Raw genomic sequence first — 519,088 nt, forward strand, 5'->3', positions numbered from 1 at the left:
TAGAGGCTATAGATATTAAATCCCCCCTGTCGTGGTAATACGTTGTGTAAACCAGTAAATATTATTAGACATTAATTAAAATCACAGCTTCCGGTTTTTATGGGGACAAAAAACAAACAAAAACGCATACAATTAGTTAATTTAAGGCTGTAGCACTGAAGGAGTGAGAATAGAAAATAAATATTCTGTGGATAAGAAAGCTTGTTTCTCCCAAAAATGATTTCTGGCAGAAAGAAAGAAGGAAAAAGATTGTCTACTTGTTACTTGTTGTCCTATAATCTGTGAAACTTAACTCATGAAAGATATAAAGTTATTTTGACAAAAAGAATGTTTTCTGCAATCACTTTTTAGCAAAGTGGTTTTTATATGTCCGTGTTTGATCCGGCTAAACAGTCTCATTGACATTAGAAATGTTTTTTAAAGAGTGATGTAGCCAAGGGTGCATCAGAAATTACAACGCGTATAACATATTGGTTTTATAAAGATATTTTAAGTGGCCAAAAAGGACTGAAACGATCATAATGTAGGTAGAGTTACCCAGAGTCATAAAGACACTCGCAAAGCAGGTGATTCATAAACTCTGCTCACTAAAATCCCTCTTTGTCACAGGGTGGATGGGTGAGTAGTGAGGGTGATAGGAGGGGAAGGAAGGAAGGAGGTAGCACCGCCCCCCCCATACAAATAAAGCTCAACCTCGCTGTGGACGTTCTTAATTTCAGCGTCGTCGTCGTGCGCGAGAGGGAGTTGCAGACATGAAACAAACGTGGATCTCACAGAGTCTCCGGAGCATGAACAAACTCACCTTGCCGCTTTTCCTGTTGGCCCTGTGCTTTCTCGCCGGTGAAACTGGTAAGCTGCGGAAACTGGAGATTATTTCTTACAGTTTTTCCATTTTATTTTATTGCTACAGCCCAAATCACAGCAACAGTTTAGAAGTCGTGATTTCTTTCTATTATTATTATGATGATGATGCCTAATAAGATGTCTTCTTGAGAACTGATTATTTTTTATTAAACAGACAGTAAGTGTCCAACCGTATCTGTTACAGTTAACCCATGTTGCTCAGAGCCATGCCAGAACAGGGGCGTCTGCACACCACTGGCCTCAGAAAAATACGAGTGTGACTGCACACGCACGGGGTACTATGGGCAAAACTGCACAACAGGTAAGTGTGAACATCGCGCTTGGAGTGAAACAAGGTGCATCTCTGGTGGTGACTTGATGGCTTGATTCACGTGCTCTCTTGGTCTCTTACAGCTGAGTTCTTCACCTGGATCAAAGTGTCTCTGAAGCCAACACCCAACACAGTCCACTACATCCTGACCCACTTCAAGGGTTTCTGGAACATCGTCAACAGCATCTCATTCCTCAGGGATGCCATCATGAGATATGTGCTGACATGTAAGTCTCTCTCTGCTCGAAGGCAAAAATGAAAAAGTGGATTGGAAAGTTTTTCACAGTACATTAAACAGTTTGCGCAGGAACTTGTTGTAGTGTTTATACTAAATGAAGGACTAATATGGGTTTTCCTTTCTCTAGCCCGATCCCACATGATTGACAGTCCTCCAACTTATAATGCTGATTACGGCTATAAGAGCTGGGAAGCCTACTCCAACCTTTCCTACTATACGCGCTCCCTCCCCCCTGTGCCGCAGGATTGCCCAACCCCTATGGGAGTAGTAGGTGAGTACACTCTCTACCTTTGGAGAACCAGTTTTCTTAGATTCTTAAGATACAAAACCGTCTTTGTCGAATTACATCATAGGAAGCGCGCACATTGGAATTAGCTTTCCTCTTAGATCAATTATAAAGTGTCTGAGGCAACATGGAAAAACCTCCCCCTACAAGCCCAAACCAAAGAGATCAAGTTATTTTTTGCGTCAGAAGTATGAAACCGACCCAAAGAGCTGTGATTTTCCTATCATACTGTTATGTGCTCATTGAAGTCTTCTTATTCTTCCAGGCAAAAAGGAGCTACCTGATGTTAAAGTTCTGGCTGAGAAGCTCTTAATGAGGAGACAGTTTATACCAGACCCGCAGGGCACCAGTTTGATGTTTGCCTTCTTCGCACAGCACTTCACCCACCAGTTCTTCAAATCTGACATGAAGAGAGGGCCTGCTTTCACTGTTGCTAAGGGTCATGGGGTAAGTGGAGCTGAAGATCCCGGTTTTTGAAAAGCAAACTCATTTTAATGTGACCCAGTTTTAATTGGCGTGTCTTGTGCTGTCAGGTGGACCTCAACCACATCTACGGTGACAACCTGGAAAAGCAGCACAAGCTGAGACTCTTCAAGGATGGCAAGCTGAAATATCAGGTATGGGGGGGAAAGGTAGCTGTACTCGAGGCAGTCAAAGAGACCAGCTCATGTCATGTGCGTTTCTCACAGCAGTTTCCTCTTTTGCGTAACTCCGCAGATGCTCGATGGAGAGATGTACCCCCCTACAGTTAAGGAAGTGGGTGTCACGATGCATTACCCCCCTCACGTCCCAGATTCTCACCGCTTCGCTGTCGGCCACGAGGCATTTGGCCTGGTCCCTGGTCTGATGATGTACGCCACCATCTGGCTCCGCGAACACAACCGTGTGTGCGATGTGCTGAAAGAGGTCCACCCATACTGGGATGACGAAAGACTCTTCCAGACCGCACGGCTCATCCTAATCGGTAAGACAAAAGAAGTCCAGATATCAGCTGTGACGTAGTTGGGATTTTTTATTAAAAAGCTAATAATCATATTGGTAGCAGGACTTCTTATTCACCTCCCAATGATGTTGCGCACAGTGGAGCATTTCATTTCAGGAACCTGATTTACTGAAAGACTTGAGAATTTCTTGTAAACATCAGAAAGAGGAAATGTGTTTTACTCTCAGGACTCCACTTTGTGCTTACCCACACTACAGACATGCAAATGAAGCATCAATAAGCACGATTTATTCTAAAGCAGAGAGTGGCTTTTAGCATCTAGAGTGTCTTCATTATATAAACCGTCACATTTCTCATCTGGCAGGTGAGACCATCAAAATCGTGATTGAGGACTACGTGCAGCATCTGAGCGGCTATCACTTCAAACTCAAGTTTGACCCCGAGCTGCTCTTTAACCAGCGCTTCCAGTACCAGAACCGCATTGCATCTGAGTTCAACACCCTTTACCACTGGCACCCTCTGATGCCCGATAGTTTCCACATTGAGGAGACAGATTATAGCTACAAGCAGTTTGTCTTCAACACCTCTGTCGTGACCGAGCACGGCATCAGCAACCTGGTGGAGTCGTTCACCAATCAGATTGCCGGACGGGTACGAACTCTTTAAGCTCCGCAGCAGCAGTTAGACTGAAACATACAAGACCAGTGTTGCTCTAAGGATGCAGAATTGAAATTTCTTTTTTTTGTAATTTAGGTTGCTGGTGGTCGAAATGTCCCCGGACCCATCTTGTATGTGGCCATTAAATCCATAGAGAACAGCAGACAAATGCGTTACCAGTCCCTCAACGCCTACAGGAAACGATTCTCCATGAAGCCCTACACGTCTTTCGAAGACCTGACAGGTGAGACAGATTCAGCACTTCTTGAAAATACCTGTATGCTGAAAATGTGACAAAAACAGGTTCTTGTAATTGCTGTCTCAGGCCCAGCTATTGATAGATTAATATCTTTGCAATGCGCTGATTCTTATTTTCACAAAGTGTGACTGAAAAACCTGCAGGCTGCACAATACGGTTTATGCAATAGTTTACCTGATATTGAGGAAATGCCTCAGAGTCCCTAAGCAGCTGCTGGCAGTTTTGAAGGTTAGGTATTTATTTCCATGACTCTGAGAACCAGATGGCCATTTCATCTTAAGGTAGAGTAAGCAGACTGTCATGACTGCAGGCGAGATATAAACAGACACGGGGAGTCCCTCTACTTTAAAGAGGAAGATTTAAACTTTTCAAGAGGTTTAATGTCGATTAAAAACTAACTTTGACTTGCTGTATAAGTGAAGGAAAAAATGGCGTGCATGCTAGTGGAAAGATAAAAATCAGGAAGTAAAGACATATGAAATCTGTCAAATCGCAGTGACCGAGCCAGTGGGAAGGACGCCAGATTGTGTTACTGACCAAAACCATTTCCTTGTTTGTGTTATTCAGGGGAGAAAGAAATGGCTGCGGTGCTGGAGGAGCTGTACGGGCACGTCGATGCTGTGGAGCTCTACCCGGGCCTGCTGGTGGAGAAGCCCAGACATAACGGCATCTTTGGGGAAACAATGGTGGAGATGGGGGCTCCTTTCTCCCTCAAGGGCCTAATGGGAAATCCCATCTGCTCCCCGGAGTACTGGAAGCCCAGCACCTTCGGAGGCACAGTCGGCTTCGACGTGGTCAACACCGCCTCGCTCCAGAAGCTGGTGTGCAATAACGTGCGGGGTCCCTGCCCCGTGGCGTCCTTTCATGTGCCCGATGTTAAAGAGACCGGGTCCATGATCATCAACTCAAGCACGTCGCAGTCGCAGGGCAGCGACATCAACCCCACCATTATTTTGAAAGAAAGGACTACTGAGCTCTAATTTTATTTAAGCGTGTTGTTGTTGTTGTTGTTGTTGTTTTTAAAAAAAACACAGTTTTATTTATTTATTTATTGGTATATTTATTTTATATATTTATACTGTAAAATAAAACCAGAACAAGTGGAACAAATTTTTATATTTGTGATTGAAATTAGAGTAAGTAATTTGTATTTATTTTGTACACTGTCTTCTTATACTGATAACCTCAGGCACTGCAACTTAATACTTGAAGGTCAGTTTACAGTTTCATTAAAACAGTAAGTTACTGTTAAATGTTTCCCTGGATTACCTGTTGCCTCTCCATTTATGTTCCCATAGTTGTATCCCAGTAATAAACAGTGATGAGAGTTTTAAAGGGCAGTGCTCCGGTGCAGACTGATTGTGACTATCTGCAGTTCACGTTGTTTTAGTGATTTCATTTTGACCAGTTTTCGTATTAGTCAGAATAATATGAAATGACAAGTGTATGTTGAATCCGCACTGTTTTTTTGTTTTTGTTTTTGTTTTGTTTTTGTTTTTTTATTTTTTTTATTTGTATTTTCAAGGAACAAACAAATATTCTGATTGTACAGGCTTAAAATAGTGTGTGCCTACGGTCTTCAGAGTATTAAACTGAATAAATGATGGAAGTCATACTTCAGAAATCAACTGTCCGTGTTGCTGTTTTCATGACGTCACTTTGTGTTCTTGTATAAACTCTGAACTGGCTGTGACAGCAGGATAAGACACTGTTATCTGAACATAGAGCGCACACATATCAGTTCACATGCTCCGACTGAAATGCAAATGGCTGTAACTCTGAGAAGTTGTTTCTTTCGACACACTCAGCGGCCGCTTTTTCTAAGTAGGCTTTGCTAGGGCTGGGTTGGAACTTCCTTCCTACAAGATACAAAACTAACAAATGTGTTCAAATGGCTGGAGACCTATTGACATTTAAATGATGTTCTGTTGGTGTTAACGGGGCCAAAGTGTGTCAAGAAAACATCCCCCACATCATTGTGCTGCCACCATTAGTCCGAACTGTTGATAGAGGACAGGTTCTCTGCTGGACTGAGACCGGATGACTGATAAATCACACAAATATATAAACAAATAACAAAACTCTGAGATAATGAACTCACAAAAACAACCAAGAAGCAGAGACCACAGCGTAATGTAATTACTGAAACTGTCCGTTATAATAATAGTTACAATGTAAGAAACTGATTTACAGGATACATTCCTGTAAATCAGCTGGACTCAGAGGTAAAAAGATCCCCGTCTGTGAATAAACTAGAAAGGATAAAGTTTAGGTATATAACGTCTCAGTCTAATTAGCAAACCAAATCTCACATCAAGCCTTTTCTATACAATTTAATTTAATTTATACAGCACGAAATCACATAATAGTCGCCTCAAGGTGCTTTATATTGTAAGGTAGACCCTACAATAATACATATAGAGAAAACCCAACAATCATATGACCCTGTGTGAGCAGCACTTTGGCGACAGTGGGAAGGAAAAACTCCCTTTTAACAGGAAGAAACCTCCGGCAGAACCAGGCTCAGGGAGGGGCGGGGCCATCTGCTACCAGTTGGGGTGTTCTTTGAACAAAGAGAGCGAGAGCGTGACCTTGAGTTAAGTATCAACTTCACATTCAAACTTGACAGCAGCAGTCCCATTCTCTCGCTGTGTGTGTAAACACTCTTATCTGCAGGTCTGAAAGCGCAACGTAGCAACATTACATTTCACATACTACTGATGTCATAAAGTCTGAGCTTCAATCAAGATTCCCTGCGCGACTGCTATTCTCTCGAGTGCACTTTGTAGCTGAAGAGTTTTCACTTTTGTAGAATAAAACAAGTCTATACTTGTTAAGCTTAAAGAAGTTTGCGTGCCGTGAGGGAGCCTGGCAAGATCTCGTGCTTCGTGTGAGATCGCTTTAGAACGTAAACGATCCGTTTTGCATTAAAAGAATACAGTTTCACCAGTGCATGTAAGGGTGTCTTTGGGTAACACAAATCTTTTCCAGGTGACAGTTTCTATGTGCTGTCTCAGTTTTTGTATTATTTTAAGCTAGAACTCCACAGACTGCATGACTAGTAGTAAAAAGAAAGTGAGGAGATGACTGTATGCTGAGGCATTATGCATATCCCTAAAACTTTCCAATGGTTGTTACACACATGCCAGGAGAAAAAAAGTAGTTTTACTGTATGTGGTGCGTGGACTAGCACTCAGTTCAAAAGCATACAGTAAACCTAGCCACAGTCGTACAGACTGGCAGTATTACAGTGGAACAAAAGGGTTTTTTTTAGGTTATTCAGTCCAAAACAAACATAGTGGAAGGAATGTTGACGTGACTGGCAGCATGGAGCGGTGAGTCAGACCGCCAGGCAGCATCCTTTCTAAACACAGACAATGACAAGCTAAACTTTCTCATCCATTCACGTATTTCGCACAAATGACAACGAAATCACATTTGCTCTCTCCCCTCACACCGGGTGATTAAAGTTTTAAAAAACAAAAACTTCTTGTGCATCAGCTGTCACCTTAACTGAATGTCATGAGCAGTTAGTCCTCCATCGCACAGTCTTTGTCCCGCACTTCAAAGCGAGAGGCGTAGGAGTCCCCTGTCAGAGGGACTTGGAGCATCACTGCATGAAAATGACATGATTGTGTGTGCATATTAGTTGTTTCCCCCATATTGTCAGGGGGAGTTTTATCACTCTATTGTGCAACAATGTGTGGCATGGTCAGGTCTCGATCTGCGTCATCGAGCAGGGGAACGCATTTGTGTGAGTTTAATGAGAACGAGCGGGCCGTGGGCCCTGATTCGGGAGAAGATTAGGAGAGTGCTTTCTCTCTGACCGATTCTGGACCTCTCTGGAGTCGGACCCTGTGTGGAGACTGTGACCAGGACCCGAGCTACGTGATGCTCTGCAGGTGGCAGTGACTGGGGTCAAATGGGAGCTGGCGCAGGCCGCCTCGGCCCGTGAGGCACTGGCACTGAAACCAAATGACTTGACTGAAATGATTAATCCCTGATCAGATTATCTAATGGTTTATATTCTTTATCAGTCAATCCATTTTATAGTTTTCACTGCCAACTGTTTCAACTGAGCGATAATGTGTTGTAAGAAAAAAGTGTGTTACTACAACAAAGTCTAAAACAATGTGGCAATTGTTCTTAATGACCTGAGAACGGTGTGTGAGGAAAACAAGTGAAGCAAAACTATTAATCACAGTCTACGTGACTGCAGCTGAAGCTTTGCCTAACCCGGCTCACGTGGATGCTGGTACGAGGAAGTTATTTCCTTGCATCTAATGCTGAGTCTCCACGATGACAAACACAAATCTTTTCTTGTTGTTAAGGCAACTTTGCTGTCACAAGGAAGATTTGTCACTATCATTCTTTTTAAATGGTTATCTTTTCATCTGACAATGTGCACCACCTCACACTTTAATGAACAAACTGCAGTTGCGACCAGTGTTGGTCAAGTTACTTGAAAAAAGTAATCAGTAACTAATTACTGATTACTGCCCCAAAAAAGTAATCCTGTTACTTTACTGATTACTTATTTTCAAAAGTAATTAATTACTTAGTTACTTTTTAAAAACACGATTTACAACCTGAATAGGTGATAAAGCGATAGATCTTTCAGCCCAATTCTACTTTTTCTGCATAATCCATCATACAAAATGTAATCAAATGGAAAAATCTCTTTTTAAAACTTGTTTTATTAGTTTTAATCGTTTAACTTTATGCATCAAGCAAAAAATTTAATTATATGCAACATTCTCTGACTTGAATAAATTAGTTTAACATTTAAACCTATTTTCTGCACATTCCAGCACATAAAATAAAATATTTTTTGTGTTTACACTCAGTCTTTCAAATAGATGCAAGTAAAACACAGCAGAAAATAAATAAAGTCAAAGACTCAGCGGTCCTGTTGCTCTATTTTCACCTGTAAAGCAGGAGTGGGGTAGGCGGAGGTTTACCCTGGTGCAGGTGTGCCGCGGTCAGTGGAAGAATCCGCGAGTTTCTCTGTGAGTTTCCCATTACGTCGTAGCTACTCGGTGCTTGCTCGGAAGTTTAGGGGTTTTTTCTTCCCACGCATGATGGATGCTAATGTTTTTGTCACTTTGTATGGAATCAAACTCAAAGTAAGGTCAGTACTTCCACGCTTTAAACGCTGCACGCTCATACTCTCTCTGCACTCGATATATGATCCATTGTTGATCTGCACACAGCTGTTGTCACAAATGGTGCACTCGCTTACGTCACTGTCGTGAGACATTCTCGCAAAAAAATCACGGTTTTAGTAACGCAGTAACGCAGCGTTCCTACGGGAAAGTTACAGTAATCTAATTACCGTTTTTGCGATAGTAATCCCTTACTTTACTCGTTACTTGAAAAAAGTAATCAGATTACAGTAACGCGTTACTGCCCATCTCTGGTTGCGACACACTTTCGTATGAACCGACCTGTGATAGGCTGCTAACGCACGATACCTGATCACATTCACATTGAGAATGCTTTGTTTGGTTTATTAGGATTGACCAATTACTGCTACAATTTTGAAAAAAAAACAATAATAATAATTTAACTAGCAAAACAGATGATTGAGGAACTTAATGCGTCCAGTATGGAAAGAAGTTGATCTTTCATACTTTTTAGTTTTCCTTATTCTGGTAACACGAGCCAATACTTGGACCCTTGGAGGTTGCATGGGCAGTCCAATTCCTCAGGATGGCACATCAATAGGTGCCATTGCAGGAAGACTGTGTCTCCCAGCACAGTCTCAAGGGCATGGAGGAGATTCCAGGATATAGACAGTTACTCTAGGAGAGCGTGATGAGGCGTAGACGTTCTTTAATCCATCAGCAGGACTGGTATCTGCTCTTGCGTGCAAAAAAAGAAACAGGATGAGCACTACTGGAGTTGGTGAGTGTGGACGCTTCATCTCTTTGCTCTTGAATGCTTTGCTTCTTATATTGATTTTTATTGATTTTTATGCTGATTTTTTCCCTTTTTTCCGTGTGAGCTTACCTGCGATAACTTCTGGACACTTGTAGATCATTAGGACTAGAGTGTTCTTAACAGAAACAGCAACATTTTATGGTTACCTTATCCTCAGCGCTCCGTGTGTCTGTGGCCTAGACACAGCTGAAGCCTGATTACAGCGTCTGGGCACCGAGCAGCCTCAATAGCCTGGAAAGGTGCTAACCGCTAGGCTAACTAGCAACAAGATGCCTTCCCTCTCCACAGATGACTACCACAGCCTCCTGCAGAAGATTGCAGTACTGGAGACAAAAATTCATCGCTTAGAAGTAAACGTGGAGGTAAATGGACTGTGTGGAAATGAAACAACCTTGCCTTTGATTCAAAACAATGGCGATGAGCAAGCTAGTACACAGCTAAGGAGCACAGATAACATGACCAAGAAAGTAGACTCTGTGCATTATTATAAATCCTCAAGTGATAATCCCCCCTTAGACTGTCTTGGTGCAAAACCAAGACAGTTGTTTCTAATGTCTCTGTAAAGCACTTTGAATCACCTTGTTGTTGAATTGTGCTATACAAATAAACTTGCCTTGCCTTGCCTTGCAAAATAACCTCCAGTAGGCCAATGGTGTGAATGTCTCTGACCAAACAATCAGAAACAGACTGGATGAGGGTGGCCTGCGGGCCCAGTGTCCTCTAGTGGGTCCTGTGCTCACTACCTAGCGCTGTGTAACGTGATTGCCATTTGCCAAAGAATACCTGAATTGGCAGGTCCACCACTATTACACTGTGCTTTTCACAGATGAGAGCAGGTTCACCCTGAGCACATTAAGAGATTTGAAAGGGTCTGGAGAAGCCGTGGAGAACATTCTGCTTCCTGTAACATCGTTTAGCATGAGTGGATTGGTGGTCGGTCAGCGATGGGCTGATTTGATATGCAGAACTCTAGAGACTAGGCAACGGCACCCTATCTGCCATTAGGTATTGGGATGAAATCCTTGGACAGATTGTGAGACCCTGTGGTAGTGCAGGGTCAACCTATAACTGTACAGGATTAAAAGGAAGGAAGGACAATATGAGGTTTCACCCAAATCTGCATATAATGAAAGATGATGCAGGTAAGAGGCAGACAGGAAGGACAGCCCTGATGACTCATCTTCATCAGTTGACTGTATGTGTGTGTATACCAATTTGCATCTGGATTACTCACTGTGACGTTCCTGAGAGATAAGATAAAGGTTATTTCAACTGTGGTAAATCATGAAAATACACCTTAATAATTAAGCTTAAAGCTGTCACTGTTTACACAGAGGCCATCCATGCCGCTCCGCTGCTGCTACTCTTAATGAGAAAGAGGCCACTGGATTACTTTAATATTTGTGTTTGCTGTTGTTTCCCTGCTGGCAAATGCTCTGTTTGTCGCAGTGACTCTCAGCGTGGAGGAATGCACGGTATCTGACTGTTTCCATTTCCGATCAAACTTAGAGTATCAGTGGATGTGTACGTTACAGGAGTGTCTCTTACACAGAAACTCCCCACTGCGTATAACAGCCTTTTAAGGCTTCTCATCGACAACACGACAGTATGCTACAGGAGGAGAAAACACCAAAATAAAACACAAAACAGCTGTTAGTACACTTTATATCACACAGATGTGCAGTCATATCATGTCATCAGTGCATATTCACTGGTTTCACCTTCCTTACTCATCTATGAGACATTCATTGCTTGTATGTAAAATCATCTGAGGAAATGCAGTGCATGACATCACCCCCAGGAGACGATCGCTGTTTATAAAGTTCCACTAACAGATTTTGCACTGATAAGAATCACTCTGTGAAACCCGAAACACAAGAATTTCAGGTATGTTTATGCAAGCCTGGGCATGGTTTTCTGAGAGGATACGCACTCAGACACAGACACTAACGTAATCTTATTGATGTGCATTAAAACACTGCAGGTTGGCCTTGTATGTAAAAAGGATATGGGTCAATCAGCGGCCATTATTTGTTCCACAACACAACAGAATCATTTTACGTCTTTTAGACATCGGTGTCAAAATTGGCTTCCTCAGTACAAAACTGGCAAAATACATAAAAATAACACTTATATTATGTATAACATGGCACTGAAGTATAACTAAATAGCGATGTATACTGTGGCAAACAGCAGGGCTAGTGCTCCACAGCCTGTATATAAAAGATAACCACAGTGACATCACCCATTGGTTTATTTGTCATTCTTTTGTTTCAGTTTGTCTGTTTATTCACAAAAATGAGGCCATTGGTGTGAGAGTCACTTTTGCAACTGCTACATGTTCTAGACCCAGAAGCCTCATTCATCTTTTATATAAAGGGCATGTTAGAGACACCTACACAGACATGAAGGTAAGGTTCTTATGTTTGGTGAGCTTTAAATAGTAGCACTACATTCTCTGTTGATCAGCCAGTCACCCCCCCGACCCTGATCGTGCTACAAAGAAGCTTCCTACTTTTACTTCCTTGTTGCTTTTAATAAATATTCTGGTGAAATGGCTTCATTTAAAATGAGCAAATGTAGTTACTTTTTAACCAGCAAATAGCTTATTTGCTTCGTTTTTCTTCTATCTATCATCTTCTCATAACTTCGAGCAAGGAAGTATAATGCTATATTTCTCAAAATGTTTAGCTAATGTTTGACCCTGTGAACAATGAGGAAGTGATGGCTGGTAGGGAGTCTATTTGTTACCATTTTGACTGTAGATTGTGGCCTGTATTTGAAGCGGTAACACTTTGTTTTTGCACTTCACTAAAATGTAACTATTTAGCAAATACGCTTAACTAAGTTAACATGAAGTTAGCTCAGGAAGGAGGCAGGTATGGACTAACACAACATTTAAACATAACAGCTAACAGGGAATTGTGACATAATGTATGACTTGTACACTTTTGTATGTAGTACATGAGTAATTGTGGCTCAGAAGAATGTCGTTGGGAGGCAGGAAACCTCAAGATATAGAATAAAGGCTAGAAAACGAGGAACCACCTCAGACTCTTAAAAGGAAATCATGTTACACATGTTGGTTGTGTAACATGTAGGTTTGTTGGCAATGCTTTTTTATGGTGGTGAACATTTTGAGCTAGGAAAGCTGTTCAATAAAAAAAGAATAAGAATAACTTTATTTATCCCGAGGGAAATTCTTTTGTCATGTACATGCTCAAAGCAGCAGGAGAGACAGAGGAACAGATGAATAAGATATACGATATACAATATATACAATAAGAATAGTAGTGTACAGTAATATACAGTAGGATAGTGCAAGACATAGTATCGGATAACTCTAACGAAGTAATATATATAACTATATCCTGGTGAATAAATAACTTAACTATCAGTGCAGGCGATTCTATAGAATCGCCTGCACTGATAGTTAAGTGACTATCAGTTAAGTGACTATCAGTTAAGTGACTGATAGTTAAGTGACTGATAGTTAAGTGACACAATACTGACACAATACTGTGTCACTTTCTATAGAAAGTGACACAGTATTGTGCAATAGAATTCCTGACCGCTCCGACTATCCACTTTTCTCCTTTTTTACTTATTTTTTGCTCTGGTTTACGTTCCAAAATCCTCTAGTTTTATAGTATAAAAAAAATAATAATTTGGTTACATTTCACTGTGTGTTATACTTGTATAACTATGCATGTGACAAATAAAGAACCTTGAACCCTTAAAGGTGTTTCTGTATGAAATATGAAGATGATGCCATCATTATGCTTTTCCCATGTTCAACTACAAAAGGAATTACTGCTGCCGCACTGTGTCATTCGCTGTTTTGTCACCGTCACCTGTTCTCAGTCTCTTTCTCAGACATCATCTGTAATGACTAAGGGTCTAAAGTTGTAGAATGTCAGTTATGTGACATGCTGTGTTTTCCATGTTAGTAATTGACGTCTGGAAGTCGGTGACACGCCTTGAATCTGTCACATCTACGTGTTCTGCCCTTTCATGGACTCTTCCATCTATACAGGATATAGTAATTTGCTTATGTAAACATTACTCTAATTTCAAGCAAAGAAAAAAAGCTGTTACACTAAATAAACTTTAAGTGAGATGGCAGCTGACAAAAATGACGACAATGAACCAAATGAGGAAGCATTAAGTTATAGAAATAAGAAAACCGCAAGATTTTCTCTGGTTAGAAGGCCAATCAGTATATTTTCACATTAACAAATGCAAAGTATCTCATTTAATCTCGCTCTGGTCGTCTAAATGAAATTATCTTTTTGTCTTTGTTGGAAAGCTCAATGAAAAGACGTCACAGGGATTCAAGATTTGGCAGGACATTTGCAGAACACCCAGAGTTTATTTGGAAGCATATTCAGCAACTCAATCCCTAATTAGTGTCCAGATTCCAACTCAGATGAATGTGTGTGTGTGTGTGTGTGTGTGTGTGTGTGTGTGTGTGTGTGTGTGTGTGTGTGTGTGTGTGTGTGTGTGTGTTAATTAAGATGCCACCTCTACATCAAACTAAAAGTGAGTTCAGGAAAATTCCAGAAGCTTTTAATAATCTAATTATTGTAAATAATTGCTCTGCTTGTTGTATTTCTGCTGTATTTCCTTCAACTACCTGCTTTCTGGTGTTTCTGCTCTGATAAAAAGGCAACAAAAAAATGAATGAGAATTTAAATTAAATCTTGAGTTAGTTGTACAGGACATTACAGACAGATTTCAAGTGTGTGTCTGCTGAGAAATTCAGAATTTACATGGTGCCCTTCTAAGATATTGCTCAAAAGCAGTCTAGTCATAACCAGAGATTCGCAGTAACACGTTAAAAGTTACTGTAATACGATTACTTTTTTCAAGTAACAAGTAAAGTGAGGGATAATTGTTGCAAAAAAGTAATTAGATTACTGTTACTTTCCTGTAAGCACGCTGCATTACTGTGTTACTAAACCATGATTCTTTTTGAGAGCGTCTTGTGACAGTGACGTAACCACGTGCGACGTCCGTGGCAGCAACAGACGTGCTCGGATCAACAATGGATAATATGGCGTGATGCAGCGTTTAAAGCTTGGCAGTACTCACATTACTCTGAGTCTGATTCTGTAAAAAGTGACAAAAACATTAGCGTCCACTGTTCACTCTGCGTGGGAAGAAAACTTCTTTCTACAGCGAAAAATTAAACTTAAGCTCTGAGCGAACAGCGAGCACGCTGCCACGGGAATGTGACATTCACAGAGAAACCCTGGATCCTCCCACTGACATGACCGCTGTGGACAAACCTCCACCTGCCCCACTCCTGCTACACAGGTGACAATAGACTTAAGAGCGACAGGACTCAGTGCTGCTGAATCTGTGATTTTATTCATTTTTACTGTGTTTTACACATATATATATGCTGGAATATGGAGAAAATAGGTTTAAATGTTAAACACATTTCTTCCAGTCAGAGACTGTTGCATATAATTACATTTTTGCTTGACGCATAAAGTTAAAAAAAAAATTAAAACTAATAAAAAGTTTTAAAAAGAGACATTTTTTTCATTTGATTCAATTCTACATTATAAAATATGCAGAAAAATAGAATTGGGCTGAACGTTCTATTGTTTTATTACCTATTCAGGTTGTGTATCACGTTTTTTTAAAGTAACTAAGTAATAAAGTAACTAATTACTTTCAAAAATATGTCATCAGTAAAGTAACTGGATTACTTTCTTGGACAAGTAATCAGTAATTAGGAACTAATTACTATTTTCCAGTGACTTGACCAACACTAGTCATGGATGAAGGTGTTGCGTCCTCAGATACTTTCAGTGGAAATGTTCACACAACTAGTTTGAAATATTCTCGAAGGACTTCTGGTCAGGAGAGGGTTTTTTAAACACCGTATCACAGCAGGTAAAAGCAACTTACTGCAAAAAAAATGGATTGTGGCAGTCACAGCAACCCTGCCGCCGATTTCGGAAACAATAGGTGCATACAAACAAAAGGTCTTCTAGAAGTTTCCATGACATGTAATCTGTACTGTTGTCACAACACGTTAGTTGACAGGTAACAAAGTAGAGAACGCTCTGCTCAAAGCAGGTCATTACTTCAAAAAGAGAACAGTGGTTTTGGTTTGCAGTACAAAGAAGATGTAATATCATACAATTTTTTTGACATTTTGAATGTAGCACACAGTGGAAGGAAGCAAACAAAAAACAGTCATTATTTTCTCAGAGTCACAAGTGTTAAATGGAGGGAATGCGTCAAACTTTGCTGAGGCCACTTTCAAAGGAAACGGTGCCTTTCAACATCAAACATAGGTTTTCTTTTTGGCCCACGGTTGACCTCTCAGCCAGCTTTCGCTAAAGATCAAGATTGGTGTCACGGTCCCGGGTCATTTTGACCCAGCATTTTCAGTTCTTACATTCCTTTTGTTTATTAGTGTTATTCTATGTTCTTTGTGGGGGGTTAGTTCTTGGGTTGTGTCTCGTGTTTAGTATAGGTTCAGTTCAGTGTCAAGTCTGTGTCTGTTTCTTGTTTCCTGTTTTATTGTGAAAGGTTGTGCCTCATGTCAGTGTGTCTAGCTTTGCGCCGCGTGTCTCGTTAGCCCAAACCCTCTCAGCTGTGTCTCCCTCCTGTTTCTCAGTCCTCCCTCAGTGTATTTAAGCCCAGTGTGTCTTTGTGTCAGTGTAGCGTCGCTAACGTCTGTTCACCCATACCTCCCTGTGTGTTCTGTTTGCCAGTTTAGTTATTTTCCAGTATAGTTAGTTTTCTGTTCAGTCACCCCTGCAATAAAGCTGTTTATTCTGAACTCACTTTCGCTTCCGCGAGTCCTGCATTTTGGGTCCTTCCTCTCTGCCTGCCTGCACACAGCCATGACAATTGGGCAGAGTGTAGTGACACCGGAGGAATAATAACCACATTTCCCATCATGCACTCAGCATTTCATCTCTGCTCATTCCCTGTTTGTTTTACTCCACTTAATCATTAGTTATTATTCATCTCTGTCTCTCTTCCACAGCGTGCCTTTGTCCTGTCTTCATTCCCTCACACCCAACCAATCACAGCAGATGGCCCCGCCCCTCCCTGAGCCTGGTTCTGCTGGAGGTTTTTTCCTGTTAAAAGGGAGTTTTTCCTTCCCACTGTCACCAAAGTACTTGCTCATAGGGGGTCATATGATTGTTGGGGTTTTGATCTATTATTGTAGCACTACATCAATAAAACTTGAATTGAGTTGAATTGAATCATTTCAATTTCAACTCTGAGCCCACCTGAGCCTGAACCACATCAGGTTATCATCCTAAAGCTTCTGTTTCTTTCATCATCACATATTAGGTCTTTAATGAAGTCTGACTTTTCAGTCACACTGCCAATAAGGGTTGCGTTGACTCCAGTACGCCAGCATTCCAGGTTCATTTAACATTCACGTGAAGGATTTCCTAATGAAATATTTGTGGACTGTGCAGTGATTTTTCTTAACTAGGCTAAATGATTATTTGTTCATTATTGGTTTGTTTCCTTCATGTAATTTGTTGACAGTAGGTAAAATAAGATTATTTATTTATTTTTCCACTGTGAATTTGATCACCCTTCATACAAAAACTAATTATAACATAATGAGCTTATTAAACTGTGAAAGTTCTGTTTCCACTCATTCATCTCAGGATTGTGCTGTGGCCTATCCCAGATGGTGTCATAGGCTTTGTCAATTCATTAACTCCATCCATTCATCTATCCATCAATTTTCTTCCACTTATCCAATTCAGGGTTGTGGTGGGGCTGGAGCCTATCCCAGATGGTGTCATAGGGTGGGTGCAGCTCTTAAATAGTGTTATTAAAGTCCAAAATAATATTACTATTAATATGTTTTTTTTTAATCGAGGCAACTGACTCAGTAGCTTTTTGAGTTTTCTCAGCTTTTGTCTGCAGTTTTCACAATTCAAATGTTCATGTTTATCTAATTAAAATACACATGTGAGGTTAATGATGCCATTCTAGCTTCAGTTACATGTACCTCTACCTTCAAAAAACACACAAACTCCTGTTGAGTAAACAAAAAAAAACAACATTGTAGCGCCAGTAATTTAAAACTTCACCTTTACAACTTTCAGCTGATCCCTGCAACCCTAATTATGTGGGCTTGGGTATACAGTTACAGGACCACGGCAGTTTTGGTGTATGTGCTTACGAAAGCAACCTAGAGCAGGTAATTTGTGTATTTATAGTGGATGAATCACTGTCGGTCAGAGATTACACGTAAATACTACCGAAGAAGCATGAGACAACAGGAAGGGTGGAGATATCAATGTGTGCGCGTGCACGAAATCTACCTGGGAGATGTACCTGGAAAATAACAAAAGCCTTTATTCCAGGAAACTACTGACTTATTACCTACAAACTGCAATATTACTATATAAATATTCACTATATTAGCTTTTTTCATTCTTTGGCTCAAATGACATTTGAAGGTTTATAAATCATCACTTTTAAGTAGAAATCTTTCAGTTGAAGTTTTAAGTTTCATGATTTCACCGTGCAAGTCGTCACATGCTGAATCATTTCCAGATACAAATTTTCCAAAGCACTTGAGCAAATGCATGATTATGAATGGATTAATTAATGAATTAATTTGAATAGTATTCATCATTTTCTGATTTAATACCTGTCTTTTCCTGCATGTTTTACTGACAGTAAATGCCTCTTGTGCCAGACTTTAATTGTCTCCTGGGGATAACGACTCTCTTGTAACACAGAGATCTGCAGTTACAAAAAGAAAAGTGCAATACTATACTACAGTTATAAATAGTGCTGGGATATCCTGTCGCTCCTGTTCTTTTATTGGCACAGATTCTAAATCAGACTCACGGTTAACCTTCTTTCTCGTAAACAGTGAAAGAGGAGGCTTGTACTCCTCAGCAAACGTCCACAGTCTGTTGTTGTTTCCTTGCTGCATATATAAACAAACGTTGCTCAAATCGAAAACGACCGTTCCTGGTCATTTGCCTCCGTTTGCTTTACGTATCTTTATTATATGTCTTCCTGTATCATGACAACTTTCAGCAATTCCATTTAAGAATCAAATCAAAACTAGGAAAAGCTGAGAAAGAACAGAGAAGACGAGTGAGGGTTATGAAGAATTCAGCTAAATTTAAAGCTTTTATTAAGCTTTAAAACCGAGCGTCTAAGCAAACTTCTCTCTTGTATGTGGCTAATAATGGTATAGAGATTGTATGCAGATAATCTACTCTGGGAATTTTTTGCAGTGGTTTCTGAGATTCTTATTATTGGAGTTGTGCGTCACACAAAAGGGTTGTGGCTGAGGAGCGGCCTTTGTTGTCTGTGATTGGCACGTTTCAAAACCATGAATGCACTTAGAGCTAATACTCTAACATGTATTTGTTTATCCATTGTAACACATTGCCTTCATCATAGCACATGCCATTGTTTCAAGTACTGACATTTGCTTTTTTATGTTTTTTGTTCTTGTTTTTATCTAATTATGGAAATCAAATTACTTTTGCTTTCATGCTAATGCTATGCAGGTTAAATATCGTTCAGCTTTTCCTTTCAGGACTGAATTTCATCCAACTTTTCGCTTCCAAAGTCAGACAAGAATATGCTTATACTTATCCCATCTTCACCAAGTAGCCTCTATAAAAATTTAAACACTTCTGTGGATGTGCCGTATACTTGCTGGACACTTGCTAGTACTGGGCTGGATCTCCATTCCTCAGAGGTTCTGGTCCATAGTCATATGATAACATCGCATAATTGCTGCAGCTGTACATCCATGACAAGAATATTCCTGTGTCACTGTATCTCAAAGGTGTAAACTTATTGTCATCTTCAAAAAAAACTTTGAACTTTAGCAGATTGCCTTGGCGGTGTTTACCTGCTGAAATGAAATGAACTGAGCTGATGTCTTGTGATTGGCTGATTACAGCCAGTAAGTCTGTAATTCAATGACAAATTTTTTTAAATTGGTTCTGACCCTGTATGGTTATTTCGTTTTATCCAACATATATATATATACACACATACATATATATATATATTATGGGTGCAACGATACTCGTATCGATATTGAACCGTTCATACAGTGCTTTCGGTTCGGTACGCATATGTATCGAACAATACAACATTTTTTATTTATTTTATCACCTTTTCTTCTGACTGTGTTGAGCGCTCAGTGGATCTGCGTTCGACTACTCCACCTAGGCTGCACTGTCGAGCGCAGATCCACTGAGCGCAGCGCAAGCTAGCAAGACAGAAGTTAAGCTCTTTGTAACATGGCAAATTGAACCTCCCCCACCCTCATTCAGATCTGGCCTTTGGAACTATTTTGGTTTTCATGTGACGTATGACCCTGAAGGTAAGCGCTTCATGGACAAAAGTAAAACAGTATGTTGAATGTGCCACGCAATGCTCAATTTGTGGGAACTAGTGCGTTAGCGCAGTTAGCTTGTTAACGTGTTGACGCCGTCCAGCCCCACGCACGGGATGATCCCGCGGTAACTTGTTAACGGAGATTTGCCACGTTATGGCGTTAATGTCATTTTAACGAGATTAACACTGACAGCACTAGTGGGAACACAACGAATATGACTGCACATTTCAGAGCGTTCTCACTCCCGAGGCGTAACATGTCGACGTTTTGTCACGTCCCGCGGCGTTCCTGAGGAACGCGAAAGGAGACCTTCGGCGTTCTTATGGTACGCGGCGGGTTATTGCTGGAATCCAGTGCAATGACGCTCCCGCGGTAGTAGACGTTCCAGCCCTGTATTCCAGCCCTAAACCTAACCTTATCCCTAGCCCTGACCATAACCTTATTCCTGACCTTAACCAGGACTTTAATGATGTTAAATAGCGTGTTTCTAAGCGATTTGAAGAAAAAGAGCGAACATGTGTAGGTTCAGTCCAGACGGTTCTCATATTTCCTCTTTTTCCGAGGTCGTCATTTAGGAACGTGGTGGGTAGCCGAAAACGTAATATGGTGACGATTTGTCACCTAGCGTAAAATGTTACGCTTTGGGAGTGAGAACGGGTTGCACATTTACTCCGACATCATCCTAGTGCAAAGACAAGTGGAAGCAGACAAAAACAACAAGCACGCATGCTACAAACTTTACCCGAGTCATTTAGACAGCCGTTAGCACAGGATTCTCCTTATGGGGACCTGATATGTTTAATATGCTGCTGAGAATATAGCCCAGAAGAAGTGTATAGTAGAGCTTTTATTTTGGAAAGAGACATTTCTCTGTAATAAACTCTCTTTTCCAAAGATGAGGGATTCCTCAATCAGATTTATTTTTTTCTTGCATTTTGTTGTTTCAGCAACATTAAATTTAAAAACTGTACTTTTGAGTTAAAATATATATTTATAATTTTAATAAATGACAAATTAAAAAGGCATGAAAATTTTTTTTGTATCGAAAAAATATCGAACCGTGACACCAAAGTATCGAACCGAACCGCGAATTTTGTGTATCATTGCACCCCTAATATATTTATATACAAAAAAAAAAACACCCAGCACGCCCCTGTGGGCAGTTTATCCTTCAAGCTCGGGTCCTCTACCAGAGGCCTGGGAGCTTGAGGGTCCTGCGCAGTATCTTAGCTGTTCCCAGGACTGCGCTCTTCTGGACAGAGATCTCCGATGTTATTCCCGGGATCTGCTGGAGCCACTCGCCTAGCTTGGGAGTCACCGCACCTAGTGCTCCGATTACCACGGGGACCACCGTTACCTTCACCCTCCACATCCTCTCGAGCTCTTCTCTGAGCCCTTGGTATTTCTCCAGCTTCTCGTGTTCCTTCTTCCTGATATTGCTGTCATTCGGAACCGCTACATCGATCACTACGGCCGTCTTCTTCTGTTTGTCTACCACCACTATGTCCGGTTGGTTAGCCACCACCATTTTGTCCGTCTGTATCTGGAAGTCCCACAGGATCTTAGCTCGGTCATTCTCCACCACCCTTGGGGGCATCTCCCATTTTGACCTCGGGACTTCCAGGTTATACTCGGCACAGATGTTCCTGTACACTATGCCGGCCACTTGGTTATGGCGTTCCATGTATGCCTTGCCTGCTAGCATCTTGCACCCTGCTGTTATGTGCTGGATTGTCTCTGGGGCATCTTTACACAGCCTGCACCTGGGGTCTTGCCTGGTGTGATAGACCCCAGCCTCTATGGATCTTGTGCTCAGAGCTTGTTCTTGTGCTGCCATGATTAGTGCCTCTGTGCTGTCTTTCAGTCCAGCTTTGTCCAGCCACTGGTAGGATTTCTGGATATCAGCCACCTCCTCTATCTGCCGGTGGTACATACCGTGCAGGGGCCTGTCCTTCCATGATGGTTCCTCGTCTCCCTCCTCTTTCTTGGGTTTCTGCTGCCTGAGGTATTCACTGAGCACTCGGTCAGTTGGGGCCATCTTCCCAATGTATTCTTGGATGTTCCTTGTCTCATCCTGGACTGTGGTGCTGACACTCACCAGTCCCCGGCCCCCTTCCTTCCGCTTAGCGTACAGCCTCAGGGTGCTGGATTTGGGGTGAAACCCTCCATGCATGGTAAGGAGCTTTCTTGTCTTTATGTCAGTGGCTTCTATCTCCTCCTTTGGCCAGCCTATTACCCCAGCAGGGTACCTGATCACGGGCAGGGCGTACGTGTTGATGGCCCGGATCTTGTTCTTACCATTCAGCTGACTCCTCAGGACTTGCCTGACCCTCTGCAGGTACTTGGTGGTTGCAGCCTTTCTAGCGGCCTCTTCATGGTTCCCATTTGCCTGCGGGATCCCCAGGTACTTGTAACTGTCCTCTATGTCTGCAATGTTGCCTTCTGGTAGTTCAATCCCCTCAGTTCTGACTACCTTCCCTCTCTTTGTTACCATCCGACTACACTTCTCCAGTCCGAACGACATTCCAATGTCATTGCTGTATAGCCTGGTAGTGTGGATCAGTGAATCGATGTCTCGTTCACTCCTGGCATACAGCTTGATGTCATCCATGTACAGGAGGTGGCTGACAACTGCTCCGTTCCGTAGTCGGTATCCGTAGCCAGTCTTGGCTGGATAGCGTAGTGGTTAGACTACACGCCTTTGGAACAGAGGATCGCAAGTTCGATTCCTGCCTGGGGCGTCTGTATCCAGTAAGGGTCCTAAGGCTAGACCCCCTATGCTAAGCAAGCCTACCGCAGACATGAGCGAGACAGATAAATATGAAGGCATGCCGGCTCGGACGTCGCCCGGATCAACAAGGTCCGCGTCAGGTGTTGAGGAACCAGGGCACCCTGACGAAAAGTGGGCTACTGGAACAAGAAGGCATCGGTGGGCAAGGGACGAAAACAGGGCGTTGTTGGAATGCTACTACGCAAGTAACCCCGGCGGAAGGGGCTACATGAATAGGATGAGGGACCTATGGATTCTTCGATACCCAACATCCACAATGACGGCGAAACAACTAGTAGCTCAGTGTTCCAACATTCGAAAGAAGGGACTGCTCTCACAGCTAGAGATTGACGAGGTACAACACAAATGCTACGGCAAGGAGGAGTCAGGATGCCAGGTCAGGGGGGAGATATCATCACCCCCACCCGAGATTGGGTACATAGCCCCAAGTGTGATAGGAGAAGGATCGTTGAGTGCGAGAGGAACTGACCTGAAAAATAGGATCATGGCCAAGCTTGAAACCTGGATCCCCCGTAGCCGGTTACCAAGATTACGTGAAGTACCCTCAGAAGGTCTGCTAGATGATGTTAATGCAGCACTACGGGCAATACCTACAACCACGATTACCGACACTAACAAGCTGATCTACAATACGGCAGCAGTGATCAGTGAGATGCTTGGCTACAAGTTGAACAGCCACAAGGGGCAGTACCCTCCATGGAGAAGGAGGCTAGAGGGCAAGATCAAAGTAGCACGGAGAGAGGTTAGCCAACTAACGGAGTTGCAGAAAGGTGCAACGAATAAGGTGCCTAAGAAATACAGCAAGCTGTCCATACCTGAGGCCTTGGAAACTGCCAAGCAAAGACTCACAGCCTTGGCCAGCCGCTTGAGGAGGTACACCAGAGAGATAGAAGGCAGGAGAATAAACCAGCTGTTCTCCACAGAACCAGCAAAGGTGTACTCTCAGTGGCAAGGGAACAATAAGAGAACAGCACCACCAAGGCTGGAGACGGAGCAATACTGGAAGAGCATATGGGAGAAGGATGCAACCCATAACGGCAATGCTCAGTGGCTAGAGGATCTGAGGGCAGACCACAGCGACCTCCCTGAACAGGGTCCAGTAACCATCACAGTGGCAGATATCCAAGAAAGGGTCTCCAGTATGAAGAGTTGGACAGCACCAGGGCCCGACATGGTTCACGCCTACTGGCTGAAGAAGCTAACTGCACTCCACGAGCGTCTGGCAGCACAAATGAACCAGCTGCTAGTTAACGAGATACACCCGGAATGGCTAACTGAAGGCCGGACGGTCCTGATCCCCAAGGACCCCAAGAAGGGACCGGTCCCCTCCAACTACCGACCAATAACCTGCCTCAGTACTACATGGAAGCTCCTGTCAGGCATCATATCGGCTAAGATGAACAGGCACATGGGTCAATACATGAGCGGGACACAGAAAGGAATTGGCAAGAATACCAGAGGCGCAAAACACCAGCTACTGGTAGACAGAACAATCAGCCGAGACTGCAAGACCAGACTGACCAACCTGTGCACTGCCTGGATTGATTACAAGAAGGCCTATGACTCAATGCCCCACAGCTGGATACTGGAATGCCTAGAATTGTACAAGATCAATGGGACCCTAAGAGCCTTCATCAGGAACTCAATGGGGATGTGGCGTACAACACTAGAGGCCAACTCCAAGCCCATAGCACAAGTCACCATCAAGTGCGGGATCTACCAAGGAGATGCTCTGTCCCCACTGCTGTTCTGCATAGGCCTGAACCCCCTCAGTGAGATCATTAACAAGACTGGCTACGGATACCGACTACGGAACGGAGCAGTTGTCAGCCACCTCCTGTACATGGATGACATCAAGCTGTATGCCAAGAGTGAACGAGACATCGATTCACTGATCCACACTACCAGGCTATACAGCAATGACATTGGAATGTCGTTCGGACTGGAGAAGTGTAGTCGGATGGTAACAAAGAGAGGGAAGGTAGTCAGAACTGAGGGGATTGAACTACCAGAAGGCAACATTGCAGACATAGAGGACAGTTACAAGTACTTGGGGATCCCGCAGGCGAATGGGAACCATGAAGAGGCCGCTAGAAAAGCTGCAACCACCAAGTACCTGCAGAGGGTCAGGCAAGTCCTGAGGAGTCAGCTGAATGGTAAGAACAAGATCCGGGCCATCAACACGTACGCCCTGCCCGTGATCAGGTACCCTGCTGGGGTAATAGGCTGGCCAAAGGAGGAGATAGAAGCCACTGACATAAAGACAAGAAAGCTCCTTACCATGCATGGAGGGTTTCACCCCAAGTCCAGCACCCTGAGGCTGTACGCTAAGCGGAAGGAAGGGGGCCGGGGACTGGTGAGTGTCAGCACCACAGTCCAGGATGAGACAACGAACATCTCAGAATACATTGGGAAGATGGCCCCAACTGACCGAGTGCTCAGTGAATACCTCAGGCAGCAGAAACCCAAGAAAGAGGAGGGAGACGAGGAACCATCATGGAAGGACAGGCCCCTGCACGGTATGTACCACCGGCAGATAGAGGGGGTGGCTGATATCCAGAAATCCTACCAGTGGCTGGACAAAGCTGGACTGAAAGACAGCACAGAGGCACTAATCATGGCAGCACAAGAACAAGCTCTGAGTACAAGATCCATAGAGGCTGGGGTCTATCACACCAGGCAAGACCCCAGGTGCAGGCTGTGTAAAGATGCCCCAGAGACAATCCAGCACATAACAGCAGGGTGCAAGATGCTAGCAGGCAAGGCATACATGGAACGCCATAACCAAGTGGCCGGCATAGTGTACAGGAACATCTGTGCCGAGTATAACCTGGAAGTCCCGAGGTCAAAATGGGAGATGCCCCCAAGGGTGGTGGAGAATGACCGAGCTAAGATCCTGTGGGACTTCCAGATACAGACGGACAAAATGGTGGTGGCTAACCAACCGGACATAGTGGTGGTAGACAAACAGAAGAAGACGGCCGTAGTGATCGATGTAGCGGTTCCGAATGACAGCAATATCAGGAAAAAGGAACACGAGAAGCTGGAGAAATACCAAGGGCTCAGAGAAGAGCTCGAGAGGATGTGGAGGGTGAAGGTAACGGTGGTCCCCGTGGTAATCGGAGCACTAGGTGCGGTGACTCCCAAGATAGGCGAGTGGCTCCAGCAGATCCCGGGAATAACATCGGAGATCTCTGTCCAGAAGAGCGCAGTCCTGGGAACAGCTAAGATACTGCGCAGGACCCTCAAGCTCCCAGGCCTCTGGTAGAGGACCCGAGCTTGAAGGATAAACCGCCCGCAGGGGCGTGCTGGGTGTTTTATATATATGATGCCTGCATCATTATGGTAAATTTTGGCCATTTCAAAGATAAATTAAAAAAAACTGGCCAACACTGGCATTTCAAGTCTTTCTTTTCCGTGTGCTCTGTGAGCTCCTCCCGGCAGCAGGTTAAAACACACTTAACGCTGCTCAGTGGTTTTAAAATGTGTGTCACTTTTTCCCACTGAAGTCGAACAAGCGAAGCGCAGCTAATCGGATGAAAACAGCATAGCTTTGTGATGAGTAGGTGTGTAGTAGTTATGAATGTAGTAGTAGCAACAGCGATAGACACAAGAGTCACTCCCTTTCTTCCTCTCTTACGCAAACGATTTCACAATACTTCAACACACACTCTGCATGCACGTGAATCAGGGGGCTTCAGTCAATCCAGCAGATTAAAAACAAAGCTTCGTGTGCTATAATACTTTGCCCTTTTTTCAGGTATAACACTGACAATGAAAGTGAATATAAAAACTAAAATGTGGGAAAATACTGTCCACTTCCACAGTCTGAGCTTAGATTAACACAAAGGCAAACATTGGCTCCTGCAAAGCCAATTTCCACTCTCAGGATCGGGTGTGAAGGTTTCTTACCCTGGATTTCATGTTACAGAGAAAGGTTTCACCCGAGTACTCACTCACCCTTGAAAAGCTGAGTTGGCTAGAAAGTGTCAAAGCTACGCAGAGATCATATCTGACATCATATGGATTTGTTTAAGGGCGTTGAATGGTCTGAAACAAACAAGGCTTTTGATTCTCCAGCGACACTGTATTCACCTGGTGGTTATGACAGCACATTATTATCTTTATTATTCATTAGAATAGAATAGAATAGAATAGAATAGAATAGACTAGAATAGAATAGAATAGAATAGACTAGAAAACTCCCGCTTGGTGCATCATTGTCAACATTATTAATTTATTTGTCTATGAAAAAATTACACACAAGAGTCTGGAAAGCTTTGTGAACTAATTTTTAGTTACAAACTCGGGATCCTGCGCTGGAGGCAGCCACACCTGCCGCTCTGGTCGGCGCTGGATCCTTGAGTCTCACTCGTTAGTACAGCTGTGGACTTTGTATGAAGAAACCCTCGCTATTGTGGATGATCCTGCTGTGTGTGTGTTGCCAGGAATCTGTGAGCAGAGCGTGTTTCTGGAGTTGTGACTTTTTCACATTCACGGACACTTGCACTGTACTTCTTTGTTCACTGTAAATAAATCCACTGTCCTTCATCATTAGAGTTCTTCACTTTTTGTCCTCCTTTTTCTGCAACTCTACGATCTGCCATCGAATACCGCGACCTCCTCCTGGTGGGACATGCCCAGAACACCTCACCCAGGAGGCATCCTTGTCAGATGCTCAAACCGCTTCAACTCAGCTGGCTCCTTTCGATCCAGAGGAATAGCTGCTCTACTCCGAGCCCCTCCCAGATGGCCGAACTCCTCACCCTATCTCTAAGGGAGAGCCCAGCCAACCTTCGGAGGAAACCCATTTCTGCCGCTTGTATCCGCGATCTCGTTCTTTCGGTCACTACTCACAGCTCATGACCACAGGTGAGATCAAATCATTTTATATAAATACTGTTTATATTTGACACAAACAAACAATTTGAATGAACATTTTTGGTTAAATTAATTGTTGATGTAAAAGACCCAGTGCATTTTTAAAAGAAAAAAGGAAATATGTCCTCTTTGGTTTCAAGCCAAGGAAAAGTTTATTTCTACAGCACGATTTGAATAACCTTAGTGACCAAAGCTCTGCACAGGCTATACAAAATATACGCTAACTAACAAACTAACAGTAAAAATACAGTAAAAATCCTCAAATAAAACAAAGTGACTGAGACTGTGCTCGCACACTGAAAGCCAGCGTGCCCAGGACACCGAGCAGCAGTTTCATTTTTTTGAATAGACATTTGTGTTGTGGTTGTTTTGTCATGTGTGCCATGATCATTCTTAAATTTCACACACAGAAAAACATTTTGCTCACAATGAATCACTGACTCAACTAAGCTTATTTTCAAACTTTCTCCGTAAGATCAACCGACTGACTCCCACATTCCCAGTGAGATTCCCTGCGCTCACATGCAGACTGTGGGGGACTCATTCAGGCATAACCTTCTAACCAAAGTCTTTCTGGACTTGATCAGACTTTCCGTCCCTCTTTAACGTAGACTCGGTGTATTAAGTAATAATTTGGTGTAACTTACTGTAAGTGAGAGCAGTGGAAACAAGTGTGGTAAGAAGACGTCGGGTTCATCCAGTTCATTCGAGCTTTAAGGGGTTCGTTCAAAGCAGATTTTCTATTTTCCCCCGTAGGGAGGAGACATAATAACTCTAATTTTCAGAGCTATTTCCCAGCATCTCTGTGCAACTGAGCTGATAGCAATACCATGTGTGCTCAGTCAAATTATATATATTTTTTTTTTAAGTGTAAGGAGTCAGTATACCAGAGGCAGCGCAGTGGTGTGGTGGTTAGCACTGTTGCCTCACAGCAAGGTCCTGATTTGACTCTGTGAGCCATCAGAGGCCTTTGTGTGTGGAGTTTGCTCTCCCTGTGTTTGTGTGGCTTCTACTCCAGCTTCCTCCCACAGTTAATTGCAGATTCTAAACTGCCCATCAGTGTGAATGTGAGTGCGAATGGTTGGCTGTCTCTATGTGTTTACCATTCGACAGACTAACAACCTGTCTAGGCTGTATCCTGTCTTTTGCCCTATGGAGCTGGGATAGGCTCCATCTTCCCGTGACCCTGGCGAGGATAAGGAGAAGAGGATGAATGGATTTGTATTGTAGTTACCTTGGATAATCTTCACTGACGAACTGATATAATGTTTGTCAGATATTTTATTTTATTATAACAGCCTCCCTCAGTTTATAATTTATTGATCAGTTACTCTTGTCAAGGTTTTGCAATTCAGCAGGTCTTTGAATCAAAACTACGCCCAAATTCATTTGGATGTAAGATTCCTTATGTTTGTTACAGTAAATGATTTGGAGTTTTTTATATTACTTTGGTTTATGGGGTAGGAGAGAGTCTTATTTAACTATATAATGGCACGAGTTCCTGACCCAAGTGGAGGAGTTATCTCGGGGTCTTGTTCAGTAGTGACAGTAGAAGGCAGATCGACAGACGGATTGGTGCTGCGGCTGCAGGGATGTGGACGCTGTACCGGGCCGTCGTGGTGAAGCTGAGTGTGAGAGCTCTAAATTTACCGGTCCCTACCTCACCTCGCCTGTGAGTAGTGACCGAAAAAACGAGATCGCGGATACAAGCGGCAGGAAAGGGGTTTCCTCTGAAGGGTGGCTGGCCTCTCCCTTAGAGATAGGGTGAGGAGTTCACCCATCTGGGAGGGGCTCAGAGTAGAGCTGCTATTCCTCTGCACCGAAAGGAGCCAATTGAAGTGGTTTGGGCATCTGACAAGGATGCCTCCTGGGAGACGTGTTCTGGGCATGTGCCTGTTACGACCCCCTCTGCTAGGCGACAGGGGAGGAGTAACATACACAAGCCCCCACACAAAAACTGAGTAAAATAAAAGGTTTTATTTCAAACTTTAAACAGAAAACCGGCAGGGCTGTTCAGCAGGCCACCGGGAAACCAACTAACACACGTAAAGCAAAACACAAGTAAACGTAAAAGCTAAGGGATAACTAAAGCAAGCTAGCAGCTCAAAACTCAGGCTAAGTTCAAGCATGCACCAAGGTTTGACAAAGTTCAGCATTACAAACAAGTTCAACAAAGCTCGAAGAGGGAGGCACGAAGGGCAACCTTCACGTTCAGTCCTAAGCAGCAGCCACTGAGTGAAGGACCTCCAGCCTTTTGTAGCCACAGGTGGGCACGATCAGCCACTGATTGCCTCTTGGAGCATCACGGGATCCCCGGGCAGCCAATCGTCCGTGTGGTCTGGCACACTTCATTCTGCATAAAAGTGGGCTGGCACGGGTCTCCCAGTAACCAATCACCCACAAGTCATGGCACACATGGATTTGCATGAACACAAAAGGGCAGTCTCACTCCCTCCAAGGCCCAGGGCCATAACAGTCCCACTGGAAGGAGGCCCGGGGCGGACCCAGGACATTACATCTCTCAGCTGGCCTGGGAACACCTTGGTGTTCCCCCAGACAAGCTGGAGGAGGGGCCTGGGGAGAGGGAGGTCTGGGCTTCTTCTCTGCCTAGGCTGCTGCCCCCGCAACCCGGCCCCAGATAAGCTGAATAAGATGGATGGATGTATAGCTATACATAGTTACAACTATATGTCCTGTAAGGTTCAACTAATTAGACAGGCAGAAAGCAGCATTAGTTCTTTACAAATAAAAAAAATATTTAATACAAATATTTATTGGATTTAATCAAAGAAGCTATTTATTTGTCAAAGCCTGCAGTGAAGAAGAGAATGAAGCGAAGAAAAATATTTAACAGAGAAATGAGCAGACCAACGTGGAAATAAGGGAAAAAGTGTGGATCTCTGTTTATTTTCACACCTGCATACCAAGAGGCTGCACAAGGCTGGACTCCACTTTGGGAAATTAGGTCGGAGCAGTTTGTGAAAAGCAGATCATCATTCACAGCAAAGCTAAGCGTCTGACCTCGGTTTGGAAAATGGGGGAAAAACCTCTAGACTATGAGCAAACAACACCTAGTTTAGAATCGCCTGACGCATGTTCAGTGTCTCATCTTTTTTGTTTTTTTTACTCACCATCATGGAGCCGGATGAGACAGCCGGTAACAGCCAGTTTGTGATAACTCTTCAACTGGAAATGAAAGTTCCTGAGTCAGCGGTTTGGATTTTTTTTGTGCCTCGAGTAAAGCAAGGCTGGACTTTCAGACTTTCTCCTAAGCACGTAATAGCCCACAGTTGTCATAATATTGGAACACTGCTAGGAATGACCGCTTCACACCAAGAACACAAACTAGGTCTAATCGCGGTCAGGGGAAACTTACAGAACCACAAATGTTTTCCTGTTTTTACAGACCAAAAGACCGAGCAATAAAACACCCAAAGGTTTGCTATAGTGGAGCTCAGTAAAATATATACTTTTTAATAGATTACTTTTAATTCATGGTAAATGGCCTGCATTTGTATAGCGCTTTACTCAGTCATTCACACACTGGCAATGGCAGCTACATTGTAGCCACAGCTGCCCTGGGGCGCACTGACAGAGGCGAGGCTGCTGGACACTGGCGCCACCGGGCACCACCAGGCCCTCTGACCACCACCAGTAGGCAAACATGGGGTTAGTATCTTGCCCAAGGATATTTGGCATGTAGCCTGGGATCAAACTACCGACCTTCTGATTAGTGGCTGACCTGCTCTGCTCACAGCCACCCAACATAATATAAACATTTGTCATGAGCTAAAATGTTTTAGGTTATGAAAGTTGTTAGAAATGGCAGCAGGCACTTGGCACTTGACTTACACTTATGTCAAGAGCTAAAAACAGCAGAGTAAAGCAAACTTCTCTTTCAAGAACAAATCTGTCATTGTCGCCTCTCCAGCTGATGAAAACATCATTTTTGCTTTTAACATATAAATGGCCGGTAGCCTCGGGAAAAGCCGTTGCTTCCTTCCTATCGCAGGAATGCAAACATGACTGAGTAACCTGAGTAATATGCAGGTAGAGGGACTCCTTTATCCCACAGCACCGGACACAAGAGAGATCTCTTTCATCTATTACATAAAACCAGCAACACTCCACACCTTCATGTTGCTCTTCATGCCTCAGTGATACGTAAAGACCACGTTACTGGGAAACCGCAGCACAGAGGTATGTAAAGCATTAGCTGAAACCATACTGCGGTGGGAGAGGCAAGATGACGCATACGATCGTTTTGTTTACTCCTGGTCTCTATTTTATTATTTCCCCACCTGCCACTGAAACCTAAAAACATCAATTTGATGTACCTTTTAAATGACCCGGCGCCTGGCATGCTGGTAGATGTAAATGCGTATTTATAAACCAAACAAAAGCATGGCGGCTTTGGCGCGTCATCAAGAAATAAGGAGCCAGGATGTTTCTGGAGTTGAACTGTGAAGAGGTTGGTGTCACAGTCTGGCTGGGGCAGACTGTATGTGTTCATGTGTCATAAGACCCAGGACCGTGACAGTTGGGTTTTTTGTTAAATTTTTCAACATTTTCATTGTTATTTTACCAAACCGCAATATCACAAAATACAAAATGCGAGAGGACTGGGCAAAAATAAGTCGATAAAATGTTATTCTGCATTAAATGCAAAAGAAATGTAAGGGTACTAGGCAAAGAAAATCTTTGTTAAGTAAGTGGGTGCATATGCAACTTTATGTGCAGCTGTATATGCAACCTATGGAATCTAAAACCTTATTTTTAGTTCTCGGAAAAGTGGGTTACGTTATTTACTCTTCTAAGACTACATGGTGAAGGGGAACCAGCTGTGCTTAATGATTTGCCTGTGTGTTAAATACACATTTCAAATATCGACAGAAACAGAAATACTCTTTCTGTTGGTCGTAAGTAAGAAATGCTGTGAGGAATTCAGCTGGAGAAAAAGCTAATGAGAGAAACTGTCTCCATCCTTACAGGCTTTGAAAGTCAAATGAATTAGGATGAAGGCTGACCTCTAGTGTTCAAGGGCTGTCTCGACTTGTCTTGACCTTTTACAGCCAAGGGAAGCGATCGAATTACCGATGATATAACAGAGCCACGTGCACAGTTACATCCCTGGTAGTGTTCAATCGCCTGCTCTTTTAACCTCCCATTTGATAAGTGAATTTTTTTTATTAGTATTTCAGTATTTCATATTTTAATTTCATATTTAGACCATGACATCAGATCCCAATTAAGGGATCTGATGACAGTGGAGGAGATTTCAGTGGTACAAGCACGATGAAAGAATACATCATAGCTTCCTGCTCAGTGATCGTATCTACTTCCTTTTCTATCCCTTTGAAGAAGTGAGGCTCCATAAATATTAAAGAGGTAAGTATTACTTCTCAGCTGCAGTGAATAGATAGAAGAAAATAAACTTTAGAAAACTAAACAGAAGAAAGAAGAAGAGAAATAACAATTTTAACACAAACCAGTGACACACTGTGGGGCCTGACCAACCCTGGCAGGGCCTCCTTGGATGAGGGTGTCAGGTGATAATGGCCGAAACATCCGATGAATCCAAGGTCCACTACTGACGATGTGTCCCAAATTTTAATATGATAAGCTTGATCACATCTCTAATCCCTAAACCTGACCGAGGAAGGCAACCTGCTCTCTCCTGTCGCTTTCAGTTTGCACCTTCTGCCTAAGTTGTAGTCCCCCCGGTGTGCACCTCCCGACACTCCTCTGTCACCCGATCTCAGCTATTGCTTTGGTTTTCACAAAATCCACGACCACCATTTCTCTCCCCAGCACCATACATACCCAACAGCCCCTAATCACCCCTGTTCCCTTCACCTACACATTCATCTTCTGATCCAATCTACCAGTCAACCATGATCCAGCCCAACACTCTTCAGTTACACGACTTTATTCATGTACCGTTCCTTTAACGTTACCCCTACTCCAATTCTTCATCTATGCCATGATGAACAAGTTGACTCCACCTCCAGAGCTTGCACCCTTGCTCCTCTTCCACCTGGTCTCCTGCACACACACCTTATCTACCTTCCATTTCTCCATCATATCAGCCAACGCTCTCCTTTACCACTCATAGTCCCTACATTTAAAGCCTCTAGTCTAACCTCCACACTCCCGCTTTTCTTTCCCTCTCTGTCTCTGAATCTTCTTCCATTACTCTTATTTTGTCTTCGGCCAACAGTAACACAGTTTACACCTTCTAATGTGGGCCAACAACATCAGATGCAGTCATTGTTAACTCTTCCCCAGCCGATCCAGTATGGAAATCCTAATCTTCCATGTCGTAGTTGGCAAAGATTTTCCACCAGATGACAAAACCCTCCACAATTATCCAGGCTTGGACGCAGAGCTAGCAGTACACTGGCAGTATGCTATTATGTTAGCCATTACACAATGAGAAGATCCATTTGGGTCACTTGTATTTTTCATTATTAAAATGAGAAAAAACACTAATACATATAAGGTTTGCAGTGGGCTGTTTGACCTTGTGCTCATTACAAGAATTCAACTGAAAGCACATTTTCTCACAAAAGTTACTAAAACAACACATTAAAAACAGTTGTTGACGTTAATAATAGTCGCTGCTCTTTTTTTAGAACCTTCAGACAGATAGATAGCTGCTGCTGACAGACAGTTTTAGCACAAAAGGTGCAAAATATTCAGCCGAATTCCACTGTAAGCAACCCGGGCTTTACGAGTGACTGAGAATAATGGAACCCCACCTGACATGCATGCTCTGTGTGCCTAAATAAAAAAGTCCAGTAATCCCTTAAGCCAATAAAGACAGGACACAGACGCAGAGATGAAGGGCAAAAGCCAAACACGGTAGCAGAAAATATCGTGTGGGTGTGGCGAGCATTTGCCCTTCCTAAATGCGCTGCAGTGATTCAGCACTCAGGGAACGGAAAGCTTGCAGTGATGCATGAAGGCAACGAGTGCAAAGAGGGGATTCCTTCTCGCACGTAAACTTGCGAAATTGTAAAACTTGAAAGGTGCAGTTCCTGCATTTATGTTGCTCTGAAGGGAAACAAATACCTGCTGTGAAGATAATGATATTCAGATGCTTTGGGCAGATGAACAAAGTTCAACTGCAATGGAAAGTAAATGTGTTTACTAAAATAAAGTGTTTACCATTTTTACGTCACTGTGTGCCACCAGTTTACTGCGTAATGTTGTTGTTTAAGGATCAGTAACAAGCACTCGTATTTGGGAAAATATAAAAACAGGAAGGGATAAAATTTGCTTTGTTATCCATATAAACGTCCTCCTGATTAGTAATATTAGTTAGTTATATTTTAATATTGAGGAACAGATGCATACATTCTTAAACCAAAGGAAATCACGTCTTCCTCTTTTGTCGCTTAAAAGCGGAAATTCTTGAGCTGTGGAGACATGCAAGGAGACAACACGCATTACATGACAAAACTATAACAAGAATTTAGGTTTTATAAGCTCGTGCTGAACTCTGTCTTAACTTGAAGAACTTAATTACCTAACCACACACAACTTTCACAGTTGTCTCTGCTTTGTTCTTACTACTTGTGTTTCTTAATATTCTCAGTATTTCTTACTTGGTTATAACCAGTGAATAAAACAGGATCACATGTTGACATTGTTTTGTTTTTGTTTGTTTTTTTTACCTCAAAATAAAATTTTACATAATTCTGAAACGTAACGACCAATCTACCTGTGAGGGAAATCTAGGTTTTAGAAATGAATGAGTGGGATTTTTGTGTGGAAAACAGTCGGGAAGCACATGACAAAGCATATCACTAGATATTCCCCACCCTTAGCTAGCGGTGTTTTGTGTTTTGAAAGATTCCCGTCATGTGTTTCGTGTGAAGCTCTATGCCTGGAAGAACTTTGAATTCCAGACAGGATCACTTTATTTGAAAGTTCATCTTGGGGATATGGTGCTTTTCCTCGAGTTAACTCTTAATGCGCTGCTCATAAAAAATGCAACACAGTGGCTCTTGTGTACTGCTCTTGAATAGGGATGGCTTTTATCAGCTGCCTGATCAAGTGATGCATTAAATGTGCGATATGGGAGAAAAAAGAAAAGAAGCTTTTTAAAAAAGAAACGTTTTTCTTTCAGTTTTTTGTCATTCTCTCTCTTTCTTCGTCGAGTGTAGTCAGGCCTTTATCAAGTCGAGTCTTCTAATTGCTGAAGTGAAATCCTCTTAGGATCTGCGCTCTATTTCTGTTCGGCGTACCGGGTTGCTTTTGAAATCTCCATTAGACCAATTTCATTGGCTGGAATAGACACACACAAGCACGCAAAAACACACACCGTCCAGCAACAGATAGCTCAGTGAAGTGACTGAGTGGAGATCAGTGCAAGGTTATCTGCTGCTACAAAGGGAGGACCTCACTGTGACCGTGGGAGGTAAGACAACCTTTGTTAATAATGCAGTAAAAAGTCACACAGGCGGGTTTAGAAATGTGAAGTTGAGTTTTGAACGAAATCATTTAAAGTATACGAGTTATTTGGTCAGTGTGTTTTGCTTACATACACAGACTTTGGGGCCTTTTTTATGTTTCATGTGTATAATTTACATTATGTTGCCACGTTATGTATCCAAGGGGCTGTTTTTGTTTATTCTCATTTCGTTTCTTTGATGACTTAAAGTAAAAGCTTCTGCGCAGAACACAAACAAAGAGTTCATTCTGACAGTGCTGAGTTTAGTCACGGGTCTGTGACTAATTGGAAGTCAGATGGTTACGAGACGTCAATTTCTCACCAACACACAGAGAAACAGACCTACAATAATAATAATAATAACAATAATAATAGTAATAATAATAACAAGTATAGGCTGTTTACCTAGCTCCATTTGCTAATGCTAGAGCTAATCACAGAAAATTACATCTTGCAAACTGTGACCTTAGAGGAACTTAGACCTGCCGGCATAAAGATCATTACCCCAGATGAGCATTGTGACTGCATACAGGAAGCAGGACTGCAGTACCTGGAACCCTGGGGACAGATCATTTAATGCAATCAGATATTGGCTACAGCATAGAGGTGGATGTAGGCCAACCTACCTGTGCAAACAGCAGCATCACAGAGACATTAGGAAGCAGTGCGAAGGTCAAAAGTTTAGCAAGATGGTAATTTTACCAGTATTTGCACTAAGAATATATTTGCAATAAGAATATGCTAATGCATCTAAATGTGTAGTTTCTGTTGCATTCACACATCTGTTTTAATCACTAAATTTGCAGCATCACTGTGATTTTGTAATCTTGTGTTTATGATTGCGTTTCATGATTTTAGTGACCACATTCATCAGCTCATTCTTCAAGCAGTAGCTTTAAGGACTTACAGCAAGCACGCAAGTCTGCCGCAGGTCAGTAATCCTCTTAGACTGCATTAATTTAATTAAAAATCGTGGAAGTCACCGGATATCCAGTAGCAGTGACTCTAAATCTGTTGCAGTGACAACCCAAACATTATCTAAATCATTAATGGCGCCATGTCGGCATTTTCTCGATTTTCGTCCTCCAGCTAACCAACCAGGAAAATGTCTGAGCGACTGATTGACTTGGAAGAGACCGCGACCCAAACAGGTGAGGCGACATGGCGTTTAAAACCTCACACAGGAACTGACACTTTGTGTTTATGGTGTTTTCACAAACACTATGAGATTGTTCATCAAGAAAATCGTTTTTAGAGTAAAAAAGAAGAGCGAAGTGTAAATCTGCAGAGTCTGGGCACTTCAACCTCACGTCCACCACTTCATCAGCAACCTGACAAAGATTAGGGCCAGGCTGTGGCTCAAACACAACCTAACGCAACCTGACATGGGTTAGGATGTGTCTGAGTCACATGGTAAACAAGCATATCTTAAGAAATTAGGACAAGCTACTGTTCAAATTAAATCTCAAGCATGAATTTTGGCATCACAGTTCTCCGGTCATAAACATTTCCAATCTACCACACGGACGATTCTATAAAACTGGGCCGTGTGTGTTAAACTGAAGTGTAGAAATAGAAGAAGAGTTTGCTGACACTCTTGCACATCTTTTTAAATAAAATTCTCTGTGGATGTTTTTTATTGTTTGAAAATCAAAGCTTTAAACAAGCCATCAGTACGGTGGCCCTGAGAGGCCAAACGGACTGGAACTTAAGAACACACCAGCAATAAGAAAAACGCTGCAAAAGCACACAAAACACAACGGATTTAGGAAAAAAGAAAACAAAAATAGGAAAAAACTGCAACTGGTCCGTCGAGTTATTGTCTCCCCACAAACACTTCCCTTGTGCTTTTGGAAATCTGTTTTTTCCTATTTCCGTTTTTGTTTTTTCTATTTCTGTTTTCTTTTTTCCTGTTTCCGTTGTGTTTTGTGTGCTTTTGCAGCATTTTTTTTTTATTGCTGGTGTTTTCTTAAGTTGCAGACCGTTTGGCCTCTCAGAGCCACCATACATCAGTGACCTGGAGGATTGTAAGACGTTAACAGATGCTAATCTTCTTTTTATTATGCAACACGGAGGTAACTGGTACACTTCCTTATCCATAAGCGTGACCAGTGGTTTCAAACATAAATATATACGACATCACTGTTAAAACCAAGACTTGTATGACTGCTGCTTTATAAAAGCACAGCTCCCACACGCAGGACTGACAGACATGAATTAAATCCTGTCTCTTGAAGCATCTGCCTTCCCACTCCTGTTTCGTTCTCGCCACTCTGCGTTCATAAATAGTTTAGCACAGACATTAGTAATTTCCCTGAACACAAACAACTATCTGCTTTCTCCGTAGGCCCCAAAGGGGTGATCAATGACTGGAGGAGGTTTAAGTTGGAAAGCATGGACCAAGAAAACTTGAATCCTGCAAAAAGGGAACTGCTGAGACAAATGTCATCCCCCAGCAAAGCAAAAGATACCTCCAGAGGAAACCTTAACCGCAAGGTATGACACAACCCAGTTCCCACAGCGCTAAACCAGTTCTTAACTCCGATGTGCAGGAAATTGTAGAAATTCTCAGTTAATTTAGAAAACTTTGGCCTCGAGCAGCAAATGTTTGCCATTCCAAATGCTGCACATAAATATCAACCCAAAAATGTAACTACTGTTTTAATACACTTCCTTCAGATGAGTGTCCAAGAGTATGAACTGCTTAAGGAGGAGGATGAAGGATGTCTAAAGAGCTACAGAAAGCGGTGCATGCAAGAGATGCATGACAAGCTCAGCTTTGGGCCAAGGTTTGAAGGCGTGTATGACCTGGACAGTGGAGAGGCTTTCCTAGAAGTTATTGAAAAGGAGCATCACAGCACGGTTGTGGTTGTGCACATCTACAAGAATGGGATTAAAGGCTGCGAGGCACTCAACAGCTGCCTTGACTGCCTGGCCACTGAGTATCCCACCGTAAAGTTCTGCAAGATTGACGCCGTCGCCTCCGGTGCCGCCGAGCGCTTCTCGGATGAATATTTACCCACGCTGCTCGTGTACAAAGCTGGAGAGCTACTGGGAAACTTCCTGTCCTGCACACAGCATCTAAATGAGGAATTCTTTGCTACTGACGTGGAGGGTTTCCTCAACAGCTACGGCCTGTTGCCAGAGAAAGAGCAGCCTCAGATGGAAGACGATGAAGAGAACAACATAGAGTAAATGAAGAGTTTGGCTGCTGATGAAGAACCAAAGGAAGAAAGATCTAAGAAAGACAGTTACATTAAAATATGAAAATATTGAGCTGGGTTTCAATAAATAGGCAAGCGTAACATCTCCACCAGCGCTCTAGTGTTTTGGGATTGTTGTCTAAAGGAAAAGATTGACATCCAGTTGATGACGAAACATCAGTGACCCAGATATGGGTGCTTCAGAATATGGGCGAGACAGTTACAGTAATGTGAGGAGAGCAGCTTCTATTAATACAATATATATAAATATATATATTTAGAGAGAGAGAGCAAGAGAGAGAGAGCACAACTCCCCTCACCACTACCCCGATACAAGCCAAAACTGTAACACTGACTCCAACGCTGTATCTACTTGTAAAAATAATGATTAACAGGGTTTTTTTGTAGTTTTTATATTCGATTCAATTGAGATTTACACAGGCTGCTTGTAAAAAATCAGGGTTTGTACAAACAGACATCCCCAAATGTGTTACACGTGTATGTTTGATGTATCCCGGGTGCTCTGACAGCATTTAAAAACAGAGGAAGTAAGAAAAAGATCAACGTTTCGCAGCTTCATTTTCATCACTGTGATCATAGACGGGTTCATTCATGTCTGCACAGGTCATACTGGGAATTGGAAACAAATGGAGGAAGTCACAAAAAAGGAATTGGTTAATGTTGGGGTTCCTGTGTGTAATCTTACCCCACAAGTCATGACTCAGCACAGTGTCAACATCATCGCATTTAAAGTTGCTCACGCCAGGTTTCCCTTTAACCTTTGTATTAGTATTTAAGTAAACATACTCCTGTCAGTCATAATAACAATAATAATAAAAAATCGAATGTTTGCCATTGCATTTCATTCATACACGATATAGATTTGGGGGTTTTAAAGGCAGGGTGAGAATGCTCACCACTGTGGCCAGGAAGTCGCTGATGGAGTCCACAACATCTTGCATTAGTAGTTCCTGTTCAGGTGGTTATAAAGTAGTGAGTTTGGGCTTTTTCGAATTGTAGAAATTGCACGTTTCATTTGCGGCTCAAAGAGGAAGTAAAATTAGGATTTCAAATGTGTTTAAGCCTTCGGACAGAGCGAGGCTTTTCTCCATTTTCCATTCATACTTAGTAAAACTAAAATACAGTGAAATTTCACACAATTTCACACATATTTTAAGTCTATATTGAACCTAAGCAGCAGAGGATCGCTTCAGAATTTGCCAGGAGATGAAGCCAAGAATTTTACTCTGTCATCTGACAACTTTTTCCTTCACTCCCACCACCTCTGTCTACACTCCACACACTTAAACCCTTTAGTTTAAGTGTGTGTACTTTGCGTAGATTAAAAGGCCTGGTGTAAATACTCTCGAGTTTAGTAACTCATCTTGAAATGAAGTAAAATTTTCAAAAAGGGATCAGAAAAAGAAAGTTTTCAAAAGTTTGCATAAGGTTACGGAAGAAAAATAGTGTGCAGACGGATGCTGTCGCGTGTATGATAACTTCATCTGTATCGAAGCACAGACTTGACTCACCCGTGACCCCCTGAACTCCTCCTGGCATGCTGAAACCACAACTTAATTTTTTGTTTTCCTTTTCAGTGATGACTTGCAATAACCCACAATTTAATTTGCAGTGAGCTAAATCAAACAGCCTGTAGGAAACAAGGTTTGTCATGAAGTAGATAATAGGATCATATAAATTCTTATGGAAGGTAAGTGTTTTTGTGTTATTATGTGTGTATTTTCGAGACGCAGTTCGCCTCTTAAAGCTCAGACAGCCTCCAGACAGGTTTCCTCCATCTCGTCGTAAATTTATCAGAACTATATTATCATACTTACTTTGTTTAACTTATAATCAAATCATTAAAACCACATTTTGGGAACAACACTTGAGAAAATAGAGAAGCTTTATAGAAATAAGACACATTTACCGTTCATGCTTCCTTCTTCTCAAAAGGCCGTCCTTAGTTTACTGCTTTTCTTACTACATTTATCGTTTTCATTTATCAGACTTGTTTTTTAATCTTCTGTCCACCAATGATTCGACAATCTTCAGCTTGACTGAAAAGCAGGAGTGTCGGACATTATTGCTCAGTGACGGGCGCGCGTGTATCTGAAAAGGCTGCAGTTTTATGTGTTTCCGGGAAAGTTCATCCGTGTGTTCTCATTTAATGCGATGCTTCGACTCCATAACAGTTTGAGAAAAAGTTGAAGAGGTCCCCTGGAGGACTTACCCAGGTCGTCAGAGTTGTGCACTGACTCAGAGGCACAGTTTACCTTTGGACTATGAAGCTCTAATATGCTCACCAAGTGCCACCACCGGTCCCAGTTACTGGAGTATCGCACCAAATTGTCGTGAATGAACTCAAACACTAAAATGGTTTAACAGCAAACACCTTCTATTCTGTGTGAATAGATGTGTGACATCTAACAAACAAAATAGACACAGCATATCTGCAAAAACACTTCCTGCTGACTGTGAAGCATGGCGGCGCAGGGGTGATGAGTTGGGTTTGATTTACAGCCACAGGACTTGGGCACCTTGGAGTCACTGAATCATGTATGAAATCCTCTGTCCAATTTCAGATACAAAATTTAGCTGAAACTGGATCACGTGACAGGACAAATGACCACGAGCACAGCAGTGATGACCATTTCAGACTCCAGACTTCTTGCTGGTAAAGATGGTCCCACAACCTAACGTATCATGGACGTATCAGGTTAATTGAACTGGCAGGTTTCATGCTGTAAGGCAGGGCTGGGCACCTCCAGGCCTCGTGGGCCGGTGTCCTGCAAGTTTTAGATTTCATCCTGGGTCGACACACCTGAATGACATGATTGCAACTTCAAGACGTGTTGATGAGGTAATTTAGCCGTTTAAATCAGCTGTGTTGGTTCAAGGACATCTAAAAGCTGCAGGACACCGGCCCTCGAGGCCTGGAGTTGCCCAGCCCTGCTGTAAGGCAAAGAAAAGGGTTAAATTTGACTAATAGGGGGTCACTTTATTTGTTGTAGGTTTTGTAGCTTTAGTGATTTAGAAATTTGGAAAAGAACGTCCAAGCTTATTTCAAACTTTCTCAGGTGAGGGGGGGTTGTGGCTTCCTTGGGGGGGAAATTACATTAGTCTCTTATATACAGTAATTGCCTGTAAGAAGGATTTCTAATGAATATTGAAGCCAGAGCTGCCAAACTGTTACACTCTTATAAATATTCCTCTAAGGATCTACGTGTGTTTGCCATTCCACAGTAGCGCATCTCGCATGACTTGCATAGCCTCTAGCTTTTATTGCATCATTTTTACACCATAGCGTCTCTATCAAAATCTTTTGGATACTTTCCACAGAAGCCATCGGAGCAGAAAGTGGTTCAGGGTGCCCAAACACGTCAAGTCTCGACTTTGCACTGTTTGCAAACAGGACAGCCATCGACTTCCTAATAATATGGTGCAATGTTTAAGTCACACTTTAGTCAATCTACAACCATCTATTCCTGGCTTTTGGCCACAAGTGAGTGAGGCAGAAGACACAGTGAGTCATCTTGGAAGAGCTGAGGAAAGATCTTTTTAACGCCATTAAGAAATGAGGGTTAGTTTTGACACGCTGAAACAGAGACACAATCTAGAAAAACAGGATTTTTTTCGATACTTGCAAATAAGACACTATATAAAGACAACAATCGGTCAGATGTCAAATACTAACGTGGAATTGGTAACTTTATTTAGACAGGCGTACAGTGGGGATGTTGACACAAGACTCATTTTTTTTTGGTACAATTTTTTTATGAATAAGCTTCCACACTCAACTGATTATGTGAAGATGTTATGGGAAAAGGAGGGAGGGATGTGTATTTCTAGGGAAGAATGGACTCAGATGTGGGAATGGCAATGGAGGAGTACTTCCTCCAAAAGCTGGAGGGAGTTCGGATGGAAAACTCTGATAAGGTTCTTTATCACTCCATGTCAAAAGGCTCACTATGATGGGAATCCTCCCGTGTGCTGGCGAAACTGTGGATACCAAGGAGCCCATCACACCCATATTATGTGGGACTGTCCTGTGCTACGGACTTACTGGAAAGACATTCATGTTATATTACAAGGCATTTTTAACTGTACATTCCCTCAGGATATGAAGACAATTTTTTTTGGCTGTATACCGCAGAACTGGTCCAAAAATGACATATGTCTGTTAAGAGCTTTATTGGTTGCAAGTAAGAAATGTATAACAAAGAAATGGTCCTCGCAAGACATACCGACTTTGTCATTATGGTGGGAAATTACGTTAGAGAAATATAGGATGGAGGAAGTAACAGCTCATGTTAATGACAGGATGGCCTGGTTCCATCTGTGCTGGGATAAGTGGGTCCAATACGTTAATACCTATAAACCGAATTTTCTCTTTAAAGCTTGAAACCACCAATTTAGTTAATTGTTTACTCCCGACAGAGCTTTCTCCTTTTATTTTATATATATATAATTTTTTTTCCTTTTTTTTTTTCTTTCTCTTTCTTTCTATCTGTCTGTCTTTCTTCTCGTTTTGTTTCGTTTTTCTCTTGTAAACTGTGTTAATTAATGCCTGTAATCATCTTTATGAGGTAATATTGTAGAAATAAAGAATATTAAAAAAAAAAAAGAAAAAAAAGAAAAAGAAATGAGGGTATATTTTACCTCGATGCTTATCTGAAGGGTCGGCCTCACATGAGCCGAGTTTCCTGAATAACTGCAGAGTGAAGTCCAGAAAAACATTTACACAGATACAGTAAGTCTTTCCTCTTGGAAAAGACCCCATACATGACCTGACTCACTGCTCCACTCAAACAAATGTTTATCTCACTGTTTACCCATGCTCCGACCACCTGATTCCACCCCCATCCTGACATTTTGGTCCCCCCTTTGTTTATACTCCTTCGCTAATTGGAACACTTTTTTGTGCTTTTTTTATGTTTGGAGTCTTGGAAAGCCCATCTGTCACGCTCTAGTTCACCCACATAAAAAACAGTTTAACTGAGGTGATGTCATGACACAGCAGGACACCCGGTTGGAAGCACGCTAGACCAAATATGGACACCGGATGTTTGGGAGATGACTTAACTGCCTGTAAGAAAACCTATTTTAAGTAAAGTTGTTTATATATGTTGTTAAGATCCTCGTGACTCATGAAGGTCAGCGATGAAGTGATGATGTGAGTGTTGGGCCTGGTGAGCTTTCAGTACAAACAAGGGGCAACTTTTTGAACGCGTGGAATAAAGTCCAACGCAATGCAACCGCCACAGCAACACGGCCTCACAGAACGTGATTGTTGTTACCAAAACAAAGGTGGGGGGAGCAAACTTTTCAAAGAAATGGGGAAGATAGAGGATGGAGGACTCAGTGGAGGATGAGAATGAGTAACACAGCTGGAACGGCTGCAGAAAAATAAATTATGGTGCACAGCAGGCTCCCACCTCCTACTTTTGGGTTGGTCCTATTGATGTTTCACACGCTAGGCTCACTTTACTGAATGAAAGGACCGAAACTTGAAAAAATGTCAAGGATGGTGTAAGAGATGAGTGGCTAGATTTCCAAAGGATTAACTTCCTGCAAAGTTCTTTTGAAGTACTCTCATCTTTGCTGGATTTAAGTAAATGTCCCCATAACCATGAATCACATCTGTTTAAATTCAAACACCACAGGCTGGAGTGTCCATGCTCCTGCCTTTAATGCTGATGACAAGTCCTGACAACTGTCGGTATGGTTGACTCAGATTAAGAGGTTTTCACTGTAATGTTGCTGCAGCTTACTGTACACGTTGGTATCCAGGCGTGACGGCAGACTGTCAGAAAATAGCTCCGCTGCCTGCAGCAAATGTTTGCCTTAAAACTTCTCGTGTTCACGCTTTTGTCTCATGGAAGTCTCATTTTCATTATGAACCAACAAGCCACTGAGGTATTTGTCCAACTAGTCTCAACAGTTTCTGAATACCAACAAGGTTTATGTCACAAAGGGACACAGTAAAATGTCTGAAACTGAGACTTCCGAAGAAATTCCACCCAAGAGCACCAAGTGAAAGTGCAAGTGGCTGTGTAACAAAAGAAAGGAAAAAACACACACAGCTGCACACATAAAAAGAAAACATTCACACTTCAACCTTCTACAAGTAATTAAATGTGCTGTGTAATACGGAGCATGAAGTTATGAAGGGTGTAGCTCAAAGATAAGATTAGCTCTGTTGCTCCTGTACGGAGCAGAGGAATCACATTTATAAAGATATTCAAGTTATTACTGTAAATCCATAAGGACACAAAGCAAAACTTGCATGTGCATCATAATAGGCAGCTAGCTAGATCGACAGATACACACATTACATGTACAATTTCAATGTAATTTTGTTATATGAGTGAAATGACTTTAAATTTAATCTATTCAAATATAATCTGTACACATTCAGTTTCCACCTAACACAACGTCCTTAATGATTAATTATTTGAATAAATAAACCTATGATTTCATATGTTTCAGCTGCATTTTATTATCATTATTATTATTTATTTTAAAATTGTTGGTCCATGTTTCTAAGGGCCAACGATTGTTTTTTAAGTGTATAAGTTTAACACTTATCAAGACCCACACCTTTTTATAAATCCATACATCCATCCGCTTCCGCTTATCCTTTTCAGGGTCGTGGGGGCGCTGGAGCCTATCCCAGCTGTCATAGGGCGAGAGGCGGGGTACACCCTGGACAGGTCGCCAGTCTCTCGCAGGGCTAACACACAGGGACAGACAACCAATCGCACTCACATTCACACCTATGGGCAATTTGGATTTTTCAATTAACCACAAAGTGCATGTCTTTGGACTGTGGGAGGAAGCCGGAGTACCCGGGGAGAACCCACGCAAACACGGGAACATGCAAAGTCCGCACAGAAAGACCCCGGCTCAGGACCTTCTTGCTGTGAGGCAACACTGCTAACCATCGTGCTGCCTTTTCATAAATGCAAACAAAAATGCAAACTGAACTTTATACAGAACTTTTATACATACTAATAATAATGGAAAATAGTGATATCCAGTCAAGCAGTCAATGAATTACATAAATAAGCTAGTTTAGGCTTTTATTCTTTCTGCACAGCACTACCCTCAGTATCCTTTAATTATACTACAGAGACTTTTAAAGACAACTTTAGTCCTGTATTGGTTAGTCCAATATACTCCAGTTGTCTTTAAGCCTTTTGCAAATATTTTTTTAATGCCTCATGAGATTTGATTTGATGATATCATAATGTTATTATTATATATTATGCCTCATATATGTAAATATATATATATATATACAGTGATGGGAATAACGAGTAATCTAACTAATTACTCCAGGTTATACTCGGCACAGATGTTCCTGTACACTATGCCGGCCACTTTGTTATGGCTTTCCATGTATGCCTTGCCTGCTAGCATCTTCCACCCTGCTGTTATGAGCTGGATTGTCTCAGGGGCATCTTTACACAGCCTGCACCTGGGGTCTTGCCTGGTGTGATAGACCCCAGCCTCTATGGATCTCGTGCTCAGAGCTTATTCCTGTGCTGCCATGATTAGTGCCTCTGTGCTGTCTTTCAGTCCAGCTTTGTCCATCCACTGGTAGGATTTCTGGATATCAGCCACCTCCCCTATCTGCCGGTGGTACATACCGTGTAGGGGCCTGTCCTTCCATGATGGTTCCTCGTCTCCCTCCTCCTTCTTGGGTTTCTGCTACTTGAGTTATTCACTGAGCATACATACATATATATATATATATATATATATATATATATATATATATATATATATATATATATATATATATGATGCATAAAAATAACAGATATTTGCTACCTGTATTTCTATGCTTGCACAAGCGTATTTACCAATGACTGTAAAAACAATCTTTTCTACAGTCATTGGTACATTGGTACTTACATTGACGTCGATTTAGTATGTTTTGGCGTCATCTGCCGGCGGTCACTGTCTGGAGTATCTGTATACACCAGAGGTCACGAGGACGATTTTTTAAAAACTTAGACCTAGTTGCTAATACACGGTATACACATAATTATTTTGTTTGTCTGTTGTTTTGTTTTTACAGCTTAATACTTATGTTTTCAAGCGAGATTTGTTTAGGTTGACTAAACTGCTACCTCGCTTAAAAGAAATACATATCCCATAATGCTTCAAATTATCAACTGCGCGTGCTCGTCTTGTAGTCGGGAAAAATGGCGGCACTCCTGCAACAGGAGTTGGAGGCTTCCGAACTAGCCAAGCTACCAAAAACAATTCAAAGTAAACTCGAGAAAATTGTTTCTGATCTGCGGTATGAAATCGATTCATTAAAAGCCCAACACGAGCAATTCCGGGTTGACAGCGGTAAGTTATTCCCTGTTATCCTGATAGCTAGCTGTGCTAAAGTGTTTGGCTTTGCTTACAGTGCATGCATGCCCGTTTTAAACCGTGCAGTGTTAAACCTCAGAAGTTTGAACGTACTGAACATACTAACCGTCCTTTGTTTGTTACTTCATTTGTCCGTCAGGGGCTTTAAAATGTTGATTAAAGCTAACAAGCGATGAACCTGCGCTTTTCCAATAACAAGAACGAGATGCTAGCTAATGCTAGCACTAGTTAACCCTCTGAGCTAACCACTGCTTTTCATAGCAAACAAGATGTAAATAAAGCAAGAAGGCGATGATTCTGTCTTCTTGTCTTAGCTGTTTTTGTTTACCTTCCTGTTACAGAGCAACAGTTCTTCGAAAAAGTTAAACAGCTTTCCCAATGTCAAGAAGACTTCCTGTCTCACACTCAAGAACATCTTAAACTCAAAGATGAGTTTAACAGACTTGGTGAGAATAATATATTTAGGTTTTCTGATCGGACTCGGACTGATTCCACTTATGACTCCACAATGTTGACCTTTATTCTTTCTGCTAACTTTCATTTTTTTTTCCTGAAGGAGAGGAACTCCAAAGTGTTCGCGAGAAGAACCGAGAATATGAATCTGCACAACAGAGGTTGTCATCAGAGCAGGTAGGGAATCCGAAAATCACCGATAACCGCTTTGTGTTAAAGAATGTTTCTAATTTATTTTAGTCTATCGGGAACTGCAGTGGTCATGTCCTCTGGAGCCTGAGCATTTATTATTGCTGTTGGTGTGAGGTTCAGAGTAATTACGAACAGTTTTAGAACAATCAAGCGTTTTTTAGCAAGAATGTTTGTAAAAACTGTACGTAGGCAGGTGATCAAATCAAACATAACAATAGAAAAAGGTTTAACACAGTTTGACACCCAAGATTTAAATCCTACTTGCGCTTATGCCATAACTTCCACGTTTAATATAAAAGGAGCCCATTCCTTCATTTTCATTAATAACACTGGATTGACCAATCAGATCTCTTAACGTGACCAGCCCCTCCCCTTTTGCACTCATGCACCTTGTAGAAGTTTCTTGATAATGAAAATATATGTGTAAAGAGGGAATGTCTGCGTTACTAAACTGCTTTGGATGCTTTAAGGATTTAAGATGTGCTTAATTTGTAAGTATTATAACACTAAGCACTCTGTTTAAATTCATGCATTTGTTTAGACTGTGCTGTCCAAAGCCAAAGATGAATTGGAGGCAGAAAAGCGAGAACTTGTGCGAACACTGGAAAGGAGATCCTTAGAAGTGGAGAACTTAAATGGTATGAAAAGAACATTTTTATATAACTTCATATGTATTGCATCTATATTGTAAATGTAAAATCTCACCTCTACATAACAGAGTCATTTCTTTTGCTCTTCCAGATGACCTGAGGCAACTCAATGATAAGTTGGTGGAAGTGAACTCGTCAAAGATGACCCTGCAGATGAAGTTGGATGATCTCGAAGCAGCTGAAGTCAACATCAAAGTGAGTTGATATTTTCATGTAGATTTAATATCTTAACACCACCTGCGAGAGAAAGTTGTTTTCTGTTTTCTGCGGTTATCAGCAGATCACTGATTGAAGTTGTCATCTATTCTAGTATAAGGAGAAGCGAATGGAACAAGAGAAAGAGCTGCTGAACAGCCAGACAGCTTGGCTTAACGAGGAGCTGAAGGCCAAGAGTGAGGACCTGCTGTCCCTGTCCCGGCAGAAGGGTAACGAGATCCTGGAGCTGAAGTGTTCCCTGGAGAATAAAGAAGATGAGGCAAGTCCCTTTTTTTGTTGATTTTGTTTTTTTGTTTTTTCTTTGGGATGTTTATGTCTGAAGAAGTTTGTCGCGATAGTCTTGGTTTGTTACTTTGATCTCAGTGCTCATTGTGCCTTGAGTGTAGGCAGTTATTTATTTTGAGACTGTGTAGAACCTTATTTGACTTGTCATCTGATGCCATTTGTGATTTCTAGATGAAAAAACTCCAAGATCAAGTGACCAGTCTGAAGACATCAAACGAGAACCTTCAGAAACAAAATGAGGAGATGATCAGCAAACTCAAAGAAGTATGTCTGTTTGCAGACAGTAATTCCTTTTTAATCAAACCCTTTGGTATTATGTAAACTTACATTATAATGAAGGCACTCGGAGTGAAAATGAATGGTTGGATTTGAACTTGTTTTAGGCCAAGGAGCAACACACCAGCATGGAGGAGAAGTTACGAAATGAGCTCAATACCAACATTAAGCTTTGCAATTTACACAAGGTATGTACACGTGCAAAATGAAACCATGTGGTGTGGTACCATTATTTCCAAGTTTGCATTGGTAAATTATTACGTTACGTTATGATTGTAGCGCCCGTGATCAACAACTTCTAAATTTGTTACCAGGATTCAAATTCAAAGATTCAAAGTGTTTATTGTCATGTGTCACAAGAGAAAAGTCATTTCTTTGTGCAATGAAATTCTTTCTTTGCTGACCCACAGATGCCGGTTAATTATTGTTTGTGTGTTCTTGGCTCAATAAAATTGTTATAGGGAACTTGTGATTTAAAAACATAATCTTTGAGTGTTTACATATTTAATTAAAATGACAGTGCTTAAGCTTTACGTTTGTAAATGCAATGAATGCCTGCATGTATTTGCTCGGCTTCTTTGCCGGTGTTTGTTATACTTCACCGTTTATTCTGGCAGGGAGCAGCTGCAGATTCTGAGGCCAAAAGCAAAGAGCTGAGTCAGGCGGTGGAGGAGCTGCACAAGCTGCTGAAAGATGCCGGTGAAGGTAAAAGGCTCCTCTGTAATCATGTTTTCTATCCTAGAAGGACAGAAGATGTTCAGTTTGTTTGCTCGTGTAGTTGCAGGTTGTTGGGATTTTAGAGTCTTTGTTTTTCTTCCCTCCTTGACAGCCAACAAGGCTCTCGAGGATAAGTTGCAGGAAATGAATGGCGTCACAGACAAAACTGTCGGTGAGCTAAAGGACAGGATTCAGGGCCTTGAGAAGGAGCTGGACAATGCCAATGAACTGCTGTCAAGTTCCAAACTTAGAGGTCAGTGGAGTTGATTTTTATTCCTGTCTTCATTTCATTGACATGCTGATTATTTGTAGGCAATGCAAAATTAATTTTCTGGAACTTCAGCCAAGCCTTGCGTGGATTTATTTTATTTATTTATTTATATTTAATGTGATCATTTGAACTTTCTCTTTGTCTGTCCAGGCCCTGTTGCCTCAACATCCATTCTGACAGAACAGCAAATGACAACAATGTCTCCAACAGCCGCTGCTATATCCAAGATAAAACCTGGTATGAAGCTGACTGAGGTGCGTACAGCTCAGGGTTAAGTTTCATTACAAATTTCATTACTCTAGAGTTGTGTGTCTTGCTTGTTCGGATTTCTTACCGACGTGTGTTGAACTAACAACAAGATGTTTGATTATCACGTCTTCAGTTGTATACAGCATACGTGGAGAGCCAGGAGCAGCTGCAGTTGGAGCGGTTGGAGAACAAGCGAGTCAACAAGTATCTGGACGACATTGTGCAGGAAGTGGAAGCGAAAGCCCCCATCCTGAAAAGGCAGAGGGATGAGCATGAGCGCATGCAGAAATCAGTGGCCAGCCTTTCTGCCAAGCTGGAGCAGGCTGTTAAGGTTTGTAATGGAGCCGCGTTGTTTGCGTGATCAAATAGATTTTTGCTGCTTTTTAATTGACAAGAAAACCGTAAACAGTGACTGCTAATAACAAGCAACGCTCGAGCTTTCCGTTCACGTTTGTTACAGGAGGTTCACCGCCTGCAGAGCGAGGCCGACGAGGCCAACAAGCGCTCCTCGGTCCTGGAGAGAGACAATCAGAGATTTGAGCTTCAGCTCGCTGACATGGCTCAGCAGGTGGGTTCGTCCTTTTCTTTGTGTGGATAAACTTTGTCAGTCTTCAAAATAATGACCGAAATAATCAAATCACTCAAATAAAATTTCTCTACTACCCCTTATCGTTTCTTCTAGGTTCGCGTGCTGCTGATTGAGCTCGAAGAAGCTCGTGGGAACCACGTGATTCACGAGGAGGAGGTGAGCTCAGCTGATGTCAGCAGCACGTCAGAGGTGATCAGCCAACACTTGGTGACTTTCCGTAGTGTGGAGGAGCTTCAGAAGCAGAACCAGCGTCTTCTTGCGGCCCTCAGAGATCTCAGTGAAGCCCAGGAGAAGGAGGAGTTTGAGGCTACCGGCAATAAGTATGTTACAATGTTTACTACTTTTTTATTTATTTATTTAGCCAGAGTTTTGCATCTGACCTAAAATATTATCTCACCTTTTTCCCCCACAATGAACTGTCTCAGGCACGGGGAGCTGGAGCAGAGTTTGGGGAAGGCCCAGGCTGAGCTGGAGTCTTTGAGAGAGCAACGCAGCCAGCAGATAAAGATGACCGAGTCCATTGTGAGGCAGAGGGACATGTACCGAGTCTTACTGGCTCAGGCGACCGGAGTCAACTTCCCACAACAAGGTAAGAACGTGAACACTTGCATCTTGAAAATCATAAACGAATACTGTTTATAGACTTCGATACACTAATTTCACAGCAGTTTTACACGTTACACAGAATTTGAATATTTGAATATTTGAGTTTGCATGTTGTTCGCTCTGGCTTCCTCCCACAGTGCAAAGACATGCAGTTAGTGTTAACTGGAAACTCTAAATTGCCGATAGGTGAGAGCGAATCGAATGTCTGCCTCTGTGTTCGCCCTGTGACAGACTGGCGACCTGTCCAGGGTCTGCGCTGCCTCTCCGCCCTCCCGCGACCCTGAAAAGGATAAGCAGAAGAGCACGGATGAATATTTGATTGTTTATCCACCAGGTACACCAACTGAAGAATTCTCCCTGACGTCTACCCCACGTCGTTCCCCCGCGGCCACTCCCACCGCAGGAACACCCACCGCTCTTGTTTCCATGGCCACAGAGTCTGCTGAGGCGTTGGAGGCCAAGGCGGCTCTGCGACAGGTGAGCTAAATTTGCCTCACAAGACGGAAACTGAAAATATTTATTTCTTTTATTTTATTCTTTTATTTCTTTTCTTCATTAAAAGCTTGGGACTTTGCATCGTGTTGCTCGTGCTGGCCACCAGATGGCACAGTGCCCACATAAAGACGTTTGTAGGTCTCTGAATCACAGACAGCAGTGTGTTTATTGGCAGACTTTATTGGCTTTTAAATGACTGCTTAGATTCTATCAAACGTTGGATGGCTGTAAATTTCCACCAACTCAACGAGGGAAAACTGAAGTCCTCATATGTGCTCCGGACAGATTTGTATCCCAGATAGTGAAAGCCCTTGGTCCTCTTTCTGTGTATGTTAAATCCTCTATCAGGAATTTAGGTGTCACTTTTGACTCGCTTTTTATTATTTAAGAAATGTGGCTAAGTTAAGCCCTATTTTATCTCGCCCTGAACTGGAGATAGCTATACATGCACTTATTTCCTCACACTTGGACTGTTGTAACTCTTTGTTCATGTGTCTAAGCAAAGGTTCTCTGGATCGTCTGCAGGTTGTGCAAAACGCTGCAGCTAGACTTTTGACAAAATCCTCCAAGTATTCTCATGTGACACCGTTGCTGTTTCAGCTACACTGGCTTCCTGTTGAATTTAGAGTTCATTTTAAGATCCTGGTCTTGACATTTAGAGCCTTGCATAGACTGGCACCAGCCTACATCTCCGATCTGCTACAGCCTTACGTCCCCAGCAGGTCCCTGAGGTCATCTGATCAGGGCTTACTTGGTATAAAACAGACTAAGATGAGAATTAAGGGTGACGGAGCTTTTGCCACAGTGGCCCCGAGACTGTGGACTCTCTCCCTCAGACATTAAGATCTGTGGACTCGGTCGTTGTTTTTAAAAAAAACAACTCAAAACTCACCTTTTTAAAACTGTTTTTGGTTAAATTTCTGCCTGTTTTATATTGTCTGTTTTACCCTTTTATTATTTGTTATCTTATGTGCAGCACTTTGTGATTCTGTCTAGAAAGGTGCTATAGAAATAAAATTGTATTTATTTATTTACTAACACCTCTATCAAAGTAAATAAAATGTCTGGTTTCTTTGCAGTTGCAGGACGTCTTCTCCACCTATAAGAAGGAGCGCGCGGAGAGCGAGAAGGCGATGACCGAACAGAACGAGAAACTCCAGGAACAGCTCTCGGAGCTCCGCTCCCAGAATGCCAAGATATCCACACAGCTAGAGTTTGCTTCCAAAAGGTAATTTAAAAAAAGTGTGTGTGGGGGGGGTGTAGCAGGAACAGAACTTGGGAGCATGTGAACTTTTCAGGGGAAATGTCCACTGTTAAAATCAAACATTTAATCACAAGGACATCAGTCAGCAGAAGTGACGTCAGCTTTTTACGCTCTCAGGTACGAGATGCTGCAGGACAATGTCGAGGGCTACAGGAAGGAGATTGCTTCACTGAGAGAGAAAGGACAGAAGATGGAGGCTGCCACACAAAAGCTTGAACAGACCGTCCACACGTTGAATGAGGATCTTAAAGAGTCCAAGGAGAAACTCGCCATGGCTGAGGTTTGCCCCGTATCCAGTGTCATATTTGTGCTTCGGATCACTTTGGAGTTGGACGTGTCCCTGCTCCAGGATATACTGAGACACGTACTGTGAACTGAATCTCATCCACCTTTTCAGGGCCGTGCTGAGAACTTGCGTAAGGAGAGAGACATGCTGAAGCTGGTCGAGTCCCGGCTGAGTCAGGAGAAAGAGACGATTCTGAGCCAGCAGCAGAGCCAAAACCTGCTACTGACCAACCTCCAGGCTATTCAGGTAATCTGAGGTTGTTTTTTTTTCTGTCAGTGTCTGACTGTCACATCTTCACGTAAACAAAATTAACGTTACCTTTTCTGTTCTTTTAGGCCACTCTGGAGCGCTCTGAGGTCGACACACGTCAGCGTCTGAACAGCCAGCTAGAGAAACAGGAGCGAGAGATCTCCCAGCTACAGAAGAGGCTTGAACAAGAAGTGGAGCAGCGCCACCTGCTCAGCAGAAACCAGGAAGTAGGCATCCAATAAAACAGTTTCTATCATCTTTTGTAGGCCAGAGAAGGATGCAGATATAGTGCTAATGATTTTCTTTTTTTCATATGCACAGATTCAGTTAATGGATGCAAAGAGGCAGTTGGAGACACAAGTCGCCTTACACCAAAAAACAAAGGAACAACTTCATGCCGCCGAGTCTGAGCTCAACACCCTCAGGATGCAGCAAGGCAGCATCGAAGGGCGTCACATCCTGAGCTCCCCCTCTACACCGATCGGCAGAGGTCGGCATTAAATGTTTACAGACAGAAGAAGTTAAACTAACATTCACAATAAAATCCAGACACGTACAAACCTAAATTCTTTGTATGTTGTCGGGATGTCATGAAGTACCACGAGGCATGTTTAGCGTCGTCATTCTTTTGGATCCTACGTTCTAGTTTGAATGTTTGAGACACAAGTAAATTGCTCAGATGTTCCAGTTTTATCTGAACTTTTAAAAGCCTGAGTGTTGCACTCAATGTCTAAAACCGCGCTCCTTTTGAAAATCTGTGGGAACTTAAGCACAGGTTCTTCAAACTTAATTGGTATATTTGATTAGTGCACATTTGCGTCCCCCTTTCTTACACAACGACTTCAAAATGCTTTACTCGCTTGCAGGCCTGCCTGGTTCAGATCAAGACAGAGAGGACCTACGAGGCCGCCTGCAGCTTGCTGAAACGCGGGTTGAAGAGCTTGCAGAGAGCCTCCGGGCCACCACATCCAGCATGGAGCAGTACCAAGCGATGGCTCAGAGCCTCGAGGAATCGCTGGAGAACGAGAAACAGGTTGGGGGCTCGATCGTGAAACAACGTCAGCTCATAAAACATCCAAATAGGACAAAAAATATGAAAGTGGAAAACATTCAAAGGGTTGTTGCTGTTAATCAAATAAAAAGTTGTTTTAGTTTATGTTGACATTGTAACTTTATATGAAAGTACAGACGATACAGATGTGATTCAAGAAGCTTCACAGTCTGTTACTGTATGAAAGTTAAAAAGTAGCCACGAGGCAGCTCAATATTATTTATTATTGGTGTACACAATGATCAGGGTTGAGATTGTCTCAACAATTACAAATTTGGCACGTTAAGTTTTAAAAATCACGTAAATGTTTTGTTTTTCTAAATGTAATGTGACGTGTGTGACAACCAGGTGACAGAGCAGGCGCGCTCATCCATTGAAGGCCGTATGAAGGAGGCCGAGGAGCAGCGCTGCAGACTCGAAGAGAAGCTTCTGCAAGCAGAGAAAGAGAAGCAAGACCTGAAGGAGCAGAAGAAGAGTGTCCTGGCTGCTCTGGAGGAACAAGTACGAAAGCCTTGTTATAACCAGGCACAAGTGAAAAATGCGTTTACTTGTTTCTGTTACTGGAAACATTTTTGTTTGTTTGTGTTAGATAAATGACCTGAAGAGAAGTCTTAGCAGTGCCCAGGCAGACCACCAGGCAGCGCTACAGCAGGTTGCAGTCATTGAAGCCCAGAAACAGCAGGCTATTAAGGACTGCCAAGATCAGGTAAGCAGTCATAATAAAATATTACATGGAGGAAAATAATCCAAGTGTGGAATATTCTGGTTTGAGGTCACTTAATGCAGGTAAAAATCAAAAATATGAAGTAATTTGTGGGGAGAGGGGAAGAAATGTTGAGAAACTCTGATATGCAGAGATTGACTCCAAACCTTCTTTTGCTCTTCAAGGTTAAACTGGCAGCTGAAGCTCAAGATAAATATGAGCGGGAGATGATGCTGCACGCAGCGGACGTGGAAGCCCTGCAGGCAGCTAAAGCCCAGGTCCTGCAGGCTGCAGAGCTCAAACACCAGCTGGGGGAGAGAGAGCAGAGGATCAGTGCTGAGCTACTGGAGGCCAGAGTGTCATGGGAGGAGCAAGAGAAGATCCTCAAGGTTTGTTTTACATTACATAAATAGATTAGATATGTTATGTTAGATATATTATGATATGTTTTAATTCGTCTTAACTCGTCTGACAGGAGGAGATGTCCAAGATGGAGAGCCGCTATGAGGAGCTGCAAAGGCAGAACACCCTCCTTCATGAGCAGATCCAGGCCATGAGCAGCAAGATGGCAGATAATTTGCAGCGTGCTGCCAGTGAAAGTTCCCTCAACATATCTTTGACTGAAGAGGGAAAATCCCAGGACCAGCTTCTTGAGATTCTCAGGTAACGGGCTTATCTAGCTTACACTGCAGGATGTTCTTGCACAATCATGATTTCACTATTTCTAAGAACGGTTGATCCGCATTGTTCATCACAGGTTTGTACGTCGGGAGAAGGAGATCTCAGAGTCTCGTTTTGAGGTCGCCCAAGGGGAGACTTTGCGTTACCGTTTGAGGGTGGAGCATTTGGAACGAGAGCTGAAGGAGGTGCAGGACAGTTTGAGCGCTGCTCGAGAGAGGATGCAGGTTTGTTTGTTTACTCGTTGACTCAGTAACTTCTGGTTTGCGGCTGTACCGAGCGCGCAGATCACCTACGGATTTTCTTTATCTTACACTTTACTCTGTTTCAGGTGACAGCGAAGACCCTGGCTCAGCACGATGAGCTGATGAAGAAGACGGAAACGATGAGCATCCTATTGGAGACAAACAAGAGTCTGAGAGAAGAGAGGGATAAGATGGAGCAGGAACTGCAGCAAACTCAAGCCAAGGTCAGTCTCACTGATGACTTGAATCTCACATGTTCTCCAGCAGTGCACTGGAGATTAGTTTCTCATTTGTACACTATAACCACTCGATTATCCAAATATTGCAAGTGTTTAAATTTGATGTTGACAACACCCACGAGAAGAGCGTTATTTTATTTTCCCTTTGACGATCAGTGCATGCTACGTGGAGTCTGGAAAGTCTTCTGTACATTTCAAATTTTGTGTTAACATCTACGTATTTTAAGAGTTTTGGTGGTCAAAGGTTATTGTGACCATAAAAATGTCCAAAAACACCAACATGTTGAATCTGAATGGTCAGCTTAATTTATGATCACTATTCACACCTGTAACTCACAGACAGGGTGAGTTATAGTGAATGAGTGCCCACGTATCAGATTTCTGTATAGTCTTACATACACTCACTGTGTTGTCATCTAACTGACATAATGCTTTCCGTAGCTGCTCACCCTAACCATCAAAAATGGATGCCTAACCGTGACCTAATTGTAACCCTGAGACTAAAACCACATTTTGAGTCTGAAAAATGCTTTCAAACTCGCGGGGACCTGGATTTTGTCCCCATAACGGCTGTTGGTCCCCACAAAGATATGTAAACACAGAAGATGTGTAAAAAAAAATAAATAAATAAATTCAACCGACACTCGTCAGTCCGGTCGATATATTCGCACATGCGCAGACTTTTTGATGGGCGGAGCAATGTAATCATGCACGGATTTGCGCGTTAACAAGAGGAAGTCCAAACATGGACGAACTAATTTCCAAAAAAATTAAGGCTGTCAGGGTTAACGCGGTTAACGATTAAAAATTATTAACGCGCTCAACACATCTGGAGCGCAGAGTGAACAAATGCGTTGACGGAGACATTTCAGGGATTTTGACTCAGTCTGCGCACAGATGGGTTAATTGTTAATCGCATTTGTCTTGATGACGGCGCATTAACGCTGACAGCAATAAAAAAATCTAAAGTCACCAATTTGGGATTTCTTTGGCTTTAAACCAGATGAAAGAGGTAAACCTGAGGATGTAACCAAAGCGGTGTGCCGCTTGTGCAGACGTGTAGTGCGAGCAAAGGACTCAAACACGACTAACTTGCATTAACATGTACGTGCTGAGTATGCTAGGCTATCACCAGCTTCTGCAGGAACAAGCATTTGCTCGCAGATGAAACAGGGTGCTATTATTATGTTTTTTCTGTTGACTGCTTCTATTAGCTCCATCACTATTAGCAAACGTACTCATGGGCAAATAAATAAGTCACTCTTGTAAAAACGATCGCCAGTGGGCTCAGCCTATCGGTGATAGTCGACGTATTCGTTCAATCGCCGAACCCTAACAGACACACACAGAGTCTAGACAGACATAAACTGCAGACTTGACAACTCGGTGGAGGAAATCAGCAGCAAAGCGGCAGCTATGTTTGAAATCTTCTCAGTGCGCGAGTATCTCTTGTGTGTTCAGGTGCAAAAGCTGGAGTCGGACATCTTGCCACTGCAGCAGGCCAACTCTGAGCTGAGTGAGAAAAGCGGCATGCTGCAGGCAGAGAAGAAGCTGCTGGATGAGGAAATCAAACGCTGGAAGGCTCGTACTCAGGTCGGTGCAAAGACCCAAATATAAACAAAAAGATTTTATTTTTCATATGAAGGGGAAAAATTACGTTTGTCATGAGACAGACTTCTAAGTTGTGAGATGAATGACTAGTTGTCCTTATGTCGCTCTAGCATTTAGTGAGTCAGCAGAAAGATTCGGATCCAGAAGAGTACAAGCGTCTGCATTCTGAGAAGGAGGCGCATCTCAAACGTATCCAGCAGCTGAATGAGGAAAACAACAGACTTAAATCTGAGGTGGTCAGGTGAGGAACTACATACAGGTGCTGAACTGGGCTCTCCTGGTCTGTTCTTTCTTCCCCTGTCTTCATTCATTTTAGTTTTCTCTTCTTTTCTCTCCATAGGACAAATAATCTTACAGCTTCCCTACAGAACCAAATACAAAGCTTGCGTGACAGTATGAGTAAGATAACCGAAGACAAGAACGGGCTGCAGAAGGAGATTGAGACCAAAAACCATGAACTCCAGGAGAAGATGCGAACCATCGCACAGATCAAGAAGATCGGACGGCGTTACAGGACGCAGTACGATGAGCTTAAGGTGGCGCACGACAAGGTACTTGTTACCATTACAGCTTAAACTTCAATCCAAAGCCTGAAGTAAAAGTGGGTGGTTGTAAAATGTGTTTTAATTTATCACGATCTGGTGATAAATTAGTTCATCAGTAGTACAGTTGTGCTTCCTTGAGGTTAAACTTTAACTCCATATGTACTCCAGCTTGTAGCTGAGGCCGCGGCAGGCCCATCCCAAGAGGAGGAGGCTCGTCAGGCCTCTGTTCAGGAGCTGCAGAGCCTCAGAGATTCTCTGAGTCAAGCTGAAGCTCGGAGTGCAGACCTAGAAGGACAGCTGGAGAACATGAACAAGGTAGGAAAACTTCCCCCCGTTTTATATGTGCTGATAAACCTCTATACTAAAAGTTCTTGGGAGGGTGGGAAAAAAGCAAGTGTTTAGACAATTCTGCACGCTTACCTTAGGTGGTCACGGAGCGTGAGACCGATGCACGTAACGCCCAGGAACAATCATCTCGGCTGCAGACGGAGCTGACCAGGCTGCGGCAGGAGCTGCAGGATAAAGCTTCTCAGGAGGACGCGCTCCGACAGCAGATGGCTGAGAAGGAGGAGAAGACCAGGAAAGCCATCGTTTGTGCCAAGCAGAAGATCAACCAGCTCATGGGTGAGGGGACTACCATAAACTCCTGATTTTTACCAGTTACTTGCTCTTCCTCACATCGCTTGGCTCTGCGTAACGAGCATCGCTTCTCACTTCGAATCTGTGACGTTTGCTATTTATGATCAGGCGCTAAAGACCAGTTGCAGAAGGAAAACGAGGAGCTAAAACAGCAGCGTGAGGAGCTGGAGGTGCGAGTGAGCGCTCTGAAGTCTCAATACGAGGGCCGTCTGAGTCGGCAGGAGCGAGAACTCCGAGACCTGCGAGGTCAACAGGAGAGACAAGAGCAGCGAGATGAGCCAGCTGAGGCAGGTCCCAGCAAGGTGAGGATGTTGTTTACTTTAGTCTACTTACACTGGTTCGCTGTGATATAAATATTTTAATGTTTTAGGTATGTGTCACACAACTAAAACACGATTATCTGCAAGCGTTGCTAAAATTGTGTCTTTATTTTATCAGTGTTCTCTATTTTGATGGCTTAACTATGTTGGATTGGAGAAGTACGGCGAGTTTAGTGACCGTTCGGCGTCCTGATTCTGAGCATTTTCTTTCTTTCGGTGCTTTTAGACCCAAGAGCCGCAGAGGAGCACAGAGCAGAGGCAGATCAGCCTGAAGACCACTCCAGCTGCAGACAGGGGCAGGTAGGGGCACTATTTAAGCATGGAGGAGTATTTAAAAAGTCTTACTCAGTATGCATCAATGCATTTCATGAGTTTTGTATTTGTCTTAATGCTGACTTTATTCATTTGACTGGTGGCTGGTCCACACTTGCACTTTTCTGAGTTTTTGCTGTTTGACACTCGTTTGGTCGTGCCGCTGACTTCTGCAATCTCAAAATGAAATGGCAGTGTAGGTGCCACGTCTGGACTTTGGAGGAGAGAGTATCATTTTCTTAGTGGATCTTTGAGGTCCAGAGAACAATGACTCATCCTAATGCTTGTCTCCGTCAGTGCCAGCACCTCCGAGCCTCCAACCGCCAACATTAAGCCTACACCTGTAGTTGCTACAGCCAGTAAACAGCCCGTCAACCCAGGGAACAAACCCACTCCGAGAGCAAGCATCAGGCCCATGATCACCCCAGCTCCTGTGCCCACTCCTACGCCCACTGCTACGGTCATGCCCACCACCCAGGTGGAGACGCAGGAAGGTAGGTTTAACGGCAAAGCTTTAGCTGAGCTGTTAGCGAGTCCGTGAGTAGGAAACTAACCGCAGGTTTTGGTTTTTTTTAGTCATGGTAAAACCTGCAGTGTTTGTAATTTTTATTCTTGGACAGTGATGCAGCCAGCTGAAGGGCCACCAGTGGAGCACGTGACCGTGTACGGCAGTGCGAGCGGCTCGGTGCGTTCCGCCAGCCCCAACGTCCAGACGACCTTAGCTAGCCCCATGCTCACTGTGCAGCAGACCCAGACACAGGCCACCGCATTCGTTCAACCAACGCAGCAGCAGAGCATGACCCATACAGAGCCAGCCAATCAGGAGCCACCGCCTGTGGCGATCGAGGCCACGCCTAGCTCGCAGGTGGAGCGGCCGTCAACGTCGTCCTCTGTGTTTGGAACCGGTGAGAGATGATGTTTTTGAAAGCCGAGGCGATATTTTGTTTTAGACGACGAGGTTTTTTCTTAATTCTTTAACCAACGATAGCCACACTTTCTCTCCAGTGTCAGCAACACCGGGGACATCAGCAATGTCCAAGCGTCCTCGGGAAGAGGAGGAGACCGCCAGTGTGGTCACTGACACTGAAGCCACTCAGGAGGACACCTCGCGGGCTCCCATATCAAAGAAGCTGCGCATTATCCAGAGAGTGGGTCCAGAGGTGAGGCTGGACTGATGCACATAAAACTCCATGGTTTTGATTGTTTGTTTGTTTTAAATTTGAGCGAATGTTGATGCGCCGGTTCTGATTGTAGGAAGAGGTGCTGGCCGAGGATAGCGCTGAGGCCGAGGGAGTGGTGCCGACAGACAGTCTAGACGGTGGAGAAGGAAGCCAGGTTGGCCCAAACATTTTTAGTTTTGTACATCAGCTGATAATTACCATCATTTAAATCTTTGCAGTGATTAAAAGTAAATAAATAGACTCAATCTCAAAGCTGCCAATGAGGATTTCATAATGTTGTACCATAAAACAGTTTTCACCATTGTAGCAGTACCATAAAGTAGTCTTGTGATAATGTTGTCACATTCATGCAGGAATTGTGCTGGTATCTAGTTTGCATGATGTTTTGCGTTGTCACTTTTTCGCCCCGCAGACGGAGGCGTTTTCCACGCTGGAGGATGGAGATGAAGGCACAGCCTCCCAGTCCCTTACAATGGAGCAAGAGGTTACCCTGAGCCAAAGCGAGACCACGCAACAACTGCAGCAGGAAGTGATCGTTATCGTAACGGACACAGAGAGTGACGAAGAACAAGAGGAGGAGGAAGACGAAGACGAAGAGCAGGTACGGCAGTTTTGTTCAATTTTTTTTTTTTTTTAAAGACGACATTTAAAACGGTGAAAATTTGTCTTACAAATTTGCCGGTTTCCAGGACTACGATGACGAGGATGAAGAAGATGAAGACGAGGAGGAGGAAGATGACGAGGAGGATGATGATGACGGAGAGATGGGAGAGGAAGGAGAGGACAGCAACGAGGGCAGCGGCGATTGCAACGAGCCCTACGAAGGAGACGACACAGAGGTAAGAGTACCTGCAGCTCCAGCTGTGACCTCTGCCACCCACACGCCGTGTTAACCCTTCCCACTCGCTGCCTTTCTCGCTCACACACTCAGTTTTTCCACACGCTCTCGTTTCACCGTCACTTACATGCTGCCCCCGTGTCGTAACGTCCTGTCTGCGCGCCTGTGTTGACTTTAGCTGTTTACATTTTTACTCGAGTCTTCGTTGCACATATTCAGTAGGATGAGTCAGTGTCTGCAAGGGAACAGCTAACGAGCTTTTTACTTGTAATCTTTGTGTGAGGTTTGGCTTAAGTGTGGATTTCCAGTTTTGTGTGTGAGGTTTTGGAATAATGATACACGTGTTATATTTTATATGCATACAAATGCATACATTTTAAATTAAAATGTATGCATGCTGTAGGCATTTTGTTCATTCCTAAGTTGAGTTGTGAGTCTATACCAGCCAAAATACTGTTTTTGGTTATTAGCATTTAAAATATAAAGGCTCTCTAAAAGTAACACAGAATTAGCTGCCTTTCCAAAAAACCCCAAAAACCTTTCAGAAGTAGTTACGGTTTGCATAAAACCCTGTTTACTGTTTCCCTGCCAGGCTTCTACACTTCTAATGGGCCAACATTTCTACACAGCTAGGATTTGGCACGTTCTTGACAGCGTTTAAGTGCATTTTTAGCGTTTACATGTGGACGGAGATATTTTTCAAAAGTAGCCTACGTCCACACATACACGGGTAAGTTTAGTGACGGCAGCGGGGAAAAAGCTGTTTCTGTAACTGCATCTTGGCGCTAGACACCTCCAGAGAAGCAGCTGAAATTAACTTAAAGTCATTAAATTTTTGGTTTTATTTTGTTGTATTTATCTGCGACACCTTAAAGGCCGGTTCGTGAAAATATTGTCGGGCACAAACCGGTCTGTGGCGCAAAAAAGGTTGGAGACCGCTGCCGTAGAGGACGGGACCGTTCTTAAGAATCGATAAAGCCATCCGTAGTACCTGTTTAGAGTACAGGGAGGCTAAGCCGGACTCGCCTGTTAGACCACTGGACCGTCTCACTATCTGATTCAGAGTTTTTCTCTGTGACGGAGGTCAAACTTCTTTTTTTTTTTTTTTAACCTCTCGGCTTCTCTCACGGTTGTTTTAGTGAATCATAATCTGCATGTGATGCTCTGTCAGTATACCCTGGCACTGCTCCGTTTTATGACCTTTCTCTTTCGGCGGTTCCTCTCACTCATCAAAGTTATGTTACTCGTTGGTCTTACCTTCGTTTGCCAAATTTAGCCTTTTTTAAACTCTGAGTGGTTTTGAATTTCTTCTTTGACTCGTTTCCTTTTATTTCCCCTCGTTTCTCAGGGAGCTGACGTAACGGAGCCGGGCACTGAGACGGAGGAGAGTCTGGGGGCGTCCGACTCCACCCAAAGGCCGGCGGATTCCCAGACACCCAGCTGTAAGCTCCAGGAAACCCTGTCGAATACGTAGCTGTGCCTCAGACTCTGCATGCGCTCACAAACCGTCCCGCCATCCAATTAGTATCCACAGTCTGCGATGACTGAGAAAGATGTCGTGTTGTGTTTTCTGTCTGAAAGCGGGCGTAACAAAGGTCACTGCTAAGAAGAGATTTGCTTTACGGGAAAAATAAGCAAATTAACCCGACTCACTTATGTTTTAGGTAAAAGGAGGTTTAAATGTCACAAGTAACTGAGATACTGATTATAAAGGGAGTTACTTTGTTTACATTTTTGGTGTTTTAAAGTATATTTATCTAAAATCTTATTTTCTCTTGTTCATTTGAACCTTTGAATTCTGCTTTAGTTGAGAGTGGCACAATGGAGGCTTTCTCTGCAGAGCAACCCACAAGTTCTGGTACACGCATGCCCCAGTCGCCACGGAGACCAGTGCATCAGCTGCCTTCACAGCGTATCCCAGTGCGCCGCCAGTCAGTGGGCAGACTTGCTCCCGGTGTGCCGGGCAGCGCTGTGAGTCACATCGAAAGGCTGAGAATTTACATCATGATACTCCTACGAACCTCTGTGTGAAACCTTGACCCCCTTTTCTTCCCTCTTTCAATCTGCAGCAGCACTTTTTCGATGAGGATGACAGGATGGTTCCCAGCACTCCCACTCTGGTGGTGCCTCACCGCTCTGATGGTTTCGATCAGGCCATCCAGTAAGTGTCGCACACATCGGGCCGCAAGTTGGAACACAGAAAACCTTTTAAAGGTTTTAAGGAACTACACGTTTATACAAACAGTGAATCATGTCGAAACTTCTCCTGGTTTCATTGTGACCTGTAGTTTGTGTAATTCCACTGAAAAATAAATCTTGTCAGTGGAAAAATAAATATTTTGCAAATGTAAATTAGGCTGGTTGTATAAGTGCACAGCATTACACTAGTACTCTGTTGATGCACCTTTTGATTTGTTCAGTTTTCTTGGGTAGGAGCTGGCGTGATACACCGTAGTGTAGTTTCCCCACTCTTTGTTGCAAAGCACTCAGATTATGAGGAGATCTCTGCACCTCCGTCTTCAGCTCAGTGACGTGACGTGGCTCCGGCTGGCTCATTCAAAACTTCAGTTTTCTGTTTGTTGTTTTTAAATGTATCCTCGGTCGTGTTGAAAGGGGAAATTCTTCTCCATGTGAACAAACAACACTTTGTTTTTGTGCTAAACGAACTGTTGGACTTGCAGACTAAAAATTAACCTTGGTCTTAAGGTTGGACGAATTTATCACCCATCGACGATAGGGCTGTTGGATATAACGATATATATCAGATGACGATGTGAAAACGTCTATCGTTTCATTTTACGCTGTCGTTTGTTTCGTGGTGTCGCAAAATAAACTGTTTACGTCAATAATTTTTCATCGTTTTGATGTCACTGTAGAATTTCTGAAAGTTCTCTGATATGTAACATAACCACACTACGGACGGACAAGCGACTGTTTTATGCGTTGTCGTTGGCAACAACGACGGTAACACCATCGCGTGCCTCCGCCGTCCATTTGATTATTTTTAACATAAACCTTTCACAATAAAGCTGAAGATCCTGCGGAGATCTTTCAAAATAAACTGAATTACGTGAAATATGATGCAGAGTGTTTACGGATGAGAAGCTAAAAAGAGCCGTCGGGTGCTAAAAAATAAACCTTAGAACAGGCTTTTGCCCGCAGCCGTGTAATAAATGCTCACAAAGAAAACTGCAGCTGTTTAAACTTATGTAACACTCGACTCCAGCTACACGACGCGCAGCTGAAAACACTTCACGCAAGTTGAGCTGCCTGAGATTCACAAAATTTACAGAAAATGTAAAATGTTTGATTATATGTCGTTGTGACGATAAATGTCTGATATCGGGATATGAGATTTTGGTCATATCGCACAGCCCTAATCAACGATAAGCTGAGCCGTTCACCGGTCGTTTTTACAAGAGCGATTTATTTATTTATTTATTTATTTATTTATTTATTTGTCCTTGAGTAAGTTTGCTAATAAGGTTGGTTGAAGCTAAGGGGAGCAGTCAACAAAAAACGGTAATAGTGTGCAGCGATTCACTTACTCAAACTCATAACAGAAGGAAAGAAGGGCAGTGGTCTATGTTCAGAAAAAACAAAACATGTAATTTAAATTAAAGAAAACACAGAAGAAAAACTGGCTTTTTTCCATTATAACTGCGTTAATCTGTCTTACGCACTCAACCAAACAACAAATACCAAATTAAACAAGTTAAAAATCAAAAAGTTTCTTCAGGCGAACAGAAATTAAAAAAAAAATAAAAAATAATCCCCAACTTTAAGTCTTTTGTGCAGTTTGGTGCATTTCAAAAAAGTAGCTGTATTATATTATTATTATATTATATTAATACTGAAACAAACAAAGTTTTCTAAGCACACAAATCAGTCTGTGCATGACTACGTTGCTCCTCCCCTCATAAAAGTCACCTGCGTGAATATATCACCTATCGTGATTTAATGGACTGATGAATGTTGGTTGGAAAAATTGTACATATAACTTGACCAGATCTCATCAGACAGAAACACATTGTTTTATACACTATCAGTCAAAAGTTTGGACACACCTTCTCATTTAATGTTTTTTCTCTATTTTCATGACTATTTACATCATAGATTCTCTCTGAAGGCATCAAAACTATGAAGGAACACACGTGGAATCATGTAGCCAACAAAAAATTGTGAAATAACTCAAAACATGTTTTAAAATTTAGATTCTTTGAAATAGCCGCCCTTTGCTGTGATTACTGCTTTGCACACTTGGTGTTCTCTCGATGAGCTTCATGAGGTCGTGGTTTTCCAGCTCCTGGAGCATTTATCTGGGCTCTAATCTGAGGTGTTGTTAACTTGTGATCCGATGCTCGGATAAATTCGTCTTGTTCTTCCTTTTCTGGGCCGGTCCTCATGTGAGCCAGTTTCCTCGTAGCGCTTGATGGTTTCTGCGACTGCACTTGGGGAGTTTTCGCAATTTCAAACTGACTGACCTTCAGTAATGATGGACTGTGGCCTCTCTTTACTCAGCTCATTGAGAGAAGGGTTTGCAGCGCTGTCAACAAAGCAAAGAACGGCTACTTGGCAACAAATTTAGATTCCATAGATCTTACTTAATATATGTGATTCTTGAGTTTGTATCTACAGTGTGGAAAGAAGTAAAAATACAGAAAAATGATTAAATGGGAAGGTGTGTCCAGACTTTTGACTGGGTGTGTGTGTGTGTGTGTGTGTGTGTGTGTGTTAGTTAATGTTTTAATGGGAGGAAAATCTGCAAAGAACTACTGTGTTGTGTGCTACATTATCCTGTAGCATACATTACTGTAGTACAGCACGTGTATAGGCCACAAACATGCAGTCATGTAGAGCTGTCTGACTGCATCTCCTCAAACTGAGACTTGAGTTCATATAAACCAGCCTTTATTCATTCAAACTTGATCATTTGCTTCTAAAATAAAATCTTAACTGGTCCGTTTTGGTCGCTCCACAGTCGCCTAATTCACGTTCGTGCTTCTTTTGTTTCTCAGCTCGCCACAGGTAGCTGGCGTGCCGCGCTTCAGGTTTGGCCCTTCAGAGGACATGCCGCAGACCAGCTCTTCCTCACACTCTGATCTGGGTCAGCTCGCGTCACAAGGAGGTAATCTACCAAATGTTAACCCCAAAGAACCATCAGTACGCACCACAGTCTCTTTAACTGCAAACTAATTCTTCTCTTCAGGTCTTGGGATGTATGACAGTCCCCTGTTTTTAGCCACTCACGAGGAGGAGTCTGGTGGACGCAGCGTTCCCACCACTCCGCTACAAGTTGGGGCTCCAGGTATTTGTCTGTCTCTGTCAGTCTGATGTGAAGGGATGTGTCCGTTAAAGCATGTCGCACTGCCTTTTCCCGAGCTTCCTCAAAACTATCTTTTCTAGGATAAGTGTGATGAAATTTGGGTTTGGGAGCACTACAAGTTACTGGAAAGTTGAAATTTGTTTTCATCTTTCTATCTTCCAGTAACTGTTTTCTCAGAAGTGGCTCAGTCCGACACAACAGAGCACGCCTCTCAGTCTGTTCCCATGGTGAGCACATCAACACCAGGAGCTGCCGGTGCAGGGGAGGAGAGAGACGACGTCTTCCTGGAGCCAGACACTGATCGGTGAGCCTCGCCCTCTCAGCAGCTTGTCACTCCTCGAACTTCTGCCTCTTTGAAACCTTTCGTTCCACTCGGTTTCAATAACTTCACCAAAATGAGAGAAGTTACGAAGGTCACAGTTTACATAATCCGAGGTGCATTTTGCTTGATTCAGGCCCGGTGCTGAAGTGTCGATGGACCCCGTGGTGTCTCAGGGCGATATGGAGGAGTCGAGCCAAGCGTCCGACAAGAGCAGCCTCCCCTCCACCAGCCAGGAGCCTTCCTCCAGCTCTGCAGGTGCACTGCAGCCTCGTGACTGTGCCGTTCCCCATCTGTTTTGTCTTTGTTGCATATTCAGTAGGTTATGTTTGTTTTTGTTTTTTTAGATACAAGCAGCGCTCCACCAAAACAGTCCCGGCCCGGGCCCAGCAGACAGCTCCAACGATGGCCGGACAGCCGCGGCGGCCGCATGAAGAGAGGAGGTAACGCGTTTGAAAGCTCGTGGTAACAGTGATGTAACACGAACGTTATAATGGGCACAAGACTGAGCAATGATTTTATTACTGCTTTAAATGGCCACTCATAAAGGACTTCAGACATTTCATTCAGGCTTTTATTAATGAAAAGCACGACAGGAAACACGGTACATTCATTGTGGTTATTCAGAACACATTTTACTGTCACCATATTTTTATTTTTTATTAATTTTTTACATCAGTGCAGCAAACCCGTCTAAAAACATGCTTCCATCTCCACAGGTCAAGCTTTTCCGTCATGGAAACAGGGGAGAAGATTCGCCCGATGAAGGAAAAATCAAAGTGAAGAGCCCGTAGTTCCCTTCAGGAAAGCTCAGACTGATCTGTTGTTATGAAGCGTGTTTGGCTTTGATTTAGTTTCATTTTGTTAATGCGATTAGATACTTTCTTGTTATTGGGTCCATCCTGATGTGTTTTATGATGATTATAATAAACTTGCAAAGCGAAAACATTTTTGTTGTTTTACTGTGAACATCTGATGAAGTTGTTGGACTGCGGTGATGAGCCGGCCGCAGGAGGAGCGATGACGGGACGTTCACCATCCAACCTCACGTTGTAGGATTTTGCTGCAGAAGCAGAATAAACAGAAAGTTCATTAGACGATTACATTAATAGCTGATACTTACAAAACAATATTTTCCTTCGTGCCGCTCTATATTCAGGTAGACTGGCATGAACGCGGCACAGAGCTGTTTATCAACACGGTCGCTGTTACAGTTTGTAGTGGGCAGCTCGTCCACGGACACCCGCCTGTTTTCTTACGCATCACCATTGAAATGGAAATCTTGACTGTGGGAACTGCAATAAATCTGAGCTGCAGGTGAACACCCTAACACACACACACACGTGGTCCTTGTTAACGACATGCCGACGGACACGTGAAGGACATTCTGTGCTTCTGAAGTTGAGCAACAAAGGCGTGCGTAAACACCACTGCTGCTTTAAACACTGCCAAACCGCATGCTTTTATTCCAGCTCTGTAAACAGTGCGGTGTGTGTGACTTACGTCCTGAGAAGACAAAGTATCTGTAGCCCTCTGGTTCGGCGGTTGTGGGAACAGACACGGCGGCTGTGACGGCGGGCGGGAAGCCTCTCCAGGAAGTCCGAATGTTGATGACCGGTCCTAAAACGGGGGCTGGAAATGAAACGATCCGGTTTAAAGTTGTGCCATGAAGCCAAACCGTACTGGCGTTGTCCAGTGCAGTGTTTTTGTTTTGTGAACAAACCCTTGTTCATCCCATAAACCGTACGATGGGTGTTTGTTTCCATTTTGCAGTTATTTGCTCCTCTCCACCAGCTATGACTCGCTTTTTCGGTGCAGTGTGTGCGCTGCAGCTCGTGTACACGTTTAAGCCAAAGTCTAAGCATGGAGCCAGTCATACGTCTGTAAACACGCTTAACAATAGTGAGGATTGTCCGGGGTTCGCTTCACGAAGTTCACGCACAACTATTGTAAAAGTTAGTGTGCACAAACATAAAGAGAGGTATTAAGTTGTTCTTTATGAGTTATAGAGAAAGGGAAAATGTTCAAATTCAGTGAATGGAAATTGGATTCATACTTGTTGGATTCTACATTAACTTTTTAAAAGTGGAGGCAAAGTTGTTGAACCACAAAAACACAATGATATAATGTGGTGTAAATATTATATCAGAAATGTCGTTATTATTACTGCAGATTATCAGTAAGGAAGCTGATTGAATGCTGACCGATAACTCGTGGCGAAGGGGCGGGATTACTTCCTGCTCTTCTATATGTAACTGAATCAGAACAGGTAACGGTGAAATGTTTTGGCTTTATGTTGTGTAGCTGTGTCTCTTCTTTTCTTTGCTAAATGAACTTTGTGTATTGTTTACATGATCGAAATAAACTGATTGGTTACCTGCTTGTCGAACTACTCGGTTGCGGACTGTGTAAACGTCATACTGGACTTTCTTGCCACATGTTGGCCTGACACCAGCCTGGTATGAATACTTCTGAACCATTCCACCTAGAGGAAAAGAAAGTAAACATCTTAAAACCTTTTTATGTGTTCAAAACAAACATTGTACACATTGTTTATTACAATTCTCTTTCTGAAGCAATGAACAGCAAAATCTATCTTTTCTGGTAGTTTAATAAGCTCCGCCCCCCTAATTTTTACCTCTCTTGAAGAAGTAGACTGACTCTGCCCTCCTCTTGTACTGGGGCACCGACAGGGCGGCCGTGATGTGGCCCCGCAGCCCGTCGAACCCCGTTGTAATGACTTTGGGGTAGCCGGGGTCCAAAGCGTCGTTTTCAAATCTCCAGTACTGACTTCCCTGTGAACACCATGCAGTGTTAAACTCTGGGCAGATAAAGGGTAACGCTGTTCGCTCAGTGGTTCTGCTGAGATTGGTCCGTTTACCTTGAAAATGTACGTCTTGCCCTGGCAGTTACAGCGGGTGAACACGGTGTCAATGGGTGACGGGACGCCCCACTCCTGGGTGATGCCTCTGGGTGGACCTGGCACCCTGTTACTATCCAGCAACCAGAAGTAGTGACCTGTAAAAGTGATAATATCACTATATGGGGTTTTAGATAAGCTATTGTAACATTGTAATTTCATTCTCTCAGTTTAATGCTTCATAATAATTTCCCCTCAGTTCTCCCCGTCTTCAATGCATTCCGTTAGTTTCTCTCTTATATGCAAATCCACTGTTGTTGGACTGGGATGACACGACTGATCCTTTTAGAGTTAAACCTGCACAGGAGCTGCACTAACCTCTGAACACCACCATTGTGCCGTTCCTCAGTGTGGTGACTCCACTGACGGGCCGCCCGCTGCATAGGTTTGTATCGTTGCTGTCATCTGGGGAAAGTAAAGACACCCGTGGGAATAAACACCACCCACCACGTAATCCCAGACTGTGTTTCTGGGCGTTGACTGTCATTTTCTGCTGTTTTTGTGAGCTTGTTTTCACCTCTTAAATGTGGCTGAACTTTACTTCCAATTTCGGAGGAATGTCAGATTTATTTACAGCGTGAGGGAAAATGAAAAAACAACTGAGCTCATAAAACTGGTAGCTGCCTGTGATTACACATAATCACAGGGTGCGATCGTGCCAGACTCGTAAAACAAATTAGATTTTCGGAAATTTTGGTACTTGTGCCCATCACAGAGTGAGTCCCTCAGGTGTTTTCTGCATGTGACATAAAGAATCTGGTCAAATTATTTTTTTTAAACAGTCTTACCTGCTTGGTAATCTCCTGTATCGTCTATATTCCGGGTTTCCAGGGGCTTCGTGTCAGGTTTAGAAGTGGGCTTAGCTGGGTCTGGCTCGTATGGCTCTGGTTTTTCCACAGGTGGAGTCGGCTCTGGTTCTTGAGCCCCGGTGGGTTTGGAGGTCTGCAGATCGTCTGTGGCAATACTCCACGCTGCAGTTGTGGGTGAGGGAGCGTGGGTGGTCACAGCTTCAACCATTGATATCTCCTCAGATCCCACTGAGGAAGCACTGGTGGAAGGAAGAACTGAAGGGTTGCTTGCAGTGACATCCTCAGGGTGGCTTGCAGTGGGTTCCTCTGGGATGGTTGAGGAGGCAGAGGTGATGGTGAGCAGTGAGTTATCTGGTTCATCAGAGGGAAAGACAGCATCCATAATAGCCACTGCTGGTGTCTGCGCGTCCAGCTGTGGGGAGCTGGTTGAAGAACTAGGCTCGACTGAGGGTACTGAAGTTGATGTTGGCTCGCTGGAAATGTGGTCAGCTGCTGCTGTGAGCAGAGAGAAAGTCATATCACTGTAAATCAAGTCTTTTAATCGATTTAATAAAATAATTAAATATCAATTTGCATATTTTAGTTGCAATTTGTATCTTAGTTGCTACATTTGAGGTTTTTTTCTGCACTCTATTGCTAAAGTAACTCACAAAAACTGTATGAATCAAATACCATAAACAGATATCTCACATACTCGTGCTGTCACTCGGGGCCTCTGCAGTGGTGCTGACGAGGTCGTCGTTGTCTGAAGGAGTCCTCGCTGCAGTCGGGGTGGCCTCGGTGGAAATCTCACCCAGCGGGTCGACTGTGGAGAGCTCATAGTCACTGCTGATCTCCGGGACTGGACTGGCCTCCAGATCTTCAGGTTCAGTTTTAGAAAAGTCTTCAGTGGGAAAGATCGGGCCAGACACATCTGTGAGAATGTGACGAGAGCGAGATGAGGTGCGCACTTGGACGTAAGACTTGTGTAACTTTATTGGGAAAGAGCTTTGCTCACCATCAGTGGGATCATCTGGTGGATGTGATGTTGGACCGACCGGAGGAACTGAAGAGTCATCTGTTGGCAGCAGCAGGGTTCACACAAACAGTTTAATCATTTAATCGGCCATCTTTATTTTTCCTACATGTCCTCCTCCGGACTCTGGATGCAAAAGTGTTCAGAGCTTTGATTGAAGAAAACTCCCAGAAAATGTCCTGTCCTCATTTCTGGCATCATTTAGCGCTTTCCTCTCTTGTGACTCAGCCCAACCCTCCCACACACAGTCCACTCACAACAACCTTGTGTTTCATTTGGCCTGTGAGGCTAATGCCCCTGGATTTAGCCCCGAAAATAAACCACTGTGACAAATTCACAGCCATAAACATCCTCCTGACGTATGCGTTTTAAAATCCACCGAATCAAGTTCACGACAGTCATCAAAGTGACTGAGTGAGCATTTGTTCCTGTCATTAGAGCCAAATGTTGGATAGCTTTCTCTAGCAAAGTTCAAAAAGAGCAAACTCACCTTCATCGTTTCCCTCACTGAACGTAGAAAGCTGGTCTGTTGCCTCTTTCAAAGTTTGATCTGTGGGAACGTTCACGAACGAGAACAAAAATCACCATTATTGGTGTAGCCCCCATAAAATCTGCCTTTAACCCCAAATGACTGAAAATCTAGGAGGAATCGAACCTTTTACCAAGAAAAATATACCTTTGGATTTGTTATCATTTACATTATTGCATGAACTAGTCTTCTTTGCTGCTGCAGCACTGGCCTCTCCACTGTTCTGTTCTGCAGCAATTACCAAGACAGAAATTATTGTCAAACGTTGCATCGTTGCAGATTACTGCATGCGCTGCATGCTGCGGTTATACTGCCGTACTGTGCATGCTGGTGATGGACATGCAGGCAGAGTTAGAGTGGGGATGTCACATTCATCCTGGTCTAAGGAGCTTGGAAAGAAAAACGTCTGGATGTTTAACCTCTCAGCCGAGAAGCTTCTTCAGTTCTAGGGTCAAATGGTGGAGAGTCCCAGAGCCCCCTTGGTGTGGTAAGCCCCGCCCTCTGTTCAAAGATGGTCGTTCACAGTGGACATAGATGTTTCTGTCAAACTATCTGTCTTCTCTTTCCAAAATGTGAACATTAGCATCCTCGAGAGAGTGACCTTTGATCTTTACCTTTGTCCCCACCATTTGACCCTAGAACTGAAGAAGCTGCTCAGATGAGAGGTGAAACGTCTTCAAGCAACTTAAAGAAGTCCAGACGCTTTTCTTTCCAAGCTCCTTAGACTACGATGACCTGGATGACTGAGAACCTTCACAGACACATTCATCCTAGTATCTTCCTCGCGTTTGTGCACAATATGCGTCACAAATTGCCATAATTATATAATAACAACGTGCATGAGCTGATGGTATATTATATTGATGACTAAATGTAATCTGTTACATAAGGGCTGTATGACTCCACAGATGAACTAAGGATGATGATGAAATCTATCTGTTTAGCATGCATTAAGAATCCCTCACATACACACAGGAGTTGAATGAGCTAGAAAGGACCAACCTTGTGCATCGCAGTGGTTCTTGTAGTCCGGACAGCACTGGTTGTACGTTATGCAGTCAGAGTCACAGCTACACAGCCGGCCTCGTTTGAAGTTTTCTCCACAGCGCCCCTTACATGAGTTTTCTGTTGCGCACAAACATCATAATAGACGCACAAACACAGTGAGACTGCACGGCTGGTTGTTAGACGTTATTATATGTAAGGGTTCAGCAATGGTGACCAAAAATCTCAATTCTGCTGGATGCTACAGATCCAAAGAATGAAAAGGCCTCACTTGTGGTGCACTGAGATTCATAGTCGTTGCAGCACTCGCCATAAGACAGACAGTTATAGTCGCACTGGCATCTGTAACCCCTGTAGTACTCGCCACCGCACCGTCCTCTGCAGCTCGCTGTCAGTAACAGTAAAAGAAGGATAAATGTCAGAGGCAGAGGGTGCAGCGATGAGACGACACGTGCGCTCCTGATGTGTCCCGCTTGAGGGCACAGTCTGTGCAACCCTGCCAGAAATTGATTTCTGCTGTAGTGACAAATACATAAGGTACACATAGGTTCCCCCTCAGGTAAATAATTATTTAACAGAGTAAATATGAACGAGTACAAGCAGAAAAAACCTGAAGCATTCCAGGAAAGGCTTTCATTAAAAACAAATGAAACCAAAGAATATTAAAGAATGGAAACCAGTTTAATGTTTCCATGTTACAGGATGCCAGGTTATACTCACTCTGAGCGCCACTAAACGTCAAAGCACAAGCCAGAAAAATAAGCGCACAAAGTAGTGTGGAAGACATCCTCCTGTAGAATCTGAAAGTAGACACAAAAGCACGCACACAAACTCCATCATATTTCCAGTGATGTTTCTGACTGATGTGCCAAAGAGGGACAACACGGGAACAAAAACGTGGCTTACCTCGCCGGAGCCTCGGAGCACTGCTGAAGGTTCGGCTCCGCCTGCTTTTAAAAGGCTGAGAGCTGCAGTGTGACCTCCCATTAATTGGCGGATCCTGTCTAATTAAATGTGCAGTGATCTCACAGGCTGTAGGGAGGGTCCTCCAGTCCAGACTGCAGGTCCAGACAGCATGATTCGCCACAAACAGCTGGAAGGACATCAAAACACGTGTGTCGGACTTTACACACTTCCGAGCAAAAGAAGAAGAAAAAAAAGAAAAGTGTCTGAACCCGACTGTTCACAAGTAGGAAATTCTTTTAGCTTCATCCCAGACTTTAAAGCTTCCAAATAAAAGTCACATGGACACTCAAATAGCAGCTGGCTGTTTTCTGTATATGTTCTATATATCTGTTTATTGTGAATCTGATTTCCCCTTACAGCTGCCATCTATTTTAGAATAAAGCACATACGCACTAAAACTATTCTTAGACAATTTACATTTACTACATCTTTGTTTTAGCAATTATTAAATTATAGATCAAGAGTAAAATCATATTAAATCCTCTCTCCCCCTGTTGGCAGCTGAGTTTCTTGTCACTGCCAAAATAAATAAACTCCTATATTCACCATTTGTACTGTTAAATATGAGGTTTACAGGTGTTGAAGGCCAAAAAGCTGCAATGACAGTGCAAGAGAAGGAAAACAGGGTTGATTTAACGCCTCCTGACCTTCAAGTTGGGGACATTACTGTAGCATTTGCAGCGTCTCAGTAAAAACATGTTTATCTTTAGTATTTAAAGAGGCTGTGACTGCGTTTGGCTGTAACTCCCTCCACCCATAATCAACTTATTCTCTACACTCTTCTTGCTCTGCTGCTGTAACTGGAATTTACAGTAATTTATTAAAGTTACTGTAAATTAATTCACAGCAAATTCAATGTATTTGAATTCGTCACATGTTACTTTATTTCTCTGTATTTTCATTAATAGAATGTTTATTGTGTTTTCATGTAAACTGTTGCAGGATTAACATCGTTTAAAATGTACACCTTTACCTGTAAAACACAGATAGAAAGAAACCTACAACAATGTAGCTTTATTTCTTTTTATTTGTTTGTTTGTTTGTTACTTTCTTTGTAAGTGGAACAAACAGCATCCTTCTTAACAGACAAGACATTTTAATAATTTGAGCCTCGTGTGGCTGTTGTGACGGACCGTATCATGCATGTGGTATTTTTCCATCATGTCATGGTTCAGTTAGAGGAAAAGGGCTCATTAGTACGCTCCTGTCAACCCAATAATAACAACAGGATCTGGTTGAAGTGGCCGAGCCGACCAAACAGTCGGGTCTAGCAGACATCACAGGAAACATCAGCAGAAATATTTCTCACTCATATACTGTGAAATGAGATTGATTAAACCCGCTGATCTTAATTTAAGAACAAAAAAACAACAACCCAGTGACAGGAAAAGAAAAGAAGTGCAAGCTGAACATTTTAGAAAGTAGAGTAAGCACGCCCCCGTGTGTCTGTAACCTTCAGTGCAGCTTTGTATAAATGTATAAATGTTGAACTCATGTAGAAACCAACTTAATAATAGTTGGATGCAATGCTCCCTCTAAGCTGCGCGCGTGCGCACTGCGGGCACGGTCTCTGCGCACAGAAAATCTGCGTTGCGCACAAAAAAAAATCTACCTGAATTGAAATTAAAATTAAAACTTTAACAATTCTGTTTTGCAGTGTTAGTCAGTGAGTGACTGGCTGCTCCCGTATGGGATTAGAGCGATGCCACCTTATCCCACAGTCCAAGCCACAGACGGAACACCTGACGGACAAAGTGTGGACTTTATACCAGTTTTTAAACTGTGTTGATCGGCCACGTAAAACCAGAGTTATGATAAAAATATCTGCAATGTTTGTTTTTCTTCCTGAATACTGTCGTTGTTTATATTTACTGCGGGAAGAAACGGTAAAAACTGCGTTTGATAAGGAAAACGCTCAAAAGCCTGTGAGCAAAAACAAAAACACCCTCCAGCCTTTCCTATTGGTGGAAAAATGTACCATGTGGACCAATCAAAAATGATATGGCAACATGACATTTAGTTGTTTAGGAAGGGGGAAGTTTTAGGAGTGAAGGCGTGTTTGAGATGTGAGAGATTTGCGAAGTTAGCGCAAATCTTGTGTAGTCAGTGTGTAGTGCATTTTCATTGTAAGTGGGCCAAAGCAGTTAATTAAAAGTAGTCTAACATAAATGCTGTAATTTGATTATTTTAATAAACATGTAACTTGCATGGATTGGATGCTGGCGTGACCACAGTGCACACGTCTGCTGCTGCTCACAGTGGTCCAAGTGTCCGCTCAGGGAGTTTGTGCGTTCGCTCAGACACATGAAACATTAGAGGGAACATTGGTTGGATGGTTAAAAGGTTTCCAGCGTTAGAGATATCTTCTCTTAAACCTTATTTCAGAGTGCGGTTTGTTTTTAGTTTAGAAATGTAGCCCTCCTGCAGGGCATTGAAACCAATAATGTGATACCTTTAAGAACTGAGTAAAAAAAAATATAATTTATCTGGATGGGCAGCAAATTAATTAGTTACACCGATGGCAGAGGCAAAGATGCTAAAAGTGAGCGAGATGGATAAGATTAGAAATGAGTATGACGGAGGGACAGCCTGGGTTGAGTGGGGAAAGTGGATATATTAGACAAAGGATGCTAAAGGCTGCTCGGCAGAAGGAAAGAGGAAGACTAAGACTGTAGTGAAGGAGGACGTGTCCTGCTGTGACAGAAGAGGATGGTAGGGATAGGGTGAGATGGAGGGAGAGGATCTGCTTCCTTGTCTCATCCAAAAAATAAGCACAGAAACAATAATACATAAAGTAGGTAAAGTATCCATGAATAGGTGGATGTTCTTGAAAGCAACGAAAGAAAAATGATCATTTAATCTAAGAGGCGTTTTGAGTTTCCTTTACCAACAGATGTCGCTTCCTCTTCACAGACATGAGCAGCCATCTCTCTGCAACACCTCTCCACAGGCCAACAGGGCCCACAGAGAGACACAATCCCAGCCCTGAGGGACAGCCAGACAAAGGCAATGATATCACTGAGACGTGGCACAAGGCACTTATTACCACAGATGGATAGATAGCGCTCTGGGTCTCCTGGGGAGTTCGGAGGACCACTTAGGGGGAAAGAAGGTTTGTTTTGTCTGCGTGTGCTTTTTGAGCAGTGGTCTCCGTCCTCTGTCTCGCCAGCTTTAATTGCCTGCCTGTTCAAGCAGGAGTTAAGCTGATTTGAAAGTGCCTGCTGAGAGCAGGAGCAGGGAGAAGCACTGGAGGAGAGGTGATGCAGAGCCTGTGGCCATACCGTGGACCTCATTCGCTAGATACTAGAAGCAGAGCAGCATCCTATTTGAATGCAAAATAAACAAACAAGAAATAATGCAACAACCGGTGTGTCCGGCCATCACTTTGAGTCTGTTTCAGTTCAATTCCTGTTAAACTCCATTTCAAACAGACCAAATTAGGTAGACAGCAGAAAGAAAAATGGCCATGAAGTGACGAAACTCCCTTATGTGCCATCTGAAATCGTTCCAGCGCCTTTAAATATATCCTTTAAAGAGTACTAATGTTACGAGTGAGGACATGTTCACAAAGAGCCTTTAGAGGGAGACAAATGAGAGCACATCGGCCGGTGTCAGAAGCGACAGTCGAGCGGGATAAGAATAGACACAGCAACAGGTGGCAGGGATTGATGATACGTAATTAAATTCAACAGCTCGTTTCATTTTATTTGTGAGATTTTGCCGGGGATTAAAGGCTCTGATAATTATCCCCCGTTTCATTTGTGTTTGCAGATGGAAGAGGAGGAAATGGCAGTCACACTGCTTGCAAAAAGAGCGATCGCACAGCTTCTGTGCCAGCATCCTGCAGATCCTCTTTCTCTCAACACATGCGTGAAAAATGCCCGACGTGATGTACATTTTGTTTATTATGTCTCACGTTAAGACATCTTAAAATATCTTCCGTGACTTTGTGGTTCGCTGTCGACTCGTGCAAACTGTGAAGGTGGAAGTGATCTAATCTAACCATCTCACAGGAAATAGCACTGACTCTAACATTAAAGCTGAGCTGCACTTCAGTGCTTTTGACATGATGTTCTCCTGCACCCGGTGTGGATTGCAATATTGCACCGCTAATCGTTGAATCGAGCATCAACGCCTCCAGCAGAGAAACCCTCACTGCTCCTGTCTGATGTATAACAGCACCAGAAAGGGCAAGTGAAGGTGCACAGCAGTGAGTGGCAGCAGCTTTGCATGTGGTGAGGGCATCAACCAAAGCAACGCCACACTTTTATGCATTTCATGCCTCTCGCAGAAATAAGGGCTGCTGTTCCCTGATGCATCTCTCAGCAGGTCTGGACACACCTGTGTATTAAAATAACTCCTGCTCTCCCTGCTTGGCTCATTCTTGCTTGCAGTCGGCTTAATTTGACAAACGTTTCTCTTGCTGCACAAACATTACAGACCCCATGTGAGCAGTGCCATGCTGAGTCTGGACCTGCATTTTTGCAGTTCACATTTATGGGTAGATTTTTTTTTTTAATTGCAGAAGTGGGCCGTGTTGAAATGAGACACAACTACACCCTCATACCATTTTTAACCCTGAGAACTGTATTGAATGTTTATATAATAAAGTTGTGTCCTTATCTTTTGAAAAAAATCAGCAGTCTACTGCTATTTTAACCCTCTCCATCAGCTTCATGTGTATCTTACAGGCCTCACTGAGGAACTGATGGAGAACACTCGTTTTACCTTCTCGCAGTCAGTCAGCCTGAAACCATCACCTGCTGAAAGCCTTCTGTCAGTGTCTCCACCATCTGATTTTCATTAGGAGGCTGGCATGAGGGTTAATATATTTCTGCCACCTGCCCCGCTGAAAAAATATTTTGGTTGCTGCACTCATTCATGCATTCAGGCTGGAAATGTCTTAAAATTAATCTTTCAAGGTTAATTCTTTATTTCATGATCTACTGGCTAGTAAACCTGTAAATCACTGCTTTTTTAAACACTTGTTAAAGTTAGAGCAGAGAATTCTTATTACAAAAAAAATATATTCTCTTTTAAATCACAGACATCATTAACTGTGCTACAGCTAAGATTTACTCTGATGGTGACATGAGATGATAAATGATTGAAGCCCTGAGCCAGTCCTGATTTCTTTACATTTCCATGAAAATCAAAATAGATGCATTGATTTGAAATATAGTGGAAATATATGCATACGTCCATGGAAGTAGAGTAAGGCTGTATGAGTCAGTGTTTGGTATACGTAGTGTTCAGGAACAGTTTTCCAGGCTTCTTGAAGGACATTCAAAGCTCTTCTTTGGATGTTGTCTGACTTTTGTTCTGTTCTCTGATCAAGATGATCCACATTGATTCAATAATGTTGAGCTCTGGGATCTGGGGAGGCCAATCTATGACTGCATAACTGCATTGGCAGTGTATTTGGGTCATTGTCATGCTGAAAAATTAAGCTGTTGGCAATCAGATGTTTTCCAGATGGTGCAACAGAATCTTAGAATACTCTTCAGCATTCATAATTACATCAGTTTTAATGCTTTAATGCAAGCGCTCCAGTACCACTGGCTGAAATGCAGCCCCAAACCACGGCAGAGCCGCCACCATGTTATACAGACAGCTGCAGACACTCACTCTTGTATCCTGGGCCAGATTATCCAGTGGGTATTCTGGGCACATGCCCGGATGTACCTGATGTCTCTGGTTGATTAAAGTAGTCTCTATTTTTCCACCTGATTCTTTCCCACTGCACTGCTGAGGGTAGTCTCTCCCAAAGTCAGGTAGCTAGTGAATATGGTACTTCAAAAACAACAGAAATAGACGTGGTTAAGGCCTACCTCTTAGGAAAATTCTCATTTGTTTAACCAGTTTGGGAAAATAACATTGCAGTTAACTTGAAAGTTCTTTAGATGTTCAATGAGAATACGTGGAAGTTAATTTGGAGGTTACCTCCCAGTGGATTTATGAATTAAAATGTTGGTTTGATCTCAATAAAGGAGCCATGGTGAAAGAATTAAACCCAGAGGATATTTCTGTTTTACAATTATTATTATTATTAATTTCTAAGTGGACACATCCCAAACATGCTTTTCCCGAGAAAAGTTCCACTTCACTATATTGGCATTTGGCTTTATTCATTGGGCATGAGGTACTGGTGTGTGTAAAATGTTTGCAGTTTTGTCCTGTTATACAATATTTGAAATGTAAAAAAACAACCAAAACACCACATTTTCAGAAATATTTGTGGGTTTTTTCTTGTTTGTTTGTTTCTTTGCACTACTTGAACACCAAAGTGGCCCTCCAATGAGAAGACAGTGCCGGCAGGGGCCCACAGCTCATTTAAGTTTAAATTAACAGCTGCAACATCTGTTGTGGAAACAGAAAAGTGTCTGAGTGGTAATATTTACCGTTTCCCATTCAAAAGTTTCAAAGGCGACGCTGATGGAGAATGAAGAACAAAGACAGAAATGATCAGCGTTTAAATGCTTCAGTTGTTCGTTGGCTGAACTTTGACGAGCTGTTGTTGAATTTGTTGTACAAACGCATAAAGGGTTCAGGTTCCTATTAAATTGTATATTCTCGATTTTGTGGAGAAGTGATCCAATGGGCTGCCGGTATACACTATTAAACCCGCCTTCTTGTGGTTGCTATGCCTACTCCGCGTTCCTCTCTGATTGAAGGGAGGAGTAGCCAATCAGCGCTGAGCTGGGAGGGAGTTTGCGCTCACACTGGAAACTGCCTGGTGAATTTCTACTACTAACGTCAAACCGCTCAGGGTCCGCTGAAAGCCCGGGGATGGAAAATGTACGATAAGCTGTGTCTGAAAACTCCGTGCAGGTGATACGTTCTTCCTTTTCCTCCTGCCTTCCTTTGTGACATTCTCTGCAGGCAGAAATAGCCTAGAAAGACTGCGCTAGTGCACCGCTATTGAAAATATCGGGCAGTAGTAGACACGCTTGTTTGACATATGAAGCGAGGGAAATCCAGCTAACGCTGAAGGAGAAACTTGGGTGAGACAAGTACGTGGGTATAAAATGTAAGCTATGGCCAGAAGCTGAGCTTTATCTTAATGTTTCCGCAGAAACACTTTGTTTTTGGTCCTGCTAACATAAATATGTTTAATATCCTGTCTCGCACTGAGAGGCTGTTTCTGCTCTGTGATGCTACTTTGCAGTCATTTGAGTGAATTTATTGCCACAGGGTTGTTATTGGGAGTTGAACTGCTCGATGGGGTTTCCTGCATGCTGAAGCAGGTTGTCTGTCGTTGTGATGATTGTTACTAGACAAGTTTATGCAATCATGGAAACCTTTGACTTATAGGCCGGTATTGGTACTGGCGTTTAAGAGTTTAAAATACTGTATGCTCGTACAGGTCTGTCTGTGATAACCTGAAAGCAGCTGCTAATATCAGCTGCATGTGCGTGACCAGCGAGGTGGATCAGAACCAGTCCTGGGTTTAACTGCTGGACATCACAGATCACACACCCGCTGTGGGGCTTCACTGACTTGACTGCAGATGTTTTGTCCTAGATATCCTCTGTCAGTTCTTAGAAGTGTGTCAGGCTTCACCGAGTGACACCTAACTTAAAGACATATGAGGGAATTCGTCTAATACTTCTAAGCAATATGGACATATTCTCTGGGCTGTGAGGTACATTTCAGTTTGCATGTCTGTTTTGTAGCTTCAAAGACACTAAACTGAGAGATGCAGCAAGATATCAACAGAACATGGAAATCAGCTGATACTCATATTGGTTATCTGCAAATATGATAGCAAGAGCACTTGGCAGTTCTCCTGGACAGATGGGGAGATAAATAACAAAAATATTGGACCGACAAAAATCAGCATCAGCCGGTGGCCAAATGACTACTTTATCATGTTAAATGTTTGTGTTGGCCCAGAGTTTCACAATGAGTGTAATGTTTGGAGCTTGTCGTGAGTCTCAGTCTCAACTCAAGAAAAATACATATTGGCAGTTTCATAATGTCCTGATTGTCGGTAAACAAGCAAACCCACATGTAAATCAGGTCCACCCCCTCGCTCCACGTCCTCTCTGTCACTCTGTTGACTGCTGTCAAATAAAGGGAGCTCGAGTGGTGTTAGCCTAACCTTGAATCCACTTTGCTTGATTCTGGAAATGCATCATGTGAAACACCTTCAGGTGCAAGTAAAGGCTCATTTAATTCTGTTGCATCACTTTTGAGGTGCAAATCAACCACTGTCTGGTTGCACCAAAGAAACCATTGTGTGGAAATCCCCGTTTGACTGATAGACATTCTCGCCATGACTTTATGTTAGTTTGCAAGCATGTATAGCGTGAGCCGCAGTGTTTGCAACCTCAGACTGTAGCACAGCTGTCTTTCTCTGTGTGTCTTTGAAACCAAGTGGCAGGAGTTGAGAGTTGAAGGCTGCTGGGATCTTTTGATATGAGAGGTAAACAACACTCTCCCTTGTGCCTTGACTACAAGGAGAAGGTTCTGTTTCCTCCTGACTCTGAGTCAGGGTGAGTGGGATGCAGAGAAAATACTGAAAGGAGGTGTTTTACTATCATTAAATAAAGTATAATGCAGCAGCGTCAGGAGGAATGGATTTCTTTTCTCGATTCTTTTGTTTACAGACGTCATTAGAACGGATTGCGTTTGATTGCTCGCTGTTCATTCGCTCACTAAGCTGCGTGTTTTCACACCCCCGCACCGATCTCTGCCTAAAAATCTGATTGCACATGGACCAAAAGTTCGATCTCGATGTAGAAGGACGCGTATACTGGTTTCAACATAAATGACGATGCGGTCTAAGTTTGTCATTTTTATTAGGCCGTTTGATGTTGTGGGTTTATTTTGGTTATTGACGGTGTGTTTCTTTCTGGGAGTCTTAAGGTCGGTATGATATCTAGATTCATGCGCACTGTGTTCGGTCAAACTGCTGGCATCATCATAGATTGAGTCTTAAATCAGCTACGTTGGCATTCGTTGAGTAGTTGCTTGTGAAGATGCTGATGTTTAGCTGATTATGTGACGAAGGCTTATATCACGGCGGTTGCAAAGAATCTCTGCTCTTCCCACGGAGTCTTCACTCTGTGTTGAAGGTCAAGGTCATACTTGTCGTTTTAGGTGTCATTTTTCCAATTTTAACCAGAATTGTTACTCATCCTTGAGTATTGTGTGATTTTTACTGAGCCCTGCACACAGTCATCACCTAATGGATCAAGGTGAAGGTCACGCTTGAAAATTCATAGTTTCACATAGACTTGGATTCTGTTAATCAGAGACAGATGGACAAAAGTGTTTCAATGAGTCGAAGTTACTCAGCGTAAAAGCCTGTGTGTGTGTGTGTGTGTGTGTGTGTGTGTGTGTGTGTGTGTGCGTGCGTGCGTGTGCGTGCATGTGTGTGCGTGTGTGTGCGTGCATGCACACGTGCGTGAGGAAACACTGCATCTTTCAAGACGCACACAAACCTACAGATGTTATTACGTGCCTGGTAAGGCTTTGCAGTATCTCTGGAGCAGCTGAAGACAGAAAGTCTGTCTGAGTGCTGGACAGGTGCTGTGCAAGATGGATAAATATTGTACGGTGACACAGTTCTGCCACTGTTGTGTTTTCCACGTATAAAATATTTGACTTTTCGTGATTTTAAGTCTGGGATTCACACGAACCGTCTCTGCTGGTCTGCCTGGCTCCGTCTCCTTCACTGATGTCACTGAACAGTGAATAAGTTGGCAACGCGAGTTCTTCTCGTCATTGCCAACTTACCAGCTGTGTTGCTACATTTAGTCCTTTCACAGTTATTTTATTTGTTTATTTATTTTTGTTGTTGTTTGTTTTGTCTAAATATTACGTACTGCTGCTAAGCGAAGCACTTAATACTGACCGCTGGATATAAAAATGCCCTGATGTATTCACATAGTGGTGCTCCAGGACTGATCATTACAGGACCGTTTGGAGAGCTGTTGGCTAACAGGTGATTTCTGTATTTACAAGAGGTGGAATAACCAGACACCACACAATATGATATTATTGGGATTTTTAACATTTTCCAATATGATGATTAACCTTCCTGTTCTATGGGAATATAAGCAGAGTAACATCAGCTAGCTTGAGGTGATTCCTATAGACCGGGGGTAGGCAACTCCAGGCCTCGAGTGCCGGTGTCCTGCAGGTTTTAGATCGCACCCTGGGTTAACACACCTGAATCAAATGATTAGTTCATTACCAGGCCTCTGGAGAACTTGAAGAAATGCTGAGGAGTCATTTAGCCCTTTAAATCAGCTGTGATGGATCATGGACTCATCTAAAACCTCCAGGACACCGGCACTCGAGGCCTGGAGTTGCCTACCCCTGCTATAGACTGATGGCAACATGTTGACAATCTATGCATCTTACAATTTAGACAGTAAGTGTTGAAAATCTTCAGCTCTGTCTCTGAGACTGATTGCATTCGGTCCAAGTCAGACACCATTATTCGTGCAATCCCCTCGTAATTGCCTTTTTATTTATTTATTTCTGTCCCGTCTCTCACCAGCCTGGTTCTGCCAGAGGTTTCTTCCTGTTGAAAGGCAGTTTTTCCTTCCCAGTTTTGCCAGATTTTTTCCCCAAGGGGGGTTGATCTTCACCTTACACTATAAAGTGCCTTGAGGCAACTGTTGTTCTGATTTGCCACCATGTAAATAAGATGGAATCGAACTGACTTAATCAAAAGGGGCCATAAGTGTGCAGCACCCTCAAGCTTGGGACAAACACGAGGTCACCACAGGTTGCAGTTGGTTGGAGAATGTGAAGAAATCAGGCAGATATCATTTCTATTTTATTTATGTATCTATTTATTTTGTGTAGGTGGAGGGAGGCTGCTCTCCCACTTGCACTCGCGTGACTGAGCCGTTAGTTTACTCTGAATTAGAAGGTCGCTTTTTCCAGATAAGTGTGTTGTACGTTTTTTTGTTTGAGCCGATTTAGTGAATGTTTGCTCCGCTAATGTTATCTGAGGAAGGTGGTGCATGAGATGAGCCTCGTTTGTAGGATTCCCAGTGTCTCTGTGTATTTTGCAGTGTAACAGCACAGCAAACGCAGTAAAATTGTTGTGGGAGACCAAAAGCATGGGCACCTAGGGATCATTCCAGGTGAGATATGTAGTAGTTACTGGTCATTATCTATGCAGCCACAGCGAGTGAGTAAGCCGGCCACCTGAGAAGATAATACAGGCAGTGAAAAAGTACCCGAACCTCTCATGACTCCCTCAAACATTGCTGACTCGCACTTTCTCTCACCTGCTGCACACAGCCAATTACTGAAGCACATACACTCTGTTACAACCTGGTATTTCCTCCTGCAGGCAGAAGAGGACAAATAAAAAGAGCTCCCTGTTCTGCATTTTAATTTGGAAGCACCAGATGCCTGCACTGAACTGATGCTTTAACCTGTTTGAACAGTCCTTCGGCTCGACCTTTCAAAAATGCTCATGTGCACACAGAGCCACACGATCAATTATACATGTGTGTTTTCATATGTAGGCTGGAGCACCGCAAGGCCTTCCCTTGTCTTTGCCAAGCAGGGCAAGACCTAGAGACAGGAAACAGTCGAGTGAAGCTCTTTTGTAATAAAGAGAACACTTTCAGTTCTGAGCTGCTCTTTATTTTACAGTAAAATATTTTATGTAAAATATTGTATACTTTTAAAGCAGTTGGAGTTACATGTAAGAAATTTGAATGAAAGCAAGATTAAAATAAAATAAAAAATGTATCTAAAACCACGACCTGTGCCTGAGGTCACGAGCGAGTCCAGCCAAGCTCCTCTTGTAGCAGATGGGAGGGTCCCGAGGCAGGATGGAGGACTGAGCTCGCGCCTTCGGCTCTCGCCCGGGTCTGTTTCTGAGCGCTCAGCAGAGCGAGAAGAAGCGTTGAATTAAAATAAATGACAGGAACACGGAGAGTGACTTCAATTTAAGATTATTTTAATTACTTCAGATTAAAACTAAAATCAGCCACCAGAAGGGAAACTCTGAGTCAGTGACAGGTTGTCTTTTCATGTAGTTTAGAGTAATACAAGTGTATTTATTGGGCTGTTTTATGTGTGGTGGTGGTTTAAAATGTTTCATTTTTCCGTTAATGAAGAAACGTGTCGAGCAGTACAACTAAAAGTTGTTGGTTGCAGGAGGAGGAATTTACTCTTTCCTGTACCTGATACTGTAAATATGTTTTTAGCTGCTGATCAAACAAAACAAACAATTTAAGGAGTGGTAATCCAAGACAAAATAACTGGTTTTCACCGGGACTGTTTGACTATTCTTTAAAGATCACCCGACACCCCGGACTGGTCTCAGATGACTGAGCGTAGTACCACACCTGTAATATGTGCGCTTTAACTGGTACAGTTTGCAATATAAAGGAATATTACACCATGTCACCTAATCTTACCAAGTCTCACGTGCTTTGCGAGTGTGATACCGGGTACATAGTAGACCAGCGGTCCCCAGCCTTTTTTGCGCCGGTTTAATGTCAGATAATATTTCCACGGACCGGCCTTTAAGGTGTCGCGGATAAATACAACAACATAAAATGACCACGACAAAAACCGTGGTATTTTGTAAATATAACAATAAAGGCGAATTCACTTTGCAATTGTGTAACTTTATTAGCAGCGTCCACCTGAAATGTGCCAACAACACTGACAGTAACGTCCTCCTCTCTGCCCCTTAATGCTCTCTGGTCGCTATGGTAACGGGTAAATATTTCTTTCAAAATAAGACGCGCAACTACAATGCGGCAAAAGACCCAGGGAAACGGAGTTAACGTTAAAAAACCCTGAAAACCATAAATTTCACACCCGAGCCTCAACTCTCGCGGCCCAACACCGGTCCACGGCCCGGGGGTTGGGGACCGCTGTAGTAGAGGACTCGCATTTCTTTTGATAAATGTCCCCAAAGTGTTTCTAGATGCTTTCCCAGCAGCAGTAGTACTGGTTTTATATACATTTTTATTTTTTTGATAGACAAAGCTTTTTTAAGTTAAGATATACTCTTACATGTAAAGATTTGCTGCTTTTCTTTGTTTTTCGTTGCAACCTTAGGCCATAAAGAAGCAAAAATGACTCAATTCTGACTAATTTACCCTTCAAAGAGTCGTCTTGTCACCTCCACTGCTGTCCTTTTAAAGAGCACTTCCTGAACGCCGTATGTGAATTAGAGGTGGGAATCACCATACATCCCACGATACGATATTATCACAATACTTAACGCACGATACGATATTATTGCAATTTTTAAAAATATTTTGCGATATTCAGATTCTGTACATAAAGGTAAACTTTATCAATATTCATTTTATCTAATATCAAAGTCTCGCACTCAGTCTTTCTCTCAGTTCAGTCAGTTTTATTGTTGACAAACTGAACGGTTTGTATTACAGTCTAGTCCAACTTAACTGAATGCAACCATCTGGTACAATTACAGCTATTCTGAACTATGCAATATGAAAACTATGCAGCCCCTTCAGCAACTGAAGAATTTGAAAGTAAATTAAAACAAAATATAATTTTACATTAAATAAAAAAGTTTTAAACGTAATTAAAATAAAACACGTCTTAAATTAAAATAAGTAAACTGTCGTGTTTATTGCTGCCAAAAAAAGGTTAAACACATTTGGACAGTGTCAGGATTCTTGCTCAGAAAAAGGATCAACGTGCTCTGAAGTCAGAGCACAAAAACCTTTTTGTAACAAAATATCTATTTCTGCCGTCCCTGTATCGATACATTATTAGCAAACAAAATATCACGATGCTACACAGTATCGATTTTCCCCCCACCCCTAATGTGAATATAACAAAAATAAAAACGCCATCTTCTCTAGCCGTGCATAGCGCTCGATGAGCGGCTCTGGCCTTACGCAGCTGGTCGTGCCAAGCTTAGAAGTGATGCTCGCCTGGCACGTTGTCATAGACTGGACTCGACTGGAGCTGTGTGCTGCAGTAACAAAAGCGCATTCAGGCCGGGACAATGGGGAGCTGACAGCCCGGGTTGTGTTTATCACTCTGCTTTTTCTTTCGCTGCTTTCCTCCTGTTTATTGTGTTTGCCGTCTCTCCGCTTCTCTCTTCTGCTCTCGGTCGTTGCCTGTGCTTACGTTCAGCAGGCAGCGCGTTTGTCACTGTAAGAGAATAGCTGTGCACAGTGTGGCTTCGTCATTAAACACAGGGTGTAATTCTGTCACGGTAGTGACAGCGATCTGATTGTTGGGTTCAGGCTCTGCTTTAGCACACTTTTGTTGACTCATTTGTTTGGTGGGCAGCAATTTGTGGGTGCTGAGGTAGTTGTCTATAATTGTAGCAATCATGTTTTCTTATAATAGACCAGCAATGAATCACCAAGAGGATTTTGTACGTCTGTAAGATCACGGTCTCATGTGGACAATTGATCCAATCTTTCAGCCTCAAGAAGCAGCCCGGCTGTCTGTTTTTGTTTTGTTTTTGTGATCAGTCACTTTAATGAGTTTGTTTAAAGGATATCAGCAAGACATGAAAACGCTCATTGCAAATTGCCAGAGATTAAGCCGGCATGCTGAAATACTAATGCCCATACATTTTCCATTTGCAACAAATCCTAATAGTCCTGAAGGCGGCCCAGCATCCGAGCACGTCATTTGCTTGAATGTTTATTATTAGACTCATAAAGTTAAAGCAGTCGGTCCAACGATGAACTTACGAAAAGTTCGTTTTGTTTTTTCAAGTAGACGTGAAATATTTTTTTGGTTTAAGTTTCTCAGAAGTACGAGGAGAGTCCCAAAGTCAGGTCTCCAAAGACGTAGAGAAACTGTTCGTACGGCTGTTGGCCCCACTGTTGTGATTGGTCCTTCCTCCCAAACAAGCATGCGCGGCTTCGCTGGGATGCTCAATCTTGAAAATGGAACATCGCGCAGTTATTTTGATTTTTGAACCAAAAAGGTGATGAAGCGGTTGAAATTCATTGACAGTTAATGGAAGTATACGGACAGCTATGCATGGATGTAAAAAACTTTGCAAGTGTTGTAGAGAGTTTACAGCCTGGTGTCATAGCGGCATCCTAAAACTGTCACAGCGTTTACAAAAATGATCGACCGAAAATAAATAATTCTTCAACCTTTAAAATGATGCAAATATGATAGAAAATAAACAGTTGTTTTATTTCAGGAAAAAATAGGAGACCTTACTTTTGGGTTCGCCCTCGTAAATATATTGTTGTCATAGACTGTATCGTGCAAAGGTTTGTGGTCATTTAGTCATCTCATTATTCTTGTTATCCTTACTGTAAAACAGGAAATCTCTCTCTGTTTGTTTCTTTGTCCACAATCTCCTCCGACACAATCAGGATTTGAGCTACAAACTTGGCACTGGTACATTTTCTGGGCCCATCATCCATGCAAACAGTGACGTTGCGACAGCTCCCTACCATTTTGGGTGTGAGCACTCAGTCTGCGTGATAATTCACCAAGGAAAACCTCCACATCAGAGCTGCTGTAGGACAGAAGAAGAGAAGTGAGAAGCAAAGTTGTTCTGTCAGAAAGCTTTTAGCGACATGTTGTTTTTTTTGCATTATGCCATTTTAATTTCACAACATCGTCTCGTTTATATCGACAAAAGCTGAATGAGGCATCTTATAACATCATCGTGTTATAATGTGATATGTGTTGCGTACTTGCGTTCATACAACGCCTTATAAAAGCATTGAATGTCATGGTTTGCAGCATCAACAGGCCCAGCAGTACTGCAGCATGCTACAGTAAAACTAACCAGAAATGTTATGAATGAAACTCTTGTTTACAGAGACTCTTTAACATAATCCAAGTTTATCGTGTTTATATCATAACTGATCATTGGAAACAGCCTTTTTTATCAGGTCAGCACAGCTGAAAACTGTTAAACTGCTAATCAAAGAGTGAATGCATCTGTATAGCTGAGTATCGGAGCAGCTTTCTGGGTCTCTTCTGTCTCATTGCAGTTTTAAAACAGGAACCGCTCCTCTCACAGAGCCCCCCCCCCCCACTGTCCATCAATCAAGAGAAGTGTATCAGTGTCTCTGCTGTGATAAATGTTCTTGTCTGTAAAAGTAGTAGTACTATTGTTGAAAACTTCCCAAATTAATTATTATTTCTCAGAGCAATTTGTTTTAAGCTGAAACTCAACCTACAAAAGCAAATGCACCAGACAATTTCGACCGTTTTTAGTGTTGAAAAGTCAAAGTGCTCATGTTAAATTAAAAATGTCCCTCTGTAGCTGTGCGTCCATTAGAAATGTGAAAAGTTCCTTTGATCAGTAATTGTTCTGCCTCTGTCCTGGTTGACACTCCTCTGTAACATTGTAACAACAAAAGGAGGATCTGAGCGTGTGCTCACATTCCTCAGCCTCCCTTTAAGGTCTTTGCCAGGGTGCTGGAGAAGAGATTCCTTCAATCCGGGGGGGATAATGCACTTTTCACGTGGTTGTGCGAGACCGGGCCAACTCTTTGTCCACTCGAAGATTTGGTGGACAGAATTTCGAGGCACAGCCAGTAAGCAGAGGGTTTCTGCTTCGGTGGCCTTGGGATGACCTCTCTACATTTTGCTGATGATTTATCAGACAGAGACCTCCAGCTAGCACTGGGGCAGTTTGCAGCCAAGTGTGAGGTGTTGGTGATGAAATTTAGAAGCTCCAACTCTGAAACCGTGGTTCTCAGCGGCAGAAAGGCGGCAAAAGTTTCGGTATCTCGGGTTCTTGTTTGTGGGTGATGGATCATAGATGGTTTGGTGTGATTCAGCAGTGACGGACTGTGCTGAAGAGGTAGCTGAGTATAAAAGCAAAGTGGTCAATTTATATGTCAGCCTCACAGAGTAGAGCTGCTAAAGTCTGCGTTTCTCTGCTTAGGCTACAGCTCACATGGCCCTAAAGGTGGTAGACTACGCGAGGAAATAATTTTTGGTATTAGCTGATTAGTTAATGAGTTGTTTCTTCGGTGCTTATATAACATGTAGTCCCATTCCACGTGTCATTCTGTTAGCAATGATGAAGAAAGTAAGTGGGGAAAAAATACAATCCAAAGTCTGAATATTTTGTAATGAAACTCGATTTTACAGGTCAGTGCCCACAGGTTTGATATGATGGAAGGAAACATCCACACTGATGTCTCGCTCTAAATTACTGTCCTCAGTAGTGAGTCATCCCATTGGCAGATGTGGCAGAGCAGTGCTGGAGTCTGTTGGTGGCGGTGACACAAAATGAGCTCTCCTCCACACTTCACCAAATCAGGTTTAAAACTGATAGCGAAGGACAGCGGAGCTGCTCCGCAGTGCAGCCGACGCCGGTCGCTCCATCAGTTCGGTCCGCCTGCCCATGTCCTCTCTCACACTGCGTCTCACATCTGCACTTGGGTAACAGCAGTAAGTCTGACTGCTGTTTCTGGCAAATGAATTCACGCATTTGTTCATTAGAAATAATTCTGGTGATTATTTTCGAGACAACATTTTCCTGTCATTCCCATTTCGTCCAGTTTAAAAGCCGGTGTTATTAAGTCTCGTCAGTATTCAGAGATTATAATGGTTTCTGATTGTACAACTCGTTTGGTATTAATAGATGATGAAAAGCATCATTTTGACACCTTTACTGATTGCTTCCTTCCCGTCCTTCAGCTGTTCGAAGGTTTGTTCACCGATCCGACTCTGTGCTGTGGCTCGTTTGTTTTATCTTTTAGTCACACTACGTGTCCTTTTTCGTCCTTTCCTCTGTTCCTTTGCCTCGTTTTTTAACACCTGCTTTGCTCCCAGAGCTTGTGACAAATGCGCCTCCTCCGAGGTTAGCAGGGCATCTTTATTTTATGCTCAACTGTGTCATTACATTTAACCCAGTTCCATTTTTATTTTGCTTTTTGAGCCAGATGAGGATGCCGGTGTCTGAAAGCGCGAGGAGACACGTGGGGACTCGTTCCTCTGTCCTCTCAAGCAAAGGAAGGAGAAAGGCAGGTGGAGGTGGTGAGGAGGCGGGAGTTTGGGTTGACCTTCCCTTACCCTCCTTCCCTCCTCCCTCCTGTCAGAGAGACGTCTGCTAGTAGAGCCATCGCTGGCAAAGGCGAAGGGAAAGGAAATGAAAACTGAAATGCTTAGTATGGGCGGAGAGGATGCATCATTTATATCCTGCTGTGGGTAGTTCTTGTTCCTGTATGAGACCTTATTTCATTCCTTCCCATCTGCTTTTTAAAGGCCTAATTTTTCATGGCAGCCGTCTGCGTGTTGTCAGGCAGTGTGAGGGTGGCAGAAGACGAGGTTAGAGTGTTTTTAATTGATAAGGCTGCATTTCCTCCCTGTGTGGCTGTTAAAGATATATTTTCCTCCTCGTGTTTAGTTTTAGTTGCATTGCCTGTGTTGCCGTTCTGCATCTGCTCGTCTTCGGCCTGCAGTGCCAACGCCAAAAATAAGGGTTGATCGGGTGTGTAGAAAACAGAATTACCTGATGCCGATGAAAGGCCGTTTGAAGTTCTGCCAAAAAAACATTTCTAAAAATAATTTCATCGCATGTTTCTCAGAAAAAGGCATGTAAACGGTTTCAGTGCGTTTTTAATTGGTGGATAATCAGTCCAATTTTCAGAGTAAATATTTGTTAATTTATATATTATTACATCACATTTTGGGTCATTTAGACCAAAATACTCAATTTTGCTCTACATGGGCCTGATATCCAGTTACGAGGACGTTATGCTGCTACTGTTCTATCAAGCTTGTAAACGAGTATCCTCATATGTGGCTCTCATTTTTCTTAGAAACAAAAATTAGGTAAAAAAAATAAATCTGGTAATTCTTTGTTTTTACATTCATCAGGTCCCAATCAGCCCAAATATCAAAGAGAAATTAAAACTGCTGCTGTGGAAGAGTTCGTGTCTCAGGAGGTTAAGCCACCTTTATTGTCCCAAAGAGCAGGACGAGATTGAAGGAATCTGAGAACATGAGCACCGTTGCCTATTTTTGAATTTTGCCACATATTTTGGTGCAATCCTCCAAGATAATAAAACACTAACACAAATAAATTAAAAATATTGGATGCAGCAGATCGTGATATTGCTGTTAGTTTGGTTTGACTATTGCAGATCCAGCGGCCTAATATTTAACCTAATATCACCTCGGCATCAGTGACCAAACATTCATATTCTACAAAGTTTGGTTCGTTGAGGGGAAAAAACTTGGAAACTGTGGCCCAACTTTAGTGTTTCACACTATGAGAAAATTTGTATCACAGTATTTTTTAAGACTGTTGCTTCATAAAGTCGAAGGTTAGAATTAACATGATTTCTGCATAATTGAGCTTTTATAAATGTATAAGGACTGTGTGGAATAATAACGCTCTTTAATGGCAACATTAAAAATAAAATAAAACCACATGATTGTTCGACATATGACTACAACGTTGGTCCTTGACAGGTGGCTTCTTTTGTTGCTAAACAGAAAACATTTGGCCCGTTGGTGTCAGTGTTTCCACAGCAGAACTTCACACGGACACGTCGCTCTGTCAGGAAAAACATCCGTTAGATTTGCCTCGCCTCGTTCCCCTTGGCGTTTGTGGACGAGATGCCAGAGTCTGATTTTATAAAGCCGGGGAACTTGCAGACAGCAGACGCAGCTCCTGTCTTTGTCACAAGTTTCTTTGATCCATCTCTGGTCTCCTGTTGATCTGCCGCTACAGTTTGCTCAGCTGTTCACAGACTGTCGTGCTACCTGACTGCCTAGCATTACCCAGCATGCTTTTCATTAGTGAAATGTTATAAACGTGCGATGATCTTATATATTTATATGATTTTTAGGTTTAGAACCATTATTGAGGAGGGTGCACAGTTGTACCTCCTCTCACTGTACTCTACAGTCCTACTAGTATCCAGTAATATAAGTCACTCGAGAGGACACAGAGGACTTTTGCCTTCTTACTGACATGGTCAGGTAAAGCTAAGGTTTAGGCCCCGCCCACAGTGGACACAAGACTGGTCAGTGAATTTTTTGCAAGCTGTGAATAGTTGACGAGTGGTTGCTGGAGGTTGCTCGCAGTGACTAGTGTGAAATGATTTGTGTACGGTGCTGCACTGAAAACCTTGCGATCGCTGTGGTTGCCAGCAGACTCCTGGAGTTGCCTGTATTTTGCACGGAAGATGCTGACGTGTCTGCAGACACTCGTAAACTACTCGCTATTCTGCATTGAAACTGCGAAAAGTGCGACGCCAACCAGAAACGGTGTCTGCTCACCTTCACAATAAAAGTTTGAAATGTGTGCACAGCTTTTACTGTGAAGGCAAACGGTCTCTGTTTCTGGTTGTTTCTTACTTTCTCCAAGCTTCACTACAGTCTGGAGAGAAACTGAGAAGTGTTTGTACAAGTCGGCAGCTTTCAATCCCGGGTGGGTCCGGTGGTGCTGCACCCTGCTCAACACGACGCATTCAGTAGATGCGATCAGTGAAACTTTATCGATATGTCATAAGAAAGTGTCAGGCGTGAGTCTCACACCCACACTGTGACATTACAGCAACTCACGTTTCCAAATGTCAAGCGTTTAATCGGTGCATAACGCGTTTCAGCATGTTCGCTGCTTGTGCGAGCAGTCAGTAGATGTTGCACATGGCAGGACCAAAAACTGCGCCCACATTTATTTCCTGAATAAAAAATGATCTGGAGTTTGAGGAATCAGGGTCACAGAGTGTCCCACTTCTTCCCAGGGCTCTGTTTGCCCCAGAGCTGATTTCAGCTCAACGTTTAGTTGGAACCAGGCGGAGAATGCTGGATGTCAGCTACTTCTATACATGCCAGCACCGTGGGTATGGTGTCTTTGTGCTGCGTCAGGACTGTGAGGATTAGAGCTAAAAGTATATGTAATTAACTCAGATCTACGAGCAGGTTTCGGTGTCTTTGTGACGCGTCTGTTTTTATCTGGTGTGCTCCCTTTGCCCCCCTTTCTGCTTGCCTAAAAACCATCTGGTGCTCTGGTCAGATCTGCCGTCCCGCTGCACGGCTGCCGTGGAAATCTGCTCAGGCAGGATTTATTAGTAGTGGGTTAAAACCTGTAAAATATTCTGACAACGAGGACCAGCATTTCTCTGAAAGGTTAGGATAGCGTTTTATAAATATCGAGGTTGGCCAGTGATAATCATTTGAGGTACTGACGAGAAGTTGTTGGGTTTTTATTAAATAAATTGATTGATGTGCTGGTGTATGACCTCCACCGCTGACTCCGCCCATATTAAAGGCCAAAGATGATGAATCTTACGGTGGCAGCGCTGCAGTAGTCGGTCATTAATCATCTTCAGGAGTTTGTTTGGTTTCCACACTGTACAGCAGATATGAAAATATTGGCAAAGTGTAGTTTCGCTGGAAATCGATACACTAAGCATTGATATCAGTCGTGCAGCTGCTGCTCCGCAGTATTTCCGTCCCTCCTGTGGGCTCTCCTCCTCTGCCCAACACAAAGCTGTCTGCAGGCCTCCAGTCCTGCTGCTGAGCTAATTACTGAGGTGTGAGGAGTTTCAGGTGTGTGTGTGTGTGTGTGTGTGTGTGCATGCACACTCTAGGGCTTGCTGTGTTGGTTTCTGCATGTGTGGCTGTTGTCTTATGCCAGGTCACCAGGACTGAGCTGAATCTGTGCCAATAGAAGGAGAGGGCTGTTGTCAACACACACACACACACACACACACACACACACACACACACACACACACACAGTCAGCAGAATAACAGATAACAGGAACCCTGCGTGAGCCCTGGGGAAACTCTTGCCCCATTATGGATTCTCTTGCAAAGGGCAGGATGCTTTGTGTACACGTTGCATTAAAGTGTTTGTGTTTCTTTGATATAATTGTGTATGCAGGGGCTTAAAAGGTGCATGTTGCTCTGCTGCTGCAGTGCACTTCCTCCTGTCACCAGCAAATTAAAAATAAACCTCTCGTGAAAACGGTGGACGCACGACAAGTCGTATTTAAGCTCTGAGGCGATGGGGGTCACATGTTGTTCTGATGTCGTGCGATCTTTGATTTTCCTGTTCGACCGCTCGCACAGACGTGCGTTGGCATGTGTGACAGTGCTTGTGTGTCGGTAATAAATTGTAATAAACTGTTGCAATCCAGAAATGTTGAGCAGATAAGCAGAGTGTTTGCTGCATGCATGTTCAAACCTAAATGCACCAGTAGCTGTGCTGCGATGAAGTGCAGCACATGCACGTCTTTTCTTTTCTTCTTTCCGTGGAGGTTACCTTGGTCTCTTCTGCCTCGTTCACTCCATCGATCGCTCTCTCTCTCCTCCCCTGTTCTTTCCTCCCCCATCTCTCCCGTGTCACCCCTCCTCCCTTCATTCTCTGAATTTATCCTTTGAAGTCATCTGTGAAGCTCCTCTCTGCTCTCCCTCAGGAGTTCCCTTCCTACGCTCAAAGTGTCTCAAGAGTTTCTACAAAGCTGGACTTTGCTGAAATCGTTTACATGCGTTTTGCTGACACTTTGATAGTTTGTCACAGGGCAGAGGAGAATCTTTGACATTTCCACATTTTATAGAGTTACAAAACATCCTCTGGGTCATTTTCCTCTCCAGCATGTGGAGAGAAGGGGGGGAGAGAATCTAGACGTCACACTTTTCTCTAATGCGGCTCTCCCTCTTTCTTACAGATTGCTGTGACGTTCTGAGTGAAGATGGCATTATTTCAGAACAACTTCTGGGTAAGTGTCTTGAAAACCTCTTTAAATGGAGTAACGCTGCAGGGCACGTGCAAAGATCTCTAACTGAACTTGGTCACCTGTGGTAGCTGGATCACAGCTATGACTGACCCAGCTTCTCATTCATATTCTCCACAGACAGTCGTGCCTCTCTGTTGTGCATCAGGTACAAACAGGAAGTGCTTGTTACCAATAGATACCAGTCTTTTATTTAGATCTCAGCTTTCAAGCAGTCTCATTTAAATTCTGCTTCTAGGCTGAGATGATGGTGATGAATGGCTTTTAACTCGCAGTTACTAGTTATTATGTTAAGACTTTATTTATTTAAAATAACTGTTATGTGGCAGATGCTGTTGATGGGCATCAGTGATTTTTGGCAACTTGGTTTGAGGAAACTTATTTTATTTAAAAAACACATTTTTCTGGTGAATGTCAGAGATTGCAAGTTGAATGACTCTCCCTGTCACTTCTTTTCATCTGTTCTGCATTTCCTTTTACTTTTGGCTGGTTTATAAAGAAAAATAAAAGCTTTTCAAACCCACTTTAAAAAAAAAAAAAAAAGTAGCTATAAATATGTTTGTCCCAGTCCTGGCGATTTATCTGTTGGTGGAAAATCAAAATCCAAAATCTTTGGTGGGAACCTGAATATTTTTATATGCAAAAAAATGCTGCAAAAGGAAAAGTCCAGTTATGTTATTTCCCTTCAGTCTTCACATTTCACCCGTATCTGTCTTTGCACACAGAAATTAACGTGCAGGCGTCTGTGGACACGTCTCTCTTCAGATAACAAGCGGCAAAAGTCGCCCACAGACGTGCTCCCGTGCAGTCCTCCAAAATCTAGGTCTTGTGTCTGTTTGCGAACCACAACTGTGCGAACACAAAAACTCAAACGCTTCGTTTAACAGATTCCCCGAGCCGGTGCCAGGTGTTTACAGCGTCTCGCCTTGTGTGTTCACCGCCACTAACTATACATCATGTCATGAATCATCCTCTAACATGACATGTAAGAGGAAAAAACAGGGTAATTAAAAGCCTGACAGCGAAAGGATTCATAAGCTCGGGTTAGATTACACTCGGTTTTGCAAGTATTAAAAAAACTAGTATGACTAATTATGGCATTAATTGGCTTAATTTCTCCGTGAATAACGGCCTCATTAGTAGTCTTACACCAATGTACGAAGCACAGGAGTGAAAGTCTCCCACATGCCTCTGTGACTTTGTCAGCTGACAGCTTTTTCCTTCTCTCTTTGTCCTCCTCTTTGCTTCTGTCCCAGCCTACCTAGTACATCTATTTCAGGTGTGCCCTAGTTTTTGGCCTAACAGACAGAAAAGTTTTGCACATTGAACTAATATTTCCAGACTTTCAATTAAGGTGCAGAAGACACAGTTTATAACAGAGACTCTCGAAGTTTAGTTCATTGAGCCGACGTGCGGTTTAGGGCCAGAAAAGAAAAATGACCCATCTAAAGCCACTAATTTATAACTCCAGAGAACCTGCACGGACGGGGGAGTCCAGTAGTACAGTTAACTGTAGCCACACCCCTTATTTCCTATCATGCCTCATTTCCCATCACTGACTTAGTAGTCAGTTGTCTGTTTTATGTTTCAGTGCAAGTGATTCTTCAGAGGAAGCTGGTTTTTGCTGATGGTTGGAATCTCTGTGCGGTCACACCACCCATATTTGGAAACTGTATATTGGTATTAAACAGTATTTTATTTTTGCATGCAGCCTTATTACTGAGGCAGTTTGAGAACCTCGTCATTGAACTTCACCCCATGATGATTAGGGATGGGTATTGAAACCCGGTTCTTGTTGAGAACCGGTTCCCACTGTCTCAATTCCTTGGAATCGTTTGCCATTTTTGCAAACGATTCCCTTATCGATTCCAGTCGCCCCGAATGACGTCACCACGTTGCGGAGCGTCATTTACCTGGCAGGAAACACGGCGGCTCAAACGCTCAAAAGTTTGGTTTTACTTTACGAGAACGGATGACAACAGGGCAACTTGCAGTACTTGCAAAGTAGATATTTCATTTAAGGGAGGAAACACTACGAACATGCAAAAGCATTTGCTCACAAAACAGCGATGACCTTAAATGAATGTCGTGTTTTTAATTCCGCTCCGGACTCGTGAATCTCAACCCAGCAGCAGCGGTAACGTTTGCATGTCCTCTCCCGTTAATGCGGCAGGTCAATAATCAACAACAGTGCATATTATGTTAGTGCGATCTGCCTTATTACAAACCTGCCATTACTGTGCATTTAGTGACCATGATGAGAGAGACAGAGTCTGGCTCAGATGCTGGCAGTTCTCGCTGCAGTCTGCCGGTAGCGTCTCCTTTCAGGCCAGGACAGACGAATGTCACCGAGCAGTGACTCAGTTTGTGGTCAAAGGTTTGCACCCGTTTGCCACAGCAGATGATTTTCAGTAAGTGAATGTGTTTAATTGTAGGCAGGGACATTACTGGATATTCTTGTGTAATTGCTACAGAATAATTTATGTTATACTTTGTTATTGCTACAGAAGAATATTTATTTTATTATTTTACATTTACATTTTGTTTTCCTGGGGACCCTGTGACACCCCATTGAAGAGCCGTAGGCTGGATCTCTTAAGATCTCACTGTTGGGTTTGTAAGGCCATGTTACTCCTAGATTTCTATCTTGTTCAAAGAGAAGATAAAAAACAAAGTTCTGAGCTGATCGACCTTAGTGTTCTCCTTTTTAAAAAAGAATCGATAAAGAATCGAATCGTTAAACAGAATCGAAAATGGAATCGTGAAAATCTTATCAGTACCATCCCTAATGATGATTTATTGAACTTGAGCCCACTGTAAGCAGCTGTTATTACCTCTCCTGCTCATCTGTCCGTCTCTTACAGCTGTAGTGTTGCTTTGCTTTTGTGTTTTCTTTACTGGTGAATATGAGCTGTCGATTGTCTTTGTGTGTTTGTGCTGAACATAGAACTGCAGATTTACAGCCAGGCAAGTAGAAAAGCAAAATCTAAAGAACAAATGAGGTGACGTACTTGTGTGTCTTTACATATTTCCCATTCAGCCTGCTTTCAGAGCCAAATGGCTTTGAAATACAAACCACTCTCTAGTTAATTAGGCAGCACAGCCACTCGGGGACGAGCTACACACAGAGCCTCGGCTTGTTTGGCTCAAGAACATTCACAGCCACTCACAAAGCCTCCTCATAGCACTCTGTCCTTTCCCATTAACTGAATGAAAGCTGTGCTTATGGTCCACAGGAGGAAGCGTACCGGCTGTAATTAAGTGCATCCTTAGCAAATTAAGGCGCTGCTAAGTCTTTGGAACAGAATGTGTTTCTCTGTAAGGATTCGTCACGCTCGATCGTTCCAGGAAAAGTAATCGCACTTAGCAATAATCATCGAGGTATATAGAATATAAAATATCTCTTCAGTATGCTTTGATTTCGTTTGCTGGCTCTCAGATGTCATCACTTTGCGAGTGTGCCAAAGGATTGAGACAGTTTTTATTCTCTTGGTTCTCCCTTTGCCTCGAAGGTAGAGAAGCTAAAATAGTTTATTTCAGTGGATGAACCGAGCGGCTCCACAAAGGCCCAGAATAAGGAAGATAAATAAGGATTACTTGGACCTGCGAATCATGCAGAGCTACTTCACTGGAGTCCAAAAATAAAGCAAAATATGGAGCTTAAATTTTGGCAGAATACGTCGCCATTAACTCTTCCCAATTAAGAATTTCATATGGTTTGTTGTTGTTCTTTCCTTTTGATGTAATTCAAATAATTTATTATTTAACAAAGTATATTTTCTAATATGGATTAACTGAGTAAGCTTTACAGTTTGTTTGTTTTTTTTAAATGATGATGTAAAATATGGGCTATTGTCGTCACCCCGACAGGCAAGTTTGTGAGTTTGATATCTTAAAGATAAAAAGGTTTCAAATTGATCTCAAACAAGTTCAAATCGCAGTGATCTTGAAGGTTGCATATATTTTGTGCCTCTGCGCCTCACAGTCCTGACGCAGCACAAACTCAATCTAGTCTGTTCCCAGCTTATAAACGAAATATTACATTTGATTTGATGCCATCACCTACAAAGTTGCACCATTTAGCATCGTTTTACAGCCCCGATAAAAAGTTTAAGACCACTTGAAAAATGGCAAAAAAGTCTTATTTTGCACGGTTGGATGTTAACAAGGTTCAACAAGAAGAAACGGGAGAGATACGAAACATTTCTTTGAGCATGCGATTCGTTGACGACAACGCTTAAACTGATACAGGCCGTTTTACAGCTGATCAACAGTTCAGGACCACACCTAAAAAACAAAAACGTTATTGTTGATCACTTCAAAAATTTGTTGCGGCATCCTTGATGCAAGTGTTTCCATGAGGTGAGAGGGAGCATTTCTCCAAGACGGCCGCATGAAGCGTCCATTTTTGTAACTTCCCCAAAGGTTCTCTGTTGGATTTAGATCAGAGATGCAGGATGGTCCAAAAGAGCGATGTTATTCTCCTGGAGGAAGTCCCTTGTGTACTGTAGCGTTGTCCTGTTAAAAACCCAGTGGTTACCACACAGACGAGGGCCCTCAGTCACGAGGGACGCTCTCTGCAACGTCTGGACACAGCCAGCGCCCGTTTGACGCTCCTGCACCTCCTGAGACTCCGTTGTTCACCTCACGGTGCACCTCAGCAGCGATGGCACGCTGCGAGAGACCCTGCTTATGCAGTTCAACAACACGACCATGTTCAAAAAGGTTTTTTGCCTTTGCCATCAGAGCGTCATGACAGTGTGACGACCTGACAGAAAAGGACAATGGATCCACATTGTTGCACAGATTTGGCCTTTTAAAGGTCAACTGGTCCTAAACTGTTGATCAGCTGTAGATCAGCATGTTTCAGTTTAACAGTTGTTTTCAATAAATTTCTTCTTGCTGCATGTTGAAGCTCGACTTTGAACCTTGTTAAGATCCAACCATGCAAAGTAACATTTTTTGCCATTTTTGAACTGGTCTTAAACTTTTTATCAGGACTGTATTTTAGAAAATAGCCACATAATCTGAATTCATTACTAAGCTGACCTGTATTAGCTTCTTTAATAATATTCGCTGCAGTGCTGTATAGATCTCAGAAGGCCAGTGTGCGTGCTTACCAGGGGAATTTAGAAGAACTGCATCAGAGAAACCTTTAAAGCTCGGCGAGCGGTGCAGCTCTGTACAGTATAAAGGACAGCATTGTCTGCTGTCGTCTCTTAAAAATGCCTCCTTTGCCTGCAGATATGTCTGTTTGCACAGAAACGCTGCACCCACTGGACTTCTATTATTGCCTGCAGCTCAGTTTAATGATGCCAGTGTTGCTGCCCTGCCATCACTTTGAGTCATGTGGGTTTCTTGTGGGGTGAAGATCTGTGAACACACTGAGAAAATCTTCCTGCTTTCAGGGTTTTCCCTCCTCCTCTCATTTCATCCCTGCTCCTCTTCTCCCTGCCACCTCCTTTCGTCCTTGCTCAGTTGTTCATTTTAAAAAATGCTCTGTGCCAGGTTAGAATAGGAGCCAAGACCGATCAATATGAGACTCGTTAAATCTGTTTTATGTATGGCAGTAATCTCCAAATATTCGTGTTCCTCGTGAACTGACTGCATAGTTTGGGTTGGTTAACAATTAAATAAATAGTACATATATCTATGTGTACATGACATAAGAAAATCAGCAGGCAAAATAAAAAGACGCGCTTAAAGAGGTGAATTTGCTCAAACCGTCCTACTCGTCTGCGATGATGAGCCTCTGCTGCAGCTACCTGCTGCTGACGTTATTGACACCTCTCTGCTGTGGGAGCGTTCACGCCGCTCAACCTGCTCGGTCAGCAGAAAGTTTCTGTGAGTCAGCGAAAGTCGCAGCAGCTCTGACAGACCGGCCAATCAACTGGCTCCGTGATAGTCTGACGCAAGGTTGTAAAAGTTTACAGCTACTGTCAACAGCAGCCCGTCAGTGCAGGACAGTTCAGTGCATCACTGTGTGGTGCTGACCTGTCACGTTTAAATGATGTTTTGCTCGTGACTTGTGAAAACTGCTACAGCATAATAAAATTGATCTGTGATGACTGGAAATAGCTGGCTTTGCCTTATTGCAGACAAATAAATGCACTGGTTCTCTAAAACCAGCAGAAGAAATTTATTCTGTACATAATTCAGCAAAGTACAAATGTAGTTTAAACCAGCACGTGTTGAAAAAGGGTCTTCCTGTGGGTGCTGGGCGAGGCTGGATATGAAGAACTTAAGACGTGCAGTATCACTGCGGCCTTCATACGCCATGCTGTAGACCAGGGGTGTGAAACATAAGGCCCGGGGACAGAATTGGCCTGCCAAAGACTCCAATCTGGCCTCTGAATAGCAGTTATAAAGTTTAGACATTTAACTTTATTTTCCTGCTGATAAACCACGACAGCCATTCATACAACACCTAAGTAAACGAGTCAAATCGAAATAGTTAAATACCAGAAAGTTGCTTTTTTTCACAATTTACAATAGAAAATATTTTTTTAACATTTATTTTAATTAATTACTATTTTATGACTTTATCATGTAGAAAAACTGAGATATATTGAAATTGCATTTCTATTTCTGGAGTTAAACTTCTTTGCAGTAACAGAAAGGAGCGTTTGTGTGTCTGTGAAATAAGTTTGACTTCCCTGCGTTAGACTGTTTGGGATTTCTAGAGGAGGTGTGTTCCTGGTGCTACTATGTGTCATTTGTTTCTGCTTGTTTCTTACTATTGATGAAACAATACAACACAATGTGTTAAAGAGCAGGAATATGCTCAGACACTGGATCCATCCATCTGTCAGACTGCACAGTCATATTAGGCAGAGCTAAAGGCACAGCTCTCGATATTGTCAGAAAAGGGAACATTATATCAGAAAGCCTGAGCCAAGCGCTTCACCTCAGTATGCTTAAATTCTTGGGGGAAAAAGAGAAATCTACAAATGCAGTTCCTGGGAGTCCTTTTGTGTCTCTCTCTGGTCCTTTTGTGTGCTGCGAGTTAGAGAGCACAAATAGTCCTAACGCAGGTAAAACCCGCTGCCGATTCTAAAAAGCAGAATATTTCTGAATTAATGTGACGTTTCTAAAACCACCAGCCAAGAACCGCAGGCATCCAATCAGGTGAAAGCAGAGGATTTCTTGCTAATGCCTCAAGCTGTCTTTGGCTCATCTGTGTAGGGCACCATATAATCTTTTACCCTTTCTGTCATTTGCCAATCAGCAGCACAGGTTAAACAGTTGAGATGCACAGGAATACGTTTGTATTTGTTATAGAAGCAGCTGTGAAGACGACCGTGCAGCGCAAAGTGCAGCTCAGCCCAGGTTCACCGTCTGTAATTAGTTTCATAAATGCCTGGAAGAAGTCTGAAGATGTGTCTAATTAGAATCAAGAGAGAGCAGTTTAAACACACACACACACACACACACACACACACACACACACACGTCGGGTATTCATATCTTATGGGGACATCTAATTGCAATCATATTGCTTTCCCTAACCCTTAATAACCCAGCTGTAACCCTGACACTAAAACCACATTTTGAGTCACTATTGCCTTCCAACTCGTGGGGACCTGGATTTTGGTCCCTATAAGGGCTGTTGGTCCCCACAAGTATAGTAGCATTCCAATTTTGGGTCCCCACAAAGATATGAATACGTGCTCTCTCTCGCACACAGAAGCCGACATTACACTGAAATGATGACTAAGATAAAGAGCTAATATACTGTCTGAAACAGCAGGCTTATAAGTTCAGTTATTTCAGTGTCGTCTGCTTCAGACGCAGTAGCGGGTAAACTCTGGGGACTTGCTAGACTAAATCCTCGCCCTGTTTCACACTAAAGGTTTTGTCTGTTTTAACAGGGAACAGCATTTTTAGGTCATGTGAGCCACGTTATTCTTACATCCTGTTTATATCCTTATGAACATGTCGTGTTCACAGGAAACCGTTTGAGAAATACAATGTAACACTAAACTCTGAACTCACTCTAAACATTGTTGCCATTTCGATGAAAGTGACCTCACAGGAAACCTTCATGCAGCCTCTGAGTGAGCCATGAGAAGACTGAACTTCTCTTCTTCTCACTTGCATGCAGTTCACAGCAAACCCTGTGTAAGAGCCAAAGTCAATGTTTATGTTTTTCCTTTTTGTTTTGGTGGCACAGGTGTATAGCTTTACCTGCGTCTCAGGTGATGGTATGTGGGTGTGGTCACAGTCTATTTACCTGATGTCGGTGTTCGCAGCAGGTGTTGGGTGAGTGGTTTGTGGGCAAACTTTTCTGTTGACCGTCATTTTTTGGCACACCAGTTAATCCATGCGCTAGTTGTAAATTGATTGAAAGCGCAAACGTTTGTTTTTGTTTTGTTCTTAAAATAAATGCGCAAAGTACAAGTTCAACTCATTATGGATTATTGGAGGCGCGTCACAGGGACACAACCAACTCAGCCGGCCGCGGCTTTATTTACGGATGAAAGTCGCAACACCCTGTGAGCCTCTCTCGTATGTTGGCTTCCAAAACTGCCAAATCAGTGATGGTCAGTTCACTCATCAACACGCTTGATTTTAAACCACTTTTAGAGGAGTCTTCCCTGCACCACCTTCCCTGTTAACAAATCTGAGCATTTCTCCTACTGACCTTAGTGTCCCGACAAGTCTGTGTCTTCATGAGAAACTTGGACACATACAGATTTGAAACCCTCCCTCGTCTCCTTTTTTCCGCTCCTCATTGTCATGGTAATGGCTCCATCATGCATGACCAAAGCGGTCAGCTTAATTGATGAAAAAGAGATCAGCGAGAGGTGGGAAGAGAGGGGGGTTCGCATATATCAGGCATGAAGGCTTTTCTCGCACTGAAGGCTTTAAGGAATACTTATTGCTAACCTGCATATTTATTGTTTTTATTCTATACAGTAGTTTAGTTATAGCCAATGAATCAAAGCAGGAAAGCACCAAAAACCATGATGTTCTTTTCAACCTGATCTGCACTCGCCCCGTTCATTCTGAACTCATCCTGAAGTGAAGATGAATAAATTAATCCCTAAACTTGTGCAGCGGGATCTATTTTCAGCTGCCGATAACATTTGGATCTCTAGTGGGTTTTTACTCGTTGCTGAAAATTGTTTGTGGGATTGACTGAAAAAGAACCACAGAGCCCATAACAACCAACATGTTATGATGTGTTTTAAATAGAATTGGTGGTGGTACAACTTTGCTTTCAGCACAAAGGAATAAGTTTCATCAGGCTTTGAATTCATGCGAATGTGTCTAATATTAGCATTATTTTCTTTGGGGGTTTTTTCCATGGGAGATCTAAAACATAGTTTATATTTAAAGATTTTCTTATGGCATACAGTTTCCCAATCATCAGCATTTCATATAATCAGTAACGACCCAGTTCATCCACGTGATCTGCTGCAGCTGAGGACACATGATCTGAATATTCTAGTTTTCAGGCAGTCGTCCCCTGAAGAGACGATGGACAAAGCTGAAACTGTCTGACAGCCCTGCTGGCGGGAGAGCCTTTTATTTCCTTACATCAACAATGAGCTCTTCCATCTAATGTGAAAACTGCAAGACGACAAAAAAAGACCAGCTGTCGCAGAGAATGAAGCAGATTTGGAAAATGCGCTGCTTTCTCTGCTAAAAGTGGTTTGTAAAGCAAACCTGAGGTGAAACGTTGCCGCGGTGCAGAGAGCAGCACAGAGTCACACAGCTGCTCCTGAAAGTCATCGTGTTGAACTAACTGTACATGCAAAAAGTGAAAGAAATGGTTTAATTAAATAAAAAAACAACCTTCTGGTCCGTTCGGTGCACGCTTGTCACGGTGAAACTTGTCACTGAGAAACGACCTCGTCTTTGTCAACTTAATCTGCGATCGCCGAGTTGTCGGCTAAACGGGAACATGAGTAAATATTTGAGCCTTAGAGAAGGTAAATGCAGACAATTCAATGTGCTGAGCAATAAGCTGTTGTAATAAAGTTCGTATCTCTCCTAGCACAGTTTGCTCAGACTCGCTTCTCACATATTCAAATGTTCTTAAGGACTGTGATCATAATCAGACACGGTGCTCACCTTATAAGGCACCGTGACAGACTGTGGGGAAGCTCTATTTGCATGGAACTGAGAGGTGTGTGTGTGTGTGTGTGTGTGTGTGTGTGTGTGTGTGTTGGCAGCTCACCTTTCTGTGGCACGTGTAAAGTTTCTGCGAGGAAGGAACGAGTCCTGCATGACATTAGTCCAACTCGCTGTTTATGGACAGTGAAAGTCAAAACATTCAGCCGTTTGGTGAAAACACGGATCTGAAGTTACGAAGGACAGAAAACAGGATGTAGGCGTTTCATCGTGTGCTCAGTACAACGAAACCACTTTGTGTGAAGTTAAAGGACTGAGTCTTTATGTCAGGATAGTGTAACCAGTCAAGTCTTTGTTTTTTTTAAATTTATTTTAAAATTGTATCTTGCACTAGTTTTATTTCTAAAAGCAAAACGGGTTCATCCAAACCATAAACTGAAACTGGTTTTAAAGAGTTGAATATTGGCCTAAAATTAAAATTGTCTTGTGTGTTTGCACTTAGATTAACCCTAATGTTAGCTTCTAAGGAGCTGGAGAGAAAAGCGACCGAGAGGCTTCTCGGCTCAGAGGTGAAACGTCTTAAAGAAACTTTATGAAGTCTAGTCGCTTGACCTGGATGTCTGAGAACCTACACAGATACATTAAGAGTAAGATAAAACATCATGTTAGTGAATGTACTCACAGATGTACCCATATGAACCTATGGGTGAACCTAATCTTTGCTTATGTCAGACACAGGATCAAAAGTTAAACTGATTGCGGCTCCGCTGATGATTATTCTGATGATTAAGCTGCAAATGAGTTTCTCTAATCTTCATGTTTGAGACTTCACAAAGCTTGTTTTATCTGTGAAACAGCATAACTCGGACTTTACTGAGGCACAAAGAAAATACAAGGTTAATTTTTTCTTCTTTATCAGCTGATTGACTTTTTCACCCAGATCTGATCTTGTTTTGATCCTTTTGCAAAAGCAGTGACTCATAAATGTTGTCAAAATTCAGCAACATCTGTATAGCTGCTTTAAGTGTGTGTGTGTGTGTGTGTGTATTCATATCTCTGTGGGAATCAAAAATTAGAAGTTTACTTTACTCATAGGGACCAAAATCCAGGTCCCCACAAGTTTGAAGGTATTTTTGAAACTCAAAATGTGGTTTTAGTGTCAGGGTTACAGTTGGGTTATGGGTAGGTTCAGGGTCAGCAGCTGGGGAAAGCTTTGTGTCAATGAGATGTCCCCACAAGATATGAAAATGAGTGTGCATGTGTCTCTTTTATGGCTATCATAAAAATAAAGCTCAGGGGACGTGACCGTGTGAGAAGCTGACTTTGTTGTGTGTTTTCTGACAGATGCCAGCACCTCGTCTGAGATCATTCTCAGCTGTTTTTTCCTTGTCCTGCTCCTTTACGTCTGGTTTGTGCGTGCGTGTGATTTACTGATGACCCTTCCTTGGCATTCCAGCCATTCCCCTGGTACCTGGGAAGTGGTCTGTTCCCCAGCGCGATATTTTTAGGTCCTGCGAAGCAGCTGTCAGCGTTTCTGCTTGCACACACAACCCTGCTGTCTGCTGACTGAAAAATGTGGTGAGGCTGAAGATGCAATCTGCCTCTGCCTCAGTCGGGCTCTCATCCAGATTACATAGATGTAATCGGAGGGAGGTTTGTGTAATTACAGCGGCGATGGGGACGGTGCTAAATCTGCTGAGCCATAAGGTGTGCGACTGATCTCACCAACAATCCAGTTCTGTGTTTGTTTGTGCTTCTTTCACACAACACTGAGTCATGTTGGTCCTGAGCTTTCTGCTCCACAGAGGAGCAGAAAGCTCAGCTCAGATTGCAGCAGCCGCTCGCAGCCCGAGACGTGGCGTAGTTGATCCTGGAATATCAGCACGAAGCGATCTGTTCAGTTATCACAGCTCATGTTGGAACTAAGAGCAACAAATGCCAAATAATAGAGAGAGAGGTGAACAGTGTGGGTCCTTTGTGTGATAGTCTAACATTTAGAGTGTGTCTCAGCTGGTCAGGCTGCTTTTGGAGTAACTATCTATGAGCACAAATTGTTGTACCTGAAGAGGACTGGTACTGATGCTTATACAGCAACGTCTGAAGGTGTGCTACACGAACATGTTGTTTCTTCATGCACATGCTTTCCAACTCGTAGGGCTTAATAACAAAAGAAAGAAAAGCAGTCTTTGAAAGAAAATTAAATTATTTTGATGAATTCATTTGCAAAAATGTTTTCAGAAGGCTGCGTGTAATGATATTCACTAAATGAGTGGCACAGTGTATTCAGTATAAATGATTTGATGCTGTGCGATGCTGCAGGGTATAAATAAAAATAAAACTGTCAGCGATCAGAACAAAGTGACAACGAAAGAAAACAGCAGTGAGAAGAGTCAGTAGCTGCAGGGACCCGTGAGGGACGGCTGGATTTAAACCGCTGAAACTTACAGACGGTCACAGTGTGAGTGTCCTGTGCTACATGTGCTTATGGAAATCCATCCGAACACTACCGATAAAGCACATTAGTTATTCATTCATAATTAATGTCAATAAATTGTTCTTTTATTAACTCGACTGTCTGTCGACCTGCAACTCACAAGAATCACTGATCCTCCTACGGGATTCACACGATAACGAACTGAGAGGTTTTCACCCCGATTGATCACTTTTGTTGTTTTACGGGCAACAACCTGAGAGTTATGAGTAGGGATTTTAGGTTTTATCCGATACCAGTACCAAACCGGTACTTTTGAAACTGTGCCGGTGCTTAAACGGTGCTCGAACCGGTGCTTAAAGAATCAAGAACACAAAATTGGTCCAAAAACCTCTCATGTTTAGCTGTTTTCCATTTTTTCTTTGGTCATTTTAGCCTTTTTGGCCAGGGTGAAGGGAGCATCTGCCATCAAACAAGAAGACAGCCGCATGTAGCTATGGTGATGTTTGCTAGTTCACCTTACATGCATTAATGTAATAACGTGGTTAGCCTACTCAACGTAAATTACACACGAACAACATTAAGCTACTCACGCAGAGAAGAACGGCTGCTGCTGCATCATCATCCTCATCATTTCTGCTACACTGGCAGGGCTAGGGGCCAGGACTCTCCTCTTCGGGGTTTTTGGGGATGTTGCTAACTCCGGGTCTGATAACAGACACCGCACCCGCAGTAGATGTGCTCGGTGTGAGGTCTCGCAGCAAGCTATCAAATACGGCGCATTTCTCGGCTTTTAAAAAAAACGCTATGCGTCGCCAGGTGTTTGATCAGATTTGAGGTGTTACCTCCTTTGACAGTATCACAGTATCAGCTTAAAGCACTTGTTGCTGCTGAGTTTGCATCTTTTACTGTGAAGTACAGCCAGACTTTGACCGCTTCGCCTTGGGCATCTTTAATCTGTAGCTCTGCTCTAAAAGAACGTACGTACCTGGACCCGCCTACTACGCTTGCAAAGGTAAAATGATTGGCTAGAATCCAAAGTGTATGACATCTCAGGAAAAAAAAGCACCGAAATATGTGCGCTGCTTTTCGGTCTGGTTACTACCGTTTATGTCAGAACCGGATACCGGTACCCATCCCTAGTTATGATGGACTGTGAGTCAGACGAGCTTCTGCACACAGATGCTGTGGTTACGTTTAACTTGAAGTTGTGCTGTTCAAACGCTAAAATGCTGTGATATGACAATATGAAGACCGTCGAGCGGTAAAGCAGTTTAAAAAGTGCATCAGAGAGACACTCGTGTTATCAAAAGGAAACTTTAAACACGCAAAAGGTCTTTTTGTGAAGCGTTGAGTTCCCTCGTGCACTGATGACCAATCGCTGTGATGTTTTGAGGGAGAACAAAAGAAATGAGTAATATTTGTGGCCATATGTTAAATGACTTTTGCCGCCTTTGGAAGCGCGAATGCTCGAATAGCTTTTCTATAACTGAAGGTCACGTGTGTGTGTAACGTGCAGGACTGGCTTATAGAAGGTGAGCGATTTACCCGTCATGCCCACACGATTCATTAACTTCTTTTAATAATTTCTTTTTATCCAGATGGTAGAAGCTGGTTTCATTTTTACTTTCACCCTGAACCTTTGAGTGTCTCTGGTGTTTACAGCAGACGATCAGGAGAAAAATGTCTCAAACTCGAGCGAACTTGATTCTGAGGCCCCGACTGGCATCGCTTTTGTTACTTTTGCCATGTTGGTTTGCTGTTTCTCGACTTACTGCTAACAGACGTGTGTGTCTGTGTGTTATTTTCGGCAGGGGGAGAAGAATGCCGGCTTTGATGTGCTCTACCACAACATGAAACATGGCCAGCTGGCAACCAAGGAACTCGCCGAGTTTGTCCGAGAGAGGTGAGGTTTGTGTGTATTTGTGAATATCTGTGTGGGAGGTGGTGCGAGTGATGAGATTTGGGTGGAAAATCCACCGTTCTTTACTACGTACATGGATATAAAGATTGTGCCAAGTTGGAAGAAATACTGGAAAATACCAAAAAGCATTCTGATCTCATCTCTCAGTATAACAAGGTGTTCAGATTCATCCTGTCTGCAGATCGTGTACTGTGGAGCACACAAGTCTGTCTGTGCTTTGACCTCTGACCTCACTATTCTGCTTCTTTTGAAGTGCCTGTTTCTCAAGCACTCAGGTCTGAGCACTGTATGTGGATGACCTCTCATCATAGCTCGCCACAGCAGGCGACACACTGCACGCTGCAGTTCTGAACTTTTTTTCTATCATAATCCGACGAGCAGAGCAAAACTGCATGACGCCGTTGGATCGGACATGGCGCCATCTATACAGTCAGGTCACATAAATATTTGGACAGAGATGACTTTCTTCTAATTTTGGTTCTGCACGTTACCACAATACGTTTTAAACGAAACAACTCAGTGCAGACTTTACGCTTTAATTCAATGAGTTGTGACAAAATAAAGCATTTTAACAGTCTTTTCATTTCAGGGCCCAAAAGTAAACGAAGAAACTAAATAACTGAAAATAAAATGCTCATTTCTAATACTTGGTTGAAAACCCTTTGCTGGCGTTGACGGCCTGGTCTTGAACTCATGGACATCACCAGATGATGGGTTTCCTCCTGCTGGGCCTTTACTGCAGCAGCTTTCAGTTGCTGTTTGTTTGTGGGCCTTTGTGTCTGAAGTTTAGTCTTCAACAAGTAAAATCCACGCTGAACTGGGCTAAGATCAGGTGACTGACTTGGCCATTCAAGAATATTCCTCTTCTTTGCTTTAATAAACTCCTCAGGATCTGTGTTATGAAACGCTGCCCAACCAGTTTGACTGTATTTGAGCAGTCTGTCTCTGGACACTTGCACCTTGCAGTGAACCCTCTTATTTACTGTCATGCAGTCTTCTCTTTGCGGTAGGCTTGGATATCGATACGCCGACCTCGAGGAGAGTGTTACTACTTGGTTGGCTGTTGTTAATGGAAATAATTCTGCGATCATCCACCACCGTTATCTTCCGTGGACATCCAAGTCTGCGTTACGAAGTTCAGCAGCGCTAAATCTTTCAAATGCAAGCACCACACCTCAGATTAACTCCAGGTGATCGATTTCCTTAATCAACAATGACATAATAAAGGAATTCCCCACACCTGCCCATGAAATGGCCTTTGAGTCAATTGTCCAATTACTTCTGGTCCCTTTGAAAAGAGGGTGGCACATGTTGAGTGTGGGTGCCCTCAAATGAAAGCTGAGAGTGTAGACATCTTGTACACGTCTATTGTATAACAATAATTGGAAAGTGTTTAAGGAAACGGGTAAAAATGTATCCAGATGTATATATTTACACCTAACTGTGACAGTTTTTACCTCCCTGTGGTGTGCATGTTCAAATTCATCAGGTTATTGTCCATTAAATACATAGAAAGCCACTTAATATAATGTGGCCTTCTCCTTGTACACTCAGTCGAGGCAGCACCCTCACATAAACCAGAGTGCTTCTACTCGTGAGACACACCTGAGGTCACCTGCTGTGTACACCTCTCTGACTGTTGGGTTTCTCTGTGTGTTTTATTGTAGGGTCTACCTTACAATATAAAGCACCTTGAAGCAACCGTTGTTGTGATTTGGCGCTGTATTAATAAAATTAAATTGAGCTCTGCGGTACAAAATATTTTCCTTGTGTACATGTTTACCACTTTAGTAATCAGTTACTATGCATGTAGACACAGTGCACGTCTTTGGGACCTTTTTAAATGGTTTGCAAACTAAAATAAATCAGTCAGATGAAATCTAGTTGTCATTTTTCTTAGCAAAATCAGCATGAGCCATCTACGAGTCAGTAATAACTGGTGGTGCCATCGTGTCTGGGATGTAAAAACGGGACAGTTGCACACTGACACAAAACTAAGTTGAGAGTGTGTAACGTCAAATACTCTGTCAACTCATTTGTGATTTGCAGTTAGCACACTGAGGGGAGTAATGAGGAGTTTGTGCTCTCACAGCTGGATGCTAACGCGTACAGAGCACACTGTCAGACCAGCGATATAATCCTGACATCGATTCAGAGTGCTGTGCACATTCCTCACAGGGGAAATTCACTTATCTGCTTGGAAAGCAGCAGACAACAAATCAGCAGTCAGGAAATGAAATAGCACTGTGGGTGAAACCGTGTGCGATCCTGCAGGATGGAGGCGAGGCAATTGTCCTGATAAATTTCCTCAATCTTTCTCTCTCACCACTTTCCCGAAAGGTCATTTTGATATAAGAGAGTCTATGAAACACTCGGTTAAAGTACCAGAGCAACCCTTCAGCCACACTATCAGGGTTTCTGCATTCTCTGCATAGTACTGTATTTACTTTAAGGAAGACAATCTGATTGGCTAGAGCTTGGAGTCTGAGGATAGACGACGGTTGTCTAAATAAAATGTAGCAGAGATCAGCCTTTAAATATATCATTCAATGAGCTAATTAGTTACTAAACATCACAGTGGTCATTTATTATAGAATTATGTACTGAGAGACTTTAAGTTAGATACAGTTGTTCACAGTTTCCAACAGTGTGAGGATCTCATCCTGGAAATAAAAAGTATTTGGATTATAGTTGGTGGATGTCCTACAGACACTGCATTAAATAGACATTCATTACACAGAAGAAGAAGAAGCAGCAGCACATGAAAGTGTTGGGCCGGACGTGTTATTGGTGAATCCAGGTGTATAAAATGAAGCACTCAGCCGGTCTGTCTTTACAAACACTTGTGAAATAATGGCTCATTCTAAAAAGCTCACTTACTGTGGGATTGTAATAGGATGGCAGCCCGTTTGTGAAGTTTCTTCCCTCTTTGATATTCCACAATAAGCTGTAAGTTGTGTTATTACAACGAGGAAGCAAATAGAAAAAGAAGCAACTCAGCCATAAAGTGGCAGACCACATGAAGTCACAGAGCGCCGAGGCGCACAGTGTGTCACAGTACCAACGCTCCAAACTTCCTCTGGCAGTAACGTCAGCACACAGTCTGTGCACCGGGAGCTTCCATGACTGAGCAGCTCCTGCAGGTGTCATTTGTAGGTGTAGCGTGATAACTTCACTCTGGGATAAAATAACTGGTCATCTTTATGGGAACCACGAGCCATGGAAGGCTGGGCAAAGCACAACAACAAAAAACAGATTTTAAGCCTTTCTAATAAAAAGTAACAATAATAAACAAAACTTTAAAGCACGACCGTCAACAGTAACATTAATTCTCTATACGTGCTGTGTCGACACAGATCAAATAGAGCCCCCATGAATTTTTAATAGGTACAGTTTAGTATCCAAAGATATACAGATGTTCACAAGGAGCACTAATGTGAGATTCCATTAAAATAAACCACTTCTGAAACTCCTAAAACATCAAACATTTAACCTGTTACCACAAATCAAGCCTTGTCTTTGGCCTCCTACAGAATAGAACTGGATCCTTTCGGATAATCAAACGCCTAAAAAGGTCAGTTTAATTTAAGATATAAGTAATAACTTGTGAGACTGATTCAAACTCTCTGCACGAGACGAAGAGCAACGATAAGTCTGTTTGTTTACGACTCTCGGTTCTCCTCTGCAGCAGGTTCCTCTGTTCTCGGGATATTTGGATCGATGTTCCTCTGCTGTCCCTTCAGGGTCCACAGATGGTTATTAAAGTTTTATGGCCAACCTTGTAAACATCTATTTATCATTTAAATGTGGCTCCTTGTAACAGTTACCCAACACAGATGAAAATTAATCTTTATCTCACAGACTCTGACTCAGGAGGCAGATGCCTGGTGTCTGGGCCAAAGTAAGCTCTAGATGGAGAGCATAACATATGAGGCCATTAGCTGATGCAATGGCGTTGTGAGGAAGTGCTACTGGAGTGCATTTGGTTTATCGGTCTAAAGGGTATTTAGATTAATTTACATTTCAGGGGGTTTGTGCATCATTAGTCTTGTCATGCTATTAGGATAACAGGAAGGCTAAGAAAAGGTGTGCAGCTCCACCTTGCAGGCATACATGCATATGTGGATGAGATATAAAATTAGTCTAGCCATGTGTCCTGTTCATGCTTACGTATATATGTTTTTCTCACTTTCTTTCCCTAAAGGGCTGCTATCGAGGAGACTTACTCTAAGTCAATGAGTAAACTAGCTAAAATGGCCAGCAATGGAAGTCCACAAGGGTGAGTACCTCATGTACGATATATAACAGCAGGACAGCGTCCTGTGAAGGGGTTCAGAAAATTACTGTATAGATTTTATTTCCCAGAAGGTGCTGGTTTGGTAATTATAGATGTGATGGTCATATGGCTGCATATGAGATATGGATGAGCACCATCTGTGGCACCAAATGCCCACATTTGTGATGCCATTCAGCCTATATCGTTCCAGTCATGTCGTCTACTCTTTGATGGATGATATTTGTATGTTTAATTACCTTCTAGGACTGCATCACTGGACACGATTACACAAGTCTGCAATGGTTCAAAAGTTTTTCTGTATTTGTTTGTTTTAAAGCTGATTTGGCTCATGTGGAAATACTTTGCTGTGCTAATCATATTTCAGTAACATGATTAGAGTGTGTGGATTGTTTGGCTGTTGTCAGTCAAATCTTATCAAAACACAACCAAATAAGCTGAGTTTTGTTTTTTACTTCACATTATAAGACAACAAACAGTTTTCTTGGCATTATTTAGAGTTTAGGTTTAGTTTTTAAGCTGCGTCGTCTGGTAGCTGCGTGTATACTCCGTGCTACATTGTTGCAGTCCAACATCACTGCTGTGATTATACAGTGGGGCAAAAAAGTATTTAGTCAGCCACCGATTGTGCAAGTTCCCCCACTTAAAATGATGACAGAGGTCAGTAATTTGCACCAGAGGTACACTTCAACTGTGAGAGACAGAATGTGAAAAAAAAATCCATGAATCCACATGGTAGGATTTGTAAAGAATTTATTGGTAAATCAGGGTGGAAAATAAGTATTTGGTCACCTCAAACAAGGAAAATCTCTGGCTCTCACAGACCTGTAACGTCTTCTGTAAGAAGCTTTTCTGTCCCCCACTCGTTACCTGTATGAATGGCACCTGTTTGAACTCATCATCTGTATAAAAGACACCTGTCCACAGCCTCAAACAGTCAGACTCCAAACTCCGCCATGGCCAAGACCAAAGAGCTTTCGAAGGACACCAGGAAAAGTATTGTAGACCTGCACCAGACTGGGAAGAGTGAATGTACAATAGGCAAGCAGCTTGGTGTGAAAAAATCAACTGTGGGAGCAATCATCAGAAAATGGAAGACATACAAGACCACTGATAATCTCCCTCGATCTGGGGCTCCACGCAAGATCTCATCCCGTGGGGTCAAAATGATCATGAGAACGGTGAGCAAAGATCCCAGAACCACACGGGGGGACCTGGTGAATGACCTGCAGAGAGCTGGGACCAAAGTAACAAAGGTCACCATCAGTAACACACTACAACGGCAGGGAATCAAATCCCGCAGTGCCAGACGTGTTCCGCTGCTGAAGCCAGTGCATGTCCAGGCCCGTCTGAAGTTTGCCAGAGAGCACATGGATGATACAGCAGAGGATTGGGAGAATGTCATGTGGTCAGATGAAACCAAAGTAGAACTTTTTGGTATAAACTCAACTCGTCGTGTTTGGAGGAAGAAGAATACTGAGTTGCATCCCAAGAACACCATACCTACTGTGAAGCATGGGGGTGGAAACATCATGCTATGGGGCTGTTTTTCTGCCAAGGGGACAGGACGACTGATCCGTGTTAAGGACAGAATGAATGGGGCCATGTATCGTGAGATTTTGAGCCAAAACCTCCTTCCATCAGTGAGAACTTTGAAGATGAAACGAGGCTGGGTCTTCCAACATGACAATGATCCAAAACACACCGCCCGGGCAACAAAGGAGTGGCTCCGTAAGAAGCATTTGAAAGTCCTGGAGTGGCCTAGCCAGTCTCCAGACCTCAACCCCATAGAAAATCTGTGGCGGGAGTTGAAAGTCCGTGTTGCTCGGCGACAGCCCCAAAACATCACTGCTCTCGAGAAGATCTGCATGGAGGAATGGGCCAAAATACCAGCTACTGTGTGTGCAAACCTGGTAAAGACCTATAGTAAACGTTTGACCTCTGTTATTGCCAACAAAGGTTATGTTACAAAGTATTGAGTTGTATTTTTGTTATTGACCAAATACTTATTTTCCACCCTGATTTACCAATAAATTCTTTACAAATCCTACCATGTGGATTCATGGATTTTTTTTTTCACATTCTGTCTCTCACAGTTGAAGTGTACCTCTGGTGCAAATTACTGACCTCTGTCATCATTTTAGGTGGGGGAACTTGCACAATCGGTGGCTGACTAAATACTTTTTTGCCCCACTGTATATGCAACAAAGCACACTTCTGCACACTCTGGTCAGTGATTCGTTTTAGTCAGACAGGGCTGTGAGAGCCCTGCATCATTGATTTCCACATACATCGATCAGCCATACCATCGATGTTCTTGGTCTGCAGCGGTCAGTGTCTCTCAAAATTGGTTCGAGGAAGGAACAGACGTACCAGCGACGTGGTTGTAGGCAGCCAAGCCTCACTGATGTGTGTCGGGAGTGAAGGCCGGCCTGTGTGGTCCCATCAACAGACGAAAAAGTTCATGCTGGTTCTGATAAAAGGTGTCAGAGGTGCTCAGTCAGGGTGTTGACTCCTGTCCACAACTGAAAGCGCCAACAATGTTCTTCAGAACTGGACCACAGAGTAATGGAAGAAGACTTTCTTTTATATCACATGGATCGTCAGATGCATGTGCCTCATCTGCTATCTAGCAGATATCTGCATCAGGCCAGCGGAGGCAGTGTGATGCTTTGGGCAGTGTTCTGCTAGGAAACCTTGGGACCCGCCATCTATGTGGATTTACTTCGACCCGTACCACCTACCTAAGCATTTTTGCAGACCATGTGCACTTTTTCATGGGAAACGTATTCCCTGATGGCTATGACCTCTTTCAGCAGGATAAAGCACGAATGCTTCAGGATCGGTTTGAGGTTCATAACAACAAGTTTGAGGTGCTTCCGAATTCTCCAGAGCTCAGTCGAGTCAATTGTTGGTGGGATGTGCTGGACAAACGAGTCCCAATCCGTGGAGGCCTCACCTCCCAACTTACTGTTGCTAACATCTTCAGACAGCACACCGTCAGAGGTCTAGTGGAGTCTGCGCCTCGATGGGTCTGGTTGTTTCGGCACCAAATGGGACCAACAGAATATTAGACAGACTGTTATGCTTGATGTTTGAAGGAAAATCAATTTCAGTGATCTCTGAGTAACAAAATGAGAATAAATTTGTGTAAAACAATAACTGCAAATGTAATTTTACATTTTTGGAAACATTTAGTCCTGTTAGTGATGATAAAAACTATTAATATGGTGCCCGACATGAACAAATATACCTATGAAATACTCAGTGGTCCACGATTTCTTAAGCGTAGTGGAAAATGTAGGAGTCTTTAGGACAACAGTGGAATTACATGTTGATTATCTCTTATTACTATCTGCATATTTTCCAGGACTTTTGCTCCCATGTGGGATGTTTTCAGGGTGTCTTCAGACAAACTTGCCCTCTGCCACCTCGAGCTGATGAAGAAGTTCAACGATCTCATCCGCGATATCAACAAGTACGCAGACGAGCAGGTCAAAATTCACCGCAAGGTACGTATCTGAAGTGAGGGGGAAAAAACACTTCACCCCAGTCCTGCCAGCCCTGATCAGCTCTTTTCTTCATGTAATTGGTGCATTTGCCCTGAAAAGTACTCGGTACAATGATCCCCTGCACAGTATGTCCATATGTAGGCTTTATTCTTTATGCATGTTTATGTGTATCAACCAGACTAAGGAGGAGATGGTGGGGACGGTGGAGGCGGTGCAGGTGCTTCAGGTTCAGAGCGGACAGCTTCAGAAGTCCAAGGAGGGTTACCACGCCAAATGTTTAGAGCTGGATCGACTCAGGAAGGAGGGAGGTCCTCAGAAAGAGCTGGAGAAGGTTCGCCTAACCTTTCTCACTGCAGAAACCAACTGCAAAGTGTCCCATGAAATGAAATGTTTCTGTTGTTGCAGAGGTTTGTTGTTGTTGCAGCATCATCTCGCTCAGAAAGTTTGAATTAGATTCAATAATTTAAAAACATGAATGCCTGGGTGATGTTAAGTCTCAAGCATGAGAAATCTCTTGTTTTAAGTAAATATCAACTAGATAGAGAAGGTCTGCAGCAGCGTGAGGGAGCCAGGCTACATATTTCATGCTGGCCTTGGAAAATCTCATAAACTGAAAGCGTGGCTCGAAAAGGAATGAGCAACCTCGAGTTTCAATCAACTGAAGAATATTTACCAAAATCCACTGCTCAAAAAAAATAAAAGAACAGTTTGAAAACACATCAGATCTCTCGGTTGGATTTAGGTCGGGCGGGGTGGGGACCAATCAGTGGTATCGGTTCCTTCATCCTCCAGGAACTGCCTGCATGCCCTCACCACGTGAGGCCGGACGTTGGCGTGCACGTGAAGGAACCCTGGGCTCCTTGCACCAGCGTAGAGACACGTAGTGGGTCAGAGCATTTCATCCTGGTACTTGATGGCAGTCGGTGCTGTTACCTAGCCTCGTTAGAAAGAGCCGTGACAAGACCAAAAACATTTCTCAGGTGCAGAAATGTCCACAAAAAGTACTCATTAAGTCAGAGTAACACAAATGTACTAATAGAGCTGTAACTAATGTAAGAGTATACAATAACAGGAACATTACAGAATATCTTTACAATAAAATAAAAACAGCCAGCATTAAAAAAAATACTGGAACATAAGTGTGGTCAGTTAACTGTCATTAATTAGTCATAATTATCAGTTCTCTTCATGATGGAGACTGGATCTCTCAGGATCTAGTGATAAATAACAGCTACAGCGTCTTTGTCAGCATCACAGATAAAGTTTGGTCTGATTAAATTTGGGAAACACTTGATAATCAGTAGATTGTACGTGTGTGGGTGTTTGCTGCAGAACATCTGATATGACGTGCTATTCTGACTTTGTCTGGTTATAAGCTGCCCACAGCTGTACACACTGGTCTCTCCTTCCTCTGCAGCTGACACTGTAGGCTTGTATCTCTCATCTCCTGCAAGCTGGTTTATTTTTTTACACCAACTAAAATGTTATTTCTCAGGAAGTGGCTGCAGGAACCTTGAAGAACTGCAGATCTTGGTATCGTTTAAAATACCCAACTTTACACATTAAATGCATCCAATGCATACAGCCTGGTAGAAAAGTAGATTTCCTCATCATTGCAGCTGTGTTATAGATGATTTTATTTATTATTCTTCTATACTGGAATTTCTTTATTTATATTTTAAGAAATGATCTAAAGATGTCAGTGCCTCTGTGCTTTACTCCCGTACACTGTATGGATTCAGTTTGGTAAACCTGGCTGTTGTTTGCTGAATGTTTTTAATCATTTGGTCACTTCGGTCTCCTAAAAACTAACATGGCAGCAGTCAAAGCGCAGCTATGGCCGTCTTTCGTATACAGCCTTTGCTAATCTGTGGCCACAGGTCGTGGTAGTTCTGTAAAAATTAACATTTAAAATATATTTGCTTGCAAGTTCATTAAAACTCATATATTAATAATCTTGTCAGACCTGTCAAAGAACTGCGTTTTGATGAGGTTTAGATGGGAGCAGAGAATCATGGAGCGAGGAGCAGCCGGCCGAACAAACTAAATGCACAGCTGTCTTTCAGAAGAAACGCTTCCTGGAGTCTGAGGTGCTCTTTGGGAGGGATACGTACTGGTTTATACACCCAGAAACTCCAAGGCCCCTCTTCTGTGGAACCAGCTTCCAGACACTATCTCTACTTTCAAGATTAGGCTTCAAACTTTCCTTTTTGCTAAAGCATATAGTTAGGGCTGGACCAGGTGACCCTGAATCCTCCCTTAGTTATGCTGCAATAGACGTAGGCTGCCGGGGATTCCCATGATGCACTGGGTGTTTCTTCTTCTCTCACTATGTGTTAACAGACCTCTCTGCACTGAATCATATTTAATATTAATCTCAAGCCCCTCCCTGAGCCTGGTTCTGTCGGAGGTTTCTTCCTGTTAAAAGGGAGTTTTTCCTTCCCACTGTCGCCAAAGTGCTGCTCATAGGGGGTCACATGATTGTTGGTTTTTCTCTGTGTGTATTATTGTAGGATCTACCTTACAATATAAAGCACCTTAAGGCGACTGTTGTTGTGATTTGTTGCTGTATAAATAAAACGGAACTGGATTGAATTAAGGCGGCGCTCCCTTTTCAAAAGACTTTGTTCATGTGAAGGTATCATGTAAAAACAGTCTGTGAACACACCAACAGGAGATGTCTTTAAAACCTTGGCAGGTGAAAGAGGACGAAGATTCACCAAAATTGAATTCAAATCTGACAAAGAGAACAAAAAGGGGAAACGTGGTGACATAACTGCGTCTCTAATAAAGTTCATGAGAAAGCTGTAAAATCCCCGTTTAACTCAGGATACTTACTGGCCCGTAAGCCTTCAATCCAAAAAACGTTCCTTTGGTTAAGACTCCTGTGTCTGTCTGCTTGTGTTGAAAGAGCGACGTGATCAAAGGCTTGTGGTGTAGACGGGTTACTATTCTGAAGCAAGCTAGAAAGAAAGAACCTGAACACACAAACTAATCTGTAGTTATCGTAGTAGGACTCAAACTGCCATCAGAGTTCATCACTGAGAGCTCACAGGTGAGCCCTTTAACAACTGTCAACACTCAAAAGTGTCATAAATATGTTTTGAAAGTAGCACGTGGTCACATTTGAGAAGTTGTAACAAAGTCGTTCTTATTTCAGGACAGCCAGCTGATGACTGGTTACATAATCTGAGTATATGTGATGTGTTCCAGCGTTGCTGCAGACATTTTTTAACAAATCTGTCTCGTTCTCTTGTGGAGTCATTTACTTTTGTCCGTCTTGTGATCGAGGGTCAGTATTTAAGGGCCGTTGTCTTTTTTCCTTTTTCCCCTCACTAGGCGGAGCTGAAGTCAAAGAAAGCAGCCGAGTCGTTCGCGCTGTGCATCGAGAAGTACAACCGCGTGGGAGGAGAGTTTGAGCAGAAGATGAGCGAGTCCGCCCAGGTCAGCTCCGACTCCAGCTGGGCCTAAAGCCACTTTTATCTCTCTCTCCCACCCTCTGATTTACTGATTTATGCATTTCTGCTTCTCTCGGGCTGGATTTGTCTCTCCGTATCCTCCCACCACACGAGAACTCGCTCTTATCGGTTCGTTTGTCATCCTACATCCTGCTTTGCCCAAAAAAGGAAACCTCTGCCCCCGACTCCTAAACACCCACCGACCTGTGCACACATCCCGCAACCCTGCTCGTTACCTTTAATCACCGGCTCTGCACTTCCATGGTTACTGCTGCTGTTACCATGGAAATCTTCAACAAACCCCGTTGAGCGGCTTTGTGTTTTAGATTTGAGATGGCGACAAGAATCTCAGCGACCAATTATCTGTTGTAATAGCTCTGAAGGAAAAGGTCTGGTAGTAATTATGAGGAAGTACTTGGAAGAACAACGTGTCAGGAGACGGTCGTCCGGGTGGAGGAAGGCTGCTTTTATAAGATCAAAATCCTTTAATTCGACCAAGAGAAGAAGAAAACGCACGCGGTGTGTGTTCACGCACATTCCTCCTGCAGGAACTGTAAATATGAAACCCCAGAGAAGCCGAGGGCAGCGTGCCGTACACCAAAAACAACACCGGCTTTAGGGAGAAGCGTAAAGGTGCATTTTGCTTGTTGATGCAGTTGACAGACGGGCACCTTCACACGATACAAAGTCAGCGGTGAGGCATGAGTTATTGATTGGACCGCTTTGGCAACAGCCATCCTAAACGATTATTCGACTAACTGTTGAAGCTAGTTATCCACAAACTCACTGCCAAACTAAACCAAATGCACCAGAGATGGTTCAGACCCAGAGCAGTTTGTTGTGATGTTTCAGGGAGAAACCAGTTGCATACACAGAAGCGTTGCAGTGAAACCTTGAGCCGTGTCACAGTGCAGATGGAAATGAGGACTCTGCCTGAGGCTGACAGCAGCAGTATTTTATATTTGCTCTCCAAGCCCAGATCTTGCATGTATAATTGGAGTAAAGGAGCTGGCACAAGCTTGCTCATAAGCTTGCTTCTCCACCGAAAGCCAATTTCCCCTATATCAAGACAATTCCCCTGAAGCAGACAGCGACAAATGAGCTGGCTGAATAAAGAGCCAGATCAAACTCAAATGCTAAATCTTCTCGAATTATCGCAGGTTTAACGACCTGGCGAGCCGGTGCCTCCGTAGCTGGCTGACCGCCCAGCTGCAGCGCGGCTCTTTTTCAAAGGCTATTTCCATTTTATTGAATAAAGGTCGAGTTTGAAGAGTGTGGTGGCTGCTCGAAATGCAGAAAAAAACCAAGCCCCACAGTAAGTAGCTCTTAAATCTCAAACCCCACACGAGGGTTTTGGCGCCGTAAAGCAAAGGCTTTTCTTGTCTCACCATCTTTGTCTGTGTGTGTTCGAGCAGAAGTTTCAGGAAATCGAGGAGGCTCATCTGCGGCAGATGAAACAGCTCATCAAAGGTTACTCCCACTCCATAGAAGACACCCACGTCCAGGTGGGACAGGTACGCTGGAGTTCATGTGAAATCCTGCTCTCATATATTTCGCCTCGTTCTTTTCATGCCGTCTTTTTCTTTCATCGTTTCCTCCTGGAGTTACGTTTGTTTAAAGCTCGGTGGGAGAGCCGAGCAGAGCCACAAATCTGGTTCAGGATTTGTGGTGACAGCCGATGGTAGTGGACCGCACACGCTAGGTGTCCTTGCAGATGTGTCAGAGGTGGAATGGTGATTCCAGTGTTTCCCAGTATGACCATAAACAGCGTGTGCTCTGTTTCCTGCTGGGGGGGGGGGGTTATGTGCAGCTTATATTAAACAAACAGTGTTTGTGGGTAAATTAGAGCCAGGAACTGACACATCAGCACACAGACGCTGTAGCGGTGCGTCGTGGTGAAGAGAGAGCGCTTGATTTACCGGCCAATCTACGTCCCTACCCTCACCTGTGGTCACGAGCTGTGGGTAGTGACCGAAAGAACGAGATCACGAATAAAAGTGACAGAAATGAGCTTCCTCTGACGGGTGGCTGGCCTCTGAGGAGTTCAGCCATCAGTGAGGGGCTCAGAGTAGAGCCGCTGCTCCTCCACATCGAAGGGAGCCAGCTGGGGTGGTTCGGGCATCTGACACGGACGCCTCCTGGGTGAGGTGTTCTGGGAGAGATTACATCTCTCCGGCGTGTCCTGGGTCTGGGTCAGTAACCAAATAAATCCTTCTGCTGTTCTCAACTGCAGGTTCACGAAGAATTCAAGCAGAACGTGGAGAACATCGGCATCGATAACCTCATTCAGAAATTTGCTGAACAGAAGGGCACGGGCAAAGATCGTCCAGGTACTGTGAGCTGGCTCGTCCAGTTAGGAGGAAACATTCAGCTGCAGAAGTTGCATAACAAAATATGAAGACGCCCACATTCATAACAGCAGCGTGGAAGCTGATTCACAGAAGCAAACTGTGACTGGCTTAAATGGATGGATGTGTGTGTGATTTTCATGCAGCTGCGGTTGGATTTGAGGAATACATGACAGCTTTGGCGCCCGAAGGAGGGAAAAAGAGTCGGGCGAAGGCCTTCAGGATACCCGGTCTGGGCAAGAGGGACAAAGAGGCAGACTCTGCGTGAGTGTGCGCATCAATGCTCCTAATAATACACATCGAGTGTCTGAGGGATTTTCTGATTCACCTGCGTGTTCGTCTTATTTGCAGCGATTCGGCTGTGACCGAGGCTCTGGTGAGTATTTCACAAAAGGTTTAAAGGCCTGTGTGTGTGCACGTGCGTGTGTGTGCGTGCGTGTTTACAATGTGCCTGACGGTGTGGGGTTTCCTCGGTCTATTTCGGTACTTCTGGGAACAAACTTGTGCCAGAGGGGAAGTGCAGCGCTCCACGTGAGGGCACGTGTTTGCGTACACAACTCGGTGGATACGCAAAGTGCTGTAAACAGAGGTGTGTAGCTTCGGCCTGTGGTCGCTGCCACAGTGTCATCCAGCAGACTGAGACGGAGAGTAATCTAATTACACAGGTTTGGTTTCTCGATCAATGGACTTTAATTAAATCAGTGGCTGCTTAAAGTTTAGATATGAAATTGTGTTTTATTTAAAGGTTAGATTAGGTTATGATTAGATTAATAAGTAAACAAACAGTAAACTGTTTATTTTTTATTTAATTTTTTTTGTATATTTTCATTTTGTTTTGTTATCTTTAACCTCCTAAGACCTGAACTCTTCCACAGCATCTTAAATTTCTCTTTGATATTTGGGCTGATTGGGGCCCAAGAATGAAAAAACAAAGAATTACCAGATTTATTTTTTATTTTTTTACCTTATTTTTGTTTTTAAGAAAAATGAGAGCCACGTATGAGGATATTTGTTTAAAATTTTGATAGAACAGCAGCAGCATAACGTCCTCGTAAGTGGATATCAGGCCCATGTAAAGCAAAATTGAGTATTTTGGTCTAAATAACCCAGAATGAGATGTCCACACATGTGGACGCAGGTCCTAGGAGGTTAAATGAACTTTAAGAAGTTTGCAGTGGTTATCTGTAGGTAACTGGCCGTGAATAACTAAGTCTAACTAGCTGATCAGTTTATTCTCTTTCTCTTGACCAGATTTTCGTTAGAGATGAAGAAATAAGATCTTAAATGTACAAGTGAGGTCAGAGGTCAAATGTTATATTTAGAATCCCCGTATACCTGGATTATTACCTGAATGCTTCCAATACAAACAAAGGCAGCAGAATGTTTTAAGGATAAGAGACAATTTATGAACCTTTGACCTTATTTGACCTTTAAGAAAAGGTCAAAGGTTCAAAGTAACATGATCTGAGGAATCCCCGTGCATCATTCCCTGTATGTTGTGTTTTATATAACAGTATTAACACTTTGACCTTCAGATCAACACATTTCCCTTAAAGGAAAGGTCAGAGGTCAAAAATGTTACACAGTACTTTGTTGTAATAATCAGTTTCTAAGGCTTTTTTTTAAACACATAAATCTTTCATTTAACCTTGAACACCTCGGTGCAGGCCAGATGATAAGATGACCCCACTCTGCAGCTCTACAACGTTTTATCGGTTCTGCCTGTAAACACGAGACCTTTGAATGACTCATTCAAAGCTTTCCGAGCTTTCACAGACTGGACGACACATCCCAGCGCCGCCGCAAACACGACCTCATTGACGCAGAGCTCAAAGAAACGAGAAAAACGGCTCATTTTTCATGTATAACTTTCTAGAGTTTATCACTGATTTTATGTTTGATGCTGAGCGGGTGACGCGGAGCCCAACAGCAGACTGCGACGTGTAATCACTGAGTGCTAATGTAAAATCATTGATCTTTACATCTACAGCACGTGGCTTACTGCAGTTAAGCTGCAGCTGCATTTGTCTTATTAATGTGACTTTTATAACCTCGTCATATTAACTAGATCACTCGCCTGCTCCTTAATTATCGTCTTTCCCTGCGATCCTGTTCAAAAACACGTCGGCGGTCTCGGTTACACTCGTCATCTCAGACCCACAGAGGTCTGTTTGTTGAAACCGCGTGTAATGAAATATCATCTTAATAAGCCCGCGCTCTAAAAATAACTGCTCCCATGTCGGCGAGGTATTAGTTTGGATTTCCTCTCGTCTTTATCGTGCTTTCACTCCCAGACGTCCTGCCTTGCTTAAACGATTTCCGTCAAACTTGGAAGTGCTCTTGCTGCTTCAGCGAGCTGCTGGCAAGAATGTGTTTAATGCACAGCAGCTGCAGCAGTTAGTCACCGACTACCAAACAGTGTGTCATATTTTTCAGCTGTATTATTCCCACTAATGGAAAGCTCTCAGTGCGCGCAGGTCGGAGTGCTCAGTTACACCGTGTGACAAAACCCTTCTTTGTGTCAGATATCAGCCGCTTGTCTCTGATCCAGCTGCTGTCTGCCTCCCTCTCTCCCTCCTCTGTGCGCGTATGTTCCCATTCATTCCCGCAGAATTCCCCCCTGGAAGTAGACGACGAAGGATTCGTCATCCGAGCTGACAGCACTCAGAATGATATCCTTTTGCTCCTCCTGCATTCAGGGCCAGGAAAGACCATTAAGGAATATTTCTGTTTTGAACCTGTAATAAAGAATAACTGAGGATCCAGATGCGTGGCAAACAAAGAAGACGCCACAGAAAAGCCTCAGTGTTCACGAAACTGCTTTGAAATGAGCTGAAAACGTGGAGGCGACTCTTCTGTAACACGTGACCTTACTGGGAGTCGATGGCACCAGCTCAGAGTAACTTTTAATAACTTGTGTCCTAAAGAATCGTCTGTAATCTTTTTTCCGTCACCTGTCTGCGGTGTCTCGCCCTCTCAGGAGTTTTTATTTAGTTTTTGGTTTATTCAGATCATTTTGTAGCAATCTGTTCTCTCTGGAACATCAACGTTTTTGATTTAATGTAACAGTTTCAGCACACGAACACTCCCAACCCAAGAGGCTGAGTGCTTCTTACAGCCGCTCTATTGTCTTTTTTATGTCTGCACTATTTCAATTTCATGCCCGTATTTAATCGATGAATGTCCACCATATGTCATAAAAGTCTTTATTTAGCAGCCCGGTAATAACCATGACCCAGAGTGTCCACAGTTCAAGTCTAGCGGGGGTCTTATTCCCGCCCTCCCCGTTAGTATTTCCAACTTAGTCTGAGCACCGCTCAGAAACTCTCCAAAAGAGTAAACGACGGCGATTTTGATCAACTAAATCTCGATAAACTTCCTGTTGAGTCTTGGGTCTAAATGTGAACGAGCACAAATATAACGAGGACCATCTGTTGGATGAAAACTGGAAGAACAATCGCTGCTCCAAATGATTCACGTCTCTTTCGTTGCTGTGACCGAAGGAAAGCTTGACTCAAGTTGCGTGACGACAAATTATAACCCCTGAGATCACTGCATGAAGTCTGGGAGACCCCTTAGCTGAGAAGGATTACGGTGATCTTTAAATGGTTTGTAGTCAGAAGGTGAGAGATGGAGTTTAACCAACGCGTCTGCGACGTTTTCAAATTAACCGTAGACGCAGACACGCCCCTCGGCTCGGCTGCGTTCATGTTTGGTGGCAGTGTGAGTGGATGTGAGGAGGCTGCTCTCCCTGCCTGTGCCATCTCTCCACTAAGCTCCCCGCAGACACTAATCAGAGTCTGAAGGTGCACGTAACATTTTCATATGCAGATTGAAGTCCGGGGAGAGGAGGAAGGGGGTGTGGCTTTTCTTGTGGGTAATGATGTGGCAGGAAGTGGCAGTTTGACAGTTCTGCACCACTTACCTGCAGGAAGCGGCGGTCCTGCTTATGTTCATCATGTCCGTCTGTCGGCCCCTCGTTGCTGCTGGTTGTGTTTTTGTTCAGATTTTAATGAAATGAAATGTTTCCCGGTTTAATTATATTTTCCTGTTTGTGTTTCTGAAATCTCAAGTCTCAGGTGGATCATTTTAACTGAAATTAAAAACAGCAGAGTCTTTGTGTCATTTAACCATCACGTAGTTTCTTCCTTGACCCTCCTCCACGCTGCTCCAAGGAGAAGGAGACCAACTTTTACTCCAGCGATTCAGACTTTGATGACGAAGAGCCCAAGAAGTTCCACATTCAGATCCGACCGGTGGCCAGCAGCAACCGCAGCAGCTCCGTTGCCACAGAGAAGGAGCTCAAAGCTACCGTGGGGGCGCTTACGCTGCCACCCAACAGAGGGCCGAAGCAGCAGGTTGGCTTTGATTTCCTTTAAATGAGGATATATTTGAGATGTGCACGTTAACCCTCCTCAAAACAGTCTGAAGACGTACTCTTAGTAAATTCCACAAAGAGACAATATGATGACAAACACATTTAACTTTGAACAAAAAACCTCAGCATGTTTTGGAAACGACTACTTTGTTTATCAGCACAAAGTTATTAAGAAGCTAAAGCTTTGTTCCTTTGGGTATATTCATGGGATTTATTGACAATAATAAAAACACCCAGCAGAATGTCAGCTCCTACCCTTTTCATAGCTCAATATATTGAATATTTCTCACTCTCTGTCTCGACTTTCAGGTCAAGCGACATCTCTCCCGTAAGTTTGAATGTTGGCATTTAAACTGCTTTAAAAAATAAATAATAAAACATTTCCAGTCCTTGCTGGTGTGCAGTAATACCTCTGCTTGTAACATAAGGCAGTGGGAAATGTTTAAAGTGCCATTTCTTAACTTTGTTTCCAGGAAACTCGAGTACCGCAGGAGGCCGATCAGAAGACGGGGACGCTGCCTCCCGCAGGGGTGAGTCTTTCAGTATCCAGACATCCAGTCCAGTCCTTTATTTACACAGAATAAACAATAAAGATCTAAAGATAAATTTCTTATTGGGGAAAAATAATGGACAGATTAATGAGTAGTGAAGGCACTTGATAGTTTTCAGTTCTGTCTCTGTTTACATCTGTAAGAGTGTTTTCAGGTTGGTGTCCTTCGTTTTTGCGAGTCAGAATCATCTGTGTATCCGCAGCATCTCTCTGTGTTTCTGTCTAAGGTCAGGGGTCGGCAACCCTGGACGCGCACCGGCTACCGGGCAAATGCCGGATGGTGATCTTTCTTTTTTGTGGGCCGATTTTTATTATTATTATTTTGTAGTGGTATAAACAATGAAAGGTGGTGGATCGGCCAGATGCTGGTCGATTAACAGGGAGAGGGGGGCACAAAGAAATACTTTTCTTTCTTATTCTCATTTAAAATGTCTCGCTTTTAATAAATAATTATCTGAATCTCACAACCAAAGTTTTTACCTGATGTACAATGTATAGAAATCATACATATACCAACAAGACTGTACATCACTGTCACAGCAGCGTCTGTTTTCATTCAAAGGCTTTATGGCTTTAATACCTGGGGGGCCGGTCTCTAGTCAAAATGCCCGGGCAGATGTTTTGTCCCAGTCCAGCCCTGGGCACGACACACAGTGAGTTAATCTGAGAAGGTGCATTAAAAAATAAATGGCCGGGCCAGCGGTGCACATCGCAGATTAGCTCACATACACACATTAGTTGTGCCGCTTCTTAATGACGGCATCTTAGCTAACAACCCCAACTACCAGACTCAACTTGTAATTGGCTAAAAATCACTTCGCCTACCGGTGAGAGGGACGTTGCTAGCTGGCAGTTTTTTCAAGCGATGTTGAAATTTCCACATTCCAACACTTCAAATGCTTCAGCAGCTGTCGGCTCAGCGCAGCATCAGCACCACGTAAATACACGGATACATCCGTAGACTCGAGACAGAATTCACAATGTGTTTTCAGGACTTTCAGGCGTTTGGACCAATGTTTTCTTTTCTGATCAAACCAGAAAGCTTTAATAAGCAGCTGGTTGTCTCACATTAACTGGCTGAGTTAATGCCAGTTAATGCAACATCGAAACGCAGCTGATTGAACTGAACAGCTCGACTCTGTGGGGTCAAAGTTTGCAGAACTACGAGCGCAGCTGGACTCCACAGCTGTGCGTGTTCATGGAGCTGCATGTTCACCTGCTGGACGTCACTACCTGACAAGTTTACCTGTCTTCAGAACATTGCAGAGGCCTTATTGACAGTATTTGGCTCTACATATCTGTGTGAGCAGGTTTTCTCTCACATGAGTCCTGAGGCAGCCTCTGAATGCTGGACACTCGGAGACCTGTGTCTCTGAGTGGGAGACCAGAGGTCACATTAACATGTGTGTCTCTGTATTAACAAACATGCCATGTTGGCCCAGTTTATTTTTCTTATCATTGTTGTGAGGAGGCCATAAATAGCATTGGCATTTTCTGTTGTTCAGTTCATTTGCTGTTATGGATAAAAAGTCTTTTTTTGTTTCAAAATAGCTGATAACTATTTGCTGACAGCTGCCAACATCTGCAAACAAATATGATTCTATGTAGTGTGTAACTGTTGATATACAGCCTTATTACATTTATTGCTAATGCAATCATATGGCACACTGACCTCTGAGGAAACTTTAGATGCACTCATCATCAGAAATCTGATCTAGGCAGAAAATCTCTTCTTTAGTTGACCTTGCACATACCAGTCGTTAGTCTGCTCGTGCTCCGAAGCATGTTTTATTGCAGACTGGTTCATTATTTTGTCAGAGGTTAGGCTCAAGTGGGAGTCTACAACCTGCTGCACTCCACCAGTGGGGAATCTCCCTCTTAAATCCACAGGCAGCAGGATTAATGATCAGCATCTGATTAAAGCCGTTACTCTGCAGTGACAGCAGCACTGGCTGGAGCTCAGTGAGACCCGGCTAATTGCTGGTATTTATTACAGAGAAGATATTGGCGGGGGAGGGGGGGGGGGGGGGGGGGGGTCTCATGTAGTCTCATGTCAGCTCGTCCCAGCCTCTGAGAAGCTCTGACGAAGGACAGCGTGCTGCTGATTAGTCCCGATGTCTCATAATGACGTGTGTGTCTGTACAGATGGAGAGCAGGAGGGCCTTCGCAGGTCCACCTCCAGCCCCGATCACAGTAGGTAAGCTACCTTTGCCCTTCACATCATCTTCTACCTGCTTTAAATCTGGCTGTGAGCAGGGTGGGGACACTGTTTTGGAGGTTAAATGGCATCATCGGCATCATCAACGGCCTGTGCAGCGCTTTGAAGCTTTCACCCTCTTCCATCTCATTTTACCTTTGCAAGCTCGTTTAAGTGTGAGGCTCATTCGTCTAATTACCTCGTCCTTTCGCCTCCGTCGCTCAGATGAAACGACTGTTTTTCTCGGTGGTAGTGTGGCCCGTATTGTTTCTACCTTGTTACCATGGCAAAATGTAGTAGCGTTAGGCCGGTGTTTATATGATTGTGGACAGATGTGACAGCACAATAGCGCCACTGTGATGCAGGTTTTAGTTCAAACAGGGGCGCGAATGATACGCGTGACCGGGTGGCACTGGGCCCACACCTTTACGCTGTGGAAATCTCGATATGCTGCTTAACTGCTTACCCAGTCAGGGTAGCTGTCACAGGGCAAGAGGCGGGGCTACACACTGGACAGGCCACCAGTCTCATCACAGACAGCCACTCGTGCTCGCATGCACACGCTCGCCAGATTAGACCAGTTCCCCGACACGCTACTCTTTAGCCTCTGGCAGGAAGTTGAAGTACGCGGACAGAGAACCTCCCTCTGCCACTCGCTCTGATTTTCTTTATCGTTTCTTCGCTACATCAGGTTGAGCTCGACAGCGTCGGGCTCGGACAGTCTGTTTGGACCGCCGCTGGAATCGGCCTTCAAGTCCAAAAGCTTCGACAGCCGGGACCAACTCAGAGAGCGGAGCGCGTTTGGAGCGTCTGAATGTAAGGTTACTTTCATTTAACTGTTGCTTGTGTTTTGTTTCTTACAGAGAGACGGGACTGTTGGACGACCTGAACATAAAAGCTCTAAATTCTGTCTCGGCGCCGTTCCCACGACTAATGTGTTGATTGTGTGTGGCAGATGCTGCTTTCTCCTCCGACTCCTCGTCTCCGGAGAATGTTGAGGACTCTGGCCTCGACTCACCCTCCCATCAGCCCCTCGGACCCTCCCCCGAACCAGCAGGCTGGGCGGCCTGGCCTCCTGCATCGCAGAGTAAAGAGCAAACACGGGGTCGACCGTCGGACCCTTTCCTTTCCGCTTTCCGTGACCACTCCCCCGGACGCAGTCCTCACCCGCAGGATGACCCTACCGCCGTCTGGTCTGTCGCTCCGTCGCGCCCCTCGCGAGTTCCCCCTGATAAGGACCCCTCGTCGGTGCGGTTCCCCACCTTCTCTCAGTCCCTCGCCCCACCAGAGATGGAGTCATCAGTGTGGAACTGCAAACACATCCCACCCGAGGATCCCTTCCTCGCCGCCTTTGAGAGGACCGTCACCCAGGAGACGTTAAACCTGTCGGACGCCTGGGCGCGCCCTCCGCCTCGCACTGCTCAGGAGGGCAGAGGAATGGATCTGCGAGGGGACCCCTTCTCCGTTACCTTAAACGACACCAAGACACTTCCAAGCACTTCCTCTTCCTCTTCATCCTCCTCGTGCAATCGGAAAGAGAGGGAGAGGAAGCGGGATCGCAGCCTCCCGCCTCCCATTTCTTCCGATGACCCATTTGCAATCACAATGATCGGCAGCCCGACGCATCAGTCGTCGCTGGCGGCAGCTGTTGGGGGGATCCCTCCACGCGGTGGTGGCAGCGGCGGCGGCAGCGGCGGTGGCAGCGGCGGCGGCAGCGGCAGCGGCAGCGGCGGCGGCAGCGGCGGCGGCAGCGGCGGCGGCAGCGGCGCCACCAGACTTGGATTCGATGCCAATTCGAACACTTTACCGTCAGCTCAGCCAAAGAAGGAGCTAACGCACTGGAACTCGCTCCACAACCCCTTTAGTGAAGGCAACGGCTCCAAATCACAAGAAGCAAGCGGAAAAGGGGAAGGTGGCGGCGGAGAGAGGAGAAAACACCGATCATCGGAAGGTGAGCCGCGCAGGAACGCCCCTCCCCTCACGAGGCATTCGGGGCCCCAGGAGGATCTCTGCTTTTCAACAGACAAAGATCAAGACTGTCTGGATCTCAGCACACAGATGTCCTGCAGTGTCAGCTCTCGTAAGGGTACTGCTTTATTCTTTTAAGTTTCTACTGACTGTATTAAAAACATTTCCAGTTCTAATTATAAAAGTAAACGCCGAGAGTCGTGCTGTCCTCCAGCCTCAGTCTGTGGCGCTCCTTAATTAGTCACAAAGGTAGCAATCAGTTTCTTCTCAGAGTAGTCAGAGAAATGAAGCATGAATATGCACATATGCTGGATTTAGTAACACCTTCGTGTCACCTGTGCTGTTTTCTGGCTCACAGATTAAAGAGTCAGCTGTTTTCCACTTGGAAAGAAAAGTGCTTCACAGACTCTCGCTGTGATTGGCCCTTCTAGGTGGGCTAGCCCTTTTATTTCACGTTGAAGGTTATGCAGTCTGATTATTTAATAGCACGTTATGCCTTCCTGATTGGTCATTAGAGGCTGCAGGGTGGCTGCGTCTGATTAAAACAGGGAAAAATAAACGCTAAGCGGAAGGACTGAGATAAAACACATTTAACCAAGTAGACAATACTACAAAGTTAACCAGCAGGTACTTTTGATCTTGGGCCTTTTTTGAAATACCATACCTATAAGGCGCACTTAAACTCCTTTAATTTTTTCAAAAATCAACAGCGCGCCTTATGTGTGAATTCTGGTTGTGCTTACTGACCTCCACCGATTTTACGTGCTACACGGCGCTCAGACATCCGTCACAAATGTTTTAGTCCGACTTTGGTCGGATGGATCGTCGGAGTCAGGAGCCTGGCCGTCTCTTTCAGGTAGTGATGTGCGATACCACTGATTTCCAAGTAAGATTCAGGGTGGAGTCGACGATACTGATCCGAGACCGATACTTTGCACAAAAACATTTTATTTCTTATAAATTATAGCTTCATAATGATTACTGGACATCAGATTACTTGTTCTTATCGCTTAACAATGTAGAATTCATCATATAGAAATAAAAAAACTGAAGTTGTGGCTATTTGAACACCTTGCCTGCCTGCAGCACTAAAGGACTCCGTGAGAGACGTCTGTCTCGCCCTAGCAGCACCTGTCCCTGTCCTCCTCTTCAGTTCATCTTAACATACGCTCGTCATGTTCTGTGATATGATTTACTCTGAGGTGTTTGACGAGGTTTGCGATACATTTCTTGCCACATGTATCGCAAACCACGCCTCGGCTGTTTGTGGAGGTAAAATACGTCCACACATGACTCCATTTAAGCTCAGCCATTGTTGTGAGTGCGCACGCCAGAGGCTGCCACATTTATACAGCTGTTCAAATGTACAGCTCTGCTATCACTTCCAACATAAATGAAGACAGAAAACTAAACAGCAGTGACGTTTGTAGGGTTACTGAAGTTGGGCTAGCTGGTATATAATGATGTGCTACGTGATTGCTAGCGACACAGCTATGTTAGCATAAACAGTGAAGCTGGAGGATGAACGCTAACTTTTTTCCACTTGATAAAAGTTAACATGAGGGTTCCTGATGGTTAGGGACAAATGCAATCGCATGGCAGGATGCTGTAAACGGACCAAACATCAGTCAGGAGAACAACTGAGATAATCCATCCACAATACGAGGTTAGTCATTAATATACTGCAACAACATGGGAATAGAGCAGCTGCCAGAAAATTCAACATTAATGAATCAATGTTACTGAAGTGGAGGAAGCAAGAAGAATGAGCTGAGTAAAGTTTGACTTATCTGACTGTTTTGTTTTGATTAATGCGCCTTATGTATGAAACATAGGGTTCCAGCCAGTTTTGTTGTTGCTTTGTGTGAACGTTTACCAAAGATATGCAAAGCTAGAACTTTTCAGCCTGACTTATATTTTTTGTCGGGATTGTAGTCGATTGCAATTTATTCAAATGTGAAAATAATTTTTCTCACATGAGCTACAAAACAAACAAAGCTCTCGGCATCCCAGAGAAAAACAAACACTTTTCCAGCTCGTCAATCACTCGTGCTCGTCTTAACACAAACTCGTGTTCAGCAAGTCTTTGTTGAAGCAGTGCAAATAAGATTTTGGCAGCGTGGTGTTTTGAGCGTGTCTCATCCTTTAGATCCGCTTTCATCCACTTTGTGTGTGTTTCTTTTTTAAGGCTCCAAACATAACTTCAGACAGGACACAGCCGAAGGCGTCACGGCCGCTCCTGCGAGAGCGACCCGAGCCAAGAGGTCTTCGGGTCGACTCGGTGGCTGTGAGAGAGTGAGTATCGGTCACGGCTTAACCGTTCAATGTCAGAAGCAAGACTGTCATTAGCAGCACTAACTCAGACCCGGCTGTGCGTTTCAGTCGCGGTCCCTGTGTTCCTCTCCACTGCCAGAGCCCAGCCCTTCCCTCACCTCCTCCTCCTCTTCCAGTCCCAGTGAGTGGGGGGGTCAGAACCGAGCTCAGAGCCCTGCCGGGGTGGGACAGGCCTCGCCGCTGCCCTTCCAGCACCAGGACCACCAACAGAGACAGTGTAAGCCACACGGGCACGTCTAAAAATGTCAGTTAAAACCTCGCAGTGAGAGCGAGAGATGTGAGCAATGTTTCTCTACAGTGCATCTGTCCAGAGGCCCCAGTCCCATATCGCTCAGCACACAGGAGGCGTGGCCAGTAGCAGCAGCCATTACTGAATACATCAACGCCTACTTCAAAGGTGGACAGCACAATCGGTCAGCGTGGCGCTCTTTATTTCTTCATTTTGTTATCTAACTGCAGACGGTGCGCTTACTTATTAACTTGCCTCGTCTTCCGTCCTCAGCTGTCTGGTGAAGATCACAGGTGACCTCACGATGTCCTTCCCAGCAGGCATCACTCGTATTTTCACTGCCAATCCCAACGTTCCCGTGCTCAGCTTCAGACTGGTCAACATCTCAAAGATCGATCACTTTCTGCCCAATCAAAAGCTTCTCTACAGGTCAGCCATCTTTTTGTTGCTTTTTAAGTCTCGGCTCTCGTGTCTTTATCGTCGCTGTCTTCGATGCTCCTCAGCGACCCGTCTCAGAGCGACCCCGACGCCAGAGACTTCTGGTTCAATATGCAGGCTCTGCAGCTGCACCTGCAGCGAGAGGCCGAAGTCAACCCGCAGGCTTCGTACTACAACGTCGGGCTGTTCAAGTATCAGGTCAGGATAGAAACCGAGGATGCCGCTTCTCCGTGACACCCAGAAAATAACTTTGCCTCGTTTTCTCAGGTGTCTTCTCAGGACCCGGGTCGGGCGCCTCTTTTGCTCTCAGCCGAGTGTCAGCGGAGCGGCACGGTGACCAGGGTCTCCCTGGATTACCACTGCTGCCCCGCCACCGCGCCCTCCACCCAACTCACTGCCGTCCAGGTGCTGCTGCCGTTGGACCACACTGCCACAGACCTGCAGTGCCAGCCGCCCGCCTCCTGGTGAGCAGACGTGACTTCTTTGGCGTATTTTAATTTATCCTAATTTTGTTCTACTTTAACATCCAGAACGCCTCATGAAGGCCACAGAACGACAGTGTCGGTGTGATTATAGGGAGCGGTGTGACCCCTCCGTCCAAAGCAAATTTCTCCCAAGGGAGACAAAGAAAGAGCGAAACGTTGACATCCAAATAATGACATAAATAGAGCAGCTTGTGAGATGCAGCAGGTATGACAGAGGTGCACGTGGTTGCAGTAAAGCAGCAGTAACTTGTGTGAGAGCGTGCTACAGTCAGAGGGGGGGAGGTCAGAGCTCAGTCTTCTGACAGTCTGGTGGATGAAGCTGTTCAGCAGTCTTGCCCGAATGCTTCGGTACCTCCTCCCCAAAGGCTCCGGAGGCTGAAAATGGAGCATGAAGGGTGGCGGGGGCGAGGCGAATGTTGAAAATGTTGTCCACGAGGGAGGGCGGCGAGGTTCTACGTTTACGGGTCTTTGAGAAGGAGGTTGTGAAGCCTCCGTAGCACGCGGTGATGCAGCCAGGAAGGACGCGCTCTGTGATGCCCTGGCTGAAGGAGAACGTGATTAGAGGCGGGACTCGTGCTTCTCATCGATTTGCAGAGGAAGCAGAGGCGAGTCGGAGCCCAGGAGACGTCCTCAGAGTTCCTGTGGGAACTTGCTGCTGCTGCTCGCGGTCTCCTGCAGCACCGCTGATGCTCAGTGGTTGGTGCTGCAGGCTGGAGCAGTACCAACCACCAACAATACGATGATGCTGGTGATGCTCAGTCACACTGTAGCCCTGTGACTGTTTGAAGACAGGACAGTGAAAAGATGCTGCATATACACTTCCTGAGAGCTGCTATAAGTAATAAATGTATGGGAACTATGCATCATGGGTAAAGATATGTGCATGGTTAGCAGACTTCACTACTACTGCTGGATCTCCCTACAAGAAGGAAAACAGAAATGTCTGGAGGACTCTGGATGCATAAAATGTCCTGAGTTACACATTTACTCATGAAAAGCCCTGAAATCCTCTTAAATGGATTTTGTTTTTAATCTCATCGCTGTGCTGCTGTTTTAGGCCCTCAACACGATCATGTCCTGTAACGCGACTCCGTCTTTAAGGTTTCATAGTTCTGCATTCAGGTTTTGTAACAGTAGGCTGGTTGGTATCTAACTAAGAATGATTGTGGTTGATGCCGAATCTTAAACGTTCCCACTGCTTCAGCGTGGCAGGAGGTCAGTTTAACGTCGTCCGGCTTACGCTCCAATGAAATAATGGCGGAGCTTCATTAGGAGTTGTACCCAGTCTCTCCATATTTCCTGTTAATGTCGAGTCACTTTTTGTATCGAATGTGACACATCATGGTTTATTCTGTGTTTTTAGTCATTTTATTATCAGGACGCCGCCGTGGTGCAGCGATAGTCTTTGTCTCCTCACAGGAAGTGCTCCTCTGTGTGGAGTTTGCATGATGCACTCTGATGTTCTACTTTTCATCTCTCAAGCATTTTTCTGACAACTCCGCACAAACCATACAATCTATAGATGACTTAAAGTGGTTTCAATGGATTCTGAAATTTTCTGGGATTTTGAAATACCGTGCAGTGACACAGGTGCAGGATTATCCTAATATTGTCAGGCACAGCCCCATAATGTCAGCATGTTCCTTTCTTGTGCTTCTACTGCAGCTTCTCAATTAAAGCATATTTTCCTCATTAACTCATTAAGACCTGAACATGATGAACGTAAAAACAAAGAATTATTTTTTTGCTTGAGCGCCACTTATGAGGATATTTGTTTAAACTGTCGATAGAACAGTGGCACTATGTCCTCGTAAGTAGATGTCAGGCTGTTGTAGAGCAGAATTTGGTCTAAACAACCCAAAATGTGATGTCCACATATGTGGACGGCAGGTCCGAGGGCAGGGGTCGGCAACCTGCGGCTCTTTAGACCTTTTAGTGCGGCGCCGCGTGGTTTGGGAAAATAAATTAGTTTTTTTTTAAGTAATTATCTTTAGTGTATTTTATTTATGTTAGTTCTTTTTTAACTTGTAGTTCTAAATTGGAAGATTATTGTGATTTTTGAAATATAAAAATAAAATTATATTCTATTATTTTTTGATCGCTCAAAATAAGCGTCACACTGGCGAAAGCCGGTGTACCCCCCGAAACGCCGTGCATTTATCGAGACTTTCGACCCCAGGTAGGCCAATTATGGATCTTCTGATCCACATTATGTCAGCAGCTCCACCGTGAACTATGTTAAAAACAAACGCCGCTCACGCCTCACAGACGACAGCTTACAGTCCTGCGTAAAGATGAAAGCCCCGACCTGCAGACGCTGTGTGCAGAGGTTCAGGAGCAGAAGTCCCGTTGTAAACATACCACGGCAGACCCGACGATGTTTGCATGAACACGCTTCATGCCTCTTTATTGACCACTTTTCACACACGGCTGCTGTTCGCACACAGCCGGCTGTAGCTTTGCAGCTCACAGCCCGACACACCAACACAACAGCATAGAGAGCACAGACGTAAAGGCGGCGAGGCGTGATTGCAGACCACGCCCCGCCACACACAGTAACCAGGTAAAATACATATTTAGGCAGAATTTTGCAAATATCTATTTTTCCTCTTTCAGCAGCTTCGAGCTTTTTTCCCCAGTTATTTTTTTAAAAGTCAGGTCAAGGCTCCAAAAGCCCAAAGGAGACATAAGGGTGGCGACTCACAGCAGTTTTTGTTTGCTGGATCATTTTAGTTCAGCTGGGCGTCTTTCCTTTGGTTATATTTCTTTAAGAGTTCAAAATGTGTTCATTACATAAATAACATGTAATCCTCTCAGTAAAATTACCAAGAGTCTCACTGTTCAGGCTGTTTGCAGACAGCAGCAGAAAATCTGATAAAGTGGCTCAAAAGCGTCAGAGTGCAGTCATCTGCCAACTTCTGGTTTAACTTCTGTGACCTTTGATATTAAACCACATTTGCTTTTACAGGCTGCAGCCACAGGTGGCGCCAAATCCATCGTCCAGATTAACGGTTATCGTCGTTGTCTTCTGTATTAAAGATGTTTAATAGGCTGGCTGAGGTCGATAACCCGAGACATTTGGAGGATGTTTAAAGGTTGGAGGTTCAGAGTGTTTTTGGCCTCACTGACTTTTTTCTGCCTCCGCAGGAACGCCGATGAACGCCGGCTGCTCTGGAAACTGCCCAACCTTTCCCCGACCAACCACAGCAAAGGTCAGGGCTCTGACCTTTCCTTCGTCTCTGTTTTTAACCCCCATCAAACCAAGAAACCTCGATTAGTTGATGCTCGACACCATTAACCGATTCGTTTTCTCCTCTCTGCATCACTGACAGTCGTTGCTCTCGGTGACTTCACAAACATCCGTGTCCTCCTCCCGGAGGTGTGCGTGGCAGCTTCTCCGTCTGGTGGAGATGAACAAAATGAGAGCGAAGCTGCTTCTGAATACTGAGCCGACTGATTGCATGACATTAATGGTACACAATGAGAGGCGGCTCTAATTTCAGCTGGGAAAGTCGAACATTTAAGTCATTTAAGCTGAAGGTTTTCTTCACCCGTGTGCGTCTTTGTACCCGACACCCACAGCTCTCCTCTGTGTCGCGTACCTAATTCTTCTAATCATATATTATTACCTCTATGTGAAGCAAAGGGCTTCACAGACACCGATAAGGAAACTTCACAGGACAAAGCATTGATAGTTAAAGTTGTGCGAGGTGGTGACAAAGCACTGAAAGGCTGCTTTAACTCCTTCCTGCTCCTTCGAATCCTTTTTGTTTCTTTACGAGTTCAATTGTAAAAGTGCAGCTTTGCATAAATGCTGCCTGACAGTCTGTCATCAGTTAGCTTCACCGACTGTCTTATAAACAGGTGTTGCTCAACTAGCATTTCTTCTTGTACGTCTTCGAACGCTTCGTCATACGTGAACGCGCACACCTCTGCGACTCTCGCTTATTCGTTTGTTTGCGAGTCAAACAGGTGAGCCGCTTAACTGCTCCTTAGCTCTGGTAACAGTCCCCCCGTTTCCAGAGGCTCGGCACAAACGAAGCAGACATCTGAGCGGCTGAATGTGGATCTCGTGTGGATATGAGGAGATGTCAGCGAAACTCTGGAGCTCCATGGCTACTTTCAACTTCCAGGCTTCTTTGGTGTTTTCCCTCTTCTTTGTAAAACCACGTTTTTCATTTATAAATGAGGCTTCTTTTGTTACATGGAAAACAAATGTAAACATTTAGGTGTCGTGTTTTAAGAAACTCCGCCCCTTCTTTGTACTTTATATCTGACAGATGCCCCAAAATGATTCTGCTCTTCACCTGAACTCAAAGCGTGTGTGTGTGTGTGCGTCCTGTTCAGACATCTTTGTGAGGACCAATAATTGGAGGTTTACTACTACAGTTAGGTTAGGATTCGACTTCATTTTTCCTTGTCAGGGAAAACATGTCAATTAGATGTCCTCACTAAGATAGCAAAACGAGAATGTGTGTGTGTGTCTCAGTGAGGTAAACGGACCTTGAGAGTCACCGACTTCAAAGGGTCAGGTCTTTCCTGCTCTTTATCACTGCCGTGTGTTGATGTGATTCCAGGCTCGGGGACTCTGTGTGCCAGCTGGCAGTGCCTGGAGGTCCCTCGCGGCCCTCCACCCAGCCTGGCTGTTCAGTTTGTGGGCTCTGGGGCCTCGCTGTCGGGCATGGACGTGGAGTTGGTGGGCAGTCGCTACCGCATGTCGCTGGTCAAGAAGAGATTCGCCACAGGTGACTCTGAACACACTCACGAGGTTTCTTTTTACTAATAAAACCGGAGGTGGTGGCATTTCATCTTATTTTACACACTTTACAGTGCTGTGTTAGTCGTTAAACACTCTTCTTTATATTTTGCTTCAAGGAGACAGACTTTGTTGTAATTTTTTTAAACCTCCATGGACGTTGGCTGTTTAGCCCCTTCACTTTCAGTCCAGTCCAGCTGTTTTCAGAGGAATGTCTTTGTGTTTAAAGCCCCCAGCACTGACCTGAGAACCATTCAACTTATTTTTAAGATTTTCTTTTTATCTGTAATGGAAATAATGCGAGTATTAGTATTCCTGTCATTTTGATATTATTTTGTGGCCGATGATATACAGGTGCAGGACAGTTAAGCATTTCCTTTCTAACGCCGTTCTCATACTTTAAATCGAAAGCAGCTCAGTTTAGCACGATGGCTGCCAACAGCAGCTGTACGCTTTTACACTTAGTCTTTATACTGATAACAACATCATTTTTAGCAATCTCTAGAGTTAGGCTAACACTTGGTGCTAAGCCGGGTGATTTCTGGCTCCAGCTCCATGCTTGATTAAGAGACTGATATCATAGAGAAGCTCCAGTTCGAGTCCACTTTGTGTTTATGGATAGCATAACAAAATAGGATCTATTCTTTTTTTTCTTTTCCCCTCAATAGTTTGATTTCTTAATCTAAACATTTTGCATGTGTGGCTTCCTTTCTGCCTTCTGATTATTCATTTATGTTCATGTCTCTGACAGGGAAGTACATGGCGGGCTGCTCCTTGTGAATCAAACTAAAGGACCGTCAGGTTTCTGAACGGGGATCGCTGAAGGTTCAGAGAACTTTGCACTTTCAGCGCCTGAGTCGAGGAACTCGCTTCCTCCCGTCAGTGTCCTGCTGCTCTCGGACCAATTCTTTTCTCTAATTTATCCCGTGTGCCGTCGTACGTTCAGCTGTCCTCCTCGTCCAGGAAGAAAACTTTTTCCTATTAAATCTGTGTCCGTGTTGTTCTGTACGCCTTTGTGTCAAAAGACTGCAGACTGAGATATGCTGTTGATGACTTTTCTTGAATTAGAGAAAAGTGTGAATAAAATAAAACTTTACTGTCCATGAAATCTCTACAGCATCGAGTCAGTTATGAGCAAACATCTTGTACAAAACCTTATAAAAAAAACTTGTTTGTAAATCTGATGTTTGTGATGAGATTTGATAAAAATAAAAGAAGTGCTGGAACGTTTGGTTTTTTGGTTTACATCGATTTATTACACTGTGACCAGGTACAAAATACAGCTGAACTATGCAGTTTATTACAGACCGTCATCTGTCCTTAAGCTAGTTAAAGTGTAGTCAAGAACAGGTTTAAAAATACACAAAAATAAGGGTTCAGTATACTTGTAAGAACCTAGTTCAATAAAAAATAATCCTCCGTCAAAAAATCTAAAACAGCCTTACAAAACATTACAAAGTACACATAGAAATTATTCTTCCCAAAGCACTTTAAGGCAAATTACTGTGACAGGCACAAGTTACAAAAAGCCTTAAACTCAAATTCAAAGATTCCCATTGCTACAACAAAATCCTCTGAGGGAAACGAGGAGGGAAAAAAAAGAACCAATTTCAACACAAAACTCCATTAAATCAGATTAGTCCATATAAATAGATTTTATAGTTTTTTTCCTTACGTCAGTTTAATAGCTTACGGAGAGCTTCAGCGCTGCAGTAATAATTAAATTTCATTACATTGAACAGTTGAGATTGGATACAGATTCATCACACACGCCAGTCTAATCCGTTACACATCAAAGCATTTCTTTCTGATACAATGTGACCAACCAGGTAACAGCATGAACAAAGATTAGGCAAAGACCAAAGGCCACGAAGCACACACTGTCTACATCATAGAAAGATAGATATATATATAATTTATGGATTAATTCCCCAAATAACGCACTGGATTTTTCTATTTCAAACAAAACGTAAGACTTGAACTCGGTAACAGCGTGAGGTCAAAGGATTCGGGGAGTGCGCGTCGGCTGGGACGCCCACGAGATCGTTTTTGGTTTCGAGGCGTTTGATTCGTCTTGAAATGAGCGAGTCCAGATTCCAGTTCAGGGGTTAACGTCCCGTCTCCGTAAAGCTGATTACTGTGGATTTGTTCTGACTGCGTGGCAGCTGAGTAAACTGCCACAGAGCCGTCGCGACACTCAAACCGTGAGGAGGAACGAGGAGAACTATTTACATTTTATAAAAGAACCGGGTGAGGGACACGAAACAGTGGCTACTTTTCATTTTTTACTTTCATTTTTTGTTTTTTAAATAGTTGCCTCATCGCGTGAGCCAAATGAGGCACAGCATAGAAATCTACTGAGGTAAACGGGTCAACGTGTTACACAGCCAAGCTAACAGCAGGAGCTTCCTGCCTTACCGACTACTGCGACATTACGAGGTCCTGCCTGACACACGGAGCCGGAGCGGAGGCTCGGCCGGTGGGAGCAACTGAGGAGAAAGGTCCTTTGGGTCTACAGGTTGCATGTTCTTGTTATTACCCCCCCCCGCCTGCCCAGCGTTCGCTACGAGCTGCGGCAAAGGCAACGAGGAGAGCACACCTACACATAATCACTGTTAAAGGTGCTTCGAATGTTTGAGGTTTGGAGACGATACATTCATACTGCGGTAGAGGCACAGCTGAGGGACAGACATCTCAAAGTTAGCAATCTAAGGCACTCAAATGACACTATGGCACAGCTAGTTAGTCTTAAAAACAAAAAGAGGGAGGATGAATCACCAACACCACACATCCAGTAAAAAAGGAAAAGTACTGCACACACTCATTGACAGTTGCTGCAAAAACAAAGATGCTCAGACCTGTTGCAGAGTGGCGTAAAAAGAAACAACCCATGAGCTTCTCGTATTTATAAATGCTAGTGAGGGGAGAGCTGACATTGCTACACTCTTGTCTATGTACATTGCACACACTGACTGCAGGAGGATGCTCGGCCCAGGGGCCAAGAGCGGCGACCCGAAAGGCCTAAAAAAAACAAAAACAAACGAGTGAGATGCTGGTCGGTGTGGCTCTCAGTCTGACCCCGTTCACACCAGACTCACATCTCCTGCAGAGGGTGGCTCATTTCGATCCTCTCTCTCTTCACGGCCGGTTCAGTCGGTCCTCTGGATGCATCGGCGTCGCTGCCCAAATCACTCATCTCATCTGAGAAAGACGCATCTGCAGAGACGCACACGGCGACTGTCAGTGTGAAAGCAGTGACCAGTAAAACTACAATACAGTGAAATGCATTCCTAACAGCACCCAGAAGGTTGATGCTGTTCATCTGGACTTAAACTGAATTGTATCAAATGAAAAATGAAGATGAACCTTTTTCCATGAGTGAAGGCATCATAGAGGTCAGGTCACTGAACTGTAATTTAGATGAGAAACTGTCAGTCGCTGCATAACTTAAACTATTCCTTCCTCGCTCTTTAAACACTCTCACCTCTCCCATGACAGCAATAGGAGTTTCTCCAGTGGCCTGAGCCACGCGGTGCTCCACCAGGTAAAACATGTACTCGTCGTAAAGAAGGCGAATAAGGTGGAAGGAGCCGAAGCTGGCTGCACTGCGCAGAGTCAGATCTCTGATCACCATGGAGCTACAAGAGAAGGAAAGATGTCACGTCAAGGAGCTACAGGGAGCTTTACAAGCTAAAGAACGTTTCTAAAAACACCACGCAGTCGGCGGCTTATACTGGAAGTGTGAACGGAGACGAGTCAACCACACCGACCTGTAGAAAGACCATTTGAGCAGGAACTGGCGTGCAGCTTTGGGGAAACTGGGGCTGCCCTGGTGAGGCTTCAGAACCTGAGAGACCACGTTATCCAGCCAGGTGGCCCACTGGTCCAGAGAGCTCTGCTGCTGCAGGGTGACCTTAAAGTCCTGCTCCAGACGCTGAACCACACTTTCGTCGCACTGACACACCCACGACGCCTGCTCCTGTTAGACACAACAAACACGCCACATTCAGCAACAAAACCCCAAACACGGTGTCGACACATTCCCTTCCCGTGTGCAACGCAAATATTTGTCTTTTCGATGTGAGGTTTTCCGCTCACCTGGACGTTGGCAAAGTCCACCCTGTTGAGGTCAGAGAGCATCTGGTTGATCTGGGAGGTGTTCTGGAGGACGGCACGCGCCGCCTGGGCCAAGTGGTTCAAACTGGTGTATCGTCTCAAAGTCTGAGCAAACGCGCTGACCACGGCCACCTGCGCACAGAAAATACACCGTGAGCCCGTCTGACTGGAATGAGACCGAACAGATGAACCGTTTGTTTTCAGGCTGAAAATCTGCACCAAAAATAAAAAGCACGGCTATTTTAAATGTCACAGCGATGCTTCAACATTTATTTATTTATTTCACACATGGTACAGCAATAATTCATTTCCCATACACAACCTTCCTTTCAGTTAAAGTCACACTGTTTCCATGCATGAAAAGGAAGAAGAAGAAATTCTTACTGACACCTGCCTGTGATGTCTGTGACAATACAAGTAGGCAACCAAAATTACACTCTGACAATATTCTGCACATAACAAAACAAACAGAACAATATACTCAACAATGAGCAACACCACTAAATCTCAAACTAAAAGGATCATTTTTTCAACAATTAAATTCTGTTATTTTCAACTTCTTCATATTGCTTTATCATTTTATCCTTATAGCAGATTTTAAATGGAGAAACATTTGTTCTTATGCCTGTGACTGTTGGACACATTTGCCTTTGTGTGGTTCGACAAACTGATGCTTAAAATAAAACTTCCTTCTGCCGCACAATACAAATAAACTTTGTAACTTAAGGTTTTATTTTTTGCCTTAAACATAATAATTAATGTCTGTAATTTTAATCATTTTGATTTTATAAACAAACTATTAGTGTGTTCTTCATATTTAACATTATGCATAACTCGAAGCTTCTGTAATAAATATAATGGTTTCATATTAGTCACGTATGTATTCCCCCATACTTCAACACAACAGCTCAGATAAGGTAGAAACAATGAAAAATATATTATTCTCATTGTCTTGTAATCTAATATATCTAACATTACCCAGGATATAAATACTTTTAGCCAACTTTTTAACATGTTCAATATGAGGTTTCCATGGTAACTCGTCCACCATTACACCCAGAAAACAGATTTCTGTCACTCTTTCAATTATCACTCCCTCTATAGATAATACCATCGCTTCCTCCTTTACACGGTTTCCGAATACCATTACATCAAATCATTGTTTTATTTTTTTATTTCAATAACCATAATTTTAACCAATTCTTTCAAGTTTTCTCCAGAACAATAGAAATTTGTATCGTCTGCGAACAAAACAAAGTGTAACATTTCTGACACATCACAAATTTTGTTTATATAGAAATTAAAAGGTTTTGGTCCTAAAACAGAACCTTGAGGGACCCCACAGTCTCTTTTCATTCCATCAGATGAGTCGGCTAAACACTGCACATACTGAAACCTATTATCTAAATAGCTGCTTAACCAGATCAACACTATTCCTCTCACATCATAAGTTCTTAACTTAGAAATCAAGATGTAGTGTTGCAGAGTCAAAAGCTTTTTTTAAATCAATGAAGACCCCTACAGTATATTTATTATGATGTGTTGCTGATGAAACGTCTTCAATAGTTTCCATTAATACTTCTGCTGTTGATCTGTTCCGTCGAAAGCCCTACTGACTTTCACTTAACAGCTGATGTTTTTCAATGAAACTATCAAATCTTTGTGCAAAGAGTTTTTCAAGCACTTTAGAAAACTGTGATAGCAACGATACTGGTCTGTAATTATTAAAACTGTCTGTCTCCTGATTTATAAAGAGGGATAACTTTTGCCACTTTCATTCGGTCAGGAAATACACCCGCATAAAATGAGATTAAAAATATAACAGAGAGGTTTGATTATACAATCCAAGGTCTTTTTTACGATGACCACGTCTCGCCCATCACAGTCAGTGGATGTCGTTTTTAGATTCTGCTACAATAGCTATGATTTCCTTTTCAGTGATTTCCTCTAAAAACACAGACTGTACCACTCTGCTCTCCATTCTGAATCATCCTGTTTTCTAATTAAGTTTGCCAGGTTAGGCCCAATATTTACAAAAAATAAATAAATTCATTCAACACTTCATTCATATCACGTGCGACCTTATTTTTCTTATTAAAGTAAGTAGGTAAATTTAAAGATGTATATTTATTACCCAATAAGTTTTTTTAAGATATTCCACGTACCCTTAATATTATTTTTGGTTTTGTAAAATAATTTATTATAATACTCTTCCTTAGCCTCTCTCATAATTAATACCAACTTATTTTTATCAACTTTATATTTCAGCAGGCTTTGTTCTAAGTTTTATATCATCTCTATACAGGTTATTTTTCTTTGTACATGCATTTTCTAGTCCTTTTGTTATCCATGGTTTACCAGTAGTTTTCTTTTGCTTATATAATACCAGTGGACAGTGATTTTCATACAAAACCAAATAAGTATTTAAGAATGACTCGTATGCAGCATTGGCGTCATTTACATAAACCTCATTCCAATCTTCTTTCATAAGGTCTTGCCTGAACTCATTTATTGCATCATCATTTCTAATTCTTATATATCTGTCCACACACACACGTCCTCCTTTCATGTCATTTTATAATCTAAAGTAACAAAAAAAAAAAAAAAAAAAAAAAAACCAGGTAAATGATCACTTATGTTACTTTCCAAGCAATTCATGAAAATGTGATCAATTGAAGTAGCTGACTTTTCAGTTATTCTACTAGGTTTAGTAATCAGAGGGTAGAACCCTCTTCCAAATAATAACTCAAAAAAATCTGATGATGCCTTATGATTGGACGTTTTAAAAAAAAAATCAATATTATTATCACCGCAAATACAGAATGTCTTATTTCCCTTTACCTTGCTCAATAAATCTTCTACTACATCTGTGAATGTTTCCATCAGTGTCCCAGGCCTCCCATACATACAAGTAACAATTAGATTCCTCTTTCTTTCCATTTCTATTTCTACTGTCACACACTCCATTAAATCAGCAATAGCCACAGACATATACTCAACCCGTTTACATTTCAAATCACTATCAACAAAAAGTGCCGGACCTCCTGCCTTCTTATTAGATCTATTTAATATAATTCATACCCATCAATGTGAAAGTCCCAACGCCTTTCCTCATCCATCCATGTTTCTGACAGTGCTGTCTCTTTAAACTTGCCTTTCAGATTATTCAAAAAAATCATTGATCAGAACAAAACTTTTATAGAGGCTTCAACAGGTGAAATGAATTAATGAAAATGTATTGAATCTTCAGTCATTGTGATTGAGTATTCTTTAAATGTCTGTTATCCTTATGAAATACTCATTAACATCCGTACAAGTATTTCACCACATATTTTGAGAAACCACTCATACCTATACAGTTCTTTCTGATCCATAAATAACTGTGGCTCAGATCGATATCTCGTCTCTGCCCAGTTCCCATCCCAGTTCCATATCCACCTGCAGCTTCACACTAATACTCTTCCAGTCTACCGTCTCATACTTTGCCATTTTCCCCCTCCGACAGTCGGAAATAGCGTCTTTCATTGAATAAGTTCGGCTAGTTGTTAGCAAACACATCACAGACCTTCTGCCGTCCGACCGCAGCAGTGCAATCATCCCCCGTAGTTGTCCTGATCATGAAGATCCCTGATCATTACAACCTTGGCTTCTTCTGGTGTTCCGTTGAGCTTTATCATCACTTTGCAATTTCTCGTCCATGTTGCTTGGATTTTCTTTTCTTTACGCATGATACGGGCTTGTCTGGCAATATCGGTGTTCTTTTTTGTGAGATGTTCATTCACATATACTCCACTCCCTTTCAGTTGTCCGGACTGCCTCAGTAGTTCAATTTTGTGTTTTCGATTCACAAATTTTACTACGATTGCTCGAGGTGTCCTGGCATTCTTTCTGGGGAGGGTGTAACACACCGCGATGTTGTTGCTATGCAGGGGAAGTTTTTTTACTCGCAAAAACTCCACTACCTGACGCTCTAATGTTTGAGTCTCAGTAACTCTTGCATAGCTCCTGTGTTTGGTTTCCAAACCGGTAATAATCACGTCCTCCAGTCGTGCATGCTGTTCCTCCACTCTCCTTCCTAAGAGCTGGATTGTTTTATCCTTTTCCTTAATCAAGCTTTTTAATGCTTTGATTTGGTGCATTAAAGTCGTTAACATTCCTCGTTGCTTAACTATTCTTTCGACGTCTGTTAAGCGACAGCTTAATTTCCTCCAAATCTTCTTCAATTTTTCTCATCTTTGCCATTTTTTCCTTTTTGTTTGTTTGTGTTTTGTTTCAGGCAAAATATATTCGACTTAGAATTAATCACACAGCCTATTCTGAGACGCCAATCTGGCTGTAGCTGCGTTCGCCATCTTGGTCACCTACATCACACGGAGACAGCTGAGGTGGTTTGGGCATCTGACGAGGATGCTTAATGGGCAGCTCGGGCAGCTGTTTCCGCCACGTGATACCTCGGGCCTCGGGGTAGACCCAGAAAACACGGGAGAGATTATATGGAAAGCCTCTGTGTTACCCCCAGATAAGGTGGAGGAGAGGGAGGGCTGCTGCCCCCACAACCCAGTGTCCAATAAGTGGATGGATGGATAAACAAGATTCCACAGTTTTCTGATAATTCACTGAAGAAATCTTCAGAAAAGAATTTTTGGGTAAACTTTTAAGGTCATATCACCATGCAGTGATACACAGATGGACATTTAGCAGCAGCGTATAAAGAACAGTGATGTACATGACTTTCACAGCCAGTAATAACACATAAAGCACAATAGTAGACTGTATCCAACCTCTGTAGGTAGTGGGCAGGTGCATTCATAAAAAACAGATCACTGTAGTGTTGAATGAAACACTGATCACACGAGAGTTTGAAAAGTTCACAGCTGAACATTTGTGGAAATATGATTTTAAAAGCCTACTTGGAGAGTTGCTGGGTTTTATAGCTCACATAAATCATGTGCATGCATGCAGACAATCTGAAAAAGACTTCTGCTGATACCTTAGTGCGGATGATCTCTTGTGGAAAGCTGGTCATGGCATTAGTCAGCCAGCCCTCCAGACTCTTGGCAAAGTTACGGATGGCCTGAGTGAGAGTGCCTGAAGAAAGAGAGCAGCCTGGATTATCATTACTGTCCCCACTCTGCAGAAAGCCTTTCAGCGAGAGTGTAAACGCCGTACGCTGAAAACAAAGAAATGCCTCTAATGTGTCAGCATGTACGTCAACACAGCGAGCCCCTGGTCCTAAATTCATCCTGTTGTCACTCATCAGTCTTAACTCTCAATATATTGCTTTACTTGTTTAATTTTTTTTTTTAAATCATTTGAATGAAATCCTCAGCAGTACTGACTGGGAACAGGTCGCAGCACGTCGGGGATCAGGATCTCCACCAGGGCCTGGTAGAGGATGTGATCGCAGCTCCTCATCCACAGCCTGACAGGCTCATATTTACACAGAGCCACCAGCTTCTCTGTGGGAATCACACCTTCCGGTTCATCATCACTACACGCACGCACACACACACACACACACACACGCACACACACACACACACACACACACACACACACACGCACACACGCACACACGCACACACGCACACACGCACACACGCACACACGCACACGCACACACGCACACACGCACACGCACACGCACACGCACACGCACACACACACACTTTTAAAAATAACGTCCGCCTCACAAATAAAACTGTTGCTCGTAATTCGAGTGAAAAAGCAGTAATCACAGACATGACATCACAGGGTCATTTAATGCCCTGGCGTCAAACACTGAAGCCTTTTTCCCCCTTTTTCTTTCTGACCTGCTGGGAAGGGTTGTGCTTCCATCACTAGGTGGCGGTGTTGAATACCAAAACGTCTGCCAGAGTTTCTCAATGTAGTGGAACTGGAGGTTCATCACCACATCCAAAGTAGCCTGCAGGAGGGGAAGCGGGGGAGGGAACAGAGGAGGGAAAAAGAGAGGGAGGAAGAAGGGGACAAAACACACAGAGCTGAACCATGGCAACCAGACACACAACAAAGTTTCTACAGCCAGGCGGGCTGCCTCTCTCTCACTGCAGGTCCTCCTGGTTAGACAATGAGCCAGCTCAAACACAGCTCCCTGCACATTAATCACCAGCAGAATCTTAAAGGCCACGCTCGGGCTTCATCTAGACGGGTCGTTTTATGCTTTTTGCATTTTATTTCACATAGATTTATGCTTCCATCTGCCTACTTTTAGTGACCTGCGCTAACCCATGTGACTTCCTTTTTCCTGTTCAGAAACCCCTTTGAAAGGAGAGCATGCTGCATACAAGTGAACACTCGAGCACAAAGGAAGCAGTGGCAGGGTTCAAACCTAAAATGATTTGCCGCTTCTATAACTAGAGTCAGCACATAACCCCCCGCCCCCTCGAATCCAGCGCTGCGCAGATTTTTTGGGGCCGTTCATCAGGTCAGAGGAGGTGAGAGTCTGGACTCCACCTGAAGCAAAAGGTCAACCTGACAATCTGAAACTGTCCACGCCGAGCCTCTGCTGAACTGAAAAGTTTGATTTGCACCGTGAAATTCTCTGCTTTCTCTATCTGGCAGGACACGCACTTGCTGCTGGATCTTGTTACACAGCAGCGTAGGCTCAAATCACATGATATGTTTTTGCTTCCTCTCCAGCCATCGCCATGGCAACCGTGTTTACAGTTGCCCCCAGCAACAGGTCAAACACAGAACTCCAAAACAAAAAGGAGAATTTCCCATCCCCTCTTAAACAGGAGCTTTTCGCGTCCAGTTTTATGTGCCGCCCCCCCCACACACACACATACACACACACAAATATAAAAAAAACATTTAAAAAGTGTAGGAGAAAAAAACAAAACAAAAAAACCCCAACGTGTTCATGTGCAGAGCTCAGACAGACAAGCAGGCCTCCGGTGGAGCTTCCTGAATCTTAACTGCTTGTTTCTGTGCACTCGCACAAAAAGATCCTGTGATTTATTACCCTGCAAGGTTTACTGAAAACTAATCATTTATTCTCAAACGTTCATCCAAAGGCTTGGCTGACGCCTGGATATTTGGCTGTTACCATGACATTAATAAATACATGCCCCACACTGGATACTTTACAGCCCACTTGAAAAGAGACTCTTTACACTTTAGAGTAAAATATTATTTTTAGCTAAAATAATCATTATTTGTGTTGTAACATTAAATGATATCAGTAAAACCCTTGGCTAATGTGTTAATAGGTCAGTGTTCTCACACACACACACACACACACACACACACTTTTTTTTTTTTTTTTTTTTTTTTTTAAATAACAAAACAGGATAAAATGTCGAGTGCTTGAACATTAAAGACGCAGAGGCAGCGAGACTGACAGAAATGTGCCGGCTGCCAAAGCCAGGAGCCCGTGTGCCTGTCCGCCGACAAGGCTGCACAAAGGCCCAAGGGGAGGCCACCACAAAGACACCAAGATGTCCACCCAGTGCACTGAAAGGTTAATTGGCATGTCTTGAAAGCTGCACGGAGATGAAAAGACGGCTGGAACAAAGGGAGCGTGGTGAGGCTGGACAAGGGGAGGGCAGGGATAATACGATAAAGCCAAAGCTTTGCTGCTTTTAATCACAGCCGCTCGCCTGTCTGTAAAGACCCACGCTTTAATGTCCAGAATTATTTCTGCTCTTCTGCAATGTGGTTCGATACAGGTTGCTGAGGGCGACGCTAAATTTCACCCCGTAAGGTTCCCGTCGCACCTCTCTGTCTTCCTCCTCTTTCTCTGCACATCAGTTAAATGATATTTAAATGTCAGTGGTGTCGAATTGATTCTTATTCTCGAAAGCAACACCAGGTCACCGCAGCCGGGCGACGCCTGACCTCGGAGCAGAGGGCTGACATGGGTGTCAGTCTGACGAGGTGATCGCTATTTATGAAGGCAGGAGGTTTGTGGGATCGACTCAAAACGAACAGCAGGAAACTCACTGCTCGCTGATATGATATCTCACACTCAACTGCTGACTGATGCGTAAGAGTTTGTGACATAAGAATGAGTCATTACAGCTTATAATGCCACTAATTAAACTGCAGGCTTCCATTGTTTCAGCTTCATCCTGTTTAGCAGGTAATAAATATCAAAGCTGGAATTTATAACAGTGCAGTAATAGGCTCCACTCAAATGTGTTGTTCATGTGTTTGATGTGCAAAAGACCAAAATAACACGATTAAAACCAAAACTACACAGGACGCATTAATTGTTTCTGCAGATGAAAGACCCCCCCCCCCCACACACACACACACACACACACACACACACACACACACACACACACACACACACACACACACACACACACACACACACACACACACCTTTTTTCACTGTCAAAATGCATCTGCTTATTAAAAATTCATCATCGCTGTCTGTTATGTATATTCACAGATCTCTGAAGGTGTCACAAACATGGCACTTAATCCACTGAAAGTAAAGTGCAGAACACTCTGGTGGAGAGGTGTCAAACATAAAGCCCGGGGGCCAAAATTGGCCCGCTGGACAGCTATGATAAAAGTGAAGGAGGACAAATTTTGCACTTTTAACTATATTTCCACGAGTTTTACAGTTTTTCCTACTGATAAAGAAGTAATAGATGAAAAGTCATGTTTTTTTTCCATTTCAGTTACAGTACAGTATTTATATATAACAAGGTTTTCATTGTTTGTTTAACATTTAACTATGTGAGAAATTGAAGCGGCGAGGCGAGGGCAGAGTGTACTGTAACTGGGAATGGGATGCTACAAAACTGAAGAACAAAGGTTCACGTGTAAGACAAATCCAGAAAAGAATACGGCTTCACTGTGACCCACCTCGCAGTGGTCTCTGTAGAGCGTCTGCAACTTCTTAATATCATTCATGTTGATGCGCTCAGGCAGAGGCTGGGTGCCCAAGTCAGGAGTTGGAAACGGAGGCAGGCTGTGAGACATATCTGCATAAATGTAGACAGGCGTCACTCATTTCACTCACACAGCAACAAGGAGTAATGACACATATGACATCAACTGCTTTATGGATACGTGCAGCTCATATGGTCTGCGTCACAGTGTCTGACATTTATCACCCAAGTTTAAAATCTATGTTCTAATAAAGCCAAGACGAAGCTATGACGTATTGTTATTGGAGATTATGTATCGGAATTTCAGGAGCGGGACCACGCCTCCAAACACGCTCTTTCCGGTTGTCATCTATATAGGTTCCCTCAGTTCTGCAAGCTGTTCATTCTCGTTTACGTGACCCTCCCTCCCTCCTTGTTCTCAATTCTTTAACTTAATTTCTATTTAGTGCATGGGGATCTGCTAGACTGTCACCAGTCCCCAAACCGCAGCTCAATTCATGTCCAAGCATCACCTTTAGCTACTAAAACGCTGTCAAACCTAAAATGAGGACGTGGACCCAGCTAGTGAAATAAAAATAGCTAGTGCTAGCATTAAAGACTGTATCTGGAAAGAGAAGATAAGAGTTAAACCACCTTAAGCAGTTTCAGTGGGAGCGCCTGTGCTTACCTATGTACTGCTGGTGGTGTTGGCTCTGAGCAGCCACAGACTGCTCTGGAGTGCTGCTGCAGTGCTGCGAGCTCCCACACAGACTGTCAGACATGCTGTCCACCTTCTGCAGAGGCTTGAACCTGTGTAGACACAAGAGGGTGGAACGTGTACATTAGTGATTTTTGAAGGTCTGGGGAAGCACAATGAAAGAATCGGACACTGAGGAGCACACGCACACATCGCATTCGGTACAAAACCGAGACTGATTTATGCGGGTTTATTTCTGATTTAAGCGGCAACTATCCATCCATTCTCTTCCATTTATCCAGCGCCAGGTTGTGGGGGCAGCAGCCTATGCAGAGAAGCCCCGACCTTCCTCTACTTGGCCATCTCCACCAGCTTGTCAAGGGGAACACCAAGGCGTTCCCAGGCCAGATGAGAGATATAATCTCTCCAGGGTCTGCCCTGGGGCCTCCTCCCGGAACACTTCGCACAGGAGGCACCCATGAGCCATCCCTGGAGCCAACCTGGCTCCTTTCAATGTGGAGGAGTAGCAGCACTAGTGTGAGCTCCTCCCAGGTGGCCAAACTTGTCACCCTATCTGTAAGTGAGAGGCCAGTCACCCTTCACAGAAAGCCCATTTCTGCCGCTTGTATCCACAATCTCGTTCTTTTGGTCACTACCCACAGCTCGTGACCACAGGTGAGGGTAGGGACGTAAATCGAGAGCTTCACTTTTACACTCAGCTCTCTCTTCACCACGACGGACCGGTACAGCCTTCACAACCCTGCAGCCTGTGACAAAGGGCAGGGTAGGCAGAGTCCAACACCCACCGGAAACGAGTCCGACGTATTCCCGGCTATACGGACCAAGCTCTGGCAACAGTTTTATAAGGATCGAATGGCTCATAGCAACAGGCCTGGCAACCCATGCTCCCGAAGCACCTCCCACAGGACACTCCGAGGGACACGGTCGAATGCATTCTCCAAGTCCACAAAGCACATGTAGACTAAACTCCCACGCACCCTCAAGTGTAAAAATAGTTAGTCCAGCGTTCTGCGACCAGGACAAAAACTACATTGTTCCTTCTGTAGTCGGTGTTCAGCTACTGGACGGACTCTTCTTTCCAGCATCCTGGCATAGACTTTCCCAGGAAGGCTGAGGAGTGTGATCCCCCTAATGCTGAAGACCACCCTCCTATCCCCTTGTTAAAGATGGGAACCACCACCCCGGTCTGCCAATCCTGATCTTCACACAACATTATAGAGGCGTGTCAACCAAGACACCCCGACAACATCCAAAGCCTTCAGGAACTCAGGGCGACCCTCATCCACCCCAGTGGCCCTGTAGTTGTTTAGCTGCCTCAGTGCGTCGTCCCCAGTCTCTGCTTCCTCTACACAAGACACAACAGCAGCATTTAGGAGGTCCTCGAAGTGTTCCTTCCACCACTTGATAACAGCGGCAACGACATTTTTGTTTTTGAAATATGTTTTCTAAGTTCAGTGGGTGTGTCAGATAACCAAGACGTGCAGTGATCTATTATGTGCGGCATTAAAGAGTTTATTCCTGAGTGAGTTTCACTAAAAGAGGCTCATGGGTTTCCAGGACACACGGTGCATTATGCACACACTAGCAGCAGCGCTGTTCTTGTTTTTGGTTAAGCAAAAGGGAAATGAACATAGCCAACTGTCACAGGACTGATGTCAGTGAAGGTTTATTCAGAAACTAGTAAAAGTCATCACAGAGCCACAGAGATGTAAAGAAAGGACGCTACAGCAGGCAGACAGGGAGAAAAACCTGACCTCTGTTTCTGGTGGACTGGCTGCTGCCTCATGGCCATGTACTGGGTGTCCTCCTGCAGTCGGTTGAGCGGCGAGTCTGGCTTCACCCGGATGCCGTAGTAATGATACTTAGAGTTGCCTCTGGTGGATAGAGTGAGAAAAGCCAGAAACCAGTCATGAGAAGCCTTGCCATCAGTGTAATCACTATCATTAGCCCGGTCCATCAGCAGGTTACCAGTGCCTATAAGCATTAAGCATCATCAAATCTATAATGGTCATGTGATTACCGTCATCAGCATCTGCAACAACCTCTTCCTACCTGGTGCCGAGGCGGCGGGTCCTCAGGCCCATAAAGACTGAACGGATGAGTTTGCCGAAGGAGGCTGCGTTAACTGGGTCCAGTTTCTGCTCCTGACAGTGCCGCAAGTAGTGGTTATAGAGGGAGGACCGGGGCAGGCTCACTCCCTCCGCTGTCTCGTAGTTGTCCAGAAGCCATTGCAGCTAAAAATACACAGAAGACAAGTCACAAAAAATAAAAATAAAAATTAGCGCTATAGTCACCTGGTGAAGACACGTCACAAAACAGACAACACGCACACGGTAGCCTGTTTTAGTTTAGTGATATAAATACCAGAGACACCACTGCAGCCCCCCCCCGTCTAACTGTATTCTTCAGAGAACATAAGCGACTACAGCATGACGAACAGTAACTAAGGAGAATGGCTGAAACTGAAGAAATAATCAGCAAAATTATGATTTGCAATATGCAATCCAATAAAATACATCAAAGTAAATTTATGCAAACAATATAGCAAAAAAAAAAAAAATTATGTTAAGAGTGAAGGAATCTACACCACAAATGTCCTCATGGAGATAAAAACCTACCCAGAGATATTATGTGAATCTCATTCTTAAGCCTTATTACACCTGACGGGCAGGACGAAAGCTGCACTGTAATAAAATCTGAGTGTGTGTCTCGCTGTACTTAGAAGTGAAAATAACAGAAATATTTGGAAACATCAGTCGACTTAAGTACATGCAGACGCAGAGCATTAATGCACATGTACAAGATACATAACTGAGGAAAGAGTGATAGCAAATGCAAGTTCAGATAAAGAACATTAAGTGTGCGTGTCATTGAGACAGTGCAGAAGCAGATTAAGTAGCAGTGCGTTCATCTCAGCACACAAAGAGCACACAGCCCACAGATTCAGCCACGGCTTTCTTTCCTTTTTTTCCCCCTCACGTCCTTTTCAAAGAAAGTTCCTGGTTGACTTACATGGCTGTTGAGCAGGCTGCTTTTGTGACTTGCAATTCCTTCAGACTTTTGGAGGTTTTCAATCGCCATTTCAAGCTAAAGAAAGAAGAAGCATGCAAAAAAGAGAAAAAAAGAAAGAAGTGGACACAGAAGGGGGAGGAGGCAAGAAGAGATTGAGAGACAGAAAAAGGGAACAGAAATAAGCAGGGGTATATGAAGAAAAAAAACAAACACACACACAAAAAGATAAAGGTAATAAGACTGTTAGCGAGCAGCCAGATCTCTGCATTTCTATTAAAATCAGTCAGTGTTGTAGCCAAATCTATTACTGGCTGACAAAAGCATGCAAATCAAGGGACTCATAGGGTTAAGCTGCTCAGTGAAGGTTTGCAGTCAGACACTCTAATGTATGCAAATAGGAACCACAAACAGGGGTCGCAGGTCAGCTTAAGGTTTTCAGCAACAGGTCAACAATGCCTACCACCCCGCAGTTTATCAAACGATGTAGCTGAAAAATATTTGAAGAGCTAAATGGCAGACAGAGTAAGCTGTGACTACGACTTAAGCAAAACCGTCAGTGTAGAAAAATACGCTGACATATTAGTCTCTCACTAGACAACGAAAAATAATGGAGTCCAACTGGCGGGCAAAGTGAACGACAAAACCAGGGACATTCTGTTGAGCTGTAGAAGAAAAATCAAGTCAAAAAAGACTTGGTAGTGCAGCCAAACTGGAGACAGAATAAAAGGAAAAAGAAACGGGCAGCGGTCCAAGGCTCCCGAGGGCTCTTGGCCAAATGGTAATGAGCCCCAAGGGTTGCTTTGTTTCGTAGGGCGCTCAAGTGCCTGTGAAAACCTCTGAAACAAGGCAGTGCTGAATTATTTAAGCCAATGTCCCGGTTCTGCGGGCTCACTGGCCTGCACCACTCTGTGCGTTACTACAGAGCTAGGAGGCCCCGACTCAGGCTGCAGGTTCCTGGGAAACTGGGTGGTGAGTTAGGACACAGTCTATCTCAGGTAGTGATGAAACCTACCAAAACTATTATTTAGACCCCCCCCAGACTCTTTCAGTCATTAAGTATTCATTTTTGCTTTGTTATTAATCCTGTTCGAGTTGGTAAACGTGCACCAGAATAACAGCACAGCGGGATGGCTGTTGCTCACCATAGCCGAGGAGGAACGCGACGAGTGCGATATGTGGTTGCGGCTTCCCTCCATATTTCCGCCGTGGATCAGGTAGGTGCTGCCGCTGGAGATGATGTGGCTGCTGCCCACGTCCATGGTGATGCCTACCATGCCATGAGTGGGCACGCCGCCACTGGCAGAGGAGACCACCGTGGTAACATGACCTCCACCGGCCTGAGAGTCAAAGTAGGGCCCGCCACTGCTTTGCCCGTACAACTGTGCCTCGGGGTTGTAGGAGTAGGCTGTTCGGCTGCAGAGAGGCCACAGAAATTAAAGAACATTTGATTTTCAGCTCTGCCTGCAAAGAGGAATCTTTATGCAAACGCACGGGGAAACAACAACAACAACAACAGTATTGTTAATATACTACATAATTGTGTTGACATCGGCAAAAATTACCGAGGTCGTGCAAATATTTCGCTTTGCTAGAGTCATTAAATATCAAAGTGTGGGATAAAAGTCGTTTAGGCATCAGTTACCTTTAATGGCACTTTGATCTGAGAGATATTTGTTATAAAGTAGTCTGGACAATTATTTGTATTTTTCAGGCCCCTCTTCTGTGGAACCAGCTTCCAGTTTGGATTCAGGAGACAGACACTATCTCTACTTTCAAGATTAGGCTTCAAACTTTCCTTTTTGCTAAAGCATATAGTTAGGGCTGGACCAGGTGACCCTGAATCCTCCCTTAGTTATGTTGCAATAGACGTAGGCTGCCGGGGGATTCCCATGATGCATTGAGTTTTTCCTTTCCAGTCACCTTTCTCACTCACTATGTATTAATAGACCTCTCTGCATTGAATCATATCTGTTATTAACCTCTGTCTCTCTTCCACAGCATGTCTTTATCCTGTCTTCCTTCTCTCACCCCAACCGGTCGCAGCAGATGACCCCGCCCCTCCCTGAGCCTGGTTCTGTCAGAGGTTTCTTCCTGTTAAAAGGGAGTTTTTCCTTCCCACTGTTGCCAAAGTGCTGCTCATAGGGGGTCATATGATTGTTGGGTTTTTTTCTCTGTATCTATGAAGCGCCTTGAGATGACTTATGTTGTGATTTGGCGCTATATAAATAAAATTGAATTGAATTATTTGTCTTATTCCTTTTATCCAGCACCGATTTAGACATAATCCAAGATGACTCCACGTTTGAGATGGAGCCAAATACGTGCAGCGCTGTGTGTGTGATTTAGAAAGCAGTCCTCCGGGTTCTTTCACTGACAGAGTCATTGTAGTAAATGTGTTTCAGTTTCACAATAAATCTTTGTCTGCATTTTTTTTTTTTTTAAATTTTTATTCCCCATTTGGAAAAAAATGCAGCACGACTCACATTGTTCCATTGGTATAAACCGCATCTCCACTGTCTCCAACATACTGGACCTGTGACGGGTAGACATGCTGCACCTGCTGCACCTACATGGAGATCACAGTACAATGAAAGCAGCGATCAGTGGAAACAGGCCTGAGAAGATTTCTTATTTATTTATCAGAACCAGCTGCAATCAAGTGGGCAACAGGAAAAAATAAGATAACGGCATAATTCTCTCATTGATGCAGTCTCCCACAAACCCATGGGAGAATGCATCAACACAACTTACATCCATGTCTGTCCACACACATAGTAAACTGCATGAACTGAAGAGCATTAAATGACCTTTGACTACCAATTTTTAATCAGTTCCATCCTTGAGTTTAAGTGAACGTCTGTGCCAGAAACTAAAGGTGATCCTATCGCTTTTGCAAGAATGGAAGAAAATTAAATCACAGTGACATTGATACCTGACTGCTAAAATCAAATCAGTTCTTCGTGGAGTAAAGACTTGTGCCAAATTTGTGGAAATTCCCTCAAGGCATTCAAGACATATTCACAAAAAGCACCGTGCCGCTGACAGCTGTTGCAGGCATACAGACAGAGTAGATTAAAACATACACTTTGCATTCGGTGAAACAGTACGAGCGGATTTCAGCTCGAACCAATGAAGACATATCGCACATGTGGTTTCGCACAGAGTGAGCCACGATGTTGCAAAATGGAATGATAGCGTTCCTCCTTCAAGTCTTTGTTTATCTTGTGCAAATCTCCCACTTTACCTCTACCAAAGCACTCCACCACTCTTGACAGATGGTAAGCCGCGCTCCATCATCTTTTCGTTTATTCTACATCTCACAGATGTAGAAAATCTTTGGGCCAAGCACATCAAGCATTTTTCCAATTTTCTGTCCGGCATGTTCTTATGCCCATCTTAATCTTGTCCTTTCATATATTGCTTTTCCTCTCTGACTCTGCTATAAATGTCGCCTTCCCTCTGTTGACAGTGAGAAGGCTGTTTTGTGGGTTTCGTTTAATGAAGCTGTCAGTCGAGGACCTGCAGTTTGCCCATTTCTTTAACTAGAGACTCTGATACTTGTCTTCTTGGCCAGATGTCCACTACAGCCTCCTACTTCACTTTCTCGAAAGCCAGCACAAAGATTTTCATCTCAACTCAAACAAATTTGAAATTCTAATCTAAAGATTAATAAGGTTTTTGCATTAGAGCTCACTCTGTACAGTGGAACACAGGAGACACAGCTGCAGAAAATTAGACAGACATAGTTTAAAACAAAAAACTAATTACTGATTACATCCCATTTACAATGCTTCTAATTTTAAAGTCACGTAAATTAAGAAACTTTTCTTCCAAGAATGAGAACATTTCTAAGTGACCCTGAGGTTTTGAGTGCTAATGAATGATGCACTGAATGATAAAGATGAAGAGTCCTATTTGCGATCAGATGACCAATGGACAAATCACATTATAGTCTAGGATCCAGAGCTACATGTAAGCACAATGTAAGCATACATAGGCAACAGAAAAGCCAAGAAAAACACTGTCATCACCACACACACACATTCAAAACTTGCTCTTTTATCCAGCGGGACAAATAACAGTTTAAAATAACATTTTCATTTTAAAAGCCGCCAAGAGACATTTTATAGGTATACACATGTTATTCATGTATACAGCCAGTGGACCAGGCTCAGCCAGAGAAAGAAACTTTCACACACCCATGAGGAGCACAGCAAGAGGAGAAATGTGCTTAAAAACAAAAAACGGGCTGCCATGCTAGAGAGCGTTTAAATACACAAAGGTGGATCTGTTACCAATTTGGTTGTGTACTTCCTAGTTTGTTAACTGAAGACCAAAGCTGAAGCTCTTCAGACTAAATTTCATTATTATAAACATAAACTGTCACCTGAACAGGACCTGACGAATAACTAGTATTTGTAAACGACAAAACTAAGCCGTGGTCAAACAGGGGACACGGTCGCGTTACCAGTCTGGTATTCTGGATGTGCGAGTCATTTAAAATGTAATCTTCTTCCTACTTTATTGTAAGACTCCACAGGTCTTCAGCCGTCAAGTCAAGCGGTGTACATAATGTCAGAGCACAGTACAAGTAAGTACAGTACTGTGTACCTGCTGAGGGACCTGTTGAGCCCTGGGTACTGAAAGCTGCTGTACTTGTCCTCCCTTCTGAGCTGAGCCTGTGGCTTGAACCAGCACTCTCTGTGTGAATACGAGACATAACTGAATTACATAGATGGGCATTTAAAATTCATACAAACGCATTATTCTAAACATGCAACAGTCAACACAATAACAAACATCTTCATCTATAAATGTCAGGTTTACATCTCTTTTTAATACAGGTTTTGAATATAAAGTAGCAACGATAGCAATAGACAGACATAAAAACAACACGACAGAAATTTCGACTGTCATTTGCGCTTGCGCTGATAATTCTCATTTATCTGCAGCCTCGAAACATTAGCAAATTTGATGTACTGGTCTGGCAAGACAGAGAGAACTCATGGCAGAAGTTAATAATGTAAATTGATACGAGAGGCATCTGTTGGCAGAGTGGACGGTAGCGGCTTTATTTGCTGACAAGTTACAAATTGGAACCACAATTTAAAAATACATTCTTATTTATTGCCGGTGCTGCTGGACAGGGCAGGGTTTAACCTGCTGTGTTAGGGTGGGCTTTTAGAAATAATACGTGGGCAAAGCAGGACGTCGCTGTAGTCTCAGTCAAGAGACAAACCGTGCCAGTCCTCATCAGATTTTTGTCATACAATTCCTGATGAAATGAGCTTAAAGCACTTAAGTTAAAATAGCATTTAGAGCACTAAACTCCTCCTTTCTGTGCACCAGTTAGAGCAAGTTATTTGTCCGAGTGTGTGATTTTTCATGGGCAGTGTAACCGTGTGCGCGAGCAGACAGGTCTGCCTGCTGCAGCTCTCTGCGCTGCACACCCAATCAGAAGTTATAAAAGGGATCTTCTATGCTATATTTCCATTGGCATTCCATGTAACGTTAGCTCCTGGCTTGGCCTGGTTTCCAAAATAACTTCTCCCTTATACTTAACATTTGGAAAGAGATGGCACGGAACAGTCAAGTCATGACAGACTTTGTCCTATCATCACAGTAGCAGCAGGGTAGATATATTATCCTACCTGCTGAGAGGCTGGGACAGGCTGTACCACCGGAGCCTGGGCTGATGATGACGTCCGCAGCGCTGCCACGCTGGTCGTGGTTTCTGACCCTCCCTCGGAGTTCTGCATGCTGGGAAGCATTAAGGAGAATCAGAAAAGACATCACCAGAAGTCATTTTCTACCAGACTGAAGAAATACCCTTCCAGGTAAAATTTAAAAAAAGAACTTTGAAAGAATATAATATGAGCACCTTAGTAAATAAACACTCTTACATCCCATCCCTACTCTTGTGGAGCCACCCGGGGGGGGGGGGGGGGGGGGGGGGGGGGGGTTTCTAGCTTTACCAAATCAAGCTGAGTCACTACAGCACTCAGAACCCTAGAGGCTGCCCACCTTTAGTTTTAATCAAAGACAAGATCAATAGGCCAACAGTATTACTGACACACATCGTCCTGCTGACAGAGGAGACCCAGGAGGAAAAATTACAGTAGAGGAGTTGAAGTTACCAACAGGACTGAAGTGCTTCGTGGGGACCAAACCCATTGCCACTACTCTGCTTTCGACTGGGTGACAATGTGCACAGCATAGCAAAGGGGAGCTAAAAATGGAGTGACACAAAGGCTCTCTTTAAAAAAAAAAAAAAAGGACAGAGCAAGAGCGGGAGCAACAAGGCAGGGACAAGAGAAGAATGGGAGGGGGGGGTAAAAAAAAGCCCCAAAAGAGAAAAATGATGGGGGGAAAAGATGAAAATAGCAGTGGGGTTCGAGCCCCTGCCAGGGTCCTGATGATATCCAGTGTTTGTTTCAAGCAAGAGCTGATCTCTGAGGGCTCCAATAATCCAGCTGATATGAGGAAATTCCTCAATGCTTTGTAAACGTTTGTCGGTTGCTATGGTGAGGAATCTGTGCCCCCCCTCAGCTCCCTCCCCACAAACTCACCCTGACTCCCACCCCCACGCCTTCATGTTCACTCCTCTATTTTAGCCCCCTTATAAAGCTTCTGCACAGGAACTTTCGAGTACAAACACAAAGAGAGTAGGGGGAGGATGATTTGAATAAAGGAGAGGGAGATACGGGGGGGCTGAACTGAAGAGCAGGCTTTAATTTAAAGGCAGAAAATGTGGGGTAGCAGGAAAAGTCAGTAGGGGAACAAGTAGGTAGTGTTCAGATAGAGTGTTATAGCCAAGGGCCGCAAGACACAACCTGCTCTAGACATGCTGCGATTAGTCATAACACACAGCGTGCGCAACAACGTTATTTTAATTCACTTGAAGAGACCTGACAAAAACCACTCTGTCTGCAGTAATCTGCACACTGAGTCATTAGTGCAGCCACACACGTGTCTTGGCTTTCTCAACGCTTAACTTTCAGGTAAGTCAAAAGACTTCGACTAGTAACTAAGGGGTTGTAAGTGTGCCTTAGAGATTAAACACAAACTTCAAAACCAAACTTGAACTTTTCTGTGGACGTGCCAAAGAAAAAAAACATTTGGAAAAACTAGCAACGCGAGAGCAAAAACCTGGATCAGTGACACTGTTGATGGCAACGAGGAACAAATACATTTAACTAAAAAAACCATGAATATCACAGATACACAATCTCCACCACGCAAAGCCGTGACATTAAAAACACAGACCATAAGGATAAATGCTTCACTACAAAATGATAACTAGAAACAGTAAATCTCCAGCAGACCAGCTAAGGACTGTATCGCACAACGCCTGGCACTGTCCCTCATAAGTACTTGATCAAATGTTAATTACAGCATTTAGAGCTTACGGTTCTTTCACTCTGTAAGCTATTTTAATGCACTTTTAAAAACCATGAAGGAAACATAACTTTGTTTAAGATGCAACACTTATTAATAACACACAAAAACCCCAGAAAACAAACACAAAAATCCATCATAAACAAAAATAGACTTTTTAACTGTTACTTCTCAGGTTTTGGACACCGAATGTAACTTGGCAACATGTAGAGTTTGGGGGATAGAATACCTTTATGATAACAGATATGGGTGTGCCACTAGTGACAACTTCCATGTGTGCCAGAGGCAAAGACAGTGTTCTGCTTACATGACTAACAGACTAAGCGTAGGAGGCCTATGTTGAAATTCCTGATGTGTGTCAATCACAACTGAAACACCAACCTAATCCTAAGTGTTGTATGAGTCTTTCTTTTGGGGGCATGCTTCTGACTCAGACAGAGACATTGTCCTTTAAAATATTTGAAACATGTAAAAGGACCAAATGTGAACAAATGACAAGAATCTATTATTAAAGAGCACCAACGGGAAGCAAGACAAACCTCAGGAGCTTCTTTATGCCATTAATGAGTGGACGGCACAGCAAGGTGGTGAGCAAAACAAGAAAAGGATCATTGACCTGCGTGTTTTTGTCTATGAAGGTGCTGACTTAAATTAGATAAGGTAAACTGCGCTCAAATATTTTTTTTTAAAAATTAAAAAGAAAAAAAAAAATCACTGAGTTGGTGGGAAAGGAGAAAGTCTGTGGCTCAGAGGAGTCTGTTTAGCGTTCGAAGAAGGTTAAAAGCCACACAAAATCCCCACCAGCAGCTCTGAAAGGCACAAAGGTAGAGCCCAGCAGGAGGGCCAGCTCGCTGCTGCAAACCCACTACTTATGATGGGCTACGGTCAGATCTTTATGCCTCCTACTCAGAGACAACTTCACACAAAAAGTCTGTTTTCATGTCAGGTCTGCAAGCCTGGTTTATTTCAAGCAAAGCCCAGATAAGCACTTTACAACATTACACAAAGAATCCCTGCTTTCAGGAGATACCAGAGTTTTAAAAGCTATACAGAAATAACAAAAGTCACATGTTAGGAACCCTGGAGGCCTCCCAAACTGTCATTAATAATCAGGCCTATATTGCCAACAAAATTTAAACATCTGTCAGTGACAGATCTAACTTACACAGGGCTCAATCAGAGAAAAACACATACAGATGTTCAATTAAAAGCAGGAGCCCGCAGTCTTGGCTCATGTTTGCACTGGCCCACATTGTTTGCAGAGCAACAACGGTTGCTAGTGGCAACACCGTCCACTCCCGTTTCCAGGAGCCTGTTGCTACGCAACCAACAGAATACTTCCCAAACCAAACAATGCCATCCCCCACCTGATCCTTCTATCTCACGCTAAGTAGAAACTTACAACAATAAATAGTGTGTATGCTATTAATTTCAGACGGCAGGGGACATGGAGGCAGAGTTATTTCTGTGCTGCAGTCATAGAAAAATGTACAGACTTTATGCTGGTTAGGATTAGGTTGACTGCGACATGACAAAGTGCTGTTTTCTGAAAACACTCGGTGGTCAAAAGGAGGAGGGCATGTTTAGGCCGTCGAGGAGACAGGAGTCCATTCGTCACAGTTAGCTTTACACTCATGCCACCCAAAAACAACACATCCAAACCACGCTCAGTCTTTGTCCAGGCAGATGACAGTAAACAGCTTGAACCGAGCAAAACTTTTTCCAACTCGGTGGAAGAGAAAATACAGCATAAGTAACACTTGTTGTGTTTGAAACGGAGGATATTTGTACAACCCTGCATTACCTCTCTACATCTCTCCAGAATGAGCAACAGGTCTCTCTCAGGGCTTTTAACATACACTCCCCCAATTTGGGGACTCATTTAGTCAGCGACATCATTTCAAGCAAATTCATTACAATCTGTGGCTTTGAAAAAGAAAGCATTGAGCTTTTCTTTGATTTCATTAAAAGAACTTATAAGATCACACAGGCACACGCGCTCGCACAAAGAGCGAATTAAGATATGATAAGAGATTTCCACAACAGAGGCTGTTCTTCAAGCCTGTCTCATTAATTCATGGCTAATCCAATCAAAGCAGCTCTTGGGGTCTGCAGATGGCAGAGTTTAGGGAGAGCTGGGAGGGGGCGGGTGGGCGAAAGAGAACGAGAGACCGAGTGAGAGAGGGAAGGAAAAGAAAAAAGGAGGCACCGGCCACTATCTCTGATGCAAGCACACTCCTCCCCTCCCTAGCTCGCACCTCCCCGCCTCTGGTCATCAGTGCAACCTGTCCACTCCGTCACCATGTGTGCTGCAGGCATGACAGCCACAGAGAGAAAGATCAAACTGTTGCCATGGAGACTGTGTGTGTTCGCCTATGCATTACACTCACAACTTCCTCCCCGACGCCATACCTCTTCTAACCCTTTCCAGATTTCCATGCCCCCGCCCGAGCCTTTTATCCTTGCCATTTAACATCTGAAGATTAAGGCTGAGGATCTGAAAATGGCACATTTTCAACAAAAGTTCAACTGAAAGAAAGCAACACAAGACAGGGAAGCGGAGCGAGACAGTCACAACTGGGAAATGTAATCAGAGTACCCTCTCGTGTGTGGGCGCCTCTTTCCTTCGAGAGAATTTAGCTAATGTGTTTCAAGGCTGCCACACCGATAACACAAAGAAGGGAAGTTTACTCGAGTCACCTGGCTGCTTAAGAGCAAAGGAGGCTAATGACTACAGAGTAGAATCTTCAATAATACCAGTTTCACTCATGTAACAGCAAGACTTAGATCACATCCTCCTGTCAGGCCTGCAAAATGCTTTCATTTTGTCAAATTATAGAAAACATGAGAAGCTACAGCTGTATTTTAGAAGCTTTTTTTATTATAATGCCATTTTGTCATTGAGATGCAATATTAAAAATCTATAGATACACTACAAAAATCGATTCATGTTTTCAGTTCTGGTTTTTTAAGGAGGAACTGGAAAAAGGTGACATATCCTAATGCTTAAGTTGGTCGTGGATTTTCACCTTCTCTGTAGCTACACTAAAATACACAAATCTGGTTTTAGGTATTCTGTTATAACAGGTGTGTTTCAAACCCGTGCACTTCCTTTTTTTCCTTCAGGGAAGCACATTCTCTGAAGATTACCTCAGGTGCTGGCAGCAAGCTTTCTCAATCTTGACCGATGAACCTGAGATAAGCCTCATGTTTCACTTGAGCAGTCTACCTTCTTGGCAAGCGTTTGCGCCATAGAGATCTGACACCAAGAATCATCGTACTGTATGTACGCGGGGCACTACTTGATACGAAATAATGAGTCATCAGTTAATGCTTTAAATCTGAGACAGATCCAAGTGTCTGTTGTTTATGTAGTGAATACTACACCAGGCTGAGTGCTTGCCATCAAAACACAGATTTAAGTGTTTAATGCATCCTTTGCCTTCTACACATCTACACATGACTAACACATGGCAAACAAACAAGAACAATTTCAGTGCACTTTGGCCCTCGATTCTTCAGGTCGTGACCTGTCTCGCCAGTCTTCCAAACGGCTCCAGAATGCCCCAGGTTTAATCTGGGCAGAGATCGGCAGATTGAGGTGGTCATTTCATTCACTATATTTTCTATACTCACCATTCAGTGACTCTTAGTGTCCTACGAATAGGGTCATTGTTATCCTGGTGGAGAACACTCCCCCACAGGACAAAAATGTTTCATCACAGGATAAAGGTGATCACTCAGAACAGCTTTGTATTGACTCACAGTGACTCAGAGGTGGAGTGAAACCAACCTGTGCCGGGTTACTTCCACACACAACAACAAAATAAAGCCACCGAAGCCCCTCACGCTAAGGGTTTTTCCTTTCATTTGTCAGCTCTTTGGTATAAGTACTATACATACAGCATATGTAGACAGGTGTACTTTGCATGCAACAGTTTGTGCCAGACTACTGGTTACAGATAATAATCAGTTTTGTAACAGTACAGTTGCCACATACCAATATAATTAAATGATTTCAATGTAAATTAATTTAAACTGCTTGTCCATCAACACTGGACAACTTACTTAAATTGTATGGTAAACACAGAACAAACAGTCAAACTAACACACTGCTAGGCCTGCTGCCCTACCTTACAATGTGCAGCGCTCTTCTGTCAGAAAACACGATACCACCAGCACTGAAAAATCCAAGACTAACATTTGCTCTCCATTTAAGATAAAGAGTAGAAAAGGGTCTTCTAAGATAAATAATGAGATCTCACTGTAAAAAAAACATCTACCACTTAACAGAATCAAGAATGCTTCCACCAATGAATGCTCTGCAATCGTTGCCCATTAAATCTTATCATGTAAATGCTTCTAAAAAGCATTTCTGCCTAAAAATACTGTTTGAAGGCCTCTCAATCAAAAAGACTACCGTTAGTCTTGGTTCTGGTTGTTACTTTGTAGCAGGTTTGCACTAACAGAACATGTTCTCTTTTATTCAAATAAATATCCCTTAACAAATTAGCACTAAAAAAACCAAAAAAAAACCCCCAAAAAAAACCAGGAAAAGTGGGGAGTGAATTGGGGGGGGTGTCTGCTACTATTCTGACTCAAAGGAAGGGGGGGGGGGGCAGTCTTTGTAATGCAAATGTGACTGCCTTGTCTGCTGTTTGCGGCAGGAAATTTAATTACCAGTGTTGTAGCTACGATACAAACAGGTGGAATGCTAAGAATGCCGCTGATGACACACACACACACACACACACACACACACACACACACAGAAAAACATTTCATTTCACAACGAGTTTCAACTTGTTGTCACCACACGAGGGCCAATCAGTGGCAGCATTTTTCAGTGTGGGATTTGTTTCTTCGTATCCTAGCAGCACAAGTCTCCACTGATTTCCAACATCTTTACAGCTGGAAGACTTGATGCAAGTCAAGAGGATACTTAAAACAATTTTCCCTATCAACAAATCTTATAAAACAGTAATGGCAGCACATCAGTTAAAATGAAAAGCCCTTAACAAATAAATGAATTATGGCGCTTATGAAATTAAAACATTTCATGTGTACAAATGGCACTATTAATTTCCACTTAACAAGCCCCGCGAGGCATTTGTTTCTTAGTTCTTCTGCTTCGCTCTGTGATATCCTGACATGCTTTTGACTGCAGTTATGGGACAAGCCATTAAAAGTGGTGTTAAAAACAGGGGGGAAAAAAATCAGACAGTGATAGGTTTCGAAAGCCAAACAGTTCACTTATCACACTGGGAGGTAAATGTAAGTCTGCAGGAATACGATCAACTGTAAACAGCACCAGCAAAACTCACAGTAGTGGTCGGGTCAGTGTCTGTATCTGAAGCTAGCTATTGGATTGAGAACTCCTCCCTGGGGCAGCATTGGGGCCTCATTAAGATGGGCTAAATACAGCATGAGCAAGCACACGCACACACCACATACACAGGGAGAGAAAGAACATGTGACTTAAAGCTGTGTCAGGTCACCCCCCTGCTCAAGAGACCACTGCAGCTGTCCTATTGATAGCTGAACTGTACTACAAACACTCAAAATGGCACACAGGCAACAGTGGACACTGCAAAAAAATAAATAAATCATACACGCAAGTCCGGACATGGCTTAAATTAAGGCTATGAGAGACGAAGGAAAGCCTAAAAAAGAAACATTAATATCTCTAAATCACACCCCAATGTAACACTTACGGTTAGCGATCTCAGGGTGAAGGCAATGTCAATAAAGCCAAGTGTGGTCACTGAAATTCAGGATAAAGACAGATGGCAAAGTAAACTACATCAGAAATTAAAGCAACATGCTAATTAATAATTTCCACACTTTACAAGCTGTGCAGTAAACAATTCCCAAATAGCTCTCTAACCCCCAGCTGCTCTCCACTTTAATTCTCTTTGCTGACCTGCCTCTGTAGGCTGAAGCTATGCACTCCTACCACAAAGAGGGGGATGAAAATAACCCGATTAAAAACACTGACTTTTAAAAGAATAACACTTCACCCCCCTCCCCCGGCATGCTCCAACCCCTTTCTTTCCACGACTTGGGTGTATTTGTATATCAAGTTGCCATGTAAACATAACAGTGTCATGCTCAATTGGGGGGGACACGCACGGTTTCAGCGCAGTCATTTATTTATTTTCATTGTAGTTGTGGGAAGTTGTCTGACCAATCAAACATAAGCTTCCCTCTCTGACACACAGTCCGAAACAAGTTCATGCACACGTGGTTCATGAACATTATATTTTAACATACCTCTTTTTGACCTAAAGAAACAAGATATTGGTTAGTCACTCAATCATTCAGCTCAACTTTCCAAAATGAATTCTTCATCCAAGGATTTTGTGTGTGTGTTGCCAAGTTTATGGATCATTGCAAAGAGGGCATCAATTAGTGAAATTTTCATGGTGCAAAGATGCTTCCTGGTGCTTCAATAGCAAACACTACAAATGACCGAGCACCTGACAACTGTCTCGGAAAAGACAGTTCGTTAGAATTAATGTACCTCGTGGGACAGGAAGAAACACAATCCCAAAAGCGGGGGGACGTCTTTGGTGTGCAAAGACCTGGAAAACCAGTTACAGACACAGTCTAAAACTACTGAAAATCTCTTGCTTCCTTTGTTTCCTTTAAATGCTACAGCACAGATTGATATGCACCTTCGGCTCTGCAGAGGGATCAAACAGCAACCCTAGTGAGACCTTCTGCTTGAACAAAGAGGCAGTGGCACTAGGAACACCTTGGCCATTAGCACACAATTTGCTTCTGAATCTGATCAGTAAATAAGGCATTGTCAAAACGGGGGGGGTGTACTCCAAATTTAAGAGTGGGGAATAGGTCGACTACATAAATCTAGTCATTATAAAATGCATAGCGGTATATCGCATGCACTGCTTTAAAAGCACGCAGAAAACAGCAAATTCAACGCTTAGTTTCTCATCCAAGACAGCTACATAAAAGAACCATCATAGCACCACCTAGCTGTAATATACCCCCTTATTCAAGCCATTTCTCAAACATCACAACTTTTTCTACTGAAGTTATATTTTGGTATCAGAGGTCACAGAGTTTGATTCATGACGTGATTTAGTAGTGGGAAAAACCAGGGGAAGCGTCAGAATTTGGTGTAGTAACCCCGCCGGCAGAAGTTGATCAGTGGTTAAATGTTCGATATTTTTCATTGCTTTAAGAGAAAACTTGCGAGTGAAAAGTGCTACGAAAGAGCTGCCAAGCTCCCGGAAGAAATAAAAGTTGTCACGGTGAGAAGATGCACGCAGCGGACGTTGGTTACGGTTAGAGCAACATAACATAACTGCCGCTCGTGCTAAAGGCTAGCTAGCTAGCCTTTCCACCTGCTTGAATCCGATTCTGGGAACGACGAAGTTTGCCCGTGCTGTGGCGAACAACACACAGCCGCCGTCAACAACGCCACACGAACTAACGAGAGAACTTGCACTCATGGCTGCTGGTCGTCCAAATTAGCATTAGCTGTAGCTTTGAGCGGTAGCTTCACCATCCATCCCGCTGATACTGAGCTGGAAGTGCGTTCAAACCTCGCAGCACACGGTACAACGTAGCAACAAGTGTAAAGTGATGCTGAATCGATTTGGAGTTGAAGTAACGATGACACGGAGTATAATGTTAAAGGCAGAGTGTAAAACAAATTAAGTAGGATAAAAGGAACGGATCCCGGGCTAAAGGCTGTCGCCTGCAACTGGTAAATGTCAGTCAAATGAAGAGTGGAAAACCGTTCTCAACTTGGGGCGGATACCACAAAAGAAGGGAAAGTTGTGTTGTAAATAATCCAGACCCCTGCTAACACGTTCGACCTCGAACTTAGGATTCATTTAGTTTCTAAATTCTACAAACGTATAGTCACCTTTGCCTTGAGAAAAGTTGTGCCCTCTCTCTTTCCACTCTCTCCCTCTCGCTCGGTGACTTCCAGATGCTGCAGCCGCTGTTGCTGAGTGTTGCGCCCGTTGGTAAGTAACTGTCTCCACGGCTACAGTCACTATAGCGCGACGGGGTCTCGAGGCAACTGTTGCTACCCTCAAAAGCCTACGTCAGGGCCCTCACTATCCAAGGGAGGGGCCAAAGAGACGTGTTCCGCCCAGTTAAATAAAGCTGTAAATTCATATTGAACCACTGGGAGGTGGTCTTGGCTCAGGAGGTGGACAAGTATGGAAGACCGAAGATGCCGTGGTATAAAATAAGGGTGAAAAAGGAGTCAATAAATTAATTACAAAAATGAAATAAAAATACATTAAATGCTTCAAAATGTAATTAATTTAATTTTCTGCTTATATTCCCAAACTATTTTTTTGCTATACTTTTTAACCTTTTATAAGATTTGTAATTTTAAAAAAGAGTTTCTGAAAATAACAGGATCAAACAGAAGTGTTACGAAGTGGGAACCTTTCCACACTGTTACACTGACTGTGTTTCAGCTCATTCAGGGCTGTTGTAATGGTGACGCTGGAGTAGAGTGAAGGTGGATGAAATGAAATACCTGGGGTCAACCATCCAAAAACAACGGACAGAGAATACAGGCTGGGTGGAGTGGGTGGAGATGAGTGTCAGGGGTGATTCGTAACAGAAGAATAGAAGAAAGAGTGAAATGGCAGGTTTACAACAGGGGTCGGCAACCCTGGGGACGGGTTAACTGATGGCACGACCATAGCTGGATTGGCCATCGGGCATACCGGATGGTGATTTTTCGTTTTTATGGGCCGATGATTTATTTATTTATTTATTTATTTGTAACGGTATAAACACTGAAAGGTGGTGGATTGGCCAGATGCTGGTCGATGTGTAAAAATAAGTCAGTTGTTTGGTGGTGGCTAGGGCTGGGCTATATCATACCATTCACGGTAATACCGGTGTAATGTTGGGCAATGATAAGAAAATGAAATATCGCGATAGAATATGGGTAAAACGCGCATGCGCGGTGTCTTTGTTTACATAAACATGGCTGAGACGGAGAATGAGAAAGGCGAAAGCGGATCGTTGAATGAAACCATGAACCAGAACTGGTTTGTAAAAATGCTGCAGCTTCACTGGTGTGGAACTGGTTTAGCTTTCATCCGTCAGATACACAACAAAGCACTATTTTTGGTAGCGCATGCTAGCGGGCCGTCGTTATACGGAAAATACGGCGCACTTAAAATCAATCCTTTGATTTTTCTGAAAATCGACAGAGCCCCTTATAATCCCGTGTGCCTTATGTATGAACTCTGGTTGTGTTTACTGACCTCGAAACGATTTTATGTACACGGCGCTCAAAAATCTGTTAAATGTTTCAGTACGACTTTGCTTAGCTACGAAGCCGCACCGCTTGATGGATTGTCGGAGCATTACGGCTATCGTAGGCGGAGCCTCGCGGAGTGATACTGTGCTTCAACATAATGTTACCATACTGTGTGTGTATAACCTCTTTAAGTTTTGTGGATATTATACATGGTTATGCTGAGGATATGTCGGCCAGTTTCCACTGGAAATGCCTTTTGGTTAAACTGTCAGCGAGGAATTTGCATTTGCACTGTTAAATTTTTTTATATAACTTAAAAAGCTGCTTGTGTAAGTGAAAATACATTGATGGGGTTTTTTTTGCACTAATAAAGTTGAGGAGTTGTAAAGTATTTTGTCTAGTGTCAATTATATCGTCAGTTATATCTTATCGCAAATTTTCAAATGTATATCGTGATAAATATTTTTGGTCATATTGCCCTGCTCTAGTGGTGGCTATGGCGGAGCTTCCACAGAGGCAACAGGTGGATGAGGGGAAAGTGGAGGCAGGAGAGACCCGAGGCGGGCGCCGGTCCAAGTATCAGGTGAACTGAACTTCAGGTAAGAAGTTATGACCTGCAGTCTATCAGGGTCAGATATAAACCAAGTTTAGATGGAGTTTATTTTTGTTAGGCTGACTTTTTCGTACTGCGTATTAGCTAGCATGACGGGTTTCCATACAGCTGGGTGGGTGCTATGATGTTACTGATGGTGAACTTTATTTTATTCATAAGGTTAGTTAGTAAAGTTTCCAACCGTCCCCTAAAAAACGGAATCGTTCCGCATTCAGAGAAAATATTGCACGTTTCGTGTTGAGCTGAGAAGGAACACAGTTTGTCCCGGACTTCAGCTAGAATGAAAAAGACACAAAGCTGGATTTATTCTGTCTTTGCTGCACAGCTGCCTCTTCTCTCATTCTCTCACCCTCCCTCTCCTGTTGCTACTTCAATCATGAAACTGATCAATGATCAGCTGATCGTCTCTCTTGTTTGTTTATCGCCCACTTTGCCAGCGGTTGTCTCGCTAAACAACAGCAGCACGTTTAAGCTTGATCAGCTGTTGTTAGAATTGATTTAATATTAATTTCTAGTATCAGCTGATGTTTGCTGGAGCCACAGCTGTAAAGCTGCTGGTCATGATATCGGTTTGGTGAGAGGGAAACATGAAGATGAAACCAGGAGATGTCCTTACTGGATCATCAGAGCTGAACAGGTGATGGAGAAACAGGTTTACCTTTTAGGTGACATGAATGAGTTGAAGTTATGAACTGTTTCTGAGAGACAAATAACCCCAGGATCCTTTTCTAAGTAGCTGACAGCTGGTAACTGTGCAGGGGCGGGTCTAGCAAAGTTTTGCCAGGGGGCAGGTAGGGCATTAACAGGGAGAGGGGGGCACAAAGAAATACTTTTCTTTCTTATTCTCATTTAAAATGTCTCGTTTTTATTAAATAATTATCTGAATTTTACAACCAAAGTTTTTACCTGATGTACAATGTATAGAAATCATACATATACCAACAAGACTGTACATCACTGTCACAGCAGCGTCTGTTTTCATTCAAAGGCTTTATGGCTTTAATACCTGGGGGGCCGGTCTCTAGTCAAAATGCCCGGGCAGATGTTTTGTCCCAGTCCAGCCCTGGGCACGACACACAGTGAGTTAATCTGAGAAGGTGCATTAAAAAATAAATGGCCGGGCCAGCGGTGCACATCGCAGATTAGCTCACATACACACATTAGTTGTGCCGCTTCTTAATGACGGCATCTTAGCTAACAACCCCAACTACCAGACTCAACTTGTAATTGGCTAAAAATCACTTCGCCTACCGGTGAGAGGGACGTTGCAAGCTGGCAGTTTTTTCAAGCGATGTTGAAATTTCCACATTCCAACACTTCAAATGCTTCAGCAGCTGTCGGCTCAGCGCAGCATCAGCACCACGTAAATACACGGATACATCCGTAGACTCGAGGCAGAATTCACAATGTGTTTTCAGGACTTTCAGGCGTTTGGACCAATGTTTTCTTTTCTGATCAAACCAGAAGCTTTAATAAGCAGCTGGTTGTCTCACATTAACTGGCTGAGTTAATGCCAGTTAATGCGACATCGAAACGCAGCTGATTGAACTGAACAGCTCGACTCTGTGGGGTCAAAGTTTGCAGAACTACGAGCGCAGCTGGACTCCACAGCTGTGCGTGTTCATGGAGCTGCATGTTCACCTGCTGCACGTCACTACCTGACAAGTTTACCTGTCTTCAGAACATTGCAGAGGCCTTATTGACAGTATTTGGCTCTACATGTCTGTGTGAGCAGGTTTTCTCTCACATGAGTCCTGAGGCAGCCTCTGAATGCTGGACACTCGGAGACCAGAGATCACAGTAACATGTGTGTCTCTGTATTAACAAACATGCCATGTTGGCCCAGTTTATTTTTCTTATCATTGTTGTGAGGAGGCCATAAATAGCATTGGCATTTTCTGTTGTTCAGTTCATTTGCTGTTATGGATAAAAAGTCTTTTTTTGTTTCAAAATAGCTGATAACTATTTGCTGACAGCTGCCAACATCTGCAAACAAATATGATTCTATAAAGTGGTTCTATGTAGTGTGTAACTGTTGATATACAGCCTTATTACATTTATTGCTAATGCAATCATATGGCACACTGACCTCTGAGGAAACTTTAGATGCACTCATCATCAGAAAGGTTGCCGACCCCTGAAATAGACTGTGTTTGTGATTTGAAGGAGCTATACACTGTGTACGACAAATACCATAATCATGGCCTTATAAACCCGTTTAAATAGGCTGTTCCCTATAAGCACAAATCAAAATCAGAACTGAACTTTCTGATATTGCACCTTACCGTTTCAAACAACTCTATATTTTAGCACTAAGTTGCAAATTGTTACATTTAAAAAATTTGTTAGTCACCCTTTTTCTACTTTTATTTATTTCTGCTGCACATAAACTGTCAGGGTCCTGGGACTGGGCGACCCAGGATCCCTGAGCAGTCATGTATTATATTATTATTATTATTATTGTTGTGTATTTTGGTGTTGCTCCCCCTTCCCTGTGCTTGTGTATATGTGTGTGTGGGTGGCTGAGCACTTGTTTATAGGTGGCGTCAGGCCTGGAGGGTGTGGCCCTGCAAGGGGACTGGCCACACCCAAAGCCACACACCTGCTGCTGATCAGGCCTCGTCGGGGGAGCTACTTAAGAGAGTCTTGGAGCTCCCACCGACGCGGGATCATTGCATGAGACTCCACGTTAGGCACCCTGTCTAAGTTTAGTCAGAAAGTGTATGCCTGCCATTTCTGAGTGTCCTGACAGCTGCGCTATTGTTTCCCGCAGGAGGAGCGTGGAAGGCACGGAGAGCAGCGAGCACCGGGGGGTGCTGACACGGGAGCAGAGAGCACACGGACTATTCACGGGAGACACGACACGGGAGTCTGGGAGAACACGGGGATTTATTGTTACGTTGTTTTCACTCTGTAAATAAACACTGTTTGTACATAGAGCACCGCGCCTGGGTCCTCCTTCCCCACTCCTTCCACGGTGTGCCATGCCATACCGTGACATAAACAGATCTTTGCATTTGTTTCTGCACTTGTACACATTTGATTCTGTTATACACATGAATTTACAGACCCTTTATTAGGTACACCTGTAATCAGACAATGATATGTTAGCAACTCAATTAATTTAGGTATGTACAAACAATCAGTACAAACCTGCTGAAGTTCAACAACAACTTCTGGATGGTAGTGTCAGAATAAACAACATGAAACCATGGATCCATACTGGCTTATATCAGTGGTAATAGAGTGGGGGATATGTTCTTGGCACACCTTGGACCCCAGCTGAGCATGATTTAAATGTCACAACCTTTCTGACCACAGTGTACACATCTTCCGATGGCGGCTTCCAGCAGGGTAACATTTAATGTAATCTGAAACTGGTGTCTTGAAGAGGAAACTGAGTTCACTGTGTTCAGATGATCTCCACAGTCACCAGATCTCAATCCAATAGAGGGTCTTTGAAATGTGTTAGAGCGGGAGATTCACATCATGGATGTGCAGCCAACATGTCTGCAGCAGCTGTGTGATGCTATCATGTCAAACATGAGATTTGGGGCCAAAAACTATGAGAAATGTTTCCAGGACCTTGTTGAATGTATCCCATGGAGAATTAAGGAAAAAAAGGCATCCACTCAGTGCTAGTAAGGTGTCCCTAATAAAGTGTCCAGTGATGTATAAAATATCTGTATACTGAAAATAAAAATGCCATTTTTTTCTCCTTGCAGCAGTGCAGTCACAGTCACTTCCATGCACTTTGCCATTTGCGGCACATGATGGCAGCATATGTCTATATTGTGATACGGCGCGGGCAGACATTTTAGCACATATTGAAGAACAGAGCACAAATGTGTTACTGAGAAACTGTGTAGAGTTTAAATGTTAGTATTTGAATTAATCTTCACTCAGCATCAGTCATGTACAAAACACTCTGATGTCACCATGAGGCCTTTGGTGGAGTTGGACCTGATTCAGTGGGACAGAAGTGGACTGGATGTCTGAGTATTAAAGTATAGTTTTATTTATTATTATTATTTTATGAGCTAAAATTATGCTATGACTTGAAAATGGAAGGAACGATTGATATTTAAATGAATTTATTTTAATTAAACTTTTTAAATTAAACACTGGAACAAAAAACTTTTAAGTGTTCTTGTTTTTCTAGACATTTTTTCTTTCCTTTTTTTCTTTTGTTATTTGCAGTTGCTCCACTTCCAGCTGCACAGGAAAAGTTTGGTCCTCTTCCTACAGATTCCTAATGAAAACAAGGCTTATATTTAACCAGTCCAGTTAACCCTCCTGGCTCCAGCTTTTTTCTAGTCAACTGAAAGGTTATATTTAAACACCATCTTCAGGTCTTACTATTTTAATATCGCCCACTGCATGTTCCACAAGCCTTTTCTGTGCACGTAGTAAAAAAGACTCCTGTAAAAATGAACTAAGTGATTATATGACAAAAACAGACACCAGGAGCTCCTTTAGGCCCTCGGTCTGGGGTCTGCAGATCTAAGTAGTTTTTCTAGATGAGGGGGGAGGCAACTCCAGGCCTCGAGTGCCGGTGTCCTGAAGGTTTTAGATCGCACCCTGGGTTAACACACCTGAATCAAATGATTAGTTCATTACCAGGCCTCTGGAGAACTTCAAGAAATGCTGAGGAGTCCATTTAGCCCTTTAAATCAGCTGTGATGGATCATGGACACATCTAAAACCTCCAGGACACCAGCACTCGAGGCCTAGAGTTGCCTACCCCTGTTCTAGCGGATCCCACTGCTTGAATAGGATTCCCGTCTCTTTCCGTGTAAATAACACATCCAGCTGTCTGCATGATGTCAAAGAAAATATGAGTCATTCAGCCAGAGGCATATTGAACCCCAATGAAAAGGACAAAAACATGTATCTAAATGGAAGCAGCGGTGTGGTGAACAACCACAATCTTTGCTATGGAATTGTAAAGACAGATGGATCCACTGTGTGTAAGGATACACCTCTGACATGCTCACCAGCTGGTGTCAAAATACCTGAAACTTCAACCTTCTTTCATTGCCCTAGGATCCACCTAAGTGGGTCAGCCCTCTGCAGACCCATCCAGGTGTGGACGGGGCCCAGAATGGGCATGGCGTCTGGTCATAGCCTCATACACAACAACTGTATACTCTTATACCCTTCTATCATGGCCACCATTGAGCTTTTTAGTCACTCTGTAGCTCTTCTGCAGGATCAGCACTCCCCACCTTAATCACTGTCTCCAATGAGTTTGCTGGGGGTTGTCCTTCACTGGTTTTTGATGGGCTCTCACCTCTGCAAACCACAAGACCTGTTCTTTTTGAGATGCTCTGATTGAGCTGTCTATCCATCACCAGTTACCTTGTTGTTTCCTTGTATGTTTTTCCTGTTACCAGCACATCAGTTTGACTGATGTACAGTGGCACATACAAGAAATCCCAGTTCTGCTTTCTTACGCACATTGTGGAGATTTTTTGGATTTTTGGCAATGCCTCCACAGACCGCAATGATCTCACGCTAAACAACGATAAACATTCAGCTACAGGCATAAGCTGGGTAAATACATACAGGGAGGAACGCTATAAGTTAATCTATAATGGTATAATCCAAATGTAATAATGTAAATGTGTACATACGTAAGATACCTAAATATGTTAAAAATATGCATGAATGTACAACCGCACTGCCAAAGAAATCGCAGCACTGTGTAAAATGTGACGTGCTGTTGTAATAGATGCAGAATGTGGTTTAGCATTGTCTTGCTGAAATATGCAACGCCTTCCCTGAGAAAGACATTGTCAGGATGTATGGTAACATATAAAACCTGTAGTACTGAAGCTGAACTTCCTGATATGCGAGCTGCAGATTCCAGAGTCACTAACGGCTGATCGAGACTTTTGTTGTGAATCTGTAAAGCTTGTGGAGACACTTACTTATGTGGCTGACACTGACACCAGCATTAATGGTTGTGTGTGTTATATGGTAATTACCTCATGGTCGTGTCCTGGTGTTCCACAGTACTGATTGGCAGATGAAGGGCTGATCTAAGGGCAAAAAATAAAGATGTTGTTTACACCTCAAATATTTCTGGAGCTGCAACCGTTTTATATGTAGTGGCAGCCATGACCGAAACAAATCAAATTCTGCAATTTTCTTTTCTTCTAAATCTTTGCTGTTGATCATTTATTGATCAAGGGACACAAATTGATTCTTCAAGCTACATTCATATAGTTTTATCAGTGTTCCTCCAAGAATTCAGGGACATTTGTGAATCCTTATATTGATGCTATGCTCATTATTCAATAATTGTTATTGTCTGACTGATAAACTCACAACTGGGGCAAAAAGCAGCTGGAAGTGGAGACGAGAAATCAACAGTATACTGAACAGGCCAATCAGAGTAGCAGTGGGCTGTCACATGATGTGTGACAGCCCACTGCTACTTTGCTATCTTTGCGCACATCAGGTTACAATATAAATTATGTTGTAGGGTTTCAGAGAGGTTTGCATTACGATGCACCTGTAAATTCTTCTACTATACACCCCCAGCAGAGACACTGGCTTTTGAACTGAGCGCTGACAACAAGAGGAGTTCCTCTCCTCTTTAGTCAGAAGGATGAAGTCTCACCACAGAGCAGTTTTTCTGTTCATTTTAAATGAGCTTTGGTCCAGATAAGTTGGCAGCAGATAGGATTTCTGGATCATGTTCACATGTGGCTTCTTCTTTAAATGACAGTCTTAAGCTGCATTAATGAGCTTAAGATGGCAGATGTTTCTTCTTAGTAACACTTGCTTTTCCAGGCTTTTGTTGCCCCAGTCCCAACTTTTTTTTTTTTTAAATTGTTGCAGCCTTCAAACTCAAACTGAGCTATTTTTTCTCCATGAAATAGGAAAATAGTTTCTGTTCTATTGTGAATAAAATATGGATCTATGAAATTTGGAAATTTGTGTTATTTCATTCTGTTTTTATTCACATTTCCCAGCATCCCAACTTTTCTGGAATTAAATCTTTATATCACAAAGTTGTATTATAAGCATAAAAACAGACAATACTCACCACAAATGGGTGTTGCACAAGAAAATGATTTTCTCGAGGGCACTGCCTTCTTACTTAAATGTAAAATTATTTTCAAAATACACTTATATTCAAGTATAATATTGAGGTAGACATCCATTCAATCAGTATATTAGTATTAAAAATGGGCAATTTATCCTTCATATTACACTAGTCCAAAAAACATATTCTGCTTTTTACTACCGTACCCTTAAACATTAACAGTTTACAAAGAAAACTAGTGGAAATATGTAGCCTATTAAAGGTGGCACATTTAAATATATTGAACCAAATAGTACTGTGTAAAGTAAGAATTCAACTAATTTCATATTAAAATGCTTTGACATTTACAGCACGTTACAGACATCAAAGGGAAATCTATTGCACGTAACAAAAACTTCTGACAGAAACTGAGAGTCGGTGCGCTGTGCTGCTGTCTGAGAGTAGGATGAGAGAGAAAGGAAGAGATGATGCCTCTGACCGGCCGTACCCTCGGCGTGGGTTGCGTAAGCACTAATGCATTCTGCAGCTCTAGAGCATGTGCGCATGGTTGTACTGGATGAGCCGGTCCCTGCGTGTCATCTGATGCTGTGGTGTGGTGCTCGTCTCTCCCGGCGATTGGCTGATACTGATCTTTCCATAGACCAATAATGAGGGCGCATCTTCAGAGTCATTTTTAAGATTCATCTTAAAAAAAGAGAGAAGTAAGGCTCATGAAGATAATCATGTGTTAACATACGCCATGCATATCCAGGCGCATTTTATAATTTGCAAAAAAATTTAAATTTTTGAATAAAAAATATCATTAAATATTGAAAATAGGTGGCATTAATTTCTTGTGAGGTTAAATGCCCAAGTGAAGGTTTAATCCTGTGTGTGTGTGTGTTTTCGTGTAATTAGTCCGTGGAGGACATTTCTGTACTTTCCTCTTCCTCTCCTTGAACTGCCTCACCTCTCGAATGATGCAGGCGGGACTTCAGTGGAAATTTGCCTTAAGGAAATTCTTTCATTCATCGGTGACACCAATGGACATGAGTGAATAGTCATGAAACAACACGTCCGGCATATTTTTGTGTGTGAACCGGATTGATAGCAGCTCACTGACATTCACACTGAGCTACGGATGGATGTGTACTGTAAATTCAGCTGTGACTCCACACCCTCATTAACCTCGGGGGAAACATGCAGTTCACGAGAGGTCGTGGACTCGTTCCCCATTACAGCTTTGTTTACATATTTTACACAAGTTCAGTGTGTGTCAACAGCGTTTATCTGCATCCCTCCCATCCCTTTGTTTTTAATGCAATTAGGTTGTGACTCATAAAACCATTAATACAGGACTGGTCTGTCAAGCTTAAGGTCGGAGCTCTGTAGTTTACCAGGTCACCTTTTTACTGCAAAGTCCTCATTTCTAAACTAAGTAGAGCAGTGAACTGGAGCCGAGTGAGGATTTTTAAAAAATCCAGTTGAATTGCAGTGGAATACAAATAGAAAAGTATGAAAGTAAAATGTAGCAGTTGTCAATTTGTCAAACAAAAAGAAAAAAACCTGATTTTCAGCTTCTTCTTTTGTAGGTGGACATTTGTTATGTTATATTTACATGTCATAAATTGGCGTCGTTGGTAAACTTTAATGAAGACGAAAAGGAGCATGTGCAGTAGTTATAATAATGTAGGTTGCAGGATGTGGTGCATTTGAAGTGCGCGTTTCTGTCAGTGGAAAGTTATGAAGCTAAAGCCAAGCACAGGCTCAGCCGCGCTAGCTGTCAGGGCTCTGCAGTTTGTCCGATAGTAACCCCCCGCCCCCCTCGAGCCGGCATATCTGCGACGTGTACGCTCGAGGGTGGAGGAGGGAGGGGCAGATGAGCTCGTGCGCTCACTGCAACTTCCGCCCCCTCTGTGTCCATGTGCCCTGCGTAGCCTTGTATGGAAACCAGGTCCTGTGGTGTGAGCAGTTTGAACCAATCAGAATGGCGGTGCTGTGAGGGGGGCGGTGCGACCGGAGGAAACCGACAGGCCCCACCCTGGGTGGATTTCTTTTTTTTCAGGGTGGGTGGGACCCACGGAGCCGGTTGTGTGTTTGAAAATGAATGATCTGCTGCTTGAGTAGACAGTGGCCGGTTGGTGCGTGTTTAACGGCAAACTGAAGCCACGGCGTTAACGGAAAACACGAAGAAAAAGCGGAAGATTAAAGAAAAATCTAGTCACGAAGAAACAGACAACCAAACCGGAATAAGAATCAGCTTCCAGCAATGCAGTGTGAGTATTTGAGCCCTGTGTGGAGCTTTTCTGGTTTTGTTTTAAGCTGGGTTTCACGGCGACACATCAGGTTTGGCCAGAGACCGGTTGGTCACGATTTTTCCGTTAATAAAACCACCTGCGTGTGTGCGTGTTGCATTTACAGGCCTTAGATTGGACTCTGAATTATGATGTTTCGCCTTCAGATCTACAATTTCCTGGTTTATAATTTGAGTTTTTTATGTCTGGGTTCAGTGAAGCTTGCTTTAGACGTTAATAGGATAATACATGATAATAAATGTGTTACAGAAAAAAAGGTCTTAAATTTACGGCTTGGGTGTGTCTAGACAACCTGCTCAGACCTGGTCTCTTCCTAAAAGGGTGTAACCCACCCAGCAGATCCATCTGTATTTCTCCCTGTAATTTGGTTCACGTTTAAAATAGCCATTAACAAAAGTCTGCTTAGCATGCAAATAGATTAAGTTGGAAAAAATGTGCCCAGTGTACCGTGGGGTTTCTGAGGATGACGCCCAGTGCGCGCTGCGTGGAAGCAGCTGGATGGAAGCAGGAGGAGAACATTCACTGATTTTTGGGAATTCACTGTATCTGACTTTCGTTCAGAGCAGCAGCACTGTGGCTTTAGGTGAAGTGAGGTGGCTGTTACTCTGGACAAACAGAAATGGAGCTCGAGTGAAGAAAAATTAAAATTTAGAGGGGGGGGGGGACTTTTGGACTGTACAGTTTAAAAGGGGATTAACCCAAGTGAAGTTTGCAAGCATGGTGGTATTGTTTCGGGGAGAGTCCCTCATTTGGTTTTGGGGCAGACACTTTTTTGTTCAAGGAATAGGGGGGGGGGGGGGTTGCTGCTGTTCCCTTTCTGAATGAAACAGCTGTTGCTATGCAGTACAATTCCCCCCCCCCCCCCCCCCCCCTGAGTGGATGCAGCATTTTGCACAACTGTGCTGAATCCGTCAGATGATTCATCCTTGGCACTGGCTGTGCTGTCTTATGACAAGGAAACTTCATGAAAACAAAAGCATGCAGAATGGCTGTGCTTCATCAAGAGGAGCATCAGAGAGTCAGCAGAAAATGATGGTGCAGCTACTCTGATCATTGATTGGTTGGGTCTTTGGTTGTGACTTCTCAAACAGGTGCATTTGAATACGTCACCTCGGGCTATGGAAAGCTAAACTGTGGCACAGTCGTTTTATTAGCTGAGTGATTAAAAAATGTGCTCGGCAGCTCTGTAGAGCTGAAAGAACAAGTCCAGACCTTTTCTACTCAGTTAACGCCCTTTTTACTGCAAACAAATAAAAAAATAATGCAAGCATTTTCTTTGATATCTTACCCAAAATACTTCAACATGTAGACAGGAGTAGCTGGGGAATCCATCCACTGTTGTTCTGATTGGTAGACCGCCTGCTCTACTTCCTGGGCCACAGCTGCTCTGATAGTGTTGGGTACTGAATCTGTTTTAGATGGGAGTTTTTCACATCCTGAAAACAAGGTGAAAGCCATCCATGTTGCTGCTGTGGTGACAGAGGCCAAACCTGCTAAACATGTACAGGTCTCCATCACACACACTGAGTATTAGAAACATTGTTGTAAAGGAAGTAAAGCCATGGCTCAATCAGTCATTGATTGACGGGTTAATCTATATCAGGTAAGAGAATCAGAGGTTTCCGGCTTGTTTCTAAAGGATATGGGTTTGTGATTTTGGTGATTGAGAGATAATTAAATGGGAAATCCACATATTTCTCATGGGTGATTATCAGAAAACCACAGAAGAAAAATTATTGATTGGAAAAACTGAAAGTTTATCACAGCAGCCGGGGAAATGTATTCTTAGCCTGCTCATGGATCAATAACCTTGACCACCGATGGATGTTTTCAAGGTGTTTTTGCTGCCAGATGAACAGCAGGGGGGGATTCATACCAGGCCTGTGTGACAGGCACGCGTCTCAGGGGTTTTTAATGTGATGAAAGCTCACTGGGTTTCTAAAGGCTATATTCAGCCTTCACATGTCCGTTTGCAGACTGGTAGGGTTGATGAGCGATTGAACCTCGAGATCAGCGTCACGCTCAGAATCCTCCCCATCACGTCACAAGAACGCAGCAGTGACTGAAATAAGAGGAGGGGAGGTGATTTTAAATATCTGCCCCCTGTCAGTCCCAGGCCTGCCTGCTTGCCTCCACCTTCAGCCACCCACAACTGCAACAGAGGAATCTGCAGCTGCACCGGAGGCGATGCGTCCACAGAGAGACCTTTAAACATCCTGATCAAATCCAAATCAAGCCCATGTTGCACCTCAGGGACATGTTTTTGGCCAAATGTGATGAATTCTTCCAGTTTAGATGCAATTCATACATGAAATAATCCAGCTGACCTGTGTTTTATTCCACTATGGAAAGTTTAGGTTGGGAATATGTTTCAAATGTGTCACAAAAATTATTTTTGGCTCTCTGGAGCTTGTTTGTTTCTGTTTCCCCCCCCCCCCCCATGGGCCCCAAAAGGTGAGAAATGATGTGCTGCTGCTAGAGCAGATAGATGAAGCTGCTGGTATGTGTTTTCAGCCCTCTTACATAAACAGATCAGTCCTGTGATTTACCAAAGAGGAAAGGGAGAGGAGGGGGTGTCCAGCTCGGCAACAGCAGTGGTTTGAATGATAGAGAGGTCTGACGTGGTTCCTGTGATGAACGAAATGGTGGGAAAGGCAGGAAAAGGGGAAGGGGGTGGTACGGTCGGCTTGGCATGTAAATCACAAGATCATTGAGAGAAGAGGGAACATGTCCCCAGGTGGGACACGCTCTAATGTCCCAGTTGGGACACGCTCTAATGTCTCAGTTGGGGTTTCCACTTTCTTTCTGTTGTATCTTTCAAAATTATTTCACAATCATCACCAGTTTCCTTTGTTTTTCCCGTTTCTCTTCCACTCGACACCAGGAGGGTGGAGCAGTGTAAATATTCTTTATTGAGGTGTTTTGTTGACCAAGCGCAGCAGTCACAGTCAATTATTAGTAGAAAGACGGCGTTATCTGTAACGTGTGTTTGCTAGCCAGGCTCCATATGTTGCGTTATCATCCAGGCTTTTAACAGCTCATGAAGTCGGATCCAATCGAGCCGTTTCTTCTCGCTGTGCGATTGAGTGCGTCACAGGTCGCTCTCTGCACGTCCTGAGCAGAGATCGGCTTTTTTATGGTCGCAATGATCTCGGTGAGATTTCTAAGCAGCTGCATTTTATCTGATCACGAGACAGAAGTCGGGCAGGTTCGTGACACTTTGCAAGAACACTACAACTGCAAGGGTTAGAGTTAGGGTTACATGACCTAGTGCCCTACAGGACGCACGACTTCTGTGAGTACCGCCCACTGCTGGCTGTCACACGTTGGTGTCAGCTGAGCTGTGCGCTAATTAGACAAGGAAAGCCAGATGTTTCAGTATTTGCTCCTTTGGATCTTATTTCTTTGTCAGTTATGATTCTTTATAGTCTAAGATCTAAATAGCAAACTACTTAAATTATTTAGTTATTACAGCACAAATCCCCCAAATGCTCCACTCCTGGGATCCAGCTGGGGGGAGGGGTCTTTCTCTTGGAGCCTCTCAGTCATGTGTGTAACTGTTTCCTTGTTGTGACACCCTGACCATCCTCTGTTTCAGTAACTTTGTGCGAGTCCACCAGCATGTCAGGGGTGACGGAGCCTCCCAGAGAAGTCGGTTTCCTGGAGTCGCCCTGTGTTACAGTGGACAGCGCGGCCTCCCTCGATGACGGCATCGTGGACACAGCAAAGTACGTCAACACAAGTTACACGCCCCTAAAATAAGCCCCTCTTTGTTTGAACTGCCTACAGAGAGGTAGTGACGGTGTTTACACCAACAACAGTTGGGATGAGGGCATGATCTTTGCTCTCAGGATTCCCACCCTCTTCCACCTGCTGACCCACACGTAACTGTGTTTTTTTTCTCCTTCCTTTTTCTTTAGTGAGTCTTCAGAGGAAGAGTCCGCAGGGGAAAGGGAAGAGGAGACCGGCGCCCATGACGCAGCCACCAGCAGCACCAAGACTACAGAGGTCCCCGCGGAGCAGAGCTCAAACACACCAGCAGGTGAGTGCAGAGGGAGCGTGTTTACACTTTCTCGGGCGCTCCCGAGCATCCGGCGTTCACCAGGGCGGCGCTGGAAGAATTGCGATAAGCAGCATGCAGACGTACAATTAGACGACATCAGTTTCATTTTTAGGCTCAAGCATCCGTACAGATAGGTCGTGACCTCGGGTTTTATCCCATCTCTGTGCTCGCTGTAAATGCTGATGTTATCTTTTTTTTCTCCTTCCTGAGGAAGCAGAGCAAACAGACGTGAATGAACTCTGCGTTCTTCGGCAGAGCGAGCTCCACTTCCCTTTTCCTGCCTTTAAACGGTGACATTCTTTCCCGCCTCAGTGAGTGAGGAAAAACCCCGGCACACGCGTTGCTCCGCGATCTGTTTATAACCACGAAAGGGGAACTTTGCACTGTGACCCAAAGTTAATTGACATTCGTTATCATTCGTTTATAATGATTCTTAAAGAGGAACTCTTAACATGTAATAATAACTGCTGGTGGCTTTTTCATAATAGAGTATTTACAGCCCTGCTCTAAATGAATCGTAAATAGTCATAAACCCTCCGTGTGACGCTGTTCTGCTGCATATTCAAACATCCTGCTGGCAGTTTGTCTCTGAGTGTGAGAGCAGAACATGGAGGCGGGGCTTCCCTGCAGAAACGATTACAAATCGATTGGTTTTGTTGTCAGAGTTTTGGTGCAAGTCCTCGGCCCCCTACGATAAGTGATAATCGGAGATTGTTGGCAAACAGACGGTTTTATTTAAAGATTATCTGATCATAATTTTAACCAGGAAGTCCATCGGTACACTCGCATGGCGTGCTGGAAGTTGTATTTATATTTTATTATTTATAAAGCTTTTAAAATGATACCACTTTTTGTTTTTAAAGACTGTCATTTCTAGCCAACCTGAAGCGATTGCTAACTCTTGGCTGTCACTGTGACTCATGCCAGCTCTGTTACCATTGGCTGACACTAGTTTTGAACCCGTGTGACTTTGCAGATTTATCGTAGGCCTGCAGCTGGATGGTATCGCCATTAACACCTTAAATAAAGGGTGTTTGTCGCAGTTTTCAAGGACGGCAGATGCGTACAGATCTATTGCCGAGGCCCGCCTTCGATCGATTCTCTGACTGTTATTTGCACATCTTCCAGTGAGCGCCCAGCGCCCAGACTCCCTGTCGGTGCCGGCAGCAGAACCCCGTCTGTGGACGACGCAGCGCGATGGAGAGGTGAAGCTGAGGATGGAGGAGTCCGGTCTGGCCGCTGAACCCGCTTTGACGGTCAACCAGATGTTCGTCTCGACCGTGGAGCGCTACGGCGAATATACGGCTCTGTGCTGGAAGGAGGGCGACCAGCAGAAAAGCCTGAAATACAAAGATTACTACCAGACCTGCCGCACCGCTGCCAAGAGCTTCCTGAAGGTAGTTTTTCTTTTATTCTTTGGGTAACGCTGCAAAAGTTTCCATCTACGGTTGATTCGTTACTTTAAGGACATAAAATTAAGCTGAGTTCAGTTTTTGAGCAAGAATACCAAATGCTCAGAAACGGTGGCTCGTCTGTCAGACAGTGAAAGAGAATTTTGGCTGCTGTTGTCACCACAGCAGACGGCTCCGCAGATTTGATTTGGCTGACTTTTAAACGCCAAATGCACTTCCTGTTCAGCCAGAAGAAGAAAGATAAAGATGGCTATGGCCTTCCTGACCCGTGTGCTGCCTCACACAGGCAGCAACATAATATAACCAGCAGTAGCGAAGAGCTGGCGGGCACAGCTGTGCGCTACACGTGAGAGAATAACTGCAGACACTCTCTGGATCTGATTATCCCAACATTTCCTGGACGAAATCTTAGTGATGATAAAAAACGGATAAAAAGCAGATAAATCAATAAGAAGAAGAAGAATTACTGCTTTCAGCTCTGACACACAGTGTGGTGCCAAAACCTTTCTTTGCCCCCTCACCCCGAGCAGCTGGGCTTCCTCAGCATCAACACATTTCTGTTTCCAACAACAGTCCTCGAGTTCTTCGAGCCGTTTTAACGTCCGTTCGTCTTCGTGCCGAGTCTGTCTAGACAGCACGTGTCGCCGCACCAAAGGGTTGAAATGTCAGGCCAGACGGCGAGGTCTCAGCAGGACAGAGCGTGTCATTGTTTCACGTGAAACTCTGCAAAGTTAGACAGCAGGCTGACTCATTTCTACTGACACACACACAAACTCGGACGTTTCTCTCTGCGTCTCACACACACAAACCAACCTCGAATCCAACTCTTAGACCTGAACTTCGCCCTCGCTCACGATAAATAAAGCTCAGATAGTTTTTGTTTTGTGCTTCCCTAACACAGTCAGCTACACCTGATTATTATCTTTCAACAATGAATGAACGACTTGATGAATGCTGGCTGCAGCTGAATGTAATGCACAGCTAACCTCAGGTCCCACCTGCATCAGCTGGAAGACCTGACGGCTCAAACTGTCTCTGTGTTTCGTGAAAAGAACATCAGGCTAAATCTGGTGCATGTATTTGTCTGCACTCTAGTTTGTAACAAGCAGACCCTTCTGAGCTTTATCCTGTCAAATACAAAATACCCCGAAGTAATAACAAAAGGTAAATATTAAACAAGGGATTTGTAACAACAATCGCAACGATGGAAGTGAGACTTGTGCCAGATCTGCTGTGACTCTAAGTGCGCTCTGGCTTTTACAGCTCGGACTGGAGCGTTACCACGGCGTTGGGATCTTGGGCTTCAACTCCGTTGAGTGGTTCGTCGCAGACATCGGAGCCATTTTGGCGGGGTGAGTTTCATCGTCAGCCCTGAATATTTCCTTTACATGACCCTAATCCTCCTGCTCTCTGTATCTGTGGATATCTTATTACATGCTGATGTTTACGTGTGTCCTATGTGCCAGAGCAATACCGTCTTTTTGATGGATGGTTGAAACTATGCGTGTTCACTGGGGTGCTGCACTCAACTTCGATTCACTTTACAAGAGCTTGTGCTCATACATGCGATGATTCGATTCCTCTTCTGAACTGATCCGCTGTGGATCCAATTAGGGCTGGGCCATATCATCCCGTTCACGGTAATACCGGTGTAATGTGGGGCAACGACAAGAAAATGAAATATCACGATAAAATATGGGTAAAACGCGCATGCGCAGTGCCTTTGTTTTCATACGCACATGGTGAAAAAGGCGATGCAGAATGAGAAGAGCGAAAGTGGATCGTTGAATGAAACAGATGAGCCAGAACTGGTTTGTAAAAATGCTGCAGCTTCACTGGTGTGGAACTGGTTTAGCTTTCGTCCGTCAGATACACAACAAAGCACTATTTTTGGTAGCGCATGCTAGCGGGCCGTCGTTATTACCGTGTTGTTTGGAACTTAAAATCAATCCTTTGATTTGTCTGAAAGTCGACAGAGCCCCTTATAATCCCGTGTGCCTTATGTATGAACTCTGGTTGTGTTTACTGACCTCGAAACGATTTTATGTGCACGGCGCTCAAAAATCTGTTAAATGTTTCAGTACGACTTTGCTGAGCTACGAAGCCGCACCGCTTGATGGATTGCCGGAGCGTTACAGCTGTCGTCCGCAGGGATGAGCTGATATCCTCGTGTCGGCGTTGCTCCCACATCGTCATAATAAATGTTGTTCCAGGGTCAACATTGCAAGTGACCAATGTCTTTGTGTCTTTGAAAAATACCGCCTTCAAAAAATCTACTTCACTTGCGAGAAGAGAAACCGCTTCTGTCCGCCCATCCGGGAACTTGAATTCTTTGCATTTCAGGATACTTTTCTTTAATAAACGGTAAGCATTATACATATCGCCCTTACAGAGGCGGTTTCTCTTCTCGCAAGTGAAGTAGATTTTTTGAAGGCGTTTGCTTTTTTCGAGGTCGCGGATGACGTCAGGAGAAGGTGATTGGTCACTTGCAATGTTGAACCTGGAACAGCATTATTTATGATGACGAGGGAGGAGCCTGGCGGAGTGATACGTACTGTGCTTCAACATAATGTTACCGTATTGTGTGTGTATAACCTCTTTTTAAGTGTTGTGGATGTTATACATGGTTATGCTGAGGATGTGTCGGCCAGTTTCCACTGGAAATGCCTTTTGGTTAAACTGTCAGCGAGGAATTTGCACTGTTACATTTTTATATTTATTTTAATGCACATAAAAAACAGCTGCTTGTTTAAGTGAAAATACATAGATGTTTTTTTTCACTAATAAAGTTGTGGAGTTGTAAAGTATGTTGTCTAGTGTCAATTATATCGTCAGTTATATCGTTATCGCAAATTTTGAAATCTATATCGCGATAACTATTTTTGGTCATATCGCCCTGCTCTAGATCCAATCAGTGCATTTTCCTGATAATGCTAATGTGCTTTTTAAGGCTTATTTATCCATCTGTGTTGTGTTTGTACTCTGTGTCTGTGCACTGATCACATAACAGCAATCACAAGCTTCTCAGCTTTGCTGCATAAGTATTCACTATGAATGAACCCATGCTTGTTATCCAACACGCTAAAAAGAGTGCAAGAAATTCCAAGAAACTGAGACCCTTGAGCCAAAGTAAGAGTCTAAAGGCACTGATTGGCTGAGGCCAGATGTACCCCGGCTCAGCTGCTGACATCACCAAACATCTGTTATGCTGAACCGGGTCTTTTCACGCCGATTCTGGTGACATTTTCATGTTTGCTTTGATTCTTAAAAGTCTTAAATCTGTTTATAGAGAAGCTCATTCTTTCCACGCACTCTGATACCGATACTGTGCATGCTTAAACGCCGCTCCCTGCGTAATGATCACAACAAAAAGGTCAGCTGGAATGTCAACAAACCGGTCGTGATGAATGCAATCAGGTCATGTTTGGAAACTTCAGTTTAAGGCTCAGATTTCCACACCGAAGCAAAACATTTGAATCGCATCCTGCATCATATCTCACTGTCTTTTAGAGCGGGAGCTAGGTATTCTAGTAAAACAGTGCTGTCATAGGTCAGGTGGGTTCTGTTGACCCATTTTCATCAGATTGTTAAGAAAAAGACAGACGGGGAGGACTGGTTCTCCTGTGGTAACATCAGGATGTCGTCAGGTGATCTGAATTTTCGGGCATCTGCAGCTCAGTCAGAGCAAACATTTAACATGTTGCTGCTTTGTTGAAATGCAGGGTTAAAGTGATTTGCTTTTCATTTGCATGTTGCATGTTCTCCACCCACTGTTGGGAGCAGCCCTGCGCTTCATTTTGATGAACATAGTTTTGTTTTTTACGTATGAAAAGTGCCACGAAAATAACTTCAGTCTGCCGCTGATTCAGGTCAGGTCAGTTTTATTTACAGCGACAGGCGTCCTGTAGATGTCAGTCAAGTCACACTTTCAGCAAATAACTGCGAGACTACTGAATGAATGTTTAATTGCATTCTGTGTGATAACAAATTGTCTTAAAAGTCTTAAATGTACCTTGGTGAAAGCTCTCACTTGATTGGCTGACTTATACCTTTGGTCAGCAGCTGCACAGATGCAACACAAACCTGATTCATGTGCTGATGCATTTCTGATACATTTCCACCAAGAGCGCTCAATTCATCCGTCGTATGACTTGAATGCAACTCGGCGCTTCTGATTCACCTGCAAGCTTTTGTTTCCATGGCGACTGGAAGTAAATGAACAATATCTATATTGACTTATCAAATGCATATCTGCAAATGGAAGGCCTCTTAATCAACATGACTGGATATTGATTCGATTGGAACAATATAGAGAAGTAAATGGCTCTATAGCTGACTGTGTGACGTGTCTCTGTCTCACAGTGGGTTTGCTGTGGGCATCTACACCACCAACTCTCCTGAGGCGTGCCAGTATGTAGCAGAAAACTCCAAGGCCAATATCATCGTGGTGGAGAACCACAAACAGCTGCAGAAGATCCTTCAGGTAAGATGAGAGTGAGTTACACGTGGATGTGGAGCAACACGCTGAACAGATTTCAGGCACAGCTGAACAAAAAAACATAATAATAATATGTGCGTTTATTAAACCAAGCTGTAAAAGTAGTAACTTATACTGAAGGAATCCCACGAGTGGATTTACTGATCGTCTTCACATCCGTCCACAGATCGAAGACCAGCTGCCACACTTGAAAGCCATCGTCCAGTACAAAGACGAACTAAAAGAGAAGAGACCAAACCTGTACACGGTAAGCGCACACTCCCGTGCATAAAAAGAAGCTGCTGAGCACAAGAGGCACGATCGAAGTGTTTTTATTTTTCTTTGCGTGCCACAGTGGGCCGAGTTCTTGGAGCTTGGACGCGACGAGCCCGACGCTCCCCTCGATGCCATCATCGCCAGCCAGAAGCCCAACCAGTGCTGCTCGCTCATTTACACCTCAGGGACCACGGGCCAGCCCAAAGGAGTCATGCTCAGCCACGACAACGTAAGCTCCACCCATCCTCACATCCTCAGGAGCTTTGTGAGGCAATGTGCCTCTAATCAGTTGATTAGTATTGATCTACTGTTACAGTAAAGATGTGAAACACTTGTGCGCCCACAACAATCACAGCACCTCATCTTTACTCTCTCAGCTAACCTGGACCGCTTACTCCACCGCCAAGCATGTGAGTCTCACCGCGGCCTCCCAGGCTCAGGAGGTGGTGGTCAGCTACCTGCCTCTGAGCCACATCGCGGCCCAGATGGTCGACATCTGGATCGCCATGAAGATCGGAGGGGTGACTTACTTCGCTCAGCCCGACGCCCTGAAGGTGAGACACACACCACAAACGGACAACACAAACACGCCGGCGCCCGAAATAAACGCTCATCAGCCCGTTTAATAGGTTCACCTGCACAGTACGGTCAATATAACAGGCCTGCTGTACGGTCATGGTTCTTTGTGGCTGCTATAGAACAAGAACCAAGTGTCTGATTACAAATACCCATCAGTAATTTAAATGATGTAAAATTAAGTAACCCCCCCCTCCCCCGTTGATCACCCTCACATTTGCACTACAGCAATTTTAGCCTGTAACAGAAAAGTAGCATAGCGCCCCCCTCTGGTTCCTCACGTGGCTCTGTAGTCCGTCTGTTACACAAACGGCTTCTGTTTCTTTCACACTTCCTCTTTTTGTGTAAGTTGTGAAAATGTGTGATTTTTATTTGTATTTTCCTGTTTTTTACAGGGTTCGCTGGTAGACACTTTGAAGGAGGCGCGTCCGACGGCCTTCATGGGCGTCCCACGTGTCTGGGAGAAGATGCAGGAGAAGATGAAAGCTGTTGGAGCAAAGTCTTCCACCGTGCGAAGGAAAGTGGCTGCCTGGGCCAAAGACGTGGGTCTGCGGACCAATCTGAGCAAGCTCAACCAGTAAGTATATGTTTTTGTTTTTTTTAAGAAGGGGCTGAGTCGTTTCCTCAGAGGTGGGAGGTTCCTGTTTCAGTTTGCTGAAATGTTCTTGTGGAACATCACCGCAGATGCAGGATTGTTGTTGAAACAACTATTTATTTATTTCCATCAGCTGGGATAGCCTTCCACCTCACGCTGCGTTCTCTTTCACTCTTTCTCCCCAGGAATTCGGCACCAGGCAGCGCTCCGGTCAGCTATCACGTAGCCAAAAAGCTTGTGTTCAAAAAGGTGCGTAAGGCCCTGGGCCTGGACCGCTGCACCAAGTGCTACACAGGCGCCGCCCCCATCACCAAAGACACCCTGGAGTTCTTCCTCAGCCTCAACATTCCTCTTTGCGAACTGTACGGCATGAGCGAGAGCAGCGGCCCTCACACCATCTCCCGCCACGATGCCTTCAAGCTCACCAGGTACATTTTTCTCTTTGCATTGGTTTGACGGCTTGCAGGGAACGACTGATACTCGCTGGTGAGTTACACGACTGCTCTCTTGCAGCTGCGGTATCGAGCTCCCAGGGTGCAAAACAAAGCTGCACAACAAAGACGAGGAGGGAAACGGCGAGATCTGCTTCTGGGGACGCCACGTCTTTATGGGTTACCTCAATATGCCCGACAAGACAGAGGAGGCGCTGGACGCGGAGGGCTGGCTGCACTCGGGTGACCTGGGCAAGCAAGACGAGAACGGGTTCCTCTTCATCACCGGGCGGATTAAAGGTACTGCCTGAGCTAAATCGCACTCTGCTGGAACTGTACCAGATTTCTATTTATCTATTTAAATGAAGAGCATCAGTTCTGCTTTCAGTCTTATATCCTGTTACAGGCCGATTGCTTCAGGTTTGTTCTTCTCTTCGCTCACAGAGCTGATCATCACAGCCGGCGGCGAGAACATCCCTCCCGTCCCCATAGAGGATGCGGTGAAGGAGGCCGTGCCGCTGATTAGCAACGCCATGCTGGTCGGAGACAAGAGGAAGTTTCTGTCCATGCTGCTCACCATCAAGGTAAAGATTCAGACAGTGAGAACAGGGGAGGAGTGAGGGGGGTGTCAGAAGCTCACTGCATCAGTGCATCTGCTTTAACAGATAGTGAGGAAAGGAGCACTGACACCTGGTGGTCGCTTTGAGAAACTACACAGTTGGGATTTTCAGAATCGTGCTGTTTTGGTTACTGATTTTTTTCCTCACCCTCCAGTGCCAAGTGAACCCAGACACGGGCGATCCACAGGACGAGCTGACGCCAGAAGCTGTGGAGTTGTGCAGGCAGCTGGGCAGCAAGGCCACGCGCGTCTCCGAGATCTCAGGCGGACGAGACCCTGCGGTCAACGCTGCCATCCAGGAGGGCATCAAAAGAGTCAACGAGAAGTCCACCTCCAACGCTCAGCGCATTCAGAAGTGGGTCGTCCTGGATCGAGACTTCTCTGTCGGCGGAGGAGAGCTGGGTGAGCGAATGCGCGGTTTATTTTATTAGACAACGGCTTTGAAACGACATTTAATAAGATGCACGATGATGATGTTTTCACATCCATTTGTAGTCACAGTTACTCACATTTGGGTATTTCCTGCCTTTTTGGAGCTAAAACACATGTGATATTGAGTACGGTAGCTCAAATAAGTGCGTTACAGAGAAACATAAGTTGCAGCAGGCCGGGAGGATGTATGTGGTGATGCGCTGGTACGGCTCAGGCTGCAGTCACTCTACACCTCGCAGGAGTTAAACAGCACGAATCCTCTTTGCTCTTCCCGCAGGCCCCACCATGAAGCTGAAGCGGCCGGTGGTGATGAAGATGTACAAGGAGCAGATCGATAACTGTTACAAGGACGTGGCGTCTCCAGCAACCCCCGACAACCCGCTGCCACCCAAATAGACCTGCTGGGACCATTTGCATCATTCAGTCCACTGCTGGGTTCCTCCTGTATTTACATTTTTTTTTAATTTTTTGTTTTACTGCCTTAAGTCACGCTCAGTCTGTCTCAGTTTACATTTATGATTGTTGTACAGAACAGAAGCCAAATGAGGTTAAATTGAGCTTATTTATTTGTATTTCTGGAAGGACCAGTGACGTGTGATCGATGAAGTAGCAGCAGCTTTACGTAAGGAGCTGCGACGCGAACCGGAATACTTGATAACAACAGGATGTTTTGGGGGTTTTTATGAATAATTTGTGTGTATTTATTTTCACTTTACCAAAGTTTCTGTTTACCAAATGAGCATCGGATGGAGTGAAATCCCACAATCACACGTTCACATGTGCTTGGTGTTTCTCTCGTCTTTGATTTCGCTCCTTTTTGTTGTTTTTTGTTTTCTAAATGTCAAAAATGTTCTGCTGTTGAATTTAAGCTATCGTTCTCAGTATGTCATGAAGCCATATCTGTTGCATTTTGGTGTCTGTCAGGTATTTTGATTTGTGACCTTTTTTTTTTGTAATACTGTAAATATGTTTTACCTCCTCGTTTCTTTTTCCCAGCCATTCGGTCGCGTCAGGAATACGTTTATTTTGCACTCACATGGAGATGAAGTAAATTGTACATAAGTTATAGGACTGTATTGTCAGTTTATAGCAAATCTTATCAGCTGCTAGCGGCCTGTCGCCACAGCGACATTTTGAGATCGCCTACCATCGGCCTCGTCTGCGATGTGACACAAATTTGAAAGCAGCACTTGCACTCCAAAACAGGTCATCTTGTATATCTTGTAAGATTAGTATATAGCAGGCGTGTGTGGCGCACTCCCAGCAGAGCCAAACTGAGCCTTGTGGTTCATTTATGTTAAATTTTGGGGTTTGTGTGTTTTGTTTTAAGGATGAAAAACAAAGGGAGGAAATGACGGTGATTCAGGGGGGTCGGGGTGAGTGAGGATGGGCTGATGGAACACCAAATGGCCTTTTTAGTTTAATCCGTTGCCTAAAAAGGTTAAAAGAATGCACTTGCATTGTGAGACTGAGCAAACGGTTCAGTGAGGGCTCACAACACCCCTGACAGAAACCTGGATCTGCCTGAACCTAACAGCTGTTTAGTCTTAAAGAAGTCTGGGTTGAAAGAACAGCAGCAGGAGAGTGAAGCAGGCCTGCTTGTAACGACGAAAATGTGAATGTGTGTCTGATCAGTTGTGGAATAAATTGGAACTCATTACGCTACTTTGTGAAACTTGTCCTTTGTTTTGTTTTTGTAAATGTAACGCGGAGGGATTTAAATGCACAGAGTAACAAATAACAGTCGGTGCAGACAGCGCACTGTGCAGACAGCAGGCGGGGCTCTGATGATGATGATGCAACCTCACAATCAGAACAGACTCAGGTGTAAAAAAGAAAGGAGAGCCGACGGCCTCGTTAAATACGTGGCACATGTGAACCGTTTCTATGCTATTCGGTGTGCCGACAACCATAAATAGGCTGCTCGATAATATTTCCTCCACTTCTGTGAGATAGTCTCTCACATCTCGTATTTGTGGCCACAAAACCCACGAGCTTCTAATGCTAAGCGGAAACGCGGGGAGAGAAAAACCGACGTGCTGCAAGTTTCATTCTTGCAGTGGTAGCAGTTTGTCATAGATGCTATTACTAAAAATCAACCTGCAGCACAGGATGGTTCGCTTTTGCAGAGGCCGATCTCTTAGGTTTGGATTCTGTAGTTCGCAGACGTTCTGTTTCTTATTTCCTCTGATGCTTTTCGCATCATGAAGCTTCTGTCAGCAGGTGCACGCAGCCGAAGAGCCTTACCGCACTCGGCTCAGGAGGCTGCGTTGCCATGGTAAACAAAACTGAACGGCAGAGAATCTCCAAGGCGACAGCTGCGATATTCGTGCAACCACGGAGTTTATTCAGTTACTTCATAAGCAAGTGAGGGACTTTGTATAAGAACGGCTGTAATTCCTAAACATTTAATACAAAATTTATGAAAAAATAAAGCTGAAAGTCTGCGCTTCACGTTGACTTGTAAAAAGGAAAGAGTAAAAAAAAAAATTGACCCAACTCTGTTTCTTCCGTTTCACTGAAAATCCTGAACATTTATATTGTAAGTGAACTAGAACTGTGCCACCACGTGATCCAGCTCCATTATTTGTCTTATCTGACAATGTAAATGTACTGAACAGTAGTAATGAACACATGCACACATTCATATTTAGTTTCGCAGCTGTGACACTTTGCAGGATTGGCCACAGTAGTGCTGAATTATCACAAATAACAGGATTTTTACGCAAACTGTGCTCATGCGTCTCATCAGCTGGATAAAAGGGCGGAGGTTATCTGCACGCAGTGTCTTTACCACGTGGTCACTGTTAGCTATCGTGGGTCCAAATTGAATTGTGATACTAAAACTTTTACAATATCACAAATATTCGATTCTTTTTTCTTCTAAAGGATAAAATCACTTTTCCATTAACTTAACAAAACATTACATTTTTAAATCAGCACATAAAGCAGGGGCTGCACCAGAGACCTCACGGTTCTGCTCACAGCACAGACTGTTGTGTTGCCCGAACCATTAACATCGTCTCCGTTCACTGAACCGGCACGAACGACGTCAAGAGCGTGAAAGCGAAGCTGCTAAACGGCGTTCAGCCATCTTTATTTCATCTGCACCTGCGCTGTTCCTGCTGCGACAGGCCAAAAGGTCCACGCAGCCTCCCGGGTTATTGATCGGCCTCCGCCAATAACTGTCCCTCCCTACAGCCGCATTTCCTCAATAGATGGTCAATGCATCACGAGCATTATGAGCCGGCCTGCTGCTTGTCCTTTTAACCCTGCGGCCTGCGATGACCGTCACGTGAACTTTACTCGAACCCTTGCAGCGGGTCACGCAGCGGTCAAGGATCGGACACACGGGGAGGGGGGGACAACAGTACTTAATGACTTTATTAATAATATGATTTGAACATAAAAATAACATTAAAATAACATGTTTCGTCCTCGTTGACAACTTGCATCATACGGCCACATGGTGGCGTTGTAATGCCAAGCTTGTTATTTTCCTTTTTTGTTTTTTCAAAAATACCAAAATTGTTCTTCAGCCATCCAGTTCATTTGTTCTTCCCGCCATTCGTCGCTTCGACCTCGTACATGGATTCAGACGCCGCCCTCCCCCCTCCCTCGCCCCGCCCCTTTAAAAGAAAAATAATCAAACCCTTTATAAATACAGGCAACCCTGCCCCCTTGTCACAGACACATTATGACAACCACTGACACAGGAAACACCCCGTCTGCACATGCCCCTCCCTCCCGCCCCGCCCACCTCCACACATTATCAATGAACCATTTTCTCTGTTTTTTTTTGTTTGTTTTGCTGCTTTTTCCTCATCCTCTAAAGATCCACACAGTAGATAATCTACCTTTGCTGTATTAAACACATATTATATATAATATAGACTCAGCTGAAATGCTCCACTCTCACAGCCCTGTGCACAGAGTTGCAAAGGGAAGGGACAGCTGGGGGGTTTCTCCCATCTATCTCCCATTCCCTTCTATAATGTTCCTCAACATTAACGATAATCACTCAGGCTTGTCATCTTTACTGCTTGCTGCAAGTTGCAGTTCATTAAAGCACATCTTCTGAGACAGATATTAATATTTAAGACAGTTTTCAGTGTTTTATGCAGATCCAAGCCAGAGAGGGGTTCAAACATTTAAACAAATAACAAACCAGGAAAAATGAATAGCACTTTAACTTCCAGAGCATCTCCTCCCACTTTGCAACTCTTGTTTCTCTATGTTGTGTTTCCTCAGGCTCAAGTTGTCCTAACGTAATAAAATGAAGATGACAGTCTACGTTTGGGCGCGCACATTTACGAACGTGCAGAAAACCCAAACTGGACACGACAGAAAAACAAACCGTTTTTCTTCTGCTGAACCAAAGTGTGGACTCCTCACGTCCCGCCTTGTGGTCCAGTTATTTGTACTCGGGGCAGAGGGTGAAAGTTTAGCTCATCCAGCAGTTTTGTTTTGTTTGTTTTTCACCCGCCCGCCCAAACACGTGCTTCTCGGTGTTCAGCTGTCATCAGAATCATGATACAAAACAAAAAAACTAATTTTTACAGGGAACATCCCCAACATCTTATGCCTAAAACAGATCGACAGGCATGTTTGTGAATAATAGCGGGAACACATGCCAAAATAAAAGACAATTAAATAAGAAACAAATGGTTGGCAAACAAAACAAACTCAATTCATATTGTATTGCATGTAAATATTGTATAAAATCCTTAAAAATACAGTTTAGGTAACTACTTAAGTACTGAAGTCATCACAGCCAAAAGTGCAGAGGTCCATAAATAAAACGTTGACTGTGGGTACATAGTGGGGCTTCTCCCACTTAACTCACTGTCTCCGCCACGACCACAAGGGACCGAATGAGCGCCCGGTCAAAGGTCAGAGTTCATGAACTAGGACTTCCAAGTTCCCACATCGGTGCACAGAGGACAGAGAGGAAAGTTGTTCGTTGGAAATTCTCTCCCATCGCTGACAAACACGCAGGCAAGATGCACTATCGTCACTCACACGGCTGCAAAATTCACTCTCGGGCCTGAAGTTCTGCTGACAGAGGCACACCTCGGGAAAAATGAAGGTGGCGCAGAGGGAGGAAGAAGGGAGGGGCGGGAGGGGGGGCTACTGCAGGGCACATGAGGTGGCGTTGATGCCGGTTTTGATTTTGAGACATCGTCCGTGTTCGTGAGGCGTCTACGGTAAGGGCAGAGGGAGTGCGGCGCCGAGCCAGGCAGGCAACAGAAGGAGAGAGCGAAGTATTAAAGCTATCGGAACGTCAGGGCAGAAGCACAGGAAAAGGAAAAAGCGAGGAAGGAGATCAGTGGGCTGGTGTCTGAGAGAGCGTGAAGCCTAAAGGGGGCCACAAAAACCAACATCGAGGCCCCAAATAAGTCCAGAACTCGTGCTCAGTCCTGACTCGTTTGGGCCTCACAAAACTGGCTCCTGAATGTGTCGAGCAGACGTTTGTTCAGATTACGCAACAGGAAGCTACTCACGATCGAGAGTAGTGTCATTAATGTTCGATAAAACTGAAGATCCCGTTAGGGGGAACTTCTGCAGCAGCGTTATAGATATATAGAGCATAGACAGAGTCTGAGAAAACAAGTAAACGATATACAGTAAATACAAAGACTGTAAAGAGAAAACAATCAAACACTAGGAGCTAAAAATAAGAGTAGATATTACAGTGGACTCTATTACACAGAGTGAAGAAAGCGACATTTGTGCTTCTCTGGTGTGTTATGATCTTTTTACAGTACGGTTTGATGCAAAGAAAACTATTGCATACAAATGATTGGCCTTTAGTCCACCGCAGGAGGAGAAGGCGGAGCTTCTCCGACCTGGTGGGATGGTGTCTGTTAAATGCGGTCACACTAAACACGCCAGGATAGTTTTTGCCAATTCAATTAGAGTTAAATTGTTCAAATCACTGTGCAAAGTACTCTCAACCACACAAAAGCTCATCGTCGTTTACAGCAGTCGACCTCCATCATTCAACACCATTTCAGTGCGTCGACGTGCTTTCCGATGAACTTTTAAAGCGGGCGTTACTGATGATTGTCACTTCTGACTTTGTTCAAGTACTCTGTTGACTAGGTCCTGATCATTAATGCATAAATCACCACGGCTAGCACGCTTACCGGAGCTGAAGTAGGCTCACAAACACCAAAGATCTGGCTCGAAGCACCGCAGAGCAACGGGGAAGAAAATGAAAACCGCTCAACATAAACTTACATTATAATTAGATCAGATTATTGAAAGCCTTTAATATCAATATTGGCTTTAAAATAAACAAACTAAATACAGTCTAGTCTCTAATATCACTACCTCTGGGATAAACTATTTTTTAACATGTCTTAAATGTTTGAGATGTTGAGCGCATAAAGCCAATATGTTGATCACCATCATTTTTAAAGAGAATGAGCCACGCAGCGTACAGTCACTGATCCGATTAGTTAGAAGAAGCCAGCTTTGTGAGACCATCAGTCCGATTCCTGATGTAAAGACCAGCGTCTTTATTTTCTTGCATTCACATCTATTAGCGATGCCGTTCAAGTGCCTGGCGACTTGATATCGGACGCTTGGCTGTTAGCTGGTACGCTTAACGCTGCTTGAAGGAGGAGCCTATTGAACAGCACGCACTGGAAGGAACTACCACGCGTTAAAACACCTAATTCCAAAACTGGCCAACAAAATCTTGGCCGCCTTCTGAAAATTCCCAGAGGGCTCGATGAGTGGAAATCGATAAAAAGGGGCGACAGCCTACAGAGACACTGGAGAGAAGCAGGGATGGAAGCTATTAGGAAAATACTGGATAGTCAGGCATTCCAATTAATACTAGTTTCCCCAAGGGGAGGAGGGGGCTGGGGTGGGGTTCAATCTGTGTGGGCATGCCTAACAGAGTGCACCCCCTCCCCACTCACACACACATATACACACTGCAAGTCGCAGGAAAAAGGCACTAGAGTGGGGCTGTTTCTAGCCGTAGAAAAGTAAAAGCGATATACATTCATAGCTCACAGGTTTCTGGGAATAAATACACAAAATGCACTTGTAGAAAAATAAAATGTAAAAAAGCGTGGCCCCTATTTATTTTATTTTTTAATTTTTGGAATCAGGGAGACAAGTATGGCTACTTTTTCACGGCTTTTTAAACCCCCCCTCCCCCCATTTCTCCCCACCTTACTGTGCCCGACCCAACGCTTAAAAGGCAATTCAGGAGTGACCCTCCGCTGCTCCGGCTGCGAGCAGTCGAGCCCTTTCATGCACGCCGATATGGGAAGAAGGGAGGAGGTGGACGAGGGGGGGGGGGGTGAAGTGGAGGGATGGAGCGAAGGGAGGGGTCGCTGTTGGTAGGAGGTCAAGGCTCAGCTTTCAGTGCGAGGAAGGAGAGGGGGAACTGAGGAGAACGCTTTCAGATGTTCAGACGACAGAAAGCTCAGTCACGCACACATACAGCACACGTCTCAGTGTCTTCATGTACAGTGTTCAAAGCTGGAAGGACCCGGGAGGCAAACATGTGCGTGAATCTCGGTACCGCTTTGCTTTAAAGCCTCACGCTGAGCATTCGCGAGCACTGCAAATACTCAACAACTGGTTTATAACACACTATAATTACATATGAGGTTTCACACCCGCTGTTCAGATAGACGATGAGTATAATTCATTAAGAAAATGCCATGAACGGGACTATGTTACTCTGAAACGCATTTCTATTTTAAAAAAAGTGAAATATAACAGTGGTTGTCTAGTGTATGATCCTTTTCTCCTACAGGACGCCGCCTTTGTTAGTAGCTTAGAGTCGGGACTAAAAGGCTTTCTGGCTTTTATTTACAGGAGTTTCTAAGACGCGTGCGCCATCTTTTACTGCCACAGAGGGGAATGAATGAACTCAAGTGAAAGACCAGTCCCCAAATCTTTACTGCAGAGACCCAAACCGGGCTTAGAAAAACAAGTGGCAAAGAGCTGTCACACGTAATGAGCACAATTATCAGACCGGACCTCTCCGGTGCGCAGCGTTCTTCTAAAACGTTCTCGTCGTGTCAGATCGCGTGCAAACAGAGCAGCTAACGCTCTGGTGCGTCCGCCGCGACTGAGCCGGCATCACACCTGCAACCCTTGCCCAAACCACATTAGTAGTATTTTCAGTAAGTGAATCTTTTACTGCTCTGAGTAACGTGTGAGAGGAAAACAAGAGAAGAAGAAAATGAAAGCTCGTCATTTTGCTCCTAAAACTGCTTCATGCATGAAAACCTCTTAAAACAAGAAGAACTAAAAGTCTTTATGGGCTTTAACTCCTAAACTCTGATCAATATGATAACACGAGGAAACACGCATCTGCTTACAACTACATTATAGTGTGTCACAATCCATTTGTTTGAGGTTTATGTGCCTATTAATGTTAAACAGGTGGCTAATAAAGTAAAGTGCTACCTTAATTCTTTATATGTTGGTGTATGCTCGGGGGAAGAATCAAACTGGCTGTTTGTGTTCAAGCAAACAGAGAGAAGTCAGTGACCACAAAGACAACATCTCCCCTTAAACCTCAGCAGTGCTCGGACACACACACACACACACACACACACACACACACCTCAAGAGTATGTCGAGAGAGAAATGAGCTCCAGCTGACAACGGGGGTGGGGGGGAAGAATCGGAGTGTTCTGCCGAGTAAGGAGTGTGCATGTAGAGGAGGAAGAGGAGGAGGGGGAAGTATTAGGTTTGCAGAGGTGGGAGCAATGAGGGTGCAGGAGGGTGGAGGAGGGGTTGTGGGGTGAATTCCACACCACTGCACGGACTCGAGACGAGAGATGGGTAGTGAAAATCCTGACTGCAGACGGAGTTCTGCCGCTCCGGCGTCTCCTTCCACGCCTCCCGCTGCTGCTCCTCCAGTTCTCTCCCCGGCGTCGAGCGTAGGTGGTGGAGTTGTGTCTTCGTGTGTGCTTGTTCGAAGGTTCAGTCAGTCCCACGAAAGAGCTGCGACAGATCCAGCTACCCGTCTCCTCTCGAAAGAGCAGACGCAGCGACGAGGCCGCCTCCGCCATCCGCGGGCCGGCTTCCACTTCCTGTCACGTGGTCGCCTCCAGGTAGCTCTGTAGTTTGCGGACGGTGGACTCGTCCAGTGAAAAGAGGTCAAAGTCAAAGGTGGTGTTGGTCACATTGAAATGGCCCGTCTCCTCGATCAGGTTGACGATCTGAGAGAGAGGAAGATCAGTTAACGTCACGGCAACCGTTAGCACCGTACGCTCACAGAATCAGAGCATCACAGGGTGATTTAGCTTTGGCACGAACACACACCTGCTGCAGGACGTTACGCTCCCTTAATGCCATCAGTCTGCGGTGGAGGTCCACCAGTTCTTCTGTGTAGGCCTGCTCCATGGGACAGGAGGGAAAAGAGGAGAGAATAAAGTCCAAGGAGTTTAAAAATAATAATAATGATAATAAAGTGTTTAAGAGTCTTCCTACTCTGTCAGCACAAAATTGTGACTCTAGAGAGATTTTTCTTCTACATCGGGGAGATAAAGGACACATGCATGACATACACGAGACGAACATCTGGGAAAACTGGGAACTCCAAACTGATTCAGAGACTAGACGCATCAGTTCTGTCGTTATCAACCGATCAGTATGTTCCATCTTAGCTTTGTGGTAATCGATCCCAGCAGGAGGTAACAGCAGGAACAAAGAATCTCTTCTGCTTTTAGACGTTTAGTCTAAATGAGGTGCTGATGGGGGTTCAGTCACCACCTCAGCCAATAAATCTTCACGGGGGAATCTATAAAGGGTCGCATGTGTTCTCCAGATTTTGGGGGCTTTTAAATGCAGCATTTGCAGGTTTTAGACTCTCATACTTCACGGAGCAACATCTGGAAGATCTGGTCCCAAATCTTCAGCGGTGTAAGAAGCACAAAGATACAGCAGCCGGGGCAATAAATAAATAACTACCATCATGAGAAAAACACGAGTCTGATCAACATCGTGAAGTTAGTAACTCAAAGAGACAAAAACAATAATCTGTTGGTGCTGGACATGGATTTCTCTTTGACTGACACCATAACATGTTTAGAGGGACTGAAGTTTTGGACTCTTCCAACAAAATAAAGATCAGTTTACCAAACGCTACTTAAACATGACTTTAATCAACGAAGAAAGAAGAAAGATGTGTTTATGGGTTCAAAGGCCAGAGTCAGTCTGCATAGCTGGATGAATTTACTGGTCATTACTGCATCTTGAATCCATTAATGTGGCCCCCGAACGCTGTCTGAAAGCCTCGTGTGTGTGTGAGGTTTAGGCATAAAAAGTTTGATTTACCCTTCCTACCTTGTCGTATCCCTTCTTCATCACCTTCTCCGAGCGAAACGAGGAATCTGGGCTTTTTCGGACAGACACCTGCAGTTCAGAGACAACAGAAAAATGTAAAAGATGGTAAGAGAGGGGGGGGGGCATACTGATAGAGAGGCAGTGATGAGACCACCTGCAAAAAAGGAGCAGGAATGCAAGTGCGAGCCAGGTGAATGGCTACAGACCGCTTTAAGCATCACCCTTAAACACACGGCCTGAATTATGGTCTACATCTATACTAAACTCACACATACAGAATGAAATCCCCAGAAAAGCAATAAACTCACAGCTTGTACTGCAAACCGCTCGTCCCACAGTGAGTGCGAACCAAACACACGACACAAGTAATGAGATTATTCTAATGAGACGACTCGTTAATAAAGTGTGCAGCAGAGTGAGGTCTGTGACTCACTTTGTTATTGGAGGAGCTGTGTTTCTGTGGGGGCGGGGCGGGGTCTCGACTGGGGCGGTGGGAGCCGTCGCTGCTGTCGCTCTCGCTGTCCAGGCTGAGTCTGACAGGGGTACAGGGCGAGGTCAGAGGTCAATGACATGCACACAGGCCTCGCACTGTCCATTGTAAGCAGAGTTAACCCTCGAGTAGAATTTGCCTTCTAACAACAAGAGAAAGTTAGGTGGGCAGACAGGTCTAGATATGACAGCCTGTTATTAGACTACGGTAACGCTTTTTGCACATGTAGCTACTCAGCACAACTATAAAAAGGGAAAAATGATCAGTTAATACGCTCCAACTTTGACTTGTTTGATGCATATTGTGCAGCTTATATTCTCCCGTAGACACAGTGCATATTCACCGCTTTATTTCTCCTTTTTTACAGGATAAAAATACTTTAAAAAGCATTAAAAAGCCCAAAACATTAGTATTTGTTTAATGGAATTGAAACATCAAGCATTAACATACATACCATGACTTTCCCACTAGCGTGTCATACATGTAAGCTGACTGATAATGACTTCTTCACTGATGTGCATGTTTCTGTCACTAATTTCTGTGTAGGAAAGCGTGACAGTGCAAAGAGTGGATGTGTTTTGGGGGACTGACCGAGAGTCGCGGTTAGGCGGGTTGGTTTTGATGGGCGTTTCTTCCTCTGAGGTGGAGTCATCATCATCGGACTCTTCAGACTGGATCTCCTCCACCATGGATCGCAGGGGGCCTGAGCGACGAGTCACACAAACCATCATCTTCCATCATTCTCAGCACCCAAAATTTGTATAAGGTCTAAATTTGCTCATTAAATGAAATAATCGTATCTAATGAAATTCTATTTTTATGTGAAATGGGTCGTAGTTGACAGAACCGTACCTTGTCCTTGTTTCTGTCCCGGCTCAAAGTCAGAGTCTGAACTGGAATCTGAACTGGAGCTTTGAGTGGAAGGACTGGAGGGAACCGACGGCTGTAAAGAGAAGGAGGAGAGATCAACGAGTCCATGAAGAGACAACAACGACACTCATGGGACCGAGTATCAGATGGGCTCACGATGTAATGATGCATTGTTTTTTCTTTTAAATGGACGGGTAAGACCTCAGTCTGTTCAAGAGAAACTAACGAATTTTTCACATCAAACATTTTCCCGTTTCAAAGCTTGACTGAAGCGACCGTCTCGTCCTCCTACCTCTGATTTTGACGATGCTTCATCCTCTGAATTCGACTCTTCTGAGTCTTGTAGTTTCTTGGCCTCTTTCAGTTCCTGCGTGTCGTTTTTGCTTGGGAACCAGCGACCCTTCTCCTTCGGAGGCTTCTTCTCAGCATACGACTGGTTTGCTGCGGACGAGGACGATACACGGGGGGAGGTTCCTGTGAAGGCCCCGCTGCCGGTGGGCCCCTTCGGCCCCTCGGAGCTGGCCTTCTTCTGCTTCTTAGCGCTCGGTTTGGGAGACTCCACCGTGGACGGTCGTTTCCCCGGTGCTTTGGGCTCCGGCGGCCCTCCGCCACCTCCTCCCCCGCCTCCTCCGCCGCTACCGGCCCCCCCTCCTTTCGGAGACATTCCCTCCATCTTTGAGTCCTTCAGTGTGATTTTAGGCTCCTTGAAGGCCGCCTTGGGGAGGACCTTTACTTCATCTTTCACTTTGATGTCTGACGGCTTTTTTGAAGACGAGGAAGAGGAAGGATCGCGGCCAGGCTTGCTGCTTCCGTCTCTATCGTTGTCTCCTTTTGAAGCAGCTTTGCTCTCAGAGTCCTTGCGTGGCCGCTCTCGGTGCTCCTTGGTTAACTTGTGTGGTTTGGGTCCTTTGCTGCTGCCTCCACTTCCTTCTTTGCTGGGTTCCTAGAGAGAGAAACAACATCATCATCATCGACTCTTCTCCTCGACCATTTGGCTCAAACCGCCACAAACAGAATATCAGCTCAGCTGCCTCGAGTACAAACGCACCGTGTCCTCCCAAGATTCCCAAATCAAGCCTTTCCAGTCTGGCATGTAATCACATTACATGTGACTGTCTCAGTAATTAGTAAACAGAATAACATCTGCCTAACAGCTGTATGAAGTTCACCATCGCTCAGAGCTGAATGAGGACATCCTCAGTTCCAGTCCCAGCATCTTGGTCTTTAATAGGCTCGAGATCTTAGCTGATTCTATTAGCTAGTTATAACTGTTAATAAGCAAGGCTATGTGGAGCTGCTGCTGATGGGAATGTCGTTAGCGTCGCTGGAATCCGATTAGCGTGAAACGCACTGAAACGTATTGATGGTGCTGGACAAATGTGATACGTGATTTGTCGCAGCAGACGAAGCGTACGGAAAATCAACGATGGCTCCGTTTCTAGTGAGCTTCGGAAACAACATTAGCCGCCGCCCCCCACAACCTCCAACATTTCCAAGTTTGACTCGTGCAGCTCTGGACCACCTTTAGCAGGGTTTCTACTTGTTTAGGTTGCTCCCTGCAAGACCAATTGCAGATGGCGTTACCGTTGACGTCACACTTTTACACCGTACAGCAGTCTTCAGTAGAAGACTGTCGTGCACTGCAAAATCCTAACAATTCTCAGACCAAGTTTATTAATAATTTTATAGAGTAGGAAGCAAAGTATGAAGAGAGAGGAGGTGAGAGACACAGGTCTCAACAACCTCAACAGTGCTGCGTATCGTCAGGTGCTGCTGAAATACTTAGTGGGCACTGGGCGCGCCAAGCAGAGCGAGTTCATGGGATCATTGGTCAAGCCATCGGTTTTAAGGTGATAATTTTCAGGTTTCTTTCAAACTTCTGACCCCACATAAGTTCATCACTACTGAGTGGTGAAGGAAAAACCAGTCCGAGTGCAACAAGCTGACATTTCTGTCTGATCTCAACAAATAACCGAAAAGGTGTATAAGTGACTCTGACCAGCAGATACTAACCAATTCCTGAGTTTGTGCCAAACGTGAATAATTTTCCTCAAAGAGCTGCTGAGACATCGGTCGTGAGAATGGGGCAGAAAAACACATCGTCAACCCCGAAGCATATTTCCTCAGCCACAGCTGTCACTGGCACGGAGGCATAAAAATGCAAATGTGCAAACAAACGCGCCACAGAGTCACCAGAGCGGCTTTTAATAGAGCTCTGGCAGGCAGCGCCCACTTATCAGCAAACAGTTTTACAGCTTTTTCAAAGTGACACTATTAAAGTTGATGCACACATTAGAGCTTTTATCATACTGTTAAAAAACTGGAGAAAAAGTGCGTCTTCGGAGACTTCCTGCGCCGAGTTTTTCCGTGTCAGCAGATGGACACAGCTGGATGAAACCATTCCAGCTCGAGCTGGTGCTCAGCAAACATCCACTCATGCCACGATAATCATGGGACTGATGAAACGTGCATTTCTATGTCGAAATAAAGACGGACATTCGTTTGCACGCGTGCCACAATGGTGAGGCTTTAACAAATGACTGCGTACGAGAAGAACACAGGGGCCTGTTATCGCTTTATCAGCTCCTTATTTTATCAAGAGAGAAGGAATAGACTTAGAAAGACAATCTCCTGCCCCACTTTTAAGAAAGACCGGACCAGGTCAGTTCTGTGCTGGCCTGTGAGCTGGCAGAGTAAACGTAAAGGGATCAGTTTCCCGTTTTCTTCTGATATCCCTCCTTTCCTGGCAGGCTGAGTAATTCTGCATACAGATGCTCAAAAACAGCTGGTAGTGATTAGAAGTCTGAGTCAGGCTGTTTTGAAGGCTGATTTAATGATTTTGTTAATGTCTTTTACCCAGACAGTGTGTGTGTTTTTAGAAAATGCAATCGTTGGAGTTGACCAATAAAGCCGATTATAAATTTAAGATGAATGAGAGAGGTGCAAAGAGAAAATAAAACGGTCTAGCGGGATCATTTCTTCACCAACCTTTGACACGTGAGAGGTCTTGGTCTTCTTGGGGTCTGAGAAGGCAGAGAGGGGGATGGTGGGGAGCATGGGGTAGTCTGGGCTTGGCCTTGACATGGCCTCCGCCCCCTCGGGGACCACCAACACCTGAAATTCAAAAAAGAGGCTTTAATAGGTGCAAGCTCTGAGAACTGAAGCAAAACACATGTTCATTTTCCCCGATAGATTTATAAGTGGGCTTTATACGTGAGTTTGGAAAGAAAATCAAACCGAATCAGTATAAAAGATAAGAAATGTATCATAGATGAATTTTATTTTATGTGCAAATAAAAATGTATTAAAGCATATACTGAGGAAGACGCGCTGCAGCAGCCGAGATACAGAAACAGCGAAAAGCAAAGCTGATAAAGACTGTCCTCACTTCCTGCAGCTCAAGTTTGATCAATTTCCAATGAACTGAGTGTTCATAGTGTGCAGCACCTTAAATGTACAGCTACTCTGGGCTCGGAGGTTAATGGCTACTACAGCATTTACACATCTACACCATGGAGTTACATTAACCTCCTAGGACAGGGGTGTCCAACTCCAGGCCTCGAGGGCCAGGGTCCTGCAGGTTTTAGATCTCACCCTGGGTCGACACACCTGAATCACATGATTAGTTCATTATCAGGCCTCTGGAGAACTTCAAGACATGTGGAGGAGGTCATTTAGACATTTAAATCAGCTGTGTTGGATCAAGGACACATCTAAAACCTGCAGGACTCCGGCCCTTGAGGCCTGGAGTTTGACACCACTGTCCTAGGACACAATTTTAAATATGCAGAAACAAAAATCAGGTAAATAAATAAAAAATAATCATGTAATTCTTTGTTTTTACATCCATCAGGTCTCAATCAGCCCAAACAGCAAAAAGAAATTAAAAATGCTATGAAAGAGTTCGGTTCTTAGGAGGTTAAAATGAATCTCTGACGTGAGGTCACCTAAACAGGATAACATTATTCAGCCAAATTAAAGATATTTTTAAACTGTATAAAAATCCCTTCATTAGCCAAAGGGGGAAACAGCAGGGACATAAGAGTCAAAAGCTATTTGATCAGTAACACTGCAGCATTTTCAAATTATAGAATTGATTTAAATAATGTAACAACGTAACAATTTACAGCATATGTGGATTATTTAAGTTTACACAAGGTTTTGATAAAAGTCACACTTTCTTATTTATCAGCCGCAGTGCTGACTAAACCGATTCAGCGTCCTCGTGTTCACATAATCCCCTATTTAGCGTTCGGGCAAAGGAGTGTGTAACATCCCAGCAGCTCCCGATCTCTCTCACACACACACACAAAAAGAGCACAAAGAAGAAGAAACATACTTTTCAAAGTGAAATCTCAGGGTTTAATTCCTTCTAAGACCCCTTTTTAAAGTAAATCAATGCTTTTTAAGACTTTAAGTGATCTCCTCAATGCGGGTTATCTGCGGCTCTTAAAGGATTAAAATGGGAGTCGAGAACAGGAAAAAAAACACTTCGAGCCAACTCCTCCCACGTTAACGCTAAAATACAGTGTGCCGCACTCGCTACTATTAGCGTCTGATATTCACTTTGATCAGCCATTTAGCTCTCAGTCAGTCAGCCTGGCTACGAGCCAAAGTGTCAGGCAGCCTCACCCCTCCAGCTTTGATCAGCTTTCTCCTGAATTCTTTGGTGGGGTTGTTGAAGGTGAGCTTCTCACAGCGCAGGTGGTTGACTGGTGGGTTGCCCTCCAAGTTAAGGAAAAGGTCGTAGTTGAAACACACTTTTTTGGGCTCCTCCTGAACAGGGAGAAGAATGAAGGTTTTAAAAGTCCTTACACAGCACGTGTGGCACTCAGTCATAGACATTTCACAACGCACAATAAAAGCTGAATGACTGCACCGTCAACCCGGAAAGTCAACAGAACAGAGACAATGCTGGAGCTGGAGCACTGATAAGAAACATTCCTGAGGGAAGCTGTACAGCGGCGGAGCGGAGCGACACAGGCACATGCATTAGGTCACTCTTCAAAGACTTTATAAATAAAGTTTTTTAAGTAACCGCGATGATGGCTTAATGGTAGCTAATATTTACTTTCCTCTTCACTTTCCTTCAAGTCTTTTCTGGATCATCCTGACAGATTCGTCTCATTGTTTACAGAAGCTACTCGCACTTAAAAGGAGGATGTTGCAATTTTGGAAGCAGTTGAAAAGTTTAACATTACAAAGGACTACAGAAGATGATGGCACACTAATGTGCACAGGCCCTGTATCGTAATGCAAGCAGAGCGGTTCCTCCATCGTTCTTCTCAATGGCTGACATAAAGATGCCGGTGCTGTGACTAATAGAAACAACTGTTTCCACACCAGACGAGCCTTTCACTAACACAGGACTGCATACGAGCATTTCTCCTAAAGTGAAACGGATCCTATAACACGGCTTACCACAGGAGCGCACTCTGCTGCAACATCACTTTAAGGTGCTACAGATTTGAATCATTTAACATTCAGGTAATCGCATTACTTTAAAGTACAAGAGTAAGATATCTGCCCTTATGTCAAATTAAAAACCGACAGTTTCGAGTTACTATATCACAAATGGAGCCACAACAAACGCGATTCAATGCACCAGATGTCAGCACACCTTTCATTACTCTAGTTACTTTTTGCCTGCCTTTAAAGACATCGTTGCTTTTCCCTGTAAAATATTTTAAAAGTGTCAGCTAGCACACTCGGGTACTCTGAGAGCAGGCTCTGCATCGCCATCGGGGATATTCCTTCTTACGAGCTCCTGGAGGCCGAGAGTCATCCAGCCAGTGTTTTGGTACGTCTGCAGCAAATAATAATACCATCCATAAACGTCACCTTCCTAACGCCTTTGCACTTGTGCAGTCACCTGTAATCACACGCCCAGCCCACGCTTCAGTCAGAGTGCACACACTGTGGTTCTAGATATGACCGAACAAATTTATCTAGTGCTCCAAATATTCCCCGCATCTCTCTTCATGCAAAGGCTATTTTGGCAGTTTTTATGACATGTTGTTTATATGCAGGTCTTTTGCAAGTCGGATCTGTGCAAACTCTCAGAGCACCCATGATGCCATTTTAAGAGGACAGCCACCCCAAATCTGATCTGATTAGCTGTCCTGAGGCTCTTTAATAGAACTATTGATTAAAAGCTTTCATCTCATGATGACTTCAAATCCTCCAGCAACACTTTGTCATGTGGAGCCATGATCTAGACGTGCAGAAAGACACGGCTAACAAGTCCAGAATGGCTCATCTTATAATCACGCGTGTGCAGCCGATCTAAGTGGAAATCACAGGCGTACTTAACTTAGTTTAATAAACTACAGGTTTGATAATTGCTTGCCAGTAATCACTGGTTACTCAGCTTTGGGGGGCTCTGCTTCCAGTCTAATCTTTCTAACGTCTACCTTAGATTTTCCATAAGAGGATAGAAAGTAGCCCAGCCTTTAATTAGTCAATTATGTGATCATTGAGAGCTGATACTTCTGATTTATAGTGTACATATTTTTCCACCAGAGGTTCTGAACCATCACTGCCTTTATACGGCCACAAGTAATTGCATTACTCCTGGTTTAGACGGTAACTTGATTACGTTCACATCAAGTAAAAGGGAAACCCAGTTTTCTCTATCAAGTTAAGGAGTTAACCAGATTAACATAAGTATTGCTGGAAAAGCCTGATTTCTCCTTATATGCTGCATTCCTGTGAGAGTGTAAAGGCAGCCTTAAGTCCCATTCAGACTGAGATGCATCTCTAAGGGAGGTGATTGTGTCGTTATTTGCAGCGGTCAGTGATTTTTTTACCTCCCCCCCAGTTTTCCTGCAGATCTCTGCAGAGCATCACAGATTTTTCTCTCTGCTTTTTCCTGTTTTAACCATTTTAGCTCAGCCACGTGTAAAAATGAACTTTTAGAAAAACTAACATTTTCTAATGCATTCAGGTATTCTCACCTTGTTCTTGAAGTAAACCTCAATAGGCATGAGGAAACCTGCGTAGCCCGACTCCTCCACTTTGTACGGAGGCTCCTTGCATACTGCAGAGAGACAAATATGTTTTTTAACCCCCAATAAAGAAAATAAATAATCCACCGACTGTAACAAACTCTGTCGAGGTCACAATATGCCCGGATATTTTCACATTACTTAATTTAAAGGGATGCAAAAACAAAACGGCGGCACAAACTAGTGAGAAGCATGCTTTTATTCTGATAGGATTGCGTGTTTTTAGCATTAAATGATAGTGGACTCATAATTGGCGTAAAGAGAAAATTACAACAATATTCCTACTGGGCTGTCACAGCGGTACAGTTTATCTTTGTGCTGCCTGCCCTCACTCTGACCTCCAACAAACAACCTCATTTCAACATTTAGAAATCTGATCAATTTCTCACGTGTCATATGTAACAGGAAGAAATGTGTCATCTGTATAAAATCACAAAAAGGAGTGAAAAACAAAACTGTTTCCCTCTCAAAGATTCGGTGCCTTTTCTTTTAAATCACCGGCTGTTTTCACTGTGTGGGATTTTAAAATAAACTGGCAGAGAATGAAAATGTGTGGTTGTGTGAATGTTTACATGTCGTTATTGCTCTGTCCTACCTCTCTTGGGTTTGGGGAAGCTCTCGTGCAGGCGGAAGACAACCTTCTCTACAAAGTGCTGGATGTCACCAGTCTCTGGGCCTCGGACAAACACCATCCAGTCGTGGGTGAAGCCTTCTGATGTCACCTTCTTCCTTAGCTGAGCTCGGTGGCCCAACTCTAGTTTTACCTGCACAGTGCACTGAAAAGAGACAGAGTACTTTAAATACCAAGAATGAAGGCGTTCAATTCAGTTTTATTTACACAGCGCCAAATCACAACAACAGTCGCCTCAAGGCGCTTTATATTGTACAGTAGATCCTACAATAATAGATACAAAGAAAAACCCAACAATCATGTGACCACCTATGAGCAAGCACTTTGGCGACAGTGGGAAGGAAAAACTCCCTTTTAACAGGAAGAAACCTCCGGCAGAACCAGGTTCAGGGAGGGGCGGAGCCATCTGCTGTGATTGGTTTGGGTGAGAGAAGGAAGACGGGATAAAGGACAGGCTGTGGCATGGGAGCAAAACCATAATTTCAGGTATTGTAAAAAAAAAAAAAAAAACAAAAACACAGATTTAAGAGATTGAGAAACTCATACTGACATTTTGTCACGTAGAAGTGAGAAAAGCACAGAAAATTAATCCCTTGAGATTTTTATGGGACGAAAGCAACCTGAACTTTACTGGCTTCTGCCTACATTTCCAGGCAATACTGTCACTCAGGTCAGTTTTTATTCATCAGCCAAAGTCAAGGGGCTTTAAATCTATACAACACAGGACACAGACAGGATAAACCTCCTAGTTTGCAACCAACTAATAATCAGCACTTTATTTTCTATGCAACTTTCTTGTTTTCGGTTTTCGGAGTCAGCGAAAAGGTGAAAAAATAAATACATAAACGCTGAGCAGACATTTTCCATTGTCTTGTTAGAGGACTAACCATCTTTTGATTTGGACCTAACTCATTTAAGAAGCTTGTTAAATGTCATCTGTGCTGGAAAAGTGAGGCCAACTCAAATAATATCTGTCCGTCCATCCATATTTCTTAACCGCTGTCCAGTACGCCCTCGACAGTCTATTGCAGAGATAACAGACTCATAATCACACTTACATCTATTTCAGAATCACTGATTAACCAATCATGCATGTCTTTGGACTACGCAGGCACACGGGTACATGCTCCACACAGAAAGACCCCCAGCCGGCCGGGGGTTCAAACTCAGGAGGTGACAGCATTAAATGCACCACTATGTGACCCACAAATTAAAATTAATTTTAAAACAAATCTGCGGTAGTTTATCTGTTCTTATGAAGAAAGATCTGAGGATGAAAGGAACGCCCTTCTTTGCATTAGATCTGAGGCAGGGGGTTTCTAAGGATTGATATCACAGATTTATGATAAAGGAGAAGGTGCTTTTGGCAGCACCTTTATTTCTGAACGTATCACCACAGAGAGACATCTGCATGTGTGATTGGGCCTGATTTACACCGAATGACCTTCCTGATCCAGTCCTCCCATTTATCCAGGCTTGGGACAGGCACTAAGGTCGTGACCCCTGAGGCTGGGTTTGTGTAGCCTCCCAGACTCAAACCACACTTTTTTTTTTTTTTCACATGCAAGGTGAATGTGCTAACTGCTAAACTGCTCGATTAATGATTAAGAAGAAGAAAACAAAAACAGCTCACACAGTTTTAAGTTGGTTTGACATACTCAGATTTTTTTGCCTTTAACATCATTCAGTACTAGCTTACACTCAAGTACCCTACTAGCAAATAAAGAGGAAATAAATACTAATGGAATAGTTCATTCATTTTTATATTTTACTAACAAATAGTTTAATAGCTTAATAAAACTCAGCATCACTGAACACAGCAAAGATTTTCAGTCAGTTTAACAACTACAGCCAGACTTTGTCGGCCATCTCTCCTCTGTGCTGTTCCCATGTTTCTGTAACATCATAATGAATCTCTGGGTTTCCGACACTTGGCTAAACAACAGCTTTTGCTTTGGGCCTGAAAACATTGCATCCAACTGCAAAACCATTAAATACGATTAAAACTGGAAATCTTTCATTTTTGGGGCGATGACGTCACCGTGACGTTTAAACAAACCCGCTTACCTTTACTTCAGTTGTTTTATAGAGTCGGCTATTAATCATAACAACTGTCTACAGATTTTAAGTCAATTATCAACTGCATTACAATCGATAATGACTGTAAGTCAAAGCCCCGTGCTATTGGCTGCATCCCGGTCCCTGGCAGTGACAAATTACAGCAGCAAAGACACCTTCCAAGCTGAGGTAGCTTATGAAATAAACATAAGCAAAGCCAGTTGTAAGATTAATCCACGGAGCAATTATTCATTGGGTCGCGATTCCACCTTGAACAAAACCTCTGAATCTCTCGAGTGTTAGGACTCGACACTCGAGTGGAAAGGGGCCGGACAGAAACAAAGCCGGACTCATGCAGGGACGCTCCCAGTGGAATGGGAGTGATTAGGTGCCCGAGCAGAACAATCTCAAAAGGTTTGTCCAGAAGAGGGTCGCGTTGTTGGGCCACAACTGTCTGCCAAGAACAATGACAGCAGCGGGCCACGCAAGTGACACAGCGCTGGTGGAGATAGAGCGCAGGAGGGGAAGCGAGGGGTGGAGGCGGGCGGGGGACAGAAAGGCACTTTATGTCCAGGGGAGGACTGAAGAATGTGGGGATTTGGCCCCTGCACCGAGGAGCTCGTGAGCTGGGACCGAGCGGGGGGATTAGAGGGGACAGGATTGAGATGAGCTGGTCTGGCACTCCCCAGCACGAACGCACACAAACACGCACACACAAACAGGCATGCACATACACCTCCCCGCCTGGCGCTCTGCCCGGCCATTCTGTGGCAGTAATGCCCTTAAACTCCAGACTCCACCACACCCACAGCGAGCTGCCATGGACTCCCTCCAATCATCAGTGCCCCCCCTCCCCCCGAGGAGCTGGTTTAAAAAAAAAAAATTTAAAAAAAAAATCAGGGTTGTGATAAGCAAACATAAAAATCAGGATGACAACGAGCCAAAGAGGAAGATGCTGATTGTGCTTCAGAAACACACAAAAAAGAATGAGTGCTAAGTGATTTCAGTAACAGGTAAAGTTTAAAAACATTTAAATATAAATAAAAACTAAAACAAGGGAATTTGAGGATTTCTTCATTCTCTGATATTATGATTGATCCTTTAGCAAAATGAAGAATCAGAGGAAAAAATCTCTTCTCACAATTTTTAAGCAGAAAAAAATTGACAGAAAAAAAGCAATTGGCTCCAGGAGTGCGTGCAATATAATAATAATGAAACGAATTAAGAGAACGAGACAGAGAACCCCGTCCCGAGGTAAGCAGTTAATTAGCTGATAGTCAGAAAATGAGTGCAAGTTTTTGATGAGTAAAAAGATCAATCAAAACATTTTCGAGTCCATATCAATATTCTCCCGTTTCACCTTCTGAATTGAGAAATATTTTCTCATTTGTTTTGACAATAAACTGAATATTTTTGTGGGGTGATGGCTGACATTGCAAGTCATCTGACACCACTACCTTGATTATTAGACTGGATCATTTTCAGACTCATCATTTAAGAAAACAATCGGCCGATTTATTGATAACGCCGTAACACGATGAAACAAGAAGTGTACTCTTCCATTAAACACATTTTGTTGGTGCAGTTGCAGGAAAGTTTACAGTTAACATCTATTTTTATTATCAGTTAGTTTATAGATTTATTTTCTTCAGTTGTTAATTGATAAATTAAGCTAATCTCTGTCGTCTACACATTTCCAAATCTAAGGTGACATATTCAGATGTTCCTCTCTATGAGCAGTCCCAAACCAAATCAGAAGCAACGAAAATTTCACCACAACATTCAAGATGATTTTGAATATACAAAAAAAGAAGGAAAAAATTCCTCTAATATTTAAACAGTTTAAACTTTATGACAACAAGAAGCCAGAATTATGAAGACACGAAATGAACTCAACACTGGTGCAGATACACAGGAACCAGAGTGTCAAACAGTTTAGTTCTACTAAAATAAGCTGGGCAAACAGGCGTGTGGAGACACAGTTATTCAGCTAACTTCCATCAAAGCCAAAGCATGGGATAAAATAAATAAATAACACAAAGCCACCGATATTGAAATGATGCGTGCATGCCCCCTCTCTCTTTCACTCACACAGTGCTTCAATTGAGGGGAAATACAAATTTTGGCAGACACACTGGCTCCCATGAAAACAATGAACTCCCAGCTGCCATATAAATAACACCCCTCATGACCGTGTTAATCTCTTCCAGCAAATGAACGATTAAAATAAAAGTCAGAAAGTTTGCCTGAAAGGGGACGAACAAGCGCGCGACACCAGTTGTCTTGTGGGGATGCTGAACTCTTTCCCCGTACTACACAATCTACGAGATAACGTGGATAGAGGTGAAACAGTTACTTGTACTGGAAAATGGTCAATCCCTGGGAGCCACAGGGGAGTCACAAATAGCCTATCTGCAGCACCCAAAGAAAACAAGTGAGCATTGGAAATAGGGTGTGCGAACGAGCGTGTGAGGATTATGAAAAGCTGCACGACCACTCATCCTGTCATCTCAACTGCAGCGTTCATGCCACAAAGATCAGAGCACGAGAGAAGAGAAAAAAAGAGGCTCCTTTGCTGTCCACACAGAAAGCTGTATGACTAATCAAGCTGCTATCCCGCTGCTAATGTCATGATGTTGGACTATGCAATAAATTGAATTCCCCATTTTTAGTCTAAACTTGATCCTTCTCTGAGTCTGAAAGAGCAATTTAAACCTAATGAGATCTAGTCCAACAACCTTGCAAATATATCTCAGTGTTCTGAAGTGCATTTGGATCAGTGAGGCCAGACATACTCACTACAAACACTTTTAGGAACAAAGCAACTCCGTTCAATGGGAACACACTACAAAATGACATCGGTGTGCCCTTGATCAAGGTAGAATTTGAATGTGTACACATGAAATGCCAGTGCGTGTGATATTTGTGTAAAGTGTTTGGAAAAGCTATTTGCAAATCTTGCCTATGTAACAAAGGTAACATGCGTAGCACAAGTACAGCTAGAGAAAGCATTTAACTTGTAGCAGGAGACTTCCTCTGGATGCACTAAAACTTCAAAGGGGCCAAAGCTGAGCGGAGACCCGTTCCAAGAAAGTGGCTGAGCCACTTTCCATGGGTGTGTGTGGCCTAGCCATCTGAAATAAGTCCTGAATAGCCTCGGGCATTTTGAGAGTAACCCATTCAGCAGCATCTACTTTACAGTTAGCAGATATGTAATTTGGTTTAGCCCCTTTTCTGTTTCTGTGAAATAAATTAGGTACCTTTTTATGGTGTCATAAATTTTAACTGCGCAAATTTATATGTGGATTGCACAAAATGTCGAGGCACGACACTGCAAGATCACAAAGTTCACAGACCAGCCTTTAAAATTATGTTTTATACTGAGGATTCTCTGCTTTATAATAAGCAGCAAATCTTTACTGGACTCAACATTTGCCACACACGGAGCCTGTCAGTTTTTCACCATGCCACACGAAGGTGATGACCATTAAACATTAACCAAGTGCTGGCAAATAATGCAGACACTGCATGATGTACGCAGATTGCTGGTTTTATTTGCTTTGTATGTTAAGGTTTCAGGCCGCTGGCACTGGAGACAACACCCGCCTCTCCAGGTTTCTCTCTCCCGGCGCCTTGTAGCGACTCCTTAGCTTTTAGCCAACGGCCGACACTGTCCTCATAGGTAGATTAGCTTAGCTCGGCGGTACAAAACCTCGACTTGAGACTGGTCTTCGTGCTGTTTAATGTTGTGCATGTGCTGTTTAAAGCCAGCAAAGCAGTAGCTGTAGCTCTCTTTGTGTGCCTGGCTGTGGCTAGAGCTATGCAGCGGTACTGACTGAATGGTGTAGTAGACTGAGCTCAGCTAGCGGTAAATACCGATGTATGAGTGCCCAGCTAGCATAGCTCCAGAGCCAAACAACTACGAGTTCATTAGCAGCAGGAGCATTTTTTTCTTCTGGCTAGCAGAACAGAGGATTCATTCCTGACCAGCCAGCGCTTAGCCTGCTGCCATTTACAGCCTGAAAAGTTCATATAGCATCGGGAGACACAAAAGCCACTCTACCTGGTTCTCCATGTTTCTCTGGCCTCAGTGAATGATGGATATATTTACAGCGGCGTTAGTGGAGCTTCTACCCAGCCTCGTCTACTCATTGTGTGTCTATCCTTCTGCCCAAAGCGGAAGGCAGACGGCTCCCTCCCCTCGCAGACGGCATCTGGCAGGCTACCAAAACAGAAAGCTCTCTCAGCCAATAGGAGAACGGCAAATGGAAGCGCTCTTGAAAGGAGCCAACCAGCGATCGCCAAAGGCGGGCCAGTCCCCGAGCTGCAAATACAATTAAAGCATTTTCTGGTGGTTCTCTGGAGTGACAGCGAGCTTGTCCCAATGGCTACAGCTCTGTTTCAATTGTAAAATGCACAGCATGCTAATTGATTAATCGGGGTTCGATCGTATTGGGTTTCAGATTTTACCCATTTCTCTTCCTGTCCTAAACGCAAAATCGATGGCACTAACAATCAGCCTAATCTTACTCTTACAATCCTCTTATATTTACAAATTTAAAAAATGTCTTTCTTTGCCTGCCCTGTAAAAACTGCCCTATTAAAAACTACAGCTTCATATCTAACCCACTGGAAAGTCAGTAAACACAGACACACAGAGTGTTTTTACACCACATTTATTTAGGAAATGTAATAAGAGTCTAAAATATGGCAGATAGTTCAATAACAATTTGAAAATAATCATAAATATGAATCCAATAAATACAGAATATGTATAGGAGCTGCTATTCACGCAGAGTATTATGACTTTGCAGAATACTTTCAATGCACTGCCTCACTTGCAATGCGTTACAGTGCTTTAAATGACCCGAACGCTTCCTGCACTGGCAAAAAGCAAGCATTTAAAGGTCACTGATGTCAGCTAAAGCCTGCAAAACCTGTTTTTTGTGGGGTTTTTTCTTTATGGCCAGTTCTGATGCAATCTTATCCTGCTGTGTCTGAAGCATGGGCAGACTCAAAAAGGAAGTTTATGGTTGCACAAACTTTTATGTGTCATCAAGACAAAAGTTTATCCACATACACCAGGGTATATCTGAATAAACTTAATTTTGCCCAAAGCTCCAACTCCCCAGGTGGCTGTAATGAGCTTAGACGACTATGTCTCGACTGGCTCGGTGCACTAGCTCCATTTCAAAAGTTTCATCTGAAAAGAAAGCGCTATGTCTTCTAATTGAAGACGTTTCTTTTATACAGACTCAGGGAGTTAGGGCCCATTGCAGTCAAGTCTGAGCTGAGACTTTGATGTGAGATTATCGGGCCTCAGCTCTGTGACAGAAGGTCACCACTCTCTCACTGGCTTGATGCCTCCCCTTCTCCTTCTCCTGCCGCTCAAAGTGATCCAGCCTGCCTCTCAGTCAAATTTGAGGAAAAGAAGTACGACCAGGCTGTCAGACATGTCCAGCTTATATTGAGATGTCAACCTTTAAAATCCCCTTTTCAACATGCAGTGAAAGACAAAATCCCACCAGATTTACAGATAACAGAGTTTTACTATAGTTAAATCAGCAGGACAAGTACAGCCAATAACCTGGAATGGAAAGGATAGATACGTGTGTGTTTGAGAGAAATGAAAGATGCAGTGAACAAAAATGTTAGAGCAACAGATTAGAGATGGGAGACAAGAAAACAGAGAACAGAGGAGTAACAAATGAATAACAAACAGTGTTGGTACACAGAACAGAAATACAACAAATCTGGTGATTCACAGTTGAAAATATAATATTTTCCCAGGAAACTGGGTATTGGAAATGAAAAAAACTAAACAAAATAATAAATTAGTCTTTAAGTAAGTTGTGAAAGTGTGTGGTTGTCTATCTGTCTGCCCTGTGGTGAACAGAGGAAGAGGAGAGGGAGTGTTTAAATAACAATCACGAACATTTAGCAAGAGACACAAAGACAAAGTTGCACACATTTCACACACAGCATGGGCCTTTTTAAATAAACAGGTTGCTCAGCTTTGTTTGTGGATTCCTCAATAAAGAGAACATCCGGATCCACAAAAGGCTTAAAAGAGACATAAGGAGCAGACATGGCAGCCTGAATTTACAGGAGGATTTCACAACAGCAAAGATAGAAGTAAAACTTTCAGGGGAAAGAAAAGTCACCATGCATTTAAGGAGCTTTTATTTATTTATTTTTCTATCTGATATTACCAACACGGCTGCAGCGAGGAGAGGTTTCTTCTAAATGGCACTGCCATAACAGATCCAGTCACTCACCACTCCCATTTAGTGTGTGCCTTATTAAATCGCTTCCGGCTTTTGGTGAGCTGAACTTGAGCCAATCTGAGAAACCAAACACAATTTTTCTTTAGGCAGGAAACTTATTTCTGTACAAAAATTCGCACACAACCAAAAACAATATCTTATACTGTTTATTTTAAAAAAAAAAGGTGGGGGGGGGGGGGGGGGGGGGTGGATAATAAATATAGCCCGGGAACCAAATGAATAAGAGAGCTCATGTTTCTTTAGCTCGTGCAGAAGGCATCCGTCTGCACATTTCCACACAGCCCTGTTTGTGTCAGGCCAATCACAAACATTCATCTAATACAGGGCAGGTTTGATGGAAATACACTGAGGATGCTGTGGATCTTTTGTAAATAACCAAGATGGCTGCTGCTCACCTTATCTGCTACTGAGATAACGTGTGGTTCGTACATTAATTTATACAAGAGTTTCTGAAGCTATATTGACATCACTTTTGTCTCTTAAGCGGCTAGTTAATCAAATGAATAACACCAATACTGTGCTTGACATTCTTCCATCTCGCATAGCTAAGGACTGTTGTGATGTAATCGGACCTAGTATCCTATTTCTTATGAACCTTTCCTTGCTCTCAGGCTGTGTTCCTTTGGCCTTTAAACATGCTGTAGTCCACCCGATTCTTAGAAAAAGAAACTCTGACTGTTATGACCTTTTAAACTACAGACCGATCTCTAAGCTTTCGTTCTTGCCAAAAATCCTGGAGAGACTAGTTCTCTCCCAGCTCCAGGCGTACTTGGACACGAACAATATTGCTGAGAAATTTAAATCTGCTTTTAAGCCATTGCATAGCACTGAAACAGCGTTGGTTAGAGTTCTTAATGATATTCTTGTAATTACTGATACTGGACGCTCTATGATCCTAGTTTTATTGGACCTCTCTTTGGCTTTTGATGAGCTGGACCATAACATCTTATTATTAAGACTTGAGCACACTGTGGGTATTAGAGGCACTGCCCTCGACTGGTTTAAATCATACCTTGCTGATAGATCCTTATCAGTTAACTTAGGCACCTTCTCCACTTCCTCTGCACCAGTCTGCTGCGGTGTACCTCAAGGATCAGTTTTAGGCCCTATTCTCTTCTCATTGTATTTGCTCCCTCTAGGTGCAATCTTTGAAAAATACAATATCGCCTTCCACTGTTACGCCGACGACATACAGATCTATTTTGAACTTACTGACGACCTTGCTGTGTCCCTGCACTACTTTCAAGAATGCATGCGGGAGGTCAAAGAATGGTTCCTGAGTAATTCCCTCGTTTCAAACGATAAGAAGACTGAGATTGTGGTGTTCAACAGTAAAATCCCTCGTGCCCAACTCTGTGCTGCCCTGGGTTCCTTTGCTAGCTCTTCCTGTGACTATGTCAGTAACTTGGGTGTACTGGTGGATAGCTCGCTCAAACTCGATAAGCAAGTGTCTGCTGTAGTGAGATCTAGCTTCCACCAACTGCGCCTTATCTCTAAGGCTAGGCATTATGTTCTGCATGAGGACCTGGAGAAGCTTATTCACACTTTTGTGACCTCCAGGTTGGATTATTGTAACTCCTTGCACTACGGTCGTCCCTCTTCTCTTTTTCTTAGACTGCAAACAGTCCAAAATGCAGCAGCCCACCTTTTGACTGGTACCAGGAAATTTTGCTGTATTCTAGCTGGCTTGCACTGGCTACCCATAAAGTACCGTACTCAATTTAAAATATTACTCCTTACATTCAAAACTATTAATAGATTAGCGCTGAGTTATCTTAGTGAACTTCTCAGGCTACATACTCCTGCTAGAACACTTAGATCTGCCACTCAACTACTTCTGACCCAACCCAGATCTCGGCTGAAGTCCCGGGGTGACCGTGCGTTTGCTCTGGCTGCCCCGGTACTGTGGAACACCCGTCCTCTTGATATCCGCGCCTCTGATTCTATTGCACTGTTTAAATCACGACTAAAAACCCACTTATTCAATCTTGCCTTTCCCTCTAGTTAACATTTCTGTTATGATTTTATATGATGCACTTTTATGCTCATTTAATTCCTTGTTTGTTCTGTATCTGCTGCTTTCCTATGTATCAGTGACAGCTATTTGCTTGCAAACCTAGTACTTGCTTTGGTCCCGAGGCTGCTTTTATTGTTGCTGGCGACTTCAACCACACCAACTTAAAGACAGTCCTCCCCAGATTCCACCAACATGTCTCCTGCCACACCAGAGGAGACAAGACTTTAGACCATGTGTATTCCAACCTGGCTGGAGCCTACAAAGCCACACCCCTCCCCCACATTGGACAATCGGACCATCTCTCCCTGTTCCTCACACCTCGGTATTCACCACTCATCCAACGTGTGAAACCTGCTGTGAGGACAATTAAAGTGTGGCCAGAGGGGACAGACGCAGTGCTCCAGGACAGATTTAAAAACACAGACTGGAATATGTTCACCCACACAGACCTGGACCAGTACGCCTCATCTGTACTGGATTACATCTCCAAAACCACAGACAGTGTCACCACCCAGAAACGGATCACCATGTACCCCAACCAGAAGCCTTGGATGAACCGGGATGTTCGTCTCCTCCTGAAGGCCCGCAACACTGCCTTTAGGTCAGGAGATGCACACGCCTACAGTACAGCCAGGGCTAATCTAAAGAAGGGCATCAAAAAAGCCAAACACCATTACAAAAAGAAGGTAGAAGAACACTTCTCCAACTCCAACCCCCGACGCATGTGGCAAGGACTCCAGACCATCACAGACTACAGGACCACCAAACCCTCCCCCGCATCCTCTGATGTCTCCTTCCTCAACGAGCTCAACAACTTTTATGCTCGTTTTGAGCGAGGGAACCCCACAACCACAACCAAAGCAGACATGACGCCAGACCACCAACCTATGACTCTCTCCCCCACCGATGTAGGAGCGGTGCTGAGCAGGATCAATGTCCACAAGGCTGCAGGCCCTGATGGCATCCCCGGGCGTGTTCTCAGAGCGTGTTCTGGGGAGCTTGCAGGAGTGCTCACAGACATATTCAATCTGTCCTTGGCCCACGCTGTGGTACCGGCCTGCTTCAAATCCACCTCCATCGTCCCGATACCCAAAAACTCCAACCCATCTTGCCTCAATGATTACCGCCCAGTAGCACTCACCCCCATCATCACTAAGTGCTTAGAGCGACTGGTCCTAGCACACTTCAAATCCTGTCTCCCCCCCACCCTGGACCCCCACCAATTCGCATACCGCCAGAACAGGAGCACAGAGGATGCAGTCTCCATCGCACTGCACTCTGTCCTCTCACACCTGGACAACAACAACACCTACGCCAGAATGCTGTTTATAGACTTCAGTTCAGCATTCAATACAATCCACCCCTCACAACTCATCAGGAAACTGACAGACCTGGGTATCAGTTCCCTCATCTGCAAATGGTTACTGGACTTCCTGACCAACCGCCCCCAACATGTCCGGCTGGATAACCGCTGCTCATCTACCATCACAATGAACACCGGTGTACCACAAGGCTGTGTGATGAGCCCTTTCCTCTACTCCCTCTTCACCCACGACTGCAGACCTGCTGATGGTTCCAACACCATCATTAAGTTTGCAGATGACACCACGGTGATTGGCCTCATCAGTGACAACGATGAGGCCACCTACAGGGAGGAGGTGGATCGTCTGGCTGAGTGGTGCGACAGAAACAACCTGCTGCTTAACACCGAGAAGACCAAGGAGCTCATCGTGGACTACAGGAGGAATGCTGACCCACATCCACCCATCCACATTAAGGGGACGGCTGTGGAGCGTGTGAGCAGCTTCAAGTTCCTGGGAGTCCACATCTCCGAGGATCTCACCTGGACGACCAACTGCTCCAAGCTGGTCAAGAAGGCTCACCAGCGCCTCTTCTTCTTGAGGACTCTGAGGAAGAACCACCTGTCCTCAGACATCCTGGTGAACTTCTATCGTTGCACCATCGAGAGCATCCTGACCAACTGTATAACAGTCTGGTATGGGAACTGCTCTGCCTCGGACCGGAAGGCGTTGCAGAGGGTCGTGAAAACTGCCCAGCGCATCGCCGGAGCACCACTTCCTGCCATAAAAGACATCTACAGGAAGCGGTGTCTGAAAAGGGCTGGGAAAATCATCAAAGACCCCAGTCACCCATCACATGGACTCTTCACCCTCCTGCCCTCTGGGAGGCGCCACAGGAGCCTCCGGACTAAGACCACCAGGTACCGGAACAGCTTCTTCCCCACAGCTGTCAGACTCCTGAACTCTGCCTCCTGACATCTGACCCACGTTAAACTCATGGACTGAACATACACACACCCACAATGGACAACTGTACCCTCAAACACACAATAATAACATGGACTGAACCACCACTCACAACCACTAGCACTTTATATAGCCTCTGTAGAAACTATCTACACCCTCACTTATCTTAACTGCACTACTGTATAGCTCTGTGTAAATAATCATTCTGTACATTCGATAATCTTTAATCCTACAACTGTTTACAACTTGCATAGTTCCCATTTCTGTATAGCTGTATATCCCAGATTCTGTAAAGTTATTTATTTCATATTCTGTATAGTTTTTCATATTTATATCCTGTTCATATCCTGTACATAGCTTGTACTCACTACAGCCTGTACATACTTATAGTTATAGAATATTCACAACATACTTCATACCGTGTACATTATAACATACCATAATAGACCCATTTCTGTAATATACTCACATATCTATATTATTGCTAATATATATTGTAATATATCTATATCACTAAAGCACTTCTGGATGGATGCAAACTGCATTTCGTTGCCCTGTACCTGTGCATGTGCAATGACAATAAAGTTGAATTCTATTCTATTCTATTCTATTTCTATTATCTTCCTTTTATTCTCTATGTTACTTGTTAAGCACCTTGGCATACCCTTGGTTTTAAGTGTGCTTTATAAATAAAGTTCATTATCATTATTATTATTATAAACCTCTGTCGGGGCCATCAAGCAGTCTGGACTGGGCTTTAATGCAACTTTATCCCCATAAATATCTCAAAGTGAGAGAGCGCATTTCTGTTACAAACAACCTGAAGACAGAAAATATTTGTTTCTGACCGACTACAGTCACTCATATATATCTCATTTCCAACAACACGGTGCCAGTGTGTCTTCAGAACTAGCCCACATTTTGACAGGTCTGAGAGCCAATTGTTACATAGTAACTGCATCTGCCAATCAGTGGTGAATTTCCTGTGGTAGCCCCGCCCAGTGACTCCAATTTGGTCCTTGGATATTTTGTGCTTTTTGGCACTTTTGTGCCACATTTGTTTTTTGAAAATACATGGGACCTGCTCTAGGAACTGGATTAGTGTAAATTCAGTTTTCTGTCCTGTTGATTAGCCCGTGTCGTTTAGCCTCACCAGCTTTGATCAGACTTCTCTCGAATCCTCCTGTTGGGGTTGTGAAAGATTAGCATCTCAGAGTGCATGTAGTCACTCTCTATTATTGTAGGGTTTTTACCGTACACATATTGTTCCAATAGGCGTGACACTAAGTGATATGTGACTTCTGCATTACTCCCTTTGATGAAGTTGCAACACTCGAGCATTTCACAACTAATGACGAGAGCAGAACGCAGGAGCTCGCACAGAGAGAGAAATTCAGTTTTAGAAAATGAAAAGCTGAAGAAACTGTAGACAAAATTCACAAATGACAAACTGATTTGCACTCACTCCTCAGGCGAACCTTCACTGTTCTGTGCAAACACACAAACAGCTTGATGCTGCTACACTGATATTAAAGATGATGTTTTTCTTTGGCTAATATCCAGTGCTAACTTATGTTCCCCGTCTTTCTTTCCTGTTATGCAGCAGAAGTAGTAAGATAAACTCTTCTTATCAATTGAAAACACAAACTTCTCAGATCGATTTGCACATTATCTAGTACGATCCAGAATATGAAAGCTAAGCTCGTTAATATGCACAGCAATAAAAGTAACAGCAAAATGTCTGTGTTTGGTAAAATGATCATTATCTGCTGGTACATAACTGTGGTTTTAGCACTTTGACTATATTTTGATAGAGAGTAGTAGGTGTGTGAAATGTGCTATAACACAACAAAGTGGAAAGCTTCTGCTGTGAGGAAATATCAATACTAAATAACAGCAAGTAGCAAAATGACATCGTTATTTACAGCTCTGCTGCTAAATGGCTATAAAACTACTCAGAGGTCGTGTATGTGCAGTACATGCATTAATAAAACTGACCATCTAAAGAAATCTGTAACTGCTGGCAGCAGCTCGTGAAAGAAGGGGAAAATAAATTTTCATAAAAACTGTACATTAAACCAACAACTATTAATTTACCTCATTTGAAACTGAATTTTGTCCTGATGTTGTAATGTTATGTATCCCTCCCCGAGCTTCTGCTGGAGGATTCTTCCTGTAAAAAGGGAATTCTTCTTTCCCACTGTTTCCCATCTCTAATTTTGTAAGGGGTTACCTTACATTATTAAATGCCTTGAAGTAACTGTTGTTGTCCACTGTTGATCTGAAAAACAGACGTGATCATGATCAGGACTGTATTTCATGAGGTACTACAGTCCTGATCAAAAGTTTAAGACCACTTAAACGTTCTTCCACCTTTCAGTGTCCCATGCTTGGTGCTCTCGTTGGCGTTCTCTGGTGGCGTTCAAGGAGACGAGGCCTTTAAAGACGTTTTTTTGTTTTTGAAGCCCTTCAGTCTCAGGTGCCGTCTGATTGTTATGGGGCTGCAGTCGGCGCCAGTAACGGCCTTAATTTGGGTCGAGGATCGTCCAGTGTCTTGACGGACAGCCAGTTGGATCCTCCAGCTCAGTGCTGGTGACTTTTTTTGGGTCTTCCACTTGAGTTTTTGTTTCATAACCCTCAGGATCATTTAAGAAATGAAAGTCTTACTGCATCCCACCTCAGCAGCGATGGCGTGCTGTGAGAGACCCTGCTTATGCAGTTCAACAACCCGACCACGTTTAAAAAGGGAACGTTTTTTTTTCCTTAGCCATCAGAGCGTCATGACAGTGTGACTGCCTGACAGAAAAGGACAATGAATCCCCATTTTTGCACAGATTTTGCCTTTTAAAGGCAAGTGGTCCTAAACGTTTGATCAGCTGTAAAACAGCCTGTTTCAGTTTAACAGTTGTTTTCAATAAATTGCTCAAAAAAATGTTTTGCCTCACTCCCATTTCTTCTTGTTGCATGTTGAAGCTCTACTTGGAACGTTGCAACCATGCAAAATAGGTTTTTTTGGTCATTTTTCAAGTGGCCTTAAAGTAACAGATCTATTTCCTTGTGTATAAAATGTGTATTATAAAATGTTTACTTTGGCCTAGAAATGTGTGGATGTAAAAGTATGATAACTAGGCTGTCTATTACCTTCCCTTGAACTGCGGTAGCAGTCTTTGGCCCCCGTAGATGAAGTCCTCTGATACACACACACACACACACACACACACACACACACACACATATATATATATATGCAAAAAATACACTGCAAACTTAAACCAACACCATCCTCCCTATTCTAAATTTTAAAGAGAGCTTAGCAGAAATATTAAACAACCTAACTAATAGGGTTGCCAACTTCCAGCAAAAAAAATAGGGACACCCCCCCCTGCCTCGTGATGCTTAATCGATGTAGTCAACTTTAATTTAATGCACATGCAAAAAATGAATAAATAAATAAAAAATGCACAGAAATCATTTATTTTTCCACAATAATTAAATAGATTCAACATCTTTCTTCAACAGAACTGCAGACTGCACAGATGGTTGCCAAAGGAAAAAGTACTATAGCTTACTAGGGTATATATTAAGCCTAATAGTTACTATATACAGTAATGGACTTCTATACATTTTACATCAGATTCAAACTTTGGGTGTAAGATTCAGAGAAATATTTATTAAAAGTTAGACATTTTAAATGAGAATAAGAAACGAAAGTTTGTCTTTGTACCAACCTTTTTCCTGTTAGTGCCCTACCTGCCCCCCAGCTCAAGTTAGCGCCTTACATATATATACATATACATATTAAAAACCTTTCCTTCCCTTTCTAACCGGAACTTCTTCCACCGAGAAACACTAAAATATACACAGTCAGTGTCACAGCTCCCTGTCGAACATTGAGCAGCAGCCACTGAGGTTTACCTGTTACCTGTTTCTTCGTGTTTCTTCGTGGAGCATCTGCCCAGCCTCCGTTTTTCGCTCCCCTTCGTGTACATGACACGACAAAATTATAATAAAAACCACTGATATCTGTTATTTATGAATAGATGAAATAGAAATAAAAAACAAAACAAAAACGATGTTGAAATCAAGAGAGAGCGCTCCATTATTTTCTTCTTCGTCGTCGTCATCAGTGTGGTTATGGTATATTAGCGCCACCAACCGGAGCTCAAGTTAGCGCCTTCTTCTTCTTCTTCTTCTTCTTCTTCTTCTTGGTGTTTATTGGCGGTTGACAAACAACGACTTCGTGCATTACCGCCACCAACTGGTATGGAGAGCAGACCAGACTGTCACTTAAGGATTAGATCCTATCATGCTAGTTAAATATTGCTCGATAGCTTTTAGTACTTCAGTTTTTTCTAAGCAAATCCAATTAAATCTAGTTTGAGTTTGATTGTATTTAGGTTTTGAATCAGTTGTCTTCTCTTTCTTCCTCACACTCCTGTCAGTGTAATATAACATGAGCTACTGTCTCAGCACAGCGCTCGCATATTCCGGTGCAATGTTTCCCTAAAATGAAAAGTGTTCCGTTTATCCCAGCGTGCCCAAATCTGAGACGTGAAATGATTGTTTCTCATTTCTCCAGTTTTCCTTTGGATTTTATAAAACCACCGTCCTTTCCTTTCTTTCTCCCATTATTTTTGCAATCTCTCCTTTATTTTCTGTTCTAATTGATTTTTTTATTTCTGTTTTACTACAGCTGATAATTAATTGCACTAATCTTTTTCCAGTGGCTCTTTTTTGCAGCCTTATCTGCCATTTCATTTCCCTTAACACTATAATATGCTGGTGGCCATACAAAAGTTAATCATTAGTCCCGTTATGTTTACTCTGCATGGTGTTTGTTGAGTTTCTATTAAGATTTCTGGTCGACTTTCTGCATGGTTGCATTGTAAACTTACTAACGATGAACTGGAATCTGAACAAATTACTGATCTTAATGGTCTCGTGTCTTCAACCCACTGGACAGTTAATAATATTGCAACCATTTTCCTGTGTATACTGAAAGTCCATCATTGATCCTTTTGCCTTCTTTATATTAAAGTCTGGTATAATAAAAGCCTCTACAACATCTGTATACGTTTGTACAGGATTCTAATGGTGACTAATATATTTCTGTGCCATATGTTAGTTTAAAATAAACTCCTTATCCTCATTTCTATCTACTGTAGCCAAGTTATTTTTTTCCAGGTTTGACTGATTAATAAACATCACACGTCCCTGGATTATATTTTTCCCAAATTTAATCAGTGATTACTTCATATTATTATTATTGTTGTTTCTCAGGATACCAACTTCTGTGCTGCTGTATTAAGGTTTTGTTTGGGTTTTTATTTTCATATTTCATTTCCTTTGATCCGTGCATGTTCTCTGTCCTATTGTCTGTGTGGTTGTGCTTCAGACTGGTTAATTATCCACTGCTGACAATATGATAACACCTAAAAACACTTTGTTAGGTACATGTATTCAGTGCATGTACATTTCATGACATGGATAGTAGTGTTGAGTATTCTGAAATAGTCTGAATATTCATAATATACTGAAGTACTGGAATTTTCCTGCACAACCATTTCTGAGCTTTACAGAGAACGGGCAAAAAACAGAAAATCTTTGGCGAATGGCAGATCTTTGGCATCAAACTAACAGGGCGGAAGGAAACAGTAAGTCAGCTAAGCACAGGAAACTGAGAATAAAAAAAAACATCGCCTGGTTTGATTAGTCTTGACGTCTGCTGTGACAGTCAGACAGCAGGGTCAGAATTTGGTGTAAATTCACAAAAGAATGAATCCATCCTGTCTTGTATCATCAGGTAAGGTTGCTGTTGGTGGTGTAATGGTGCAGGAGTACTGCTGCTGAGCACGTCCGTCCCTTTACGACCACAGTGTACACATCCTCTGACGGCTACTTCCAGCAGGATAATCTCACGATGTCGCAAAGCTCAAATCAAATCAGGACAAAACTGATCTTAATCCAGTCAAGCACCTTTGGGATGTGGTGGGGTGGAAGTGTTGCATTATGGATGTGGAGTAGGGCTGCCACAAACGATTATTTTGATAGTCAACTAGTCACAGATTATTTTTGCGATTAGTCGACTAATCAGATCATCATCCATTGGACGTAAAAGTACAGCTTATTGCACCAGCAGCATCTGCTCTTATATAACTATCATTAGCTTACAGCTTTAAGTGTTTAAGGTCTGTGCTAACTAAAAATAAAGACAAGATGATAGTTTAACCCTTCTGAGGCCCTGGGACCATTTTTGTACATTTTAGTTTTTCAGTTACAAGCCATTTGCACTGTGTTGAATGGAATATAGCCAAATTCTCTAAAAAAAAAGTTTGGTATAATTTCATTTCAAAATTCAAGTCTGACTTCCTTAAATTTTAATGAAATTTGCAGATTGTTTCGGTGAAGTTTAATAAACTCCTTGCTATCTAAAATATAACAGGACACCGGAGTAAATTCTTGAGCATCTCACACTTCTGATAATCAGCTGTCTGCTTGACGTTTATTCAGCTGTGTAAGAACTATAACTTTAATCTCAGCCAAACCGATTTACTCAGGAACAAATAAAATACTAAAAAAAAGCCAAACAATAACATTTTAAGTTATCTAAGTGACTCATATATCATGTTTAACCTGAGTAGCGAAAGACGGCGGTGGGTTTGAAAACGATTTGCCGGGAGTCCGGTGTTCTCACGGCGCTAGTGACCTAGCCCCCGGCTAACTATCGAGCTAGTGGGTAACAGACGTCTCCGAAAACGTCGGAGCGCTTTTGAAAATATGCGGTGTCTTGATAAACTGAGCAGATATTTGAGGTTTACACAGCTACATTCTCGCCTGAAAATATGTTAAACGTTTATTTTGTGACCCAGAAAGAATAATAAGAGTAACATTAAAACTAACTAGCTGCCGCCATTGTTGGAAACTGAGCTGGGCTCAGTGTTGCCAACTCCTCAGTAAGGAAAATCGCTATTGGCTGTCCTAGAAGTCGCTAAATGACGTCATCGCCTAATTTGCATAATTGGTCATCCTAATCTAACCTATGTTGTTGGAGAGAGAAATAACATCGTGGAAGAGACATAAAGTGAGTAAAAAACGTCCTAAATGCATTTAGAGTTTATTTAGAACTACAAATTAAATTTCTTTTAGCAATTATTGTTTTTTTTTTTAATGTCACAATTCCAACCCTGCTCCTTTACCCGGGCTTGGACCAGCAAAAGTGACCCGAAATAGGCGCTCTGGTGGATTTACTTTGTGTGTGTGTTTATAAGTAGTTTTAAACCTTGTGATCCACAAAACAGCATAAGAGTAAAAGAGTAAAAGAAGAACTGACTGCGTTACAGCACCCGCTGCTTGTTGAGAGTAGCGCTTTCACGTCTTTTTTTAAGGGGTCTGAAAACTCGCTAAATATAGCGACAAAGTCGCTAAGTTGGCAACACTGGCTGGGCTGCGCTATGAATTCTGGGACACAGCTACTTCTTCTTCGGGGTTTAACGGCAGCTGGCATCCTTGTACATGCAGTGCTGCCATCTTCTGTTTCAGTCCGTTATTACACTCTTAAATCCTGCTACTTATTCCTGCGTCTTTTGGGATCTTACAAAGCTTCAAACGACGCGTCGACTATTAAATTAGTCATCGACGATTTTGATAGTCGACGTAACAATGTGATGCCATCATGTCAACATGGACCAAAATGAATAATGTTTCCAGCATGGTGTTAAATCTGTACTATGAAGAATTCAGGAGCCTGCCTGGTACCAGTGAGGTGTACCCAGAAAGAGGCCAGTGAGTGTATTCCCAAAGTGAAATGCTGAAAATTATCCAACATATTGCAGATTTTGTTTCCGCCTTCCGCCCAGTTCTTCTGTGCTCTTCTTTCTACTCCCATTCACTTCCAATCTGACATCACAAACACTCAACACTATATGAAACTTATAAAATTATATTGGAAAACCATGATACTTCAATACATCCCTCTATTTTTTTTTTAAATCGCCTGGGAACCCTCTTCCAGTTTCTAGTGCAAGAGGTGTGGTGCACCAGTCCAACACAAGGTAACACAGAGAGACAGACAGACAAGCAGCGGTTTGGGCTGATGGAGGAAGGCATGAGCTACTTTTGATTCTCAGTTCTTTTGTATAAAGTGATCGCTTTTTGTAAGGAACATTATCTTTGTTGTAAATGACGACTCCTGGAGGTTATTTGCAAAAACACGAAACAGAAAAGCTCAATAACACACTTCTTCAGCGTTTATGTCACTGAGACCCACAAACTCACAATCTCTTCAACATCAAATACCATCAAATAAATGTAGTGTTTTTAAAATACACTCATGGCTCCCAAGGACCCAGTGAGGAAACAGACTTCTGGCTTCCTGTTCAGAAGGTCACACTCGCTCTCCTGATTTCTTTTTTTCCGTCTCATCTTTGGCTCGTATCTCACTTCCTGCATACATTCTTTCTCTCGTTTAATCAGCCACTCTGGCACGTGACCCCTTAGTGTAGAAGTACTAATATCATGTGATGTGGTAATAATAAACATGGGAACATTGGAGCCCTGCATTTATAACACTTTTAACATACTAATCAAAAATCCTGACAGTTTGCATTTCAGTCGACAAATGCATGTTACCCCTGGCTCAACAGGTCACATTACTTTGCCTCAGATGTCCATGTCATGTTTCATCTGACAAAGAAAACTGTTTTTTCTTCTTCTTTCATACAGATGGGAATGAAGGCTCACCACAGTCAAGTCTCTGCGGTGCTCGGACTTTGAAGTGAGATTACCGGGGCCTCGGCCAGACAGAAGGTCACCACTCTCTCACCAAGCTGGTGCCTCCTCTTCGTCTCCCTCCACTCAAACTGATCCAGCCTGCCTCTCAATTAAATCTGAGGAAGAAAATCCCATCTGGCTGTCAGACACAGACTCTCAGATACCAACCAGAAATGTCGCAGGAGACTCAAAGACAACCAGAAACAATGAGCCACAGATTTCACTCAGGTAACATAGATCTTTATTTAAATTACAGATGAATTTATATCAAATCTGCACAAATATATTTCCAGAAAACATAAAGTATCTCTCTGAATAAATGATCTAACCCAGCTGATCTTAACCTTTCTTTGGATTTTGTTTGGACATTAGCCGTGGGACGTTTCAGTAAAGGTAAATTATTGCTCCCGTTTTTTCAATCTGAGAAATTTTCATTAACAAAGCTGAACCAAAAGAAAAAAAGAAAAGATTCAAATATTACAAAACAAACAAAAAGAAAAAGAAAAAGAAAATCCCATATCATGGTGAAGTCGAAAAGTCCATACTGATTAGTGATTAGCCTCATCTCTTAAATCCTGGTGACCCTCGACTTGTGCACAAACATTTCTGTAAGTGAACGGAGAGTTTTCAGTCAGGAAAAAAAAAAGCTACACGAGAATTTATTTTGTGAAGGAAATTAATGCTTCTCTGATACTTGGCTGCAAGCCGTCACCTGCTGTCATCTCTTCATCCACACGAGGTCAGTGTTGCACACTAAAATGAAAACGATGCCTGTATTTGTTTACATAAATGATCTATGCTTGCTATTCTCAACCTAAGGAAAAAAACAAAAGAGCAAAGAGGCGTGTAACAGGCTGCTCTGAGCCTGGCTTGTGTTATGAACTGTAGAGTCATATTTCAGCAGCATTTCCCCAGTGAAACGGCTCAGAGAGATAACTTAAGTTTATGAACTGAAACATTTTAGTGACTGAAAATGGGACAAAACTGAGCGCAGGTTACGAGCCACGAGGACGGGGCGCACCGGTGTCACACACTGAGGTATTTTTAATGTAAACACGTTTCTCTGTAGCACTTAAAGCCAAGATTTGTTTTTTTGCCCTCTTGGTAAAGCAATAATTTTATCATAACAAAACATACAGTCACAGTGCATCTGTATCCTGATAAACAAAGTAAGAGCATTTACATGAGTCCAACATTAAAGATCACTGCACACGGATTTATAAAGCTCATTGTCTTAAAAGGTGAAACATGTTTCAGTAAAACCGCACTTTTATCACGTGCACATCCACAAAAGTTCAGCCATCTTTGACCCTCTGCAGTCACAGGGCTCTGTTTCCAGCACTAATTTACAACTATAGTTTTTACTGTTCAAGCAAGTGTTTAAATAAAACAATCATGCGTTGAAAAGATAAATAAAGGTCAAAGTTTCCAGTTAAAGTAGTGCCCTTTCTGTGTTAGAAATATGAATTTAAAGGCTAAAAAGTAATCTGTGACCATGTAATTGATACACTAATTACTGTATTTCAGGCGATTGCATAGCTAACAATGAAAATAACTATAAACTCATACTTTACATAAGTGTAAGTAACATATTTAACCTTGATTAAATATATAAATTGACACTGCTTTACACTTTATTGGTTTTAAATCGTTGCACTGACGCATTTACACTGTGCTTTATACAGCGCCCTCCAGAGGTGTTGTATATTACAACAAGTCTTGTTTCATTTTCATGTTTTAAATAAATTAAACTAATTTAAAAAGCTTAAAGTAGCAAAAGCAAAACACACGTGCCATCTTTTCTTGTTATACTGTCTTGCAGTGCAGGAAGCTTTGGAAACCCCCCTCCTCTTACCCCGTCTGACTCTGGATTTGAGGGATTTCTAACCTCGATGATTTCGTTTGCACGCTGTACACATTCAGTTATCCTGCCATGGTTTAAAATAATACACTTTCAGGATCGGACGGGGTTTATTTGTCGTCCAGCGTTAACCCGAGTGTTAAAATATGTGTCAGTCAGGTTTGGGGGGTTGACAACGTTGGTGGTGATGTGCTTTTGGTAAGAAGGCGAAAAGCAGGTATTGATCTTTTTCACGATTGCAGAAGTTGAGTAAACTAACAGAAATGTTCTTTCAGAGTTAAATTAGATTTTCACGTCGTCAGCACCGTTTCTCAGTCTTGGAGTTGCCTTTCAGGACGATGTGAGGTAATCCAACAGCCCATCTATCACAGGGCCAGTACTGCAGTCCAGGCAGCGAGTACGGTATCTCGTAGTTGGCATCCAGGTAGGCTATCAGCGTGCTGCCGTAGGCTACAGCTATCACAATCAGAATGTGCCTGAAGGACGGATAAATCGAAGGTCAACACAAAGACACGAACCATTTTTGTCCTAAAAATGGGGCCTGTTCATGATGCGTTCACGGTGGATAAACGATCCCAAGACTGGAGGTCGGGGTTCACGGTACCAAAGTTTGCAAATGCTGATCTAATGTTACAGTAAACTCATCTTTTCATTTTCATTCAGGAATTCATCTGAATGTTGATTCTGTTCATCAGGACGTTTTCAGTGGGAGAAACGTTTCGTCATACAGGGGACGTCTTCAGTCTCAGCTGACTGCAGGTTTCAACCTTATAAACAGGACATTTGCACAATGACTGAAACCAGCCCACTGAAGGAACGATGGGCTGTGAGGTCAGTTCCTTGATCACTCTTTCAAGGAGGAGGATGTAACATCCTGGACAGGGAGGAACGCTGGTTTGAGCGCGGAGTCAAGGAGGCCATTAATGTGAAAAGGGAAAGACCATCTCTGAATGGAGGAGGGGCCTAAGGGTGCATCTCTTGATTGATGATCGAGGAACTGAGCTCACAGCCCATTGTTCCTTCAGTGGCTGGTTTCAGTCATTATGCAAATGTCCTGTTTAAAAGGTTGGAAACCTGCAGTCAGCTGAGACTGAAGACGTCCCCTGTATGACGAAACGTTTCTCCCACTGACAACAGAATCAACTTTTTGGGATTTACTGACCTGGATGATTGAGCATGCATCAAGACAGTAATTCATCTTGTTGATATGAAACAAACATGCAGACAAGTGAAGATAAAGAAATAAAAGAAATGAACGGGAAGCCAGGACTTACCAAAAACCATGCAGGTAGCAGAAGTTGATCCTCTGCCAGAAGCTGCAGCCAAAGCGGTCACCGAGCCAGCAGGAGATGGCGAGCACCCACAGAGCGATCGACAGCTTGGCGAGTCGCAGAGCCTTCTGGTCAGTGCAGCTGAGAATGACGGAAAATGGATGATCGCAGGAAATCAAACGGCAAAGTGCACAATCAGGTTTTCACGTGTCTTTTTCTTACCATTTCATCTCCGTAATCAGAGTGTAAAGCAGATGGAGGCCGAAGCAGTTTAACGCGTAGGCGTTGGCCGTAGGTTTGACGAATGACGACACCGAGCTGATGACCGTGATCACCAGGACGAGCTTTGAAAACGTGGATCTGCGTTGGAGCGCACAGAGACGGAAATAAACACGCACCTGAAGCAGACTTGAAACAGACGTTTAGTTTTATTTTGGCATCGTACTCCAGCCCGTACGGACTCACGGGTTTGATTTCACCACATGCTTTGTGTAAAGCATTCTGTGAGGCTGGTTTGGATGGGTGCAAAGTGAATAAACATGATTGTTACAGCAGTCTAGCAAACCATGAAAGAAAACCTGAAAAACAGGTTGTCCTCCCTATACTCACACTTCTAATAAATAAACTCGTCATTGAGCATTCTTCGTGTGGAATAACTGGGAGTTAACTGGTTTAGTTGGACAGTTTGAACCAAAGTCCTGCCATTTTTATACGCGGCCGCTGTCGTCAGAGGCTCGTGAGTAACTGGACAAGTAGCTGACAAGCAGGTGAACCAGGTGAGGCTGGTTTCTCGGCTACGTCGTGACAAATTCAGCAGATATAAGAACTGGAGTCGAGTCTCAGTGTTGAATTATCATTTGGGAGCTTTTAACAGGAATTCTTTCTTAATGTGACGGTCAAAGATATGTTGATGCAAGTGAAGAAACTTTACGAGTGGCCAAATCAACAATCCGGCCAGTTCAGCAATGCCTGAAAAGGCCTGAAAGACCACTGAAGGTAAAGGTCTAATATCAAGACATGCCTTCATGAATGGAAATACAGTAAGTTTGCAACAAGGCGTCCAGCACGGCTACATTCAAGAACAAAAAGGCTACATTACAGGAAAACATCTAAGCGCTTGCACAGCTGTCACTGGCGTTTATTGATCACGTGATTGCCGATAGAAGTAGCAGAACGAACTGTGAAGCGTGCAGGGCTGTACTCTCTGCTCACACAGTGTTTGTAGTGCAAATGGATCATGACTATTCTTCAACAGCCAAGCCAGTCACCATGTCAACACAACAGAGCAGCGACTGAAGGTGGCTGCAGTGAAAGCCTGGAAGAGCATCTCAAGGGAGAAAGCACAATATTTGGTGACATCTATGAGTTCTAGACTTCATTTCCATCCATCCATCCATTCGCTTCCGCTTGTCCTTTTCAGGGTCGCGGGGGGCGCTGGAGCCTATCCCAGCTGTCATAGGGCGAGAGGCGGGGTACACCCTGGGCAGGTCGCCAGTCTGTCACAGGGTCAACACACAGGGACAGACAACCATTCGCACTCACATTCACTCGCACATTCACACCTAGTGACAATTTGGATTATCCAATTAACCTATCCCCACAAGCTGCATGTCTTTGGACGGTGGGAGGAAGCCGGAGTACCCGGAGAGAACCCACGCACACACGGGGAGAACATGCAAACTCCACACAGAAAGCCCCCGGCCTGATGGTGGAATTGAACTCAGGACCTTCTTGCTGTGCGGCAACAGTGCTAACCACCGTGCCACCGTGCTGCCCATTCATTTCCATCCAAATATTAAAAACAATCCTTATATTATAAATGACATTAGTTGGTCCAGTGACTCTTGAGCCTTTGAAAATGGGGTTATGTGGATAATTACACAGTCATACTGTTTGATTCAAAAACACAGAAGCAAAATGATAAAAACGTCACGATTAGACTTCCCTGCAATCACAGCGGCCTCGGCTGTTCGGGAGGAGCAACCCACTGGATCAAACACTGGAAAATCACTGTGAGGTTATTGATGGCAGGGGGATTGTTTCACACATCAAATGTTCATTCGCCTGTCGCACCTTGCAGTTTAAATATTTACACAGGTTGGGTGGAGCTCTGTTTTTACAGCCCCGTGTCCATCAAGGTGAAGACTGAACCACCACATTTGGGACAATGACGAACCTTTGAGCTGTTAAACTGGCTCCTCGTCCGGCCGGGATAAGGTTTCACAGTGGCATGTGTTGGAAACGCTCTGTTATTGTTTTGCATCATCCTGAAAGACCACTGATCTCCTTAGAAACACGCAGAGGCACGAATAAACGCCGGACACAAAGACCTTGGACTAAGTTGTCGAAACACAGATCAGTCATCTGTCGCTGGGTTAATGGTTACAAGGTCGACATACCTGTCTTTTATAAAAGAAGGGAAGAGTCTGCGAGGGAACCAGACGGCATAACCGACCGCCAACACCCACAAGATCGAGAGCTCGTCCAACATCTGACCGACGAAACTAAGAGTCATGTGAAAGTACGCCGAGAACAGCCCTGCAAAGAAGAGAGAACGAGAGAATGATGTCGAATTATTCATGCTTTTAGGATTTTATAGGCGAAGACAAGTATAAAACGGGTAAAGTGAGACGTGTTACTGCACGTTCACAGATGGTTAAGAGCAGTGCAGGGGAGACATGCAGAGCTCCAGTTTGCAGCTGACTTCTCTTCTCGTGCTTTAGTTATTACATTTAAACTTGCATACTGGTTAAACTGGTTCGGCTACTGTTGCAACTAATAAGTATTTCTTTTAGTGTCATAAGCTTTAAGAAAACCTAGTCAGTTCAGAGAAGCTTCAAACATCTGCTATAGATCTTCCTACTTGATAACACATTTCTTGTGATATCTATTTCATCTATACTGAGTCAGCCTGTTTCACAAACACAAAACATTTCGTGGATTTATTTTGCAGACATACGGCTGAAGTTGGTTTAAATAAAGAAAGAAAGAAAGGACTGACCTACAAAAATCATCATGACCCAAACCAGGTGGATCGCCAAGCTCCTCTCTTTGGCATACGGGTGCAGAAGGTAGAGCATGATGGGAGAGATAATGAAGAAAATGAAGCTGCTCATCTGCAGGGAAAACATTAAATCGATCACCAGTCCAAAGTGTGGCTTTGAGTTGCAGTTGTTGGGCTGGTAGCGCCACTGCAAGTGTCTCCTGAATAAAAAGCTTTCAGTTTACCGTGTTGAAGGACTCGACCACATGCTCAGAGTGTCTGTAGTTGTCTTCGCACCAGTCGATTTCTGAACTCTCATAGGAGAAAACTCCCGCCATCCCCTCGCCGGAGTGAACACCTGAGAGACGCAGGGACAACAGTGGCCGCTGACTCTGGTGTAACAAGCACACCTGCATTTTTCAGTAGTCAAATTAAGGTGTTTGTATATGTGGTTTATGGAAATCATTATCCCCTCCACCCAGCAGTCAAATGCCAATCGCACCCTTTTACAATTTCACTTAAATGTCAGTCCCTGCTGGCGCCTACATCTCCCACGATGCAACCGGACAGCATGTTCAGCAACGTCCTACAAACAGCCCAGAAAATGTGACCGATTCAGACGACAGCGTACGTTGCTCCACTTTTATTATATTTTTATGACATGATAAAAATGGCGCCGTATACACAAACAGACTTTTTGCTCCATGGTTAATGTTTTGTAAGCATTAGTGCACCACACCAACACGATCCAGTTAAATCAGAGGTCATTAAAACTCGGACTTTTGTCATTTTGAATATCAAATTCCTCTTTGGTACTACAGTAAGTTCATTTCCATAGTTGTATCCCTTTTAATTGCTGGTTCACTTTAGCGTAGGATGAGGACACTTCACACTTCCACGGCTGTTTTAACCTGCGCTGCACGACATCTGTGCTATTAAAACACAACCTGCCATCTTTCCTAGAAGGCTGTCAGATGTGGCGCAGTGTGTGAATGGTGCCTGGTTCACAGTATTTGTTGGACTTGATTTATTGCATCATTATTATATGGCTTTTATTTACACTTACAGTGTAAATAGGGAGGGGGGTTCACATTCACAAAAGTACACACTGGACTTGAGCTGGAATTGCTTTTAAACCTCAGTATGGCCTCGAAACTGGGACTAAAATTTTCCCAATGACTTTTATATCCACAGAGGCCAAGGCCGCTCATTTCAGTCTCTACTGAATCTGGATATTTGCTACAGCAAATTATTACCTGGAGCTTTCAAAAGTACTCAGTTTATTATGCAGCCTAAACAGGAAGTCGTCATCAGAACGCCACCCTTCATGTTGATATCTGAATTACAGATTTTTAACAGTGTCAATAAACTTATTTCAGAGTTTGCACTGAAATACAGAGTTTATAGGTGTACCTAATAAAGTGGTTACCGATGGGAAAAGAAGTACTCCGCCTTTAAGTACAAGTTGTAATACTATTGAAATATTACAAGTCTCATCATATATGTACTTGTTTTCCAGAACAATCGATGTCAGAATACTAACATATTACTGCATAACACTCTGTTATGTACTACAGTGTAATTCAGGCGACTGAACACTGAAAGAAAAATATTATCTATAGAAACAACTCCCAGTTTATCTGTTGATTAGAACTCGTATGAATAACCTAGACTAGGAAAATAGGCAGTTGAGTTCAAAGGTCATTAAGTAAAGGTGATGAAGTAAAAGCATAAAGTACAAGTACTTCGAGAAAGTAGTTGAGCACAATATATTAAGTAACAGTAAATCACTATTTATTACCATCCTGAGGAATAAACATCGGAGTTTTCCTGACAGGGAAAAACCCTTTTGTCCGAAATATGAATATTTGGACAAAAAAAAGTGTCCCAATAATTAAAAAGTTTATTTTTTTTCTCATCACAGGGTGTTCAATGGGAAACCGGCTCTTACCTGCCATGCTGTCGTCCTGCAGCCCGGCACTGCTGCTCTGCTCCAGGTGCTGCAACAGGTGGATTTAACGAGGCGGGGTTTTGAAACGCTCGCGATCCCGAAGCACGAGCCCAGTAACGTCACTGACGGTCACGCGAAAAGGTTTCAAATCTCTGGGACAATATGTCATCACAGAGAAAATGTCTGGAATGAGCTCGTTTGTTTTTCTTTCTTCATTGACAGTTTACCAGGCCCCGGGGAAAGAGCAGGAACCGGTTACTCAGCAGTAACGGGTAACGTAGAAACGACCATGTGGGGCAAAAAAACCTTTAACGGGCTGTAAACACACGACAGGCGACTGGAGGGTTCAGAGGAAACCTGAAAAGAAACACGCAAAACCGTAACAGGTGTTCCAGGTAGCTGCTGCACCTGTCTGAGGAATCTCAGGTTTTTCCTAAAGGAGGTTCAACCAAATCTGCCGCATTTCAAAATAAAAGCATAATCCTGCAGCGGAGGAGCAGGTGTGGTGGGAACACGCCGAGTCTTGAAGGTGAAACTCCAAATAGTTGCATTCATATGGTTTAACTCAAAACAAAGAAAGCATTAACTGCGCACACTGGCTTAATAACGTTTCTGCGATAGAAATTGTTTGGAAAAAAGTACTCGTGTATTTAATTACAAATAGTTACCGGAGAGTCACCTAATATTACCAAAAGTACTCGTCGGTCTCCCATTTCAGGCTACACGTTGTCTTCTTATGTTACGGTTTTTCAGTGCATGCATTTTTACTCTTTTGGGCAGTACTGTGACACTGTGCTGCTGCAGTTTGAGTCTCAAACAAATCCGCGATGAAATCAATGGGCTCCAGTGTGATCTCGTTTTTTATCACCTGTAGAAGTGTTTATGATCTGTAAAGTTAAAAAAACAAACCGCTACGACGAAATCTGAGACAGATGAGCTGGTAATCTCTCTCACAATTTAGAGAAAAATAGGCGCAGCACCAATCAGGAGGCTTTGGCCAATCCAATTACTGCAGGCTGCGCAGCTTTAAACGAAGCTGCTGAGACGCAGGTTAAAGATCTGTGCTGTGGCCTGTTTGCAGCAGCTGACTGGCTGATTATTATTTTGGTTAGATCTTTGCACAATCTGTGCATCTATCAGTGCCTCCATGTTTTTAAGAATTAAAGCTGGCAAAAAAAGGTCCAACTAATACCAGCAACGTGTACCTCAGTGAGCAGATATCACAATACTACTTGTAGGAACAGGAAATCTCTTTTGGGAGCTTTTTCTTTAGAGCTACGTTTCAGAACAGGCATAATATTATTTTTGTGAGCAAACATGTCAAACTTTATAACAACTGAAAGAAAAATCTTTCTGAGGGAGTCTTTATTTTAATCTTCTCATTCACATAAAAAATCCTGAACAAAATGACTGAAAGTAATCACATATTTTACAAAAATCCACCACAAGTTGAAATAAAAATACAAAGCTGGCCAAAATAATCACATTCAAGTTCATCCATCTCTTTCTTTGTGTTCTGCTCTTCACAAATGTTTTTCTAACTTACTGGCAACACAAAACAAACACGTGCAAAAGTCCCCGAGGTAAAAACATGGAAATAAAAGTTTTTTCCTTTTTTTATTAAAACGAAAATACAAGAAAATACCACGAGAAATATCAGTAAAAAAATTCAGAGTATAAAAAAGATAACTGACATTAAAATGTTGCTCCTCTTAATGGCTTTGATTTGATCTGAAGTTTCAGAGCAAAAGCATCATCATCATCAGTATTTTCAAAAGTCTGTTATCACTCGATTAGACGCTTGTTGACTTAATCAAAAGAAGTGGTCGTCATTGATCGTGAAGAAAGCTTCAGGCAGATAAAACAGTGTAAACATCAGGAAGCGATGCAGTATTTTCATGCTGCTCTTCTGTCACGCCTTCACTCGGCGTAACTTTGAGTCGTGGAGGAACCAGTCAGAGGTGACGTCGAAGACCTCGCTGGTTTCTTTCTCAACGGGATTGTTTGACACCAAGACAAAGATGGAACCTGAGCAGCTATTTGCAGTTGTGCTTTAGCGATAATAAACCCAAGAGTAATCCTTCATGTGTTCTGCTTCTACAGCACGCTGCCGGGTAAATTAGCTGGGGCTCAAACATCAGAGAGCTCGACCCTTTGAAAGCCCCGATGCATCCGTGAACAACTCGCAGGCAGTTTCTGAATGTGCTGAATTACATCTGTTTATGAGCAAACACAGAAACGTTCGCAAGGTTCTCATCAAATCTTTTCCACATAGTTACCCGGGAAGAGACCTTCCTTCCCTCCAATTCTGCCCGTCCACCAGCCTGAGGGGTCTGCGGAGAGAAACGGTAAAGAAACACGTCATGAACCACTTCCAGTCTATCTCATCAATATGCATCTCCCTACATGTCGTTGCTTTCGTGCACGCACCTTCTTTGACAAGATCTAATACATCATTGGCCTCGAAGCTGATCTCATCCGTGTCTTGGCCGACGTACTGATATAACGCCCGGCAGCGAGGACCCTGAGGTCGAGGCTGCGGTTTAGGAGCAGGAGGAGGTCGCTGGTGGATGCTCATTTTCCTCTGCTTCCTGTGACAAAGGGGGAAAAAGGAGGTGCTCATGACCATAATTTATTCACATCTTATTTATTTACTAACATGAATCAAATTAACTTTTAACTGTCACGCGTGGGTTGAAAATGGCAAAAGTGCCAAAAGCTGCAGTTCCTCAGCTGGCCACTGGGGGCTGGCTCTAAAAGCAAGTCAATCCCAATAAAGTCTCATGTTAAAATATCTAAATTTACAACAGGAAAAAATATGTTTTGCTCTCTGTAGATATTTATCCCCTTTGTTCTCCGTATGAGAGGTAATTTCTGTAAAATTTACCCCTTAAAAGGCTTAAAGTTGGGCTTAATTATAGCTGCCTCTGAGGAATCAGCTGTTCAGTTTCCTTCTAACTACTGATTGTTTTAATAATTCATTTTTAGCAGAATGCAGCATCCAGTTTAAGACCACAGTCAGTCAACTTTGCAAACCAGCACTAGTCTCGGCTAAAACATCCTCAGGACTCATCCCAGTCCGGTCTCATCCGTATCCCAAAAAAGCAGCGGTCAGAATAACAGACCGTCAGCTGAAAAACAAACAAACATAAAAGCAGGGTGTTGTTGTCGTTGACAGAGTCTTTGACTTTAGCCAACAGCGTGCGCCACACCCTGGATGGATTAAAGAGAGGCTGTCGTGATTTTTCTCCCCAGAATTAAGGAATTAATGTGTTTAAATCTCTCTCAACCCCAACATTTATTTAACCAGACTTTCTGACCCGCCTCTGAGTGCAGCTGGTAGGAACTGCTTTGTTCCCAGAACACCCCCCCCCCCCCCAAACCAGCGAAACAGCATCTAGTATGGAAGAGATGATTCAGTAATTCAGTGAAAAACAAACAGGTTTCTCTGCCTCGCTCTAACTTTCAGTTACTCGCAGGTTTCAGCCTCACCTTGGTAATCCCTTACAAACCACACCTTCCTTTCTTTTTTAATGTCTTTTTTAAACATGTCTTACCCTGACATGCCCTGATCAGGCACATTAAGGAAGTCCAAGTTTCCTTGATTATACTGGTTTGGCGCTGGAGGTCGGGGGCCTCTCTGGGATCCCAGTTTGGGCGGGCCTCCCTGGAGTGGTCGGCCCTGCTTTTGCGGGGAGGAATACGTGATATCGGCTTGTGGGTTATGAGGACCTCTGGGGAATTTGGCTCCACCGTTCTGATGCGCTGAGGAGAGAGAACGAAGCGTGTGCTTCAATAACAGAGCAGCAGTACGACGGTAAAGACTCAGAACGGCCCATTTCAGTGTTACATGACACGACTGTTATCACTGGTGCCTTTGCTGCTTTATTGTTTTACAGCTTCACATACTGCAGCCATATGTCGTACTGAACGAGCTTTTATTTACGACCTAGATGTACAAAGTAAGCAATCGGCTGTTCAATACACAAAGTAAAAAGGATTATGATTGAAACAGCTGAAAAGTTAATCAAAATGCAACAGAGTGTAAATACTGCAGTACTTTATGTTTCAATAAGTACATCCACACTTCCTATTTAGTTACTTTGAGCCACTGGGAAGGGTTTTTCCACAGGTGAGGATCACAGGTGAGTAGTGGCTTACATTTGGGCGCTACGTGGTTTCTTCCTCCTCTTCCTCCACCGGAAGACGGAGGAAACGACTTCCTGGTTGGCTCTAATCAAAAGAAGGGACAGTTAGGATGCTTATACAGGCAGCATTTTATTTACTATTTAAATTTGTTCCTACTTTTTTCAAGTCTATACGGCATCATGACTTATTTTAACCTACTGGAGGATTTGGGTAGACCATCTCCTATTGTGACAGACAGGGTCTTCCCTCCAGGTTTGAGCTGGGCCACGTCTCCAGGGCCTTTCTGGAACACTACTATTCTGGTGCCTCCTCCACCCCAGCCCTCCTTCTTCACTCTGAACTCCAGCCTGAAGCAAGAAGAACCTGCGTTAGTCACCCCTGCGTGTTTTTCTCATGCTAACAAAGGCTGTGTGTTCCTCTACCGACCTGTCACCGAAGGAGATTGTCAGTTTTCTTTTTGTCACTTCCTCGTAGCGTTTGGAAAGCAAACTGAGGAACTCTGTCTTAAAGTTGGATTCCAGCAAACTGTCATACTGGGCTTCGTGGAGGATGAAGAAATCATCCTGTCTCGTACTAAGAAGGAAAAAAAAATACCATGAACTCACTCTTGCTGAAGTTTAAAAACAGAAAGAGGAAGCAGTGCGGGTAACTGAAACACTGAAAGACATTCAAGGAAGCGTTAAAATAGCAGCAAGAAGAGAGCAGAGGATGCAGTTACATTTTTCACTTCAGCAACAGCAGCAGTAACAACATACACAGGCTACATAAAAATGAGAGATTTTAGTAATGAATCTGTGTTAATTAGATACACACCTGAGAGAGACACTGCTGATGCCTCCAAACTCCATCTTCCGCTTTAGTACTTCCTTTATCTGTCCTTTCTCGGGTCCCTTCTTCACCTTCTCTCGGCCAATCAGATAGATGCCTTTCGGTGTCAGGATCAAATCTCTCTTGATAGACTGGGTTGGGGGGAGAAAAGGAAAGCGGGTGACTCTGGGGACAAGGCACAACTCAATTCAGTTACTTATACAGCGCCAAATCACAGCAACAGGCGCCTCAATGTGCTTTATGTTGTAAGGTCGACCCTACAATAACACACACGGAGAAAAACCCAACATGATTGTTGGGTTTTCTTTTTTTTCTTTGGGTACATTTTTTCTGAAGTCGACAACAAGCAAGAAAGCGTGAATTTAATGTCTTTTATAAATCTTAAGGTCTTATTGTTATAGAAACTGAACAGAGAGTACGTTGCCAAACTTTTGAGCCACCCTTCATTTCCTTATTTTTATCAACGTTTTCTTAGGCAATAGTTTTCCAGACTTTCTGAAGGTCTTTTAGTTGTTTTCCTTGGCGATTGGCTGCTTGTGCCTGACGGTTTTCAGAGGAATGCTTTTGACCTGCGAGTCAATCGAGCTTGTTTCTACACACAACACGTAAAAAAGTTTTGAAAAATGCCTGATATAACATCCCGAGCACACACACGTGGACGGGCCTCCCCAGAGCCTCGACTGCAACACTGCTGCAGCAGTGTGGGGTCATGTTGATGGAGAGCAGAACAAATGACAGCCAACATCCAAAGAAGAGCTGCGAATGTCCTTCAAGGAGCCAAGAAAAGAACTATTCCTGACGACTACTTTAAGAAAGCTGCCCAGGATAATTCAGGCTGAAGAATCAAGGTGGTCACACGAAACCTTCAAGCTTGTTAGAACGTAAAAACTCACTTTTTCTCTTTTATACTCTATTTCCATGTATGTTTGCAACATGTTTCAATAAATCACTTTTCTAGCAAAATATAAAGAAATGACGGATTGGCTCAAGACTTTTGCACAGTACTGCAACTCTTTCTTTGATTGGACGAAAACACAAGAATTCAAACCTTGAACCTGCGATCAAACTTGTTAACCGAATCAGCGAAGTCGACGCGCTCCCTCTTGGCGAGGAACTGCCGCAGCTCAGGCCTCTGCTCCAGCCCGAGGTAGTCGCCAACGAAGTTCCTGTTGATGCTGTTTTTCCTCCGCTCTTTGGAGTTGTACAGGATGTCTGAGGCTGCGAGTCACAAGGAACAACAAACATTTCTAAAACCAACTCAAGCTCTTTGGTGCAACCTGTGCGGGGAATCTCGTCGTTTGTGTAACTCACCCTCTTCTCTCATCTGTTCATACTTCTTCCTCGCGATGAATTTTCTCCAGGCTTTTTGAATGATTCTGGCAAAAGTGTCAAACTTCCTCTCTCTCATCTCCTCAAGCAGAAACAGCTGAAAGGCATATGTGCATGAGTATTTCTGCAGGTTTAGTGCATGTTAGAGCAGGATGACCTTCAATCCTCCCTTAGCTATGCTGCAATAGACCCAGGCTGCTTGGAGATTCCCATGATGCACTTGGTGTTTCTTCTTCACTCCCCCTTTATCACTCTCTCCGTGTTTATGTGCCGCTCTACATTTAATCATTAGTTATTATTAATATCTGGCTCTCTGTCTCAGTGTGTCTTTTGTCCCGTCTTCCTCCCCCGGATTCTGTCAGAGGTTTCTTCCTGTTAAAAGGAAGTTTTTCCTTCCCACTATCACCAAATCGTTGTTCACAGGAGCTCGTCTGATTGCCGGGGTTTCCTCTGTATTTTTGTAGAGTCTTTGCCTTTCAATATATATATTTCAATATATGCCAGGTCTCTCTTGGAAATGAGATTTTTAATCTCAATGAGAGTTTTTACCTGGATAAATAAAGGACTAAAAAAAATAAAGGACTAATATTTTTTTATACATTAAATGGAATTAAAGTGGTTAATGAACCAGCTGAGGCAGTATTATTAGCTGCTGTCAAGCCTGTTTCACTGAAAAACTTGCAAAAACTTCCCCCAACATGTTGCAGCTATGTGGAGGTTAGAAAGTAGCTGTGGTCTGAACTTTTTTAATCTTTGAAGCTATTTCAGTCCCTTTTCACGCAAACATTTGAGCGCAGCAACATTAATATCGTCCTGCTGAGATGAGTCAAAAAACACATGCAGCATAATCTTCTCTGCTCTTTACCTCACTGAGAGGTACGAGAGCTTATATCAGGCAATGTGAGCTTTTCTTTATTTGTAAATGGTAAATGGCCTGTATTTGTATAGCACTTTACACATTCAGTCATCCTCACATTCACACACTGGTGATGGCAGCTACATTGTAGCCACAGCCACCCTGGGGCGCACTGACAGAGGCGAGGCTGCCGGACACTGGCGCCACCGGGCCCTCTGACCACCACCAGTAGGCGGGAGGTGAAGTGTCTTGCCCAAGGACACAACGACCGAGACTGTCCAAGCCGGGGCTCAAACCGGCAACCTTCCGATTACAAGACGAACTCCCAACTCTTGAGCCACGATCGCCAAGATAAGTTGATTATGTTACAACACTGGTTAGAACAAATATGCAGCCTGAGGGAATATAAAATATGAAGCTCCGTACCGATTCGGGGTTCTTCACAAAGACTTTGGTGCGTCCCATCTGGTATTGATCGTTATCCATGTTGACGGAGCGAAGGAGGTGAAGCACCCCCTGCTGCTCTGGCCCTCTCCAGCACGGCCATGTTTCGGCTGTCAGAATGGCGTACCTGGATTCAAAAAGCACCAAACAAACAAATCACAGTGAGAGCTGTGTGTCTTTTTTCAGGCAGCGATTCCATGAACACGCACGATTAAACTTACCTCATCAGGAATTTACTGAAGAGTCTCCGATATGCGAATCCAGCCCTTCGTACGCGGATGTTTTCCCGCAGTCCGAGGTATTCTACTTGATGCCTGGCCCTAAAAACAGATAGCGCCGCTGATCAGCAAACATTCCCTGTGAAATCTTTCAGAGTTCCTCAAAGCGTGACGGCGAGCATTCTCACCTGCTCTCCTCCCAGTCTTTCGGCCGCTTTGTCTCATTGGGTTTGATGCAGCGGATGTAATGCGGCGTGCACTTCATCAGCGTGTTCACCAGGTCGTTCGCTTGTTTCTGCGAGGGAAACAACAGCGTGAGACGAATGCGCTGCTGCACAAAATCAACCGTCGACAGATTGAAAAGCTCTCACCTTGATCTTTGAACTTGCCGTGGTCGGCCTTCCTTTTTTATCTGTGTTGAGGTTTTCGGGGAACAAGCTACGGATGAAGTTACTAAAGAGACACGTTTTTTTTAATGCATTGTTTTTTTTAAATTACGCCTTCAGTGCAACAATCAGACCAGTACAGGAAACTCACAATTCACTGCTCTGCATGAGCTCGATGAGGTCGGGGAAAAGCACGTCCCGATTTCTCTCACAGAAGCCGTTGATATCATACGACACCTGCGATGACACCAGATATTTTCACTGAAAAACCCCCAAAAACAAATCTTTGAGGTTTATAAGCGCCACATCGAGCAAACAAAATCAAATCTTACCTTCCCGGCGTAGTGATGTATAACAAAGCCCGAGTTCCAGCTGTTGAAATGTTCGTGCGTCCCCACAGCAGCCTGCAGTTTCTGCAGCAGAGTGCCATCTGCACCCTCTCCTTTGGCATGCATGGTGGCGCACACATCATCCAGCACGCTCATTATACCCGGAGGGTTCTGCAAAGAGACGACGGCTTTTTAGCTGCGATTTTGTTCTTACGAGTTTTGATAACTTTTAGATAAACGAATAAGAAATATCTGTTAGAAATGGTAAATGGCCTGTACTTGTATAGCGCTTTACTCAGTCCCTAAGGACCCCAAAGCGCTTTACACTACATCCAGTCATCCACCCATTCACACACTGGTGATGGCAGCTACATTGTAGCCACAGCCACCCTGGGGCACTGACAGAGGTGAGGCTGCCGGACACTGGCACCACCGGGCCCTCTCACCACCACCAGAAATTGATACAAATTAGCACACGTGCAGTTACATAATACAAATTTTTTTGACATGACCACCTGGTAACTTTTGATTGTAATGTTTTTGAATTCAAATTGAATTAGAGGTTCCCAGTAAACATGTGTAGAGCTTTAATATGAGCTTTAAAGACCAGAGTAAAACTTATATAAAGTTACTTTTATACAGTAGTTTGATTGAAAGCCTGATGTCTGTAGACCGCATGTAAATCCCCATTTTTTAGTCATCCAGTGAAACACTTCAAACACACAAATTCATACAAGGAGATAAAACTGCAGCTCCTCCACCAATGCCTCATATGTCTTTTTTTCTTCTCTTTTTGGCTTTTGGGAATATCATATATTATCTGATTTACTGTGAAAATAAATGTGCAATAAAACTTTTCCAAAAACAAAATGCAAATGTTACCCCCGATGTTACTGCTATATCTTGGTCACGTGACTTGATTCTTCCTGTTGTGACCCCGAGCGCTCTGTTCTTCCGTTTCACTGTTTTCAGGAAGCAGAGCACCAAACTCTCGCTGCTTTAGGGGCCCACTTGTTTTCTAATGAGAGCCAGTTTTACACGATCTGCATAAACCCTCCGTCAGTCATCGCGTTTACGAGCTTACCAGTTTATTTTCAATAAGGTCGCACACGATCTTGTTGTTGAAGTACTCGATGGGCGTCCACTTGATGCCCTCCTGAACATATTCTTCCTGAGAGACAATGAGAGCAAAACATTTGGTTTGAGGACATACAGTGATCCTCACCAACTGAAACACAGTGGAGTCAAATGCATGCGCTGCACAGTGCAGTTACAATTCAATTCTATTTATATAGTTTTATTTATAGTTACCTGCTCAGCCTTCAGGGTGAGTTCGATGAAGATCTGTTGCAGTTTCTCGTTGACAAAGTTGATGCAAAACTGCTCAAAACCGTTTCTCTGAGGAAGTGAATACAACACAGTCAGTAAGAGATGAAACAAATCCTGCTATTAAACACACATTTAGTCTTTTAGTGGATGCGTGCAAAGGTTAAGTATCTGGAAGTTATGAGAAGCCTAACCTGGAATATCTCAAAGCCATAAATGTCAAGCACTCCGATGCTGAATTCCTCATATGGTTTCTGGATGGCTTTATTTATAGACTGGAGAAGTAAGGACACGAGACAAATGCAAAGAGCAGATGAGGTGCATGAATACATGTCAGCTGAATTAAAAGCAAATGTTTCATTTTCTTTAGTCTGTTTTTGCTCAGCTGCATCATCAAGCGTGATTACCTCCACCAGGTAGTCAAAGAGGCGTGCATACAGCGCTTTGGCCAGGGCATCTCGTGTGTAGTTGGCCTGCTCCTGGTTCAGGGTCACGTTAATGGACTCAGACTTCCCTCCCCACTTTGAATCCATCTTCCGGCTGGTCAGCTTGTCCTGCAGACGGTTGGGGTCGATGCCCAGCAGATAGGCGGGGAATGCGAGCACTGGAGCGAAGCAAAGTCAAGTTGTAGTTCAATCGTGCCAAAAGCGGACTCGTAATTCAGATGTGTTTTATTATGCCATAAGCAAAGACTTCCTATGATGAATTAATGATACCCTCCCTAGACAGAAGCCAACGGAGGGTATCATTGCTGCTTTGGATGTAACCACCAATTATCTACTGAGGCAGTAAACAGGGAAGTCGTCTGTGTGTAGAGATTCTATTCATTTGTAGGGCGTGTGCCGGGGACGACCTTTGTTATGGTGATATCCAGCGGGAGTATGACTGCATGTGAACAGAAGATGCGTCGGCACGTGTGTGTCGCACTCACAGTCTGTGCTTTCCACCTGCCCATAGTTGCCTGCTTCTATGAAGCTAATGTTTCCCAGGTGGAGGATACCCGCAACGATCTGCAGCACCTGCGTCTGGATGTCACCTGGGATCCCAATCACCTGCATGGCCTCCTGAAGAACAAATCCAAGAAGAAAGTGTGACGGCAGCAGCTTCACCACAACGTGAGGAGATGTCAAGCAGAACTACTTTACGTCCACATTTTATTTCCTGCCAGCAATCAATGTAGATCAGCTAGAGCCACTATAATGGGTTTAGCTACAAAGCATTGATCAGACTTTCCACACAGCAAACCTGGGACCAAGCACAGGTTTGCTGAACACCACTGGATCCCACCTATAAGTTTGCGTACCATAGTTTCCTGGAAGTCTTTGCTGTCATTGGTCCCATCCACCTTGTATGTCCCAGACTGGTTGAGGTAGTAGTAATAATCAGGAGTCATGATGCCCAGGGCCTCTCTCTGCTGAGCACTAGCTCCCTCTATCAACTGGAAAACAACAACGCAGGCCCAGCAGGAGTCACACACACACACTGGCTTCATATTGAATGAAGATCTTGCAGCTTAAGAGGAACTCTGTCTTTTTTTTTTAAAGGAGTTGCTATTAATCTGCGGTTTGTGCTCATCAGCCTCTCACCTGATAGTAAATGTGGAAGTTCCTCTCGTTCTCGTTCTGGCTGACCACCCTTGACTTCTCGAGCAGAAAGTTTGATATTTTTCCACCATCTGGCTCCCCTCCTCTGCTGAACTGGATCTCAAAGTATTTCCCCTGATTAATGTAAAAATCAAAGTCAACACTTGGAGTTGAGAAACGAGGCTGCGAGGAAATCTGTCCTCACTCATTATTGCAGATCAGCCAGTGTCAAAATTTGCTTTCAGGATGAGACGGTTCTCAAATCATGCGACCGTTTCCTAAAGATAAACCACTTCCATGTTCACTACATTTATATGAGTCAGAAAATATATGCGTGCACGCTCAGTACACGAGAGCTGTGATGGTGTACAAAGGGTAACAGGAAATATAACTAATTGCTCTTCTGATATCTCACGCTAACGCTGCAGACATGCAGGTCAGGGTGGTTTATGGGTGTGATCATTAGGACCCTTCTTATGAGAAACCAGAATGAATGCAATAAAAGTGTTTTTGAAGTGCACGAGAATGTTGTAATAAATCACTTGTAATGAGGCTACAGGCACATATGTGGCTCTGCATAACCTCGCTCTGCAATGCTTGGAGACAGCTGTTATTACTTACATGCTAATATTAGCTAATCACCTTAAAAACATCATAGTACCGTGTTATTCCAATGGAGCACTTCCCTCTCACTCCTAGAATTTCCAAAAGTAGCACAGGGGGCGGAGCCTTTAGCTATTAGGACGCTTTACAGCGGTGCCACCTTCCAGTTTGGATTCAGAGGACAGACACACGCGCTAGTTTTAAGATTAAAGCGTTCCTTTTTTTGATAAAGGTCATAGATAAAACTGAGTCAGGCGGGTGGGGGACTTCCAAAACACAATGAGCACTTGTTCTCCGCTCCTGTTGGTGCCACTACACCTTGTCTTCCCTCCCACAGAGTTTGTGTATTTTCTGACACTCCTGGTTCTACTGGAGGCCTTAAAAGGGAGTTCTTTCTCCCCACTGTTGCCAAGCGCTTGCTCATAGGGGATCGTGGGATTGCTGAGGGTATTTCTCTAATATAATAAGCTGATATTCAGCATGGGTACTGTTTATAAAGCTAAACATCTTAGCTTTTTTACAACTAGCACACTCAGCAAGCTAAAGCGAGTGACTGCTGAACTCTTGAATGTTTTATTTTTGGGGTGTGGGGTTGACTTCTTTTTGTTTTTCTTTTTAAATGAGCAGGTATATTACTTAATAACTATAAACTTGATAGAAAGCATCCACACCAGGTCTTCAAGTAAAAAACTCATACTTACAAAACGACTAGAGTTGTTGTTGCGAACAGTCTTGGCATTACCAAAGGCTTCCAACAGAGGATTTGACTGCAGGATGATTTCTTTTACATGCTGCCACACACATGCACACAAACATTAACACAATACCAGACAGTGAAAAACCTCCACGCCACACTGAAGGAAGTTTAAAGGTTTTTTGACTCATTTTGAAGATTCATATAAGGCGGAGCGAGCATACGGTCTGTACCTGCACTTTCGATCCTCCTCCGGATACTTTGGAAATGTAACCCATGATGTATTTGGCAGCCACTGTCTTCCCAGCACCGCTCTCACCGCTACCGCAGCCACGTAAAAAAAGGCAGACAACACACCGCAAAGCCATATTTTATTGTCAAACATACCTGCACGGCACAGCATGGGCGTCAGCGTGGGAAGCAGAAAACTCACCTGATGATAACACACTGATTCTCCCCGTCAATCATCATGTTTCTGTACATGTTGTCAGTCAAGGCGTAGATGTGCGGTGGATTCTCATACTGGGCCTGTAGAGCGAAACGGTTTGAGGTCAGTTTGAGTAAAACGAGCGTAGGGCAACAGCAGGCAACAGGAAGAACCTCTGCACCACATATGCCACAAGTTTAAAGAAGTCATGAGAAGACGGCGATGAAAATTCACTTACGGCTCCTTGATAGAGTTCAATCTCTCTGTCAGTGAAGTAGGGCATCTGTTTGAAGGGGTTAACAGATATCAACACAGGGCCGATGTAAGTCTGGAGAGGGCGGCTGAGGAAAGTTTGGGAATGATGCATCATATGGTTTAAATACGCTTAAACAGGGCGTACGTACATTAGACGTTTTGAAGAAAGTGAAATGTTTTTGCTTTGTTCTGTTGACATATGAGCTAAAGCTAATGTTAGGCACCTTCAAACACCCCATCTTCTAATAGCTTCCTGGGGGGCAGGTTTCACTCTTTCACTCTGCAGGTGAAACAGAAAACAGGCAGAGTATACGCTGGCAGCCCTCGCATCAGCGCGCTTTCAAACACCAAAACCGAGGCTGAAGCAAATCACAAGTTTCAGCTCATGCTCGTACCGTACACGAAGTCTGAACCAAAATGTCACGGTGACATCATCGCTGACATATTTCTGCTAATGTCAAAGCCAAATCTGCTTGGTGCTCACCGACCTGAATGACTACCCATGGGGCCCACCTGCCAGACGGAGGGAAGGGGAAATACCAAAGTCATGAATCCATTGTAACCTAAATAAAGCCACGTGTGACAGACATGACCAGTGTCATTATCAGTTCACTTCCTTACTGATAAGACTGGTAAGACAGAGGCCTGCTTTACCCAAGGATCCCACGTTAACAGGAGAGTAACTCTAACCAAAGACACCGGACGTGATTAACAAACAGCTTCTTATCTAAGCGAGTCGTTCTCGATATAACATCAACTCGCTCTCACTCAGGATTTAACATGGATGGGTTTTTTCTCTAAATATGGCTCTGACGTTCAGCTGTGCTTTCAGAAGACGGAAGTGGGCTGTTGAGTCACACGGTGAACTCAGAAGAGGAAGAGTGAATTCCTTATATTTATGCCCATATATGTTTGTTTGATTGTCTGTGAATTTGTGTTTTGATCAGCACATCTGTGGGTGGATAAGAAGACTGTACACAAATATGGAAGAAGGCCATTTCAGCCAAGGTGATTTTTCACTTCATGCTTTCACGTTCGGGTTCTTTAGCGAGATTCAATGTGAAGATGGAGCAGATTGTGGGGACAGTTTAAATAGAGGCCTTTAGTTCCCGTCAGACTGCAGGTATAATTTACAACATCAAACACAGCTTGTAGGATACAAAGATGTAGTCGTCCATGTATCTCTTCTTCAGGTTGTCCACGATGGCGTCTTCGGTGATCTTTGACAGGAGGACCATGTCGTCCACGCCGCTTTGCTTGACATTTTGACTCTGCCAGTGGTACTTTGCCTGAATCGCAGAGGAGAGGAAGACTCTGTTAGTAACGACGTGTTGCAATAATCTTTAAAAGGACATTTTACTCAAGCTGAGTTTCCTCATCAAAGAAACTACCACACGCTGTGACGCAAAAGCAGCGTAGCTCAGCGTACTCTGTGGCTGAGTGGGAATTTGGACCGGAAAAATAAGCATTTTGAAACAATATTAGTGTTTGTGGTAGAGACGAGAGCTTTAGAGAGCCGTGTGGGCATCACGAAGGAAGGAAGGAAACAAGCAAACCAAAAACGAAGCAAAGGAAGAAAGACATGTAAAAAAAAGAAAACAGGAGGCCGAGCGAAGATTTCAAATGAAAGCGTTTCAAGCTTTGGCATCAGTAAAGCCAAAAACACAATTACCAGTGTGGTTGTCATTACAGGAAGCTCGGGGCTTGTTACCAGGAAACTGGTCACAGATGAGGTGAGCTCATTTTCTAGCTCGGACATTTTAGAGAAGCTTCTTCTAATTTGCCTCAACAATGCGACACCTACACAGGAGGCGAAGATAAACTAGCAATAAACTGATTGTTTCCACAGTTTCAGCTCAGGAGCGCTCGCCTCGTTGTTATTTCAGCCTGAACTCTGTTTGATGGGTGAAAGCTGGGGAAACACAAAGGAGGTCTCTTTGCCAAAGTGGGTGAAGAAGAGGCTGAAGGATCCAGCCACAGTTGAAGAACCAATGTGTCATCTCGGTTATGACGTCTTTGTCACTTGGTGAGCTTGTTGTGCTCATCTATGACCTCGGTGGGCGTGACCTCTACCTCTGTCTCTACACGTCATGAAGAAAAGCGCTGCACATTGTAACAAACCTCGTGCTAAGAAGTCGTATTTCATTAGATTTTTTAACATCTTGCTGGTTTCTGGTTTCAGTCCCTTCTTATGAAAAACAATAAACGCTTAATTAGCCACAAATATTAGCAAAACCTCTACAGATTCTGCTGATGCTTCATTTTTAGCTCATCAGCAAAAAATAGAAACACAAAGTTTCATTATGAAACACTGTCAGTGTGCAAACGCCAACAAAGAACGATGCATACAGATGCTGCGTGTGTGACGGGCATGATTACATATTCGTGTCTTAAATAAGCACAGCATGCATGCGTGTTTAGTGCGCGCTTTTGTTTCTGAATTTAAAGCCCCTGAGGGGGAAAGAGCGGGCGGAAGTCACAAGTTTAAAGCTAATTCGCGAGTCTCTTTTTTCTCATATACGTGCCAGTGCTCACACCCTCTGAGCTTAAAGCATAAATCAGATATGACTCTGACACAAACTCCATTAAACAGACCCAAACTACGCCAAAGCTGGGGACTATTTTTATCCGTGGATCAATATGAATTTGCCCTGTAACGACTGTTATAAATGAAGGCGTCAGCACTCGGACAGTGCTGCTGGCAGGATGAGTTCACAGCTTTGGTGCCTTTCAGTGACGTGATGACAACACGACTAGAAGAGAAACAGCAGAGATCAGCGTCTCTTTAAATAGAACTCAAATACCAGATTTTTATGTTCTGCGAGATCAGAATCTGCGATCGTCTTTAATATTTTACTAGAAGAGGTTAAACGGCTTTGATGCGGTGTTGGTAATCTAATGATCACCTACTGATGAGCTGATACACAAACGTCGTTGCTGGTTAACAGATTATCACACACGAGCAATTAGTAAGAGTTTGCCTGTCGTCCTGTCTCGATGGCAGATGGCTGAAGCTGATTCCACTGGAGGTTTCTTCCTGTTAAACGGGAGTTTTTTCTTCCCACTGTTGACAGTTGGATGCTAACAGGGGGTCACCTGATTGTTGTTGATGCTTTCTGATACTCAGATTTTTTCCTACAATATTAAAATGCAAAGCAAGGGGGTAAGTAGATGCCATTTAACTGAGATTAAATCATCGGCTGCCCGCAGTAGCTGACCTCCTTTAAATCTTATATCATTTTTAAATGGAGCTGTGTACAGATTAAATGGATACTCGTGTATTGAACTAGTTCAGGAGTAGGTTTGTAGGACTGGAGAGACTATTATAGAGGTAAAGTTATTAGTTATGTTTATACAACCTTTAAAAAGTCAACATCGTCCACCAGGAAGAAAAAAACATGTTCCTGTTTTTTAGCTGTGATGACATCACACTAGTCTTCACTGAAAGACCAGCCGCCTTTAAAAGAAAAAAAAGTAATGCAAATATCCAACACCTTAAGAACCACAAACTACATGCCAGTCAGTTGCGGTGAGGTGTGGTTATCAGCAGACGTTGAATCTCAAAAGCTTTCCACATCAAACCGGAACTTTCTGCACAGTTGTTTAAAGAAAGCAAGAAAAAGACGACCCTGTGATGCATTTGACACTTCTCATAATTTATTTCACGGTTTTATTCCTTTTCTTCCTTTGCTGTCATGTGTAAACAGGCGAGCGCGACACAGATTTGAAAGCTTTTGTCACACTTGAGATGATGACAGATAAATGGCTCGGAGCCTAAATGTAAAGGTGGCGTGTAAACAGGGAGCTGGGCGTGCATTTTCACTTTCTTCCCTCTTGAAACTGCTCGTTTACCTCCATTTGTCAGATGTGGCTGCTGGTGCAGCTACGACTGCTGTGCGATCCTGGATGTGTGGAGACCTTCTGTGTGCAAGGAGGAAGTGTTGTGACAGAAACTGCAGGCCTCTCCTGTAGTCCACTTCCCCTCTCACACCTCATTGCTGCATCTTGTGAAACCCTCTAAACTTTGTACATGCTACCAGTTCTCTTCCTGCAGCTGCCTGCAGCTCGGTCCGTTAGCCCCCCTCGAGTGAACCACTCCTCATTATCCTCCCTTTAAATTCAAGCTCATCTGTCTTTCCTGCTCGACTGGTCACTTTCTTACTCTGTCTATGATATTGAAAGTTTCTACCTGTGCCTCAAATTGAAATCGCACAGCACTGCTTTAAGCTCGAGTCTGTGAGAAAGTGAGCTTGTCCCTGAAAAAGAGGAAACATCACTCTGCTGCTGTGAAGGAGATGAATTCCCCTGAAGAGATCTTATCTCATCTCTTCTGATGCCAAAACTCACTTTAAAGCACAAAAAATCCTCCTTTGGCTTTTAGAAAAGGAGAGAAGTGACATGAGCTGAATTTGCTTTGCAAAAGAAAACTGACTGAAAACGTACAAAGCCATCACAATTCGCCCTTTCAGCCGAGAAAACCACAGCAAACAGGTAACTGAAATGCACAAAATGTTACAGCTGTGAGAGCAGATGCAGGTGGTTGTACTGTACCATTGTTCCCGCGGGCCTCTCTCCTCCTCAGCCGTCCACTGTCCAGAGAGATGGTGTGGGGGGGGGGGGGTTTGCGCGTGTTGTAAAAAATCCACAGGTTGACCTTAGATTGCTGCCATCGCACAACCAGGACAGCCAACAGCAACCAGCACCCTACAAGACATCCAGTACAGTATTCAAAAACCTACTTCCTCATACTCCCACCGGCAGTGTGTGTGAAACAAGAACTGCTCTAACACACACTGATGCACATTAACTCACCGCATGAAGCCCAGCCGCTTACTTCTCCATTCTGCGCTCTGTCATGCTCGGAGTCGTCAGACGGGAGGATGAAGAAACGACGGCCGGGTCCACGGCACAATTAGTCAGCCCAGTTCGCCTGCCGCACAGCAGGCGAGCGTTGACGGCAAGCGACGCTCATCCGCAGAAAGGGGATAGTTATCTTAAATCAGTTGCCAAATGATGGTGTTTCAGCCGTGTGTTAGCGGCTCCACCCAGGCTGTGGTCGCTTCATGTAGCGGCTTCTCATAGTGTTTGTCTTGTCAGAGAGGCTGCTGCCTCCAACGCCCATAATAACAGACGGGTTCATTCAGAGTCGACTTTGTAGTGTGTGAGTGGAGGTGTCAGTTGCTGGTTTTCCTGTGTTTTACGTCAGCTGGATCGAGAGTCTTTAAAGCTCCTGCAAGATGCGCGTGCCAGCGCAGGGTCAGGTCTCATTCATTCACGGGCGGGTTTGTGACTCTTTCAGATGTGGGGTTTCTCTGTGATTGCACCTCTGATTGTTTCTCATTATTGTCAGTGCACTCCTTTTTTTTCTCTTGTCGTTTAAAGTCACGTTTTTCTTAGTTTGTATTTAGTTTTGTGTCTTTGTGGTTGGAACTTCACTAGTGTGTTCGAGGTTGTCTCATGAGCCTCCTTTTAATTACTTCTACCGTTTTTAACTCAGTCTCTTTTCAGGTGTTGCACATAATATATAGCGATGTGTTTTGCATGCGGCCGTGTCTCCTGATAACACGGGACCGCAGAGACAAATGCAGGCCTGCATTTAGGCCTGTGGTGCATGCTCAGCTGCTCGAGCTGTGACCTAAACCAGCGGCCTCGATTCCTTTTAAATTTGTTCTAGATCCTCGTGTGGGTGTAAATTTCAGTCAATGCTTCTAAAGCACAGAGGAAGAAACTTTCTCCGACTAAACGTTCTACACCCGCTTCACACGAGGACCGGAGGGAACGCAGGAGCGAGCTGCTGCTGATTTTGAGATCCTTTTAAAGCACTTCACGTCTCGCCTCGGTGCCTGTGTTTCTCACGCTCGCCGTGTATGAACCAGCGCGGGACCGTCAGCCAGAGGAGCTGAGAACAGCTGGAATCTTTAAACATCAGCCCAGCGTTTGAGTCCGATGATTCCATCTGTTTACTAATTGTTGTCCTATGATCTGCCTATAGACAAGTATTAGTGTCCATTTCTTTGATTTTTAAAATCTTTTCAATGCATTTATTTGTATCTAGCCTTTCTTGGCTTGTAGGTTCTCTCTGTAGCTACACTGATGTTCATAAAATCTGTTACAGAAGTTTGACTGGTTAATCTCATCCAACAGCAGATGGGTTTTGTCAAACAGCAGTTAAGTTCTCGAGTCCTCTATCCATCCATTCGCTTATCCTTTTCAGGGTTGCGGGGCCCCTGGAGCCTATCCCAACTGTCTTAGGGCGAGAGGCGGGGTACACCCCGGACAGGTCGCAGGGCTAACACACAGAAACAACCATTCGCTCTCACATTCACACCTATGGGCAATTTAGAGTTTCCAATAAACTTAACCGCACTAACTGGGTGTCTTTGGACCGTGGGGGGAAGCCAGAGCACGCAGACACGGGGAGAACATGCAAACTCCACAGACTTTCTTGCTGTGAGGCAACAGTACTAACCACAGTGCCACCGCTGCCCGCCTCTATCCATAAGAAAGGATATGTACACTAGCCTGTGTAAAGCTCTTTGAGTGCTCCGTCAGAGTAGAAAAGCAAGAAGTAAGTAGAAAAAATATATCTATATAGATAAATATAGAGATATATATACACGGTGGCACGGTGGTTAGCACGTTTGCCTCACAGCAAGAAGGTCTGTGGAGTTTGCATGTTCTCCCCGTGTCTGCGTGCTCTGGCTTCCTCCCACGGTCCAAAGACACCCAGTTAGTGGGGTTAGGTTAATTGGAAACTCTAAATAGGTGTGGATGTGGCAGTGCGAATGGTTCTCTGTGTTATCCCTGTGACCTGTCCAGGGTGCACCCTGCCTCTCGCCCTAAGACTGCCCCCCCCCCCGCGACCCTGATAAGCTGAAGCAAATAACCCCAAGATCTCTCTCTATAGATATAGATCTACAGAAACTGAGAGGACGCTTTGTTCAGATTTCAAACTGGTGTAAAATGTGTTCTCACGAGTCATGTGGTTTCCTACATTACATGCTTCACTGAGTGAATGTGATCAATAAAGTTATTATTGATAAAGTTATTATTATTATTATGGATCTGCACAGGAGTTTTTTATTTAGACTTGATTATTGTATTAAACCCTGAATTGAACACGAGGAAAATGGATGGATGGAACTTCTGCTGAGTTAACGCTGCTGTGGCGTTCTTAGTATTAAAGAATCTGAGCAAACTAAATTTTCCTCGGCTTTAAATAAATAAAAATGTATCATAAAAATATCGAGAAACTTTCACGTCACCATTTTCATTATTTTAAAGATTGGTAAACGAGTGAAGTCTCACTGAGACAAAAGGAAGAGGTTCTTGTGTCAACTTTTCCGTGACAGAGGGCAGATCCAGAAATAGACGAACTGACGATCTAAACCTCGGGCGGGATGACACGCGGTGATATTTTAGTCCAGCTGTGTCATACGTACAAATATGGATGACAGATTTGATGACGGAAACCTAAAATTCTAATAAGAAAATAAAGAAATCCTTACAATCAACATTGCACCACGTTTAATCATTTTTAATATTTCCTTTGACAAAAGATTTACATGGGGGACAAATGGATTCGTCTTCTATAGTATTAAACAATATACAGTACATGTCATGTTATAATTAGCATGTGTAAAACAGAATAACAAATACTGAAGCTGTCCCTCCTCTTGGATCAGGTAAGTCGGGTTTGCGCTCTCGTCATAGCTCCACAGTTACACCTGGTATCAGTGATGTCGATGCAGGGGAAACGTTCAGCGTCTGCCGGCTCTCCTCCCTGTCGGCTCGTGCACGCGTGACAGCGGCGACGCCGTCGCTCCAGCGTTCGATCATTAAAAGCGATTTAGACGTGAACTACATCTGTGACGCTAACCAGCGTTTGCACCGTGACACAATCACGTGTGCGCAGCTGACGCGATGGCGAGTCGGTACCAGGTGTAAATGAGCTTTAACGGGATTCTCTGCAACAATTACGCTCTCAAATGTTACAGGTTATACCCGAGTGCACTTCTTATAAATATACTTGATGATTAGCAGGGTAATGTTTGAGAAGCTGTGCACAGATCTCCAAAAGTCAGTTTTCTGAATATCAAAATGTTTTGTTTTTCAAACGATCCACAAATGTGGTGAGCTGCACTTTGGGATTTGAAGGCGCTGCACTGAAGGCTGCAGTCGAACAGCTGGAGGAAAAAAGGAAAAAGACGAAGGAAACGTTCCTGCTCCCTGCTGACATGGATGGGAAGCATGATGAGGTCACGGAAAGATGTGGAGGAGGATTCATGGCAGTGGGCTGCCTAATGCTGGGCAGGCGGGTCTACCGTGCTGGGACAGGTCACCTGCTCGGCCTGATCCTGCTGCGTTTTCTGCCGGCTGTGTAAAAAAGGACTCATCTGCTAAATGAGGTAATAAAGACGCACCGGAGCTCTTATTACAGCTGCTACGTAGACGCTTCCCAGGAAAGACTGACTATTCGACCGCAGCCCGAGTAAAGCAGCGTTACGTATGAAAAATCAGAGGAACCCAAACGCAGCGCCTGGCAGGTGCAGGACCCCAAGCAGCTGCACGCCACAGGCCACCTCTGCAGGTCAGTACTCAACACAAAAGGCTCAAACGGATTCTAAGTGTTTAAACCGGCAACAACAGTGAAGTGATAGCACCATTCAAAACCAGAGCACCATAGGAGAAAACAAAAAAGGGAAGAACAATTAAAGACGTGCTGCAGCTTCCTCTCATTGTGATGACATTTAGCGTTACGTGGCGCTGCTTTCAGCTGTGACCAGCGGGGACTTCTGCGAAGAGTGGAACCACAGCGGGCTTTCAGAGCACATCACATGTCACGCTTATGCCGTCAGATCTGATGAATCATGCTGAGCCGCAGTAGGCGGCATGATCTGTAATATAAAAGCAGCTGAAACTGCATTTGGAAAAGTGGGTCATTAAAACTTGGTCATGCATGAATCCTGCACTGCAACGGGGAAGACAATGCGAGCCTGTGGCTGGCGCGCTCCCAGCTGCTGAGAGGGTGACATGACCACACGTGAACTGAGAAATGTGATGTCAGCGTTGCTCCCACAGGAGTCTGAACGAAGGCTTAAGGCCACCTGTGAATCGCGCACCCCTGCGATAACAACGCTCTCTGAAAGGCCGCCTGGTCAGGTGTCTTCTCTCATCCTCGCCGTGCATGTTCCCGCAGGCAGCGCTGGCTCACCGTGACGCGCCGCGCGCTCTGACGAGTGGATTTTCCTTCATTTGGATCCTTCGTGGATGAAGCGCCGTCGAGAGAAGCGATGTCGTACAGCCGAGGTGATTACGTTTAAGCAAAGTAACCGACATGGCAAGACTGTGGCATGTTCACTGCGGCGAGACATTTATAGTCTCCACACAGACATCAAATCACACGAAAACGAACACGAAATACAAAATTCCTCAAACTCTTTGTGCAAATCGGACTCTGCTCATACTTCAGCTGAATAACAGCGAGAACTCGATGAATACGCCGACACGGAACAAAGCAACGACATAAAAACGACGCGGTCAAGTAAAAGCTATCTGATAACATAGACGCAGATGATCTACCTGCAACCGTATTCCTTTTCTGTGGGTGGGGATGATCTGGAAAATAATTGTCTTTACAAAGTGGATTTCTGAAAAACGACTAACTAAGCAAATATCACCGCCTAACACAGAGGTTCAAGAGCTAAGGCTAAACTTTTCAGACACTCAAACAAACAAGCGGGTTCAAAAGTACTGCAACCAGTCCTGTGGCCAAAGAGAAATACAGTAGCACCAAAATATTAGAATAAAGGGAAAGTTTAGAGAGACAGAGAGAGAGAGGGGGGAAGGTAATCTCAGTCTCTCTGCCTCTCCGGGTCTCAACAGCCTTCCCTCCAGTGGAATGTATGAACTCAGCTCGGCCCGGAGAGGTGTCCGATCTGGGTCCTGGCTGGAGAATAACAGCTCCTCTGACCAGATATAGGACCGGGCGTCCGTGTGATGGCGTCCCAGTTAGATCCCACGCTCCTGCGACGGAGGCAGAGTGAGGGGTGCTGCTATGAGGCTCAGTGGGAGGGTTTCAGGCTTACTGTGTGAGTGTGCAGGACCCAAAGATGGATGCCGGATGCTCGTGGAGTCAGTGTCCCTGGCACGTCTTGCAGCACATTTGTCTGAAATATGGCCGGCTGCAGAACTTGAACCTGAGCACCAGGGGGCAGTAGGCCACAGTGTTCACATCTTTGCACTCTGAGGGGGAGACAGACAAAAGCTTGATTGGTGCGTCATCTTTGTATGTTCTCACCGTTCAGCCCGACTGCTTAATGCGTCGGCCCTGAAAGCTCAGTCGCACTGCAGTTTAAGAAAACGCAGGTAGAGAGAAAAACGCTGCAGAAGTGTTTTTCTCTCTCGCACTAAACAATCCTTTGTTTGTACTTTCTGTCGTCTCAGCAGCTGGTCCGTCGTTAAAGTCTTTATAAAGGATTTATATTTTATTCATATTCTGTCTCCATCTATTGTGTTTTATTCGACTTCCTTCATGCTTTGCGTGCTTTTGCATTGTTTTTCTATTTGCTGGTGTTGTCTAAAGTTGTAGTCTTCAGCGGTCCCCAACCTTTTTTTGCACCACCGACCGGTTTATGTCCGACAATATTTTCACGGACCAGCAGACATCTATCTGCTTAGCACTTTTATTTTTGTTTTTATTTAAGTGTTGTCTGACAGTATGTTTTGCACTGAAGCACCGCAGCAATTTCCTAACGTTGTAAACCTGCTCAACATAAAACCCTTTCTGATTCTGATTTAAGGTCTCGCGGATAAATACAACAAAATCAAAGCAGCACCAAAAAAAGAAGATTTATTTATAACACACGGGAAAATACCCGGGGAAACCGAGTTAACGATAAAAACTTAAAAAAAAAAACCCTGGAAACCATAAATGTCACACCCGAGCCTCAACTCTGGCGGCCCGGTACCAAACGACTCACGGCCTGGTACCGCCCGAGGGTTGGGGGCCGCTGGTCCACTCGCCCTTAGCACGATTAGCATCTCTTTTGATTCTTGTTACACTGAAAATGGTGTAATCCGATTACACCATGTCAGCTGGTACCACTGCTAACTGGTCAACCAGTTTAACTTAAATGAACAAGATCAGCACAACAGATTGAAGCTAAACACAACAAGCGAAACTTAACTCGGGTGCTTTCACTTAAATCTACACAAGACAAATTAAAAAAATATATTTTAATGCTTGTTGTTATTTAAAGTTGTGCTGCAGTTTGTTTATTATTGTTTGCCACCCCAAGCCCTACTTCCTATTTCACTTTCTGGTTACTTTGAGTCAAATTTATTTTGCTTAGTTTATTGTTTTCTTCCTCTTTCGTGCCAAGTTTGTTCCTGCGAGTCCGTCCTCCCAGGTTAGGTACTTCCTGTTTTACTTTGGTAGTCCGCTGTGACTTTGCTGTATTTCTGCTTCACTCGTCTAATTGTTTCGCCTCGTTACCTTTTGTATTTAGCGCCTCATTCTTCCCTCGTCCTTTGTGTAGTCGTCCACATTACCATATACTTACTAATATATCCGCTCGAGGTGAAAATGTTTGCTTGTGTTTTTGGAACATATTATGCTTTCATTTTGCATTTGGGTCCTCACACCGCTGCCACGTTCCCCACAGCTCATCGTCACAATTTCAGATTTGTTCTTTAGGCTTTTCGTTACTAAAGCACATAATTTGTTCCAGTTTCTTTAATTGAACAGTTGAAAGGCTGAGATGTTCAGAGGAGGGATGACGGACATGTTTAACTAAAGATGTTAAAGATGTTGTGAACCAGGAGGAAAAGATTTATTGATGTAGTGAAGGAGGGTTAGTGTGACAGGAGGACAGGGTGAGTGGACGCAGATGATTTCCTGTGGCGACCGCTAAAGGAAGAAGATTCGTTTTATTCAACATTACGTTGCAGGACAGTCAAAGAAGGCAGGAAGCTCTCACCTTCAGGGTTTTCTATGCTGACGGGCAGACTGGTGTCACATTTACTCTTGCACTGCTGCATGGCTACAGGCCGCTGATGATCCAGACACTCGTTGGAGGGCTGTCCCGTGTGGGTCAGACACTGCACTGAGCGCATCTCCTGACCCAGACCACACTTTGCAGAACACTACAGCACAAAGACGCACGTTTAGAGACACAATGAATCCTGCGCTTACAACTGCAGTCATTTCACTGAGAACAAAGACATGCGTCAGATGGATATCGCCGTCAATATTAGTGTATGTGAGAGACTGTACGAGTGTACACAGGGCCACGAAAGCGTTCCTGATTCCCTGTTCTTTCATATTTGTCTCTCTTACATTGTTATGCCTTTTGGTCAAAAGTCAGTAGTTAGTGCATAGTCTGATTAAGTTACATAAGCAAAGTGATAAATAAGTTCAAAGTTAAGAAATATTATAAGTGATTCATGCTAAAAACAGTTAAAATGTATGGGTTTGTAATTTGCTCAGAGTGAGACATCGTTATCACAAGTGCTTTTTGTATTCTATGTGCGGAAATGGGAGTGAGGGAGCGCTCTGATCATTAACCTATCTTTGACGTATTTTCTCCGTTAATGCCGTGAAAAGTGCTTCGGCAGTATTAAAAGAGTGAACGAGTTCATGTACACGCTAAGAGTGCCCTACACGCTTGTACCTTGGGAAACGTTCGTCTTTGTGAGTATTAATATGTTCAGAGATAACTTTTATATGTGTTTACATGGAGTGAACTGCGATGCTAATGTAACGCACGTGTTAAGCTAGGCTAATCAGTAAGTTTGTCATTAAGATGTGTGTTAGCTAGCAATTTATTTTCATTTTCTGTATGTTTCAGTTACAAATGAGAAATAGCAAGGAGAAGCCTTGAGAGAGATAAGGCTTTAAAGGATCTTCATTAAAAGCAAGAAAGGCAAGCCTTGTGTGGAAGATCTCCTCTATTTTGTTCGCTAGCTGTCTAGCTTCACATGGTCACGTGTCGTGAGGGCAGCATATACATGTTTCAGATTATCAAACAAATTTTAACATTAGTAAAAAAATAAACAAAACACATAAAATGCAGTTTTTAAAGGATGATTTAATTTATTATGGCAATAAAAAGCTAAACCAACCTGGCTTCATGTGAAAAGGTAGTTGCTTGAGTTTCATTTCTGCGGCTATAACCAGCCCCGATTACTGCCAGACGTGCCGGATTGAAAAACCACTTAAACTGAAGCTGTGTGACTGAAGCAGGCTAAAAGACACACAACAATCTAAAAACACAGTCTGGAAGTTTTGGGACTGCAGTGAACCACGGTGAGAGCGGTGGTGAACCTCGCAGGCCTGCGTCAGTTCAACTCAGAGTTCATGATTCAACAATCAGAAAGAGACCGGGTCAACGGCGCCGATGGGAGAATGGCTAAAATAACAAAATGAAGGTTTTGGAGTGACTCTGGCGTGTCCTCAAACAGGCGATAAAAAAAGAAACGCTCCGACGTGGATGAATTAAAACTATTCTGCAAAGAGGAATGGGCAAAAATTCCTCCACAGCGATGTGAAAGTCAGATATCGCAAACGCCTGATTTTGCAGCTCTTGCTGCCGAGAGTGGCACAGCCAGGTTTAAGGGCTCTGGCACATTTTCCCCCCTAACGACAAAATCATAATTTAAAACCTGTATTTACTTGGGTTGTCTTTGTCTAATATTAAAACTTGTTTGTCTGTCTGAAACATGTAAGTGTGACAAATAAGCAAAAAAACTAAGAAATCAGGAAGGGGCCAATATGTTTCCGAGTCTGTGTTTTACCTCTCCCCAGGGACCCGTCACCCACTGAGGGGGAGGGCAGCGCTGCAGATTACAGCGGACCCTGGAGGTGGGCCGGCCAAGTTTTGGACACTTGGACTCTGGCAGCGTGTCGCCACTCTCCCCACTCTTACACAAAACCACGCGGTGCCTGTAGCCAGGGCCACAGCTGGGGGTGCACTGCAGAGAGAAAAGGAAAGAGAGAAAACATCAGGCAGGAAGGTCGAGAGAGGAAGCCAGGCGAAGGTGCAGCAGGCTGCAGCTTGTAAAACCGCAACTCTCTCAGCAGAGGGCAGCAGCTGTACAGGAAACAAAGCTGAGAAACTACAGAGTTCCTGTAAAACAGCTGGGCCTAATTCCTGCCATGGCTACATTACATAAGACGTCAGAGAAAAGTTGAACCCGGACTGATTTCTGACACTATTTAATTCAGTTTCAATTCATCCAGAACTGTGAGAACAAAGTTTCGTTCCAGGAACAAAGCAGTGAACAAGAAGGACTTTTTATACTGTTGTAGTTAAGCAACAACCAACAAGACGTGTCGCATAAGAGAGTCACGGCGCTCCGACAGCCTTAAACTTCCTCAAACTAGCTGTCACATTCCCCTGTGACGGTTTTAACAGCATGCATTCGTGAGTGACGCTGCATGTTCAGAGCTCCGTGCCCCTGTTGTGTATTTCAAGGCTAAGGTACTCTTACTTTCTGTGCTGGCAGACGTTTGGGTTTCTTGGGTTCAACTGGAAAAGAAACGACTGCTTCATCCGAGAGGAATTTCTCAAACTCAGGCATTGCTTCAAAATCAGACACGAGCTGCCTAAAAAACACAGCAAGAGTGCTCTCTTGGGAAACGCTCAGATGGCCGGCCTACCTCCGACCAGTCCAGGGCCAGCCATTCAGGGGGGCAGCTGTGGTTGTTGCAGGGCTCAGTGAATGAAGGGCGAGGGGGGGTGCAGGCTGAGTCGTCCAGGATCTTCTCCTCCGTTGTGGAGATCCTCCTTTTGCATAACACCTCCCGAGTCCGCAGGCCGCCGTTACAGCTGCGGCTGCACTCTGACCACTCTCCTGTCCACCAGCTAGAAGATGTGTGGATGCGTGTGACGTAACACAAACGAGGACAGTGTAATGACAATAAAAGCAGGGAGATGATAGCATAAAAAAGCAGAGCACAGGTAGAATAGGTGCAAACGTGCCAAGCTAATAAACACAAAACAGCCCAAATCATAGAAAGAGTAACAGGAACCTAAACTGAAACCTGCAGTTTTAGACAGATATAGAGTACACAGTGATAACAGACGTTTCAGTGGAAATCCAGAAATCTCATGTGAGTCCACTCACGTTGGGGAGCACGGCTCAGTGTTGCAGGATCGTCTCTTCTCTTTGGGTTTGCTCTTCTTGTCACAGAAGTGGTTGTAGACGGCTGACTGATCCGCCTGCTTCTTACACACCACCTGCTGGATCTGCATACCTACAGGCAAAAGCGTCTCTTATTAACACGTTTAAGGCGTCGACCATAATCATTTAACTCAACTCTATTGATATGGTGACAAATCACAATAACAGTCGTCTCAAGGCGCTTTATATTGTAAGGTAAAGACCAGCAACGATCAAATGAGCCCCTCTGAGCAGGTACTAGGCAACAGTGGGAAGGAAAAACCCTTTAACAGGAAGTGACCTTCAGCAGAGCTCGAGAAGAGCAGCTACCTGCTGCGAGCGGCTGGTAGGGAGTAAACATTGTCCGATCGAGCGTCATATTGTACGCAGTCGTGTCTTAAATGCTCGTTTAAGCTGTGAAAGCCAGGGAAGTCTACTTTATAACACATCTGTGTAGGTTCTCAGTCATCCAGGTGATGTTTGCCTCCTTAGACTTCAAGGTGAAGCTTCCACAAAGAGAGCGCAACAAACAAAAGCAGCTGTCTGAATGTTTCCTTCTATATTCACAGCCTCCACGCCAATTCATCCAGAGGGAAAACAAGTTCTTATCACGTAAAGCGAAATGGGTCATTAACTCACGAACGCCGGGGAGGAAAAATAAAAGTTGGCTACGTGTGATACTGCTGAAGCTTACGGAGATGTGCTCCAACACCTCTGGCTTCGACTCCAAGAAAACTCCAGTGTCTTCTCCGGGTCAGCGCTCGCCTACTGGGATTTATGCCGCGGGCTTGTGTGTGTGTGTTTGTGCGTGTTTAGAGAGAAACACAAGCGTGCATCGGGTCAAAGCTCCTGACCAAAACATTCTTTGTGAAATTCTTTCATATTTGTTAGATGAGGAAATTCAGATTACTCTCTCGAGTCTGCTGGAAAAACAGGAGACGGCCGCGCACCGAGCAGCTACTTAGCTTAGCGTAAAAACTGCAAACACAGGAGCCGGCCTGAGGTTAAGAACACGTTGCATGAGTGAAACAAGCAATCATGGCTTGTGTCCTTGAACGCCAGTGTATTTGTGATTTCATACATTCAAAAGCGAGTTAATCCCAGCAGCTTGGTGTTTGCGTGGCGTTGGAACAAGTTCATCTAACATTAGCAGCAGATTATTTTAGCTACAACCAGGTGCAGCCGGGGAATCGAGCCGCCGGCACCCGTTTGTGTCGTCTACCTCCAGCGCAGAGAGCTGAGCAGCGAGACCACGAGGTGTAGTGCCAGGCAAAGCCATTCAGAGGATCCCTGCTGAGGGGCGGGTTGAAACGATAGTGTATCCCTGGGTTTTCTTCCCTCACCAGCACCTATACGAAAAAGGAAAATTCAAGCTGACTCACTTAGTATTGCCTCCTTTTCAGAAGGCCTGCTCGGAGCGTCTCTGCTCTTGTTCTTACCATGACGAACAGGGTGATGTTTGTCGGCCCCAGAGCTTCGAGACTTTCCGGCCCATCGGCGGGCCGCCTGTAGTGGAACGTGGTGCCGGCGATATTGAACCTGCGTGGCGTGTCAATGTTGAGCTTCCCATTGATGAAGTACTGATCGCCTTTACTCTTCAGTGCTGGGGTGCAGTGACATAAAAGATTATTATGTGCAACGACTTGTTTTTAACTACTTGCATACTAATCTAACAGGCCATCGTCTTACCAAGGTAGTTGAGGGAGATGTTGAGCTCCTGTATGTGGATGAACACGGACCCTTTGGGAATTCTGACCACCTCTTCATAACCTGAGACACATAAAGCCACACAAAGTCAAAAGGTGAAAACTGAGCGAACGAGCTTTATTCTCCCAGGATCACGGGAGTGATGCATAAGTAGTGTTTAGCTTCGTGGGACGCCGATGGGCTAAGCAGAGGCTATAGATTCCAGCTGCATTCCTGGGCAGCGGTCCTCGGCTCTTTGCTCGAGAGCGAGAACTATGCCAAGAGCCAACTTCTCTCCTTTTTCCTTCCATCTGTTTTGGTCTCTTGTCCCCTTTTATGCTCGTCTCACCTCCAACCGCTCTCCCACTGCTTTCCTCGGATCTGTTCTGCCGTGAGGCCAGCAGTCCAGCCGATGCAGCCCTGTAAATAACTTCAGCTCATAGAGGAAGAAGGAATGAACAAAAGAAGAAATAAAGTATACCCCGTGACCTGAGAGTGACCCAGCTCCGGGTCTGTAGGAGGAGATGCTTACTTGAAAAGAGTGAGAAGCATTTAGCCTCAGACAAAGAGTAGCTGTGTGGTAAACAGAGAGCAAATGATCTGTGCAGCACCCGGACCCGGCTTCTCACTGCCTATCACAACCAGGCCGGCAGTGAGGCAGGTAGACTGGCCGGAGACTTGAAATGTCTACAAATGTGCCAGTGCCTTTTTTCACCAGCAGTCCGAACACATTCAAAGGAATCCTACTCATCTGCCCGGTACAGTGAAACGGTCTGACAGGAAGTCATAGATTTAGGTCCCACATCGTGCTCCGCAGCTCTACTGGAGGTCAAAAGCTCCACAGGGAGCCCTGAAATCACCGAAACAGAGAGGAAGAGAAGCACTGCCTGGAGGCTTTAGAAGTTTAATGAGATCAAAATCTCGCTGTGGACACGACTGAATGATTCTGCTACTCATAACTCTGCCGGCAACCAGAATAGGCCGTCCTGTGCCTGCAGTTTGAGTTTGGCTGGAGATGAGAACATGCTGTGATCAAGTTTGTGAGTTTACATTTAAAATCCAAGTGAGCCACATCTGCTGGTTGTACTGATAAAAATGTATAGTGCCAAAAAATCTGTAGCCACGTTTGTCCATGTGGCCCCAAAGGTGTTTAAACCCCATCAAACACCTTTGGGATGAACTTCAGCACCGGCTGTGCTCACCAGTGCCTCCTTAACTGGTCTGGGCACATCTGCAGACTGCTGCAGCTGGTTCTGAAAACCTTCCAAGAAAATGTTACAGCAGCACTCATGGTTTTGAAATATGGTGTGCAACTACCACTAACAGTGCTTGTTCTGTAGCTGCGCTGTTATTGCACAGATTGGAGTGGGTGTTCGACCGTGGCCCCTCCACCTGTATCGTCCTTTGCAAAGACACAGATCAAAAGTTGGCTCCAGCTGCAGGGCAGCATCACTTCAGCCTCACTAATGGACTTTCTTTTTTTAAAGGAAACAATAAAGTGAGATATTTTGAGGTTAGTGGATCCCTCGGCTTGGGGTTGACAGGCTGGCCTGGCCACTGTGGTTCAGCTGCCTGCTCAGGGTGTGTCCCTGTGAGGGGGTGAGAGGCGTTGACAGTTGGGTGAGAGACTCTGGAGTTGGTGTTGTGGGGAGAAAGTAACCCGAAATAGATCCGTCGGCAGCAGGACCTCAAGCCACGCTGGCCGGACCTGACCTAAATCTGTCTGCCACGTGTCCCTGGGTGGCCAACATGTATGTAGTGTATGGTGTATGCAACATACGATTATATCTGCACGTTCCTTAAGTGTTTTCCAGGAGTTTTGCTGTGTGTCCGTATGACCCTGGGGTGGAATTTGATGCAGATGTGACGTTTGGTTTCCTTTTACACGTCAAAACAACGTCCAACTACTTTTATTTGGCAGCTGGCCTGTGCTCTGTCTTAATGCTGCGACACCGTGCAGGTTAAACCCACTAACAACATTTTGTTATGAAGGTATGCAGATGACATGCAGGCATATCTTTCTGAAAACTCGAAGCTGATGGACGGATGCATAGACTCCTGTGGCATTCATATAAAAAGAATATTCAGGAATTTATAGACTTTGTAAAACAGGAATTGCCTTTTTCCCCCAGGTGCTAATGATAAGTGACTGTTACAATCTGTACGGCCAACCGAAAGTCTGGAGTGCATCAACTCTCACCTGCTATGTGTAAACACATCATTAATCTCGAAGCATTTATCAGACAAACTCCGACTGCAACAGGTGCTGAAATAAAAGATTGCGTGTGGACGTGATGTAGAGTTTAGTTACCTTTATCGTGTAAATAACCCTTGCAGCACGCTGCTGTGAGCAGTTTGCATGAGAACAGACAATTAAATTATATATTTTGAAAGTCTGGGATATCCTAACTCACACCGCAAGGCAGCTTTCCAAGGTGCACTCAGACTCCAGAGCATCCAAATGTGCACATTTCTGGGTCAACAGATAAATTACATTGCATAATTTCTCGTGGCAAATACCTCAACTTAATCCAAATCTCGGAGAAGTGGACCCCGTTCAAATATTGAAAGTAAAAGCAGTAAGTCCCCGCCCCAAATAAATGAATCTTTATCTACTGAGAACAACACAGCAGCATTTTACACATTGACCGGTGATTATTTTTAGTCCTCTACCTCCTTCTGGCAGCGAGTCGTTGAAGACTCCCTCCACAGACGTGCAGCTGCTCCCGTCGCCGCCGCAGATCCGGCAGCGGTCCTCGCGTACGTCTGAGCCGAGGACACGGTCGCAACCGACGTGCTGCGGGAAGGGAGAAACTAGTGAGCCGCAGGGTCACTCGGGGTCACGGGTGAAGGGGCACAGTCAGTAAGTGGAGAGGTGTCAGAGGCCGGCCTGAGGGATTACCTCCTAATGTCTTCCAGGCCACTTTTTCAAAACAGAAATATCAGATGGTAACTCCAGATGTGTTTTTCTGATCCTGTGCAGACATAAAGCTCTTAGGTTGCTAAACTCATAGCTGTCGACATAAATAAATTTCATGATGAGCGTTACAGGTGGTTTTACTCAAACTGTTTTACAGCGAAGCAAACCTAAACAAAAGTGCAGAAAACGAATAGCAACTGCTCTTATTCTCATATATTCCTGTGGCAGCTGCTTATTGTACAGCAGGATAATTAGGCTTACGTTTATTATGACTTTAACAGCGATTGGATCAGAATTAAATGAGTCAAAATGCTGATTCGTCCGGTGGCTTTGTGAGGAGGGGGTGAGATATAAAAGCTTATAATCTTAGAGATCCCAACACGTGTTGCCCAGATCGGGTTTCCCCGTCCTCAAACAGCAGAAAATGAAACACATACCACCTCTGTGTCCATTCGATCAATCTAACTAAATACAACAAATATAAACATTGATCCAGAAACCGTTATTTTAGAGCTGAAACAATGACTCAGTGAATTAGTTATTGGCACCCATGTCACAACAAACCAGGAACGAGTTCCTCAAAGATTTGAATTTGATGTTTTTCTTTGAATTCAATTCAATTTTATTTACACAGCATCAAATCACAACAACAGCTGCCTCAAGGTGCTTTATATTGTACATACAGAGAAAACTCAATGATCATATGACCCCCTATGAGCAAGCACATGTGACTCTACCCCTGATTGTGCTCCTAAATGAAAAGGTCGATCATTCTTCCCTTATTACAATCGTATTTTTTTTAATGGATGTACACACAAAGCAATAATTTGTAAAATGTAACTGAAATATATCAAATCAAAAGTTAATTGATTCAAATAATCAGTGGGGGAAAATGTGCTCGGTGCCAATCAATTCAAGTTTATCTGCCTAGAATCCACTAAACCTTTGAGTGCACCAAAATTTGGCGATGATCCTTTCAAGAGGCGTCCCACCCAAAACCACATGCTGCCAGTGGATCATAAAAGCCGTTAGTTATGTATATTCTGTCACAGTAAGTTTTACTTATATAGTGCCAAAATCACCTCAAGGCACTTTACCTGTAGGTAAAGACCACACAGTATTAGAGAGAAACCCCCTATGAGCAAGCACGTTGGCGACAGTGGGAAGGAAAAACTCCCTTTTAACAGGAAGAAACCTCCGACAGAGACAGGCTCAGGGAGGGGCGGGGCCATCTGCTGTGACAGAAGGAAGACAGGACAAAGACACGCTGTGGAAGAGAGCCAGAGATCAATAATTATATAATAATAATACTAATAAATCAGATTTACGGGTTTAAGGTTTCACATCATTACTGTATTTAAGTTAATTTGCAGTCACTGGTGTACACTGTAAACTCTTTGGTTTATTTGCTTCCAATACACTTTCTGCTTTATTTTTTCTTCTTTAACTTCTCAGTTACGTATCTGATACACACTGAAACATCCATCAAAATGCTGCATGTTACATGTACCACAGCAACTTCATTAAGTGGACGCATCATATTTTGCTTTGTTCTTCCTACGTTGCTACACACAGACTGCATGTTTACAAGGTGAAGTAGTTTGTAGTAACTCCCCTGGATGAACGCTGCACTCCAACTAGGCTGTTCGATTTATCCAGACAATTCCTTTTTCAATCTTCGAGACCCCACAGACATTCCCCAACAGAAGAGTTCTTGTATAAAGACATACCGATTCTCCCTCAGCTGCCCCTCGTTGGGCTGAGCCGCCCTGCTGCTTCCTGGGAGAAAGCACATGCCTCAAACCTGTGCCTGAATGATTTGGGTTTGTTGATTACTCTCACTGGGGCTGTTTGTTTTTGAGCGGCTAATTTGCACTGTTCTCGGTAGATTGTGTTGATTTTACCGAAATAAACCTGCTGCATCTTTGTTTATAGGTTAGCGCATTGTTAGCAGATCACCCGCAGAAGTTTCCACTCCTATCGACGCATTTTTGCAATCGAAGCGTCACGCTAACTTAAATCTGGCCCTAGATTTTAGTTCGACATGTTGTGAAAGAAACTCAGTCATGAAAATGACCAAACCCACTGCAAGACAATCTAAAATAATTGAAACTTCATGTAGATTTTATCTTAGGAATGTCAAGTCGCAACTGTGCCAAAATGAAATCTTCAAAAATCATCCGATCCACAGAATCCTCTTTGGTTCTTAACCGGGCAGATCAGCCCGTGAGCGCACAGGTCGCACCTGCATTTACCTGACAGGTGTTACTAATGTTTTCTACACTCTATATTTGCACCAAAGGGGACAAAGAAATAGACCCCGGCAGATGTTTGCAACAACACGTTGTCCTCAACATCTGTTCCCCTGCCCTTTCCCACCTCCCACACGTCCATCGTTCTTTCTGTTTCTCCTCTCTCTGATTGTTAGACGGCAACTTTGCATCCAAAAGCAGCTTGAAGTCACAGATGTGATGAGAAAGAGATGTCTGTGCAGTTTAGCTAAAGTTTTATGTGTGCAATAAACATATAAGAGGTGGACTGCAGACAAAGAAACTGCACGAACAACGGAAAGGATGGGGTGGAAAGTTGGGACAGGGAGAGAAAGGAGTCGAGAGGTGTAGAGGGAAAAAAGAAAAAGCGAGAGATAATAAGAGCGGAGTGAATGAAAGCCAGCCTGCAGCGCAGACAGACTCACAGCTGAGCTGGAGGGTCACCGAGTTCCTACAGAGCAGAACAGAGCAGACTACAGAGGGAAGGAGGGAAGGAGGGGGGGTGTTGATAAACAAAGTCGTCTCTTTGGATGGAACTTCCTCGGCTCCAGTGAAACCAGTCTGAAGCACTTTTATTAAAGGAGCTTACTGGGGGGTAAGTGGCAGCGGAGGGGAAGCTGAAAAATAAAATCTTTTGGCACAAAACTGAGCTACAACTATTAAACAACAAGCTGGATATCCTGAGTAGATTTTTCTTCTCTCTGCCCTCGCCACAGTGGAAGTGCATCCAAAATAAACCCACTGGGACTCAGTGGGATCCATGTAAGCTGCACTACGTTACCACCAGGGTTTCTTTTGACTACATTCTTCTACAGACGGGCCAAAATCCACAGCAGTTTGTTACTTTGTTTTCATTAATGAGCTTTATGCTCACTGACAGGTTAAGCATGTTATTTAGAGGCTGCATTAGGTTGACAAACATTAATGTTAAACCACATGGTTACTATTCATTGCTCAGCAGTTTGATTGGTGGTTGGTTCCCGTGGTTCAAAAAAACCTCCTTGCGATCGCTTTGGTTGCCGTAGTTGCCCATAGCGTGAAGCTTGGTGAAGCACAAACCAGGAACAAAGACTGTTTGTCTGTTTACCACGAAGCAAACATGGTCCAGCCCTAAACCCACACCGTTTACGGCTTGCTTCGCACTCACCTACAACTACTTACTGAATCGTTGGCGGGCGTTTGCAGACAAGTCGGTGCCGTCTATGCAAACTAAAGGCGACGGACGTGCGACCATCAAAGCAAAAACCAATGAGCGACACACAGCGGTCCCTCGCTGTCACGCGGTTCACCTTTCACGGCCTCGCTGCTTCGCTGATTTTTTTTTTGTGCAATTTTGCATGCTTTTTTTTTTTTTAAACAGCGCATTGTGTTCTGCGTCCTGATTGGCTGTAGACCGTTGTCAATCAATCTCCTCCGTGCCGTGTCAGAATGCATTCAGCTTGTCAAATTTACATAAATCTTCGATCGCTAGCAGCGTGACTCTGAAGTGCTGCACTTTATGTTTGCAGGTTTTCTCCCCAACAAACAACAATGTCGACGAAACGTTTTGCACAGTCAAATGCAGCTGCGGTAGCACCCAGGAGGCAGAGGAAGATGCTTAAGGAAGGTAGACGTTACCGTGTTTTCCAGATTATAAAGCGCATTAAGCAAAACAAAACAGTCAGATACGTCAAACTTTACTCAACTCATTCTTCTTGCTTCCTCTACTTCTGTACCATGTTCTGGACCTGGAAACAGGGTTTGGTCTTTGGCTTCATTCTATAATCCTGGACTTATTTTTCTACGAAGGTCTGAACTTTGAGAGTTTAAACACGAGATAAAGTTTGAAAATGTTTATGCCTATCATTATTTTAAGAACGCAACACCCGCGATAAACGAGGGACCGCTGTATGCTTACATTTCTCCTTAACAACCAGTGGTTGCCAGGCAGTTGCCGACTCGTCTCGATGCTTGTGTGACCGAGCGTTAGGAGGATTACTGTAAGAACTTCGGGGGGGTTGCATGCCAAAGAAGCCGATAGAAGAGCTTCGTGTAAAAATGTTACGCGGTGACACGTCTGAACCCCTAACGAGGGATTTAAAGGGGCTGAGGAGCGCTCAGTGCACAAAATGCACAAAATGCCACAGAAATCAAAATTCAAAAAGGATAATAATCCTAATAATGTTTTTAAGTGGTTTAGATTACGAGAGCATTAGTAAGAGGAAGGCTGCTGAGCAGCTGACTGTGATGACTTGCAGCTTTTAGTGTGTATACTACTTAATGGCGGCCGTCCAGACCCTTGAAAGTGACTATAAACAACATTATCTTAGATGAAAACAATTTTATGTTGAGTCCTTTTAAGCCGTCTCCTCACTTCTAATGGCCGATATTTTGGCTGAAGGCAAACACGTGCAACTCACCTTACACTCTCCGTTTACACACACGTCCAGAGAGTCGTCTCGGCACGGCGTGCCATCCACCACAGCGGGAGAGCGCTCGGTGTAGAAGTTGTATCCTTCTGCGAGGCAGTTGAGAGAGCAGGGCTTCACCCCACCTGGATATCCAAACAGATCAGTTTATCACTGAGATGATATTGAAGGACATTTTCAAATAAATCCCCCAAACTGGTGATTCTGACTGCAGAATAACAGGTGCTAAATAGGCCTCCTGTGGGCTTTTTCTCCCATCTTACCTACTGATAGTACAAATGCGCCTCTGATTTAGCCACTCTGACACAACTCTAACCAGTGTGAATGTGGGATAATATGGAAATGAGGGTAAAAGCATCGTATCCTGACAGGGCTGCAGACAGAACAGGCAGACTGAGAGAGAAAAGAGTGGAACGGTACAAGTACAACCAAAGTACAAGCAGCTGAATGTAATTACATCTCTGCTTTTGTGGCACATATGGACACGAATCTGAGCGAGACTTCTGTTGGGAATCGACATTAGCATCCACAGCAATTACATGGAAAAGCCAATCAGCTGAAGTAACGCTTTATATGGGACATTTCTTAAAGTATTGATGCTGTAAAATGAATTTTGGGGGCAAAACAGAGCGACAAACACAAACGTGTACATGCATGTGTAATATTTATTATGCAAACATACCAACATACTTAAATCTAAGTATGTTGTGCATGCACACGCACACACAGCATTGCTAAAGGTCTTCTCCTGCCAGGTGGCATATACTGTATCATTCATTAATCTGTGCACTTTGCCAGCTGCTCCACTATTTGAGTGACTGGCGACATCAGCTTGGCGTGCGTTTGTTTGTGCTGGCAGCGCTAAAGCAGGTACAGCGCCGGGCCGCAGAGAGAGAGCGAAAGAGAGTTGGAGAGTTTGTGCTGGCAGAGCTCGCAGACAATAAAGCGGTCCGACCGCGGAAAACTACAATTCCCATGGTGCCTCGCTTTGGCAGGGCAATCACAGCAATCACTGCAGCAGCAGGGTGTGTGTGTGTTATAACCTGCAGGGTTTTGGTGTATGGAGTGTGAAAGTGGAATGTGAAGGCTGTTGGACCGAGAACAGTAACGGAGAGCAGCTCGACAAAACGCTTATATGGAGAGAGGCTTTTTAACGAACTGTCCTTGGCTGTCTGCGCCGAGAGAGAAAGGCTGCCTCTGTTCTCCGTGTCGGAAACAGAACTCGGAGACGGCTTGCATTATGGCGAGCTGGATAAAGCAAAAGGAGGGGAGTCGTCTGTGGGGGGGGGGCAATGACAGAGAAAGAATAAGGGAAAGTGAAGCAGTCTCCACCGAGCGTGACGTTATAAGGAAAAGGCTAAAATGAGCATTTGAGGACAGAGGAGTGATCTGGCCTCAGTGCAGGGCAGAGACGATGGCAACGCTCCTATTTTAACAGCTGCAAGGGATTTCCATTGTAAAATCAGCTGACTTGATGAAAGGAGCACTTGTTGCCTCGAGTTGGAATCGGATGGCTGACCGTCTCTGTAACCCATTATGTTACTGGAGGGCCAGATTAAAGGCAGTTATGTCGCTGAAACTATTTATCTTTCGCGTCCAGGTTCAGCGTCTAGTGCTCATCAGGAGCGAGGAATTCCTGCAAGGCATTGTGGGATGCATGGCTCTCTGCAGCCAGCATCTGCAGGCCAGACAGGGGCGAGTCTGCAGCAGCAGGAGCTTCGATTCACGTTTTGCTCTCTCTCCACGCATGCACGCGACAGTCTTTACCCTCGTCTCCTCTTTTCCTCTCTTGGCTCGCGTCCTTCTCACCTTCATCTCACCTGTACTGCCCTTTTATTCGATCCTAATATCACAATTCTACGCGCTCAAGACACAAACCGCGGTCCAACTGTTTAAGCAGTGAAACAAGGAGAGCAGGACTGACATCTCATGGAAAACTTTCCTTTAAGCCACATTTTTAAAGGTAAACAGGATTTTAACGAGCTTATAATCACTCAGCAGATATAGCATGTAACCCATATGATTCAGCTTATCCAGTAATCACTGTGTTCTTGCTGTTCAACACAGGAGAGCATTGTGTAAAGATGTGGATGGACTGATCTTTTAGGTAAGTAGTGGAGTAAAGAAGTAACTGAATTATGATGCGACCTTAACCTTGGATTTAATCTATGTTGAATTCATTCTTATTTTATTTCTATAGCACCAAATCACAATGGCTCTGGCCTCGACGTGCTTTGTGAAGTAGACACAATAACACAGAGAAAACCCCAGACGTCAGATGCTGCCCCCCCTTTGAGCAAGCACTCGGCGACAGTGGGAAGGAAGAACTCTGTGTTAAAAGGAAGAAACCTCTGGCAGAACCAGGTTAGGGAGGGACTGGTTGGAAGAGAGCCAGAGATTCAGAAGAACTAATAGATCAGGGGTGTCGAACTCCAGGCCTCGAGGGCCGGTGTCCTGCAGGGTTTAGATCTCACCCTGGGTCAGCACACCTGAATCAAATGATGAGTTCATTACCAGGCCTCTGGAGAACTTCAAGACACGTTGAGGAGGTCATTTATCCATTTAAATCAGCTGTGTTGGATCAAGGACACATCTAATCCCTGGAGGACACCGGCCCTCGAGGTCTGGAGTTCGACACCCTTGACCCCTGATACGAGCAAGTTTGAGAGACTCAGTAAATGGAAAATGGACTGGTTCTTCTGTACTACCGCTACCTGAGCACTCTAACTGCTTTATACAGCCAGCCGTATTCACCCTCATTCATTCAAGCACTTTTTCTGCATAGGTGCTTTCTGTCTAACATTCACACACATTCATACTCTGATGGATCCATCAGAGAAAAACTTGGGGTGAGTGTCTTGCCCAGAGATATCTGCTAACCTCCTGATTAGTGGATATGTTCATTATTTTACCTGCAAACCACCACTGACTGACCTGGTCTGGTCACACCTGATGGTCTGGGAAACGTCTGCTAGCTCACATTAAACTCGTGCACGCACACAAACCCAAGAGAGACGAGCACTACTCACTCACCTCCTCTGTAAGGCCTCCAGGTGTAAAATTTCCCCCGAAAGGGGATGCTATCGAAGTTGGAACACTGAATCTCTCGGAAGTCCCGAGAGCCTGCGGGGCAGTCCTGTAACATACACGTGTGCACGCAGTTTTATACGTGCAAGCAGATAAAACACATTCATTCCAACCGTAGTCCTCTTCTTGATTATAGTGGTTTGACTAGTAGATGAGAGCAATAATGATGATGATGATGATGATGATGATGAAGAGCCGTAATACTCACATCTATATTGCAGGACCTGAAGCGTTTTCTCTCTCCTAGGCAATATTTCCCACCAATAGTTGGCCTGCAGTGACACAAAGAGATCCGACGTCCATCACACACAGCACTGACTTTCAGCTTTCTTCGTGTTTAAATTCACTGTCACTGCATTATTGTTTTTTCACAAACAGAGCTGCCGTCTGCCATTTTCACATGACTGTTGGTGTTAGACCGTAAACAAATTCAAAGAGAACGAAGCCAAAACAAAGATGCTAAATGACGCTTAAAACGACACAGGAGAGTGTCGGGCTCAGATTTGGGTCAATCCATTTTCAGTTTAATCAGTTCGAGACCAGGCATCTGGCATCTGCGATTTAAAAGGTCATTTTGTGATCATCCCCACTCCGCTGCTGCCTGCAAGAACATCTTGGATTAAATGATAGGACTGATGTTTTCAGCGTGTTTGAGTTTGAAGAAGCAGCATTTAATGGCTCATTTACTTCTGCCCTATGGCTTTGGATTTAATCTAACCAGTAGTGAATAAATACCACTTTGGAAAACTAAAAACATATAATGAAAAGATCCTATTGCAATTCAAGCATCGATTACCAGGCTTCCACTTGCACACATGGGTGGGCTGGCTGTGTCCATCCTGATCTGTGTGTTTTGGATGTTGGGCTATAATCTGGAGATCCTCTGGACTGAAACAACAGCTCTTATAATATATGAATACTTACCATCTCATATGGTCATTTAACTGCAACCACAGAAGCTCCACCCACCTGCTATGCAAGCTTTCCTTTTATGAGGGGCAGCCAATGAGAAGCTACAAGGCTTATTACTGAGGATGAACCGAGACGCCACCCGGAGTAAGTAAGTAAGATAAATATGGTTCACCTTCTGAATCACACTGAGCTGCTTTAGTAAAGTTCAACAATAAAAACATGGAGGACGCGTTGGCTAAGATCAGGTGAGCTAAATCCGTACCTGGGGCTGTCGCAGTGTCTGACAGAAGAGGAGACGCCGCCTCCACATGTCCTGCTGCACTCCTCCCAGGGAGACCACAGACCCCAGCCTCCATCCACACCCTGTGGGCGAGTCCCGTACGCTACGCACACCCTCTTGTAGCACCACTGCACAGTTGCAGATACGTGTAAGTATAGCAATTATCATATATAGTTATATTTGATTTATTTATATAGCACATTTAAGTACAACAAGAGCGTTGACCAAAGTGCTGCACAAGAATACAACATACCTACTAAAATAACTTAGAGTATTGATAGCAAACACCAAATATGAATTAACAAATAACTCTCATGCTGTATTAAAAGCCAGCTTAGGCTGTCATGGTCCGTGGTCCTGTGTCTGTGGAATGCGTGATGCTCGGGTAGCCACACCCCCGGGCTGGGCCATCACCAGCACACCTGCTCTCCATCACGGTGATTACACGGAGATCCACTTAATCCGGCGCTGACGGATGCTCCACGCCAGTCCGTTAGTCATCCCCACAGTGGTAACCAGACTTCCACGAAAAGCGTGCATTCTCTTCTGCTTGAAACTTTGTTTAACCTGCCTACTTCTGTCCAGGTTTCTACTCGGCGTCTGCTACCTGCCTGTCCTCCGGCTCAACTGGATCTCGCGGTGCTCACCTGGCCCACTCGCCATTCCCACGGACTTCCTGCCCCCACGGACTGCCACACTTCCCTCCCGAGCTCCCACGGTCCCGTTCTATCGTAAGCCCCTACTCTAACTCAGTCCGGATATGCTTTCCCCGCTTCCTGGCTCCCTAGTAATCATCTCCCCTTTCTATTGCAGCCCCCCGCCGTCCCGATCCCGGCTTCCTCGTGTCATTGTTTCCCCGGGTTTTTAGTTTCTGTTTTGCTCTCTAATTTCCCCGGGTCGCCTTTCGTTGTTTCAATAAAGTGTCTTTCTGTTAGCTCGGAGTCTGCGCCTGGATCCTTTCGTGCCCGCGCACCCCGGCTCATGACATAGGCGCTACGACTGCAAACGCTCGATCGCCTCTATGAGCCTCAGCCTTGGTAAAAGCAAAAGATCACTTGATCTAAGAGATCTAAGGGGGTATAAGGCTGCAAGAGGTCAGAGAAATACCCGGAGCCTGTGCATCCAGGGCTTTGTAAGGCAACAATAACATTTTTAAATTAATTCTGGACAGGATATGTGCAGCAACATCAGGCGTCGGCATATACGCTCTAATCTCAAAGAGAAAACAAAAGAAACACACGTGACTCACAAACCTACCAACGCATGTTTACTGAGATGATATTTTTCCCTTTTTTAAATTTGTAATCGTGCAGGTATTTGATGACGTGCTTCTTCTTTATTCTCGTGAACACTCGGCCCTCACTTGCAGCCATATTTGGACTTTGTTTTGCTTTACTGCTTTACGCCCTAATTAAAACAAAAGAGCATTATTACCCCTTTCTCTATGGTGTTGGTCTGACAGATGGTTCCCTCTGCAGCGGGAATGCTGGTTGTGATACAACGGTTGCTCTTACTCATGCACCAAAGTTCACTGCAGACTTCCTGTGTGTGTGAATGAAAGAGAGTACAAAGAAAAAAACATTTGAGACGGCGAGACGTGCGATAAAAGAAAAGAAAGCATAAAGCGAGACAACCTGACGGTCAAAACCCAGACGTGAGAGCAGATGTGTGTCTTGTTCACCTTCCTCTCTTCTCCCTCTGTAGCAGTGCCTCCAACACCTGGCGGTGGGGGTTATGTTTTACTGTGTACACGTGCTCTGACCGCGTAGTATCAATAATAACGAGTCTATAAAGCAGTTTGCTGTTCCAGATGTCCGCTCACTCTGAACCCGGCTCCGTAAAACTTGACCGTGCAATAAAGTGGATGCTATTAAGCGAAGGTACGATGTTTCACATCACAGATTTGTAAGGAGATTTGAAAGGCGCCTGCGAATGGACGCACGGTGAAAGAAAGTGAGGCTCGTTGTTTAAACGATCGTGGCTCAAGAGTTGGGAGTTCGCCTTGTAATCGGAAGGTTGCCGGTTCGAGCCCCGGCTTGGACAGTCTCGGTCGTTGTGTCCTTGGGCAAGACACTTCACCCGTTGCCTACTGGTGGTGGTCAGAGGGCCCGGTGGCGCCAGTGTCCGGCAGCCTCGCCTCTGTCAGTGCGCCCCAGGGTGGCTGTGGCTACAATGTAGCTGCCATCACCAGTGTGTGAATGTGTGTGTGAATGGGTGGATGACTGGATATGTAAAGCGCTTTGGGGTCCTTAGGGACTAGAAAAGCGCTATACAAATACAGGCCATTTACCATTTACCATTCAAACAACACCAGTCCACAAGGATTAGCTGACTGTAAAGGCTGGCAGAGGGAGAAAGTGTGTGTGGGTGTTATGGTGGGCACCACATGTGGGATGTGGAGATGTTTTGCTCTCAGATTCTGGATACTCGTCTCAGTCTTATTATTCTGCTGTTTAAGGTTCTGGTTTTTGTGTTTGTTGGATTTGGAGAGTTCCCGTTGTGCTTTCCTGCACTCGTTGGGTCTCGGTTTGAGGCTGTTTGTTTATACGATGCACTGGTTTTTAGTTTGTCTTGGTTTATTATAGCTGACTGTATTATTAATGGTTTCCCGTGTATTTGTTTACGCTCCGGCCCCCCTGCGTCCCCCTGTTAAGTGCTAGTGTTCATACCCGTGTCTGTGGGATTGTCCTGTTTTACTTTGAAGGGTTCATTTGTTCAGTTCTGCTTCCTGTCCGTCTCCCCTGATTCACCTGATTGTTTTCACCTGTAGTTTTCCTGCGTACAGGCTGGTGTGTCCCACGGGTGCTAACCTGTTTATTTCTCCAAAGGTTGATTCTGTTCATCTGGATGTTTTCAGTGGGAGAAATGTTTCGTCATCATCAGGTGACGTCTTCAGTCTCAGCTGACTGCAGGTTTCAACCTTATAAACAGGACATCTGCATAATGACTGAAACCAGCACCACTGAAGGAACAATGGGCTGGAGGTCAGTTCCTTAATCTTAATTATGCAAAAACTGTTTATTTCCATTGAGATTTAAGTTTCTTTGTGGATTTTATTGGTTTTCCATGTTTGTGGACTTTTGATCCCACTGTGACTTTTGTGTTTCTTGGATTATTATTCAGCTATTAAAGCTTCCTTTGTTTGTATCCTATACTTCCTGTGCCACATGTTGGATCCTCTCCAGCTTTAAACACATATAACTGTGTCAACCAAGGTGTTCGAGGCACTGCATACACCTCAAGGGCGGAAACTTAAAAGGGCCTAAAAACAAAAAGTGTGCTGCGTGTTTGTTATTGATGACGACTGCATTGCAACAAACTGCTCCTTTCTGCCTCTCGATGGGTCTCCTGCTGCATTCATAATTGTCTATAACAGCAGGGATACTTAAGACAGGTTAAATACTATCACTAACGCAGCATGAAAGTGCAATTATATGGATGCCTGTTTATGCCACTTTTGCAGAGTTGAAAATTTTTGGGTCGTTATGTTGAACTCGACTACCCCCAAAGGGCAATTCTAAAACTTGGACGTTTTATGCTGATGTTATATGAAAATCTGTCCATGCCGCTTATCCAGGGTCGCGGGGACAGCACCCTGAGCAGAGCCCGGACCTACTCCAGCTTCTCCAGGGAAAGTCCGAGATGTTCCCAGGCCAGCCAAGAGATATAACCTCTCCAGCTTGGTGTAGTGTCTAGTGTAGTATATTCATCTTCCTGTGTCATTGTAAAGACATTTCCTAATTTGTTTGACACTGACCTTTGACCTTAGAGTGTTACATACCATAATGGTGTATTTAATTACGTTTACTCACATGGTTGGAACAGAAATCTCCAAGCTGGAAAAACTTTCAAGGTGTAGTCGTGCAGTTTGACAATGAAGGTCAAAGCCAACCTCGGTACTCATGTCACGGTATATCGACAAGTCTGAAGACCACCCATAGCAAATTGGAGGTAATGTAAAGTTTTTCAACACACTAACATGAAATCTTTTTTCTCTCCAGTGGCAGAAACAATAAAAACGACAGACATCACTTAAACGTTTGTCCGTGGATCTTTTCAGAAAATATACTGTAAGAAAAAAATATGAATATTGAAAAATTCTGTAAAAGTTGAGCGAAAGATAAGAAAATATACCCACCGCGTATTTGCACTGTCGAGACCTGACGCCGTACTGAAAGCGGCACTGTTCGTCTGCATCGTAGGCCTGACCTGGCGCTGTGGTGGGGTACACAAACTCCTGCTTTGGCGGGACGTTGTTCAGGCAGGAGCCCATACCTGAGCTACAGGTGCAAACGAGGAGACAGAAAGAAAAAACACTAAACGGGCTGCGGTAAGTTTTCCTGCTCCGTCTGCGACTCGGATGTTTCTCTGACCATCAGACATTTTACACCAGTCTTCGTGAGACCGTTCCTTCCTCAACCCTCACATTTACAAATGATTTACACCGCTGCAGATAATCTGACTCACTCCAGGAAGCTGGTGATGTAATCCCGGCTGCAGGCGGACCAGATGAACGGATTTGTCTTCATGGTGATGTGGTCAGCCATCAGCTTGGCAGTCTCCTGGCTGCGGGGCCCGCAGGCGTTCCCCATGCCGTCATGGTTCATCCCAAACCTAAAGCCCATGATGATACAGTGACAACACTTTGAGGCCATGTGGACGGTAATAATCCCTGCAGCAGCGACAGGGACAGTGGAAAAAAGATCACTGTTGATAACCGAGAGGGATCTAAAGAACAGACATGTGAAAGATTACAGTCCACAGCTGTCTGACACGTCCACTTTCCATCTATCAAAAAAATCCCACCAGATGTTTCATTAGTATCATCTTAGGACAGCGGTCTCCAGGAGAACCTGGTACCCTGGTGGTGTTGTTGTTTTATTGGACATCGAGTCTGGGACTGATTTACACCTCATAAAGGCACATCTGTACGGCTTTAAAGGGGCTTAACGTCTTAACTCTCGTGTTATTATGTTTGAATAACAACAAAACGGCCAATTTTGTGTCACACGGGGTCAAGTTGAGAGCTGCCTTTCTAATTAGGTTACTTTTATAATCAATTTCTAAGGAAATTTGTGAGGATTTGTTACTCTAGTATTAAATGCTTTCGCCTGGAAAAAGAAAACACGCCTTTTGTCAAGTCAAAGATTTTACACATCAAGACGTGATTAAAGAAATATCATCAGAAAATTATTGAAATGCAACCCCAGACGTATGAACGGATTTTGATATTTTACATAACAACAAACTAAAAGCTGAAATTCAGAAGCAGCGTGAGAAAAACTAAGCACGCCTCTCGATTCAGAAGCTTGCAGAAGCTTTAGCAGCGATAACTTATTATTGTTTCCTGTGACTCTATCGAGTATCTCGCATCATTTGACTCCCCAATCTCACTCTGACTGGGCCGTCGCAGTACTCGATTACTTCGTTTTCTTAGGCATTCCCCACATGGAAAAGATAAATCTTCTAAAGTTTGTATCTGTCTTGTGTGAAACTTGTATGAAAAGCAAACAAGAGTGAAAACAGATACAAGATCCTTAAAAATTATATAAATGAAACTTGTATGTTTTGGATACTAAAACAATATATGAAAGTAATGAGAAAGTGGCCACTTTCATGAGTAGATCATGTAAGTTTTTACTATTTCTTTTCCATGTGGGTCTGCTGTAGATGTGCTGCTGTGTTCGGTATAATCGTCCTGATTCATGAACCAATGATGACTTCAGAAGACGAGTTCATGGTTTGCTCAATGACTGTAAGCTGAGCATTACAGTCAAACATCTCCACTCTGGTCTGTTCAAAGGACTTCGCTCTTAAAGTCTTGCCGCCTCTTCAGATGTAACTTTGCAAACTTAAGCCGTGCTGCCGTCATCTTTTGGCGAGAAGAGGCTTTGTGCTGGCAACCCTTCCAAACAGGCTTTTTCTACTGGATTGTACTGAACTTTAGCATTTAGCATGCTTACTGAGGCCTGTGGAGTCTGATATCGAGCTCTCGGGGTTTTTGACTGACAACTGTCATGAATAGGGCTGCTCAATTAATCGAATTTTAATCACGATTACGATCTGGGCTTTCAACGATCATTAAAAATGACTGAGCCGATTATTGGCCCCTCCCTCATGCTTTACTCTCGCGCTGCTCCGTGTGGCAAATCAAGCGCACTGCTCTGCATTTCGAATACTTAAGAGGACCCGAAGGAAGCTCGGAAAGCTAAGCAGAAGTTATTTGGAGAGGAGAGTGACTGCCGTTGGTTGAAAAGAGAGGTAAAAAAAAAAACCTTCAGTGGTGTGGAAACATTATGGGTTCGCGGAGTCAGACGTGGATCAAGTAGACACAGTGTGTAAACTTTGCTACGGTGTCGTAGCTGCACCACAGAGCAACACTGCAAAGTTTACATTTTTCATTTATTTCTTATATTGCAAACATTTGCACTGTTATCAGTATTTGCACACTATTTTATATTATTTTTTAAAGTCATTATTCAATACATTGTTATTGTTAACCCTTTAAAGCCGGTCAGAGCAGCATGCTCGTTTTGTGTAACTATTTTTAAATCCCTGTAGAACCTGAACCGCTAAGCTAGCACAATAAATTTTTCTCCATATGAAACCAGAGGAGTTGTACTTACATCTTATGCCATCAGCTTGTCCTCGGTCACGGTTTCCTTCCACATATAGCTTTGCAAAAATTGCATAAAAAGCGCTTGCAGGAACAAAAACATAATATTCCAGAAACAGGCTTTGCCGATCCATCAGCTGTTCTTAACACTTCCCACATTGAAAAAGACGTCAACGTGAACTATCACAAGTGACGTCATTTTCGCGGAAAATGTAGTTTTTTACTTGTAGGCCTTAGAACTCGAATTGCACTGCTGGAAATAGTTTATTTTGATGCACATGCACATTCTTTGCAAATTTGCATCATAGGATTGTTTTTTTTGTTTTTCCTGCAGTATATAAAAATTGCTGTATCTCCAAAAATAAAACTATGAAGACACTCAAAATAAATTTCCTGTGGTGGGAAACTATTTTTTGCAACTTTTTTGTATTTAAAGTTTTGAGGGATAAACCTCTTAAATTTCTCCAAGTAGAAATATATGTAAACAAAACAAAAACGATTTTCAATTTTTTTGTAGTTTATTGCACTTTTTTGCAATTAATGTAGTTACTATGGACTTAATACATACACATTTTTAAAATATGGGCTATAACAGTTGTATTGATGTATAGCAACTTGAAATGCTCCCACAAATGGCACTACAGCATGTAAAAAAAAAAATAATATAAGCTCTGGCGGACTTGGTTCTATGGTAGATCTTAAAGGGTTAAATAAATATTGTCAAATAATCGTGATCTCAATTTCAGTGAAAATAATCGTGATTATCATTTTTGCCATAATCGAGCAGCCCTAGTCATGAATGTTTTTCACGTTCTTGGAAATCACCCTGTGAATCCTCATTGCTGATGTCTGCAGACCAGCAAACTGACAGAACTTCTGCTTCTTTGGAGGCGCTCACAGTTGCTGACGATCAGTTCATCAAGTGCTACTCACGCTCTAGTCAGGGTTAGGGTTGGCTTTTTGTTAAACGAATAATGACACGGTGTAATATGTCATGACTTATTGTTCATCGTAGATCATATTTACCTCATTTTCTCAGGATGTCCTGATACATAAAAGGCGACACTTCCTCGTACTCCTAACGGCGGGCATATTTTCATTCCTGAGGTTTCTTTCAGCAAAGAATTTTTGAATTATTCTTGAAAATAAGATAAGTAAGTAATAAGATTAATCAGCAAAGTCAGTACGCTTGCATGCTGAAGATCTTTGTAATTTATGCACAAAATTTTACAATGCAATGTTTGAATCTCTAAGATTTCACAAAAACGTAATTAATTGTTTGCTTTACTGTATTTGATTAACAGCTGTAACCTCAGAGTCACGTACAAGAAGCAAAGGAGTCCATGGCAGGCAGCGATATCACTCTCAGTAGCTGCGTTTGTTCTCAAAACGTTCCACCTCCCTGCAGAGTCATTCGTGTTTGGTCCCCTCATGTGTGCACGCTCATGTGTGCACCCTCATGTGTGCATATATATACATTAATTAGTCATGTTGACAAGGTACCCTCAGGGTTTGGGTGCTTTAAAAAACAAAGACCTGTGTTAACCATTAGGAAAGCAGAACCCTGATGGATCCACCATCTGCACGAATACTTCTCGATGCTATTTTCATACATAAATGAACGGGACGGTGAATTGCTGAAGGATACAACAGTAACAGATGTTGAGACAGAATTGTACTCCCGCTCGTGAGCGGATTTCACTGGGATGCAAAGGAACGACGTTCAGCGTTCTTACTGATGGATTTGACTCGTGATGTTCGAGACTCGGTCCCCAGCAGAAGATCAGAAACACCCCGAAGGGACATTTCACGTTTCAGGAAGGACAACCAGGTCTAGTTCACGGATCACAGATTGTGCGTCTTTTTTATTTAAAGAACAGATGTTTGTCATCACGTGTGAAGCACTTACCCGTGGCCTCGGTGCTCGATTTCTAAAAGAAACACTTGTGGATTTTGACCCCGTTTCCGGAGGTTTATAACACAACCCCCCAACGCATACTTTGAAACAAGGCTGACACATTTATACGGCATTTTCGTGGGATGGTGGTTGAAAGACATTTCAGCATCGCTATAAATCAATTCCTTTAAATCCCAGACAGCTTCAAACCCATGTTTAAGTCTTGTTTCACGGACAGCTGCGATGGATCTACTCATCGAGTTGGCAGCCGGTTTAATATTTGCAAAGGCCGTATATTCTGGAAACGACGCTGCCGTCTGTAGCCAGCAGCATCGAAACTGAAGGAATATTTGTAATTCTTCTGCTGTCTGACACCTCGAGCTCTGCAACGCTCCTGCCTGTGTGGCGAAGATGAATTTGTCCTGGAATTCACAAACTTGCGGGATTTTCCTATCATTCGACAGATTTTTATCGAGCCAGAGTAATTATATTAGAAATACAAGTAAACGATGTTGCACAGCGATGAGATGATATCAAACAGAAGTCTCTTTTTTTTGTGCAACATCTGCAAATGTGTCCAGGAAATTAAAAATGAGAGCGTGCGTGCGTTTGTTACTCACGTGTGTCCAATCTCATGGGCGATAGTGAAGGCCGTCCCCAGGCCGATGTCCTCGTTGATGCTGCAGCTCCTCTCTGGCTCACACATCCCTCCTACCGGAGCCAGACCTGCAGAAATGCACTCTATGAATATAAAAAACAACTCTACTCTGAAGCAAGCACACGAACCGAATGAGAATCCCAACTGAGAGAAAGGATGATGTTCCCAGCAGCCGCAGCTCACTATTTTGCCAACTCTGCTTTTAGTAAAGCGTGCGTTGTTATCAGTAAACATGCAGAGTGTAAAAGTAGACAGATGCACATCATTTGCATCGCACCTTCTTGAGCATGTAAGAACTTTAAACATGCATGCACACTTTTTTTAACGTCAAACCTGCAACTCTTTGGAAAGTAAGAGGACACTGGGTGGGACCCTTGAAATTATTCTCAGATGAGTAACTGATTTCAGAGTTAAGGATGGAAGAAGGTGTAGGGTTACGTTTATGGTTACGGTTGGGAGGAAGCATGAAGCTGTGACGGTCAGGGCTAGGAGAAAGAGTCAGCGGGATCAGAAATATGGAAGTTTGTGGTCACGTGTGATGGAAGGTTACCTAGAGTTTCACAGGGCTTGTTTTTTTGGATGCAGATGTCATACCTGCAAGACGTGAGGAAAAACAAAAAGGAGGTTTGACAGTCGTACACAACAAGGTGCAGAAACTGCATCAGCTGCTGCTTAAGATACATGTGAACACACTTGGACACGCAGCGTAGTCACACATGCACACAGTAGCGACAGCAGACGGATAAAGTTTTAAAAGAACAATAGGCGGAAACCGCGGACGGTCACTGCGGTGTCATCGCGTCTGAACAGCTTCCATCCCCGCTTGATAAATGCTGCTGTAAAACCGAGCTGTTCTCACCAAGCCGCCACCAAGACCGCATCTCAAAAAAGTTGTGACATTTATCTGCTTTCACGCCCCACCTCCCCTCGCCAACGCTAACCTCCTGCAGCTCGAGTTCGTGGCACATTCTTTTGCACAGAATAGGAAAGTATTTGTGGCAGCGCTGCCCGAGCACAAGTGCGTTCAGATGACTCTGACCAAACCGTGGCCGTGCTGTTCACTGTTGCACATTCCTGAGTCAATAGCACCAGTGTTTTTTTTGTTTTTACTTAACATGCATCTGCCACTGGTGTCTGCATTTTGTGCATTAAATGCGAGTATTCAAATAACGTAAACTATGATTCATCACCTTTTTCCCCCCAAAGTTAAACTATGTCAGTATTTGTTTTATCTCCCTTTTTTGGGGGCTGCAAAAATGAGATTGTAAGCATACGAACACTCATGCCTGCCATAAATGTTGACTTGCACAGAGTCTGTATCAGTTTGCAAAAAGCTATACTGTATAAATTTCCCCCATCCCTTAAGCGGAGCGATGCCAAAACACCGGTTCAGGAAAAGTGGAATGAAGAGAAGTTAAAAACAATCTTCAGTGTCGGGCAACACTCGGACTACATGCTGTCGTTTAAGACGAGTTAATCGAGGGAGCCGCATCAAATTCAGCCTGTCAGGACTTGATAGCACATTAAATCCATCCATGAGATCCAGTGAACTCGGAGGAGGAGGCGGATCATCTCGGTGTCACTGTCTGATCAGGTGCTGAGCTGTGTGGCGCCTGAACTGGACAGCCCAGCTCTCCTGGTCAGGTCTTACTGGCTGGGCCAACCTTACTATATTTAGTTTTCAACACATGACTGATTCTGTTGACTCTTAATTGAGGTTATTTGTTCCTACGAGGGTCACAAGCGGACATTCCCGCAGGACAGGTTTTTCTTTTCGAGGTTTCCGACCTGGTGATGAGCACGGCGGTGTCGTGATGAGCAATGCCGTTGTCAGGTATGGCGTTCCCGTAGCTGCTGCGGTGCTGGATGGTTTTCTGCCACTTGCAGAAGCTGTCTAAAGACTTCCCCGCATGATGGTTGATCTCCAGTGTGGGCTGGTGGGGACAGACAACAGAAGCACTTCCTTTGTTTAAACACAAAACAATCAGCTTCAGGAATGAACGAAAGATACTTAATGTGAAGTTATTCCAACATCAACAACAATTACAACAATGCTATAATAACCCCGTCTTCCTTTATTGCAGCGATTGAGGCATTTTTCCACCGCAGCATTGCATCTTAGTCCCTCAATCCTGTAAAAGATATGTAGAAGCGCGGAGGGAGTGCTCTGCTGGCCACAGCTGGCAAGAACTCGTAACCCAGGAATGTGTGCGGTGACATAACTAGTAATTGTCTTATCCCACAGTCCCTCATTTCTGGCCCTACTGCTGTCCTCATTTTCCTTTCCAGGGGCAGCTTGCCTATTCAGACCTGGAAAACGGCAGCAGGAGCGCTTGCACAGAACACTCTCGATCCCGCCCCGACCTCAACAGTCCACGGAGTAAGAATAACAACACTAATACTCGCCTACCGCTAATGACCCTAACATTTACTTCACTACCATGTGAGATAACGAACATATCCTGGCACTAAATTACGGGCTCTAATTTTGAGGCACTATGAAAAGCATGAATCATAAATGTTCCCTAATAAGACGACCACAGAGGAAACCTCAAAGCAGCGCCGTAATTCCCCTTTAATTCAGCATGATTCATCTGTCAAAGTGCTACAAGGTTAACCTTAAAACGGAGCCGGGTACACGTCTCACCGCATGCTGTTAATGGCAGGCTAATAAGGTCGTTTACTACAGAGTCACATGGCACAGTCGTCTGCTGAGCTGTGCTGGTAAGGTCATGCACTTTTTTATGAGCTAAACTCCTGCCCTGCGGTCAGGTGTGGACTCTGTCTCCGGCAGCTGCATCTTTTCTGACCTGCAGTCACTCGCTGGCGTTATAATACACGTGAAAAGGAGTCTGCAGCCATATTATCGGCAGCGGCTTGAGCTAAATGCTAGCATGAGTGCGTCTTCTGTGTTCACCTTCTCTTGTTCAACATGTGACTCTACCCCTGATTGTGCTCCTAGATGAAAAGGTCGATCATTCTTCCCTTATTACAATCGTATTTTTTTTAATGGATGTACACACAAAGCAATAATTTGTAAAATGTAACTGAAATATATCAAATCAAAAGTTAATTTATTCAAATAATCAGTGGGGGAAAATGTGCTCGGTGCCAATCAATTCAAGTTTATCTGCCTAGAATCCACTAAACCTTTGAGTGCACCAAAAAACCACATGCTGCCAGTGGATCATAAAAGCCGTTAGTTATGTATATTCTGTCACAGTAAGTTTTACTTATATAGTGCCAAAATCACCTCAAGGCACTTTACCTGTAGGTAAAGACCACACAGTATTAGAGAGAAACCCCCTATGAGCAGCACTTTGGCGACAGTGGGAAGGAAAAACTCCCTTTTAACAGGAAGAAACCTCCGACAGAGCCAGGCTCAGGAAGGGGCGGGACAAAAGACACACTGTGGAAAGAGTAGGACCAAAGCATTAGTATTAGCAGTAATTCATGCACCTTACCTGGTCTTCCATGAGCAGGATGAGCCGCGTCACCACGATGTTGACTGCATTCCCCAGGCTAGAATCCTGGAACAGTTTGGCAACCTGACCTCCAGGGAAACAAGAAAAGACCAGTCTTAAAAACGGCTGATAGAACAGCCGAGCACACCGCGGCGGGCTTTTTCCTGGCAATCGTTAGCGTATGTTCTGTAGATGACAGACATGTTTTCCCGTCATTTCTCCCCGCTGGAGCCCAAACGAAAAAAAGAAACAAAAAAAACACACTGGGGACGAGAGAAAACGGGACTTTGATGAATACAAATACAGATCCCGCCGCTCTGACTGCATAAACAGGTGCTTTTATTTTAACCAGGGTTTCATCCATATGGTGGTTTGAAAGTCAGAGCATACTGCACTGGAGAGGAGAGCTTTGTATCTAAACAGACCAGAGCCATACACTTATATGCTTGTGTCTTCATTTTCTAGCTAGGCGTTCACATTAAACGCAGCACTAATGTGTTCTCCGTGTACAACAGCTTAAGCACTGACCTTCCAAATCATCACCCTGGAAAGTCGGGAATAATTTGTGCAGCCAGGGCAAAAAGAATGCAGCTAAGTGACTTTAATGTATAACCAAAAGAAACTGGACTATTTTTAGAGCAAATCTGTATTAAAGAACCAAGAGCGATTCCTTCCCGCGTGCGTACGGTTTTCCAGTGATTAACTGCACGTACGAAAGCCTCACTGACTAAAACATGTGGCCTCCCCGAGGAGAAATCAGGCAACAGCTACGCATTTGTTTTTCTTTCTTTCTGTCTATAAACATTAATAATACATCCCCCGTAAGCCTGACTCGGCCTTGGAGACTTATTTCTGTCAGTGAAGACGACCCTGTTCTTTCCAGCTCGCCTTTAATCAGCTGAATAACATTTCCTTCTTTGCTTCGAAAGACGCCAGGCCACCAAATCACGGCCATGTGACAGTCAGTCGCTGAAAGCTGGTTTTTTTTCTTTTTTCATTAGAGGAAGAGGAAAGCTTTTGCGTTGTGAAACTTACAATATTCATGACTGCCAGGATGTATTGCTCGATGTCCCTGCGGCCGTGATAACCCACCATCATCTTATCAGCTACTACCAGCGTCTCCACGTAGCGCTCCCGGCTGACCGAACGCTTCAGAGGCAGCTGGCCACGGCCGACGTGATGAGGAGGCGTCTTCAGCGTCCGCTGCCACCACGACGCGCCCTTCATCGGCTTCTCGTCTGAGGCAGATCACACAATCTTACATTTTGACAGCGTGCTGTTGAAAAGAGCTCAAGTTGATCCAGCTTTGTATCGGAAACAGATTCTCTCGCTTTTCCCATCATTTGACCACAGATTAATAATAATTACAGCAATAACAGCAATTAGACGAAACACTCGACACACTTTGCGTAATCGTAGGGCAGATTTTAAAGGGCAGCTTTACAAAGTATCTTTCTTTTCTTATATTTGTCAAACGGCGGCTTTCCAAACATACTTGTGCTTTTTCAGCAAACGCCCTGTAACACAGACTCGGTCACGCCTAATCACAACCGGGAACGCAGACACAGCCGCAGCCTTCTGCTGCTGGCTGGTGCACAGACTGGCCTGCGGATGTTTACTCCTCCGGTCTGGACCTTAACGCCGCTACTAAAAAAGACCAGAATATCTCTCGTCTCACCAATGACTCCGCAGGATTGGCCCTTGTACTGATGGCGGAGCGATGACCGCTTATAAACCACATGGGGGCGCCCCTCTGCTCTCTCCTCGCTCTCTGTCCCGGTTTGGTTATCTGGTGAGACAAGGGGTTCAATCAGGTACTCCTCTCCCCCAGCAACAATCACCCCCTGCTGCAGAGAAACAGATTTGAAGAATAGAATAAAATGAGGATTGCCATCACGGCACACAGATGACTTTACAGTGCGAGTGTTTTCCTGAGAAACTCTTTTCAAAAAGTGAAAACAGATGAGTCAGTTAAGCTCACATACCTATGCCTAAAATATGCTCACTGGACACTTTATTAGGTACGCCTAATCAGCCAGTCACACGGCAGCAACTCAAGCATGACCAGGACGACCTGCTGAAGGTGATTTAGGTGACTTTGAACGTGGATTGTTTAAGAAACTGCTGATCTCCTGCTATTGTCACAACCATCCCTAAGGTTTACTGAGGATGGTCTAAAAAAGAGAAAATGTTTTCTGGATGAAAAGCAGAGATCAGACGGTCAGACTGCTTTCAGCTGACAGGAAGAGATGATGGCGCAGCACGTTGAACCTTGGAGAAGGTGGGCGGCAGCTTCAGACGACCACAACAGGTGCTACACCTGCCGGGAATCTGAGGATGCGGATCACACCGGCTCCTCGAGATCGGACGACAGCAGATTGGAAAAACATCGGATGGTGGAGTGTAAACGAACGCAAGCATCCTCCACATCCTGCTTGTACGGTGCAATCCGTCAGCCTGCTGGTGGCGTTAATGGTGCGCAGGGTATTTTCTTGGCACACTTTAGATTATTTGGGTGAAAGTGAACAACGCTAGCGAACCTTCAAACTTCACAGGAAACAGCTCGATCGTCCCGTCTGTGTTGGGCCCTTTGGGCGGTGCACACATACACAGACGAGCACACATGAGAGCATGAAAGAGTGAATGAGAGCGAGGAAAATGAGAGAGCGAGACAGAGAGAGCGATACACTAACACTTCCTTTGATTCTGCTCAGATGTGTTGGCTTTGGTCAGAGCGAGAGTCTCCTCACCCGAATGGCGGCGGCAGCTTTCAAAGTGCTTTTAATCCCATAATAAAGTTAGTGACGGTCCTCTGGACACACAGCCCGCTCGCCGGTGAATGCGCTCACGCTGGTTTGACTAACAGTGATTACGTGTCCAGCTTATTAACGCTTTGCGAACACGTCTAATCCTCAGCTGCGTATACAACTGTTATTTTGGGGTCTGCTGTTTGTAGTGAGAGGATACACAGATACACAGCGCTGTGAATACAGCAGAATGAATTCATCCAACGAAACGGGGCGCAGAGGAGAACGAGCTCTCACCCGCCGACGAGTGTGCGCGAGTCGTCCGCCGTGGAGGGCTGAGGTGACTTCAAAAGAAAGAGAAATGGATCCGGTGTCTTTTAAGGGTCACGTCAGACAGCTGTAAGATGTCATTTACACTTTCTAGAGATCAAAGCGAGCATTACAGAGCACGACGCACTGCAGGTTACAGGTAGACGTTTAACAGATTGCAGTTATTACATTTATTGGACATGACACTATGTTAACCCTCATATAAGTAACTACTGCTGTCTTGATTTGCTGTAAACCTGAGAATGGTGGAGGAGCTGTTATCACCTTGTGCACCTGGGCAATTACTTAGATCAGTGCATGGGGCACTGCCGGTTACTACCCAGGTCTTGGCTAGCAAACAAAGTTGAGCAAGCTTAGAGCCTCCACGCTGTGAAACAAGTCTGACCACCGAGATCATAATGGCACTTAAAAAAAAATTATTTTCTGACTTTCTTCTTGAAACACTTTTATTACAAGTAAAAAGCCTCTGTGAATGTCACAGTACTGAGTGTTTCAGATTCTCATTTAATATTCTTTGACTTCTTAGTGGTCTTAGTCCTTCCTGCCTCAGTGTTTAGTCTCTGTTCCCATGTTTACTCTGTGCTTTTGTCCCATGTTTCATGTATAATCACCCTTGTCTCTATGTCCCTGTGTCTCCCGTGTGTTGTATACTCAGGCCTGAAGTTCTCTGTCGCTACATCTTCCCTGTGTTCCACATCTAGTTACCGTATTTTTTGTACATAAGGCATATCGGACAATAAGGCGCATTAATCAAAACAAAACAGTCAGATAAGTCAAACTTTACTCAGCTCATTCTTCTTGCTTCCTCCTCTTCCCTACCATTGATTCATTGATGCTGAATTCTCTGCAGCTGCTCTATTCCCATGTTGTTGCAGTATATTAATGACTAACCTCGTATTGTGGATGGATTATCTCAGTTGTTCTCCTGACTGATGTTTGGTCCGTTTACAGCATCCTGCCATGCGATTGCATTTGTCCCTAACCATCGGGAACCCTCATGTTAACTTTTATCAAGTGGAAAAAAGTTAGCGTTCATCCTCCAGCTTCACTGTTTATGCTAACATAGCTGTGTAGCTAGTGATCACGTAGCACATCATTATATACCAGCTAGCCCAACTTCAGTAACCCTACAAACGTCACTGTTTAGTTTTCTGTCTTCATTTATGTTGGAAGTGATAGCAGAGCTGTACGTTTGATTTTTTTCAGAAATCTCTCAGTCAGAACATGCTATATCATGTTTAGGTGGAAGCTAGCGAGCTAACTTCCTGCTAACTTCTAACTCTGTTAAATTTTGTTTTCATGGATGCCTGGATGTTAAACTTAATTGTTACACCTGGTAAAGCAGCAGCGCTGATCGTTTTATTAAAGATGAAAGAATTTAGACAGTTTTAACTCTCAGTGATGCTGCAGTGTTCGTTTGTTTTTGGGACCTGAAGAAGATTGGAGTTTAGGACCCAGATTCCTCCTCGAGGTTCCTGACTACAGTAGCCGTGATGCTCCAACAATCCATCAAGTGCGGCTTCATAGCTACCAAAGTTGCACTAAAACATTTTTGAGAGTGAGGTGATCCGCCTCCACTGTCTGTGTTTGGGTCCGCATCCTCCTCACGCCGCCCTCGCAGACGTGACAGTGAGTGTTTGATTTTTACCCATCTTTAGTTTTATTGGTTTTTATCAATCTCTGGGATTTTAATATACTTTGATTTCTTTCTGTAAACCTTCTAGTAACTTAGAACAGTCAACAGCTTTATTCGCCACATGCAGGTTGCCCCCGCAGTGGACTGGACCACTGAATGGTAGAAAAGTCTAAATAAAGTTTATTACTGCCTTTTCCTCGCAACCATCTATCACAAGCAACTTTACACTATGACACAACATAAATCCTCAGAATGGAAATACTGATAGTCAGGGATTTCTTATACAATTATTATAAACTAACCAGACACTTCATTAATTACACTCTTTACACTACTGGGTTGGACACCACCCCACCACCGTCTACTTTTTTAGGGCTTCAGACACATCTTAAATCTTTGTTCCACAGATTTAACAAGGTGCTGGAAATTTTAATTCATACAGATGTGATAGCATCACACAGCTGCTGCGGATCAGTCCTGTTCCATCACATCCCAAAGGTGTTGTATTGTATTGAAACTGGTGACTGTGGAGCCCGTTTGAGTACAGCGAACTCTTCTTTATTTTCAGGAAACCAGTTTAAGATGATCTGAGCTTTGTGACGTTGCCCCTCATCTTGCTGGAAGCACCATAAGAAGATGGGAACACCGTGGAAGTCCATAAAGACATGAACAAGGTTTTTATCGACGGACTGATTCGTATTGTTTCTGTCTGACACTGATGTTTGAATGTGGCGGCAGTAATCAGGACTCATCAGACCAGACAACGTTTTTCCAGTCTGCTATCATCATCATCATCATTCTGGTGAGCCTGTGTGAACTGCAGCTGCAGTTTCCTGTCTTAGCTGACAGGGGTGGCAACCTGTGTGGTCTTCTGCAGCCGCAGCCCGCCTGCTTCAACATGCACAATCAGAGACGCTCTTCTGCATACCTCCTTTGGAACGAGCGGTTACTTGAGTTGCTGTTGCCTTCTGGTCAACATGAAGCATCGACAACTGACCCCAACGAGGTATTTTCTCACAAAAAATGCAGATCGCTGGAACTTTTCTGACCATTCTCTGTAAACGGATGGCTGTGCGGGAAAATCCCAGCAGATCAGCAGTTTCTGAAATACTCAGACCAGCTCGTCTGTCACCAACAGCCACGTTCAAAGTCACTTAAATCATATTTCCACCACAATTTCAGCAAATCGTATGCTTACGTGTGATTGGCTGATTAGATATTTGCACCAAGTGGACCACACTTGAAAGGTACGCCTAACAAAGTTGCTGGTAATCACCTTAAAAAGCTTTAAGTCTACAGTAGCAGCGCTGGACTGGACACAATTAATGATGTCATCTTTTAAAGTGAAAAGTGTCTCTTTTGTAGCATAAATTCTTCCTTTCAGATAAGGTTTAGAGCTGCTCGAGGACTCGAGGTTTGCTAAAGTGTCACGCTTTGATGTCAGGATCTGCTGCTGCTGCCGTCACTCAGTGTACGAGCTGTGGATTTAAACGGGAGGGTCGAGTCTTACCAGGCCGTTACAGTTGCTCAGGGCCACTTTGCTGGAATGCGGTTGGTCTTGGAGGTGTCCCACATAGTGGCAATGAGGAGAGTAAGGGTGACTCCAGGCTAAACGACCCCTCTTCCAGTACTCCACCTGGAACTGCCGTGACAGCAGGCTTCCCTGTAGCGTCAGGTTGAGCAGGAAGTTGTTCCGGGATGTCGACAGCTGGTAGAAGAGCTAATAGACAGAAAGATGCACAAGAAATTAATAAATATATGTATTTTTAATTTTAAAAAAGTTACATAAAAAAGCATAATACAGAGTCAGGAAGCCTGTCTTCAGTGCTGCGCCTTCTTCTTTGGTGGTGTTCAGTCATTTTTGAGTCCAGCATCTCGCCACTGGGTCCTACACGTACTGGGATGGCGATCTCATACTGGCCTAGACTGGATAGGAAAGCAGCTAGAAGGGGAGAAATAAAGACAGTGTAAAATCAACACCAGAGTTTAACTAGATAAAGACAAAATTCAGCTTCTTCCAAGTGACTCTAATAAAAAATACAAACCTGGAGGATTTGCGAGCTGCTTATTTTAAATCACACAATGGGCTTTTTTATTGAGTGACTAACCCAGTTGGAAAAGAGGAACTTGCAGACTTTTTGGCCTCCGCTCCAAGTACCCCTCCTTCACAAGGCCATAAGGATGTTCCCATGGTTACCTTGAAACTGTATACTTCCTGTCTGTGCAAGAGGCCGGCAATGATTTATTGTCCAAACTCGCTCAGCTCCAAACAGCCGGCGTCAGCTTACTAACGGGGAAGGGTCACTAGCAAAAGGAGCCCAGCTTAAACCTTTGGTCTCGCTTGGTGGAGAAGCGGCCCCTTCCCACACAGAGTAAATACCCAGAGATCAGAGCTCCCTGGTACAGACTTAAAGGAAAAATCTCTCTGAAGGCAGCAGATAGCTGTGCCTGGAATAAACAGCGCAATTACAGCACAAACACTGCGTTCACACAGACTTTGTGAGGCTGCAGTGTATTTGTGACATGGGAACGTTAGTGCAAAACACAACCGGCGTTCGAGCCTTTCGAACTGTGGGAACCAAAACACAAATGCAGTTTCTGCATTTCAGATTTCACGGTTAATCTTCCAGCCCCGTGTCGGCAAAAAACACCCTTTCAACACAAAGGACGCAGCCCTCGTGTTTAGTCTAAATTAGATTGAGACTAAACATGTTTCAGGTATCTATTCGTCTGTCATCTCCTCCCTGTCCAACAGCGTGTTCCCACTTTTCCTCATTATCGCACCTCCACACCAAGCTGCACACCTGCACCCCATTACCACATCGCTTTTTGCCGTATTCCTCTGCAAGATTATCTAATGTGTTGCAGCCACAGCGTCATACTAACTTGTTTCGTCTGTCTATTAATGTTCTGCCATAAAATCCAGCTCCCTAGTAAACTCTGATTTTTAGCTTACATAGTGTTTGGGTCTCGTCTTGTTTCATTGGGCTGCTAAACGGTCCAAAAACACCCTGTGAGTAGTAATTCATTTATATATCAGTACTTCTCTCACACCAACCAGTCGCAGCAGATGGCCCCGCCCCTCCCTGAGCCTGGTTCTGTCGGAGGTTTCTTCCTGTTAAAAGGGAGTTTTTCCTCCCCACTGTCACCAAAGTGCTGCTCATAGGGGGTCACAAGATTTTGGGGTTTTCTCCGTTTTATTGTAGGGTCAACCTCACAATATAGAAGCACTTTGTTGTTGTGATTTGGCGCTGTAGAAATAAAACTGAATTAAATTGAATACTGCTACTGAAACCAATCAGACAGTGCATTAAATATAGACAGTCAAGTGATATATTTTTTATACTGTAGTCAACATTAACATTGCATTAAGAGTGCATGTACCAGCTTTATAAAAACTTATTCTGGGTCAAAGTCTGTTTTTCCTTAACAGATCTGATCATTTACATATGCCTGTGTAGGTTCTCACTCATTCGGGTCATGGTAGTCTTAGGAGCTTGGAAACAAAGCGACTGGACTTCTTTAAGTAACTTATAGAAGCTTAAAGCTGAAAGAAACTTAAAGAAGTCCAGTTGCTTTGTTTCCAAGCTCCTTAGACCTTCATTTAGATAAACAACTGCCTGGATGTATTTCAACATAGACACTGTGCCAAAAGCTTACTATTTGGAGACACACTTCAACACTACCTCCCACTTCATTGGGTACACCTGTTCAACAGCTTATAAATGCAACACAGTGTAAGTGCATTGCAACCGAGCACCAGAACGGGGAAGAAGGCTGATTGTAAGGCAGTAGTAACTCGAATATCCACTCACTAATCTCAGTCCAGCACCTTTGGGTATGTGTAGAACCAAAGAGTCACATCGTGGACATGCAGGCAACAAATCTGCGCCAACTGTGCGATGCCGTCATGTCGACACGGACCAAAATCTGTGAGAAATGTTTGCAGCAACTGGTTGGGTCTGTGCCATGTTTTAAAGCAGCTTTGAAGGTGAAACGGCGTCCGACCCAGTAGGAATATACCCACTGAAGTGGCTGGGAAATGTCGGTGGAAAAACAGAACTTAAACCTAAAAGCATACTGCAATCCACACAGATGCATACCTAATATCTGCTTTATAGCTGAAGCATTGGAAATGAAAATGAGATGAAACCCTGAATTCTCAGAGTGAGCATCAGCGGCAACATCCGTTACTTCTTATTTACTCACCAAAATAGCTCTTATTCTCATTATTACTTTTAGCCATGACTCTCCTACAGTGGGCAATCGAGGCACCCCACTGGCATTTTTCCCCCCCAAACTTCCTGAAAAGCATTAGATTTCCCACAACAAATCCATCCTGTTCTTGTAAAGCACAGCATGTAAGCCGGCAGGTGGTATTTCCCCTACGTTTGAAGCACAGGAAAAACTCCTGGACAGAAAATGTAAGTACTAATAAAGCAGATAGAATTTGTGTCTATAGAAGAAATTAACGAGACCTCACACAGAATTAAGTGTAATGAAAACCAGAAGACACATGAACCTACAGTCTAAAGCTACAGCTTGGGCGAACTCAACAAATCCTCATTCCCACACCCACAGGGACACGAAACACAGGCAGCTTCAAAGGATTGTTGTGAAAACAGTTACAGGAGACATTTATGGATGCTATGAACTCAGAACAGCCAGCGAGAAGTAAGAGTGCAAAAATAGTTATCAACCCTTTAGTGAGCCATTAGAGGTGCAGTCTTAGATTTGCTGTATTAAAGCTTCTAAAAATAGCACTATACAAAAGTCTTGAGTCATGCCTCATTTCTTTATATTTTGCTTTCTTATTATTTCTTTGTGGTCTTTAAAAATTTTCAGAGGAATGTTTTTGTGTGTCTTAATGCACGTATCACTGACCTGTGACTCACTCAAGCATAAAAACAGCATCTAACTCAAGAAATGGACCCGTGGTGTGTTCAAACACAACAGATGACCTTTAAATTGTATTTTAGGAACTTTGTTTCTAGCAATTCGGTGGAAAAACACGTGATTTATTTCCCTTTCTTTTGCTGAACTTATGAGAAAAATAACACAGGCATAAAATCGTATTTTTGCACCGATGAGGTGATTCCCAACGACCTATTAGGTGAAAATTTGGCATGTCTCGGCCAGTGTTGGTCAAGTTACTTGAAAAAAGTAATTAGTAACTAATTACTGCCCCCAAAAAGTAATCCCATTACTTTACTGATTACTTATTTTCAAAAGTAATTAATTACTTAGTTACATAGTTACTTTTAAAGACACAATTTACAACCTGAATAGGTAATAAAGCGATAGATCTTTCAGCCCAATTCTACTTTTTCTGCATAATCCATCATCCAAAATGTAATCAAATGGAAAAGTCTCTTTTTAAAAATTAGTTTTAATCGTTTAACTTTATGCATCAAGCAAACATTTAATTATATGCAACATTCTCTGACTGGAAGAAATTTTTTTAATATTTAAACCTATTTTCTGCACATTCCAGCACATAAAATAAAATATTTTTTGTGTTTACACTCAGTCTTTCAAATAGATGCAAGTAAAACACAGCAGAAAATAAATAAAGTCAAAGACTCAGCGGTCCTGTTGCTCTATTTTCACCTGTAAAGCAGGAGTGGGGTAGGCGGAGGTTTACCCTGGTGCAGGTGTGCCACGGTCAGTGGAAGAATCCGCGAGTTTCTCTGTGAGTTTCCCATTACGTGGCAGCTACTCGGTGCTTGTTGGAAGTTTAGGGTTTTTTTCGCTGTAAAAAGAAGTTTTCTTCCCACGCACAGCGGACACTAATGTTTTTGTCACTTTTTATGGAATCAAACTCAAAGTAAGGTCAGTACTTCCACGCTTTAAACGCTGCACGCTCATACTCTCTCTGCACTCGATATATGATCCATTGTTGATCTGCACACAGCTGTTGTCACTGTAATCTAATTACCGTTTTTGCAATAGTAATCCCTTACTTTACTCGTTACTTGAAAAAAGTAATCAGATTACGCGTTACTGCCCATCTCTGGTCTCGGCATGATGTGCAGCACGTCCTTGAGGAAACTGCACAAGTGGAGAATAAAAGAAGAACTAGCAAACCTCGGAAAAAAAAGATCTACAAAAAGTATCAGAAAGTCAGCAAAACGCTGAAACGACCTGAGCGAAGCATCTGGCCCTTCACGTGATCCATCTGCTGTTCACTTAAAACTTCATCTGAAATGTCTGTGAAGGTCCTCAGTTATCCAGGTCATCGTAGTCTAAGGACCTTGAAAAGAAAAGCATCTGAGCGTCTGAGCTCACCCGAAACCTTGGCTGATTGTGACCCACACCCATTTTCACACCTGGGCTCGTGTGATTGGGTAGAGGATCAATAGGGGGTTCACTGTCCCACTTGGGGGGAACACTCACACAGGGCTTAAGGCTACGTCCACACCAGCCCAGATAGACTTGAAAACGTGTCCACACCAGCGTTTTCAGTCGTTTTCACAGAGTTGTGCGTCCACATTGAAACGGCCCAAAACGCTTACGTTCTAGTCCTGCGCAAAAGCAAGTGAGAATTAAAGAATTTAAAGAAAAGCTATCAGGAGTACAAACTGATATTAATCTTTTTTAGGGCTGTCAAAATTGAGAGCAAACAAAACAACTGCTGTATAATTGGTTACATGACTGCATCACATGACTAAAATGCGTCATCGTCTGCGTTTTCGAGTGACCATACTGGGACGGGACAGCTTCTTTTTGAAATGTATGTGTTTTTGAGAGCGTTTTCAAAACGCTGCATTTTTCCTTGAGGAAAACGCCGTCTCAGTGTGGACGTGAGGCCAAAACGGAGAGAAAACGAAAACGCATTAGTGTGGACGTAGCCTCAGTCTTCTTGGATGAGAAGTAAAACGTCTTCAAGCAACTTAAAGAAGTCCAGACACTTTTCTTTCCAAGCTCCTTACTCTTCATCTGAAAAGGTTTCACTGGAAGGATCGCTGTCGAGAAGACGTTCTTAAGGAAGGGGGACAATTCAATTCAATTCAATTCAATTTTATTTATATAGCGCCAAATCACAACAAAAGTCGCCTCAAGGCGCTTCATAGATACAGAGAAAAACCCAACAATCATATGACCCCCTATGAGCAAGCACTTTGGCGACAGTGGGAAGGAAAAACTCCCTTTTAACAGGAAGAAACCTCCGGCAGAACCAGGCTCAGGGAGGGGCGGGGCCATCTGCTGCGACCGGTTGGGGTGAGAAAAGGAAGACAGGATAAAAGACATGCTGTGGAAGAGAGACAGAGGTTAATAACAGATATGATTCAATGCAGAGAGGTCTATTAACACATAGTGAGTGAGAAAGGTGACTGGAAAGGAAAAACTCAATGCATCATGGGAATCCCCCGGCAGCCTACGTCTAATGCAGCATAACTAAGGGAGGATTCAGGGTCACCTGGTCCAGCCCTAACTATATGCTTTAGCAAAAAGGAAAGTTTGAAGCCTAATCTTGAAAGTAGAGATAGTGTCTGTCTCCTGAATCCAAACTGGAAGCTGGTTCCACAGAAGAGGGGCCTGAAAACTGAAGGCTCTGCCTCCCATTCTACTTTTAAATACTCTAGGAACAACAAGTAGGCCTGCAGAGCGAGAGCGAAGTGCTCTAATAGGGTGATATGGTACTACAAGGTCATTAAGATAAGATGGGGCCTGATTATTTAAGACCTTGTATGTGAGGAGCAGGATTTTGAATTCTGGATTTAACAGGAAGCCAAAACAGGAGAAATCTGCTCTCTCTTTCTAGTCCCTGTCAGGACTCTTGCTGCAGCATTTTGGATTAGCTGAAGGCTTTTCAGGGAGTTTTTAGGACTTCCTGATAATAATGAATTACAGTCGTCCAGCCTGGAAGTAATAAATGCATGAACTAGTTTTTCAGCGTCACTCTGAGACAGGATATTTCTAACTTTAGAGATGTTGCGCAAATGGAAGAACGCAGTCTTACATATTTGTTTAATATGTGCTTTGAAGGACATGTCCTGGTCAAAAATGACTCCAAGGTTCCTCACAGTGTTACTGGAGGCCAAGGTAATGCCATCCAGAGTAAGAATCTGGTTAGATACCATATTTCTAAGATTTTCAGGGCCGAGTACAATAACCTCAGTTTGATCTGAATTAAGAAGCAGAAAGTTAGCGGCCATCCAGGTCTTTATGTCTTTAAGACATTCCTGCAGTTTAACTCATTGGTGTGTGTTATCTGGCTTCATGGACAGATAGAGCTGGGTGTCATCGGCATAGCAGTGAAAATGTATGCTATGTCTTCTAATGATGCTGCCTAAGGGAAGCATGTATAATGTAAACAGAATTGGTCCTAGCACTGAACCCTGTGGAACTCCATAATTAACCTCAGTGTGTGAAGAGGACTCTCCATTTACATGCACAAACTGGAGTCTATTAGATAGATATGACAAGCTGAAAGTGCTCAGGTGCCACATTACACAAGAACTGGACTGAAAATCAGCAGCCACGGGTCTGATGCTTCGAGTGGTTGTTAATATGCACGGACGAGGTCAAAACACGGTGGAGGCTCAGTCACGGCTCAAGCCAGACGTCAGCATTTACTGAGCACAGAACAAAAGGCAGCCAGAGAAGAGCTTTGAATGTCCTCCTAGAAATATTCCTGAAGACTCCACAAAGAAACTTTTCCCAAGGTGGTCGTCCCAAATACTGACTGACAGTAAAGTACAAACTCTGTTTTTGCTTTCATGCTGTATTTCCATGTATGTTTGCACGTTTTAATGCATCGCCATGCCTGTATTTCACATTTTCCTAGCAAAATATAAAGAAATGAGGGATGGTTTGAGATTTTTGCAGAAGCAGCTTGTTAATCACTTGCTGATAAGATTACCAGATGATAAGACGGGGACACGTATGTCTTTGCATCACAAAGACATACAGCTTAGGAAACAGTTTATTATGTTGGACTGCAGTAAAGCACAGGCGGCTCTATTTGGCAGCATGAAGCTGCTGTTTTACATTACGCCTAATGTAAGCTACAGAAAGAGTTTCTCACTGTAATAAAAAAATGTTTTAAATCTGACAAATGCTGACTTCCTCAGGCCGGTACACTATTTTATGCCTAATAACTGACATCTTCAGGATTTCAAATGACGAAAGGAAGAAAAAAAATTGAAAAAATATGACCAAAAATAATTTGCATAAAGTCAAGATTTCAGATGAGTTAAGCACAAGTTTGAAATAACTAGACAAAGACAGCATATAACTGGCAAAAAACCCAAAACAACAACTATAGATTCATGCACAAGAATTCCAGGTTCATACAGAAACCACAGCTGCAGTGTGGTGTGTGCAGGTAATGAAATAACTGCACCCAGAATGCACTTCTGCTTCATAGGAAGGAAAGAAAACGCAGCATACGACAACACATTATTCCTGATTTTCTAGTCAACCATGCGGTTTAAGCTATAGCGACCTAGTGCGAAGGAACTCAACGTCTGATTCAGGATCAGAAAAATCGAACAGGAGACGTCGAAACAAAGAGGAAACAGTCGGTGGAAACACGCGTGCTATATTTAATAGGAGAGAACACCCTGACTGGGTGCCATACAGAAATGTCTTTGCTGATAAATACACCCTCAGTTCTGTTATCGCCAAATGAAAATAGTGAAAGGAAGCACTCTGATGGAAAAGTGCCCCACCCTCCACGCCAGCTACACCACGACTGTTTTGCAGACCAAACCCTGCTGCCTCTTTGAAGCAAAGAGATTTTTACATGCGGTGATTCTTCAGTATGAAATATATGAGTTATGAAGAAGCTCTGATGGGCCGTATCGGTGCCTCTCTTCTCCTGTGTGCAGTCTGGGAGCACAAATACAGACACTTCTAACTTTGAGGCAACAATTTGGGAAGCAGGAACAACGTGACCTCAAATCTGTCCGACACATTTTAAATGAAGTTGAGTATCAGCTGTGAGCCAGGTCTTACCAACCATCAGATGAGGGGGGTGTGTGTGTGTGTGTGTGTATATATATATATATATATATATAGCAGCTGGATAGCGTAGTGGTTAGACTACACGCCTTTGGAACAGAGGATCGCAAGTTCGATTCCTGCCTGGGGCGTCTGTATCCAGTAAGGGTCCTAAGGCTAGACCCCCTATGCTAAGCAAGCCTACCGCAGACATGAGCGAGACAGATAAATATGAAGGCATGCCGGCTCGGACGTCGCCCGGATCAACAAGGTCCGCGTCAGGTGTTGAGGAACCAGGGCACCCTGACGAAAAGTGGGCTACTGGAACAAGAAGGCATCGGTGGGCAAGAGACGAAAACAGGGTGTTGTTGGAATGCTACTATGCAAGTAACCCCGGCGGAAGGGGCTACATGAATAGGATGAGGGACCTATGGATTCTTCGATACCCAACATCCACAATGACGGCGAAACAACTAGTAGCTCAGTGTTCCAACATTCGAAAGAAGGGACTGCTCTCACAGCTAGAGATTGACGAGGTACAACACAAATGCTATATCATCACCCCCACCCGAGATTGGGTACATAGCCCCAAGTGCGATAGGAGAAGGATCGTTGAGTGCGAGAGGAACTGACCTGAAAAATAGGATCATGGCCAAGCTTGAAACCTGGATCCCGCGTAGCCGGTTACCAAGATTACGTGAAGTTCCCTCAGAAGGTCTGCTAGATGATGTTAATGCAGCACTACGGGCAATACCTACAACCACGATTACCGACACTAACAAGCTGATCTACAATACAATACGAGATGCTTGGCTACAAGTTGAACAGCGACAAGGGGCAGTACCCTCCATGGAGAAGGAGGCTAGAGGGCAAGGTCAAAGTAGCACGGAGGGAGGTTAGCCAACTAACGGAGTTGCAGAAAGGTGCGACGAATAAGGTGCCTAAGAAATACAGCAAGCTGTCCATACCTGAGGCCTTGGAAACTGCCAAGCAAAGACTCACAGCCTTGGCCAGCCGCTTGAGGAGGTACACCAGAGAGATAGAAGGCAGGAGAATAAACCAGCTGTTCTCCACAGAACCAGCAAAGGTGTACTCTCAGTGGCAAGGGAACAATAAGAGAACAGCACCACCAAGGCTGGAGACGGAGCAATACTGGAAGAGCATATGGGAGAAGGATGCAACCCATAACGGCAATGCTCAGTGGCTAGAGGATCTGAGGGCAGACCACAGCGACCTCCCTGAACAGGGTCCAGTAACCATCACAGTGGCAGATATCCAAGAAAGGGTCTCCAGTATGAAGAGTTGGACAGCACCAGGGCCTGACATGGTTCACGCCTACTGGCTGAAGAAGCTGACTGCACTCCACGAGCGTCTGGCAGCACAAATGAACCAGCTGCTAGTTAACGAAAGACACCCGGAATGGCTAACTGAAGGCCGGACGGTCCTGATCCCCAAGGACCCCAAGAAGGGACCGGTCCCCTCCAACTACCGACCAATAACCTGCCTCAGTACTACATGGAAGCTCCTGTCAGGCATCATATCGGCTAAGATGAACAGGCACATGGGTCAATACATGAGCGGGACACAGAAAGGAATTGGCAAGAATACCAGAGGCGCAAAACACCAGCTACTGGTAGACAGAACAATCAGCCGAGACTGCAAGACCAGACTGACCAACCTGTGCACTGCCTGGATTGATTACAAGAAGGCCTATGACTCAATGCCCCACAGCTGGATACTGGAATGCCTAGAATTGTACAAGATCAATGGGACCCTAAGAGCCTTCATCAGGAACTCAATGGGGATGTGGCGTACAACACTAGAGGCCAACTCCAAGCCCATAGCACAAGTCACCATCAAGTGCGGGATCTACCAAGGAGATGCTCTGTCCCCACTGCTGTTCTGCATAGGCCTGAACCCCCTCAGTGAGATCATTAACAAGACTGGCTACGGATACCGACTACAGAACGGAGCAGTTGTCAGCCACCTCCTGTACATGGATGACATCAAGCTGTATGCCAAGAGTGAACGAGACATCGATTCACTGATCCACACTACCAGGCTATACAGCAATGACATTGGAATGTCGTTCGGACTGGAGAAGTGTAGTCGGATGGTAACAAAGAGAGGGAAGGTAGTCAGAACTGAGGGGATTGAACTACCAGAAGGCAACATTGCAGACATAGAGGACAGTTACAAGTACTTGGGGATCCCACAGGCGAATGGGAACCATGAAGAGGCCGCTAGAAAAGCTGCAACCACCAAGTACCTGCAGAGGGTCAGGCAAGTCCTGAGGAGTCAGCTGAATGGTAAGAACAAGATCCGGGCCATCAACACGTACGCCCTGCCCGTGATCAGGTACCCTGCTGGGGTAATAGGCTGGCCAAAGGAGGAGATAGAAGCCACTGACATAAAGGCACTCCACATGCAGGAAGGACAGGCCCCTGCACGGTATGTACCACCGGCAGATAGAGGAGGTGGCTGATATCCAGAAATCCTACCAGTGGCTGGACAAAGCTGGACTGAAAGACAGCACAGAGGCACTAATCATGGCAGCACAAGAACAAGCTCTGAGCACAAGATCCATAGAGGCTGGGGTCTATCACACCAGGCAAGACCCCAGGTGCAGGCTGTGTAAAGATGCCCCAGAGACAATCCAGCACATAACAGCAGGGTGCAAGATGCTAGCAGGCAAGGCATACATGGAACGCCATAACCAAGTGGCCGGCATAGTGTACAGGAACATCTGTGCCGAGTATAACCTGGAAGTCCCGAGGTCAAAATGGGAGATGCCCCCAAGGGTGGTGGAGAATGACCGAGCTAAGATCCTGTGGGACTTCCAGATACAGACGGACAAAATGGTGGTGGCTAACCAACCGGACATAGTGGTGGTAGACAAACAGAAGAAGATGGCCGTAGTGATCGATGTAGCGGTTCCGAATGACAGCAATATCAGGAAGAAGGAACACGAGAAGCTGGAGAAATACCAAGGGCTCAGAAAAGAGCTGGAGAGGATGTGGAGGGTGAAGGTAACGGTGGTCCCCGTGGTAATCGGAGCACTAGGTGCGGTGACTCCCAAGCTAGGCGAGTGGCTCCAGCAGATCCCAGGAACAACATCGGAAATCTCTGTCCAGAAGAGCGCAGTCCTGGGAACAGCTAAGATACTGCGCAGGACCCTCAAGCTCCCAGGCCTCTGGTAGAGGACCCAAGCTTGAAGGATAAACCGCCCGCAGGGGCGTGCTGGGTGTTATATATATATATATATATATATATATATATATATATATGTATATGTATATATATATATATATATATATATATATATATATGTATATATATATATACACACACACACACACACACACACACACGTGTGTGTGTGTAGCAGAAAATCGAAACTATGAGCTAAGAAGGCCCGGGGCAGAAGAAGGTAGATAATCCTGTATGGTTTTACTGTGGCAGGCAGCTCCTTTCACATCACACAAAGACATTCAATCCTTGTTAATAAAAAAAAATAGTAATTAAGTTCAGGTTTAAAGAACTGACTTCCTGTGACTGTGGAAAACTAACTCTCTGAGGGAAAATGGCACGCCAGGGTTTATGGGGTGGGCTATTTAAGGGAAGCAGTGTGGCAAACTATCAGAGACCGAGGGATATGAGGGGGTCAAAGGTTACGTTTAGGAAATACACAATCATATCCTTGTTCTGGGTGATGAAACACGCACACTTAGGGATTTTTATTCTTTGCCTTTAGAAGGACTTCTAGTAGACGGGCTCGTGTCAGAGCACAGCAGGATTTGAGTTCTGGGTTAAAGCTCAGTCGGTCCCGACCTGCAGGCCTGGACTCGGAGCGACAGCCAGTTCGTACCATCCAACTTTATCCCGTGTGCACATACTGAATTATACACAAATACAATAACGCAAAAATATAGTTTCAGGCATCTAATGACATATTCAAATCGTGTTTAACAGTGTTGGGTAAGTTACTTTAAAGTAGTAACTTAGTTACATTACTAGTTACTTCTCTCAAAAGTAACTCAGTTACTTCAAGTTACTCGTTACTTTCAAAGTAACTAGTTACTAGGGAAAGTAACTTTGGTTTTACTCAGAATTCTCTTGTTAATGTGTTGCTTCCATAACTTTGCCAGTCTTCTACCTTGCTTACTTGCCACGGTGCACTGTGCCACCTACCAATAGAAAGGAAAAGATAACGTGCATATTTCCACGAGAGAAATCCCACGCCTGGACCGTCATTGACTGCTGCCATGATTCTAGCCTACGTCACAGCGTCATGTGCGCCTTTTACATGCAACACAAAAACTGCAGTCGTGGTGCTTTCGATTGTACTCAGAACTCAGAAATTCTGCCTTCTGAATAGGAAGATGTAGGTAACACCAGACTGCAGATGAGCTGCATACAGGGCTGGACTGGGACAAATAAATCGTCCCGGGCATTTTGACTGACCGGCACGCCATTATAGGAAAACTCATAAAGCCTTTGAATGATAATAAACACTGTTGTGACAGTGATGTACACTGTTCTGATGGTATATATGCATCAATCTATCAATCGTTTGTTGTAAGATTCAGATAATTATTTAATAAAAGCTAGACATTTTAAATGAGAATAAGAAAGAAAAGTATTTCTTTGTGCCCCCCTTTCCCTGTTAATGCCCTACCTGGCCCCCTGGCAACACTTTGCTAGACCCGCCCCTGCACAGTTACCAGCTGTCAGCTACCTAAAAAAGGATCCTGGTGTTATTTGTCTCTCAGAAACAGTTCATAACTTCAACTCATTCATGTCATCTAAAAGGTAAACCTGTTTCTCCATCACCTGTTCAGTAAGGACATCTCCTGGTTTCATCTTCATGTTTCCCTCTCACCACATATCCAAACCATATCATGACCAGCAGCTTTACAGCTGTGGCTCCAGCAAACATCAGCTGATACTAGATATTAATATTAAATAAATTCTAACAACAGCTGATCGAGCTTAAACGTGCTGCTGTTGTTTAGCGCGACATCCGCTGGTTTCTTCTTTCGGAGCAAAGTGAGCGATAAACAAACAAGAGAGCCGATCAGCTGATCATTGATCAGTTTCATGATTGAAGTAGAAACGGGAGAGAGAGGGTGAGAGGATGAGAGAAGAGGCAGCTGTGCAGCATAAACACAGAATAACTCCAGCTTTGTGTCTTTTTCATTGTAGCTGAATTACGGGACAAACTGTTCCTTTTCACTTCAATAAGAAACGCGTAATATTTCTCTGAATACCAGACGGGACGGTTGGCAACTCTAATAACTTATGAACAAAATAAAGTTCAACATCATTAACATCATAGCACCACCCAGCTGTATAGAAACTCCGTCATGCTAGCTAGTAGCAGTACGGAAAAAGTCAGAATAACGAAAATAAACTCCACCTAAACTTGGTTTATATCTGACCCAGAGAGACTGCAGGTCATAACTTCTTACCTGAAGTTCAGTTCACACTTGGACCGGCGGCCGCCTCGGGTCTCTTTTCCTTCTGCGTCCCCTTTCCTTCATCCACCTGCTGGCCTCCACCACTTGCTAATGTTACTGAATCTGTGGAAGCTCCGCGATGCCACCACACGAAGTAACGAGTAACGACCCTATCTAAATCCCAGTAACGACTAACGCGTTCCTGGTTTTGGCATAATAACTAGTTACCGTGCTCGTTACCACAATAATAACGTAGTTACTGTAACGCGTTACTTAATAACGCGTTAGTCCCAACACTGGTGTTTAAGTTATTTTATTCTAAACTTGGGTAGCAGCGAGAGTTTCCCCTTTTTTCTTCTGTTTAACTGAAATGAAAAACAGATCCCAGCGTGGGCACCTCGACCGTAAAACACATTAAAGTGGCACAAAAGCCTGGATCACAGAAAATAAACCAGTGATGCTTTCCCACTATTAAAAAATAGGATTGCCTGTTTAATTCAAACCCAGATCTCAGACACTGATTCGGGGGAAAAGGATCATTTTATGAACAAACCCTTTCTCAGCTCAGTCAAAGAATTTCATGATAATGTTTTGATATTTAAATAATACATATACCTTGTTGTACAAACACTGTATATAAAGGATGGACATAGACAGTGATGTCACCAGTTGGTTTGTGAAGTCTCATTATGAAGGTGGATACTTTTTAACCCTAAATGAGATGATCATTTAGAAATTCAACATCACTTTGTAATAGCGAATCTTTGAACTAACAATTGAAACAATAAAAGCACTTTTTTATTTTTTTTATTTTACTGAGCCCAAACATTTGGGATTCAAGGTCCTTTACGACATCATAGGAACCCTTTCGGTAACCAGAGGAGTCGCCCCCTGCTGGCCTATAGAGAGAATGCAGGTTTCATGGCTTTACTTTTTAGAAACAAGACCAGAGGCGAGGCCACATCCATCTTTTATATACAGGCTATGGGTTGTCTCACCTTGTGACTGAGCAAACTCATCTTTGTGACCTCCTGCGACCTGGGTGGCAACCATGACGACAATGAAAGTGCAGACCAGACCAGTCCTCCATAGCATCTCCATGGTTACTACAGTAGTTGCTATAGTAACAAAATTCAGTGCAGTGGTCCCCGTGCCTCTGTTCCAACATGTCTCCTGCCCTCTCGGATGCCCCGTTGCCTAGCAGAGGGACAGCTCAGCGCTCTGCTGGGCCATGGCTGCAAAAGATCGGAGAGCCAGCAGCGTCTTCGGCGTTTTGTCAGCAAGAGGTGATGGACCTTGAAGAAGTCCTCACAGAAGTGGAAAACACCTAGACGGGTTTCTCAAGGGGCTCAGCGGCAGTGGTGGCTTCACACCCCTCTCCGTTTGCCTGCAGAAGAGAAGCTGTTTAGTGACTGCAGGAGGAAGGCCAGGAAAGGGTTTGAAAGGGTGGGGAAAGACAAACTTAGGCTCAAAGACGAAGGAGGAACAAGGGAGACACAGTAAAACACAGACAGAGGGAGAGCATGAGATCCCAATGACCCATGCAGTTCCCAGTCTAACAAGGCAAATCTACCCAGTTCATATTCAAGGACTGCCCAGTCCTCCATTGTTCCTTGTGATAATCAATCTTGGCTTTAGTAAGGGTAAGTACCCAGTCTTTCACTCTGGTGACCAGCGATAACAATAGGTCCCAACCTGGGGCCTCTGAGGACCCACACTTTAAGCTGACTGTCCACCGGAAAGAGTTCAAACACAAAGGAGGCCATTGATCTCGTAGAAAGCTGTGCTCGGTGCCCAAACGGGGCTAGGAGTGGGTATTATGTCAGAGGGTCTGAGGGTAAAATGAGCCAATTTGAGAGACGCAGCAGGTTGCCATCACCGCTACCCTGCCTGACTCTGCAACCTGCATGGCTGAGCGACCCACTGGCTGGTATCCAGCTTACTAACTGGCCAACTAACTAGCAGACCGATGGTGTGAGTGCCTATACATCAACCAGTGTTGATATTTGGAGCACAACACGGACAGATAATATCGCCTTTTTCTGAATCCGAGGCCCCTAGTTTAAGAAAATAAATGAATAAATAATAAAAATACAGGAGCAACAATAAGACTTCAAAAACAAACATTCAAATTTGATGATTTCTTGCTTCCCTCACCACCAGCCCGTTGTGGCAGACAGCCGCCCCACAGTAGGATAAGCAGCCCACATTTCTTTAGGTTGTAGACTTCAGCTTCAGCCAAAGCTGACAAAAGACCTAATGCTGGTGTTTCATGTGGCCTGTGCACAGCAGTGGTACTTAACAAGGCTTAAACCTTTAATTACAGCAAATGAAAGAAGGCACAACAGGAAATAAAGGACATGATTTGCACAGTAGTGAACAAAGCCAGTTCTGAGTCAGCAGATGACAGCTAGTGTTTTACCCTGACAGATGTGACTCTATGAACAGAAAGCTTTTAAGACCGTATGCAGGTAAAAGTTCAGCATCACAAATTTCTTTCTTGTGTCGTTCTTTTCCACACCACTAATTTAGCCGTCGAGTGCTATAAATAATCCTCAGGCTCTTTTTTTATTATTTTTGTGTCCTTTGAGACAAACATGCAGCAAGATTATAATAACAATGGAAAAACGACTTCCTCATCCACACAGTACCCATTACAAAAACAAGAGCGGAGCCAGGAATCGGCAGTCACAGTTTCATGGGTGCCCTTCTCTCTCTTTTGACTTGAGTTTCCTGGCTACATATTGCAGTGTCAGCTAAAAACCCAGCCCTATCCTCCAGTAAAGTCTGCCCACCCAGCTTTACTCTTGTCCCAGCCCTGCTAGCCTCCCTCCCTCAGAGCTGTCTGGGGAGAGAAGAGCGAGCGGAGACGCCGCACTGGCCCAGATGGCTGGCGGCTAACCAACTGCAGCCAAAGGTAATCGGAGGCAGATGGGAAACCTTTTGGTGACGAGAGCAGGGGGAACAAGTTGCCTCCTGCAAAAAAAAGAAAAGGAGGAGGGAAAAAAAGCCAAGTGCAGAATCTGAAGGCAATGAGAGAGGGAAAGAGAGGGGAGTGTAAGCTATTCAAGCCAGCTGGGAGAGCCATTCTTGAGTGTTAATACTCTAAACTGAGTGTGGAGGAGATGAAAGGGCCCCTAATGTGGCTCTTGCTTAATTTCACACAGCGACGGGCAGGTACAGTTCAAAACTAAAAAGAAAGAAAGAAAGCTTGCTTTAAAAACAATGAGGGGTCTTTGTGCTGTTGCAACTTCCCTCATATATGGAACAACTAAAAGTCTTTCTCCCCTCCCTCCCTCCCTCCCTCCCTCCTCCGGCTTTCTCCCAGTCATTTCCTGCGCGAGCCAAGCTCCCTTTCCATTTTCATTACTTGTTTCTGCACAGCTCTCGATTTATTGTGGGCTTATTAGACTTGCTATCAAGTGCTTTTCATGACCACTACATCTCCTCTTGTTTACTTAAGCCAGAGAAAGAGAGGAGAGATAGGACCCCCCCCAACACACACACAAACTAGTGCTATTCAAATACAGCTGCTAAGAAAGATTTGTGGACAGGCTTCACACACACCACAACACGCATGCACCGCCGCGCACACAGCTCTTCTGGTAAATTATTGCTACTCTGGAAATGCGGCTAAATTAAGAGAGAGCTGTCTCGCAGAGGTGACGGCGTTGTACATCTTCCCCGGCCTGTTGTGCAAAGCTTTCCCTCTGGGCTGTATCACTTGTACGAAATAAAAAGCGTATGTTTGTCAGGAGGCCAGGCCGGGACTCTCCGGGGTCTGGGTTTTGCTTGGATGGATATCGACCGTATAGCTCCACAATCGCGGCCAAAAAAAGAAAAAGGAAAGGAAAGGGGAGGGGGCTCCGAGCCGGGCCACACAGCTTCCAGGGCTATCAGAGCTTTGCAGAGGAGAAAAGAAAGGGGTCGTTGTTACCAAGAGAGAAAGGAGTTGGAGCGCACGGGATAATTAGGTGGGAATTTAAGGGTGGGCCAAAATACTCAAGTGTAATCAAGTCAGTGGACCCTGAGGCATATTGACACGTCACTTCTATTTTTTTATAATCTGATCATCTACTGAACACTGACTGGTGCGTTTTTATAACTGTGTTTAACAGGATGGATATTCCTTTTTCATACTGCAGCCTAACTATGCTGTCCTTGTGTCTAACCGCTGCCAGGGAGAGTGCAGCTATCCGAAAACTAGCACGCTAATCAAAACCATATGACCGGTCTGTGTCGACCGCACAGATGCTAAGTGTCCCTCAGCTCAGCTTCAAGTCTGGGACAGCACCCCCACCACTGCCACTACTCTAAATATATATATATATATATATATATATAGTCTCCACTTTGGTCAGCAGAGAGCACACGAATCAGCTTTAGGTTGAGTTTATTATTTCATGTAACTGCACGCCACAGTTTCTCTGTCCAAATGAGACCGTGAGGGAGCGAATCGCGCACATCAGCGTCCGTCAGCCTCAGCATCAACTCCTTGAATAAATAAAAATAAGTCATGATCACCATCAACATGAAGCCTGGACAGGTGACAGAGAGGGTGGAATCATATCTCAGATTAAAATCTCTGGTAAAAATAAATAAATAAATAAGGCAGAAGAAGGAGAAAAGTGCAGGCATTCCTTTCTCTGTTTCCCCAAATAAACAGTGTGCAGATGAAAAGTGGGAACATAAACAGGCCGGAGAACCTCGGATGTGCTCCCCTCACTGAAAATGTCCCTCTCTAAGTCTGAAACAATATTTAGTGAGAGAGAGAGAGCTGACTCGACACGGAGTGAGTGAACCAGCGCAGCACAGATGGCAGAGGAGGCTTTTCTCTTTCTGTCTTTTATCTGGTTTACGACTGACAACAATCCAAAAAACACCAAAAATATTCATTACGACAGGCAAAGCCTTACATTTGCTGGAATCTTTAATGTTCAGCGTTAAAATGATTGCAGAGCTGAACTGACAGAGGCTTGCCTGTCAGTTCAGCTCTGCAATCAAGAAAAGAAGAAAGAAAGAAATTGAAAAAATGTGCAGGTTACAGAAAAGCTGTGCAGTTCTGGGAGGCACCGACCTGACCCAGGACAAATAAAGTAAATTTGCTGTCCTAATAGAGGCAGCAGCCAATTTAAGGTTACTATGAAGTTGAATGAGTGCTACCAAAAAAGGAGAAGGAGGAGATTTAAACACAAAAGCATCACATGTGGATGTGAAGAAAAGGAGAAGTGTGCGTAATCTGGTAAAACTACACATCCACGTTGCGTTTTTATGGGAGCAAAATAAAAAACTAAAACTGTATCTGTGTGTGCTAAAGAATATTTCTGCAAAATAATAATAATGATAAAAATGTTGCACGGTGATCAGGAAACCTGCACATCTGTCATTCGTGCTGTTTGGACGTGCATGTGCTGATATGTCACACAGCCAATGATTCCACATCTGTGTCTCTAAACCTGTGCTCGCCCCTCTGTTTATCATAATGTTACATATAGTCTAAATATAGTACACTAGCAACAGTCTAAATGTTTTCCGTGATAACACTTTAGCAACTTTAGAAACGGGCTGCAGATTTAGTGCGCTTTGGAGCAACTGCGAGTAGCGCCCCCAGCCGGCGAACGACACAACGCCACCATTCACCAGGTACCTGATGTCCGCTGACAGCCACATCATCCCTTCAGCAACACGCAGACACAAACACAGACACACAAACACAGACGCACACCGTCTTGTCATCAGCTAACAAGGAGACCCCAGCGCTAATAAGTAAGAACTCCGAAGAAGAAGAGAAGCAACTCACGGACTCGAGGTTTTAGGAATAGTACAAATCCCCTAAGACAGCGTGAGGCTCACGTCCGCAGAGGTGCACCTAATGATCTCATGACAGCAAGAGCCTCACTAAATATGGGCGACATGCAGTGTTTCTGCAGGAAGGAGCGGACAAGAGCTTAGAAGAGCCAGCATCATGCCAGGGCAGTGCCTTTCCTTCTTACAGAGCTGTGCATGAGAGAGAGTGGAGCCGAGCTCGGTGACCTACCTTCCCGTGTCCCCGTGCAGAAGTTTCCGATGTGAGTCTGTCCTCAGCAGCCGAGCGGAGAGGAGGCGGTGCCGGCAGGAGACTGAGGAGACTCAACTTCTTCCACTTCCACAAGCGGAGAGAAGGAGTCTGGTGTCAATTTCCCCCGTGGTAAAAATAGAAGCGTCCGGGAGCAAAAATTTCAAAATAAAGTTTGTCTTGGCAGGACTCCACAGTTGGCAAGGGGCCGATGAGAAATACAGAGCTGTGGCCAAGATAGCTGATGTTGGTCTAAGACCTTTACGCAACTTTGTATCACGCATACCTGTAACCCGTGAACACTGTGCATAAAAATGTGGTTGGTCAGTTTGTGTTTTCTTTGCGCATGACAGACCTGACACTGAGTCCAGTAAAACAGCTTAAATAGTGGCTCAAGCTCGAACTGTTTTAGAAGCAGAAGCAGAAGGCGTCTAGTCCTTCTCACTGAGCATACTGTTTGGCTGTTTTCGGACCGGAAATCCTATAAAATGCTTTAAATAAATAAATAAATCCTGCAGATTACACCACTTCGTGGAAATCTGGCCCTGCTCAGCTCGATATAAAAAGAAGTCTGACAGGTCTAAGCTCAAATAAATCCTATTTTTTGCGAGTTCTTGAGCGCCACAATCTAACTTTGACCTCTGAAAAGCACAACTCGATGAGGAGCCTGTGCTTTCCACACTTTGTTTCAAGGAGCTCTTGTTGTGGTGACTTTTAAGAGGTCATTCTTGGGGCGAATTACCCACACCTGCTTTGGGGGTTCAACCTGGTGATCAGTTCTACAACTTCAGTCTGAATTCGACCAAATTAAACTGACTTCTTGCTCCGATTAGGACATGGCTGAAACTTCCTACCTGTAAAATGCATGCTTTTATTTTGTAGGAAAACATTTTCCTCTGTGGTTTCGTTTTGTCTGTTTTTGCAGGACTGGATTCAGCGGGATCCTGCTGACTCGGTGCCAGATCTGCAACTCCAAAGAAGCAGCTGCAGCCGCTGCAGAGGTGGGGGTTGAGTGTGTGTGGGGTTTGCTATCCCTGCTGTTGGTTTGGTGCTGTGGGTATCGCACAGGTGCTGGAGTGGAGAGTAGATGTCTGTTATGTCATGATGGCAATTCTCCCTCAACACAGTATCCTGGCTACACCACAAGTTCTGTAACTTAGACGTGTACATGTATCTATACGTGTAACGAAGCGCAAGTTTGGGCTTAAATTGTCAGAAATAAATGTGTGAAATTACATAAAAAGTGCTCCAGGTCATTGCCCAGACTGTCCTGTGATTATAAAACAGGTTTTTGTTAATTCACAGAAATATCCTGGGGATTTTTTTTTTTAATCTATTATGAAAAACATAAATTTCTAGAGAAGACGGTTAAAAAAGTTAAATATCTGTCATTTAATTGTTTAGTCACAAGTTAATTACTTTAGTAAATGGGTTTGGGGTCTTTATCAGTAGGAAATGCTGTAAAACCTATAAAAATTCAGCTAAAAGACCAAAATTTATCCCAGAAGTCTCCAGCAGTTACCTCGGTTGCCTAGCAACCACTCACAGTAAAAACCTCAAAGCTTCCTGTAAAATATCAAATTAACGCTTTTACACATTTAAATTTTTTTTTACATGTGTAGAAATTAAACAAAGAATGTAACATGAATGTGCTTTTGGATGTTACACCAGCTACATATTTCTCTCCCTCTAGTCTTTTTGCTGCTAAGATACAACGCTTTGAAAAAGTATTTGCCCCCTTCCCGATTTCTTTTGCTCCCTTTTGGTATATTTGTCACACTTACATGTTTCACATCATCAAACTAATTGTAATATTAGAGAAAAATAACCAGAGTAAATACAAAACAAATACTCCAACCCTACCCGGCCGTACGTGAAAAGTCATCGGCCCCTAAATCTGACAGCTGGAAGAACTGCAGTCAAGTGTTTGTGATAACTGACAATCAGTCTTTTACATCACTGTGGAGGAATTCTTCGCCAAATCTTCTTTGTAGAATTGTTTGAATTCAGCCACATTAGAGGATTTTAAAACACGAAAAGCTTGTTTAAGTTCATGCCAACACATCTCAATTGGATTTGAGTCCGGACTTTGACTAGGCCTCTCCAAAACCTCTTTTGCTTTAGTCACTCAGAGGTAGACTTATGATGTGTTTCGGATCACTGACCTGCTGCATAACCCGAGTGATGGCTGGACATCCTCCAGCAGACAGCAGAATCCAGGTTCCATCAATTACAGCAAGTCGCCCTGAAGCAGCAAAGCAACCCGAGACCATCACACTACCACAGCCACCCCAAAAACCGCTTTTTGTATTTACTCTGGTTATTTTTGTCTCTATTTAAGTGTCACAAATATGCCAAAAAACTAAGAAATCAGGAAGGGGTTACTGTTACCCTAGCTATGACTTAACCTTTTAACCTTTAATGTATTTTATAATTTTAACAATTCATCTAAAAGACTATCGATATAAAGTGTTTTGTATATATTGTAAACATATGTACACAAACATATGTATGTTCATTTTGGACAGCACCTGGCCAGCTGTCTTTTCTGCTGTCTCCACTCTTTATATTTAAATCCTATCAATTCATGGGACAGTGCCAGCTGACTGCACGTGTTCAGCTGTCATGTGAGAATGTGAAATGCAAAAACAGATAAACAGACGGAGCATTGCGCCGTAAACAAGGGGAAACTCATGATGGTCAAATGTCATCTATCTACAGGTGCTGAAAAATAGGTCAGCGCCTTGTGTAAAACCACCACTTGCTATTTTACAGCTTTTGCATGGCTGACTTTGTATAAATAAATAGGATGATTGCAACATGAAGAGAAGACTGCTCGAAGAACGAGGCCATCATTTTAATAATTAGGCATCCTTAGATGTAGGTTTAGGGCAAGAGGTGCAAAGGCCTACTCAGACCACCACGAGCATGAAGCGGCAGACTGTTAGGCTGATGGTGGTGCAGAAGTGCGGAAGACAAAGAAGATCGAGCATGCAAATTTTTGACCTTTAACATGTAAGATGTTACTTTGTTTATTCTATGGACAGAGGAATCTCTTTCCCTTTGTTCATGGGCTAAGTAAGTGCATCCTGACTCGAGTTCAACCAGCAGACCAAATCGTTTTCATCTCGAAAGCAAAAAAGAGGAACTCCCCAATAATGCTGGTTTATTCTTCTAATATTAATTCACTGTTTCGCATATTCAGACATGGCACTGTACAGATTGTAATACATCAGCTGGGATTTAACTTAACTGAGAGGCTCACTGGTGACAGTCAAACTGAAATCAGCCCTCCACGCATGCCATTTGCCGTTTTGCCTGTGTGTGGGTTTGTGTGTGTGTATGTGAGTGTGTGTCATTGTCTCTAAACCCTCGCGTCTTCACAGCACCTTACATTTCTGTCAGATCAACAGATATATCTTTGCCTCTGAAGCAACAACACCGCTCTGCGTCTGCCTGGAACAACAGTGCTCTGTAAGTTTTTTTTATATCTGATTATGTAACAACAGACTGTGTCGTATTGGTTAAACTGGTTAGTTACACTTATGTATATACTTGTGTCTTGTGTGGAAAAACACAACAGCCCAGTAAGGTGGGTGAAAGTAAGACGACCTGAAGTCTGAGCCTGAGAAGTTGCTGTAATGCAGTTATACAGACAAAAAGCTGCAAAGGAATTTGAACTCGATGTGCTCGAGAATTCACATATTTGAGTAAACGTTGATTTAATAGCAACATGAGGCCATGAAACACGTGAAAATGTAGTTTAGCTATTCATTTACAAAGTTTTTGATGACTTCAGTCCAACAAGATCTAATCGATCAGTTAAATTTAATTCCAACTGAGGTTTGTTTTATATTCACAACTATATAGAAACAGTCAAAAAAAAGGAGAATAAAAGAGTGCGTGCACCGCAGTCGGCCGCGGCATTGTTGCTCTGGCTCAGAAAAGCAGTCATTACATGCTCAAAACATAAATAGCTGCTTTCATTGCGACTTGGAATAGAAAACCAAAAAAAAATGGTGTAGGTTTTAAGACACCCAAGAGGTCCGTGTGTGTCTGTGATCCCTTGTAACGGTTCTTAAAATGACTGGATGTATTTTGGGTGCTGCACTGAGGCATATCTGCTACATGTGTCGGCCACAGTCGGACAGAATCGGTTTGGACGAGCAGAAGATGAATTTTTACGTGTTTAACTCACAGTGTGATATTCAGAGTTTTAGCATAGTTTATTTTTAGATAAAGACACGGTTGACACAAACACTCATTATAGTGAACAGAAATCAAAGTAGAGTTATTGTTAAGAGGAATATAAATCTCTCTTTGAATGCTAATGAATCCTACCTGAGGTAGGCCTGAACAGTTAATGTGATTTAATCACATCTTGTCAGGTTATTTCCCAGGTGCTGTACAGACTTTGGAAAACATAAAGCAGATAACAGGATCTAACAACAACTTTTTTCCACTGATTCAGGAAATAATGATTCACTTTGGGGCATTTGGGCTCCTGATTTCAGATGCACTTTCTTATCCAACTCCACCTACACGCTTCGAACGCTCGCTCAGTTTTGTTGGAAAAATAATTTCATATGTGACAGTTAAAGGGCACATTGTCTGTTTTGAGGTGCCTACACAGTCTCGCGCATTGATGTATGTACAGAGAAATGCTTCGAGTTGCACAGCCATGAGCTAACTTCCTGGTATCACAAAGAAAATAATCATGACCTAAAAACTCTAAATAGTTATCACTGCTATGCTCTTGATTTAATATCAGTGGGTAATCTACAGAAAACAGAGAGGCACATCGACTGTCTGAGCTCACGCTGGTGCGTTTGTGCGTGATAAGGACCAACACTGTTCTGGTGATTTGCTTTTTGTCATGTTGTTCTCAGCAGCCAGTTAAGCAGCTATTTGACTGATCGCTATTTACACCAAGCACGTTTCTGCCTCTTGTCGGGTTCCCCACTTCAACACTGTGACTGTGCCCACATATTAATAATATTTCTGCTGTTTAAATGAGCCGAGGAGGAGTTTACACTCAGTAACACAAATATTACACAAATGGTTTATTTTTCTAAAACCTGTAGCTGTACTTGGTTACCACGCGTCAGACTGACACATCTGAGAAAAGTACTGTGAAGAATAACAGTGACTGTGATGACGCGCTGGCTTTTCTTTGCAATAAATGATCATTTTCCAGGTTTTCTGTGGGCCAGAAGCCCCTAATTCATCTTATATGGGTCAGATTACAGGTGTGTTGTGACAGCTGGGCCACACTAGGCTTGGTGTGACAGATGTCAAGCTTGTCTACTGAGTATTAGGCTAGATCTAGCTTACGTAGCATTTGCTAGCGAGCCATAAGTAGCCCTGCTATCTGGGTCCAGAGGCCACGATGGGGTTGGGTTTTTTTAAAATTATTTTTTAAATATTTCAGCAAAAACTGTTTAAAAAAATTAAAGTCCTCTTCACTTTTGTCAACGACGTCCCCATCTTCTTCCTCGTTTAGTTCTTCCTTCACATTAGCACGTGTTAGCACGCTAACGCACCCAGCTAAAAAAAAGTTGAGGACTGTAAACGCTAAACATGAGCACATAACGCTGTCAGCTCTAAGCGCTGCTCTGCCTTCATGTCGAATGTGTTTCCGCTGCTAATGTTTACGCTTCCTAATTGTGGTTTACTTGAATAAACACTTGACGCTTGCGCTGAGGTCGCCTTTAAAAGCTCGACCTCGTTGCTTTTATCCGAGCGCAAATGGTTTGAAGATGTCAAAGTATTCGCATAGTCTGTCGAAGCTCGTGCGTCCGAGCACATAATGTTGTGGCAGGTTAGCCATTATGACAAGATAGAAATGGTGAACCCACCGGAAAGATCATAATGGCCGCTGTGTTTCGTTTCGCTCTGTCACAACCCCCGTTATCACTGCCATCTAAAACGATAACCTGGAGCTGTGAGTCTGCCGAGAACAGACGAGTTTGACCAAATGACAAACACAATCAGGTTTTTGATTCCTATTTAATTGCATTTACTCTCACACCAGAAAACTTTCTCTCTGTTCTCTGTGGAAAACGAGCGTTCAGGCCTCGAGATCTCGTGTCGAGTCCTCGGCTTGCTGAAAACAGAGTGACTCATAGGACTCTTTTTTTCCACCACTCATTGGGTCAATCACTATCTGCTTACTCTGCAACACTCTTGTACCAAAGTATTCTTTGCACATCAGAGGGAATTATACACTGCATGCAAACAGTTTCTGTGTGTTAGTCCCGGGCGCTGCATGAAAGACACCCCGCAACAGTGTGGGTTCAAAGCTTGGCTCAGGAACCGTGCCATGTGTCGCCTCATCTCCCGCCAGTCTTTGTTTTTGTTAAATAAAAAGAGGGAGGGCGGAGAAAAAAGAAAGAAAGCACCAAACTCTTAGTTTATAAAGAGCACACACAGAGCCGGGACTTGGCTTCTGCTGTTGTTGGACCTTTTAATGTTTTGTTGGAAAGCCGTCAGTGTTTTGGTTAGTTTGGTCGTAAATTACAGCAGCATGGCTAATATGCTTGTCACGGTCTGTTAAAGGGGGTTTGTTATTAAATTCACTTTCCCTTTCAGTTTGCTCAAGTAATATCACAGAAGTTGATCATAAATTTTGAGCTGCTGTATCACCGCGCTACCCACTTAAACGCCCCACAGTGTATGGGGAATTTAAATGAGAAATGGGGAAAAAGAATAGAGTCACCTGCATCCATTTATAGACTTTTTTCAGGAGTAGACCTCCTTTCTCAACACATACACAAACAAGATGCAAGTCATTTATTGTTTATCTATAAAATATCAGAAAGTGCTTACATGGAGCTCAAGTTGATGCCTTTAAATTGCCTTTTTTGCTCTCAAAGCAGTCTAAAATAAAGAATAATTAAATGTACATTAATATAAAATAATGCAATAAGCAAATTTGCACACTAAATTTAAGCAGAATGGGGTAAAAAAAGAAGCTTATTTTAGCTTTAAAGTCAAATGACAGCAAAAAGATAAACACCTTTCTGCATTAAAAATAAAAATAAACTCCATAATAGTTATTCCCGTGTGTTGAGATCGGATTAGGTGGTGCAGAAGTTGAATAAACGTATGAACAGTTAGTCTCCATTCGTTAGAAAAACCAGTTTTCCATGTGCTGCACATCCATACTGACTAAAATAAACACCTTTTAGGTGCAGATCATGAAGCGCTCCAGCATTGCTGCTCATGTCTAGGCGACATCCATTTGTCCACACTGTAGGGTCTGGTCTTTGTTGTGGCGTTTTGGAGGTCATGCTGCAGTAAAACCTGGTTTCTTGTGGCAGTCGTATGTTGCTGTTTGGTTGTCCACTGTTGATGTGGGAAGCAGCTCAGGTATATAACCAGGAAGCTGAGGTTTTGCACTTTTTATTTCACATAGTGTTTAAAAACATGTTATATGTTACGGTGTAAGAAGTTAAATTACAGTAAAGTAGATTTGCCAGCTTTTGGTAATCACACCTCCTGTTTTACTGTAAGTAACTTATGGCACATGCTGTGTATGTCAGGTTTTAGGTTTATAATTTCATCGTTATAAAAACTGCACTCTTTGTGAGGGGGTGAAGTTTTCACTGATATGAAGAAATGAAACTGATGGACACATAGTGAGAATAACACAAAGACAATCACGTATCAGTTTGCATGCCGCTTTGTTTAAATGTGCTTCTCGTCTTTATTTACTCCCAAATCGAAGAAGAGCTCAGGAGAGCAGCCTGGCTGATCTCCTGCGTGTCTTCATGAAATCTCGATCTTTCTCTTCATTTCAGATCATTTCCTTTCTGGGTTTTCTGAGCTGATGCCTGTGACGTCTTGTGATCGCTGTCGATTTCCCTCTTTATCTCAAACATCTTCTGCTTGTTGTCGCGTAACCGTTCCATGCTGCAGTCGAAACCCTTTTGATTTTAAAGTTGTCCTTACTCCCGTTCACAATAAAGTCAACCGAGTACCAGCGCTTCTCATCGCGCACACGCTCGTTACAGTAACGATACTTTGATCTCAGTTTTTTTGTTCCATAAAATGAAAAAACGATGAGTTTTAAAGCAGAGGGAATGTTCTGTAACCGTACAGCACCTGTTCAACGGAAGAGCGACACGCTGGAGAAAGGAGGCTGTGAGGGCGGACTGCGACTTCCTGTTGTGGCTTGTGTCATCACTTTGTTAACCTGCAAACTTTATGCAGTCTCAAAGTGTGGGTGCCTCATGCTAAGTGTCACATCCCCACATATGTCTCCTCACTTGTACGTGTCAGGCTCCTGAGAAGCGCAGCTCTGTTGGGTTTGTTGTAGATCCTAGTGAAACACAGCTGGGAAGGGAAGAGAAGGTGAGGTTATCCAGGTTGTGTGTGTGTGTGTGTGTGTGTGTGTGTGTGTGTGTGTGTGTGTGTGTGTGTGTGTGTGTGTGTGTGTCTGTCTTTTGGGGCTTTTCTGTTGCTTTTTGTAGTACTGATTTTAGTGTTGTCCATTTTTAAGCTGTATTCCCACCAACTTGTATTTGTAATTTGGTAAATTAGAAAGTTGCATTGATCTGGCTGTGAGTGGAGGAGGTAGAAACTAAAAAAGCCAAGCGGTCAGAGGTGGCAAATTTGTTTCAATCTGTGCCATTGGTCAGTTTTCTCAAAGAAATGTCCCCCTCCCTCCTCTCTGTCTCTCTAGTTTCTCTCTCACTGATTACATCCAGGACTTCAAGGCCAGGCCAACTTTTACCAGGTCTCACCATGTCCATCGACCCTGCGGCCGAGCTGCCTTTCTTCTACGGCAGCATCAGTCGCTCGGACGCCGAGCAGCACCTGAAGCTGGCTGGGATGTCCGACGGCCTCTTCTTGCTGCGGCAGTGTCTCCGCAGTCTGGGGGGCTACGTCTTGTCTATCGTGTGGAACCTGGAGTTCCACCATTACTCCGTAGAGAAACAGCTTAACGGGACTTACTGCATCACAGGAGGGAAGCCTCACTGTGGCCCTGCAGAGCTCTGTGAGTTTTACAGCAAAGACTCCGACGGCCTGGTGTGCCTCCTGAAGAAGCCGTGTCTACGCTCCCCAGATACGCCGATCAGGCAAGGCGTGTTTGACAGTCTGAGAGAAAACATGCTGAGGGAGTACGTGAAGCAGACCTGGAATCTGGAGGTGAGCCGGGTGTCGGGTGGTGCTGAAGAGTTTAGAAAAAGAAAATAACCATGTAGGGTAGAGTTTTGAGCTACTTGTACTTTACCTGAGCATTTCGGAGACTGAAAAGTTCATTTTTTAGCTATAATTACTTTTCTGTGATATTGAATATGTTTAAATGTCTTCCCAACAAACTACGGTTGTTGTTTTTACAAAATTTAACCATGCAAATGTGCTGACTTCTGCTCATGGAGATAGCTTTGATGTCTGCATCCAGCCCGCTGTACAGTGCAGTCAAAGTGATCTCTTCAGTCGTTATATTTTCCGCCCTCATCGCGCTGCAAAATATAGCAAATAAACCAAATAGAAAATCTGCTGATGGGTGAAAAATTTATACAAAATAAAAAATTTGTGATCTGATAAATGTTTTCGCCTGTAAGCAAAATTTGCCATTTTGTTTTTTTGTGGTTATTTGAGAGCAGCTGCACAGATAAAACTTTCCACTGCTGTATTGACATGTAGATATTTTTTTAAAAGTACACGTACGTCTGAGAAACCTTCACATTTAATGAACCACTATTTAAAAAACAACAACACGAGGTGTCTTATCAAAAATCAGCAATCTTACCAACATGTGTCAGTTTTCCCACATCAGTCAGTGAATGTCGTTACAAAGAAACAAAGTGTTCAAAGTTAAAGATCAGTGGTGTGGCAGCGCCAGGTCACACTTTGCTGGTAGACTTTAAACAACTTTTGAAAAACTTGTGACGGCCCAGACCTCGGACTCGGACAATCCCTCCCTTCTTAATGGCTCTCTGCAAATACAACGAGAAGTTTGAAGTTGTGACCTTCTTCTCTGCAACGTTTTCATTTTGTGGCCCCGATCGGACTCTAACTCGGGGAAAGGTCTTCCCCGCAAGCCGTATGTTTGAGTCTGGTTTAACTGACATTTCTGAAGGGACTTTTTTGGTGGAGTGGGAGAGACTTTGCCCACACACAATCTCTCCAAACCTTTCCTCAAGTAGGAACACAGGTAGGAGCTCTCAGTTCCTCTGAAGGTTTCTGTGGCCTGGGGAAAGTAGTTGCACTAACAAGCTACAGTTCTTAGAAACGAGAACCAAAAGTATGAGACAGACGGTAGAAGCTAAAGTAAAGAGTCAAGATGGGGGAATAGGAACAAAGTGAGCAGGTAACTGGAAAGAAAAGGCAGGCCAGGTGGGAGTACGAGGGTCTGAGATGACAGCACTGAAAGAATTAGTCAACAAGACTAAAGCTAAGAAGAGCATTTTCACTTGTGCCTCCTCCAGTAACCTGCCACATACAACGATCAGTATCTTTTTGACACCGGTGATACAACTGAAGAGCCAAACTAGCTCCACGTCTATGCAGACTTCGCCTGCAGCTTGAGTGTCATAACGTTCCCTCTCTGAGCTTCACATGCACCACCTTCCACCGCATTTGACACCCAGCATGAGCAAATTCAGAAACACCAGCAAGCTGCGATGCAGTCCTCCCCGCAATTTTAGATAAAAAGTCATTATTGCAAAACACGGAGATAACACGTGATCATTTTTCCGGTTCAGGGCGAAGCCATGGAGCAGGCCATCATCAGTCAAGCTCCTCAGCTCGAGAAGCTGATCGCAACTACAGCCCATGAGAAAATGCCTTGGTACCACAGCAAAATCTCCCGCCATGAGGGGGAGAGGCGGCTTTACTCGGGAGCACAACCGGACGGCAAGTTTCTGTAAGTTTTTGCTTCTTTTTTAAAAAGCCTGCTGTGTTTGTTTGTTGGGTAAAGATTCTGCATTTATGTGTGTTTTGTTCCTCAGAATCAGAGACAGAGAGGAGTCTGGCACATACGCTCTCTCCATGATGTACGGGAAAACGGTGTACCACTATCAGATCCTCCAGGACAAGTCGGGGAAATTCTCTATGCCTGAGGGAACAAAGTTTGACACAGTCTGGCAGGTCGGTCCTCAGGCTCTTTTTTTCTTCCTCTTTACTTGTGTGTCGTTTTTCTGGCCTAAACTAAACTTATTCTCAATGTTCAGCTGGTGGAGTATCTGAAGATGAAACCTGACGGCCTTGTAACCGTTCTCGGAGAGGCGTGTGTTAACGGCAAAGCTGCTGTTGAAAGTACTGACCAATCTTTCCTTTTTTAATCACATCTCAGCCTGAATTTGCAGTTTATATTGTGGTTTATTCATAATATGAATAATATAATACGCAACGTTCTTTTTTGATTCTATTCACTAATGAAATTCTCCTGTCATTTTTCAGAGACACCCAGTCTTCCCAATGTAAGTAGTCGGTACATTAGTCGGTACATCCTGCACTGTTCAAGTCAGCGCACGTCTTCATCCTCTGAGATTTATTTCTTTGTCATTCCTTTCAGAGGCCACGCGGCGCCAATGGATACACACCGCCACCTCGAGGTCGGTAGCCAGCAGTGCAAACACACAGGCAGCATTGAGCATAAACTGCGATGGCTGTTCCTGCAAGGATGCGTTCAAATAAAAAAACTCACAATTACACAATCAGTCGTAGAAGGAAGACTGAAATCTGATAGATTATAACTGCATGCCAAGCGCTGTGTTTAAAGGTTGTGAGTTAAAAAATGTAATTCCTCAGTAACAGTGTCCAGTTAATATATCACTGGGTAATTAATTTATACAAGTGCATCATGTTTTAGACTCTGATACGTGATTTTGAATGTAAAACCTTCAAGTTTGAAATATTTTGCACAATATATCTACAAACAAAGTACATGCAATTTATTGTGTGCAATTTGTACTTTGCAGCTCTTGCATTGGTCACAAAGACTACTGTGCCCGAAGACCGCGACCTTCTCCCCATGGACTGCAATGGATTCAACCCGTATCACAACCCCAATGATATCAAGAGGTTCAACATCCAGAGGTCCGACCTGCTGATGGACGAGGTGGAGCTCGGCTCTGGGAACTTTGGCTGTGTCAAGAAGGGAGTCTTCAAAACAGAATCGTGAGGAGCCGAACATTTTAAAAACAGACGCTGAGCCGTACGTGCGTGCGTGCGTCTACTGATGTCGCTGCCTGTGTTTTGTTTGGATTCAGGGGTCAGATAGACGTGGCCGTCAAGGTGCTGAAGAACGACAACGAGAAGCTGGTGAAGGAGGAGATGATGCGGGAGGCAGAGATCATGCACCAGCTGAGTAACCCGTTCATCGTCCGCATGCTTGGCCTGTGCAACGCAGACTGTCTTATGCTGGTCATGGAGATGGCTTCTGCCGGACCGCTGAACAAATTCCTCTCCTCCAACAAGTAAGTTCATCTTTAACTGTTTGTAGTTACACTTAAAAAAAGTTGTTTTATTTATTTATTTATTGGTAAACTCTGGTTTTTCTTTGAGTCAGTTTCTTAGCAGTTATCCTAACCTGCAGCACGGTTGGGTGGAACCACTTGACATAACTTTTGAATAAAAGTGTTAATATTTCTTATTTCATTTATTTATCAGTTACGTATTTATTTTATATATTTTATGTATTGCTTCAATGTTTTACATTCATTGTACATTTTTTTTAAAGTAAATCCAAAAAACACAGTATTTTGTTGAAATAACACAAATGACTCAAGTAAACCTTTAAAAAAAATCTTTAGTGAATAAAACTTCAGAGGATTTTTTAAACCAGCAATAGTGAGATTTCAGTTTTAGGGGTGTAACTAGGAGACTGATTAAGGTCTGACTTACATATTTTTATATAAAAAACCCATCTTATTTATTATTTTTCATGACACTCAGATCCTTACGAATCCTATATAGCATGTGTAGAGTCAGATCAGATTACGCTCTGACTTTACAAAAATACATACATGTCAGTGTAACCCTAACAGCTCCCACAGACATGCACTGCCCCAGGATGGGTTTTGCACCAAACAGGGCTGTGGTTTAGGGTCAGTCAGTTTCATGCATAGAAATCTTTCAGCTGTAACAAGGATCAAAACATGTCGATGTGAATAATCTTACTTTATCTCAAAGAACTCAGCTCTTCTACGTGGTAAATAGTAAACAGAGTGGTGCTACTATAACCCCTTTCTATTCAAGGTGAGCCCTCAAAGTGCGTCCTGGTACAAGTCTGTACTTCTCAGGTGGATTCTGATACTGACACTGCAGAAGTCCTTGCCATGACATGCTGATGAGGAATGAATCAGACAATCTGTTCGTCCAAGACATTTCTGATCTTTATGAGGCCGTTCTTTTTTCCTGTGGCAGCTCCATGTATTCTCAGAACTGTCACGTTATGACGGAATAAATACAGAACAACAAAAGTGAACGTACGCTTTCTTACATCTTAATTTTATAGGAGAGCAGGCAAGACCGTACTCTGTATGGACAGCAGCAGCTCTCGAAGGGCAGAAGTTGGAACATGGGGATGTGATTTTACACGTCCTTTAGGTTATGTGTTTGCTTTAGTGCCAGGATAACATTTTAATAGCCACCTTCACTCTTTCCAAGACTTAAGTAAAGCAAAGAGAAGCCTATAACTCAAGTCCAGTCAATAGAGATATTAGAGATAGATAAAAGAGCAGGGGAATGACACGCAAAAGCTTCTCCAGCTGAGAGTCATCCTAGGTGAGGTGTTTTGGGCATGTCCTCCCAGGTGAAGGCCCTGGGGCAGAACCAGGACAGAGCTCACATTTTGCCAACACCTCGGTATTTCCCCTGAACATCTGGATGAGGCGTTTCAGCTCAGACTGTTGCCCCCATGACTCAGAGCTGGAAAAGCAGCAGAAAATGGAGAGGTGGATGATTCCAAAACTCCAAATATGTCTTAAAGCAGGGGTGTCCAACTCCAGGCCTCGAGGGCCGGTGTCCTGCAGGTCCTTGATCCAACACAGCTGATTACGGCTAATTGACCTCCTCAACATGTCCTGAAGTTCTTCAGAGGCCTGGTAATGAACTAATAAATTGATTCAGGTGTGTTGACCCAGGGTGAGATCTAAAACCTCACCTGGAGTTCCCCACTTCTGTCTTAAAGACTCAAACTTAGGATGGTTCATTTTTCAGGCTGCTTCATTTGAAGGTTTCTGGATACTTAAAACTGCAATAATATTCAGTGTTTTGTTGCATCAAAAGGAACTGGACAAGTTTTGTGTCATCATCATCATCGATCGTCTGTCCATCTATTTACTTCTGCTTTTCCAGTCCAGGTTCAGGGGGTGCAGCTGGAGCCCATCCCAGCTGTCTTAGGAAAAAACTACATTTGTGTACTAAAAATATCCTAATGCTTCTTTTCTCTGGACGTGTGTCCTCACAGGGATACCGTATCGGTGGAGAACATTGTGAACCTGATGCACCAGGTGTCGATGGGCATGAAGTATCTGGAGGAGAAGAACTTTGTGCACAGAGATTTAGCGGCTCGCAACGTCCTGCTGGTCAATCAACAGTTCGCCAAAATCAGTGACTTTGGCCTCTCCAAGGCCCTGGGAGCAGATGACAACTACTACAAAGTACTCACGAATTTTTTAATATTGTTGTACCGCAAGACAAAGTTGCATGAATACAGAGTGATTAGAGAGTCCGGTGTGGGTTTTATCAGTGTGTGCAAACAGAGAGTATGTCTTAGATGGATTGCCCTTCTGCGAGTTGCTGACCTCACAATGTGCAAACAGTAATTAGCTCCTATTGACAAAAATGTGTCAGGTGCCCTGTTTGAACTAAACACTCAATTGATTTCCATTTTACTGATTTACTGACCCATATCTGGAGTGGATGTAGTTACCAGAGAGCCCCAGCAATCCTTCACTCCAAGGCCCTAAATACCATCGCTGATGTTTGCTTGCTTTGGCCGAGTCCTTGGCGTGCTTCTCACCATCATAAACGTTGTGTTCACAGGCTCGTACTGCAGGTAAATGGCCGCTCAAGTGGTACGCACCAGAATGTATACTCTTCCACAAATTCTCCAGCAAAAGCGACGTGTGGAGTTTTGGTGTCACCATGTGGGAGGCGTTCTCCTACGGAGGGAAACCCTACAAGGTAAGACAGATTACTGCAGAAGGTTATCAAAGCATGACGTGATCCCAGAGCTCACGCTGCCTGTCTTTGAATTTGTTCTCCAGAAAATGAAAGGACCCGACGTGATCCGCTTCATTGAGAACGGGAGCCGCATGGATTGTCCGGCGGCGTGTCCAGAGCGAGTATATACACTGATGAAAGAGTGCTGGACATACAAGTGAGAAACCGATGGTCTTGTGCGTGCGTTATATAAGAGAGGCATAAACAGAGGTTGTCTGTATGTATGTACAACAAAACAACAAGAGTTCATGTTTCCACAATAAGAAACAAACTGGGAAAGAAATGGTACATTCAAAGTCCGAGCTCAAATCCAGCTGAGATGCTTGAACACACCGTTAATGCTCAAACCCACCAGTCTGGCTGAATTAAACAATACTGCCACGAAGAGTGGCTGAAAGACTCATTGCCAGTTATCACAAATGCTAGATTGCAGTTCTTGCTGCCAAGAGTGGCACAACCAGCTATTAGCTTTAGGGAGCAATTAGTCTTTCACGCAGGGTCTGTAGCTTTTTTCCCTGAATAAAGTAAACGTACTTAAATCGTTTAAAAACTGCATTTTGTATTTACTCTTGTTGTTTTTGTCTAAAAAGACTCATTTAAAATTAGTTTGATGACCTGAAACATATGTATGACAAATGTGCAAAAAACTAAACTAAGAAAACAGGAGGAGGGCAAACACTTTTCACAGCAGTGTATTTAATGACTTATGTAGTTTTCATACGTCAGGCATGGCTGCTGTCACCTAACGACATTATATTCCTCAGTCGTTCCCTCGTAAATGAAAACAATTTCCTCTTGAATATTTGTTTTTTAGCGTCAGATTAAGCAAGCAACGCATCCTCTTAAAATCCTGTGACTTCTATTTATCACAGCCTCCTCTCTCTGCTCCTCCCCTCTCCTCTCTCACAGACACGAGGACCGTCCTGACTTCAAGAAGGTCGAGGAGGCCATGAGGAGTTATCATTACTCCATATCCGGCAAGGCCAAGCCTGAGGAAGGCGCAGCCGCCGCCGCACCCGAGCCTACCAAGTAGACAGAAAAAAGGCACATTCTGTCCCAGCGCTGCACAAAGCGTCCTTTCAGCCGGCCATTAAACAACCAAAACAAAGAGTGTTTTATGAACTGTGCACAGTGACCAGCTTTGACCGCAGAAGCGACGCAGCAATAAATGTGCATTTGTAAATCGGACTTCAGTGTGTCAGCCGTGCGAGGAAGCTCTCTGTCTGCCGTGGTTTGAATGTTAAGTGTCGTAATACTGCTGAACAAAACTAATTTTATTTTCTGCTACTTTAATCGAACCATGTATTCAAATCTGCGTCTTTGTCCGCCTCCACCTAAAAGCATTTTTACTGTTTTTAGCCTAATAAACTAGAAACAAACGAATTATGTGAGTGAAAAATGTGGATTAACTTATCATAAATCTGCTGATATGACTGAATTCATTCTTAAGTGCTGTGTGATTTTTTTTTTCTTTTTCTTTCTTGGAGCTACAACAACAGTCTGACATTATAAGTCTTAATTGTTCTTTTCCAGATGTTCCAGATGTTCCAAAACCATAAAAATAAAAATCTGTAACTTTATCACAGATGTGGCGGGAAAACTACGAGCCTCCATTCAACTGGTCTTCTGCAATCTGTCTCATAAAATCAATCATAACACAAAAGACATTACAATTAAAGACATTATGAACATTTGTATCAACAAAATGCTCCATAAAAGCATCAGCATTTGGTGATGTTTCACTGGAAGGCAAAAATGAGCTTTGGACATGAGGTGCATGCATACTTTCTTATAAATACTCTGAACATGTATGTGCAGAGTCCAACATCTGCATTTTTAATCAAAAGAAACATTCAAAATGAGAAAGTCTAATATGAGACTTTTTGAGACTTTGAGTTTAAAGCTGTTCTCTGTCTTTAAATATGTGTGTTTGTTAAATAGTTTTTTCTCTCTGATGTTTCAATGCCAGTAATTTAAAACGTCACACGCGGCGATTTATTAGGAAAGAAACAAACTGAGGTTAGTCACGCTGGCCCCAAACTGTGTCAGAGGAAGTACTTGTGAACCGTCAGGCCACACTGGAGGGTCCAAGGAAGTCGATGAAGCAGTTTTCAAAATAATAGTAGGTTTTCACAAAATAAACCCTATGACCCTATATTAGACCCTATGCATGCTGTGGTATAAATAGGTAATATGATCAGAGTCCCGGAAATCTACATTTATTATATATTTAATATTTTTTCATAAAGAATTTAACGGTATTGCTAATTTCCAGCCCTTGTCCTTTGTTGGGCTTTTACATCCATAATGCATAAAACAGATTTACACAATTCAAGTGTCTTTGAAAGACACTATATATTATACACTGTAATTTAAGAAAAAACATATGGTGACAGTTCTGCCACCAAACATGCTTTTTAGCCATAATTTGTAGAGTTTGGTTGTACAAAGGTGTCAGATACTCGATTAGAAAGGGTGACGATTGAGCCCAAACTGTCAAACAAGGAAGAAATATCATAGATTACCTAATAACTGAGCAGGTGTGTGGTGTCGAATTAACTTAAATTTAGATTTGTTTTAAAGTTAGTCTTAAGTCCTCATGTGGGGCTGTGTTTGTGTGGGTCAGTATGGGACATGTCAGTGACATTGGTGTGTAGTCTGACAGTTTCATATATGTTTATGTTTATTTATATTTATACATTTAATTACAGCAGCAGTGTTGGCCAATATAGCTTAAAACTGTGCAGGTTACTAGATTAGGACCTTTTGTTTATTATAAGCACACATACGCACATATCGTTTCATGCCATAGTTTCTCCTTTGCAAAACTGAAAAAGAATTTCATTTCTTCAGTATATGCTGACACGTCATTCAAATTCTGTAACACTTGTAGCTTTTGTTTTACTTGTAACTTTTCCTGCTTGACCTTCTGTGGCATGGCTTGGGTAAAAACTATATTGTAGAAAACTGCAGACTGCAAACTGTGAGGTACTGAGTCAAGATGTAGGACGGGAGAGCAAAGAATCAAACGCCGTGTAGTCCCACATAAAAAGAGACATCTGATCAGGATACGGGCGGAGCAGGATTGATTCTTCCGAACAGTAAAATGAGAAAACCCACACTGGAAACTTGATTTAGTTTGTCAGCAGGTGTAAGTGATTAATACATGAAAACTGCTCTTAGGTCAGAGGGAATGTAATGAAATGACCAAAGCTAACATGAAAGTCTCCACATATAGTGGAAAAAGCAGTCCCATTACTTTGAAAATCCTGAATCCGGAAGTCGCCGCTAAAGCCGCTAGCATTGCGCTGGTGTACTTTTCGTTTCACAGGGAGGAGTCAGACATTAGTTTCTTTATCAAAGTGACATGTTCGTACCGTTATTACTAATTCTACGACATGTATCGCACCGTGTGTCCATAATGTAGCCCGTCTGCGGTGTCGACATAAAGCTATCGATCAGCGACCAGATATTTCTCGATAAAAGGTCGAAGGAAACAGGAAGGCGGAACAAGTAAGTTCGGGAAAGTGGCTTTCAACTGTATCATTTCGTCACCCTGCGAAGAGCCGCCCGAGTTAACTGCTGCCCTTAGGCGGCTTTTTCCCCTCGTTTACGATAGCGTGTGAGTGATCCGGGTTTGTCGTGTGTTTTTAGCGGGTTTTATATTTGCTGTTTTATGGAGCAACAAGTCCGGCCGAGTTAGCTAGCGTCACGTCACGAATAAACTTCGCACCGCCGTCATGAGCCCCGATGTTGAATCTCTGACTTTTATCCTGGAAATGTGCTTAAAAACGACACAAAGCCCTCCAGACAACGAGCAATGTGGACCTGATGTATATATGGAGGCGTAAATAAACACGGCAATGTCGATTTACGTTGGCAACACGCGGTTTGACTTGGTTTTATTGTCATTCGGCATATTCTTGATTTCACGGCGGAATTGGTGTATGAAATAGGAAATGACTCACTCAGACACCATGTTTCATCTTTTAAGGTTAATCTCTTTTTGCCCAGGCTTGTCGTTTGCAGACAGCCTCCCAGTGCTGCAGTGTGGTCTCAGATCAATTATGTCGGGCAACTGGGCATTTTATTCTGATTACAGCCAAATTATTTAGTTGTGTTGCTCTCGTGCGTAAAATTTCTCGCACGGCCTCCATTTCTTTTCCGGTTTAACAGTTTTATATCAACCTAGCATGCATCTAACATATGATTCATGACTGGGAAAAACCCAAATCTCACTGTTGTTTGGCATTTTAGACACTAATTTAACTAACAAACATGCTGTTTGCAACCCTAGATTTTAATTGTTACATACACATGCAATCAGGTTTGACAGGAAGTAGACATTTCAATGTAAATGTGCATATATTAACCAAATTCTGCCCTTTTCTTTTTCTCCTTTAATCGTACACAGGAGTCAGAGACTCAGTCCAAATAAAAACCACGACAATCCATAACCAAAACAACCCACACTGGCTGTTCACACAACCTTGTCTGCTTCCATTTCAACGGTAAATAATTCACCTGAAGCGTTCGAACAGATCGTCTGCCGCCACCACATGCGACCATGTCCATGGCCCTGAAACAAGTCTTCAACAAAGATAGGACATTCCGGCCCAAGCGCAAGTTTGAGCCCGGGACGCAGCGCTTCGAGCTGCACAAGAAGGCCCAGGCGTCCCTGAACGCCGGCCTGGACCTGAAGCTGGCTGTGCAGCTGCCCCACGGCGAGGACCTCAACGATTGGGTGGCCGTCCACGTGGTCGACTTCTTCAACCGCATCAACCTCATCTACGGCACCATCAGTGACTCGTGCACTGATCAAACCTGCCCGGTCATGTCGGGCGGGCCCAAGTACGAATACCGCTGGCAAGACGAGCACAAGTACAAGAAGCCGACCGCCCTGTCGGCTCCCAAATACATGAGCCTGCTCATGGACTGGATCGAGGTACAGATCAACAACGAGAATATCTTCCCCACCAACGTCGGTAAGTGTTGAAATAAGCCACGAGCCACGGCGTCTCAGCGGTTGGTTCAAGTCTGTCAAGTCATCTCATGAGGCAAACCAAGCGACCAGCCCATTCACAGACAGACTGTGGCCACGCTTCGATATGGTTACGAAGCCATTCCAGTCAATAAATTCCAAAGTTTTATTTGGTAAACTTATGACTTTTGTTCAGATTTCAAATTTTCTCCTGTTGGTGTTTTAACCCAGTGGCTCCCTGCATGGGTGTTGGCACCACAGGTAGGGTCACACAGCAGAAAGTGGGGAGCTGATGCTTTAATATATCTTTACTTTTATGAACTGAATGGCTATAATGAGTAACCTCTATTTCATTTTAATGATCCTTTCAGTGTGACTCATTCGGAACGCAGAGAAAAGCCACTTAAATGATTAACGTGTAATAATTACAGAGGAAAATTGAAATGAGATGCGAACGACTCACATCTGAAATGTGAAGCCTGTTTTTCAGCATCCGCAAGGCCACGTATGTCAGATTACCTTCAGCGCTGAGCATTGCTAACATCACAGTTAATCTGCTGCAGTGGAATTTGTGGTTTTCTATTATCTCCGAGTGTGTTTGTGTGCACTGTGCTGTGGCTCAGCAGCTGACTGACTGACTACAGAAACATGCCAGCCAGTGGCTTTAGAAATGGGTCACAGGATGGACAGTAAGGCTATGAATAGAAACGACCTCTGACGCAGCCATCCTCTGCAACACGTTCCTAAAACATTATTTAATTAGTCAAAGCAAAACGATGTGCTGAATTAAGCGTGTGTTGGGAGATTATTCGGCACACCGAGCCCTGTCGATTTTCCGATCGTGTCCGATTGTGACGCTGGCCGCGTCTGCTGCTGATTGGCGGCTGGTGTCCAGGCCTGAGGGGGAGAAGACGGGGAAAGGTTAATGTAGAAAAAGCAGCCTCACTTTTAATTAAATGCATCAGTAATTTCAAACGTGTCTGTTTACTCCGGAGCAAATAAAAGGTCACCGCAGACTGACCGCAGCCTTCTCGCTCTGTCTCCCATCTGCTTGACTCCCAGGTACTCCCTTCCCTAAGACATTCATGCAGGTGGCTAAGAAGATTTTGTCGCGTCTGTTCCGGGTGTTCGTCCACGTCTACATCCACCACTTTGACCGCGTGAGCCAGATGGGGGCAGAGGCTCACGTCAACACCTGCTACAAGCATTTCTATTACTTTGTCACCGAGTTCAACCTAACGGACCACAAAGAGCTGGAGCCCCTGGTGAGCAGATGACATCGAGCTCTGTGTGTGTGTGTGTGTGTGTTTCTGTGTGTGTGTGTGTGTGTGTGTGTGTGTGTGTGTGTGTTTCTGTGTGTGTGTGTGTGTGTGTGTGTGTGTGTGTGTGTGTGTGTGCGCACGCTTGTGTAATAATCAGCCCATGTTAAAACACCGAGATGCTGCATTTGAAGGTTGCTGTGACACAAAGCTGCATTTTAGAGCAGTGTACAGCGGAGATGTGAGGCTAATCTTGCATCGTGGGCCGGACCGGCGAAACTCCCTTCTGTACGCTTAACGGCACAAATCAGTTTTTCCACTCAATAAAGTTTTTCTATTGTAATAAGTGAAAAGGAATGAAAGAAATCTGTAAGCATGACTTTTAGGGCTTAAATTGTCAGAAATAAATGTATAGGACTAGCGGGCCATATTGGAGCATTTGACTGGCTGTTTCTGGCCCCGGGCCTCATGTTTGGCAACCCAGGTAAACAGACTATCACATTTCCTTTAAATTATCTTTTGAGAAGTACAACAAAGAGCCCGATTACTACATTATCAGATCAGTCTAGCATATCGTTTGATTTAGGAAATTAGAATTGGCACCCCTAGTGGTCAAATCGTGTAAGTGCAAGACTGTTTCTAAACTTCCCCAAAAACTTGTGGCTTCTCTGTATTTCAGCATGATGTTGCTTAATGGGTGATGCATAACTTGATAGCTATAGATGAGAAGATGTGAGTTTAAAAATGAAGCTGTGGGTAAACTGTATCCTTTTGTTTAGTGTAGCTAATGAAAACTGCAGTCATGTGATGCCTCAGTGGCCCAGGGATTTAGGTCACTGGTTTTTAGGCTGCAACAAAATGTCCTGTGTACAAGCTGCAGATTGCTGCAGCTTAATGCGATGAGTGGAAAACTACAATAGTTAAGACCCATGTATGAGCACACCAGAGAAATGCAGGACTCAAAAAATGAGTCTTTGCAGTTTGTTTGTTTTAGAACAGATTTTTTCTTGTCTTTCCATTATTCTGAAACCCAAATTTATTTTACTGTTAACTGTCAAAGACGAGTGCTCACTCTGTCAGGTGTGGTGTGTGTGTGTGTGTGTGTGTGTGTTTTGACCAAAAAGCTTGGACTGCTTACTCTTTGTTTCCCACCTGTATGTTGCCCACAGCAGTGTGCTGTCATGTAGAGCTGGGCGATATATCGAGTTTTTAAAAAATATCGATATATTTTTATACGAGATATAAGATCTGACAATATCCTTTATATCGATATAGTCTATGTTACGTTATAATTATACTTGTGGAGCCGCAGGTTTGCCTCTCTTTCGTCCACTTCCGTCTCTACGCAACGTTACTCGGCCTCACCTCTCCTTCACTGAACACAACTCCCCCTCCTCCCCCATCGCTTCACCTGCAGGAAGCGACAAGATGGACACGGCAAATCTCCGTTAACGAGTTACTGCGCATCGCCCCGTGCGTGGGGCTGGACGGCGTCAATGTGTTAGCTAGCTAACCACGCTAACGAGCTAACCACGCTAACGCCATGCAGCCCAGAGGTGCTGCACGGACTAAAATCCTTTCATTTTCTCAAAAGTTGACAGCGCGCCTAATGTATGAATTCTGGTTGTGCTTGATGGCCGCGAACCGATTTTATGCGGAACACGGCGCTCAGCAATCTGTCAAAAATGTTTTAGTACGACTTTGGTAAGCTACGGAGCTGCACCGCTTGATGGATTGTCGGAGCATTACGGCTGAGCCTCGCGGAGTGATACGTACTGTGCTTCAACGTAATATTACCCTACTGTGTATAAGGACCATAAATGGCACCTGTTAAGAGACGTGGTTGCGAAGCGGATTTCAAACTCCAGGCTGTCAGTCACGCAGTACAAGTTGGGAACAGAGCAGCTGTGAAATCTGTCTTTGTTATTGTGCTCGGAGTCTTTTAGTTTACATTTTGACTGCACAAGTGTGAGCTTTTTGTTATGCACAAAAACAACATTGTTTTCTTTTATTTATGGAGCATTATTATTTAATAAATGCTCATAATTTATTTTTGAGTAAATTTTATGTACATCTATGCTCTATGTTAATAAAAGTGCCTGTGTGACATCTGGGACACAGCTTTGACTAAGAACTCTCATCTTGTTCTTACTTTATGGCTTTAAAAAAATATATCGAGATATATATCTTATATCGCCATCCAGCTAAAAAATATCGAGATATGAATTTTGGGTCATATCGCCCAGCCCTACTGTCATGTGATCAGTGTAGAAACTGGCTTTGGAAAGGTTCGCTCAGCTGTGTGCTGTTTGTTTGTGTCTGCCACAGAAAGAAATGACCTCTCGGATGTGCCACTGAGGGACCTGCGGACACGGCGAATGGATGCATCCGTCCATCTCGAAGACTGCTTTGGAGAACGGAAAACGAGCAATCAAATCCAGAGTCTATTTTTATATTTAAGTACTGTAATCTATTTTAGCTGCATACTGTAGGTTTAACCAGGAATCCTGTTGCGCCAGGGCGTTCTGCTCCTTCTGAAAAGTTTTCAGACATTTTATCAGAGCACAGTATTAAGAGGTCTGTTTGTGTTAATGTCTTTTTTTTTTAATCTGAATCATTCCAGGATGCTTCCTCTTTTCTTTTCTGTTCCAAATGATCTAAAATTAGTACGGTTTCTTTCTTTTCACCTGTAAATCTCAGTATGTTCTTACATTAAAGTGATTCTCAACTCTTTCTGATGCTGATGATAATGGGCTGCAGCATTTTTTTTAAGTCATAAAAACCTTAAGATTAAACTGAGGGAAACAGAGGAAACAGAGTATTTTACTGAACTGAATCCATTTAAAGTCATTAATTTTTATTGGTTAAAACTCATATGTGCAGACAGGCTAGATACTGTAATGGTGACTCAGACATCAAGGCTGTTATCTTACACGCTGGGCTGGGAGCCATCGGGTCGGGTTCTCAGATGTCAAACCTGCAGGTGTTTATTGCAGATACTCTTGGCAGCTGAAGGTCACACGAGACTTGAACCTCACATGACAAACACAAGTGGAAAAACATGATGAACAGGCTGTGTTCACTAATGTCCACCAGGAGGCGTCAGACTCCCAAAACCTCCCCGTCTCCCTGAGCTTTCTATCCTGTGGTTGCTGCTGTACTCTTATGAAATCTGCTCAATGTCCCACTTTGAGTCAAGAAGGGGGGGAAAGACCTGATTCGGGTGAATGATTTGGCTAAGCTGGTTATGTAAGAAACAGGCCAGACTGTACTGTGACGAACACAGAGAGAGGGTTTGTTTTTGGATGAACGCTGCTTAATGTGACTGAGCCAACAATAGTCCCGAACAACAACATCAGTGGTTGGAGTTGGTGGAAGTTATCAGCGCTTATGGGCGGGGTTATATAAATAGTCACACAGTCTCTCTCATTACTGCTGCAGGGGTGCAGTTAGTCATAATAAACCATTACTCAGTCATCTTATTCAAGGCAAATCATGTAAGCCATCGTTCAGAATGGCCCCTTTAGGTGCACCTATATAGTATATGAGTGTAACATCAGTCTTTGCAAAGCTCATATCTGATACTGTTGCACACGTACACACACACACACACACACACACAGCTTTCAGCACTGCGTTATGACATAAAGTGGAAAATTACAGTTCACTGTTACACCCACTCTCTAACTGCAGTTTACAGGCAAAACACCAAACAGGTTAATTCCTTGAATTTCAAAATAATCGCACTTCCTGTTCGCACTGTCTGTAATAAATGTAAACAAAAACTCTGCAAAGCTCAGGGCTCGTGTCAGTCAAGTGTTTCATCTGCCAAAACCTCACCACACTGCAGTCACACACAGGAAAAAAAGAATGATTTCATCCACGAGGCTTTCTGGAAACATTTTATTCAAAAAAACAAAAAAGTCACGGCCAAAAATTTAGAATGACATCTTCAACTTCTTTTTTCCTTTTTTGGTGCTTGAAGAGTAAGTCATTCAAAGACTGAATATGTCTATTTAATAAAGAGACCTCAACATTGCAGTCAAGCAAAAAAAAGTAACTTGTAACAAAACGCTGTATGTTGTTGGACAATTTAGGCAACATAGTAACTATTTTTTAATACAATGTCTTTAAAGGACACCGTCTAATTCCATAGTCAGAAAGAAACATTGTACTTCACTACATCTAGTTACCATTACATATATCCATGCACACAAATAGTAAGGACAGTCTATGGTTGCTATTGATTCATATCATTAATAACTGAAGACTTTCCTCCTTTAGAAAGTACGAGCTGACTCATATATGTGCTAGTCTGTGGTCACTAGTTCCTTTACAATTAGGAATTTTAGAAAGAAAATATGTGAAGCTTGTAAATTATTGCTTTCTGATAAGTTAAGCTACAAAGCATTTATAAATGTACAGCTAAAATAATTAGTAAAAAATTATTCTGAAAACCATTTCAATGCTCCACTCATTTGTTTTATCGCCCTGAGTTTTATCTTACTGAGTACTCAGAGCATTTAAGGCTACAGCCCCGTTCACCCATTCAGCGCTGTGTTTTATGCCTTTAGGGGCTTTTTATGACTTCTTTTAACTGCCGACCTCCCCATTGGTAAATAACCTGCTCAACCTTCAGCTGTTGTTCATGAGAAAATATTCCACGGTTTCAGCTTTGCACAGTTGAAGGATGGTTTCAGTTTCTTCCAACGGTTTTAATGTAGCTTTAAAAAGTCTCCTTTGGACAAAGCTGACTTTGGGGATTTGACATGCGTCAGTATGTTTTCTGAATTTTTACAAATCAGAATGAAGAAGGTGAATCTATCAAGGAAACAATCACTAGCTGCACTCCTGTATGAAACAATTGATTCAATTTTAATGCACAAAAACTGCATATTCATCTTCATATAAAGCGCTAAAATGAACCCATTGTCACCTCCTTCCATCAAGCTGGACAAATACATTTTGACATATACGATAAATATGAATTTTGATAAGAAACAAACATGATGTAACAATGTGCCACGGTTAATTCACCCACTGGAATGACCTCATTGCCTCCTGCAACCTGATCCTCTTACAGGAGTGTCCCTCCTCTCACAGTGGAGTCAGTTCCTCTGAACACTGGGCTGCACTCTCTCAGCACGCTTTACGCCTGTTACGTGTGAGATGAGATGTACCCGCCTTGCGCTCTTCCCCTCCCTCCTTCCTTCTCTCTCCCGCCCTCACTGGCGTGTTTTTCTCCTTTGGAATGTACCAGACAGACTCGAGGGGCTCTGCGATCGGCACAGTGAAGGGAAGCGCTGGCTACAGGCCAAGAACAAGCTCCAGCCAATCAGGCAGAAGCCTGTCCAACTCTGTGCTCAGCAGTTGCCCGTCTGTTGTTTTCATGGTACAGTGTGGTTATTTACATACAATCAAAAACGGGCTGGGATGTAATGTGAGTCAGTAAGTGCCGGACTGAGGACACACCCTTAACGGTTTTGCGGCACATGACTCAGTTGCATCATGTGGTTGTGCAGCTTGTACAGATGAAAAGTGGCGATAATTTTAGGACATTGGAGGTGGAGAGGCCTCGTAAAAAGTTCCAGTAAGATAATGATGTATTTAAATGAGGCCGAAATTTGGGCAGATTCAGCTTCTGGTTACTTGAGCTCGAGGCTTGGAAATAAGACTGGTATGGACTAGTCTGGAAGAACTCTGTAGATGTCCTTCTGGGCCCTCTGTGTGGGACATGTTTCACTCTGCCACTAAACTCAACAACCAAAACGCATTTCTTCCTGAAAGTCCAAACCCTTGTGGATCATTATTGCTGGAACTGTTCAAAAACCGGGGTTTCCATGTCCCTGGCGAGTTGGGTGTTTTTCCCTGTCCACAGCAAAGACCCATTTCCCTTTCTGCTGTGGACATGCAAAGGCACATCTGTACACTGCAATTCTCCCTAATTCTTGCATAACGACAGTAGATTTATAGTTATTAAAAAGCAGAAGCCATGCCTGTTCCAGCATGTCTTACACCTAATCTTTGCACAAATGTTTCTAATAAGTACTGCTAGAACATTGGATTTAAGTGAAAGGGCTGTATGGTGAGGGCAGAGAACAGATAAAAACAACAACAACTACTTAGTCATACAGCAAGTTATTTAGAAACCAAGAAGTGACACAAGCTCTAGTGCCCAGGCTGAAAGGTCAAATCTTACATTTCAGCCTCTCCCTGTCTGAATCAAAACTACCTGATTCATATCAATACCCTTTGTTACACATGGTTATGTAACAAACACAAAGTGCAAGCACAGAAAGAACACAAAAGGGTTCCCTAGTGTACAAATGGAGCAAAACAGTCTGTGTTGCAACATTTTTTGGCAAATCGGAGAGGGATTTCTGGGTACTGGAACAATTTGATTGGCCTAGTGCGCCGTCTTTCTCTTTCTGCCCCATGCACATCCATTTCTGCCAGAGATTACAAATTTCCCATCTTGTGGCTGTTTCCTTGTAAGAAGATTGTTCAGTCAAAGTTGCTTGGAAAAGGGAGCACTCTGGGGTGCTGCGACCTCCCTGCTTAGGAAAAGCATCTAACAAATGTTCAAATTAGTACAAGACTGCTGACTGTGTTTAGCTCCCTAATCTTGTTGGCCTTTGGGGGTTGTATTGATACGTGCCGCACGTGCATTATGTGAAAACACTTGCAGGTACGACAGGCTTTTCATGTATGTGGACAAATATGGTGCACAAACAGCACAGAAATGTTTCTGCAACAAATCCTGCTGCTCTGTACCCGAGGGCCTCTCACCAGGCCTGTCTCCATCCATCCATCCATTTTCTTCCACTTATCCAATTCAGGGTCGCCGTTTGGCCCAGCTGTCACAGGCAAAAAGCAGGGCACGCTCCGTATTCCGGTCACCAATCTGTCACCACACACATAGAAACTCACACTCCTATGGTCAATTGATAATAACCAGTTAACCTTACTGGTTTCTGGACTGTGGGAGGAAGCCAGAGTACCCGGAGGGAACCCACGCAGGCACCGTAAAAGTGTTCAAACTACGCACAGACAGGCATCAGACTGGATTTGATCCAGGACCTTCACCACTTTGTATTTTCCTTTTGCTGTTGCAGTCATATAAGCGTGGGCTTTGATAAGAAGAGTTTGGAGGATATTTGAGCGCTTGCTTTCCATCCTTACTGTTGTTGAGTAGCTCCATAAAGGTGTCATTAAGAACGTGAGAACGTCACGAGAACGTGTTATGATGGGGCAATAATGCACATTTCCGGAACAACAACAAAACACTGCGATTGATCCACAGCTTTATCTACGCACATTACAAGGCTACTGCAGTGCAAAACAACAGAGACACGCCTCTGTTAAATCACGTATCAAATTAAACAACCCAGGATAATCTCCAGATTGAGCTGCTTTTACGTCAGAAAGAGCTGCTGTCAAATGTAGGCACGTATCGTGGCCCCGTCCCTCTCTCTTTTGAGCTGTAGTGACACAGACCCACCCCGTGCACCCCGTGAACTTGGAAGTGCGATCTTGTTTTCCCACTAAACCCTGCGACTACACCATGTGCTCCCGACTGGGGATCATCGGCCAACGCGTTACGTAATGTTTGCTACTATTGGGCTTGTGTTTTGGAGGTAGAAGGTGAAAGGAGGTAGAAGGAGAAGGAGAGACACAAAGCATCCAGTTACAAGGCAGCCGACTCCTGGAACAACCCTTACATGGTTTTAAGACACCCAGTACATGAATACTGAAGTGGAACTCCAAACCAGGGATTATATCCAGTAGGAAAAAGGAGCAGGGGAAAGGTTTGTTGGACCATGTGCTTATAGTGCAACAATACCTGAGCACTTCTAGCATAATACATAGCATCACTTAGTAAGCTGGTGTGCAGTTATTACATACTGTATTGTGAGAATACGTGGAAATAAGTTTCTCTCATTATGAGAAACCACTTGACTGAACCTGTCTAAATACCTGCCTCCATATAAGCATATCACATCTAAGGCAACACTGCTGTGGCATCTCACAATTAGCAGATGGGCAGAGAGATCACACATATTTTCTGCGTCATCAGGATCCTTAAATTTCTTTCATTATCACAAGCACGACACATTGTCCCCACCCCCGTCGAAACAGCTTCTACATCAGGCTGCAAAACGTGCATGTACTCTCACAAAAGGTCAAAGGTTCAGCTGGAAATGTTCGGTTTCTGGCATCATAGGATATGAAGAAATGTTGATGGCTTAGCTATTGTAAAAGCTACCAAATATCCCAAAAAGTAAAAACTATACGGTTTGGACTGATCCAAAAAATCTAATATTTGACATGATTTCTTGATGTATGCAGTTAAATAAAGTAACGTGTACTCAGGAATACTTCAGTACACTCCTCAACAGATATTTGTCTTTTAAAAACCATACATTGTTCTAGTTAAACCATAGTGCAGTTTAGCCAGCAACAACAACAACAAAAATAAGGCTGTCTGTATCCAGTGCGTAGTACAGCTCATAGTTAAGTACATTGTGGTGCCGTTCTGGTTGTATCGCGCAACATTGCATGAGACCATGCGCCACAGTGATATGCCGCAGAAGCTGAGGGCATGGCCCCGGCCCAGTCTCTGAGAGGGAGCTGGGTGCCGTGACTAAGACCTTGGTTTTCGATGAAAACCCTGCCCGTGGTCATTCATCCCTTGGTGTGAGAGTGAAGTCATTATAATTGTAGACTAGAGAGTTTTTGACGCAAACAAAGATGGGGCAGTGCTAGTAACTTGCACTGCTTATTTATGTATTCACAAAAAACACAAGGCTGGCTCTGTTTTTAAGTCGAGTTAATAATTAAAGTGTGCCTTTGACGTACAGCGACAGCAGCATAAACAGATGAGGTGATCGGGACGGTGTAAACTCGCAGATCTGGTTTGCTGCACTTTGCACTATCTCTCCCGGCCTCCATCGACATCCTCTTCCATCAAAACAGCGGTGGGACGTGCTGACTGTGACTACGTGCGTGTATTTTTTTTCGTTTTGTTCTTCGGTAAGTCCCGCCTCGGGGCCCTACCCCCTCCTAAACAAAACAGACCTGACTGGTTCAATACCAATTCGTGTACGGTGCTCTTTTTTCTTAAGTCTCTATCCTAAAATATGGTCTAGAGTTCAAACGAGAATATAATACATAATCTAAATGGCCGAGCTTATTAAGTTGTGCTTATTGTGTGTCATATTTAAATAACCTTTAGCGTTCTTTCCCTTAAGAAGTAGAAGAACGCTTCAACAAAACGAAATGGTACCCTGCCACAATAGCCTTTTCTCGAATATACGCGATCAGTGCGGGCTGCTGACGCATTCCTCGGGAGGGCGGAGTCACGGGAGGTTATAAAAACACCCACACTCGTTCTTCTCAACCACCTTCCACGCACAAACTATCAGTCGTATCCCCCCTTGACGTCCTCTGCGGCTTTCGAAGCTGTGGGTCAAGCAACGACGCTAACACTGGAGCTATAAAAATTAACAACGGGGTAAGTAAGGAGAAAAAGCAGGCTGCTGCGGCTTTGTTTTGCCATTTAAAAGCGAAATGGCTGTTTTTGGAACCGCTATGCAGTATTAACGCTCACTGGCTAATCTTTGTTGTCTGACGTTAAAGTTAATTCTGATGTAACTGTCAACTGGTTTGCACTTGTGGGTTACATTTTGACTGGAGATGTGTTTTTGTGTGTGTTGGTAGCCTTCCTGTAGCGGTTTCACCGTTTTAACCATGGCCTCTAGATATATTTACTCATTAGCCAAACTGCTATGATTTTAATGATCTGTCCTCGTGCTTAACTGTCTGTAACTAACCTAAGGGCGAGCTAAATGGGAGTGACGTTGAATGCTAGCTGTTGCGCTCTCGCGCTCTGTTTGTATGCGCACGCGACAGAGATGAGCCAGCCTGCTGTTTGCCTAAGCGTTTAGTTAATCGTCCACAATCTGGAAAACACGAAGAGTTTAGGTGTTGTGTGTTTTTTTTTGTTTTTTTTTTTTACACTGGATTGTAACGCTGGGGTCTCAAATTGTGTCGTCAACAGGGCTCCCGTTTAAAGCGCCGCACCAAGCTGACCAGCTAGCGCAGTGTGATCACTTGCGTCTCTCTCTGAAACGATTTTGTTTGTTTCGGAGAAGTGCAAATTGATTCAAAAACCACTGCCGCCGCATATCCTGATCGGAACCCCCCCACACACCAAATCGAAGCAAAATGGTGCAAAATAAGATCGCCGAAGTCACTGGATTCCACCGCTCCTTCAAGGTGAGCTGGAACTCTATCCAGGGATAGCTCGAGCTCCTGTCACTCCTTTTGGGAAGATTGTAATCAGAGCACGTTTGGCAACATATATGAGAAGGGACTTCACCTAGCTATAGATAAACGCATCTTCTGGCTGACAAACATGGTATACTTCCTGCTGGGCACATGCAGCTGATGAATGTATGGCTCGAGTATGCCACAGCTAATAGTTGAAAGATGACCAAGAAAGATCCTTATGGCCTTGGGACGTTCTTGTGTTGGTGTAACAGATATGAGCGATTATTCAAAATGTGTCAGCCTCTCAGTCTAGTTTGGCTTTATAGTCACAGTAGGTGTTATGACTGACAATAGATGCTCTCATCTTGACTGGTTCACTGAGATTGCACATCATAACAAACATGTTATTACTCCATAGGGGCAAAATCCCTTTGAATCAGAGGACTTCACTAAAAATGGATCCCATCTTATCGATTCATCATTTAATTTTGACTCCTCCCCCAGACATGGTGAGTTTTATGACTAGTTCAGTATAATTCACATAAGTAAAACTTCCCCCTAGTTTCTTTCAGTATTTGGGATTTGTTTGCATTCCTCTATCAATAGCTGATGGTAATGTAGGCACTCCTGTTTTGACAGACATGCCTTCCAGTCAGCCTATTGACATCCCCGATGCCAAGAAGAGAAACAAGAAGAAAAAGCGTTGCCGGGCAACTGACAGTTTCTCTGGAAGATTCGAGGGTAAAAGCTTTCATTCCTAGTTGTTATAAAAACAGCTGTATAAGCTGCTCTCCTTCATGTAATTGTGTTTTGCTAACTTGCTGTTTTTGCCACAGATGTCTACAGACTGCAGGAAGAGGTCTTGGGAGAGGGTGCTTATGCCAGAGTGCAAACATGCATCAACCTCATCACCAATAAAGAGTATGCTGTAAAGGTAAGACACTGCCACGCATTCAGTGGATACAGTGTGCTTTAATGTATTGTTGTCAATGAAACCTTCCTATAGGAGATGCTAGAGTTCTAGGACTCTGTTTGGCTGCTTTACAGTTAGAGGGTTGGATTACGTAATGAAATTCCTTTGTGTGAAGAGGCTCTGAGCCATGAGAGGAATTTAATATAAGTAAACTGGGCTATTGCATCAGTGTTTCTATTGTGCTTCCTTTTCACGTCTTTTTCTTGAGAAATTTTGAGGAAAGTTTTGGTCTGGGACAGGATGCCTCTTTATCTTTTCTCTCAGTTCAGCTCTCTGTAGTGGTTTTCTGCAAACTTTCCTCTGTTGTGCCTAGTGATGCACTTTTTGTGTAAAAGACTAGCTGCTGCTAGTAGACACGCCCCCCCTCTCTTTTTCTAGCTCGTCAGCCAATCAGAGAGCTGGAAATGATATACCCTCCCCCTTTCTTTACAGCTTGCACAGAGAACATTGTGTGCTGCTAGCTGTGCCAAAACAAAACCCACAGAAAGGAAGGAGGGGTGATGGGTGAGGGTTGTGACCCGGTGTGTTTACACTGCTTTGTTCTCACTCTGTACAGTTACTTTTTCGATTTCCTTTTTGAATGGCGTGAGGACTTGTATGCACATGTTCAACTCTCGGGGACTTCCTTTTTTATTACAAAGTCATTTCCTTGTTTTAGGAGCAAAACATTGTGAAATTTTTATGTATTTATTTATTTTTTTGCTGAAGTGTGCAAAAATTTAAATAATCCACTTTTTTTTCTTTTGAAATCCCATTTGCTCATTGGACATAAACATTAATTAGTTATTCCCCAGATTTTGTTCATGTATGGATCAAGTCTGAGTTAAAGGCTGCTTCTTTAGTGCAAGTGTCCATATCTTATTTTTTTTCCTAATTAATATTTCAGAGGTGCTGTACACAGATCCTCATGTGACTGATCAGTTAGTTTGTCCCAGAGTGATTTGTTATGGATCCCTTGGGACTATGCAGTCCTGGGGGAGGAGGTAGGACGGTCTGCTGGGAGTCGAGGGGGACTCAGACTACTCCTGCCAGATGTCCCGTCTCTCCCCTCCCCCTCTCTAGACACAGGAGGAGTAGGGGGGTGAAGTGCATGTGCGGGCTCTGTTGCAAACGCAACAAAAGCTTCAGGCATCCATAGACGCACAGAGGGCCGAGCAGCGTGTGTCTGAAGGCTCCCAAACAAGTCCTGTTTAAAGCTATTATTTCACAAGCCTGGGTTGATGTTAGAACCTGCAGTGAGGTCTCGCTTTTCAGCAGGCTGATGTTTCACGAGCTGCAATTTGGATAAGCGACCTTAAATCTACCACTTTAAAAATAGTGTCCTCCCATTTGGGATTGCAATGCGTTCTTCAACCTTATAGTTTCTGTATGGAAACATCTACCAGGGTGGGAGTTCTGCTGTGGCAGGAGAGGGTGAGCTGATTGTTGTCCTGCTGACTCAGACTGGAACAGTACACAGGCTTTGGACTGCTCACAGGCCTCTTGTCCGTGTATTAATCCTAGACACATACTGCAGCTCTGGCCCCAGTGGGCTTCAATAGCAGCTGTAATCCAGCTACCAGGAAGAGAAGCATGCACAGCCTCCCAAGCACACAATAACAGACCAGAGCTGGAAAATTCAGGCTTTTTGCTTTGGTGTCAGCAGTCTATCTTTCTGTCTCTCTTGGCACAGCATTATGCAGCTGGTGGCCCTCACTGCTGTAGTTCCCGGCAGCTCTGTTATTTTTAGAGCAGTTTTGATAATTGTAAACATTTTGGATTAGGTCATGGGATGTTTTGAAGGGAACACTTATGGCTCCTTAAGATTTACATATGGGTTGTGAATAAAGGTTAAACATAGAGACTGGGGGCTGTTATTTTCATTCAGCTCTGTCTCTGGTATGCTGGGCAGTGCTGAAAGTAGGTTAAACTATCTCTGCAAGTGTGTCACCGGGTAGGATAAAGGTTGGCAAGCAGGAAAACGTTGGAAGGAAGCTCATTATAGGGGACTGCATATGGACTGTATAGTGAGCTCTATACCGTCTGCTTTCTGTTAAACACAGCCACAAGTGGGGTTTGTGGTGCAGTGAGAGAGTGGCTGCCATGCCCACAAATATGTATACTAAGCACTTTAAGAATTGTCCTCCATCCTGTTCTGTATAAAAACACAAAGTTCTGCTGAAAATGGGCTATTTCTGGACAAAGTGGGCTCAGCTTTGGTGCTTTTCTGTTGCAGATAATCGAGAAAAGGCCGGGTCACAGCCGCAGTCGTGTCTTCCGTGAGGTTGAGATGCTCTACCAGTGCCAGGGCCATAGGTAACTTTCTGCTGTTCTGACAAAACTAAAGCCACTTGACAGTCGTATGGAGGCAGTCACAAAGCCCTTTATTCATCATCACACTGCAGACCTCAAATGACTCGGTGCCTTTTTGTTTTCTGCAGAAACATCCTGGAGCTGGTGGAGTTTTTTGAAGAGGAAGACAAATTCTACCTGGTGTTTGAGAAGCTCCGAGGAGGTTAGTAAATTACAGCTGCTAGTTTACAAAGAAATTCTGCTGCTTTGGTGAGTGTGTTTGAAAGCATTTAGCTTTTAAATGGAGCTAATGGACTCTCATTTCCCTCCTAGGGTCAATCTTGGAACACATTCACAAGAGACAGCACTTCAGTGAGCAGGAGGCCGGTCTCGTGGTGCAGGACATTGCCAGTGCTCTAGATTTCCTTCATAACAAGGGTAAGATCATTTGAACAAAATGGCAAGCAGTATTACTGCTCACAGTTTCAAATTAAATATGGATATAACAGGCATCTTTTTGTTTTTAGGAATGGCACATAGAGACCTGAAACCTGAAAACATTCTCTGTGAGAGTGCACACAAGGTGAGTTTACTGCAGAGATATTTATGCCTAAACGTGTTTCAGAGGTCAGCTGATTTGTTGATAAAGCTGCTGCTGGCCTTTTGTTAAAATCTGCTCTTTTTCTCAGATATGCCCGGTCAAGATCTGTGACTTTGACTTAGGCAGTGGGATCAAGCTGAACAGTGACAGCTCACCCATCTCCACCCCTGAGCTCCTCACTCCTGTAAGTTACTCATCCAAAAAATGTTTTTTAAATCGCTGATCCAGGAACAGATTAATCAGTTACACCGTGACATAGTGATTTGTTTTCTTGCTGTGGATAAAAGCGGCTGTAAATGTGTTTATCAAGTCTCACCTGGCTGATCATTGGCCAGTCCTCAGTGGGGTTAACTGATGTTTACACTAGTTTACTGCTGGGCAGTTTCTCTGAAATGGCATGGATTGCTTCCTGGATGTGCCAAATTTTATGTTCCTCTTATCGTGCTGGATACTTCAGTGTGTTAACATTTGGAAGCATATCTGTCTATTTAATGTTGATGTCCGTTGATGTCTAATCAATAGCAAACACTGAGGGGTCATGAGCTTGAGTCTGGGGGTTATGATTGTTTAACTTTGTGGCTGTCGTCACAACACAAAGCGTTACCACTGAACAGTGTCCAGAACAGCAGGAAACCCTCAACCTCAGAGGAGTGGTAAAGTTGAACTGGCAAGCTTTCTACTTGTGTCAACACTTGCTCTGTCTGCTGCTTATCTAGTGTGCTGAATAGATGGACCAGAGCAGGTGAAGGATGGCAGCTCAGCCCTCAGGAATGTGGTTTGGTGGGTGGGGGCTTTCGGCATTGGTAACTTCATCTTCCTTGCACAGAAATAATGGATGGTGGGCCCATCCCCGGACTTGTTGAAGGGGATATGGTTTGGGGCCAAGAGGTGTCATGTGCTTTAGTCTTAAATCAGGATCTCCCTCGGGTTAAGTTGATCCAGTAATATATTAAAGTGTTCGTTCAATGGGAGAAAAGCCTCTGGAGTACAGAAGGTGGTGTGATAGCCCTGGGATGTAACACTGGAGGGTACATGATAACTTTTACAAGGCTGTGTCCTGTGATATGAAGGAGTCGCAGTGAAAACCCCCACAAGCGTTTGCTTATTTCTCCTTTCTCTCTGTGTGGTGAGAGGAAAAAAAAAACCCATACACCCTCTTCTTTCAGCTCAGTCTCCGCCCAGTGGCCCCAACCACTCTTGTGCTGGTCTGCGCTTTCTTTATGTACTTCATACAATAGCTGTGCATAAGGCTTGTTCTAGAAATTTTAGTCTCTCTCCCCCCACACATGGCAACTGAGATGTGATTGGATAGCCCGGTGGGAGGGGGAGGATAACTGGGAGGTGCAAACTCTGCCCGCTCATGCGCTCTGGCTTGTTTTCCTTGCTTGATCACAGGAACAATGTTATGATTTTCATCTCACGACTGGCACTCTCTCTGGGCCCCCTGTAACCACTTTACTGCTGTTGCACAATATGCACTTTTGCATTTGAAGCGCAGTTCTATGGTTCTCAAATACATTTTATGATTTACAGGTTTACTGTAAATGTAGTGGTGCTATACTGGGTGTAAACTGGGAAAATAGGGACTCGAATGAGCCGAGATAGACCCTTCTAGGAAAAAGACTAATTTTAGTTTACTAGGAATTCTGCGTGAGTGATTGCCCACCTATGTGCCCAGTGAGATGTAATTCTGGCTGTTCGAATGCCGAGGCTTAAATGTAGCAGCTGGAAACTGTAACACTGCACACAAGCAGTTTAGTCTGTTTAATTGAGGAAACTGCTTGTTTGTACCTGTCATAAAGGTAGGTGCAGTTTCTTGAGGACAGAACAAGTCTTCTTCCTGTAAGCCTCTCCTAGTAATCCTTTCATTTACAAACACCAGAGGTGTGTCATCGGTGCTGTGGGTATGGTGTGACTAGTCACATGGTCGTAGGAAAGCCCCAGGTTGCAATACCGACAAATCCTGTGGTAACAGCAGCTGATTAACAGCTCTCTGCAGCTTACTGGAAGATTTGAAGAGGATGTGACTGCAAGTTCGCAAGGTGTGCAACAGCACAGGAAGAACAAATGCAAGTTTATGTTTAAGTCTGTGCCAAAGAGCCACGATTACTGTTATTTGACTGCCCTCTTTCAGCCCTTATCAGCTGCAGGTAGTCATGGACTGGCTATCTATGTCCTGACTTGTTTGTGATTCAGGGGTGGTAAAGCAGCTTTTAAACACGATTAGCCTTGATAGCTGTTTATGATAACACAACTATTGCATTAGTCTTCAGTTTCAAAGTACCTTGGTTGGCAAAAAAGAGAGTGCGTGTGTGTGTGCGGCAGCTGCATTTGACTTGAATCCTGGAGGATTGTCTGTGTAAGCAGTTGCCCCAGACTCGATGATGGCGGAAACATGGGGGTTGGGATTTTCTTTGTCTGAAATGCGATTCCTGTGCAGCAAACTTCATTACATAAAACTGGAGGTGGAGTTAGCAGACAGCTGGTTTATGTTACTGGGACACAATGGAGGCCTGCTCAATGTAAACATGTGCCCCCACAGATGGAATGAAGGATATGTGGGGGACTTCATGACAAAAGGACTAAAGCGTCTCAGAAATGAACATGATCTTTGTCCTGCTGAACCAACGACCTGCTTTTTCCCCACCTAAAACTATTAAAACAGTACTTGCTGTTTGTGTTCTCAAGTTATGTAACTGACCAGGGCTCAGCCCAGTCTCTGGGTATGCAGGACAGCCAATCCTCTTTTCCATGCTCGGGGTTTGGCCTAATTTCTCTCCTAGCTACATAACAACATGCTGGTAGAGCTGAGTCTGTCCTTGCCCTCAACAAAGTCTGCCTGGGCTGTGTACAGCTGTGTGATCAAAGCACTGAGTCACCACTCGCTGTCTACCCACACAAACCTGCCTCATAGCACGTTCCAACTAAGAAATGTTCAACGGACTAAGACGAGCAGTTTTGTAGATTAAGTGAACCCATTACTGCAGATAATCATGCGACTGTCTCATAGACTGCCCCCACCCCACAAGCTAAGAGTGGGGCCTTAGCTTTCACACTCGGAGCCACGAGGTGTCAGCTGAGTGAAAGAATGTGGCAGCAGCCAAGCAAAGCGTCTCTTTTTTCCTCTGGTTTAACTCTTTCATGCTGCGCTTTGTGTTTTTCGTCCCTTGGGGCTAACGCACTGGCTTTCTTGTTCTTCTTTTAGTGTGGCTCAGCAGAGTACATGGCACCTGAGGTAGTTGAGGCCTTCAGTGAAGAAGCTACAATTTACGACAAGCGCTGTGACCTGTGGAGTCTTGGAGTCATTCTGTACATCATGCTAAGTGGCTATCCTCCATTCGTAGGCCGCTGTGGTGGCGGCTGTGGCTGGGAATTAGGTGAACCCTGCCACACCTGCCAGGTAAGACTGATGAATTCATTCCCGTGAGTTTTGTTTGTCTTACGTTATCTTTGTGAGTTCAGAGCAAAGTAACATTTGCAAATGTTTCGCATCTGTTTACAGAACACTTTATTTGAGAGCATCCAGGAAGGAAAATATGAGTTTCCGGAAAAAGACTGGGCTCACATCTCCTCAAGTGCCAAAGACCTGATATCCAAACTTCTGGTCCGGGATGCCAAAAGTCGTCTGAGTGCCAGTCAGGTGCTGCAGCACCCCTGGGTGCTGGGGGTGAGTCTGAATCCACCACTATGCCACTTTTTTTGCATTTTAGGCAAATCACAGTAAAGTTGTTCAAACAAAAAACCAATAACATGACTTTGATTTTTCAGGGTGCATCTGACACTTTGCCAACATCCATCTTACATCAGAGGTGAGAAATTAAGAGCGACAAGACACTCTGACAATAAACATTTCCAACTTTATACCTGCTTTGATCACAGTTTAATCTCTTTTCCCATTTTCCTCATCAGGACCAGCAGTGCCAGGGATCTTACAGTTTTTGCAGATAAGGCCATGGCTGTGAACCGGCAGCTGGCTGAACAGGATGGCATGGAAGAGCAGCAGCAGCAGCAGGAAGTCCAATTTTTTGTTACCGCTTCTGGCTCGTCTATGCACCTCTCTCCTCCTTCCAACTCCAAGCTGGCCAAGCGCAGGCAGCGAAGCAGCCAGCCGAAAGGTGGGCCCGTCTCCGCCGCGGAGCTTCGTCAGCTCTTGGCCCCCCTCGTCATCGTGGGAGACTGTGCCTGAACTTTCCCGACCTTCCGTTATGATTCAAGTCCTGTTCCACGACTGCCCTGAGACTCTTCCTCCTCAGTTCTGGCCCCTCTCTGGCCTCGGTCCCTCTGCTATTCAGGTTCTCTTGCCAGCTGTAAAGGGAGATGCTGCCTGCAGCCCTTCCTCTAAATGCCTTCTGCCCTTCTCCAGCACTTCTGAAGCACATCAGCACAGGGCCTGCATATAGCAAACACAGCTATGTGCACTTCCAGGTTGGGGAGGAGGGCCAGTTAATGACTCGTTGGACAGCAAAGTATTTTCTAAGTTATGTTGGTTTTTTGTTTGTTTTTTTCCTCATGAAACTCAGTTCAGAAGAAATCCGAACATAGATCTTCGAAACTAAGCTCAGACACCAAAGGACAACCTGTTGTGCTGCTCCCACGTTACAACTGGATCCACTGTGAATTAAGTTATCTGGAATGTTTTTTGCCTGTATGTATATGCACGAATGGCCCATCTGCACATACGTACAAGCTTATGCAATATGCCGAGATGAAGGCTGTTCCTGTCTTGAAAGGATTCAGTGTAATAAGGGTTGGAAGGGCTGTAAGCCAGTGCTGTCTGTGCCTGAGGCGCGTTGGCTGGAGACTCTTCAAAGTCTTTTTTGTTTTTTTTGTTCCCCTCCGTTTAAGATGAGCTCTTTACAGCCGACTCTTGTGTAAATGTCTGAGATGCGCACTTATCCAGCTCGGTCGCCGTGCACTTAGTGCTCAAAGGGCAACGGCTGTTTGTACCTGACCAGCTACGACTTGCCGCTGCATCGGTTGATGCGGTTTTTCCTTTTCTTCTAAATTGAATCTAAAACTAGTGAATTGATTTGACTTGGTCATGCTTGATGGCTGCCGGGGAGGGGGGAGGGGCCAAAGCTCATAGCGTGTATATCTGGCTTATTAAGCTAATTATACAGTACTTAAAATGGCTACGCAAGTGAACTGGGTCAGTGTTACTTTCATTGTAAAGAATTTGACGTCCCCTTGCTACAACCAGAATTTGTTTTTGTTTTTTTTTCTACAGATCAATTTATGGATTTAACTTTAAATATTTTGGCAGTAAAAGTTTAAACTCCTGTGAAGGGGTTGAAAAGCACATTTTGCCCAATGTGACCAGACTGTCATTTGTTGATCAGATTTATTTGGACCATCATCTTCGTCCTCCTCGTCCTTCAGGGTCTCAACGTTGTCTCTAACGACACGCCGCCCCTCCCAGAATGATGTCACAAATTTTCTTTCAATGTTAGAGGCAGACGGGAAAAATAAAATAAAATAAACACAAAAAGGAAAAACATTCCACAAAAAGACAAAAAAAACTTCAGACATTTAGCTGTATAAAGTTTACTTTTTTTTTTCTTCCAAGTTTGAAAACTCCATGTCAATGTGCCACACTGATTTTTATTTTTATCCTTTTTTGTATGGCTGTTAATAAGCTTCTTTTTGTTTTGTTTTTTTCTCTTTTCTATGGAGATTTTTTTTTTTTTTTTTTTCCATGCAGGTGCTGTTCAGTTCAGGTGAAACACCAGATGTTTTCCTTTGTTGTTTTTAATGTTTGTTTTGTTTTTGAGTTTTTAAAGTTGAGTATGTGGTGTATGAGGTAAAAATGGAGAAAGTTTAAGTTGAACTGGAGCGTTCGTGCCCAGTGAAGGCAAGTTTTTAAGTGTTATATATATATTATTATTATTATTATTATTATTATTTTTTTATATGTGAGCAGGGTGGGGAATTGGCACCAGCACCGATGTGGTAAAACATGAAAGTGGCTGGTACATTTCAGACACAGAAAACATTAGTATGAAGTTGCTGGTGAATTTGGAGCAGTTATCCATGAGTGGCTGGTACATGTTCATTTTTCCCTACTCTGCGTTGGCAATAATCTTTCTTTGTCGTTAATTAGATTAAGTTAAAGCTCATTCTGAAACTGACAGGTAATGGACTGGCGATGACGTCTCTCAGCACTGTAGCCATTTCACCAAAGAGGGTTCAAGTCATGACATTGAAACATATGATCCACGACCTAGCAGAGATAAGTGGGGAACTTCTGATCGTCTCCGTGTCCTGTCGGCAGCACTGCAGCGACGGTACTCTGGAAATGGTGTCAGATGACGCGTTATTCTGTTAATAGGACACTGTAATAGTTCTAAGAATACCTTTCTACAGATGCATAGTTATGAGGGTTTATGTCTTATAATAAGACTTACTTGAATATGTGTATGCAGCTGTTTCTTCATTTTGGAAACTACTTTGCTTATTGGTAATCTCAAAGCATTAAGCTAATGATCAAGGCAATCTTTGTGGGGGGAGGGGGGTGAAAATATACAGATCAGTATTCTGCCTTTTTCTGGGGGGGGGGGGTCTTCATACAACTGAGTTTGTCCCTGTCTTTGAATGGGGGTGGATACTCAAACGCACACTGTGGCCATACTCTGTAATATCCCGACCAGTACAGTAAGGGTTTTCTGGGTCATGACCATTTCTATTTCATGTCGAATGGCGGTAGCTTTTGTTTTCTTTCGACTGCCTTTTATTGGGAGAAAGGGGACAAAGTGATATCCTTCAGCCTCCATTTCTTTCTTTCTTTCTTTTTGTATATTGTCGCTGACGTCGTGTTAAAATTCAGTCATTCGAATGGATAGTACCAACAGTCTCCCCACAATCTGAATGTAGCCTGCAGGTGAAAGCATTTAAGGCAGATCAGACCATTTAAATGGTTCCTTCTCATGAGCACAGTGTGCCAGTCAGATACAGTCCAGGCTCTGGGTTGACACCTGATTTTTAACACTGTCTGAATCGCCCCTGAGACCATTGTGTTCATGGGAAGTGGCTTCAAACCAATACATCCTGTAGTACAAGGTATTTTGATTTAAAATAAGCACTTTACTGTACCATGTGAATGATTGCAGTTCACCCAAGGCAACGTTTATGACCGTTGCTTTGGAATTTTGTATTGTTTTTCTAAAAAAAAATAAATAAATGCAATAAAATGCTTTGAACAACATTCTCGTCTGGCCTGTCACTTTTTTCTTTTTTGTTTTTGCTTGAAACCAGGAAAGTGAAAGACCTGTACTTTCCCTGCACTCTCAGTAGTTTCACATTAACTAGAAGGCTTATCTTCGGGCCAAGGCTGAGGCCATTTCAGCTGAATCTGCTGTAAATCCCAGTATCAGTAACACTCCCTGATAACGTGAGCCGTGTCAGACGCCCTTGGCTGTTGGTAAATGTTTCTCACACATGGAAATATGACTGTGGTTTCATGACACATTAGTCACGCTTGCAGCAGTGGTGAGGGGAGGCGCTCTTCTCAGCCAGACGCAGACTGATGCAACCTGCTGCAAGAGCTGCAGCCTCTCTGCCACCTGATGATCCTCACAAAATCCCTTCTGCTGAATTAACGAAACATGTCAGTGTATGATTTCAGCAGGATCTGGCATCCCGTGATTAGTCAACTGTGCAGATGGAAATATCTCAAGAGATGTTATCAGCTGGGCTTGGTCAAATGTGCGTGGAGAGAGGACAAAAATGATGATACTGCACAAGAAATGTTCTGTGTGATGAAAGGGTCTCCAGAGTCTGTGTGTGGTTGGCAGTAACGAGGGTTACAGCAACTGGTTTAGAATGAACTGGCTAATGTGATTACTTGAACGATTATTTAGTCAAAACTGATCTTAAAAGGTGAAAAATGTCCTTCCTGATTCACAGTCGTGTCTTTAGATCTCTTGTTTATATCAGGCCGGTGAAACTAATGCTCAGTTATTTTTAATAAGATGATCACTACAATCTATTAGTGATATTTATGTCTGATTTCAACCAAACTTAAATGATCTGTGGGCCCCTGCTGACACTGTCGTCTCATTGGAGGGCCACAAAACAAACAAGAAAAAACCCACAAATATTTCCTGAAATGTAGTGTTTTGTTTTTCTCATACAATAATTTCAAATATTGTATGAGAAGACAAAACTGTAAACTAATTGAAGCCTTTCACTGAACTACCAAATAAACACACTGGTCCTCTCTTCCTGGCCACACATGTGGCATCACTTCTGCTTTAATTTTGTTCGTATTTAATAATGCAGACATAGGTGTACACATTAGTTTGTGGCTCTTTCACTGAGCTAACACAGCCGATCCCTCGGCATGTTTGTGCTCTCTGCTCATGTTGGCTTCATATTCAGTCATTTTTGGCGTTTTAAAGAACTTATTTTAACATCACACTCAACAACAGATAAATCCTCCCTAACAGTAAAAGTACTTTGTGCATTAGATTTCTTCACGTCAGTATAAGTGGCCCCGGGCCGCGAGTTTGAGGCCCCTTTTTTAATATATTAAAAATATATTATCAAAGGGTGGGGGTTTCAACTAGCACCCGTGCAGTCGTGGTGATGCTTTAACTCGTCCCCCTTACATGTGGACTGGCAGGACTTCACGCAGTCACTGCGTGGGTTTATCAGCGGAGGCCAAAACACACGCATTCTCACACTGTTGCATAACTTCTTGTTCGGCGCAGAAAAAGCGTCAGAGGTCTGGAGGAAACTGCATGATGCAACAGCAGTTTGTTTTCTGTGCGGTGTCCAGGAAACATGGCGTGATCCACGGGAACACCGCGCAGGTATTTGTCTCCCCCTGCTGTCCCGTTAAAACATTTCAACGGGACGTGCAGGCGGGGTTAATCAGCTGCAGATAACGGAATTTCACGTCCCAACATTTAAACGTTCAACAGCATCCAGTTGATGTTATTTGTGCACCGTGTGCGTGCGCAGAGTTGTTTAGAAGGAAGGATTTCTCTAACACGAATCATATGAGCATGTTTATTAATAAGCTACAGGGCCTGCTGAAGTCTGTTTGTGTATCTTTAGATATATTTGTGTCGTGGTTTCGGTCCATTTACTTTTGCTTTTGGTATGTTCCCTGTGAAAACAATCAGCTCTGTATTGACATCTGGTTTGCATTTTATAATAACAAATAATGGAGCCGAGTAGTTGCCTGTTTCACTTCATCTTTAACAGGATCATAGCTACAAAGATATCCGTGTGAAAAGCAACGCATATCAGTTCACTGAAGGGGGTTACAATAAATCCGGTGAAATAAAAGCGTCATCTTTGAAGCCCTTCATGACGCCCTGTTATTTTTCTCGCCGCCGACACATTCGTGGCATTTTACAGCAAAGTAACAAGTGTAAGCAATACTAGCCAAATTCAATAGAGTATTTCTAGATCTTATCATTTTCATCCATTTGATGAAATTTCTCTACAATTCTACAGCAGCTGCTACAAAATCCATTGTTGGACAGAGGCTCATTTTATTTCTCTAGTTTTGGCTCTGGACACCAGCACAGCGGACACTAAATCAAACAATCAAAATGTGACCGAAGTTTAACCCAAAGATTTTGCATTAACTACTGCAGAACAGACTAACAATCTTAAATGTACGGCTTATTTTTTAATACTTGAATGAAAATCTTTTGCTGTGAGTGACGGCCTGAACTCTAAATTGCCAAATGCCGTTTGCTCCCTCAGATGCTCTGCCAGACCTTGTTTATGAGACTCTCTGCCTTGAGTTTTGTATTTAATAACTGAAAAGCGGCTCTGTTGGATTGAAATCAGGTGACTCTCTTGTCCACTGAGTAATATCCCGTTTCTTGAGAAGCTCTTGGGCATTTCTACAGATTTTGGTGATTCTGAGCAGAACGCATCGCCCTGCGCACTTTATAATTCATCCTGTTACTTCTATCGGCAGCCGCATCATCAGCAAACATCAGTGACAAGGTAACACTGGCAGCCATACATGCCACACCATGTTTTAAAGATAAAATGGTATGTTTTAGATCACGAGCTGCTTCTCATCCCAGCTGTTTCAGATGTTTTCCTATAAAGTCTAATCCAGTCTTCCAGTTCTTGAGTGTAATCAGCACTCTAAACTTTGCAAGTCCTAAAAATATTTGTATTTTTTTTTTTTTAAATAAAAGGCTTTAATTTTGAAAAATCTACATTATCAATGGGGCAAACATTTTAAAATAGTGAGCTTGTTGAATGTTTTTGCCGTAGAAAATCAATAATGTGAACTTCAGCTTATGTAAAATTAAAAGCCAAACTATTATCCATAAGAATAAGTAAGAATGTGTTGAAGAATAAAGGGATTCATATGAAATACTGACTTTCAAACTCTTTTGCATAATCGAGGCTTTCTGTGTACATTTGCACATATCTTAATAAATCACTGCAACTGTTTTTTATTTCCATGCAAAGTATAAAGAAATAAGGAGTGGCTCACTTTTGCAAAGTAAACCAGCCAAAGGTTCAGGCGTTGAAAGACTGCCAATTATTATGCTGCTCCTGCACACCTGAAGCTGAGCTGGATCTAATTGGTAGCGCTGTGCGATACTGCAGGGCCAGTATTGCCGATACCAATACATGTAAAATATAAAGGGAGCTTGTATAGATGAGAGCAGTGTGTCCTGACTTATATGAATCAGCATTAGTTTTTTAAATTCTGAACACATTTTAATGACCACTAAATCACTGTTAACACAACAAAAACACTCCACTGGTTTTGTTGCATTTTGAAAATTAGACGCGACAGTTAACACAAAAAAGTTAAGACATTTATCGCACTAGATTGTCCCCCCCCCCCCCCCAAAAAATAAAAATCCAACACAATTTTAACACAATTCAGTGCTACATGCTGAACTTGGAGGATTTAGTATCGATCTCATTGTGCTAGTATCGATCTCATACCAATACTAGCGTTGGTATTGGTACTATCGGTCTGCCCACCTCTACTAATTAAACCGAGTGGAGGGCACAAAAACCACGAGCAGCGCTTAGTTAGAAATTTGCCAGTGGAGCTGAAGGTAGGTATCACGTAGGACCACATTAGGAGCCGGCTAATGTTTTCTTTACCTGGAGGGTGTGCAATTTATTCATCTTTTTTTAAGGCAGTACAGGAAGTCTGGTTGATAGCGCCAACCACCTTCTAAGTTATGTATTGATAGGTTACTCATTTTTAAACCCTCAAAGTTGTGACCATCCACAAATGCTTAATGTGGGCTTTAGAAAGAAAGATTAAATAAATGATCGAATCCAAAGGTTAATCGCATTAACAGGCTGTTTGGGTGTTCAAAGAAGTAGTTCCCTTATTTGAGACCTATTTTTAAGTCCGTAAGTTTGAGGCATTTAATTTTTCTCGGCTAACTTAAAGATGGTGACTGAATAAGTTGGCACAATTTTCAAAAACACTGAGTTAAATCTGTACGGCCCAGATATGTAATTATTCCCCCTTCCTTAAACATTTTTGCCCGTTGTAGTGGAAACGGCACAGGTGTTTTATCTAACGAGGGTTTCGTGAATGTTCCGAGCTCTAAAGGTGGACCAACGTCTACAACCACCGTTGTTTGTGCTGTGACATGGTTTCCTTCTTTTCTTCCGCATCACCAGGTCTGTCTTTGAGATATCTGACTTATGTGAAATAAAATCTTGAAACACTTGTCTCGTTTACTTGGCTTTCACACGGACCATGAAGGGCACATTCAGGTGTTCTGGAATTAGCTTGACTCCGTGTGTTTAAGGTTCTGGACATGTTCGGGGAAATAAATGAATAAATAGCCAACATATTGTCAGCTCCCGTATTATAAACGGAGAAGTGTCCGCCTCAATCCCTTTTCGAGTGGAACAGTGACGGGGTTCGAGGAAAACGGCCGTATATTTGACTCGTTTCTACGCTCGCCGTGTAGCGGAGACGTTACGAGTCGCTGCGAGCCAACCTCACGCGAGATTTCGCTGCTCCTGACCGATTCAACATGGCGCCGTAGGAACGTTGTTATTGTTCCGTCGCTCCTGCTAGCTCTCGCTGTCCGACTAAAACTACGTAGATAAAAAAGGCCGAACGCTTTCGTGCGGGCATGAAAGGAGCATCTGGGGATAATGTTAAGATCCACCGGCTTCTTCCGAGGGATTGACTGTCCGTTTTACGCGGAACACAGCGAGGGCCAAGGCGGCAGGAATGGGTGTAACAGACCGTACTGTCACTTCAGGCACAGCCAGCAGAGACGGCCGTCCTACGGAGCACCGGCAGATGTTAAAAAGCAGAGAGACCTTCCCTCCGCACACAAAGGTGCTCGGCATTATTCTGTCAGTTACTGAATGGACCTAAATACGTGTTTGCACAGTTTGTAGGACGAGTGTGGAGTGGCACACGGTGCTGTGGACGTGTGGGAACTGGCAAATCACAACCAGAAGCCCTGGCAGACGTGTTATTGTTTATATCGTGGATGCGGAGTACATTAAAAAAAGAAAACCAAACCAACCTTTAAGGACGTGTAAAATAACCGCAGGCAGGAAATTGCAGCAGCGCACATATTCTGATGTACTGCTACAAAATTAGAATATTGCACACATGACTGCACAAAGCGAGGCGTGAAAAACGGGACTGAAGCACCAGATGAGGCGGTCACAGAGCTGTTAATATGAGCTCATGTAAAGCAGTGAGGGCGAAAAATGTTCTACTGCACTTGTAGCAGAAGGTGAGGCGTTCATGACCGATTCGCTCTCCAGTAGCTGTTCTGGTCTCTACAGTGTGTTCAGAGGCGTTAAAAAGACGGTGGCACATTCTCCTCGAAGAATGCTGCTCTGCATCCTACTGGACTTTGTTATATTATATGGTAATAATGAGCATTTCCAAGTAAACATTTAGGTTTTAAAATGGGGGGAAAAGAAAGCAGAAAATGTTTTAATTAAATCTGGGCGCGATCACATTCCCACACTTTGCTCATTCCTTTGCCTGCTCCCTTCTTTTCCTCTTCCCTTCTAGCCCCGTCTTTTACCTGCGCTATTCCCTCCTCTGCACATGCGCAGATCACTTTGTATCCAGTCTGCTCGACCTGAGCTGTGGTCATTTCTAATCCTGTCCATCAGCATCCGGCCACCTTCAGCTCCCAAGCCACACATCATAGCAGGTCTCACTAACATCTACTCGAGCATGCACACGTTTCACTCATCCACCTTCATTCTCCACTGTTACACCTGTCTCCCTCTCATTCATCGTGTATTCTGTCCTGCTTCTACCGACTCTGATTCTTCTTCTCTCCGGAGTGTAGCTCCACCTGCTGCTAACTCTCACATCCACGTCCCTGTGCAGTTCTCCTTAAACCTTTAACGCTTCCATTACAGAGCCTCTGAAGCTTTCTGTGCCATTTGTGTCCATATTTAAACGTCAACTCACGTGGTGATAGTTGTGATTATGCCCTAGTTTAACTTGATCTAGCCAACTGCATCTGATGGGAAGAACTGTATCTCGCTCTCCTTCCATCAGTCTAACAGTGACCTCACCGTCTACAAATATTTGACTACATAAGGCAACAATCATTTCCACAGATTGAGTGAGTGGCCTGTAAATTATTGCAGGAACAGTGAATTTTCTACATACAGGGACAGAGAAACAGCTGCAGTGTGAATGCATCACTTCCTGGTTAATATTTGACGTGCTTAACGAGTTGGTTGTATCCGGTCATTTCTATTTAAAATGCACACAGTAAATGATCACTTTTATTCTTCCCTCCAGATCAAGGCTACGATCCCTTCAATCCTGAAGTAGTGAGACCGCAGGAGCAGCAGAATGGCAAGCCGGCTGCCTCGGGCGACATCAGTGGCGCCTTGGAGCTGGTCAACAAGGCCATCGAGGAGGTCCGGAGTCAGGTGGAGCGGGAGAAGAGGAAGCTCTCTCGGATTGGGGACGAACCGTACAATCCCAGCGAGAACGCCAGCTTGTCTTCGTGCAAGACGGACACGAGTAAAGCGGCGGGTTCGCACTTGGCCTATGATCCCGGGAGTTACCAGATCACATCAGGAGGGTATAATCCCACCCCTGGCTGCAGCAAGTACACCTTGGATTCAGACAATCAGGGGCACAACAGCAACTCTATGGAATATGTTCCCACGTCGCTGAAAAGGCCTTTGTCTCGGACACACTCGCACCAACCTCCTTCTCCTCCTCCTAGCCCAAAGCGTTCGAATAGCACGTCCTCTTCAAAGTGCAAATACACTGTGGATAATTCTAGGCCATCCACGGACATGGAGTACGACCCGCTGTCCAACTACTCGGCTGGAATCGCTGTGAAAAACAAGAGGAGTGAGGGCGCTCGGCCCGTCAGGACAGAAGGCAGCAAGGCGCACAAGCTGTCGGGCTCGGAGTTTTCCGATGAGGACTATGTCGTAGCTGCGAAAAAGCCACGGCAGCAAAGCGTAGACACAAAAAAGTACACCTTCTCTGACTCTGATGGGGAGAGCTCTGGGGCAGAGTATCGCCCCACCTCGCTTAGCAATCTGCAGCAGAGAAAAGCCGCCCACGGCTCAAACTCTTTTGGGAAGGGGAGAAAAGGGAGTGGTGAAAGTTTGCTAAATGCACTGATGCAGAGGAATAAGCAGGACTCTGACACCCAGGAAAATATTAAAAGAAAGGACAGCCCAGAGAAAAAGAAGAAAGAGGGAGGTCAGACTAGTCAGGAGAAAAGTAGCAAGACTGAGAAACTACATAAACTTGAAAAGGGAGCAAACAAATCATCCGGTAGTAAGAGTAGCGTCAGCAGCAGCAGTAAAGACAGAGGGTCGATAAAAAGCTCAAACCAGGATTCGGCGAAAAAGGAGAACAGGAGTCACGACAAGAAAGACGACAGGAAGAACACAGTGAAGGTTAAGACGTCGGATAAAATTCGCAAGGAAAGCAGGGACGAAAAGAAGAGCGACACCAAGTTGAAAACTTTGGATAAAGTGAAAACGGACTCAAGCAAGCAAGATAAACATGCAGAAAACGGCGCGAGGGAAAGCAAGAAGCCGAAAACATCAGACAAGGAAAAGGAACAGAGCAAATATAAAGAGCATCCCCACAAAAACGGGAAGCTCGATGGTATTAGAAGAGAAAAAGATGCGAAAAAAGTTAGCAAAAGCGGTTCTAGCAGCAGTAAAGCGAGCCCATCGAACAGCAAAGATAAAGCGAGGCAAAGCGTCGGCGCTTCGAGTGTAAAGAGACAGAGTTTGAGTCTGAGCCACGCTGATCTGTTTGGAGACGAGAGTCCGGACGAGGCCGAGCAGATGGAGGCGGACTACGACGACGAAACCGAGGAAGTCCTGGTGAGGAAATCTGCCGACGCCTTAAAGAGGACTCGTCTAAACAAGAGGAAAGCGTCGGAGCTGACTCCGTCCTCCTCGGAGGACGAGGGCGACCGCGACGTGGACTGCAGCAGGGCGGGCAGGGACGAGGTTGACGGCGTCAGATTTGACCTGTCCGGTTTCCAGGACGATCTGGACTTTGACTCGGATCCCATGGAGGAGTGTTTGAGGATCTTCAATGAATCCAAAGACGTGAAGAAGGAAGACAAGGGAAGGCAGGCCAAGCAGGTGCTGATGTCTGTCGCGCTTTAGCCGTTTCCTTTTTTTTGCTAATGAATTTGCTTTGATTTCAATAGAAATGTCGTGTTGTGCCCTCTCAGCAGCACTCTAGGGACTCAGAGGAGGAGAAGAGCACAGACAGCACTTTAACCACTCTCTTCCCTGGTCAGAAGAAGAGAGTCTCTCATTTTGTTGCCAAAGGAAATGTAAGTTTCTTCCAGTGTTTTTGTTTTTCCCGTCCTATAATCTCACAGTCAGGACCGGCAGCAGGTGTCTCTGAGGTTGCTCGTTATATAAAGTGCACAGTGTCGCACAGAACTACAGTTAATCATCTTACGACCTGCAGGCTTAGTTTAATGCTCATCTTTGATTGGGATATGGAGAAATAACACGTATTGCACAGTGTAACCTTTGACCCGGCTTTTCTTGCTGACGAGTCCAAGGAGACATCTTTAAATGTCTTTCATCAAAACCCTGAAATTTTACTATCATCCGCTGTAAGAAGAAATACAACAAAAACAACATAAAAGCTATAAAGGTTTCAATTTACATGTCCCTAAACTAATGAACTACTTTAAGTAGAGTACTGGCAGTTGAATAGTGCCTCTACCTGTTCCTATAACACCAATAATATTTGCATACTAAACAATAGGTTTTTTATGAGGGGTTAAACTCGATAGAAACACCACAATAGAAATAGAAAAACACGCGGCAGAAGTTTGACACAGCGAGGAAGCTACAGTAAGAGGAGGAACGGGAGGTTCAGGGCTTCTTTGGCTGAGGAGGAGTTCGTCGTTACCACTTGAAGTCAAATGTTTGCGGCTCGTTCACGCTTCTGTTGTCTCTGTTCTTTAAACGCCGGAGTCACGGGGAGGCCAGACAGCAGACCTCGCCTCGACTCCGTGTTATTTCAGTGCAGGTGTGAGTTCAGGAAACGCGGCGGGCGAGGAAGTAAAGAGCGAGAAGGCGATCTGAGGCTGTCGGGGCTTTCCGCTCATGATTTGTCAGTAGTTAGCCAGTAACTGCTCGACTGGGCGTTTCCATACCTGTGGTGACAAAATGGTCAGCAACAATTTGGGTGATCTAATCAGCGGGTGTCAGCTGACTTTGAAGTGTAGCTTTTTTTTGATTGCATCATCAGCTCTGTTCTGAGCAACCAAAATAACATTTTTCAGTTTTTTAATCTAAGAAATAAATTCGGCTTACATGTGGCAACCTGTGAGCTCTAACCTCTGACTCACAGTTTCATAGAGGAACTGCCTCCAGACTGATCTGTAACGGTTTGTGTTGTATGTACGTCAGCGCCTTCACTTTTAGATAAAACTTCCTGTTGTCGTTTTTCAGACTGATGCACCTTCCAGGACTGCGGTGCGGCCGTATAAGAGACCCACGGCCCAGGAGATCTGCTACCAGCGTATGCAGATGGCCCAACAGCAAGCGGCTCAGCTCTCTGCTTCGGTCAAAGCAGCCACACAGGCCTCAAGCCCCAGCTTCTCTGGAGAGAGGAAGAGAATAGCGCACCGTCCTAACCCTCAGATAGCATCCTCCAAAACAAGTACGAGTGGCTCGGTTTTCTTTGCCAAGAGGCAGAAATGGCAAAAATCTAAACGCTGACGTTACGTGTGTGTCTTTCTGATTTAGGTCCCGCAGACACTAAACATGCTGCAGGTCGCGTGTTATCCCCCAGTCACACCCTTCAGAGTGTCAAAGCTCAGACCACAGTCGGTATTTTGTCCAAGACCTCGTCTACCGTCACGCAGAAGAGGGTGGCGCACACACCCACCCTGAAGGTATCCCGAGCTTCCTGTAACCTGATGCGTCGGATAGTTTGTGCACGTGGCTTGAAGTCATTGTTCTCTCTCCGTTTTGACCTTTTCAGAGTACTTCAATGAGGCGTCCTGTCATCCCCACCGAGTTCGGGGCCAAAGTTCCCACCAACATCCGCCAGCGCTACCTCAACACTTTCATCGATGAATGCGTCAAGTTTTGCCCATCGGAGGACGGCGCCTTCCAAATGGCATGAACAGCACATTTGAAACAGCCTAGGCTGTTTTTGTTTTGTATGAACCATAGATGGTGAAAAACATGGACGTAGCTACAAACCTGCATTCTATCTAAAGACCACCAGATGGCGATAGCTGTGGTCCTGTAAAGCCCGTGGGGGAAGCGGCTCACCGAACACTTGTGTGTTCATTTTATGGGCTCAGTCACTCATATCGGGTCATTTTAAATAAAAAATTAGGGCTATTTTAAAAATCTTGATCATATTGTGTATGAAAATGGAACCGCACACTTGTTGCCTCTTTGCATCACTCTTGGTTTTTGAAACCAAAGTGGCGTTGGCGGGGAAACGGTCTTCACAAGGCTTTAAAGCGGGACTTGAGACACCGCCAATGTCGCAGTAGCTACGTCAGTCTTTTCTGCCCTCTGTGGTTCTGATGGTGGATAAAAACCGTTGATGTGCTGCAGCGGTGTAAGCGGAAAGTCTCGTTTCAGGCCCTCGATGAGGAGAAGCTGGTGTACGAGCGCAGTAGCAGTAAGAACATCTACCTCAATGTAGCTGTCAACACGCTAAAGAAGCTCCGGAGCAAGAGCAGCGCCAGTCCGTCTCCCGTCACCAGTAGGTCACCAGTAGGGGTTTCCCATACACGTTACAGTGGAGCTCTTTACATCCACAAACAACGACGTGAGTGCAGCAGAAGTAGCAGGTTCTCCATATACAGTAAACATTTGGTGTTTTTTTTGTGTTTTCCCCGCAGAGGAGCCGGGGTCAGTAGCTAAAAGGAAGCCACAGTCCCACGAAGAAGTTCTGGGAGGTCGTCTTGCTGCCACAACCAGCTTCACTGTAAACAGGACGGGTAAACAGCAGGAGGAGAAACTCATCGGTGAGAGGACGAGTCCGATTTCACGCCGCTCTTTCTCCGGCCTTGTTAGGAACGTTTCCTTCCTCCTTTTGGTTTGCAGATTAAACATCTGATAAAGTGAAAAGTGCAGGACAGAGAAGCTGAAAGATTCTTTGTGTCAAGCAGAGACTTGTTTAATTGTTGAGGCGCTTTTACTTTAACAGTGAAGCTGTTCAGATGGTCTTGTGACTGTTTACCGCCAGCTACCTGCCCCGTGACCCGACGTCAAATGCAGCGTGTTTACGAGACTTTTTCTAAAGGGATCATTCACTGATCAGCAGCAACTAATAAATCCTGTGATATGTTTATAGAGCAGTAGGTAATTCAATTGAATCAGCTGTGGTGGAAATAATCATTAGATGTAACCTCAGATCGTCTGAGCTCATCTCGAGAAGAATCGCAGTCGCGTTCGACGATTGCAGCCATCGTCCTGAGTTTTCAGCGTCTGTGCAAAGACGTCATTTAGGTGTGTGCGTCTCCCTGCAGGAGCCACACTGTACAGGAAGATGAAGGCGTACCTGATGACAGAGGAGCAGCTCCAGCAGCACGGATACCCGCGGCCGAACCCCGAGGCCGCCGGCAAGGCCGTCGTTTACAACCAGCCCGAGAAGAAGGGCGTCGCAGACCGTGAGTGACGCTCCCGCTTCTCCCTTAATCGCTGTTAAACTGTGAATTCATGTTAACAGCAATATGAACGTGATCTGCTCTTCTGCAGCGTTTAGCAAGATATGCTGTCGATGCGGCGCAGAGTATAAGGTCAACGTCAACGGCAGCTGCGTGCGGAAGGAGGAATGCAGCTTTCACTGGGGACGTTTGCGCAGACACAAAGGTGCGTTTGCTTTATTCATCAGAAGAGCATCCCCATCAGTCTCCCAGTCGGCACCTCAGCCATCTCTGCCTTTCCCTTCTGCTTCTCATTCACTTTCTTTCATTTATTTTTATCTGTCTGTCTCCTCTCTTCAAGTTGCTGGAGGCTGGGAGACCAACTACAGCTGCTGTGCTGCAGCTGTGGGCGCTCCAGGCTGCCAAACGGCCAAGGTACCCTTAAAAGAAAGCACTACATAACAGGACAGCACACTCCCCATCTACATGTATTAATACTCCGTGTATTTAATACAACACTGTAAAGACTGAAATATCTTCTATATGTGGCTTTTTGGACCTTTCTTCATTCCTTTGGCAGAATTGCTCCATCTCATACAGGTTGGAGGGGAGCACTGGTTTTCTTCCGTTTCCAGTTCCTTCTACAGGTGCTTGATTGGTCCTGAGCTGGGACACTCTTGTGGTTTCTTGCTGGTGTGTTTCAGGTGTCTTGTTTAAGTTTCTTCTTCTGGGCCTGAAATCTTCGCTCAGACACTCTGTAGCTTCCTGCGTCCACCTTCACGTCTCTCACCTCGGGTCCCCTTCGCAGGAAAACATCAGCGTTGTGCAAAACTGTACCAACTGTATTCATGAACTGATGCTAGGCGCTCTGCGTCATCAACATACGCCTTTGGGAACTTTAACAAAATAGATCAGCCGTTGTTTCAGACCGCAGGACTTTTTCTTCTCGTGGCCTGAGTCGCCTACATCGAGCTGCCTTTCAGCCACTGGCAGCAGGCTGTTCATGCTGTCCTGTGTCTTCACTGTGAGAAGTGTTTGCTCTGATTTTTCCCGTGGAGCTGTGACCAAGACGTTTCGTCCCACATTAGTCAGATCCAGGACCGTTAATGTTTCCCATCATTGTCTTTTTTAATGTTGCAGAGATTTTCTTAACATCCTCACATCTGCGCTTTGACACAATCTTGTCTCACAGGTGTGACGACAACACCAATCGGGCATAACATTATGATTGTCTCTTCACCGCGGCGCCGGCTAATTTAGGGAGCAGTGAGCATTTTGTTGTGTCAGAAGCAGGAAAAATGATGAAGTGTAAAGATGTGAGTGAGTTTGACGGGGGCTGCATGACTGGGTCAGAGCATCTCGTGGGTGTTTTGGGTCTGGAGGAGTCAGCATCTATCAAAGGTGGAGGAAGGAACAGCGGTGGACCAGCGACAGGGTGATTGATGTATGTGGGGACTGAAGGCGGCCCGCCTGGTCTGAGTGACTTTAAAGGGTGTGTTGCTAACATCTTGGTCTGAAGCATCATAAACCTGACAGCTAAAAACGGTTTAAAGTAATAAAGTGTGCATAGATGTGTATAAAGTGCAGGTATGAAAGCACCTGATAAAAAGAGCAGGCGTGCACGTTCAGTTTCTTTTCTTTGTTTTTCTGTCTGAATGTCAGTAAAGTTTTCACCTTTGAAGACAGATTCCTCGTTTGTGTCTAAACTTGGCTGTAACTGAGAGAAATAACAAGGAAGCAGCAAAGTGCCAGTCGTGATAAGAACTGGTTTGTGGTCATGGTGCAAAGAATCCTGCACATTGCACGTCTCCTGCCGATGACCTTTCCGTGACCTAAACGCAAACTCGCAAGGTCGAGAAAAGACGAGAAGAAGATTTCTTGCTGAGAGCCGCGTTGTTCAGAATCTACTCGCACAAAAGTACCTGATAACACGCCGACGGACGTGTTTGATGAGAGTCCGCTTTGTTAAAACTACAACGTCCTGCAGATGGACTACAAAGGTGCGCCTTAGATAGGCGGAAAGCACAACTTCGTTACCGGGGTTGGAGTTACTCGTTGCAGCTGTTCATCCTGCTGCGCCTCCGGCCTTCATTAAGGCTTCTCTGCGATGCCTCCAGCTTTTTAACTGACGGCATAAATCATACAAGCTCATAATCTTGATTTATTAAGTCTCACCCAAGGCAACAACTTCATAAGACGCGGATTTTATTAAAGCAGCGTCGTGTTCAGAGTTCAGCGGTGGGTTAGAGGTCGGTTCAGAGTGAGATGGACACGAGTCACTCATGGTTTCAGTTGATGTGTTGAATCACAGCAGGGCGCTGCATCGATTCGACCTGCGGGACGGAAACACCGAAGCCCCTTTGCTTAATATCTGGAGAATTTAACCAGCTCTCATTACGGCTGCAGTGCAGCTGCCTCCAGGTCGTTTCACTCAGAGACTTTTGTATCGTCCTGCTCTTATCTAGCAATGGATTAGCAGGAGTTGATAAAAAGCCAGCACACTCGGGGACTGATCTGCTCTTTATAGAGGTCGAATTGACCTTTTTAATACCTTATGTTACATGTATCCCTGTTTATTTACATATGTACATATTACTAAGTTTATCAGACCTAAAACGGTTCCTGTCCCCACAGCAACACGTTCAGGACGGGCGTAAAGAATCACTGGACGGCTTCGTGTCGACCTTCAGCAAACCTCTGCCTCCAGATGGAAACGCAGGGGTGTTTGCTCTGGACTGTGAGATGGTGAGTTCACCACCATCTTCAGTTTTGTGCGTTTTTATAGTTAATTTATTGAGTTTATTGTTGATTTATACGTAGTTTCACCTGTGAAAACTTGGCAAATAATTATGCTTTTATGCTTTTTTTGTTACTTATATGTTTGCTAAATAAAATCTTTATTTCAAAGAGAGTCTCTTGTGTAGAAATGATGTTGTTTCTTGTCATTTATTCATTTTTCCCTCACCTGTGGAAACAGTGTTACACAAAGCAGGGTCTGGAGCTGACCAGGGTGACGGTCATCGACTCAGAGATGAAAGTCATCTACGACACGTTTGTGAAACCTGAAAGCAAAGTGGTGGACTACAACACGCGGTGAGTCCTGAGACAATATATCAGCCGGCTTTTGCTGCTTAACTAAACCAACAGTGATCTCGGGTCTGATTTTGATCTCGTGTGTGACTCACAGGTTTTCGGGTGTAACAGCGGAGGATCTGGAGAGCGCCGCCATCACCCTGAGAGACGTTCAGGCCGTGCTGCTCTCCATGTTCAGCGCTGAATCCATCCTGATAGGACACAGCCTGGAGAGCGACCTGCTCGCTCTGAAAGTGAGTCGCTTCTTCACTGCAGAAAATGTAAAGCAGTTTCATTTTTCCTTTTTCCCCTTCAGCCGTCCACCCAGCTGTGCAGGTTTCCTGAAAGTCTTGTGAATATCATAACTCGAACAGGATTTTATATCGTGTGTGCATCTGCTTGGAGGGTGAGAGGTAGCGCTGGTGGAGGACGTCCTCCCTCTGCTTAAAATGTATTAACTTAACCCCACGAGGTTTACCAAACGGTCACTGCAGTGAGTTTTTTAAAAGCTATGATGTCACAGCGTGGGTGCTTTCCTCTCTGGATTGCAGCTCATCCACAGCTCGGTTGTAGACACGGCCATCGTGTTTCCTCACCGCCTTGGTTTGCCCTACAAGCGTGCCTTGAAGAACTTGATGGCTGATCACCTCAAACGCATCATCCAGGACAACGGTGAGAACGATGTCATTGATTTCTTTGTAATTCTTCATAAAAATGGGGCACCGCAAACACCGGTGTTTCTCAGCAGCATCTAAACTGATCTGTGTGGAAAATGACATGAATGTTGTTTGAATTGCTCCGATTTAGTTTGGACGTTTTTGGAAAATTAGGAATGGGGGTGGAGCCTGTGAGGGCTGCGATGTGCACGGTGTCACACACAGTGTTTCAGGATGAAAAGAGTAAATTGCTGGTAAATCTTTAGGGGAGGACGGCTCTTCAGATGGATGCTGCTCCAGTCATTTTATGAAGTGGGTGAAATAATAGTTAAATGATTCAATTATAACAGCAGTTTCATGGGAATGTAGTAAACCTGGAGGGTCCAATAAAATGAAAGTGAGCAGCTATAAATTTAAACTCATGAGTGGAAGCTCATCTCACACAAGTTTTAATTCTGCTGGTGAAAAAGACAAAGTGCTTCAGGTCTAACTGATGTGACTGCAGTGTGACCGTGTCACCAGCAGATGTCGCTGCAGAAGCCCGAGTGTTTGGGGAGAAATCTGTGTTTTTGACCTGAAATACAAACGTCCGTCTACGACAGCAACAGCTTCACGTCCTCAGTCATCCAGGTCACGGTGGCAAGAAGGCACCTGGACTTTGTTTTGTTGGTAAAGGCTTTTCAGCAAAGAGGCTTCTTCATGTCTGAACACTTGGTGTTCACAAACCAAAAAGAAGTCCACTTGCCTTCATTCCAAGTACTCAAGACTCTTATTTGTCCACTGTGAACGACCATCTTTGAACAGAGGGCGGGGCCTATGACACCAACTGTCTGCCATCGATAATCCAGTTCTGAGATTCTTCCCAGACGCCTCAACGCCCACTCACATCCTGGGCCCTTTGACCTCAGGAAATCACATGATAGGGTGGGGCCAGGTTTCCCAATGGGTTCACCTGAAACCCTGGCTGATTGTGACCCACTCCTGTGTTCACACCTTGGCTCGTGTGATTAGGTAGAGGATCATTAGGGGGTCCGTTGTCCCTCTTGGTGATTTACTCCCACAGAGCTTAAACTCTCCACCATTTGACCTTAGAACTGAAGAAGCTTCTCGGATGAGAGGTGAAACGTCTTCAAGCAGGTTAAACAAGTCCAGACGCTTTTCTCTCCAAGCTCCTTAGACTACGATGACCTGGATGACTGAGAACCTTCACAGAGACTCTTATTTTTGCTGTTCTTCTAGCAGATTTTCATCCTGGCCTTCAGTCATGAGTCAGTTGACTTTCTTTGAAGAGCTGCTTAAAGGGATTATTTTACTCATTAAAGTCACTTTACATGTGTTGAGAAGTTCTGAGAGCTCTTTGCCTCCGCTAGCTTCAATGACGGGCAACGTAGGAACAAACGGGGCTTAAAAAGAAGACGATGTTACTTCTTTGTTTGTAACTTGTGCGTGTCTTTTCAGTGGAGGGCCACGATTCGAGCGAAGATGCAACTGCCTGCATGGAGCTGATGATCTGGAAGATCAAGGAAGACGCAAAGGTCAAAAGATGACCTCTGACCCCTCTGCTCTGTTCTTCAGTATGATTTCCTGCTTTCATGCTGGTTGCAGGCGGACAGAAGTTCAGGAGGAATGCACTTGCTCTCACTAAGAACCTGTGGTCAGAGGAACGGGGGAGGCGGGGCGAGGGGGGGGGGGGCGTTGAGCAGAGTTTGACATTTTAATCAGTAAAAGGCTGAGAGGTGATGATGATGATGAGAGGAGCTCGGTGATGATGCTGTCTACTGTGTTTGAGATGCGAGCTGTCAGCCCCCCTCAAAGCAATAGGAGCCTCGATTAACCATGTTTTCACTCGCGGATTTTTCTTCAGTTCTAAATAATGTAAGTTAACACATATTTCTGTTTAAGGCCTCAAACCTACTCATAATTAAAAACCGCTCCACGGGAGAACTAGTTAGAAAGTCGGGTCGTTGTCCACTGAACGTTAGGAATTATTATGATATTCATGGCAGGCTGTACCTTCGGCCTAAATTGCACTATAGAAATGCTCTTGTTGTTTAGGGCCCAAGTCTGAGTACCTCATGTGTGTCGTAACGAACGATGTGTTACTTGTTCTTAGTTACATTTAGGTGCTTTCAGCCGTGTAAATGCGCTTCTTCGCGTGGCACCTAGTTTCCTGTCGCTGGCGCTCTGTTTATACGGCGTTTCTAACAGAGATCGTTTTGTCGGTTGCCTCTCAAACCTGAGAAATACTTGATTGTGTCGCAGGGCAGGAAACAAAATAAAGTCAGCCTGTTTGGTTTGGTGTAGCTGAAGGATTCTCTGTGTTTTAGTGTCCAGGCACAACAGTGACGATCCACCGCTGTCTCTGCGTGAAGTAGAACCACAGGAATAGTCGTGCCAGCAGGTGTGACTTTGTTTTTCCTCCGTAAAATGACTCAATTATGTTCAGTTGTTGAACTAAGCCTTGGTTGTTAACAGCAAACAAATCTCCGTTTAGTGAGCATCAGCGAACCTGTGCTGTTTATGTTGGAAATGACTGAAAAACTACCAGTGCTGTAAATAAGCAGTTTTCCTTTTGTATTCTTTTTTTTTTTTTTTTTTTTGGTGGTTTATCTTTTTCTATTAAAATCTATTAGTTTAAACTAAATGTTGCTCTGATTTCTGGCTCCATACACACCCGTACACCTGCCCGTCATGAATCCTGTGCTGTCCTTTCCTAATGCTCCTGTCATCGTAACACACCCACGTCACCAAGCAAAATGAATCCAGTGAAATTCCCAGTCGGGAACCGGCCAACACCCAGGGAACGTGGTAGAGCGGGACGCTGGCGGGAACTCTGTGCAGCTGACGTGTGGGCAGAAATGATGTCATCGAGTCACGTCGACATCGCGTTTCCAGCAGCTGAGTGTTTCAGGAGGCGGACCCAGCATTGGGGTGGTGGAACAAAAATTAAACTTGCAGTGTCCTAAAAATATAAAAGTTACTTAAGCTTACTTACTTTTAGGAGTCAGTTCATGTGAAGATGAGACTTGTGAAACTTCTCCTGTTGCTGTTGAATTGAGTGTGACACCTGTGATTCCTCTTATTTCTTTTAAGGCTGTTATTTAGAAGAACCCCTCTGTGAACTAGAAGTGCTGTTCTCTGAATAACAGTCAGACCTCGACATGATTTTTGGCCTAAAGAAGTTTGATTGCGAGGTTCCTCTCCCCTTTAGTCCAACCAGAGGTGGCTCCTACATCACAGAAGATCTATTCTCAGGCCTCACGTGTCGCACTGGTTTAAGTATCCGGTTGAACCACTTGTGACATCACTATTTAGTGTTAAACTGAACACACACACACCTTTCAGTGCAGCAAAGCTTAAACTTCCAACACATAATATTCTCAATCCTGTATTTTTTCCATAAAGGGGACTTTAAAGTGTGATACAGGATGTTTTCATTATTGTGCGTTTTCTCGAGCAATGTCTCATTTTAAGCTTGATTTAACAAACTGAGCTCGACATTTCGACAGACAGGGAAGAAAGAAATCATTTCCATGATCTCTCGAGCTGCTGAAAAGAACTTAAAAACAATGGTAAATATTGCTTTACTTGTCCCTAAGGACCCCAAAGCACTTTACACAACCAGTCATCCACCCACTGGTGATGGCAGCTACATTGTAGCCACAGCCACCCTGGGGCGCACTGACAGAGGCGAGGCTGCCGGACACTGGCACCATTGGGCCCTCTGACCACCACCAGTAGGCAACAGGTGAAGTGTCTTGCCCAAGGACACAACGACCGAGACTGTCCAAGCCGGGGCTCGAACCGCAAACCTTCCAATTACGAGGCAAACTCCCAACTCTTGAGCCACGATCACCCCAGGAAAAAGGAAAGTTTCCTGCTTAAAGTTTGCAGCAAAGTTGTTAAAATGAGTTCAAACAGCGAGGGGCCACTTCCACTTGGATCCGTCACACAGGTGCTGTTTGTGTGCACAGCAAGTGCTCGAACTTTAGATTTTGCAGATTCTTGCTGAATTCTTGCCGCTCTGGACTTTTAACTTGTCGTGGGTCTCTGCCGTTGTTCAGATCAGAGGACTTCTTCCACCGCAGCTGCACAAATGCTTTGTGACAGTGTGACAGCTTTTTCTCGGGACAGGCCCGGGCCTCTTGCAGGCTATATGTCCCTTTAAAACAGCAGGTGCAGCCGGTTTAAACTCTCCTCTCTCCAGCAGATGTGTAAATCGTAAAAAAAAAAAAAAAAGATAAGAGAGAAATGCTAAACTGTGAGGCCCATCCTTTCTTCAGTGTGTTTGCCTATTAAGCTCCTCCCGTCACATGTCAGTATGCATTTCCCCAGGCCGGGCCACGGACCCCAGGTATTAAAAGAGCCAGTTAGCAGGGATCAATACCTACACAATGTTCCAGTGACAGGGAGGGGCCTTCCTAGTGTTTATTGAGTGTTCCAGAGATTTCGAACATGTGGAGCAAAGCAGCTTAGAGGGGTCGTCTTCATTATCAAATTCGATCAGTGCCTCTCTTTCTCTGTCCCCCGTGATCACCTTTGACTGGTGGTGGTGGGAGGAGGGGGAAGCTGCAGGCCGGGACCCCAAAAGTGACCACATGCTGAGAGACGGAGGGCTGCATTATCTCTGAGAGGAGCAAAGGAACACTTTACTGCCCACATCGTGCATGGACTTAAAACTGACGTTGGAGTTTATCGAGTCTGTAATCGATAAGTCGTTAACAATAAATGATTGAGCTGCTACAGCTTTGCTCGTGGACCTTTGCTTCCATGGTGCAACCTGGAGCCAAGTGCTCGTAGGCTGTAAATAGCGATCACTTTCATCATCGATGTACAAAAACTGACACACTCGGATGTCTCGTTTGGTTAGATGCACAAATCAGAACTTCAAAAATATTAGTGAGAAAGATCCCAAACATACTGGCAACACAGAGGAAAAAAGGAGGGTGGATGGTTAAATGGAAAAGACTGACCTCGGGGAAAAAGAGGAACGAGAAAACATACGCACAAATGGAGACTTTGGAGCAGGGATGTCAAAATCTTTTCACATCATGGACCAGACCAGTGCAAGACCTTTAACTAAGCATCGAATCCTGAGATGTCTTAATACAAGAACAAAAGTTCAATTTCAACAGCACATCTGGGTTTTTCATTGCTGAGGCTGCCTTGTATTTATAAAACACAAGGTTTTTATTAATATGTCGCTGCCTCCACCAGTGTGTGAATGTGAGAGTGAATGAATAGTGGCATTGTAAAGCGCTTTGGGTGCTTAGAAAAGCGCTATATAAATCCAATCCATTATTATTATTATATGCTGATTTTTCATTTATTAAATTTTTTGCTTTTACTGTGGAACCACCAAAAAAGGTTCAATTGTAAATAGTTCAAATACCTGGCTTTTACACTTAACTACTTTGGTATCATATTTATTGCAACAGCAGCTGTAAAACCTATAAAAAAAATACAGTTAAAAATTCCAAATCTATGCCTTCCTTCGTATTTCTCAAAGCCTTCGAGGAGGCCGGATTGGAGTCTTTACTGAGCCACTTCGGGCCCACAAGCCTTCTGTTTGACATCCCTGTCCTAGACTACATTAAAACTTCATAAATGGTCTACACAAGCACGCTGCTCCCCCTGTTCCTCCATCAGGTCACTCACTCTCTGGACTTCTTTAGCAGCGGTTGCCTGTGTAAAGTATTCGCTCCTCATTGGTGCGTACGGGCTTCAAACTCCTTTAAAAGTGCAGCAAAATCACTATTTACACAGATTTTATTGTCACTGGGTTTAAGACCCACTGAGTTTCCCCTCTGTTGGTCTGACTTCACCCCTGCTCCCCTGTGTAGCATGCTGCGGGTGCCCTTGACCCCGGGGACACACACAGCTGCCCGTCCCTCCCTGCCTGTCTTTAATCTATAGCTCCAATTAGGAGACTGATCTTTACTGAGCCCCTTATTGATCAGCTGGTGTGGCTGCTTATTACCGTGCTCCCAGGGGCTGCAGAGGACATCACAGTAAGATAACGGGACTCGAATTGCACTTTAATTGTTGTAAAGCAGAAGTTATTCAGGTCTGCTGGATTTCTTAGTGTGTGTGAAAGTTTGCTTGTAGCTGTCATAACTCATCTCCTCACTGCCTTTTCTGAGCCGCAGTGTGTATATTTGAGCTTTTCGTGTGTGTTTGCAGCCAGGTCAATGTCACTCTAAGCCCCGAGTGTCATAGTCAGTGTCAGGCCTCAGCGTGATCCTGGCACTCACAGGGACTTAAGAGGACCGACCGACCCGCCGCCGCCGCTCTCCCAGTCCCCCCTCAGGTCAAAGGCCAGCGGGCCCTATCGATTCCCCCGAGTGTTGTGCAGAAGTCTTTAGATCCTCTGCTCTCCCTTCTTCTGCACACATGCTCCCGGACTCTTACCCCCCCTTCAAAAGGCCTCCCAATTGTATTTTGCGCGCCAATCGATCCATTCGGTGTCCGAGGGGGCCGTCCTTTAAGATAACTGACAACTACAAAGGTCCCGTCCTGACAGGCCCTTGTCAATACAAATTAGTACTATTGATAAGCAATTAAAGAAAGACTGGGCCACTATATAAAACATCTGTTAAACAGGAGGCATTAACATCTTACTGACCAAATAAAAAGAAGCAGAAGATGACGAAAAGCACGGCTCCAAAACCAAAACAAGCAGGAGGCGAGCGCACGCCTGAAATCGATCAAAAGCCGAGATCATTTACTCTAGTTTTGTTTTTTTCTGCAAAATATTTGACAGTTTGTCGGTGGGAGGCTCACAGGTTTCCCCCCTAAACTCAACTAAGATGTACCTGCACATGTGATGTGACAATAAAAGTGATTTGATTTGATTTGATTTGAGATGCACAAGTTAAAAACAGGATTTGGGACCTCACAGCTGGTTTGGAGGACCAGTCCTGATGAGACTGCACTCTCACTGGTGAAGGACCCACATTTTGAACTTTAAGGGGAGCACTGGCTGGTTTAATAAGTTATATTCAAAAGTTTTTCTCTTTGAACATTCTTGGCTTTAAACCATGGATTATGTCATTTTCTCCACACCCAAAAAGTTGTTCCTGTTAATGATTTCTAAAGCGAATATTAACCGCTACCATTAACACCTCCTAGTAAAGGCTGACTTATTAGCTTTGTCTGAATTGACTTATCCCCTGACTAACACACACAGCCTGCTGTGTGTTTGAAGCAGCGCGTGAAGTATGTACGAGCACTAATGTCATGTTTGGTGACACCGAGCAGGATGGAAACTGTAAACCGTTCACACCATCATTTTCTTATTGGGAGCAGAGCAGCAAGGTCCCTGTAATTCCCTCTGCTATGTGACAACAGTTATTAAACCTGCATAACACCTGCTCGGCGGTGAGGCTGTTGTCAGTGCCGTGACTCGGCCTTTTGTCTTCTATTCGCCGTAATCCACGCATGTGTAAGTGGATCCTCTAAGAGCAGGATAACTCCTCTTAAGTGGTCTTAAACTCTACAGGAGGGGCTGAAATCCACTAACTTCTCATTTACCTCTGCACTCCGGTCCTCGAGGCAAAAGCAGTTTTTACCTCGGTGATGGGACGGTACCCTCTCTCAGACAGCATTCACATAAACACAGATGAAATACGGCGACAGCGTCGGTTAAAGGTCACTGGGTGTTGAGAGTTTAAAGACGCTAAATGAAGCGCCTCGCTTGTGTCGATGGGTAGGTGGTGAACCCGGACGAGCCCTGCCGGCCCGCAGAAGGGGGAAATGAACCGGAGTGGGGGTGGGTGGGCAAGCGAGGGGGGCTCGTGAGTGAGTCGGTGGTGGCTGCTCTGGGATGGGGAGGGTCACACACAAGCACACTCTTTGTGTGCCTCTAATCCCCCCAGCCAACACAGCTTTGGCCAGGTTTCATCATGAAAGTGCCATGAAATAACTACTTTTTTTCTCTCCTCGCAGTAAATCTCCCCTAATCCTGCGGGCTGTGGAGACAAAGGCCTCCGGGACCTAATCCTGGAGCTTTTAGTGGGGCTGAGGGGCTGGCTGACAGAGCCTCTTCTAAATGACTTATTTCTATCGGACACTAATATAGCCTGACAGCCAAGAACAGTGAAAGGAGAAGAGGGAAAAACACAGGGAAGAGAGGAGCACAAACATTTTCACATATTTTGGAAGTCTAAGCAGTTGATTGTGTTTGAATGGGAAACAAGTGAAGTGAACCGTGGTCAACCCTCAAGTACACGGCATGGGACCAGCAGGGGGGCAGCTCAGGTGTTTTATTGTTGAGTATCAACACAAATGTGAGCAATTTTCTTACCTACAATCGATTTTTGGACTTGTTTTGCCATCAAAACATGTTTGATGCAGGTCTTTGCTTCATTTCTAAATGAACAGTCTGCGGTGCAGGACACACTCTTCAGACTGCATCAAGCATCAAGTATCCACACAGTCATTGCTGAAAACACAGACTTATTAGCCTCACTGTATCTGTCCACTTTACTGTGGAATAGGTTTAAGGGATAAACTCTATTAACTCTTTCAGCACCGTTAAATCTCTGTTTAACCTGGAAGAAGATCTCGTCTGATGAGGTTTCCTCGTTTTACTCATTGTTAACGTTGTTTTCAATCCAAGAATAAAGACTGTAGTTTGTTTTGTAGAAATGAATTTTGCATTTTGGGCTTTAAAACAAAAGAAATATCTTCCTTTTTCTTTTTCTTGGTCATTGGAGTATGAGTATACGGAGAAACCTGGATTTTTTTTTTACACTGACACAAACAGTTCTGAAACGTCTTCTCCCGTACTAAATTGTTAGGTCAGCATTCATCCCAAGAATCTGGGCTCTGATACACTGTTGTGAAGTTTCCTAATGAGGTGTTGTCTCATTATAAAACTGTCCAGTTTGGTTTGAAATGACAAACTTGTGACAGAAAACCTGATTATAAGCTGGAGGTGAAAGAACAGGGATGCAGATAAAGTGTGATGAAGACACCAAAGAGATGCATTCTGGGACATGAGGGCATCCAGTGTTTTTGGAGCTTTGCCAGAACTGAAGTCTCAGAAATTTTGTTTTATGAGTTCTTTGCAGAAATGAGCATCAGCGTGTCTTCTTTCTAAGCCTTGAGAGTCCAAACGTGACACCATGAGCTGAAAACAAAAGTGGAAATACTTCAAAGTGTTTGCTGTTAAACTAGACATGGTTTTAAAAAAGTCCACCAGAAGTGATGGCGATGAAAGTATTCTGGCTCCACACTGGTCATTTGGTGCTGGAGGACTTTATTCTTTCTGGTGATTTGATGCAGTCCTTGATTTGGTCTTGTGTCCCTGAGAGGACTTCTAATTTAGCTCAGCTGGAGCTTATAAATTGTTCTGGCAGAGTAGGGTTCAGATTAACTTCACATTGTGACAGTTCATAGGCAAAATATGGTCCCTGTTAGCAAAACAAACCCTTAGAGAAAACCCCCTCCGAGGGGGAGACTGTCAAAACCAGCGGTATGGGAGAAAGAGGGACCGAGAAGGAGAGGACAATCAAAGGCTGTTATTTTAATCTGCCCTGCCTCGGAGATTAGCCGACCACATTGTTTTAATTGTTTTAAATGGAGGGAATGAAACGCGCTCTTATAGGGAGATCCTTGGCATAAATCTCTCAAGTTCAATAGTTTCAAAAACTTGAGCTCCTCGCATCCCCCCTCTCTCCCCTCATCCCACCTAATCCCGGCTAATACCTTTCTTTCTATTGGCTAATGGCTGAGGGGAGCCTGGGTAAACGCTTCTTAAATAGCCGTGGGTGAGAATGGTTTGGGAGAATTAAGCCCATGCCACGACAAAGAGCGCTGCTCTGCGAGGATATAAGGCCCAAATTGGACTAAAAAAACCTGGACTACCGTTTACTGGCCGACCTGTGTGCATGCGTAAAGACGCACTTGGAGCTGGATCTCACGGTTCTGCTTTGGATTCGAGTATCAGGTAAAAACACGCACACTTTTAAAACTTAAATAAAAGAAAGGAGGAGATTTGAGTAACGTCTTAACCCGGATAGCAACTTACTATTCTAGTTTAGCTTCCTGGCTGCGTGATGATATCACTGAATTTACGAACTAAGACTTTTGAGCTCTAAACTGCGAGTTAAACGGCAGTCAAAACAGAAATAGCTCTAAAGCAGAAGCAGAAGTGATAACCCACGAGTGCAGACGTGATCCTAGATCCGTTCACACTGATATCACTATTATCGAAAGAGGCAATTATACCGTTTTATCTACTTTGACCCGTTTACGCACAGAACTTCAGATTCTGTTACACCAGCGTAAATAATGACGTCATTTCAGAGAAATCAGTGGAGTTTATATCAATAGAGTTTATGCTCATTCTCGCTCAGATTTTATTACAATAAAAAAATAATATGGTCTTTTATTAATTTATAATAAGACAAGTGTCACCGTGTTCCCATTTAATTAGTAGTTAATTCGTTTGGAGAGGAGCTGGCGGTGATGTGGAGACTTAAACTCTGGATTTTCGATTAATCTTAACTTCGCTTCGGTGGGCAGTTATTGTATCGATACCACAGTAAAGGGGAAAAACGCACAATCTTGAAGGTAATGAAGTCTCTCTGTTTCTTCAGGTTCAGCATGAACTCCTTGAATTTCTGCGGGACGTCCAGCGGCGGCGTGTACCCCTTCCACGGAGTTAACTCCATGCTGGTGGACCTGCGCCACCAGATGGCGGAACAATACCACGCATACTCTGCAGCAGGTCCCACAGTGCACACACTCACTGTGGCGGAGAGGCTGGCAGGTGGGTCAGTCACCACGGTGGGATTACTTTTTTCTTTTTCTCACAATGTACATTAATCTTTTACAGCACAGCATATATCAATAACTACAGTTACTTTCAGATTAATAACACAAATTATGACCGATATTGAGCCTCAGGGAAGCAGTCTCGTTGCTCCATGATTATAATGTAATCTTTATAATGTAATATTTACACAAACATCAATATAAGTATATTTTATAGTGCTATTTGTTTAAATATTTGTACAGTGTGAGAAAAAGATATGTTTGTCCAGTACAGAAAACACAGTGAATTCCATCCCAAACTCATAGTGACCCATTTAAACATGGTGCTTAAGAATTATTCCTGGTTTAAGTGACTGTTGTTGTCCTTTTGATATTGTTGACATTTTTGTTGATCCTCTGTAAGTTGCTGAAAACGTGCCTGAAGTGATGTGCTGCTCCCATTTTCTTCCTGCCAGAGCTCATCCTCGAGGCTCGCTATGGCAACCAGCAGAAGCAGCGCCGCAGCCGCACTGCATTCACAGTGTCGCAGCTGCAGGCTCTGGAGAAAGCCTTCCAGCAGACGCAGTACCCAGATGTTGGCATGAGAGAGAGGCTGGCTGTTTGTATAAACCTGCCCGAGGCTCGCATTCAGGTGAGAGCACACCTCAAGTATAATCTTAAAATAAAAATGCATGTTTAACTTTGAGGGTCACTGCATTAAGCTTTAATAGTGTTAAAACACCTCACTTATTTGTGGCGCATCGGTCGTCCTGTCTTCTTCATCCAGGTGTGGTTCAAGAACAGGAGGGCAAAGTTTCGTAAAGGTCAACGATGCTCCCCTCTGTCCAGAGACCAGAGTCTGGAGGAAGCTCCACATCACAGCAAAGCAGGACACGAGGACATCAAGGCTAGAGACAAACAGGACATCACCTTATCATGCGGTGACAGGAGCATCCCATCAGCGCCTCCTCCTCCTGATGTGACCAAAAGCAGGGATTTAGACTCTGACACCTCACAGTGCCCCCTACGACTTCCCTCTCCTCCGCTTTTCCCCTTCATGGCAGGAGAGTGTTATAGTCACACACCTCACCAGCCAGTTGTAGGAGTGCTGTCCACTGAGCTCGCCTTCCCTCCGGTGTTCTGGCCCGTCATACAGCAGCACAGCTCCACCCTCGGGATTCCTACATTGTCACTTACAAAAAACTGTAGCGTCTCCCTTCAGACTCCTTGCTCTAGTAAAGCAGTGCAACATCCGCATCTGGGGCTGTAAGTGATGTGGACCCCTGAAGCAGTCCTGTGAGAGACAAACCTGAAACCTGCTGAAAGTATATGTTTATATTCTGTGAGTTTCACCTGTCTGCATAAACGGATGTAACACTCTGTACTTTCACAGTTCATTTTTCCTAATCTGCTCAGCGCTATATAGCTTGTTACACTGCTAAGTACTAGGATTAGGGGTAGACAATTAAAAAACATAGCAAAAGCATTTGGGAAAAGTCATTTTGTAACTGAGCACTGAAGCATAGAAATGTTAAATAAAATCACTGGCACCTGCTCTTTCTATTATTTATTTTAGACTCAGAGTTCTCTTTCAAGAGAGGATTATGGTATAGACCATAGCCAGGAAAACAGTGGAACTGTTGGAAATGAAGTGTGAGCAGCTTGGAAAGAAAAGCAACTGGACTTCTTTAAGCTCTTTCTGAACTAAAGAAGATTCACAGCTGAGAAGTGAAACGTCTTCAGGAAACTTAAAGAAGTCCAGTCGCTTTTCTTTCCAAGCACCTTAGACTACAATGGCCTGGGTGACTAAGAACCTACTCAGACATTTTGGAAAGGAAGTTAAAACTCTGATATTTCCAGTGGTATTTAAAAAAGAAAAGAAAAAAAGAAGCAAGTACAAATACCAGCTCACTTTGAGGTATTCGTACTGTGAGGATTTTATGTAACTTTTAACTTCTGATCCAAGATTTTCAGCACTTTTCACTCCACTACCTTTACTAGACAGTTTCAGTCACTTACATGTAAATTATCCCATAATTCAGGAAATATGTTGTAATTATTGTAAACTGTTGTAAATTGTACATACAGTTAGTAAAATTGTATATTTGTCTTTTTTTCATTAAAATATTTTAAAATCTAAGTGATGTTTGACATGAATTAATTATTAATAACAATAATTAGTACCAATTATCATTATTATTATTACCATTGCGTTATTGCCTCAGTCACAACGGACTGAATAGCTTGAAGGACTTTTACAACCTAATGTATGCTTCAACTATATGCTCCCTGTTTATCTGTAAAGGAGTATTTTTACAGACTGTAAAAAGGTTAGTACTACACTGTAAATTACAGTGTAGTATCAGTACTAGTACGTTTTAAAAGGACGGTAGTAGTAGATGTTCGCCGGGCTGAGCAGCTCTACACTTGCAGCATGTTTCAGTTTTACCGGTGGTGCACATGTGTCAATCAAAAGCAACCGGTCTGGTCTGGAGCACGTAGTCGGGGAGCTACGATCGCCTGATGTTTCTGGTTATTCACCAAAGCGGTTGCGCCGGTTTTCCAGCGTAGCGCCGTGTGGCGTGAGCCCGGGTGACGCTGTGCAGTTAAGGGAGGCTTAAAGAGACAACAGTGAAATCATAGCAACTTGAGGATAAGAGGCACCAGACGAGGAAGATAGCGACGAACGCAGAACCATGACTTCGACTGCGTTTCGATAGCTAACATTTAAAGGTAACCATTCTTCCGTGACAGGGCTTCATTCCCAGCGGCTGTTTTTCAAAAAGCCGCAACGCAGTTTATTAACGTGCCTGGCGTGCTAGCTTGCTAAATGACTAGCTTGAGAGCTAAGCGGTAAGAGATCCCGGGCTGCCGTTGGTGTGCATTCGCTTGTTTAGGATTAAGGAGTTGCCCGGCAGTGGTCCGGGTAATGGCTGTAGCTGTTATCTGAACTAACATAAAAGCGACATTATGAGGTGACTCAAAGATATATATATATATATATATATATATATATATATATATATATATAGTTATATTATAGTATTTTTTTCAGTCGATAATATTTGTAACAGCCTCGCTTGGGACGTTATTTTTCGGTTATTAAGCATTTACTAACTAGCCACGTATATGTAGCTCAGGAAATGTCAGTCAATGAATATTTGATTCTCTGTAAGGCTTCGACTTATTTAATTTGAATGTGTTTGCTAACAGGTAGCCCGTGTTGTTGTGATACTGTGTTGTTAACAAATTGGCTAGCGTTACATCGTCGGCTGGGTTTTTTTTTTTTTTTTTAAAGCAGACGTTGGGCCAAGAGGATCGGTGTTTTTGGCAGGTACGAGCTAGGTTACCTTAATTCAACTGTGTGACATGTTGGCTTAACTACAACTTGAAATTAAATGTTTACATTCACTTACCGTTAATTCTTAATTAAATAGTCAAGCTAGCTACGACTGAAGGATGTCAAGCTAACTCGGGCTTCCTAGCCAGCGCTACGATAGCTTTAGAGTATCTGGCCTTGCCCGCCGAGCCAGCAAGTGTAATGTTACAGAGCCTTTCTTAAAGCTCATACCGACGGTATTCACTTTTTTAAAACGGCGTTTTCCATCTATCGTTCTTTATGGGGAAACAAATCGGCTAACAAGTATAGAAAGCGAGTCTTTGGGTTGTCCGAAACTAACGCTAAATGACAGCTGTTAAGACAGTAGCAACTTAGCAACTAGCTATCATTAACCTAAGCTAAAAAAGGAAGGTAAGTGACGAGGGAAAATTTGCCATTCCGGTTTGGTTACCGCTGCTCATTTGCATTTTGGGGTATTTTCTGTGGGTGTTTGTGTTCGTATTTACACGGTTTGAAACGGTCCTGCTAGTGTTATTGCTAGTTAGCTTTATGAAACTGGCCTTAGGGACATTATCTGGCTTAGGGAGGTTTCTTTTGGAGGGGGATCATTCATAAATGGACTGTCTTTGTGCTTCCAAATACCTTCTCGATACGTGAAATATGTCGCTGTTCGCTTTGCATGTTTTTAACAACTCTATAGTTATGTCAAATAGCTGTCATGGGAAAAACAATGCACCACTTCCTTAAATGGGACAGACTGAAAACATGGGCAGCCTACGGAAAGTTAACCAAGACAGCAAGATACTGAGGTCATTGGTGTTTTTCAGAAATATTCCCATACTTGCCCAATGTCCTTACATCATGTTGTTATTTTTAAATGTGTTGATAGTGTATTGGCCTCCGGCAGCTTGAAAAATGAAGTGCCTCGCATAATGCACTCTACCATTCCAGGAGCTGCTGTCATCTTTTGGCATGCACAAGCTGATAAGTTTTACTCCGTCACATAGTGTTCATCTTATCTCGTGACCGGCAAGGTTAGTTTCGCCACAATTCCTGTAGTAAGTGTCACCATATGCAAAGCAACCTAGGTATATATATATAATATAGTGCTTTGTTTTTCTCATTGTAGTCTTTGGAATGAATTCTGCATTGGCCAGAGTCACTTTGACAAATGTGTCGTTGTAGTAAAGACGTATTTAAACACAAAAAATGACTTGCTCATCCCTAGCAAACTTCTAGCTGATGATACTGTGTTTTTTATCTTGTGATGGTCAGACACGGCTGAGCTAGCTGTGGACTAGACTGTTTCTGAATCTTTCCAATAATGTTGTCCAGTGATGCAAATGTTGTGATTAGATGAAGCATTACAGCAGTCATTGATCTGTGTAAGTGCCTTTCCATAGGAAAGAGTAGCTGCCCCAAGCTAGCGCCTGCATTACCTGCTCTCTTCAGCAACATCTTAGATCATGGACATGACGGAGTGGCTCTGTGCAGAGACGCCTGCGTGTGGTTGTGAAAGACGACAACAAGATGGTTATTTAGCAGTATTAGCTATGTTGGTCTTCATTATAAACACACAGCACATTGTTACATGGTTTCTTTTAGAATATTTTATCTGTAATTTCTCATGTCTGAGGTCAACAGTTCTCCTCGTATTGATTCCTTTATTGAATTTGCTTTGCGTCAGTCTGCATAAAGATCTCATTTCAGCCGTAGTAAGGAACAGCCACTGTAGATATAATGTGATACTCATGCAAAAGGCTTGAATTTGTTTGTTTTTTTCCCTGTCGAAAATGTTAATTTCATAAAGGCCCAAGTGTTGCTGGAACAAGTTGTGATTAATTTGCTAAATTTACCAGCATTTTTACCATTTTTAATTGTTTTGTAGATGGTTTGTAAAGTTATGGCAGGTACCTGCCATTGCAGAGCTTTTATTTCTGCAATTACAGTCCAAATTGTCCATCTCCAAACAAGCTAATTTCAGTTGTAAGCGTGAGTAATGATTGGGTTGTGTGTAAATGATGGCCTGGGCTCTTAGTCGAGACAATACCAAAATACATCACAACCTATGGACTGATTTCTGGCCATGTTTTTCTTTTTCAGATAACAAACCAACATCACCCCAGACTGTTCGTTCCTGCTGTCAGTGTAATTCCGGGTTGCCCGCTAAGCTGTGGCCCTGCATCATGGAGAGCGTCCAAAGTGTCACTGAAGGCTGACCAGAAGGAATGAGGCACTCCAGGAGATGTTCCCAAGTGGCCTTGTGGATGCAGTAGTTGCGTTTCCGAGTGCTTTTTTATGACTAGTGTTGCATGTGTGTCTTTGGACACATCCTAACATCACCTGCCTATTTGTCAGGCGGGGACATGATGCTCTGAGACTGGAGTGGAGAAACGCACAACAAAGAAGCCCCTCTGGTAAACGAAGAAAAAGGGAAAAAGCTGTCCAATAGACACACGGGTCCATTCGGCTGCAGTTTTGGCTCATTTAAGTGTCTTCTGAACCGCTTCGCATTTTAACAGCAACACCTTTCCTCTGTCCTGTGAGGCGTCTCCCCCCCCCCCCCTCCCTAAAACAGTCTCCATTGTCATTGGAGTTTCTATGGTTTGCATGGCTGGAAAATAACCGTGGAGAGGCCAGGGTATCACAAGCTTATGGATTTTGACAAGAGAGGGGGCAAGGGAGAGACAGAGGAAGGGAAAAAGATGTCTAAGACAACAAGCAGCAGGCCTGGACATGGGGGCAGGAGTACAGGGAGCAATTCTGGAGTTCTTATGGTTGGTCCAAACTTCCGCGTGGGTAAAAAAATTGGCTGTGGAAACTTTGGAGAACTGCGGCTGGGAAAAAATCTCTATACTAACGAATATGTGGCCATTAAGTTGGTAAGTATCTCTTGAACTATCTCTTGAAATTGAAAACAAAAACCTACTGTTCCAGGTGTCCTCAAATAACTTATTCTGATAAATCTCTATTGTGAAAAGTTATTATCTTAATTACAGCCCAGTTTCATTGTGCACTTGACTGTTTGAGAGTGAGATACACAGGAAGTAAATAAGAACAATCAGACGGGGCCCTTTTCCCACGACCTGCTCTTGTATGCTTTTGAGTCAGCTGTCCTCTGGATGAGGTGAAGAAACTGCGACTGAAAGAACATTTTTCTTAAGTGCATTTCAGTGTTTGTTTGTTTCTTTAGTAACCTTTGTCACTTCATGCACAGTAGCAATTCTTGTAAAGATCATTTTTACACTTCCTTCCCTTTCACCAATTTCTTCGTCATTAGAATAATGTTAATTCATTTGTAGGCCCTTATTAAATAATCCCACACAGGCCTTAAGCTCAGTCAGTAGTGTACTTGCTTTGTGTCAGCATGAGCGGTGTTTTTTTTTTTTCCCCAGCGGCACTGGTTTAGTAGCTTTCAAACAGACTGTGAAAACCACATGAAATGTCAAGGCCTGTTTGTTTTCTGATTGCTTGATTCTGGGGCAGCCTGTGACAGCTCAGCCATTTCCTCAGCACTTCAACTTTTCTCTTCACCATAAATTTGTTGCCACTTGTACCACTTTGATGTTTGAAATCTGTTTTTCCCCTGAAATTTGGTCAGTCTAGAAGAAGAGGTCTAACTCCCATTCTAAGTAGGTGTTAATACTGAAGCTGTTGGGGCTAGGCATATGATTTATATATGATTAACGTTAACGTTTCTGTCTCTGAGGGAGGTCGTTATCGCTGAATAGGTATTAACTAAAGGTTGTGCTAACCACTAGAAGGCAGAGGTTAGCAAACAGCTGTAATTGCAGTCCTCCTCTTGTCTGAAGTCTTTAATTGTGCTTGGTGCCTCTCCCCCTCTGCCTGTGAACCCTCCCATCTGTTTGGGTATTTTTATCCCCATGGTGTCCAGCTATATCTGGATCTGGCATTAGGGCTGTAACACCACTATGTGGATCTCGTGGCTACTGGACCCAACATCTCCGACTGTAAAATAACAACAGGGTGAAGTCTGCCAAAGGGCTCATCAGACCCGACTTGACTCTGTAGACTCGGGGTTATTAAGGACTTTTTTTGTTTTGTTGTTGATGTGTATTTTCATGTTGTTTTTAGAGTTAAAATTACGACTTCTGTTGCTTCCTTTCAGGTTCACTATCGTTATCTTTTGTAGGCGTACATTTTCAGCATCAGTGTTATTACTGGGCTTTTATTTATCTGATATTTTAGAAAGACACAGAAAAACAGCAACATGTAACAGTAAAATTACAGTTGATGTTTTGTGTTTGCACATGTGTAGCTTTGGGTGAGTTTGTTGGCAGGTTGTGTACGTATGGGTATAGAAGAAAGGACAGACACGGGAAAGAAAATTCAGTGAATACATAAAAAATAAATAAATAAATAAAACGCACACACACACTGCTGTTTCGTGGCATCTTAGGTTCATTCCCAGAGATGGGAATACCCTAATAGTAGAGCCAGGATGGGTCAGGACACTTAACAGCTGGCACAGCTCTGGGCATTACTGGCGTTGACATGAAGAAGGCTTCTCCCTTCACCCAGACTGCAGATAGTTCCCCGTCCACTTGTTTCTGTCTGTCCCTGATCTCACAGCTCTCCGGGGTAACCCCGTGAGTGTCACTGCCTGTCAAGTAGGGTATCTGATTTGTCAGAGGCTGTTGCTGAGCATTTCCTGACAGACTAAAACAAATAACAGTCCTGTTATCTATGAACATAAGTTAGACATGAGTTGAATATTGTCGTTTTATCACAGATTTCATTGATCACTGTAAAAATGACAAAATCAGAAAATATGCTGTTTGTTACATGTATCAATCTGTCAATCAGTTCTCAAACAGTTCACTAATTGTTTAGTATATACAGTGGGGCAAAAAAGTATTTAGTCAGCCACCGATTGTGCAAGTTCCCCCACCTAAAATGATGACAGAGGTCAGTAATTTGCACCAGAGGTACACTTCAACTGTGAGAGACAGAATGTGAAAAAGAAAAATCCATGAATCCACATGATAGGATTTGTAAAGAATTTATTCGTAAATCAGGGTGGAAAATAAGTATTTGGTCAATAACAAAAATACAACTCAATACTTTGTAACATAACCTTTGTTGGCAATAACAGAGGTCAAACGTTTACTATAGGTCTTTACCAGGTTTGCACACACAGTAGCTGGTATTTTGGCCCATTCCTCCATGCAGATCTTCTCGAGAGCAGTGATGTTTTGGGGCTGTCGCCGAGCAACACGGACTTTCAACTCCCGCCACAGATTTTCTATGGGGTTGAGGTCTGGAGACTGGCTAGGCCACTCCAGGACTTTCAAATGCTTCTTACGGAGCCACTCCTTTGTTGCCCGGGCGGTGTGTTTTGGATCATTGTCATGTTGGAAGACCCAGCCTCGTTTCATCTTCAAAGTTCTCACTGATGGAAGGAGGTTTTGGCTCAAAATCTCACGATACATGGCCCCATTCATTCTGTCCTTAACACGGATCAGTCGTCCTGTCCCCTTGGCAGAAAAACAGCCCCATAGCATGATGTTTCCACCCCCATGCTTCACAGTAGGTATGGTGTTCTTGGGATGCAACTCAGTATTCTTCTTCCTCCAAACACGACGAGTTGAGTTTATACCAAAAAGTTCTACTTTGGTTTCATCTGACCACATGACATTCTCCCAATCCTCTGCTGTATCATCCATGTGCTCTCTGGCAAACTTCAGACGGGCCTGGACATGCACTGGCTTCAGCAGCGGAACACGTCTGGCACTGCGGGATTTGATTCCCTGCCGTTGTAGTGTGTTACTGATGGTGACCTTTGTTACTTTGGTCCCAGCTCTCTGCAGGTCATGCACCAGGTCCCCCCGTGTGGTTCTGGGATCTTTGCTCACCGTTCTCATGATCATTTTGACCCCACGGGATGAGATCTTGCGTGGAGCCCCAGATCGAGGGAGATTATCAGTGGTCTTGTATGTCTTCCATTTTCTGATGATTGCTCCCACAGTTGATTTTTTCACACCAAGCTGCTTGCCTATTGTAGATTCACTCTTCCCAGTCTGGTGCAGGTCTACAATACTTTTCCTGGTGTCCTTCGAAAGCTCTTTGGTCTTGGCCATGGCGGAGTTTGGAGTCTGACTGTTTGAGGCTGTGGACAGGTGTCTTTTATACAGATGATGAGTTCAAACAGGTGCCATTCATACAGGTAACGAGTGGGGGACAGAAAAGCTTCTTACAGAAGACGTTACAGGTCTGTGAGAGCCAGAGATTTTCCTTGTTTGAGCTGACCAAATACTTATTTTCCACCCTGATTTACGAATAAATTCTTTACAAATCCTACCATGTGAATTCATGGATTTTTTTTTCACATTCTGTCTCTCACAGTTGAAGTGTACCTCTGGTGCAAATTACTGACCTCTGTCATCATTTTAGGTGGGGGAACTTGCACAATCGGTGGCTGACTAAATACTTTTTTGCCCCACTGTAAATGTCACATGAAACATATCAGATGTTCTCATGCTGCTTGTTTACTGAGCCTCTGACTTAGTAACACAAATGTTACTAAATATGTGTTTAAAAAAACAGAAATTTTTTTGCATTTGAATGGTATGAAAAAAAGATTAAAGTTTGCTTATTCTGCTTTGCTAAGTACTCCTTGCAGGTCTATTATAGACTTTAATATAGACTAGAGCCTGATTTAATGGTGCATTTTGGACAACATCTCTTGGAGAAACTCTGATGTACAGTAATGAGTAGATGAGAAAACGAAGACAGAGGGAGAGTGTGTAATATAAATTTCTTTATGCCCGGTCAAGTGAAGATTGTTGTTTTACCAAGAAACTAATAAAACTATTTTCTTGGGATAACAAATGTAATCTGGTTGACGAAAGTAGTTTTTAATCTGCTTTGTTGTAACAACCAATTTTAAATGCTAAGCTCTGAAGGATGGCATGTAATGATTAGTTAGTCTTTGGCTGGTACTGTTGTTTGCTGAATGCTGTGTTTGGCTGGGTATTTTGGTGGCACCTCTGTGAATCAAAGTAAAAAGGTGAATGTCAGTTTCACCCTGCTTTGCCACTTAATAGCAGAGACAGAGATTGAGTTGGTATGGTATGAAAGGCCTGTGCACTCGATCCTCTGGCAGTGGATCGAGAATTGCTTTAAACGTTGCTGCAGAGAGAAGCTGCTAAGTGCTGAAAGGTCGTCTTTGTTGGCCGGCCTTGTGGACACACAGTAGGTCAGTCTTTGGTTCAGCTGGGTGCTTTCTCACACTGGCAAGTGCCTACGTGTTGGAGGCAGGACTGTACAGACGCTGCTGTAAGTACACTGCAGGCTTCACTCCCAAGGGGAGATCCCAGAGTCTTAAAGAAACAAAACCATTAAATGTCTGCTTGCTGTTGTGGCTTACTGTACACACTAGCCACCCATCAGGCTTTACTGAGAGGGTAAAGTGACACATCATCTCCATCAGAACGTTTTCGTCTAAACCTTTCTATCCATGAGGCATTTTACAGATTTTCATTTTAATACTGCTGTCTTGATGTAGCACTCGCTCTGTCTTACCATCTGTAGTTAATTGTTTTTCGAGAGGTCTTCAACCCCCTCTCAACCACTTCCCTTAGTTTTTGCGTACATTTTTGTTAGGATGTCTACCAGTCCACTTTGAACAGACTTTTGAGTTACAATCTTTTCAGTTTGGTTTTTATTTCTAATCCCTTTTGATGTAGCTGGTTGTTTATCGACAGATAGGAATGGCCTGTGATACTTTCCGCCTTCAGAACTGGTATTGGCAGTAATGAATCAAATAAATGAAGTCTCCTCTTTGTGGTCATGACTACCTTTAGCTATGACAAATGTCTGTAATATCTCCTGAACGCAGGAGGAGAGTAATAAGTAGTGTGGTGCTGATACTTATTGTACAGCCAATGCCTCCCTATAGCTCAGTGAGAGGGGGCTGATGTTGGATGGCCATCTAGGGAGATGAACACAGTAAACACAGCATCCTACTGTGCATTGTGTGCCAGCCACGTGCATGCAGAGGAGTATTTTATGTAGACGGTGCTTGTTAAAGACAGACACATTTCAGATGTGGGGGGGAAAACAACATTTGTTTTGAGGAATAGAAAGACACCATATGAATTTATAAACTAGGGCTAGTTATAGTCAAATCTACAAGTTGGATAAAGTACAAAATGTCTGATTGGTGCATGTGCTTTGCTGATGTCTCTGCCTTTTACACTTGAACACGATGCCTATCAAGAAACACCGTAAAGCTATTGTGGCTTTAAAAGACGCTGTTTTTTTGTTTGTTTTTTTTTCACTGTGCAAAAAGACAGAGTGCATATTGTTATTTAGGGAAATGATCTAGCTGAGTGCATTATGCAAGTTTTAGACAGCCTTATTAGATAGCTTAGTCTGAGTCAAATAGCAGCAAAAAACAACCTTAATCTGTGGTAAATCTGCAGTTCCCCCATCAGCGCTAGAGTGTTTTATTATACTTTATTTATTTATTTTTGTTTATGGATGGCAAATTTGGAGTGTCACTGCTTCCTTCCTTTCCACTAAGTAACTTATACAAGGACAAACGGAGTGAGAAGCAGCATGGTTGTTGGGACTGCATTATGTTCAGGCTGCTAGACAGCCAGGTACAAACGAAAGCTCATATCTATTTGTATGTGGCTGAGGCACTGATAATACTGAGCAGATGTTCACTCTGTTAGAAACAAAAAAGTCATTTAATGTTACTTTACGTATTTCACTAAATGTTTTGCTTCCAGTGAGGACCAGTATACACTGGTAACTACAAGGGATGACCATTGTAAGCATAAATACTATCTGATACTCGCTGTGAAATATTTTAGTTATTTATTTTGTGGTTTTAACAGACTTTAATGTTGTGCATTTCTCACATTTATGGAGTAATATTTAATATCACCATACCACATATAATTCATCGGTCTGATATCTGGTTGTTGAGGTGATGTTCTGTTTTTGTTGTGTAACAAATGCGTTCTTTGTGTGTTACAGAATGTAGTAGGGGTGGTAGTTTACATACAAGTGCTGGTAAACTCCAGGATGTAGAGATTGTAGTACAACAAATAGTCTCACAAAATATTTGATCTATGAAAGAACTTGTTTGTTTGAAAATGACCATGCCTAGCATGCTCTGTGAAGGACCAACTATAGCATGGTCGATTATATACCTTACTCCTTTTTTTATTTTTTTATTTTTTTATTTTTTCAAATCCAAGTTTGAAATCATGTTTGGTGAACAGATGATTGTCTCCGGTTGACTCTTTTATGTTCTGTGGCTGAGTCACCGGTGCAGAGGCATATGAGTGAGGCAGTGTATCTGAGTGAAGCCAGTCACAGTGCTGGGTCAGTCGTGATGGAAATCTGAGGGGTTGGATCCAACTCTCTTGTCTGCCTCCCACTGAATCATGATAAGCAGCTCTCGTTGCGGTCTAGTTCAGCAGCTTACACCAGCTCGCCATGAGGCAGTTGTTGAAAAACTTTGAAGGAGCAAAAGCTCTATCAGCATGTTTGTCAGGAATTCAAGTGACATCTTGACGCTTTAGCTTTGGCTCTCTAGAGTGCATGCTGGGCAGACTGAGTTAAAAGATCCTTGGATGTCAACAGTATGTAAAAGCCTACCTTTAGTCAGCTAGCTAATCCTCTAATGCAGGGGTGGGCAATTCCAGGCCTCGCGGGTCGGTGTCCTGCAGGGTTTAGATCTCACCTTGGGTCAACACACCTGAATCACATGATTAGTTCGTTACCAGGCCTCTGGAGAACTGCAGGAGCTAATTTAGCCATTTAAATCGGCTGTGTTGGTTCAAGGACACATCTAAAACCTGCAGGGACACCGGCCCTCGAGGCCTGGAGTTGCCCACCCCTGCTCTGCTCAAATGAATCGGTAGCTGGCAGCAACACAGTGCGTTCATGCAGACTCACATTTGATGTTTGTCAAGATTTTGTCACAGGCATAAAAGCTGCACAGGAATGTCTGTGTCTTAAATGTTGGTGTTTTTTATAGAAGTACATAAAACACTGACACTGCAAAATCGTGACAGCATAAAAAATAGGTTTGAATATGGTGTATGGGCGTGTGTGCCTGTGGAGCAGTGAGTGCTGTGTAATTGTAGCTTCTAAGTCCACATCCTGGTTCAAACCAAAGCACTAGTCACATTTTCCATTCAGCTGTTTCAGGAGTTACACTCGAGAGTCCATCGCCAAATTACATGCAATGTTCAATCATCACCAGTTTCTCACATTTTGCTCCTTTTTGGTCACTGCCGTGAATGCATGCTTCACCGCTCTGCCTTGACTTTCTTTACAGGATTGTAATTGAGGTGGTACACAAGAGCCAAAATAACCAAACCAGAATCAGATGATGGTCATTTGAAAAGACCTAGAGCCAGACTGACCTCAGGTCGGTCTATTTCTGAGAGTTTGCTTTGCAAGAGAAGGGGGCAAAGCTCGAGTTCAGAGTTAAAGCTGCTCGATGCCATGTAGGAAATTCAGATATGCTGCCGTATTGCTGGGGCTTAACGGGATCTAGGGCAAATGATTAGGAAAGGGACACTGAGTCATTTTTTTGTCATGTTGACTGTAGTTAAGCTTGTCAGCTTTGAAATGAAACTACAGGCTCTTTAAATCTATTGAAAAATTTTGTCATATCAGGGAATTAAAATATAATAAGTGTAAATAAAATACAGTAAGGACTGCTGATTGTTTTCTGTTTTGCATTGCACTGTTACACACACACATCAGCTGTGTGTGTGTGTGTTTTTAAGATGTTATAAACAATGATCAGCTGAAATTCTAGCTAGGCTTTATTTACACAACTTGTGGCTACAGTTTCAGAGTTAAACAAACAAGGCTATGCAATTCAGCGTATCAAACTTTGGCCATGACTCGGTCCCGTAAAAGACAAAGGAGACTTCCTATTAAGGTTCATGTCAGTGGAACAACCCATGACTGTGTAGATCACTGCGTAATATGTTTTTCCTGCTCTGTCTGTAGCGGCTGACTTTGACATGTTTTAAATGCGCACAGAATTGTCAGAAGCTATAAGCCATAACTGTAATATAAAATTAGGGAAAGCAGTTTATGGTTGCAGTAAATGGCATCTTATAACCACCTCAAAGCCTGATAATAATAGATATTGAACACTAATTCCTGCTAAGGTCATCTTGACTCTTGATAATAACATTACATGGTTGTGTTTCTCAATTCATTCAGCTGTGCCACACCTGTCACAGAGCCACTCCTTAACACAGGCAGTAATTCAGTTGGAATAATAGTGTACACGGGTCAGAGGCCACCACTCCTTTACTGTACTCGTGTGCATAAAGAAGTGTTTCTTGACCTTGTCCGTAATGTTCTTCTTCACCTCTTGCGTTTAAAAATAATCTTTCTAAGGAAGATGATTCTTTGGGATGAAATGAATGTCTAAATCTGGCTGATCCCAGCACTTCCTGATTGCCGCACTAGGTTTTGGGAAACAGCTGATGATTCCATCTGGACATGTTAAATTTGAGCTGAAACAGGAGAAGAGCTGGCCACTGGCCAGCTGTTGCCCTCGAACACCGCTGACTTCTTAAAACCACCTTCTAACCTCTAGCTTGAATTGAGAGAATCTAAGCACACCTCAGCCATTTGTCTGAGGCCTACGGTGATCCATTAGCACAACTAAAGTGAGTGTGATGGCTTGGAAGTAAAGATGCACTCTGTTGACATTTGTGTTGCTCTGTCTAAGATGAGATGAGTCACATTGTCAGTTTCATATTTTGAAATGGTTTACTGGGAGCCAAGCAAAGGTCAGCATCTATTCTGAGCCTTATGCATAATGCTGGGTCTGATCCCTGGACATAGGCATACATATGCAATGTCATCGTGGCTGAACAACAGATATTTATTTATGAATTGCATTACATCCGTGCAGCTGTTGCTTCATCAGTCAATTTTAAGTGTATGATATTGTTCACGGGGGTCAAGGCGCAATCTCTTTTATTTAATGAATATGACATGATACGTCTTTGCAGCTGAATATGTCAGCTGTAAAAATAATTGTTTAACACCATATAACTGGTGTTCAAAATGAATACAAAATAATTATTTTAAATCTAAATTTATTGTAAGTTGATGCTACATGTGCAACCAAAACAACTTACTGTCTTTTTTTGGTGATTTCAGCTATAATTTTATTTTATTCTGCTGTAATCTGGTGGTTGTTACTTTACCCAGTCCCTGAGGCCAGAGCTGATGTTTCTCGGCTGTGTGGAAATGGAGATCAGATTTAGCCCAGATGACATCACATGCAGATGGTTAATCCCAGGAAAAGGACTTTGTGTGGTGCTGACGGTCTGCTCTGTCTACAAGTCTTTGGAGTCCATGAAAAGTTATAATGCAGAAACCAGCAACTGATCGCTGATGACATAATTGTATATTTGTACAAGCTTCAAGTGTTTTGCTCTTAAGGGTCATCCTTCAAATGGCATGTAACATTTAAACTCTGTGCCATTCGCAGGCTGTTGTAGCTGCAGGATTTGAGGCTCTAAGGGATGTTTTTGTGTTGATATCAACAAGTCTGTAACCTTTTTAGTGTTGAGCTGCAGCTAGTAGTCATTTATAGCTGTTTCAGTTCCCATCTTGCCCATTATAGGGTGTCTTCAGTAGTTAGACTGAAGACACCCTATAATGAAGCTGCTTCAGTGTTGTGTCTGAATGGCTGTCATGCTTTTGGAAAATCTACTCCTACTTTCTTGCTTGTGAAGTTGTTTATAAGGATTTGGTTTGTCAGTAAGAGATAAAGCTGTCACAATCTACAGCTCTGGGTTAGTTTCCTTTCTTTATTTAGGGTTTGGTATCATAAATTTAACAGCTTAGATGTAATGTCAGCAGCAAACTATTGTGTTGCCTTTTTAACACACAGAGTACACCAGTCAGCCAGGAGAACTACAATCAGGGAAAGATAAATGAAACAACACTGCTAACACCAGTATGCTGTGATTATTAATTTAACGTGTCCACTGATGAACAGTTGTTGAGTTGGCAGCTGGGTCAATGGTGCCAAGGCTCCCTGATGTGTGTGGGGAGGAAAGGCCTGGCCCATGTGTTCTGATCCCACAGAGCTGGCCATTGATTAATCAGAAGCTCAGGGTTCAGTTTCCTGGGGTTCAACTAGGCCAAGGTCCTGAAGCACTTTGAGTGGCCAGTAAGAGTAAGACACTAAAACTGACTGTTTTCTGTATATTAAGTCTTTCTTTTTTTCTAACTTTAGGAATGTGCCTAATAGAGCCCTGTATTTTGTTACTCCACTAAAGATAGCATAGCACCTCTGTGCCCTTTTAAACACACAAAATGTCCCCATCACCTGACCATTAACCCATCAGAAAGAATCTAGAGCAGAAAACTGCTGCTGGTCTGACAGGCATATATTGATGTGAACTTCTGTTATTTTGCTAGACTTGGAATATGAATTGTGGTCCGAGCTGTCGCAGAGTCTGTACGCCACGTGAGTCCAGTAAACCTGAAGGGCTGTTTGGGGGCTCTGTCTTTAAATGCTGGTGTCACTTCTAATGTGGGTTCCTCAGTCCTCATATACAATATAGATAGAGTGTGTACAGGGGTGTTGGTGTGTGGGTGGGTGGGGTGAAGGACCCTTTTCAATCTGTGGATCAGCTGAGTATACATTTAAGACAATGAAAACCTACTATTGTATTCCTTCCGCCATAGTGCCTTTGCCCTGCCCAGTCACGCTACAGGATAGCTCCCATTCTGAGCATGCATAGTAAGCCCAGGAAGCAGATTTGAAAAGAAAAAATCTTGATTTGTGCAGGAAGCTGAGAAGAATCCTTATCATATACAGAGATGTTACATCAGACATTTGTAGCTCGGCCCTGGTCATTCACACAGCCATAGCTTAGCCCATCTGCTGGGAATAGAGATGACTCTTAAGTACGTAAAGCTGCCATAAGCCTCTGTTTCCTATTGTAAGCTGTTTTAAAGGGTCCTGCGATCTGCCATCTGTTTTTGCCCCTTATTTATATATTGAATATATTCTCTCCCTCTCCTCCCTGGCATGGCCTGACATGTGTGAGAGACCTGCTCCACCTCCCAGAGCAGTCACACGTCTTCTCCCTCAGGCTTCCACTCCTTTTTATTGCCTCCTCAGTTTCTACTCACTAGCTCTGTGCTTTTCTGTACTTTTTTTTTTTTCTGAAGAATTGCAGAAAAATATGTATGTGATGACTCTGAGATCAGCCAAAGGCTTATCCCATCATCATATGTTCTAGAAAACTATGCGTATAGTTCTTTTTCAAAGAAGGGTTTTCCATGTGCTTATTAATATAATATGTTTACATTTGTACACTGTGCAAAAGTCTTGAGCCACCCCTCATTTCTTTATATTTTGCTTCTAAGGAGCCAGGCTTGCTTAAAAGTGCTCTTCAGTCTTTCTGGAGGCCTTTCAAAGTTTTTTCTAAGGACACTGAATAATTGTTTGTATCTGAGAAATATTTCTTTTTGTTAAATTACTTAACACTGATCTATGAATCACTGGACACTTTGTTACTACAAGCCTGTCACAACAACACATAATTGTTCCTATTTATTTAGTTGAATCTACAAAAATGCCAAAGATGGTGCAGTTTGACCGGCACAATCCAGCGGTTTTCCACCAGCAAGGTGATACCCAAAGACCTGTTAGCCGTAAACTTGGCATATCATATCATATCATATCATATCACAGCATCATGTGTAATGGGTTCTAAATCATTTTCATGAAACTCGACAAATGGAGGACTAAAGAACTGTCAGGCTTAAAAGAACTACCGTAGATGTGCAGTCATGTCTCTAAGAAAGACTGACACAGGATCTGCCCCCATTGTTCCATTTACTGAAACCTCATCAGAAATGAGTGAATAAAATCAGAGGACACAGATTTATGGAGTGATGAATCCAGATCTGAAATATTTTTAATAAAATCACCATCATTATGTGCAGAGTAGTGTTGGATAGAGCAGGGCGACCAAAAATATTTATCACGATATACATTTGAAAATTTGCGATAAGATATAACTGACGATATAATTGACACTAGACAAAATACTTTACAACTCCTCAACTTTATTAGTGCAAAAAAACAACAACATCTATGTATTTTCACTTACACAAGCAGCTGTTTTTTATGTGCATTAAAATAAATATAAAAATTTAACAGTGCAAATGCAAATTCCTCGCTGACAGTTTAACCAAAAGGCATTTCCAGTGGAAACTGGCCGACATATCCTCAGCATAACCATGTATAATATCCACGAAACTTAAAAAGAGGTTATACACACACAATACAGTAATATTATGTTGAAGCACAGTACGTATCACTCCGCGAGGCTCCGCCTACGATAGCTGTAATGCTCCGACAATCCATCAAGCGGTGCGGCTTCGAAGCTTAGCAAAGTCGTACTGAAACATTTAACAGATTTTTGAGCGCCGTGCACATAAAATCATTTCCAGGTCAGTAAACACAACCAGAGTTCATACATAAGGCACACGGGATTATAAGGGGCTCTGTCGACTTTCAGAAAAATCAAAGGATTGATTTTAAGTGCGCCGTATTTTCCAAACAACACGGTAATAACGACGGCCCGCTAGCATGCGCTACCAAAAATAGTGCTTTGTTGTGTATCTGACGGACGAAAGCTAAACCAGTTCCACACCACTGAAGCTGCAGCATTTTTACAAAGCAGTTCAGGTTCATCTGTTTCATTCAACGATCCGCTTTCGCTCTTCTCATTCTCCGCCGCCGCCATGTGCGTATGTAAACAAAGGCGCACTGCGCATGCGCGTTTTACCCATAGTCTATCGCGATATTTCATTTTCTTATCGTTGCCCAACATTACACCGGTATTACCGTGAACGGGATGATATGGCCCAGCCCTAGTGTTGGATCATGTTGACAAAGAGCAAAAGGCAGACAATTGAATGTCCTTCAAGAAGCCTGCATATGTATTCCTAAAGACTGCTTAAATGCTAGCTTTCTCAGCTGTTTGCAGAAGTTGCACACTGCAAAACACATAACATAACATTACCAAATAAATCCAGTGTATTAGAGAGGGAAAAAGCCAACTAGCTGTATAACACTGATCACAGCTGTTTTTGTTTTCCCCACAATTAGGCACCTTGATTAAACCAGGGCCTATGTGGGTGGCATTTTAGCACACAGGCAACACTATAGCAAGGTTGGTCAATGCTCTTATGTTTTGTTTTGTTTTTTTAAAACCACCTCCGCTAAACCGTCTTCTGAAAGCACCTTAAACAAAAGCCACAGGATGTATTTATAGCCCTGACAGCCATTTATCATAAAAGGATGTAAAGTCCCTCACCGTGTTCAACATGGCTCATACTTTGTGTTCACACTCCTACGTCCTTGCAGGGCACCAGAAGTAGACGATGCTCCTGATTTGATAAAGGCCTAATGGAGTGAATGTGGGAGCTTGACAGCCTTTCAGCTTTCAGTTTATATAATTTAAAATAGGAGTGCTTTGGAATTAGATGCCCATGGGAAACAAGTTGATCAAAGTGAAGTTGCTGGGCTCAATAAAGTTTAGGGAATTTTCATATTTTTGTATGTAGAGTAGCTGACTTAACACACAGAAAGCTACAAAACTTTAGGCATGTAAAGCCAGTACACCAAGCACTAAAACTTGGGTTTTAACAAAGGCTGTGGCACAGCTATTGAAGATTAAGGAGAGGAATTAAGTTGGGTGTGTTTGTTCTATCCCCTTCACGTTTGTCTATAATGCCCTTGTCATCATGAGAGTGGGGTTAATCAGATTACATTTTAGGTTGCAAAGCTGGAGCTTGCGATATAATGAACATTATGTCCTGGCGTGTTGATTATCAGCCATGTCATCACAAAAGCCTGTTGTACACCAGCTGGAACTGCTCTTTATCCTCTCACGTCCCTCAAGTGTGACCTGAAACTTAATTAAAGTTCTGTTTGGCATTAAAATAAGTAAAACGTGGTACGATAGGTATTTAAGTTAATTGCAAGGCAGTGCAATAGAGCTGGGCGATATGAGATTTATTCATATCACGATATTTTTTTTTTTCATTTCAGGCGATAACGATATCTATCATGATATAAGCCAAATAACTATATTTGTAAGATTTAAATGTGCCGTTGCTCACAAGTAAAATGTGAAATAATCAGCAGCTTGTTTTTATTTAAATATTTATTTCCCATAATAAGTTCAACAGGGTAGATGTACTTAAGGAACATGAGACTTTTTCAGATAAATAAAGACAAATATTGCAAACTACACAAAAGGCAGCCGCTAAAGCGTTTAAGTTTCAAAATAGAACAAACGAAACAGACTAAACTGTCAATTCCACTTAGAAACAAAATATTAATTCTAAAAATAAATCTTAGTTTGTTTTACAGAAGAACAGACAAAACTGACTAACTTTTGTCAATATCAAATAAACTGAGAACTAAAAGGAAATTCTCAATCTCTCCTTGTTGTATAGCTGAGCTTTTCAAACAGTTTTAACAGTTACTTTAGTCTGACAAAAGCCGAATGACGAATTAGCGCTTCCAGTCAGAGACTGAGGCTACGTCCACACGTACACGGGTATTTTTGAAAACGGAGATTTTCAGTTTTCATTTTAAAAAATAATCCCGTCCACACATAAAGGCAGAAATGAAGGAAAACGCTGCTATGAACATGCCAAAGCAGCAGGTGGCGCTAGATTCCTAACCGTGCAGAAATGTTGGCCAATCAGAAGTCTAGAAGCCTCGGTGGGAAAAAGTAAACAAAGCTGGGGCATAGAAGCAGAACCGAGTCGTATGTGTGGAGGGACAGTAACTGTGTGTATATGTAAGCATTTAAACACTGCAGAGAGTAGAATTAACAGTAACAGTATTGTAGAAATTCATTTCACCGAAACAATAACGTGGTGCACAGTGTGACGCATGCACCAGTTTATTGTATTTCCAGACTTGCTTTCGGCACAATTTACAGTGCACGCTACTCTGTTTTTTGTCAGACTTGAAATAGCCAAAATACCTTCACACTACGGAATAGGGCTGGGCGATATGACCCAAAATTCATATCTCGATATTTTTTAGCTGGATGGCGATATAAGATATATATCTCGATATTTTTTTTAAAGCCATAAGTTAAGAACAAAAAGAGAGTTCTTAGTCACACTGTGTCCCAGATGTCACACGGGCACTTTTATTTACATACAGCGTAGATGTACATGAAGAAATTACTCAAAAATAAATTATCAGCATTTATTAAATAATCATGGTCCATAAATAAAAGAAAACAATGTTGTTTTTGTGCATAACAAAAAGCTCACAATTGTGCAGTCAAAATGTAAACTAATAGACGCTGAGCATAATAACAAAGAGACAGATTTCAGAGCTGCACCACGTCTCTGAACAGGTGCCATTTATGGTCCTTATACACACACAGTACGTATCACTCCGCGAGGCTCCTCCCCGGTAGCCGTAATCCTCCGACATCAAGCGGTGTAGCTCCGTAGCTTAGCAAAGTCATATTAAAACATTTTTTGACAGATTGCTGAGCGCTGTGTACCACATAAAATCGGTTTGTGGTCAGCAAGCACAACCAGAATTCATACATAAGGCGCGCTGTCGATTTTTGAGAAAATGAAAGGATTTTAGGCCGTGCAGCCCCTCCGGGCTGCATGTCGTTAGCGCGGTTAGCTCGTTAGCGCGGTTAGCTCGCTAACACGTTGACGCCGTCCAGCCCCACGCACGGTAACTCGCTAACGGAGATTTTCCGCTTTCATCTTGTCATTGCCTGCAGGTGAAGCTATGGGGGAGGCGGAGTTGTGTTCAGTGAAGGAGAGGCGAGGCAGAGTAACGTTGCGTAGAGACAAAAGTGGACGAAAGAGAGGCAAACCTGCGGCTCCACAAGTATAATTATAACGTAACATAGACTATATCGATATAAACGATATTGTCACATCTTATATCTCGTATGAAAATATATCGATATTTTTAAAAAACTCGATATATCGCCCAGCCCTACTACGGAACTTCTATGGCTCTTCCGTTCGACAATCTCTCCGGCGTTGGAACCATCATCTGTTTTCTCTTCGGTCACGCTCGGTTGATTTTTCTAGTCGGCACACTCATTTCCTCCATTACGCGCTGGCTGCTTCCCAAACAAACACACGTGCGGCTTGGCACTTGTGCTGTACGTAACAAGTCACGCAACGTGACGCTGCGGCTGTGATTGGTTCGGCTCTGCGCTACTTAATTTGGATTGGCTGACCTTTATTTTTTTTTATTTATTTATTTTTTTTAGAGGACAAGAGCGGCGAGGTCTATCGCGATAGCTTAATTTCTCTATCGAGTAAAAGTTATATCGCGATACATATCGTTATCGTTCTATCGCCCAGCTCTACAGTGCAATCATAAAAATGCACGCGAGGTTGTTCCTCACAAACATTGCTCCCTTGGGGTAAAATTCACACTTTTATGGTGTAGGGAGTTTAAAACGTCCTTTCACGTGCGATATGACCAAAATCTCATATCCCGATATAAGACCTCTATCGTCTCAATAATGTAATAATATAAATCACAAAAATTTAACATTTTCTGTAAATTCTGTGAATCTCGGGCATCTCGACTTGTGTGAAGTGTTTCCAGCTGGGCTTCGTGTACCTGGAATTTTTAACCGATGCATGAAACAATATTTATTTTGGTTATAAGTTGTAACGGCCGCCGTTTTCGTTGTGAGTATTTATTACACAGCGTGCTGCGGGGAAAAGTCTGTTCTAACGTTTGAGTCTAATGTTTATTTTTTAGCACCTGACTAGGGCTCTGGGTATCGTCACTGATTTCTAGAATCGATTCCGATTGACAAGGTCCTGAATCAATTCGATCCACGATTCGATTTCATTTGAATCTGGGAAATTTTGCCTCAGACAGTCAGAAATATTATAATTCAGATCAGTATATTTACATATTTTTGTATCTATAAAAAGGAAGCTGACACTTTTGAGACTTTATCAAAGGTGTGAGCATCACAGCAGAGGCCTTTGTGTCAAAGTAGCTGAAGATAAAACACAGAAAAACATGAAGGCGATTTTCCTGGCCTGGGATTTTATAAAAATGTTCTGTAGTAGATCAAAAACAAAAGAAAACCATTAATCAACTTATGAACATTAGCTCTGAAGTAGGGCTGAACGATTATGGAAAATAATCTAATTGCGATTTTTTGCCCCAATATTGCGATTGCGATGCGATATGCGATTATTTTTTAAGGTCTTTGTCTTCTGTATTATTAAACAAAGACAAGCAATACATCATATAGTATGGCCAATACTATATTACATTAATTTTAAACTGTTCTTTCCTGGAAGACAGACCTCTGTTATGATGACATGAGGTGATGCATGAATTGATGACTGACATTTTTATTTAACTTCTTCAATCACAACAGTATATTTGAACATACACAATAGTTTATTTTTAGCTTACAAACATCTGAGCATAAAGTGCTGGCAAGGAACCCTGGTGTAAACATTAAAATGAAAGTCAGTACAATGTGCAGATTGCAGAAATATACATAAACAAAATCAGTGGCTTTACCACACTCAGTTTTTCGACATCTGTGAACTACTAGACAGTCATTCAATTAAAAAATAATATTAAATAAATAAAACTAATAAATAAAAAATACACACATCTTACTGATCTCTGCAGTCAGTAACATTACACATAAAGTGCAAATATAATAGCAATTGTATAAACACACACACAAACACGCCTTTAAAGTTTAAAGGCGTGAAATTGGACGGTCTAGTTCTGATTAGCGTCACCGCTGTCTCGGTGGAGTTTAATAAACTCGGCCGTCTGCTTCTTGCTATCTAAAATATAACCAGACACTGGCGTAAATTCTCGACCGTCTCATACTTCTGTTTAATAAGTTTTCTGTTTGACGTTTAGTCAGCTGTGTGAAAACCAAGGAGGAACCCACCCGGGGGATTAATAAAGTTTTATTTTATCTAATCTAATAACTTTAATCTCAGCCAAACCGATTTACTCACGAACAAACAAAACACTGAAAAAAGCCCAACAATAACATTTTTAGGTTGTCTAAGTGACTTATATATTACGTTTAACCCGAGCAGCGAAACTCCGCGGTGATCTGAAAATGATGTGCCGGGAGTTGTGCCGCTCTCGGCCGCATCAGTAACCCTCGAGCTCCCGGCTAGCTGTCGAGCTGGTGGGTAGCAGACGCCTCTGAAAACGTCGAAGCACTTTTGCAAATATGGGATATCTTGATAAACCGAGCAGATATTTGATGTTTACACAACTACTTTCTCGCCTGAAAATATGTTAAAAGTTTATTTTGTGACCCAGAAAGATTAGTATGAGTAATTTTAAAACTTAGTAGCGGCCGCCATTGCTGGAAACTGGAGTTTGGCTGGGCCGCGCTATGAATTCTGGGATATGGTAGTAATTTGGACAGCCTTCGGCACGTCGCTGTGACGTAATCGGTCTACAAATGCGGCCTCAGGAGGATGCAGCCCATGAATTTGGACATGTCCAGAGTATAATCGCAGCCTTTGCGGTTAGAAAATTGCACTTGATCATGTCGCGATATTATCGCAAATGCGATATATCGTTCAGCCCTACTCTGAAGTTACAGCGGTTTTATTAGAGACAAATTTAAATTTGTTTAGAAGCCTATTGAACGGCAGAAATTAGGTTTTCTTTTCGGAAGTAAGTAAAAGGAAAAAAAAAAACAGCGGCCGACAGCCTGTAAACAATGGTAGACTTGTGCGTAACAAGCAAACGAATAATGCAGAAAACAGATTTCAGGGATAGACGGGAAACTGTTCTTGAAGTATACTGAGAGAGAGAGCTGTGCATGAAGTGTGATTTTATTGTGGTGGAAGCAAAACAGCAAAAGTCAGAGTGAGTCCATGACGATGTTTATGTGAAGCTTAGTTTGGATCTTCTTTTGCTGCTGGTTTGGTCAATATTGTTTGGAGAGAGATAAAAACTAACAGCTTTAGGCAAAAAGGGCGTAAACACAAAGCGCGGACCCGCCGAAACATCAGAATCAGCGAGCTGTCGGCTTTCAGCCCCGACCGTGTCCGTGCCGTCGGGGGAGAAAGGCGACGTCTCACTGATTGTGATCCGCGGGCCCGCGCTTTGTGTTTACGTCTTTGTGCAGAAGCCGTGTACCTGCTCACAGTTACTGTTTTAAATGTTTGGTGGTTGTCAAAATTTTGTGACGTTTCACCTGAGATTCTGGAATCTCCGCAAAATACATTTATATAAAAATATCGATTCAGGATTTTAATGAATCGATATCACGTTATCCAAGCCAGAATCGATGAATCGATTATTAAAACCCACCCCTACACCTGACGTCTCTTTTTTGCTTCTCATCCGTAAACACTCTGCATACTCTTTCATGTTTCAGTTTATTTTGAAAAGTCTCAACAGGATCTTGAGCTTTATTGTGAAAGGTTTATGTTCGAACAGCCCTAGTTTTACATTTATCTCATTTACAGGAAAACTTTTTCTGTGCCAAAAAAAGCAACTTTTGATGCAGTCACCTGTACGCACGCATACCTACACAAACCGATGTGTGAACACTCTTCCTTTCTTCTCTTTTAGGAACCTATAAAATCCAGGGCGCCGCAGCTCCATTTGGAGTATAGATTTTACAAACAGTTGGGGAATTCAGGTAAGAGACTTCACTTTGTATTTTCTTTTTCTGTATTTATTTTTTCCCTCTAATAGGTGGGAGTTGAATATGAATGGACATTTTCACACTAGATTTACCTGTGCTGCAAGTGAAACCTTACGCAGAAAGACAATCATGAGCACCTGTGAAGATGGGTGATTAATTGAGTTTAATCGTTAGTTAGGATTTTGGTCACTGCAGGTTATGAAACAATGCTCTTGTTTTGTCTTGTTTTATAAGTCCAGTGCACCAATTTTTCTTTAGTGATTTACTTTCACCACCTGCTACTAAGGACACTCACTGCAAGTCGAGATATTGGAAGTGTAAACAATATATAGCTTCTACCTTTGCTCGCTTCTTCCTTAGGAAATAGAAATCATGTCATGGTGTCATAACTATGAACCTGCAGCGGCTCTTCCAAGGCTTGTGAGGTCTGGGCCTCTTCTTGCTCTAGTTTGCAGCTGCAGGCTTCGTGGTGGTGACTGGTGGTTGCACCTGCATGATAGGCTTCACCATCAGCTCTCACCCTCCAACCCCACCTGATTAAAGTTCTCTTCTCCTCTGTCTTTGTCATCCTACATATGTGGCTGGTCTCTAGCTACACTCATAAATGTGTAATGTGTCTGTCTCAGACACTGTATTCAGGATGTTGGGCAACACGGTGGCTTCTGCAATCCAGCGCTCGCTCCTATGTATTTTGAGTGGACTAGTTCTAAGTTTATGAGAATGCATCAATTTGTTGGAAGACCTAATTACACACCAATCAATGTATATTTATAAGTACAACATTTTTTCAGTTAAACTGAAAAAGACCGACTGTACCTATTTAAATGAAGCTTACTTGGTCGTTTGTGTGTGCTATTCTAAATCTACTCCAAGTGCTCCTGTTGTTGCAGTGATTCTCGTCTGTTTGTCAAGTAAAGTGCATGTGTCCTGGTCTAATTTAGTGACACGTGCCTGCTTCTTGGCTCCTTGTGCCAGAGCAAAAACCCTCCACTGTTGATACGGAGGTGGGGCATTAGGGCAGTCCTTGGCTATTTATAGCTGGCCCTCTACAAGCATTTGGGCCATTATGGTGTCTGCTTGGATAGCTTCCCTAGTCTCCTTAGTCACGATATCCTCTGCCTCTCTGTGCGCTGCCTGTACACTGTAGGGAAACGCTCCAAGGTGTGTTGACAGGGTGTGGCTTGTTTGTCTGGATGGCACTCTTTGGTGTAATCTCTTCATTTGACATTCACATTTAGTCAACCATAACTGTACCTGTCACCTCCAGTGCCACTTTCCTTTTTTATAGCAGAGGATTCCTGCAGTACAAGCCTGTTTCCCTTGCATTCTTCCTTTCAGTGAGACCACTATTGGTCTTTAGCTTTATTTATATATGTGTGCGTGCGTGTGTGTGCGTGTGTGTGCGTGTGTGTGTGTGTGTGTGTGTGTGTGTGTGTGTGTGTGTGTGTGTGTGTGTGAATGCACCTGCTTAGCTCTGATATTGTCTTTACTCAAACTGATTTTGGGCGAAGACACACAATTGTCCCTATCCACTTGAATTCAGCACCGATACTAAGTGTGGAGTTAAGCGATGCAAAAACATATCCTCTCCATTCCTCTGTTTGTTGGCCTTTTTAAAGTATCCCTGATGTGGCTCACAGCCATTAATCCCACACATGGCACTGTTGGGCTGTTTTAGTCCTCCCCTGTCACTCACCGGGACAACAAGCCAAAGAAGCCCAGAGTATCACACCGCTTTGGCTTGCCTTCTTCCCAAACTGCTGGAACCACGAGCAACCACACACGCACCTGGGTGTGCACAATAATGGTATGCGTCATGAGACCAGGCAATCTTCCTTCCACTTCCTGTCCAGTTTTGATTCACACATGCCCATTGTGAGCATGGGGCGTTGGACAGGGTCAGCATGGACACTGAGTGACTGCAGACTTCCATACGCAGCAAACTGTGATGTACTTTGTGTTCGGATAGCTTTCACTGAGTAAAATTAGGATTCTCAGCAGTTTGTACTGCAGTAGCACTGCTGTAACAAGCACAAGCCAGCTTTCCCTGAACTCCTGCACTTTCTGTTTTTTCTTCCACCACATTATCCTTTGAACACTGACTGCCTAATAGTCAGGTGCCAGTGTAATTGGATAATCAAGGTTGTTCACTTGAACTGTCAGTGGTTTAATTTGTTTTAGGTTGAAGTATATTATGTTCCTGTTCTAAACAGGTTCAGTAATAGTGATTTGCTCCGACCTGTGCCAGATGTCTTTTGTGTTAATCTTTTGCAAGCGGAAGCATACACACACGAGTAATTTCTGTGGCAAGGCTCATTTATTTTAAATAAATGAAGCGATCTGGCTGCTTTCTGACATTAAGAGATGTTCACATTCAACAGGTGGCTACATAATATTGTCAAGTTTTGCAAACTGTGTGTGTAAATCAAGGAAAATAATGGGGAATATCTGACTCTATCAAAATTTGATTCATTCTTTTGCTACTTGCACAACACTTTAGAGCTGCAGTATTAGAGCTGAGCAGAGAGGCCTCATCTCCAGCTGGTGACTGACCACTACATGGTGATATGTCAGGAAGGCTCACTTGACCGTCTAGCATGGGAGGAATCAAGGCGATAGATTAAATCTACTTATGTTGTCAACTTGGCTTAATGGGGACATGTGACCCTGTTAGTCCTGCCCAGCCGGAGAACCTCAAATATGTCACAGCACGGACTACTCAGCGCTTAACGCCCAGGAGGAGCTTATCTGCACACTATTAATTCTCTCTTGTCCTGAACAGATCCCCGCTGTTGGGAATCCTGTCTCCCACTTTGCAGATTTTTGTGAACATTTAGAATGGATCTGTTATTGCAGTTGCTGCTGCTGCCAGTAGCAAAACAAGTCATTGACATATCCTTTTAGAAGAAGTCTAATGCTACCAATCGTTCACTTTACCACTGTCAGGGGACTGGCTTCAGTTTATAGAGAGTAGGTATCATTTAATGGCATTTTATAGCCATGTAGCTCTTCGAGTCATCTCATCACGCCTGCATGGATGTTATGTAATTAAGGTCATTTGTATGGAGGTCTCCTCTCGAATATTGTGGCTGTTAATATTCAGAATCATGAAGGCTTTCAGTGGCATGACGCGGCACGTTGATAATGTTTTCTGCAAATCATTGAGGCTCATCCACCCACCTGCTGTGACCCTGGAAAATCATGTGCTTTTATATATTTACTGCTGCTGGTATTATTCAAAGTTGGACTGATAAGATTATTTTAACAACTGTGTCCTTAAGCTGTGGTGTCATCGGGCCACACATGCTTCTGCGGAGGTTAAAATCTAAAGTTATCAGATATAATTAATAATTAACTTACGCCCAAACTCAACAAAAGTATTGCTGCTTGATCCTCAAGCTGCTGGTTTTTAACCTGACTACATCTTCGGAGATTGTTGTGCTTTTAAGCTGTGTTGCATTTTTAGCTTCCGGCTCAGTCTTTGAAAGCTCGAATGCTGATCATATTTCAACTTTGTGAGAACCTCTTCAGAGCAGTAAACCTAATGGAAGTCTCTACTTCTCCTGCTCTCTCCTCAATATACTCGACTCTCTAATCTAAATCTTTAATATGGATTCCTTCTCCTCTACCCTCCTCTTTGACGCTGCCCCCTCTCCCCCAGACTTCTCCTCTTTGGCCCTTAAGGCTGACATTTCATTGTTGGCCAACATTGTGTTCGACTAGCATGATGCCGCCTTCCCTCTTGCTGTGTCGCCTGAGAAGGACTGCCTGCACATACAATTGGGTGAATTGTCTGAAATTGTCAAGACAGCAAGGGTCAGAGCGCCACTGACGCAGGCTTGCAGTGAAAGCCAGAGCTTTTCCCACAATGCTGAACACACAGTTTATATTTTTGTACGACTTTATGTTACGGTTAGAATTACAGCCATTTATCCTGGTCGGGGCGTTTCAGTTTGCTTTGTGTGTTGTTGAAGGATCCTTGTTTTGTCGTTATGCTTGAGACAATATCCTCTTTTGCACAGCTATTGTTGTGTCATGGTCTATATTACATTTTTGACAAAAATCCCCTCATTTACTCCCAGCTGGTCCCATCAGTCATTTTTAGACTAGTTCTCGCAGCTGCTCTGTGTACAAGCTTTGCTCACCCGCAGAAGATTACGATACACACTGCACTCTCCTCTCGTGATGAGTTGAATGCCCTCTAGATTTGGGCCAAGCTTTGACGAGCAGGCCTCCGAGTGATCTCTCATCACTGCCTCATCTGTGGTATTAGACCACAGACATGCGTTTAATTGGTGATTCCAAACTGGCTGTTGGTTTGGATGCATGTTGGATAAAACACTAACATGCAAAGAATAGAGTCTTTGGTGTTTATGTTTCAAGTTTAAATATTTTTTTAAAAAAAGTCAATGTGGCTTTTAGTATAAAATGTTTTTAGTGGTCAGCAAGAGTATAATGGTGCTCTATAAATGTCAATACAGTCCATTCCATCATCACCAGTGAAATCCTAGAGGCTAAAGTGCAGACGGACGTGCTTGTTTGTGTGTATGCGTGTGCATGGATGCACTGGGGTCCTGTTGCAATGTTAAACTACCATTAAGGCAATTAGGGCTGCCACAAACGATTATTTTGATAGTCGACTAGTCACCGATTATTTTTGCGATTAGTCGACTAATCAGATCATCATCCATTGGACGTACAGCTTATTGCACCAGCAGCATCTGCTCTTATATAACTATCATTAGCTTACAGCTTGAAGTGTTTGTGCTAACTAAAAATAAAGACAAGATGGTAGTTTATTAATTTTTAATGAAATTTGCAGATTGTTTCGGTGAAGTTTAATAAACTCCTTGCTTTCTAAAATATAACAGGACACCGGAGTATATTCTCCAGCGTCTCACACTTCTGATAATCAGCTGTCTGCTTGACAGTTTTAGCTGTGCAAAAACTATAACTTTAATCTCAGCCAAACCGATTTACTCAGGAACAAATAAAATACTGAAAAAAGCCAAACAATAACATTTAAGTTATCTAAGTGACTTATATATATGTTTAACCTGAGTAGCGAAAGACGGCGGTAGGTTTGAAAACGATTTGCCGGGAGTCCGGTGTTCTCACGGCTCTAGTTAGCCTTGCCCCCGCCTAGCTAACGAGCTAGTGGGTAACAGACGTCTCCGAAAACGTCGGAGCGCTTTTGAAAATATGCGGTGTCTTGATAAACTGAGCAGATATTTGAGGTTTACACAGCTACATTCTCGCCTGAAAATATGTTAAACGTTTATTTTGTGACCCAGAAAGAATAATAAGAGTAAAGTTAAAACTAACTAGCTGCCGCCATTGTTGACAGCTGCGCTATGAATTCTGGGACACAGCTTCTTCTTCTTCGGGGTTTAACGGCAGCTGGCATCCTTGGACATGCAGTGCTGCCATCTTCTGTTTCAGTCCGTTATTACACTCTTAAATCCTACTACTCATTCCTGCGTCCTTTGTGATCTTACAAAGCTTCAAACGATGCGTCGACTATTAAATTAGTCGTCGACGATTTTAATAGTCGACATAATCGTGACTAGTCGACTAATCGTGGCAGCCCTAAAGGCAATGCAGAGTTGTGCCCACTCTAAGCATGTTCCTGGCAACTGATTTACTAGCTGTTATTTAAATGGGAGAGAAATACGTGACTAGTCCTAATGTCAGATCCTTAGCTCTTTAAACAACTCTGTCATCTCTGTCTCACTGTAGTTCCTTCTTAGATTTGTATGTTAGAGCTTGATCATTCTTTTAGTATTTTACTCTTTATTTTTATGCAAATCTGGTGGGAAGATCACTGTTGTGGTTTAAAGGCATATTTTAATGGATGGATCCTCAGCTCTGTTCTGCAACGTTCACCAAATTCAAAGTGAAGGAGAAACAACAGCATTAAATCCTGAAACACACGTGTGCGAATCTGTACGTCAGTCCTGTGCACAGCTTTGCAGACCATCGCCTACATTTTGTAGCTGTTTACCGCCCCGTCAGACATGTGTCAAACAATCATTCTGTGGGTGGCTCTTCCACACTGCAGAGTACTGTAGTTATAACCTATAAGAGAACTGATATCTATGTTTATTTTCCATTTGGTCATCTCTGCTGTCACTCCCTTTCCTTTTCAGCAAATCAGCATTTAATCTATGCACAGCATCGTCCCTGTAGGTTTTTAGAAGTCTGGACACAAGCACATTTGTGTAGGTCGCATACCTGTGATCTTTCTCTCTGCGTAGTCAAATAGCTATGCAAATGGACACAAATGTGGTACCATGAATTGATCATTAAGCTGCAAACTTTGTAGCTTTGGCTCAAAAGCCCTGCTCATGACTACAAAAAGGTTATAAGACTGGAAAAGAAAATCTGTTCAGATAAGCAAGTCTGTTCTTGTGCTTTTGTAATAAATAAATAAACAAATAGGAAAATGAGTATATTGTTAACCCAAATTTTAGCCCACACAAAGAAGCCTAATGTTCAATCACTAAAACAAATTTTTCATCTTAGCAATGCAAGTAAAGACCTGTAATTTGGTATCTTAGTGAAAAAAAACAAAACAGGTACACTTAACTTTTTTTTTTTTTTTAACTTTTTTTGTATAATGGTCAATTTGAAAATTCACAAATAAGAACAATAATTATATTTAGGATTAAAAATATAATTTTGGTGAAAGAGCTTGTGCATGATGGTGGATTAACCACTATAAAGAAATGATAAATCTGGATCCTCCCTGGTCTCAGTTGTTGTCGTCGTCAGAATAAAGCGTGTGGAAACCGCAGCCTCAGGCCAAAATACTTTACTGTGTAACATTTACACAAACTGCAGTTGATTTTAAGAGATTTGAATCTTTCCTGGTGGTTTTCAGATGCACTTGTATTTTTGAAAAATGAAGCAAGACTTTACTGTTCCTGATTATTCCAGGGGAGGGGGTGTTTTCGTAACAGTTTTGCCACGCCCCCAGAAGTTCCACTGTCAAAACGCTGATATATTTAAAGAAGGTAAATACTGCCGGGTTGATCCTTCCACATTCTTTAGAAGTCGTCCTATACACAGACTATGATGGGTGTGGCAGTTTCTGGTAACAAAGGCTTTGTACAGTTGTTGGTTGGGCGCTGACACCTTTCCCTTTAATCCTGCTTCAGAGGACAAAGAAAGCACTAAGCCACTCCTGTTTCTGAAAAACCTGTTGAGGAAATAAAAGTTTGCCCCACTCTTTCTTATCAACAAACCAGCACCATAATTCAGCACACAAAGCACTTTGTTAATTAACAATTAAGCACTTAATTTATGTTAACACTTAAAACATCGTGTTTTCACTGCTGTTGTTTACAGTTGTTGTGACTGACTACAACACTGACAGCATGTGCTGGCCTACCAGGAACCAATGGTGTAACAAACTCTGACTTAGTAACACAGTGAAAATAAAAGTCTCAAAAGTGATTATGCAAAGCCGATTATCAATAACTGTGTTTCAGTCAATTAATTTATAAGGCAAAATCTAAAAAGTCTCACTAACTTTGTTATTGTGTCTCCACAGAGGGAATCCCTCAGGTGTACTACTTTGGTCCTTGTGGGAAATACAATGCCATGGTGCTGGAGCTGCTTGGGCCCAGTCTAGAGGACCTGTTTGACCTCTGTGACCGCACCTTCTCCCTCAAGACCGTCCTCATGATAGCCATACAGCTGGTAAGGCCTAAAGTGGGAGAGGAGTGAGCATATGTTCAGAGGAGCTTGCTTTGGTGACATCAGGCTTCCCAGAAAGTTATTCATAGTGCAACTGTGAATACAAATGTTGTCGTTAGCGGCTTGTTCCAGAGGGCAGGTTTACTGACCCCTCAACCTGACTTTGAACTCAGTGGGTAAATACCAGAAAGTCTGAATTTTAGTTTATTAAAGTGTTTGCCTGGAAGATGGCTCCATTATCACTGCAGCTAGAAACAGAGTAGAGACGAGTACCAAGTTCTGTAGTATCTAGTTCCAAACTTACTTTGTGTTTGAATTCGGTGTTAAAATCTTAGTCGATATAAGATGACAGTGGTAAGATATTACATGAGCATCATCAGCCACAACATGAGAGTATGAGAGAAGCCTGTGCATGTAGCATTTACTCTTTTTTTTTTTCTCATTCAAATTAAAAAAAAAAATTGAGTAAACATACATGTGCTTGGGTTTGGGATGTTTTCATGTTCTAAGCCTCTGCTGAGGTGGACATGCTTGCTGTGCTGTTGCAGTTTTGTCTTTGGTTTGGCTGCCGTTAACATTTTTAATGGGCAGGCTTTCTTTTTATCGCGTTTTGCATAAACTGCTTTGAGTTTTCATGTTTGGAAACTGTTCAGCTTGCAAAGCGATTAAAACTTCAAATGCTAACACCGATCGTTCACCTAGATAACACGGATGGAGTATGTCCACACCAAGAGTCTGATCTACAGAGACGTGAAGCCTGAAAACTTTCTTGTTGGGCGGCCAGGAAGCAAGAGGCAGCACACCATCCACATCATTGACTTTGGTCTGGCCAAAGAATACATAGACCCCGAGACCAAAAAACACATCCCCTATCGGGAGCACAAGAGTCTGACTGGGACGGCACGCTACATGAGCATTAACACACACCTGGGAAAGGGTAAGAAAGTCTCAGGAATACACCTGTGGGTTGATTAGCTGTCTACATTTGCATATGCAAACTTTATTTGCATGAATATTTAGTATAATGTGAATGTCCTAACTGGTTTGCTCACAAATGCAGCATTGCAAACAAATGGCATTAACCTGATTTTTACATACTGTTATCTGTTTAGTCACTGGGTGTTACCTGAATGTTGGTGATATGCGAGATAACCAGGGATGCTTTAGGATTGTTAAATGAATCATATTTTTCTGATGTCTTGTTTCGTTTCTGGGTTATTTTGAAGCATTTTAACCAGTAACCTCATAGTCCTGTAGCACAAAGCAGCATTACGGGCCTAGCATGGTAACTGTAGGTTTAAACCAGAGTTTTCCGTGTTACAAACGTGGTCATTTCTACAGAAGAGTTGAAAACAAAAATAGCCATGACGTCAATAAAAAAAATTGTTTGTGCTTTTAGAAAGTTATTAGCCTCTGTAAAATCTGCTGCTAGTACTCTTGTCCTCTTTTGGGCACATGCTGCCAGCAATGCCTGTTTTAAATAAATATGTGAATAGATTGTTAAACCCTGGACTGGCTGGTGGTTATCGCATTGATAACAACCTTCATGTGACCGCCTAGCGTGATTGCCATTGTTGGTGTACATGAAGCCTGATAAGGATAGATCTCAGTGTGTTGAACTTGAACATTGATCGGTTTGTTGCCTTAATCAGTAGTTGCCGTGAGAAGCTGAGTCTGCTGCTTCTTCGTGACGCACGATTGGCCATCTTCATGTTGAGGCTCGATAAGATGTTTTTAAGACGGGAACAGTGGACTCGTGCTTTGTTTCTTTGAAGCCACTGTTAGTCTTGCCAGCTGGTTATAAAATGCATTTGTTTATCACAGCTAACCTCATTTTCATCCTGATCTTGTACTTCCAGAACAAAGCAGAAGGGACGATTTGGAGGCCTTGGGTCACATGTTCATGTACTTCCTTCGAGGCAGCCTTCCCTGGCAAGGCCTAAAGGTACTGCAGCAATTTGCCTCATGCTGATATAACGCTTGTCTTGTAATCCACTCGATGCGTGGCGTAGCGGTTTCTTTTTTGATACTTGACGCCCACTCAACTTTAGCATCCTCTCAGACTGGTGACATTTTAAGGTCTCTCTTTTTAGAAACTGAAACACTGAGAAACAGTTAAATTGGCACAGTTGGATACTTAAAATATTGTCTCTTTATTTTTCTGTTGAATTTACACACCTTTTTCTGCACAAACAATCAGATGCGACAGGAAACCACCTTCTGCACCTTGTTTTGCAGCTTAAGAGCTGTGAGAAAAAGCTTACATGACTAAGGAGCACGGCCACAGTCGCAGGTGTCTCAAGGGCCGGTTTCAGCAGGCTGCAGAGCTGCTGTGGTTGCTTTTTGAAGGCATCGGTATCAAAGGTGTACACAGAACAGACTAGAAGACAAGACAACTCATCTGAACATTTGCTATGTGGGTGGAAGCTCTTGGTGGATGAATGTGAGGGATGTATAAATGTGGGGGATGTTGGATAGCTCTGGCCAACACAAACACACAACAGGAGAGTGAGCTTGAAAATCCGCTGAAGCTTATCGATCAATATATTGGCAGCTAAGGAACTCGCACAGAGTTGTGCTGACCCCCTGTATGGAGTGTAAAACTATACCACCCTGAAGGGTTGGAGGGGATCTGGTTGGTTTAGAGCAGAAGAACATCCCATCATGTGTGATAGAAAATTAAATAACAGCTGAGAAGCCTTTCCTGTGCCAGTGAGGAGGTCAGCGACAGGTTGCCCTAGATTTGTGGGATTTCTTTCCCCACACCAACAGATATCTACAGCTGAGACGATGTTGCAAAGTGCTGATATCGACATGACATGTGGCAAAACTTCTGTGAGTCCAAAGAGCCGCGGCACAAATGCAGGCGCTGCACATGTGATATCACGACTTGAGAATCTGTCTGTTTTGAATATTGGACATGTTCATGGACGCCTCAAGCAGCAGCACATGTGCTCATATTTAGATTAGAGTAGGATTTATAGTACAGTAAACATTTAAACTTGTTTCCCCTGCAGGCCGACACCCTGAAGGAGAGGTATCAGAAAATTGGAGACACCAAGCGAGCAACGCCGATTGAAGTCCTTTGTGAAAGTTTCCCTGGTCAGTAGAGCGCTATTTTCCTCCTTTCGGGTTTATTTATTTTAAATGAAAGTGGTGTGGATTTCACAGTATATATCTTTTGGTACAGAAGAGATGGCCACCTACCTGCGCTATGTGAGGAGGCTGGATTTCTTTGAGAAGCCGGATTACGATTACTTGAGGAAGCTCTTCACCGATCTATTTGATAGGAACGGCTACGTCTTCGACTACGAATACGACTGGGTCGGCAAATCGCTCGTGAGTGCCTTTCACTGAACCCACCTGACCTCTGCTAGCATCATCAATCAGTTTATATTGTTGCTCTAACTGTAATTATTTCTTAATAATGCAAAGCTAAATATTTTTGCAAACCCGATTACCAAATTGCCAAAAGCGTCTCTCATCACGTGGGCATTAACATTATTTATTTTTGTTTGTTGTTTTTAAAAATTTCTCACTAAGGTTGTTTTGTTTGTGCTTTTGTTCGTTTGCCTTGCAGCCCACACCGATAGGCCCCATCCCCAGTGACACGCCCGTGCAGCCCAACAGCAGAGACAAAGCACAACAGCAGACCAAAAACCCGGTGAGGTTATCAGCAACAACATTAAGACACAACAATCACCACTCCCGCCTACCAATATAGTTGCTTGGGTGACCACCCAAACCAGTCAGGTTTATCCTCGAGGTCACTCTCGTTGTTTCCAAATGTAAGCAACTTCCTGTTCGCGTCTACAGTCTGACTGGTCGGCAGTGACGCCCGTCTCCCCACAAAGTCCGTAAAGTAAAAACAAAACGAATGCCTTTGTAGCAAATGAACGGGCACGTGCCGTTACGAGGCAGACTCTCCAGCTGTGAAACAAAGCATCGTTTTTGACTTGGATTAATTCTTCACACCTTGCCACGCTAAGCTCAGTCATTGCATGCATGAGTTGAAAATGCAAATTGCATTGTTCACACCAGTAATGACAAAGTACAGACGAGTGACAAATAAATGGAAAAAAAAAATCCAAACTTTAGGAAGGTGACGAGCTGCCAGGACACCACCTCTTGAACTCTCCGGAGGGTTTGAGCACAGCGCCGGCGGAGAGCACCGTCTTACAGCCAAGCTCAAAATGTGCCGTTGGTGTTCACCTGGGCTATCTCCTGACTTTTGGGGCCATAGCATATGATTCACACTATTTGCATAATCACCAAACCAATCGGTGACTATCCTGGAAGAGATCACTCCTGTCAGAACAGAAATGTGCAACCATTGGCTAAATGCAACCACTCAGCACAGCATTGTATCGATGAGCAGTCAAACATCCCTTTAGGCTCCTTCTCTCACCCCAGCTGCCCCCCCCCCCCCCCCCCCCCCCCCTCCCCGAGCCTGGTTCTGCTGGAGGTTTCTTCCTGTTAAAAGGGAGTTTTTCCTTCCCACTGTCGCCAAAGTGCTGCTCATAGGGGGTCATATGACTGTTGGGTTTTTCACTGTATCTATTATTGCAGGATCTACCTTACAATATAAAGCGCCTTAAGCTGTATAAATAAAATTGAATAGAATTGAAAAGTGGGCCCATACCAGGTGGGAGATGCCGGAGTCACCAGATCACCTCACTGTGGCAATCAGGGGTTCATGTTTTTCCTTTAATTTGTCATCCGTTTTTATTTGCTTAGTCTGTGACAAAGTGTAGACTTTTTGTTGTTAATAGCATGCTATCCGAGCCTTGTTTCTTTTGTTTTTATATAATGTTAATGATAGGATAATGATTGATTGGTTTTATTATGCCAAAAAAATCTATAAAATATAACCAGTGATAACAAATAATTTTCCTGATCATGAAGTTGTACTTGGTGAGTCTGACTCATCGGTTCCAGTAAAGCTGTACAAGGAATCCGTTTGACTTTATGATTGACTTGTTTCTGTGGACTCTAGCCTCTTTTTATTACTCTGTATTTAATGCGATTGGCTCGGCGATAACGTTCCACCTTTTAAGCTCGCAGCGCACGGCCTTCTGCACCATGTACAGTAATGACTGTAAAGCTTTAACATCCTGCTTAAAACAGCGTATCAATAGAAAGTGCTGGCTGTGAGCATCTGTAGCCAAATGTCATATTTGTACATATATTTTTTTAGGTCAGTGAAAGCAGAGTGTAAGAACTGCTGTACTGTAAACCCGAGTCCACAGCTAAGTTCAGAGAGTCTGATGACGTGATGACGCTGTTGCTCAGCGGTGCCAGCTGAGCCCATCAAGGCTGTTTTCTTTTACTCCTGCATGATTTTACTAGAGTGTCGATCTGTGCTTCACATAAATTTTTGCTTCCCTCTACTCCTCTATTAACATAGTTCGTCTTAACAAGCCTGCTTCTGCTTGGGAGATGTCTTCTATAATTTTTGTTTTTCTTTTCTTTTTTTTAATCCACCCCCCCTCCCCAACTCCTCTCATTGTCCTTCCACATTTCTGCCCTCACCCCCTTCAACCACATTGCCTTTCCCTCACTCTTCATTCCCTCACCCCCTGACCCATAACCCCCACAAACTTCTTCACCCCCCTCTCCCTTCTCACCACCTCACACCCACCTGCCTCAACCCTTTTTGCTCTTTGCGTCAAGTCGCCTGAGCCCAAAGGAAGTGAGTCTCAGCCCACTCCCGTGACCAATAAGGAGACTCTGGGGTCGCACCTCACAGCTGAGCGGCTGGGGGGCTCTGTTCAGGTACTGCTGCTGCTACAGCTGCTGCTTTGATGGCTCATGCATGAGGCCATATAGGTTTGTCTGTGTGTCTGACCCCCCCCCTCCCCTCTCTCTCACTGACTTCACACTGCCTGCCCGTTAGATGCTCTGTCTCGACTCTGTGCTCGAATCAGACTGTGTGAATCCTGTGTGTCACTGCTGTCGGTCTGCTTCTAGGCTGCTTGCATCCAAGGCCATCCAAAGATGACATCCAGCAGTATCTTATAATAATAATAATATAATAGAAACACTAAAAGGTCTATTTTTGTACATTTATTCTATAATAGTTCTTTGTGTTTTTGCTGTTTTCAGTGTGTAAACTGTGTCACCGGAAATAAGTCTCTGCAGAAAATGTGGTGCACAAGCGCCACCCAGTGTCGGCTAATAGAATTGCAGTATTTAGAGGATTGGTTCACGTTCTTGTCTTGCAATCTTATTCACATATCAAGTTTTCCTTGCAGTTTTCCTTTCTCTTGTTCAGCTGTCCATCAGCTGTTTTTTTTTTTCAGTGTGTTTCAAACTGACTTTAGCAACAAGAAGAGATTTTGGAGTAAAAACAAAGGAAAGGATTTCTTACCAGCCTCAAAAAGCAGGAGAAATGATCACAGCGAGGAAAATCGTTTTCAATACTTGTTCGGTGCCTTATTTGTGTTTGAAGACAGAAATGAACAGTGTGAACCTGTCCTTTAAACTTTGTTGGCTTTAGCTGGCTCATCCTGGGTTACTTGCATAACTGTTTTCTTACCTGAGAGGGCGGATAACTTGTGATAGTCAAGGTGCATTTATTTGATCCTGTGAATGTTCATCAACTGGATTCAGTCTGGTGTCCTTCTCTAATGGTGCAGGTGATGAGCTCAACAAATGGCGAGCTGAACACTGATGATCCCACAGCCGGACACTCCAACGCTCCCATCACCGCTCCCACCGAGGTTGACGTACCTGATGAAACCAAGTATGGGGGGATCCTCACATTCACACACAGAAAACACATGCTTTTCTTTTTCAGTGCTGTCCAATAAGTCCAAATCCAAAATTGGTGCTGAAAAGCATCTAAATTGTTTTGTGTTCCTTGTTGTTAGCTCCTCCGTGTAGAAGCCTTTTGAGTACAGGCAGTGACTTAGTCACAGTAACAAGCTGCACTTTGTGCTACTTTAAATATTGTTTCCATGCTTCCTACTTCAGTTAAGTTAGGTTTGTTTACATAGGAACACAGCAGTGCATTTATATACACCGTTTTAACCTATTATAACTATATAAAGAAGAAATCAGATTTTCTCTCTGACGATCAAATATTGGAGCTATTACCTGCTGTAAATACGCCAGCGTCTGTTCTAAGCCTGACTAAAACATCAAGTATGAGTGTGTCACTGTCATATCTCTGTTTGTAGCGTCCTGTGTATGTTGAGCAGTAGCAGCTGAGGCACAGTAGGAATGTTATCAATGGGACTTAAAGTTCACCAGCAGGGAGGGGAACATTTTAACTGTTGCACATAAAGAATATAACTGTAAGTGTAGTGAAGCAGGTTAGACTTACTTTAAAACTCCTTTATTTACTGTGACTCAGCTGTGTGTCAGTAATTCATGAGACCACACTCAAAAAACAAAAGACTAGGCTGTTATATACATATTAGTTAAAAACAACACAACAGCCTCTTTTAATGCTCAGAAATGTTTAAATGAATATGGCTCGTTTAATTTAGAAGCAGTTACATCATCTTATCTTTCTGAAACATTCTTCATGTTGTCTTTTTTCTACGCGATTCACAGCCCACAACTTTGCTAGCTCTAGTTAAGCTTAAATAGGCGACCAGCTAGATTACCATCGTCATAGTTGAGCTATGCGAGTCTTTTCCATTTGCACCTACTCAGCTTGACTCGACGTTTTCTTACTGGGTTTTGGTCATTTTCCGCTACAGTTGTGTACCACCCCAGTGTGGGTGGGGTTGCTGTAGCAAGGCGGCTCGACAGAGGGGAATGGAGTCTGTTGATGTCACATTTTTTGGCTCAACTCGGCTCATGTGGATGACGCTAAAAAAGCACCTGGTACCTGACGCTGCCGCCTAGTGGAAAACCCTAAAGACCGAGCGGAGTCGAGTGGATTAGGTGCCGTGGATGATCCTCAAAGATGATCCCCCAAAAGAAATATTTGTAGTTTCAAACATGAACAACTGAGTTATTAAAAGTCCACGACTTCCTTAATTCATTTATAACTATTATGAAGACAAATGATGAGATTACAGTAAGTGAAATGGTTAAAAGAAAGGAAGCCAGATTAGAACTGGCTGCTGAACCCCAACCCTCACAGGCCGTGCTATGTACCAGTATCTACATGTGTGTAAATACCTGCTTTTCTAAAGGAAGCCATGCCTCTGTGTTTGTGCAGGTGCTGTTGCTTCTTCAAAAGGAGAAAGAGGAAAGCGCTCCAGAGGCACAAGTGAAAGAAGAGAACAGAGAGAACTTGAAACATTGTGGTCACGGTCAAGTTTTAAATGGAAGCAACTACACAGACCCCCCCACCGCCCATTATCTCTTTCCAGCTACCCCCCCCCCCCCCCCCCCCCCCACACCACCACCTCCTTACTCCTTTCACCTCATTCCCCGCTGTCACATGTACCTCCCCGCTTGAGTTCTCTCTCTCTCTCTCTCTCTCTCGATCCCAGCGAGTGACAGGAACGTTGCAGTCACAGCGACTCCAGACTTTCAATTCCTTTACAGATGAAAAATAAACAAACCTGCATCACCACGTGAGGGGGAGGGGCTCGAGAAAAACGTTTAAAGAAAACAAACAAAAAAAAGCTGTAACAATGAAACTCGAATACCGTGGCGTGAATATGAAAAAAGATGCTGTTTGAAACAGTTGTTGTATTCTAGATTCCATAAAGAACGTGTGTTGTTCGAACAGTCAGCTGTTGATCAGGGGAAACCATTCAAGTGGTTCGAGTGCAAGAAATCTGCTCCTTTATTAGGAAAATGTTAATTTTATTTTCTTTGGTGTGTCTTTTTTGGGATCAAGGTGAAAGAGGAAAAGGTGAACTATGCTGATGTTAAATCTGAGCGACACAGGAAGCGTTTCATCTATAAATCAGTCTGGAGGATTTTTATGCATTTTTTCTTCCTCTTTTTGTTTTTTGTTTCTTTTGTAAGTGAATCCTCAGTTTTCAAAGTCAAATCCCTGCATTGAAAACTTATTTTTATGTTGTAGTGTTCTGGAGTTCAATTCTTTCCTCACTCTGGCTTCCTTCTATTTTGTTTCGTCTGTCGACGCGGACTTTGTAGCACAGTCACTGGCCTCAGGTACTGTGGAAGAATGAGAGGAACCGATATTAAGCTCTCTTATTATTATTGCACTTTTTGGAGGAAAAAACAATTACAGTGGAAAACTTTAGGTTTGAAATTAACAATTAAGGAAACAACTTAATAAAGACTGATCTAGGAAGAGTCCTTCATGATGCTTATATTTGAGTTATGGCTGAAAAATGTTGTCGATTCTCATGAAAGAAAAGGACATGTCTTTTTTTGATTTTTATTTCTTACATCAAAAATAATTTACCAGGAAATCATAGTTTGTGCCTTTCTAAGTAAAATGTTTAAAGCTCAAGTGAGTGTCCCGCAATGACATTTTATCTAATCTGACCCTAATGCTCACTGGATTACTCTGTGTGTGTGTGTGTGTGTGTGTGTGTGTGTGTGTGTGTGTGTGCGCGTGTGTGTTTGTATTTTTTTCCCAAATCTGGAGGTTTTGCAAGCAGATGACTGTGTCCACATCCTGTCAGTCACGTATAGGTCAGTATACATCCTTCTCTCTCCTGCTGTAACGCCACATCTGTACAGTGGTGGCGGTTTGGCGTGTGTGCTGTGCCACCTCAGCGAGACGCAACAACCCACATCTGTCTGACCCGCTGTTCACTTTCATCTGGAGGTCACAGATGGGCAGTGAGGTTAACTCGTTTAAAGGGTACACGAGGTCTGGGCTGCTGTTTTCGATCAAACTGTACTTGACAGAAAAAAATTACATTTTTTTTGTGTGCGTTTTATCATGTTTCCCATCAGCCCCTGTTTCATGTAGCCCTTTAATACCTTTTGTTCGTCTGACGGCCTGCTGCCTCAGTGTACATCGGTGCCAAACATTTCTCCAACAGCTTTGAAGATTATCAGAAAGATTTTCCTTTTAATTTTTACGTTGCATTTCCTGTAAAAGTGAGAGAGGAGGAGGGGAACAAGTTGAAATTCCTCTAGATTTGTGAAAACCCCCACAATGCATCTGCTCAGCAGCTTTCATTTTCTTCACAGCTCCAGCCCCTGCTGTAATCAGTGTAACCTGTTTTTGGTTTTGATGAGCCGTCTTGCTGTCACGAATCGGTGGCCTGCTCCTTTAAGGACACGATCGAGCCTTCCTACCGGTATGATTGTTGTCGCACAGGGCTGATCATGTGATTGATGACGAAGTGAAAGGCACGACACGTCACAGTTTCGGTTTACAAATGGTGATCTCGCTCATTAATGTGGGTGGTGTCAAAGAAGTTTACGGGATGCTGAAGATTTAATGTTTTCATTGAAACCAAACAACCTCGGGATGTATTTAAAGTCACGCGACACACTTGGATCGACCCCACAAGTCGAGCTTCTAATGAATTAATGTTTTACCTTCTCAGTTTAGTGATTTATTTTGAAAGGGGAGATAAATGTGTGTCTGAGCAGGTTTCGGAGACAAATAACCCGCCAGGTGACGTCAGAGGAGCCAGCTGTCTTTAGTGTCGTCGTAAACGTGGCTTCATTAGACAGCGCGCGCGACAGCAACCCAAACACGGAACAAAGGTGTGACTCGGGGTGATCAGGTGCGCTGATCCAAGACTCCCCCCTTTAGGCCCTGAAGTCACTCTTTGAAAAGTTGGGTGGGGACCTGGCTTTGCAAAATCACTGCGTTTATTAATTTTATAATTCAGGTTTTGTTTTGTTTTTCTGGAGAGGGCGGGGTCGACCGATGTAAATTCTGCTCTCCGTCTCTTAGTGTACCTACTTGCATTATGTATTTGTAAATATGACAACGACAGATCTCTAATTGTGAATAAAGCAAAGTTTTATCACAGGAGTCACCGTGGAGCAGTTTGTGTGCCTGCTGATCTTTGTTAGTCTGCAGGCGGGTTTGTTACCCGGCGGGACCGTGTGGGTTACTGGTTAACCTGCGATCACAGCGCAGTTAGGCAGGTGTGTGTGACAGCTGATTGGCCAAGAAGCTCAACGGAGTGTGCGTACCTCTGATTGGATACGGGCCACACCAGGACAGCGGGCGTCGGGCACGGTAAGAGGAAAACATGGCATCCGCTGGACGCATGACCGGCGGCTCTCGGTCATTTTGGGAGTGATCTCTATATTCTGCCACAAACATTATGCCAGTGATTATAATTAGTAATGATGGGTATATTCAGTACAGTACAGAGGTAATAACTTACATTAGGACATGTCCGAACATATTGGTAATGGAAGCATCATAATATCCTCATGGTAATAATTAAATATCCTATATATATAGAACTTCTTTTAAAAAGTTTCTTAAGGTACATTTTTCAGTTGGTTTGATATTTAAAAAAACATTTAAAGGACTTTGCGCGTTTGTGTTTCAAGAACAGACTCCTCGGTGGGCCCATGTCCTCTATTTCCTTCCTTCATCATCATCATCATCATGTTTTCGGAGGAACTTCAGCTCAAATGATCGGTTGCTCACAGCATGTAAGATCAAACTGATTTAAAAGCATAAATGTAAAACCAAAAACATAATTTTTAAGTAAATGGAAAGAGAGACACCTGCTGTTACCAAACTACAGGTCACCTTTTGTTTGAGCTTTTTTATGGGGCGCCGTTTGTAAAGTGAAACATGCTGAAATTAACGGCAACATTTTTCCACATTTAGCTCAAAACCTTACAAAAACATGTTTTTTTTCCGAGTAATTGTTTTTTACAACATTTAGTAAAATATTTGTAACTTTTCATCAAATGTTAAATCTAAATGTTAAATCTAAATGTTAAATCTAAATCTAAATGTTAAATCTAAATGTTAAATCTAAATCTAAATGTTAAATCTAAATGTTAAATCTAAATCTAAATGTTAAATCTAAATGTTAAATCTAAATGTTATAGTTAAATCTAAATGCTAAATGTTAAATGTTAAATCTAAATGTTTAGGCTAATATGCAAATTTATTGTACTGATCAACGGAAATACCAAAATAAAAGCTTCCCGAAAACCTCCGGTGCAACATTGTGTCTGTTCTCCTCACTTCTCCCCGCCATGTGCTGCTTCACTTCTTGCCTACGAGCGTGCTGCAGCGATTTTGCTGGACATGTGCTGCAGCGATTGTGAAGTGAAGACTGCAGCTGCTAAGAGTGCACTACTGCTGAACCTTTGGATGGCCGACAAAACGGATCTTCCGATGTTTTCAGCTAAATCGCCGGACGTGCTTTCTCATGGTCGGGTTATGGCTGAATTCCAGTGGAATGACGGTCCCGCCATAATAGACGTTCCAGCCATGTGTTCCAGCCCTAAACCTAACCTTATCTAACTATAACCTTATTCCTAACCTTTACTAGCAGTTAAATGACGTAAAATAGTGTTTTCCAAAGCGATCTTTAGAAAATGAACGAACGTGTAGATTGAGTCCAAACGGTTCTCATGTGCTCTCCTTTTTCCGATGCCGTAATTTAGGAACGTGTTGGGTACCCGAAAGCATAAAATGTTGACAATTTGTCACCTAGCGAAAATTATTACGCTTTGGGAGTGAGAACGTGTCTGACCACTACCGGCACACTTTTGCACCGGAGGTTTTCGGAAACTTTTATTTTGGTATTTCCGCTGATCCGTGCAATAAATTTGCATGTTAGCCTAAACATTTAGATTTAACATTTAGATTTAGATTTAAATATAATATTTAGATTTAACATTTAGATTTAAATCTAAATATTTAGATTTAACATTTAGATTTAGATTTAAATATAATATTTAGATTTAACATTTAACATTTAGATTTAAATCTAAACATTTAGATTTAACATTTAGATTTAGATTTAAATATAATATTTAGATTTAACATTTAGATTTAAATCTAAATATTTAGATTTAACATTTAGATTTAACATTTAACATTTAGATTTAACATTTAACATTTAGATTTAAATCTAAATATTTAGATTTAACATTTAGCATTTAGATTTAACATTTAGATTTAAATATAATATTTATATTTAACATTTAAAATTCTGTTTTAAATATGAAAAGTTACAAATATTTTACTAAATGTTGTAAAAAATGACTTGTTTTGAGCTAAATGTGGAAAAATGTTGCCGTTAATTTCAGCATGTTTCACTTTACAAACGGCGCCCCATACTTTTTAAGCTGTGCTTAAAAGTCACTTTATTATCGGTTATATCACTTCGAAGCATTTATGACTCCGATGATAAAAACAACTTTAGGTTTCCTTCCTGCTATAGCGGCTTTCTCTCCTGTTAAATACGGATATAAATGTCGGTTTACATAAATACATCTTAAGAATTTCCCCCCAAAAAAACATTCATCGGTGTGAAGTTTAAAATCAGTCCCTTTCAAAACGTCCTGTGAGCCAGTTTAGTAAAAGGTGGTGACTCAGGTAATGTTATATATGGGACTAATAAATCATTAGAAACACGATTTTTCATAAGCAGTTTTATATTTAAAGTGCTCAAATAAATGTATTTGCCAAACTACTGAACTAAACTGATGTTGTTGAGTTATCTCTGACTGTGGTCTTGGTATTTTTGGTATTTTTTTCCACTTGAATCTGAAAACATGATGAGGTCAGCTCTAGTCAGATTCCTTCCATGCCTCCCCTTTTCCTTCTGTGCTTCCTGAGTCTCCTCCTTAGCTTTAAAGAAATATCAGGCCTGTGCAAAAACACAAAACATATGGAAAAGTGTTCGCTGCAGGTTGCCAAATATCAAACGCACCCAGAACAGAGCAAATGGAGCTGCATATCTCAGTGGATGCTGGGGCCTGGACTTCCAGGCTGTGCACAATGTGGATCCCCTCCATCACAGACCTCTCTTTGTTCAAGGCAAGAAAGGAAATACCCGAGAGGTTTCAACACCTCTGGCAAAATCAGAAATTTCATCTGAGCTGTCTCTTTCACAGAAACTGGTTCTCATAATAGGTGCCGGGGTATTGTTCTCTTCGATCTTCCACATGGGCACAAAACAGGCTGGCTCAGCCGCACAGGGACGATCACCTGATCTTGACTGCACCGTCACAGGAAGCTGTAGTTCACTCTTGGTTCACTGAGCCACCCTTTTACCAGGTGGAGCTTGATTCTGTGCTTTTGGTTCATTCAGAAAGTTTCTAATAGGAAAATCTCTTGTGATGCCACAACACAGGTGTACACTGACACTGCCAAAGGTGCTGGGTTCAAATGTCTTGACTGTCTTTCTGTGTGGCATCAATTGGTGATAATAAATTGACACTAGGTGTGTATGTGAAATCTGAAATCTCTAATTGTTAGGTTTGTGATGAGCTGGCAGCCTGTCCAAGGCTCGCTCAGCTTGCTGCCCTGTGTTTGATGCTGTGGATGAGTCGGGTCAGCCTCTGAATTCTCACCACCTTCAAATAAAATAGTAGTTCAGTAAATTTAACTTCTAAGTTTAACACACTTGTATAAAAACACCAATGCACCACAGTTTGCGCTGGATGCTATCTCGGAGCATCTACGCCACCAGAGAAAGGTTCAAGGTTCAACTTGAATGCACACAGAAATTAACGCTTTCACATTCAGGCTCATTTCTTCTGTCTGTCGTGTAAGACTCCATGATATTGAGCTCAGGTCCCCACCATCTACTGCAGGGACTCCTTATTCTGGGATAACCAGGTGCGCCTGACCAATAGTGAACTTTTCTCACAGCTGTATCTCAGTTTACCTCACAAGCTCACTCATATTACCAAAACTATGGCCACACAATGAGTTATGTGGGTTTGTTCAGTGTTTTGTGGCAGCTGAGTAATAACTTTTCCTTTTCCGTTCTTAATCTAAAGTTTTGTTGCCATCATAACTTTGCTGATGTGGCTTTGTGTTCTCTTTGGCTCTGAAACCAGTCAGCCAGCTCGCCGGCATCAGTGCCAGCGTTTTCCATTTTCACTCTGAGCTGTATAATAATATTTATTATAATAGCAGAGCCGCCCAGTGTGTACACCACCTCTCTGGGACAGCTGGGGTGGGGCTCCAGCCACCTTTACAAAGATTCACCTGTGCTGTGTTTGACAGTGGGAGGTTCTGTCATTGGAGACAAAGTTACTCAGTGTAACTTTGTTCCAGTTTAACATACTGTCAGTAATATAAATCAAATATCATTGAAAATGGGCAGGAATATGGCAGCTGTATAAAATGTCAAATCAAATCAAATCACTTTTTATTGTCACATCACATGTGCAGGCACACTGGCACAGCACATGCGAGTGAAATTCTTGTGTGCGAGCCCCACAAGCAACAGAGATGTGCAAACACAACAACACAAACGAGCAAAATACAAGAATGGCCAACCTGAAACTAATAAATATATGTACAATATATAATAGTGTGTGTGTGTGTGTGTGTGTGTGTGTGTGTATACACATTTTTACAAATTAAATAGTAAAAAATAAAAAATAAAAATAATAATAATAATAAAATATATAAAATATACAGAGTTGAATATGTGCAAAACAGTGGCATTTATATACAGTGTGGAGTGCATAATGTTGAAGTTCCAGTAGTGAAGCTGAGGTGTCTATGACGTGTTCAGCAGTCTGATGGCCTGATGGAAGAAGCTGTCTCTCAGTCTGCTGGTACGGGACCGGATGCTGCAGAACCTCCTTCCTGATGGAAGCAGTCTGAACAGTTTATGGCTGGGGTGACTGGAGTCCTTGATGATCCTCCCCGCTTTCCTCAGGCACCGCTTCCTGTAGATGTCTTGGAGGGAGGGAAGCTCACCTCCAATTATCCGTTCAGAGCACCGCACTACTCGCTGGAGAGCTTTACAGTTGTAGGCGGTGCTGTTGCCATGCCAGGTGGTGATGCATCCAGTGAGGATGCTCTCAATGGCACAGTGATAGAAGGTCCTGAGGATGCGGGGGCTCATGCCGAATCTTTTCAGTCTCCTGAGAAAGAAGAGGCGCTGCTGCGCCTTCTTCACTGTTTTGTTTGTGTGTACTGACCACGTAAGATCCTCAGCCAGGTGTACGCCAAGGAACCGGAAGCTGCTCACTCTCTCCAGAGCAGCGCCGTTGATGGTGATGGGGGTGTGTACTTCTCTGCACCTCCGGAAGTCCACTATCAACTCCTTTGTCTTTGCGACGTTGAGGGTGGGATGGTTGTCTTGACACCAGTGGGTCAGGGCGCTGACCTCCTCCCTGTAAGCTGTCTCATCACCGTTGGTGATAAGACCCACCACTGTAGTGTCGTCCGCAAACTTCACAATGATGTTGGAGCTGTTAGTGGCCGTGCAGTCGTAGGTGTAGAGTGAGTACAGGAGAGGGCTCAGTACACACCCCTGTGGAGCACCAGTGTTCAGTGTGATGGGGGATGAGGTGATGCTGCCCAGTCTGACCACCTGGCGTCTGTCAGACAGGAAGCTAAGGATCCAGCTGCAGAGGGAGCTGCTCAGTCCTAGATCCTGCAGTTTCCTGTCCAGCTTCGAGGGAACGATGTATTTCTAATAGAGTGATGAAAACACATTCGTTTTGTCACTGTTGCGGCTACTCCAACCAATGGCCGCGGCAGGCTAAACATGAGGACACCTGATGACGCGCAACAATTAACGCACAAACACTTCTGTATCATTTGCTTCTTTATTTCCACATGCAACTGTCCAAACTATAAATCAGCACATGGGATCAACCGTCAAACAAACGCACAGACTGCACAAGCAAATAACTGCAACTTACAAATAAATGCACCAGCTACTATGTCAAAACTCCAAACTGGTCTATGGCAGCAATTAGTGCATAAATATACAAACACCATCAAGTTACAGTCAAATATATCAAATCATTCAAATTGTGCTCAAGTTGCGGTATGTTGCGACATGTTGCGGTCAACAGAAAGTTTTGCCTCGTGCTCACCCTACCTTCTGCTCATCACATCAGGTGCTGTGTACAAGTGAGTGCAACCACATTTATTATCTACCACACCCATGAGACACGCCCAACACCCATACACCAATATAGTGAGTCCATTTAAACCAACCCACTTCAGACGGGAACCACTCATATGGCTCCTACAGTCACATTTAGATTACTGTTCGACAACTTGGTCAAATAACTGGAATAAATTCGTATAAGTTGCAAATTTCTCGTTTAGTTCTACACTTTCCTTTTAGTACAAGTGTTGGCCAAACCAGCCTTGTGTTCATTTCTCTGAGTGTAAAAGGGAAATGATTCCACAGTTAGTTTTATTAGAAAAATCATCCTAGCAAAAGCGCCAAAAATTCTTTACAGCAAACTGTTGTTTTTTTTGTGACATCAATATACTCCACGCGTCAGTCGACAGACGGGCAGCTTTTTTTGTTACCTGCCTTTGAACTAACCCAGTGCAGAGGAGAGCACAGTATAGAGCAATGATGGTGCATGGAATTCACTTCCACAGTTTTTGGTATTAAGAATGAACACAACAACTTGTAAAAAAAATTGCAACAGTATATATTTACACAGGAATAATCCTTAGAATTGGTTATTTGCTGTTAGGTTTTCGACATTTTATGTGATGAGCATGTCGGTCCCTGGGATGGAGTTAATCATTTAAAAAAGGAAATGAGATACTCTGAATCCTATAGATGCTTATTTGTAACAATTAATGTCTGTTTCATGTTGAGCTGTTGGTTTTAATTGTGTTGTTTTGTTGTTTCCGAGCCTGTTTTGTCTTTCATATGTTTTATGTATGAAAAAAGCTTTTTTGTTAAAAAGTTCGTCAGAGCCCTGGAACAGTAGCTCCTGCTATAGCATGAGCTAATGGGGATCCTAATAAACTTAAACTGAACCTCCATAACCCTGAACTGGATAAGCTGTGAAGAAAATGAACAAGTGGATGGATGTGGGTTATTATACCGAGCTGTTCTTGGAGGTTGTGGGTTTTCCAATAGCTGCATTTTGTTTTATCCTGCCCTATATATAATAGGTTTATATACTATATTCCCACATGGGATCACAAATCCATCCACAGTCAGTATATGAAGGCAGTTATATCAGCTGGAGCTGTGGCCTTGTGTCAAATGATTGATTTGAAAGAAAAATTGGCTTGAAATGAAATTGACTTTTTTGTTTGGTTTGTGCCACTTTGGTGTTTATGGACAGTAAGGTGTTTAGGTAAAAGGATTGCTTTGTGGTTTTCCCAAAGGTTGATTCTGTTCACCTGGACGTAGCGTTTTCAGTGGGAGAAACGTTTGGTGACCTCTTCGGTCTTAGTCGAGACTGAGTGAGAGTTTCTGAGCTGTTTTTTAGTAAGTAAGTAAAAAGTAAGTAAAATGTATTTATTAAGCGCTTTTCACAGACAAACAGTCACAAAGCGCTGTACACAAATATTAAAATAAATACAATCAATAGACATTATACACAATGTAAAAGATCAAATGTAAATAATGTAAACAATATAAAATATGTAGATCAACAAAAGGCTTGTTTGAACAGAAAGGTTTTTAACTGCTTTTTAAAAGAATCCACAGAGTCAAGCAAACGTAATTGTGGCGTAAACTGTTCCACAGCTTTGGTGCAACAGACAGAAAGGCTCCGCCCCCTTTTGTCTTCAGTCTGTACGGGAACCAACAGACTCTGAGTCTGAGCGGAGACGACGAGCAGCAATGTATTTTATAAGAAGCTTGGATAAATAATCTGGGGCCGTTTAGTGCTCTGTATGTTAAAACAAGATTTTTAAAGCAAATTCTAAACTCTATTGGGAGCCAATGTAAAGAATATAAGACCTGAGTAATGTGAACACGCTTGGTAGGACGAGTTAGTATTTTGTATCGCCTGAAGGCGAGAGAGAGATGATTTATCCAAGCTAGTAAACAGGGAATTACAGTTCAGCTGAACTGGAAAAACTTCAGTGTCTTGCTGTTTCTAAAGGGACTGTAGTAATACTGGCAGCAAAGTGGAGCTTTTGTTTATGGATCAGTGGGTCTAACAGACAAGGTGTCTAATGGTGTTGGGGTCATACTGGTTCAGAGTGTCCCATCTTGCAGATGAGTCCCTCTGTGACTGACACCCAGTGGTTATCTGTGTTTTAAAGTCTTTAATGGACGCTGTCGAGAAAGAAAATATCAACCAGAAAAATACGTCTGATTTCAGGACACACACACACACACACACACACACTCACACACTCTCTCTCTGCTTTTACAGAGTAATTATTTAGTGTCTGTGGCTGAAGCTCAGACTGGGACAGGGGTCCCTTGGACTGCTTTGAGGATGCGAGTACTTGTCAGAAGCAAACTCTTGATATGTTTGTATTTTGGGGAATGAGGTCTTTTTCTTGTTCTCAACATGTGAACATTCCCTACAGTAACAGGTGTGTGCAGGTCTGGCTCCCTGCAGGACTGCTTTGCTTAAACAGACTGGGATGTGTTGGGTTCAAACTCTACAAAACAGTCAGACGTGCTACCTCACACACAGAAAAACACAATTACTGTACAGGGACTAAATAACCTCTGATATGATGGCAGGTTTACATATATGTTGGATTTATGCTGATTTCTCTCAGATTTTCTCTCAGATTTTCTCTCAGATTTGATGAATCTCGCTGATATATGAGTATATTTAGACATAATTTACTGATTGAGATTTAAAAGTAAAATCTGTACAGATAAAGCCAGGTAAGCCAGGCTACCATCAAGCTTATGAATATGTAATGCAATGCCTTACTGGAGGAGTTTAGGCTGCTGAATTCTATAATTATATTAAAATGTAGCTGCGTGACTGAGGATTAAAGTTACAGCTCTATTTACAAATGAAGCAGCCGATTGCAGCTACATGTCGTGGAGGATTTGGACGTGACTTGTGCTGTGCGGCACTAGAAGGGGAAATGTTTAAAAAAGACTGCAATGAAGAGTTTTTATTCCTGATTTAAAAGGAATGAAGTAAAACATTCCTCTCCACGTCTCCATTGTACTCTTAGCTGACCTGGCACTAGCAGTGTTTGTGGCACCGATCCAAGGAGGTGAACCTCTTGAACTTCACTCTTTTTGTGCACGTAAACACGAAAGGTGACACCTTCCCGACTATTACAGTTTGCACCGCTTTGATCTTGTACGCTCTAGGAAACGAATAACCAAAAATCGATTGGTTGTGAGATGAAGTGAAGTAAAAACTGCACGAGACAAAGCGTGATGTGATCTTATTCTTTTAAAAGCAAGTGTTTGCCCCCCCCTCCCCCCAGAAGAAACAGGACATTTTGAATTATGCCATGAATCACAAAGCATTACACTAACATGAATCATGTCTATCACAGTGTTTTTCCCGGAGTGAAATACCAAAGGTTTATTTACAAGAACTCCTTCTTTAATCCTTGTTTATTAAGGTTCGTTGAGGATAACAGTGTAACAGAGCAGCATTAAAGTAAAAATACAGGGAATAAATGAGCAGTATTTGTTTATATGGCACTATCATCTCTATACTACTATCACTATTTTACTCTATCAGCTCGACTTATTAAAAACACGTTTTTTTCTCCATTTATTAATTTTATCAAACGGTATTAGAACTGCTGTGAAGTATCAGTGTTATTTAATATGAGTGTTTATGTGACAGTACACTGAACACATGTGTTGGCCCCCAACTGCAAACTTTTATTCTAATTTTATATCTGACTTACTGTATAAACCTGTAAAAACTCCTCCAGCCAAATGAATGAATAAATACATAATTAAAGAGCACGTGCCAAAAATACAGCTTTTATTGAAAACAAATCCTAGCAAAAGTTTTAATTTGTATTTTTTCCCCTCTCGGTGTTATTTTCTAACTAGTGTAAACTTTTTACGGTCCCTCTTAAGCATCTACGCTGAAGCCGGTTTGTTGATGAGCTTTAAGAACTATATCGTCTAGCGGAAGACTATGCCTGCTTCCGTTTTTTTGAGCCCTTTTGTTGCTAAATGTTATTACTATGTGTCTGCTGCGAAAACATTGCTTTCTAATAATGCGTGCGTCTGGTGTGTCGCCGTGCTAAGGCAGAAAGCGCGACCTCTTGCGGTTGAAAGGCGGAGGTGTAGCGCGGCGGGCCTCATCATCGCGGCGGACCAGCGGGACAAAGCACTTGTTCAGAGACCGCTCACTGCGCCTCTGTGCCGGGGACAGACGGCTGCTACAGACGGAGAAACCACTCCAGCGCTGCTTTCAGATAGAGGTTTACTTTAAACGGAGAAACGCATTTTTCTACGGGCGCTTTAGTTTCCCAAACAGCTTCACACTTTTAAAGGAAGGAGAGTTTTGACAGGAAATAAGGGCGGCCACTGGTCAAGTTTCTATCCCCCCCCCCCCCTTCGGCGACCTCAGGTAAGATAACCGTGAGGTGGATAGAGGTAATGCAGACTGTGACTTTTTTGCCTCTAAGAAGTGAGGTAACTTTCTTTAATGTCTCATAAAGTTGTTCATACTTGCCGCTGTTACAGCGAGTGTCGGGTTTACATTCGTTACTTCGACAGGTGGGCTAACGACCCCCGAGTCCTGCTAGCTAGCTTACGCTCGGTACATAAATCTGTTTAAAACTACCAGAATCCCTCTTGTTCGAAAGAGCGCAAAACCCCGCCTGTATTGATATCACGACGAGTATTTAGTTTGAAGTAAAATAAATCACGGTTAAATCCAAAGTACTTGAAGCATGTAATCAGTTAGACCGCTGTGTTACCTCAGTGATGTATGTACCCAGGTTAGCGCTTATGAATATAAATACATGTGTGTGTGAAGTTGTGCTTTGGCCATGCAAAATACTGCACACCTTACAGCGCCTTGATCTTATCATCCTTCATATTTAAAGCAGAGCTACTCTAATGGCTGATCCGACTCTTAATGCAACCTTTATTAAGACCGTGTAAGCGTTGTAGACACCGGGGGTCTGTTGCTTACCTCCTGCTTCAGTTTGCCTACTTTTTCCTCAATCAGCTGGTTATTCTGTAAAGTCATTGTTGGAGGTCCGTGTGCCTGTCTTTGTGTCTCGGTCTGGCACGGGGAGGGTTTTAAAACCACCAGGTGAAACGCGTCCCTCAAGCTTTTTTCGTGTTAGAGCATTAAAAGAAAGCTGTGATTATTCCCCACAGATTTTATGGTGCAGCTTTGTCAGTGGGTGTTTTTGAGCAGGAAGTCTTGGCTGACTCCCGTGTGAGTGTGCCAGTGGGTCGCAGCCTACATCGGGCAGGGGTCTAATAGTTTTTGACAGATGTACGGCATGTGACTGTATAACTGGAATTCCTTCATGAGCGACGGATGATAGAGACTCTGTGTTGTAGTGGTGCTCAGACTGTGGCTGGTGGGCGTCTGACGTGACCTGTGACTTCGGTCCAAGCACTGCGCTCTCTGCCCAGCCTCAAAACGAGCCAGGCAACCCAGTGTTAGACAAACACGTACTGATACTGCTGTCGGTGTTGTACTACTCCTGCTACAGTAGTTACACTGTATCCAGGCCAGTACTGGGAGAAAAGGTCCCCAATAAGTAATCCCCATGTTTTTGTGGGCTATAACAATCATTGTGCTGCAGCTACAAACATCTTTCTTGTTCATGTACAAGCTCTCAATCTGAAGTAGTAATAGTAGTAGTAGTTTTATTATTTATTTAAAACAGAGTATTTTAAGTGTGTAGTGGCTTGTTGGCTGATTTCTTCCTGAGATGACCTGAGGTGCTCAGCTTTTGCTTGTGCAATCAAGTGGAAATTTTAGGGAGAAGCAATTAAATGTGAGGTAGAAGTCACGCAGTCAGAGCTGAGTGGTGTGGACATACAGAAATTATTTTACTGCTACAATATAACCTGCATTATTACCATTGCATTAATAATATCCTACAGCACTGATATTGCATTAAAGATGTTTATTAAAGCTATTGTCACCATATTAACCTTTTTATTACATATAATTATTTTATACACATTGCATGTTTGTGCTCATTCAGAGTTGATGCTCAGTCTATTAAAGAAGGTTTTAAGCTTTGTGAAGCGCTGTGTCTTCACAATCTATTGTGTAGGTGACTTGGAGCACAGAAGGATAAACAGCGTACACGCTTACAAACACATAATCCTGTCAGGCCAAAGGCCCCAAATTCATTTAGCTTCTAACTGCATTTCAGTTTGCTTGGTAACAGATGACAGAAGACCAGTCAAGAAAGGACAAGCCCTCTAGACCATCTAGGCTTTAAATTTATTGCCATGTATGGAAGGTGTTATAGGAAGAGGAACTTCGGTGTCTGTTTTAGCCATCTAACATGTACCATTTACTGTAATCAATGTATTTGATCTGTAATCGACGTGAGAAGGGGCGTTAACCCCGATGTTATAAAAGCATTTTCAAGTGCATTCTTAGGAGGAGACGTGTGCTGATGTGATGCTGCAGACTTCTTCTCCTGTGTTCATTCAAACTCATTGTTTGATTGCATCTTCTGGGCCTCTGTTGGTTTGTTTCATTGCTCAACATTTATTGAGTTGGGGACAGTGGGCTGCTGTAAAAAGCTAAATTACTGATATAAACAAACGCAGTAGCAGGAACTAAACGAGCACCCAGCTGAGAATAAAGGACATGCTCATCCACCTGTACCCCCCTCTTTCTGTTTTTCTGTTTTCTGCCTCCGTCCGTGCAGGAGCAGCACAGAGGAGCCCTTGTTTGATCGTCCCCGGACACTGCCCCAATTTCTTTCTCTCTCTCTCTCTAACTTTGGTTTCATAGCAACACTGCTCCCGTGACGGGCAGCCTTGACTTCTTGCCCTCCTGCTCCTGAAACAAAGACAAGAAGTTATGGAGGGCAGGAGAGAAGCGGGGGAGAGAGTTAAGAGACAGGGCAATTGTATGGGGGTTGAAGGACACGGAGGACCGAGGGAGGGTATAATGGGAAGGTGTCTGAGATGGAGGCTCTGAGGCGAGACCTCTTCTTCCATTGTGTTCACCCGAGTCCCATAAAAGAGAGCAAGAGTTATGACACTGTGGGCAGTGCCAGGGACTGTGTCTCTCTCTGTGTGTCTAAACTTCTGAATGACTCGGCATCTTAGGCTTTTCCTTCTTTTCTTTTTTTTTAATTACCAATAACCCCCCCGAAACATCTCAGCACAGAAACGGAGTAAGAAAAATGTCAAACATGCTCTTCCACCGGCTCTGTACGTGTGTCTACATGCTGTTTTAAATGAAACTTGAGATCCGGTTACACTTTATTTGTTGAATGACAATGCTAACTAATGAGTTGCAGGTGTAACGCTTTGTTATACTCGTATTTACACCACACACAGAGAGAGCACAGTTTTCAGTAACATAAAGGTAACGGAGGCCTCGAGGTCTTCTGCAGGAAAGCTGTTTACGTGCCTTTCAGTGAAACGTGTTGGCCTCCCACTCCCTGTACAGCTCGGCGTTAGAAGAATGGGGATTGTTATGTCGTAAACTGCGGCCTTGCAAATCTCTGTGTAGCAGAAAAATGTTTAGCTGGATACTGAGATGTGAAATATTCAAATTGTGGACATCGTGAGGCTAGAGACACTTCCACAGCCTGTAAAGAGGCAGAAAGGAAAGTATTGTTGTTTGGATGCTCTCCCTGTCCTGGTACTGACGTCTCCGTACTGATTCTGACTCGGCTGCTTCACAGACCTCATAACTGCGGCTATTCCTCTCATTTTTTTCTCTGTGTGTCTTTTTCTATGTGATCTGTCCAAGACGTGATTTTCTCAGCCAAACAGGAGAAAACTGGATAAACAAAGCTTAGTTGTGCCATCATAAAACGCACTCCCTTGTAAATGGTAAAACATTTACACTGTCCTCGTTTGCTAGTCACACCTAGTTTTCCCGTATCTGCTCATGTAGCGTTGCTCATATCAGTTCAGCTGAAACGCAGCTCAGGACGGCTCCTCCCGCCTGTGCGCCGTACATGTTGATCTCTCGGTTGCTGACGGACTTTTTGTGTGTTTCTCTTTACACTTTCAGACGTCTTTGAGCGATGTTTGACAAACAGCATTACGAGAGTCCGCCGGTCTACAGTCCCCCTTTCACCCCTCCACCCAACAATGGCTTTGGGCCTGCGGCGAGCTTCCATGGCCCTCAGAGCGACTACAACGTGTACCCACCTCCACCAGGATCCTACTACATGGAGGACAAGCCGCAGCACTTCTACAAATGGCTGTCACCTCCTGGGATCGTCAAAGCCATGATGGTCACAGTCATAGTGCTGTGTTTGGCGATATTCGCCTGTGTGGCTTCCACGCTCATGTGGGATATCCAGTACGGGTACGGCTCGGGAATGGGTTACTACGGTTCTGGGATGGGCTACGGCAGCGGCTACATTGGAGGCAGCTACGGCTCGGGCTACGGTGGTTACGGCGGATACGGAAACTACTACGGCTCCGGCTCCTACATTTCTCCTTACTCGGCCAAAGCTGCTATGATTGCCATGGCAGCCATTAACTTCGTAGGAGCACTGGCCTTCTTCATTGCCAGCTTCTCTAAAACCAACGCAGTCCGCAGCAGAAAGTACTTCCTGGCTGTCTTGATATCCAGCGTTTTGATGGCTGCCCTGCAGGTAAAACTGCTTTTAATTTCCCATGTGCTCTTTTTTTATTAACACACACAGAGAGGAGTGCAAGTACTTTGGTGAATGATCTTCTGAAAGCATAATATTCATGTGAAAATTATGTTTCTCAACACTTTATTTGTCTCCTCAGTGTTTGCCAGGTTGTGCTATCATAACACTGTAAAATATGGGAGTGGCAAATAATCAGTAAAGCAAAGAAGTCTCGACAAATTCAAACTAGACAAGGTACAAAACTAAATAAAAACACCTTTGCTGGACAGTTTTAAAGCTGTAAATATATTTTTACTAATTTTCTGGAGATAATAGAAGAGAACCTTCATCTGATGGAGCGAACTCTGACTCTGTGCTTCTGCATCACTGAGGAGACTGAAACACAGGAGCCCTGTACTTTAAATAAGTCAATTATTTACAAAAGCTAGCATAACACGGTGAATAATGTACCTGAGCACTCAAAGTGCTTTACACAGCATGCCTCATTCACACAGGTGCTTTCTGTGTAGCGTTCACACACATTTACACTCCGATGGATGCAGAGAGCAACTTGAGGTCAGTATCAAGGATATTTGGCATGCAGACTGCAGCAGCCAGGGATCAAACCACCAACCTTCCAGTTATTCGATGACCCGCTCTGCCTCCTGAGCTACAGCCACCCCAACGTGACCCGAGCTCCCTCATAAACCTCCCATTTAGGACAAAACCTTTTGTAGTCGTTCTCATCAGCTGTTTGACAAAAATCCCCAACTCCCCTGCCGAAAGAGCTCAACTTTATCATCATGCAGCTAAAATAATTTTAGCTCAAGACATATACTTAAACTGTTGTTGCACAGACAGTAAAGCTTAAAGGGAAATTAATTTACAGTCATCACTGAATCTCTCACACACACACACACACACACACACACACACACACACACACACACACACACACACACACACACACACACACCATGTTTTCATATCTTTGTGGGGACATGTCATTAACACAATGCTTTCCCTAGCCCCTGAGCCTGAGCCTGACCCTGAGCCTGACCCTGAGCCTGAGCCTAACCTAACTGTAACCCTGACTCGAAAACCACATTTTGAGCCTCAAAAATGTCTTCAGACTCGTGGGGATTTTGGTCCCCACAAAAATATGAATAGAGGGAAACACAAACAGATTGTTTAGCTTCTGAGTTTAAGTTTGTAATATTGGGCCTGTAGACGGTGTCGTTGTCCACTGCAAACAGCTGATAGTCGTTGTGGTACCGAGCTCAGTGATGTAATGATATAATAAGTCACATGCACAGATACGTACATGGACAGCAAGCATGTCTGTGAGAGCTCTGCTCTTTCAGGTTAATTCAGGTGGATAGTAAACTGGAACTCCATTAGGATAATAAAGTGTATTTTTAACATAATCATATCATCATCAGTATTTTCCTGCAAGCTTCCCATCTCACACCTACGCCGACAGTCAAAACTGGGAATGCCTTTCTTTGTTATGAATAGTATTTAAATTTGGATGTTTTCTAAAACCCGAAATACCAGAAACATAATTTGAAGCCGAATACTTCTACTCTTCGCTCTGTTGGACCGCTGCATACAGATGTTAATCCAGCACACCATTACGTTTATTGAGCTCAGTGTACAGAGCACGACTCTGGAGCCAGTGTGAAAAGAGAGAGTCTGACTTTCTGTGCTGACCTGGAAGCTTTCACTGTGATGATTCATTCATTTACTGTTAACATAAATGTTTGTTTTTTAAAAATGATTCCACTTGATTTGACTATTAAATACATACTTATGAAAGCCAGAGAGCCAGTGAACATTTGTTAGTCCAACGTGGAAGGTGTCTGTCTCCTCCTTGTACTGTGGCCTTTGGACTCACAATGTGTTCTCCACACATGTGATAAGATTGCTGCTGACTGTTTGCCATCATGTAATCTGATGCTGCTGCCTCTGAAACGCCTCTTTCACTAATCAGCCCTCAGATGTCACATGTGTCTTTACTCTTACACTAAATATGTCGGTGCACTGTTTCTGTGTCTTTCAGGGCATCATAAACATCGTCTACATCGTGGGGGTAAACCCCATGGCCCAGAGCTCCTCCAGTATGATGTACAATCCAATGCTCATGATGTGCCAGAATCTTTACCAGACCAGTTACTCGCAGATGGGAGGAGTGGGAGGCTTCCCCATGTACAACCAGTACCTGTACCATTACTGCTTTGTGGACCCACAGGAGGTCTGTAGCTATATTAAATGAAGGATTTGTTTCCAGGATTATTTAATGATGACGCTGCCCGATGAACCTGTTTATTCTGAAATGGTAAAAAGTCTGCGAGAGGTTTTCTTGATTGATTTGTTTTTTGATTATTTCTGTGTTTATCAGCCGTTTATTAAAAGTGAAAATGGTAACGACTTCAGTTGTTTTCTGTTATCTGCTTGTTAAAACCTGTTCAAACTGTGGTGTAAGTGAGATTTCCTTCTCACATTAGTTCTGTGCAGCACTGTGACTCGTAATGTTGCCACACATTTGTACTTTTTGTACCGGGATAAACCAACTTTATCTCGGCGCTTATCTCTTTCGTGATGTACTCAGACTCATATTCTTGTCGTTACCAGGGAATTGCAATGGCATGTGGATTCCTGGTTGTCATCGCCTTGAGTGTTGCTGCTTTCTTCGCTCAGAGGACAAGAGGGAAGATCTGGCGCTACGGCAAACCGAATATTTACTGGGAAGAGCCTCTTGTTGGTGGGAAGGCCTCAGAGGGCAGAGATGTAGAGGACTGGGTAAGAGACAACAGGATGGCGGACACAGTTTAATAAGGTTTAAATGGAGGATTTAAAAAACTAAATCACATTTCCTTCCTGCATTCCTGCATTTCCTTTGCCCCAAACTAGCCTAGAGTCTATGCATGCAGAGCTTGGAGTCAAGTGAGCAGGATCACGCAGAGTTTAAATCCAGCCTCAGGTGGAGCACAGTAATCACGACAGATTTGATAAGATGATGAAATGCTCAACCACAGCGGGGTTTGTTTTGTGTCTTTTGCATAAACGATTAAGCCGACTTGCTTTACCTCTCTGTCACAAATAATGTGATTTGTTGCTAAATGGCAGCGAAGTAGGTGAGCAGGCAGCTGCCAGTGAGGTAATCTTCTTGTGTAGATAGTCATCAGTGATAATGACAGGTAGGCGATTGTGGTGACCTGTAAATAGCCAAGCAGAGACTTGCACATACCCTATTTTAGTCTGTTGATTACCCCTGCTGTTTGTAACATATAACTTGCGTCGAGAGACAGTTGATTGGTGTTGATCGCCAGTTTACTTCTCTCATATGCTTTTATTGCCTGGCTTTATGAGTTCACAGTCCGAGAGGAGTTTCATGTGTGATGTTGTGAAAGGTTCAGCAGGGAAACAGTAACGCTAACGCTAACGTTTCCTCTGACCGAGTCACTTTGTTCAGGGTCAGGATGATAGCAATCGGTGATTGTTTGCAAATGGCCTACAACCTGGTTTCAGTCTGAATAATCATTAACCACCCGAGGAGATGGTAAGCAGGCAGGTGGTTTGCCTCTGTGTTTTTCTAAAAGTCAACAGCCTTTCAGTCATGTAGGACCAGGAACTGAAATGTGGGAGTGCTGTGTAAGAGATTTAATTATAGTTCGTAACCAGCCGTAACAGGATAGTCTGATGAATTAAGGATGCAGAGAAACGTGCACTTTTATCTAAGAAATGTTTTCAGTCACGTAATGTACTGCAGGTTTCCGGCACAGCACCTCATCACACTAATGGTCTTTATTTCCTGTTCCCATCTAGTGTTTGTTCAAACATCATCCACTCGAATGTCAGAAACGCAGATAAATATACAAACATGGCACATAGCAGATACGTGCCAGCTACAAAAGAAAGAAACCCAGATTAATTATGATTAAACAGGGCACAGTGGTTCACACTGTTGCCTCATAGCGAGAAGGTCCTGGGTTCAATTCCACCATCAGGCCTTTCTGTGTGGCGTTTGCATGTTCTCCGCTGCATCCTCCCTCTCGCCCTAAGACAGCCGACGCAGGCCGCACAACCAAAACTAAGACTGCTACATTCTCGCCTAATATCATTTGATTACACCGGTGTGTCGAAGGACGCTGGGAGTCACAGTGTAGCTCTTGCAAAGATACCTGAAGTTCCACCAAACAGACGTGTTGTACTGGTGAATGATATAGAGCCGTTTGTTGTTGAGAGAGCTCGTCCTTCCCGACAGTGTAACATAGCGCGCAGAGGTGTACAGGCAGGGTGGAGTGAATGAGAAGAGCCCACAGTGACTAGCACTGCTGCCTAATAATGGAGCACAGTGAAGTCATCAAGCTCGTTGCAGGAGCAGTAATGAAGTCTCTTCACTGGAACAAATTTCTCCGAGAAGTCAAAACACCAAAGTATATTTTTAGTCACAGAAGAGTTTGTACAGTCAGAAAGATGAATCTTAGAGGATTTAATGATCAGTGGGAGCAGATAATTATACGTTTACAACATATATGATCTGTAGTCTGTGCGTCAAACTTCCTGCATGAAGACTGCGCTCTACATGAAGCACATCGGCCAGCGTGTGCCAGTGGCTTTCTCCTGTCCTTACGTTCCTTATATTACTATCATTATGATGATCACAGCCAGTCACATTCACACTGCAGGCTTTTTTTATTACTTTGTTGACACACTACCTGCGTCGCTGCCACAGAATGAGTCATCGGCCTCGTTTGGCTCCTTTAAGCACCAGGCGAGTGACAGTCTAAGGCTGTGGTCGGTCTGAGATTGGACCCGTCTCTGTTGTTGAGCTCAGGGAGGCCTGGCTCGCTCTGATGACCTCACACACAAGCTGCATTCAGCTGGCCCGAGGTGGTGCGCTGCATTGTGTGTGCTGCATGAGGTCATCAGAGTCGGTTCCTGCAGGGCTGTCTGCAGCATCCTGAGCTGCTTCACAGTTAGAAAATGTTCTATCAGGACATTAAGCAGCGTGAACTCAACATTATAATGAGAAAATATTGGTGAGTTGGAGAGCAAAGAATCGGTTACTCTTCCACATTTTCACCTCGTGTCTGAGTAGTTAAATCTCTGATTAGTCACTGCTCTAACAAGTTTCTGTAAAGACCATCATCTCTACTTAATTACCTCAAATAAAAGGTTTATAAAGTTATGCAAGCCGACCTTTCCCGGCTGACACAGACACATCTCCTGATTTTCTGCTTTTAAGCCTTAAGAGTCTCCATCAAGACTCTGTTTCTTTGTCTATGCCCCCTAATTCCTTCCTTTGTTGACATGCACTTATGCCTCATTTATACTGCTGCTCCATGGGTCAGCGCCTCCTCATCAACATCCAACATTGCCTGCGAGACATTTTTTTAATCTTCCTGTCAATCTTTGCCTCCTGGCTTTGCTTCAGCAGGCCCAGCACTCTCAGACATTCTTACTGTGCTTGCGCTCACAGCCGCTGTGCTTCTCACTGAGAGGACATTGTTGAGATTCTTCCAACAGGATTCTCCTGCAGCTGCACGAAGCCCTGCTCGCCCCCACCCAAGCGCTCCACCCAGTGTGATTATTGTTTTTTAGGGGCAAGGCTGATGTTTAGCTCTCAGGAATTTAGCGATGTACCACCTAGAGAGCGGAAAACCTGGTCGATGTTATCACAGGAGTAGAGCTGTGTACGGTGGTTGGTTAGTAAACCCTCGGTGCGAGGTAGTAGAGATAGTAGAGCGCGTTTCAAGGCCTTTGTTCGCAGGTCTAATCATTGATACACTTAGTGGCTTAAACACTGACCGACCCTGAGGCCTTCACTGTGAGGAAAGCCGTCATGCTGTCACCTGACCTCACAGGAAGGACTTGGAAATACAGGGAAACGTTTCGACTCCTTTTGTTTAACGACAGACAGGAAGGGCAGATCCGTTCCAGGTGTCCGTGAAGACGTGAGAGAGTAGAAAGAAGTGAAGCATTGCTGTGTATGTCATTCACTGCTTTAGGTTTTAAGGATCAGAAACAGGCGTCAGTAAAACAAACAGTATTTTATTGCAGTCTGAAAGAATTGGTTTATTTTTGGTTAGGCTTAGTTTTGATTTATAATTCACCTCCTGTAGCTCTCCTTTGTTTTTGCTCTCCTGAGCTTTTCGTGCACTGCGAGCCGAGCTGCTCAGTGTGGAGTTGGATTGCAAAGTGCAATTTTATGCCTGACTGCTCACTCAGACTTAAAGTACTAATTACTAAACTTTTTCCTTCATCTCGTTCTCTGTGTCTTTAAAAGCCATCATTGAAGCCAACGCTTTCCTTTATCACTTTCTACTTTAGTATATTTCACTGCTTCAAAGCTTTTGCTAAGTAGAACTAGTAAATATTACGAATGGCACAAAACAAATTCCCAGTAGATGGTTTTGGTGCATCCGATGTGTCAGAGGAGAAACGAGGCCGTGTGCTGGTCTGGTCTTTGAGTGCGTCAGCTGTTTGTTTGCATCTGCTGAACCTGCTCTCTCTGCTTTTTCCGTCCTGCTGAAGGTGAACAATGTGGAGGAAAGCCGGAGTGTTCAGGATGCCCCGACCCTGCTGGTGTCAGAGAAGGGAGGCGGGCCGCTTAACGCCTCAGTTAACAGCGTCGTCTCCTACCCCCCACCCAAGGTGGAGAGCAGCTCCTACAATGACGATGCGTACGACAACAATGAGTAGGTGGTTCACTTTTCTTTGAATACTTATCTCAACACCGTGAGCTTGCAGATATTTGTCTGCCGTGTATAGTATATACTCTGTATTATTATTATTGTAGATTGTTATTCTTTTCACACAGTCCCAGAACCACAGAACTGTTTCGTGCTTCCTGATTTGTGTCACTTCAGTCAGCTGTGTGAGATCACTAATAAGAACACGCACTTTACCCTGAGCTCAGGACTTATCATTGAACATATTTATTGTATCAGAGGAAGAGAAAAGAAATAGATTGTTACAAAATATCTTTGCCACAGATTCTTTGGCTCAATGATGCAGAATTAATCTGTTTATATTTTCCTCTTCACATACATATATATGTGTATATATATATGTATATGTATGTGTATATATATATGACTGTGCTGTTAACAGCACAAAATACACACACTTTACGCTGAGTCGATGTGGTTCAAAGTGCAGATTTTCCTCACAAGGCAAACAGAACCTGTGTTTGATAAGCAGCAGAGATGCAGTGTGCACAGTTGTTTTTTAGGAGCTTGTAATATCTGTGCCATTGGATTTGGATTCCTCCACAAATCCCCACAAACCCATAAAATTGAATGTGTCTCTCGTTCTCATTATTAAAGAGCTGTAGCTGCTTCCTGGTCACTGAGAGCCTCCATACGGCACAGAGTCAGATTGTAGATATGAGCAGCAATAATCATAAATGGGTTAGTAAAGGTCTACTTTTGCCTTCCTCCATATGGCGTCTGCCCGGGGCATTTAGGAGCACTCTTTTAGTATTGTGATTATAATGTCGTTAGAGCTTTTTAATCTTTGGTTAAATATTTTTAAAATGTTCGACTACACCTTTCTGCACTGTGAAAACTAAAAAAGCTAAAGGAAGCTGAGGGAAAAGGAAACAGGGTGGCAGCACACGCGATCGTCTTTTTTGCAGTAACTCTGGGTCATATTGCACGATGAACAGTCTGCTTTTTTAAATCTTAGCCTCATAATGCAAAGTTCCCTCCCCAAATCTCTTTTACATGTAATTCCAGTCTAGCTGCACAATGTAAGAAAGTAGTATCGATCATTAAATCAGAGATCAACATGGAAAAACTCTGCTGACGTTATTGATTGGTTTTGTCTGTTTCATGTGCTCCTATCTGCAGCGTCAAGCACGTTATGGTTTAAACGCTGCTGATCTTTTCCATGTGTGGGATGATGTTTGCCATTACTGTTTCCCAAACTGATGAAAAACACAAATGCAAAAATCTCCTTGGTGAAAAACAAAAAGCTCCGAGCTCTAAGCTCTTCTAAACTTATAATCATTACCCCCTCGGGGGGGGTAAGCCCGTGAAAGAAGAAGCCGCGTTCTCATGTCTTTTTTCTGCAGGTACTCTGAACGGACAAACAGCCGACCATTGGTCACAGCACACCTCAGTCAACAGAGCCATGATGTGGACATTTTCTTCCACAGCGGGGGGACCAGCTCGAGCCCCTCAGAAGAGACGGGCGGAGGCCGCAAACCCTCCGCAAACAGGGGCAAGAGGCGCAGACGTAACCCAGAACTGGACGAGTCTCAGTATGACACGGAGTACACCACGGGAGGAGAGACGGGCAATGAACTGGATGCAGAAGAATTGGAGAGGTGAGAAATAATCTTCCACTTTATCTGTGAGCTGCTCACTCACAGTCTGGATTAGAGAAGAAAATGTCATTAGGCAAAAAACTCAGGATGGGGATTGCAGCCGAATGCTGTCGTGCCCTCGGGACCTGACCTATATTCTCTGACACGACTTAATTCCTAAGCTCAGAAGACCATGCACAGTACCTTCATTTAGGGAAAGTGCAGGGAGAACATCTCTTGATTTGAAACATGTACGTTTAAAATGGTAAAGTTACAGACACTCAAAGGACGAGAGGCCACGGCGTTTCCCTCGCTCTGTCCAGGAGAGCAGTTAATCCTCTAAAGCATGCCGCCTCACATGAGCTGTACTCGGCCATAATTAGAGAAGTGGGACAAAGGTACAAGGTCCATTATAGAGACAGGAAATTTACACTGTGCATGGTTACATTTATTCACACTTTCAGTATCCCAGAGGGAGACATTTAAAGTTGAACTCGCCACAGCTGAACTTTCAGTGTTTCTGTGCTGAAGGAATATCAGTCATTCTTTTATGCTGGCTTTGATCACTTGGCCTGGACGCTGAGCAGCAGCTCACCTTTTGCATGAAAGAAAGGGCGTGAGCGCTTTACACCTTTAATGGCCTTAGGGCTGCCACAAACGATTATTTTGATAGTCGACTAGTCACCGATTATTTTTTGCGATTACTCGATTAATCAGATCATCATCCACTGGACATAAAATGTACAGCTTATTGCACCAGCAGCATCTGCTCTTATATAACTATCATTAGCTTACAGCTTTAAGTGTTTAAGGTCTGTGCTAACTAAAAATAAAGACAAGATGATAGTTTATTAAATTTTAATGAAATTTGCAGATTGTTTCGGTGAAGTTTAATAAACTCCTTGCTATCTAAAATCTAACAGGACACCGGAGTAAATTCTGGAGCATCTCACACTTCTGATAATCAGCTGTCTGCTTGACGTTTATTCAGCTGTGTAAAAACTATAACTTTAATCTCAGCCAAACCGATTTACTCAGGAACAAATAAAATACTGAAAAAAGCCAAACAATAACATTTTAAGTTATCTAAGTGACTTATATATCATGTTTAACCTGAGTAGCGAAAGACGGCGGTGGGTTTGAAAACGATTTGCCGGGAGTCCGGTGTTCTCACGGCTCTAGTGACCTAGCCCCCGGCTAGCTAACGAGCTAGTGGGTAACAGACGTCTCCGAAAACGTCGGAGCGCTTTTGAAAATATGCGGTGTCTTGATAAACTGAGCAGATATTTGAGGTTTACACAGCTACATTCTCGCCTGAAAATATGTTAAACGTTTATTTTGTGACCCAGAAAGAATAATAAGAGTAATATTAAAACTAACCAGCTGCCGCCATTGTTATAAACTGAGCTGGGCTGCGCTATGAATTCTGGGACACAGCTTCTTCTTCTTCGGGGTTTAACGGCAGCTGGTATCCTTGTACATGCAGTGCTGCCATCTTCTGTTTCAGTCTGTTATTACACTCTTAAATCCTGCTACTTATTCCTGCGTCTTTTGTGATCTTACAAAGCTTCAAACGACGCGTCGACTATTAAATCAGTCGTGGACGATTTTGATAGTCGACTAATCGTGGCAGCCCTAATTGGTCTCCTGATGCTGGCTCTGTTTCAGGATCCAGTTTAAAATGTCAGCACTTGTCTTAATGGTTTGGCGGCACCTTATTAAACTATCACGACACTGAGGTCTGTGAGCCAGCTGCTCTTGGATATTCCTAGATCCAGATTCAGTTCTAGTTGAGCTGGATTTTATTATAGAAAAAGCATTGTTTTACTTAGTTTTATTTAATGATTTTTAGCGTATATTTGCAGTTGATTTAGTGACTGTTATTATGGTGCATATGCTTATAAGCTGGTTGTTTTAAATGTGCTGTAGAAGTAAACGTTTACTTGACTGATGGAGTTGATAACTCTGCATTTTGATTGGTCGAGATTTATTTGCAATGCTGATGTTTGTCTTTCTTTCCTTTGGTGTCTCTCCATCACTCATTCCTCTGCACCACCTGCCTCCCTTCATTCTTTTCCTCCAGCATGTACCCAGAGATAACATCGGATGATCAGCGACACGATTATAAGAGAGAGTTTGACGCCGACCTTCGGGAGTACAAGCGGCTGTGTGCTGAGATGGACGACATTAACGACCAGTTGAACAAGCTCAGCCGGCAGCTGGACACGCTGGACGACACCTCAGCCAAATACCAGGTGAGATGAAACCTCTCCTCAGAAAGTCACGACACGGCTGAGCTGCACGAGCCTGGACACGGAAAGGACACTAAAGCAGGATCATAGAGAAGCTCCCTCTCAGTGGAACTCCTTTCACATAATAAATCATCGAATTTCCCAGAGGAACCCACCCGAGGGATTAATAAAGTTCTATCTTATCTTAAATACGATCCTGGATCTGCAAAGACGACAAAACAAACATTTACATTTGTTCTATATTTGACGTATTTATTGTGTTTGTCACTTAAAAAACTGCGATGATAAAGTCCGCCTTGGTACCTACTCGGATCGACTCGCCAAAGTTTTCAGGGTTTTCCATCAGGTCATCGTACCTGCGATCCGAGCAGGTACTAAAATGTGATGTCGTCAGACTGCACGCCACTGATTGGCTGGTCAGTGGCGTTATTTGCAGAGTCACGAGTTGCGTTCCCCGAGCGTGACGAGGAGCCACACAGACTAACCCGGAGTTTATATCGTCGCCTCAACGTTCGTGACGCATACTAATTACGCAGTCGGATGCGTTGCTATAACAACGATCATGCACATTAGCTGGTTTTCAGTTGTAATGGAAAACCAGTCGATCCGAGTAGATACTAATGGAAAAGCGTCTATATTAAGCTCCGAGAGTCACACGCAGGAGCTTTTTCCATCATTGCTCGTTGGCTTTTAGAAGCTGATCGGTCCCCCGCTGTTATAAATATACTAACCTTTCTGAGAATTGTTACAGGGAGTTATGCTAATATCAGAGTTTTCCATTAACTGTCAGTTTTTGTACAGTTCATTTCTCGGATCACAACTCCAACCTGTCTGACTTTGTAGAGTCTCTCGACTTGGCCTTTATCGAGGGTGAAGAGTGACTCAGAGCCACTGTGTTAAAAAAGTCATTGCTTATTAAGCTCTCTGTGCATAAAAGACACAAAATGTGAGCTTTAATGTTTCCTTTGTGTATGACGATCACACCAAACCTTATAACCTCTGTGTTATTCCTCAGATTGTAGCTGAGGAATATAACCAGCTGAAGGACCTGAAGCAGGTGAGGAGACATATCAGGCATTTTTTATTAACTCACCTAAAACAAACATTATTTATTATTATTAAAGACCTTTGACCCAAACCTGTGTGGAGTTTCTGTTTTAACGGGCTTTTCTGTGCTGCGTCTGCAGACGTCCGACTACCAGGCTAAGAAGACAGAGTGCCGCCGGCTGAGACACAAACTGTTCCACATCAAACGCATGGTGAAGGACTATGACAAGAACCACTGAGCACCCACTCTCCCCACAGCACACGATACACTCCAACATGCCACAAAGACTCTGTGACCTGCTGAGACCAAAGTTAAAGGACACACTCACGCTCACACACACACGGGGAACACGCTGCAAGTTTAATGATCTACTGTAAACAAATAATCGCTGATTTTGGGAGAGAATGAGGGGAGGAGCCTCCGGCCTGTTTGGCCTCAGTGCTTGCAGGGTACGGCTACTCCTGAGGATCAAAGGCTGCGGTTGGAGAGAGGCGGTTTGAAGGTCACCTAATAATTAGTCGCCCGAGGTAACGCTTTGCTCGCTTTTCTGCGTTTGCTCTCCGATAGGCGACTTTTCTTTGTTTTTTCCTCCACAGATAAGAGTCGGTGATGTTGTAGGTGAGCAAACACGCAGCCTCTGTGTGGCCGACGAACATTAGCTGAGGGTTTCTCACGTCGGCGTTCGTAACGACCTTAAATGTGGCTGAACTTAACAGCTTTCTTTTACCGTTTTTTTGCTTTTGTCGACACTGAGATTTTTATATTTTTTTACAGATGTTGTGACACCAAAACTGGCCAACAGGCTGTGTGTGGCAGTGTTGTATTGTGCGTTCTTTTAACGAGTCGTGCTCTTCGTATATATCAGAACAAATTTACAGTTGGTCTCTAAAACCTGGAGATTCATTCGTGCTTGTACATACTGTAGGCTCATAGTTGTGTGTTTAAACTATGCAAATTAGTCAAATTAACCACAGTGTCTGTATGTTTTCATCACACTCCTGAAAAACCCGCCTCGCTGTTTCTGTCGATAAGCTGAACTCATTTGATTCTTTGCCAATGAAAACGAGCTTTAATCCTCAGCGTTTGTGAAAATCTACTGTACACCTTAAATTCATGTAGACTCGCTTGTGATTCGTCTTGCATTTGTATTTTTATGAAGAACATTGTTGTCATTTTAAAAACCATTTGCGAGCCATTTATTTTTGTAAGAATTTATTTTCTTTGACGCTATTATAAAAAGACCATTTTTGTAACTGTGTACCTCCATAAATGATGTTGTCTAAAAAGTATTGAATTTAGTGAATAATAAACATTTCTAATTCTCTATTTGCTCTGGAGTGCATGTGCAGCGAGTTGCCAGCAGGGGGAGCAGGAGCGCTGCTGATGCAGCAGTCAGTGAGACTAATGTGAGCTAATACTGCCCTCTGGTGGTGCGTTTCTGTACTTCCCTGCTTCAGGTTTTAGTCAGATTTTTATTTCTGTTTCAAACTTTTCTCCACTTCTCTGCCGCCTGCTGGAAATCAGCTTCTGGCCCAATTGATCCTAATCCGTTCCTATCATAAAGATTGGCTGTTGATCCATCAACAATCCTTCAGTTTCAATATTTTTACCTTGTGACACGGCGCTCCAGCATGCTGGAAATTGCTTAGGCTACGTTCACACTGCAGGTCTTAATGCTCAATTCTGATTTTTTGATCAAATCTGATTTTTTTTGTCTGCTCGTTCACACGATAAATAAAATGCGACAGCAAACGCGCTCTATTGTGAACGCTCAAAGCGCCCGCATGCAGAAAAGAAGACGTCACACACAACGCGCTCTGTTTAGACCCAGACCAAACAGTATTGTGTGACTGATGGCCTTAATATAAAGACTTGTTTCGGACTTTACGTTTCCCAATTTTGCTTTAAGTTATAAAGTTATTGTGTTATCTACATTTGGCCTAATAATGATCCTTATTGCTGTTTTAGAGGAGCGCTGCTTCAAAGGATAGCTGCAGATTTCTGTCAGAATCTGCAGGTTATACAAAACAAGGAAAATGTTCATGTTTCTCCAACGTTTTCTTCCCAACAGTTTCACTGACATCTACACGGGATGGCCAGGCAGCGTTCGCGATGTCGGGCGCTGATAATCAGCGTCTGTCTTGTGTCGGTGATGTAAAAGACGGATTTAATGCGACATGACCATCAAACAGCAGTCGCTTTCTAAAACATCAGATATGTATCGGCTTCAGGACCACATACGAAAGTGACCCAGGTCGGATTTGAAAATATCGGATTTGTGCCGTTCACGTTGTCACACCATGATCGGATAGATGGTCGCAGAGGGTCAGAAAAGTCGGATTTGATGCGCTTTCACCTGCAGTGTGAACGTAGCCTTAGACTGTCACCGTTCTAAAGGAGGATGTTTTTAGTCCCTAATAAGCAACTGGCTTGGAGGACTGATAAGACTGGAATAGATCACTTATCACTCGGGCTTTGGCCCACGAGCTGATAAATACCGACTCTTGTCCTGTGACTCTGCACACGATCGCAGGAAGATGTAAGACTGAAGCGACAACGGACACAAAGTCTGGTCACGGCTGCACGTTGTAACTTTTGTCACCAGAGCAACTATGTACTCGTCACCAACACTACTAAGGTTTGTGTTGCCACTTCCACTCACATAATTCTGTTTGTGTAGCAGTCAAGTGTGAAACGAGTTAGTCTAAGGGGCTCTTATGAGGTCACCGACACAACCTCTTCGGCTGCATTAGCCCATGCAAATCTGCACATACTCTGCCGCATTCAGGCTGCAGGTATCAGTTATTTCCATCACACATCTGTCTTCAGCAGTTCATTTAAACCTGTCATGAGTAGCTGAATGAGTTTTATTGCTTCCAACAACCACTCGCGACCCACGTCTGACCAGAATCGACTTTTGACCTTTTTGACTGTATTGTTTCACCTTTCTACACGTTGGTGTGAAATGTGGTCCTAATTAGTGCACAAACCAGAGACCGAATGAGGAGTCGCCAAGAATGAGGGACGATCTCATCACTTAGTCCACGTTTGTGCCAAATTTTGAGAAATTCTCATGTTTTCTGAGAGAAACCCCACCTCCTCCACCTCCTCCACCCCTGCATGTAAACGTGCCTGATACACTAGTTCCCGGTGGTCTCTTCAAACATGTTACACATGAAGTTATTCGTCACGTCTGAAAGAAAATGCACCACTCAAAATAACGTATATGTTTATTTCCAATGCAAAAATAACGCGCGGGCGTCTTTTGCATGTTTCAGTTTTGCCGCAGTCACACAAAGATGATTCTTTTAAACGTAAAGCTACACAATCAAATCACTGGAGTTCACATCAAAGCGGAGAAGTCGTCTGACAGCGCGAGGGCTCGTGGCCTCGCTCGCCTTCTTTTAAACGACATAACTGGAAATATAAAAAGAACAGAAATGATCACCTGCTCGTCGTCTTACTTCAGTCAGTTTGGCAAAACAAACATCACAATTCATCGCAATGAGCTGCAGGTCGTCGCGCTAACACACCAATGACAAAGTTCCTCTCACGTCAGAGCGGCGCTCACAATCATCTCGAAGAGGCCGCTGACACAAAATAACAACTCAAACCACACCTAGCCTCACAAAAGCACAGGACACAGAATAATCAGCAAAGCGGGCGTCACCTGATTCAGTGTAGCTTCCACTAAATGATCTCAAACGATTCAAGTCCTCTCACATGACATTTAACATTTTAATCTCTATTTCTGGCTAAGACCTGCCCGCTGGGTCTTGCTGTTTGCTTACAGTGATAGCAGTGCCTTGATCCCTTTGTAAATATCTTTAACACACATAGTTCTCTATACAATCTCCATCTGTCAGCGACGTATAAACATGAGGTAATGATGTCCGACTGGGATGCGACCGTCCCGAGGAGCCCGGCTGTGTTTAAGTACATTCGCTTGATTTCTAACGGCAGCTTCTGCAGCGCTGTGTAACGTGCTAAAAAGAAACAGTTCAAATGGTCGAGGAGGTCGGCGCCGCTCTCGTGCCCGTTTGAGGCTTCAGCTGCCGGCTTTAAGCTCAGAATATAGACGAGAAAAGAAGATCGTTGTAACCTTCCAGCACCTCGTGAAGGGGCTAAAAAAGCTTTTTGTGCTGTCTGCTGGATTTGGTACCGTTGCACAGAGCGAGCTGAAGCTGGCACAGCTTCATGTTTCTCATACAGTCCTGAGTGATTTACTTTGATCTGTGTTGAACACGGCGTACAAAACAGGTGTCGTATATACATCTGCAGCCTCCTCTGTGGTGAAGCGCTGCATGAGGCGACGCGTCGCCGTCTTCACAAATGCTTCGTCTGGCAGCAAAGTCTCTTACTTCAGCACAAAGCGTCGCACAGCTTGCGTGCGACCTGCACGCCGCGTCCCGGCCACGGCAGCGTACAGCAAGTGGCGCTGCTATGGCTTCGTTCAGAGCGCACTCTGGTTTCAAGTCACACTGGGGGCGATGGGGGAGGAGGTAGTGCCGGCACGTGGCCTCGCGGTAAGGAGTTTTACCGAAAGCCGAGTTCATCCGGAATGAGGGCGAGAGAGGTCTGCTGCAAACGTTAGAGACGATCAAACTTTCTTTCCCTGAAAGCAGCTTTGGTGTCATATCGGGCAAACTTTGCAGAGCTAACGAGAGGAAAAAGTGACCTCCGCAGCTCTGAGTCATCTCAGTGTGATCTCACTCCGGAGCTGGCTTTACTGTCCCGGTGCGTAGGGCCAGCTGATGGAGCTCCCCGATAGCTGCATGTCTCGGATCAGCGTCTCGATCGGCGTCTTGCCCACCAGCCGCATGAAGAAGAGCTGGGAGATGAGGTTAGCCGGCACGGCGCGCAGCGCAGGGAGGCGCAGCAGCAGGCGGCCGAAGCGCTGAGGCTGGTTGGGGTACTGCAACCTCTCGTACTCCGTCAGGGCGACCTGAGCCTTTTCCTGCAGGGACTCCACGTGAGCCGGGTCTGTCAGACCACAAGCGTCTAAAGGCAGAAAAACAGAGGCTGTGTCATCACCTGATGACCAGTGCAAAAGGTTTTTCTTGCTTTTTGTCTGAAAGTGTGTGCACCAACTTTAAAAATAGACATTTCTGCTGCAGATTGTGAAAAATGATAACATTCACTTCTGTGTTACTTGTTTACATTTTCCAAAGCTTCCGACTGGGCCAGATTGGAATCTTTTGGTGGGCCGATCGTGGTCCCTGGACCTTATGTTTGGCACCCCTGTTTTAAACTCAGAGATCTGAACTTTATTTTGGCCCGTTTGACATTTGTTTGTGTTTATTTATAATTCTTACACTTTACTACTGAGTAACAGGATGTCTGTGGTTTGGGCTACTTGATGATGTCAGAGGTCAAAGAGGCCAAATCAAAGCGCCTCCCTGAGACAGCGGTGATTTTATTTCTGAGAAACGTGTGTGATACCTCCGACAGCTTTGTTTTGGTTCTCTGTGACCAAACCGTGGGCTCAGTTTACAGTAAAGAGATCGCGCCGCAGTGAGTTACTCACATAACCTCGAAAGAAGAAGATCAGACTTACCAGGAGAAAACAGCGCGATGGCTTTGAGGCAGCTGTACTCGGCCGAGTCCACCTGAAGCCTGTTCAGCTTTTCCACCTGGTCCTGGAAAACCCTGACCTGATCCATGAAGGACACGACGCGCTCGGCGGACATGGGAGACGAGTGAAAGCCGGCTGCCGCCAGCAGAGGAGCCATGTGCAACGGGAGAGCCGACTGAGCTGCGTTAAGGATGAACAGCTCGCTCCAGCTCAGTCTCAGCAGCGCCACCTGTGGAGCGAAAGGGTCACTTTGAGCCACGAGTGTCTGTTGTTCAGTTTGGCGACTGCAAGTCACCGCGCTTTAGACCTGACCTGCTCTGAAACCGGGAGCTCCGGGAAGTACGGGATGTTTCTGGCCCACTCGATGGTGCTGAAGAGGAGACGGGCTGCCAGCTCGCAGATGCTGTCGATGCCCATGACGGAGGCGCCGCTCGCAGATGCCTGCATCTGTGCCTGGCCGTACGGCGCCCCGTAGCGGCTCGGGGGATACGGCTCGGCCCGGAGGAGCTGGGAGATGAGCTCGGACACCGGCTGGCCGTTGAAGTAGTCCGCCCCAATGTGACCTGGACCCACACCCGCGATCCCACCCGCCAGGGAGTTGGGACTGATACCTGAGTGCGATGGAGGGATGCGACCCCGCTGGACGGCTGCAGAGAGAGAAAACCGCTGAAAACCACTCGCTTCAGTCCAGAGAGCGAGTAAATGAATGACACGCTGCATGTATGCAACCTTTATGTTCTTGCCCATAAAGACGCCTCGGTACAGGTCAATAAAAATGTGCTTTGATGACGGTTTGAACAGTTTACAGATGTTTCCGAGGGCAGGCGCAGAACACCAGCTTCTGAGAAAAACCCCACCCTGAACTTCTAGCAGCTGAAACATGACACAAACCAGTTCACAGAAGAGCTTCGAGGGGTCGAGAGTTTACGGAGTATACTTTTATTAAATCAGGTGTTTTGGCTCGACAGTGTCCACGAGTAGAACATGACTAACATAATTAGCTCGGTCCAAAAATCTGTTCTAGTGAAATCTGAAACTCCCGTGGGTCAGGTGGTGCAGCGGGTTATTCAAGACTCCTCCTGTCTGCATGCCAAAATATTGTTTGCCATGATACTCAACCCGCTGTTGCACCTGATTCATCCACTGGAGTGTGTGCAAATGTTAGGAAGCCCTTAGCTATAGCTCGGGAGAATCAAAGATAAGGCCCGGGGCCCAGAATCGGCCCAGCAAAGGCTCCAAATTTGGCCCACTGGACAGATTTAGGAAGGTGAAGCAGGGCAGCAACGTCCCCACAGTCATGCATACGACACCAGAGTTTCTTTCTACTTTATCTCCTACAGAATCTGTTTAAAGCAGATCCACAGTGAGAGAAAAAGCACATTTTCTGTGAACGAGCACAAAGTTTCAGTTTTACTGTTTTGCAGTTTGAGCAACGAGCTACCAGAAGTCCTTCAAAGAGTCACACTGACAGATTTCTTTAATTCGCACAGCAGCTTCTCTTTATTATGTAGAAAAACTAATGTTGCACTTCTCCTAAAATATCTCAGGGATTAAATGTGTAGTTTAATCTTAAAGAAGTTTAAAGGCGGCTGTATGTGGCCGACGATGTAAAATGAGTTTGCTGTCCTCGGTGCAGATGAGACTTCTGAGACTGGATAACACAGACTAGCAGCAGAAAGGGCTTTAAATGCTCAGGTGAGTAGAAAGGTGCGATACAACTACACTGCTTTAAAAGAAGGACCATTACAACAATGATCACCTTTTGGTCCTTAGTCTCAGTCACATGGACGTTACGCTCTCTCAGCTCAGGATTAAATGTTTGCTGGGTATATATTTGCTCACCTGGAGGTCACCTCTTACCTATACGTGAAACATTGACTTCTCAGGTGCAGGGAGATTAGCTCTTTACGAGTTATCCATCAGGTCAGTGTCAGACAAAGGCCATCGTTTGCTGTGCTGCTTCTCAGTAAGTGACCTCTGCACTTGTTTGGTTTATTAAGTTGCAAATGAAAACAGAGTGAACCTGTTACAACAGCTCAGTTTCTTTGCAGGTGTTTAAAAACAAACAGAAAAAGTCATCATTAGATAAAAAGTTAGTTATGCTGTCGATCTGTAGGCAGCAGATTAGATTCATCCTCACCGCGGCCGCACCGTTGGTGTTTACTTTGGACCCGTCGTGACCTCTTAATAAACGCTCCCACGCACAGTGTGTGTGACTGCAGCGATCGCCCGTTTGTCAGCACATAACTGCTAAATACAGATTCGCACCGGCACAGGATGAAAGAGCCGGTGTCTGTGCGTCGCCGCCGCTCCGTAACAAGTAAATCAGTAGTGAGATGCTTTTGTAGCTTTTATACATCTGAAATCCTTCGCTCTGCGTGCACCAGATTTCCGTTTTAAATTACACCGAATCAAACGTAGCGCTGGTGTCAAAGTCTCGCTAAAGGCAACCTGAACGGCCGCTTCCCTCACTGGGTCAGAGGTGAGACGCACATTTCCAGGTAATGTGGAAACAGCGCAGCCTGCGTCACGGCCACGCTCGGCATGGTTCACTAATAACCGCAGGCCAAATGTAACCCCTGGCACGCTGCACCGTGCGCACTATGTATGGCACAGCGTCTGGTGTCCACTGACACAGACCGAAATACAAGTGGGGTAAGGTTACAGCCGAGCACAATTACAGCTGAGGTTTCTGTCAAGTCAACTCGACGCCAGCGAGTTGAGGGTGGAAACGCTGAAATGCTCGCACCCACCCAAGACAAAGGTAATGAACCGTTTTCAGCACATGAAGCAGAGTCGGGCTGTCAGTCGGTGGTTTTCCTCGTGTGACATTTAAGCATTGTTGCTTTCTGCTGTTTCCTGAAGCTCAGCTGCTGCATCTGAGTGAAAACAGGCTTCAGCTGACAGATAACTGGATACCTGGACAATGTCCCAGTAGGTGCTTCAGAGCTGTTAAGCAGCAGCAACCAGCATCCCCTCTCGGTGCGAATCAGAGTTCCCAGTTTAAATGTAGCTTTGTCATCATCAAGCCCAACAAAGGCGCCCGCGTGCCTCCACCTCAGTTATCTACAACACTAAAAGCAGCTTACATATTAATGCATCGGTAATAATAATGCAGCGGTAGTTTGCAAGTGGCAAAGCAAGTTGTTCACCTGCTAATGCTTTCAAACGTTTTCCACTCACTGCTTATCCTGAAACCTGAATTCCTTGTTGCTGAAGGCAACAGAGCAACAAGTTGTAAACACGGCATTCGTGACCTTTCGAGCCGATACGACCGGCTCGTCTGTAAATATTTGTGAAATTTCAGCAGATAAGGAGCCGACGTGAGCGTTTCTGAATAAGGGGTAATTATTACGTGGCTCCCCTCGCTGCGGCGCAGGAGTGTTTCGGTTTTTGTCGTAATCAGACTGTGGATGCAAACATGGTGATGGGTGCACCTTTCAGTGGGATCTTCCACCACGGCAGCAACTCCACCCGTTTATTATTATTAATGACCTTTAGCAGGAGTAGGTTTGACCTTTTGATACCTTCTTTGCGCATCCCGACCCGGAAGCACTTCTTCAGACGGCAGTACTGACACTGGTTCCTGTGGTGCTGGTCGATCTGGCACTCTCGGTTTGATCTGCACAAACAAAGTGCAACACAAACATTTAAAGATGAAAGCCGGAACTGAACTTAAACAAACTTCCTGTATGGGATTGAAATCTCCCTCCTTTCTCTCCCTCTGTCCCCACGGACACCCTCCCTCCCACCCAGAGTCATGATAAGTGAGCTGGAGTGGCTGAAAGCTATCGAGGCTCGTGACCTTTGTAAATCAGCAGCTCTACACGCCCTTGCGTTGCCTCTTGCAGCAGGTTGAGGTCTGCAAATATTTCACTGGGAGCTCTTTCAGCCCCAGATGTGACAAACCAACAGCACAAAGGAAAAAAGGACGTGTTGCACTCAGAGGTCACACTGCAGGAGAAATAAGTTTACTGGGCGGCTGAGAGAGGTCTCAGTAACAGAACTGAGTTGCAACATAATGTTCCTGCGGTGAAGAATAATGGGAATGCTGACCTTCTGAAGCAATCCATCCTCACATGACTGACCTTCAGTGCTTTCATTTCTGGTTTTTTTTCTCTTTTTTTGGCTGTTTGTGAGGCTGGATCGCAAACTTCAGGAGTGAGAAATGGACTAATCTGCTTATAAGAAAGTCATACACTAATGTAATCAGATTACAGAGTGTGCACGGTGTCTTTAGAGATATAAGGGCATATATTGCTGCAGCTGTGCCCGTACACCTGCCTACAGGAGGAGTCACAGATTCTAACAAACACTCGGGTTTGTTTTTAACTGTATCAAAGTGGTTAAAAATATTCTCCACGTGCAAAGCAATGCGTGTTGTGTCCCTACCTGCAGGAGTAGCTGAGGTTTCTCCTGATGCTCCTCTTGAAGAAGCTCTTGCAGCCCTCGCAGGTGAACACGCCGTAGTGCTTCCCGCTGGACTTGTCCCCACACACCACGCAGTCCACCACGCAGGCCTTGTCGTCGTCGCCGACGTCCACGTCGCTGCTCCCGGCCCGGGGCGACCCCTCCTCGTCCTCCCCCCTCCTCAGGTAAGCCTTTTCCCCGAGTCCGTTAGCGCCCCCGTTGGGATTACCCCATCCTCCGCTCACCATGGCCATATTCTCTGAGACGTGCAGCCCCGTGAGTGGATCATACACACAGACCTCCCGTCTCACCGCCTTCCAACGGGCTCTCAGAGTCTAAAGAGCCGAGTCCGCCTCCAACGGCAGCGATCCGAGGAGAGTCAAAGTGACGGGGGAAATTCCGCCTCTTGACCTTTCTCGTCTTTGCCGTCCGGTCGAGCTGACCTGTGGGTCTTTCCACGTTCTGTCGTCCCTCTCTTCTTTAATCCCCGGCTCTCTCTGTCCTGTTTTCCGCCCTGACCTCTGATCACGCTGGCTTCCCGAGGTCCGACAAAACTTCAGACGCGCACACGCAAACACGGTGTGCGGTTCAGAGTTCAGGCAGTCGAAAAGGGTGCAGCCTCGCTCTTTTCACAGGAAACAATAAATTACACTTTGACTCCCTCCCTCTCACTTTCTTTCTCCGTCTTCGCCCTTTGAAAGAAAAACTCTCACCTATCCCTAAGCATAGTATGTGTCTGTGTGTGGGTGTGGGGGGGCAAACAGCCTCTGCTGCCCCTCTCTGTTCAGCGCACGACTTTCTCTGGGAAGGACGAGCAGGCGGGAGGCGAGTCGTACACAGCCCTCCTTCATGCAGGGTTAAACTGCCCTGCCCTCTGCTCTGACTTATAAACTCGTCCAACCAGTTCCTGTCGTGCTGAGGTTTTTATCTGTTCATCAGAGCCAGTTCTAGCCTAGACTCACTCTTGACGTGTCGAGGCTGATAGTGATGGAGAGCAGGAAAAGATTTGCCCCGAAAAATAAGCCGAGGAGTTTGGGAAACTCTGGTGAATAGACTGCCTATTAATCTAAAAGTATATTTAAGGCTATCTGCACTCGAGTCCAGGCTTGATGTGAAAATAAGTAAAGAATTAGACGCCTTTCACTCTCAGGAGCAGCAAAGTTCACCTCCTGTTTCTGTCGTCCGGGCTGAAGTTGAGTTTCTCTTGTGATCCCTTTCAACTGTTTTAAAGTCAGCGGGGGATCAGATGTCACAGAAGGAAAAAAAAGCAACAACAAGCTGGAACAAAAGCAGAGTTTAGAAATCTCTTCAGCCGCAGCTGCCTCTCCTCTCAGAGCTTTACAAAGTGCTGCCTCTCTCTTCCTCCTCTTGTTTTGTCAGTACTTGTCCATCCAGCAGTAACAACCAGAGGCCAGAATTTCTCTCTGCATTCCCTGTCGGCGAGTCACGGTGTACTGTTGCACTCTTTGCTACTCTGCCTGTCCTTTTCCCCCCTCTCTGCCTTTCCTTCTTTCTGCCGGCCCCAGCAGGAATAAATTAGGCAAACAACAAGCGCAGGAAAAAACACGGTCACAGACCTTTCAGCGAAAGCCCGGCGCTGCTGCTGCTGCAGTGGAGAGCAGCCCGGAGATGGCCTCGTCTCTCTCTCTCTGAATCCCCGCTCTGTGTCTCTGCCTCGCTCCCTCCTTTAGGGAGAGTGAGCGTGTGTCTGTGTGCTGAGGGATTTGACACTGCTATTCAAGCCCTGCTGTTGCCATGGCGCTGCTCGCCTTATAAGGGCAGCGGAGTCAAAGAGCACAGAGTGGGCTGCAGCCACACACAAACACACACATGTACACAGAAAGAATGCCTGACTGGCTGCCGGTTTCTGCCCTGACCCCGGGCCCGCCTGGGAGCAAAGGGGTGGTAGGGGCGGCGGCGGCGGTGGTGGCGGTGGGGGGAGTTAACCTCTATGCTGAAAGAGAACGAAGATGAGGGGGGGGGCTCAACGAGCACACGGCATTCACACTCGTGCGCTCCACTCCGCTCTAATCCCAAAGACTTCCTCCGACTTTGTTGACCCAATAATAACAGGGAGCGCCTGTTGTTGTTGAGCAACTTGTCAAAAGGTTATATGATACGCCGCCGGCTCCTTTTCACACCTGCTGCGCACACTCACAGGCCTGCGCGAGGCACGGCCGACAATCGGTGCCGCGACCTTTCTTTTCCACATCGAGACGGAGGATTTCGTTTATTTGGATGAGCAAGAGGAGGAAGATGATGTGATTTTATGCAGACATGGTGGTCAGGAAGATGATCAGTGCAGGGACAGGAAGTGATGTGGGAAATAAGGAAGTGGGGCCATGCAGTCAACAGTAAACACGTGTTTTAGTTGTCTAACCTTAATCTTAATGTTATTTGTCCTAAAGGGATTTGCTGGTCGCCCATCTCCAGATGCGAGTTGGTCTCCTGTACACACTCCAGTCTGGTCATGAACATAAATAATCTCTGCCTTCATTCATTTTTGCTTCGGTCATTTTAATTTAAACACTTCCTCTCTGAAATAACTGGTCTCTAGTCGCCACACTGCTGCCGCTGTATAGCCAAAAGTATTCAGTTGACCATCCAAATCACTGGAATCAGGTGTTCCAGTCACTTCCATGACCACAGGTGTATGAAATCATTCACCTGGGCATGCAGACTGCTTCTACAAACATTTGAGAAAGAACGGGTCGCTCTCAGGAGCTCAGTGATAGGATGCCACCAATTTCCTCACTACTAAATATTCCACAGTCAGCTGTTAGCGGTATCATAACAAAGCAGAAACAACTGGGAATGACAGCAACTCAGCCACAAAGCGCTAGGATGTAAAGTCACAGAGCGGGTAGAGCGCATGCTGAGGCAGGCGGTGTGCCGAGGTCGCCAACTTTCTGCAGAGTCAGTCGCTACAGGCCTCCGAGCTTCATGTGGCCTTCAGATCAGCTCGAGAAGCGTGTTCAGAGAGCTTCGTGTGATGGGTTTACGTGGCCGAGCAGCAGCTTCCGAGCCTTACGTCACCAATCGCGATGAAAAGCACGCTGGACTCTAGAGCAGTACACACGTGTTCTCTGACGTAACAAATCACGATTCCCCAACTGACAATCCGATGGACAAGTTTGGCGGTTGCCAGGGGAACGGTAAGCGTCTGACTGCATTGTGCCAACTATAAAGTTTAGTGGTGTGGGGTTGGGCTCGGCTCCTTAGTTCCAGTGAAAGGAACCCTTCAGCTTCAGCCTACCATGATATTTTGAACAATTTGATGTTCCCAACTTTGTGGATCAGCTTGGGGACGGTCCTGTTCCAACATGACTGTGCACCAGGGCACCAACCAGGTCCGCAAAGACATGGATGAGCGAGCTTTTTGGTGTGGAAGAACTTGACTGGCCTGCACAGAGTCCTAATCTTAACCCAACAGAACATCTGGACCTGAACAGAAGATCTGGAAGAACGGCCAAAACTTCCCATAAACTCGTGGAAAGCATTCCCACGAGAGCTGAAGCTGTTATAGCTGCAAAAGGTGGGTCAACATCGTATTAAACCCTGTGGATTAAGACTAGGACGTCACTCACAGTCACATGCGTGTGGAGGCAGATGAGCAAATACAGCGCACTTTTACCTCATTCTTAACCACAGCGCAGGTTACTGGCACAACTGGTCAGCACAGTTAAGGCCATCAGTTTAGTTTCACTGCAGTAAAAAAGCTCATTAAAACATTTTTTAATGATTCAGGTGACTTTCTGTTGGACCGCACCTCATTGCACGTGCACTGAATGAAACCCTGCAGAAATATTCACAACGACACTTTCCTTTACTTGGTGATAAGGCTCTTCAAACCTGACAGGTTTGAAGAGCAAAATAAATAAATAAAAATCAATGTCCTAACTACGATAACCCCGATGCTTATTTCCTTACACTTGAAAGCAGCAGGATGCACTACAGCTTATCTCTAACTCGTCCTCCAAGAAGTTTTGTTTATATATGACTAGTCAGTTTTCCAAACATTGTTTTCATGGAAATCATAACTGCCGTATGTCACAAGACTCTGACACCAGAAACCGGGGTACATCCTGAGTCAAGCGTGCAGTCGGAGCAGTGGAAGTTTACAGTTTTGGTAAGATGTTAATCAAGGTTACGTGACACTTTTAGTCATTCTTAAAGTGGACTTTCCCGTATGAAAACAAGTGCGCAAACTTCTAATGTTCACTTTTTCCTTGACATTGCGCAAACCCAACCACAAAAATGTTTTCGTAGATAACAAGAGCACGGTCATTTTAGATAATGCTGGATGATTGGTGCTTTAATTTGGCAGCTAAAAGTACGGCAACGTGTACTTAAGGCTTCTGTCTTACAGCTCTAAATCTAATTTGCCGCCTGACTCATCCATCCATCGTCTTGGCGGTGGGCAGGACTCCTGTGGAATTCCTGGCCTGCTTTCCCTGCCACACCGGCAGTATTGTCATGTGAGGGTCTCCGTGAAAAGGGGAGGACAGAATAAACAATCGGAGCCTCCAACCACAGTTTCCAATAACAGCCTCCAAATAGAGAGCGAGAGAGAGAAAAAGCAGTGAGGTATTCACTGTTGCTTCCAAGCAGGCACGGCTTAAAGAACCTCTATGTACCAAAAAGCGTTTGCTCATCACATGGTTTTACAGGAATTCCCCCTGAATGACAAAACACGCTGTCCCTGTGGTCTCTGAAAGAACACGTTGTCTCTGAAGATTTACCGAAGTCAAAAGAGTTAAAAGCTGATACAAAAAAATTGGCAGCAAAGATTTATTTGTTTTCCAGCTTTGTACATGTGAGCATTTGGTAACTTTAACCTACATCCAGCGCATGGATCAGCCTTTTGTCTGGTTAAGAGGTTATCAGGGTTTAAGCTGCTGGAAGTTGAATTAGTGCTTTCCTGTAAGCCTGAGCGTGTTTGTGTGTTAGCAGAGGTCAGACCTCCATTATATGGAGCTGATTGAGGAGCATGCTTAAAGCTCAGCTCCTAAATATATTAAATCTGTTTGTCATACACAGTGAACACTTTTCTAAGAAGTGTTTGTGCTTAATATTATATAAAATGTGATAAGTGACATGAACAAAGCCAACGTGAGAAAAAAGCAGATCATTAGATCAGTTAGATCTTGTAAATTAAGCCTTTATCAAATAAAGACTAAAGATAAAGTCGACTCGTTTGGGCAGCTCAGAGCTCGTGTGACCAAAAGAGCCCAAATCTTGCACTTTTGCTTATAAACACCTGACAGCTTTGGATGAAAACATTATTCTGTCCTGAAAGCATATAAAATATATATATTCACTAATTAAAGCAGAAAAATATTTGCCACTGACAAAAGTCACATGCTTTACATTAAACTGTGGTGCAACATTTATAAAGAGGAGGTCACGTCGTTGACCTTTCTCTCGTGCTGTGCTCAGACTGTGAGTTTAGCATAGCTCCCCATGCGCTGCAGCTGCATCTGTGTGGGTGCTGCAGCAGTTCGACAAGCACGGCCGAGTCTTTGAAATTCGGAGGCAGCGCGAGCACATACCCTTGTGCATAAGTACCGTACATGTGCCTTACTTAACCAGAGGTTAGTGGATGTGTGCGTGTGTTTGTTCTTTGCTCTTTGACCTGCAGGTCAGGAATGCAGCTGCTCTCAGCGTGAAGTCGGCTGTGGCGCATTCTCAACGCTCTCTGGGGCCCAGAGCGATCCGGGACCCACTTTTAGTACGCTCACCTGAACACCACATTACATGGCACACGAGCGTGCACCGACGATGGGTCCAATACCTCCATACCTCCTTGCAGCTGTTTCTTAGATGTACAGTGTACGTATTTTCCCCGCTCTCGTTCATATTATCAGTCTTACTCTGTTCTCCTAAACCTCATTTTTATTTCTTAATCCTTGTTGCACATTTATAGTTTTGTACCATCTGACAGAATAAGGCCCTCACCTGTGCCCTGTCAGCTATGTCGTTTATTTTGCACACTGTTAACTTGTCGGATCAACAAAGTATCTATCTGTAATAATATTTATGCTTTTCAGTTCAAATCAGTTTTATTTCTACAGCGCCAAATCACAACAAGTCGCCTCAAGGCGCTTTATATTGTAAGGTAGACCCTACAATAATACATACAGAGAAAACCCAACAATCATATGACCCCCTATGAGCAGCACTTTGGCGACAGTGGGAAGGAAAAACTCCCTTTTAACAGGAAGAAACCTCCAGCAGAACCAGGCTCAGGGAGGGGCGGGGCCATCTGCTGTGAGAGAAGGAAGACAGGATGAAGACATGCTGTGGAAGAGAGACGGCGCTTGTACTGACATAAAATATGTTTTATTTTTTTAACATCTGTGTGAAATGATTCGTGTACGTATCAAAGGCTCGTGTGCTAACATGGCTAATGTTACCGGTGATAGTAAAAAGTCCAAAGGAGCACAAGTGAGCGAACATTTACGTGAGCGCCGTCTTTGAATATGTGAAATGCATTAAAAATAACCCACATGACAACCATCAAGCTGCTGACCAGGTCTGTTTAAGTCGTCAGGAAATTAAACGAAAGCGCACATTTTGGCCAATAAAAAGGACCCCTGCATACATGTGGTGCATCATATACTGTTTCCCAGTGAAACAGATGTGCATGCCAGTGTTATGTACATTCAGGATTAGCCAGTTGAACTCTAATCATGTGTTTAGCAAAGGTTCACATTTCTCCCATAACCTTCTTGGCTGAACACAATAGTCTCGTGTCAGAAAGCGTCAGATGACGTTCAAAGTACACCGAAATATTTCCCTGCCTGAACGTCACTGCCGCCCGAGTTCATTTTTAATACGTCGTGTTTAATAACATGAAAACCTTGAAACTAGGGGACGTTTCCACAGCTGCCTGCATGCAGTGCTTATCTTGTACACAGACTGAGGTTGACCCCAGCTTCAGACGGCTCAGGCTTACCTCTGTGAGCGTTGCTCTAATTATTAGTGTGGCAGCGTGTTAACAGCATTGGTTTCAGTGCACAGGAATTTGAAGGCAGGGGTTAAACTTTAACTCTGGAGTAACTCTGAGCGTGCACAGACACATGACTCTCTGCTCCTTCCTTATTAGCCCCAGTGCCCTTTGGCCCAGAGGCCTGAGAAACAAAAAAACACCGTCTCTCTCTCCCCTTCACAACACTCTGTACAACCAGAATGACGAGCAATTTAAAATAAACACAGCAGCACAACCTGCCAAAGAAAAACATCTGCTGCGGTGAATCCAGAGCAACACACGGTGTCTAATCAATATTGGCCCTACTGCCCGCCCGGGACCTGCTGGAAACGGTGGGAAACTTCCCATTTGGTGTGTTTCGTTGTCATTCAAATCAGCCATTTTGTCTTCGGTGCGAACGACGACCTATTGTTTGAAGAAGAGTCGATTGAGCTGTTTGCCACAGCAGCTTTTTCTTTGTCTACTGTAAAAGATAAGATACAATATTGAATGTAGCCGATGATAAAGACAAATAAGCCTCGGCTTTGGTCTGCTCTGTCCGCTTCAACCCCGACACCAAGAATTTCCCCCACAGTGTTATTAAGTACGATTCACATGTTTATGTCATTTTTAGATGCTCTAATTAATTCCTTCTATGTTATTTTAGCAATAAGAACAACAAATTCTTGCTTTCTTGTGCAGAGCTACATGGGAACATTGTTACCAATCACATGTTTGTGCACGTTAGAGGGAATGAATTCATGATTGCATCTCCTCAGTCTGAACATAAACAGAACAGGACACGATGATGAATCAGTGGGAGTCCACTCTGCTAAGCTTGCATTCGCCAAGAAACAGCTCAAGCAGATGCATTCACATAAATCACAGACATTTGTACCAATTTGTTTATATACGAAGGAAACAGTTGAGCTACACCCTGATAATTCGTCAGCTTCATGGAGAAGTTATGGCTCAGCGATGATGGCGCATTGGCAGTCTGTGGGTAGCTTTGGCCTGCTCGTCTACCTCCAGATGGTGGCAGTGTCAATAATACGTGGCACAAACGGTGTGTGGGCTACTCGGCCAGCCATGGAGAAGAGCACCTTTTTCTGGTGAACTCCATTGTCGCTCCCATCCCTGTCCACTTATCAACCAATCCACATCGAGCAATATGAAGTTGGGATCTTGGAGGACTTGGGAGCAGTGGTTGAAAATCTCTCTCTGAATTAAGCACTGGTTTTGGTGGTGGAAGTATTTTCAAACTTTGGGCAACCCCGAGCCAACTCTCGCTACATAGTAAAGTCCATAAATATCTGGAAATTTTTGTTGCCTTTTTTTGTATTTTTGCTCCTATACACCACCACAGTTTAAAATTCAACAAATAGCTGAAGTTCAGACTTTAATTCAAGGGGTAGATTGAAGTTTACATGTCATTCTCAGTATCCAAAGCTATCCAGATACAGCCACTCATAAACAATAAATGTGGGCTGATGCCTCGAAAAGTAGGAAAGCTGGATACCAACAGCACAACAGCAGTTCCTGACTTCACAACAAGACTGCAAACGCAGCGAAACTCAACTTTCTTTTGTGTCGTCTACAGAGGAAAATACCATTTCCTCTTTTCTGCATAGAGTTGTTTTCTGTAGCACAAAACTCAACAAAGAACTGCTTCCCAGCCTTTTATTAGCATGAAATTTGGTTGAATGTTAGGTGGTTAACATTTATTTTTTTATCACACAATGGAGCAGAAATGATCAAATCTGTATCACAGCCAACTTCCAAACACGAGATAGTAGCCCTTTCTTACAGTTTAACGTCTCTCCTGGGAGACGCTACGAGACCAGCAGTGATTTATGTTTGTGTAGGCTCTCGGGTTATGGTAGTCTTTAGAAAAAAAGGCAAAGAAGACGGCAAAACTTTAGGATTGTGAAGATGTTTTGTTTTTCATTCAAGAGCATCTTCAGTCCAAAAAACAACTGGCACAGAGTCCCAGGTAATAAACCCCCTTTGGTGGCAGTCCAGAGCGTTGTTAACGCACTATTGATCATGTTTTAGAGCTGAATAAGCATCTTGGATAAGAGGTAAGACGTCTTTGCAAACCTAAAAAAGTCCAGTTTTAGCCTCCAATCCTCCTCATATACATGTTGTTGTCACTGATGGTTTGAATTGTGGTTCTGCAGCCAATAAAAGTTTGTAATGAACAATTTGTCAGGTCAAAGGACGCTGATGTAAACTTTAAAACCCACTTTAAAACTGGTGAGATACCACAGCAAAAACTGGACTGTAGACGGACTGATGTCGTTGTCGTTTCCACATAGAGTTCGGATCAAACCGTCAAGGCCGTCCTCTTAAAAAGTCAGAAATACAGACCAGATTATTTCGAAGAAGGAAGTAAATACTAGTGTCTTTTGTTTTTTAAAGTATAGTTGTGACAGACTTCTCCACATACCTTTCATTTTTAATAAACACTTTTAAGCTATTTATATATTAACACCTCGGATTCTTACGATCATCTCCTTGGACAGGAGCCCAAGATGCTGACATCACAGACTTAGGAATGCTCCGGTCTAACGTTAAGCCAATTAGCGTATTAGGATAAATGGTGGATTTGAAAGTAAGAGGTTACAGGTCTGGGTCACCCTCCAAGCAATGTTTTGTTTTCTTCGATGTCTTGTTTCATTCGCACAGTAGAAAATAATTCCTGAACAAAAACTAAAAGGTCGTTTAGGCCACCTTGGAGACGCAAGCTGAACAGACTTGGTGGTAATGTTTGTACCACTGGCTTGTCAGGTTGACAAGCTGTCGACAAACAGCCCATTTAAAATATTGATAAAAGTTCTGAGCCGCAGAAACCCATGCCATTAAGCTGCCGGTGCACAGTTTTTGTGCCGATTTTAATGACGGGAGGTTTGACATTCATAAAATCTCTAAGAGGGAAATTTCTCAAACTGACTTGTTGCAGTGGTTGCAACCTGTTACTGTACAGTACTTTAGAACGACCTATACTCTTACACGCTCACGGCAATCAGACTGAAAACACCTGAATTCAAAGATGAAGAAGAACAGGCCAAAAGTTTTGACCATGCAGCCTTTGAAGCTGTTTGCTTTTTACCATCAAAAATGTAATTAATCCTAAAGCTCGGCATTGAAAATAAACGGATCACCTTATCAATCGCCAACTTAAATCTCTTGAAAAACTCCATCCAATCTACTGCTCCCCGTGTGTGCAGTCTGATATCAAACAAACATGCCTCCAGGTCAACTAAGGTGCTTAGGATGACAGAAAAGTGAGCTAATCAGCTAATCAGGGGTCAAATGCTTTAACGGGATTAGATAAGATAAGATAAGATAAGATAAGATAAGATAAGATAACCTTTATTAGTCCCACACGTGGGAAATTTGTTTTGTCACAGCAGGAAGTGGACAGTGCAAAAGTTATGACGCAAAAATTAGAATACAATAAGAATAAATACAGTACACAACTGTACAGAATAGAATAAAATAAAATACTATATACAGTAGAATAAAATAGAATAAAAATATACAATAAGATAAAAATAGAATACGAATGCTATATACAACTGAGTAAAAATACAACGATGCCAGAAAAGATTATTGCACTTAGTGTTATTGCACATGTGTGGATGTGTGTGTTTGTTCAGTTAAAGTCTTTGTTGTGGAGTCTGACAGCAGTGGGGAGGAAAGACCTGCGAAATCTCTCCGTCCCACACCGTGGGTGCCGCAGTCTCCCACTGAAGGAGCTGCTCAGTGCTGTCACAGTCTGCTGCATGGGGTGGGAGATGTTGTCCAACAGGGATGACAGCTTAGCCGCCGTTCTCCTGTCACTCACCACCTCCACTGGGTCCAGAGGGCATCCTAGAACAGAGCTGGCCCTTCGGATCACCCTGTTCAGTCTCTTCCTGTCCCCAGCAGAGATGCTGCCGCCCCAGCAGACCACGCCATAAAAGATAGCAGAAGCCACCACAGAGTCATAGAAGGTCTTCAGGAGTGGGCCCTCCACCCCAAACGACCTGAGTCTCCGCAGCAGGTACAGCCTGCTCTGCCCTTTCCTGTAGAGGGCGTCTGAGTTATGAGTCCAGTCCAGTCTGTTGTTCAGATGAACACCAAGGTACCTGTAGCTGTCCACAGCCTCAATGTCCATACCTTGGATGTTCAGTGGTTGCGGTGGAGAATGCTTGTGCCTGCGGAAGTCTACCACCAGCTCCTTGGTTTTACTGGCGTTGATCTGGAGGTAGTTCAGCTGGCACCAGTCCACAAAGTCTTGAGTCAGTCCTCTGTACTCCTTGTCGTCCCCATCAGTGATGAGGCCGACTATTGCAGAGTCATCAGAGAACTTCTGCAGGAAGCACTGGGTGGAATTGTGGGAGAAGTCTGCAGTGTAGATGGTGAAGAGGAACGGAGCCAGAACCGTTCCCTGTGGGGCCCCCGTACTGCAGACGACCCTGTCCGACACACAGCCCTGAGTCCTCACATACTGTGGTCGGTCGGTGAGGTAGTCCAAAATCCAGGTAGTGAGGTGATGGTCCACTCCAGAGTTCTCCAGCTTGTCCTTCAGAACCGAGGGAAGAATAGTGTTGAAGGCACTGGAGAAATCAAAGAACATGATTCTCACAGTGCTTCCAGCGGTCTCCAGGTGAGCGAGGGAACGATGTAGGAGGTGAATGACGGCATCATCCGCTCCAATGCCAGGCTGGTAGGCAAACTGAAGTGGGTCCAGTGATGAGCTTGTTAGGCGCCGAAGCTGAGCCAGGACCAACCGCTCCAGGGTCTTCATCAGGTGGGATGTCAGAGCCACCGGCCTGTAGCTGTTGAGGTCCTTGGGGCGTGAAGTCTTTGGCACTGGTACAACACAGGAGGTTTTCCAGAGCTGTGGGACTCTTCCCAACCTCAGGCTCAGGTTGAAGAGGTGCTCCATCACCCCACACAGTTGGTCCGCGCAGGACCTGACGACCCTCGAGCTGATGCCATCTGGGCCCGCTGCCTTCTTGCCATTAATCCTCCTCAGTTCCCTCCTAACCTGGGTGGTTGAGAGAGACAGGCTGGAGCCTTGTGTTGAGTGTGTATTGGATGCTGTTGTTGGGGGTGGGGAGGAGTGAGCAGGGTGAATAGAGGAGGTCGAGGCCCCACCCCTCGCCACCTTTCCCCTTTAATCACCTTAATAATGTAGTTTACCCCCCACACACACACACACACGTTGACGAGCCAATCGACCTCTTTAGCTCTTTGAAAGGTTTTTTCTGCCATTCTGACCTGTTGTGGTTGCACCTCTTCAAGTTGACTTTATTGTCAAAAACCATCACAGGAAGGTGCTCAGCTCCACTAAAGGTGTGCATTCAGTGTTAATGGAGTAAACCAAAGTGTGTGAAGTTTTCAATACTAGTTCAGAAGGGAGGCAAATATTATAACTAGGCTAAAGCTTTATGGTAAAGCAGAAGCAGATGACCGCAGGCTCTTCAGAGCTTGTTTTTAGGAGGAGACTAGCTCTGAGAGCCAGCGGAAAAATGCTAAAGACACACTGACATGTATGGACGTTGTCTGCTACAGGAAACTTTAACAAAAACTGCTGAAACAAAGAGATGAAAGGAGCAAGCAGTGGCTAAAGTCAGGAAGGATGTCGCGGCGGACGAGCATGAAAAGAGGAGGAAACAGGGAAAACATGAAGAAGAACCCCGAGAACGATGTCAGGCCAGTGCAGCAAGCCACTGACACCAAATTAAAGAAGGTTAATGCATTTAAGAAGACACCCTATCCTGGGTGGGGTGTCCTATTAGGAGGGGGCCCCAGGGCAGACCCAGGACACGCTAAAGAGATTATATCTGTCAGCTGGCCTGGGAACGCCTCAGTGTTCCCCCGGACAAGCTGGAGGAGATGACCCTGAGAGGAAGGTCTGGGCTTCGCTGCTTAGGGTGTTGCCCCACGATCTGGCCCCGGATAAGTGGAAGAAAATGGAAGAATGGATGGACGCTAACTCAGCAAACTGAAGAAGTTCACTGATCCCATCAGCAAAAGCCCAGATGGGTCAAAGTCCAACATGGAGGAAAGAAAGGCTTCATAGAAAGTAAAATAACCATCAACCCAACAAGGATGCATGGTAAAATAATAAAGGCAGACTTGGATATCACTGAAGCTTCCTGACTGAAAAAATAGCTTATATAGCAAGTTCCCTCAGAAAGAAGACTGAGACAACGGTTCCAACCACAGAAGGGTCCTCCTACCCTCTGATCCAAGCAAAGTGTTCAGCAGAGTATTCGTGAATATAACAAGCAATGCTGTTAACCAACAGCTGAGGTCCAGACTCTGATAAGGTGCTGACCAGGGTTTTAATAGTTTTGCAATTTTCATTAGTTTTTATTTTTATTTAGTTTTGACTTCAGATTTTCAATTTTATATTAGTTTTAATTAGTTTTTACCAATTGTTTGCTAGTTTAGTTTAGTTTTTATTTTTTTGAAAATCCTTAGTTTCAGTTTAGTTTTGATTAGTTTCAGTTATAGTTTTAGTTGTGTTTGCAATAATTAAGTGTAACAAAATCCCAGTTTCATCATATCAGTCATGCTCTTCTGCTTATCCTCGGGTATGTTGCTATTCCAGCTACCATACCCTGCACAGGTCGCCTGTCTGTCGCAGGGCTAACACGCAGAGACAGACAACTCACATTCCCACCTATGGGTTCTTTAAATAAATAAATAAATAAATAAATTAGGGCAGATGAACAACCATTGATACCAGGCAACTTTAAATTTTATATATTGGCCCCAATGAGACTATTAACTCTTGCAGCACCGGGTGTTCGTAATTTTGGTTCAAGTGATAAACTTTTTGAAGGCAATTGACTCACACAGTTATGTAGATGTCCCCGTCCTGTTGTCTCGGGATGCATCACGCTGCCTTGTCTGGGGTTAGCTTCTGTTTCTGGGGATGAGGGTTGAGTGTGCTCCCTTCTCAAGGTAAGCTAGGTTAGCCTTCTGGTGTGAGCTTTTCAAGTGCACTTTAAGGTTTGTGGGATTTTTTCCCTTTAGAAATGTCCCTCATAATTTGTCTCTTTCCACTACAAGACACTTGCTTTATCCAAAACACAGTCATATTCAAAGTAATCCCAAATTGGACTCTGGCGCTTTCTTCTGACTTTTCCTGACATGATTCTGCGCGAGGACGCAGCAGCAACACAGACGACTCGACTAACGTGCTGCCACCTGCTGGCATAATGAGACACAGCAAGAAAAAATCTGGAAACTAAACTTCATTTTCACCCTCGACTATTGTATGACACGCACACATCAATGAAACTAAACACATTTTTGCTATAAATTCAGTTAATTTTAGTTAGTTTTGTGAGCACACATTACAGTTTTAGTTAGTTTTCCTTTTTTTGTTTTTATTTTTATTTCCGTTAACGAAAATGTTTTTTAACTTCTAGTTTTCGTTATTTCGTTAGTTTTCGTTAACGATAATAACCTTGGTGCTGACATCACATCTGACTCAAATATTTGGACAATGACACATTTCCTTCCCTCTGTGCACAGTGGACTTTAAATCAAGTGCATACTTTCAGCTTTAATTCAGGGGATTTAAACCAAATTCATCTTTATACACAGTCAGCCATTGACTGACGAGCAGTTTGACTGTGAAGTGTGGTCTGTTCTCTGGTTATTACAGGGCAAGTTAAGATCTGTGGTTAATTCCAGGTGTTGAACTTCATTTGGTAGCTGTCCACAGGAACTCTCAATATGAAGTCCAAAGAGATGTAGATACAAGTGAGGGAGTGCATCAATAGAAAAAAAAATAAAAATAAAACCTATCAGAAAGACTGAAAGCTCAGCAGAATGAGGGAACCGGCCAGCTAAGCAACACAGAAGGACCTGAAAGACCACAGAAGAAAACTAAGTGTGCTCTGACAGAATTACTTCCATGAGAAAGAAAAACTTCTAAATATCTACTCAAGTCAGAAACGCTTTGAGGAAGCGTTCAAGATACGCCGTCATAAACGTAAATACAACAACAAAGTGCAGCCCGGTGGTTAGACTCAGGAACAAGAACATGAGATTAGACTTTGGAGGAAAACATCTAAAAGAGTCGAAGGCAAAGCAAACAAACAAACTACGGACTCATGAAATCAAGATGGACTTGCACCCGACAGGAAGTGGAAAGACTCATGAACAGAAGCGTACCACACCATCTGTTAGACACGGTGGAGGTAATGTTATGGCATTGGCATTTGTGGCTGCCGGTGAAACCAGGTCATGTGACTGCTGATAGACGTTAAAGCAGCGGTCCCCAACCCCCGGGCCTCGGACCGGTACCGGTCGGTGAGTCGTTTGGTACCGGGCCGCGAGAGTTGAGGCTCAGGTGTGATATGTGTGGTTTTCAGGGTTTTTATCGGTTTTCAGCGTTATTTTGTTATCATTTTTTATCGTTAACTCGGTTTTCCTGGGTCTTTTCACGTGTGTCATGAATAAATCTTCTTTTTTTCGGTACTGGTACTAGTTTTATTTTGTTGTATTTATCCGCGACACCTTAAAGGCCGGTCCATGAAAATATTGTCGGGCATAAACCGGTCCGTGGCGCAAAAAAGGTTGGGGACCGCTGTGTTAAAGGATGAACTGTGACGTGTACACGTCTGCACTCTCTGCTCAAACTCAGTCAAACGCTGCAGAATGACCAGACAACGCTTTGCAGTGCAAACGCTTAATGACGCAACCCAAGAATTTGTGACGGCAAAGAAACAGGATATTATTTGATCCCCAGTCAGTCACTTGTTCATCCAGATATTCAGAACAATCGTTATATTTGAAATTCTGTTGGTTTTTGCTCTGAAACTGAAGGACTGTGTATTAAAATGAGTACTCCTAAACACTTAATACAATACCTGTGTTAAGCCTTGAGTTGCATAAAGATGAGGTTCTTTATTTAAATCACCCAAATAGTTGTGGACTGTCGTTGGGAGTGGGCCTGCTTTAGATTTAGGAGTCTAGGAAGTATGCACTTTGGTTTGAGCGTCCTTTCCTAATCTTTAACATCACCAAGCCTTTCACAGTACATCTATGGATTTCTCACAGCTTCATCATGCCTTCCAATATTCCCACATTAACCCATCAAATGAATCAACCATTTCAGCCATGTCAAGAAAGCTCTTTAGCAATGAATGAACACCCGTGTGCCTGGAGTATGGAAAATTGTCCCTTCCTGTGGAAAGCTGTGCTTCCCTGTTAGTTTAAGAGCATGTCTTTGAACTGCAGCGTCGATGCAAATTTAACTGAGGATTTTCATTGGATGCAATTTCCCAATTCTGTCTCTCAGCTGTTAAAGCATAAAATCTGATTTAAAAAATTTGCAGAAGTCCATAAAAGTGCCAAAACCCAGTTTGTCCATCAAATCACATTTCATCCTGATATCATTACTCAGATGAGTAACAGTTTGCACAAAATGAGTCCTTCAAGTTTTCAGTGCCACTCTTACTTCACAGTTTCATTGACTTAAGATCGGAAAATGTTGCTTTGGCAAAAGCAAGATTTTCCAAAAGTTATTCCCTTATTTGCTTTTGATGCACTGTTCAACACATCAGTCCACACCCTAAAAGTTCAGCTGCGTCTGCATCTTCTGAAGGTTACAGTTTATGATTCACATCAGCTTGTTTCCATAACATTACATCTGTAAGCTGCAACGCTCAAACACCTTTTAACGAAAAATATTTGGTGGGTTTTCCATGTCTTTGTGGAAAATTGTCCCCGCCGTTCAGTGGATCCGTTTAGATCACAAAGAATCTGTTTGTGACTGAAAGAGTGAATAAAAGTCATTAACAATCACATCACTGACTGGGAGGCAGTGATATCTGGGAAAACAGCGCGATAAAGGGGACAGCAACACCGACATTAACAGAAAGCATCAGCAGCATCCGAGTGAACCCAAGCCCATGTTGTGATCCGATTACAGCGGCAGCATTATAATAAGATGCTGACTTCCTGACCCGTCAGTGCTTAAGCCCTTACTTGTGGTGATTACCGAGCCTGAGTGCGGTGTACTCCGGCTCAGTAACAATGGGGCTACACCCACCTTCAACCGACCTTCAGCTGTCTTGACAGTTGTGCTGAAATTGTGAAAGATTGCATGTTACACGGTTATGACATGAACATGTTGACAAAATCAACAGACAGACACACGCGCAAGCACGACAATTTTTCCTTAAGCACTTCAAACTGTCGTTGTGGTACCCTGTGCTGCAATCAGCATCTCCAGAAACGCAATTTTCCATAGTGAGACACACACCTGCGTTGACACTGACAGCAGCTGTGACAGGGCCCACATCACGTGCAGCTGGAGCTTTGTTTCAGGACACCGGCGTGGTGTTCGTGATCATCTGCGTTACTGCGTGTTTCATTTGCGATATCTTTGCCAACGTTGTTCGTCGGCTGTAGACAACAGGCTTTATGACGGGGTTGTGTCTGACTGATTGTACCTATAATCAATCCAGTCCTTTTTGGCCATTTAAAAGATCTTCATAGAACTGTTATGTTCATTTTTAATTTCTCTTTGCTGTTTGGGCTGATTGGGACCTGATGACTGTAAAAACAAAGAATTACTGGATTTTTTTACACTATAATGTCCTTGTAAGTGTATATCAGGCCTTTGTAGAGCAAAATTTTGTATTTTAATCTAGACGAACCAAAATGTGATGTCCACATATGTGGACACCAGGTCCTAGGAGGTTAATGCTGATCTAGAAGGAAGCCTCCTGTCCCTCTGATACTGAGGAATTAAAAGCTCAGATGAGCTGACCTGCAGCCCGGCGCTGAGCTCATTAAGCATGTGTGGCTCTCTCACCAGGACTTCAGACTTTTACCTTTGTGGTAAAAGTAAAATACTCCAGAATAATGCAATAATTGTATTGTGTAGGGTCTTCACCTTGTGATATGAATCACTTTGAAATCACTGTTGTTGTGATTCGGTGCCATTTAAATAAAACTAGATTACTTGGTGTGTTTCTTGTCCTGGTCTTTGTCCAGTCATTCAAAACAGAAAATCCCAGCACTGCTCAGAAGTGGAGACGTGTTAGAACATGCAGGCTTGTGCGCAGTAGTAACTAATTACATTTACTTATTTACAATTACTTGAGTAACTTTTTGGAAAAAAATACTTTTAGGAGTAGTTTTACTACACTGTACTTTTTACTTTCACTTGAGTAATATGAGGAAAATGTGAAAACATTTTGGCTGCTGAGTGTGAGTGACGTCACTGAATGAACAATAAACAGGAGACACAAACCTACAGTTTCTGTCAAAGTGAGACGTTTTGTTTGTGCATGAAGTTTGTTGTTGTGTCATTTGGAGAGCAAAGAAATGAAACTCCAGATATTATTAATATGAACTCTTTTTTTGCTTTTCAGTGTTTTAAATACCAAAATTTGCTCTAAACTTTATATTTTTGTTTGTCTGATTGTCTCATTTTTAAACATTAAATCAGGTGTGATGATCAGTTACTCAGTACTCAAGTAGCCTTGTTTACTAAATACTTTTTTACTCTTGCTTGAGTAATTTCTTGGACAGCTACTTTTTACTTTTACTTGAGTAAAAGTAGTGCTACTATTACTTGAGTACAATTTCTGGCTACTCTACCCACCTCTGCGTGCGCTACATTTCACTGACCATATCAAGATTTGTTGTTTTTTCCTGGAAATGATCGAATTCCGATATTTTTTCCAGGATTTTCCTGCTATAAAGTCATGGTTCCTGCTACTCTGTGGACAAACGCACAGACAGCAGCTGCAGACATAACAGACTTGAGCTGTAGTCTGCTTAGAGCAGGGGTGTCAAACTCAAATACACAGTGGGCCAAAATTCAAAACTGGAACAAGGTCGCGGGCTAACATTAATATTTATTGAAAAAAAATCTTCCTCCAGATTTAAGAATGAATCTTTTCTTATGGACTCAAACAAGTTTTGCTGAAAAACTGAATATGGAACAAGCAAAGCTTAATACAAAACATTATATATATTAGCTGTATAATAACAGTAGGCCAGCTCTGATAGTCATTTGGTATGGCTTCGCTGTCAAACTCTGGCCCGCGGGCCAAATTTGGCCCGCAGCCTAATTACATTTGGCCCGCGGGCCAGAGTTTGACAGCTATGGCTTAGAGGTTGTGTGTAGCTAATACTTTGGTGGTTTCTTGTATTCACGCTCTGATGATGCCACTTGTGTCACTCTGACACAATCGGTCGCTCGGTTCGGTCACAGCGACACCATCTGTGTTACATTTGTGAATGAGTAACTTTAGCTTAGACTGAGAAAAGCAACACGAGGCCAAAGTATTAAAAAAGTCCTAAACATCAACAGAAGATGTTGGAAAACTGTGTTATTGGTCTTTTGGAACTTCCATCATCAGCTGTGTGCTGTCGGAAACTGGAGGCACCTTCACTTCCTGCCGGAGTCCTTTCACTGATGTCGCCACAGAGCTGCTGTGGTTTGTTGGTTCCTGTCTCAGTTGCTGTTTGATAAATAACAAAAAAACTTACTTTAGTGGTATTAATATGTATGTAAACAGGTCTGTATGTAGCCCATCTCCTTAACAGTGGGGTGAATCTAAACATTACTCTGCATGAACATCAGATTATTAACATCTTTATGCTTTTCCAAAAACATTTCACCACTAAATACTAAAGACTTAGAAGAGTTTTGTTATTTGAAAGCCCACCGTGCTTTTTCACAATTATTATCATCATTATACCACCGTACAATCGTTACAGATGTCTAACACGTCAAATACAAATCCGTGTGTACTTCAAGGGTACATACATCTACAGATTTTATGCAGTTGTTTCCAGTACAGTTTAAAATTGACTAAAATGCACAAGGTGTGATCAGCTGCACCTAAAAGCTTCTATAAGTGGGTTTCTGATTAGGTCGCTGACCTCTTCCACAGACCAAACAGCAGTCTCGAGCCTGAAGAAAGCAGATGCATGACCAGAAGCATTTCCATCTCTTTTTTTAAACCAACATTGGCAGGTTGTCCACCATTCATCCACTCCCCACAGTCAGTCTGATGTCTGTGGACTTCAGACATGAACTGGAGCACTTGCCGTCTTATAGGCAGGATAAGCATAAAAATAGCAACTTTGCTCTTTTTTCATAGTAAAATATGAGGCAATGGGTCACCAGTTTGAGATGCAGTGTGCTCAGACATGCCCACCATCAAGTCATCAGAGCCGGACCACCTGAGAAAGATCCAAATCTTTCAGGTGGCCTATGAGCCGTGGCTACACAGGTAGATTATCTTTAATGAGATGGGGGCTCAGTTTAAATCAAGTATTTCAGCTTTTACAGGCACAGTCAGAACAAATGTGATATTGGTGACATCGAACATCTGCTGGTGACGTTTCGTTATGAAGCCTTGAGTTGAGTTTGGAGTTTTCTTGATCATCATCTCAGTGTTTTCAGACTGAGCTTGAGGAAGACGAGCAGATCTAACGAAACCTTGGACACATCCTGCTTTCTGACTCTAAAAATGACTCGTTTAGAAAATGAACTAACTCATAAATTCAGTTCCACAGAAGTCGTTTTGAAAACAGGGGCCAATGAAGAGAATGGAGGTTCAAGGCGATTCTGCATTAGCTTCACTTTTCAAACCTGGAAGCTCAATTTTTTATACTGACCTGTAACTTTTTAATTCCACCTTCAAACTAAGCAAGTACAGGCAAACACACACTGATAACACCACAGTTTATAAAATCCCAGCAGCATGAAACAGCAAAGGTACAGACTAAGCTTACCCATCAGGCTTCCACAGCTGGAATAACCAGAGTCTGAAATATGTCATCAAACAGGGACAGTTTAAACCTTCGGACTGTTCACTGGAGGATAATGAGAAGAACCAGAGAACAAATCATTGTTAATGCTGTAGATGCCCACAGCGTGTTTGCTGAACAATAACTCCAGATAGCTAGCTGTTAGCATATTTCCATGTGGTCCGACACTTACAGGAGATGAAGGTTTGTGAGGTTTGGACTTGCAGGAGGCCTGAAGCAATGACGGCTTGCTGTCATAAATCCCCATTCATATTCATACGTCAGGTAATGAGAAAAGCCTGCAACCTATTCTGGGATACAGCCAAACAGGCTGAAGCTTTGTGCGGTGAACTTAGGCGATGTTGTCAACCACAGGTGATTGGTAACCTACTGTTAGCTCGCTAGTCGTTATTTTAATATAAGTTAAATTATATTTGCATTGTTATGTAAAACATCGTATTTAGGTGTTTGTAAGTTCTTTGTGACTGCTCTGCCTGTTTACACCTTTCAAAAACAATCAAAACGGTTAGCTTGTTTTAAAAAAGCATCAGCAGCTGGTTTATTTTCTTTCTTTCCAGCACAATAGGCTGTGATAATGGTTGTGTTAAATGTATAAAGCAGAAATGATCAAGCATGAACAATATATAGTTAATATTTTCCAGAGGAGGGTTGGGAACGCTTTTAGCTGAGGTCGGCCCCAAAGTTAAATTCTGCTCTGATATCAAGAGCACCAAACCACCTGTCGGTGTGGTGTGTGGACGAGCAGGTGAAAGTGTGAAGGTTATTAAAGTAAGTGAATTTATAATGCGTCCTTCACAGGCAAATAAAGCAGTTAAAAAAGAAATAAAACGGATAAAGGTGAGACAAATATTCCTTAAACTGAGTGTGAAAGCTCTGGGATTTACTGCAGTGGTTATAACAAGATTTTAAAAATGTGTCTATAAAGTTAAAAAACATTTTTTAAAACTGAAGAGATCTCGTTCCCGAATTAGTTAAAAGACGTGCCACTCCGTTTTAAAGAGATGATTTGTTAAGACGGGTAAATAGAGAGTTGCATTGATCCCAACGAGGAAAGATAAAAGTATGAACAATTTCCAGCAGTTCCACTTCAGAATTAAAACGTCTTAACTCAGCAATGTTCCTCTGATGAATGAGGGCTGAGTCAGCTTCCTGCCAGTCTAAAGACAAAAACTGTTCAGGATAACCTCAAAGTCACATAAGCTAGATGTAGCCAACCGATTTAACCAAGACCTGATGGCAGCTTGTTAGGTTGGAAAGAACAGGAGAGATGGATGCATACAAAATTTGGTAAAAAAAAAAAAAGTTAATTAAATGACCGAATTATACAATATACAAGCTAAACAGTATAGATCCCAAAACTGATCCCTTTGGAAAGTAGCCTTTTCCAAAAGACGGAGATTAATGGTGATAAAACAGAAAATTCTGTTTGGTAAAATTGAAACCAGTCTAATGCTGATTTAAACACAATCGTCACCTGATGGCTTTAAGATTGTTGCAGGACATGAAATCAGCACAAGTAGGTGAAGATATGGTGCTGAGGTAGCTGGGATAGGTTCTAGCACCTTACCCTTCTGCTCCCTGATAAGGATACGCAAAAATGGATGGAAATGGTACTGTTAGAGAATATGGGGGATGCCAGAAAAAGATAGAGACACCAGCCTGTTTATTGCATCAAAAAGGACTGAAGGATTTCTCTTCCTGCGTGATATAAGATTAGCAAGAATTTGTAGTTCTGGCTTCCTTTATACCAACATTATAAAAACAGTTGTGCACTCTCTCAGATGAAGTCTGTGCATTTCTAATTTTTACCACATGTACTTGATATACAGTATGTGTTCCATTACAATAAATCACATACTGGTGTTGAATATTGCATTGTACAGAGAAGCACATTAGAATAGGAGCACGCTGTAAAAATGTCCTTAAAATCTTGTTTTTGTTCATTTTTCTGATGTGGAAGCTATTTCCATGAAAGCTTTAGCTCTGATCGAAGCACAATGAAACACTGATCTTAACTGAATTTGTAAATCTAAACAGCTTTCTCAACCTGCTGACAGGCAAGCATGCAATCCTATAAAAGCATGAAAATCCCCTAAGTGGACTTATAATGTGCAACAAGATTGTAGTCTTTATCTGTCGGCCTGTGGTGCGATGGGCTGCTGGCCTGAGCTGTTTGATCTCATTATCTGAGTGTGTGTGAGCACAAAAGCAGATGTGATAGGCCGTTTGATTGAGGTCAAATCTCTTTTGCGCTCCGCCGTGCCAAAAGCCACCTCCATCATGCTCCCGACCCCTCTGATGGGCCGGCTGGTGTCAGAGAGCTCAGGAGTGACATGTCAGGTCAGCGAGGCAGTGCCCTATGGCACCAAGCAGAGAAGAGAGGCGTAAAGAGAGCAGGAGATGGAGTGGTTGTGGTAGGTGAGCTAATGGCTTTGAGAAAGAAGAGGTACAGGCCTGAAGGTGCAGACTGTGATGTCTTTATACAGCGTACGAAGGGACAAATTATTAAAATGCAGGAACGGATGCAGAGAGTAAATGACTTGACCTGAAACCCATGGGTCAGGACCCCCACCCCTCCACCCCCATCTCCGTATGTGCATGTGTGATTGTGTCCACCCCCACACTGATTGACAGCCGCTGTCTTTGTCTAATAATGCTTTGGGTATTTTTCCCAGGCACTAAAAGAAACGCTGCTGTCCAAAGGCTCGAGTGGAGGCTGCTACACGTGGGGGTAGAAGTGTGTCCAGAAATATGGAGCCTAAATGTTAACAGATGAGACTGTTGGGGCTAATCGCTCGGTTCTCATGCTCTTTGTTTGACTTTCCAATCTCACATCCTTTGGGAGTGCACTGTTGCAAAACTGTATTTCAGCGCATGCTTCAGCGCACACGTATCAGCTAGATTAGATTAGACCTTTCTCACTTTCTCACTTTTTAATGGTGGAAAACTACATTAGATCACAGGCGTTTAACATTACATTGAACTATTTTATTTTTGTAATTATGTTGCAAATGAATTCAGTTGAATTAGGATTTTACATGCACACAAAAACGGCCAGAAGAGACAGCTGTAGTCATTATATATCTGTATGTTTGTGGACTGTTAATGAGTCGGAAACAAGTCAGTCTTTTTTATTATTTTATTAAAAATGTTTCAAATGGTCGGCTCCAGTTGTGTTTAAAGAACAAAAACATTTCATGTGGGCTAACGTACTACACACATCTTTAAATAACAAACATGGAATATTAGCAGGGAGCCGGACAACAGCAAATATATATGCATTTATTGAAATCAGACATTTTTTGTTGTATCTACTCGATCTGGAACTTTGTGTGTGCATTTCTCAAAACAGGCAGTAATAATGTATCAAAGTATATTTAATGATTACTGCACTTACACTATGTTAGTATATTTTAAATGAAAATATACATTTTACTCCAGTTTTCCATGGTGGCGAGATATCTGAAAAATAATACGCTGTTTAAAATGAATAAACTGTCACTACTTTTATTTTGATAATTGAAAGACGACTTTTAATAGAGTGCTTTTAGGTACCGAAATAAAACATCTGAACACTTTTTCACCCCTCGAGGATAAACAAAAGAACAAAAATCCATTTCTTTCCAAGAGACATTTTGCTTTATTGCGTTGCCTTTGACACAAGAGTCACACAGAGGTTACAACAATCGTGTCATCGAAAAAACCTTTGATGAACTCAGAAGCTTAACGCAGATCTTAGAGAGCGGCAACACAAAATGGAAAGATAATTGCATCATCTGCTCTAATGGCAGCTATTACAACAATGGCGATGGTGACCTGGAGGCGTGGGGGGAGCGGGAGGACGGGCCCTCTCCGGTGACCTCTGCTCGGGAAAGGGCGAGCTCAGGCAGGAGTCGGAGCGTCAGGGGCTCGCCACCTCGTCTGGCACTGTGAACTCTCCATTCACAGCCTAACACAACAGGCAGGCATCGCTGTGACCCTGTGGGTGTGACACTCAACCTTTGCCTTAACCTCCTGACCGGCAGTCACAGCTGCAGCTAACCGGCTCGGGCAGGTCAGGGCGAGGGGTGAGAGATGAGAGCAGGGAAGATGGAGGGGGAGGAAATAAAGAGTAAAGGCAGAGCGACTGAAATATGAACGAGTGGGTGACAAAGAAGGTGAGAAGCTCAATAAGCCGGGTCTTAAAGGGTCAATCCACTGAATTTAGAAATAATAATTTAAAAAAGCCCAGTGCATCTGGAAGTATGCACATTACCAACAAATAAATAGGTACACTAGAATAAAGAGGTAACAAATAAGGTTTTTACAGGATATAAAGAAATAATTATACTGTAAGTAAATTTAAAGACTGTGTCATTTCCTGGTGATTTAGCAGAAAAACAAACAACATGGGTACTTTTCAGGGTGCAGACTGCATTATGGAAACCTTATGTTTAACCTTGCATAAAATGTTCCTCAGTATAACGGGATTACAGCATAAATGTACAAGGCAGATATTTCCAGACACGATAACTATACACAAGGTAAGTTTAGACATACGAGAGTGAGGCGAGGCTTAGAAAACGAGTAGTTACGCTACTATGTCGACTACTAACCCCGCTGTCACAAAAGGAAGGATGCCTGGCAGCAGCTTCGTGCAGTTGGTGTTTGCAGGAAAATGGACGCGTGCACTGTTGAGGTCAGTCCCGAGGCCTTTAGTGGGCTCAGTCTTTGAGTCCCAGCTGTTTGTCTGATGTGGATCCTTTTAGAGACGCCAAGCTTTAGAGTCCAATTCAGTTTATTGATAAATCTTACACAACCGTTCAGGTAGAAATCACAGTGTTATGTTTTATTTTTTACCCCCCAAGAGCCAAAGAAAGTGCTGGATGTCATTAATGATTGCTAGATAAATAGATATTCTTTACAGGCCCAGAAAAAGGCTAAAAATCTAAGCATGTAATATAAACTAGATAAAAGCAGAAAGCTATACTCGTCATATTTACACATGTAGCTGATGTGATTAAGATACGGATGTCGAGATGGCTTTCAGCGAAGACTTGATGTCTTATAAAACAGTCTCTTCCCTCCTCCACTCCAAGGCTTCCTCTGCAGCTTTTGCAGCTCCGCCCTGGCCGTGTCGACTCTCCATCGAGGCCGCCAATTTCTGCTCCAGCCGCCACACCTGCTCCCGATACTTCCTCCGTATCTGACGGTATGAACTCAAGGCTTTGCTGCGACGAAAAGATCCACATGACTTTTTAACTTTGACTCAAGCTGAGCACAAAGGGCCTGATGAACAGACACCAAAGAAGTATATTCAGCAGCTTTCTTTTTCCATTCACCTGTGAGCTTGTGTGAGGCGAGCTATCTGCTCCGCATTGTCCCTCCTGTGGGAGGAACTGTCTGAGACGGCTGCGTTCAGTGACTCATGGACCAAAGCCAGCCGCTTCTTCAAGGCTTGCTCCCTGGAAAAAGAAATAGTGAGGTCAGTGGGTAAACATGCTGTGAGGTTATTCATTTTGCTGCAAGCACAAAAGATGTTTACTCACAGACTCATATTTAACATGCGTCCTTGGCCTTAGGGCCGCTGTGACGCATTGTGTTAACAGGAGTGCTTTATTTAAAAGTATTCAGCACTCTAGGTCAGAAGAGAAAAGGTGCTCTCTGAAGCACATCGTGGAGAGAAACAGCTAGAAATTCTTTATGTGCAAAGTCTGCAGCGTTCCTAAGCAACAGTTCAAAGCGGCCAAGAGATGTCTGACACATTTTCAAACCTGATTATATTCAAGTACGTCCACATATTCAACATCCAGATAATTACTATCATAATTATTATCAGATTTTATTGTTAAAACACGAAACTAGAAGTTGTCAAGAGCTAAAGTGCTTCTATATAGAGGCCATATGACACCGACAGGTATGGAAAAGACAGAATCCAACCCTCACCTCTGCAGGACCGCCTGCAGCTCTTTCAGGATGGGTCTTGTCCTATAACCAGCGATGTCCCCTTCACAACCGAGCTTCGCTGCGTTCTCACAGAGCCTCTGAAACACAACGTTCAGTTAAGATACCGCCCAAAGTCCCAAAGGTGTCTTCACTTCTCCTCTGGCGTATGTGCACTTTAATCTAAAGCTGTGGCTCCAGGCTGTCATCATGCAATGTCTCGTGTTTTTAGCTCTGAAGTGCTTTTACACTTTAAGGCTGATGGGACACTGTTGGCCGTGGACACCGAAGTTTGTGAGTATGATAGCTTGAAAATGAGGTGGATTTGATATCCCAATATTGACCTCAAGGTCAAGGTCAGAGGTCAAGTTTTCTCAAAACCTTGTGAATGTAATTAATTGAGATTTTCTAATTCATACCATACGAGCTACTATGAGGCTGGGGCTGGTGGTTGCCAGTATTTCTTACAGTTCAGTGTCCAACAGACCGAATAAAGTGATCTGCGAGGCCAGTAGTGTTGTGGGGATGGAGCTGGACTCTCAAAGGGGTGTCAGAGAGGTGGACGTTGTCCAGGACAAGGACGACGCTGGACGATACCTCCCACCCACTACATGACGTGTTGGCCAGTGACAGGAGCACGCTCAGTGAGAGACAGAGGAACCATCCCTGCCTGTGATCAGTTACTGCTCTTACTGTCTCAGAGCGATGTGACCACATAATTTCCTCAAACGTATTCTGATTCTAACATCATTTGTTTTTATCATTGACCGTATCAGGAACATAATACTTGGGTCTAATTTCTCCAGCTGAGCAAAATCAGCTGGTTCAGACGCCTGCATGTACACGCAGCATTTATTACACGGCCTGGGCGCTGACTGAGATTTTAGGTGAAGTAGCCAAACAGGACACAGTCTGCAGAAACCAGGCAGCGTGCAGCACAGGAAGTTTGAAAGCTATTCACATTTGTAATCTGGAGGCAAAGAGCCAGTGCAAATTAACATCACGGGGGGAAGGAAAGCTAAAGGAGCTGTTCCACTCTTTGTCATTTGACAATGACAGAGATGCGCGGCATGAATCTGTGCTGCAGTGACAGGACAGCTCAGCAGAAGACCTTGTGGAACCAAAATATCCTTCCTGGCCTGGAGGGATTCTGCTTTTGTAGATGTGTGATTTCCCACGTGGGGCACCCATATTTGAATCGGGTCTGTCACAGTAGACCAGCGTCCTGCTCCCTCTTGCTCGTTTCACCTTGACTTTGTATTATTTTCCAATTTGAAAAAAAGAAAGGATAAAAACCCCGTCTGGATTGCTGCTGCAGGAGTGTATCCTACCTGTTGTTCAGTCCTACGATCCTCCACCTCCTCTTGGAGACTTTCTGGGATGAAGACCCCAGCTGCTCCCTGAGCCTTCTGGCCCATTAAACTCCACTCCAGACACCTCAGCTCTTTCTCCTTGAGGCGGATTAAAGCTCGCAGATCTGACATCTCCTCCTGAACAAAAGCGGTTATTTAAAGAGTGGCAGCTACATGATTGGATAGAGGCACCAAAGCCCAGCTTTGGTTCCTCTATTGATTTGATAAATATTACCTCAGACTGTCAATGCATGAAGATTTCTTTAGAATATCCTGATGTTGTGTCCCCTGATTTTTCTTTTTTGTTTGCATGTAAATTCATGAAACTCTGTCTCGTTTAGCTGGTTTGCACTTTTGTTTGAGTTATTATGAATTTATTATAATCTGTATATTCATGGCGTCTCATCCACTATATCCTGTATATGTATTTAGAGTACTATGCAAACAGTGTTTTAGGAAATTGTGCAAATATTTTACTCCTTTCATAGAATAAATCTGTTTCACTCATAATCTCTTTGCATCCATAGTTTTGCATGCTTTTATTTTTTTTCCTGGCCATGGTGTGATTGTAATGTACGTCATACCCTGACTGAGATCAGTTCATAAAACAGGGAAGGCTTCTCCTTCTTGTTATCAGGCTTGTCTTTAGTCATGTGACCCCCTCTTTGTCCAGGTGGGCTCAGTTTGGCCTCTGCTCCTGGACCTGGCTTAGGGAGGCAAATGGCTGCCCGGTCCCTCTTCAGGCGCTCAATTTGCTGCCGGAGAGCCGCCTCCCGATCCTCGGGCTCGGGCGTCCTGTGGGGTTACTTGCAGTGAACAAGCTGACAAAAGCGCAGCCCAAGAAATTTGCATATTTGAAGTTCCTACACGGTGATCTCGAACTCTTTCGTCAGCTTTGTTGTGTGTAAGCGTTTTAAAACATCACCTCTGCCCGGTGTGACTCGCTGTTTCCGTCTCCTCTGTGACCCCTGCTGTCGAGAAGGAGGTGGACAGCTCTTCAGTGCCCATTTTCCTCAGCTGAGCTAATGGACTGTCTGGGTCCCGAATGTCACCGACCGGCTCTGATGATGGGAAAAAGAGAGAACACAACTGTGTCTAATGCTTGAAAGCCGTATATTGTACATGTGAGTGTCTGAGTGCTCTTTGGTGCGAGCAGTATTAAAACTCGGTATTCCATCACCTGCTGAGACACTCTGCTGAGGACTGCTTTGCTGCTTCCTGGCGTCATAAAGCGACAGCAGCTCGCCGTAGGCCTCTTCACACTCCTCACTGTCAGTCGCAAAACACAAAACGTGACCTTGCTAATACTGTTAAACCGACCTGTGCGTGCTGATGGTTTCTGACAGGTGATAACGAACTCGTCCAGCGTTGACACAGACAGAAATATTTATTGGTACCAGTATCTGAGAGCCATCTGCAGGGCCGAGCAGTCGGACTCAAGCCTGTTCAGCGTGAGATTGATCTGCTCCGACTCTCCTTTCCTTCGCTCCAGAGCTGCAGTGAGACGTTCGTTTCTGGCCTTCAGCCTCTCGATGCATCTGCGGTAAAGTGAGTGAGGATGAGGGGATTAATTCAATTCAATTCAATTTTATTTATATAGCGCCAAATCACAACAAAAGTCGCCTCAAGGCGCTTCAGAGAGAAAAACCCAACAATCATATGACCCCCTACGAGCAGCACTTTGGCGACAGTGGGAAGGAAAAACTCCCTTTTAACAGGAAGAAACCTCCAGCAGAACCAGGCTCAGGGAGGGGCGGGGCCATCTGCTGTGATTGGTTGGGGTTAAGAGTGAAATGGCTTTAATGATCAAAATAACACATGAAGAAGCTGCTTTACTTGATTGGTTGAGTTAAACTTCAGCAATTACATCATCAATCAGACCAGTGAGATTTGAGATTTGACCCTTATAAGCACTTTGAGGCGGTCTTCAGGAGGCAGAGCAGGTCATCTACTAATGGCAAGGTTGGTGGTTCGATCCCTGGCTCCTCCAGCCTGTATGCTAATTATCCTTGGGCATAAAAAACTAATCCCAAGTCGGAGTGTGAATGTTAAATAGAAAGCACTGGTGAATGTGGCCTGTTGTATAAAATGCTTTGAGTACTCTGTTAAAGCAGAAAGGTGATAAGAACCAGTGTTACAGATATCTACCTGAATCTTTAAATGAGCTGTGGGAGGTTATAAGAACATGTAGTCATAAGTCTAGTAAGTGAAACTGTATCTGTGTCTTTCTTTACATACATGTAAATACAGGGACAGCGTGTGTCAACAATGTGGTAGTCGAGTTTTTATTTTTATTTATAACTCCTAAACCTTCTAAGCTGCTAATCACTCCCACCTGTTGAGCCGCTCTGTCTCAGACTCCAGGCTAAGGGGGCTGGGACAGAGACTGCCCGAGTTAACTGATCCCAGTGGAGATCCATCCCCACCCACAGTCAGAGGCGTCACAGCTCTGTTGGCTCTCCTGTGGAGTAAAGGTGAACCGGGATAGGGGGGCGAGGCCCAGTCTGGACTTAGGGCCCCAGCAGTGGGCCGGTAGGAAGGAATGTGGCCGCCAGACCTCCAGGCTTTATGGAGACCAACCAGCTGAAACACAGGAGAAAGGCAGCTGCACTGATTCTTGTCAGTCTCTTGTAGTGTTTATTGGATCTTTGTCCACTGAACGAGATTCATTCTGGCTAATAAAGTACGAGACATCTTCTCCCACCTTGTTCTTCTCCTCTTCCACCTGGCTGATGCTGCTCTGTGGGGGGCTTCTGAGAGCAGACTCCTGTTTGTCCCCATCCAGCATGTCTTCCTGGTACTGGTCTCTTGGGAAGCTCGACCGGCACGAAATCCCAAACTCTCTTTCCATCTCTTCCAATATCTGTTGGAAATGAAGCAGGATCATGAAAGGGACTGATGGGAGTCTAAAGACAGTCTGAACAATGACATTTTTTTCTCATAAACTGATCCTTGCTGAATTTTCTTTTTTTATGAAAGAAGAAGAGCCAGTATATGGACCTGAAGCTCTTTTTCTTGGGCTTTGCAGCTTTAAATTACTTAATAGATGTTTTAATTGTGATTATTCTTATTTGTTTTTAACTTATACCTGGCTGGCTTTAACCCAGTTCTCTTGAGCTGCTCTCAGATGCTCTCTGTGCTTTTCCTGGTCAGAAGCTGTGATGGGGGCCGCCCAGGTCCTTCTGAAGCTGATGGAGTCCTCCACTGATGATAAAACCTCCTGCAGTTTGCTCCAGACAACACCACTGCCTCCTAGTGGATAGAAAGCAAAGGTGCAGGGATATATGCAGTATAGGATGCTCAAACAAACATAAAATATGCAATAAAGGACATAAACATAAAATATTAATCGGTGGAAGCTTCTGGATTGGATGAAAGTGCATGGCATCCAAACTGATAAGCTCTGCTGATGAACGAGTGATGCTATGGTAACGCCAACCTTGCTCATTCAGTGGAGGTTTAGATGTTGGGCTGTTTCTTTCTGGGCTGCTTCTAACGAGCCGGTGAGACAGAAGATCTGGAACCAGAGGCCTGGATGGAGCCGGCGGTCTCGTGTCATCTGGTTCACTGCAAGAGTAGTGCGTTTACACGAGCTATAGGTTGAATATCAAACTCCCTATTAATGTGAAAATATGTGTGGTATTGCCCACAAGGATGAATACAAATCCACAGATTTCAGGTGTCTTGTAAGGATGGCATTAGTATTCAAGTCAAAGTGGAGCCAAAGGTGATGCTGCAGTAAATCCAGCCGTCGCGCCGGGCGCCTCGCTTACCTTGGAGCTTTTAGTGACCCCATCTTCTTGTTCAGTTCAGCAATGATGTTGAGCAGCGTGCCCACTTCAGCCTCACACTGAGCCAGCTCTGCTGGTGTAGGCTCGAGGATGACTGCAGGGTCACAGCCCTCGTGGTAGAGGGAGATATAGTCACTCGGGCTCATCGCCTCCTTGTCACACCTTGACCCTGCATCCAGACTGTCACATCTGCCTCGTCTGAAATCCTACAGAAACATGGAGTCGTGTTTGGACTGAAAGAAAAAATAACTTGGAGGACCCATTCATTTAGTTTTTTGCTGTATTTTTTTTTATATTTCTGCAATCTGTCACGTCTGCGTGCACCAATAATAACACACATCACACCCGATGTATGCAGCCTTCTTCCGTCCTGTGAACAAGCACCTTTCAGTGAGTACAGCAAAATAATTTAATTATATAATGTATCAGCATTAAAAATCTGTTACGCTATTGAGCCAAACATGTTTGGCAGCTATTGTTCTGAGCAACGGAAAAGGAGGAAACTAAAACATCCTGACATCCAACTTCCTGCCAAGCAAATATTTGTGGACCGAACCATCTATTGTTTTCATGAAGAACGCTGAACAAATCTCTCAGACACAAAATGTTGAATCAGAACAAAATGTTACTCTTTAATTATGGAATTAACTACAGTCAGATGTAGAATGAAAATGTACTTTTTAAACGATTGAACACATACATCTTTTTAATAACACACGTATATATGGTGCAGGCCAGAGTTGGCAACATACTTGAAATTCCTTATCCTCATTACCAAACTATTCCCAGTCAGTGTCAGAGAAAAGTCATTAAGGCATGAAAAGGGGGAATAAAGACTTTACGCATGCTGTCAGACCAACTCTCTGATTTCAGATTTGTGGATTTTATTACTTATGTGCAAAGTGCATGTTTTCAAACAGTAAAAAGTCTTACCCTGCCTTATCGATGGGGCAGATTAAATCATTTAAAAGTCTCTATTATGAGGCTGCAGCAGTTCTGCAAACAACAGTTCTTCTCTTATGGGGCATATTGGAGCAACATGCGACATCTGCATTAGGCATTTACCAGTGACAGCTTTGAACTGCATTACAAACTCATATACTGTGTCACATATCATAAGCTCAACTGGATTTATGTTGCTCCCAATCTCACTAAACCTTCAAAACAATCCCTCAAACATTTCATCATAACTTACCTCCATGCTCGCTGATCTGTGTGACTGCAGAAGTGACTCAGTTTACCACGTGTGTAAAAAAAAAAAAAAAATTGACAAAATGAGGGTCTGTTTTCTTCCGTCCTACTATTTTGTGTAATTATATTTTCCAAGAGTCAGTCAGTCTCTGTAATAAGTCTGCTCTCTCCATGTCTGCCTAACACTGTTTTGTGTGATGGGTGAAGTAAGTGGAAAAGTCATCCCCACCCATTCCCTTTCACTCTGAGTCCTTTCCTGTTTTGTCCGTAGTGTGCTTCTATGTCTGATTATGACCAAAGGGGGTGTGAATTATCCTATCTGGTTAAAATGTGATATATACGCAGGAAAATGCTACCTGTTTATTTTTTGGATACAATCTGCAGACCGGTGTTGGCAAAAAATATAGTAAAAGACTCACTTTGGTAGAATAAATTCAATACATCAATAAATCAATCGATTACTTATGCATGACAGTATCTGTGGACTCAAACAAAGCTTTTTATGATACTACTACTACTGCTACTGCAGTAAAAACTATATTATTAGGTCAGCAAAACTGTTTTTGAGCACCACAATCCATAAACTTCATTACCCACAATTCCATTGTACCCGTTCCAGTTTCTGGTTATATCATTTCCGTTCAGGAAGTGTCCGTTCAAAACAAATGTTAGCTCGCTGTTGGAATATTTCTCAGTCCTCAATGAGTTGTTACCGTATATAAATACAAGACCTGTCGTAATAATTAAGTAAGTGTCTGTTCTTCTTCTTCCAAATGTAAAAGTTATACTTCAGTTCACAGAGTGACTGATTTGACGTATTTGTTTTAGTTAAAGCTAACTAATGCTAACGGCTAATGTTGCTACAGCCGTGGAGCATCAGCTGCTCTGTCTGCTGTGGTTTTTAGCACTTTGTCAGGTTTTCTGGTCGCATTGACTCAAGCTTTTGCCAATTAATAATATTTCCTGTAAATATACACCACTGCGTTTATCTACACATAACACTCGAGCTAACACGTGGAGAAGCAGTCCTTGTGTGTAAAATGAACTTTACACTGGACTGAGTTTGTACTGAAAGTAGAAATATGATTTTAAAGTTGATGAGAATGGTTGTGTGGTGGTCTGGTGTAAATGTGCCCTCTGTAAGATAGGGACAAGCGGTGTCGTTTATGAGAAGCCCGTGTTTAGGATTTTAGGTGGATTTGCACTTGTTGGTCTTTGTGAAGGATGGACAGCAAGCAAAGTTACAAATATTATACCAGCCTTTTAATGTCAAGTGAGTCCATCACCTGTTAAATGCTAGAAATCTTTGAGAGCCAGAATAACTAACTTCACCTCACCACCTCCACTTCTGTAGCTTCCTCCTTTATCAATGGACACACCAGAGCCCGGCCAGGCAGATGGAGAGGAGCGTCTTGTAGAGCTCCGACCTCGAACGCGCTCCAACCCAGAGGGTGCTGAGGACCGACGCAGCAGCACTGGCAGCCTCGGAGGCAACGGGAACCCCAGCATATCTCAGCCTGCCGTGGGAAGTCGTGTGGAGGGAGAAGGTGAGGCCTCGACCAGCGACAGCCCTCCAAGTTCCACCACCGCAACCATCTCAGTGTCTACGGCTCAGGCTGTGGCTCCTACTGCCGTCACAGGTGCGACTGCTGCGGCCAGTGCTGCGGTACCACTGTCCACTACGGCCGTGTCAACCAAAGACTGGCCAAAGTCCACACAGCAGCACCCCACACTCACCACGTCCGTCCCTTCACCGGCAGAGTATCAGCTCAGAGTGCCCCGTGTAAACTGCCCAGAGAAAGTGGTGGGTCCACTTAGCATTTCAGATTTTTGAAGAGTCACAAGAAAAAAAAAAGTCATTTTCACTGTCAGTTCTTCTCTTTTATGACAGATTATCTGCTTAGATCTTTCTGAAGAGATGTCTTTGCCAAAGCTGGAGTCCTTTAACGGGTAGGCGGCTGCATGTTAAACTTCATTGTGTGTCGTCAAAGTTTCACCGCCTAATTTGACTGTTTTTCAACCTAGGTCTAAAACGAATGCTCTGAACATATCCCAGAAGATGATTGAGATGTTTGTCAGAACAAAACACAAGATTGACAAACGGCACGAGTTTGCTCTGGTGGTCGTCAACGATGACGCCCTGTGGGTGAGTACGAGAGCTGTTAGGATGCTTTTTCTTATGTGTGACTTCTAAAAAATGTAGAAGACTCAACACACTCTTAGCCGTTTGTTTGGGCATGATCATGTAGTTCCTTTTTGTTGTTGTTGTCTATGGCGGTTGAATGCACTTCCCTAATGTAACGTCATTTAATCCATCTGTGGACATATCTCAGCTGTCAGGCTTTACCTCTGATCCCAGGGAGCTGTGTAGCTGCTTGTATGACCTGGAGACCAACGTGTGCGAGTCCTTCAGTATCCTTAAACTGAAACTGACAAAAAAATGCTAGTAACTTCTAGATGTTTGGTTTTGACCCTTAACTCCCCTTTTATAGACCTGGAAGATCTCCTTAATGTCATGTAAGTAACAGATCTGCTGTAAATTTGATTAAAAATGCGATTTTTTTAGCTTCTAAACACATAAGTGTTTCAACTGTTTGCTCATTTTTTGCCTTTGCAGACATCAGAAAATCGAGCTGCCGTTGATGGAGAATATTCAGACTATCCCGCCTCCGTATGTGGTGCGGACTGTGCTTATCTACAGCCGTCATGCTGGGCAGCTGCAGTTCAACCCATCTGAGGCTGTTAGTGTAAGTACAGCACAGTCTCTCTTTGTGTCTGTATTTTAGTTTTTACACGTGGGACCTGTTCCTGACTGTGCACTTTGTGTTTCTCTGTCCTGTCACAGAAAATGCTGCAGTCGCCATATTTTTTCTTCGACGTGGTCTATTTGCACAACGGGGTGGAAGAGCAGGGGGATGAGACCAGCTGGAGGGTGAGTGCAGAAGCTGGTGATGGTTCAAACTGTGTGCAGCAGCTCCATGTACCAGGTTTGACGCCCTTTTACCTTCAGAAGTGCCTTAAATCTGTATGGCACAGGTTCAACAAGGTGCTGGGAACATTCATCAGAGGTCTCGGTCCATAAACCATCGCATCAAATAGTATCCAGTCTCAAACTGACCGCAGCCTTAGACTGTCACTGACCGGGTGGTTAAAGGAGTCAAACAAGCTTCATGCTGTGCCACAGCGATCCAGTTACTGTCCTACCAAAGGGGGGGACGTGTGGATGATTATTAACATGAGGAATAAGAAAACAGAGGAACATAAAATACCTCGTGATCAAGATCAAATCTGTTAAAATAAGTTAGTTCAGTGGATAAGACGACACAATAATGGCACACAGTGCGTGAGTGCTTTACTGACAACACATTTTTCAGCTAGCAAGTATTACACAAACCACACTATACGCTCATTGGTTACTTTCTTAGGTGCACGCGATCAGTTGCTTGTTAATGCAAATATCCAATCGGCCAATCACATGTCAGCATAGCAGGTGATTTAAGTCACTTTAAACGTGACGTGTTTTGGTGCCTTAATGTTGAAGCAGACGGGCTACAACAGCAGGAGAGCGCCCTGGCTGCCACTCCTGTCAGTTACAAACAGGAAACTGAGGCTACGCTCCGCACAGGTTCAACAAAATTAGAAGATTGGAGTGTGGCAAATATTTCCTTGGCACACTTTGGTCCTTTTAGTACCAGCTGAGAATTGTTTAAAGCAGGGGTGTCCAACTCCAGGCCTCGAGGGTGTCCTGCAGGTTTTAGATCTCACCCTGGGACATCACGCCTGAATCAAACGATGAGTTCATTGCCAGGCCTCTGGAGAACTTCAAGATATTTAAACCAGCTGTGTTGGATCAAGGACACATTTGAAACCTGCAGGACACCTTGAGGCCTGGAGTTGGACACCCCTGAGTATTGTTGCTGACCACAGTGATGCGATCTCCTGATGGCTGCTCCCAGCAGCGTGACGCACCATCTCATAAAGCTTAAATCATCTCAAGCTGGTTTCTTGAATGTGACGATGAGATCACTGCACTTAGATGACCTCTGCCGTTAGAGCGCGTTGGCCTTTCGGATGTGGTGGAACGGGAGATTTCCACGATGACTGTGCAGCAACTGCGTGATGCTATCACGTCAAGAAGAACCAAAAACTCTGAGAAATGTTTCCAGCGTTCTGTTGAATCAGTGACCCAAAGGATTGAGACAGCTGAGACAAGCGGTACCAACAAGGTCCAGTGAGTGCATGTTGTAACCTTTGAATAAATCCAAACCTTTACTTGTCTAAACATAAAGTACGTCCTTGTTTCTCGTCAGTGTTCAGCATGTTTGAAAAGCCTCTGTGGCATGTTAAATGTGAACCAGGGCACCGCTGTAGTTACTGGTTTGAGCGTTAAAGCTCTGCTCTGAGGCAATTCGCTGCATGTCGTCCCCTGCATCGTCTCCCAGCTTTCATGTCTTCTCTCCACTGTCCCATCTCATTAAAGGCTAAAACCCCCCCAAAATATATATTTGAAAAAATGAACCATCTATGCCGCCAAGCTTATCTTTTAAGATATTTTCTGCACATTGTAAGACAGCGATGCCAAACTCTGGGCTGTGGAGCTTTTGCACGCCCGACTCACCTTCAAAGCCTTTGCTGCTCTCGTGTTCACACCCAGTGATGATAAAACTGCAGTACTGACACTAAAAACCAGCACCGGCCTTTTGATTCTGTATGTAAAAAGCTGTTTTACACTGTCTCACCTGATATTCTCTTGCATACTCTTAAACTGAGTATTTGCTTTTTCTCCAGGACAACTACACCTCTTTCAGTAACCTGGACTCTAAGGGCATGTGTTACCGCTTTGAGGTTTCCTTAGGCGGACCCGCCATTGAGCTGCACAATTGCATGGCCAAACTTCTGGCTCACCCTTTACAAAGGCCTTTCCAGAGTCATGCATCTTACAGCCTGCTGGAGGGGGACGACCCCCAGGACATTGAGGCAACAGTTTAAAATGGGACACTGGCTTCTCTGTGAAATCCACACGCACGCGTTTCGGTTTTTCCTCCACATTATGACCATTTTTTCTCTTAGCTGCTGTAATTCATGTATTATTTGGGATGTAGGTGTAGATCTAAGGATAACCAAGGGGTTTGGTAAGTTGCCAACTGCACAGACATTGTATGTCCATACTAAAATAGACGAGTGATTTTTTTTTTTTTTCTTCATCTTAGCTGCAGAACTCATGCAGCTGTTAGCTGCAGGTGTCGTGAGAATGATTAAAAGTCCCAGAATCCAAGAAAAAGATAAAAGAGCAGCTAAACGGTGTAAAGGCATCATTCATCCCTCGTTGCTTTCTAACACACCACACTGCTCCGAAGCAGGCGATCGGGAAACTAATGAACCTTAATTTGAAGTAATGAATCACAGAGACACGTGATCCTGCCTGTACGTCTGTTTTAATCTACTTTGTTTTATAAGGGCTTGTTTTCTTTCTTAGCTGTCACACTTACGTTATGTTACATAAGCAATGAAAAAATAAAGGGTATGATTGTAAAAACGGCCCTTTGCACTGCCCGTAGATGCACTCGAAACACGTTGTGTACAGATGACGTTTGTAAAACTGTTTCTGCGGATTAAAAACGTTCGTTTAATGACACTTGTCGTGTTCGTGTGTTTGATGTCATTTTTTTAATGTCTAGCTTTTGTCAGGAGATGGCAGCAAAGCCTCTGCTGGGATCCTTCAGCTGTAACTGTGATTTCACTGCAGCTCAGATGTCTTTATATTCGTGTTTATGGCGGTGATTGAGCAGTCGAGCAGCAGACACCGTTGTAAACAGGAAGTCTTCTCCAGTTGTAGCATGAAGATTAATTCAGTGTGGAGGTTCTCAGTCTTGTTCTGATGCTTCACGTGCTGTTTGAATGTAAGTGAAGCACTGACGGCATCAGTCATGTCTCTATCATATTCAGTTTGGTTCCGCTCCATATTTTCCCCTCGTTGAGCTGCAGCGCTCTGTCCCCCAGGTTGAGAATCACCGCTTTAGCTGTAAAATATGTTTTCCCGTCACCTCAAAGATGTCTAGTCTGTTATCTTAAAAGGTGTCTTATCACGGTCTTCAGCCATTTGGTTTCCTGCTTTTGTTCACGTTATCTAACACCTCTTTCCCGACTTGTTGTCTTCTGTCACTCTTAACATGCCTCATAAATAAGTTTTTCCACCTGAGGACAGGTTGTCAGGGAGACAATAGGGAGCAGGAAAGCTTCAGGCTCAGAGGCCCTTTCCCCTTTCACACCCTTCCCCGGCTGACCCGACTGCGCCTGACGTCACCGGCTCTGCCGTGGATGCCGTGGGTGGGACGGGGGGTGAAGGGTGTCTGCGCTCTGCAGGGAGAATTTGTTA

The 519,088-nt window shown here is 43.6% G+C and overlaps 21 protein-coding genes and 4 long non-coding RNA genes across 50 annotated transcripts; 15 read left to right on the plus strand and 10 right to left on the minus strand.

Moving 5' to 3' along the window:
- Positions 1 to 646: 646 nt before the first annotated feature.
- On the plus strand, positions 647 to 5,191 carry ptgs2b (prostaglandin-endoperoxide synthase 2b). The gene is made up of 10 exons (XM_085252885.1): positions 647 to 849; positions 1,049 to 1,165; positions 1,258 to 1,401; positions 1,540 to 1,683; positions 1,964 to 2,145; positions 2,232 to 2,315; positions 2,416 to 2,662; positions 3,006 to 3,292; positions 3,395 to 3,542; positions 4,125 to 5,191. The coding sequence occupies exons 1-10, from the start codon at positions 753 to 755 to the stop codon at positions 4,535 to 4,537; spliced, it is 1,863 nt and encodes a 620-aa protein (XP_085109011.1). The 5' UTR covers positions 647 to 752; the 3' UTR covers positions 4,538 to 5,191.
- Positions 5,192 to 35,825: 30,634 nt separating this feature from the next.
- On the plus strand, positions 35,826 to 40,064 carry pdcb (phosducin b). Its single transcript, XM_085252886.1, has 5 exons — positions 35,826 to 35,978; positions 36,870 to 36,942; positions 37,101 to 37,162; positions 38,359 to 38,507; positions 38,691 to 40,064. Exons 3-5 carry the CDS (start codon positions 37,117 to 37,119, stop codon positions 39,204 to 39,206), a joined length of 711 nt encoding a protein of 236 aa, XP_085109012.1. The 5' UTR covers positions 35,826 to 35,978; positions 36,870 to 36,942; positions 37,101 to 37,116; the 3' UTR covers positions 39,207 to 40,064.
- A 7,341-nt stretch (positions 40,065 to 47,405) lies between these two features.
- On the plus strand, positions 47,406 to 69,358 carry tprb (translocated promoter region b, nuclear basket protein). Its single transcript, XM_085251404.1, has 50 exons — positions 47,406 to 47,581; positions 47,947 to 48,051; positions 48,162 to 48,235; positions 48,792 to 48,888; positions 48,992 to 49,095; positions 49,211 to 49,375; positions 49,573 to 49,665; positions 49,785 to 49,865; positions 50,295 to 50,382; positions 50,507 to 50,647; positions 50,816 to 50,919; positions 51,048 to 51,245; positions 51,375 to 51,482; positions 51,597 to 51,823; positions 51,929 to 52,092; positions 52,444 to 52,586; positions 53,684 to 53,832; positions 53,986 to 54,148; positions 54,266 to 54,400; positions 54,490 to 54,630; positions 54,725 to 54,893; positions 55,270 to 55,436; positions 55,803 to 55,955; positions 56,044 to 56,160; positions 56,343 to 56,546; positions 56,633 to 56,820; positions 56,915 to 57,062; positions 57,167 to 57,304; positions 58,781 to 58,912; positions 59,041 to 59,171; positions 59,271 to 59,481; positions 59,644 to 59,790; positions 59,901 to 60,099; positions 60,223 to 60,416; positions 60,661 to 60,734; positions 61,044 to 61,240; positions 61,367 to 61,651; positions 61,752 to 61,906; positions 62,001 to 62,081; positions 62,340 to 62,528; positions 62,617 to 62,766; positions 64,114 to 64,207; positions 64,573 to 64,736; positions 64,835 to 64,926; positions 67,784 to 67,893; positions 67,975 to 68,073; positions 68,254 to 68,395; positions 68,547 to 68,668; positions 68,758 to 68,853; positions 69,130 to 69,358. The coding sequence occupies exons 1-50, from the start codon at positions 47,431 to 47,433 to the stop codon at positions 69,174 to 69,176; spliced, it is 7,026 nt and encodes a 2,341-aa protein (XP_085107530.1). The 5' UTR covers positions 47,406 to 47,430; the 3' UTR covers positions 69,177 to 69,358.
- prg4b (proteoglycan 4b) lies at positions 68,971 to 75,754 on the minus strand. 2 transcript variants are annotated; one of them, XM_085251417.1, is made up of 14 exons: positions 75,595 to 75,754; positions 75,409 to 75,488; positions 74,960 to 75,076; positions 74,686 to 74,808; positions 73,645 to 73,704; positions 73,137 to 73,196; positions 72,834 to 73,052; positions 72,119 to 72,631; positions 71,649 to 71,735; positions 71,292 to 71,428; positions 71,049 to 71,205; positions 70,788 to 70,895; positions 69,914 to 70,042; positions 68,971 to 69,473 (listed from the first exon to the last, which is right to left on the minus strand). In XM_085251417.1, the coding sequence occupies exons 2-14, from the start codon at positions 75,473 to 75,475 to the stop codon at positions 69,370 to 69,372; spliced, it is 1,881 nt and encodes a 626-aa protein (XP_085107543.1). In that variant the 5' UTR covers positions 75,476 to 75,488; positions 75,595 to 75,754; the 3' UTR covers positions 68,971 to 69,369. The 2 variants fall into 2 exon arrangements, with proteins under 2 accessions (XP_085107543.1, XP_085107542.1); XM_085251416.1 differs by having other exon boundaries at positions 72,119 to 72,634.
- A 6,597-nt stretch (positions 75,755 to 82,351) lies between these two features.
- Positions 82,352 to 144,935, plus strand: fcho1 (FCH and mu domain containing endocytic adaptor 1). Of its 4 annotated transcripts, XM_085251409.1 has the most exons (28): positions 82,352 to 82,485; positions 98,262 to 98,312; positions 112,653 to 112,744; positions 116,967 to 117,041; positions 120,427 to 120,568; positions 120,747 to 120,899; positions 123,908 to 124,012; positions 125,285 to 125,341; positions 125,442 to 125,540; positions 126,260 to 126,356; positions 126,521 to 126,638; positions 126,726 to 126,750; positions 128,986 to 129,046; positions 130,539 to 130,732; positions 131,062 to 131,080; positions 131,226 to 131,282; positions 133,448 to 133,499; positions 134,191 to 134,315; positions 134,455 to 135,585; positions 137,656 to 137,762; positions 137,850 to 138,018; positions 138,100 to 138,214; positions 138,304 to 138,459; positions 138,534 to 138,666; positions 138,736 to 138,932; positions 142,101 to 142,165; positions 143,531 to 143,698; positions 144,461 to 144,935. In XM_085251409.1, exons 2-28 carry the CDS (start codon positions 98,286 to 98,288, stop codon positions 144,487 to 144,489), a joined length of 3,768 nt encoding a protein of 1,255 aa, XP_085107535.1. In that variant the 5' UTR covers positions 82,352 to 82,485; positions 98,262 to 98,285; the 3' UTR covers positions 144,490 to 144,935. The 4 variants fall into 4 exon arrangements, with proteins under 4 accessions (XP_085107535.1, XP_085107532.1, XP_085107534.1 ...); XM_085251406.1 differs by lacking the exon at positions 125,285 to 125,341 and having other exon boundaries at positions 82,353 to 82,485; XM_085251408.1 differs by lacking the exon at positions 125,285 to 125,341 and having other exon boundaries at positions 82,353 to 82,485; positions 134,455 to 135,579.
- A 2-nt stretch (positions 144,936 to 144,937) lies between these two features.
- On the minus strand, positions 144,938 to 175,885 carry rfx2 (regulatory factor X, 2 (influences HLA class II expression)). Of its 5 annotated transcripts, none has more exons than XM_085251410.1 (19): positions 175,700 to 175,884; positions 166,056 to 166,164; positions 165,016 to 165,105; positions 162,888 to 162,970; positions 161,547 to 161,817; positions 160,405 to 160,479; positions 159,445 to 159,626; positions 159,147 to 159,266; positions 157,363 to 157,484; positions 156,670 to 156,788; positions 153,639 to 153,751; positions 153,165 to 153,316; positions 152,816 to 152,913; positions 147,808 to 147,957; positions 147,480 to 147,688; positions 147,194 to 147,347; positions 147,076 to 147,118; positions 146,808 to 146,925; positions 144,938 to 146,730 (listed from the first exon to the last, which is right to left on the minus strand). In XM_085251410.1, the coding sequence occupies exons 2-19, from the start codon at positions 166,161 to 166,163 to the stop codon at positions 146,562 to 146,564; spliced, it is 2,376 nt and encodes a 791-aa protein (XP_085107536.1). In that variant the 5' UTR covers position 166,164; positions 175,700 to 175,884; the 3' UTR covers positions 144,938 to 146,561. The 5 variants fall into 5 exon arrangements, with proteins under 5 accessions (XP_085107536.1, XP_085107537.1, XP_085107539.1 ...); XM_085251411.1 differs by lacking the exon at positions 175,700 to 175,884 and adding an exon at positions 173,127 to 173,215; XM_085251413.1 differs by lacking the exon at positions 165,016 to 165,105 and having other exon boundaries at positions 175,700 to 175,885.
- A 10,783-nt stretch (positions 175,886 to 186,668) lies between these two features.
- On the plus strand, positions 186,669 to 201,577 carry acsbg2 (acyl-CoA synthetase bubblegum family member 2). The gene is made up of 15 exons (XM_085251890.1): positions 186,669 to 186,992; positions 190,630 to 190,759; positions 190,952 to 191,073; positions 192,223 to 192,491; positions 193,770 to 193,858; positions 196,869 to 196,989; positions 197,171 to 197,251; positions 197,339 to 197,488; positions 197,637 to 197,813; positions 198,231 to 198,412; positions 198,616 to 198,858; positions 198,944 to 199,161; positions 199,306 to 199,445; positions 199,636 to 199,882; positions 200,190 to 201,577. The coding sequence occupies exons 1-15, from the start codon at positions 186,986 to 186,988 to the stop codon at positions 200,306 to 200,308; spliced, it is 2,295 nt and encodes a 764-aa protein (XP_085108016.1). The 5' UTR covers positions 186,669 to 186,985; the 3' UTR covers positions 200,309 to 201,577.
- A 2,096-nt stretch (positions 201,578 to 203,673) lies between these two features.
- Positions 203,674 to 225,516, minus strand: mllt1a (MLLT1 super elongation complex subunit a). Of its 2 annotated transcripts, none has more exons than XM_085252048.1 (12): positions 225,361 to 225,516; positions 219,204 to 219,384; positions 218,558 to 218,640; positions 216,234 to 216,377; positions 214,590 to 214,715; positions 211,894 to 212,544; positions 211,584 to 211,674; positions 211,323 to 211,434; positions 210,675 to 210,774; positions 210,242 to 210,310; positions 209,219 to 209,290; positions 203,674 to 209,115 (listed from the first exon to the last, which is right to left on the minus strand). In XM_085252048.1, the coding sequence occupies exons 1-12, from the start codon at positions 225,370 to 225,372 to the stop codon at positions 208,990 to 208,992; spliced, it is 1,767 nt and encodes a 588-aa protein (XP_085108174.1). In that variant the 5' UTR covers positions 225,373 to 225,516; the 3' UTR covers positions 203,674 to 208,989. The 2 variants fall into 2 exon arrangements, with proteins under 2 accessions (XP_085108174.1, XP_085108173.1); XM_085252047.1 differs by having other exon boundaries at positions 210,233 to 210,310.
- A 441-nt stretch (positions 225,517 to 225,957) lies between these two features.
- On the minus strand, positions 225,958 to 235,982 carry LOC146555948 (uncharacterized). Its single transcript, XR_014889257.1, has 3 exons — positions 235,791 to 235,982; positions 233,966 to 235,058; positions 225,958 to 227,641 (listed from the first exon to the last, which is right to left on the minus strand). It is a non-coding gene; the product is annotated as an uncharacterized LOC146555948 (long non-coding RNA).
- Positions 235,983 to 240,861: 4,879 nt separating this feature from the next.
- Positions 240,862 to 249,639, minus strand: acer1 (alkaline ceramidase 1). Of its 4 annotated transcripts, XM_085252637.1 has the most exons (9): positions 249,372 to 249,639; positions 248,704 to 249,060; positions 247,255 to 247,338; positions 246,998 to 247,110; positions 246,771 to 246,885; positions 246,169 to 246,307; positions 243,992 to 244,129; positions 243,773 to 243,910; positions 240,862 to 242,974 (listed from the first exon to the last, which is right to left on the minus strand). In XM_085252637.1, the coding sequence occupies exons 4-9, from the start codon at positions 247,088 to 247,090 to the stop codon at positions 242,797 to 242,799; spliced, it is 801 nt and encodes a 266-aa protein (XP_085108763.1). In that variant the 5' UTR covers positions 247,091 to 247,110; positions 247,255 to 247,338; positions 248,704 to 249,060; positions 249,372 to 249,639; the 3' UTR covers positions 240,862 to 242,796. The 4 variants fall into 4 exon arrangements, with proteins under 4 accessions (XP_085108763.1, XP_085108761.1, XP_085108759.1 ...); XM_085252635.1 differs by lacking the exon at positions 247,255 to 247,338 and having other exon boundaries at positions 249,393 to 249,638; XM_085252633.1 differs by lacking the exon at positions 247,255 to 247,338 and having other exon boundaries at positions 249,372 to 249,638.
- Positions 249,640 to 250,051: 412 nt separating this feature from the next.
- Positions 250,052 to 267,809, minus strand: myo1f (myosin IF). The gene is made up of 29 exons (XM_085251790.1): positions 266,943 to 267,809; positions 266,682 to 266,834; positions 263,291 to 263,419; positions 262,114 to 262,203; positions 261,882 to 261,976; positions 261,682 to 261,769; positions 261,456 to 261,545; positions 260,155 to 260,286; positions 259,872 to 260,006; positions 259,500 to 259,632; positions 258,976 to 259,172; positions 258,763 to 258,843; positions 258,554 to 258,640; positions 258,327 to 258,413; positions 257,246 to 257,413; positions 257,065 to 257,150; positions 256,899 to 256,980; positions 256,716 to 256,822; positions 256,531 to 256,629; positions 256,292 to 256,436; positions 254,992 to 255,106; positions 254,729 to 254,898; positions 253,666 to 253,811; positions 253,279 to 253,425; positions 253,051 to 253,199; positions 252,865 to 252,936; positions 252,261 to 252,468; positions 251,134 to 251,294; positions 250,052 to 251,036 (listed from the first exon to the last, which is right to left on the minus strand). Exons 2-29 carry the CDS (start codon positions 266,682 to 266,684, stop codon positions 250,960 to 250,962), a joined length of 3,279 nt encoding a protein of 1,092 aa, XP_085107916.1. The 5' UTR covers positions 266,685 to 266,834; positions 266,943 to 267,809; the 3' UTR covers positions 250,052 to 250,959.
- Positions 267,810 to 269,025: 1,216 nt separating this feature from the next.
- Positions 269,026 to 329,791, minus strand: adamts10 (ADAM metallopeptidase with thrombospondin type 1 motif, 10). 3 transcript variants are annotated; one of them, XM_085253119.1, is made up of 26 exons: positions 329,651 to 329,791; positions 324,612 to 325,000; positions 310,009 to 310,148; positions 309,717 to 309,926; positions 305,172 to 305,340; positions 304,586 to 304,731; positions 303,494 to 303,577; positions 301,818 to 301,963; positions 300,580 to 300,623; positions 299,992 to 300,097; positions 295,326 to 295,472; positions 294,997 to 295,138; positions 292,293 to 292,400; positions 290,841 to 290,986; positions 289,875 to 289,938; positions 289,613 to 289,715; positions 286,571 to 286,704; positions 281,655 to 281,778; positions 278,985 to 279,065; positions 278,735 to 278,898; positions 278,518 to 278,644; positions 277,260 to 277,389; positions 276,793 to 276,997; positions 275,928 to 276,104; positions 274,112 to 274,277; positions 269,026 to 272,375 (listed from the first exon to the last, which is right to left on the minus strand). In XM_085253119.1, exons 2-26 carry the CDS (start codon positions 324,712 to 324,714, stop codon positions 272,266 to 272,268), a joined length of 3,276 nt encoding a protein of 1,091 aa, XP_085109245.1. In that variant the 5' UTR covers positions 324,715 to 325,000; positions 329,651 to 329,791; the 3' UTR covers positions 269,026 to 272,265. The 3 variants fall into 3 exon arrangements, with proteins under 3 accessions (XP_085109245.1, XP_085109244.1, XP_085109246.1); XM_085253118.1 differs by having other exon boundaries at positions 304,529 to 304,731; XM_085253120.1 differs by lacking the exon at positions 304,586 to 304,731 and having other exon boundaries at positions 305,172 to 305,282.
- LOC146555952 (uncharacterized) lies at positions 288,183 to 289,666 on the plus strand. The gene is made up of 3 exons (XR_014889353.1): positions 288,183 to 288,542; positions 288,647 to 288,686; positions 288,780 to 289,666. It is a non-coding gene; the product is annotated as an uncharacterized LOC146555952 (long non-coding RNA).
- Positions 290,561 to 291,889, plus strand: LOC146555953 (uncharacterized). Its single transcript, XR_014889352.1, has 5 exons — positions 290,561 to 290,726; positions 290,856 to 291,006; positions 291,188 to 291,369; positions 291,444 to 291,589; positions 291,672 to 291,889. It is a non-coding gene; the product is annotated as an uncharacterized LOC146555953 (long non-coding RNA).
- An 802-nt stretch (positions 329,792 to 330,593) lies between the features above and the next one.
- zap70 (zeta chain of T cell receptor associated protein kinase 70) lies at positions 330,594 to 346,289 on the plus strand. Of its 3 annotated transcripts, none has more exons than XM_085253121.1 (13): positions 330,594 to 330,669; positions 338,355 to 338,821; positions 340,384 to 340,544; positions 340,630 to 340,768; positions 340,852 to 340,936; positions 341,081 to 341,100; positions 341,196 to 341,235; positions 341,602 to 341,800; positions 341,893 to 342,099; positions 344,094 to 344,286; positions 344,672 to 344,812; positions 344,896 to 345,008; positions 345,761 to 346,289. In XM_085253121.1, exons 2-13 carry the CDS (start codon positions 338,417 to 338,419, stop codon positions 345,882 to 345,884), a joined length of 1,827 nt encoding a protein of 608 aa, XP_085109247.1. In that variant the 5' UTR covers positions 330,594 to 330,669; positions 338,355 to 338,416; the 3' UTR covers positions 345,885 to 346,289. The 3 variants fall into 3 exon arrangements, with proteins under 3 accessions (XP_085109247.1, XP_085109248.1, XP_085109249.1); XM_085253122.1 differs by lacking the exon at positions 330,594 to 330,669 and adding an exon at positions 333,040 to 333,142; XM_085253123.1 differs by lacking the exon at positions 330,594 to 330,669 and adding an exon at positions 337,386 to 338,023.
- Positions 346,290 to 348,136: 1,847 nt separating this feature from the next.
- Positions 348,137 to 353,824, plus strand: mob3a (MOB kinase activator 3A). The gene is made up of 4 exons (XM_085252086.1): positions 348,137 to 348,364; positions 349,266 to 349,836; positions 350,895 to 351,097; positions 353,420 to 353,824. The coding sequence occupies exons 2-4, from the start codon at positions 349,419 to 349,421 to the stop codon at positions 353,447 to 353,449; spliced, it is 651 nt and encodes a 216-aa protein (XP_085108212.1). The 5' UTR covers positions 348,137 to 348,364; positions 349,266 to 349,418; the 3' UTR covers positions 353,450 to 353,824.
- Positions 353,825 to 360,470: 6,646 nt separating this feature from the next.
- mknk2b (MAPK interacting serine/threonine kinase 2b) lies at positions 360,471 to 370,703 on the plus strand. Its single transcript, XM_085251545.1, has 14 exons — positions 360,471 to 360,605; positions 361,152 to 361,369; positions 361,782 to 361,872; positions 362,003 to 362,104; positions 362,200 to 362,297; positions 364,552 to 364,631; positions 364,757 to 364,830; positions 364,941 to 365,045; positions 365,135 to 365,190; positions 365,297 to 365,392; positions 368,414 to 368,608; positions 368,711 to 368,875; positions 368,977 to 369,017; positions 369,118 to 370,703. The coding sequence occupies exons 2-14, from the start codon at positions 361,319 to 361,321 to the stop codon at positions 369,392 to 369,394; spliced, it is 1,431 nt and encodes a 476-aa protein (XP_085107671.1). The 5' UTR covers positions 360,471 to 360,605; positions 361,152 to 361,318; the 3' UTR covers positions 369,395 to 370,703.
- Positions 370,704 to 377,178: 6,475 nt separating this feature from the next.
- On the plus strand, positions 377,179 to 389,686 carry rexo1 (REX1, RNA exonuclease 1 homolog). Of its 2 annotated transcripts, none has more exons than XM_085252184.1 (16): positions 377,179 to 377,518; positions 378,965 to 380,796; positions 380,889 to 380,993; positions 382,132 to 382,342; positions 382,429 to 382,577; positions 382,667 to 382,804; positions 383,284 to 383,407; positions 383,547 to 383,672; positions 384,177 to 384,317; positions 384,406 to 384,519; positions 384,655 to 384,728; positions 386,928 to 387,038; positions 387,271 to 387,386; positions 387,481 to 387,619; positions 387,917 to 388,037; positions 389,480 to 389,686. In XM_085252184.1, the coding sequence occupies exons 1-16, from the start codon at positions 377,329 to 377,331 to the stop codon at positions 389,566 to 389,568; spliced, it is 3,780 nt and encodes a 1,259-aa protein (XP_085108310.1). In that variant the 5' UTR covers positions 377,179 to 377,328; the 3' UTR covers positions 389,569 to 389,686. The 2 variants fall into 2 exon arrangements, with proteins under 2 accessions (XP_085108310.1, XP_085108311.1); XM_085252185.1 differs by having other exon boundaries at positions 380,892 to 380,993.
- Positions 389,687 to 397,834: 8,148 nt separating this feature from the next.
- dmbx2 (diencephalon/mesencephalon homeobox 2) lies at positions 397,835 to 400,857 on the plus strand. Its single transcript, XM_085251002.1, has 4 exons — positions 397,835 to 397,973; positions 398,626 to 398,798; positions 399,259 to 399,434; positions 399,570 to 400,857. The coding sequence occupies exons 1-4, from the start codon at positions 397,915 to 397,917 to the stop codon at positions 400,050 to 400,052; spliced, it is 891 nt and encodes a 296-aa protein (XP_085107128.1). The 5' UTR covers positions 397,835 to 397,914; the 3' UTR covers positions 400,053 to 400,857.
- Positions 399,531 to 402,567, minus strand: LOC146555959 (uncharacterized). The gene is made up of 3 exons (XR_014889112.1): positions 402,199 to 402,567; positions 399,868 to 400,101; positions 399,531 to 399,756 (listed from the first exon to the last, which is right to left on the minus strand). It is a non-coding gene; the product is annotated as an uncharacterized LOC146555959 (long non-coding RNA).
- On the plus strand, positions 401,275 to 440,897 carry csnk1g2b (casein kinase 1, gamma 2b). Of its 8 annotated transcripts, XM_085250996.1 has the most exons (13): positions 401,705 to 401,757; positions 402,081 to 402,116; positions 404,226 to 405,004; positions 424,786 to 424,855; positions 432,417 to 432,565; positions 433,265 to 433,499; positions 434,422 to 434,507; positions 435,580 to 435,664; positions 435,753 to 435,901; positions 436,143 to 436,226; positions 438,236 to 438,337; positions 439,201 to 439,307; positions 440,739 to 440,897. In XM_085250996.1, exons 3-13 carry the CDS (start codon positions 404,777 to 404,779, stop codon positions 440,791 to 440,793), a joined length of 1,350 nt encoding a protein of 449 aa, XP_085107122.1. In that variant the 5' UTR covers positions 401,705 to 401,757; positions 402,081 to 402,116; positions 404,226 to 404,776; the 3' UTR covers positions 440,794 to 440,897. The 8 variants fall into 8 exon arrangements, with proteins under 8 accessions (XP_085107125.1, XP_085107121.1, XP_085107119.1 ...); XM_085250999.1 differs by lacking the exons at positions 401,705 to 401,757; positions 402,081 to 402,116 and adding an exon at positions 401,275 to 401,515 and having other exon boundaries at positions 435,756 to 435,901; XM_085250995.1 differs by lacking the exons at positions 401,705 to 401,757; positions 402,081 to 402,116 and adding an exon at positions 401,277 to 401,635.
- A 12,714-nt stretch (positions 440,898 to 453,611) lies between these two features.
- LOC146555961 (occludin) lies at positions 453,612 to 471,006 on the plus strand. 2 transcript variants are annotated; one of them, XM_085252763.1, is made up of 9 exons: positions 453,612 to 453,883; positions 457,496 to 458,087; positions 460,132 to 460,323; positions 460,704 to 460,871; positions 464,610 to 464,773; positions 466,153 to 466,407; positions 468,470 to 468,641; positions 469,654 to 469,695; positions 469,826 to 471,006. In XM_085252763.1, exons 2-9 carry the CDS (start codon positions 457,509 to 457,511, stop codon positions 469,922 to 469,924), a joined length of 1,671 nt encoding a protein of 556 aa, XP_085108889.1. In that variant the 5' UTR covers positions 453,612 to 453,883; positions 457,496 to 457,508; the 3' UTR covers positions 469,925 to 471,006. The 2 variants fall into 2 exon arrangements, with proteins under 2 accessions (XP_085108889.1, XP_085108888.1); XM_085252762.1 differs by lacking the exon at positions 453,612 to 453,883 and having other exon boundaries at positions 457,372 to 458,087.
- A 1,892-nt stretch (positions 471,007 to 472,898) lies between these two features.
- LOC146555962 (nuclear receptor subfamily 2 group F member 6-like) lies at positions 472,899 to 481,596 on the minus strand. The gene is made up of 5 exons (XM_085252764.1): positions 479,654 to 481,596; positions 478,789 to 478,883; positions 475,574 to 475,908; positions 475,244 to 475,490; positions 472,899 to 474,687 (listed from the first exon to the last, which is right to left on the minus strand). The coding sequence occupies exons 1-5, from the start codon at positions 479,923 to 479,925 to the stop codon at positions 474,413 to 474,415; spliced, it is 1,224 nt and encodes a 407-aa protein (XP_085108890.1). The 5' UTR covers positions 479,926 to 481,596; the 3' UTR covers positions 472,899 to 474,412.
- A 22,113-nt stretch (positions 481,597 to 503,709) lies between these two features.
- ushbp1 (Usher syndrome 1C binding protein 1) lies at positions 503,710 to 512,951 on the minus strand. The gene is made up of 14 exons (XM_085252474.1): positions 512,717 to 512,951; positions 511,504 to 511,727; positions 511,170 to 511,297; positions 510,819 to 510,982; positions 510,435 to 510,593; positions 510,066 to 510,313; positions 509,128 to 509,268; positions 508,911 to 508,999; positions 508,656 to 508,791; positions 508,315 to 508,525; positions 507,710 to 507,868; positions 506,382 to 506,479; positions 505,778 to 505,900; positions 503,710 to 505,666 (listed from the first exon to the last, which is right to left on the minus strand). Exons 1-14 carry the CDS (start codon positions 512,720 to 512,722, stop codon positions 505,501 to 505,503), a joined length of 2,052 nt encoding a protein of 683 aa, XP_085108600.1. The 5' UTR covers positions 512,723 to 512,951; the 3' UTR covers positions 503,710 to 505,500.
- Positions 512,952 to 513,330: 379 nt separating this feature from the next.
- On the plus strand, positions 513,331 to 518,347 carry babam1 (BRISC and BRCA1 A complex member 1). The gene is made up of 9 exons (XM_085250762.1): positions 513,331 to 513,459; positions 514,067 to 514,516; positions 514,604 to 514,662; positions 514,738 to 514,858; positions 515,046 to 515,124; positions 515,205 to 515,229; positions 515,330 to 515,459; positions 515,558 to 515,644; positions 517,501 to 518,347. The coding sequence occupies exons 2-9, from the start codon at positions 514,082 to 514,084 to the stop codon at positions 517,699 to 517,701; spliced, it is 1,137 nt and encodes a 378-aa protein (XP_085106888.1). The 5' UTR covers positions 513,331 to 513,459; positions 514,067 to 514,081; the 3' UTR covers positions 517,702 to 518,347.
- Positions 518,348 to 519,088: the final 741 nt, after the last annotated feature.

This window comes from Mchenga conophoros, linkage group LG17, assembly GCF_057382185.1.
Source record: "Mchenga conophoros isolate Kocher_MC1m ecotype Shallow Benthic linkage group LG17, M_conophoros_male_GT1.1, whole genome shotgun sequence".
Classification (NCBI taxonomy): Eukaryota; Metazoa; Chordata; class Actinopteri; order Cichliformes; family Cichlidae; genus Mchenga; species Mchenga conophoros.

Bases quoted from the DNA above. Each gene is read 5' to 3' on its own strand.
- rfx2 (XM_085251410.1), bottom strand. From the start codon at position 166,163: ATGCAGAACTCCGAGGGAGGGTCAGAAACCACGACCAGCGTGGCAGCG. The intron at 159,267-159,444 runs GTAGGAAGAGGT...TCTATCCACCAG, and splicing joins ACCCGCCGCCTCGGCACCAG to AGGCAACTCTAAGTATCATT. The intron at 147,348-147,479 runs GTCGGTGTGGTT...CTTCTCTTGTAG, and splicing joins CTCAAATGGTCTTTCTACAG to CTCCATGGTGATCAGAGATC.
- tprb (XM_085251404.1), top strand. From the start codon at position 47,431: ATGGCGGCACTCCTGCAACAGGAGTTGGAGGCTTCCGAACTAGCCAAG. The intron at 57,305-58,780 runs GTCAGTCTCACT...TTGTGTGTTCAG, and splicing joins TGCAGCAAACTCAAGCCAAG to GTGCAAAAGCTGGAGTCGGA. The intron at 64,208-64,572 runs GTAAGCTCCAGG...ATTCTGCTTTAG, and splicing joins GGATTCCCAGACACCCAGCT to TTGAGAGTGGCACAATGGAG.
- acer1 (XM_085252635.1), bottom strand. The intron at 246,308-246,770 runs GTCAGTCCTTTC...TCTTCTTTGCAG, and splicing joins GGTCATGATGATTTTTGTAG to GGCTGTTCTCGGCGTACTTT. The intron at 242,975-243,772 runs GTAAGTCCTGGC...TCCGTCCTTCAG, and splicing joins TGCTACCTGCATGGTTTTTG to GCACATTCTGATTGTGATAG.
- rexo1 (XM_085252184.1), top strand. From the start codon at position 377,329: ATGTTAAGATCCACCGGCTTCTTCCGAGGGATTGACTGTCCGTTTTAC. The intron at 382,578-382,666 runs GTATCCCGAGCT...TGACCTTTTCAG, and splicing joins CGCACACACCCACCCTGAAG to AGTACTTCAATGAGGCGTCC. The intron at 384,520-384,654 runs GTGCGTTTGCTT...CCTCTCTTCAAG, and splicing joins ACGTTTGCGCAGACACAAAG to TTGCTGGAGGCTGGGAGACC.
- adamts10 (XM_085253118.1), bottom strand. From the start codon at position 324,714: ATGGAGATGCTATGGAGGACTGGTCTGGTCTGCACTTTCATTGTCGTC. The intron at 295,139-295,325 runs GTGAGTCAGATT...TTGCACCTGTAG, and splicing joins TACATCACCAGCTTCCTGGA to CTCAGGTATGGGCTCCTGCC. The intron at 281,779-286,570 runs GTGAGTTGCACG...CCCTTCCCGCAG, and splicing joins GTGTAAACGGAGAGTGTAAG to CACGTCGGTTGCGACCGTGT.
- LOC146555961 (XM_085252763.1), top strand. From the start codon at position 457,509: ATGTTTGACAAACAGCATTACGAGAGTCCGCCGGTCTACAGTCCCCCT. The intron at 458,088-460,131 runs GTAAAACTGCTT...TGTGTCTTTCAG, and splicing joins TTTTGATGGCTGCCCTGCAG to GGCATCATAAACATCGTCTA. The intron at 468,642-469,653 runs GTGAGATGAAAC...GTTATTCCTCAG, and splicing joins ACACCTCAGCCAAATACCAG to ATTGTAGCTGAGGAATATAA.
- mob3a (XM_085252086.1), top strand. From the start codon at position 349,419: ATGTCCATGGCCCTGAAACAAGTCTTCAACAAAGATAGGACATTCCGG. The intron at 349,837-350,894 runs GTAAGTGTTGAA...CTTGACTCCCAG, and splicing joins TATCTTCCCCACCAACGTCG to GTACTCCCTTCCCTAAGACA. The intron at 351,098-353,419 runs GTGAGCAGATGA...TGTCTGCCACAG, and splicing joins ACAAAGAGCTGGAGCCCCTG to AAAGAAATGACCTCTCGGAT.
- mknk2b (XM_085251545.1), top strand. From the start codon at position 361,319: ATGGTGCAAAATAAGATCGCCGAAGTCACTGGATTCCACCGCTCCTTC. The intron at 364,632-364,756 runs GTAACTTTCTGC...TGTTTTCTGCAG, and splicing joins TACCAGTGCCAGGGCCATAG to AAACATCCTGGAGCTGGTGG. The intron at 368,876-368,976 runs GTGAGTCTGAAT...TTGATTTTTCAG, and splicing joins AGCACCCCTGGGTGCTGGGG to GGTGCATCTGACACTTTGCC.
- acsbg2 (XM_085251890.1), top strand. The intron at 197,252-197,338 runs GTAAGCGCACAC...TGCGTGCCACAG, and splicing joins AGAGACCAAACCTGTACACG to TGGGCCGAGTTCTTGGAGCT. The intron at 199,446-199,635 runs GTAAAGATTCAG...CTCACCCTCCAG, and splicing joins CCATGCTGCTCACCATCAAG to TGCCAAGTGAACCCAGACAC.
- csnk1g2b (XM_085250995.1), top strand. From the start codon at position 404,777: ATGGATTTTGACAAGAGAGGGGGCAAGGGAGAGACAGAGGAAGGGAAA. The intron at 435,665-435,752 runs GTCAGTAGAGCG...CTTTTGGTACAG, and splicing joins CCTTTGTGAAAGTTTCCCTG to AAGAGATGGCCACCTACCTG. The intron at 435,902-436,142 runs GTGAGTGCCTTT...TTTGCCTTGCAG, and splicing joins ACTGGGTCGGCAAATCGCTC to CCCACACCGATAGGCCCCAT.
- babam1 (XM_085250762.1), top strand. From the start codon at position 514,082: ATGGACACACCAGAGCCCGGCCAGGCAGATGGAGAGGAGCGTCTTGTA. The intron at 514,859-515,045 runs GTGAGTACGAGA...GACATATCTCAG, and splicing joins TCAACGATGACGCCCTGTGG to CTGTCAGGCTTTACCTCTGA. The intron at 515,645-517,500 runs GTGAGTGCAGAA...CTTTTTCTCCAG, and splicing joins GGGATGAGACCAGCTGGAGG to GACAACTACACCTCTTTCAG.
- LOC146555962 (XM_085252764.1), bottom strand. From the start codon at position 479,925: ATGGCCATGGTGAGCGGAGGATGGGGTAATCCCAACGGGGGCGCTAAC. The intron at 475,491-475,573 runs GTCAGGTCTAAA...TTCGCTCCACAG, and splicing joins AGCTCCCGGTTTCAGAGCAG to GTGGCGCTGCTGAGACTGAG. The intron at 474,688-475,243 runs GTAAGTCTGATC...TTCTGCCTTTAG, and splicing joins CATCGCGCTGTTTTCTCCTG to ACGCTTGTGGTCTGACAGAC.
- zap70 (XM_085253121.1), top strand. From the start codon at position 338,417: ATGTCCATCGACCCTGCGGCCGAGCTGCCTTTCTTCTACGGCAGCATC. The intron at 338,822-340,383 runs GTGAGCCGGGTG...TTTCCGGTTCAG, and splicing joins AGCAGACCTGGAATCTGGAG to GGCGAAGCCATGGAGCAGGC. The intron at 342,100-344,093 runs GTAAGTTCATCT...GTGTCCTCACAG, and splicing joins AAATTCCTCTCCTCCAACAA to GGATACCGTATCGGTGGAGA.
- ptgs2b (XM_085252885.1), top strand. From the start codon at position 753: ATGAAACAAACGTGGATCTCACAGAGTCTCCGGAGCATGAACAAACTC. The intron at 850-1,048 runs GTAAGCTGCGGA...TATCTGTTACAG, and splicing joins CTTTCTCGCCGGTGAAACTG to TTAACCCATGTTGCTCAGAG. The intron at 3,543-4,124 runs GTGAGACAGATT...TGTGTTATTCAG, and splicing joins GTCTTTCGAAGACCTGACAG to GGGAGAAAGAAATGGCTGCG.
- prg4b (XM_085251416.1), bottom strand. From the start codon at position 75,475: ATGTCTTCCACACTACTTTGTGCGCTTATTTTTCTGGCTTGTGCTTTG. The intron at 73,197-73,644 runs GTGAGTTTGCTC...TGCTGCCAACAG, and splicing joins CAGTGAGGGAAACGATGAAG to ATGACTCTTCAGTTCCTCCG. The intron at 71,736-72,118 runs GTAAGACTGTTT...TACTTTCCCCAG, and splicing joins TACAGGAGATTACCAAGCAG to ATGACAGCAACGATACAAAC.
- mllt1a (XM_085252047.1), bottom strand. The intron at 216,378-218,557 runs GTGAGAATACCT...CTCCCTGTTCAG, and splicing joins AGGTTTACTTCAAGAACAAG to GAGGAGCCCAAAAAAGTGTG. The intron at 210,311-210,674 runs GTGAGTCACAGA...TCTGAACTGCAG, and splicing joins ACAGCTCCTCCAATAACAAA to GTGTCTGTCCGAAAAAGCCC.
- myo1f (XM_085251790.1), bottom strand. The intron at 261,546-261,681 runs GTACAGACCGTA...TGTGTGTGGCAG, and splicing joins GAGGAGGATCGAAAGTGCAG to CATGTAAAAGAAATCATCCT. The intron at 253,426-253,665 runs GTGTGTATCTAA...TTTCCTTCTTAG, and splicing joins ATCAGCAGTGTCTCTCTCAG to TACGAGACAGGATGATTTCT.
- fcho1 (XM_085251409.1), top strand. From the start codon at position 98,286: ATGGCATTATTTCAGAACAACTTCTGG. The intron at 138,460-138,533 runs GTCAGCCATCTT...GATGCTCCTCAG, and splicing joins AATCAAAAGCTTCTCTACAG to CGACCCGTCTCAGAGCGACC. The intron at 138,667-138,735 runs GTCAGGATAGAA...TCGTTTTCTCAG, and splicing joins TCGGGCTGTTCAAGTATCAG to GTGTCTTCTCAGGACCCGGG.
- pdcb (XM_085252886.1), top strand. From the start codon at position 37,117: ATGTCTGAGCGACTGATTGACTTGGAAGAGACCGCGACCCAAACAG. The intron at 37,163-38,358 runs GTGAGGCGACAT...CTTTCTCCGTAG, and splicing joins AGAGACCGCGACCCAAACAG to GCCCCAAAGGGGTGATCAAT. The intron at 38,508-38,690 runs GTATGACACAAC...CACTTCCTTCAG, and splicing joins GAGGAAACCTTAACCGCAAG to ATGAGTGTCCAAGAGTATGA.
- ushbp1 (XM_085252474.1), bottom strand. The intron at 511,298-511,503 runs GTAAGCGAGGCG...CTACTCTTGCAG, and splicing joins GGGTCACTAAAAGCTCCAAG to TGAACCAGATGACACGAGAC. The intron at 510,983-511,169 runs GTTGGCGTTACC...TCTATCCACTAG, and splicing joins ACCTCCACTGAATGAGCAAG to GAGGCAGTGGTGTTGTCTGG.
- dmbx2 (XM_085251002.1), top strand. From the start codon at position 397,915: ATGCGTAAAGACGCACTTGGAGCTGGATCTCACGGTTCTGCTTTGGAT. The intron at 397,974-398,625 runs GTAAAAACACGC...CTGTTTCTTCAG, and splicing joins GCTTTGGATTCGAGTATCAG to GTTCAGCATGAACTCCTTGA. The intron at 399,435-399,569 runs GTGAGAGCACAC...TTCTTCATCCAG, and splicing joins TGCCCGAGGCTCGCATTCAG to GTGTGGTTCAAGAACAGGAG.